Genomic DNA, 534099 nt, shown 5'->3' on the forward strand with positions numbered 1-534099 from the left:
TGTGACACAACTATGCCGAAAAAACTGGAGCCAACGAACAGGCGGCGTCCAGCCTACTGGTGGAACGAGGAAATTAGCACCCTCCGTGCTACTTGTCTTCTAGCCAGAAGGCGTGCTCAGAGAGCAAGAACAGAAGCAGACAGAGAGGAGCGCAGGGTGGTGTTCCGAGAGGCCAGGGCTGCACTGAAACGAAAGATAAAGCTGAGCAAGTCAAATAGTTTCAAGGAGTTGTGCCGCGATGCCGATGCCAACCCCTGGGGCAACGCATACCGAGTTGCGATGGCGAAGATCAGAGGCCCAACGATGCCGGTTGAAATGTGTCACAACAAGCTGAAAGTCATCGTGGAGGGACTTTTCCCACAGCATGACCCAACGAACTGGCCACCTACACCATATGGCGAGGTAGATGAAGACAACGTTGAACAAGTCTCCAACGAGGAACTCATAGCAGCAGCGAAAGGGTTGAAAGCGAATAAAGCTCCCGGCCCGGATGGAATTCCCAACGTGGCGTTGAAGGCGGCGATCCAGACGTTCCCGGACATGTTCAGGATGGTGCTGCAGAAATGTCTGGACGATGGTCAGTTCCCTGATAGGTGGAAGGTACAAAAGCTTGTGCTGTTGCCGAAGCCCGGAAAACCGCCGGGGGATCCTGCATCGTATAGGCCAATATGCTTGCTGGATACTGTAGGAAAGCTCTTAGAGAGGATCATCCTCAACAGGCTGACGAAATGCACGGAGAGTGAACACGGATTGTCGGAGAGACAGTTTGGATTCCGGAAAGGGAGATCGACGGTGGATGCAATTCGGACAGTGATTGACAGAGCCGAGAAAGCTTCCAAACAGAAGCGGAGAGGAAATCGATACTGCGCCGTGATTACGATCGATGTCAAGAATGCATTCAATAGCGCCAGCTGGGAGGCCATCGCCAAGGCGCTCCATAGAATGAGGGTTCCAGGCTACCTCTGCAGGATTCTAAGTAGTTATTTCCAGAACCGGGTCCTTGTCTACGTGACAGACACGGGGCAGAAATCGCTTAGAATCACGGCGGGGGTTCCCCAAGGCTCCATTCTAGGTCCCACGCTGTGGAACGGAATGTACAATGGCGTGCTGACGCTCAAGCTGCCCAAAGGAGTTGAGATCGTTGGCTTTGCGGACGATGTCGTCTTGACGGTAACCGGTGAGACGCTGGAAGAAGTGGAAATGTTGGCGGCTGAGGCGATAGATACGATTGGTAACTGGATGCAAGGAGCGAAGCTGCAGATAGCCCACCACAAAACAGAAGTGATGTTGGTCAGTAACTGCAATGCAGTGCAGCGGGCAGAAATTACCGTTGGAGAGCACACCATTGCTTCGAAGCGCATGCTTAAGTATCTGGGAGTAATGATCGACGACCGGTTAAACTTTAATAGCCACATCGAATATGCTTGCGAGAAGGCGACGAAGGTCATCAACGCAATAGCCAGAATCATGCCGAACAATTCTGGTCCAATCAGCAGCAAGAGACGTCTTCTGGCTAGTGTTTCCTCATCAATACTAAGGTACGGAGGTCCAGCCTGGATTGAAGCGCTGAAAACGAAGCAGAACCAAAGGAAATTGAGCAGTACGTTCCGGCTCATGGCCATGCGAGTCGTGAGTGCGTACAGAACCATTTCGATGGAGGCAGTATGCGTTATCGCCGGTATGATCCCAATCGGCATCACCTTGGCGGAGGACTACGAGTGCTATATGACGAGAGAAACCAGAGGAGTACGAAAAATGGTGAGAACGGAGTCGATGGCTAAGTGGCAGCAGGAGTGGGATGCAGCAGAGAACGGTAGATGGACACACAGGCTAATACCGACTCTTTCGACCTGGGTGAACAGGAAGCATGGAGAAGTCAACTTCCACTTGACGCAGTTCCTGTCTGGTCATGGCTGCTTCAGGAAGTACCTGCATCGGTTCGGACACACAACGTCACCCTTCTGTCCGGAGTGTGGGAATGTGGAAGAATCACCAGAGCACGTGGTCTTCGAATGTCCTAGATTTGATGATGTGCGAGAGGATATGCTCGCCCTTAGCACGGAGAATGTCGTCGAAGAAATGTGTCGAGAGGAGGGCACCTTTAACGCCGTCAGCAGAGCAGTAACGCAGATCATGTCAGCGCTGCAGCGAAAATGGCGGGAAGACCAACTAGAAAGTAGTAATGTGCTCACACAAGTGCGAACTGAAAGCCGAAGCCGGGAGAACTCTCCGTCAGAGTAGGCTGTATCCACCACCAGGGATAACCGAGTAGAACGTGACGCTGGGAGATAAATGGCTCACAAATTGGAGAGACGATCAGCGAACTGGAAGCGCCAATTAGCTGAGGTAAAGTGAGGTGCGTAATGCACGGCCCCCTCCGAAGTAATACGACAAGTGGTTCCGGGGGAAAAGGGCAAGGCGTCTAAGGAGGTTTTAGTGCGGTAAGAATCCCACACACCGTGTCACCGCGACTGTGCGCCCAGTCGTCAAGCGGTGGCACGATGGCCTTTTTGAAGGTTTCCTCCTTGCCAAAAAAAAAAAAAAAAAAAAAAAAAACACACACACACACACACACACACATACACACACACACACACACACACACACACACACACACACACACACACACACACACACACACACACACACACACACACACACACACACACACACACACACTCACACACACACATACACACACACACACACACACACACACACACATACACACACGCGCGCGCACTCATCCAATTTCTATTTTTAGATCAGGACCCACACTGTAAGTGATGCGATCGGTGTTAAAGAAGAATTTGTTTTCATTAAAATCTAGTGGGTATAGAATAAGGCAAAGTGAAAAAGTGCAAGGAAGGGGACGGGCCTAGGATTGAACTCCCGACCTTCTGCTCAGTAAGCAGAAACGGTAACCACTGAGCTACCGAGCCTCGTCAAAAACTTTTGATATTTTAATGTTAATGTAAATTAACATGGAAGTTTACATAATGCACATGATTATCATGTATGCTTACATTTGAATGCAAACTTACATGATTAGCTCGTTAATTTACATGTTTGAAGCAGTTACATACCAAAGGTGTAAAATTATAGGAAACATTTCATTGCATGCTCCATTTTTTGTCGTTTGTAAAATATTACGTAGCATGTAATTTTCATTATTTTTTGAGTTTATGGACATAGGAAATGAGACTAATTGTTTTAATTTGCAAGATAACAGATACCAAGAATAAAAATAAGGTTATGGACATAGAAAAAGAAAAATGTCTTACTTGGTTTAATACAGCCTAAAATTGTCGGATTCTTAAAAAGAAATGTTCAAAATCAAGATTATTTTAAAAGATTTTCATTTCCAGACAAACAAAAAAATTCATTCTAATCTAATCTAATCTAAAACCGAAACTGCTAGTTCATGAAAGCGTCTTGGAAAATGATTGATATACCAAAATGGTCAGCATTTAAGGGGAAAGATGATTTTAAAAAAGGGCCTCTACGAATCGAAGATTTAAGCAGGATGCTTCATAATCCAATAAATGGATGAAACGTGGACATCTTCCGTTTTTGGTAATGTAATGATTGGTTGGTCATTGGAAGCATCAAAGCTATAAAGCTATAAGTGATGCTCCATTTTCCTCTGATGGTACTAATTCTTGCCCTAGCCTTTTGACAATCACTAAAATGTATTCCTTTGATTACTGAAAAATCCTGTTCCCCTACTGTCTTACCTGACTTATAACGAATATACGTTGTATCCGCGAGAGCACCAAATCGAAAAAAAAAAAAATGAAAATGAGGTGTTTTACCTCGCATAGTTCATACCCCTGAATAGTACGTATATATTTACTTTCGAATAGAACGTATATACGTTTTATTCAAAGAAAGCATATACGTTTTTATTCAAAGTGACCATTTTGAAGTGTGATTTTCTTTTCAGGTTAATGCAAATTGAAAAACGTATTTTTTTATAATGGTGCTTTATTGGACGATCAAACTGAAAAATAACCATAACAATCGGTAATGATTTAAAACTTAACAAATCGGTAATGGTTAAAACTTAACAAAAAAGTTGAACGATAACATAGTAAAAATCATTTGACGGTTTCATGGATTTTACTCCTCAACAAACGCCATGAAATGTTTTCCTGATTTGATTATGGAAAACGATTCCATTGGGTTAATTTCAGGCTCATATAATGTTCTCTCTACTATAAATCCTTCCAAGCTACACTCAATCAACATTATCTTCACGCTGAGAAGCTCAGCAGTTGCAGCAATTTCGGCCCCAGATTTAATTTTTCCTTTTAGCAACTCAGATTTGTCTGACTTGTCCGTGACCAGAAATAGCCATTGGTTTTGAACATAATCACAAACCTTGGGGATAAAATCTTTGTTCCATTGATCAAATGATCTATGTTCCTTTGTAAGCTTATGTACGCATTCGTAAAATCCCGTTTCAACCTTGAGAAGGAAAAAGTTAGGAATACAATCTGGCTCCTCACTCGACTGGTGCATCAGTTTGGAATAGCGATCAAGCCAATCAAACTCATCAGACATCAATGCTTTCAACGGTGGATGCAAAAGCTGTTTGTCAAGCTTACCTGAATAAATTCCACGGATTTCAAACGACTTCTTAATCAAATCTTTGTGATCCAGTTTCGCCCAGTTCCAAACCCATTTAGTGGCCATCAAATGCGATGGAACCTTGATATTGCCACGGTTCGTGCGATACTTGGTAGGATCCGAAAGAGCGGTTTTAATCTACTCTCCGTACGATTCAGAATAGGCTGTTTGAAAACTTTTGTTGATGGACACATCCAGTGGCTGAAGGAGCGGAGTCATCCCTGGTGGAACAATAACGATAAAAACGTTCTTGCGTTCGTATTTGGCTTTCATCTCCTGCGCGACGTTGATATGAGGTCCATAGCAGTGTAGGCTGTCTCAAAAGTGTGGTTTGGTGACGTTTCAATACAATCTTTTCCATGTACTCTTTGAAAATTTGTACCGACCACATACCAGTTTGATTCACGGCAACCATAACATGCTCATCGTGAAGCGGAAGCTTCTTCAGATCAGGAAACAGGCAATGTGGCGTTAGCATCTCTCCAGCAGCGTTTACAGTGAACGTAGCCGTGAACTTCTTGTGAGTTGAAGCAGCTTTACGAAGCAGTACACTTGTGCTCCCTTTAGTTGTAATGGTGGAACTTTGCTCTGATTGGTAGTACCGGGGAACCTGGTCCATGTTCAGAATATTCTGAGGCTTGACTCCCTTATCGTTGATGATGGCACGGATCTCGTTGAAAAACTTGTTCGTTTTTTCCAGGGCGTTCTCCGGAAGAACTCTTGTAGTTGTTTCACAGCGATTTACTAAATTTTGCCGCCGCTTGAATCTGTCAAGCCTGCCGTGACTAATATTAAATCCTTGAACGTTGAGATCTGTGGCCAAGTTTGATGCTTGCGCCTGTAAAATATAAAAGAACAAACATATTCAAAATGTTGTTAACAACAAAAGTACAGAAACTTACCAAAATAAAGCGGTCTGTAACACGAATACCACTTTTGTTACACTGTTTGATCCAGGTTATTAGGCGATCCTCGAGCACAGGGAACAAAGGTTTTTGTCCTCCACCGGGTAGACGACGGCGTCTTTTTGACGATCGTGATCTGTCGTTCCCTACAGCCTCCATCTGATTTTTCCGTTTGATCCATCCTTGAAGCGTTGATGCCGAAATATCGTATTTTAGAGCGAGAGATTTAATACCCTTGCCATTGACGCCCCTCTCGTATTCTGAAAGTATTTGCAGCTTCTTCTGAATCGTAAAATACTCTCGTTTCTTTTGGGCTTCTATTCCGATGGCCAGCTCATCCGAATGAAATCTGCAATCTGCATCCGGTTTGGCAAAATTTTCAACTTCCCCAGCATAGAGAGGGTCCGGAAATAGCTCCTCCTCCTCGTCCTCCATCTCATCGAGGTAATCTTCTACCATTTCGAAGCTGCTATCTGCTTCCGACTGTGGCTGTTCAGCCGCTTGCCTTAAGAGATGAACTAGCCTCAGGCTAAAAATCTCTAAAATAAAGAAAAAAAAAAAAAAAAAAAAAATCAGCCGCTTCAACGGACTCGAAAACAATTTCCGCCTCAAACATGGTGCCGCAATGAAGAATGCTTTAAAACTAAAGTTTTTTCAGTAGTATTCACACTTTTTTCATTACATTCACAAATATTTTTGTGTTTAAGTTGAATTTTTGAAGCTGCTAAGGACCGATCGTGAACTTTTTACTTCATCTCACATACGTAGTAAACGAATAAAGAGGTATAGTATACGTTCTATAACATTAATACGTATAATCGTTATGAGTCAGGTAAGATAGTAGTTTGAAATTACTTGAGGTTCCAGCATTACTGGTTGTAAAGATAAAAATTGACATAAAGGAACGAACTCACCAAGTTCAGCCAATTGAACCTAAAGGCAGCTTCACATGTGTTGATGTAGAAGTGCAAATTGTAGACGGTCCGCTTGAAGCATACCAACATGAATCAAATGAAATCGATTTTGATGTGCATTGGCAAGCCTTTTCGTGATCAATAGTCAGGTTCAACGCTGCGACTTAATGACGTGTGATGTGACGAATTTTGGGACGTCGAGGGCCTCATGTTGATTCTAATGGGCTTCGGAACAGCTTGTCAGTGGCAAATAACAGGGACGAAGAACTACATAGAAGGAGATGATCACTGAGGAACTACAAATCGTATCCTGAGCATATAGATTATAGAAAAAAAAAAACTCCACAGAAAAAAAACAAACATCACGTTCGATCACACACACATCACTTTCTGGAAAAAAAAAATGCTGTCACTTCCGAGGAAATAGACAAAATTCATAACACGTTCACTAATCGCCCATCAATCCTTTTCGACCGCTATTCTCCAGACCATCACCCTTTCTCTTAATGCTTTTCTTTCTGTCTTCCCCATGAATACATTTGTTTTCAATTCTAGTTCTTTGCAATCAACAGATATTAATAATCAAGCGAAATAATTTCATCTCCACTCGGCGTAAAATGTCAACTAAGCACATTTACCTTCATTCTCTGCCGCTCTTTCTTCATACTTCTTCAAAGAACTATCGACAAAGTGTGAATATCTCCCTCTCCATCTCATAAAAATGTTATTCTTTTTTTCTGTTAATAAACACTCTCACTTGATGAAGACTCTTCTTCCTCCTTATGAAGACTCTCTTTCTTCACCCCTTTAACATTACACAACTTTCTTCCTCTTAAATGAACTTCCTTTTTAACATACCACAACATCACATGGTAATTTGATTTTTTTTTTTAAATCCTCGTTAACCAATTCTTGATTACTTACTTTATCGATTCTTCTTTTTTATGGCTGTACAAATGCTCATGTTATTATTCTTCTCGTTTCTCAATTATGCTCAATCTCCAATTGTTAATAATTCGAACTACTTCTTAAGAAAACACCCTCCCAAGTAACATTGCAGGTTTTATCGCGGTTTTATAGCATTCTACAAGTCTAAATCATGTACAGAACCCTCATAAAACCAAAATTGTTACTTGGGCTCTCACCTTTCAACCACTCCAAGCCTCTCCATATTTCAATGATCTCATTTCCAATAGGCCAATGATATCACAGATCAGCGGAAAGCGCTTCGCCACTCGGCCCATTATCCGAATGCACACAAAAATCACTAGAGCTTTTTATAGACTTCTTCCACCTTTGCAATTTGAAGTGGTAACAAATTTCACGGCCAGACAAACAAAAAAATTCAAGATCCTAAAATTTAAAAAATTGGAGATCCTGAGAAAAAATGTCTTAGACTTGGAAAACATTACAAGGGGACTAAGCTTTTCGTATGCCAGGTTCCTTAAACAAATATTAAGATGTTATGACTTAGAAGAATGAATTGAGATCTTGAGCAAACAATCCTAGCTTCCGGAATGATTACGACTAATTGATTCACTAAAACATCAGATTTCAAAGACACGAACGAAAATAATTCAGGATTTAGATTTTTCATCTAATAAAAAATGGAGATTAAAATTGACCAACTGTCACTGATTCCATCATTCCATTCGTCGGGCATCTGGACACTGCGTACCGGAAATCATCAAACAAAATTAAATGTGTCAGTTCTGACATAATTTCGCCGATTCAAACGACTTCTTAAGCTATAAATTTCGTCTCACCTAATTTTCGTCAGTCCATATAAAATATTCGTCTGAGTGACCGACCTTTTCGTGCCCAAATATTCACAAAATAATCAAATGTTATCATCTTGTAAACATGTGTCTCAATTCACACATATTGTTTTGCTCTACGTGTAATGCGTGCATCAGCTGAAAGTTTCTGTATTTTTTATCTTTTCTTTACTGAAATGGGAGTAAACATAGTGCGAAGGCCTTCCCATAGCACCTATTAATAACCACGTCTATTTACCTATAATGAAAAACTAGTTCATAACGTTGACTGCAAATCGATCGATTTGTTCAAGTGTACTTCTGCTGTGACAGCACTCATCTGAGTTATTAGAATGCAAATTGCACAACAAACTGAGTCACATCCATCCGACATTACAAATTCCAGGTTATCTATTGAACTCGAGCACTATATCAACCCCACTCCCATTCCCCATCTATCAAAAGCACGTAACATTCTCCACAAAGTTATCGTTAAGGAAGCGCTCATTTGCAATCTGGTATCTGGAACTAGCACGTTCCGTTCATGTTTTACGATTTAGTTTTGTTTCGTAAATCACATCAATTTCAACGCGCCATCTTGCACATGTCTCCGGTAGGCACAAAAGAAGCTATTCAAAACAATCTAAATCAACAGCTCGCAGGCCCGCCTGGTCTGTGCTAACAAAAGAGCAACGCCTGCTTCGGTCTGCAGTTATTGTTTGCACATTTGGTTGGTCCAACGCTTACTGCGGTGCCACCACAACACAACAACAGTAGTGACATTGAAAACCGACCCTGCTGACGAAAGCAGAGCAATGGGTACCTCGCATTGGTCTACTAGGTATGGTGGTGGTACAGCTGGGATGAGACACAACACTCCCGTTGTTGTTATCTAGAGTGACGACGACGGCGGTGTAACGATAACGTCCGTATTCGACAGCTTGTCCAATTGAGCTGTCGACGAGCTTGTTTAGTTCTCAGTTTCCCGCAAGCGGCACGACAGTGAAGTATTATGATTCGGGTAATTGGCGCTTAGTATCTCCTATGCGACGGTTGTATTTTTCTAATCTTGATTTTTCCGCTGGATTAAATTAGGCGTTCAGCAAGAAATGGCTGCTCGGCGCACTGTTCTCGATCGTAGCTGTTATGGGTTTGCTAACCCTGTTCGGTTCCAGTTTGGAAATTTCCGGATTCCAGGACACATTGCGGCACAAGTTTATCGCTAAAAGTGCCGAGAGTGTCACTGAACCAGCAGAGAACAATGAAACGACATCCAAATTCCAGTACACCTCGCAGACATTGAATCCAAGATTTCCCATACCCCCGGGAGATATGGGAGCAGCTGTAACTCTCGGGGTCACAAATGAAGGAATCGCGGGCTTGGTAAAAGAGGGATACCAGATGCAGGGATTGAATCAGTTTCTTTCCGATTTGATGTCCGTACATCGACGGCTTCCCGATGTTCGAGACGATTGGTGCAAACAACCGGGAAGGTTTCTCAAAGAACTGCCCGATACTTCGATTGTGATTGTATTCTACAACGAAGCGTGGTCGGTGCTGGTGCGTACAGTTCACTCAATTCTGGATCGATCACCTCCCAATCTGGTGAACGAAATAGTGCTGGTAGATGATTGCTCTTATCTTCGTAAGTTGTAAATCAAGTATTAATTAGCGAACGATTTGTTGATAGCCGTGTATAATCCCAATTACAGCACACACGAAAACGCAACTCGACGACTATTTTCGGTCGTTCCCGAAGGTGCGCGTTCTGCGGGCTCCCGAAAGGCAAGGATTGATTCGGGCCCGACTACTGGGGGCACGGAACACAACCAGCCAGATTATCACATTCCTGGATGCCCACGTTGAGTGCACAGTTGGTATAACCTTGATTTTAATACGCTTACTTTTTTGGGTAATTGAAGTCATAAAGTGTCAGAGGAGATCGTCCCGGGCTGATTAGGGGTACCACGCATTCGACTTTTATGAATCACACAGCTTATGGAAATTATAACCTTTATCTTCATGAAACCATGTGCACTAAGCTTCACTGTGTTTCCACAGTTCCTAATCGTGTTGAAGTTGGTATGGGAATTGCTACGGGTAATCCAAACTTTTTGTTTATTGCCTTATCCACTTTTTCAATATTTCTCTGATAGCTTGTTTGATAGCAGCAAGGGGAGCAGATATAGATGAAAAATTTGAAGCAGGGGTGATATTTGTACCTACGGGTACTAATGTAGAATTTGTTCCTCGCTGACCGTTGTTAACAGCAGAGGAATTTGTACCTGGTCGGAAACGTAGAGCGTTTACTATCTGTCACTTAGAACGACATTGTAGGATTGCTTTGCGAGTGCCCAAAAATTTGATTTGTGGTTTTCACCACAATTGAACATTAAGATTCTTAGGATCTTCCTTCACAGAACAGTCTTGAGAGGAAACACCACAATTCATGCATTTAGCTGGCATGTAGCAATTTTTGGTTCCGTAAGTAAAAAAATTGTGTTGCTTCTCAGTAAGATACTTGAGGTTCGAATCCGTCCAAGGTTTCAGCCAATACACGGCATTGGACAATTTGAAGTGAAAACTTGAAGTTCAAAAGTTCCATGCGAAGAGCATGCAATCGGAAGTGGTTACCACAATGGGGGGATTCTTTTCCTTCTAGGCATTAAACCGGGAAAGTTTATTAGATTTTTTTCCTGGATGATGGATCATTTCATCACCCGCGGAGAAAACAAATTGATTGCTCAAATTAATTTCATCAGAAGGGGGATCAAGAGATTGTCCTCTTCTTTTGCGCTCAGGCGCCATGGCGGTAGTAAAACGTTTCTTCAAATCGACTACCAGCAACTTACTATAAGAATCTGAAGGATCGAAGAGGAATTTTCCAAATCGAAATCCAAGTAGGATTACATCGGGTAGGGTCCAAACAAGGATCGAAAAAGGTAGAAAATTTGCAGGTGTATTGAGCACTGAAACGTTCTGTTTGAATTTGTTGTAGCGTTACGTGGCAGTTACACTTCCTTCAGCAAAAAGCAAAAAAGTTGTACATGAAAAGAAATGTTTCAAACACCAACGATTTACCCTTGTTTAGATTTTACGCATGAAGCGTTCTCAAACTAAGGGGCCTCCCTTAGCTCAGTCGGTAAAGGCGGGTGAGATTCCAGGTCCGGTCTAGGAATTTTTCGGGTTGGAAAATCTCTCGATTTCCCTGGGCATAGAAGCATGATTGTACTTGCCACACAATTATACCAATGCAAAAATGGTAGCAGGCATCGAAAGCTCTCAATTAATAACTGTGAAAGTGCATCTAGAACACTAAGTTGAGAGCACGCAATAAGCTAATATGCGATATGCAATAAGCTTGAAATGCGAAGAAGAAGAAGAAGAAGCGTTCTCAAACAGTTCACTCACCGAAATGTTCATGGTCAATGAGTTCTTCGTTGATTTCTCGTAATTTTCGGCGACGAAGATTACAATTCTTGCGCCTAATCTAAGGATCTTCAGACTACTTGGGTCTTTCACTTCGCTCTAATCTGTGGAAGAAGCGAGAGCGGTCCGAGTTAGTTATCGCGCCGTGGCACAGTGGGACGAAATCAAAAAAAGAGGGACATGGCCATTTGCGACGAAACTATTGAGTGTAGCATTTTGATGTCTTCTAACATGTTTCTTCAATTTTCAAATACTTTATTGCAGTGGTTAAATTTTGACGTAGGACTACTTCTTTAATTTCTATACTGGGGTAGTAAAAAAAATTAAATTCAGACATGTAACGAAAAATCCCAAAAACGGACGCAACGATAGAGCACAAATCGAATACACGACACATTGCGCATGCTCACATGAGCGAGCTCAATGCTCGGTTGACCGCTCACCATTTCACCAATGAAGGAAGGCAGGAGAAAAGCAGCGATAATAAAAACGCTTGCCAAATAATTTTCTTCGTCATTTGCTTTCGAGCAACGGACGGATAAGCGTCGGACACGACGTATGAGTGGAACAGCACGCATCGCATAAATATGAAGACGACGATGAAAGCACCCACATTGACCGGATAAAAGGCTTCCCGCAATAGGGAGCATGTCTAGGCCGCCGTCATCCGGTCGGCATCGAATTGCACTGGGATAGGCTGAAAGTCTCCTTAATAAAGATATAAAAAAAGACTTGCACTGGTGTGGCCATCATTTGAAAAACAACCATCCCTTTTCAGGGCCACAAACTCAAAAACGGAAAAAGTTAAGAATTAAATGATTAACATATTTGTTCCGTCCACTAGCGGTCCTACGTCAAACTTCCGTTCGTGCCCCTATAGACACATACCCTTCTACTTTTTTGCTTAAAGGGAGGTATACACTAAGATAAAGCATAATCTAGTCTATTGTTACATATACAATTCATAGGGAATCCAAGGGGATGCATAATGAATTTTCTAAAAAGTATCGCAACGTTTTGTTACGTTTTGCTGTTTTCATGACAATTTTTCCAAGTGTTTACATTAGAGTGGGTTTCTCACTGCTCTTTCAATGCATATTCTGCACCCCAACAACTGGCAAAATTTGAACGAATTTGGTAATAATCTCGATATGCGGGAGAATTTTAAATTTTGTATGGGAAACGGGACGATCCTATTAATTTGCTTACCAAAAATCCAAATATTGCTCAAATTTCACTAGAACTCGGACTTAGATTGAGAATACTATACCAAACAACTTTGTCGAAGCTACAACCCACTCTAATGTACATACTTGAAAAAAATGGTCATGAAAACAGCAAAACGTAACAAAACATTGAGGTACTATATTAGAATAATCACTAGGCATCCCCTTCAATCCACCTATGAATTGTATGTAACAGTAGGGTATAAGCTAGAGATGAACTAGCCTAAGGCTAAAAATCTCTTAAATAAAGAATTAAAAAAAAAAAAAAGTAGGGTATAAGATGCTGAGCGAAATTACGACCAGTTTAGCTGCTATTACCTGCTAACCTCCAAGATACACCCATTTAAAGTTAGTGCTGAAAAATTATAAATACGTATTTAATTCCTTTACATGAAGGGATAGCGATTTGCTCCATTTGTCAAAAACGTGCATTTTTAGAGCACTCTCAACTTTGTAGAACATTGAAAAAAATTGAAAAATTCAAACTAAAAAGTTATGGCAAAAAAATGTTTTAAGTTGGTACTACCGTTAGTACACTGGAGTCGCTTTTAACGCGGTTTTTTACACGGTTTTTTTACACGGTTTTTTACGCGGATTTCGGAATTTACGCGGTTTTTTACACGTTTTTTTAACGCGGTTTTCAGAATTTACGCGGATTTCGGAATTTACGCGGTTTTTTTACGCGGGACGTATCACCCGCGTAAAAAGCGACTCCAGTGTACTCCATTTTCACCCTATATCTTCGTCCACTTGAAAGATAAAAAATCGACGTCTTCGACAAAGTTTCTTTAAATGACTTCATATACAATGTTTTCATAGATGTTCATCAATTTCAACAAAACATAAAAAGCTATTTTTTATCTTAGTGTATACCTCCCTTAATTAAAAATGGTCGCTTTTCTCCATTAAAGTACTCAAAAAATTAAGAAACATTTAAAAGACATCAAAATGCTACACTCCATGGTTTCGTCGCAAATAGCCATGTCCCACTATTTTTGATTTCCCACTGTGCGTGGTGTAAAATAACAGGTGATTTTATGTATGTATGTATGTAAAGGATACCACTCATTGTTGCAAGGCACAGCCATTAGACAGTGGATCATCCTCCAAGTATGACTTGATCAAGTACGATACCTGGTTGTATTCAATTTACCATTGTAAGAAGGGCCAAAAACGGAGGGGCGGACCCGTAAGCAGATACACTTACGCGCAATCCGCGGGATCAGGAGAATCGCCTTCCAATGATAAAATCCTACAACCCGATGTAGAACAAGCCATCATACGAGGGAACGTCCCAATGAGTGGGGAGAAGAGCCCGCCGTCAATTCACGAAATGTTAATGACAGGGAGTTGGCAATTCCACTCTCCCCATCCAAATCGCTTCAATCCGGTGCCCTGGTGGTCCCAGCCCTCCCCTTTGCATTTAATGTGTATATATATATATATTAATATCGGCATTACCCGTTAGATTTTGTCAACACAATTTTGCCTTCTTAGCTTTCCAAATCTTTAATAAATGCAAATCTTATCATCTGACCTATTCCGCGAGTCGTGCGAATCTCCACCACCAATGAGTCAACAAAAGTCACGCACTAGTGGGGTGACTCTCCGTGCAATCAAATGAAGAGTCACCTCACACGAGGCGACCACCGTCACCCTACTAGCGACAGAGAGCCATACTACTCGCAGAACAGGCCTGCAGGTGACGTTTAAAGCTCCACAATTTTACTGAAAATCTAAGAAAATTATTAAACAGAATTTAATAATATAACTGCAGAGCACAAGCAGTTTAAATATACAGAGAACGTGTTGCCAAAATCGAACGGATACTTTATATGCTTATTAATTTATCTTACCTTGATGGACCAACTACTTACCTGTCCTTAATGGCCATAAGGTCCAATCGGTATTTCCCGGTAAATCCGATCACGATCCTTTACAACATTTGGCCGACACCAACGCGCATCATCGCAACCACTCAGCACTTTTTTCCTCTTCACTAAATTGAAGGGCTTCTAGGGAAACTATTGTAAAATAACAGGTGATTTTAGTACATAAACGTGAAAATTCCTTTAGTTTATTAATCTAGTTTTTCTGTCTGAATTCATTAAGTATATTACAGAAAATCCATAAACAGCATCCATAAACACTTTATCTCATTCCACAGGATGGTTAGAGGCACTGCTAGATGTGGTTGCCAGGAATGCCACCACCATCGCCATTCCTACGATCGATTGGATCGACGAGCATGATATGCATCTGCGAACGGAACACGCTCCCAGCTACTACGGTGCGTACGATTGGGATCTGAACTTTGGTTGGTGGGGTAGATGGAGCCGAAAACATCAGCCCACGAATAAAATGGAACCGTTCGAAACGCCCGCCATGGCCGGAGGTTTGTTTTCTATCAATCGATCGTTCTTTGAACGACTGGGATGGTACGATGAAGGATTCGACATCTATGGGATCGAGAACATTGAACTGTCGATGAAGAGCTGGATTTGCGGTGGAAGAATGTTGACGGTTCCCTGTTCACGAGTGGCGCACATCCAGAAAACCGGACATCCGTATCTGGTTCAGACGAAGAAGGATGTGGTACGGGCGAATTCGTTACGATTGGCTGAGGTATGGATGGACGAGTACAAACAAATCATTTTCGACATCTATGGAATTCCAAAGTACCCGGAGGAGGAAGTGGGAGATGTTTCCTCCAGGAAAGAGGTCAGACAAAAGGCCAATTGCAAGACGTTTAAATATTACGTACAGAATGCATTTCCAGAAATGAACAACCCTATGGTGGAGGGTGCTTTCCATGGGGAGGTGAGTTTGATCGCAGTAAGCGATGAACTATTTTCCGATTGTCTACTACGATCTTATTTTCAGATGAAGAACAAGGCATTGGGAAACGACACCTGTTTGGAGTATCAATTGGAAACCAATAAGGTCGTCATGGCAACATGTGATCATCAGCAGACGGGTCAGTTCTGGGCGCATAACTACTACCAAGAGCTGAACAGCTACAAACACTGCCTTGACTACACTGGCAATGAATTGGGAGTATATGGTTGTCACCGATCGAGGGGAAACCAAGCGTGGCAATACCTGACGAAGTCGAATCAAATCAAGAGTGTTAAGCACGGGAAGTGTCTGGGATTGAACATGGAAACCATGAACACGTTGACTGTGGAAGAGTGTGATGAAAACAAAGAGTCTCAGAAGTGGCTTGTGTCGTTCGTAGATATTGACGCGTCCATTTTCAAAAAACGCGCGTGACAGCCATAATTTAGTTGAACCGTTTTAAAATAAGTTTTAGTTAAGTGAAAGTTTTTAAACATGTAATGAGCCAAATAAAGGATACCTCGGATTTACTCGAAACATTTGCAGGTGATGATTTGCCTATCAGAGCCATGCTCAGGATTTTTCTTGGTTTTTTCTTTTTTAGCGTTTTAATTATTACCGATCATCATGATTAGCAATTATTCTAAAGACCTTCATTCCTTCACATATTCTCTCGTCTTAATTGGTTGATGAAGAATTATTCGGAAAACCCTCAACTGTTAAACAATTCAAACGAAGTCCTTGCTCGCTTTCTACTCTCTATATACAATTTTCACACTGCCGTACTCTAACGGAATTATCAACGCTACACTTTCATCTCCTCATCAATTGTATAAAATTGACCACTTAATAACAGACGCGCTTAGTATCATTAATCGAAATTATCGATTATTTTAACAGATAATCGATTAGCTCGATTAATCGAGTAGTAATCGAACATCACTAGTCATTTCGCTTACTTTACTTACTTACATACTCGCTTTGAACTCGTTACCTGACACTGCACAGTGGTCCAGAATGCAGATTTAGGTGGAATGATATGTTTTGAGCCTGAAATTGAAACTTTAGACTAAAAGTTTCTTCTACAAAGTTGTTCCTTATAGTTAGGCCCTCATTTTAATGACAATGAATTCTAGGGTGGTTCCTTTTATCATTAAAATCAAAAATCTAACTTTTTTGTTTGAATAAGTTAAGGTATACATTCTTAGGCAAAGTTATAGCTGAGCTAATTTCAAGCAACATTGTATCTCTTAAATTGGCCGATTTAGAGCTATTTTCTTGAATTGAGTTAGGGTGGCTCTTAAAAAAACAGTTTTCTAGTTTTCTTATTTAGAATTTCTCAGCAAAGGTGTATTAAGATAACTTTTATATCTTAAGAAGGCGCAAATTTTTGCTGCACAAAGTTTGTCAATATCTTTCGCCGATCAAGAGTTATTGACGTTTTTATACTAAAAATATGCACTTTTCAAATGTTAATATCTCTGGTTGAGGCAAACAAAAAAAAAGTTTTTTTACGGCATTTGAAAGGGCGTATGTTATTCTCAATAATATGACAAAATTGAAGGTATGTTATTTTTTAAACTCGTATAAAATCAATTTGAATTTATTCATATTTTTTACTATATTTGGGTATATCTTTTTTTATTAGAAGAGATACAGGCAACAAATTCAGCTATAAAACATTCGTCTTAAAGAGTTTTAAAATTATCTAGAAGACAATTTTCATGAGAGCAAAAAAACTGTTTTTTTAAGAGCCACCCTAACTCAATTCAAGAAAATAGCTCTAAATCGGCCAATTTAAGAGATACAAAAAAGTTATTTTCAACAAAGTTGCTTGAAATTAGCTCAGCTATAACTTTGTCAAAAAATGTATACCTTAATTTATTCAAACAAAAAAGTTAGATTTTTGATTTTAATGATAATAGGAACCACCCTAGAACTCATTGTCATAAAAATGAGGGCCTAACTATAAGGAACAACTTTGTACAAGAAACTTTTAGTCTAAAGTTTCAATTTCAGGCTCAAAACATATCATTCCACCTAAATCTGCATTCTGGACCACTGTGCACTGGGTTACGTTGTTGTAATCATTTTGTTCCAGGAAACATGTTCTTGAATCAGAACCACCTTCTCCGTTCGTGTTAAAATCGCCGAAGCAAACAGACGCACACATATGTGGGGATGAATACCAAACACTTTTTCATTTTCATTTTCATTTTATGATGTACAAGGGGGTCAGGGGCCATGTCACCGATGTGAATATTCACACCATCCATAATACACCAGGGAAGGGGAGAGGAGTGAGCAACACAGCATCTTTACCCATGGGGGTTAATAAAGTTCTGCGAGGTACACTTATGGTGAACCAGCTGCTCAGGGATTGTAGAAAGGAAAAGGGTTGGGTAGGTTTAAAATGCAGAATTAGATGCCTTCACGATTGAATGCGCATGTTTAAACAACGTTGATCCAGGTACCTATCATATAAATTTGCATATAATCTAGTTATGATTATTGTCAATAATACTTACATTTCGATAAAGATGATGCTGCCTACTTTACCTGTTATGTGATACTTATCATCACAGAGTCCAACCTTGAATCGCAGACCAGGTCCACTAACAAAACACTCGTTCCGAGAAGGGGTTTATGGTCTTCTTCTTCTTCTTCTTCTTCTTCTTCTTCTTCTTCTTCTTCTTCAGGTTCGCTCACCACCCGGAATGAAGGCTCGGTGCGGTTAGTAATATCAAACAGTGTTACATGCAAACGAAAAAACGAAAAAGAGATACAACCAGTATTAGTTTTTTAAAGTAATAGTTTCATCTGAATACCCAACTAACCATATCTCAGTGACATTGTACCACTCTGAACCCACACCTAAAGCTATTTTGTGATTATATGGTTACTTTGGTATTCACATGAAATGTTGTGCAAGTACCAGAAGTTCAACAACGCCCAACTATGGACAGCTCAATGTTAATACCATTTACTCTTTGAATCAGCTTACACCAACATGATAATCTACTAAGAAACATCTAAGAATGTATAGAGATAAAGTTCAAAAATACAGTTTCAACTGATGGTACTTTATAAACGTCAAACTGTCCAATATTGGACCCTGCCAACACACGGCGCCTGCACGGCAATGTTGGCCGTCAGAGTGGTTCATCGGTTGCGAAGTGAAGTGTCTCTTAAACTGAAGCGATACATTTCTCAATGTTTCAACGTTATCCTAACGTAAACTTAATATTATCACCTATATGCCTGTCCACGCCCGAAACCCATCCACCACACAAAATCAAATAAAAATGTTTCTGTATGGCAAACACGTCCAGACATAAACGAGAATATGGGTGTATATCTTCACTGTAACAACTACGGGTAATCATCGAAAATACTTGCATTTTACTCAGACACTTTTGAGCCAACTGCAATCACTCTCTCATACTCGAAATGTGCCACGACCAAATTGGCACAACGACGCCCTATACGCTCTCTGACCAAAGCGCAGGGGGATGAATACCAAACACTTTTTAAAACTGTACGTTGCGCTGATCGTGTTGCAGTTTCATTTTTGACAGTTTCAAATTTTAGAACTGTCGAGTAGTTTGAAACAATTTTGAAACTCAGCATTGCGAACGGACTAACTGATGCTTCTTAAATACGCGTCAATCAAGAATTACATTTCTGCTTGATTCATGGGCTATTGCATCTGTGGTAGAGCTGTCACCTTATAACTCCATGATTCAAGCTTCTTGCAGCCAAGTCATGAGACAAGATTGCAGTGAGATTTTATCCATAATTCCACTACCAGATAGTGGGAGTTGGATTGTGAACACATACATACATATACCATATTGGGCTCAAGCCAATGGTGAAGTTGAAAGAAAAAACCTCACTTAAGTCATTTTGAGCGAAAAGCTCTCAAAGTAAAGGTCAATTCTCGATTACTCTTTCCAACGGACGTATCAGCTTTTGTAAATAATGCATTTGATCGTCTATTTGACGTAACCAGTAGCTCGCCCACGCATACTAACACCACTATCAGGTAGGGGAAAATTGTCCCTATTTGATGGTGGTGTTAGCATGTGTGGGCGAGCTACCAGTTACGCCAAATAGACGATCAAATGCATTGTTTACAAAAGCTGGTACGTTCGTTCGAAAAAATAATCGAAAATTGTATTGTTACAGTCCGTCAGAAAAATCCCGACACTACAGTTTCTAAATTAGAATGCAAACATCTCACCTGTCTGAGTGTTCAACTCGCTTAAAATAAAAATTGTCCACCTTCTAGTTGGTAGTAAACTTTTTTCTCCAGCAGCACTCACTAGAACTCTACCGAAACCTTACAAAAGCAGAATGGCGTCGGACTGTACTGACCGTGTAAACAATCAACTCGGCACATGGGTTGCTGGGATCCGCGTGAAGCGGAAAATCGATCAGTTAAATTGAATGTATCTTTTCGGCATAAAGTAAACGCAACAAAGGGATTTTTTCCTACAGATAAAAGAACAGTACTTTTTTTGTTTTTGCTGTATATCGACTAACCATTTTGATCCTTTTCTTACTCTTTTCTGAATGTTTGTTTTATTTTCTGCTAATTACTATTTGCTTGCATCAGTATAGAATCAAACGAGCGTCTGTGTTTCTTCTTCGACTGTGGGTTGTTGTTCTTTTTGTTGTTGTTGTTGTTATTGTGTGTGTAGTACATGCTTCGTGAATTATTGTTGATGATCAAAGCTGGCTTTGTTCATTGATTGCTTGTTTTTTTTTTATTTTTGTTTTAACTAGAGAGAGTGGTTGTTGTTCGGTTGGTGGTGTTAGATTTATGTTATGTGTTTATGGTTTCTTTTTTTTTGTAAGTTCGCGGCGAAAGGAGACAAGATTTTACTATTTATTGTATCTTAAAAAAGCAGTGTCCTGCTGCAAATCACTCTTCTTGAGACATGTTGTACACCTGTGTTGTTATATTTTTGTTTTGTTTTCTGGTAAGGATGTGTGAGTAAATTGTTTACTGGTTCGTCTGGAGAAAATTTTGTTTGCTACGACTAAAACGTGTTCATTTTTGTTTGCCATTCTAGCTGTTCCTTTCAATATGTTTGGTTTACTTTGTCAAGTGAGAATTGTGTTTTTTTTTCTTTTCCGTTAAATATTACTCGTGGGTATGCTTAATGTATCGTTTGGTTTTTCTTGATCAATATTATATGTGTATCCCTTAAATTCAATCAATATTCATGAAATCTGATAACAATTAGAGGTGTGAAAAAACAGAAACACTGAAATGTAAAATGCTTCAATTTCTCGAGTGTCTTTTCTTTGTTTAATTTTTTTACGAGTGTTTTTTTGTGTGAGTGTTTGTGATATTTGTCATTGAATATAAATCGAAATAGATAAATGTAAAAGATGTAGCTAAAATTTGGTTTTCTCTCCTTTCAGCATGCGCATTCTAGGGTAGTGCTTTCTTCTGTGTCTATTGAATATTCTCCCTCAATTTGCTGATACCAATACAGCGATAGGTTGTTGTGTTATCTCAATCGTCCATGTAGTAGTTTCGCATTGTTTTTTTTTTATTGTAATGTGTGAGTGTTTTCCTATGAGTATGATCTCGTGATTCTCACAAATTGTTACAGATTTAAAAATTAAGGCAGTGGTGAAATAGAAATTTCCTTACACGTCTCATTACGCTTTTTGTTATTTATAAGTATTTGTTTTGTAAACGTTTGTTTTATTTCTCACTTTTATCAGGTTCATTTATTTGTTTACCTTTCGGATTCATTAGATTATTGACCGCTCGTTATTATCGTCCACTGTGGCCGTTCGTGGCAGGCCGAACCGTTACCTAGCTATGGGTTTTGTTATGTTTGTGTCAACTACATAACATGACGATGACGGTGGCTTTACGTTGCTTGGTTACCATCATCGTTCTGTGCCACTGTGATCGGGAAAAGAATCAGCTTTAGTAAAGGACCATAGAACTTATTGCACATCTAAACTTGCACAGTCGGTACGTGAGGGAACCCCTGTACTACACAGAGGTGGGGATTCGTTGATGGTACAGATTATCTCAGTTTCATACTAACTCTAGCGAAGGCAACGTTTCGGCGCACCTCGTCAGGCATCCCTTCTTCTCGAGGGTGGCTTTAGCATTGTGTTACTTTTAGTATTCCTTCGTTTAATACTTTTTGCTTTAATACGTACCTAAAGTATTCCAATAGTGGCAAGAACGTTGCAGAAATGTAGGTAAGAACATTTTTCAAATTTAACAACAACATTTACAAAACTAGTCGAACAGATATAATGTAAACATAGTGACTATTATTTTTTTTCCGTAAATCTATCTTGCTTTGCAATCAGCACAACTTAATCCGTTTATGCAAATTAGAGTATATAATCTCATTCAACTATAATAATACGTTTCTTTTTTTGCTCTTGCGGTTTGATCAATAAATATCTAAAGGTAATTCTCATTGTTCTCTTCCATCTGTGGAGATTGTAGAAAGTTTGTTTCAATACGAGATTTTTGTTTTCTTTGTTCCTCTACTACCGTCACTTGAGGGGACTATGGAATGTCTTTCAGTTGTCAGCAGTAAAATTTCACTTCTTACTACCTTAGTCAATTTTCAAATCTAAGCTATTCTGGTTACTTCCTTGTTTTCTTCATTTATATAGATTAACTACATTTAGATTGTCAAAATTATAGTAAGATTTTTCCATGTTATCCTCATTCAATTTTCTCTTAGTTTGTTCACTAGACTGACTTTTTCCGCTTATTTTGCGTTGATGTCGTTTTACTTACGATATACATAGCCTAAGAGAGACTTCCTATATATATATATATATATTTTTTTCTTGTTTATGTTTTGCTTTATTTGCTCTGTTAGTTACGACACGAATATTTTGTTGCTGTTGTTCTTGTGATAAATAGAGTTATAGATTCATTTTTTTCCTCCTCTTGGTTTCCCTTACGATAATGCTCAAAGGAGTGTTTATTTTTTATATTTATCAATTACCTCGTATAAGTAGTGTGTAGTGTTAATGATCATTCTCAAAGATTTTCTACAATTCTTGTTGATTCATCCAAAATGTGTGTGTGACTTCTATTTTCTTTACGTGTACACGTAACCTGGTAACTTCCGGGTGGGGCCAAACCGCCGGAAGTTACTCATTACTGCCACGGTAGTTTTTTTTTATCCAGGGAAAAAGACGTCTATCCCATTTGCATTTGAAATGATTGAATTTCACTATTATCACAATAATGATTTAATATGTTAAATTTACTTTTCTAAATGTATGATTTAAGTAAAAAGGATAATATACATTACATTTTTCCCTTCATTCATATATAATATAAAGTGCAAGATTAAAGCTCAATTTTGTTGTTTCATTTTTTGAATGTTTTATATTCTTTTTTTTTTGTGTGTTTTATGTCTTCTGCCTACATAATGTCATACACAGTCGAGATGACGTATCGCTTAAATATCATAATTATTGCTACTAAAGAATGGAAGTTTTTTTTCTATTCGTAAACTGATAAACAAGCTAGCTGATTACATTTTTCCACCATTTTTTTTTCAAATACACTGAGAATAAACACAAAACCAAGAGAAGTAGGCGAATGAGAAGCACTTGGTAGAACATTTTCCCAGAAACGCACACTACGTGGCGATTTGTGTGCAACTGTCACTCCCCACAGCGCGCGTTGCACAGTAGGCTGTGTTTGAGTTTGTTTTGTTTACATTTTATTTTCTCGCAATAGACCATTTTACGAGCTGATTTTCAATTCAACATCAGTTCTGTCAGGTAAACTGGCTCCGTTTATATCGTAAAATGGACTATCGAAGGCAAGTGGAAGATTATGCAAAGACAGTTAAAGAACGCTTTGGCAAAGGAATTGTAATAGAAGATTCATTTTCTTTCGCGTATGTTTGTGTGTGAGAATGTGTATGTGTGAGTGTTTTGTGTTCTGTTTTCTCCACTGGGTGTAGAAATGGTGCCATATAAGTGGTTCAAACTCTAGCACTGCTACGCTAATGAGTATGTGTTCTGCAGTTTTCTTATCATACTTCAACATCAATGGTTTAAATAGAATCAATCTTTTACTCTTCTTTTTGTATATGTTATAAGAATTCAAAAAGTTTCCACATTGTATTCGCTTTTAAATATAAAAGGGGTGTGTGTGTATAGTATATAACAAGGTGCCACATTAGTAGAAATAACAGTACTACGAGACTATTTGGCCTGGATGATTTTTTTTTCTGTATTCACTACAGGTTTGCCAGCAGAAACTGCTAGCATTTAAAATGAAGAGGGAAAATATGTTGCTTCTGGTTTGTCAATCACTTCAAACCATCTTGGTGCTCCTCGTTTCTTATGCACAAGCCGAGCTGCTTCCAGTGAATAGCTGAGCAAAACGAAATCCTACATTTTGGTGTCGTGTTTTGTTCGTTTTACATGGTTTTCTGTTTTCGAGAGGAAGACTGAAACAAGTTCAGAAACACTTTGGAAAAGCGGTTGAAGTGCCATTGCAAAAGTGGCTTAAATATAACATGCTAGAGAGTAGATTCATTTACGATTCACTTACACATTAAAAGGGATTTTCGCACATCTTTGGATTCACACCTGCTAGCTTAGCTATCAATCAATCTGTGTTGAGCAGGGGTATTTATCTTTTCGAGTCTATGGTATCAGGTCCGGGATCGGGACCGCCTAATGATTGCTGCCTTCTTCCAACAAAAAACATTAAATTCCTTAGATGTGTTGCACAAATTCCGGATTGAGATAGGAGAATCCATTGAACTCGGTCTGATCGAGGTTCATCATGAAAAGCTTATCCGTTGGTGTTAGATCGGTCTTCTCCGAAGTGAACTGACGGTCGAAGTTGGATACATCCTTGCGATGTTTCTGTGAATGGAAAGGTGTTGTTAACTAACATACATTAGATCACTGAGAGGTTGACATTACGATTTTTGGTTTGAACGGTGGCTGCACTTCACGGCTCTCGATCTTTTCCCAATCAATACGGCGGAAGAACGCATGAGCCCGTACGTCCTCCTCACCACGCGCTCCACAACCTAATCGTTTCTGTGGGTTCTTGGTCAACAACTGAAAGCAAACGTTCCCATTAGTATTTACCAGCTTTTAAAATATTATTCACTTACCCCCTTGCAAACATCTTTGGCCTCCTTACTTAAACTCTTCGGATAGGACACATTGTGATCGGTGATGGCAGCAAACAGTTCCTCTTCGTCCTCACCGTCGAACGGAGGCTGTCCGACCAACATTTCGTATAGAAGCACACCGTAAGCCCACCAGTCGACCGATTTGCCATACGGTTGGTACAAAATAATCTACCGATACAATGAAAAGCACGTTAACATAACCTCATTCTAGTTAAATTTTCATCTCCTTCGAACCTCCGGTGCAATGTAGTCCGGCGTGCCGCAGAACGTCTTCGTAGTTTTATCACCCATGATGCCTTCCTTGCACATTCCAAAGTCGGCAATCTTGATATGTCCATCCTGGTCCAGTAGAACGTTATCCAGCTTCAGATCACGGTACACGATGCCACGGGTGTGCAAATAGAACAAACCAATGGCAATCTCCGACGCGTAGAAGCTGTAGATGAAAGACACAGACGGCATTAGGCATTATACTCTACAGAACATGCCGTATCAGTGAAACGATGTCAGGTTCCCAGGGATGGCTACGCTTTTTGGAGCACCCAGGGTGCCATGTATTTTTTGAAAATGTCAGGAAACTTAGTGATAAAAATCAGAATTTATCAGGAAAACCATTTTGGATATCAAGTGTATTAATGTGATACTCTAAGGAAGCCTTAGCGTGAAACTTTAAAGGCACAAATGTCAGCTTCCACAAAACATACACTGAAAATGTATTTTCGTTATTTCTCTGAAAACCGTTTCGTAAAAATGAATATCGTACATACAACACATCTTTCATAAATAATACGAAACATTCGTTTTTCCTGTCATCTGGCGTAATGTCAATATTACGCCTTATTCGTATAATATACAAATACATCTTCGTACACCCAAACCAACAACTGCGCTTATTGTCTCCTAAAGTGCTGATTGTGTGTTGGAGATGGGACATTTTTTTTAGAAATATTGTCGGTTTGACGAATACATGCAAGCTACAACAATAAATCAAATTACTCGTCGCGGTGGTTTTATGTTAGATAAAAAAATTACATGCAAGCAGCAGAAAAAGCAAGCGAAATCGAATTTCCGTTCCATGTGTGCTTCTTATTTGCCTTTAGCTTTACCATTTTGCACAGCACAGATAGAGCAATGGATAAAGCACAGATCTGACGATCGCAAGGTTCATGAGTCGGGTCCGGTCTGAAGACTATTATAATTTTTTTGTCATATTTATTCCTTCCAATGATGAAGTTATTTTTACCCATCCTCACTAACACACTCCACATTTTTCGGTTTCCACAACCAACACTTGTGGCCCGCTGGTTGGGTGTAGCGATAGCGAGTGTGGCAGTTCTAACGAAACTAGCTTCATACAATGTACAAATCCATTTCGTTGCAGAAAACAACGAATAAATTCGCAGAACAAACGAGCGATTTCGTTGTATAAACGAAATTTTATTTTCAGTGTACAAATTTGAAATTCCTACTCCTTGTTTGCTGTGCTACTACAAACAGAGAGTAGCAACAGTCTTCTACTTGATACAAAATACGTCTTCAACTGCAAATTTTGAAAAAGGTGAGCCTAAGAGGGAGCGGCTAATTATGACAAATCAGGTTTGATAGACAAATCAGGATGTTATTAAATATCATGATAAATTAAGGGTTTATCATTTTATCAGGATGGGCCCAAAAAAATCAGGATACCTGGCAAAGCTGGGAGCACCGTTCATTTTTTTGACGTAGGACCACCCAACTAACATTTTCAGCTTTGTAAGCCAACTTTTCCAGCGTTGTACTGTAAAGTAGCTGAAAAGAAGCTGCAGATACAGCTACAAGCAAAAGCTAGCAAAATAGTTTTGGAGAGCGTTTACTCAACTTTCTCACAACCATTATTCAATTTGTCAGTCGCATTGAATAACATCAGCCAATAATCGCTGCAGCGTTGTCAGTATTCCAGATCTACCTTACATACATTACATACTGGACCACCGTTGCCAGTATTGCAGATTTATCTGGATTTTCCAGATTTTTAGCCATCTTCATCTGTATGAGCTTTACTAGCATATCGTTCTTCCATATTGTGGGCGATCACGGTGAGCCATGATTATTACTCAAGTCTATTACCAACGGAATGTCGTGTTCATGAACAAGTTTTCAAGTCCAAGATTTTCCAGTCACAACATCGTGTAATTTATCCCAGGTTTCTTGTATCCACAAATAGACTTCTATTAACGAGATTTGGTTCAAACATTCATCTGTGTTCCTTTCTGGTGGTCTTAAGCTACGATCAGACTAGCTAGTTTCAATTTAAACCAGCACAGTTTATCTGGATTCTAATGTAATCGGTTAACAGTTATCTGCAGACAGTCAAAATATTGCCAATTCAGAGAAAAATTAGCATTTGACGTCAGATTTGACAACCAACATTGACAACCCTACTGACGCTGCTTTGGGAATTTTCGAGCACTGGTTCAAAATCTTTCCTGGAAGACCTTGTTTGCATGACAACGCATAGCACATTAAAAAACAATTATAAAACAAAAACAAGTCTGATGGAAGTTCGCAAGATAAATTGAAGAAAACTGAAGCAATTTTAATTGAAAAGTAACTTAAAACTACCTGCCTGCGCAATGGTACAGGATTCTCCGACCAATCAACCTTGGCAAACCTCTTCACAGTTGTTTTTTAGATCTAAAGCAAACCCCACACGTATCAATATATTGACGCGAAGGGGAATTATTGACATTAATATTGATGATGTGAATACAGAAATATTGTCAATACCGATGTATTGACGTCAATATTGAATGTATTGACAATACGATTATTGTCAATAAAAGCAATCGTGTACGGTCCACATTAGGTTTACAGGTGGTTCCGGAACAGCCTGAATGATAATCTACTGATAATCCAGCCGATTAAAAACAACAAGCAGATCATTCTACCTTCAACCGAGCTTTCGATTAATTTCCGGTTATTTGCCGGTTGTAATTTGTTTCGTTGTCTACATTTCTATTACGGAAATTTTGTTGTGTCTATACCAAAGAATCAAAAATATCTCCAAATGACAAAAGCACAAGCGATCAACGAACCGAATAATCCAGTATTTTACGATCGCTTATGGCCGCCACAATCTGAATCTGAATTTGAACGTTTACACATCAAACGACTCAACCCAAACGTCAAATCATATGTTCCCTACCAAAAACTCAGTCAGATTGTGGCGGCCATAAGCGCTCTTAAAATGCTGGATAACGTTATGTCAGAAGACGAAAGCTATAATCTTCTTCCTTTTTTCATGACAAGCAGCCCGTGCGACACAACAGCTCAATCGGGTAGAAGGAAACGAGCAAATTGTTTTCAAGCTGCTTCACGGAGTAAAGCCGAAGATGATACACATGTGTTAATGGGAATTTTTTTGTTATGTCTTTTCTCGTTTCAGATCAAGCTAGGTCCTTATCCGTGTATATTGCAACAAAGCAGGCAAGTAATATATCATTAAGGTGCATTCAGATCTGAGCGATATTTCACGCGCGGAGAGAGATTTTGCGAAGGTACGAGAGGGAGAAAAGTACTAGTTGTCTCTCTCATTCCAACGCAAATTTTGCTCCGCTCCGCTAATGAACGCTTAGATCTGAATACACCTTTATCCTTCTACCACTTCGATCGAGCTATGTTAAGCTGGGCTTAGACACGGACAATTTTAATTCAACTGACTTGAACGCGAATTGAACGTGTAAACCAAAGATGAATACTAAGATGAAACTGTCGGAAGAAAAACTTTCTATTTTAGTGTCCTCTTTCGCGGTCCCTTTTATCCAATAAATACCCCCCGTATTCAAGGTAATTTTGTGGTTTTGCTACCCCCTCGGTAGAGTTGAAATTTTGCGCTCATTTTTATCAAAACAAAATCAGAGATGTCCCATTTTTTTATTACTCGATTAACAACTAATCGATTTTTTTGTTCGCTGTGCTGCCATTTTTCCACCAATGAGAGTGCAGCACATGTTTGAAACGATCGGTGATGATCCTGTGGAGATGTTAATGCTTATTTCGGCATGATCTAACCGATTATAAATAGTTTACTTTTCGGTTCGTTAATCGATTAAACGATTATTCGAATGAAAATCGGACATCACTAGATGAATGTGAAACGTCATTTCAAATATAAGGCCGTTCATAAATAATGATACAATTTGAAAGGGACCGGGGCTAATCACAAATTACGTCCCCACGGTAACTGAAATAAACATGAGTGTTCACCGGTTGTGTAAACCATGCCATTCAACTGACTTGATCAACTCACTTGAATTGAAAAAAGTTGAACCAGGCTCAACTTTTCAAGCCAATTGAATTCAACTCAGACTAGGTAAACCCAGCATTACAGAGCGAGTTTGTCATGGTAGTCGTAGCAACCGTTTTGTCTGTATCGTTGGCTGCTTTATGTGTTTGGATTCGCTGGTCTATGCACATTAATTTTGGAATATTTGACAGCTGCGGTTTATTCTTCGTCTTCTTTGTGAAATTTCGATGCATGCTAAGATTTATGTGAATCGGCAATATCTGTGACTGCCGAACTACGGACAGTCAAAGTGTACATATTATCTGTGACAGTGTGATCATGGCCTGTCGACAAATTATTGCTGACGATACAGACTAATGTGTGTGTTTCTGCAACTGTTTTCAGAACTTTATCTGTCGCAGATATTTTCACATTCGGCAGTTTGTTTAGGTTTTTATTTCCAGTGTCCAATATGGTTGGTTTGGATCTTGGTTTGGATTAAAAAGCATTGGGTTGTGTGATTACAAGCGACTTGAAAATGGACGATTGCGGTAAAAAATTAAGAAGTGACCCAATAACTGCCAAGCGCAATCGTCGAACGGTGACCCATAAGGTCGCTGCCATGCTGACAAGGCACGCGAAGCGAAGCATCAAATCGAATGTAATACCCCGTTCACATTACAGCGTATTTCACGTGATATACGCTGTCTAGTTTTCACTAGAAATACTATGTATGAGTGCTCATTGCAAGACAGCCTATATTACGTGATATAGGGGAAATGACGGTTTCGGCATGACAGACTATTTTCGGCAACCCAAATTGAAACACTATTTTCACTGGATTTTCTTACGAAAACACTTCGCTGAATGTATGCAAACGATTCTTTATGCTTTCAGCTTCAATTTGACTATATTTTTACCACTGAGAAAAAGCAATCTAGCAAGGTTTTCTTGAAACGCATCACACGCACTACAAATTGTAGCTGATTTTGAGTTGCCGATAATAGAACAGCAGATTTACATGCAGTTCAAATGGAACGGTTGCCGAAGAAAAACTGGTTGCCGACAATACTCGCTCTCTCTAGAGAAGATTGGAGCTTTGCAAAAGCGTTTCAAAACAGTTTTTGACAATTCTTTCGACTGAAATTGTTAGAGCAGCTGGCAGCAAAAGATTGTAAACAAACCAATACTGCACATGTGTGCGTTACTTAGAGAAAAAGGCTATAGAAAGAAGGTCGCCGCTTAGGTTGCCGAGAATACGTAAATTCCCCTAGGTAGGCTGTAATGTGAACGGGGTGTAAGGAATAATATAAATAATAAAAAATCATTTGAACGCACGACGCAACGCATCGCTTTCCGCATCAGCTGTCAAACTGGTTTGGAACAGTGCTTGCCTTGATGCAAACTCAGTTCAAAATTGATCGAGAATTGTTCTGGTTTATACCTCGTTCACATTACAGCGTATATCACGTGATATACGCTGTCTTGCAATGAGCACTCTAGTTTTCACTGGAAATCCTATGTATGAGTGCTTATTGCAAGACAACCTATGTTGCGTGATATAGGCTGTAATGTGAACAAATACATTTTAGAGCTAGTCTAAAACAAAATTTAGACCACCAGTACAAGACCTCGGCCTGGATCTGTTCCACAAATTTAGACCAAATCAACCAATTAGATCGCCACTAAAGATGCCCTTATGCTATTTTAAATGAGACGAGGTATCCAGCTTTCCATGCTCGGTAATGGCGGCCTGTTTGTATGAATAAATGTATCCTTCACTGTGCTTTTTGACACTTTCTTCTGTTCCAGGGAGAGAGAAAGGGAGGAGTCAAAATTCGAACCTCCAGATAGCACAGTGAAGGATACATAGAAAGCTGGATACATTCTCGCCGATGGAACGTTTATTCGATATGAGTTAGGTAATACAGTAGTGGCGCTAGGTGCCGCTAGTGTGCCATTTAACTTCTAATTGCTTGCTTTAACTTGCGACCTCGAATAGATAGAAGCTAGCGATGTCGAACAAAGTTGTTTACATTAATAAGACCGAATGGATGGTGGACAGCCCAGTTCGGAATTCACTCACTAGGTGACGCTAGTGTGCAATTTGACATCGTATTGTTTGTTTTTCATTTGATAGCACGACTAGATATAAGTTTTTCAGTCTTTAGTTAAGTTGATCTGTATGACAAAACCTATCGTATGGTGGGCATATTAACACTAGTGCCATTGGATTCTAAGGGCTTGCTTAAGTCGACATGTTGCCGTCTTTAGTCAGTCAGATGAATAGTTGGTCAGATGAACAAGACCTATTGTATAGTAGGCAGTTTAGTTTAGAATTGTCACACCAGGCAGCGGGAGTGGACGATTTGAATTCTAATTACTTGCTTTAACTTAACAGCTGAACTAGATAGTAGGTAAGTTATGCAGACTTATAAGACCTGTTGTATAGTGGACAGTTTAGTTGAGAATTTCCGTTTACCAGCCAGCGCTAGTGTACCAAGTGACCTATTTCCTTCGGCAAAGTTGTTCGAATGAACAAGATCTATTAAATGGGGCACAGCTTTTTCAACTACCAAACAACCTGTACTCTACTAATAAACTGTATTAGCGCTACTTTGGAATCATTTTTACAGTCAACTAGGTGTATTTTCAGACGTGTGCAGTTCTACAGCTTTTACTCTGCTCCTTTAGAAAGCTGAAGTAACTAGTCGAGAAAAGTGATTCATGTGTACTATTATAAAGCCTCTACTCAACGATCTTGTTGTAGTAGGGGCTGTCGATTTTTTTAACATCAGTTCAAAGTGTTGGCGTAGCTTAGTTTGTAGTATTATGGTTTGCCAATGCGGTCGTGTCGAAATCGATTCCAGGTTCCGATGCAAAGGTAATAATTTAGTGATGTGCATATAACTAATTCCGATAAAAGCGTGAACAATATTTAAACCGGGGAAAAGGTTGAATAAGCGCCTTTCAAGTTCACACACAACTAAACAGCAAGATACCAGCTGTATAGAAGTGTAAATAGATATGCAATAAGCGCATGTCCTAACCGGTCCCAACAGCCATAAGTAGTTGAGTAAGTTCGCCAGATTTGCTTGTACAGAGGTTGAGTAAAGGCCTAAACGCAATGTGGACGGAAGCGGAACGGAAACGGAAAGTTTGACAGTTGTCACAAATAACATCAAGATGCCTAACCGAAGTCGATTTGCTTCTAACTAGTTTTCAATCCGACAAGTAAGCGTACTCAGATCGGGCTTTTCCGCTGCCGCTGCCGTTCCGCTTCCGCTGTCATTGCGGTTGGGCCTTAAACGTTGCCTCATATCGTATTACGTTTGAATAACAGCTTGAGGATGTTATAAGAAATGAGTAAAGCGTTTACATTGTGAAAATTATTAGTTGGGTACCGTCGTTACTTGTGAAATCGAGACTAAACAAATGTAACGTAGTGGCTTGTAACGTATTGATTGGCAGTGTATGCAACATAAGCTAAAGAAAAGCGGACTAAAATAATAATAGCTATAAAAGGGTGGCACAATTTAATTATAAACCTATGCCTTTTGAGTTTAAAATGTGTTCCTATAAAACCATTCAATAAACTTTCAATGTATTGCATTAAAGCGTTCGCTATTTGATATATTTTAAATTAAAAACAAATAAACGTTGTCTTTTGAGATTTGTGATTCATATATCAAGAGCCCCATGTGAAAAGGGCATACAAGCTTTTTGTAAACAAACCTTTGTAGGCTCTCCTTTCGCCAACCGAGGGTCGCCCACGCAAACTAATAACATCATCGGGAAGGGGAAAGCTTCCCTTATCTGGTGATGTTGATGGTTTGCGTTGGTGTCATATGGGTGGCTAGAAAAGGGCATAAGAAGGTTTGTTTACAAAAAGCTTTTATGCCCTTTTCACATGTTGTTCTTGATATGTGATATCATAAATTGCAATATCAAAATAGGATATGTTTTCAGACGCACTTCTCCGACAAACAGACGTAACTCTTTAAATAAGTTTTCCTTAAAAATATCGTGACGGAACTCACTAACAACACCTCGCGAGCTATTTGCGGAAAAAAATCTTGCTTGCCAAGTCTCATGCAATGTTGCACACAACTTCGATGGAATGTTTAGAAACGTCAAATTTAACGTTAAATGCACAGCAAAAAATTAATTTTTATATGACATCAAAGTGTCAAAAATATGGTGTAATATTACTTGCCAAAAAGGACAAAATTATCACTAATACAGTACATGAACTGACATTACGCTGGTTTACGGCATTTGTTTATTTTTGTGGCCATAAAAGTTGCATGAAATTTTCGACATGCTTGAAGTGCATCCTCTTGAATGTAATATTAAAATTTAATTTTTGCTGTGTGCGTGTAAGGGAAAAGTGTTACGTCTGTTTGTCTATGGTTTTACGCCGGTTTTTTTTTAAATGAAATTCATTTTAATTAAGAAACTGCTGCTTCGTTTACTGCAAAATAATTTAGCTACCAAAACTGGATTGTACATGTTTGAATCCTTATTTAAATGGGATATGAACTGAAATTTGATTTTTTTTAAATTGAATCTTTAATTAAGGATAGTGAATGTTGCTTATTTTCATTTTTTAATATCGAATTAAATTTTTGTTGATTTGCGAATGAAATTTATAAATCAATAATTTTGTAATTATTATTGAATTGAGCAACAAAAACAATCTCGCAGTCCTACGTCAATAATGTGGCCGTGCTTAAGATACAACACTTAACTTTTTTGTTTTAAATGTGTGCAAAATTACTGTCAGAACTGTTTAGCACGGAAAATGTTTAACATCGACTGCAGGAACGAATGAAGAATACATAGAAGCCAGATGTCCTGTCTTATCTTAGATATTTTGCAAGGAAGATCAGGAAAATCGTCAGTAGGCCGCGCTTGAAAGCTGACGTGATTTTCTGTTGCTGCGTGCTTTTCGTTCGCGAACTTAAATGTTTCTGCTTTACATTCGTTCATTTGTGTGCTGAAATTGAGTTTCAATTGTTCATAAAATTACTATTTAGTGATATATCGTGTTTCGTTTGTATTTAGCTGTCCCGGTTCAGTAATCCAGTGGTAAATATTCGGAATACAAGCCAAGATTATCAAGGACAGAAGTATACAAACCGACACGAGCAGGTGGCAGAAGAGAACGAGAGAACAAACTACAAGCAGCACATTTTGGTGAGTTCGTTTCAAATTTATTTATTTGTTTATTTACTGATAACCAATTTCTACTAATACTAAATACGCGCGAGAATCAATGGTGTAAATATTTGATTCTGGAAGTGTGAATGCACTCCAAACAACCGTAAAAGAGATGTCACCACTAAATTGTATAGGAGAAACTAATGTAACAACATTTTTCCCCATAACATTTTCACGACATTTGCCACCTCTGCTCCAAGCATCCATTTCATATGACGATGTATTCATACAGATCTTATTGTGACTTCAGAATACACATGTATGAGCAGTCATTCTTGAAATGGCTCGTTGGATTTATAATAGAACTGCTACCTTCCACACAGAAAAAATTCTGAATTTTAACTATCGCGTAAAATCTCCCTTCGTTTACTTTTGAGCTATACTTAGTATAAACAGCGCAATCGTTTGCAAGCTTGCATACAATATTGCTAATTTATGCGATATTGCGCTTAAATTTACACGAAATATCGCGTAAATTTATACCTAATCTAGCGTTAATTTAATGTGCGCGATATCTCGCAGAAATTTACATGAATTTTTCAAACGGTGCATGTCCAGCACAGCAAAAAAATAATTTTGATATCACGTCAAAGTGGATGCACTACAATCATGTCGAAAATATGGTGTAATATTACTTGCTAAAAAGGACAAAATTATCATTAATACAATGCATGAACTGACATTACGCTGCTTTTACTGCATTTGTTTATTTATGTGGTCATAAAAATTACATGAAATTTTCGACATGATTGTAGTGCATCCACTTTGATGTGATATCAAAATTATTTTTTTGCTGTGAGGGCTAAAAATGTTTGCACCTGATGAAACAACTGTATCAACAAATAGGTTCGGACAGGTTTCTTCCATAAAAGCACTGCCGAACGATGAGAGATGGATTGTAAAACGCAACAATGATCAGAACTAGGGACAACAGTACTGTTTTCATACAAGCGTTCATATGAAAAGTGCTTCGTTTAGACTTCCCTGCGGAGCCCCAGATTATGTATCGGTTACAGCCGTTGGAGCATAGCGTTCACGTCGGTTCGTAACAAGAAATTGAAGTATTTTTTCACCATCGCCTAATCTCTTGTCTAATATATTAAATGTATAAACCACCCTACAAATGGTACTCTTTGACCAATGCAATCAATTAAATGCCCACTAACTTCGTTTAGCCCGGCATTCCACCGAATTCACTACTATGCTCGCTCACGTACCGTATATAATTAATGTACGGTAGTGAAATAATTATCCCATAATTATCACGCGTTGTATGGCTCGAAAAAAAAACAACCGTAGAAGAAAGCCGAAACCACACCGTCACGTTGCGTGACCGACCCGTCAACCATCAAGCTAGCTACCACCAAAGACCAAGCGAAACGCGGTGCGGAACAACAGCATAATTAAGATCGAAAATCACCGCGTGGACGGTGTCCTAGTCGCGCTGGTCTTGGATTATGTAGTGTAGTCGTAGTGAAACAAGAGTTGATAGGTAGTAAAATTCCGTCAAATTCACCCCGGATAGATGGGTGATGTGACATGGGTAAAACTAATTATCCCCTCCTTTCTGTGAGCCCGGTCAGCATGGGGACTAGGAATCACCACAAGAAAAAGTTATGCCTATTGTACCCGATGGGAAAACGTGTTGTTAGAGGAAACATTACCATTCTTGGCGTTTCATTTGACCTGGCTTGGGTTTATGCGACTGATTAAAATTAACAAAACGACTCTTAGCCTTTTAGATGATAAGAATAATGACTACTCACACAGCTACCGGTTCCTTAAACTTGCCGCATTGTTGTATTTGGAACATGAGATCTCCACCGTTGACATACTCCATAACGAAATACAGTCGATCCTGTAGAAGACGGTAAAATATTATCAACGTGTCTCGCTAATTGCCGCATAAACCGGTAACGACTTACCATGGTTTGGAAACAGGAATGTAGTTGCACTAGGAACGGTGGCTTAGTGGAAAGTGCGAGTACTCGTTTCTCCACCATGGTACACTCGACGTCATCGTCCTGGATGATGATATCCTTCTTAAGGATTTTTATGGCATACAGCTCGTCGGATCCCTTTCGCTCGGCTAGCATCACCTTACCGAACGAACCCTTTCCGAGAACCATCAGGAAGTTGAAATCCGTAGCCCGTATCACGTCCTTCTTGCCCATGTTGTGAGGAACATCCTTGTCGCAAGTCATAGGTGCTTTCTTCGATATGGATGTTTTCTGTTCGGAGGAATTGAAATTTAATCAAAAAGTATAACAGAGCTAGTCCGTTTGGCATATCTTACCCTCATCTGACTCTTCAACTGAACCAAATCGGTGCCTTCCTCCGGCACTGGAACGTTGTAGTACTCGCCCTCTTCCTGGGTAAGCAACTTGAACCACCCGTCGACGGGATTTTTCAGAATTTCCGAAATACCGAACGACAGCGAGCCCATGAAGTCGTTCCTCGAGGTACGATCCCAGTCCCACACCTCGATCAGAATGCGACGATCCTTGTCCTCGGCTTTGAGATCACTGCATTTGTGAAGATATGATTTATTTGTGTTGGAAAATCAAACATCCCACCTGTTGCACACTTACAAGAAAATGGTCTCATTCCACACCGGATTGAGTGATGCCCGGATGGTCTTGGTTTTCTTCTTCACGTTGTCCGCGTCTGGAATGAGCTTGATCTTGACGTACGGGTCGCTGGAGCCGTTTGGATCCATTGGAATCAAGTTGCGCCCCTGTTTCACTGTGGAGTAGAAATGGATGGAAAGCTTAGTACTGGTCAGCAGTTGGGTTGGAAATTGTGCTTTAATTTGGGTCTTGAATTTGAATATCAATATGAAAGGGTTCAGTTGTTTATTTGCAATCCAACGGATTGTTGTTGCAAAGAAAATGGTTTTTAAAGCGTATGGGAATAGTTAACCAAAGCCCCCATCCTCTGAGTTACTATTAACAACTGCTTTTAAGATGATTCCGATTGTCTACGGTTTATATAAATTTCCAAAAAATGTCTACTGGGGACTTGGAATAAATGTCAAGACTTGTGAGTCATAAAGGATTTCCAAGGACTAGACTGAGGTTGGTAGAATCCTCAAATGATCGTTGTCATCGCTGGTCTTGTAAGATCTGCCATGATAGTGGCCATTTGTAGATGCTATCATCCATGTCCTTAAATTCAAATTTCAATAATCTGAGACTAAGAGAAACTCAATATGTTAGATTTTAAACAATTTTAGGATTTTGGTGATAAGTTCTAGAGGAAGTTCTGAAGAGGTTTGATTGATAATTCCGCTAGAGTACGGAAGTGTTAAAATTTAGCATTAATGCGACAATACTAATCAAACGGACACTCCTTTACCTAGCTCATACATTGATGGAATGAGGGGATTTAAGGTATGTTCTGTAGATTTGAGGACATACCTCAAATACCTTCATCCATCAATGTATGAACTAGGTAAAGGAGTGTGCGTTTGATCAGTATTGTCGCATTCAGGACTTTCTCTAGCTAATAAAAAATTGCACTAAAGCTTCATGTTGATATAAGAAGGACATTTTCTCCCAACTCAGAATAAAGAAGTTTCTAGAGAAATCGGATGCGAATTTTAGTGATAATTTGAAGGGAACTCTCAGGAGCACTTGTGTGGTACTCTGAAGATAGTTCCTAGTGTTGACTTAAATTCCAAGGCAGTTCTGATAAGAACCAAGAGAATTCCGAAGAGTGTTCTGAGAAGAATTGAAAAAGACGTTCTGTTTGAATTCCAAGGAAATGGGGAGAAGTATTTTAAGAAAAATTCCAAGGTAACAGGACCACTGCACAATTGTATTTAGGACGACAAAAATATTTGCGCTTAAATCGTTTGTTTTAGGTGTATGGTGTCTTCGGGAAAGTTTTCATATATTTTATATTATATAGGGGAAATAGCTCTCATGTTGGCCTATGGATCAGCTATTTATCAATTTTATCTAGATGAACGCGTCATTGGGACGGTACTAATGGATATTTTTGGTCGCTATTGAAAATTTAGTCGACTGCTGAATCTATGTATAGGCTCAACTTAAGGGCATTCAGGCCGACATTACATCCATTTCCCTTGTATATATATTTTTTTATAGTCCCATTAGCATTTTTGGCGAAAATTAATTATACATTGGAATCTTTTGTCAAGTACCATCACTTTACAATGTACACGAAAAGTTTCCTACTTTGCTCAGAAAATGTCGCGAATAATACCAAAACTATGTTGTCCCTTCCATAAGAAGAGAGAAAAAAACCTTAAACAACGTTTTTCGCAGCTTGCTGTTTTTACGAGTGGGACAACTATGCTGAAGAAGGCAGTACAGGACTGGACAGAATAAAGTACGTACACATAATGATATAATGTTTAGCTTGCAATATCATTTTCAACACTAAATATTTGCATTTTAAATTTGTTGTATTTTTAGTAAATTTAACAGAATTTTATTTTCTTGTTAATTTAATTTATTTTTCAATTAAACGTCACATCCTTTGAATGCATATTTATTTCGTACTATTGCATAGTTACTGAAACCGCCTTTTTTACTTGGACAAAATAAAATAACGGGTGTTCAATAAAAAATGATTTTTTTTTTCAGTCATACAGCTAATAAAAAAAAAATTTTTCAACGAATTCAGTATTTTTATATTTAAAAGATAATGTTTATTCTTAAAAAAAAACTTAGTCGCGATGCTCTCACAAGAGCGCTGGACGGCACTGAAATCATTCTCATTTTTTATTGAACACCCGTTATGCACTAACATTGCACTGACCTGCTGCATGGCCAAAGTCCTGGAACTGATGGTCAGGCTTGCCTAAACTCCTCGAACTCAGATTATGCCGTATAGATGCTCATTCATCGTATGCTAGTTCATCCCTCACATATAAAGAGCAATGGTGTCAAATCCAAAGAGCGCAAAAGAGCTCGAGCTCAGATTGATGCTCAAGCTGGACTTCCACAAACACGTATCACGATGAGTGATGCGGGGTTTGTTCTTGAGTGAGGCGTGATTTACATCGGCTCTGCTCACCAAACAACATTTTGAACTTCGGGATGGACTCGGTGAAACCGTAAATATAGAGCTTCGTTATGTATTCGGAGAGAGCTCGCACGGCCTTTGATTTATGCACGGTTCTTCCATTCAATATTATACAATGGCCTATAGGATCATTCCCAGAGAACGTAACATTTTTAGAGATTGATTATTTTTTTTAACTCGGGGACCACTTTTTGGGTTACTCAAACTCAGTCACAAAAATCTTTGATTGCTTTTTCCGTTAAGTGCTTTATGAGTGGATAAACGAAATTATATTTCTGACTTAGAATGTACGAGGGAAAAACTAGTAAAGGCACTAATTACTCCGTTTATGGATTATCCCTTGGTGCTGTCTTCGTATTCTCCCGTTGCCTTTTAACATGTTAATTCATTCAATTCGCTACCCTCGCTGCACACACGGTAGCTCGGAAATCTTTCTGGACCAACAATTGAAATAGGCAGAACAACCAAACGTAAGCAATGGCTTTAAACACAAACTTCTTGAGAATCAAAACACTACCACGTAAACTAAAATTTCCATTTGATAAAGGAAGTTTACTCTATCAGATGATGGTGTTAGATTGTTTGGATGTGCTTTGATTTTCGAAGAATTCTAGACTAACATTTGAAAAGGGCGTAATTCCAAAATGACCATATCGAGAAAATCGCTTCTGAATTTTGTTGACCTAAAAATTAATCCTATTTCACGACTTTCCATTTTCTGGTTGATTTTATAAGCTTGACATATAGTTAATAGTGTAATCTATCATCATGCATCACTAAAAACTCAAAAAAAAGTTTTCTTTGTCGTGAAATTGAGAAGAAAACATCATACGCCCTGATAACTTCATACATGTTGTTACCCCCCAGATCTTCCACCCTTTGAACTGCCAACACTGGTGATACGCCGTGGAAGTACACCCTCGGGATTTTTTGTTTGTTGTTCCGCCTTGGTTCTTCGTTCGCAAATTTTGTGAGAGTGGAATTACGCCCGGAGATTTTTTTGGTCTTCTTTTTGTTCGTTGTTTACACGTGAACTACCAATCGGATGCATTTCAAATGAATCGGGCGTGACTAGATACTACAGAATCAAAACATTTGGCATATTAAAACGATATAATTCGTAGTTCTGGTGCAAGGCGTAACAACCAGATTCATCATAGAGTTGAAAGATGGAAAAACGCCATGTAAGAAGAAACGTTTTTGATGATTTGAAGTGATATTTTCTTCTACTTTTTCGTGTTTATCGAGTAGTTTGTGTACTATTCTCTCTATATGTGGCAAAATATGGTTTGTTTACATTTTGGCTCTTCCGCCCCTTTCAAATGTTAGTCTAGAATTTATGTTTTAAGACATTGTTTACATTTTGTTGTTTCGCCTATTTCAATTGTTGGTTTAGCGTTGTTTAAATCACACGGTAAGAAAAAAGTACCCAACGGAAAGTTTATTTTTACCTATTTTTGACTAGTTTGTCTCCTTTTCTCCTTCTAATGTTGTCAAAAACGGAGGAGCAAAACCACCCAACAGGGGTAGTAAAGTGTGGGAACCCAACGTTGAGTATAATCATATTTACCTACTGTTGGGTACAACTAACATACTTTTGGTTAAAAAGCCAGTGGAAAATTCCATACGAACTGCACATAAATAAATAAAAATTACTTTGACCCGCTTTACCTACTTTTGGGTTCCTGCACTATAGTGCCGAGATTAGTGAAAAGAACTTAATTTTGGGTACTTTTTTCTAACCGTGCAGGTGAGGTTTGAATCGATTCATTCTAGAGAACATTTCAAAAGGTCCTATCTGCATTGATCGATTCTCTTCATCGACTTTCTCTTTCGTCAATAACTCAGCTGAAAAACTTTTTCCTGTTGTATTTGACGTTTTTGACGCTAGATAAGAACCTCCTTTATCAAACTATGTGGTAGAATAAGTGCGAAATTTGTTTGCATAGCAGTGGTTATGAAAAGAGAAATTCGATGAAGAGAATCGATCAAAACAGATAGGACCATTTGAAATGTTCATCGAGAATTCATAGCCATCAGTTGGTTGCAAGTTGTCGCAGAAACACAAATCAAATTTTGATACGGCTCTGTTCTTCAGCAAGTTAGGAGATTCAGCAAATGGTGAATTAAAGTGTAAATCTTGTGAGAAAAAATTTAAAACAAAACGCAACTCAAACATATGAATTATTCAAAGTAAATTGAAAGCATGTTTTAAACTAAATATTTTATGTTTGAATTAAATTCAAAAGCATGTTTAGTTCAACAATATAGGATTTGGGTAAACGGTTTTTAGCGTGTCATGCCTGTTTATTTTCTTCTTGTTTACATCCGGAAAAAGTTGCCCCTGCTTTGCTCAACTTAACAAAAAACGGCCCGAAAGTGGCAAAACTGAATATGGATCCGGAACCCAACTTGATAAAACCGGCGGAACCCCACTGTATCAATTTCAGCCCAAAGGGTCCCCGCATCCCGAACAAGGACCCCAATACCCACAGCTCACTCTTAATCGCACCCCAAAATAAGCAGGGATTTAGATGCCCTGCCCGAAGATCTTTTTTTATTTTCATTTCTTTGCAATCCGTTTTATTTTGCTTTACCCTGCACTCATATACTAAAATAATTTCAAAATATGTTTATTTTGTTCGCATAGTTGTCGAACCAAACAAAAACAAATCCATTTAATTTCAACACGAATATATAGAATAGAATATAGACAGCTACCCTATGAATACAATTGCCACTTTGGCGTATGCATACGTTCCATAATGTTTTTTTTTTTTCATTTCTTGGTTGTACACTTCTTTCTCGAATACAATACAAAATCACTCATTCATGCGCACTGGGAGAAGCCATCAAGAGCCAAGCTCTCTACGAATACATCACGAAGCTCCAAGTTTATTGCTTTGCGCGAGCGCATCACGAAGTAAAAATTTCTGCTCGGCAGGCAGAGTCGATGTATGTACATACGAGAACGAGCTCCGCATCCCTCACAAAGATGCGGGTTGGCAAGAGCCCAGCTTGAGCATCAAGTATAGCTCCGTGAGAGCAAATTATTTCATCATCAAAATATGCTGGAGCTCAGCTTATTGATGACTCTTGATGGAGCTTTTGGCAAGCCTTCTGATGGTCAACAAGAGGCTGAAGCAATATCTTGAGGCCAAGGGGCTGCTTGACCATCGGCAGCACGCCTTCAGGCAAGGGTATGGCACCTCCACCTACTTCGCCACTCTTGGGAAAGTCCTGAAGTAGGCAAAGGACCAAGGTCATCACGCGGAGATCGTCTCGCTGGACATCTCCAAAGCGTTCAACCGAACATGGACACCAGCTGTATTGAAGAAGCTTGCTGATTGGGGCCTGAAAGGACACATCCTTCACTTCGTCCGGAACTTTCTGACCGACCGATGTTTTCGGGTTTCGGTCGGAAACGTGCAATCCGGAAGTTTCAGTGAGGAAACCGGATTGCCACAGGGTTCGGTGATCGCGGTCACGCTCTTCCTGGTGGCCATGAATGGGGTCTTTGACTAACTACCCAAGAACGTTTACATTTTCGTCTACGCGGATGACGTCCTCATTGTAACGGTGGGTCCCACCCTGCAGTCTCCTCGGTGGTCAGATGGGCTGACTCTGTTGGTTTCCAGCTTTCCGCCGGCAAGAGCGTGCGCAGCCATATATGTACCACCAGGCATCGCAACAACGGACAGCCCATCATGATTAAAAAACAAGCAATACCGACCAAAAGCACCGTGGTCTTGGGAGTGCTCCTCGATCGGAAATTATCCTTTGAGCCGCACTTCTAACAAGTAAAGAAGGACTGTCGCTGTCGGTCCAACCTGATTAAGACCATCTTCCGCCCCCACCGATCCAACAATCGCGAAATCTGCTTCGCGTAGCTCGAACCATCATCGACAGTCGCCTACTGTACGGTGTAGAAATTACATGCCTTGCCGCCGAGAAAGCCGCCCAGATTCTGGAACCGGTGTACAACGGCTACGTTCGAACAGTCCCCGGTCTCCTGGCCTCTACCTCGGCCGACGCTGCATGCGTTGAAGCCGGTATCCTACCTTTTCGGTTCGTTTTCACCTACTGCTACCAAAGCCGCTGCCTTTCTCGTTAAAACGTCGGGAAACAACAGGATCGTTCTCCTCGACGAGGCGAACCGACTCCTTCGCACGGCCGCCGACGTAGATTTCCCTCCAGTGGCCAGGGTCCACTGGCATGGAGACAAAAGTTGTCAATCGCACAAGATCAAAATTGACAGCCGAATCAAGGACCGCTTCAGGGCAGGAGACAACTCGCTGACTTTACGCCGGACAGTTGTCGAGACTCTCGGGGCGCACTACCAAGGTTATGAAGTTAGGTACACCGACGGCTTTCTCTCTCCAAGAGCGGAGTGGTCAGGTCCACCGGCAATGTAGCGCTCCAAGATGTCAAAAAGTGGATCAAGCGGACGATTCGAAGAGCCTGGGACACCGAGTGGAGGAACAACAGGACACACCACCTTCGGAAGATCAAGGCGACCACCGGAACCTGGAAAGATCGACCAGACCTAAGAGAACAACGAGTGGTGTCAAGGCTGCGCACCGGGCACAGCAGAGTCTCCCACAACTGCGGAGTGCCAGCCACCGTGGAGCACATCCTCGTGAACTACGCGGAGCTGGAGGACCTTCGGGCTGCCTTCGGCTTGGAGTCAATCAGCATTCGGAACCTGTTGGGCAACGAGTCCCTGGCAGCAGCCGCCCTCATCACCTTCCTAAAGGAGCCGAACCTTTACCACAATATCTGAGTGTTCCTTGTTTGTATTTCCGTTTTGTTGGCCCTTTTGGCAGTTTTCTACACCTTTTCATTATAGCAAGATAAATGTACCAAACCCAAGATTGGGAATCTCCTTCTGAGAACCCATTTTTTTTTTCTCCTTTTTTATACTTAAGAGATGAACTAGCCATATGGCTAAAAATCTCTAAAATAAAGAAAAAAAAAACTAACATTAACACGACTATTTCGCTCATTATATTGCGTTTGAATTTTATCCTACCCTTCCAATGGTACGGAAACGTCAAAACATTTAATCTGTTTTGTTTTCCTTGATTTGTTTTTCGTTCGATCTTGTTTTCCGTACTGAGTACCAATACCACCGACGAACCGACGTGACAGCTCATACAAGCTACTTTCAAATTCATGTCCAAGATTTTTGCCATTCATGCCATATTTAAAATACGTTTAACACTACCGACATCTACTCATCCGATCACGTCATATCATGAGCAAGGACACGAACCCACCTATAATTTATATTACCTTGGTTTGTGTCTCACTTCGTTTGACAGATCTGATCGCCCACTTGAAAGTTCGAATCGCTCGTTTGACAATTCAAATTGTGGACAAACGAAATGCTCCTGTGGCAGGTCGGTTCGTCGGTGCCAATACTACCGACACCAGGGAGGCAGCTTACATACCTGGACCTTACCTATCGACCCATCAACTCATGGACCGGGGACAAACGGCTTTAGTTCCCTTCCGAGGGAAGGCGTGATTAGAGATTTTATGCCTCGGAAATCCCGGATACGCCGACTGGGATTGAACCCAGGCCTTTGGGGGTGATAGGCAATCACACTTACCACTACACCGCCGGCACCGCTATGTAATCTGTTATTGACATAACCTGTGTGCAATTCAATCAGATAAAATGGAAAATAAACAAATTTCCGTCCAAATCCGAAAGCTTATCAATACATACCATCAAAAAGGTGTCACAAAACGAGAAATTGCTCGAAAATACAACGTAAGTGAAGCAGACGTACGGAAAATATGGAAGAAGTATGAAGAATTTGGCAGAGTGACAGACAGGACTGGTAGAAAAGGGAAGACTACAGTCAGCGATGATCGCCGAATTTATTGGGAAGTGACTAAAAACTCGTTTGCCACCAGCTGTGGTATTCAATAAAACACCAATTTAAACATCTCCGAACGAACTGTCCGTAGTGGTTTGGCCCAACGACGACCATTGGTTCGAAAAGTGAACAGGTTTGTTTACTTCCTTTTCAATCTTCATTTAAGAATGATTATGATTGTGGTAGGATCAAGCATCTTAACTTTCCCCGGAAATATGGCGACAAGCCATTGGCAGTTTTAGAAGAAGATTCTCTGGAGTGATGAGAACAAGCTTGAGGTCTTTGGGCATTAACGGCGTGCACTAGTTTGAACAAAACCAGTAGAGATACTTGCAGACAAAACGTACAAAAGACTGTGAAGCATGGGGGTTGCAATATTATGGTGTGGGGAAGCTTTGCGTGGACTGGTTTGGGAAATCTGGTTGAAATAGATGGAATAATGACGGCAGACTCCTACATCAGCATTTTGAAAGGAAATCTAAAGGAGTGATCCCGTAAAGTTGGTTTAGATAAAAAGTTTAATTTTTAGCAAGACAACGACCCCAAGCAACCCGCTCACAAAACCTCTGCCTACTTCCGTGCTTTACGTGGCAAACTATTGAAATGGCTAGCTCAAAGCCCTGACTTGAATCCTATTGAAAACTTATGGTCTATTTTGGATCAGAATGTTGACAAATGTGATGTAACAAACCGTAGGCCCTGGAAAAGGCCTAGATGGAAATTAACCCTCAACACATCGAAAACCTTGTGGAACTGTTTGCCAAGACGCTTGTTAGGCGTCATTGAAGCTATAAAAATTACTAAGTATAAGTATTAATTTAAGAATAAGCATTGAACATGCTGAATTTATTGCAATGCGTACTTTATTTTGTCCACTCAGAAATTGACAGTTTCCCAATAAATGTTGTTTAAAATATCTATCTAATATATCTATCTAAATAAAGTAAATCTATAATGCTAACTTCGTTCAAACAGTTCTTAAAACTGTCTGTAATAAATATTGAAAAAATCAAGAAAACTTGTCATTATCAGAGGTGCGTTTTTACGTAGAACTACGTCTTTGTCGACTATAATTGTTAAGCAAACTACAATTAAGTAAAAGTAGAAAGTTACGCTTACGATATGTTGAAGTTATTCTATTGGTGATTTATCATCAACTGACTGTAAAACAGTTACCAGTTAAATGATCTTTATTTCTTGTGTTTGTGTGGTTTACATGTATGAATTTTTCAAGTGACACAGATGCGTCTTTTCAACTTTAGTACAGTGAGATTTTAATTATTATTTACAGTTTCTAGTCCTATCAGGCCTATTTTAAAGTATGACCACCTTGGTGGGATTGGTTTGATTTGAATTGGAAAAAGGAGACTACTTATAACTACTATTTACAACTACAACTAACCTACAACTACTATGTACACCTAACCTACTATATACAAATTGCTTATCAAAGCATGTTCTGATAAATTACATTTTTCTGCAAATTTAGTCTTAATTTCGTTAATTCTTGAATCTATTTTGGCAACTCCTGCCTCTTCGTGTAAATTTGTTATTCTAGTATCGAAAGGACGATCAAGAACCATCCTCAGCACTCTATTCTGAGCGACCTGAATTTTGTTCCTGTGAGTCTGTGCACATGATTCCCACACATGAGCTGCGTAGAGTATCGCAGGTGCTATGATTTGTTTGTAGACGGCCAGTTTGTTCACCCTTGAGAGGCGGGATCTGCGGCAAATCAGCGGATACAGACACCTAACCAAGGTAGAACACTTGACTACAGTTTTCTCTACATGCGAACGGAAGAGGAGCTTTTCATCGATCAACATCCCAAGATAGGTTACTTCGGCGGACCACTCAACCCTTGTGCCATTCATGATTACAGTACAAGATGGAGCCGGTTTCAGTTTGGGCGATTGCCGATGTAGGAACATGATCGCTTGTGTTTTGGAGGGATTGATTTTAATTTTCCACGTGGTGGCATAATCAGCAAAGGCGTTAAGGCATCGTTGAAGTTTGTTCGTTATTTCGCGAGGCATCCTTCCTTTGACGGCTATTGCGGTATATCTGCGAACAGGAAGAACACGCAACCGTCTCCGAGGGGAGGAATGTCGGAAGTATAAATGCTGTAAAGCAAGGGGCCCAGCAGACTGCCTTGCGGCACTCCTGCTGGGATGGAAAACGTGTCGGAAAGACAACCATTCAACGATACCTTAAACGACCTTTGCTGAAGGTAGTTACGGGTGATTTTAACCAGATGTAATGGGAAGTTGAAGTTACAAAGCTTGTACACAAGTCCGTCATGCCAAACATTGTCAAACGCCTTTTCAACGTCTAACAAGGCCATGGCTGTGGACTTGGATACAGCTTTGTTACTTCGGATGTTATTCATCACCCGCACTAGCTGGTGATTGGTGGAGTGCCCCTTTCTGAACCCAAACTGTTCCGGAAGGAGAATGTTATTTTCCTCGACAAACTTGAGCAAACGATTGAGAATGAGTTTCTCGAACAATTTGCTCAGCGCTGAAAGGAGGCTGATTGGTCTGTAGCTTGAAGCTAGCGTTGGGTCCTTCCCGGGTTTGCGGATAGGTATGATTTTCGCTGTCTTCCAGATACTTGGAAAGTAGTGCAGTGCCAAGCATCTGTTGAAGATAGCGGTTAGAAGAGACTGCACTTTCATGCTGAGTCTCTTCAAGATCAAGTTGAATATACCGTCAAACCCGGGGGCCTTCATGTTCTTGGTGCATTTCAGCGCTGAGCAAATTTGTTGTACTGTAATCATATCCGCCGGAGGCACGACACAAGGGGAGGCATCTAGGTTTTGAACGCATTGCGCAACCTGATCTTCGAGCGGACTTTGGATATTCGAGCCAAGCAAATGCGATGAAGCGACATGCTCGCCGATCGCATTTGCTTTCTCCTGTGGGGTGATTAAAAGCCGATCGTCATCATTTTCGACTTTGAGAGGTGGAACGAGTTTGGGATGAGTTTTCAGGACCTTGGCTACCTTCCAGAATGGTCTGGAGCGGTCGTCCAGATTCTGGACAACACGCCCGAAACTTTCATTTCGGAGTGAGTCCATTCTGGAAGCAATCTGTCTGTTCAGATCAGCCATTTCACGCTTTTTGCCCAGATCTCCAGTCCTCTGAAACTGGCGTCTACGAACATTTCTCAGGCGAATCAAAAGTTGGGTGTGGGAATCAATGGCAATAAACTTACCCCTCACAGGAACTCGTCGGACGCACGCCTCGTCAGCCACGGTTATGGCTTGGTGGAGTCCCTCCAACGCTCGGTCGATGTCCTCCACGGTGTCAAGCGGCGGGTTGTCGATGATGTGCCTGTCTACCACGCGTCCAAACTGGGCCCAGTTAACGCGATGGTAGTCCTTGCGCAGGCTTGAAGCAGGAGCCACGTTGCAGCCCAGTTCAGCCACCACCGGTTGGTGGTCGGAGCTGAGTTCGTTCAAGGCTACCGGCTTGGACAAGCCGATATTTGTCAGGAACAGGTCTAGCGTCGATGGGTTGCCCGCCGGTGAGATGAATGTTGGTTCATCCGAAAACCAAACGGAATACAGCCCATGCTGTGAGTGGTCGAACAGGAGACGACCGTTCTGGTTCTGCTGGTAGTTCCGCCAGGCCTCATGGCGAGCATTCAGATCTCCTCCAACTACGAAGCGGGAACCGGTACGGGTGATGGTGGACAGGTCCTTCTTGAATTTAGCCGCTAGTCCACTGCTGGCGGCACACTGTCGAGGGCAGTAGACGGCGATGAACTGGACGTATCCAGTCGACGACTCCACCTCCACACCAAGGGCCTCGATGATAGAGGTGCGGATATGGGACAGAGTGTGGTATTTTATTCCTTTCTTGACGACGACCGCAACACCACCCCCCCTGGAGCTGGTGCGATCAAGCCGAATAATGTTGTGGTCAGGCAACCAGAAGCTGTCGCCGGACTTTAGATGGGTCTCGGTTAGAAGGCCCACGTCGATGCTGTGCTTGCGGAGGAAGTCGGCAAGCTCAATCTTTTTTGCTCTTACAGAGCAAGCATTCCAGGTGACGATAGTTAGCGGTTTAGACGCCATACTGGATGATGAACTTACCGAGCACTTGGATCTGTTCGGGCTTATTGCGGCACTTACGAAGAGCACCGGACATGTTGACGAAAATTTCCATCAGTTCATCCGCTGAGAACAGATCGGGGTTGTTGTTTTGCGCTGTTGGTTGTCTCCAGAATCCAGGGGGGGATGGAGAGCTTTGACCAGCAGAATCACCGGAAACTTCTTGAGGGGGGGCGGGTTGCACCCGCGAATTCGCTTGCCTTTGCTGGGGAGCACGAAGAGGCGGAAAATCCTCCGTCCTGAATGATGGGGTTTTGTCCTTCTTGCGTCCTGGTTGATTGTTGCTTGACGCCAGCTTTCGGATGCGTTTGAAGTCCTCGCGTTTGGAGCACTGTCTGTCAGAGCCTTGATGTGCACCACCACAGTTAGCGCATTTTATCGCCACGGCTCCATCCGCAGGGCAGTTGGAAGTGGCGTGTTCTTGAGCGCAGTTGCTGCAGCGTGGCTTGATGTTGCAGTTGCGGGTACCGTGTCCAAAATTGAGGCACCTCTGACACTGCGTTACGTCACGATGACCGCCACGGTATGGCTCCCACCGTACGATGATGGAGTAGATCGATCGGATGGCTTGTAGCGCATTGAGCGTCACCGTCCCTTTCTGGAAGTGCACCAGGAAAAGACAATCCGGGTACGTCTTCACGTTTTCATCTCTCCTTGTCATTCGGAAGACAGCGATTGGGGCTAGCTTGTACCGGTTGATTTCGGCTTCGACCATCTTGGGGTCGAAGTTTGGTAGACCCCTGATGACTACCTTTAAGGGCTTCTCACCGGGGATGTCGTGCGTGAAGAATTCCGCCTTGGTATCCTTCAGATATTTCACGGCCACTTCGTACTCCGCTTTGGTTCGGAGCATCACCTTGGTGCCGATCCTGCCGAGCTTAAACTCAGCTGCAACGCCCAGCGATGAAAGATCGCCAATCAGCGTGTTGAGTGGGACTTGCTTCACCACCAGTGGAGGAAGCTTCATTTTTGCTGCACTCGGGCTGGCAGCAGTTTCGTTGTCGACGGCGTCGCCGAAATCACCAATGACGCTGACGTTCGTCGCGGTGGCATCGTCCCGTCCACTCGCACCATCGGACTGACCTTGATTTTTCTTCCTCTTCTTAGACCGCTTCACCGTGGCTGAGGTGGGATTCCCTACATCGGTGGGAAGAGTAGCGTACCTATTCGAAATAGGTACACTCAAGCTACCCTCACCGCTGTTTTTCTTCTCCGTTTTCTCTCGGAGCCTGCTCCGGGAGCGCTGTCTTCCCATCACACGAAGCGACCGACACTACTGACGACGCGATTAAACTGCGAATGTTTGGAACAAACTAGAAACTTTAGAACAACTCGACAGAGCGAGCAAAGACCGAACTGTACTGCTTGACGTTCAAGCAGAGAATTTGTGACCTCTCCATGAGACTGTAAAACATACCTGGTACCTCTATTTATGCAATTAGATTAACATCCGAAGTCTATCCTTTATTACATCTTCTGCATAAAAGATACTTTCTGCCCCGTCCCATTCCTAAAACAAAACGGCGGGAAATCCTGTCAGGGGCGAGGCTTAGAAAGTATTTTTTGTTCAGAATATGTAAAGAAGGAGGGATTTCAGATGTTAACCTCCCTAAATGCATATACCGTGCATCATAGAGAAAGAAGCGCGTGGGGAAGTTGAACCGGTAGATGTATTTATCTCATAGCGGAAGTGAATAATCACTGAGATTATTTATAATATAGTAGTTTTCGGTACTACACGTACCGTTCCAACTTGCCCCGATGTACCTTAACACGCTGTAAAGTAAATAATGATGATGCATGATAATTTTATGTTAGGATTGTCCTCCAAATTGGAGAACAAAGAGGTGCTTAATGTATGTATGATTGTTTAACCTCTTCCTCCTCTACTTCGCTGACATATGAACCAACATTTTGTTAAATTTTAAAAGTACCGTCTTCTGATAGGGAAAAGAGCTGCCTGTTGCGTTATCATAAAATGAAACCTTCACTCCCTTCTCTGCTACAGAGTCCTAATTTAAAACTAATTGACGAGCTACTGAAAAAAGTGCATTTTTTGGGAATTGTTTTATTCCACAACATGCATGGTGTGTTTGTGTACTATGCTGAGGTGCAAATCAACAAAAATGTGTAACAAAATAGTATCAGTTTCTATTGTAGTCGATGTCGATGTCGAATTTAGTGCACATTGATCACAGTAAAATAGCTCAATATTAATCAACCCTATGTCAATTCTTAATCATTACATTAAATTTAAACTCATTATCTTATGCGTAATATGAACGGTGGTCTGAATATGTTAAAATGAATTGTAGTGAGTTTTGAACCATAACCGAAACATTGAAATATATGAAAAAAATAAGATAAAGAATAATAGTCAAAAATGCATGACATACACCATTTTTGCATAGTTCTACGTCATAATGCGGTCGTGTCTAGGACACAACCTATAATTTTTTTTTGAACAGTATTGCAAATCGAACCTTTTAAGCGCAGACATTTTTGTCTTCCTAAATACGGCTTTTGGACCTGTGCAATGAAGACAACATCATCACGTAGTGCAGAAATCGAGCTTTACAAGCAAAAACATTGTCCGGTATTTATAGTTAGGAAATACCAATACCAACTGTTCAAGATGTAATAAAACGGTATGATGAACTTTAAATGTGTGCCAAACAGTCTGAAAATCAGTCTAATCAAGGCCTTGGATGCTGTAGAGGAACGAAACTCACCGTCAATTAACCAACCTAAACGAATGTAGGCGTGTGTGGCAGCCAAATGAGGACATTTCGAGACATCCATATAAATTTTACGAAGTACGTTAGTGTATTTATTCACTTTTCCCACAAAATATATTGTAATTTAATAAAATTACGACTAAAACATTTAAGGCGGATAATTTATCCTGACCCTGTATCGGACATAATTAAGTTGAACAAAACAACCATCCTTTTTGCTACCTGCTCATTTGGTCAAACCTGAACGAACCCAATTCAGCTATTCAAGAATATATTCAAAGCAAGGTTAATGAATTCTACTCACATTCAGTCTTCTGTGGTTAAACCTGGCATTCCTCCGCTTAAAACCCATTGTTTTAACTCAAACATGAGCAGCTGAGCCTTAACATGTAGTACGAATCAGTTATGATGAAAATTGCATTCTTTTGGGATCAATGTTTTTCAACGCAAGCAAAGCCTCCACCGGGAGTAATCTTCCAAATCAAATACATTTTTCAATTTTCACATTCAACTGCTTTCGCACCAAATGCAAACATCGTTAGACTTCAGGGAACTCACCACACAGTTCCTTGCGCCTTTTACTTATGTTTGGGTTAGCTCCACGCCTCGAAATTTCCTTCCTTTTTGTGCCTGCTTCATTATTTTCCCTCCTGTCTTTGAAGCTCTTACACGAGCTTGCGTCTGCTCTCAACATGATGTTTTTGTGTTCTTGATGCACTTCCACATTAACTAATTGAGTAATATTTTCCACCATGAAATCCGAAAGATGTCGTCCCACCAGTGGTTGAAAATCCTCGGTTTCTCTTTAAACTCTGCATCCAGCGGTGAAAAAATGTCTACATTTTGTTCTTTTAAAGTGACATTATGTAGAAATAATATATCGGACAAATTGCACTATTATTGATAGTTTTATTTAAAAGTCAATTTCGATATTCATTCTCAAGTCAATTTTTCACCAGCCCATACGATTGAGAGATTTCTCGAAAAAAAAATCCAACCCGAAGACCAAACCACGAATCGAACTCGCCACCTGGCCTTGACTGACTAGGCTATCTAAGGCCCATAATGTGTGCTCCAGTCTCCCTTTGTTTTCATTTCCCGTTGGAGAACATTCAAACCATATTCCAAGTAAAGTCAGTCCAGTCCACCGTCGTTCGAAAACACTCTGAGAAGTGCCGATAAGAAAGCGTCGCTCTGTTATTGGACAGCACAGCCAAAACCACAGCAGGCAGTGGTTTTGCATTGCTTCTACAACAGAGCAGGGTGTATCTGGTATGTCTGTAAATAATGTGGCTTGGTGCTGGAATAGGGACGGGCAGGAAGATTAATGAGGAAACCATGGAAATTAAGTAAGGAGTTCAAGGAGGCTGCGAAGCGCCCATCTTGGAGTTCATTTGCAACATGTGCCATCCCATTGCCTTACTCATCCCATTGTTCTAGACACATTCTCCGTAGACCTACATATAGCAAGCACTCCGTTTTGTCCGTGACCTCGCCAAGAACAATTTTGTCGAACATGTGCACTTTTTGCCGTTCCATTTTCTTCTTCCATCATGATAAAAGCTTATTCGCTCAACTGGCTTCTTTATGGGACAAATGCTTTCCATCCGATTGCATCCTTCAGCCCATTTACTGCTCCAACTTGGCGATAACCGACGACAACCACCGTCATTTTCGTCGTCGTCCACCCAATCCTTGGAGCTTATCTCCTAGCCCATTTCGGGCAACCGAAAATTGCTATTTGCACATATGCGGCTAACTACACCCGACCGAGATACTGAGGTAGCAAGGAATCGCTTTCGCTGCTGCTGTTTTCTATTATCTCCATTTGCCACAGAAACCTCACCACCACGTCAACCTGCTTTGCCCCAACTACCCTTTCGACCTAGTAGGCCATGCATTCTGCTTCGTAAATGTATCCTGATGCGCTGCTTTTATTCTGTTGGAGAGCTCTCGGCTGCCTTCGATTGTGTGGACTCTTTGCTGACTTTGTCTTGTGTTGTAATTGACAAGGAAGATATGCACCCAAGCACACCCCTGTACGGTTTGCAGTCACGTGGCTCATTCATGTGAATTTCAGTCCGAAAAATGGAACCGCACGACCGATTGAACCAACTCAAATTTGAGGTTCGTTCAATCAAATTTGCTAAAACTTTTATTACTCATAGACTGAGTAAAATTTTCCTCGTTTTTCTTTTAGAATATGAGGAAAATCGAAAGATCCTAGACTGAGCAAAACTTTTATCATATTAGATTGTTGAGTCGATCTCATGGACCGTGCGGACGCCCATTAGTGAAAGTAGGTGCAAAAGCCCCCTAGGTCCGTGGACCATCCACCGGTCATGAACACACAATGAATGGGTAGGTTTCAGGTGATCCATTTTTTTTGTCCATCGGTCACACGTTGAATGGATCGGCGGATCGCTAGTGCCTGCTGGCTATCCTATCGTGTCATCAAACAGAAGGATGTACGGGAGTTAAAAGAGCAGAACAGAATGGCGGTGAAAAACGGAGATAGAAAAGGGTATACATTTTTATGATATTTGTATTTCCAGTTCACTGAGCATTCTCGGATGGGAAAAAAAACGTGAAACATTCGAAGCACGTGCACTAGGTTCGCTAACTGCCCATAAGGGATAATCCCATGTGCTCTTTTAGGTATTTCATCTACTAACCCGAGCAAACAAAAGACTCAAAGTGTTTCAACTTTTTCTGTGACAGCAAGCATTTTCAAGTTGAAACAGTTTCAATTTTCTATCCCTACCAGGGATGGTATGCATACTAGAGTGATGCAAATTTTTGCTCAACTCTTTTCAAACGGTTCCAAACTGTATCCTGATTACCTTCCAAAATTTGAACTCCTTTAGTTGAATACTGATTTTCAAAAACCATTTGAGGTTTACATGGAAATTACTTAGCATGAGCATGAGCATTAGACTGATGTAGAATTTGAAATCTTCACTTAAAATGCTCAAAAACCGGGTCCTCTTAGTCTCATTTTGATATCATTTGGTTAGAAACTAGCTCTGCTCAAACTATTTTAAGTTTATATGAGAATTACTATTGGGAAATCAAACTTTTTGTACATAGCCTTATAGCCGTTTCCCGTATTGCTCAAAGAAAAATTTCGATGTCATTCTTGTAGTAAATTTATCAGCTACAACTTTGCTAAAGATCGTTTTTTAGCCAAACACTGGTAATCTGGAGACACTATTATTGCCTGCTGAGAAGTTGATTGAGCATATCTGACATTTCTCCACGCATTCAATTGTTCGTATTTTTGTTCATTACCTCCAGAAATTGCAATTGACCACTTTGTCAAGCAGTTTTGGCGTGACTTTCTACCAACGATTCCATAAAACTACACCAACTATGAAGTAATGAAATTGGGTTGTTAGCGGAATGCTAAATAAAACAGCAAAAGGGTTTATCTTCCATTTAATTCCACTTAATTAATTTTTGTATCCATGACAGATACGTATTTCGACTACAATGTGCAGCCTTCATCAGTGTCATTCCCACTAAAGAACTTATCAAAATCTAACCCCCTTAAGTACTCATCCCCTAAGTAAAAAAGTCAAGATCATAGGTATAAAAATGAAACTACAATGTGTTGAATCGGAACCTACCTAACTAATAAAAACCAAAGATTTAAGTAAGCTAAAGGAGAAAAATCTATACAAATCTCTAATAAGGAAAATCCCCAAAGGCTTGGTAGCCATCATAATGAAGTAATGAAATTGGGTTGTTAGCGGAATGCTAAATAAATGCCTTACATTGATCCGACATCGGGTTGATATGTCGGTTCGGGACCATTTTGCTGGGTTTCTTCCATACACTCAAAAAATAAATCACATTTCCAATAGAAAATATCCATTAGAATTTCACATAACTTTCATGTGATCTCATAATTGAGAATCGCACTAAAATCACATGAACCTTATGTGTCCAATGAAATCTATGTGATTTATCACATAGAATTCATGTGATCATATGAATGTTATGTGAATTTCAGATAAAGATCACTTATTTTGTTATTGGAAAAATATCATGTGGAAACCTATATGAAAACTTTTTTCGGTGTACTCCACTATCGAATATCAAATGAAAGTGAGTGACTCAATTGACAGTGACAAATGAGAAAAGGGCTCTTCAAATGATGGGCACGAGAGCATTCTTTTGCACAGAATAGATCAATGAAAATGCTGAAAATGCTACCACAATATTTTACATTTGATCGTCCATATACAGTAGCGCCAAAAGCATGCTGTGGTGGTTTCAAAACTTGACCATCTAAAATGATTGATTGAATATGTGTATTGGTTCATCTTCAATCGAATGATATGCAAATTAACAGCACTGATGCTATCTATCCTACAACACTACAGTTATAGAGAAAATACACTGTCGGAAAAACAAAGAGAGAGAGAGAGAAAGAGACTTAACACCGTTGGAGCGGCAGCTCTGCACCACAAGAAGAATGAAATCTCGCGTAACATTTGAATAGGGCCTATGATCAAAATGTAAACAAACCGATTTTTGATACCATTCTGTAGCACTGGTAATTAACTACCAGTCGTATAGGAATGTTCCGCATTATCGATAAAAATCATTAAAAATAACTTGATTTTAAAAACGGCCGATCCACGAAATTTTTCCAATCATTTATGCTAAAACGGCCTAACCTCGGGCCTAACATATATTATTTTCGTTCGATGAGGTTCCATTCATAAGCCTAGCGACGTAGAAGGGCCGATGGTTGAAAAATTTCAAATCAAAGCTAGGCCCTACTGCTTGAGGCAGGGCCGATGATTTATTTGACGTTAAGAAAAGGCTTAGCAAAGGGCCTACAATTTATGATGACAAGCACAACGGCTTAACAAAAAGGGCCTAACCATTTAAAGATTCACAAAAAGGCTTATTACTGTGATATTAAATTTTTATCGATTTTCATGTATTTTTGAAAACGTTTCACATGTTTTGGATGTTGTGTACTGAGATATAGTTACTATTGTTATTGTTAAAAATATAAATACCTAAAATACTTCAATTTATTTATATAGGAATTAAATACTGGCGAAAAAATTTACAATTCATTTTCTGGATTGTTTACATTTTGAACATAGGCCCTTTTCAAATGTTACGCGAGAAATGTGCTGCACGATTTAAAATGCTCTTTCACGTCTCTTTGAAAATGAATGTGCAGTCTCGCAACAGTGTGTGTTTTACTCGCTAAAAATTGAGTAGCACCCGATCCCTGAATACAAGTTTACACGCATGAAAAATTCAGAATTGTTAGTTTGACAGGGATTGTTAGTTTGACATCCGCTGTTACTGTGGGAAGGGTAAATTAAATTTGGATTCACATTGGAAAGTTATTTTTTAAAACCTGATCAGCAAATAATGCGATCCTATCAACTAAGTAACGTTAAGTGGTCAGGTGATGAACCCACGATCTTCTGCTCAGTAAGCAAAAACAATCACTCCTAAGACACTGAGCCCCGTATATCTCAACAAATCACTGCGACCGACGATCGTTTAAGCCTGGGACATGAAATAACGTTCCCAGAAGGAGTCAGCTATATGTTCAAAATTTTATCGAGCACCACTGATTTTTTTTTATTATTATTATTATAGTCACTTTAACGCTCTTGGGTCATTCTTGACTTGTCCGGGGGTGAGATTTGAACTCGTGACTTTGGCGTGAGAGGTATGGATGCTAACCACTACGCCGAAGTCGCCCCCTAGCCCCACTGATATTTCAACTTAAATTCTAAAATTTTGCATTATTCCTTTCATAAATATGATTGTATGAAATCACGTTTTGAAGCAGCTGCTTTGGTTCAAAATCAGTCATTCACAAGACTGAAAAAATGTAGTCTTCAATAGGCAGTACCTCTGAAATTTAATTCATGCTACAGAAAATAATTGTTATGCTAAAAGTGTTCATTTTTTACCCTTCATAAAGCCTCAAGAGAACATAATATTCTTATCTGTTGTTTACAAGGTCGCTCATACAAAGCATAATTTCGGTTTCAAAACGAAATTTTTAAAAAACTTCTTGGATAAGATTGAAATAAAAAATAAATTTAATATTCAATTTGACATCATGATGTAAATAGGGCTTGAAACTATACATTTGGTTAAAAATCATTCGAATTTCCCTCTAAATTTTGTATGTTTAGTGATTATTTTCTCTAGATGGCCAAACTGCCCCACTTTTCCCTATTGGTTGGTTATAAGTCATAATTTTGCAAAAAGGCAAATTAGCGGGTGTGTTAATTACTTGGGGTTTATGACGCTACAGAAGAATGGAACAAATTGAGTTCCATTGCACCCAACGCCAATTTCGTAGTGGCTGTAGTATGAACGGGGTATTAGATTTGTTTACCAAATCAATCATATCTAGCACGATAATCGTTGAAGCAATGCCCACTCAACTCAAACTAATCAAATATAAAATATTTCACAATATCCACATCCGAGAAAATACGCTTTCATTTTTTAATTAACACCATCTACGATAATTATCGCTACTCACCTAAAATGTTGAGCTTGTTTGCCTGGTGCGTAGTGGCCAGCTGGATGCGCCCTCGTCGCTCGGTGTGGTCACAGCCGCACAAATTCGGCACGCTCTCCTCGCACCGCTTGTGTACGTTCATATCACATGCTGCTCGACGGTGGGGCCAATGTCATCCAAAATAACAATGTGTTGCCATGGAAATCAATAACGGATGGGTTTTGATTGAAATATACAAGGAAAAGAAGATTAGAGAAAACAAAGCCAGTTTTGAGTCACCAGGGAAAACACATCGAACAGGAAGAAATGGATGGAGATTGAAAGAGAGACAGAGAGAGAGAGAGATAGACAGAAATTCGGGTGAAACTTAAAACTGTCACGTGAAAATAAAAACATGAAAGTGATGATTATGGATGATACTTTTTTTTTATTTATGTATAAGTCGATGTTTATCTATGAAGATTTAGGATTCCAGAGTGTAATGCATAGGTATTTGAGTTTAGAGCCACAAGGATGGTTGGGTTTAGATTCACTATTCACGGAGTAACTATTGGTGTTTACAATATTTACAGGAGCAATGGAAAAATACACTTTCATTTGCCGACACGTATCATTGTTGAGAGTGAAACAAGAACAACAAAAATGCAAGCATTAGGTAAGGAGCAACTCAAGAAACTGATTTCTAGCAACAGAGAGCGAAAGTGTAACATTGAACATTGAATTGTGATTGAATTATTGAGAACTTTTTGTGCGTCCGATTTTACCAACTATATTAGATTTGATTGTTTTGACTGGTATTGTAATTGTGCTGCCAAAATAGGACGCTTACTGTATTTTGATAACCATAGCTAACTACCTAAATCATCGCCAAGAAAAGGTTATCGTATCCGACATGAAACCGTCAGCGTTTAGAAAGAACGGAAAAGTGAAACAGACGATAAAGAAACCGGATGCTTTGAAACCAAGAAAGTCTGGTTTTTGGTTGACGAAAAACTTTCACAAAAGGGGTTTTCAACGAGATCAAAAACAAAACTAGCCCTCCCCACACTGTCACGAATAGAGAACGTGCAGGAACGGTGTGAGATTAACCCTAAATAGAAAATGTAGGAGAGTAGGTGAGCTTTATCACTACCCGTACGGGTGGATTACAAAGTGGGATTTTCTACTCTTTCAACAGTGTGTGGTTATAGCCTTATAGTAGACTTGCCAACAAGAATGTGAGTGGTGAGAAACGATGGCACTGATTATCATCATGCTTGCGTCTGTGGACCCCAAACAAAAGCACACAGTAGGCTAAATTAAGGACGTTTGAATAGGGCTCTCACAATAATTACGAGCATATGTACCTAAATTAGTAAGCAACGCAAGGAAAAACCTACCATTTGTTGATGGAAGCTTAAATTTCATTTCGTAGAAACCCTTACAATTTCCCAAACCACCCTGAGAAAGATCATCCACGTGAAAGGAAGGAGGAAATCTTTGCTCATGTTTCGTTTTCGTTCTCAAGTAGTGCCCTGGCGCAGGAGGCAGGTTGCTAACGAAAACAGTTTACCTTTCCTCGCGGGGAACGAGAGTCAAATTGAATGATAATGTGCTCTCTTTTATTCCTTCGCTGTGTGTTTTTCCTTGCCTTCTTCGCTTTTCGCACCGCGTAATAATAATCATTACCGTAAAGTACAGGAAGGACCGGTTTATAAGACAGCCAGTCAGACAGACGACAGCATTTCTTCGCCGCCTACTAAGACGCGTGATGTACTTTCGGGACGACCCTCTTCAGGGCGAGAAAGCTTAGAGGAGAACGTGATTTTGTTTCTTTCTTGATACGTAACACCGTCTGCACTTGGTCTTTGCTCTTCGGAGGGCCCGAAAATTGGATAAGATGAACTCTCGACGAGCAGTCAGATGGAAGTGGAAGACAGCATTTTCATGGCAGGGTCAGTCAATTGAGTTTAATTTGAGCGGTTTTTTAGTCAGATTGAAGTTTGTTGATTTTTATCCCGTTTTGCATTGGTTCCGATTACTTTTCAGTTTGTTTGCGTTGGGGTGGGCGCATATTAATGGAAGAAAAAGGAAGCAATCGGATTTGAAATGCAGAGCAATTTGTTTTAATGTCGGGAGATTAAGCCTTTTGATAGGAGGTGACATATTTAGTCTGATGGATTGTTCGGCGAAATACCTTTCAGACGGACGCCATCAGATTCAATATGAATGCAAAATTGTGCTCACATTTATTTCGGTGCATTTTAGAAGAAATCAAATCCAGTTTTTTTTTTTCGATGCATCATTCCAGATTTTGAAAAGCTCGCGTCAGTGGATTTACTCAAAAGTTAGTTGAATTTATGTATGAATATGAGGAAAATCCATTCACTCAGTTTAGGAGTATAGGTATGTACAAAGATTTTCCTCATATTCGAGAAGATTTCCCTGGAAAACTAAACTCAGTTTCAAGTAAATTCACTTTTGCCGAAATTGTGTCGACATGACTCAATTTTGTGTCGGTCTGATCGACCGTGCAAAAGGAATGTAATGACGAGAGTTTTTTTGCATTCTAAATGATGCGTTGAAAAAAAGCTGGGTTTGAATTTTTGGACATCGCACCAAAGTAAGTTAAGTAAATGAAATAAATTCAAATGCGTCATTTCGGGGAATGATTAATTAATCAATCAACTTCAACTCATGTAGTGAAGAAAGCTCAAAATACTTCGGACGATTGGCGATTGTGAAATTAATTTAAATTCAAAAACTGGCTTAATTATTTTTGAAAATAAAAAAATAAAAAATTATGGTCACTTTAACAGATGCATCCGGATCATGTCTAGATGTGGCCAATGTCGTCTCTTGGACAATCACTCAAAATGACCACCAATGATTATGGTTGTGAATCGTGATTTGATGCGTGCATGATGGATTTGGCATGTTTAAGGTCGTTTCTATTCTGAAGACTCGGACTCGTACTCACCGGAACATGAGCTAGATCTGGGGCCTCACTGCGGAAGTTGAAACGAAGCATTTTTGGTATGAGCGCTTGTATAAAAAAGTCATTTCAAGTTAGTTGCATAATGTGGCCTCTGAGCTGAGCAGAAGGTGCGGTGAGAACTGTCACACGGCAAGAGACTGCACAAAGCGGCCGAGGTGCAAGCTCTGCAAAACGGAGGTTCCTAACGATCATATACCGAGAGCAGGATTGCTAATTTGTTTAATTTTGTTTAAACAATTCGTTATTTTGTTATTAACTTTTCACTTAGCTCATCAAACTTGGTTTTACTTTAAGATAATGATAGCGTACGATCAGAGATAAATTTTAACATTTGAATGAGCACCAATGAGTTTTTTTTTTGAAAACCTGAAAAGAGCAGCGATTGTTTCTAATATCATTTTTGTGACGCAAAAATGAGAATAGATTTTAGCCTAAATGTAAATCTATTGTGTTTTTCGTACCTCTATGAACCTCAATCTCTTGTTTATGGATTACTTTAAGAAAAATCATATGTCATCAAGTGAGTGCAAAGCTTTCAACAAGTGAGCATTTTGTACGAAAAATTGTGCATGAATCAGTGTTGGCAAAATCATGAATCAAATAACATTTTTTCGCTCTCATACGCTTTCAATATAACGCGTGATATTGGAACAAAATTTCATGTTCGATATTGATTTTACAAGCTCCTTTGATATTTAGAGACTGTTCACAACATGTAAAAATGAAGTTGAGAGTTGCCATATATCTTTACTCTTCACCGATGGCAGACACGAAGCTACTGCTGCCAGCAGGGACGGTAGTTTCGGGTCGTGTTCGGATGTCAAGCAAAAATCATGGAACTCAAACTCAACACAATTTGGTTAGAATTGTAACTGGTGAGTTTTGTTAGCTTGATATTCGTAGCTACGATATCACAGCTTGTAATGTCATCCGCAGTTGCTTGCTTGTTGATTTTTGTTTTCGAAAATCAACCGTGATCTTGGGCATTGGTGAAATCTGATTGTTCTGATATTTTCCCAAGACTGATGCCACCCTGCCCGAGAGAGTTCAAATACACAGCAAACAAAAAGGAGATGGTGAGCCAAAAGTAATGGAGATAAAACTCAATCATTGCGACACAACACAGTAACTGCTGTGGTAATCCACAACAGAAAGAAAGTCCGTCGTTAAAAATCATTGCAGAGCCGTATCGAATTCCTCCCGATAATAGTAACTGGGTGGAAGATAATGATAATAATGGCCCCAATACAAGTTATGGGCAGATATCTGATTCAAGAAGTGATTGCCAGCGCGTACGAAGGTTTCATGATCGCTAAAATCAAAAGAATCTTCGTATGCCAAGATCAGAGTACATCGATTTTCATTTTAAAATATCAGGTTTTTCCTGGTCGAAAATTTCCTGGTTTTATAAATCACGATTTTAACCAAAAATTGAATATATTGTTATAAGAATATTCAATTTTTACGTAGCATGTACGCCAATTTACGTAACGAAAATTAAATCAAAAAGGATTTTGCACAATTTGAATCCCAAAAGAAATTAAAAATCTGATACATTTGTCATAAGATTTTAAATCAACGCTAGTTCAACAAGATTTCCAAATCACTGCAGTTTCTGTATAAATCTGTTTATACAGATTTCCGAACAAATTATTAAAAGATTCCTAAAATCTTGCTCTTGCAAACAAATTTTGAAGTTTTAAATACTAAGCATTTTGCAACAAAGTTCAGAGTTCGCGTTTGGTTTTCAACGTTAGCAGTTCTGCTCGTGCCGTGCTCTGTGCGTGCATTTTTTTTTCTCCCTTGATTGCTGCGTGTTTGTCGAATGTTGTTGTCGCAGTGTTTTTGCGTTGAGGTTGTGTTTCAGAAATGCATTCAAAGTGTGCCGCGGCCGCCATTAGACGCGCTTATTTTCGGCCGCTGGAGTTGTCGGTTCTGATCTCGGCGTTGGTCCCGAGTTGATTCGGCCGGTGAAGAGCTGGCGCTGCGTCTCACAGACTATGTACTGACGAACTGAAGCCGTTGTGTCACGAAAGATTGGTAGTGGAAAGTGAACGTAGTCCTTTTTTTCTCTGTTGAGATCCCTCTAGTTGGAAGAGCTAGAGTCAGGGATGGAAAATCATTTACATTCATTTCGTGCATTCATTTACATTCATTTGCCTCTGACTTTTTTCATCAACAGAATACCTTAAATGATGTATTAAGCTGTTGTAGCTTTTGATATTAACTACAACTTGTGATAATAATCAAAATCTGAATCTCTTATACATGACGAACTAGAGCTGGCAGAACATGCCATTGTTTTTCAGTGAATGCAATTTACATTCACTGAAAAACAATTGTGGGTTCTTATCGTTCTGATTCATCATGCATAAGAGATACTGATTTGAGCCTACAAAAGCTTCACACACTATTTTACGGAATTCTGTTGATGAAAAAAGTTAGAGGCAAATGAATGTAAATGAATGCACGAAATGAATGCAAATGATTTTCCATCCCTGCCTAGAGTGTGTTTCGTGGTTGATGGGGATTTACGCTGCTGTGTGAGGAACGAAAGGCGAGAGTGCTATTTTTAACGCTGGTTGAAGAAGTAGCGGGAGCTCTTCGTAATCATCGTGATGTCATGGGAGAACATATTGGAAGTTGCGATAAACTCACGGAGATCTGTAGGGCAGTTTTAATAATTTCAGAGCAATTTCAGAACCATCATCAGAACTGTAGCGAGAACTTCAGGAAAGATAAGAGAACTTCAAGAGGTTTGACTAAAAATGTAGGAAGAAGTTTCGAGGAATGAAAGAAAATACCGAGGATTTCGGGTAAGTTTCATGAACAGATTGCGCATATCAGCTTCATCTTCAAGGCGAATCCATCAGCTTCAAGGAAACTGCAGTAGCTTTTGTCATGTTCTCTGACTTCAGGGATTTTCAAAAAACATCCCAAGTAGCACACATATGTCACACAAAGTTGCAGCTACTTGAATGTGACTTAAATTAGTCATATATCAGTTACCTCAACAAGTTTGTTACCTAGTTTGTGACAAGTGTGCTACTAGGGATAAGAGATTTCAAAAAATCATCTGAGGAGAAGTCTGCAGAACTTCAGCAGTGTGGAGACTTTCAAGAAAGTTAGCTCTAGAGATCTCCAGAAGAAACTGAGGTTCAGACTTCTGGGGAAGTTTAAAGATACGTAGTTTTTGGGAGACTACACACTTAAATTTTTTCGCCGAGATTCCAACAGCCGAGTAGTTCTGCAATTTATTTTGCTGAGATTCAGTAAAACAACTGCCGAGACTCAGCTAACAAATATCATTTTGCTGCGATGTCAGCTAACATACAGATATTTTGTAGAAATATCGGCAAAAGTAAATACCGAGGTAATCGGCTGTTGGACATTTTACCGAGCTAGATTAAGTGTGTAGAGGGTCATAAGGGTATATTGCATAAAAATAGCACACACATATTTACTCACCAAAAATTAAACCGATTATCGGATTTTCTTGAAATTTTCAGAAAATGAACAACTACTAATGAGTTATGATTAACAAAATTTATTTTATTCAATTATCCCATCCCGAATGCCCACACCCTTCTTTTCACTCCACCCATCAAATTTTGTACAACCGATTTTCCCAAAGTTTTTGTTGTTTTTACCCAAATTTTCTTCAACTCCAGCTCTGTATTAATAGTTTTGGGATGTTTGCGAACTTCCGTGTTTATAATTGCCCAGAATTTTTCAATTGGACTCCGTTGACTCGGTACCACTCCAACACGTTTCGAGCGTAGTGGCAGGATGCTAGACCAGGCCAAAACAGAGTTGATCCTTTGTGATTCCTAAGGAATGGCAAGAAACGCTTCTTAAGGCACTCTTCCGTGTAAATCGCACCGTTGATTGTTCCGGAAGTGATAAAGGGAGCGCTAATTTCACCACATCCGCAAATCGCTTGCCAGATCAGGAACTACTTTGCAAATTTCGATAACTTCTTCTTTCGAATATCCTCCGGAACATCGAACTTAGACTTGGCAACGAAATATTCTTGCCCAGAAAGTTTACGGAAGTCGGCCTTGACGTAAATTTTGTCATCCATTACGATGCAACACGATTTGGTGAGCAGCCTCGTGTAAAGTTTCCGGGCTTGGGTTTTCGCAGTGATGTTTTGCTTTTCATTCCGGTTTGGGGCTTTTTGCACCTTGTAAACATGTTACCCAGCACGCTTCATGGTTTTTCTAAACAAAACCGACTGACACCTTGGACTTTTTAGCGAAATCTCGAATCGACATGTTTGGAAGGTTCTTGAACTGTTTCCTTGTCATTTTACTGTCCATTGGACCACTTTTACGACCACTCACTTCCTTTCTTCGGGCACTCAGATGCTCCTTGAAAGTTCTTATCACACAAGGCACAGTTGTATTTGCAATTCCAAGCTTTTTAGCGATCCATCGGTGGGACGCCTCTGAATTTTGATTGTAAGCGCACAGAATTTTTTCACGGCAATTTCTTGTTTCGACGGCATGACTGGAACTAATGTATGAATAACATCATAAATAAATTTCATAGATGTAAACATACACTATGATAAAGATTTACTCCAATTATCAGGATTTTTACTCATACGGTTCAAAAGTTACAGAAGATTTTCGGTGTGCCATTTTTATCGAATACACCCTTTAAGTAGGACTGCGATCTATAAATGTAATATTCCATTAATTCGGGGCAGTACCTTGAGCTTCAGGAAAATCTGGAGAAACTATAAGAAGTACCGGGAATTTCACTGCAGTGCAGTTTCATTATTTGAATAGATGTTTCGAGTATTTAGAGCAGCTCCGTTAATTAATTGCAGGAGCTTTCAAGCAGTGCCAAGGAATTATAGTGTTTCGAGATTTCTGCAATGAACCACACATATATGGAAAACTGTGGGGTCTTCAGAGAAGTTCCATGAACCTCAGGAAAATTGTTGGAATGTTAGATAAGTTCCGAGAAATTCATGAAAATTTACGGAACTACATGAAGGAACGAAAACTCCAGGCAAGTCCAGAGAAACTCAGGGAATATTAAAGATTTTAAAGAAAGTTCCATGAGCTTCAAGGAAGTATATATCGAAAACTTCAGGTAAATTTCGCGAACTATAGCATAAACCGAATAATGTTATGGCAGGAAAATTGCGGGAACTTCGAAATGAGAAATTCAGGGAAGTCTATAGAACTTCATTGCAGACTAGAAACCTTTAAAACACGTCAACTAACTTCAAGGAAGCTCCGACAACTTCAGAATAGTGTAGACTTACGGGGAATTTTAAAAATCTAGAAGCAATCGTCATTTTGTTCCGATTTTCAGTCTACAAGAAAAAAAAAATGATTACAGTTTTATCATCGTTAACGTTTCAATCCAGGGGATGAGCTAGTTTTAGATTAAGATCGTAAAACCTAATGCACTGAATGAAAGAATGCATTACTTTATGTCCCCTGAGAAAGAACAATTCCTAAAACTGAAACGTCGTAGAGTTTAGATGAGTATTTTTAAGTTTTACTGTGGGTTGATTGCACACAATTTTAAACCGTACCCTAGTTTTAGTTGAAGGGAGCTAAATTATGTGTAAATTCCCAAATTTCAGTTATTGTCACTCCTTAAAGGAGGAGCATAAAATTTAAGATGGTTGGGCGCTCATATGAAAACTTTTAATAAATCCATATACCGCACACGATCGAAAGTACGGACGAAAAAAATCGTGTAAAAATCCGAATCTGCATGTGGATCCGAATCCAACATTTCCCGATAACAGAAAATACTGATGGAACTATTTGGATTTTATAATGTTTATCATAAAGTTTATGATACATGGTTTCTAATCTGACGCCTTTGGAGCAATCAAGAATACAAAATTGAGAATTTTTGGTCAAAAAAATCACAATATTCTGAAAATAAGTGTTTTACAAAAATGTGTATTTTAGCTACATGAAGAACTTTTTACATTATATCAAAGTTTTCGAACCACCAGAAAAAAATTATATGTATGTTAAAAAAAACTAATTTTTAGGAGTCATTCGTGAAAATTTCAATTTTTACAGTCTAAAACGTGCCGAAAGTATATATTTTGAGTAAAGTGCTTTGTGCCAATAGTTTTTACAACTTTGCTGTTGATAATTGATGAAAGTTGATTTTCCATCTCAGGGATCAAGAATTAATCAAAGTACAGAATACGTCGAAAAATAGCACTCAAAATTTTACTATGCTTTCTAGGAGCCTACTCAAGTTTTCTCACTAAAATTTCAAATGTTCACATTTTTGCGTACTAAGACCACTGTGTGCTGGTAGAACTTTGACAGTTGCTATAGAATTCTACGGTAACCACCAGACGGAATTTTTTTCTTAAGATCTGCAAACATTTTTGTGTTTCCAATTGTAGCTGTGCTCCGCCTTTTAAGAGATGAATTAGCCTATGACTAAAAAACAATGTGCTCCGCCTACGATGCTCCCCTTTAATTTAATAAATTAAAATAATAAAATAAAAAAAGTTTACAAAATTGGACAAACAAAAATGCCAATTAAAATATTGTGCCTGGATGAAAAATTTATCTTCTTACCGAAGCACCGCTTTTCCTACTCGCCAATCACTTTCAACCAACAATCAGAGTATAAATCTAGTAGCAAATGAGTTTCCATAGCAACCAGAGCCGCACCGAGTCATAAATCAACAGCTTCGTTTATATTTATTTTAACAAAACAAACACTTAAATTTTCCGCTACCATCCCTACGATGGAGTGCAATTAACCAACCCATAAAATACCACCATTCTCCATTTATCACTTTCCAGTGGCCACAGTAATTTCAAGCGACACACCTCTCTCGTTTCCCGTACCCACCCGGTTAGTCAGTGGTTGCTGTGTACCACCCAAAATTAAACACCCACACACCCCATCATCGTCGAAAAATCCCATTCTCGCACATCTCATAACTTTTGCATAATCTCATTTTCCAGTGAACCAGTTCGGTGCGTTGAAGGACCGGCATCGCACCACTTCTCGCCCTTTGAGAGCTCTATGATGATGATAAACATCAAACATTAGAGAAACGAGCTCCCGGTCGCAGCAAGCGTTGGAAGTTATTTTTTATCGACATTTTCTCTTACCTCATAGCTTTGACATTTAGTCCCGGTAGAACTTGTGCAAACTTTGGGACGTGCAAAAACTGTACTTTACGAACTATCGCTGAAGATCGAGCCTGCCTTGGGGAATGATATAATGAAAATCGATGTGAAATTGAATCGAGCTGCAAAACCGAGAACCGCCAACAATGTTTTAAAAAAAAATAAGAAAAGCACTGCCTACTTTTGCGATAGCCTTCGGGGATTTCGTTGAGCCGGAAAATTGTTAAAAATACTGTTTGACTTTCGTCATCATTTGAGGGAAAAAAATTGCTTTCATTCTGCCAGGATGATGTGATATGCCTCTTGTCGACCGTTGTCATTTGCATCCTCGTGAGAATACTATTCCAGCATCGTCTCCGGAAATCGCTCCGGGTGGCGTAGACGAAATACGGCTAATAATCCACATGTTTCCAATGGCTGTTTTGTGTCTGTGAGTTTCTAAAAATATTTTTCTCACCCCTGGTGTTGACGGAAGTAGGGCTACGAAGGTCTCTATTAAAATTGGAGGAACCATTATGGCGATCAACTATACTGCAGGCGGATTCCAATTTTGTTGTTGCTACTGTTGGCTTCCGGGAAGCGTCATTGTTGTTTGATCCATCGTTTGTTCATTTGTTCGGAGCACGGTATTCATTTTTCGTGGAACGAGTTGTAAATTGAGGATTACGGACAGATGTTCAGTTCCGGGAAAAATGAAAAAAAAAATGAGCTTTGATGGACGAGAACCTTCCTGTGCCGTTGGGAAATTCTTCTGGTGGAAATGGGAGGGATTGCAGGAAGGAATTCGATGATGTTTTGTATCCGTCTAATGAACTATCTAACAATTTGAAACATTCGGGTACCCCTTCAAGAGTAATTAATTTGAAGAAATTCTTCTGGATTGTTCGCCGAGGTACAAAGCTTGAAACCGCACATCCTGTAGATTTCAGTAATCAACGTATTGTTTATTCCAAGCACAGAGTAGCTTTCCGCATATTTGATGGTGTTCTATATTGCTCATACGTGTGTGAGAGAGTAGTTTCATTAATAAAACACTTGAAACAGACCACCACTTCATTTTCCCTTCTGCATTTCCAAAAGGTTCAATCAACAAAAAATGTCTTTTACAGCACTATTCATCCAGCAAAAACCACCAACAAGCTTCTGGTTTGCTCTCCGGCTTTCCATTGATGCTCAGTTTGATTGAGTTGATATTGACACTCACAGCGGCCTGCTGTTTTCACAGTCGTTCGTTCCGCCAATCTGAAACTCGAGGGTCAGGCGAACACTCGGTGGAAGGGGGATCGAGAGGCAATTTTATCCTGTTTGCAAAAAAAAATACAGATGACCAAGGCTAGCCCTGAAAGTGCGTGCCAACATGATGAATAACATCACGACCATGGATGGACACAGCGTGCGAACGAAGCAGGCGGTGCCTTTTTTCGCCACCCTCCTACTGTCAAGCTGTCGCGCTTGTTCGCACTAGTTCGTGAGAGCATCCCATTCATCGCAAAGTAGGTAGTCCTGGTAGGCCGAGAAGAGAAGTGCAGTGGAAAAGGCGCACGTGATTGATTTTAGCATCAATAAATAAAATGACCAACCATCATGGGACGAAGATGATGCGACGTATGCAATGTAATATTTCGTTCCAATTCCCTTTGCAGCAGCGAATGAAGTCTAGAATTTCATAAAACTATCAAACTTGCAATGCCCTAAAAATGACTATATCTGGAAAGCTAGAACTGCAAATTTGAACCATGAATGTCGACCCTTCCCGATTTGCGGCTTTCTACTGCCGTAACCTCGCAATGAGTAAAATATTGAAACACTCCGCATAAAAACACGCACCATAAGTTGACCTTAACATAAATGTTTTTCATGGTAAAGTTTTAACCTTATGTATTATGTTTGTTTTGGACTTGGATGTTAAGATACATGGGTTGTTAAGAACCATTATTCTTGATTACTTCATACATTTTCAAAACGAGAACTTCAATAAAACAATTTTTCTATAGTTCGCAAATTTCAATGGTTATGGTTATGCTAATCTTTAAGGTCAATATGCGGTTTTGTAATATAGATCAACTTTATATGGAATGTATCGCGTATTAGTAACCATGAAATAAATTATCCATTGATCGTAAAACTTTAACGGAAATGATAAATCAATATGCGGTACATCATGCACAAAAGGCTACATAAAACAACAATCGAATATAAGTAAATGCAACATAAACACAACATTGGCGAAAAATAAAAGACAAACAAGAAACATTCGAGAATGACGTGTGCGAAAGAAATTCAAGCTTTTTATATTGGTTATGTTTTCTTCGTTTTAATATTTTTGTTTTGCGTGTGCCAAGTGCAAAGTAAACAACGACACCGTAAAATGTCATATACGGTGCTGCATCACAATGCGCACGCACAACAAAGAATGCCACGGAATTCCATATAGCGTGCTGAAGTGCGTAAAAGTGATACGAAGAAGGAGAAAAACCTGTACCATCAGCCAGCAGACGAATTCCGATTCGTCGATGTCAGCTTCGAATTAATGAATCAAAAGAACCCTGCTCAATCAGAGAATATTGCAACCAATCAATTTGGGCTGGAAGGCATTTTAATTGACCGGCGGCGGAACGATTGCTGTTTAACGTTTTTGAAATTTTTCTGCGTCATTGCTGTGAGTTTTTTTTTTGCGTATGTGAAAGATTGTCAATTTCGTGTGTTGCTAGTAGCAATAAACTATAGCAGGCGTGTTTGGATTTATTAGGTCATAGGGTAGCGTAAATTTATGATCAAGGTCAGGCAAAAGAAACGTAAGTTTTGCAGTAGAAACACATCGTACTTTATTTCTTGCCCATTTTTCTCTATTCTTCGTACAATGAGCGATGGATAAAAAATGCTATTCAAACCAGTAACTCTGATGGCGAATGGTGAAATGAACACTTGACGTTGTAAGGAATTATTTAAAAAAAAATATCAGCCCTTTCAATTGTTTACATTTTCAGAATTTTGATGATTTAACCGATAAAAAAGTGTTCATTTCACCCCCACTGTTACCGATTGTGTTGGTTGAGCGTGTGCGTGTTCTGGGTTCTGGCATATTATTACGCGGTGATCTCAGCAGCAAAGGAGGCGGTGACAGTACCTACTAGCAACTCAGTAGCCAACGCCACAAGTCTGCTGTGGAAAGTGGAAAGCGGGCGGAAAAATAGAAAAGAAACGGAAAGAATCTCAACAAGCTTATTTGCTCTTCTGGTAGGTTTGGTCGGCTGGGTCGGTAAGTGGATGTTTGCGCTGGTGAATACAGATATGTACAAATTGACGTGAAGGCTTTACGGGTCATGTGCCCTAGTATTGGGAGCTAGTTGCTAGAGACTCTGTTGCTATGTAGAAATGGTGCTTGGTGAGTAAGAACAAAGAAATAATGCCATCAATTATGCACTATGTCAGTTTGGTTTCTTGTCAAAGTCTACTGATATGACAGGCATACATATAGCAGGTGATATCGTCTACATTTTATATTTAAAAGATTCTTGTTTGGGATTCGTATTCGTTAAAGGACATTTTAATAAATCCTTGATTAACTTTCTCTGAGGCAAAATTCAGAACATAATAGTGGAGTGGATTTACCTTCAGCAACAACATACTTTCTTAAATTTGAATGGTTTTTATGGGGTTCTGAATATTCCCGACGTAGGACATTGAATATTTTCAAGGAACCCAGATTTTTTGAATAAGTAACTTACAAAAGTTGAATAGTAGTTGTAATGAATTAATATATGACAATTTCCAAGGAATTCCAAGAGATAAGGGAATTCAAAGGAGAATTCCAAGGGAATAATTGTTAGGAAAATTTGATGCGATATTTGAGGATTTCTTTCATGATAGTTTTGCTGAACTTCCAAGGTAGTTCTGTGAATAGAAACCCAAGAAAACCATGAGTAGTATTCAAAGTAAATTTCCAACAGAATTCTAAGGAGGATACCAAGGTAATTCCAAAGAAAATTCGGACCAGTGATGCAAAATCTTGACAATACACGGTGATATTGACAATTCGACAGTTAGCATGCATAAAGGCGTAGCTGTGATGATCAATTCTCTTGATCGATTTTCTCTTTAAATTGCTACAGCTAAGGGAAGCAATTTTCTTAAATGTTCCCAATACAGTGCTGTACCAGGCTGTATTGGCTATCAAAAGCAACAACAAACGTATCGAGAAATGTTAATTCAACCGAATTATTATCATCGCGGTTACACTCTAATGCATGCTCACTGTCGAATTCTGCCTTGGTGTTGCTCATTTGAACTAAAAGTCATCGTCAAGGCAAACCATGTCAATTTGTTTCAGCCAGTGACGAACATGTGCAGATTTATTTGTAACGAAATTGAATGCCTTAAGCAACACAATTACATGGAGCCATTAAAGTGAACTAGCATCTACGTCCTGATCAACCCAATAAGCAGCTTAATTCGCTTGCATTATCTGTTTTAAAGCTTTTATTGTTTGTTTCGGGTTTAATTCAACAAGATTCTCAATTTCGCAAAATAGTAATCAACTTTTACGCATGCGATTTCTTGTAAAACTGTCCCATCTTTCGTACTTTTTCATCCTACTCTACCCACGATGCATTGACGACGGTCCAAGCTAGCAGAGTTCTATGCTATGGTATTCTATTCTATTTGCTTCACACTATTAAAAAAAAAACCTCGATCAAATTTTTCACGTATTAACACAAACAAAAAAACTGTGCTGCTCTAAGACATTCCAATTTGAGTGCGCCACCAATTAGGATTTCTATTTTCTCCGTGAGGACCAATCTGACAGGCATAGAACGGTCTATTCTAGAGGATGTCCACATTTCAGTGGATTTCAGTTGGTGAGAAACAGTGCGTTTCTTGTGATCTTTGGATGGATTTTTTTCGGGATAGAAAGTTTTGCCACGTTCATATTACGGCATATTCACTTTATATGGAGGATTTCTTGGGTCAAATTTTCACTGGGACTAACAAAACTGTAGTATGAACGTAGCAGTAGGCGAGTAATCGAGCTGAGAAGAACGCTAGTTTTCTATCCAGGTTGCTATGATCGATTGGGATGGACGCGCACTAGCGTAGTAATCTCGAAAGGTGGTGATTGAGTGAGTGATTGTTGGCGATAGATAGAAAAAGAGAGAGAGAACGAGCGAGAGTGTGTGAAGCAGATTGAGGGTGAGGCAGAGAGGAGGAGAGTACCTGAACATTTTAAACCCTGATGCGCAATCCCATGCAGCATCGAACCGCAGTGATCGCAAAAGGTTGGTGTAATGAAAGTATATCCTTGCCATTTATGCGGATTTTGTGCCTACAGGAAATAGAGAGAGATAAAGATAACATAATGGAAGAAAGAGAGAGGTTCTGAAAGAGTGAGCGGTGGCGGTGAGCGGTGGGAGGGGGTTGTCTCGCCCTTTTGTGGTAAGGTGTTATGCCGTGGCGAGGGGTGTAAGATAAAAACTTTAACGGAAAAGAAAATGTTTGGCTATAAAAAAGATTTCAGCAGCTGATAGGGACTGATGGGATGAAGGAAAAGGTAGTAGTAGACATGTAAATGTGATATGTACGGATCAGAGCACCGTCGGGGAAAAGCGGACCATCCAAAAGTACGCAACGAGCCATTTCTGGTGATGAGGGTCAGGAGGCCTACTATGCAAAAAAAAACTGTACGTAAAATTAGTACTTGGCAGTTGCTACGCTTGGTTTGATTCGCTTTCACCCGCCTACTGTTTCCCCGAGTGCAGACTGAAATTTGATGGGCTCTTGCTGTGTGTGGAAGAAAAAACGTGTTGTAGTTTCGAGGTGCTTTTGCGAGTTACACTTTGCTTAGTTTTATAACCCCCTGATAATATAATTTTACTACTGCAATTAGCTCATTTGCCGTGAATGAAACTGGATATTCTGTTAGTACTTGCAAGCTTTATACCCGTGCTACCCGTGCTACTTGGTTGATTAATTTGTTGGTCGTACACTGTTGCCTCAATCCCAATAACAAAAAAAAGGAACTTAAAGCTAGGAAAAATCGCTACTCTAACTACGAAGCTAAACTGTTCCGAACTGTTTGAACGAAGCTGTTTAAAGTACACTGCTAGAAAGGTGGGTAGGTCGGTAGTCAATAGCGGCAGATAGCAAATCTAATAGATGCACTCATTATGTAAAATAACACCAGAACGGGCATTCACAGCTGTATATCTATGAAGCTGAAGACAGAGGAGAGATAGAGATAGATAGATAGAGAAAGAGTTAGTAGGCGAAACTGTTGCACTGCTGATATAGTCATAGAAGCGTCAAACCATACAACACACTATATGTAGATAGATAAACCCGCAGATACTGCAGCAGTGGCTGCACACAAGCACAATGTCCTGTTTTTGCACTTTGTCCCGGTTCGTCTTTTGCACAAAGTTGCTAATGATAGTGTTATGTTCCAATGTGGCATTCAATTGTGATGGTTATGGTAATGACAATGACGAACGTGGTGATATAAGTGATGAAGATGATGATGATGATGATGATTCGGTGTCGTCGCGCAGTAAGCCATGATTGCTTTATGCTCAACCACCGTGGTCTGGTGGTGACGAGTAATTGTGTAATTTTGTTGACTACTCAGAACTGAAAAAGTCATTGAATTTAAGCTGGATTGCACAACATAAACAAAGAGAACTCATACTAAAGAATATGAAAACCATTAAATTTGATTGAATTGGCCGAAAATTGAAGAGTGCGATATTGTTTTATTGTTGTGAGGGTTAAATGTGTTTGTGTATTTGATTGAAACAGATCATTTTGCGTAACACTAGAAAAGAACGTATCATTGAGTTAAATGTTTCAGATACAAGATAAAAACATCTCCTGGCAACTTTAGTTGCAAGCATGGCCAGAAATTGTTTTATGTTATCTTGGTTAATCAATAAGAAAGTCGATGAAGAGAATCAATCAACGTGTTCCACGAGAAATAGTTAAATACTACAAATTTGAGCGTTGCTAGGCGATTGCAACTTTTGCAAGCCCCCTCTACGTAATTTAAGTATAGTCACATCGGTCATATTTCGATTGAAAAATCAAAGCTGGAGCCAGTTTTTTTTCTCGAATTCACAATTCAGAGGCATGGTAGAATTTTTTAAATTTCGGTTGAAATACAAAAGGTGGAAGGGACAAACGGCTATCCCTACATCCTTAGAAATGACAAAAGGCAACTCGACTGAAATTTTCAAGTCATTTATTTCTCTTAGACTTTATAATATGAGCAGCTCTTTGACAGACCAAAGCTTTTGAACAATCCAACTGAAAATTCTTAATGCTCATTTTTCAGCAGTCCAACACACTTAGGTTTTATTTTGCTGGATCTTAGTGAAAAACTTGCCAAGTTTGTATTTTTCATGATCTTTGTATAAAAAAATATAAAATATTAAATTATGCTTTTTGAAATATTTGAGTAGTTAACATTTTTTTTATAATTTTACCCAAAATTACTAAAAAAAATACCGTGTATTGAGTAAACTTAAAATCTATCCTTCATAACCACTCTATGCGTTTACGCAACGAGGAAGAACAAGCGATAAGACAAGTTTACGCGACAGATAACTTGATCAGAATAGTGTTTTGTCCCATAAAATCTTTACCGGAAATTCGGACGTTTGTTTTTTTTTTCGTGGAGTTTTTTATATCTATAATCGGTTGCTGATCTGGCCAAAACCAGGCCCAGGAGACAATTTCTAGTTCCTCAGTGTGTTCACTAAGACAGAAGAAGCCCTGCGAGAGCTGCATCTCATTCTATTTAGTTCTACGTCCCTGTTATTTCCCGCTGAGAAGCTGTTCCGAAGACAAGTAGAACTTCCATGTTCGATCATTCATACCATCATAAGTTCCATCATTCGTTGAGTCGCAGCGTTGAACCTGACTATTGGCCACGAAAAAGCTTGCCAATGCTCATCAAAAATCGACTGCATACATCCGAAAATTTGTTTATCTCAAATCAAAGGAAGACATTCCACGCAACTACCATAAACCGGATCTTCGTCAAGCTTCGTCTACAATTTGGACTTCTACATCAACACATGTCAAGCAGCCTTCTTGTTCAATTGGCTAAACTTGGTGAGTTCGTTCCATTTTGTAAATTTTTATCTTTTCAAACCAGTAACGTTGGGAGTTCACCTTTTTGTGGTGCGATCTACCACCAAACCCTAGTCGTGACAACTTCAAACTAGGGAATCAGGATTTTCCAGAAATCAAAGGATCACATTTTAGTCCTTGTTACTTTTTATGACATGATAAGTGACAAAACTCGGGTAGTGACCATTTTGCATTTCTTTATTGTATATTTCAAATCAAAAATATTGTTTATGTTCATAGATTTCACATAATCCTTTTCCCTTTGTCCTTCTCCTCTTCTCTTTTCAGAAAGCGAGTAATGGCGCTATAGCCATAAGTCATAAAAGGCTAGGACAAGAGTTAGTGCTCATGCCCCAACCGTCAGAAGAAAATGGAGCATCACTTAACCTTTCTAGATTTGATGCTTCCAACGATCAACCAATCATATAATTACCAAAATCGGAACGTATGGTACGAGATGTCCACGTTTCATCCATTTATTGGAGTCTGAAGCATCGTGTTTAAATCTTCGATTTAAACAGGCCCGATGTTTTCTGAATCATCTTGCCCCTTAAATGTTGCACAGTAGGCCTGGCCGTTTTTAAATGTGTGACACATCTTCGATGTGACACATATATCAAATAGACAAGAAAAATTATGTAGGTATATATATCATTTTCCAGAATGCTTTCAAGAACTGGATGTGTTGGTGTTAGATTAGATTAGATTAGATTAGATAAAATCTTTACCGGAAATTCTGATTCTATCAGCAAACTAAATTTCCTTTATTTGGAATTTTGTTTGTCCTTAAAACTTTTCGTTGTCTTGGATGTTCGACTTGGCAATGATTTGACTTTTTATTCCCTCCGGCTGCCAAACGGTTACAGTCAACATGTTATACATATTCTCAAAGGAAAAACTCTGTTGAATCGATTGGTGGTGGTTTCATTGGCCGGAGACTTGTGTGTACCGAGATAGAGGGCTGGGATCAACCCGAGTTCCTGGTAGAGTAGAAAATGTCACTATCTATCGACATAATTTTACACTTTACTTAACGTATATTACTGGAAATTGATAGTACTAAGTAAATATGGTGTAAAGACACCATATACGCCCTCAGAGAAACTCTACTGGCCTAAAGGAGGATCCGGAACGATCGATAAAGTGGTCACATTATAAAAATAGTCCTAGAACCATGCACGGGAAAAAAAGAGTTCCCATATTCGTGAACCACAGCCGTGAACCATAGTTCACGGTGTATATTTGAGAAAATTTTGTTCTGGATAGTTGGCCGTGATTTTTAGTTCACGGTCCGTTCCCGTTTTCGGGAACGGATTTTTTTCCGAGTGCAATTTTTTCTATGTTTTTTTCAGAATCATGATATCAAAGCGAATTTAACAAAGAATTTATATTTTGGTGTAAAGTGGACAATCCAGTTTATCCGGGGAACCAGGATATGGGCACTTTACATCAAAATTTAAATTCTTTATTAAACTCGCTTTGATCTCATGATTCTGAACAAACATAGAAAAAATCGCATGATTCTAGGACAATTTTTATAATGTAACCACTTTATCGGTCGTTCCGGATCCTCCTTCAGGCCAGTAAAGTTTCCATGAGGGCGTATATGGTGTCTTTACACCATATTTACTTAGTAATATCAATGTCCAGGAATATACGTTAGGTAAAGTGTAAAAGTATGTCGAGAGATTGTGGCATTTCCTACTTTACCGGGAACTCGGGTTGATCCCAGCCCTCTATCTCGGTACGCAAAAGTCTCCGGCCACCACCAATCGATTCAACAAAGTTTTTCCTTTGAGAATATGTATAACATGTTGACTGTAACCGTTTGGAAGCCGAGATATTCAATTTAGCCGCGGTTTTGTCAATTTTTTCCCACTGTGCAGCGGGGAGAAGAGCCCACCCTTTATCCACGAAATGCTAATAACATGGAGTTGGTATTCCTACTCTCCCCGTAAAAATCCTTTCACTTGGATGTTTACGGCTCGGTTCATTTCTAGGGCATAAAAAAATAGGATGCTCCTGGACAAGTTTCCGAAATTTATGTGTTGGGAATATTTAATACATTATTTTTCAATTAAATTTCTACGGTCTAGCAAGGGAAGGTCAACCGAGTTTTTGAATGAATTTTATTTTAAGATTCAGCATGTCAAATTTAAGTAGTGGATTTTCAATCGACCTTTTGGGCAAGGTGGTCCAATTTTGCTGTTAGTTCATCACAGTAAACCATGTTAAAGTGCTCAATACAACGACAAAGTGATCAAGTGTTAGTGCTTTAGGCAGCCACCAACGCTTTTCAAAGGATTCGAAGGATCATTCAAAACATGTTTCCGCCGTGACCGTGTGCAGGCTGTCCAGATCCCTAGTATCACACTTGTTGCATAGCAATTGTGGAAACTTCGATGTAACTTATTTCAGTCACAATAATGTTGCTGCAACTTTCTACAACGGAAATATACTGCATGCGATTGTTACATTTGAGCTTTTTTCGGTGGAGTATCGAGTGTACATTCTCAATCACTTTGTTGCCGAAAGAGTTGTCACCGAAGCAAGTATAACTCGAGATGATTTCCTGAAGGCGGGGTTGGTGTCCTCAAGAACCCAAACTTCAAGAAAAATTTTGAGCATTGAGTGTCCCTCGTCGGATCGTTTCGAGTGACTACCAACTACCTATGCGCTTGAACCACTGGTAATGAACTACAAAAATTGCAAACAACTAGGGCTCACTGCAGACTATTGTGGCAACTAGTGTAGGGAGAAGCATACATGTCGTGTCACCCCAAATGTCCTTATTGTTTGGGTATTCCGCATGCTTTCGCTGATTGTTCAAGCAACACATAGCGAGAGAAAACTCCACTGGTATTTGAAGAGTCGCTCTCAGCGTTCCTTTGTGGAAAACCTACGTCCTGATATTCCAACTTCCTAAATTTCTCCGTGTAGCAACCCTTTTGACCTTCTCCCAGTTGATGATCAGCGAAGTCATTTCGTTTTCATAGGCCGGCTGAATGCCATGCAACAGCCTCGTACAGGCTTTTGTATTGACCCTCGAGTCATCTTGACGAAATCATGAAGTAACGGTAATATTCCGAAAGCCCCCCGGATCATCATTTGATTAAGATAGGGACTTTCCGCACCTTCCAGATTCTTCCATGGATCCATATGTTCCAGCTCCATAGCCAGGACAACATATAGCCATGTTCATGTTTTCTGGAATATGAATAGCATTCTCGAATTATTGAATGTGTCTGACTCCATGATTCCATCGCTGAAATCTCCTTTGAAGCAACTAGCGTCTACGTGGCCATTTGTCGATTACTAACGTTTGAGAATGTAGTATTGTTTTGTCTGTTCATGTATGAATCTTAGTGTCTGTACTCTCATCGTTGTCCTAACCCAAGACTCTTTTTTGCGTTTCATCAGTTTTGCCATAAACTGTCAGTCCTTTCAAGAAAGATCCAGGGCACTTGCCTGTCACCGCAGTGCACCTCCCATGGTCAATCGTTGAAAAACATCAATTCAAAGGCGGTGGAGATAAATATTTCAATTGCATCTTTGTGTACATTTTCCTTGATCCTCTCCCTACCTGATAATTATCTTTATCCTCAGTGGTGATCAAAATTGTGACCAAGTAGTTGTTTTCCTTAAATATCATTAAATGAAACCCAAAAATGGAAAATCGATCACAACTACGATAATGTCAGACAATATTTTCCCTTCAAAAAGGCTACAACCCATGGCCGAAACGTCGGGCAGAGTACATTGTAGTCGTTGAAGAGCTTAAAACTGAGAAAGCAGTTAAACCCAGCAATTGCCTTCAAGTCGTCACCATCATTAGTTTACTTGAATTTAAATTTTGAGAAGACTATGCAGTTTTTCAAAAAATATCAAAATCGCAATCTTTATGGTAAAAATGAAAATTTTGGGACTTGTAAACATTCAGTATTTAATTTTATTTTAGATCCCATTATAATATAAATAAATTAGGATCCCAAAATTTCAACATAGTTCCGGCTACTTCATTAGCTGCTCATTATTTTCTTAATCTGGAACTATATAGATGCCGTATCATGAAAAGTGAACAACTAACTATAAGCATTTTGGCCTTATGACCCATTCGGCCTAATGGCTTTTAACAAAGACTTCACTCTTTCTACTCACGGGTCTTTTAGAGTGGTTTCTGGTTGTATATGACCTCGTGAATATCATATTTCTACTCATAGGTCCTTTAGAGTGGCTTCTGGTTGTATAAGACAAACATGCCTCAGGCGTTGATGAAATGGCGTTCTCTGTACTAGTGGACTTTCTCAAGAAACAGACACGAGTCCTGGATGCAGTTTCGGTGGATCAATGTTCATCAACTTCAAGTGTTTCCTTTGGCGGATCCAGATTTCGGTCAGCAAAGGTTTCGGTCAACTCGGCAACCGAAACTTCAGGTCATAGCTGTATTTTCTGTAATGAACAACATTTCATCACACGTTGCCCAGCTTTCAAGAAACTTGCTGTAGATAAACGTCTGCAATTTACTAACTCCAAACGACTCTGCAGCAACTGTTTAGGACGGAACCACTTAGCAAGAGATTGTCCCCCTAAGTTCCGATGTAGGACTTGCTCCAAAAAGCACCACACTCTTCTCCATCTTGGATTCCCTGGTTCTGGTCAACATCCGAAATGGATTTAGTCGTGACTAATGGCTTTTAACAAAGACTTCACTCTTTCTGCTCATGGGTCCTTTAGATCGGCATCTGGTTGTATAAGACTTCGTGAATTTCATTTTTTTTTTTCAAATTTATTTTTAAGATTTTTAGCCGTATACTAGTTCATCTCAAATATCATGCGTAATCATAAAAAAATTCCAATAAAAATTCGTGGGATTATTTTAGTGAGCAAAGGTTGTCACGACAGTTCAATTAAAATCCACCACTGTCTCATACTTGACGCACTACAACATCATCAACATAATGAACATTTTCATCACCAGAAGACATAAATGTATATCCTTAAATTGAATTAAAAACTCTAAGGTCTTAAAATGATGTAAACATCGGACCACTTAAGCGTCAATTCAACCAATTTGTACCACAATTTAAACTCAACCATGAACTTATCTCAGTTAATCAACCGTGGCCGTTTGGACCAAGCGGCGTTAAATTTGTCGTCTACCGTGTCAATTCCCGGATGACATTAACGATCCGCTCTAGAAGCCATCTTCATCGAAAACGATACACACATTAAGACCGAACGATCCATACGTTAATCGTAAAACTCAGATGCTTAATTTGCAATGCCATCATAAATTACTTTACCTCCACACGCTTCAGCAGCCGGTGCAAGAAAACAAAAATCAGATATACTTTTACTCTTGTCGTCCTCTAGCACTACCGTGCATCGATTGGATAGAAAGCGCTAAACGAACTGTTTACCCCAGGCTCCACCGGCAGTAGCAAGTGCCACTTTGCTGAGCTTCGAGTGCGGCAATTCAATTTTCACACTGCCGCCGCAGTAAATGACATAGCTACCGCTCGGCATCGCCGTTCGGTTCGAAGCAGTCCAGCTTCTGTGATGGGTATAGCGTCTTATTACGCGATTCCCGACCACTTAACAGCTGCTTTAACAGATCGTTAGCCAAATTAGTCCGTTCGCTCGTTCGTCGCCGTTGTTGTCGTCGACGCTCTCGGTGGACGATCTCGAGGAAAGAATACAATGTCGAGGGAAGCGAGAGCATCAAGCAGGGCCTACTATTATTATTTTTCATGAACACGTGCGCAGTGCTACGCTTTAAGGCTAAGGGGCTGTGATGTCATGAATTATTGTTGTTTTTGTTTAGTGTGTACTCGAATGGTGTTCTAGTGTAATGAAGGAATGAAGTCACAGCTTGCTGAGCTGCTCTATTCCGCTGGAATGAAGCATTTTTGTGCAAATAATTAGCACCCACGGGTAGCAGGCACCACCGGTGTGAGTTTATCTGGCGTACTAGTTGAGTGATTTACGAATCTTCCACCGTCTGTGGCATGCTATCAGAGACGTTTTGTAAATTTTGTTGTTGCATGGGTGCGTGAAAGTGCGAGAAAACTGTAAAATATTCCAAATTGATTAAATCATTGGCTGGATATCGGTAGTAGACAGACCGAACTTGTCTTCGCGGCATGTGATCTTGAGAATTTTAAACAACAGTGAAAATGCAGCTGAAAGAAGTGTTCAAATCACACCTAGTAGATTAGTAAAAATAAACACACACATATACATGGATATAAGCGTATAAGAATGGATTAGAAAACACGATAGATTCAAAGTTGGATGTATTTATATGAGATGTTTAGCTTAGATACCGTTTTTAAGAGATTTAGTGTGCTTGTTTAATTGTTTTCATGATATTTATGGTGTTTATAGAACAGATGAAAATAGAAAAGAACACAACGAACAGAAACGAAAAGATAATAAGTAAAAGAAAATAGTGATTAATCCATTATTACCTGTACACTTAAGCCCTTGGTGAAGTAAACCGTACAGTAACGAACCACAATGATCGCAAAACGTAGGACTTGAATAAGTCGATTCTTTAAACTCATGTTTCGTGCGAGTGTCCTTAAATCACATCAGGTATACATATAACATAATATGTAAATTAATTTGTCTGTGAAATGGTTTATTCTAAATTAACTAAATAGATACTGAGTGTTAGAAACTGATTAAATTAACTACCCCTCGAGTTGAAACTTCAAATTCTCGCTCATGTTTTTTCAGATATCAAAATTTATTAAAAAAAATTATAAATTTAACCAACGAAAAAAAAAACTGTTCAGAATGAAAACATGTTGTCAGTCTTCGGGATGGCGTCATGACGTTCTATTCTAAGATGCTAAGATGAACTTGTTCTGTTCTGGTTGATTGATCCATGTACGTTTGCAGGTACAAGACGACAGTACACTCTATGTAAATGTAGAAAATGCTATCACTATTCTATTCTAGATATCGAAGAAAAACGGACCGCAGATAAATTGCCCTATGTCCGCAGGTTAAAGTAACAACGCACACCATTCAAAGCCGTTCAAAATGAGAAAGTTTATGCTGATTTAACGGGAAAATTTCTGCAAAATACCAACTCGCTATCGCTTGAAAAACAAAACAACGTAACTTTCTTTCGATTCTTCATTTTTGTTTAATCTATACGGAACAGTAATTAAAACATGCAAACGCTTTCTCTAATCATCGTCGATCATTCGATCGGCTTGCTCTTTACAAAACCAAATATCAAAGCAGCGAGAATATAAAATTCAACATTTCGCAAAAACTGTTAAAATGCAAAACTAAACAGGAAAGTTGCGCGAAACCGAGTCCCTTTGTTAATCCCTGGATTAGTAGCTGCCCTTAAATGTTTGTTCCTGAGAAAAACCTAATTAATCTTTTGAGCACCTTCAAAAACAGTTTGTGTCTTGTGGGTTGTGTATCCAATCGTATTCTTCAAAACAAAAATGTTACGAGTCGCTCAGTTAACATAAATTGTTCTACAAACTACAGGTAACAATGGAGAAAACAAAGCCAACTTACATCTGAATCTGCTCCCTTATCCGCACCCGGACACTTGAAGGTCACGTACTCGTGGCATCGTTTGTGGACGACGAAGGAGCAAACTGGAAGCGAAAAATAGAAAGGAAAATTAATTCAGTACAAAACGGTTCGATTGGAGGCTGCCACGTTGTTCTTGGAGGAAAATCAGTTGGACGCAAGTAGGCGGGTACGTCGTGCGTTGTTTCGTTGCCTGTGGAAACTCAAGTATCACGTCAGGAGAGCAGTAGGCGGTGGGCGACGGATGAGTTTCTTTTTTTTTCGTTTCTAAAAATCAAACGTAAACGATAGGCAAAGTGTGAGCACGATCACACAGTTCTCTTAAAAAGAAAATCGGACTGTGATTTGTTTAAAAAAAGGATTGTCATCCATCAGCAGATACATTTGATAAACTATGGCCATGAGTATTTTTTGTATATTATTCAAAAACATTAAAAAATTTACTGCCATTATTGAAGGTATGTTTTTGCATCGCAAGTGCAGTGTTAGCGCGTACACCCAACCGGGAAATGTAAGATTCTATTACAGATTTGCATGAAAAGTATGCAGAATTTGAAATATTTCGCAAGTTTCTTTAATGAAGGTTCTTTGTAATATAATTTTGTAGTTTTTATGGAAGCTTTTTTTTTAATTATAGTCACTTTAACGCTCTTGGGTCATTCGGGACTTGTCCGGGGGTGAGAGGTATGGATGCTAACCACTACGCCGGAGTCGCCCTTTTGTTTTATGGTAGCTTAATTTTCGAACAAAGTTTGCTTCCTCAAATGCCAAATGTCTAGATTCTAGTGGTGTTCATCCAATGACCCGCGGGCCACATGCGGCCCACCGAGTGAGTTTTTCGGCTCGCAGAATGCTTTCAGTCTGTGGAATGTATGAAACTCGTATCAAATTAAGATTCCCTTGGATTTCATAGCAGAGTTCTTTGGAACTCATTCTGGAACTTCTTCTTTAATTATGTTGAATTCTCCTTAAAACTTGCATACACTATCTTCAGATGATGTGAGTTTAACTTCCATGGAATTTAACTCAAAACTACTGCTAATTAGCCTTTCTTGAAACCGAAAATATTAAATTCTCCTTAAAATTCCTTTGGAATCGAATCAACTTCAGATACAGATTCCTTTCGAATTCTTATCACAATTCTTTTGAAATTAAGAAGTACTTGTCAGCATTGCTTTGGAACTCTTTTCAGAATTTATTTGGAGCTGTGGAGTTTTGGATATTTTTTTGAATAATCCCCTGAATTCTCTTGGAATTCTTCTAAGAGATTCTTTTAAATTTACCTGGACATTTCCTTACAATTTCCTTAGAATTCTCTTCACAAATGCCGTGTAGTTCTACTTATAACTTGCTCAAGTATTTTCCTGAAGCTAAAGGTTTTTAAAAGAATGTGTTACTACAATATTTCACTTTCCAAAATTCAACTCAATGGTGTTCAGCATAGCAGCCTTCAGATATTTGCATGATTCTGTAGCTCAAAAAAATTTTTAAGTCTTAATGAAGCCTTGGAAATTTTTCACGATATCCAACTTCAAAATATTATCTTAATTTTAGAGCTCATAAAATCTGTTACAGTTTTATAGAAACAATAGTTTTATGATTCGTGATCTATTTTTTTTTTTTCAAGATCTTTAAAATAAAATTGTTATTGATGTCGGTAAATTGAACTGTCTCCTTTGGCGTTTTTCGCCATCCTCTTACTACGGTGATGGGTGTGGCCTGGACTTTACGTTGAAACTTGCAATGTGGCCCATCATATGCCTTCAGCTAAGCACCACTGGTCTAGAAGGTGTCCGGCCATAAAGCCGAATGATCATCAGGCCGAATGATTTCGCTCCCTTACACAGTTATATTTTTAAGATTTTCGGACTTTCCGGACTTTTTGAGAGATTTCGGACTGCGATATTTGGTTTTTCCGGGTTTTAAGGATTCAAGTTCAGGAAACAATTAAACAGCAGTGTTTTAAAGTATTTGTTCATACATCGAGATATGAAGATTTGACTGTTTAGTATAACATTTTTAGGGATTTTACCTTATTTAAACACGAGAAGTTCTTTCGAGTATTGCTTTTACCGTAATTTTTGGCACCATGAACAAAATATACAATCACATTATTTGTCCTTCTTTTAAAAGCTTATCATTCACTTGTCACACCAAAACATTTGGCTGATAGTTTTATTTGACTCAGAATTTCTATAACAGTTTTTTTTCTGTTCTTCTCTTCTTCTTGCTGCTTCTATTATATGCTGGTAATTCTCTTTTTAAGACCAGCAAATGTTCTCTGTTAAGCAATAATTTTCCTAAATTCACCCCAATTGCTGTTCGACCTTCGGTCTAATGACACAGCATCTTCTAGAAAATCATCCCGTGAAGGTTTTATACGATAATTTTTATTCTGGAAACACTTGCCTGCACGCTACGTCCATTGTAAGAACTGTCATTAAATTTGTTGTCAGAAAACATACATAGAATGTAAGCCTATAACTTATGTAGCCTATAACTTATGCCATTAGAACGTCCTAATACTTCTGCAGCTCTCGGAATTCAAAGTGCTCCAAAAATTTCCAAATCTTAAAGAATTCATAAAAATTTCGAGAAACGCCGATAATTCTTAATGCTCACAAAACTCTGTTGAAAGTGCAAAAACTCCGAGAACTCTCTGTGTGTGTGTGTGTCATCCTCTATCCCTCACCCAGCCGGGGGCGTTGGACAAGTAGAACTGCGAATAATTTGATCAAATCTCATGCTCCGTAATGGTGCCCTTTATGTTGTGAAGACTAGTACTTCAAAAAGGGTAACTTTTGAGGCAAGACAGGGTGTCCTCAACAAGTTAAGGGAACAGGGTGCACTAGATGTCCACAACAGGTACAGCAAAACATCACATAGACGCCCTTATTCACACTAACTACTCAGGGGATAGAAGGTCAAGAAGAGCCACCGCCGCCAACTAAAGCTTGAACCGGGTACCTGGGACTCCCACGATATACCCGCGGCAATGGTCAGCAGACGATGCCCTGTGCGTATTTAGTATGTAATATGTTTTATTTGGATACACAAAATGTTTGAAGCCATGCGTCATCTAAACCATAATTTGCATCACCACAAATACACTTGTCAACAATCTTCAACTGGAACGTGCTCATCAAATCACTTCACCCGGGAGCGCATTCCCGATGCTTCCACGCATATTTTTCTCTCCACTCCAACCACACAACAACCAAATATCACTTTTCTTCACTTTTCTTTTTCAAGACACTCCGTGCACAAAAGCAATGCACATCGCAAAACCCTAACAATAGATCAGCGCCGTGCTCATCACCGCGTAAATAAAAAGAAATTAAAATTTTCACTCGCGATGCCACAAATTTTTGGTCCGGGAAAAACAATAAAACCACGCAGCGCCTAATCTTCTGATGCTTTCAATTTTGCAAACATGATGAATCATGTTTTCTTTCTTGATTCTAAAACTTCTCGGAAAGCGAGAAAACCACCACTCACACACGTATAACCGTCCGGGAGGCAGAGTGCCAGCGCTAATCCGGCAAATGCAGCCGAAAACTATGAAAGAGAATGCACGCACAAAACAGAGAGCAAATTTAGATACAACCGTATCCAAAGGCGTTCAAAACTCGACCTGCAAAAACTCCGAGAACTCTCTAAACTTTAAAAACTACGGAAACACCAACAGATCTCAGGGGAAGTGCGAGATATTTTCAAATTCCAGTAAACTTTGAAACTCGGATACTTGAGGTGTTGATACAGTTTTGATACTTTTGAAACTACATGAACTCTTGAAACTTTGACAACTTTTGAAGCTGCAAGAACTTCCAAAACTCCCAACATTGAAAGAAAATTCAGAAAATCTAAGAAAACCAGAAACCTCAAAAACTCAGAAAGTGATGAAGTTTCGATAATTTCAAAGCTTTACATAAGCTCCAGGAGAATCTGATGATTCAAGAATTTTTATTTTTTTCTAGGATACTGCACTGATAAAATTTCAAAGATTATTTTTATGTGTCCCATGAATTTTTGCAATGTGATCAACAAATGATATCTATGTGTCGGACACATACTTAATATGTGTACACATAAAAGCCATGTGTAACCACACATACTATTCATTTGACTCATAAATTTCATGTGTGCTTCTGAGTGGATGTTTATGTGTGGTCACATGAAAATCGTGTGGAATTTCACATGGAAATTCGTCAATAAAAATGTGTGGAATTTTATTAGTGTGGGAGTTTTCAATATTCCAATGTAAGAAGCTCTTGATGTTTTTGGATTGTCTGTAGCTCCAGGAGTACACTGAAACCTCCGTTTACGAAGTCTTTTTTACGCAGAATTCAATTTACGTCCCCCTTTTTACGAAGTAAATCCCAAATAACGAGTTTTCTTTTTACGAAGTAAATTCCAAATAACGAGTTTTTTTTTGTGATTTTGGGATACTGGGATATACTGTGAAATACCTCACAATATGGGTATTGCTGGAATCGGAGTGACGTGTAGGGACCGAAAATCAATGTCTGACGCCATTTTGAAATCCTAGATGCAACTTCCGGTTACATAAAAACAAGGAAATTCTGCCAAATACCCCACAATATGGGTATTTTTGGAATCGGAGTGATGTGTAGGGACCGGAAATCAATGTCTGACGCCATTTTGAAATCCTAGATGGCAACTTCCGGATACATAAAACATGGAAATTCTGCCAAATACCCCCACAATATGGGTATTTTTGAAATCGTAGTAACGTTTAGGGACCGGAAATCGATGTCTGACGCCATTTTTAAATCCAATATGGCGGCTTCCGGTAACAGAAAAGCTTGGAAATTCTGCCATACACCCCACAATATGGGTATTTTTGGAAATGGAGTGACGTCTAAGAACCGGAAATCGATATCTGAAGTCATTTCAAAATCCAAGATTGCGGCTTCCGGTTACAGAAAAAATGGCAAATACCACCACGTCACCCCGATTCTTAAGATACCCATATTGTAGGTTAAGTAATATTACTTTTATGTTTTTATGTAACCGGAAGTTGCGATATTGAATTTCATTCACTCCGATTCCAAACAACCAATGCTGTTGAGTATTTGACAGTATTTCCCACTGTTTCTGTAACCGGATGTCACCATCTTGGATTTCGAAATGGTGTCAGACATGGATTCTCGGTTCTCACAGGTCACCCCGATTCCAAAAATACCCATATTGTGGGGTATTTGACAGAATTTTGAAGTTTTTCTGTTACCGGAAGCCACCATCTTGGATATAAAAATGGTGCCACACATCGATTTCCGGTCCTTCCACGTCACTCCGATTCTAACGGCGCCGGTGGTGTAGTGGTAGCGTGATTACCTCTCACCCCAGCAGGCCTGGGTTCAATCCCAGTCGGCGCCGCCGGGATGTTCTGAGGCATAACATCTCTGATCACGCCTTCCTTCGGATGGGAAGTAAAGCCGTTGTTCCCCGGTTCATGAGTTGATGGGTCGATAGGTAGGGTCCAGGTGTGGGAGCTGCCTTCCTGGCACGTCGGTGGCATTGGTGCTCAGCATGGAAAACAAGATCGACGGAAAAAAAAAAAACAAACCAAAAAGGTCACTCCGATTCCAAAAATACGCATATTGTGGGGTATTTGACAGAATTTCCAATTTTTTCTGTTACCGAAAGCCGCCATCTTGGATTTAAAAATGGTGTCAGACATCGATTTCCGGTCCCTACACGTCACTCCGATTCCAAAAATACCCATATTGTGGGGTATTTGACAGAATTTCCATGTTTTCCTGTACCCGGAAGCCGCCATCTTGGATTTACAAATGGTGTCAGACATCGATTTCCGGTCCCTACACGTTACTCCGATTCCAAAAATACCCATATTGTGTGGTATATGACAGAATTTTGAAGTTTTTCTGTAACTGGAAGCCGCCATATTGGATTTCAAAATGACGTCAGATATCGATTTCCGGTCCATACACGTCACCCTGATTCCAAAAATACCCATATTGTGGGGTATTTGACAATATTTTAAAAAACCTCTTTTTACGAAGTAAATCCCAAATAACGAGTGTTCTTCTTACGAAGTAAATCCCAAATAACGAGGTTTTTTTTACGCACTAATTCGATTTACGAACCCCCGTTTTGGTTCGTAAATGGAGGTTCCAGTGTATTTCCAAATTACAAAGTTCCAAAATCTTACATGCAGCTTTACCTGTTCGAACTTCTTGGAGTTCTGCAAGTATTTGCGCCATTTTAGGAGCTACTGAATATCCTAAAATTCCTGAAGCAACCAGGGAGTTCTTGGAATGTACAGGTACTCTTGATATTTCTTAAACTCTTTAAATGCTACCTAAATTCTTAGAATATAAGCCTTCTTAACAATTATTTTGCGAAGGTTTTACCGGCTCTCAACTTACTGGTACTTTCAAAGTTATTCATTGAGAGCTTTCTATGCCAACCAATGCATGAATTTGAATACTGTATGGCAAGCCAAGTTGCAACCACTCATCTCACATAGAAAGAAAATGTGTATCGGAATTATGAAACTATTTGATAATATGATTAAATGTTTTAATTGTGTGTTACAAGAAGAAATTGCAAAGTAAGTACTTGACATATAAAACCTGTAAACTTCAATTCATGATAGTCGTAATCAGCGATTTTATCATTATTCACTCAGCGATTATAAAATCACAGATTGACATTTGACTCATAAATTTAATGTGTGCTTCTGGGTGGATTATGTTTATGTGTGGTCACATGGAAATTCGTCAATAAAAATGTGTGGAATTTTATTAGTGTGGGAGTTTTCAATATTCCAATGTAAGCAGCTCTTGATGTTTTTGGATTTTCCGTAGCTTCAGGAGTATTTTTAAATTACAAAGTTCCAAAATCTTACAAAATACCGACATGCAGCTTTATCTGTTCGAACTTCTTGGAGTTCTGCAAGTATTTGCGCCATTTTAGGAGTTACTGAATATCCTAACAGTCCTGGAGTTTCAGGGAGCTCTTGGAATGTACAGGTACTCTTGATACTTCTGGAACTACAAGCAATTTTCAAACTCTTCAAATGCTACCTGAATTCTAAGAATATCTTGAGGTACTTTCAAAGTTATTCATTGAGAGCTTTCTATGCTAACCAATGCATGAATTTGAATACTGTATGGCAAGCCAAGTTGCAAACACTCATCTTACATAGAAAAAAAATGTGTATCGGAATTATGTGTATCGGAATTTGATAATATGATTAAACGTTTAAATTGTGTGTTACAAGAAGAAATTGAAAAGTAAGTACTTGCCACATAAAACCTGTCAACTGCAATTCATGATAGTCGCAATCAGCGATTTTATCATTATTCACTCTCTCAGTCAGCGATTATAAAATCACAGATTGTGACTCTCCGAAACCGAAATTGACAGGTTGCTAGGCCCATTCTGCACAGTGTGCGAGGTGAGGTGACAGTGAAGTGATGGTGAAGTGACAATTGTCACCTCGGGTGAGGTGAGTCTCCGTGCAAATCAAGTGGAGGGTCCCCTCCTCCCGATGTGAAAATTGTCACTTCACTAGTGACAGCGAGTCACCTCACCTCAAAAGCCGCGCAAAACGTATAATTTGCAACCTCTTCTTGTATCTAACAAGTAAATCATGTGATCCTAGTATTATATGATTTCATTATTCAACCTTGGTGGCTAGCACTATGAAAATCTATGCCCAGATAAGTGGAGAACTAATGTCTCCAGAATTTCTATCACATCGAGAGTTATGGGAATTACAATTTAAGTTGAAATTTCATGAGCTCTCCAAACTTCCGCAGCTCCGAAAAACCGGTACTGTTGGTACTGCGGTAACTTCAACTGTGGAGACTCCCAGAAATCCTGAACCTCTAGTAACCATTGAAACTTCCGGGGATCTTCTAGAATTAGCGATAATTGAATAGTGACAAAACTTGAACTACTAAAAGAATCAGTGTTGGCAAAATCAGAAATCAATTGATATTTTTCCGCTCTCATGAGCTCGCAATATCACGCGTGATATTGGAACAAAATATCATGCTTGATATTGATTTTACAAGCTCCTTTGATATTGCGAGACTATTCACAACGTGCAAACATCAAGCTGAGAGCTGACTCGACACAAACATGATTCTATTGCACATCGTTTTCTTAGAAAGAGAAAGCATAGTTTGCTATCTCTTTTTAATCTTCACCGATGGCAGACGCGAAGGGACTGCTGCAAGCCGTTATGGAAGTTTCGGTTGCATTCGGGTGTAAAGCAAAAATCATTAAACTTAATCTCACCACAGTTTGATGAAATTTGCAGTTGAAGAGATTTGTTAGCTTGATATTCTGAGCTGCAATATCACAGCTTGCAAAATCAACAGCAGTAGTTTGCTTGTTGATTTTTGTCTACGAAAATCAAGCGTGGTCTTGGGCGTTGGTGAAATTTGATTTTTTGATAATTTCCCAACACTGAAAAGAATATTCAAAGCCTCGAGAACTCTCAAAATTCTATTCTTGTTGAACTCCAGTAACCCTCGAGAACTTCAAGATATTCTGACTTATGAAAAATATTCTGGCACCCTTTGAGTACAAGACTGCAAAGACTTTAAAAACTGTAACACCTACTGAAATACTAGCAACTCTTATGATTCTCGAGAATTCCAAAAATTCCGGCATTCTGAGATCTTCAAACGAGCCACTCTCTGAAATTAGGAACTTCTCGTTCTTCTGCGAAGGATTAGGAAGCTTCAATAGTCGCAGACGAAACTGCATGGCTCTATGACTATCTAAAAATCCCAGAACGATCCAGGATGTTCATGGCTTTTCTAAATAATCTCTACTTCACAGTCGCCAATTTTACTAAATTGGCAGACCGTAAAATATTTCGTTGGAAAATTTAAAAACTTATCTCAATCAAATCAAACGAACTCGTGATATCAATCATTCGAAAGCTGTCATAAATGCTTGTTTACTAACCAAACGCTTCGCATACCCTCACTCTTTTATCGTCGTATCTACAAGATTCCACCACCCGTCGTCCTTCGTCGTAATGAGCAATCTATAATCGGTGAAAACCGGGCACACAGAAGAACGGGCATTCCTTTTGATCATCCTCTGTATTTTTCCCACGGCATTCTAAGCCCTACTACAAGCATTCCACGCTCGCCTCTACTGCTATGATGACGAAGCGTGCACACACGTCCGAGCTTTCTATTAAAAGCCAACACAAGGGGAGCTTATAGAATACCACCAACCACAGCAAGCCATGAGCGACAAGTGTCAGAGAGTTTGAAAAGAGAAGGTAAGGGGTCTCGGAACTGTTCCGTCGATTGGTAGTCTATTAATAATTCCGATATTTTCTCGCTGATTATCCTTACCTAGCGTCGCCCATTTTATTCCACCGCCTACTGCAAACACCGCCAACCTGTGGAGCGGTTAGTACGAGCACTTACCTTGACATTGAAAGCCTTGCTTGCCGAATCCCCTAGTTTGGAAAAGAAGAAAGAGAAGAGAGAAATATTTATATTAAACATTTTTCCTTCCTTCGTCAATGTTTGCCTTATATTTAGAAGACAGACACGGTTGACTGTGTGCACTCCGCTCGCGGAATGAATTATTTATCCTCGCTGAAAGTGACACCGGAGGAAATCTTTGCCTACTGTACCGAGCTTTTCAAGGAAGATAGAAAAAAAATGGCAAAACGAATCGCCCCGTCGCCTGCTCAGGTTGTATATTGCGAATTTTTCTGTGACAGCGGAGACGATTCTTTGTCCGTGCGCCGTGAATTAATAATAGATTATCTCGCTGTCGCTTCCATCGATTTCTCCGTGTCATCATGGCTGGTCCATGGACCATTGTTGAGTGTCCGTTGTTTGAATTTGAAGGGATTCAATGAGGAAGCTAATAAATCACCGTGCGTCTCCATGATAGCATGAAAAAGAAACGATCCAACCGGTCAGTGGTCAGTCCTGCCGCCCAATAATCTAATCCATTTCCGCATTTCCCATTCTGGGAATTGCGATTTACTGTCGTTAAAGGGAGCCATTTTTTACGTCGTCTTCTGCACGATCAATGCCCCTGGGAAAACACACAGTAAAACCGTAGCATAACACATCAAATACGAACGAACCCACCCTCCACGACATGGTGAACCAGAATAACTAAGACTGCCAAGGAAATTGATATTTATTGGGCCAATTTATCTAATCCCCGGCCTACTTTGACAGAGTGCTGCCACCGCATGTGTCGTCACCGTTGAATTTCGGCCCAGTAAATTGTTGTTTGTGTGCCGGGAATTAATAACTGTACACGGGCAATTTATCTTACCATGCTTGGTAAATGAGCAGCTTTTTACCGGAAAAAGTTTCAAAATGATTCCGAATATTCTCTTCCAAAATTAACGAAGGATTCGGTATTACACAAGTCCCTACCTTTAGTCGTTAACATATTTATCATTCGAGTAACGTTCACGCTCGAATGGAACCAAAGGATGAAAGATAAGACTAATAGCAAAAGGAATTTCAGTAATGTGCGGTCTGCTAAAAGAGCAAATATGAGCCTGTCTGTGGGTTTCGATTTTTTTTTACTTGGCTCCTGATGACTGAACGCCCTTCCCTTGGTGCCAAGAGTAAGGATATTTCGAGCGGGATGCTCGAACGAGTAGCATTATATGGTGATTATGCTTAGTGTCACATTTTCCTCTTCACCCCATGGCATGTTTGCTAGTATTATTGCCGCATTTTTCCTCCATTTCTAGCCTCACTCACATGTTTTCTCATCGTATGTGTCAACTTCAGTGAAATTAGTTTTGTCGAAATCACTTGTCATGTTTGAAATACAATTTTCATAACACTTTTGTATTCACGAATCATAGTTGGCTTTGGCACTTTCCGCAAAAGTTCTGTCACTGGAATGCGCCGTTTTGCGGATCGCAGCAACCATGATTCTGGATGTCTGTGAAAAGCAACCACGCAGAGCCTGCTGTGTTTCGTATCAGGATTTATGAAAAGCATTTTTCTTCATGTCTGAAAGCGCAAACAAAATCCACTAAGCCTGGATTCACGTGGCCCGGACACGGTTGGGTAACATGGCTGCCTTTTCACATATGTGGTTTCTGTTCCGTTTCGTTTCATTTTGGTGCCAACCAAACCAACGCGGAGGATTTAGGCTTTGCTTTTCCCCGCTTTTCATATTTTTAACATTTATTCTCCCTGAACGACTTGTCATCGGAGTTTTTCCTCGACGGAGACAGGGGAGCTGTTTGGGTGTGAGTTGTGTCGTGTCAATTTTCTTCTCCATTGAACAGCTTTGAAACTCTTGATACCGCATGTACCAAATTGGTCGGTTTTCATGCTTGAGCAGCTGTAAATCTCAAGCGGTCGGGTGTGTATGTCTTTTCATTATCTGTTGGGATAAGTGGCCGAAGATCAGGATTAATCAATTTCTTCAAAGGATGAAAAGATGACCCAACAGTGAATTTCTTCTTGAGGTTATGACTGTGCTGGAGGCGACTGGGTTCGATTCCCGGTTCGGTCTAGGAATTTTCCGGGTTGGGTACATTTTCCACTGCGACCTATTGATCTATTTGTGCAAACTGCAAACACACTGCACCAGTATTACCGTGGACGCCCTTGGATCAAATGGCCAAAAGACCGGAATCTTCCATGTGGCATATCGAGTTTAAGGAATTAACAGTTTATGTTCAAACATTTTAACAGAAGTTCTTGTGATACGATTTTTTTTTTAATTTTTAAGTGGCCATTACAAAAATTTGCATTTTTCATGAGCATTTTTATAAACAAAAATTAAAAAAAAAAAAACAACAATGCTACCGACGCCAGGAAGGCGGTTCCCACACCTGGTTCCTTCCTATCGACCGATCAACTGGTCCATGAGTGCATGGGACCATCGGGGAAGGAAGGCGTGATCAGAGAGTTCATGCCTCAGAAAATCCCAATGGCGCCGCAGTCACGCTTACCACTACACAACCGGTGCTATTAAAAAAATCTCTATCAATTTTATTGTAAAATTATTCAAATTTTCATCAACATTGAACAAAACCTAAGCCGTTTAAGCAGTTGGTGTACACTTCAATTAATCCTTTAATTATCAGAACCGATTGATCAGAATAAAAAATAATAGTTTGACCCAAGATAACTTTTCATTATTATCCCTGTTTTGCTACAATTACGAAACGGAATTAAATCTGCAATCAAGCGATGCACTATGGGTCCAAAGTCGTTTTTCATGGCCGGAATTCAGCTTGCTGTTGAGATATTGAATTTTGGGTAATTTTGGACTCATTTTTGCCCAAAGTGCGATGGATGGAATACGGCAGAACATCGCAGCAGAGCCAGTCCCAGGGGCTCATGACGGCGGATCCTTAACAAAAAAAATAAACAAGTCGATATGGTCAAGTCGATATCGATCAGGTTAACGCAAAAGCAGGATGGAAGTCCTTCACGTTGGCCCTTTGTATCACTGGAGGTACTCAGCTCAGCACTTAATTATTTTAAGCAAGTTTGCTACAAATACTTTGGATAAATCCTAATGAATGTGGGCGTCTTAGTGGAATACCTGTTTAATGGGAGAGAGAAGGATTAGTATTTTCCATTTAATTCCACTACTCTATTTGCTTATCCTTGACAGATACGCGTATTTCGTCTACAATGTGCAGACTTCTTTAGTGTCTTGTACTAATACTCGACTATTAGTACAAGACACTGAAGAAGTCTGCACATTGTAGACGAAATACGCGTATCTGTCAAGGATAAGCAAATAAAGTAGTGGAATTAAATGGAAAATACTAATCCTTCTTTCTCTCATTACACTTTGGATACATCAAAAGTCAAACCGCAACTACTACGTTTCTGGTATCCACATCTCACTTGCCGAAAAACCAACGGATTTTATGACATGTGTCTTAACCTGCCAGTGTCTTGAGAGTTAAATAACAAATTATTTATCATAATTGAATCCATTACACCTGGCCAATGATACGAAGTTTAACATCCCATACGGAGTCACCTAGTTCCATTCCGTTAAACCACTTACTACATCCCCGCCTGCACGGTCTCGTCCTTTCAGCACGCACTCAGGTAGTATGAATATTTAATTTTCCATTCTGTTTTCCTTTCGGCTTTCCCCTTGGTACCCGTCTATTGTTTTTACGAAACGGAAGACAACTCATTTTGCCATGTGTTATGTAACCTGTTGAGGCAAAGGTGCTTCTAGGAGTCACCCATAAGCAGATTTTTATGAAAACTGTCACAATAGCAACAAAAACAACAAGTCACTTTACCAGTATAGCAGGTCATGGTTTGTGTGCTGCTATGTCGGGTAAAAGCTACTTAAGAATGGGGACAATTTATGCTATATTTAATCCGTTCTGTTCCGTAGCCCACGTGTCTATGGGTCGGTCTCCCGAGCATTGCCAGAAGTCTTCTCCGGGGGTTGGCTATTGCTATTACTATTCAATCCCCACTTGCGTCGACGTCAGCCGGTCGTTGGTTACGGAACATAGTATACTACCACATATGGCCTACCTCGATTGGAACATGCTAGGCCAGGGGATGTTTTCTTTTTTATAGATTTCATATTAACACTGGTGTCTACGCCTGCTAGGATGGTGTGTCCCGTGCATGTGCTATGTAGGAACTTGTTGTACTTCTTTTTTATGCTGCTGACTCGCATTGTACCCCGATAGCCAAAAGGAATGTGCCATGTCGTACCCGAAGCAGCCCTAGTGCTGTAGTGCAGCTAGTTAGAAGCCTGAAAAGTGTTTTTATTTCGATCTACCTTTCTCTTAACGAAGCCCCTCGAAAGAACAGCCGAGGGGCAGCACCGTCTACAATTGCTCATATTACGTATGTATGGCCTTCGTTTCAAATATATTATATTGTCGAGCCAACCAATCAAGAAGGCGTCTGTCAATTTTCATATTAAAGGAGATTGTATCGAGCGGAACTGGAATTCACCACATGTAGGTACATACATATGGAAAACAGTGAAAGGCAAGATGTGGAAAACCATCATGGCACGTCAGTCAGAAAAAAAGTGAAGTTGATACGCGGTTTTTGCACATTTTTCTTTTACAATCAGAAAACTTCATCTTTCTCATTGCTTTGAGCTTATTACAATGCTTTTCGATTACTTAGATTACATTACATATCATATCACAATTGTACGTACAAAAAAATTGGAGGAGGCAAAATTGAATTCGATTTGCAGCCACCGTCAATTCAGTTATTTCTTATCAACACTGATTGTGCTCGAAAATTCTGTTTACCTTTTTTTTATCAATGCCAATCATTCGCGGTAGCGATAGCACTTGAATTGAGTATATTACAGCGCAAATGAACAAGATCGATAAGATTCTCTAGTGCTCGGAAGTTCATCATAATTTAACACCACCTTGGGAGCCTCCATCGCAAACCTGCTATGATGGCACAGGCGGATACTGAAAATCATTACAGAAATCAATCAAGCGGCAAAGTACTTTGGTCTTCGCCAAACCACTTCCTCACGACTTTGCTCCCTTATTCTCCATCTATGTAGGTAGGGAGCGCGTCGGCATTTTGATAGCGAATTCCCCTTTTCCCAGCCAACTTGGATAAGTGCCAGACAACCATGCTCATCACGTCGGTTGCTTTGGTGACGAAAGTTATTAAAATTCCAGCTAACAACAATGTGGCTCCTACGATCGAGAGGGTGAAAATAAAGCTTATGATAACAGTATTTACACAGTGAATGGTCGGAGGGGTAGAATTACTTTATACGAGTTCTTATTTGAGCAATTCAGCAAATGCTATAAATAACGTTGAAAATATGGAACCTCGTTCGGTTGTTACAAAGCGATTAAAGAGTGGCTAATGAAAATTCCTCGTTAATCCTTAAGAGTTCTATAAAATGTTCCCACCCCCACGAAACAACCAACTTTACTAAAACGCAAAACAATCCAAGAGCTCTTAGAAGAGATTAGCTCGTTTAATGTTGTGTCGTTCCTCTCGTTCAGAATATCGGCAGTGGAGCGATGGAAAAGGTAACCGTTATCTTTCGCATCTTTTTTCTGGAAACCATCCAGCTAAATTTCATGTCGAAAATTACAGACATTAAGAATAGCCGCTCTTTCGTTGAAAGTCGTTCAGTTTGCTTTCTCCTGAGGACCTCCTTCGCCCGCCGTTCCATAAATCATCATTATGACACTGTCACCGGAATGTGAGCGCGGGGGGAGTTAACCTTTGCCTTCGGAAGTGACAGGGCTCATAACGAGGAGGCATCGGGATTGATGTAACGAATCCTTGCTGCTCGTTCGAACATTCCATCATTTACAACAGTTATGATGTGTCTTGGCGATGGGAAAAATGGGAGAATGAGCAGCCATTGCACCATCTGGCGTGCATCCGGTGCCGGAAGTCGAAGAGAAGCACTGCCTGCTGTACTTTTTTTATTCTCTGCAAGGTGAGTTCATTCATGATGTAGAACGATTGCGTCAACTGTTTTCAGACTAATTTCAGTGTAAACAAGTTACTGTAACTTGATGTGACAGCAATAAGCTACTTTGATAAGTACCCTATGTTAGTAACTATTGCAAAGCATTGCAGCACATGCAGCGATGCACGTTTTTTTTTTACATTCCACATTTTAAAAAACATAAGGGAAAATTGTTTTTTGCATTGTAGGGGTAATATACGGCTTCCGATTTTTATGTCAGTCGTATATCAGCCTTATATTGCAAATCGAACAATTAGCAGGCATATGGATTACTTGGGAATTTCAATGTTGGAACGGTTAAGGCCGTGGCAAATTGTATTTTCACTTTTTAGGGCTAAAAAATAATAAACATAATTAGTTTAAAAAAAATAGTCTTTTGATAATATTGACAACTAAAAAACCATACGCATTTTTCCGTAGTTTATTGTAGACTAATGTTAAAACACTCGTATTAACGTATTTTCTTATTCCCTAGGGGATAATCAAAATTAAGAAAACATACAAAATTATGACCAAATTCAAAGTATCACATGGCGTAGCCAGGTTTTAAAATTGGAGTAGGGAAATGTTTTTATGATAGACCTAATCGTCATTTGGTCGAACGTTATGTATGTGTGGAAGTATGTAAAGAATACCACTCATTGTTGCAAGACACAGCCATTATTTAGTGGATCATCCTCCCAATATGACTTGATCAAGTTCGACACCTGCCTGTATTCAAAATAACACTGTATGCAGGATCAAAAACGGAGGGGGGGGGGACCCGTAAGCAGATACACTTACCCGCAATCCGCGGGATCAGGAGAATCTCTTTTCAATTAAAAAATCCTACAACCCGATGCAGAACACGCCATCATACTAGGGAACGTCCCAATGAGCCCGATGATGAGGGAGAAGAGGAGAAGAGCCCGCCATCAATTCACGAAATGTTAATAACAGGGAGTTGGCAATTCCACTCTCCCCATCCAAATCGTTTCAATCCGGTGCCCTGGTGGTCCCATCCCTCCTCTTTGCATTTAATGTATGTGATGTATGTGATGTATGTGCATTTAATGATGTAATGCTGAAATTGCTTTAGAAAACGATTTGAAGACACCGAAATTTGACAAAACACTAGAAATAGCGTAACAGCGTATAATTTAAAAAATGGACTACAATCTATAATAGTTTTTATAATGCCAAAACTACACTTGAATCTTTAGAAAACCCTCTTAACTCTTATCTTGGAAACAACAACTCTTATAAGAATCTCATAAATGTCATAATAGTCCAACTTTTTATAGGTTTTTAACCAATGGCATTCAAAAATCCTGAATTTATTTTAAAACCCTACCATATTTAAGAAAGCAAAATACATTGAAGTTCTTTAAAAAGTCCTTTTAACTATCAATTTTTATAAATTATCATAATTACTGCGACCAATACATTGATCTTTTGTGATATGTCCATGTCATTTGTTTAGTGCATGTCGTAGTACCTCACTACTATGGAAAAGTAATGAGGTATTCGTTTCTGATACAGTTAAATCATACATACTTGCTCTTCTCACAATTATTCAATTATGATGTTTCGTAATATTCAAAGTGTTCTAGGACCTTTCCAAAGACGCGGCCTTATCATCAATCAAACTGGGTCTTACATGAAGCCTCATTCAATTGTGAGGTTCCACATCATTTGAACAATTCTGGGATCTCTTCAAATATGCACCATCTCAGCAATCAAAATAGGTCTTCTTAGTGGGAAAAACAAGCGAAAATACTAATATTTGACGATGCATACCCAAGTAACCAAAAGTTCCGCATTCAACGATTAAAATCACTTACAAGTTCCATAAAGCTCAAATAAAGTTCCGATAGAACTTTCAAGCTCCATAAAGTTCAAATAAAGTTCCGACAGAACTTTCAAGCCACATAAAAGAATCCGCACAAGTCTTTATTAGAAACCAAATTTAATGTACGTAATATTAAATGATCAGTGGCCTGAATATATCATAATTCTTATATTTATGCAGTGCATCAACATTCTATCCAAACATAAAAAAAAATAATTAAAAAGTAATTTTCTGGATTCGAACCCATGTATTCGGGCATGCGATCTACGAACGCTAACCACTGCGCCACAAATGCGTTGGAATATCAAGCGGATAAACACCAATTTAAAATTCATCAAGGTGTTGTGTTTCGTATTCAAGTCAGCTAGCTGGCACTGAAAACTCCAACAGTAGGCGGGACAACAGCTCACTTTATTATATCTTAGATGACGCAGCGGTTCGTGTTGGGGCTCTCACGTAGAAGGACTGGGTTTAATTCTTCAAACAGCTCTAATTCTACTGCTAATGCTGATAAATCAATACATATTAATACCTGCCTTTAGAAATAACTTTCATAAAAGTGCGAATATAGAATTCGGTGCAGAGGCCAAAAACCTTTTTTAATTTATTTTTTAAAAGTTCCGTTCAAGTTCCACCAGAAGCTGCTTGAATGCTCTTCAATTATGATACCGGAACTTTCAAGTTCTTATAACGACTTAAAAATGAGGCTGCTTAGAATTCTATAGACCCCCACCAAACAAGCTGCTTAAGCCACAAATAGCCTTTTATCAGAACTTTTGGTTACTTGGGTAGGAACCCTGGTCCGAACCTTTTCTTGTATCCAATTTCAAAACCGAGGTTAAAAAACAGGCAAGCTTTGGGTCAGACCTAGTCAAAGCTTCGGTCATCATGTCGGTCAAATTTTCTTCCGGAGACGTTTTCCGAGCTAGATGTGGCCGAATGAATTTATAAACCTTATGGCAACGTTCACCGGACTGCTCGTCAACAAAGTTCATGGTATAAGGCTGGATGTTTTAATTGAAGAAAAAGAAAACAAAACATTTATGATTGTGATTCGATATACTATTAAATCTAAGCTTACCAATTTTTCAATGAAATTTGCTAGATGCAATGCGGCAATTTCATTAGGTATGGGAATTCATTGAAAATCTGCTTTTCAAGAGTGTTACACTACTCCATAACTTTGGTAGGATCCAATACTCTAGAAGAAAGCGCCAGGCAACTGATGAGCCGCAGATTTTCCACCAGGTCCTTGTGTACGCCGATGATTTTTGCAAATTTTCCGGGTTCTGCCAATAAACGGCGGGCCATATTGCCGTTATTGCAGCTTCCGGACCCACCAATCTTAGGACGGTTGATGTTCATGCCCTACTCACGTTCTAGTTCATCAGCTATTTCACGGGCTTTCTTTTTAACTAGGCCGGGTGGTCAGGAACGGATTTTTTCGCTGCATTTTTGATCAACCATTCAACGGCGTTGAGACGTGAATGAAAAAACGATGGACCAATATGGGGATCAGCATTCGGAACACAAAGCGGACATACATGTGTATCCTGATTCCCTACGATTGCATTGGCCGCTTTCCCATCTATCATTGTATACATTGCCGAAATATAAACCCACACACGTACATCACCGGAAATTACTTCCACCGGATCCAGATTCAAGGAATCAACCTCTGCAAAAAACTGCTCAAACATGGACTTGGTAAGCGAGTTGGTCTCTTTAGTCCAATTCATAGAGCGTATTCTGCAGAACGAATCTGACTGGGGATTCGGGTTCCGCCAAATATCCTCTCCTCTTTCGGATACTAACAACAGGCTCATAAAATGCTCGGAGAGAAGAGAATCATCATCTTTTAAAAAGCCAGTCTGGTTGTAGTGCGTAAAACCTGTAGCAGAGTCCGGACCAGCCGTGACATGCAATTTACAAGTCAACACTTTCTGGTTTAACTTTACAATCCTATCTGCTACATCATCCAGTTGTAGAATCCGTGTCAAATCGCATATAACCATATCACGGATTGAAACGCTTGATGATAAGTATCCTTTTTCTCGGTTTGGTGTTGAGAACGGTGGAATTATGCTGTTTCTAAATTCAGCTACTTTTTTCCAGGGCTGCAAAATTGCAATACCTAAATGGGACGATATGAAGGGACTAATAACAATGCACATCTCTAAAATTGATCAAAGATTTAGAAACTTGACCTATTTTAAACAAAAAAATGTTCTACTAAGTATTTATTTTATATATACGTTAATTAAACTGTCATACCTAGATGCTTCTTAGTGAATCGAGTCAGCTCTCCATATTTGGTTTTACTTAACCCAAGTTTTGATTTTATCGCCAAAGATGACTCCTCCGAACACAGAGATGTTCCACGAACAGAGTCAACGGATTCGATGGTCTCTTTTGCTCAAACCTCACCGCCGCTCAACAAGTGCTGTAAGATTTGAGCAGTTGCTGGATTAGCAGCCTTTATGGCAGCAATTTTGGCTGAATACAGCAAGTTATCAAGACCTTGTTCTTTGAAAAGTCCGATACTGCGTCTGTATTTCGAAAATCTTGTCAACTGGCTAAACTCCTTGCGCTTTCGACCTCGAGGCTTTAGGGTTGACGGTGTTCGCTGACTGTTGGAACTGGTATCCAAATTCGGAGTGGCAAAAGGAGATGATTGTGACGAGGGATCTTTGTGTTTCCTTGAATGGACCCGCGTTTTTTTTCGAAGGCCTGGATCCTGAGGGTTGGTCTTCGACCTGATAAAATAATTGATGATAAATTATATTCAAGCATTTTTTCGTAAAATTTAGAGTCTGTAGTTTTTGTTTAGGATTTTTCTAAAATATTCATACAAATATCAAAGACAAATCTTCTTCTTATCGCGGTTGATGCTATTGATTATTTAGTAACATGAACAAAAACAGATTTCATCAGTAGTATGTCTTGCTTTACGTTAACGCATTTCCACGCTTTTACTAATTTTCATTCAAGTTCAATTTAAATTGGTTTGGAATCCGTTGTTTTTTTGTTTTAATTTAGCACTTCGCTCAACAGGTACAATTTTTCCGAACTGTTAATTTTTTTAATGTTCGACGGTATCGTATTAAAAACGTTTCTTCGCTAATTTATGCTGCTTTCTAAAATTAAGCACGCCCAGGGATCTTACCTCGAATATGCTTTCAAGCCATTCTGCATTCTTCTTAAAGACCCGATCCTTACTGTGGGTTTTTGACCATCGCCGATTAAATTGACCAATCCAGTTTTTAACACCTTGCGCAACATCCGCAGGTGCTTTCGACAGTGCCCTAGACACAAAGTCAAGTAAACGGTTTTTATCTCGACCAGACGCAAAATATTCCTCAACGATATTTTTATTTTACAGCATTTTGCTTAATGAAATTCAGTGGAACACACTTAACACCACGTAAGAACTGCACTACACTGAGCTACTGTCACGCAAGAAACAAGAGTAAACAAATAATTCTTTTCGATTGGGTTTCCATGACGACATTTCACATTTTCGGGTCAAAGTGGTCTTCGTGGTCGAGTGGTTAGCGGCGTCACCCGTCTAACGGCTATTATGCGTGTGCCATGGAGTAAGGGTTCGATACCCGCTCCAGCCGGTGGAATTTTTTGTAAAGATATAATATATACAATAATGACCTGATTTTATCAGCCCCCTTTTTATAAATATTTTCCAATATTCTACGAAACCCATGCGCTATTTCAAGGGTTTTATTGCACCAAAGTTTATCCTAAACATCGATCAAGAAGATTAATGGAAAAGATTTCGAATTATGGATATAGGCAATTACTGAACATTAAGAGAATAATGCGTGAAGGGACTGATAAAATCAGGTCATTACTGTAGTTTATATTTTAATGGATATTAAGAGACCAAACTTGCTTATATGTATAGGAAAAATCCCAATTTATTCACCTATGGTCTGACCCTATTTACACTCAATATGACTACCAATGATCGTATTTAAAAATTCTCACGTCATTTGATGTGGCACATGATTAACCATAACTGAAGAAATCATCCGTCTAAATAGTTAGGATCTTGAGATACAGCAGCACAAATATATTCACTTTCAATAATCACTAGCGCCACCTGGGTGGATGAATTCCGAATTTTTCTGTCCATCATCCAACAATCCTTGACCTCCTGATCAACTTTGCCCAAGAAATCATCCGGCTAAATAGTCAGGATCTTGAGATACAGCAGCGCAAACATATTCACTTCGAATGCTCGCTAGTGCCACCTAGCGGTGGAATTCCGAATTGTTATGTCCATCATCCAACAGTCCTTGACCTCCTGATCAACTTTGCCGAAGAAATCATCCGTCTAAATAGTCAGGATCTTGAGATACAGCAGCGCAAACATATTCACTTCGAATGCTCGCTAGCGCCACCTAGCGGAGGAATTCCGAATTGTTATGTCCATCATCCAACAGTCCTTGACCTCCTGATCAACTTTGCCGAAGAAATCATCCGTCTATATCATCGGTATCTTGATATACAGCAGCGCAAACATATTCACTTCGAATGCTCAATAGCGCCACCTAGCGGAGGAATTCCGAATTGTTATGTCCATCATCCAACAGTCCTTGACTTTCTGATCAACTTTGCCGAAGAAATCATCCGTCTATATCATCGGTATCTTGATATACAGCATTCAAATCATGCAAAATAGGAGATTTTAGGGAAAAACTGTGAAAAACCCCAATTTACCCTATCGTGCCCAAGATGAAACCTACTCCAATCGATTTCTGAGACTTTTTCTATAAGAATGACTATTTTTTAGTCTCTTGTTCCAGCGAGCACCGAAGTTATTGAATTTTAACACATTGTTTCGATTTTGTCCCCAGTGTGCATTGTGATGATAGTTTTTTTGAAGGTCTTGTGCTTAATTCTTGATTCGTCTTTCACTACGTATTTCTACAAATTGACTCTATAAATAGATTAAAAAAAACAACGCTTCTCGCCCAAAAGCTCTAGACCGAGTGCAGAACCTTTGTGGTGGTTCTATGATACCATAGAAATAAATCAAATTCAATGAAGAATGATTAAAAACAGATGATTTTTACTGCGACTAAATCCAGCATTCTTACTAAAAAATCAAATGCTATGTTTATTCATTAATTAATAGTTCAGAGCAAAACAAAAATATACGGGAATGATTAATTTTCTAATATGCTTTTACATGCGGGTTCAAATACACTTTTGGTTAGTATCAACACTGATCTGGCAACATTAGTGTGCATCTTAATTAAACTACTTCAAGGTTTTTCCAAAGCCCAGGGATGTTTATTTTTACTAATTAAAAGATAAAGACAGAGCAATAGAAGTTGAGAATTGTGCTGCGCATTGCAAAAAAAAAATCTTTTCAGAATTACGTAGAATTTACCGTTAGAACTCACATGTATTTCTCCTCACAATTATCGTAAAGTACCCTTCAGAACTCTCTTGAAATTCTCCTGATCCACAATGTCGCTGAATTATTCCTCAAAATGATTTTAATTTCTCCTTCAAATTCGTTTCGAAAATTTAAGAAAATCCTTTAGCTTCTTGGAATTATTTTTCAAGGTCAATGACACTGACGGGAAAACATTTAAACTGTATTACATCCAAGTCTAGACAGCTTGATATTTTTAATCAGTCCAATATTAAGTTTTGTTATTAGGTCCGCCATTCGAAGTACTTTCCTTTGAAATCATGTATTTAAATTCAAGGATTTCAAAAATATATTTTGAAACAATTCGCAAGATGTACTATTCAATGCACAGACGGATCTCAGCCGTCCTGAATTCGGATGGTTGAACCACACCAAATGACACGTAACTTTGCTTTCGAACGACCGATCCGAACGAAATTCCTGAATTATCATTAGTACCCAACACTCAATTTGAGCTGATTGAAAGTTGAATAAGCAATTTTTAAGCTGCTGAAGAAAAAATATGCCTGAATAAGCGCAATAATTTATGAGTATATACAGTCCGCATCGTGCTCTCCTGCCGTGCGGATCTATTTGCTTTTTGCTGAAGGAAGTGTTACTACTACCTAAAGCTACAACAAATTTAAACAGCACTTTTCAGTGCTCAACCTGTAAAAATTTTTCTACCTTGTTCAACTCTTATTCCTCTTCGATCCTTGTTTGGACCCTACCCGAGGTAATCCTTCTTGGATATCGATTTGGAAAATTCCTCTTCGATCCTTCAGATTCTTATAGTAATCTGCTTGGAAGTCGATTTGGATAAAAATTTACTGCCGCCATGGCTCCTAAACGCAAAAGAAAGGGGCAAACTCTTGACCCCCCTTCTGATGAAATTAATTTGAGTAATCAATTTGATTTGCTCACGGATGATGAGAATGATCCATCATCCAAGAAAAATTCTAGTAAACTTTCCCGGCTTAATGCCAAGAAGGAAAAGATTCCCCCTATTGTGATAACCACTACCGATTTCCATGCTCTTCGCATGGAACTTTTGAATTTCGTGAAAGTTAAGTTTTCACTACAAATTGGACGTCGGGGTGAATGCCGTGTATTGGCTGAAACCTTGGACGGATTTAAATGTCTTCTCAAGTATCTTACTGAGAAGAAGCACAAATTTTTTACTTACGACACCAAAACTGAACGTGTGTTCAAGGTTGTCATGAAAGGACTGCCCAGTGGTGAATCCCTGGATCAGATCAAAGATGAACTGGCAAAATTACTTGGAGTTGTGCCACTCCAAGTAATCAAAATGAAAATGAAATCCCGTCCTGGCGATTCGCGCAACGGGATTTCTAATGATTTTTATTTAGTTCACTTCAAGTCTAGTGAACTAAACAACCTTAAGGCCTTAGAAAAAGCTAGCCTTATGCTCCATGTCCGAGTGAAGTGGGAACACTTCAGGAAGACTGGAGGAAATTTCCAAAACCTCACCCAGTGCCGTAAATGCCAGGGATGGGGTCACGGAACTAAAAATTGCTACATGCCAGCTAAATGCATGAATTGTGGTGATTCCTCTCACGCAAAGGACGACTGTCCTGTGAAGGAAGATCCTAAGAAATTTAAATGTTCAAATTGTGGTGAAAACCACAAATCCAATTTTTGGGAATGTAAGACTCGCAAAGCGATCCTACAATCTCGTTCTAACCGTCAGGTAGGAAACGCTCCACGTTTCCGACCAGGTACAAATTCCTCTGCTGTTAACAACGGTCAGCGAGGAACAAATTCTACATTCGTACCCGTAGGTACAAATATCTCCCCTGCTTCAAATGTTTCATCTGTACCTACTCCCCTCGCTGCTAACAATGTTCAGCGAGTTAATGGAGCTACCTATGCTGCTATTGCAGCGGGTAGAAATCAAAATACTAACCAACGTTCTAACGGAAATTTTGACAATTTTGACTTAGGAAGCATTACTGCCCCCAAAATGGAATTTTTACAGAATTCATTAATTGACATGATTTCTGATATGCTTAAATCTAACTCCATGTTTGATGCTATTCAAACTGGAGTAAAATTTGCAAATAATATTGTCATGACTTTAAAATTCAGTAATGGATTTTAAAGCATTAAATATTGTTAATTGGAATGCTCGATCTCTTAAAGATAATGAAGACGAGCTATTTAACTTTTTAAGAGTTCATAACGTGCATATTGCCGTTATAACTGAAACGTTCCTTAAACCTGCCCATAAGGTTAAGAAGGACGCAAATTACTTGATTTATAGAAATGATCGTCTTGATGGACCCGGTGGTGGCGTTGCCATCATTATTCATAGACGAATCAAACATAAAATTCTTTCTTCATTTGAAACCAAAGTTTTTGAAACTTTGGGAGTTTCTGTTGAAACAAAATTTGGACAACTTACGTTTATAGCTGCCTATTTGCCATTCCAATGCGTAGGCCAGCAAAAGAATTTTCTCAAGGGTGACCTCCAGAAACTTACCCGTCATAGGTCTAAATTCTTTATTATTGGTGATTTTAATGCAAAACACCGCTCATGGAATAATGCGCAAAGCAATTCCAATGGTAATATTCTGTTTGATGATTGTTCTGCAGGTTATTACACTATTCAATATCCAAACAGCCCAACATGCTTTTCTTCTACAAGAAATCCCTCCACTATTGATTTGGTCTTAACTGATTCATGTCAACTTTGTAGCCAATTGGTTACCCATGCTGACTTCGGTTCTGATCACCTTCCAGTAACTTTTGAAATATCCCAAGAAATAATTTGTAATCCCAACAGCTCTACTTTCAATTACCATAGAGCTGATTGGGAGCAGTATCGAACATTTATGGAATATAACTTCGATCCAAACATTCCTTTGCAAACCAAAGATGAAATTAATTATGCTCTTGAATCTCTGACTACTTCTATAGTTGAAGCAAGAGCTGCCTCAGTACCAAAATGCGAGGTTAAATTCGATTCAATTATAATAGACGATGATCTTCAGCTCTTGATCCGTCTTAAAAATGTCCGTAGGAGACAATATCAAAGAACACGCGATCCTGCCATGAAAGTTATCTGGCGGGATTTGCAAAAACAAATTAAAAAGCGATTCTCTGCCCTGAGGAACAAAACTTTTGAAAATAATATTTCTAAATTAGACCCGAGTTCCAAACCCTTTTGGAAACTCACAAAAATTTTGAAAAAACCTCAAAAGCCTATTCCAGCGCTTAAAGAAGGTGGTAAAATTTTGATCACAAATTTGGAAAAAGCTCAGAAACTTGCTAAGCAATTCGAGAGTTCCCATAATTTCAGTTTGGGTCTTACTAGTCCTATTGAGAATCAGGTTGCTCGGGATTTTCTGAATATTTTCTCTCGGGAAAATATTTTTGATGATTCCTGGGGGACTGATTTGGACGAAGTAAGGTCTATAACTAAAAATTTTCAAAATATGAAAGCTCCAGGTGATGATGGAATTTTCTATATCCTCATCAAAAAACTCCCAGAGAGTACCTTGTCTTTCTTGGTAAAATTATTTAACAGATGTTTCCATTTGGCATACTTTCCTGATAAATGGAAAAATGCAAAAGTTGTTCCAATTTTGAAGCCGGATAAAAATCCAGCTGAAGCTTCTAGCTACCGCCCAATAAGTTTGCTTTCTTCAATAAGTAAACTTTTTGAAAAAATAATTTTGAATAGAATGATGCTTCACATCAACACGAACTCAATTTTTGCAGATGAGCAGTTTGGATTTCGCCATGGGCATTCAACTACTCATCAACTCTTAAGAGTTACCAATTTAATTCGTTCAAACAAATCTGAAGGCCACTCAACTGGAGTTGCTCTTCTAGACATAGAAAAAGCATTCGACAGTGTTTGGCATGAAGGTTTGATTGCTAAATTGAAAAAGTTTAATTTTCCACTTTATATTATGAAATTAGTTCAAAATTATTTAACTGACAGAACTCTGCAGGTAAATTATCAAAATTCCAAATCTAATCGACTACCTGTTAGAGCAGGAGTTCCTCAGGGTAGCATTCTTGGGCCTATATTGTATAACATTTTCACTTCGGACCTCCCTGATTTGCCTCAGGGTTGCCACAAATCTTTGTTCGCTGATGACACAGGCATTTCCGCTAAAGGAAGAAGTCTTCGTGTTATTTGCAGCAGACTTCAGAAAAGTTTAGATATTTTCTCTTCTTATTTACAAAAATGGAAGATTTCTCCCAACGCTTCCAAAACTCAACTTATAATATTTCCACATAAGCCCAGAGCTTCCTTTTTGAAACCTAGTAGTAGTCACATAGTTACTATGAACGGAGTTCCAATTTCCTGGTCAAACCAAGTGAAATATCTTGGATTAATACTTGACCATAAATTAACTTTTAAAGATCACATTGAGGGCATTCAAGCCAAATGTAACAAATATATAAAATGTTTGTATCCTCTTATTAACAGGAAATCCAAACTTTGCCTGACGAATAAACTTCTAATATTTAAACAAGTTTTTAGACCGGCCATGCTGTACGCTGTGCCAATATGGTCTAGTTGTTGCACTACCAGGAAAAAAGCACTTCAAAGGATTCAGAACAAAATTCTGAAAATGATCTTGAAGTTGCCTCCCTGGTACAGTACAACCGAAGTACATAGAATTTCGAATGTTGAGACTTTAGCACAAATGTCCAACAAAATAATTAATAATTTCAGGCAAAAATCGTTGCAATCCTCAATTGCAACGATTAATTCCCTTTATACTTAGATAAGATTTAGTTTTAGTTTTTAGTTTTAAGATATCAATTGTTATACTGACATGCAGGTTAAAAAAACCTGTTTAAAATACTTAATTGCCAAGACATGAACAATGTAAAAACACTTAGATATATATCATAACAATTAAGGCTGGTACGTTACTGCAGTAACTGGAGCACCTAGGTTAAAATGAAATGTAATTTATTTTGAATTTGGAACAAATAAAGAGTTAAAAAAAAAAAAAAAAAAATATGAGTATATACGATAATCTAAATATTATCAAAACAAATTACCACTAATTTGCCATTGAATACTGATGCAGTTTGATATGTCACATGACCAATTACGGCCCCTTCCCCGCGGTTCCAGAACAAGTCCGGAACATGTCCGGATGTGGCTATATGTGATATTAGAGATGAAATCAAAAAGTTTGGGAACCTCAAATTTGAATCGCCCTTTGATGCCATTCCAATAGCATAAACAAAACCACACTGAAATTCCAATTAACTTCAAAAACAACAACAACAGTTTGAAAAACTCAAGCTTCCGTTGGTTGTAAACAATTCTAGGAATTTCTCTCATTTCAACAATCCTGTCTCCCTTCAAAGCCGACAACTCCCAAAGGCTTTAGCACAAAACAAATTGAATTTGAGTTCAATCCTCTGATTACAATAACTCAGGCAGCGAAAAGACCTCCAAATGAAATGATTCGTACGAACCGAAATTAATCGCTTGTCGAACCGTGAAAAATCCCAACAATGACACTCAGAAAGTTTCCCCGAGCAGATTGTACCGCGCTAGCAAACTCGAGGCAGAAGAAAATCCATCCAAATGTTAAGTTTGGAGCAATTCCACGCCAAATGACGAGTCGGAAAAACTTGGTCTTCGCCGATTTACATGAAACTTTGCATAATTGTTCATTCAGGATTAAGGGTCACATTTTTGCAAAAAAAAAACGGCCATTTTGGATTTAGTAAAATTTTCAAAATGGCGTCTTTAAAATTTTACAAAACAACATCTGAGATATAGTTGTAGAGACAAGAATATTTTCACGGGAACAATTTTGTAAATTTTACAAGATGTCAATCATTGCCCATAACAAATAATTACGCTAAATTTCATACAAATATCGGAGGAGGCCTATTCGAACTTTTTCCCTTATTTTGCCTGGAACTGCTCTTTATGCAAAGTTTTTCGCAAAGCAGCATTATTGACAGCAAATTGAATTCATTAACTCCATTGTGCCAACTTTTACAGGGGAAGGAATTGAATATTTGGGCGAATCGGAAGATTTTGGCTATCCATGGACGCCGCCTGCTGTGTACTGCAACAAGATCGCTGCCACTGACGATCAATAATATCATCAATGGCAACCCAGAAGCCAGCCTACATCGATTCGGTGGAGAAAGTGAGAAAAACGGGCATGTGAAAAATTGAGCGTTAATTAATTAAGAAATTACTGGCTACCGTTGGCCAACTGACTGACTAATGATGACGTGACTGGTTTAATTCAATTGTGATGAGCTTGCTCTTGCTCTTTTCCCCTATCGATGGTACCTGGTTTTCGTCTATTGTGTGTCCGGCGGTAATAGTGCGATGATGGTGTAAAATGGCGTTTCGGTCAGTTTGGCATCAGTGATGGTGGCCTGTAGCAGCTGCCACTGATTGTTACACGAGAAATTGTTGCAAAATAAAACCATCCAGAGAAGGAAAAGGAAAAGAGTGCGGTTTCGTGATTAACGAGAATAAAGTGCCCGCGTTCCTATTCCATCTCGAGTGCCATCAATTTTAATCAGCGTCAGCGGAATGAGAGCAAAGTAGTGTGGTCCCGCCGGAGGATTCGTGGGAAGTGAACGGATCTGTCGGTATGTGGAGTGAATGAGTGGATGAACGAAGGAAAAACACAGAGGAAGAGACAGAGAGAGAGAGAGAAATGGAGATATTAATGAAGAGAGAGTGAACGAGTGCTTGTCAGACAGGGCAGGATACTGTTGCTAGATGTACGCAGGAAATGTAGGTCATACCGGGTAGCACTGTTCTACTTGTCCGATATTCATACGAGAGGATAAAATTTTCCAAGCTTGTAGCTTATCTGGTATTATATGCCTCCTTAGAACTCGTCATTTGAACGAAGCTTCTACGCTGCATAGTAAAAAGAATTGAAAAAATCAATTCAAGCACTTGAAGTGCTTCCATAAATTGAACCACCCACAGCGACCTGCTCAAGACCAACAACAACAGCAACAACCCTTAGCAATTAGAAAACAATATCTCTCAAACTAGAAATCGATTTCCATCATCATGGAAATCCCCACATTCAACAAGCTTCGGGCGAAAATCGGATACCCCTGTGTCCTCTTCCTCAACGGCTGCATTCATCCCGTGTTCAGGCTCGTGTTGTCGGATGCTGCCCGAGATGATTCCGCTTTGTTCAGCGTCTCTACGGCATAGATAGGTACCTCTATAGGTGCGGCATCATGGCGGACAGTCAAGCAGGCAGCAGGCTGAGCATTTCCATCTTTCATGGCCTCCTGGCTGCATTTACAGCATGGAATATATGCAACAGTGCAAAATAGAGGCGAACGATGCTCTGCTCTGCTCGTTTCTCGTTCTGCTTCCGTTTGAAACTGCTCCAATGCAATTGGTAGGATTTGTACTCGTATTTTGTAGCATTTTCTCCATATCGCCTGTTGTTATTCTCATCAGTGCGGTGCTTCTAGCCCTAGGTGCATATCGACATTACGGATTGACTGCAAACAGGATCGATTGAGGGTTTTTGAACTACACAGGCTGGAGTTAAATGGTGACGAGTGTTCTGGGCTCTACTACTGCTGAAACATTTGTGCACCCATCGTCGAATGAATTTGCAGAGGATGAAAAGGGAAATTAAGATGTTGCTAAGCAAGACCGACCAACGACTGATTATCGATTACGGCTGGGGTGAGTGTGCTTCATTTACATTGCATAACAAGTTCTATCATTGATGTAAGTTTGGCCCGGAACGATGTGATGAGATAAGGTCCGTTATCCGGTTTGCTTGGAATATGAAAATCTATGAACATTTTAAACACAAATCTGAGTAAATCAAACAGACAATCGGGTATCTAAACCGGAATTGATAAATCTCATGTACTCAATTAAAAGCTATCACAGGAGGAATACGATCATCAACGACTGCCAATGCTTTTGTCATTTTCAATGCAATCAATGGCACTCATATTCATTTGCAATGTTGATTAGTATTCCTCCAACTTCAATGTAAGTATTCCTTAAACTACTTTTGAAGTGTGCTCAGCAATTTCTTAAAATATACTTGAGAATATTCATGGAATTCCCTTTTGAGTTTCCATGAAATTCTCATAGGAATTGCATTGGAATACTGCATATAATACTTTTCAAGCTTTCATAAGAACTTCCTTGGAAATCTCATCAGAATTCCTTTTGAATACACCTTAGAATTATTGTGAAATTATCCTAAAAACTTACATAGGATTCTCCTAATAACGCTCCTGAAATTATAGCCAGAACTCCCTTAGAATAGTCTTCAGACTCTTTAAAATTCACCTGCAATTCTCCTCACAATTCTTATTTAATATTCCAAAGCATTCCTTAAGTTTTCTTCTTAAATACCTATGGAATCATGCTTCGATCTTCCTTTGCATTTCTCCTCAGAATTCTGTTGAAATGCACAACTATTCACACATTTTCCAAGTTAAATTGCTAGTTTTATCGATTTTATAATGCATTCTACAAGTTTAAATCATGGGCTGCAGAACCCTCATCAAACCAAAATTGTCACTGGAATTGCATAGTAATTGTTCTTAAATAATCTTTGAAAATTTCTACACACCTTGGATTGTTTTCTTAGAATTAAGTTAAAGCTCTTCTCGTCCATAGGAATACTTCTGAGAACATTCTCGAACATCACCTGAGCATTTACCAGCAGGTCACCAAAGCCTTGGAAGCATTTCATAGATTTCGTTTGTTTTCTTAAGAACCAAAATGGAATTCCAGTCTGAACGCTCTTAGAATGCTCATCAGCATTTTTTGGGAATATCCATAGAATTCTCTTTATGTTCCTCAAAATTCTACAGAAATCCTCCAGGTAATGCCACGAAATGCCAGAATCATGAATATTTTCTTCAAGCCCAAAGTTTGATGAAAGTTTTCCAAGATCTATTAATTTGATATTTGTTTTCAAATCTGAGATTTTGGAAAATATTCAAGATCCGGCGTTGGAATATTGGATCCAGAATTTTGAAAATATCACCAAATAATTATCTAAAGCCCTGTCCAATTTTTGTGCTTTAGAATCTGAATCATAATTTTAAAATGTTTATCAAAGCTCACAGTCTTGAAGATCCTGTAGTCCTGTAATCCGAAATCTCAAAAAAAAAATTGTTCCGGATCTTTTCAGGTGTCCTCAGAAAATTTGACATTTGCGCCAGATGATGAAGTCGTCTGCCAAGAGTTCTAGATTTGTGTGCCCAGCTGTCAAACATTCTCCACCCCAGCAGAATCCACCTATTTGAATTGCCCATCAGCCAAATATCCTGCCCAAATCCCAATCCCTGTAGTCCGAAATCCTTTCAACAAATTCCCCAATTAGTTATTCCTAGAAAGTTTTCCAATTCTATTAAGAAACTAAATTAAAGAGAACGGTTTCCAAATTTCATTTCAATTTTATAATTTTTGCTCATAAAATCGTTTACAATCCTCTGCTCAGTCTCCTACCAGAGCTAGCTCTGGCAGAGTATCGATTAGTTGTTTCTTTTGGAGCATGAGCTAACCACCGGGCCCGAACAATCGGGTACTCAGTAATTAATCGTGATGTCACTTTCTGTCTGTGTGTTTTTCCTTCGTGAGTCGACCTAATGCCTAAGCTTGGGTTCTTATCCTACTGATTACAATCAGTGAGTCCCTACTTGTTCGTGGAGGGTGTGTGCGTTTTGGTGATGAAGGCTAACATACTTACGATTGTTGCTGCTTGCTACCTGGGCGAACCACACTAAATCCGGATGAGTGGTTCGTCGTTCTGCTGACGGTTGAAGACGATCGTGTCAGTGAAACCAGTCTCCGTAAGACCAGTCCGTAGGTGATGATCGCTGCTGTTGTGTCGGGATCGTTCTCCCGATCGACGGTAGTATAAATCGTTGATTCCTGGTATGCCACGTGGACAGCTACTTGTCCTAAACGTGTATCGCGCCAAGATCTATGCCCAGTGGGCACCATAGCTACGTCCGCGTCGTCGTCGTGAGGGTGTGGGTAATGGGTTTCCAACGCATGGATGGATATCGGTGGCCGGATAGCACCAATACCGGTCAGCTTGCCGGCCGTCGCTAAGCCTCGTACTAGACTATCTTCTGTGGGCGACTTCGACGGGGTGGTATCGTACGGAGGGCCTCCAGTTTTCAATAAGTGAGTCGGGCTGATTACACTGGCGCTGTGGACCTTACTACGGATTAGGCAGTCACGTTGAATGTGTGACGCACGTGGGGCCCAGTTATTCGTCCGATGACCAACGCACTCCGAATGCACCATAGTGGTACGCTACCACGAGGCGATAGGGACACCCACGGTAACCTAGCCTGATACCAACCAACCAACGGTTCGTATTCGCTCCCGATTCGAGAATTTCACCGACAATGAAATTCCAACCTCGAATACCTTGGTAAAACGGTCACCAAGGCTCCAAAAAGACCCAAGTTGCACTAGTCACCTCGTGACTTCTGTAGAGAAAAATCTCCTTAGCATCACATTAGCTCAGGGAAGTCGATAAATTTTCCAACACGAAAAATTCCAAAACGGGGCTGGGAATTGAACCCAGCCACCTCCAACATTCGTAATCTCAGACATAATAAAATAAGATTCTAGAGAAATGTGGTGGTTACTTCATTAAGATAAGTTTAAGCCGGAAGCAGATTGGTTTCTCACTATTGGAACTTAATTTTTGGTATTTTCATACTTGTAGGAAATATACAAAACTCTTTAAAACATCCAGATTGTTGGATTCCGAGATATTTTAAATAGATTAATTATTTAGAAGGAAAACTTTAATCATTTTTCAAGATTGTAAACTTTGGAGATTTTTGTCAGCCAGATAGAGATTAATAAGTTTTGTTTGCTATGAAAATTCAGATTCAAACTTGAAAAAATGTGGCAACACTGGTGTGGTTTTGTCCGGTCAGTCGTCATCAGCAGCAGTAGCTTGAAAGCACAGCGCGTGGCGTTAAACATTGTTCTCCAGTACACAACGAAAGGCTGCCCGCAAGCAGCGAGCTGCAGCCCACATGAGTGTCCATTCATCGAAGAAGGAGAAAGAAGCCGCACAGCTACTGATCGGATTCAGTAGCTATTCGTGAGTCGCTGTGGGCCATAGATCCCAAGCGCGTCACCCTCGTTCCAAACAACATAAAGCTCACCAGCCTCATCTGTGTTGAACATCCTAATAGCTCAGCATTACTCATCCATCAGCAATAAACGGGACCAACATAAATTATTGTTGTTTAAGTGTTAATTTTCATTGAACGTTCGCTTGCCTTGCTGCCTGCCACATCACCCCCAAAGCTCTTTAACGTATCCAGCAGCCAAACGTTTTTGGTCAAATGCGTAACAGTATTGAAGTGGTACATAAAAATAGTCACAATCACCGATTACCACATGACCTTGTTAATTAACCAGAAACACTTCGAATTAAGGTAAGGTTTTCCCCAGGACGCTAGAAAAAGCAAAACAAAAATCTCGAATTTATATGATTGATCGCGAATATCTCATCAATTTAAAAAATATCCACCTCCACCTTGAAAAGAAGCGATGAAGGCATGTGAAGGCTTTTTCTCAAAACTAGACCTGTGCGCCGCCGACGATTTTCATACGCCGCTGCCACCGATGATTTTCATACGCCGCCGCCGCCAATGAAATTGAGCCGGCGCGCCGCCGCAACAAAATCTTTCACGCCACCGAATAACTTTATGTCACGCCGATGAAAAACCCATAGCACCTTTTCGGTAAAATGCACCTTGAACGCGCTGAAATGAGATCGTTTGTGTGGTGCAGCGATTGTCATTTAGTTTTTTGACGTTTGTTCGCACTTTCTCGATATAGCACACAGGAATGGTGGTGGATGGGATCGCATTTGCATAAAGGTGAATAAGTGACAATTATTAACAACACGTTAATATTTGAGCCTTTTTTTAATCTCTTACAGGTCCAAGTTGTGTGGGATTCTATGTATATCCGAAATACATCATGTTCAAATACATAAACAAAAAGTTAAATGAATACAATGCGCGTACAATCAAATATGTATCAGAGTAATACAAGCATATCATTTATCGCTATCAACATATTAATAACGTGTTATGCTCAATAAATGAAATAATTCCCAGGGCCCATCAAAATGTTACGTAATGCAACAGATTGCTTTTTAATACTTTGTAGGGGTGGGTAACGTTATTTTATTATACTTAATAAAAAGGGTTGTAACACTTTGCCATACGACTCCACCAATAAGTAGTTGACATACTTTTCTAAACAAATTCCTCATGCACGGCCAATGAGAACGACTTAAAATTGAGTAAGAGTTACTCATATTTGAGTTCAGGTTACTCAAATTCGCGAAAACGTAGGTCACTCATAGAATGAGTAAATTTTTCGACGCTTTTCCGAGGAAAACTTCTCGAATGTGAGGAAAACTGATTGTGGTTTTAGTCTGTCTACTAGTACACTTCTAAGCTATGTACAATTTTCTTAATTTTTCCCCATATTCGAGAAGTTTTCCCCGGAAAGTGTCGGAAAATTTAGTCCAACTATGAGTGACCTACGTTTTAGCGATTTTGAGTAAACTTAACTCAAATATGAGTAACGAGGGCTAGCATTTTTTGTCCATGTGCGATTGGTTTGGAGAGTATTTTTTTCTAAATCATTAAAAATGAACTCCCGCCGACCAACGGCACCGAAAGCAAACGGCGTGACACCGCCACGCCATCGCCGCCGGCAGAAAATAACATATCACGCCTCCGCCAAAAATATTTTGGTCTACTCAAAACACCTGCCAGGTACTGGCGCTGTCACATATGTTTTTCGTTCTTCGACTATGTCGGTTTCAGCTGGTTGTATTATGCCCTCTGATCTCATTTGTTTATGTGTATAAAGTGATAAATTTGTGGATAATTATGGAATCACTGGCGAAGCATGGATATTCTTGTGCTGAGATCGAGTTTGTGTGTGTATTGGCTAGTTTAAATATGCGCTTATAGCTGATATATAGCTAGTAACTAATTAATGAAAACCATTCGTTTATCAAATAGCTGATTAAGCCACCTAAACATGGTAAGATCTTTCTTATTTAAAAGTGAGTACACCGATTCATATTTTTTTTTCAATAAATTCCTATGATTTAGGTAAAAAGCTTCTAAGTATGTTTTCAACAATATCAATGAATATTATGAAGTGATACTATTGAAATCGATAGTTTTTGGATAATTTCATGCTGTCAAAAATGTGCAACTCCTTTCACCATAGCTTTATGGATCCCTTACAAACTATAAGACGAAGTTATAGCATTTTTCAAGATTTAATCGAGGAACACCTCTCTCCTCTTTTTATTTCTCATGATTTACATGATTTCATGATGAAATCGCAGATGCTAGGAAACAAATTTATCAGCAGTTCAATAATGTTCTTCATACCAACACCATTACAAAACAGTGTCTATTTTAAGATGATGCTCGCTTATGCCATGCGGGAACATTATTTTCACTTTCCAGTCGGCATATCACGGAATTCCAATCGAAAATCAAAAATGATGATTTCCCGCACTCGTTCATCCTACGTCAATTACATATCCGTGCACATGCGTTTGTCTGTATGCCCTCGGTAAAATCCAATAAAGATACTTTTTCACTCCTTGACCCATGTTTGCGTACGTGGACCAAAATCCTGTCATACGCTAAAGCAAATTTAAATTGAATCCAAGCGAAATTTGAAAACAATAGTCTGAACAGCAGCGGAGTGCATCCCGAAAGCAAATTGAATAAATGCTTCACTAACTGAAAAAATTGCTCAAACCAACCATCCACATAGTAGGCCATGCCATAAAAGGCCCTACCACATAAAAAAGCAGGATGACAGGGAAAGTGTGGTGAAAATCTATCAAGCAATTATCGCCGACGTGCAATAATGCAGGACATTTTGTGCCGAGAGTGGCGGAAAATTGACTCGCAAATAAAACCGAACGACGCGAACGTGAACGTGTGTGTGTGTGTGCCGCACGACCGATAAGTAAATAGAATCATATTTGTTCACACGTTTTTACGACCATCACCACCGCAGTGTCGAATAGGCTGAAAACATGCCTATATCTATTAACGATGGAATATTCACTACGCGATCAGATTTAAAGGGCTTGATGCCGGACCGAGCGGATTTGTGGGTAATTTACTTTCCATTTATCCATCTAACTAGGAAACAATGCTATATCTAATCGCACAGTGACATCAGACATGATGTTTCACTTGTTCAATTGTCATGATTTGCTCTCTCAGAAGTTTGACAGCCGTCAGTGTCAAGCTGTGAAAAGGCTTGTTTTTTTTCAATTGATGTACCTGAATTGCACCTCATTTTTTCCTTAGGAATTTGACAAATAGAGGGTCAATATGAATTTTCATGATTCCATGTTTTATGTGTCGATATCGACTTAGTATTATCTTCTGGGCTACTGCGATTGCTATTTCGATTTATTTTCTACAAATTTTCTGCTCCACATCTCAATGTGTCTTATGCTTCCTATAATAAAGGTTGAACACGAAAAATTACGGCATTTTTTGAGTAATTTTTTTCAAAATTTCACTGAATCAAGATTCATTTATTTATTTATTTGGTTATACTATCAACAGACAGCACAGGGCCCTAATGATAAAAATAATTTAGCCTGAATTACACAAATCGTCTGAAAGCAGTCACTTATTGTTCAACATTTCACGTGAAAAACAGAAATCAAAAATACAGGCTATTGCTATTCTAATAAAAACTCGCAGAAGGCCATGAATTCGACAGTTTGCACTATAGTTGGTACGACGAAAAGGCTATCTTATTAATGAGTTATTTCTCAAGCTACGTGCTCTTGCCTGAAGACACAGGAGTGGAACTTCAAATCAGAAAGTGGCTCCACTGGTCATTTGCGAACACTAGCGCACCTAGCGGTAGAAGGCATCTTCGGCCTGTAGTTAAGATAGGCAGCATGCTATGATAGTGTGAGTGCACATAGAAAGCCTATGTGGAACGCTACCACATCACATCGCTCGTTGAGCAGAAAAACGAGCACTTTTTGATTCACCGATTTGTTTGCACTTCCCCTTCTGTTCTGTGCTGAAGAGGTAGATGTGCCAGTAGAGTGGGACAGTCAATACGCGCACACTGACGCTGAGAGTGTCCAGACCTATCAGCTGACACCGATTGCGCCATGGAAGGTGATGCAGGGCCCAGCGAAGAAACCTGCGTTGAAAGCTTTCTATCCTGTTGGATCCATTTCGGTAGAAAGGATTCCAAACTGCTGATCCATATTCCAGTACCGATCGAACGAGTGCACAGTATAGTGATTTCAAAAAGTACACGTCTCTGAAATCTTTGGCTACGCGGAAAATCAGGCCTAGGTTTCTCAAAGCTTTATCCATTATATAAGAGACGTGTCTACTGATTATCTTTTTGGAATCCAAGATCACCCCAAGATCTTTCACCAGGCTCTCTCTACTAACACGAACACCCGACAAAGAATACATTGAAATCGTCTGTTTATGATAAACGAGGTCCTTCTAGTAAAATGTTGCTGTCATTCAGGTACAATAGGAAAATTAACGGGCCCAGATGGCTGCCTTGAGGAACACCAGAAGAGGCGGAGAAGGCGTTAGAGAGGCAGTCTCCAATCTTGACGTTAAGACACCGACCGGACAGCCGCTGAAGCCAAACCTGGCGGTTTGAGCAACCGCAATTTCGTGGTTGATTTTGTCGAAAGCGGATGACAAATCTGTGTAGATAGCGTCGGTCTGCAGTCCTTCAAGCATTCCGTCAACAAACGTACGTAGTGAAGCAGAGGAGATTCGAAGTAGTTGATCTTTTCGGCATGCTGATCTTCGGAGATGAGCTGCTTGCATTTTACAAAATAAGGTCCTGCACCACTATTGTGAATAATGTCGATACTGCACACAGCGCAGAAATACCCCGGTAGAGGTGTGAGTGAATTATCGATGCACTTCTTCATCAGAATAGCAGGAATTCCATCGAAGTCGAAGATTTCAATTTAGAAGCAGCTTTGATAATCATGGAGTCAACAACATCTTAGGAGTGGTGTTGAGTACTTGGCACTGATGTAATACGCGTATCTGTCAAAATATAAGCAATTATAACGGAATTTGAAGGAAATAAACCAACACACTCAAAGCTCTTTATCTTAGGAGTATAATATACATCATCATAACATCGGGTAGGGGAAATTTTCCCCTTCCTGACGATGCTGTTGGTTTGCGTGGGCGTTCTTCGGGTAGCGAGTAAAGGGCCAACAAACCATTTGTTTACAAATGGCTTTTGCGCCGTTTTCAAATGTTAGCACTGATATGATTACATCTCTTGCTGGAACGTTTAAGAAGTGTGCCCGTGAAAATTTTCCGGTTGTCAAATTGTTCGTCTATGTTTTTTCGTCGCGTTTTTTTAGAGAAGTTCGCAACCCGAGCAAAGTTAGAGATCAAATTGAAATCAGAATTTGCTGTTATGATGTAACTTATTTTGAATACTCCATTTGATCTCATTTTGGTTGACTTAACGGTTAACACAGCAAAAATGAGAGCAACATTTTACACTGTTGAATCAAACGGAAAACTAATTCTGCTTTCAATGAAATCAATTTGATTACTGATTTTGCATTCATAATGTTTAACTGAATACGGGCCTGTCGTAAATGGTTAGCATCCATGCTTCTCACGCTGAAAGATTTGAGCTCAAATGTCACCTCGGGCTAATCACGAATGACCTAAAATGTGTTAAACAAAATAAATAAACAATAATCGTTCGTTCAACGACAGATGAACTTAAATCAAATTTTAAACAAGAAATTAACAGCAGAACTTCAAGTTAAGTTGCTTTGATTTAAAAAGTCTTGACTGCATAATGAAAGCACAATATGATATCAGACTTCTGTCGCGACAATTGAAATCAAAATGAGTTTTCATTATGATAGGAACTGCAAACTTTAATATCGATTTGCTTTCATTTTGTTAACCGACTTTGCTCGGGAAGTGCAGACTTTTATGGCCGAGCTAAGGATAATTTCAGGTCGGTAGCATCGATACTGCAGCCGGGGCAGTGTACTTTTACTTTTGAGCGTCTTCACTATTCTACGTGAAGCAGTGTTGTGAAATTCGCATTTTTTTTTTTTTTCATTTTGGGAGTATTTCCCAAGCAATCAAGAAGAGACTGCAATGGGCCAGCACGTGTCCAGGACAGATTTCGAGTGGTGTTACACCGAGGAACCGCATGCCAGTCGAAGGAAGATTATCCTGCAAAAGTATCCGCAGATCAAGAAGTTTTTCGGTTATGATCCGCAGTTCAAGTTTGTGGCTGGTGCCATGGTGCTAACGCAGTTTGCGATGTTGTTCATAATGAAGGACCAATCGTGGAAGATGATTTTCCTGGTGGCATATTTCTTTGGAGGGATGATAATCATTCGCTAGAGCTCACCTGTCACGAGATTGCTCACAATCTGGTTTTTGGACATGCAAGGCCGATGGCAAACAGGCTGTTTTGATTTTACTGCAACCTCCCGATCGGAGGATCGGATGCATCCAACGAAACTTTTAAGTGCAAAAGAATCATTACCAACATAGGAGGAAATTCGGTAAGATCCTTCCATTGCATTATTTTATGATTCTTCAATATTTTACAAATATTTACACATTACACACAACTACACATAGTAACTCGGAGCGTTTGGTACGGTATGTCCACGCATCCTTCCACCCCTGTAGATTCAAGAAATGTTCCAATCCATTTCCAAGAATCATCTTTGCGGCAAATACAACGCAGTAGGCCTGGCCGTATTGATGTTTATATCATATCTCATATATGCTGTGAACATCAATTAGACAAGAAAAGTGATTATACCCAGGCTTCCAGTGCGCGTATCGTCGCTTGTGAGACGCACGAACAATAATCTCGCATTCATGGTCGAGTCGTGCACATGAGATGTATTTTTCTCTATATCACGATCATTCAATACGTCGCATCTCACATGCTCATAAAAGTTGTGCGACACACGACTTGGCAGCACAATACATTTCCTAAAGGGTGTGTTTCATGGTACTTAATCGCATGCGACGTCTCATGAGACGAAGCTCATGAGATTAGCTCACAAGATCTTTTCATGTACGGAGTTGTGCGTTGTGCTTTTAGATTTACATGCGAGAACACTTTTTACTTGAGTAAGCTGATGGCATTAACATTTCTGATGTGATATTTCCTATCTGCTACATGATAAGATATTTGATACATGCTCGCGAACTGTTTATATTTACAATACATACAACTAAATAGTGGGTCATGTTTGTGTCCCGGTATAATGTTATTTCGATTTATTTTGAGGTCCTCAATGAATGTACCTAATTTTATGGATTCATGGAAAAGTACATGAGAATCAGAATGAAAATATACTTTTTTTTATCAACAACTTAAACATCACAATAAATTGCAAGGTAGTCAAAAACACGTGCGACTCTAGACTGCGGATCTTGAAGATGATCGGGGCTAAACTTCCGCGAGGGCAACGCGATTCTCTGTTGGGTATCGGATCAGCAATCGTCACGTCGCGACTTATCTACGGTATCGGGCTCGTCAGTAGAGCGAAGGATTCGGTGGTGCAGACTCTTGCACCCATCTACAACCGGATGGTCCGGTTCGCCTCAGGGGCGTACGTCACCAGTCCGATTCCAGCGATTATGGCTGAAGCAGGCACTTTGCCATTCGATTTAATGATTATGCAAGCCATAATTCGTGCTGCAATTCGTTTGATGGAGAAGGATTCCAGGAATATCGATCTTCCAGTTGTGGAACGAGCGTCCGATCGCCTGGCGACGATTGATGTAGAGCTTCCAAACATCGCTGTACGAACACGTCTAGCCAACCGAGAGTGGTATGAACCCAAGCCGCATATTGTTTGGGATGTGAAACGGAAGGTGAAAGCTGGGGACCCCCCGAATACAGTGCGTCCCATCGTGCAGGAGTTGCTGGCTAACCGGTTTAGCCGTGCTTTGGCTATTTATACGGATGGTTCTAAATGCGAGAACATAGTTGGAGCAGGTGTATTTTGTAGCAGCATTCAGCAAGCAATAGGTCTTCCGTCACAATGTAGCGTTTTTTCGGCGGAGGCCTTTGCAATCAAGTCGGCCGTCATCGCTGCAAGAGCATCAACCGAATGTGTTATAATTCTGTCTGATTCGGCCAGCTGTCTTTCGGCCATAGAGAGTGGTAGATCGCAGCATCCGTGGATCCAGGAAATCGAGCGCTTAATACGTGGACGGCCGATCCACCTTTGTTGGATCCCTGGTCATGCCGGAATTCGCGGTAACGAAGAAGCAGACCGTCTAGCCAGTGAAGCACGAAACAGTCCACCAATCAACGTTGCCGTACCAAGAATTGATTCCATCAAGAACATGAACCAAGTCTTTCGTCAGCTATGGGAAGCACGTTGGGCACAATTGACAGATGTGAAGCTGAAGGAGGTCAAAAGGGAAACGAAGAAGTGGATCGATCAGTACAGCTCTGCCGATCAACGCATACTCACTCGTCTGCGCATTGGTCATACTAGGGTTACGCATGAATTTTTGCTGAAGAAAACAGCTCCGCCAGCATGTGAATGCTGTGGGACCGTTGTTGACGTTCGTCACATTATTCTGCACTGCAGAAAATTTGAAGCGGCCAGGACGAAATACGGAATCGATTCCACAAGCCTTTTTACGGCGTTACGCAACGACGATGATTATGAGAAGCGGTTGCTGAAGTTTCTGCATGAAACCAAACTTTATCGGAAGCTTTGAAGGGCGAAGATAGAATGGAAAGGAAAATGCAGGATATAGGAAGAAAACGAAGCGGAGGATGAAGAACAAGCAAGCGATGCAGAAGAAAAATGAAGTCTGAATGGAAGAAGATGTCGGACAGGAAATGGAAGAAGATGCAGTGGAAGAATGTTACCGATGAATGTTGGAAGCAAATGAGTTCATGAAGAAGATGCTGAATGGAAATCGAAGAAGATAAAGTGAAAAAGGATGAAGATGAAGCAGAAAACGAAAGTACTACAGAAGACATGAATGATTATGAAGATGCAGAAGAATGAAGATAAATATGAAGCGCAAGGAAGGAACGGAGAAATCGAAAAATAATGTGGAAAAGATATATGGAAGATCATGAAGAATGAAGATGGTGAATATAGGTATAGAAGAAGTAAAGAAGAAATTTATGGAGAAGAAGTGTAAACCATGAGATGAGCATGCAGACGATGAACCAGGAAACGAGCAAACGATAAGAAAGCTAAGTGAATTTTGAATTGTATCGTAAACACTAACACTCACCCTCACATCACTCTGAACACACCCACACACTGTTTACACAAAAATCAATTGAACTGACATGAATGCATCCGCAGGATGTAAAATGTCAATAATAAACAACAACAACAACAACAACAATAAATTGCACGCAGTTGAGATAGGTATATATTGGGAAAACCACGTAAACAAAAACTTTTTTTTTCGACTTTTAAACAAAAGGTTATCATTCATTAAATAAGCAATATCTTCTTCTTTTTGGCTTTAACATCCCAATCTCAATTGAAGTTACGCCATCTTTAACCGCTTCCCCCATTTTTTAGTAGAGAGCTTTCTAAACCTGGTAGGGTAGAACAGGGAATAAATGCACCCCGGGAAAAGCAGCCGATTTGGTTTTTAAAAGCTATTCCACTCTTAATTATAGGATTTTTGTGCCAAAATACTAGTTTAAGGGGAAGCAGACCGCTCCGAAAAAAAAATTACGTTTTGATTTTTCTAAAAATATTGAAAAAAGTATAAATCTAAAAAAATCACATTTTTTCTAATTTTTTAAAGAAAATTCACGTGCAAAAACATGTTTTATAAGTCATTATGGCACAAAGTTGGACTCAAAAAACCACAAAACATCAACTTTTCGGTTTTTCTGAGAATCCATTTTTTTTTTCATGATGGGATAGAAAAAAAAATTTTGCATGTAATTTTTGACAAAAATCTAAGGAAGAAACTGATTTTCGTGGATTTTTGATAATTGTTCCCAATATTTTTAGAAAAATAAAAACGTACCGAAAATATTTTTTTATTTTTGGGCCGGTGAGCTTCCCCTTAAGTACAAAACTAGCACTGTGGCTTGTCAAATTTATAAACTTAAAACGGGAATGCTATGAAAAATTGAATCGCGCATTTTGCCCCGGGTGCATTTTGGACTACCTGGTGCCTACCATTTTTGCATGCGTATATTGTGTCGTGTGACAGATATATGATATGATGATACTCTATCTGGAGTGTCGGGAAATTTTCCAACCCCGAAAAAATCCTTACAAAATTGATCATAGTTGGCCACATCATTTGAGTTGTCAGATTGCAGTTTGGCGAAATGGAAGTGGAAAAGAAGTGCACTAATTGTTTTAAAAGCTTTTTGTTAATTTTGCAACGCTATCTAAAGGTTTTTTGAAGATTAAACCAAAAATTATGATTCTTTTGCGACCAGTAGAACGAGAAATGAAAGTTCAGTTTAAAATAGGATAAGAGTAAGTTACAGTCGTTTCCCAAACTAATGTTAAATTTTCAGCTTTAGTGATTTTAAATAGCGACAAGCGACATTTGAAGATTCCCGTTTTCCAAGGCTACAAATATTGCATTAGCTGCCCATAAACTGCGAAGACTGCTTTTTTAGCTGTTCTAAACCATCCCTTCCCCCGCGTAGGCAGTTCTTTTTCGATACCCTCTATATAGTTTTTAGTTTATTAATAGGCCCATACCGTAATCCGGTAAACAAGTCTTTACCCGTGAGACTAGTTCACAAAAAAGCACTCATTATTTTTATCGAAAATTTTCAGCGAATACCATGTATCTGTAGCCACTTAAGCAGTATTACACGCTCGTCAATGTGTCCGTTGTGTAGATTAAATTTCCTAGGAGTAAAGAACCTATCATCATAGCAGTAAAAAAATACGAGTAGAATGGTGGAAGAGCAACCGAAAACAACGAAAAATTCATTGAAGAACTTTTTTCTAACGTAACTGCTTTGGGTAATAGGTAAACGCCAGACCTTTACTCCATTGAACCGCAGAATTAAACATCTTTAAAAGCTCCATCATGGTAGTATCAAGCATTTGGTATTTGACTCATACGATGTGCAATACATGACGTGATTCGAGTAAGTATCAATAAGTTCTTTAATAACAAATTTACTGTTTTCATTAGTTTTGCAGCAACCAAGTAACTGAATTTGTTTCTGACTGCTTTCTAGTACAGGGATCTCCCAAACAGCGCGGTGGATTGTGTTGTTCCCCCAGTCAATCGAGTACATTTTATTGTTTGTGATTAGTTTCAATCATGCTGATACTAGTATCCTACAAAAATCCGCTCAATATGTTGGATGACAGCCGAGACATTGCGGTGGGTGGCCTGCACTACTCACCACGCTATTCAGGGGATTTAATAGATAGGGTTAGGGAACTATTCTCAGACCATGTCCCTGAGTTATATTGTCAGAGAGTACCAATGAATGAGAAACATCCACGATAGCAACAATTCTTCAAATGCAGTACTGCCAACAGGATAACACCACCATGATGCCACCATGGATTGGATTGCAAGAAAGAATTTATAAAAAAATTATTAGTTAGTCATATGATTAGCACAAAAGAGCTCAAGGTTATTCGTCACGAAGGGTCACTGTGATCAGCCGGTATTCGAAGAGCCACTTTACTGCCGTTATACGCATAAGAGTCACACGGTACATAAAGATTGTATAGAACATGGGACAGTTATGCGTATAACGGCAGTTCAGGTAACATACAATTACATATATTTGATTCAACGTAGAGAGTCCTAATAGTTGGGCCTATTCTGCGCGGCGTGTGAGGTGAGGTGACAGTGAAGTGATGGTGAAGTGACAATTGTCACCTCGGGTGAGGTGACTCTCCATTTGATTTTCACGGAGAGTCACCTCACTCGAGGTGACATTTGTCACTTCACAAGTGACAACGTGTCACCTCACCTCACACGCCGCGCAGAATAGGCCAAAGTAATCCCTAAATACTTAAGAATCAGAGTGACAAGCCTGCAAACTATGTATCAATGCTGTGACACAACACGACTGTTCCTTTTTCCGAGACGCGAGTTTGTTCACAGCATCAACTATCAGTTTGCAGGTTTGGTACTCTGATATAAATGTGAGTTCGGTAAAATGGATCACTGCAAAGAGCCAATGGCCTCTTCTACCTTGCTTAAACAGGGATCTCTAAACCAAATGACGTAATAAAAGTAACGGAGAGTTGCATCGCTCTCTATTTCATAACTGTTTAAAAATTAGTTTGGCAAAAAGGGAAACTGAGTAGAATTTTTAAAATCAAACCTCTGCATGCAATCGGTTTTGCTCATCATCTTGAATCTCATATCTTTGTAACTGTTTAAGCCACTCAGTGGAAGGTATTTGGGTTATTTTGAATTATCGTGTAGTTTATACGCAGAATGGAATAAAAATATACAGGAGGGTGACGTTGGTGGTGTATTTTATTTTTATTGGAAATGAAGCACATATTGAACGCATGGGGCGTTAATTTTAGATCAATTATCAATATCCCAAACAGCTATCAAAACTCAGTCATATGCATGTATTTATTTTGCCTCTCTGATTCCTGATAAGGCTTATATTAAAAAAATAAACATTTTATTTGAAGTATAACATTCAGATCACGACTCTCATTCAAAGATACGTTTTTTTTTAAGTTTTACTAAAATCATCCTTCTCTAAAAGGTTAGAGTTAAGGCGAATGAATAGAATATTGTTCAGTGTCTCCTCTTTCAACTGAGCTCTAAACTTAGTTAGCACAATCGGTAGAGCACTGAAAGTGCGTTCAACGCTAACTTGCGTGCACGGGATCGCCAGGATGGTGGAAACTAAGGAAAACAAACTTGGTTTGGCAGCTTTCGATCTAAACCACCATTCCAAAATGGTCTCCTCTTTTCCGTCGATGGTTTGCAGCTTCAACCTTGGCAGTCGAGATAAATCGTTCAGTTCGTCGATAACTTCGGATTCCTCTTTATTGTTGGTTGCATCATCCAAGGATTGCAAATATGCCTCAAATGCATCGTTTGCAACATCTCTCTTTTGAGATGTTGATGCTACTTGATTTCTACCGGAAAGATCTTGTAAATTGGTCCAGGTTTGCATCAAGAAATCCTATTGAATTGACAGAAGAGCATATTAATCGTTATTAACGCATAAATAAATTTCACATACCAAAGCCAAATCTCTTTGTTCATTAGTTATGAATGGGCTGTTTCTGAAATTAATTCGTTGGTCTACGAAAATTGCAGCAAGGAATACTTTGTTCGTCATTAACATGAGCCGTCTCTTATCCATGTTTGATAGGAGTGAAGCAGCCAGATCGCTTTCCATCGTTTTCAAAATAAACGAACTTTTTTCCCATATCAAAAAGAGGTCTCCGAAGGTCACTTGTGAATGTTGCAGTTTTACTGTAGCCTCTGCTACTGGTTTGAAGACAGTGAGAAACGTTTCTATAAAATCCCATTCTTTCGCGCTAATAACATGTTTCTCTTCGTTGTCGTTAAGCGAAACAATGAACTCTTTCTCCTTTGAAAGTTATTGCATCATGATGTAACTACTGTTCCATCTTGTTGGACAATCGAGTTTTGGTCTCCGATGCTTGCTCATGGCGAACATTTTCTTATACGGCTGCTTGCGTAACTGCTTTACAGAACAACGAATGACCGTTAGCGAAGACTTCACGGTTTTTAAGGTATCCGAAACCGCAAGCTGCAGGGTATGCTCTGCGCACCTGACGCCTTGCAGAATTCCTTCCACCAACTTAGCCCGTCCAGTATATGTAGAATCGTTTTCCTCTTCATCGACCTCCTCGCCATCATCATCATCATCATCATCATCGTCATCATCGTTGCTATTGTCACCATCACCATCTTCTACCAATGATTTCTCGTTATTATCACAGCTAAGAATAGCGTCCAAATCGTTGATGGCCAGATCTTGATACTTTTTCAATTTGTTTACTGTGGCATACATGTTGCTGGCGTTGTCTGTCGTGACACACAGCAAACATCGAATGTTTATTCCGAATGGTTCTAGTACGCCTAGGATCTCGATCGTGAGATTTTCCGCTGTGTGCCTGTCCTTAAGCTCCAGAACATTCAGTGTTCGAACTTTAATCAGCTTGTTTTCTGGACACTGAACGTTGACACCTAGAAACTCCCGATCCATTCGTGATGCTGTGTCTATTTTCAAGCATATCATTTTTCCGTCCATAGCATTCGTGATGATGGTTCTTATTTGCTTTGCAACATTTGTCAAGACGCTGTGTATGGACTCCGGATCTAAGTGCTTTATCTTTAAACCTTCAAATAAGATAAAAATATGGTTTTATCTAAAACATGAATGTGGATGAAAGTCTCGCATCAAACGCAACCCTATTTTGTATTTCGTGCGAAACGAAATTCCTATAAAAAAAAAAATTGTATGAGAATTTCGTTTTGAACGAAATACAGATACGTGGATTAGCGATTGTTATCCACCCAAGGGTAATCTCGTGTGACGCTTTCATTGAGTGGAGCACTAATACTCACCTTCCTCAATTGGTCGGATGATCCGTTGAAATGCCGGATACCGGAAAACATTTAATGGTAAGCCGTTTGCAGTTACTAGCTCAACCATTGACTCCATGTATATCTGCTGATCCATACGAACATCAATTTTTGGGACCTTCCTGGGCGTAGACTGAGTATCGTCCTCCTCAAGAATTCCTAGTTGAATAGCTAGAGGTTTGTGTACAAGCCTGTAGTGCCGCTGGTAGCTGAATTTTCTCAGATCTTTTATTTTCTTCCCACATGTTTTGCAAGCAGCTTCTTTTCCAGCAAGATTTATATCAAACAAATCTTCATCTTTAACGATACTATTCAAAGACATAACTTAAAACACATTCCAGATACGTGATAAAAATAAACACTATGCTCAACAGCATTCGATTGGCAATAACAAACAAACTGTCAGAGTAAATTTACAAAAAGGCGCATTTCAACTCGTCAATGTATCATCAACTTAATTAATAAGTATTATGTACAGATTTACAAAAGTTAAATTTGCACGGTGACAATGATTTACCTAACGTATAATGAAATTAATTTGGGATTAATTTGCTTGGATGTGTAGATATTCATTCTCAGAAAATTGAAACTGATTCAGTGAAACACGCTTTTTTTCAAATGGTGGTCTTGCTGTTTAGTTTATTTTATTTGTCATTTCAAAGCAGAACAGAGACGTCGCATTGAGATGTCTCATTGAGATGTCTCACTGAGACGTCTCATATATTTATCTCACTATATTCCACATGTATACATTGCGAGGGAAACGAGATGAGACAACAACTTGTGAGGTGCACGACAACAATATGTGCGTGTGACGTGTCCCTCTCACAATAATAGTGTCGCGTCACCTCAGCTTGTGTTGCTCCTGACGAGACGAAGAGAAATGTGACAACCAGTTTCACAGCTCACTGTCGCATATATGTGTGCATGAGATTTCCGGAAGCCTGACTCATCTAACCTAATCATTTTCCAGGATGCTTTCTCGTACTGGCTGCGTTTGTATTAAATTAGATTAGATTAGACATCTCTTGCTGGAACGTTTAAAGCAACTCCAGTAATCTGTTGGGGCTACAAAAACAGCTACGAACTTAGTAGAGAACAGTTGGCAGATTTCCGGCTCACTCGAAGCTTCAGCGGCATTCAACTTCATCGTCGATGGTAATCCATTCTCTTTCCTCTGACTTTAAACATAGTTCCAAATGGAGCTTCGGATTAGATTTCATGGACAGCGGCGCCGGTGGTGTAGTGGTAAGCGTGATTACCTCTCACCCCAGCAGGCCTGGGTCCAATCCCAGTCGGCGCCGCCGAGATGTTCTGAGGCATAACATGTCTGATCACGCCTTCCTTCGCAAGGGAAGTAAAGCCGTTGGTCCCCGGTTCATGAGTTGATGGATCGATATGTAGGGTCCAGGTGTGGGAGCTGCCTTCCTGGCGTCGGTAGCATTGGTGCTCAGCACGGAAAACAAGATCGACGGAAAACAAATCAAGGAAAAAAATAGATTTCATGGATGCTTGAATGTTGCGCTGATAAGCAGATAAGCAAGCTTTACTCAATTTTTGGTAACGATGGTTGATACGCAAATAGTGCTGTTTGAGTAGAAGTGTTTTGGTCTTCGAAAATTTCCGAAAAGCAGCTGTTTTCTTTGTTTTTATAAAGCGCAATTCGCGTGATTGCCATACTTGGAAGATTTAGCAGTCTTCTTAGGAACGTGGCGGTAGAATGTTTGGGAAAGTTTGTGTAACACTGTCGGCGTTCTCGTGATCTAGTAGGGTTTCCAAATCAAGTGTGTTCAAAACAGTAATAATGTTTTTGTAGTCGGCCTTGTTGAAATCATAACTCAACGTTTCTGATTTATCGTTGAAAACTGGAAGCTTCTTGTCTTTAAGGATTATGTGTAGGGGTGGGTGAAATAGCACGTGTTTCACGAGTGCATCTGGACTCACTGAGATGTCTGAAGCAACGTCTTGAAGGCTTACACATAAGTCCAACATTCGTTGAAACAGTGGGTAATTTGGCGAAGGCATTGGTGCCTGATGGGAATGAAGACTTTTCCGTGTCTGCTAAGAAGAATGCATTTTTAAGGATAAGAGTGTATGGAATAACAGTAGGCATTTGGTTGTCAGAATAAGTTCATTTGTTCACATCATGGCTTCACCGGAACAAGCACTTCGCGATTCGATCCTGCACGCTCGAAACTTACTGCCTGGCACTTTTCAATCAAATTTCTGGGCAGGAATTGTATACCTCGGTTGAACGGAATAGTGCCCCGGAAGAATTTAAAATCAAAAATTCCCCCAAAAATTCCTTGTCTGGCAAACAATCTGCAGTTGTGGGCTGAAAAACGAAACTTTCGTTGCTTTTGGGACCAGGAAATTTACCAGGAGGCGTGCCTACGGAAGAGACTACTGAATTTTCTGGGGTAGCATATGCTGAATTGCCTATTCTGGCCGGACTTGGCAAGCTGCCACTACTCAATTTCCACCAAACAGAGGTACAGCGAAAATGTCGTCACAGTGACTCCCAAGGAGATGAATCCGACCAATTGAGGAATTTTGAAGCACATACTGAAGGTGGAACTGCAATTGACCTGAAGGATTTGAGCGGCAATGGAATTTGGCAGCCAAACAAGTGGGAACAGGGCTCGTGCAAAGATGATGAGCCGTGTACGAAGAAATGTTCGAGCAATTACCTATTTATTACTGAAACAATGTTCTTACAATATGCATAATACATACTAATGTATAACTGTTATATTGAACTATGAAAAACAAAACGCATTTTAAACCCCAAAAAGATTTTCGAGTCCGGAAAAATCGTGTTTAACCTTTAATCCCTTCGATATCGGCTCATGAAGCACTGTAGCATTTTTCTAGCACAGTTAAAGTTAAAAATCAACTGTAGACAATATTATTATCAACATTACACGTTATTTAACAAAACCATCGTGAAAAGTGATGGTTAAAAATGTGGTTTAAAAAAAATTGATTGAATTCTTTTGAATGTTTGTCTCCCTTAAAATGTAGCATAAATCAACCCCTTTCCAAGCAAATTACTTCAATATGAAACAACGAAATCATTCAAGCACATAAACTCAAGCCAATCCTTTTCAATCTTTGCCGTCAACGAACATTGACATTCATCCATAGGCAAATTTCACCGGCATTCTGACGAAATCACACGCCTACAACACATCGGAAGCCAAATAAAGGAAATCTTACCCGCCCTGTCAAACAATAAAAGTCACGCTAATAAATCTTCCCACAAAAGCGTGATGAAGCTTATTTGTTGGCAATCCAGCAACGTTCGTTACGTATCCCCAAATCACACCCGAGTAAACAATGGCATTCAAATTCATCACCACGGGGAGGGGAGAAAGCAATATGCGTACGTGTAGTTACCTACCTACATATCAGAATCCGGTCTCTGCTGTCATCGTTTGAATGTCAATCGAAAGAAAACTTCATTCTGTCGGAGACGTCGTCGTTGTCATTGATGGCAGTGGATGACGCGTCTCTCGGTGATAAAATTATATCCTTGCTCCGATACCCAACTACCTAGTAGGCGACGAACCACAGTGGGGTGCAGGTCGGCCGTAATTTTCATGTTTTGTTCTAAAATAGGAATGTATATTCCCTATAGAATCGTTTCACTAAGATTCATTTCATTCATTACTGGTAATTTGAAGGTAAAGCTGAAATATTAGTATTTAAAAATATATTTTCTGCTGAATATTGGAAACTTCATAACTATAACTCAGAACCACTTGTATATTATCTTAAATAGTCATTTTATATCAAACGGTAAACAGTGACTATTAATCTGTTTAGCTGGACTCGAAGAATTATATATTTGCTAAATAGCCTATTATGTTTTTTTTCATTTGCGAAAACCATTTTGTAGCTTAAATGTGTGCAAAATTGATGCATATAATTGCGTATGAATAAAAACATGTCCCCTCCTTTCAGGATACGGCAATACAATTTTGTTCAAATGTGTGCTAGTTCATTAATTTTTGTAACTTCTGTTGATATCTCATTATTCCCGAAAAATTAGTAGATGGTCCTTGCCATCACTCATATAAACAATTTATTATTAGCATAGGTAAACAAAAATGCCTCTATAACGTTTATAATATCAAATCTCAAAAAATTAAGAACTTTATTAGAAAGTTATTAAATTTAGTCATTTATCTTATTTTTTCCATTGGTAATTTATGAACCATTCTAATGCAATATTTTATGTTTCGACTATTATCATCAACTCTTGATTAAATACTCATTATATGATAATCCAAACACGCTAAAAAGTTAGAAAAATAATTATGACCGACTTTTGAATGGATCCACCCCACTGTGCCATCACGTCCCACGCAGCAGCAACAATAGCACAAACCACGTGACGTTACGTGCGTGTCTGGTATGTGAGTGGGATTGTGTCTTTCCTCTCCTGAGTCCTGGCCAGTCACGAGCCAAGACATGGCCAGCTTTAATGTAGCAAAAAAGGAACAATTTCCCGAACAACGACCGGGTGCCAGATTGCTTTTTCACATCATCACACCGTCGTCGTCGTCGCCGTTGCCATAGCATACTGCGATCCCTTTTCTGTTGCTGCCGGGGTTCGGAGTGTTGTTGGAACTAATTGATGTGCGGACAACTCCTGTACCTACAAGCCGGGTTTAGCCGGGCAGAGATTCGGCTTGCCAGAGGTGTTATTCTTTCACACCACGTGCACACATGTGACATTTTGTGTGGACCGAACGGATAAAGGAACCCGTAGGCACGTCGGAAAACAATGACATACACAAAATGAACATCAAACTCATTCTGGGTCTATTAATGACAATCTAATCACATGCAGATAGGCTGATGAACTGTGTTACAGAAACCTTTGTCGTTACCACCACGATCCGGGACGCGGTGGTGATGGCGGTTGGCAGCCATAATCTAATTGAGAAGGTCGAACGGTAACAAACCAAAAGTACACAATAGCACATTATTGATTCACTAGAGGACTGTTTTGCCATTTTCAAAATGAGACCCATATCGAGCCGGTTTGCGTGCGTAGGCAATGTCCTAATGTCCATTTAGTCAAGAGCCATATGTCAATGCAGAGCGAAAGTGGGCACACGTTTTGTGCTCCTGTATATGTAGACTAGGGTGGGTCAACATTACCACCCCCTGCTCCCCCAATGCTTTTTCTATGTGCATTGAGGTCCCCACACCTGTGCCAAATTTGAACGAATAAATCCTCGGATTTATATTGAGAAAACTATTCAGAATACTTTTTTGCCCAGAAGTCTTATCGATTTGTTTGTTTTCGAGAAAGTTGGTCTGCATTATTTTCCCAATATAAGTCCCAGATTGGGGTCGAAGTTGACAAGCAAATGAATAGTTTTGGACCGTTTCCCATACAAAACATGAAATTCTCCCGCAAATCCAGATCATAACCAAATTCGTTCAAATTTGGCACAGTTGTGGACCACAATACAGATCGAAAGAGCAGTGGGGAGCAGAGGGTTGTCATCCACCATACAAACTTGACCCACCCTAAATCTAGACCTACCTACTCAGCGAGGACGGTCATGCGAAAGTCATTCAAAATGACCGGCAGTTCGACCTGGTTCTCGATAGGGATCGGTGACGATAATATGTACGGGAAAATCAATCGATTTGGAACGCTTCGTTGGGTAGTTTCAGTCTGTTTTAGACAGCGATGATGATGAAGAGCGATGATGGGAGTGTCATTGTCATATGTGGAGAATAAGATTGGCCGGTCATCGCTGTACCCAAGTAACCATAGGCACGTTATTTTGCCTTTTTGGCTATATACAGCGGAACAACGGCTATACCAGTGTTTGTAAGTTCTGATGAGGCCCGTATATAGCCAAAAAAGGCGAAATAACGTGCCTATGGTTACTTGGGTAAGCTACCCGATTGTCGTTGCGATGGCGATGGCGTAGATTGTTTATTAGGTCTAATGGGTTTCTGAAGTTGAGTAAAAATCGTTCAAAAATTGATCTATAGGGTGTCCAAGAAAGTTTAAGCACACTTTCAACTCATTGCCATTTCTACCCCGATGAAGTTTATCAGTTGTTCATCGAAGTTTTTTTGCGCAAAATTCATTATTTTTAATCTTCAAAATGCGATGCATTGCATGATGGTCAGGAAGTTGACGATGCCGATAAGTTAATTTCTACCGAAAAATTAGGTAAAAAGGCCATGGTTTGACAAGCGATATATGAATGTGGCAAGTTGTCAAAGCTATTTGTGACGAAGGACACGATGAACACTAAAATTTACGTTCGGGACTGTTTGAATCGGCGTCCGCGGCCCATGATCCGTCAACATGATGGCCCAGTACTATTTTGTCCGATTTGGTGTCAATGTACTACTTGAAAGACACGGTAGCTTGGTACAAACCAAACAAAGTGCAATTCGTGTCAAAAGAGATGAATGCTCCAAATTGTCCGGAGGCCCGGTCAATCGTAACTCTTTGAGCCCCTTCCAAGGGACATCTACGAAAACACTTTAAGGCGAATTCAATCGAAAAAGACTAGACAAAAGTGGCCAAAATTATCGCCAAGGAGTCTATGCTGAAGCTCATAGGCAGCGTCAGATCAAAATTTCGCTCCTTGGCATACGATTAAAGGAACTGTAAACGTTTGTTACAAAACATATTAGATTTTTAATTTGTGCGTAGTTGTTAAATGTACCGTCACGTCTCTTAAGGTTATTTGGTGTTGGATTAGTAGGGTTAGTAGTCGTTGTATAAAATTGTTAATTTGTTAGTAGGATTAATTGTTTGAAATTTGAAAATTGTATAAAACCGTACAACAGTACAGTGGGTATGAGTATTCTATTAGTGGGTACAACAACATTCGGGTGAAATTGTGATTTCAAAATGGGTGAAAAATAACGTCTCAAGAGAAGAGCAATGGAATGGGAAAAGCAAGAAGGAAAACCGCCATTCCTCAATCAGTAGCTGGCGTTCGTGTGCTTCGGATCGTTAAAACCAAGTGTCCGTAAAGTAATACAAAATGAGTGGTGAATCGCGGGAATATCTATCTGTTCAATCACGACCTTTTTATGGTACCATTCGGTACAGCGCCATTTTGTGAACCAACCGACTAAGTCGGTCAGGAAGCACACGAGTCGGATTATTGGTCCTTAGTGGCTATTAATCCTAACAGTAAAGGACATCATTTCGCTTTGGCATTGCAAGGTCAAAATTGCCGCATTCCTCGGGCCAAGACGTCTCTAAACGTAAAAGAGGACCCCTCTCAGCAGAGTCACTCCGGCCTTGCCTGGACTCTGGTGATTCTTGTCAACGAGAGTAGACGCCAGGAGACCGCAGACCGCCATCAAGTCAAGTCGATCTGTTGACCGATCCACTAGCAAGTAAATTCAAACATCACCACCCTGACAGGCTTAATTCGCCCGACGTCAAGCTCGTCGTACGTAGGATCATCGGCGAGCGCTCGCACATCGGCAGAGTAGTCTTCGGCGGAGCAGAATCAACGGCAGCAGTTCAGTACCGGTACGTCAAACCCCCATAGTAAAAACCCACTGTACACCCATAAAATTCAATAGAACTACTATTAGAAATCCAATCCTGCTATAGTTTTTATTAATAAATAATTAGTATACACCCTTTGATTACTGTGTCACTTAAACTTTTCATAGCTTTTAGTCAGGTGACAGTACTGCACATAGGAGCGCGAAGCCCCTCCAGATTACCCAGTAGTAAGCCGACCTTGAAACACAGCTCGAGAGATTTCTTACTACTTAGCGTTTTTACCGGGATACAGACAGTAGAGTTACAGAACTGCGGATTATTTTCATCCAATTGAAAAAGCATATAGAACATAGGGGAGATGGATGTAATGTCAGTTTAAATGCCCCTAATTTGGACCCATACATAAATTCAGCAATTGACTAAATTTTAAATAGCGACCAAAAATATCCATTAGTACAGTCCCAATGACGCATTTATTTAGATAAAATTGATAAATAGCTGGTTTTTAGCTATGGCCCCAATCTAACATCTAAAGGCCAACATTAGAACTATTTTCCCTATATATGAAATAAAAATTTGATTTTGTTAACATAACGTCGTTTTATTCCGATAATAAACTGTGCTTATACTTTCTGGGACACCATATAAAATTAATAAATTAATAACAAACAAACTGTGGATAGGTAACAATTTTCAAGTAGATCTTCATTTGTTAAATCCATCATATTAACTTTATTAAGAACAGTTTTTAGTAAGTTACAATTAACTGCTTTTGAATTGATTTGTTTTGGATCGTATAGTGCGCTCAGTAATGACTAGAGATACCATATAGTATCCTAAACAACAATAGTTGTACGTCCTCCTTTAGCCCTAAAATGTCCTCCACTTTAGTCCTTGCAATTTTTTTATAGCTTTCAAAGAGGGTTGCTTCTTCATTCCTTTATTCAACGTCGGTCTCTGTTCAGCAATCTAGTGCCAATGACCGACGGACATCGATTGCCATCCATTGATGCCAATCGAATGTGCAGGAAGGCAGCTTCCACACCTGCGTAGGATATCGCACCCATTCATTCAAAAGAGTGTTGCTTCCGGAGCATGTTTATTTTATTTAGTCGTAATCTCATTCCATTTAGCAATTGTCAATCGATATTAGCACCAGAGGAATACTAACGCTAGCAACCCCCTACATTTAGGTTGAAGTTAACGTACACGGTGTCTTTGGTGAATAACTTTAAAACAACAAAATCGGCATTCGCGCAACCTTCTCAATTAAAAAAATTAAAGGGTTGTGTCCTATACACGACCGCAGTATGACGTAGAACCACGCAAAATTGATGTATGTCATGCATTTTTGACTATTATACTTTATCTTAAATTTTTCAAGTTTTTAAATGTTTCGGTTATGATTAACTTTTTTTTTCCTTGATTTGTTTTCCGTGCTGAGCACTAATCCTACCGACGCCAGGGAGGCAGCTTCCTAACCTGGACCCTACCTATCGACCCATCAACTGAAACGGGGCCCAAGGCTCATTCCTAATTGTGAAAGGTGATCACGCCGTCCACCTTTAGCCGCTGACTTGATCCTGCTTGTTACAGGACCAAAAGCCACACCGTCCGAAGCGAATCGGTAATGAGCTAAAGCACGACAGCAGCACTGTTTTATATCTTCTTCAGGTTCAAGCAGAACGATGTACAACCAAATGGTACTCGATTATGACGACTGGGTTAGGAAAAATCGTTTATTTCATTTAAAACAGATATAAAATTATCATTTGTACATTTTTCAAATGTTTTTTGTAAAAAAAATGGAAAAAAATATTTACTTCAGCAGATTTGTAATGTAATATTCTATCCATTGGCGTATTTAGATTTTATTTTCATCTATAAATGACAAAGTTACAAGCGTTCAAAACCTAACACTATTTCACCACACATATTTTTTGATTTGCACCCCAGTATAGTCGACAAAGACGTAGTTATACGTCAAAAGGAACTTTTCCCGTAATTTTGACATATTTGGCATAAATTTGTTTTGCATGCAGTCTTAATTTGCTTTATACGTATGAATTTCCTAGCACTAGGCAGTCTACACTTTTAAGCGATATTAGATTTTTCAAAAATTATAAAACACTTAGGGCCGATTTCTTCATCTGCTGTTGAAATTTTAATCTAGGTTATACCGGCATTAAGTCACAGGTGAAGGAATTTCAAGATTCAAAACTCCGTGCTTTTTTGTGTTTTCCTGACTGCGCACTATTTTTTTCAAAAATTCCGACCGAACAAACTCTAATAGCAATAAAAGCTTTAGGTACATAAACAAATATTTCCTCCGCGTTAACTGGAAGCAAATGTTGAAAACAAAAGCGCAAAAAGTGCTATTTGGAGTATTTCAACCCTGATTTCAACCCAGAAACAATTGCTACCAACTCTTCCTGCGTAGACAGTCAATGATACAAAAAAGAAAAGAAAATTCATATCGGTCATACAAACTCGCTAAACATTTTGGAGATAATGTTGCAAAAGTTCAAAATTTGTACTGGATTAAAATTATTCAGCTAAGTTCGTTGTCAGATTTTTGAAGAAACAATTGGATTATTTTCAAGTCGAATACTTGGAAATACCGTTACTTATAAGTGGAAGATGTAGAAAATATCAATTTTTACAAATAAATAATGATATCAACAGCAGTATTTACACCATTTCAAAATATAAGTATGTCATCAGTACTTCAAATATAAATAACTTGAATTGCATTCAATAGTACTGAAAATATATGACGAAGATTCGGTGAAAACTATCTGTCATTTGAAATGGGTTCATTTCGAAATCAGAGCCTAAATAAAAGCCGGTAAGAGCCTAGCGTCAAATCGAGGGGTGATTGATTGAAATTATGGCGAGCGTAAAAAACTGTATTATCTTTGACCGCTGGAGCTAAGGAGACAAGAAGCAGAAGTTTTGTTTATGTTGTCGCACTAAAGTCTTAACAGGTAAAGCCCTCTGGTAGAAGTTTGGACATCTGCCAAAGCATTTCCAATCGAACTGTCAAAATGCTTTGCTTTGTTCAATTGAAAAATAGTATTTTTTTCAGATTTCTGGTGACAGTCATTCATACTTTTGCTAGAGGGCCCTAAGGCCAGAGGGTACTTATTTGCACTCACTTCGCCATTACCAAGCACAAAGTACTTGATAAAATTGTGAATGAATGTGAACCAAGCAAATAAACATTGCATTTATTGTTATGCTTCTTCAAAGTACAAACTTACAGCCTTCTGTTCAATGTTTCACGGCCAACAAGAGTAACTCAAAATTGAGTCAAATTTGTCTTACAATTGCAAAAAATTTAATAAAATTTTCCGCGATTTCCCAGGAAAAGCTTCCTAGCGATATTTCACTCAAACTCCAAGACTGAATGAAATTTTGAACGATTTTCCTCATATTCAAGCAGTTTTTCCCGGAAAAGTGAGAACAATTTTACTCACTCGCTGAGAAATCCCACTTTTTGCAATTTTTAGTCAAAATCGACTCAGTTTTGAGTGGCTCACATTGGCCGTGTATGTTCATTTGCCGCGCCAAAGTTTCAAAAATATATCCTCTGTCTTAAAAATTTCTTCACTGTCAATCTGTTCGTTGTACCTTTATTTCTTTTCTCATGCAAATTATGGCGCACGGTATGGCGCAAACTTTTCTGGAATTATAATGACTTGACAGGCATTCAAATGGAAACCGTACAACAACGCTCACGCACGGCAAAAAGCAATTCGCGCACGTGGAAAACTTTGCTAATGACGTTTTCTTGACTAATTTTCGCGTTTCTTCCAGTCAGTCCAATTTGACATGAACACTCACGCCGCCCCAACCGTCGTTCTGCGTAACAAATCTCCCAATTAGGGCTTAATTCGATTTCCGCCCATTTTGCAGCCGGTTGCGAACGCCGTATTCCGTCGTGTTGTGTACATGCAAACACCAATAAAGACGAGTTAAAACCTTGTTAGATCGAGCTGTCCTATCAGGAAATTCGATCCAGTTTACACCACGACTCACGCCAGTCAGCGAACGACGAAGACGGCAAACTGGTTGCGCTGTGAAGCACAAAAAAAATATGGTCACCGATCCTTTTCACAAACAGTCTCATGCTTCTTCCGATTGACTTGAGTACACACAGCTTGACCCTTATTTTCCTTCAGCCTACCCTCCCCCACCCCACTGTTCAATCACGATAAACGACGCTATGGCAAAAACCAACACGAACACAACCAACAGAGAACATCTTGAAACGAAAGAAAATTTATACAAAATTAAATTTCACCCGCCTTCTTCGCTTGTCGCTCTGGGATCGTCTCTGGCGTTGCTTTTCTTCGTTTCGGACAAAGCAACCTATCAAATCAATTTCTTTACCCCCGGCTCTGAATCTACGAGAATTTGTGATTGTGAAAGTGATCTTTTTACTTAATCTTCATCATCGGCATCAATTGATGGCATCGGTGACGAATTGTGAAGATTGTTGTTGTTCGAATACAGATGGAGGAAAACGTGATTACAAGTGTCTCCGGTACAAACCACTTGATTTGCTGGATTCAATTAATAAAGACTTTGATTCGGGCTACAACCGGAGAATGGATTTTGCAGAAATGTGGATAACAATTATTTGAACGGACGTTCAGCAAAGGTTAGTAGCGTAAAATTGTCTGATTGCATTTTGAAGCTTTATTTCATGCGAGTTTTCCGTTCAGAATGGCATCAACAAAACAAGTAATTTTGATCGTAGCGATGTAGGAATATTTTATAGGGACGCATGGCAGTTAACAAGCTTTGCTTGAAGGAAATTATTAATAATCAATCCGCATCAAATATCTCATTGATACTATTTCATGATGCTTATGTTGTCAAAAGGCTATCTAGAGCTTCAAGACATTGTTCAAGACTTCATTAAGCCTGTAGAACTTCTAGATCTCCGCTTCAGAATAGTGTGGAAAGCATTCCGCGATACTATATATTTATTCGATGATATGCATGTTATCAAATGGCTCTCTTAAACTTCATGAGTCATAAAGAGTTTCAGGACATTATTTAGTCTGTGGAACTTCAAGATCTGAACTCGAGAATGGAATGAAAAGCATTAAATACAGTGGCGTCTCGTAACCTCACTTTTTACCTGTACACCAACCAGCCAGATTTAATGCCATATTCATACTCGAATCGATTGAAAAATACACTTAATCCTCTAGTTTACTCGATATCTATTCATTGCAAGCAATATTTTGATAAGTGTTTATGATTTGAGAGTTGGTGCACAGGTAGATTGAGATTAAGGAAACGCCACTGATTAAATATCTTATTGATATCATTCCATGATGTGCATTTTTTTTTTTCATCTTTAACTTTATGTCAAAATTGACGCTCGTATATGTCACTCTCAGAGCACCTAAATTTACATGATTTTTTCTAAGTGTGCAGTAGAACTTCAAGATCCAAAATTCACATGAACATTCCTTAGAATTCAGTAACTAAGTTCCAGTGCAAATCACCCCAAACAATATTGTAATTCTGCTCAAATTTACCTAGGAGCTCTGCATCGAATAATTATCAAAAATTACTTGAAATTCTCCTCAGAACTCTCTAGAAATGCTTGGAATTCCCTTGAGTCTCTTCTAAGAATCCAGCATTTCTTTGGAATTTGACACAGAATCATTTTGAAACTATCAATTATCAATTCAATAATCTTTAAGCTCTTCTGGTAGTTTCCTTTGAATCACATCAGAACCCTCTTGAAATTCATCACAGAACTTATCTGCACACTTAGAAAAATTCATGTAAATTTAGGTGCTCTGAGAGTGACATATACGAGCGTCAATTTTGACATAAATTTAAGTCATAACAGACGTGAAATATAGCTCAATCAAACGTACTTTTCGTCGAGCAACGAACTTTTCAGTCTCGGAGCACTTAATATTACATGACATGTTTGTTTACGTCTCATCTTTTATGTCAAAGATAGATTCCGTCACGTGTAAAATTAGTTATTTCTAAGTGTGTGGGATACTTTTTCAAATTGGAACTTGAATCTTTCTCACAGTCATCATGGAATTCTCCTTAGATCTTAATTTAAAATTATGAAACTTTCAACGTTTTTCTACGTATCATGAAGCACCAACTATGGTCCTCCTCTCCCTTGTAGCGTATTTTGCTATATGGCTGGTCACTAGACGGATGCTATACACACTACCAAAAAGTCATGTAAATTTCCGTGCCCTGAGACCGACACATCTGCATAAAAAAAATAAAATAAATTCAATCAATCGTACTTTTCGTCGAGTTGCGTATGTTTCGGTTTGAGAACACTTAATGTTACATGACATGTTTGTTTACGTTCCATAATGTACGACAAAAATTGATTACGTCTCGTGTAAAATTAGTTATTTTTAAGTGTGTAGAACTTTATAGCATGCAAGCAAGCATGATTGACCGCCCACGGTTGCTGCTCTGTTATTACCAGATCAGCTGCAATTACACAGAGAACCAACAGATGATGTTTGGGACTAACATTCATCCTCAATGTGTAAGAACTGGAGATCTAATATTTAGCAATACCAGCGCCGGCCGTGTCCGAATGCAGGTCAACTAGGGAATGGGAAGGAATGTGTTGACGTGGTACTCGCTGTGAAGGAAACCGAGAAATCCTCTGCGCTTCCACGAGAAATCACTGGGATGTTGGATGTGGGGAAAAGGTTGCACGCACACGCAGGGATCGTTTTTTGGTAGAGCGATTATAATACACAAACACACACACACACACACACGCGCGCGCGCACTCATCCAATTTCTATTTTTAGATCAGGACCCACACTGTAAGTGATGCGATCGGTGTTAAAGAAGAATTTGTTTTCATTAAAATCTAGTGGGTATAGAATAAGGCAAAGTGAAAAATTGCAAGGAAGGCGACGGGCCTGGGATTGAGCTCCCGACCTTCTGCTCAGTAAGCAGAAACGGTAACCACTGAGCTACCGAGCCTCGTTATTTTTAAGTGTGTAGAGCTTTATATGAGAAAAACATGGTAAAAGGCTAGAAGGCAATGAACAAAAAGTTTGGTTTTCTTATAGAACTTTCCATATATAAACTTCAAATTGATTGTGCCAAGCCAGTTTCTTGCCAAATGAGCTTCATTTTTGGGATTTTAATAAGGACCCAATTTAGAACCGATTGAGCACTGTGGAGTGACTTTAATAAGGACCCAATTTAGAACCGATTGAGCACTGTGGAGTGAAATTTTTGCATCAGTCTACTGGTCACCCTGAAATGGTACGTCATTTATGCATATTTCCTTAGAACACTCCTAAACCTAGACCTGGAGTTAATGTTTTCTTAAAATTCTTTCTACAATTGCCATAAAATTCTTGTCAAGACTCTTGTAGTGTTCTTTCTAGAACTTCCTTGGAATTGTTCCCTGAAATATATTGGTTCCCTATAAATTTTATGACATTTAAAATTTTCATAAAATTCCTATGAAATGTTAATAAAATTATTCTTAAAAATACTTACTGAATCTTTAAAATCCAATGCAGAACAAATTCCATGGATATTTCTAAAGTCTAGCATCTCATTTGTTCTCAGAAAGAAGGCGAAGTATATTTTATCCCTATGAGTCATCGAAATGAATGGGCTTTTAAGAGAATATACATTTTAAAAAAAATTGAGTTTGATCTTGCTGTTGAGTGGAGCTGCATGCAGGGAAAGACCCAAACTAGGATGGTGGTTACTTACATACATACATTTACATGTTTATAAATTCGATGATTTATCATTTATCAGGATCATCGCAAACATAAGATATCTTGAGTGTAAATAAATTTTATCGGCTTTCAGTCTTTTAGCGAGTACAACGATGTTTTTCCTCTACGGATCGTGGTAGGCCGCGGTGAAAAGCTGACGTGTTTTGTTTTTGCAGCTGTATTTTTTTCTAATGCAGTTTTATGATTTTATGCAATTTTTAAACGTGATTGATGATTTCAAACGTGTTTTAAGTGTTCGTGATTCAGACAAAAATATTTAGAAATGTGTCCTTGTCGAGGGGAACCCGTTCCGAAAAATTAATTTTTAAAGCACGCTGTTTGTGTTTGTCGAAGAGAAAACGTTATTTCTCTGAGGGAATCTTCCGGAACCGATTCGCGGGCAAAACGGGTACCTCTAGAGTGCTTTAAAAACCTGGGTGAAGTGCGTAAAATGAGAGAAGGAAGTTTGGTGACGGATTTGGATACTATTGAGCAACTGGTGGAATTAGAAGGCATAAGGTTACAATATTCAAGAAGAGATACGAACAGCATCGAAAAGTGATAGAGAAAGAGAAGAGTATTCCACTACAGATGCCGATTATTCAACAGGGCTCAACGAGAATCGAGATGACAAAGATTCAGTAGCAAGGACACAATACATAAGCGGTGAGATCTAACTGATTACAACTAGATATAAAAATATGAAATGCATCCTACTAAATACGTGCCAAGCAGGAATTGCTTTGATGATGGAAGTGTACACGACATTTTGACATTTAAATGATCTTTATTTCTTGTATTTGTTTGGTTTACATGTATGTATTATCAAGTGACACAGATGCGTCTTTTCAACTTTAGTACATTTGAAATTTTTAATTATTATTTACAGTTCCTAGTCCTATCAGGCCTGTTATTAGAGTATGAAGGTGGTTTTGGTTTGTGAAGTGTACACGCAGTACCAATATACATTTTATATCGGTACTGCGTGTATGCGGGACTTGTTGTAAGTGAAAGTAACCTCGGAATGGACGTGAGTGACCAGGAATTCTGAAATGGGTAACTGAATCTCAACAGAGCTATTACCTATCAACTTCTGGGCTAACATTTTTGCAATAGGATTAGTATAAGATAATAATAGATTATATTGCATACATTTTTCTTCCATAAAAACACTGCCGTACAGTGGAAGTTGGATTGTATATACATACATACATACATACATACATACAAAACGATGTTTTTCATCTACTCCCAACGTTTCAATAGTAAATTCAATCTTTTTCAAGGGATCTACAAAGAATTGTTACATAGTTTAAGACGTTTCACAATTTGCAAGTTTGGTGACTTACAGAAAATAACGTTTTTTGTCTGGTGGTACCATTGAAGCGTTGGGAGTAGAGGAAAAACATCGTTTTACTCGCTAAAAGACTGAAAGCCGATAAAATTTATTTACAAACAGTCCACGTGTCGATAACATTACGATAATGATATCCTGAGTATACTACCAAATACTCAGGATATCTTATATGTCAGATGATCCAAGTAACCTAAAGAATTGATGATAAGCTGTATATCTACTTCAACTCAACATTCGTTATATCCTGAACAATGATCAGCAATGATCTTGTCTTTGAGAAATTCGTCAGCATGACAAATGCCGACTAGACTTATTAAATGCTGTGAAGCCATTTTTCTGGCCCTATGAGCACATATAACGCTAGTGCTTCAGGCTTAAAACTCAGGGAGCATGTGTTGCTTGTAAGCTTTCTGCAATGCTAAGTTGATACTGTGATCTGTCATTTCAAGTTGAGTGGTGTTTCTTTTGTTTTTTACAAAAACAAAACAGAAGACCAAAAACAAAGCGACCCAGATTGAAAATTAAAATTTGTTTTCAACGGATGGTGAAGCTGAAAACCAATCCAATCAAACTCCCGGAAGATAATAGAAACGGAACGCTTGGCGGCATGAAGTTCTTCGGAATTAGTATACAGATGTAGATTAATGCATGATGTTTTCGGAACTGGAGGATCAACATTATTGCTCAACAACGATAGGCAATGGGATGTCGCCAAAAATGTTTGCGGTTGCATGGAATAGGAATTCAGTGGCACCTGCCGTTTACATAGTTATCCTCCATGATTTAGTTTAACCTAATTCCAACATTTCAAGCCAGAATTAAAGCAGATTTGCTTTGTTCTGAATTTGACACGTTTTTCTCAATGTTAAACTCGCTTTTCTCTCATCTCTTCTGAAGAAATTCAAACAGTTTCCAACTTATCATCTTAGACCTTTCTTAGTTTGATCATAGGCAGCGAATTCATATAGACTATTCCGCTAAGGGGTGCAGAATTTTTCAATAAATCCTGGTTCTCTCTTCGAGTCCTGAAATCAAGAACATAACAAATCTAAGCGAAGAAGATAGCATGCGTGTGGGTGAATGGGATGAAATTATAATCATCATAAAACATTTTTGTTTTACTTTGTTTCATTTCATGACGGTAAAGCAGAACACGTAATTATTTTCACTCATTTTGACATTCCTCTACAGGTCTTATATCAGCATTTTCTAAAGCTCCCTAAGCCTCAACTCAAGCACGTTACTAACCAATTATTCGCCTTTTTCGGTCTTAAATTTGAGAAATTTATAGAGCTAGTCAGCTGTAAATTATGGAAATTATATGCGAATGTAATGCTGAGAAAATGCAATCTAAAAGTGCTTGTCGGATACTTGGGTATGGTTAACATTTTTCGGTCAAACACATTTTTTCAAGAATACTTTAGAAACAATGAAAAAAGGTCGAAAGGAAAATGGTCGAACGGACAGAATGTCGAAAGAGCAGAAGGTCAAAAGGACTAAAGGTTTAATGGACAAAATGGCGAAATTCAACATTAAGTGAAATTTATATTCTGGCAAGTCATCTGAAAACCACATGTTAAAGAACGAATAGATTTCAAAGAAGGGAAAACAGTATGAAATCATATTTCACTTGAGAGAATTAAATTTATGTAATTCTTTTAGGAAAATTACGTTTATTTCTGTTGATTATGATCGTACATTTATTTAACATTTCAATTGATTAGCCTATCTGGCTCTTCATATTTGTTTCATTGGATATTCTAATTTAATATTTGCGTTTTTCAACTAGGTTACATAATACCCCTTGTTTAAATCGGATAATATGATAACCTACCTACCTACGAGAACTTATCCTAACGTTCTAGATCACGTATGATCTGATGATCTGATCTCAGACAGGTATCTCTGAACCTTTTTATAATAACGTGGACTTCTTGTAGATAAGCGGATATAGTGATCTTATCAATATGTTGCCCATTCTGTTAGTTTTATCAATGTGCTCCCTGAAAAGAAGCTAGCTGTCTAGAGTTAGTCCGAGGTAAACAACCTCTTTGGGCCATTCCACCACTTTCCATTCAAGCAGATCTTATTATTTTCATACGGAACAAGTGTGGAAATATGATGACCTGAATCTTTGCAGATGTTGAAATACTCAGACAGAACATCCAAGCCTCTCTGAAGTTTGGCAGTAAGAGCTTCGATGACCCTTCCATTGTAGACGATGAATGTGTCATCTGCTAACAGAGACAACGTTCCACGATCTGGGAGAGCCGGAATGTCTGAAGTAAACAAGTATAAGAGGAAGGGCCCAAGGATACTTCCTTGCGGAACGCCCGCGCCAATGTTGAAAGCGCCAAAAGTGATGCCGTTGAGAGAGACTTGGAATGTCCTGTCTGAAAAGTAATTTTGGATGATCTTCACAAGGAGTATTGGAAGTCCGTACACGAGCCCATGCCATGGCAGATGCTTTAGATACAGATTTTTTTCCGTCTGAGAATATTGCTTACTGGAGTCAGTTGGTGAGTAGTCGACCGACCTTGTCGAAAACCAAACTGCTCCACGAATATAAGATGTTATTTTCGTCAGCAGATGCTAGAAGTCGCCGGTAAATTGCTTTTTCAAGAACCATTTAAAACCCTGAGAGAAGGCTGATAGGTCTGTAGCTGGAAGTAGACAAAGGATCCTTCCCAGGTTTACTATGACCTAGGCTATGACTTTAGACGAGGGGAAGTAAACAAGCCTAAGGCACTGATAAAAAATCAGTGCCAGGTAATCACAGAATCTAGAACTCACATGTTTGTTGAGCTCTTGATTCAAGATGATATCGAAACCAGGGGCCTTCATGTTTTTGAAAGATCTGAAACTTCAGGAAAGATGTTGGAAATCAAATGGAGGTCAGCTGCATTTTCAGCAACGAGGCTACTATGTGGACTAATCATGATTATAGGAGCTGACAAAGTGTTGGCCAATCACAACAGGAGTTATCATATGAATCACTGAACCATCTGCACGATTCAGTGGAACCAGTGGTGGAATGGGTCTGAGCATATTTTTTAAGATTCTGGTTAGGTTCCAGAAAGGCTTTGCACAATCTGAAATTCAAAAATTGAGAAATTCAGTCTCAGAATATATACATCAGCTTTTGACTTTAAGACCTTGCATTCATTCGACCTTTTATCTACTCAAACTTTTGACCATATAAACCTTTTATCATTCGGCTTTTTATCTATCGATCTTTTGTCCTTTCGACCATTTTTCCTTTCGAACTTTTGTCAATTTGATCTTCAGTAAACTCACAGCAAAAAAATCTGAATTTTAATTGTGATGTAAACATTTATTCACGTAAACTTGTATTTCATTTCACGCAAAAGAAGCAGCAATGTTGTTTACAAAAAATGGGATTTTGTATACAATATTTTAAACTTTTGATTAAATGTCTCAAAACTTTACACGGTTTATAATGTAAACTTATAAGATATGTGACGCTCCATTTATGTGCATCATCATCAGGCCTTCCTTAGCTCAGTCGGCAAAGGCGCAGCTACAAAGTAAGACCATGCTGGAGGTGGCTTGGATCGATTCCCGGTCCGGTCCAAGAATTTTTCGGGTTGGAAAATTTCTCGATTTCCCTGGACAAAGAGTTATGATTGTACTTGTCACACAATTATACTAATGCAAAAATGGTACAGGCATCGACAGCTCTCAATTAATAACTGTGGAAGTGCATGTAGTAGCTAAGTTGAGAGCACACAATAAGCTAATATAAGATAATCTTGAAATTAGAAGAAGAAGGTGAATAAGAGGATATTGAACATAAATGAACACTACTTTTTTGAACAGTGCTGTGTTGCATGATGTTCACTAGCAAATATTATCATAGTAATCAAATATCTAAAGGGTGATACGGTCAAAATTTGGTCAAGGGAAAACGCGTGTAAATCGGTGAAATCATTTATTTAAAAAATCAAATTAAATTTCTTTTTCAAGTTCAATTAGTATAAAATTCAGGAAAAATATTCAGTTAGGCTTCCGCTTTTCCAAATCCGAATTGCCGGGCCTTACGCTTGACCCCTGCCATCAGATTTTGTACAGCCACCTTGTCCACCTTCTTCGCCGCAGAAAGCCAGTTTGCCTTGAACTGCTGCTCGCCCTTAGCAGTTTTTTTGGTCTTCTTTAGGTTCCGCTTGACAATAGCCCAGTATTTCTCAATTGGGCGGAGCTCTGGCGTGTTGGGAGGGTTCTTGTCTTTGGGAACCACCTGCACGTTGTTGGCGGCGTACCACTCCATGGCCTTTTTACCGTAATGGCAAGATGCCAAATCCGGCCAAAACAGTACGGAACAACCGTGTTTCTTCAGGAAAGGCAGCAGACGTTTATTCAAACACTCTTTCACGTAAATTTCTTGGTTGACAGTCCCGGAAGCTATGAAAATGCTGCTTTTCAAGCCACAGGTACAGATGGCTTGCCAAACCAGATATTTCTTTGCGAATTTTGACAGTTTCATGTGCTTGAAAACATCTGCTACCTTTCCCCTTCCTTTTGCCGTATAAAACTCCTGTCCCGGAAGCTGCTTGTAGTCGGCTTTGACGTAGGTTTCGTCGTCCATTACCACGCAGTCAAACTTCGTCAGCATCGTCGTGTACAGCCTCCGGGATCGCGCTTTGGCCGTCGTATTTTGTTTATCATCGCGATTTGGAGTCACTACCTTCTTGTAAGTCGATAGTCCGGCTCGTTTTTTGGCTCGATGCACGGTTGTAGACGATACACCCAGCTTATTTGCGGCATCTCGGAGAGAGAGGTTAGGGTTTCGCTTGAAACTACCGGCAACTCTCTTTGTCGTCTCAGCGGCTTCCGGTTTTCGATTTCCCCCCGATCCAGACTTCCTGGCTGTCGACAAACGTTCCCCAAACACTTTAATTACATTTGTAACGGTTGATTTGGCAACTTTTAGCGATTTTGCCAACTTTGCGTGCGAGTAGCTCGGATTTTCGCGATGCGCGAGCAAAATTTTGATACGCTGCTCTTCTTGCTTGGACGGCATTTTGACAACTGAAGAGTGAATTCCAAAATCAAAATAGGAGCAACATTCTACACACACACACCTTCAAAATGAGGGGTGTTCAGGTTTTTTAAATGCAAAATTGAAAGAAATACGTCAAGTTGATATTGACCAAATTTTGACCGTATCACCCTTTATACCAGCCTAATAAAGCTCGTTGCAGGTTTTGCTATACCTTCAAATAAGTCTTGTCGGGCGATGCCAGCAGACCAGAAACGGCTAAGTCTACAAATATATATTTTAATTATCTCAAGACATGATCCTTCAGTCTGATTCAATTTTCCCGTTAACAAGTGGCACCATGAAAAACAACATTCAATTTGAAAACCGAACTGAAATAAGCCGATTCTACAATCTCGCATAAACATCAATGTATCCTTATGCCCTTACCCTCTATCCTGTGTCTACGAGTAGAAATGATAGGCCGTATGTTCGGTACAACATCCCACGTTTGGTTACATCAAGATTTATATTCACCATAAAGAAGCATCCCCCGCCATGTCCTCAATACTTAGAAGAGAGAGAGAGAGGTGGGACAAACAACTTGACTCCCCTTTCCATCCAACCATGAAGCTTAGGATCAAATCCTGCTCCGCTTCTCCTTACCACCATCCAACCCTCTCTTCACTTTCAGAGACCGTAAAACGTGGCGTTGAAACCCTAAATCAATATTAAAAAATATACGTCGCTCTGTTGCTGTTGTTGTTCACCTGCTTGCTTCGATCGATGCACTTCACTTCTGTGCCTTTCTTGGCTCAAAGCTGATGTTGCCTGCGAACAAGCAAACCTGGGAGACGACTATCCCAAACCATATCCTTCCCGAACAGCACAACGTGGTTGCCGTAGCCATCGACTCCCCTGTTCGTTCACTGATGGTTCTATGTTCATGAACATTACGCCGGATCCGGCTCGATTATACTCTTCATGCTGCTCCGCGTCCCGCGCGTATCATCATCCGTTTCTACCTCTTTCTCGGGTGGCACTTCCGTTTCTGCCACATATACCCCCAACCGGTTGCCGACATTCGTTACTACTTGGCGCTTCCCTTCCTCCTCCCCCACAGTGGGATACCGGTGTACATTACACTCATCAAAACACGACCACTATATGATGATGTTGGTTCGCTGGTTACCAGCTGGGTTAGTATTGGCATGCTGCGTTGTTGTTGTTGTTGTTGTTGTTATTGCTTCTACGATTGGCCAACTGAGTTTTTGACAGGAGTTTATTTTTTCCCTGATGCAAAAGAAGCTTTGAACACACTCACAGAAATGAAATTTTTTCTCCGACATAAGGCCATTGAAATCGGTACTTACGAACTGGTTGAGGGTTCTGTGGAGTGGAAAAAACTCCTGGTAAAATTTTCAAACATGTTTGTTAAGAACAACAATTAATCGGTTTAAGAAAATAATGTTTTTTATGTGAGTTTTAATGCAGTTAAGTAGACTGCTATAGCCAGGGTTGTATACTCAATGTTCTAGATTTTCTGTAGTCAATTTGAGTAGTTCGAATCCATGCTAATCTGGCTGTAGTTTCAACAAACCATTCAGCAAACTTCCTTGAACAGTATCTTGCATTAGTTTCTGCTCACCCAAGAACGCAATATCGACGATGGAATAAAATTTAAGTGCCGCTCCTGCAACAAATTGTGTTATTTTTAATGATCCTCGTAACTTACGCCAAGTGCACATTGAAACGTGCAATAACCGTGCATTATTTTATTGCACATACGCAGCACTGAGCAAACGGGAAAAAAATAAACTAAGCAGTAACAATAAGAATAAGTTCTCGCACAGCTTGCTTCGATTGGTTTGCTAGATGGCGCTACACAGATGACGTATACACATATAATCTTGAGTGTTGTGCAATAACCGCATACCTTTGGCTGCTTTGAAGAGCATGGTGTGGACGTGTGGGAAGCCAGCGCAAACATTTATCCAAAAGAGCATCATCCACCCGGAACGCCTAATGTTTAAAAATGTGTTTTACGATTTTCAATTCCGTCCGGCGTCCTTAACCAAGGCATTTCCCCCACAAAATTAAACCGACAGGAAAGAAATTTACCATACATGCCAACAGGTTAGCATGCCATGAATTCATGGCCAACCGAAGCCACCAATAAACAACATAAAAATATGTCATAGCACTAAGACTGCTTTGACTTGCAAATCCACTGGATCAATTTATAACCTAGCACGCCATTACGACGTGTGGCATGCGGCAAGCTTCGTCTCCTCTAAACCGAACACGAGACACATGGTAGAACTACGTACGGACACGGGTATTTCCCATATGCTGGATTCGACCGCAGATCCCCACCATGACCCTTCTCAACTAGCTGCGCTATCTCTCGCGTCCGTTTGTCTGCCTCTCTAAACCAGATTCCGTTTCTCTGTTTATCCACAGACCATTTGTCCGGTTGTTGGTATGACGACCACGCCGTTCTTTCGTAGAATTAGCGCTTTCTGATGGTGGTGAATCAATTCGCGGTCGCCTCAATCTCGCTCTCGCTCTATCCCGTAACCGCAAAAAAGAACCCGCTTCTGTAAACATCGTTGGCTTGTACGACGAGTCTACACAACACACGCGTGTGGTAGTTGGTTGTCTGGACGACACGATCGAAGAACTTATTCGACGCGGCCTGCTTGTATCTTGTATCACGATTAGTCGTTTTATTTATTTTTTTGACCGGTAAGCAGCTATGTACATGTGTCAGTTGGACAAACAAATCAGACCTTGCGTCTTGTTTAGCTTTCTTCTGGCTCTTTCATCTCATCCATTCAAATTTTATGCTACTCAAAATATACCAAATATACAAACAAGTGCTTTCAATTTTATTATTCTTTTTTTTTTTTGAAAATAGAAAAAGGAAGAATGGAATCACATGACCTAGCAACCACTACCGGTCGTTATGCGGTACAAATAAAATGTAACGATACGTGTAGAAGTGTTTCATTCCTTTGAATTGTTATGATACGTACAACATCGTAGCGCTGGTAGCGCTTTTTATGGGTAAAGTCGTTCGCGCTTAAAAAGGGAAAAATAAGGCCATTCGAGAGGAGAATTGGCAATAAAACTCAATTATTCGTAAGTTTTCTAGGATTGTTTATTGGGAAGAGTTGAAGAAGGTACTTGTGAGGATGGAGACACTGATGTGGAGAGCAAATCATGTATCAACCGTATTTCATCTGCCGAATGTTATTCGAATGTTGAGGCGATTTCGAGACTGTCAAACTATAGTTTTTCCTACAAAACAGCCTACTGGATCATATCCAGAATGTCAACAGTGAAATTTCAAGGATAGTTTCATTCAATTTATTATCGGATAACAAGCGAAACCCTAATTTAAAAGCACTTCAAGGAAACTGTTGTTTATTACATATTTGAAATAAGATTCATCTTGTCTAAATTTCAGTTTGTTACTTCGAGTTAGGGAAAATATCGAAACACAGAATATCTAGTAAGGGAGAGTTGACTGTAGTTAGCAAAATAAATTTATCTTTTTTTAAAGCTCTACACCTTTCATGTTTTCAAAGCCCCAGAATATTCTGCTAGATTTTTGTTAATGCACTGAATTGTGAAGAGTGAGAGATTGAATTGAGAAATCGTTTCAGAAATCTTGAAGATGATTTAAATGAGATCTAGCCAAATTGTTGCCAATCTCGGAGCAAGAAAACGTTTTAACAGTCCGCAGCAAGGGGTAGGTCACTCCGCACACCAATCTTGGGTCATCATTTTTCTCAGTGTTCCGCAAGTGTGCCGGAGGTGTGCAGATTGTGCCGGTCATAGAGCAAGCTGCGATTTTTTGTAAAATACGAATATTATGGTATATATGGCAACCCGGTATTTCTGACAGCTTGAATGTTTTGGCCTGGCTGCTGGGATACGAGCTGACCGATACGATTACGGTGCTGTGCGAAAAGTCCATCTTATTCCTGACCAACAAGAAGAAGATCGAGGAGGACATTCCAGGAACAGGATTCATTCGAAAGAATGATACTGATTTTACAGTCCTCCCATACAAGGACATGAAACGCCATCAAATTGAACTCCAGATAGTGACCACAAATGGAGAATGTTACTGAAAACGATTTTTCACCCGTGTGGGTCCGGACGTGAGTCTTCAGGTTAAATAAATTGTGGAATGCTGGAATATGTGCGTCTTCATATGGGTTTTCATGTTATTCGATTTGGTGAGCGTTTTCTGGCAGATCTGGCTTGTTATTATTGTGCTGCTTCACGTGATCTTCCATATCGTCCACATTCATGAAGACTTTGATACAGCCGGTACAGATGTTGAACTTCTGATCTGCACAGTAAATCTGGACGTGTTTGGCCAGTCCTGTTGGATGACAAAACAACGTTCGATAGACTTTGCAGACTAGTGAATTAGTTCGCATGTGGGTTGTTGGATTATTCTTCTCGTTGAAAAACTTTAGGAAATTGTGTAAGCATGGGACGTTCGTTCGAGTCGGTCCTAAAGTGAATCTAAAGTCGAAAGCCTTAAATATTTTTCACAGTTTTCACACTTGTACGACCTCTGTCCAGATTATTCGGGAATGGTTCCGGATCCCTTATCGTTACAGTCAGTTATTCCCACCTGGTACAGCGTTCGATTGTGAAACTAATTTTGAGAATGTCAATGTAGAAAATGGGCTAGGTGTTATGAAATCGACGTCAAAAGAATTCTATTTTATCTCACCTCGTCTCACCTCAGTCTCACGTAGTTTTCAGCGCTAATATCCCACAAGCGGACATAACGGTCTGTAGATCCGTTATTCTCATTTTCCCCGTACTAGTTCCAAGTATTGATCTCATCAGTAGCTTGAGGTTCAATATGCAGAAGAAGCAGACTGTGGAGCTACCGGACAAATGGATTCAGATTCATCAACGGCATAATGCACTGCGAGTATACTGATGATCCAACGTGAAGGCGGAGATCTGAATTATTCCATTAACATTTTTTTCTAAAGTAATTTGATCGAATTTTTCACACACTAAGCGACTAGAAACCGATATTTACTTATGTAACTACCGATTATAATAAGTTCCAGCAAGATTTTATAAATGCCGAAGAAAAATCAGCGATATAGACTGAACGAATTCTTTGCTATTATCGGGACTTAGTATCATTTTGAAATTTTTTTTTATCAAATCAATAAAGATTGCTTACACATAAAATGATTAAATTTTAATGATTCTTTGTTTAGTAATATTTTTGAGAGAACAACTTCAATGACAGCTGTCTAGCAGTGCTCCCATTTTATTTAATAAACAACTCAGTGCTTACGAGATTGTTCCGAAGCTGTGCCGAATCTACTTTCGACTTTCCCCTTGGTCCGCAGTCTGTATTAACCTTTTTTTTTTATTAATTTTATGTTTTTGAAATTTTATATGATTCTGAGGCCTTAACATTTGTGTAGAGTCGAAGACAGTGATAAAATTTCTTCAAATTTTGTGACTCATAAAAATGATCGTGATCCTACAATTTAAAGAAAAAACGGAATCGATTTTTTTTTTCAAAAAATTGGAACTACGAAAAATATTTAAAATGCGCGATTAAAAAAAGATTCCATGATCCCAAATTTGAACAATACAAAAGTATGATAATCGGCATTGGAACATTTTCAAGACTCTGGGGCTTGGAAGATTTTTCAGGTTTCAAACAATTAAATTTATATTTCGGAATTTCTAGGAAAACACCAAAAGAATCGTCTTCTGAGATTATTTTTTTAAAATAGAGGAAAATTAAAAAAATTAATTCTTAGGAAATTTTTAAGAAAATTGTACGAGAAGAGGTTTGTGTTAGTTTTAAAAAGAATGTCGTGAAAAATTTGAGCAGCGTTCCACGGTAATTCTGGGATTGATACCTAATTAGAATCGCATGGTAATATGTTAATTGTGATTTTAAACCGTAAAAATCAAATCCCGGAAAATTTTTAGATGAGTTTTGGTTTTCACACGTATTTGTTTTTTTTCCCACCCTGAGACTGTTTATTATATTCCTTGGGTACTAACATCAACATGTATGGAATTTAAGCATTCAAAAGAGGAGTTTGATAGCGGCCTGCTCCGTATTTTCCTCGGACTTTCACAACTAAACTTTGACATGGCGCACCAATATAACCGTACTCAGTATAGCTATCTAGTCTTAATATCTGCTATACAGACTTATTTTTTATTTCTGAAATTAGCGCCTCCGATTGACTCGGCATTTAATTTTGATGAGAAAAAAAAATTGACGAGGGTCCTCAGCGGGACTTTTGTTGAGATTTCAGTTATGACACATTATTTTTTCGCTGTAATAAATAAAAACTTTGTGAATCTGAGGCGAGCATACAAATGACTTGGAAATTAAATTTTTTCATGCTTTAAACATCACGTTGTTCAGTAATTCATAAAAAATGAGAAGACATGAATGAAACTCCCTAAGCGAAAAAAGTTGATTGATTGGTTGATTATCATTTCTTGCTTAATGCCCATCTTTAGGTTAAAACGATCAATTCCCTTTCCAACTTCGACTACAACGACTCATAATCTCCGACAAAGTTTCACGAACAACTCGCTAATTTCATCCAAAATTCAAAGAACGCTCCCGCCCCTGGGATCTTTATTAGCCCGCAAAGCTTTCACTCCCGTGGCTTCCTAATTGACGAAGTTTGAAGCAGGCAGCCTTTTGCAACAACACGCAACATGATCTCCGCCCGGCAGCGGAGACTAATGAAATTCGCGCTCAACTCGCCTAAGGGTCATTAAGGGAACAGTAGTGAAAGATTATATCTACATCCTTGCCTCTTCACTTCAACCAACGCAAAACAACCGAAAATCAAGAGCAAGGTCAGAGACTTCATCAGACGCAAATCAATTTAAATGAGTTGCTCATCACTTCTCAGCCGCAGTCAGCCAGCCATCATTATCATCATCATTGCCATCGCAGCAGCCCGCTATTTCTGGCAGCTGCCAAAATTGTTGAAGCCAAAGAATCACCCTACACGGCCGTCGAAGCAAGCCAGGCGTATAATCATTCCTGGAAAAAGGCTTTCGCGTTTAATTGCGAACTGGTGTTTCTTCGCGTTCGCTGCCCCACGGTGGAGTTCTCCCGTGCCATAGCCTTTATTTGCAAAAAAAAACACCCAACAAGTGGCAGGGATCTCACCCAACCGTACCCGTTTTCGTGCCTTTTCAGTACCGCAGAAAAACAATCCTGAAATAGGAGACCTACATGATGTGTATACCTATGTATACGTATTTAGTAGCGAACTGGGTGAGAACGAAATACCCATAGATCACTTCATTTAAAAGTTTTCCCCAGTGGCTGCTCTCCAGTACACAAATCGTGGCCTACTCCGGACGGACACTGTTGCGTCGTTGTCGTTGTCGGGCACGAAAACAAAGCAAGCCGAAAATTTAAGGGTGTCCCGGCAGTTTCGGTAGCGACAGTGACTTTACCGTGCAAAATTTATGAAGGACACTTGAGACAGGGGGAAATAAGCATATTTCTCAGAGATCGAAATGAATATTTAATCGCACAATTTTCCGTTTTGCTGGGAATCACTGGGATGACAACGACCGATGACGATGAAGACGGTGGCCATGAAGACGACGCCGAGTCTCGTTTGCTCGTTACACTCGAAAAGGGTCCGACAGGCCGAGCACGGACGGGCCAGGAGAGCCCAGCCAGGGTAACAACATTTGTGCAAAAATGTGAACCAAAGCTACCAACCTCCCACGGTGAGAGCATACACTCGTCCGTGCTGGGATGCTGGCTGGTTGGGCTGGGAAATATGTATTATGGCTATATGGAGGCGGTGGGTGGTTTCTGTTGTTCCGCTGGTGGGTGGATAGATAGCTTCGTCATTGGTTGAATTCGTGCGTAGATTCGGTACGGTACTTTGCTATTTGATATGGGTAGGTGTATGTACCCAAAACAGTGTGAAGGTAGTCACCTTGCGGCGGTTTACGTTGTTACCACCGGTGACGGCGTGCGAGAGAAGCAATATAATTATCACTTTCGAGTGTTTTCGATCTTCATCTTGTACGGTGCTGCCGTCATCAAAACGCACTCATTACAAGTTGTCTTATGTTGTGTTGGTACAGGATGAGAGTGACATCAAGTGTATGATATGATAGCCTGCTATGTTCATGTTTTTTTAGAATTAATTTAAAATTAAAATTAAGAATTTAAAGTGGCCTACTTCCCAAGAAGAAATCCAAGGGACCGAATTCTACGGATGATTTCAAAACAATTCTGAGGATAATTCCAAGAGAATATAACAATGTTTAAATGTTTAAAGGAGTTTTACATATACATTTCAAAGAGAAAATTCTGGAAGCATTCCTGAAAAATCGGAAAAAATTGATTCAAAGGATAAATGCTAGCAAATCCTGAGAAGAATCACGAGGAAATTATGAAGATAACTTAAAGGGAATACTGAGACGAAAATTTTTATAAATGCTGGGAGACTGTCTAAGGGAATCGTGAGAATAATTTCAACCAATATTTCAGGTGAATCCTTAGGAGAGTTTCAGGAAAATTTTCAGCAAAATTCCATCGTAGTTTTGAATTTGATTTGAAGAGAATTCAGAAAACAGCTTCTAGGTAATTCTGAAAGGATAAGGTACCAAGAGGGTTTTAATAATTAGTATTTCGAAAAGGTGGAGTGATCTTTCATTTTGAAATTCCCGGTTTTCCCGGTACAAATCTAAACAATTTCCCAGTTTTTAATAAAAAAAAAGAGAAAGTGATCAATGTTCGATTTTTTTTTAAAGTTGTGATCACATATTTGAGGTTAAATCTTCAGTAGCAAAACTACAGGAAGGGTTATCTTTCTTTTTGTTTAGGGCCGTGCATTTCATAGTTTCTTCTCCGTGATTGATCAGAACTAATCCACTTGCACAGAGAAGCACATAAATGGTGCATAGGATTAGCTTTCCATTTTCAATCTACAAGCACACTAATTCAATCTGTTGCGAAGGGAAGGATGATTAGTTCGAAGTCCTACTCGAAGTTGCTACTAGAGACCAAACACACCTTTGAATCCCAACCTTCAGCTCAGTAAGCAGAAACGGTAACCACTGAGCTACCGAGCCTTGTCAAAACCGGGTTACCTTCCATTTAATTCCACTTAATTCATTCCTGTATCCATGACAGATACGTATTTTGACTACAATGAACAGTCTTCATCAGTGTCAATCCCACTAAAGATGTATCAAAGTGTAACCCCCTTAAGTACTCATACCCTAGATAATCCTTTTGCTGTTTTTGAGCATTCCACTAACAACTCAATTTCATTACTTCATACAGGAAGCTTTTTTTGTTGAATGTATATTCAACTAAATGGATCATTTGATATATTCAAAAATAAACCATTCATCGTAACGATAATGTTTTGATCCATTATACGTTGACCATTCATCCCAAAATAACGGCCACTAGCCATGATTACTAATCAGTCAGCTCAACTGGAAGCGATCCATCCAAAACGAGAATAATTATATAAAAGAAACAAAAAGTAAATATTCGGGGGATTCCTGTAGCCAGCCAGACCTCATGTTTCAAATACCCAGAATTACTGAGATATAGAGACATATTTTATGGTCACTAGGTCGAACACAATCGGACTGAATGAGTCACTAGACCAAGTTTTTAACAAGGAATGATTGGATTAAGAATTTTTTTTAAACAATACTTGAAAATGGTGTTCATCGACAAAGTTTTATTTAATATTAAAACAAGCATGTTTGCAGAAGAAATCAACTCTCAATGTATAACATTTAATGAGATATGTATGGTTTTTGTATGAAGACATCTTAAAATCAATGCATTGTCGATAACTTTTTCGGTAGCTATTTCTCGTCATCGACAAGCTCTAAATTTTTTATGTATTATAAAAATACCTACGTAATTTTGTCTTTGAAAGTAAGTTATCATTTATATTTTATGAGCTATTCACTTTTCTACGACCAACAACTCAAAATTGGGCAAACCAAACTAATTGCATTTGAAAGTAGAACTAAACCACTGTCCAGCCGTATAAAATCATTAGTTTCCAATAGTTTTCTCCACCGATTTGCTTATTGCGAAACGATAAGAAAATGTAATGGAAACCGAATGAAAATATTTATTTGCATGCGAAAAATTCACACATTGCTCAATATTGCCTTTATCTACCCATATCCCCATCATACAGGATAGCTAAGGAGAGATTCCTATTCATAAATGGTGCCTTCCAGTTTAATGAAAAACGCACAACACCATACAATAAAAATATTTTCGGAATAGAATTGACGTGTAGAATCCACAAATTTATGTGTTATGTCATTTTGGAATCCAAATTTGCGACTTCCGGTTTGCGAAATCACATCAATTTCTGACTTTTACAATAGGGGTACTTTTGGAATGGAGATGACGTGCTACGTGTAAGGACTGCAAGAAGATATCTGATGCCATTTTGGGTTTCGAGTCATCATGTTCTGGTTCAAAACTCGCCCTGATTAAACCTTCTTCAAAGATGTCGAGCCTGGAATGCACGCCATGCAAGTTTAAGATAGCAGTCCTTCTTAATGCAAAAGGACACCGAATTACCCCCAATCATCTATTAAGACTACCAACAGAACAAAGTTCATTACACAGTCAACTTGTCTAATGAATTATGAATTCTAATTAAACGCAAACAACCTCAATCAAAACTCTCTTCATCGATTCACCATGCGACAGCTACTGACTAACTCCCAGTTATAACCAGCGAAGGGAACGACAAACCTCAATCCCCGCCATAAATTTCCGACCAGTCACAATAGATTTTCCTCGCCATCAAACAATGCCCAAAACAGCATCTGTTCGCTTGCTCTTCCGGAGCAAAAAAAAAAAAGTTTTATCGCACGGAAAATGCAAATCCTTTCCATAAATCTTCGTCATCGATCATTTCATCGCTTGGTTAGTTTAGCGCGACCCCACCGGAGAAACAATCCCCCTTCCCCGCGAACCTCTTTCCAGGGCAATAAGGTGTTTTGAGAAATTGAACCTTTCCCACGCCTACTACAGTTCGCGTTTCAATACGAATGGAATGGGACTGTTGACCCTCCGTTCCCCACTTTCCTCCAATATTTGAGTGGGCTCCTCGGTTCGGTATAGTAGGCGAAGATTCTCTGTTATGATTCGCTACTCACCAGATGAAATCCTTGCAGTGCGAGCAGAACGTGGGCTGCTTGAAGAAGCGCGGAATGAAGCGATGATCTTTGACATTATAGACGTTCTTCTTCTTGAGCGCTCCTTTTCGGCCGCGGTTTCGCATCCCGAACTTATTCTCGGCCATGGGCATCTCGTCCAAGGTATTCTCCTCGTCAGCCATGATGACGGTACACTTTTTCCTTGTCTCCTCCTAACACTCACAAATCCACAATTATGAAAAAACGCACTGGTTGCCCGTCTTCACACTCGTGAAAATTCTACCGTGTTTTATGCTATATTCTTCTTATGTTTTTTCTTCTACCTATATCCTTTCTTTCCAGTTAACCAGCACAGGTTGCTCTGTTGCTTCGGATTCACGCTCACCGCGGCTAGTATTCGGGATAATAGGTAAATTATTGTTCGCTGAAATCCCAGATCCTTGTTCTGACAAGGATTAACTCTCACACACGTGCTGACACGAGATGCCTCCGATTCGTTTGTGTATGTGTATGTGCGTGGGTTTATCTGTATGTGTGCATGGCACTCACCACCACCACCTGTACGTCACGAGATTGCGAACTTTCACTTAGCAAGATTTTTCCTTTCTCTCAACAAACACTGAGCTCCGTGCAGATTACTCTCACTCGAAAATTTCCCCCCCGTGGCCTACTGCTACTGTTTTTGTTACGTACCACACAGACACACATACACAAACTCAGCGCGCAGATCCAGATTCGGGAAAAGAGAATTTTCTCAGCTTCTCAGATATTTTTTTCTTTCTTTTGTCTCTCGTCGTTGATATGAGTGTGTTGGTGGAAGTGGTGGATGGAAAATTCACCGTGAAAAATGGAAATCGAAAGCAGAATGGATCTCGAAAGCAATTTTCCGCTCGCTGTTGTATTAATTACTGTTCTATGTTTTTCCCTTGCACAAAGTCCTGCTAATGGGTAGAAGTCATAGCATCAATAGTGATGCCTGTATTGAGTGATAATGAGAACAGTACTACAATCGATAACCGATCTGTCAAAAATTACTTCAATGATAATTGTGTACGAATTCTATGAATATAAATTTGCTTTATCCATTCAGGTTATAGGATTATGTCGGGCTGGATTTGGTAGAGTGATCCAAAGAAGGAAAAACGGAACTGTGAATGAGACAGCCGAGCAAAGACTGGAGTGAAACTTGTTGCCAAAGTGACTTCCAACCATACAGGCACAAAAGATTATTATTAATTCAATTATTGTATTATCATGCATTTGCACTCTATTGCTCTATTGCAAAGGAAAAAGCGTAAGTCGAAGTAGACAAAAATCGAAACTGCCTTTGCCTGCTACGTTCGGTGTACTGTTTTGCAAGGTAGGCCATCGTTTCTTTTCGGGTTGCTTCGTTCTTGAGAGCTTCTAGCAGAATTTACGGTTCATCCAACTCAATCCACCATCAGCGTGAAAATCTAATAAATTGTATTACTTCAAAACTCGCAAAAATTATTAATTCGGCTGCTCACTATTCTCCGTACAAAGCCGAAAAACACATACACAACTTTTCCCTCTGCTTCTCGAGAGTCAGGGCTGTAGCAAACTTGTATCTTCTCTACACACACTGCCCGTAACGCTTCGCTACCGCTGCTCCTGCTACTACACTCCCTTCTGCTCTTTTCCTTCACTTCACAACTGAACCACCTTGAGAAAAAGAATCACATACAGCACTTTTTGCTTCTCGTCGCTATTTTCGCAAACTAACAATAAGATTGTAAGCCAGAATCGAAACCCCCAACCGCACTAACAGCTGAGAGTGGATGCTGCTACGGTATCCTCGCTTTGGCGCTACGGAGGAAAACTTTTCTCCCCTCACGGCACTCTGCTCGATAGAACCCCAACAAACAAACAAAAATCACTAAGCAGGCCTGGCGGCTGTGGAGCCCTCGTACACAATGTAATGGACGCACCAGCAGCTTCTGAAACGCGATGGCTACTTGGATGATGACACACAGGGGCGGCAGCAGCCAGGCGAGAGGCGAATTTATCTGATGAGGCTCGACAGCGAAACGGACACGTTCGACCCAAACGACATTACAAATCAAAGTGAGTTTGCCGATGCGGGGAGCGAACCCATTGACCACTGAGCGAGCACAGCGCAAGCACAAACAGAACGTTCTCTCGCGATTTGACCCCCCAAACGACAGACACCACCACAAACAGCAGAGCAGCGAAGGAGAAAAAGCACCGATTGGAAACGATATAAAACAGGGGAGACTTCGATGAGAAGTGATACATCTCCAAAAAACATGGAACTCCGGGCGGCGGGTGAGCGTGAGTGCCTACCACCCTCTCGTGAGCAACTTTCGATGGGGACTGATGCTAACGGGACCGATTGTAGCAGGCCATGCGGTTCAATATCATTGATTGACAAGTTTGTATGCTTGTTTACATACATGTGATGTGAAAACTAACAATTTGAAGTGCTTTCATTTCAAATTCATCCGGCACACCCATATTCCTTCACACAGAGATAAGATGACCGAAGTCGGTAGAATTTTACTGGTAACAGCTGAGTTTTCAGTATTCAACTCAGTGGTTGTGGTAAACTAAAAACTCCTTAAATCGTAAAATCCCAGAACTGCCAAAAGCTACCGTTTTAATCAGTAAAATAATTGCTGTCAGTTTTAGTAAAATATTGTTTTACATATTTTTATGTTGACTTTTTCAGTATGTTGATGAACAAAAAATAATAAATAATAAATAATATGTGATAAAATATAAAAAGAATCTTGGCGATTTAAAATTTGGGGACCGAGGTTAACATGTTTAGAGGCAGAGGAGTAATTATGCTGCTTTAATTGAGCTAATCCAGTGCTATTTCTGCTTGAGTGATCAACGCTTCCTCGGTTTAGTCGGCTGGTTGCTTTATTTGTGTGCCAGATTGCGTGACTAAGTGTGGAGCTCTACAGGCAATTTAATGTTTTTCCTTCAAAGTAAATGGAACATCTGGAAGTCGATACAGCAGTGCATAAATTACATGGCTGTTTCTGTACTCCAGCGTTGATTTTCAGATGAATTTGCTGTTTTCAAAATTTCTGAAGTCAAGTACATGAGGTGGAACGGAGGACAATGACAAAAAGTAAATGTAATTAAGTTTGATGACTGTTCCAGTAAACCATAATCAGTACTGAAAACTCGTTTATTTTACTAACTTTGTAAACAAGTTAGCTATAATAAAACAACTTTTTTTTTATTTAATTTTTTTACAGAATTTCATGAAACACTTGCGTCTTTTACATCAAGCAGATATTCTCACATATGATACCATTCAGCTCAGAAATTATTCCAACGATCTTCAGGGGATCTAAGGTCTCCATGAAGTCCTATTTATATTTTTTCAAGACTTCAGGTTGATCCAACGGGTGGTCACTCTACACACTTATTATGCGCCTACATTTTTCTCAGTGTACCTCAGGGTGCCGCAGCTGTACGGGCAGTGCCAAGAAGTCATTGAACTGACTTTTGTTTGCTTGTAAATAATGCCTTGCTTGGCAACCCTGTATTTTAACAGCTCTTGTTTTTGTTTTGTTTTTCAATGTTTTCAAAAACGACACGGACTCCCTGTGGGACTATACACTGGATGCACAGACAAACAGACGTAACTCTTTGAAAATGTTTTTCTTGAAAACATAGTATCTCAAAACATATGACCTCAGTAACGACATCTCTCAGGCTTCTCGCGGAAAACAAGCTTGCTCGCTAGCTCGCAAACAATATTGCATAAAAGTTCTATAGAATGTATAGAAACGTCAAAGTGATCCGATGCCAGCGCTGCGGCGAGTAGTTCGCGCAACTGATAATATTCAAAACAACCGTTAAATGCATGAACGAAGATACACAATGAAGAGTTACGTCTGTTTGTCTGTGCTGGATGCATCCGTCTCCAAGGATGCCTGCAACGGACGAGCTCCGTTGCTACACGATCCTTCCATCTTCTGCGGAAGGCCGACTCCGCACAACGAACGTCAATCATTAGTCAACCAGCCCTTCTGTGAGCCGGCGGAGGAAACGGATTTGCACCGCCCGATTATCATCCGTCGGAAAACTGGAAACCAACTCCGGCCGGAACACACGTCGGACTGATGAAGGACGCACCGCTGACCCGAAACGGACCAGTCAACTTCATTCAACCGGCACAGCAACAGGGCGCAGTGATGATGGTCTACGGACTCGATAACAACACAGCCAACCCCGATAAGCTGTTCAATCTGTTCTGCCTGTATGGAAATGTTGTCAGGATCTCGGTCAGGATAAAGTTCCTGAAGACCAACGAGGGTACCGCCATGGTCCAGATGGGAGATGCCATCGTAGTTGAACCAGTCGAACGCAGCATCCAGCACTTGAGCATCATCGAATGGATGGAAATGATGGTAGCAAAATCCAAAATGCATTTTCCTAGCAGAACTATTTGTCAGAGTCCACCAACCCGCACACCCTGCCGGACAATTCGATCAGCTTCAAGGTCTACAGCGCCTCCAAGAACAATCGCTTCCCAGGCCAGCAAAAATCGCATTCTCCACTTCTTCAATAGCCCATCCGTATGCCGTTCGAGGATCTGCTGCTGACTGCATTCACCACCAAGGACAGCCACCCGTCGCAAGTGCGAATGTTCCCGCTGAAATCGGAAAGTTCCTCCACCGGATTGGTCGAGTTCTCAAGCAACCCTGGCGAACGCCATCATGAAGTGCAACCACAGCGCGGTCGATCCTGAAATTCCCGTTCATTATGAAGTTGTGCTTCTCCTCTTCCTCCAAGAAGATGAACGGTGCGTGGAGCAACGAGAACATCGAAAACACGTTAGCTTTGAAAGTGCAAAAAGTCAAGAGAGTAAAAATAATTTGTTGAACTATTTGAGATTTTGCCAAGACGGTCCTCCAACATTATACGTTGAACGATGGAATGGTTGGTGTAGCAGCCACCGCCATGGATGTATTCGAGCAGTTCAAATGGTCGGATGGTATAGTTTTTGTTTGATTGTTGACTTTCCGATTAAATCTCTAGCACCGCTTGTCGAGACCGGACCCAGATTTCCAGCGTCGACCACGGCTACACGAATTAGCGATGCAACTTCCGCGGCTACTTCCAATGCTGCTGCTGCTGCTGCTGATCCTTCTTCTGGTCCGCCTCCTCTAAAATTCGACCAGCATCCGCAGCCGTGGGAGCTGCATCGCTAGTTCGTGTAGTCAAGACCGGAAACCTCGGTCAGGTCAAGATACCGATGTCAGCTATTCTTCGTCTGGGAGGAAATGTGGATGCGACTGCCGTCACGGGTGTAACGATTTTGAGAATCCATGGCGAGACTTGGTGGAAATTCACGGTTGTTTTGAAAATAATTTGATTATATTGTAGCAACATCAATAACAAATTTTGACACATGCACACTGCGCAAACGCAGAAAAAGTTCAGTGTTGTCAGTAGCTTCAAAGATCATATAAATTGTAACCATGGGTGCCAAACAGCACCAATGACTTCGCCCGGGTGTGCCCAAGTTTGATTTTGGCACACTGTGTAGAGTGACCAACCCCTTGGGTTGATCAGATATTGAGAGATCGAAGTAGGCCGCGCTGCGAAAATGACGCGTTTTTGTTTTGCTGCGTCGTTTTCGTTCTAGTGAAAATGGTATAAATTTAAAGTTTCATTTTAAAAAAGTGTTAATTTGAAAGTACAGAAGTGATCTTGAAAAGTGGATTAAGTGAAAATTTTCAAATTCTTATCCGTTGCATGTAGTGCCGACTGTTCTAACCTACGCTTAGTTACGCTCAGCTAAGTTTATTTCCCTTTTCGTTCCTCTGTCCTCGATAGGAAATATCCATCTAATTCAAGACGATCATTTAAAAACTTACTAAATACGCGTCAATCAATTATTGCACTACTGGTTGAATGAAAGTGTCAGAACATTATCAATGGTGTATATTTGCATCGATAATGTAATGGAGCAGGGTTTATCATGTGTGAAAATAGCTTCGAAATGCTTGCGTTCTTGAAACGGGCTTGAAATTGAAATTGTAACTGCGGTAGAGCTATCGCCTATTAACTCCCGGGTTCAAGCTTCTTGCATTCATAAGAAATGATTGCAGGCAGATGTTATCCATAATGCCATGACAGTAAGAATTAGGCCAAGGGCGAATCTTCATTCTAATCTACGATTCCACATACTATTAATAACCTTTTATACATGAGAACCTCCTATCGATCAGACTGAAATGTGCATATTTTTAGGATCAACAAACATTTTCAAGCGCAAAGGAGCAATCGGATCGACCTGATAACGTTTCTTAATTCCAAAATCTGAAGACTGCTTTGAATAATATATGTTTAGGTAATGGGCAGGAATAACTGACAGATAAACTACTTACAGCTTCTATTTATTAAATGCTTGATTTAACGATTACTAGTAACGCCGGTTGGGCGTATCCTATGGCTTACCCTCCCTACTAACAAAAATCCACCCTTCCGGTGACACTTATGAGGGGTCGATGAGTTCTCAGCATCTCTCTTAAGTAAGTGTCAGACTAACATTCCTCCCCTTTTCCCACCAGATGCAAGGACGTGGCCAGGACACAGGACAGCTCTGGTCTGTTGGAAAGAGACATATCCTTTATCTAAGAGGTAGTAATTAATCACAAATTACTATCTAACAACAACGGATGAAGGTGGGTCTCCTTCTTAACAACAGTTTGGAGCTCGTACCACCTAAGACATTGTGCAACCTGCTTTATGCTATGCTATACTATGCTACTTCAGGTTGATCAGATATTATTCTAAAGGTCTCCAACTATCCAACAATCAGGGGATGATTTCCGACATGCCCATAGACCATTACTTCATCTTCTCGGATAGTCTCAGTTCGATTGAGGCTATTCGGGCGATGAAACAAGGTAGGCACTCATCTTATTTCCTTTCAAAGGTAAGGGAGCAGATGAGTTTGCTGGTCGAAAGATCATATATGATTACCTTTGTATGGGTCCTCTCACATTGCTCAATCCCAGGCAATGAGAAGGCAGACTCTCTCGCAAAGGTGGGCGCACAACAAGGCGAGATTTTTGATAGAAGAATTTCACATGATGGATTTTTCCCATTAGTACGTCAGAGTTCTCTTTTAAGTTGGCAAAACGATTCGACAAGTAATTCTCTTGGGCGGTGGTTACATTTCATTATTCCAAATGTTTCTTCGAGAGCGTGGTTCAAAGGTCTGGATGTAAGTCGGGGCTTCATTCACGTGATGTCAAGACTTATGTCCAACCACTACTCGCTAGACGCACATCTCTACAGAATAAGCCTTGTTGACATGTAGGTGTAGAACCGGTTATGATGACATCGATCACGCTGTTTGATATTGCCCGGGTAATGACGCCTCCAGAGCACGACTGTTGGATACCCTAGTGGCCCGAGGTAGACAACCCTTCCGTGAAGTAAGATATGTATTGAGAACCCGTGATCTTCCCTACATGCAGGCGATCTACGAATTCCTTTGGTGTCTGATGTTAGAGTTTGATGTGACCATCCCCTTCTTTCCACACATTTTCCAGCCATTGTGTCCCTGTCTTAATATCCTGCTGTTTCTGTGCTACTTGCCCCTGCCCAGCCAGCATATGATCAACCGTCCGAGAGTAGTATCTGAAGGAGGCTTCAAAAACCAGTTTCCTACCTAGCTCTTTTCAATCGTAATTGTTACCCATTAACCTCGAGCCCATCACGAGTAATTGGTACCCAATACTAACCTAGAACTACTGTTGTTGAAAATGTAAATTCAAAAATTACTGATTTTTGGCTCCGCAAAGTGTCACACACGACTGAGCCTAGTAAATAGACGAACTTGTTAAAAAAAACTATCCAACAATTCAAATCACGATATCTTATGATACTAGGCTGTTCATAAATTATTCCGAAGACGATCAGATGATCAGGATACTTTTTCAAGGCTTCAGGTTGATCAGGTATCATTCTGAAAATATCCAACCATCCAACAATTAAAATTACATCTCTACCATATATTCTCTCATATGATACCAGGCAGCTGAGAAATTATTCCAAAGACCTTCGTGTGTTTTAAGATTTCCATAAAGTCCTGTGGGTACTTATGCAAGATTTCTGTTTGAGCAGATACTATTTTGTTAAACTATCCATCAATTCAAATCACATCTCCCAGATAATTTCCCATGATAGCAGGTGACTCAGAAAATATTCCAAAGACAATCAGGTGATCAGAGGTCTCCAAAATCATCTCATGATATTTGTTTGAGTATTTAGGTTGATCAAGTATTATTCTGAAGGTCTTCAACTGTCCTACAATTCAAATTAAGAAGTCTCTCAAATATTCACCCACGATACCAGGTTACTCAGAAATTGGTTTAAATACCCTCAGGTTATCTTCTCAGATATTTTCTCATATGATACCAAGCTACTCAGAAATTATTTCATACCCCTTCAGGTAATCAGAGATCTCCATAAAGTACTCCGAATATTGTTTCAAGTCTTCGAAATGATCCCAAACTTCCAACAATTCAAATAATGTCTCTCAGATATTCTCTTAGGAAACCAGATTAGTTGATCAATTATTCTAAAAATCTTCTACTAACCAATAATTCAAATCACGTCTCTCAGATATTCTCTTATGATACCAGGTTGCTCCGAAATTATTCCAAAGGTCATCAAGTGATCAGAGATCTTCATTAAATCCTCAGGATACTTTTTCAAGGCTTCTGGATGATATTTACAATTCTGAAGGTAACTGACAATTCAAATTACGCCTCTCAGATATTCTCTTCTGATATCACGTGACTCAGAAATTATTCCAAAGACCTTTAAGTGATCAGATATCTCCAAAAACTTCTTTTGATATTTTTTTTCAATACTTTACGATGATCAAGTATTATTTTGAAGATCTTCGACTATTCAACAATTTAAATCACGTCTCTCAAAGATTCTCTCTTGAAATCAGGTGTCTTAGAAATTATTGCAAAATACTTCAAGTGGTCATAGGTTTTCAAATCACATCTCTCAGAGATTATTTCATATAATACCAGGCAGCTTAAAAATTATTCCAGAATCTTCACGTGTTTGCAGATTTCCATGAATTTCTAGACGTCAGGTTGATCTGCTACTTTTCTAAAAATATTCGAACTTGTTACCTCACACTGGATTGCATTGTTGTAATCATCGTTTTCCAAGAAACAAGTTCTTGAATCTGAATCACATTCTCCGTTAATGCTAAAATCACCGCAGCAAACAAACTTTGCATACGCACACATATGTAGGGATGAATACCAAACACCTTTTCTAAACTGTGCGTTGCGCTGATCGTGTTGCAGTTTCAAATTTTAGAATTGTCGAGTAGTTTGAAACAGTGTTGAAACTCAGTATTGCGAACGGCCCAAGATTTTATTTTCACTTAAACGTCACTGCAGCTGAAAAAGTGCGTCCGATTCCATCCGTAGCCTGCTTCGATCGATAAAACAGGCATGCATAGCATCCACAAACAGTTTGGACAACTAGACAACCTAGAGATAGAGCTAGGGGCATCCCACTCTAAACTATGTATTTCTATCGATATACCTATAGATACCTCGGAATATTTATACATACTTAAGAAATATCTAGCGATGGTTTGTTTGCTCGGTTGCTATAGCCTATAAAAAAAAAAAAAAATGTTTGTTTATCTGACGTTTTGATTCAAATCTTATCTGATTTTGTATACATTTAACATTTATTATATTGTTACCGAACGGTAACAGTTTTTTTGTTGCGTATAATTGTGAGACGATAGGACAAGAAACAGTGTTCAGTATGTTTATTTGTAGCCGATAGCCACCTATTCGTTTCGTGACGGGTGGCGATTGGAACTTTTGGAAGGTAGTGTATGAAGAGCCTATAAGGCGGTGATACTGTGCCTTTCGGAGACCGATATTGCAACCTCTGGGACAGCTAACGTCCGTGGTCTCCCAGGATCCGGGATCAGTTAACACTATAGCTGCCGATAGCCACGAGGATCGGCAGCTTGACATAGACAGCGGCCGGTTTCTCTATTGCAGCAACGTAAGTGTTTCACCTACCGCCCGCCATTGGATCAATAAAACCATTCAACTAAAGTCTAAATTAACCCCTTTTGTAAAGTTTCTCATAATTCCGAAAACTCTCCCTACCTCGCCAACGCCCGGAGACCCGGGAGCAAAACAGGCCTTAGGTGCCCACCCCAACAACTGCCGACTGGCTTAGACCAGCAGTAAGGGATGTAGACACGTCCCCTTCAGAGACGGCGCAGAAGTCCCGGTGTCAAACAATACTGACCGTATCGTACGTGATCTTTGATCCACTCCCAGGAGGAAGCTATACTGATGGCCGCTGGAACCTTTCGACTATTGCTCATTTAAATGTATCGTTTAAAATACAGATCTGGAAATGACTATCTTGTTATAAGTATAGTTTTAACGAAGGTTTTCACCCACTAGGATCTTGCTCCTGTGATAATGACTACTAGACTGACGCAAAATTTGACTTTTTCGCTCCACAGTGCTTAAATGGTTTCAAATCGGGTCCTGATTAGCCTCCCAAAGTTACAACTCATTTCGTTAGAAACAGACTTCGCACAAGCCATTTGAAGTTTACATGTAAATTACTATGGGAAATCTCAACTTTTTGCTCATTGCCTTCTAGTCTTTTTACATATTGAGCTGCGAAACAGTTCGATAGCCATTATTATAGAAAATTTTCTCAGCTACAACTTTGCTGAAGATTGTTCCTATGTAAAACGAGACAGTTATTAATTATTTAAGAGATTGGTAAACTTATGACATGATCAAGCAGCTGCTCTGTAGGCAACACTGTATTTTGCAGTGTGACATAGTAGCCATGAATTTTGTGTCCTATTCAACGCCCCAGAAACACCAATGTTGCCTGCTGAGCAGTTGATTGAGCATGATCATAAGACATCAGCGCATTGAACCATTGATAACTTTCGATCCTTTCATTTAATCAAAAAGTGGTTTTCAGCAAAGTTGTAGCTGGGAAAATTTTGTTGAAACAGTTGAAAGCTTTACAAGCAGACCGATATGGTGAATTATTAGATAGACATGAACAAAAATCTTGGTTTTACCATGGTAATTCCCATACAAACTTCAAATGGTTTGTGCCATCTCAGTTTCTCACCAAATGGGTTCAAATTTTGAGAGGTTAGTCAGAATCCGCTTTGGAATCGTTTAAGTATTGTGGAGCGAAAATTTCAAATTTTGCATCACTCTAATGACTACGGACATTTAAGATGATGGGAGCTGGTATCGGAACTTGTGGCATCTGGAGAGCCGAGTCTCATAGCTTCCGTAGCATTATGGGTCGCAGAAATGAACAACATTCCCATGGATTTCCCCGATGCCCTTCTACTTGAAGCTCATAAAGGCCGCCAAGTTAGACAAGTGCAAATCGAAAAATCGGTTCAGAACAAAATTTAGAACGGTTATTAAAATTGACTATCATAACATTCAATTCACCTGATATTTTTCTTACAGACGCTTACTTTGAGCATTCCCATGGGGAAATTATGGTCCTACAGGATTCGTTTAAAGAAAATCTATTATTTCCCCCTAAAATCCAATTGTGTTGGAACCATTGAGTTGGAAAGCATGCATTAAGTACTCCTCGCAAAAAATAGAGAAAATGTACTCCCCCTTCCCATTCGTCACTTTGTTCCACTACCTAATGCATTGCTTGTCACACATTTGTAACAACACCCACCCCCCTCCCCCCAGAGCTTGACGTACTTAATCGATGCTACCTTAGAGACTTGAACTAGTTTCTAGTGGACAAATTATAAAAAATATGGTGATATTGGGGGCATGCTCATTAAATGAATTAATGAGCTGAACGATAACCTTACAAAAATGCTCCATTTTCCATGTTTCATTTTATCGTTTAAAAACCCATATTGTTATTTTCAAATTATTGTTATTTATAGATTCGGTGGTTCGGTAAACTATGATTAGTCTGTTAAATGTTTAGTTGTCTTGAGAATAAACAATTTCATTGAGTGCAGCTTTTATTTCATAATATATACAGTCAACAACAACATACATTCTTCCACAAATATGGACAACACTTCCATATGATGAACACGCTACACTGAAGGTACAGTAATTAAATGTTCTTTAATTGCTGGGGACTGTTCACAGTTAAAGCTCTATGGTTCCATAATCGTCTTCTAGGATTCTGATGTTAGAGAAAACGGATCAAAAAGACTTGGTGTACTTCATTTTCACATTTTAGATCACTGAAAAACATACATTTTGTTATATCCTTTCGTATGCTGATTTGAAATACTCACCCTTTACAATGAATTCACATTTCATATAAAATAAACTCATTTTATACTCTTAAAAATGATCAGATCACGCGACTAAAATTATCGAACTGATGGTGCAAAAAACAACAAACACAGCACTAGCAACCGGTCATAAAACAAACGTTACTATGATGGGTATAAAACCTAGAAATTCAATGATTGAAAATACGTAGCGATATTTACGAGATATTTAAAAATATTTAATAAATATTGGAACTAAAGTTTAGTGTGGGATGACCCTGGAGATAGAGCTATATTTGTGAAATTTGTTCTGCTTCCATAATAATCCCCATGCAAACTTCACAAAAATCATTTGTGTGACCTCTAAACCTTCATAATTCTTCACCAATTTTTGCGCAGACTTATATTATGAGATTATAAAAATATTTGCATCTATTGATAAAAACAAATTTATCAACAAATTGATGTAGGTAAGATTCTTCCATAAAATCACTGTAGGTCAGTGGAAGATGGATTATATGCACACACATAGCCTTATATTTTGAAGATATGAATCAATGCATGTACATACTTTTTACAGAATGAAGCACCCTACTCACATAGGTCTTTCAATTAACACTCCGAATACGATGCCTCCGAAAAACGTGTAACGGCAAGTTTGCAATGTCATAACTTAGCCATTTCTTCATGAATTTCAAAAATTGTGATCCTAGAGCTCCACGGTTTTTTTCGAAAACACTTGGAACTGTCATATATAAAATAATTTGCGGTCGTTACATAAAAATGTACCTAGAAGGTCATGGGACCGTCCTTCGCAAGATGTAGAACATCTTTAAAAATGGTCAATCCCCGAAACTGATCCTAGAGTTCTACGTTTTTTTTTTGAAAGCATGTGGAACTGCGATATAAGAAAGAATTTGGGGTCATGGCATAAACATGGACCCAAATGGCCATGGGGCCATCCTCTGGTAAGTCCAAAACATCGGACGGAAGATCAACAACATCCGTAAAATGGTCACTCCATAAAATTGAGAGGTGTAAGCATTACTATGACGAGTACCTCAACGGTGATGCAGCAGAAAACGAAGGTGACATGGCAACAGACCTTGGAGCACGCGCAGAAAACGGCTACCGGCCCCTGACCTTCAAGAAGTTGAGGAGGAGATCGGTCGGCTGAAGAACAACAAAGCAACTGGTGTAGATCAACAACCAAGTGAGCTATTAAAATACGGTGGTGAAGTATTGGCTAGAGCGTTGCACTGGGTGATTGCCAATATTTAGGACGAGGAGATATTACCGGAGAAGTGGATGGAAGGTGTTGTATGCCCAATCTACAAAACAGGGCGACAAGTTGGATTGCTGCAACTACCACGCGATCACAATGCTGAGCGCCGCCTACAAGGCACTTTCCCAGATTATATGCCGCCGCCTGTCACCATTTGCAAGACAGTTCGTGGGGCAATACCAGCCGGGATTCATGGGTTCATATTCGCGAATCGATCCTAGAGCTCTGCAGTTCTTTTATAAACACTGTGATATAAGATACCACTGGATCACTTTTAAGGATTTTCCGTATCTTCCTATGGCCATCCAGGTTCATGTTTTTGTCACGACCACAAATATCACAGTTCCTCATGTTTTTTGTAAAAAAAAACTGCGGAGCTATAGGATCAGTTTCATTGATTGACCTCTTTAACGGATGTTCTGGACTTACCAGAGGATGGCCCCATGGCCATTTTTCCATGGTCCATGTTTATGTCATGACCCCAAATTCTTTCTTATATTGCAGTTCCACATGCTTTCGAAAAAAAACGTAGAACTCTAGGATCAGTTTCGAGGATTGACCATTATAAAAGAAATTTTTGATCTTGCGAAGGACAGTCCCATGGCCTTCTAGGTACATGTCTATGTCACGACCGCAAATTAATTTATATATGACAGTTCCAAGTGTTTTCGAAAAAACCGTGGAGCTCTAGGATCAGTTACACACACTGAACACTTTACTGGATTTTTTGGATCTTCCGGAGGACGGTTTGATGGCCATCTGAGTCCTTGATTATGTCACGATCCCAAATTCATTCTAATATCACAATTCCTAACGTTTTCAAGAAAACCACGGAGCTCTAGGATCAGTTTTGTGAATTTTCCACTTTCACGGATGTTTCGGATCTTCCGGAGGACGGTCCCATGGACATCTAGGTTCATGTTTATGTCACAACCCCAAATTCTTTCTATCATCACAGTTCCTAATGTTAAAAAAACGCGGAGCTCTAGGATTAGGATCGTGGATTTACCACTTTTACGGATGTTCTGGATCTTCCGCTGGACGGTCCGATGGCCTTTTGGTTCCATGATCCAAATTCATTCTATCATCTCAGTTCTTAGTGTTTTTCAAAAACTGCGGAGCTCTAGGATCAGTTTCATGGATTGACCATTTTTACGGATGTTCCGGATCTTCCGGAGTACGGTCCAATGGACATCCAGGTTCATGTTTATGTCACAACCCCGAATTGCTCCTATCATCACAGTTCCTAATGTTTATAAAAAAAACACGGAGTTTTAGGATCAGGATTGAGGATTTATTACTTTTACGGATGTACCGGACCTTCCGCTGGACGGTCCGATGGCCATCTGGGTCCATGTCCCAAATTCATTCTTTTATCACAGATCCTAATGTTAAAAAAAAACGTGGAGCTCTAGGATCAGTTTCATGGATTGTCCACTTTTACGGATGTTCCGGATCTTCCGGAGGACGGTCCCATGGCCATCCAGGTACATGTTTATGTCACGACCCCAAATATTTTTGTATATCACAGTTCCTAATGTTTTCAAAAAAACGCAGAGCTCTAGGATCAGGTACATGGATTGACCACTTTTACGGATGTTCCGGATTTTTTGAGGACCGTTCCGTTGTCTCCAGGATCCATATATAGCACCCATGACTGTTTTCTGGCTAATTGTGAACATTTGTGCCCATTAATCTAAATTACAGATCTTGCGCCATTTGCAAAACCCTACAAACACACTTTTCAAAAAAACGTGTAACAACTCTTTTCGCTTTTTAAAAAAGTAGACGACTCTATTTCCAATCTTTTTGCAATCAAAATCATCTACAAACCCTAGGAATTCTAAAGGTACCACAATTTTTGAAATTCATTAAGAAATGGCTAAGTAATATTACATTGTATAGTATCTGTTTTATTGCATGCATTTAGGCTGATGTAAATTTTATTTTTATGTTATGATGGGGATCTTCAAAAAATACGAAATATTTAAAAAGCAAAATGAAATTAAGGCCTCGCTCTGCATAAATAAATTTGGTTTTATTATTAATTTATTAATTTATCACTAAATTAGATGATGTAGAATCAAATATGCAATGCAATTCAATGTTACCGACTTTATTCAAGATTCAGTTGCAACCTGTTTCGGATATCCAGATTGGGTCTACCTGTTTTCTGCAAAATTTCAGTTTGATCGTTTGTTACCTTAGGTCAAGGTTCGCACTAACAACAAGTCCAATTTCGCTATGAATTAATGCAATCATTTTATATGTAAACACAAAAGTAGTTTTCTTTAATAGATTTTGTGATGTCAAAAATAACAATTTTAAACTTATCTGAAATCTTCAGGGTATTTTTAGTGTGGAGTAAATGTGCCAGTTTTTGACCCTAGGGGTCCCTCAATTGAACCTATTTTAAATTTAAATTGTTATCATTATTTACCAAATATATTTCAGTACAACGATAGAACATAGATTTTGCCAAAAATCTACGGAAATAAAACCATGCAAATTTGTTTCAAATTTAAGGTAGGCCCATAGGCCAAAAACTGGAGCATCAGAGCCATACTGTCATCTAGGAATGCAAGTTTAAAACTTGGCTAGATCCTTGATGCGATCCAAACCAAACCAAAGACCCTGCTACTAATAATGTGTGTGTGTGTGTGTGTGTGTGTGTGTGTGTGTGTGTGTGTGTGTGTGTGTGTGTGTGTGTGTGTGTGTGTGTGTGTGTGTGTGTGTGTGTGTGTGTGTGTGTGAGTACAATCCATCGCCCTCTGTACCGGCAGAGTTTTTATGGAAGAAACTTATCTGCATTTTCTGTATGTCGAATGTGCAAATATTTTTAGCCCTGGAGATGGAAGGTGACAGCTCTATCGTACATCAAACGACCCATTTCAAGAATGCCTGTTTCTGCACGTACATTCTGAGGTCATTTTCTGATACAATAAGCCCCGCAAAAATACGCAAGTGTATTCTCACTTCCAGAAAAAAAAAACTTTTTATTCTGGCACGTATTTAGTTATAAATTGATTGGGATATATGTGTAGAATAAAATAAAAAGCAAGTGTACTTATCTGGTTGTTCCAATGTGATGAGTGAGTCTCCATCGTACCTTGATGTTCACGTAAATGTAAATTTGTTTTATGCATCTAAATTACCTTTGTTGTGATACATCCTTCAACGAAAACAAATTTTATTGTATTCCCCTGCTTTTCTGGGAGGACATTCCCGTCCCGTGTCACTGGTCATCTTTAGGTCACCCAGCACTTGGAATGTGCACTCCGTCGGTGTTATAAGCAAATTGCAAAAGAAAGAAAGAAAGAAATACATACAACCGGGATTAGTTTCAAGAAGTGATTATTTTCATCGGATTCCCCAACTAACCATATTATCGCAAAGTGAGTATATACAAAGCTTTATTGCGACTATATGGTTACTTGGGTACCCATAGGCCATCAGAATGGTTCATCGGTTGCAAATTCAGGCATTTTTTAAAAAAATTATGCGTTATGTTTCTCAATGTTTTGACTGTATCCTATTTTAGTTCAAAATTATACCTTCACTACCCAAACAGCATTGTACACCTTATGAAAGTTACAAAACCTTCTTTAAGTTTAAATACTGGTGTAAACAACTCTTACAAAGTCAAAGTTGCTGCTTGGGTATTGCAACTACGGGTAATCATTGAAAGTACTTGCATTTTGCTCAGGCACTTTTGAGCAAACTGTAACCACCTTCTCATACTCGAAATGTGCCTCGACCAATCTGGCACAACGATGCCCTATACGCTCTCTGACCAAAGCGCAGGGGACCCTGCTACTAATAATGTTTCCAAATTGTTTGTATTTAAGTTAGACAGGTAAAAAATAGCCACGGCAGCAAGGGTGATCAAACTGGTAATTATCTCCACCGCATCTGTCTTTCAATCATCAACCATCCACCGACCACTTCATCACCGTCCATCCAAAACGGCGACGGCGACAAGCGATGAAATAAAACAACAACAATTGCGCGAGAAAACGCGGTACTAAATCGCTTTTCTTCGGCTGATCTATCCACCAGTTGCCCACCAGTCAACGGCTGCGTGGCCATTTTTGGGGATCTGGCTACTCATTCGCACGCTTCACTCAGTGTCCAGATAATGATCATAGCGTGCGCTGCACTGCCGGTTGTCAAGGGGTACAGTGCACACGCGGTTTGTCTAGCGATTTGCCGACACGGGAAATTGATATTTACTAATTTGATTTTCTCTATGTGCATGCATAAATCTAGTTAGCCGGTGCTGCGCTGGCTTGACGATCGATGGCCTCTCTGCTATGACGGTCAAGAAAGAATCCATACACGTGCAAAAACTTTCCGGTACTTTTCGGGAAAGCACCGATGACTACCTGTCTGAGTGAACTAGTTATGTTGAATTTATTTGCAGCTTAAGATTCTCAAATCAATTAAATTTCCATGTTCACTCGCCGACCTGTGGTCGTTTAATTAACAAATTGTCACATATCGATTTGATAAAAAAAATTGCCCATCCAAATAAGTCCACTTGCCGCGTACGGCAAGTCCACCCTTTTTCGAACGGTTCCCATTTACATACCGAACGACTTCTCCATTCAGAGAACGGAATAAAAAAAAAACGACAACACAAAAATAAACGAGCGCGAGAATGACTTGTTGTTGTAGCAATTTAATGACGTTCGCTGATTTTAAGCACATTTGCGGTTTCCCTTAATTAATTGTGTAATTGCATGCTGATGGAAACCTGCTGCACAACTTCGCATTCTTGCACTCCGCTATAGTTTTGCTATGAGTAGGTAATAGCCGCCGTTTGAGTGAGAGAACAGAATCGTCCGCCTGCTGTGATCGCGGAGTGCGGATGATGTGTCGTGATGGCGCTTTCGGCGAGAGCAAAATTCCGTCGACCACATAGCAGACTGGTATGCCCTTATTCGCGCGAATGCGCAAACTGCGCTCAAGATTTCATATTAAAACAACCATAAATTTAATCCACACTTGTCGCTCGAAAATGAGCAACAAGAACCTGTTTGATTCCGCAATTATATTCTCTTTAGGCAAATGGAGTCATTTTGAATGGGCCCGTCCATTGATTGGGGGTGGGGAGAGGGTGATGGCACGGGCGGCAAGTTTAGCGCAACAGTTATTGACGACATGCATTCCATACGAGAGGAGGGAAGAAGAAAACGTCGCTATAATTTAATTTATTTCCCTTCGTGAAAGACCTACTTATACTACAATACCATTTGTACGGTGTTCAACTAGAGAGACAAACACGAGGTTGTAAACGAACTGTAGGAATGGCAATCAAAGCACGTTTACTTTCCAAAGCTGAAATCCTGCCTACTATGAGAGATGAGAATATGAGTGTATAGTTTTCTGGCAAGGCTAACTTGTTGCGAGTCACAAAAGTACTACTTTTCATAGTTTTGTCTCATCGTTTTACAGTCCACCTCAAAACAAAGCTCGAATCTTCTTCTCACCATGTGCCACCATCAGTTTGATACGTCGCGAATATTTATACGAGCACGAGCGAGACTCGGTCACTCTCATTCTCAGAACCTGGAACCTCTGGCTCTGATGACGAATTTTCGAGCGATGCGCGAGCATAAAATGTTCTGTTCATCGATTATATCTTCCAGTGTGGCGCTCTTCTGATTTCGGCCCATCACTAGAGAGTCAAAAGAGTAGTCTCTTCCTCAGAAGTTTGGTGAGACGACGGAGCGAAACAAAAGTGTCACTTGATTCGAGGGGAAATGAGTGGCCAAGAATATTTTCCCTGAGAATAGAATTTCCATGAGGGTGAGAACCGATGCAAAACCTGCGCTAACATTGTAGGTACAAATTGAATAATTACTCGCTTGGTATTACATAAAAGTGTCCTTACTCATTAATGTTTTTTTTTGAGTAAATTACATTCGAAACAAATAAAATCTAAATTAAATTAATCAATTTTGGTCATTCTATTGTGAATCAAGTATCCTCTGTAGTAGTAACCATAGCACGCCATGCCTCTGAAACCAACTCCCAGCCAAACAATCCATCAACACAACCGACCACCAAATAAACACCCCCAAAATCAGATCGAACAAACTTGTCCATCAAATGGCACGAAATCTAATTTGCCTAGGCGTCGACAAGCGGTTTCCAAATTTATTAGTATAGCCGTGCCCAACTTGTGCAACAAGTTTTTGCGTGATTCGAAACCTCCGTTCGTGCTGACAATACCAGTACCAGTATGTAAAGGGAGACTACAATAGAAACAACTCACTGACATTTTGTGAGCAATATCCCAGCTACTAAATCACATTCTCAAAAAATCCCCCAACAACCCCCACAGGGACAGGAGGAAATCCTTTTGGCCCACCCCAGTCGTTGTGAAAAGGCGTCATAGGATAGAGCCAGTCAGTGAGGCAAACATCAAAAAGCACTTGCATTCAATCACGACGACGAGGACGTCAGCAGTGTTTGGCGAGTGCTGTGATTATTTGATGGATGCCTACGTTTAGGCGAACAGCACACTAAGAACGCGCATGCATTGCATGAGTGGAAAAAAAGTGGAGAAATATAACGCAGCAGGCCACGAGGGACGGTTGATTTTGAGTGAAGATCGAAAATATACTTTTCTGAGGCAACCCTAAGTATGCACCTTTAGAATTGATAAAACGATCCATGAAATATTGAAAAACGTGCTTTAAAAATCACCCAAATTATCCATAAAACACTGCAGGAAATCTCTAAAAAAAGGGTGAATGATCCTTAAAAATATCAATATGATCGATACTTTATGTAAAATTTAGCAACACAATAGTAAAAATGTACCGCTAAGGGATTTTCACTGGGGTTTTATGGATCATTTGGATGTTTGTTTAGGAGCGTTTTTAAATTTGTTATGGATCATTTATTGGTTTTTATATTCAAAAGTATGTTTGTCCTTATCTGACGTTTATGGCACGCACAGTTTGTTATCCTCACTAACTTTCTTCTACAAGTTGATGCCATTGATTTGCGTGGGCGGCCTTGGGTGTGCGTTTGTTTTATTCACAAAGGTTGATAGACTCTTTTCAATTGTTGGTCGAGACTTTCGCTCCGGCCAAACATTTTATTTGTTTATTATTATCCTCACTTTCGGACCATAAATACTCGCACATATAGAAACAACTATGGGCAGTTATGCCGCAGATACAATTGTATGACAAACTATGAACATGAGCATTATTTGTATAATAATGTATCAGCACTATGCAAAAACTATACATTAGCGGCGTCGGTGGTGTAGTGGTAAGTGTGATTACCTCTCACCCCAGCAGCCCTGGGTTCAATCCCAGTCGGCACCGCCGGGATGTTCTGAGACATAACATCTCTGATCACGCCTTCCTTCGGAAGGAAAGTAAAGGTGTGGAAGTTGCCTCCCTGGGGTCGGTAGCATTGGTGCTCACGGAATTGATGCTGTAGATGTGTCCAGATCTTCGAAACGTTATAATAATTTTCGGGCACGTTAAGGGCAACTGCGAGAGTAAGCGATCGTCGCAGTTCGGAGTTCTGAATCTTTATAGTCAGTTGATTGATCATCAATATTAAAACGTATTTTTATTGATGATGATTTTTGTTTGAAGAGCACACCTTCGAAACACAAAGCTATTAGATTAAAATATATAACAGACAATTATCAAATTACCCTTTGAATATCTGTACACAAAAAGATAACAACTTCCACACAGTTTTTATTTTAGAATAAATCCGATTATTGTTACTGTAATCCTGTTAACATTTTGCTGGCTTACCTTTACCACCTTACCAATGAGGCAAAGGCCTTGTTGTCCTCTGCTGTCCGAAGAAGTCGTCTCCACTCTGCTCGATCCATGGCCACACTTCGCCAACCTCGTAGTCTGCAAAGGGTTTGCAGGTCACCTGCTACTTGGTCGATCCACCTTGCCCGCTGCGCGCCTCTTCTTCTTGTTCCTGTTGGGTCGCTTTCTAGAACCATTTCCACTGGGTGGTCGTGCGGCATTCTTACGACGTGCTTAGCCCACCGCAGTCACCAAATTTTTGCAATGTGCACGATGGAAGGTTCTTCCAGCAGCTGGTGCAATTCGTGGTTCATTCACCTCCTCCATGTTCCGTCATCCATCTGCACTCCACCGTAGATGGTACGCAACACCTTCCGTTCGAAAACACCAAGGCCAAGGGTGCGCTGGTTCTCCACGAGCATAGTCCAGGTCTCGTTGCCGTAGAGGACCATCGGTCTAATCAGTGTCTTGTACACAGTCAACTTCGTGCCGCGGCGAATTTTATTCGACCGGAGCCGACCGACGGAGTCGACCGATTCCCTGCCATAATGCGTCTTTGAATTTCTCTGCTGACCACCTCGATTTCGTCACCGTCAATCTGAACTCGGGGTGGGAGGCTAACACTGTCTTTCCTAGAACCTCTTCCTTTCATGTATTTTGTCTTTGATGCGTTGATGACAAGTCCAATCCGTTTAGCTTCAGCTTTCAGTCTGATGTACGTTTCCGCCATCATCTCAAAGTTCCGTGCCATAATGTCAATGTAATCGGCGAAGCCAAGGAGCTGGATGGACTTCCTGAAGATCGTGCCACTCGTGTCTATCCCAACTATTCTGATCACACCTTCTAACGCGATGTTGAATAGCAGACACGAAAGTCCATCACCATGCCGTAACCCCCTTCGAGATTCAAAGGGACTCGAGAGTGTCCCCGACACTCGAACAACGCACACCGATCCATCGTCGCCTTGACCAATCGCGTCAGTTTGTCCGGAAGTCCGTACTCGTGCATAATCTGCCATAGCTGATCTCGATCGATTGTGACGTATGCGGATTTGAAATCGATGAACAAATGATGTGTGGGCACGTTGTACTCGCGGTATTTCTGCAGAACCTGCCGAATCGCGAAAATTTGGTCCGTGGTAGCGCAGGCACCCATGAATCCCGCCTGGTATTGCCCCACGAACTCTCTTGCATATGGTTACAGACCGCGGCATAGAATTTGGGAGAGTACCTTGTAGGCGGCGCTCAGCAGTGTGATCGCGCGGTAGTTGCAGCAATCTAACTTGTCGCCCTTTTTGTAGATTGGGCATACGACACCTTCCATCCACTCCTCCAGTAATATCTCCTCCTCCCAAATCTTGCCAATTACCCAGTGCAGCGCTCTAGCCAGTACTTCACCACCGTATTTTAAAAGCTCACTTGATAGTTGGTCTACACCAGTTGCTTTGCTGTTCTTCAGCCAACCAATCTCCTCCTCAACTTCTTGAAGATCAGGGGCCGGTAGCCTGTCGTCTTCTGCGCGTGCTCCAAGGTCTGTTGCCGTGCCACCTTCGTTTTCTGCTGCATCACCGTTGAGGTGCTCGTCATGATACTGCTTCCACCTCTCAATCACCTCACACTCGTTCGTGAGAAGGTTACCGTCCAAGTCCTTGTACATATCGGCTTGCGGCACGTAGCCTTTGCGCGAACTATTTAGCTTCTCATAGAACTTCCGTGTGTCGTTTACGCGGTACAGATTTTCCATCGTCTCGCGATCTCGGTCTTCCTGCTGACGCTTCTTCCTTCGGAAAACCGAGTTTTGTCTGTTCCGCGCTTGTCTGTATCGCTCCACATTCAATCTCGTGCGGTGTTGCAGCATTCTCGCCCGTGCTGCATTCTTCTCCTCTACTAACAGTTTGCATTCGCCGTCAAACCAGTCATTTCTTCGGTCCGGGATTGCAGTACCTAGTGCCGCTGCATCAGTACAACCTATGGCTGAACGGATGTCCCTCCAGCCATCTTCAAGAGAAGCTGCGCCAAGCTGCTCTTCCGTGGGTAGTGCAACTTCCAGCTGCTGCGCGTAGTCCTGGGCAACTCCGGCGTCCCGTAGTTGCTCAATGTTGGGTCGCGGCGTTCGACTTCGACGTGTGTTATGCACCGTCGAGAGTTTTGAGCGCATGCATACTGCAACTAGTGGTCCGAATCTATGTTCGCACTGCGGTACGTGCGGACGTTGATAATGTCGGAGAAGAATTTCCCGTCGATTAGAACGTGATCGATTTGGTTTTCTGTGTGTTGGTCAGGTGATCTCCAGGTGGCTTTGTGGATATCCTTGCGGGGGAAAAAGGTACTTCGAACTACCATACACCGAGAGGCTGCAAAGTTCACGCATCGTTGGCCGTTGTCGTTCGATACGGCATGCAGGCTGTTTGGCCCGATTGCCGGTCTATACATTGCCTCCCGTTCTACTTGAGCGTTCATGTCGCCGATGACAATTTTGACGTCCCGTTGCGAACAGCCGTCGTACACCTGCTCCAGCTGCGCATAGAACGCTTCTTTCTCGTCGTCTGGTCTCCCTTCGTGTGGGCAGTGCACGTTGATAATACTGTAGTTGAAGAAACGGCCCTTAATCCTCAACTTGCACATCCTCGCGTTGATCGGCTGCTAACCAATCACGCGTTGGCGCATCTTACCCAGCACTACAAAGCCGGTTCCCAGCTCGTTGGTGGTGCTACAGCTCTGGTAGAAAATACCCGCTCGATGCCCGCTTTTCCATACCTTTTGTCCCGTCCAGCAAAGTTTCTGGTACGACTTCGAAGTTGCGTGGTTGAAGTTCGTCATAGATTAACCTAACGCAACCCGGGAAGCCGAGCGATTTGTAGTTCCATGTTCCGAGTTTCGTAGTCCTTATTTCGTCGCGTAGGTCTGTGCCGATTGTTCCGATCCGTATTTCTTTCATCAGTATTGTGACTATGGCAAGACCAGACACTCCCGGGCAGTGCTGAGATTTGTCATTGTCATTGACAGACTTTTGCGCGATATTGACAAAATTGTTTTTCACATAGTCAATGATAGACTTGATCCTCAAAAAAATCTTTGTCAAAATCTCATTCATTTTTTCGTCAATGACAAAGATTCACCTGGTAACAGAAAGGGTAATTACTTGCATTCTGAGTTACATTATTATTATCCAAGCTGTTCATGTCGAAGATGCTTTTTCACTTTAATGGCTCCATGTGATTGTTTTCCTCAAGCCATTTAATTTCATTTTAAATTTAGCTTATAAACAAATCAGCACATGTTCGTCACTGACAAAAATGCCACTGACAATTGACATGGTTTGCCTTGACGATGACTGTTAGCTCAAACGAGTGACCAAACCAGAATTTTGAGTATCACCGTGTATTGTCGAAATTGTGCAGCACTGCTCCCGGGTAACTACACTCAAAAAATTTCACACGTTTGATCGAAGTGTTTAAACACTTGATTTTCTAAATGCACAATCACATTTACTTTAAGTGTATTTCACCTTGGTTCAATGTGTTATACACGTTAATTTATAGTGTTTCAAACTTTGAAATGTTGAAAATCTTTCACTATCTATTCAAGTGTATTGCACATTGAACCACGCTACTGTTCAAAACAGATGGATTTAAAGTGTTTTGCATTTCAATACGATGTGAATTGCTTGCTCAGAAAGGTAAACATCTATAACAAGAGTTGTGACTTTATCCTATCAACCTGCCTCATATATGAGAACAACCGTGGCACAGTGAGATCGAACGAAGACTCCGGCAGCAGCACACCTCAACAGTCCATGACCGAATCCCAAATCAGACTCATTTAAAAGATATGTGAGAAAGCTCTGACCTCTGGAAGTTTTGTTTATATATTTGTCGATTCATTTTTAGAGTCGGTAAAGTAGAATTCGATAAAGTAGAATATTGAACTATGGTGTGCAAAGCTTTTGATATCACCATATGAGGCACATAGAATCCAAGTGTGTCACAATTCAAATCCATAGTGTTCAGGCATGGTTCATAGCATAAGATTCACACATGAAATGTATGTGTTTCACAATGTGCGCAAAATTAAGTGTGAGACACATGATGATGACGTGTGGAATTTTTTGAGTGTAGCTCAGTAGCATGATAAGGGGTACTGTGTCGCAGGGCCGGCATGTTACTGGGTATTCGGAGGGGCTACGCGGACAAAGTATGAAACACACAGGAATATTCACATTTTCTAACATTTATTTGCCCTTTTCTGTGGCGTGTGGGTGTGGGTTTTCACATATATGTGGCGTGTATGGGAGAGTTTATAAACGGTACGGTACTCACTGTTGCAGCAGATTCTCCTTCGGTGTCGCGACGCTGGCGTTGGCCCACACGGCTGCTCCTGCACTACCGTGTGGCCGGAAACTTGCGGCGCAGGCTGCAGACAGTGTTGTTGCCGCTTTGGGAGAATGGCGGATCTGGTGGCGTTCATCAGCCACATACGGCTCAGCAGGCGTTGCTGGCTCGTTTGACTAGCAGGCGTCTTCCGTCGTTGACGGCATCGGCTGTCCGTGGCATGGCCACCTTGGTCGAGCCGAGACGGGACCCTCCTTGGTAATTAAGGCCGCGCCATCTTGACTTCCGAGCCGAGCCGTGTAAGACCGTTTTATTTACGGTACGAGGTCCTGAACGGAGGCAGTCCAACATTCCAGAAACCCCACAAGGGGGGGGGGGGTACACTAAATGGCACTGCACTTAAAAATACCGGTCTTTTGCACACGGACGCCTGTTTGTTTGTCGTCAATCTTCCACTGAAAGATGGCCTCTCCAATATATCATTCTCCCTCTTTTCGCACAACTATTTTTGTGCGAGATGTTGTATAATAGTTTTTTCAGTAACGTTTTTGTTCTTTGCAGCGGCACAAACCCTCTCGCTCTTGTGTGTGTCTACTGTTTTATGTTTAACAAAACGTGAATTTTCCACACAACAACAACTCATACAAACGAAAATCCACGGATTGTAACCAACTGGTTACAGTATTTCCACCTCTACACTTTGCTATTGCCGAACTGGCAACATTACCCAGGCTACGCCACCCAGCTGTGTCCATGTTTCAGCTGGTAGTCTTTTGTTTTCAAATGACTCGAGGAGGCGTGAAGTAGGAACTTGCGAGAACCAGGGCTAGGTATTCCGCTCCTTCCAGATTGTCAACTCACCATTTTGTAGCCCATTTTGCTGGCTACAGGTATTGATTAATGGGTTTAGGCAGTTTTTAAAGCACTGAACGCGTACTTTTGACTAGGAATTATGATTTTTAATTTTTAATTGAAACATACGCCTACTATGATGATACAACATCTGACAAATCATCAATCATCAATAGCCATAAAATAAACAATTGTGAGGCCCACAACATGTTTTAACACATAAATTTTTGCTCAGAATAAAATATAAGTTTAGTTTTTATATTTTTAATGTCGTATTCCAATTATTTTAGAAAAGTTAAAATGTATTTTAACGCTAAGTAAAAAAACAAAAACAACGGAAAAATATTTTTTTAACGATGACATATTTTAAACCACACAGATACTAGATGATGATTTTTTTTTTCCTTGATTTGTTTTCCGTGCTGAGTACCAATGCTTCCGATGCCAGGGAGGCAGCTCCCACACCTTGGACCCTACACCTATCGAGCCATCAACTCATGAACCGGAGACTAACGGCTTTACTTCCCGCGATCAGAGATGTTATGCCTGGATTCAGAACAAAGTTCTGAAAACGATTTTGAAGTTGCCTCCCTGGTACAGTACTACCGAAGTACATCGAATTTCGAATGTTGAGACTTTAGAACAAATGTCCAACAAAATAATTAATAATTTCAGGCAAAAATCGTTGCAATCCTCAATTGCAACGATTAATTCCCTTTATAGGGTAAATGTCGGCTTCGGCACCCATTGACTGTTTTCGGCAACCAAAATTTAAACGTTAATTTCACTATGTTTTACCATCAACACACTTCCCTGAATGTATCCAAACGATTCTTTAGTCTTTCAGCTTCAATCTGATTATATTTGTAGGACCGAGCAATCCTGTTATGCCAGATTTTTCTTCAAATGAAGCATACGTACTACAAAATGGGGTTGATTTCGAGTTGCCGATAATAGAACAGCTGGTTAACACGCAGTTCTAATGGGAAGGTTGCCGAAGAAAAAGAGGTTGACGACAATAGTCACACTCACCTGAGAAGTTTAGAGCGTTGTAAAATCGTTTTCAAACAGTTTTGCAGAATTCTGTCGATTGGAATGGATGGAGAAGCAAGCAGCAGATGAATTGAAACAAACAGACACGTCATATATGTGCGTGACGCTGTGAAAATGCTAATAGAAGTGCGGACGCTGCTTAGATTGACGAGAATACGTAAATTCCCCTACTTAGATAAGATTTAGTTTTAGTTTTTAGTTTTAAGATATCAATTGTTATACTGACATGCAGGGACAAGAGTCAATTCCAGATGCTCTAAGGGGAGTTACCCACTGTTGTGGTGGCATCTGCTAGCATGTCAAAACATCATGTCGACATTCTTTTAACGCCACTCAACATCGACGTGTTGTTTTGCCTAACCAGTGTGCGCCTGGCTTCATGTACTATATTACTACAGAAGACGGGCATAAAAGGATATTGTATAACCCCGGGTCTCCGTACATAATACGTTCGTCACCTTATAAGACACACGGGCAAAAACTGCTTCAATATTCATCAAAACACGTGTCTGAATCAATTTAAAGTTAGCAGTATAGAGCCAAGTGACGCAAATCTCGCTAAGCACAAAAATAAAAACCAGTCTCCACTTTTGATTAATGGGCTTCAGCTTTTGGACTCCGAAAAGAAGCATACAGTCGTCAGTAGCTCATCGTGCGTTTTCTTCTTTTAGTTGGGAAATTAATAATTGGATGACGTCCCAACTTAATATCAGTTATCCGTCAGAAAGCTAGTCTTGACATTGCTTTCAGTAGCGAATAATGACTGTAATCCTTTGAAGAAAAACTCTTAAAAATCTTCCACCGTTATCTCTGCAGGCGTAGATAAGCCACAAATCCGTCTAAGTGTCGGAAAAAGTCTCCTAAAGACAAGCCACATTTACTGTTCTTACAATGTATCTAAATTTATGAGCATTAAAAATGCTTAGATACGGAGTCAAAATTCCATTTTTCATCAAGTGCAGATTAACAAATTTGCATTTACCAAATAATGTCGGCTGATGCTGATTGCGGGCATCTCCGCAATACTACTACGATACGACCCAAATTGCAGTGGATTAACACGATAAGCGAGAGCGCTGAGGAATTTCTCGGAGTGATGGGTGTGATATATTTACTACGAATCACTGCAAATAAAAATGCATTTTTTTTTTAAGCTGGCTTCAGGTATCTCACCAGTATTGTTTGATTACTATCGTTTTTATTATCATCTCACAAAGAGAACGACGGATGTTGTTTCGCTTCTTGGTGCTAGCTAGCTAGCATCATTTAAATATGTACAAAGTAGAACATATCTGGTCGGTGTTAAGTCAGACCGAACTAAGTGACATTTTTTCATTGTGTTCGAGGAAAACGAATTTAAAGTTTGCAGAAGAATTGATTCTTATGTAACCCGTTTGTCTGTTTTCCCTTGCTGTTTGTAACACTTACCAAAACTAACTAACGTGAAATTTGGCTTAGGAAATGCTTGATCCAATGCTATCACTATTTAATAAATCCCCTCTGACTTAACGCTGACCATATATGAAATGATTTTTTTTTTTGCTTTAATATTTTACTATACAGTAAATTGTATATGATTTCTAGTTTTTTTTTTAATAACAAAAAAAAATTATTCAGTGTTCGATCCCATGCATTTCTGCATGCACAACCTTTGCTTGGATTTGGATGGCTACGGCACTGTGTGGAATTGACGGTCGACGACGATATCTATAAATATGTACTTTAATAAAACAAATATTCCGGCCCTATGCTAAAAACGCGGCGACAGACTCCATTTCAGGCTTGATTTCACAAAAAATGGGCAGTTTGATTTAGAATTTTCTCCTATTTCATGTGAATGTGTAGCTTAATCACAAGTCTTTAGTTCTGCTGCCCAGACTTTACCTAGGCAAAATTTCATTGCTCAACAATTATACGGGATAATCGAGTGTGTTAATGAACTTAACTAGAAAATCACTCGTTCAACAGGTAAACGTACAAGAATATCAAAACAGAATAACATAGATGATTAATCTAAGTAAAGCAACAAATTAGGATAGTAGGAGGGAGAGGTGTATTGGGAAAGGGTAGGAGCAATTGTGAATTGTTTTTCTAGGAGTGAAGAAGGGTGAGAAATCGTTATTGCCTAGTTGTTTTTCTTAAACCGAAAGAAATCGTACTCTACAACAGCCTACATCACCGTAACCCTTGCGGAAACTCGGAAAGGTCCCGTAAGGAAAGTGTCACTGCCTTTGTTCGGCTGCGTTGTTCGTCCGATACGTAGCCGTCGTCGTACCGTTCGTGCCGTTGGCAATATTGCTATTTCCGTTCTCGTAAGCTGGTGCTTCGATCGAGGCTGGCTTCTCAATCACGTCATTATCCGGATTGTCCCACGGTTGCCGCTCACCGGACGCGAAGATATTGTAGAACGTCGCGGTGAAGATGTACACTGCAGCCGCAATCACAAATACGATTCGCCACTGAGCAATTGTGGGCTGAATTGAGGAAAAGAAAGGCATACGTTACTCAATTGTGAATGAGTTGATTCAATTGAGGAACTTTGTTGGTCAATCTATTCAGAGATCTAAGTCTTACCTTGCCCTCAATAATGTTACCAGCTGCGATCGGAGCTAATAGACCAGCTAGATTAGCGGAACAGTTGGTAAAGGCCATCAGGATACCAGCGTAGCGTGGCGTGAGATCGAGATGATTGATCTTAAAGCCGGCGTAGATACCACCGTTAAAACCGACACCAATGGTCAGGATTGCCACCGTCAGGGCACGGTTGCAACCCGTGTACGATGCAATGATGAGCGCAATCGCCGGGCCATACTGACCGATGCTGTTCGAGATCTTACGGGTCAGAGTGTGCGTGAAGCGACCCGACGTCAGCATCCAATCGGCAACCCAACCGACCCCGATCGAGAATATCCACATAGCCAGATAAGGCAGAGCCGAAAGCGTTCCGTTCTGAAATCAGTACAAATAGGTCACAATCGTAGCAAGCGAAGCGAATGACAATCATATTAGACATAATGAGCGACGCCTACTGCTCAATTAAGTAATCCACTTACCGCCTTGATGGAGAATCGCAGAACTTGCTTCATGTATGTGGGCAGCTCGGTCATCAGCGTCTCGTAGCCGTAGTTTTGACCCAAATGCGCCAACAGAATTGCGTAGAATGGCATCGACCGGACGAGCGAATTCCATGGAATTGGAGGAATGTTTACTCCGGCCTTGCCCCACAGTGACTGCTGAATGTATTTGCGTTCATCTTCCTGAATGGTGGGATGCGTGATCGGATCTTCGTGGCAAGTAAGCAAGAAAGCTATGGACCAAACGGTACCGATGATTCCGAACACGTAGAAGATCGAAGGCCAACCGCCATCAAATCCGTTATCTGCTAGCAAACCTGACAGCGGCATAGATATGACCGTTCCGAATTGAGCACCTATATATAAACAAAAACACTCGTTAGAGCGAACTCTTTCGAACCTAACCCGATCTCATCCCTCACCTGAATACACAATCGATCCGACTCTCGATCGCTCGTTCGGCGGAATCCATTTAGCCAACATGGCATGAGTACATGGCACAATCGGACCTTCACCCAGACCTTGGATAAAGCGAACGACGATCAACCACGGAGCACCACCCTGGCGGGCAGCGATCGGAACCAGGAAAGCAAACAGAGAATTGATCAACATTCCCCACCCGAGGAACCGCATGGCACCGTACTTCTTGGCCAATAATCCGAATGGAATCTGCGTGATCACGTACCCGTAGAAGAAGGACGATAGAATGTAACCCTGTAGACTGGTACTCCACAGAAACTCTCCGTCTTTTCGATCAGCTGGATTCTCTGGCTCACCGTAGTCCGTATCCGGACATTCGTCATCAAACACCTCCGCTTCGTGTTCAATCGCAGTTTGGTTCACCATGGCCACGATGGCTACGGACATGTTTGTTCGCATAACGTATGCATTGGCCATGCCAAGGAACAGCATGAACACGACATAGTGCCGCGTGCCGAAACGCCCTGTACAAACAATGATTAAGAAAAGGGAACCGGGATTAGATGTGAGGTTTAATAGACGCCGGACGTGCGATGATGACGGGTGATCACGTTGCATTTAAACCAGTGGCGGGATTGGTGCTCGTTTGCATATTATATTAAAATGATTAGAATACAATTAGGTAAGGGTGTGTGAACGTGGAAGATGATACCGAAACGATATACAGCAACGGCACATGAACGGAGAATATGTATGCACTGTAAATCGTATTGTTTGATCTGAATTTACGCGAGGCGAGTGAACGGAGTGTTTCGCGGCGACAAGTTGTGAATAAACATCAAATGAATCAAAGTAATCTGTGTCGGGCATTCCTCGCTTGTAACCACCCTGGTGTTAAATATCTATGTCATGGCCATCTTGATCGTATCGAGGACACACACACAATCATTCAAACGAAGAAAAAGCGGATTCAATTAAAATTAATCAAATGACAATTAAAAGAAACAAACAGATTAGATCAACATAATAATAATTTAAGGTCATAACGTTCATGTTTTTTGCGATCCTTTGGACGGTCAAGTTTGCGATAAAAATTAAAAAGGTGTTGGCAATATGTAGTGCAAAATAATTTCGAATCTTTAGAGACTATAACAATGTACCTCCCGATACTTAGAAACTCGGTAAAAATTCGCCGAAATTGGTGCAAAAATTCGTTGATGACTCATTACACCAATTTAAGCGCAATTTGGAAGATAGGCCCATCAAACCATAAAACAATGTGGAAAAGGCGACGAAAACGCGTTTATGACATTGTTTATTAACCTATTTTACAATGATGTCTCGCATGTCAGTCAAAATAACTTAAATGAGTCAAGATTGCAAACAAGTGCAATAATGACCGATAACACGTAACAATTGCCAACCCTTTCGTATTCAAGATGAAATCATAAAGCCATCAGGATGGTAAGCCCATCCTACGCGGTGCAAACAATTAATTAATAAATTTCAAAACATTATCTAATCTGCTAATCTTCACCGAAGGCTCGCCTTTCCAAAGTTTTCGTTACGCATTATCGAAACCAGTTTTCTATTTCGAGGAAAAAAATCAGTTAGTAGACGTCTGTCTGGTCGATAACGAATACAAATTTACTTCAATTGATATATGCCCTGTCACCTGTTAGTTTTTGTTCTGTCAACTGTATCAACAGAATGACAAACGAAAAAAATCCAAATCAAATATAGTTTATACTGCCCCGTCGAAAAGCTCTTCAGGATCAAACAAAACAAAACATCCCGAAACAATGCTCACGTGTTTGCAAGCTCATCCTCCCCCACCAAGTGGGCGTCGGACGACGCCGTCATGCTCACGGTGCATCAATTTCACGCTGTTGTCATACCAACCATGAAACAACATCGGCACGTGTACAATTGGGTTGCTTTGATCGCGTGCCCGAGGCCTACTGGTACGCCAACTCGGATCTGATCTTTATTTTTAAAGAGACACAAGTCTAATAATATAATTTATACAAGTTCAAGTGTCGTACTCGGGAATCATTTGGACTCAATCATAATAAATAAAGCGGTTGTTAACGACGTACGAACTCGACAGCGGAAGGCAACAATTTCGTTACGAATTAAGATTGACGCAAATTTCGCCTTTTTCTTGTGCCGTGTTTCAGTCACGGGATTTGTGTACTATTGTATACAGTTGAGATGTTTTTTTTTTCGAAAAAAACGGATTTTACTTTTTCTTGGGGTCGTCTCAATGTCAATGAACGCGTTAATTTTTGCACCGATTTCAATCCGTTGGAAGGTGATTGATACATTGAGATGAAAGCGAGTTTAGTTAGTTAATACTAACGTTCTTTTTGGGGGTGTTCCTCGTCAATGCCGGCTTGTTCCCACACTAGAACGTGTCCGTCACGGGTCCGATTCTCGGTCGTAGCAGCGGGAGGCATCTTTCTTTTCTTCGCTTATAAACTTGATGTTATCATAAACACTTTTTAGACTATTCGACTGTATGAAGTTCGACTACTTCTTTCGGTGCCTACTGAGATCTTTTTATTTCTCACACTCGGTAACTCGCGGGTCACTTGGATACACTCGTTTCGAAAATACTAATGACAGTCTGTGGTCAATCGCTCCGAGAATTTCATACGACTGAGCAGCGGTGTTCCTTACTCTACAATCTTATCGCAGAGTAAAATACACACGGTTTTCATTCACAGCTGGCCGACGAAAGTATTCTTATATTTGTGTACATCAAGAAAAACAATGAACAAAAACAAATAGTTCGTCGTGCTGTAGACACTATCGGCGACGTAGAAACAGTGGTTGAGCTTGAACCATTACGGATCTGTCGTGCAACAATTCCGGTTTCTCCTTGCAGGCGTGTGCACAAATTCTAGCATACAAATCCGCTTTTCTTGTCATACATCATTTCTTCGAGGAACAAAAGAAATATCTGTCACAGCTAGAAAGGCGCCATAGTCTCCAAGGCAAGCTACGATCCACTATTCTTATTGACCGAATCAGAGAAACAACACTACAAAACTATTAGAATATCACAGAGGATTTCAGAGATAGCAGAAGAGATCACCACCTTCCGAGCTGCCGATCGACCGACTAACTAACGGAGCACATTTTTTCTCGCTGATAACAAAAAAACGCGTGTGAGTTCACCTATATCAAAGTATGTCTATCTCGTTCTGGCGGCGATAAGCCTCGCGATTGATTAATCAAAACTCGCTCGCCTGCCGCGACTGATGAACGAAAGTGCTATGAAGACATTCATTTTAATAGTATTCAGCACTAGGTAGTAGGCTGTGAATAAGCGCCACATGGTCGTGAAATACACTTACAGATGACGCTCGCGCTCGCACGCAAACATTCTAAAGGAGACTACATATATTTCAGGCTGTCCGTCGTCGTAGCGTCGTGTCGGTTGGACTATTCACGAATTAATATTCAAATTCGATTTCCTTGTCTAAGTGGGTACAATGTGGTAGCGCGACTTGCGCGGCTCCTACTTAGTGTAAATACTTGGCAGTGACTGTTTTGCTGTTTTCAATTCAACAAAAAATTATAAATAACACTGTCTCCCCTGACATACGAGTGGAGGCGGTCAGCGCTGTGAACACGGCGAAAGCGGTATGCAAGAGCGAGAGGGCACGTTGACCCGAGCGGCAAAGTGTCGCGTGATTTGACCATAATGTAAACAGTGCACCCGTGCGCATCGGAGTGATTAAAAGCTGATGACTGCTTCACTTGCATCCGCTAGGTTGCTTCAGTAGGCGTTGCTTTAATTCCGAAAATGGCAACGGTCATCAAATCAAGGGACGCTAGATTGTTGCAGGGATTTCGTATTCAGATTTATGTTTGTTATAATTACGATAGTGACACAAATTAAAACATTTGTAACCAGTTTTACAAGGGGTGGTTTTTTTTTAAATATAATTTAATTATCAGCTCTAATTAAAAGTCGACACGATTTTGAAAACCATTCAATCAGGGGGCGGGACATCTTGGCTGAATATATCAAAATATATTTTGATATTATTACATTTGAAAATAGTTAAATATTTTCGATGATATTTATGAATATTTGATGATATTTTCAAATAAACCTAAGTTGTCATGCCCCCGGCATTAAAAAGGAAAATTTTAAGATGCTAATTTTGAAGCGTTTTCTCAATGATTACACACCCTTTATAAACATATGTATCATCCTCGCCGGGTGTTTCTAATAATCGACAATGACGTAACTCAAATGCGTGTAGATATACATACCATCATTTTATCAACATCGTTGTCTGTATACGATTGGGAATACACCTTAATATTGCTTAATTTACTGACTCAGAACCGAAATAGCTCTGCCGACTAATTAGACTTTAGCCGATAGCGGCCTCTTATCGGCCTGGCTTGTCGGGGGTCGCATACTTGCGAAAATTTCGCTTGACCATGAGGTTTATGTTTTAATAATGTAGCCACACGAGATTACAATTTCGCGCAAAGGCCTTAATTTGACCAGAATCACGCGATTACGCGATGGCACTACTCCTGTTCCGACAATGCACAATCGGCCGACATTCTCATGTCTCATGTGCCACGGCTCTCTCGCTCGATCTCTCTACTCTAGGGCAACATGTGATAAGGGCCTATGTACCGAATGTAAACAATGACTTTAAATTTCGATTGTGCACGAATCACAACACGCCTACTCAAACTAACTACAGCCATCTGATACAACAAGCTTACTCTACCAGTTAATGCTGTTGGTATGCGTGAATTAGTTTTAATCCGCGAGAAATCGATGATTAAAGTATCTTTAGTACATAGGCCGTTTACACATGCTGCTCTAGTACTGTTGAAGTGTTAAATTGTATAGCAAGCCATGTTTTCCATCCTATGACGTCAACAAGAGAAACGTGCCGACAAGAACATCACGAAGGAGGGAAACACGTGGCCGATTAGCTGTCAAATAATTAATTAACGATTGTTGTGTTTATTTCACGATGCAATGGTAGTGGATTCGCGGGCCGATCGTTTACAATACATTCACAGCGAAGAACTGATAACTCGCAGCTGAATCCGAATAGCCAGCCAAAGAAGTGCGAAATGAACGGTAGTTTAGCGCTCGAAACCGAGGAGGATCTGCACTACTGACGAGTATCGTGGCCTGCTAACAAAATATGGAAAACTCCGACATCTCTTTAGGGTCACAAGGCACAATGCAGTCAAGCGGCCATTTTGACAGTTTTTCCCCCTTTAGATGATGCTTTGGGTCTCGTTTCCAATGTATTCCAAAATAACACCAAAGCACTAGTCGAGTTTTGTGCCTTTTAATTAGCTTCCACGAGTTATCCTGCCTTCCTCCTCTCGGCGCAGTTGTTGATCAAAGAGCTTCAGAGAGTTAGAGAGTTCCATTAACCACTGCAAAGTTCTATGGGAAGTTCAGGTAAGTCCAGGAAATTTCTGAACGTCCAAATAATATCTGGGAAATCCAGAGAACTTTAGGGAAGTTGAAAAAATTGCAGGGAAATCCAGCGAGCATCGAAGAGTCGATTGAAATTCACAAAAGCTTAAAAATCTTTACAGAAGTTACGTTAAGTGCGGGGAATTCCGAGAACTTCAGGAAAATTATGGGACCTTTAAGTCCGATGAATGAACAGCTTGAAGATTTGGGAACTGTAGAGAAGTCCCGAAAACTTTAGGAAAATTGATTTGATGTGTCGTATAAGGGTTTTTGTTTAAGAAGTGAATTGTGCGTACATGTTGTGCGTACATTACAATTATGAACTCTCATGAAGGGAGGCGCAAGAATTTAAGGTGGTCGGGCCACACATATGAAAATTCAGCGAGTAACCAGCTTTCAATTTACCATGACAGCACTGACCCGTAGAGCTTTGTCTAGAGCTCCATAATATTTTGTTGTAATGACACAGTATTTCGGTCTCTTCAAATTAGTTTGCCGTTTGGATCGTGATGTTCTGCATGCTCAACATGCTGATCCTACCACCTTTATCATAGATTCGTACAATCAACGGAACATCGTAGAATACTTTTTCGAGCTTGGTGCATTGTGGTAGATTTTATTGAACATTTAGAACTTCAAGATCAGAGCACTTTGGAGAATCTTTGTCTTATATCTTATATCATATAGCTCACATTCTTTTATGAGAATTCACGGAGCTCTGCGGGTTAAGAAAATGTAGTCTGTACATCGTACAAATTGAGTCTGCAGAATTTCAATATGTGACCTCCAGAAACTTTGGAGATTCTAAGATATTTTGCTAATACAACTTATGCCCCAGATGATGAGGTACGGTCAAACAAAGCTCTAGGGATTCATTAATTTAGTAGGGACGCTGAGCAAACATTTTTATTCAAGATGTAAGATGTGTTTAGGTTCAACGAGCATTTTTGAATACACAATAAAGTATCGTCTCTGTTGATCCAGAAAATGAAGATCATAACTTTAGAATAATATGGACGTCCTAGGTCATCCTTAAAAATCGTTCCGAAAATGTATATAGGGGAAATGCAGGTAATGTGTCCCTAATTTGGGCCCATACATAAATTCAGCAATCGACTAAATTTAATCGACAATAGCAACCAAAAACATCCATTAGTAACGTCCGAATAACGCGTTCATCTAGATAAAATTGATAAATAGCAGATTTTTAGCGATGGGCCCAATCTTAGATCCATAGGCCAACATTAGAGACATTTCCCCTATTTGTGTACTTCTATACCTTATAATAGCTATTCATGCACCAAGTAGTAAAAAGAAGATTTTTTCAGCACGAGACTTGCCGAGTTGGATAATTACGGCGAGTACAGAAAAATTGAATTTTTTCCACTCAAAAGAGTGCTGAAAGTAGCGCTGGGTGCTGAAAAGTAGTACTTTTCGACGTAGTTATTTAAGTAAGGAAAAGTAGACCATTTTCCTTTCCTTTATTTAACGTCGGTCTCTGTTCCGCAATCTAGTGCCAATCACCGACGGACATCGATTGCCATCCATTGACGGCAATCGAATGTGCAAGAAGGCAGCTTCCACACCTGCGTAGGATATCGCACCCATTCAACACACATGGGCCGGGACCAACGGCTTTACTCCCCTTCCGAAGAAAGACGTGACCAGAGATTTTTATGCCTCAGAAAAATCCCACCGACCTCGGCTGGGATTGTACCCAGGGGTGTTAGAAAGCAGTCACGCTTACCACTACACCACCGGTGCCGGCAAAAGTAGACCATTGTGATATTAAAATTCAAATAAGCCTAAGGAAAATTGGTTTAACGTTTAAATTAGGATGGAAATATAAGAGAAGTCAACAAAATCTAATTCAGGGTCAAAACTGAAATTGCGTCCTCTATGCAACTGATTAAAGCATAACTGAAGCCTATATCAGCTATATGCTGATATACGTAATATCAGCTATAGCCTTCACATAATATTAGGTTATAAATTTCATCCTGAGTGATCAAGTTCTGTTGAAATTGGAAACAAGAAATACCGAAAACGATGAGTTTTCAAAAAGATTAGAAAACCTGCTAAGAGTCTATATACTTAATATCTTACAGTGTCTTACAATGAAGAGAGGGGGTCTAAAATCAGTTTAAAAAACTTAGATGAACCCATAGTCGGTCGATTGAAAGGTTGAAGTTAATGCAAAAACTTTATAATATAGAAGGTTTTGTTTTCCTATTATCGTGCCGATTTAAAAAAAAAATTCAATAACCGTATTTCCCATCTGCAATATACTAGATTCAATAACATTCTTAAAAGGAAAGCAATAGATGCAACTATTTACAATAACAGTTTACCCACAATGTGTACTTCAAAGCATTATTCATCCCATCCCCATTCATGGGCGGCGTCATCAACCTAGTGTGCTAAAACAACAACTTCCATCAGAATGGAAGATTTAATTAAAGGAAACGACGCACGTCAAATCTGTTACAACAAAGTACCTATACCACTGTTACCTGTTACTTGCCAAGTCAGCACCTTTAAGCCTAATCAAACATGTTTCTCTCTTTTCTTAAGTCACACAATCAGGCAAACTGATAAGCGCTCATCGTCATAGAGCAAGATTGTTTTTACTCTTGCTCTTAGGTTAAACGGCAAGGAAACCAATATACGCTAAGGAAAAATCCCCAAGTGCTTCAATCTGCTCTCGCAAAAAAAAAAACAAAAAATATCAAAAAGTTGTTATGCCTTTAAACTGATTATCGTTGTGGCTTATCGTTGCTACCGAATGCACGGCTGTTGAATCAAACTCATTGTTGAGTTCCGTTTACTCAAATTCGCAAAAACATAGGTCACTCATAGGCTGAGCAAATGTTTACTCAAATGTGAGTGACATTTACTCATATTTCAGTAAAATTTTACTTTGTCTATGAGTAACCTACGTTTTTGCGAAACGGAACTCAAATGTGAGTTAAACTCAACGGCCGTGTGGGCACACAGACGACTCAATGTACCTCATATTCGAGAAATTTTTCCTCGAACAGTTCGGACAAAGCTACTCACTTTGTGAGCAATTCCACTTTTGACTAAATTAAATTGGGTCGAATTCAACTCAATTCTGAGCGTTCTCATCGTCCGTGCCTGACGGTGAATCGACGGAAAGAAGGTAATTGCATCAGCAATAGAGGGCAGTCACGTGCAACAGTTTCAGCTAGTCACCGCTAGGTGCTTGACACACCGTTTACGCCTACGCTGAATTAGTGTTTCTCTCGCGCAGAGCCAACTGCGAGCGATATGTTCCTTATCAACAGTGAGCGCTCAATTAGATAATCGCGACACTCCACATTATCCGTTACAAGGCTAATCAAGTCGGGTTAATTCGCCTTGATTGGACCATTAATGTATTACGGGAAAAAGTGCCGCCTGTTTATGGAACTTTCTTAGATACCGAACTCTTCCTTCAAGGGAATCACTTGCGGGGAGTAATGCAATCTCAAGGCCAATCGAGTGACTAATTGACGATGATGAATGGGGAAAAAATTACAGCTGGCAGAACAAAGATATCACCCTCAGGATGCTGCTGTCTAAAGTAAAACCCCCGAAGGTGCAACCGCGTGAGATAAGCGAAACAAAACAGTGTGATGTAAGTCATTTCTCACCGCACCGGAAAGCTGAGCTGAGATGTGTGTTCAAATACAGTCATAATCATTAGCAGCTACAAAGTGATAATATTCCCGGTTCATTACTATTCAGAGTGCAAAAATAGAAACTTTTACTTGTGTTTGGAAGAGAAGCGGTTGAAAATTTCCAACCGGTTCAAGCGCATCAATCACAACAACTGACCTCCTCAATGACAAACTGCAAACTTCAAATTCCAATGTGCCGCATATCAAGCAGGCTAGTTCACAGCATGCCATTTCTATCGAATCTATTAAGTTATGGTCAACCAACAACCAATAACAAGGCGTGCTGAGATCGGAAGATTTGTTTGGCTAACTGTTTCGCGCGGAAGCGAATCTAGTAAGCAGCGGCCAATGTCACCGATGAAAAATAACGCCAATTCAGGTGATTACTATTCACAAGCAGTCATCATGTTCACACCCCTTCCGAGCAGAGGGAGGTTCGCTCATCGTAAGGAGCTTCATTACCGTTTGATAAATGTGACAGAAATCGCATTGTAAAAATATTTCGCGTTGCTTTGGTATCTACATGAGCTGCCGCATGTGAAGTGACGGAAGTTATTCCATTTGTGATGATCGCCGTACATTCTACGGCATTAATGGCTTTTAGAATGCAATCTAGGTACTTACCGGTTGGCTTCTGGATTTCACTCTCGGCTAGATATTCTTTGGTAGCTGTCATCTTGATGTTTAATATTACTGCTGGGGCTCTGGTTATTGACTGCTGGAATGCTGGTGATTGTTCAATACAGTTCTGCGTTTGAACACACGTATTTCCGCTATGGTGTCACTACTACTAGTACCAAATCAGCGCCGTTCTCTTTGGGCGGTGATAATAAAAATAATAATACTGAAGCGTGATGAGCTCAATGCTGTCTTAATCTGAAAATAATGCAAAAGAAAGGACGTGATTAGACTTAAAAATAGAAGCTTGCTCCAGACTTCAGGCGCTACAAAATATTCTAATCTACATGGTATTTCCTACGTAAATCAAAGCATGCGACGTGCGATCGCTCCCGTCAGCGCATGTAAATATATAATGCATTGCCCCCGTTGACAGTTGCTTGACGACAATAAAGGTGTACTGACCGCGCTGAAGGGAATTGCGTTCAAATCCAGACAAACAAACAGGAACGCCTAGGTTGGTTCTAACTTGTAACTATATTCTGGGAGGCCATGCGACAGGTGAATGCCAGGCGTCTGCAACAGTTGCGGTTGCGGCTTATCGCACCGTCTAATTGGCAATTGGTGTTACTATACGGTTGAACAAAACAAAATCAACAATACCACCATCATCAGAGGCATGCGTTAGCCATTGGTGCACGTGCTGCTGCTACTGCAGATGGAAATCCTGGATGTAATTACAGCATGGTGCAATTACAATACTGTTGAAACACGTTGCTTCCAGGTGCCAAGTGTTGAAAGCCGTTTGTTAATTCATAACATTGTTTTATTGAATAATACAATAACGCGTTTCAGTATATTGGTTCAAAGCAACCCGCGCTGTACCAACGTCGTCAGCCTACTTAGGATGACAAAGCTATGCAGAAAACTGACAAACTAAAAGGGCTGTACGTCAAATGAATTAATTTTGTTTTGCCCAACAGACAATTTTATGATACAGATAACAACAACCTCGTTGTGGCAATTCAGCGTGTACCTCCCCTAGCAACTGTCCGTTTGCATCAGCTTCAATTTATTCAACCAAAGTCGTTTAAATAAGGGATACAAATTATTACATTTCGTGCATGACCTTGGAACAGAATTTCTAAACTTTGTCGAGTGACAAGCTGCGCAATACGAGTGAAGTAGCTACGCGCAATCAAAGTGGTAATCATTGGAAAAATGTTTTCGAATTGGTAAGATGCCATCTCATATTCAATCAGTACGCACCCGTAGAAGGAATGGAAAATTACCAGAGGGAGAGAATAAAGAGCTAAACCACATACTTGCATGACAAGCAACAACAAAAATCTACTAAAGTAATAGTGCGCGCCACTTACGTCAATTGTGGCAGATGATGGAAGGTGTGAAGTTTTTTGGCAATAGGTGTGTAGGTCAAGTACAACAAGCCGAGTTTGTTGCAGTGAAATATACAACAACAACGATTCAGCGAAAATGAAATTCAATCGATCATAGCAACTGGGATAATAGCTTTCGTACCTACGATAACAATGACTCCGATATGACTTCGGCGCAATTGAATAGGGCAAATAATGGCTAGAATTGTATTCAATAATATGAGGCTACACGCAAAATGAATGGCATGTACATTAAAAATGTAAGTGTGGATTTCTAACATTCTCTGCATATGTTTCTTGCGAAAATTTTAATTGCAATACTCACAACGGAATGTAGCGTACAAGCAAGTTTTTTTGCTGAATGATCATTTTCGTATAAAACCTTCATACGATGATTTTTTAGTCTCTAGTCGAGGGGGAAACCAACTTTTTTCGTTAGTTAAAGTTAGCTAATATTCCTTCAACTAAGTTATTTTAAAATCCTTCTGACGAGTACATTACAGAATCTTAAATTTGAGCTACAGTTGGCATAAACAACGAAATCGTTTACAAGCTTGCATACAATATTGCTAATTTAAGCGATATTGCGCTTAAATTAACACGAAATATCGTGTATATTTATGCCAAATCTAGCGTTAATTTTATGTGCGCTATATCTCGCAGAAATTTACATGAATTTTTCAAACGGTGTACAAATCTGCAATAGAACTTTCGTTTGGGTGTAGAGTGTTTTTCTCAAGCGATACAATTTGCGGTTAAAATTAATACTTTAAGCATCTTCTGTTGATTATACTGTAACGGGAACTACGCTGAACAGATGGCGGTAATCGTCAATAGTAAGGGGATTGGCTATGCGCGCCACAGGTGGTGATACTACCAACTAAAAAACATTTAAATTGACCTAAAATACATTTAAAATGCGTGTTCGATGAACAACATGCGAGTGTTAAGTCTGTTTGTCTGTGCTTTAAGTGTTCCCAATTTTATTGATATTGATATTGATATTTAAGCTGCAGAACGGCTTATACAGCTTTTAACCAGCTGAATGGTTATCTTTTGAAAATCAGCACTGTCTGCTCACGAATGAAATAAACCAATTAATCATTTCTAGCTTAGTATTCTAATCCGATTTCAATTAAAGTTTGCACATGTTGTTTTTTTTAAATTATTATTTCTTCATTGCAATACGTTTACTTTTCTCGGGACTATTTTTTATGACGACGTAGGGGAATTTACGTATTCTCGGCAACCTAAGCAGCGACCTTCTTTCTATAGCCTTTTTCTCTAAGGAACGCACACATATGCAGTATTGGTTTGATTACAATCTTTTGCTGTCAGCTGCTCTAACAATTTCAGTCGAAAGACTTGTCAAAAACTGTTTTGAAACGCTTTTACAAAGCTCCAATCTTCTCTAGTGAGAGCGAGTATTGTCGGCAACCAGTTTTTCTTCGGCAACCGTTCCATTTGAACTGCATGTAAATCTGCTGTTCTATTATCGGCAACTCGAAATCAGCTACAATTTGTAGTGCGTGTGTTTCATTTCAAGAAAACCCTGCTAGATTACTTTTTCTCAGTGGTAAAAATATAGTCAAATTGAAGCTGAAAGCATAAAGAATTGTTTGTATGCATTCAGCGAACTGTTTTCGTAAGAAAATCCAGTGAAAATAGTATTTCAATTTGGGTTGCCGAAAATAGTCTGTCATGCCGAAGCCGTCATTTCCCCTATCTAAATAAAAATATTTTCATGGTGAGTTGATTTTTGTTTGATCAAAATGACGTCTGAGAAGAAGTTTCTGGTAATTAAAATTTAAAAAATTAGAGAAATCACGTTCAAAAACTAGATTATAGTTTTTGTTTTGTTATGTTATGTTGGGTTATGTTATGAGTGTGTAAGACGGTAAAATACATACACGAAGGGTTTCAACTCGATGAATAAAGAAACTCCTGATTTCCCAGTCATCTTTCGGAAAAAAAAAATCAGATATAGAATACCATTGATAATGAGTATGTGTACAAATTTCAATCATTTTCATTATGACATTCTCTTCCTGCCCTACTCTAGATTTGTCTTCTTACTGGCGTATTGCTTATCTTGCATATCATAGCACCTTTCAAGGAATAATTCCATGATGTCACTCTAGACAAGACCAGAGCGTAAATTTTTAGACAGCCCAGGCTGTCGCATCATTGAATTCGTTCCCCAATGTATACACGGAGAGATTTATACCCAAGATTGTAGTTCTTTTTATTAAATTTTAAGTTGAGTCTCGCACTTGCGCTCGTTATTGATTGTCAAAAAAGGAATAAGCTACTTTTGAGTAAATGGCATTTTCTTAAATTTACGTGAATTAAACTTAATTTTGGGTAGAATATACTTAAGAGTAAGTGTTTTTTGCTGGTGTTAAATGGAAACTACTATATGCGATTAACTCAAATTTAGGTTATTGGGCTGAATCCGGGCATTGAGGGAGAAGTGCTTAATTCATCTTTTTTTTTTCGGAAAACAAGTATGCAATGTTTTTTTTTTCGATTTGTCATCAACAGCTAAGGCTTTTTCCCGGTTCGAATTCCCAGCTTTCTCCCGGTTTCCCGATTGCCCAGTTCATTGCTCACTGGTATGTCTTTATCCCGTATCCAAAACACAATTCGATCGTTCGCTTCAAAACTAGTAAACTTAAATTCGATCACCGAAAGATGGCGAGTAATTTGTTCGCGAATGCTTTCTAGCGACCATCGACAAATGGAGACATCGAAATGTATAGAACTATGGGAAGCTTTCATCAACATTTCAAAAGGGCGAAACTGATTTTGAAAACAATGACTTAAGCCATTAATTTCTCGCGAATAAAAGCTCACTCCAGCATTTTGGCATCCAACTAAACAAAAAGGAAATATATCGACGTATAGAACGTCATGACAGAACGTGACAGTATTGTGAATCCAGGAAAAAGAAAACCGGTTCAAACTCAGCGGTACAGTAACCGTTCGATTTAGGCACGGTTCGGTTTTCGCAACAAAACTACAAAACCGCCCATTTTTGGCATGGAGATCGATTATAGCAATGTGCCTTTGAAAATAATGTATTTTTGTTCTTTGTGATTACAAATTTTAATAAAAGATTAATTGTTAATAACGACTATGTCATAAAGATGACTCACGGTGGTCCAAAATCCACGGAATCATAAAATTAGTTTCTTAATAAATCCGTTCGATTTTGGCACTGTTCGATTTTGGTACCATTAAGTTTTCGAGCTGGGGTGTAGTGGTTAGCTTCCATACTTTTCACGCCAAAGTCACGAGTTCAAGTCACGAATGACCCACGAGCGTTAAAGTGACTATAATTTAAAAAAAAAGTTTTCTAGCTTGTTGCCAAAATCGAACGGGTTTTGTACCTCTCTGTTGCGAATTTGCCATTCCACAGCTGACGTGAGCTCAATGATCGGTAAAACCGAGAAACGAGTAAAACCAGGTTTATAAAAGCTAGAAAGGCAACTAACGACAGATTTCAGTGGCGTAGCCAAGGAGGGGTTTAAGGTACAACTCCTCTACAACTTCCTTTCCTAAACATTTCAACGGGAAATCATACTTTGATTTATATTTAAAAACAAACTTTGTATATAATCCTCTATTTTCAGAAAAAAATACTACCTACGCTATTGACGGGAAGCCTGGCTACAAGACATCTAAAAAAACAGGTTTTCGCCGAAATGATTTGCATTATGTAAGCTTGGTAGTTTTCCATCCAATATAAATATAGTCATCAGCATAACATTTTGTACAACAATGACGGGACCAAATAAAGCTTCTGGCAAGTACTTTTCAGTCAAAACATTAATCATATTGTCGAGCAGTTTTGGGATGATCAGCGATTTTCATAAAAGTAATTACAGGTTTATCAATCTTAAAAATTAAACCTTATTTTCTCGAGGTTCTAGAATAAAAAATATCAAAATATTGTTGTTCGAATGATGCTAAATCGTCAAATTAAAAAAAAACCTTGATTGGGACTTAATTAGTGCATCAGACACTATTTAACATAGATGCACGATAAATAAATGTGCATTCTCTCAATCTCCGCAAAACATTACGTCAATGTTGAATAAGATCATCAGTATCCACTTCCAGAACTCAGACACAATGGACCAATAAAATTCCATTTCGGACACAATCGCCTGATTGCAATTATCTACCCTGCTGAAGTGCCCACTCACTCTCGTCGCTTCGTTCCACACTCAGTCCCATCGATAGCTTGTTTGCCGATCCGGTCCTTCTCCGAATTTTATCACACATACGCCAGTCGTCGCCGCCACTACCCCAGACACATTACGCACATTCCTCTTCCATCAATCAACATACGTTGGTTTCCGATTCCATCTCACCCAAGGGCAAAAATTTACTGGAACTGCTGCCCAATGCGATGTTAACAGGTGGGTCAATGTGAATTCGTCGTCTCTTTCGTTCTCCCGCTGTTTAAGTGGTAGACGGACAGTGACGTCAAACTCCGTCATCCATTTAAACTGCGGAGAAAGGAAAGGGACGACAAATTCTATGGTCCTTACTTGTTTACATCTCATTGTTCAACTCGGTCGCAGCAGACCAGCAGCGAGGCACCACTCTCAACCATCAGCACTTTCGATGTATGTATCTCCCTTCTAAGCATGCACAGTGCCAACACTCTTTGTCGTCGTTTCGTACTCACTCACAGGTTACTTTGTTTCGCGCAGAAGACGCGCAGGGCACTTAGGCATATGCACTGCCCACTTTGATCCTTGTGGTTTTCCAATACAATTTATACACGACACAACCTTCCCGCTCCGATCCGCATGTCCAGAGACACTGGTAAAGAGACACTTTTACGAAGAAAAAAAATGTCACTATGAAAACGTGTGGAAAAAAAAACGTCAATTTTTATGACATTTAACACCGCTGTAAGTTGCGAGAAACTAGACTCCCACATTCCACCACTGCCAACTGCGGTTGATGGATTTTGGACAATGGAATCAGAAAATAATATGACGTGATGAGACATCATTTTGTTGAAATTGTTCCAGCACGTACAACCCGAAAGTCACGTCCCGCACACTGTGCGTAGAACTTCCGACACTTTGAAGCTTTGTTTTGCGTGATAAACACAAAGTATACACACACACACACACAGAACAATAACGCAATTGCAACGGTTCGCTGGGATGCGATGCGATGCTAAAAGTTCAAAGTCATTGCCACGTTGTATTGCGAGAAACATGGCCAGTGCCGGCCTTGCCATATAAGACCGGCATCGGTTCCGCTGTGTGATAAGCCGCACGCGGAAAGCACACGGTCGGATGCTGTTGGCTATATTATCTCTTACTTTTAGCAAGTTATTTCGCCGTAGGCCTACTAGAGGAAATTATTGGAACAACTTTCTCACCTCATGACGATTCAACGCCCACTAGTTTGATTTACGACGCACTATTAAAACAGCAGTTGACTTTGATTATTGATTACCTTAATGCTGCAAAATCACCGGGGTTTATCAGTTGCGAATTGCAAACACTATCTCCTAACACAAGGTAGAAGGGGACTTTGAATGGGGCATTTGATAACCCTCTCTCTTGATCAGTCAATGAACGCGCGGATGAAATAGCTGGACAATGCGAAAACACTTCAGAGAGCAAATCACTATTTATTCGTACCTTTTATTCTGTTAATCACGGTTGATTGGTCGAATAAAATTAACATACAATAGCGGGAAGTTATCGTGAGAATTTCTGCGGATCGTTCCAGCGTGCAAGTACGTTGCGCAACGATTGCTTCGATCGATCAGATATTCACTTTCGCCGCTTTGATCGACCCTTTGACAACTTTCGTGTCAAAATTGAAAGTTCAAACTATTATTTAGAAGACACCCATTACTCTCATTCGGTATGCAACTTGGGCACAATCAACTGTCGACTATGCACGTGTCGGCATAACTGAGATAGAGAGAAAAAAAACGCAAAAAAAAATTCACGACGGTCTACTTTTCTCAACCGAAAACAACAACCACTGACGAGCAACTGAAACGTGTACAGTTCAAAAATAGCCAACCACCGTACACTGTTGTAGTTTTTAGACAGTCTAGCTTTATTTTCCTACTTTGTCTGGCACATGCTGATCTGTTTTTAAATTTCATGCCTAGCCGAAAAAAAAATCGCGATAATAACAAACCTGTTGCTTTTGCACACGTGAAATTCGTTCGCAATGGGTATAGGAAAAATAGTGGAACGGCCGTTTCCTTTCATCTCTCTGCCAATCTCTCACTATGATTGCTTAAATTTTTTGCGGGTTGATCACAATCGGAGTTACTCGTCTCGTTTCGTTAAACTCAGGGTTGCTACCACTCATGGCGTTATAAATAATGTTTTTTTTGTCTGATTTATGGAATCATTGGACAGTAACTTTTCAACTTACAAGTACAAAATATCATTATAGCATCCAATGATTCCATAATTCAGAAAAACAAAGCAACCCTGGTTAAACAATCCAAGTACATATTCTATTGCCTTGGCAGTCATTCACTTTCTATACTCTCCTATTCCGAATATTCTTAACACAAAAAACACACAAAACAGCTTTGGACAACCACAGAGACGGTTACTTTACTTCTAAACAAAACTACTTACGTTTTGGCAAAGCAAAACACACAGTTTTCGTGGTCAAAGTTGACTACTGGTGATGTTGTTGGTCGTCATTGTTGAATAGTTCATTTCTCAATTGTAGCAAGCGAGAAAAAAGGAACAGATCCAAACAGTTTTCCAACTCTAAGGACTGGAAGGAAATCTCTTCGGCACTGGAAGCTGGAAGCTCAGCACCACACACCGGGAACGACTGATGAACGATTAATACTCATCACTATCCGCTGACAGGTAAATGATATTTATATTGAAATTTTTCGCCTCAGCAACTCTCTCGAATACTCAGACACCGCCTCGTGTGAGTGAGTATGTTTGATAATGATGATACAGGTGGTACAATCGTAGCAACAACACACAAGCGCAGCTCATGGCACACTGTGTAGTGTAGAGCGTTTTGCAAATATTCCGGCTAGCTGCCGGTCGAGGAGAGCGGACCGGTCTTCTGACCGGTCACTACGATCGGCAGCTTGTTATCAGTGCTCTTCGCTCTCCCTCTCACACTACGCCAGATCGACTTCCACCGAGGATCACGTAACGAAGGGAAGGAGGAGGAACTTGATTGCGTACGGGTTGGGCCATCCCAAAGCAGATGGCACGAGAGAAACGCAGAAAAGGTCGCCCGACGATAAGGACTCTCGTTCAGCAGGCGTTTCGCTCAAAAGATTCCATGTTAGAACAAACACATCGTAAATCTTGAATGATTTTTTATTGTCCATTGAAAACGAGTACAGTTGTGCTCACGTTTTCTAATAAATTATTCCGACCACTTGATGGTGTTTACCAAAATTAAACAGATAATTTGAATTCTACAACCACAAAACAGCTCGCACACATACATTTCTAGATAAACATTTCAAAAGATCCTATCTGCTTTGGTCGGTTCTCTTCATCATATATTTCTATCGTTAATAACTCAACTGTGAAGGCTGACGTTTTTTTGCACTAGACAGTAAAATATTTTATCAAACTATGCGGCAAAAATACCAAGAAATGTGTTTGCATAGCCGTGGTTATCCAAAGAGAAATTATCAAGTCCATGATGATAATCGTTCAAAGCCGGTAGGACCTTTTTAAATGTTCATCTAGATTTCCAATCGCCTCAACATCTCAATATCAATCTAATCAATCACCCTAGCCTCGGTACATTGACTTGAATTGTCAGTAGTAATGTGTTATCAGCGCCAATGATGCTTGTCAGCTAATTCTCTTAAGCTATTTGCGTTCAATTGCTGCGTGGGTGGCTATCATCCCTGTTCCAGCGTCGTCATACATCACTTTAAACAAGTGTAACCGTCACATTTGCTATCCTTCCACACCGCGCCTGCTTATCTCGAATGCCGTTTTTGAAACCCCCTCTGACCGCTTCGAATCATTTGGTTTATGTTGATCACCGTTTGAATTTATCATCAAGGTTGCATTAACATTATCATCCATCGGAGCAACCAAGCAGGCCGTGAACAAACAAAAAATCATTCAAACATTTGATAACGACGCACCTGTCCGCGAAAACCAGGGTCAATTTTGTTGCGATCATCAGAGACACAATAAATAAATAAACAAGTCTGTAGATTTTAAACTAAGCTAAGAAAAATCCACTGATTGCTTTCTTGTGTTTGGATTCAACCAATGGATAAAAAGCTATTGTATAAAATCTGATAACTTAGGGGCTACCTACCTATTCGTATCTTCAGCAAAAATGTTTCATTGTTTGAAGAATTTAAATTCCAAGATTTTTTTTCTGGTGTATAAAATAGTTTTCCCGGTTTGATTGAAACAGAAAAATTTGATTAAAAATACATCCCAAGAAACGTTACAAGTGAGCAGTTTCAGGCCAAACATTTTTTTTTGACTCGACCTTCTCCGATTTGCATGAAATTATGCATAATTGTTTGTTATCGGCAACTTATTTACATTTTTGCTAAAAATCGGAACTTTTAACGTTCGCAACATCTTTCAATCTTCTATAGCAGATGTTAGCGATCATGATTTGATCTGCTTCGATTACAGAGTTAAGGTACCTCATCAACCTCCAGCTGTGTATTGGACAAGAGAATATCACAAGATAAACACCGATAGTAAGTGGGCTATACAAAGGTACAATCTTGCTGCTATTTATTACTTCAACTCAGTTGATGGAAAATTACAAACTTTAAACGATATGCTTTATTCTGTCATTGATGATCATGCTCTGTTGAAGATGAAAACTACTGTTGATCCTAGTGCTCAATGGATTAATCCATGCATCAAAAATCTCTTCCAAAAAAGATCTGAAGCTTATGATAAATGGAAAACAGATAAATCCAGTGCAGCCAAATGGAATGCTTTTGCAAGGTTGCGAAATAGCTCAAACCGCGTAGTGAAACAATTTAAGTACACTTACTTCTCTCGTCTCCTTAACCCTTATTTTTCTTCCAATAAACTTTGGGAGAATATAAAACGTTTGGGACTTTCGAAAACCCAATGTAGAGCCGGTGGTGGTGACGTGCCTGACATCACTGCCGAATCATTGAATCAGTTATTCATGTCAAATCAAGTGCCTGTTGATGAACGATTTATGGCTGGTAGGTCCTCGTCAGCTTCTTTTTCATTTAGAAATGTAACGAAAGAAGAAGTCCAAGCCGAATTTAATTCCGCGTCCAGTGATTCTATCGGCTTTGACCAGTTACCAGTTACGGTTTTGAAAAAAAAAACTCTTGTTGTCATTCTTCCTACCATAACGAACTTATACAATCACATTAAAACAACTGCAACATTTCCACAGCTTTGGAAGATGGCAATTGTTGTACCTATATTGGCAAAATCGATAACCCAATAAACAAGGACTACAGACCGATTAGCAATCTACCTGCGATTTCCAAAAAAATTGAAAGTCGCCTGATTAAACAACTAAACGATTATCGGATTCCTAATACGTTATTATGTCTTTTGCAATCTGGTATCGTAAACATTGCAGTACTACAACAGCTTTGATTACAATAGAAAACGATATGAAAAACTGCACTTGACAAACGTGATCGAACAGTTCTAGTTCTTTTGGATTTTAGTAAAGCTTTCGATTCTATCAATCATAAATTGTTATGTCGTAAACTGCGTAGCTTATTCTATCTCGATACAACTTCTGTAAACTTAGTTTCTTCATATCTTACGGGACAAACGCAATATGTTGAATTCCATAATCAGGGCTGGTAGCAATCACTACCACCACTACCACTACCATTATTTGTAGAAATAAGTGACCAAATAGTGACTTATACTTGTAAAAATAGTGACTAAAAAGTGACCTAAGAGAAAATAAATGTTTGATGTTTTACACTTATTCCACAAGTATCTCAAAAACACTTATGTACGATATGAACCTTTAAAATGAAAGATTCAATAGAATGTTTATTTTCACTAACTCTGGTAACTCTAAGACCAGAAGGTCCCGATGACACGAGCTAAACTTTTTGGCTCAGCTCTGGTACTATCTTCGGTCCCAAGCTAATCGATGCACCCCTCGAAACATAGGAAAATCCACGAATCCCTCATTCTATCTGTCAAACTTTCATAGCAAATCAAAACAAACATAGTGTAGTACTAGAAATTCGACTAGAATGGGGTCCGATAATCGATTTGCTTGGGACCAATAGGTTAGTCAAGTAGTGAGCCAATATAAAATCGTTAGTTTCGTATTGATTGTTGGTATAAGTCAGGGTGTCTACTAACTGCAAAAACCTGGAAAACCTGAAATCCTCAGGAAATTTTATTTTTCCTTAAAATACCTGGAAGGCTCAGAGAATTTAATAATTTTCTTACTAGGGATATTTAAAGAACAAAATGAATTTTAAAATACAAGCATTTAATGTTTCTCGATATTTACATTCACACATTGAACTTTATAGATCCACAGACCAAAATTCAAAATCAGAGCTTTTGAATGTAACAAGTGGTGTGCCACAAGGATCTGTTCTGGGTCCACTGTCATTTCCCATGTTCATCAATGACCTTCCAAGTAATTTAGATTATTGTGCTTACTATCTCTATGCTGATGATGTTCAGTCATACCTCAAAATCGAAAATTTACAAAATATCGTACGTTGTATTAATTCGGATATTTCAAAAATTTGTCAGTGGACCGGCTTACAATTAAATGCAAACACTCAAGCAATCATACTATCGATCAGAAAACATTCCAGATGCTTCTTGCATTATGATAGGTGATACCGCAAAAACAGGTTGTTAATAATTTAGGAATCTTAATGGACTCACACACAAGCCTTCTAGTTCCGCTATTCAATTATGCTGATGTTCTATATTCATCTTCTTCCTACAATATTTTTTTTTCATTTTCATTTTGCAGCGTTTGGTGGGGCAATGGGAGCGCAAGTCAATCCAAAGCCGAGGATAAAGGACGGGTAATGGCTGAATAGTCTATGCGGACCACTTGAACGCCAGGGGAAAAGGAAGGGATTGAAGAGGTCGGTTATTGGGGGTTTTTGAGTAAATGACAAATAGTACTAGATTTGTGTTGCCAAATGTAAAGAAACCGAAAATTCATCTCCCACTGATTCATCCTTTCACATATATACCAAATTGATATTTTAAAGCAACCATCCAAATAAACAGACAATATATGAAAAGGCTAGTTGCCAGTTGCTTTAAAGGCTAGTTGCCTCCCTAAGTGGACCCCCCGCATCCTAACTCTTTTGTTAATCTACTTAATGCTGTATACATTTTCTTATTTAAGTTCGTTTGATGATTATGATATCTCATTAGTCTAATTTAATAAATAATTGAAATCTCTAATTTACCTAATCAATCATAACTCATGCTTTATTAAGTAACTAAACTGCTATGTAATCTAAAATTTAACGTGTTTCTAGTAATTTTGACTTTGATCTATATTTATTATATCTTAGATCGACCCAGGTGACACCTTCAAGTGACTAAAATGCTTCACTTTGAAATTAGTTTCCTAGCTGATTTTTAAATTATATAAGGTATATGCTCCAACTATACTCACACGTTTCCACTATGTCGTCCCACAAAATTACGTATGGAAATGTCACAATAGAAGCACGCCACAGTGGAAATCCCGAGCCATAGTTCAAACACTTATCCCGAGCCATAGTTCAAACACTTATCCCAAACCAAAATGAAGCATATATACGATTAGTTACAATACCATGGTGGTGTTTAATATTGTTCCCTGAGTAATGCTTAAATGAAAATAACAATGAAAGCTTGTCACGCAAATAGAAGGAGCACCGTTGGGCACTTTCTGAAATATTTCAATAGTATAATTCCCTTGCAAACCCAAATAAATAAAAATAAATAAAATAAGAGTGATTTGCGGCAAAACCCGCCAGTATCGCACCCAACGTCAGTGCCTATACGTAAGCGTACTACAACGCGGCTTTCAAATAAAGGAGTAACAAGTGTGATACTATCACTTCAGGCTAGAACTTTGGTGCTCTTATGCAATGGTTCATCAGAGAGGGGAAGCTCAGTAATTCTCATCGCATGCTCATGACGCTATTCTGTCACGGCATGAGCCAACAATGCCGGACCTAAACCAACCGTCTCCAACGCTCCACTATGAAGCATAAGATTAGGCCCGCCCACCAACGTCCAGGTTAAAAACTAGCCAAGGGGAGGGATATACATCTTCTTCCTACAATAATACTCGAATATTGCAACTAGCGTTTAATGCTGTTACAATATATGTTAACTACACTTTGACAACCGAGTGGATGAGATAAGGACCTTGCAAGTTTTCAAGATATGTTAACAATATTCCTCGCTTTGAACATATTGGCATCAATCACAAGGGGGTTTTGGGTTGCACTTTTGAAAATTACGCAAAGCTGAGATGACGGTTCTGAGTATTTCAATAGTTTCTTTTCATTTTTGAGGTCATCTCGCTCAAGAAATTTAACACTCGCCAGAGATTTACAGATGCTCTTTTCATCAACATGCTGCGAAATTATGGAATGAACTCCATACGAAATGCAAACAAACTGCCTCATAGGGTTTTTGATCTAATTTCCGTCCTACTAAGCAAAACCCGCGCTTTACCTTGAACGGGTTTGATAAAAAAAATGGAATATTTCTGTCAAAGATGACTTTTAAATTTATTCACCTTTCAATACGTACCGTTGGATTTGATAAAGAAATACACATTGTTGTGATATTGTTTAAAATCTAATAGGGGAATTTACGTATTCTCGGCAACCTAAGCAGCGACGTTCTTTCTATAGCCTTTTTCTCTAAGAAACGCACACATATGCAGTATTGGTTTGTTTACAATCTTTTGCTGCCAGCTGCTCTAACAATTTCAGTCGTAAGAATTGTCAAAAACTGTTTTGAAACGCTTTTACAAAGCTCCAATCTTCTCTAGTGAGAGCGAGTATTGTCGGCAACCAGTTTTTCTTCGGCAACCGTTCCATTTGAACTGCGTGTAAATCTGCTGTTCTATTATCGGCAACTCGAAATCAGGTACAATTTGTAGTGCGGGTGATGCATTTCAAGAAAACCTTGCTAGATTGCTTTTTCTCAGTGGTAAAAATATAGTCAAATTGAAGCTGAAAGCATAAAGAATCGTTTGCATGCATTCAGCGAAGTGTTTTCGTAAGAAAATCCAGTGAAAATAGTGTTTCAATTTGCGTTGCCGAAAATAGTCTGGCATGCCGAAGCCGTCATTTCCCCTACTGTTTCTTGATTCTAAATTCGTCCTAAGAGTTTTAATTCCGTCCTAACGCATTAGATTTTCTTCGTCCTACGGATAAACGTAGAAAAAGAGGATTCACTTATTTTGTTTTGAGAACAATGAGCGTAAATATTCATATAGTAAAAACAATATTTTTCACAACACTATAGAGGTAAAAAGAAACCATGCTTTCAACCCCTTTCCAAACCAGGGCTTAAACATATCGCCAGGACTTCAGAAGTGTTGGAACTGAAACGTGCAGGCGAGATCTGATTCATTTTCGTACATACAGGGGTTGTGAGAAATATAGGGTACTAGCAAAATTTTGTCCAACTTTGGACTATTGAAACTTCGTTGAATATGGTTCGATTTTTAATCTTCAAGAAACATTCGACTGGAAAACTAATCAAGTTTTATGGTGAGGCAATGGAAATTACCATGGTTACCGGATATCGGAGATATTCCGGGTTTCTTGAGGGCATGTCTAAATTCCTAAATTTGTGATGAGTTTTTCTCAGACTGTCCGTTACTAATCTGTGTTTTTTGTTCATACGCCAAAAATAGAACCATTTCCAAAGCAAATGACGTACCAAGAGCTAAAATCGACTCAGAATCAACCGAGATATGGCCATTTTCCTGGAATCGGTCATGAGGGAGGGTTCTGAGTGCGGTCAGTTCTTTCATTCACTCAAAACATGCCATGTGACACCTCTTTCTTCATGGTTTTTTACCAATAGGCTTTCTATAGACTTTAAATGGAGCATTGACCACATTGGCCACTTCCGAAACAACCGGAGTGCCCTCGGGGGAACCTGTAGTAGGGGACAAATTCATTTTTACAAAAATCATGCCGTGTGACACCTCTTTCTTCATGGTTTTTCATCAGTAGGATTTCTAAAGACTTTAATTGGATTATTGACCACATAAAACATAAAACATAAACTTAATATGTGCCAGGATTCAAATGAACACCTTGTACACAAAAGATTTAAGATCCCGGTTGAAGCAAACTCTTCAAAAGGGCAAGTCTGCCTCGCACGACACGAGTCGAACCTCATTACAAGTCTGATTCGTAAAACTACCTCGGGACTTTGAAAATGACTGATTTCACTTATATTAAAAGATTGGCCAAATAGTATACAAAACCTACATCGCAAACATTTTTGTCTTCCTAAATACGGCTTCGGGACCATTGGGAATTGTCAACGTAGCGGTAGGGGGGTCTAGAATACAAAAAAAAAACTGTAGTATACGTAGTTTATGAACAACCCCAAATCAACCACACTGTGATTTACACATTGAATGGGAGAACTTGGCGATATTTTTTTCATTTAGCACATGCCGACCATAATGTGTCCATATATTTGTTTTAAGATCGTGCACAGCGTAGTTCATACTCCGTTACAAACTCAGCTAGTTTTTTGATGTTATATTGAAGTACATACAAATGAAACGAGACCATGTACAACTTGTACACAAAATGTCTGATTTATAGGTTTTTGTAATACGATCATCCTTTAAGCTGAAAATAAAATCTTGGTATTCAAGTACATTTCTATTCTACCATTCTTCGTTTGATTGTTATCAGTAGCAGCATCGAGTTGGGCAGTTCCCATGAGGGAACTAATCATTCAAGAATGTAGTGCTTATGTATAGTGTACAAGTGTAGTGACGTTCGAAAGCTTTCGCTGATTGGAATTTACTGCAGTTTAATGCACATTCCACACTCCGCGTTTTCAAAAGAAGGTGTTTTTGTTCGACTTTGAGTTGTCCAGAGCACTAGCCGTTATTCTTGGAAAAAGTGAAATTTACGGATTATTGATTTTGTTTACGATTTGAAACACGTTCGCTTATCTGTGGACACATGTTCCACAGATAAAAAATAACTAGGTTATGTCATCCCAATACTTGAGGGATGTGATCCGGTACTAGTCGAATCAACACCTGAGCAAGTTAAGGGGTTTTCCAATCCATTCGTAGTTTTTGCAAGTGCAAACGGATCGTGTCTAATTAGCCACCCTCACGTTGAAGATGACACGTTTCTCTCTATACCGCCGCAAATCGTCTTCTGAAATAACATTGTGCTACCTAATAGTTATTCCGGTGCTGTGTGATAAATTGTCCGATCGTGTCTCCCGGGTCATTTTAGTTCTGAGAAGAACTGTTCATGTGATTAGAGATTAATTTAGTCAAAAATGCATCGTGCCTTATCGTAGAAGCCACTGCTGGATGTAATTTCAATTGAAAACCGCAGTCTCCTTCGATTGATGGATCCATGTGACAAATAGATCGTTGAATTGCAAGGTAAAATGCAAAATATATACGAGATTTCATTATCATGCTACGACTTTGTTTGTATTTGTTTTTCATATTGTTTATTTATCATTTTACAGTGGCTGAAAAACGAACACTCAGACGGGAAGTTGAATTCCTAGAAGTTGAATAAAAGTTTACTCATCTGCCGAGGTTCCATAGCACACCCTCGAAAACAAACTTTAATGTGCGTGATTTTTCGCTGTAGTATTAACGACGCACGTCACGTTTTTTTCCAGACAGAATGTTAATTTAGTTGAAATTGAACAAGCACGGTTATAATAGCTTAATAACTGCTTATGGTGGAAAAAACGTATACACCTACAAAAAATTGTATGAGTAATACTCAAAAATTTAAAAAAGACAGGATATTCTGGTCAGTATAAGTTTATGATCGAGTTGCCCAACCATCACTGCTGATATGACACGCCAATTGTGTGGAATCAAGCTCGGGTGACAAAGTTTCCACCACAATCGGTTGCTTATCGGCAGAGGAAAGTGGCAATTCAGTCAACAGCACAGCGGTAGTAGTGGATAGTAGGCTATTGTTGCTGCACAGCTTTCATCAGGATCCCCGAGCGCTGTTTATTGATGTTACCATGCTTACCGCGAGATTGATTGCATGTTATCAAATGTTATTGAACAGTGTTTGCTTCCGCAAAGTGGATAATTGTTTTATGGCACACACTTGGAAATAGTCGATTGGGGTAGAATTTCCGACAAATAATTGTTTGAATGTAAGTCTTCTTCATTTTACATTCGATTATTCAGAAGATCGTACTACAGTCAAGCGAAGTTTAACGACTGCTTATCACACCCGCTTACGTTCAACGCCGGCAGTTTTTTTTTTTTTTTGCAAACAAGCCAGGAAAATAAAAATAGCACATAAATAGAGGTGAGTCATACAACTAGGTATGCAAATCACCTCCGCCGGCTTATAGCAGTTGTTTGACGACAAATAATCATTGCTTACAATTTAGCCAATTGTTGATAGATGTGACAAAATGCTCTAAATTCAAATTAATTCCGGGACCACTATTAGGTATAAATAATTAAGCGCATGGTGATTCATATTTTTTCTAGGAACTACGTTGCATTCGGTTTGCAGTAGTTGCTGCTGTTGGTGAGGCAAGAAACTGCTTCTGATCAACGTCTAATCGGTAGACCTCTACGAAGATAGATTTTTTTCCAAAATCTATATATCACCAGTCAGTGGTGTAAACCCGTTTCCACCATACTCGTGAAATTTAAATACACGAGATATACGATACGCGTGACCGTGTGATTGCTAAAAATGAGAATGATTACGTCATTTAGGGAAGATTTAGCTATGCAAACGCAGCTCTTTTTCGTGTTAGTTTTCAACCTTTTGCTTGTACCTCAATAATAAAGCCAAATTTCATAAAACGAGTACCGTAAAACGCGGGGAAAGCTCATCACTTTGGATGTATGACGTCTTCTTCTTCTTCTTCGCATTTCAAGCTTATTGCATATCGCATATTAGCTTCTTGCGTGCTCTCAACTTAGTGTTCTAGATGCACTTCCACAGTTATTAATTGAGAGCTTTCGATGCCTGTACCATTAACTAAAACATTAACTGGGTCTTTAGTGAACCCTAACAATGATTTCAACTGGTTATGTCTACTGGTGAAAACTAAACCTAACCTAAAGACCTAGTTAATGTTTTAGGTAAAGCTGGTGTATATAAAATAAGCTGTAATCATTGTAACAAAGTATATGTAGGACAAACCAAGAGAACTTTAACAACTAGATTTAAAGAACATATAGCGGAGGTTAATAAGGCAAACAAGCAAGAGGAAAAAGGCCTAACATATGATTTCAAATCAAAGGTTGCAGAACACATCTTCACAGAGGACCACCAACTATCGACGGAGGACATCACGATTTTACGGACCGTATCTACACCATGGAAATTGGATGTTGCAAAGAGCCTCGAGATCAACAAACAACGTAATTCAACTTTACTCAACAGGAAACGGACACACATGGCTTTTCAAGTTACTACCTAGGACACATCAACGAGTAAGCAGCGGAGTACCTGTTCCTACAGGAAATTAAATTTAAGTTTACCTAGTTTCTAAGTGAAAATGTACCTGTGTTAATATATCAGTGCTAACATTTGAAAACGGCACAAAAGCCATTTGTAAACAAATGGTTTGTGCGCCCTTTACTCACTACTTGAAGTACACCCACGCGACACAACAGCAACATCGGGTAGGGGAAATTTTCCCCTTCCTGACGATGCTGTTGGTTTGCGTGGGCGTTCTTCGGGTAGCGAGTAAAGGGCCCACAAACCATTTGTTTACAAATGGCTTTTGCGCCGTTTTCAAATGTTAGCACTGATATATTCGGTAAATGCGATGTTTTTCTTGAGTCGAGCATTAGTACAAAACACTGTGCAGACTTCACATTGTAGACGAAATACTCTGAAGAGGGTAGTTAGATAGTTCCGCTAGAGTACGGCAGTATGAAAATAGAATAGAAGTTGATAATGAGCGAAGGACCATTAATGCCAAACTGGTCTATACTAGAAATACTCAGAACGACGGAAAAAACAAATTACAATTTGGCAGCAGGGATTTGTTCCTAAATTATTTTGCAACCCTTGCTAGAAGCTAGCATTTCAAATGACTTTTATTTTTGATTCGATTTACGTGCAAAATAATAATTGATCATTTTATCAAACTTCTGCATTCATGTTCCATGTCACAGCTATTGTTTGCGGTGACATCTATCGGAAACTAGACACAATCTGTTTTCCTATAATTGTTCGCAGAGGACACTGCAGTGCAAAACATGTCTGGTACCCCTATATATGCATTTAGATTATTATTCGAAGTCCCTCCTTTTTTACACATTCTGCACACAAAATAGCTCACCCCTCACAGAGTTTCCCGCCGAATTTTATGTATGGGGCGGGGCATAAAGTGTCTTTTGCGCAGAAGGGACTTTAAATGTTAAAGCAAATGCATACATAGAGGTACCAGACATGTTTTGTAGTGTCAGGTACTCTATTTTGTAATCTGAGAAAGGGAAATCACAAATCGAGTGTCAACAACATACATGGCATGTTGAGAGATTGAGGTCGTGAGAGCAATTTTTTTCTCTCGAATTTGAATTTTTTGGCTCTCTGGGAACTGGTAGTAAAGCAGGTAAAACTGTATGGGGAAAAATCATTTTTATTTAATTGTAATAATTTCCGCGACAAAACTGAACGACAAAGTCCCTGATTAATTTCTTTAGGTTGTCGTTCACTTTTTTTGACCTGAATGTGCACCGAAAGCGAATTATTCCCACTTCTCTCAATTTATATATGGGGATTTTTATCACTTCCTACCAGCGGAACAGCGCCATCTCTGTGGAAAATGGTCGAACAAAATGATTAATTGATTGCATCGCAATATTTTGCACATTTCTTGGTGCCATTCATTAACCAACGAAGATCAATTAATCAATAGAGTTAGAATATTGTTTTTGGTTTAAAAAAAGTAGAAGGGTTTGTGTCTAGGGGCACGAACGGAAGCTTGACGTAGGACCGCTAGTGGACGGAATAAATGTGAAAAGCATTTAGTTCTTTTAATTGATCAATTATCTATTATCTCAACTCTTTCTGTTTTTGAATTGTAGGCGTACCAAATTTGTAATATTTTTTTTTTCAAAGAGAAAGTTGATTAAGAGAATCAATCAAAATCACTTGCACCCCTGCTTCCAAGTTTGGTTACAAGATTACAACTCTGGAGAGCATTTTGTGTGGTCGTTGGGGGCTTGTGGTTCTGAATATGGACAAACAAGCACAGATAAGTTCTAACTCTTTACTGATGTAAGCTTGATGGCCCTGAAAAGGGCCGTTTTATTGAAGAGGATATCCATGGCCACTTACGCTTGGCGTGTTTAGTGTAGGTGACAGCATCACGGACCAGGATGAAGGTGCACACCTCGTAGATCAGACCAGAGATACGTTTGACACCACCACGGCGAGCCAGACGACCGATGGCGGTTATCTCGAAGAACTTTTCGATGACGTTTGGCGCCTCCTTTACCAGACCTTTTCCTCCTTTGCCACGACCAGTCAATTGTTGCTTGTTATGTGTGAAGGAGTGGACTAGCCACCACCTTCCTACTGCTGCTATTGCTGTTCACCACGCCGACCGAAGCGAAAATGAGCTAATGCCACACAGCAGCGCTCTTTTATATCTTTTCAGGTTAAAGCAGAATGATGTGCAACCAAGTGGTATAAAAGCTACAAAGACTCCTCCCATTATGAGTAGTTTGGGAGGAGTCTTTCATCACGAATTTCATTTTCCAGGAACACCTTCAGCACACCTCATAAATCAGACCGGAGATACGTCAGACACCGCCACAGCGAGCCAGACGACGGATGGTAGTTATCTCGAAGAGTTCGCGTTTGGTTCTGAATATGGCGATGAGCGTGCAAAATATTACGCAATTCCATCCTCCTTATTTGCACGCGCCCGAGGATCGGAGGCGAATGTCACTTCGACTTGTTTCGTCTACTTACTACTCTATGACGACTGTGCTGGGGAAGCAGCATAAGCATGTAGGTAATTGGTGGATTTGTTAGGTAATTCGACGCTTTTGGACAATGCTGGACATTTACCAGTTTTTCAATAGTTTCTTGTTGAAAATCAACATTCGGAAGCATTTTTATCGATGTGTAGCTATATTTTTGATCGATTGGTGATAAAATTATTGAAATTGGACCAGGGGCAGCTGAGTTATTAACGTTCAAAATCTTTCTTAATTTGTTACATGTTCCATTTTCGGTTTTCACAAAGTGTACCCCCATATAGAAATCAAAGACGTAGTCCTACGTCAAAACTAGTTGAATTTGAGAAGCACACGAAACATAGAGGTGATTGAATTTCTGTTCGATTGCAATACTCTCAAATTTAATCTAGTATGAATAAGAAATCCTCAGAAAAAAATCTAATGGGAATGTTCGTTTGGCTCAGATTTTGACAGTTCATTTGGCTCAAAACATTCTCTCCGCTCATCTCTCCTTCTAGTATTTCTAGTCTATACAAGGTGTGGTATAGGGAAAAAGGTAAACATTGCGAGAAAGGATGGTCACGACGTCATAACACTTCAAAGCAAGTTTGCGAAATATGAAGTATAGCAAATCCTAGCTATGTTTGCACGATGATTGCGCTTGATTGTATTCTTTTGTAGTCTCTAGAAAATATCAGCAGCAGTTTTCTATTTTTATGGTAACTCCTTACTTGAAAACGGGCAAAAACTCATCGGCAAGCTGCTTTTTCATGGTATACAGTATGATAATAAAAAAAATCATACATTTAGGTTTCATACAGAAATTCTATAATCCTTATTAAATTTCCTATGCAAACGCTGATTGAAACAATCTTTATGACATCAATACGAACGTGTTTGAGCGAACGAAAGAAGCGAATCGTGCGAAGCCGAATAAAAGCCGAGTGAAAAACGAACTACACCAAAACATACAGCTCATCAATTCCACGATAGTCGGTTGATGCGTTGACGAGTGTCGAGTGAGTGTCATGAAATTTTGCATCACTGCCCCTAGGTAATAATGTCAAGATCACAGATCAATTTTGCAAAAAAGTTTAAAATGGCGTAGGGGAATGGATGTAATGTGTGTGTTTGTGTATTCCTTCTAATCCCCACTGACCAGCAGTGTTATTATGGAAGAACTCTCTCTCTACAATGCCGCATTTATGGTCATTGTAGACAGCTTTAGTCCGGGAGTCCTATTGCAGATCCAGCAACCCATTTCAGAATGTCTGGAGAGTCACACCCATTCCGAGGTTACTTTCACTCACAATAAGCCCCGCATGTGTGTATTACCTCTATCAATTGGATATTAGTATTACATACACACTTCCAGGTTCGAAAATATTCTTTTCAAACCTAGCGAGTATTTAGTTTAATTTTGAATATTTAATTTATAACTAATAATTGGCTCTGTCTCACCATGTTCCGCTGGTCTGCCGCCATGGATTGCTTTTTTTTGAAATCCATTGTAGTTTTTCTCTAACGCTTCGTATTTCATTCCGCACTTCACCGGCATTTTCCTTCTGTAGATCGTCATTGGTCGGTTTTGACATGATTCCGCCTATTCCGAGGTCATCCTGTTTTCCGAGGGAGATAAAATTGATTTGTGTGGTCGATCTCATGTTCACCATCTGTTACTGTATTGCCAGGGTCATCTGGCATAAGGCTCGCGTCTCAAGTCGCTGGTCCACCGAGCACTCGGAATGGGAAAGGGATTAGTTTCGAGAAATGATAGTGTTCGAGTGACATCTCTGGACGAACTAAGATGTGAACAGTTGTCCCCTGCAGCATCCCCTGTAGCAGCTATTGATCGATAAGTTTGTCTTTTTTCTTTACATATACTGTTGTCTCTTTCCTATAACCAACTCCAAATGTATTGAATTGGAAGAATAAAGGGTGATACGGTCAAAATTTGGTCAATATCAACTTGACGTATTTCTTTCAATTTTGCATTTAAAAAACCTGAACACCCCTCATTTTGAAGGTGTGTGTGTGTAGAATGTTGCTCCTATTTTGATTTTGGAATTCACTCTTCAGTTGTCAAAATGCCGTCCAAGCAAGAAGAGCAGCGTATCAAAATTTTGCTCGCGCATCACGAAAATCCGAGCTACTCGCACGCAAAGTTGGCAAAATCGCTAAAAGTTGCCAAATCAACCGTTACAAATGTAATTAAAGTGTTTGGGGAACGTTTGTCGACAGCCAGGAAGTCTGGATCGGGGGGAAATCGAAAACCGGAAGCCGCTGAGACGACAAAGAGAGTTGCCGGTAGTTTCAAGCGAAACCCTAACCTCTCTCTCCGAGATGCCGCAAATAAGCTGGGTGTATCGTCTACAACCGTGCATCGAGCCAAAAAACGAGCCGGACTATCGACTTACAAGAAGGTAGTGACTCCAAATCGCGATGATAAACAAAATACGACGGCCAAAGCGCGATCCCGGAGGCTGTACACGACGATGCTGACGAAGTTTGACTGCGTGGTAATGGACGACGAAACCTACGTCAAAGCCGACTACAAGCAGCTTCCGGGACCGGAGTTTTATACGGCAAAAGGAAGGGGAAAGGTAGCAGATGTTTTCAAGCACATGAAACTGTCAAAGTTCGCAAAGAAATATTTGGTTTGGCAAGCCATCTGTACCTGTGGCTTGAAAAGCAGCATTTTCATAGCTTCCGGGACTGTCAACCAAGAAATTTACGTGAAAGAGTGTTTGAATAAACGTCTGCTGCCTTTCCTGAAGAAACACGGTTGTTCCGTACTGTTTTGGCCGGATTTGGCATCTTGCCATTACGGTAAAAAGGCCATGGAGTGGTACGCCGCCAACAACGTGCAGGTGGTTCCCAAGGACAAGAACCCTCCCAACACGCCAGAGCTCCGCCCAATTGAGAAATACTGGGCTATTGCCAAGCGGAACCTAAAGAAGACCAAAAAACTGCTAAGGGCGAGCAGCAGTTCAAGGCAAACTGGCTTTCTGCGGCGAAGAAGGTGGACAAGGTGGCTGTACAAAATCTGATGGCAGGGGTCAAGCGTAAGGCCCGGCAATTCGGATTTGGAAAAGCGGAAGCCTAACTGAATATTTTTCCTGAATTTTATACTAATTGAACTTGAAAAAGAAATTTAATTTGATTTTTTAAATAAACGATTTCACCGATTTACACGCATTTTCCCTTGACCAAATTTTGACCGTATCACCCTTTAAACATCAATTGAATAAACGGTGGAGCAATTCGCACGCGTTTTTTACTCGTTCTTCCGATCGTGATTTTCCCGGGTTTTCCGTATTTTCGGGCTCTGGCCACTCCATAAATTGGTCCTTCGAGTCGGATCGGGCCGTAGGTGATAAAAAAAAGGTGCGTTTATCCACTTTTCGTCAATGTGCCGCGATTCGCGAAAGTGAGTACAAGAGTGAGGTTGGAATATCACCTCTGAAAAGAACATTCCCGGTAAAGGTGGGTGATACTGAAATTTATCATCGTCAAGTGTACCCACACAGCTAAAAAAAGTAGTGTAAATTTCCGTTACTATGATGCACATAAATGGAGCGTCACATATCATACAAGTTTAGATTATAGATAGTGTGAATTTATGAGACATGTCATGCATTTTTTTTTTATTTATTTACTTGTCTTCGTATAATAAAAACGCACAGACAGAATTATTAATGTCTAATTAAAGTTCAACTAATCCTATTTTTAAACATGTTTTTTGAAATATTAAAATCATAATCTTCACGCGATTCGTTGAAACGACGGCAGCAAACATCCAGTGGATTGTTTTGACCGTAGACTGTACGATGCTGAGGAATACGGAGAAGGTCATTTTGTCGCGTCTGCCTAGTCGGTGCATTGAACTGGATTTTCCCTAGAAGTTCAGCACAATCTACATTGTTGTCCAGAATGTCGAATATGAACAGCCGTTGCAGAAGAATCCTTCTATCAGCCAATGTTGAAAGACGAATTAAAGCACAGCGATCCTCGTACGGCGGAAGAACAACCGGATCGTTCCATGGTAACAGTCGTAGAGCGTAGCGGACAAAGTTACGTTGAATCTTTTCAATGCGAAAGCAAAGCGTGACGTGATACGGTGCCCATACTAGAACGCCATATTCCAGTATGCTACGCACTAGCGAACAATACAATGTTTTAGACAGTATACATCCTCAAATTGCTGCGTGTTGCGCTTGATGAACCCTAGTATCACATATGCTTTGGCGGTGGTTGTTGCAATGTGCTCGGTGAATTTCAGCTTACTGTCCAGTATTAATCCAAGATCCTTGATTGATGACACACGGTTGACACTTGAAGCGTTCATCTTATAATCGATAATGGCAGTTGTCCTATATCGGTTGAACGAGATGATGTTACATTTACGAATATTCACTTTTATTCCGTTTAATGAGCACCATTCAAAAAGCGAGTCGATATCCATCTGAAGAGCGCAACAATCGACCATGGAGGTTATCAGGCGGAAGAATTTCAGGTCATCAGCGAACATGTACTTCGGTGATCTGATGAGTCCGCACAGATCGTTAACAAACAGCACGAAAAGTAATGGTCCCAAATGACTTCCTTGGGGAACTCCGGAAGTAATTGAGAACGTTTCAGATGAGGTTCCACAAAAGCCCAACGCTCTGACTAGTACGATTCAATCCATTGAGTAAGCCACTGAGGGAATCCCATGCGTTTGAGTTTTTCCACTGCCAGTGCATGCGGCGCTTTGTCGAATGCTTTAGAAAAGTCGACATAAACTGCATCGACCTGTTGTCGCTTTTCAAGGCTGTCCACAAGAGAAGAAACGTAGCACATCAGGTTGGTTGTTGTTGACCGCTTCCTGACAAATCCATGCTGACTCTCTGATATCACATGTTGAACGTTACGATAAGAAAGCAACTCAAAATCGAAATTGCACGATAATCTTCGACGTCATTAACATTACCACTTTTATGAATGGGAGTGATGGCTGCAGTTTTCCATTTGTTTCCATATATTGTATGCAACTTTCCACTTTTGTTTGCAACATTTCTTGCAAGCTGCTAGTTTACGTGAAAAGGAAGTTTACATGTATGAATGTTTGCATTCATGGATGTTTACATCGCCAATAAAATTCAGAATTTTTTGGTGTGCACCATGGACAAGCTACTACGCGAGAGGAGATCGCTCGAAGCACGTTTATACCGAGCATCGCAAAATATCCAGAAGCTTCAGAAGAGGGATGATATCGATGACGTTGACATCGGAACCGAGCTGGATAACATTCTAGAAATTTGGACGGCTTATCTCTCAGTTCACAAGCGAATGGTGGATAATTGCAAGGATGACGAGATTGATGAAATCCTGAAACATCAGGCCGAATTCGAGGGTAATTTCGCTCCCCTGAAAGGTACCTTGTTGAAGCTCCGAAAAAGGTTCGATTTTTCTTCGACTCGCAATGAGGCAGCATCACAAGATGGCGGCGCTGCCATGCTACAACTGGCACAGCAACAGGCAGAATTCATCCGACTGATCTCCAGCAGTTTCAATACGGCGGCCAATTCAAGCAGCAGTTCAACGAATATTGCCCAAAATGCTTCTCCACACACCGATATCAAGCTCCCTCGGATGAATCTGGCTACATTTGAAGGCAACATCCTCGACTGGTCTTCTTTTTTTGACCTGTTAGACAGTGCGGTACACACGAACATGGCTCTAGAGGATAGTCAGAAGCTCTACTTCCTCAAGACCAACCTTGTCGTAGAAGCCGCCGGTCTGATATCGCACCTTCGTATAGAAGACACCAACTATGCTCCCGTTCTAGCCAAGCTGAAGGCTAGGTACAACAAGCCGCTCGAAATCGCTGCACAGCACATTCATCAGTTCTTGAATCAACAATTCATGACGTCACCATCAGTTGCCGGTTTGCGCTCCCTACATGATGTGTCCGATGAAGTTATTCGAGCACTGGAGGCCATGAATCAGGAAGGAAGGGATATATGGTTGCTGTACATTCTAGCCGAAAAACTGGATCCTGAAAGTAAGCTGTTGTGGGGTCAAAAAAGGTTGGAGCTCAAAGACGAACAAGTTACCTTGGAGAAGTTCCTGAAGTTTATCGATGCTCAAAGCTGCGCACTGAAATTCGTTCAGCCGATTCTCCAGAAGAAACCGGTGTTCATCACGCCACTTCCAAGCAAACATTCTACCAGGGGACCAACAGCTCTCATCACCACCGGGCACCTCTCTCCTCCACTAATGTGCGTTTTTTGTGCAAACAACTGTATCAGTGTGGCAAGTTTCTTCATGTCAGCTCCGATGACCGACTCCATTTTATCCGTAGGCAGAACCTCTGTGAGAACTGCCTGAAGCAACACTCCGACGAACCTTGCCAGTCCGGCAATTGTCGGAAATGTAATCTTCCACACCACACTCGTCTGCACGAAGCACTCCAATCGATTGCAGCTTCAACGCCAGGCAACAGTACAGCGGCCACAACCAATATGTATGGTTCGTCTTCGATGTCGCAAACATTGATTGCACCGCTCTGTCAAGCAACCGATTTCATGGACACCAATGTTCTACTCCTGACCGCTACCATCAACGTCTTTGACAAGTTTGGACGTCCACATGCTTGTCGAGCAGTCCTTGATTGCGCGTCCCACACAAGCTACATCACTGAGGATTTGTGTAAGAAATTGTGTCTCTCCACTGCCGATGTGGACTTCGAATTCGGTGGAATTACTAATACTTCTGGGAACGCGAATAAAGGAGCAGTGGTTACATTCACTTCACGTTGCTCAGACTATCGGAATGTAGTGCCGTGCATTATTCTTGAGCGACTTACTTCTGAGCTCCCGTTAAAGCCGATCAACATCACGGATTGGCAAATTCCAGGGTCGATTCAGTTGGCTGATCCCCAATTTCACCATCCCGGAAAGGTCAGCATGTGCGGTTTTTTTTAGCTAATCATTATAAGTTCATTTGTGAAGTTAACGATTTACATAAATGGAGATGCTTAACGTCAAATATAAAAAGAGATGAAAGTATAGAGTTGATAGTTCCGTTATAGTAAGGCAGTGTGAAAATTGTACATAGAAAGTAGAAAGCGAGCAAAGGAAAATTTTGAGGAACGTACAAATCGGATTGTTCATCCCCTTTACAAAGCCCCGTTGAGGAGAGCTGATGAGGGGTATTAAATGCGTTTTTTGCAGTTGAAAACATTAAATGAAAATTTCCCAAAATGCCCCAATTTTTTTAGAATTTCAACGACGCCCAAATGAACAGCAGACTATTTTACATATGACTCACTTATCGAAAGAAAACGATAGTTGTCATTTGGGATGTATTGAATTTTTAAGACAACATTGTTTTGAAACAAAATTCATGGTACCAAATGGTTTTCATAAAAACCGTTCTGTCGGTTGTAGGAGTTGCTGAATGCATCCCGAATTCAAGGAATGGATCGTGTCAAACCGAATCTGCTTTCTAAATACTTCTTTTCTTCACTGCATTGCTCTGATATCACAAATTGGACATTCAGATTACAATTTGAAAGTGCCGTACAATTATTTTGGCGTTTGTATAGTTGTGTCCTGCAGACTGGCTCTTGTCGCCAACCTTTTCAAGGTACCACCTAATCCGTCGCTTGGGTCTTGACCGTGTGCCGTTGCAAAATAGTGTCACACAGCTGGAATCCTGAAGTCTTCTTCATGGAAGAGCAAGTTTATCACATTGAATCTGTTTTTATACTGTTAACCAGCACCATCAGAAAAGTAAATAAAGTCTGTTCCATTTAGAATTTGGCCGCACAAGTACAAAAACACTAAAGGTATCATTTTGTAGGATTTTTATTTAGCTTTACGGGAAAAATACAACAAAAATTCGTCAGCTATTCGGATGAATTTTTGAACTTTTCGCGGAATACCTCTCTTCATGTCTTACTCAGTAGTACTTTCAACCTCATCCATCTACCATCCTTTTCCACCACTTCTCCAAATCAGATGGTGTTTTGATTGTTTTGCCACATTTCTTCAATTTTCCCTTGATAATTGCCCAAAATTTTTCAATGGGACGAAAATTTGGACAATTTTTTGGATTGATACTTTTCTCAATAAAATCGACATTATTCCATTCTATGACATCACGGCTGTAATGGCAGCTAGCTAAGTCAGACCAGAACTTTACGCGACCTTCGTGTGATTGAATGAACGGCAAAATTATGTTCTGGAGACACTCCTCCTTGTAAAGTTGTCCATTCATACTCGCTCCAGTGATGAAAACCTTTGTTTTCTTTCCGCAACTGCAGATGCCTTGTCAAATCATCAGCTCGCGAGCAAATTTATCTGCAAAGACAAATTTGAATTTATCCGGAGCATCCTCCTTGCGTTTAGCATACTAAAATGTTTGGTCCGGGAAAGTCCATTTTTACGTAAGTTTCATCGTCCATCAAAATGTGAGTGTGCAGATTTTTTTCACGTCTGTCACGTTCCATCTTCGATAACGTTTGAACAAGTATATGCATCCGGATGAACACTACTAAATAACCAAAACATCCGGATCAAAACGCTGTCAATAGTTTCTTGATACGACAACTAGAGGCGCTACAGTAAGTAAAAAGAAGCGTCCAATTACGAACTGGAACAGATTTAATTTTTTGTGGATTTTAGGATAATCTTTTAGACCTTTATTTAAGAGATTTCTTTAACTCTCTTGATTTAAGGAGCCAACATTTCAGAAACTCTACAAATTGCCTCCGGGAAGCGTGAAAGATAGCTGTGCTATGCTCAAGGACGTCGAAGATCAACCTTTCCTCGCTCCAAGAAATATGCGGAAAATGGGTGGACGGTGGCCTGCAGGTTATTGTAGTGAACCCCTTGTACGCTGTACAGTCTGTCACAACAAGATGTTCTCCTTCGTGCAAGAATGACGTCTTCTGAAAGAGTATGGTGTTTTTTTTTTGGATTTTGGTGAACAAAGAATACCTTTCTCCTCAACGCATTTTTTCATGTTCCGCACTAATCGCTCAGAGCACTCAAACTCGGTTGTGGATTATCAATCACAAATGATTAGTATCAAAATCTGCTCTAGATCAATTTAATTTACACTGAATTTTGCGCAAACTTCACGGTTCACATTTGAATTTTGTCATTTCCTTTCTCACAAATCCGAAACTGTTCTTTCAGTTGCCTTATCATCTCATCTCCAGCTGCTTCATATTGTCCGCTTCCGGAATTTGTTTCTTGAGAAATGCATTCTTTGCTGAGAACCGCATCAAATTAAGTTTTTAAAGTTTTTGTAGCTTTGGAATACTTCTCTACGGGATACTTCTTCGAACGGTTAATCTTGGTTTTAGTAATTCGTGACTGATCAAGCGATTCCAGCGCAGTGTTAAGAGTTGAAAATGATGATCAGTGGTGCGGCGTGGCTTTGTTATGATATATCAAAAAGAGCATTGTACAACTTTTGTACCGATTTTTCGAATACATCTCTTGATGTTATCAGTTACAATAGCTCTCGAATGTTTTGGATCACAAATAATCTAAACATCCAAAATAAGAATCTATTGGACTTAAAGCTACAGAATTCGTCATTTTCAATTTTATATATCGAAGCATTTCGGAGTAGGCGGAAAAAAATAAAATATTCTGTTGACGCCGGTATAGACTGGCCGAAACTGCAGTAATCAGAGGTGGCAACAGTACATTTTTTGCAAAACCATTGTCCAGAGCAAAACAAAACAGCCAGCACACGGGCGGTCGTGTATTTCTACATTATAAGCAAACGGCGGAGATAGAGAATAGGAAAAATGTCGTAGCGTATTATTTTTCAAACAGTTTATTGAAATTACATTACGCTTAGGGGGAGAGTAACCCATGTTATGGCTTCCATTTGTTAAATAGTTCAGATATGCTGGAAATGATAGGTTCATGGTGAGAAAATATACCATATGGTGCCTGTTCACTGATCAAAATTAGATTCAAATCGACAGGCCCTGTCCTGGAATAAGGGGATTGACGATGATTTGTCAAGTTTCATTTTGCATTTGCATATAATTGTAAGTTTAGGTTTGCTTTTGTAATTGTAAGATAGATAGTTTGCCTCAATTGAAACATTGAGTTAAACTTGACGAATCATACCTCTAAAATAGTAGTAGTTACAGTGCCGCATTATCTAACTTTTGTTTTGTTTGTTTACATATAACTAATACTAATACCTCCTTGTTTTCTCTCTAATTTGTCTACTATGTCCCACCATCACGATGAGAGATGAGCTACCGTACATGGTACACGCTCATATACACTCCCAAAATAGTATGCCGCAAGTAAGTATATCACAGAGGCAACTAAAGATCCAGAAACAAAAACCGATAACGCTGAACGGCAGATTGGTTTACAGTGGTCGACCAGGGTGTGTGCTGATAAATTACAAAATTACAATTACATCATTATTTCATACATAAGCTTGAATTACGTTGATCGATATTACATTTTTTTTTTGCTGTGCACTACACCACCGGAGCCAGCAAAGTTCAACAATCCATCGTTGCTTATGCCTTTGTTGTCGTTTGGAACCAGTTTTGCGAGGTAGGCGACGATTGTGCGTATTTCTCGCGTAACTTTTGAAAAGGGCCTAGCCTGAACAATACGTAAAGAGCAAATTGAAACATTGTACGTCGCGTGAAAGTGGAACTTAATGAAGGCCTAAGTACTTTTTCGTAGTTTTTAGTTTTCGGATTTGAAAGATCGTCGGTTACAGTGGCCTGCTTACTGAGCAGAAAAACGCGGTCCCAGGTCCTTACATATCAAAGAGAGTTATAGTAAAATCGCTTGTGTATCGTTTTTTTTTTGCGAAACTCGTTGTTGTCGTTGGTTCCGGGTTTGAATGGATACAAAAATTTGAGCAACGGTATTATGTGATATGAGGGGCTCGGTGGCCTTAGAGCAACCGTTTTTGCTTACTGAGCAGAACATCATGAGTCTAATCTCAGGCCCATCCACATTCAAGATTCGTCAATCGTTTTCTTTGTTAATATGACTACATGGTAATAACAGCAACTCGGTGATTATAAAGGTGCTCGTCTGCCAGTGGCAAACGTTTTTGCTTACTGAGCAGAAGACCGTGGGTTTAGTCCCAAGCTCCTTCGCGTTATATGATCGTTAGGACATCAATTCAGCTTATCGTTTACCAAAACGAACCCTGCTGCAAACCCAACCCTCTTATCCAACATCCCAGTGATTCCTCGTGGAAGTGCAGAGGTGTTCTCGACTTCCATCAAAGCGAGTGTCATGTCAACGCAATCCTTCCCATTCCTTTCTTGACCTGTGTTCGGGCGCGGCCGGCGCTGGTATTGCCTAATTTAAGATCACCAGTTTTTACACATTGAGGATGATTGTTAGTCCCAAGCATCGTCTATTGGTTCTCTGTGTAATTACAGCTGATCTGGCAATAACAGAGTAGCAACCGTGGGCGGTCAATCATGCTCATGCTCATGCTCATGCATTACATTTTAGCTGCAAGCTTGCGTATGACAGTAAATTTTGAACTCCCTTATTTACGCATAATTTTTACATTTATGCTTATGAGTGGTTAGTATTCATTCTTATCTTATAATTCCATGCAATAAACCTCAAATAAATGCTATAATTAGTCAGAAATCAGCCAAATTCTACATGACATAAATTTTTGTTGCACGCGGCGCCGCTGGTCTTGTCTGCTTCATTGTGCGAAAATTTTCTGTCGCATGCAGAAAACAGTTTAGAAATGTTATGACATTTTTCCGCTTGCCAGTTTGTGTTTGTGTGTCTTCTCTGTGGTCATTACACAAAGAATCAAATGTTAAGGAAAAAACGTTAAACTCCAGTACTCGTACCACCACTGGCAGTAATCATTAATACGAAAATACACAACAAACTTCACAATACAAAAATAGTCCATATTTATTTGACAATATTTACAATTGCTATAATATTATACTACACTTATTCCCGATCTGTGGGCAAGGGGTACCAACGAGGCGAGCGAGCGCGCGCGGTCTGCACAGAGTCCATCTGTGTAGACGATGGACCGTTTGCTTGGGCCTTCAACTATCGAACTGTTCTATTGCTACTGCTGCTGCTGTTGCGGTGGAAGTGGGGTAGGCATGTGAGGGGTACATCTATTTTCAGGCTATAGAAAGCACAGTACGTTCTACCCTGTATGTGCCTATACGGCCGGTTTGATCTGCTTGTGAGAAGCGTGGAAATGTGCCAGACGATGAAACTATTGTTTCTCATCATATGGACGTCGATCAGCTGTGTGCTGCATATAGCCAGGAGACTGGCAACCTCATATCTCGCGGCACTTTTCAAATAGACCAATCTACATTGATCGATTCACTTCATCGACTCTCTCTTTCGTTAATAGCTTTGCTGCATTCATATTGCGTGCTAGTTTTTTTTCTTCTATATAGCCTGTTAAAAGAAAGTATTACTAAGCGTATTGGACAATAAGAACAGCTGACCATGTTATAGGAGCCGAGTTATTAACTAAGGAGAAAGTCGATGAAGAGAATCGATCAATGTAGATTGGTCTATTTGAAAGGTGACGCGAGAATATCATTCCTATACGTTTGACAGTAGGCAAGATCGCGGGCCTTATTTGAATACGGTCCACCTGACGTATACATGAACGAAAGGGACGCAAAATCGTGTTGTAAGCAGAAAGACAAGAGCAGATAAAAGCATAAAAAACATGGCCGCCAGCCAGGCCCCTGCATAGAGCCAAGTTGGAGAGTAAGAACGAGAATCTTTTCTGCACTATGGGCACGGGGGTGCCCATGGGGGGCAAAATATTATTAACAAAATGCGATTTAATTGGAGATGAACCAGCATGCGACTGAAAATCTCCTAAATAAAGAAAAAAATACCGCGGTTCACGTTCGGCGTGAGCAAATTCAATACCTCCTAAATGGAAAATGCTGTTTTGTTGATAGATTATTCTTATATAAACAAAAACTCTGTTAAACATTTTGGCATCATCAGATATTGAAAAAAAATTGCATTTTAAATTTTCAAATGCAAAAATCGTAAAGTTGGCAACACTCGAGAAAAAATCAAATACTTCCAAAATCCTCACTAAAACGGTACCCAATGCCGTCTGTATCTATACTGGTTGCAGAGATATATAACATTGAAAACTGGTGTTTATTATAAATCGGCAAACAAAATGGAGTGGTCTTCAGTGGCGAGGGGTAGACCGATTGGATTAAGACTTTGGATTTTTCAATGTTGGTCCACAAGAAGTTATTCCACCAAGTTTGGTTCAAATTAAAGAGGGTCGATGCAATTTTGAAAATCACACAATTACAACTTTCACTCTGCCGTACTCTATCAACTCGATGCTTTCATCTCATCATTATTCGTATAAAATGTCCACTTTTTTTTGTTGCATCTCCAACTATGAAAATAAAAATAAAATAAAATGTTTCAAAAGTTGTACTTCTTTAGTTTTTGTCAATTTTTATGTGTACAACTTGAAAGTTTCACAGAAGATAGCCTTTTTCAATAAAAAAAAGTAGAAGGGTCTGTGCCTAGGGCCATGAACGGAAGCTTGACGTAGGACCGCTAGTGGACGGAACAAATGTGAACATTTAGTTCTCTTAATTGATCAATCATCAATTATCTTAACTCTTTCCGTTTTTAATTTGTAAGCGTATCAAATTTGTAGTATTTATTTCAAAGAGAAAATTGATGAAGAGAATCCAAGGGACTGTCAACTTGAGTATTTTTGATTCATCTACCCGACTCTAAAAGGTGTATTTTGATTTTTTTGTTATTTATGAATTTTTAAATTTTGTGTATTTTGGTATTAAAGTGTATTCAATTCACCCCTCACAGGATTTCCTTCCGAATTATATGAATGGGGCGGGCGGAAAGTATCGTTTGTGCATAATATGTAAAAAAGGAGGGACTTCAAGCGATTGAACTCGTGAAAAGCATTTTTATCGATGCGTAGCCATATTTCTGATCGATTGGTGATAAAATTATTGAAATTGGACCAGGGGCAGCTGAGTTATTAACGTTCAAAATCTTTCTTAATTTGTTACATGTTCCATTTTCGGTTTTCACAAAGTGTACCCCCATATAGAAATCAAAGACGTAGTCCTACGTCAAAAAAATATTTGAAAACTATTGAAGAGGGTGATTTTCTGTTATTTAAGACTTAAGCAGTTTTGGATTTTTCATTCAAAATATCTCAAAAAAATTATCGTGTATATTTTTTTCTGAAAAGGAATTATTACTTCCTACAACTTTGTTTCAGACGTTATTTTGATTGGAAGTTATGATTTGTTGAAAAATATCAACTACGCTATTTTGAACTGTTTTTGAGAGATTTAAAATGGCCGAATTTCAGCTCAAATGTGAATTATTGGCCGAAAATCAACTAAACACAAATTCATACAAATCGGAGAAGGTCGAGCCAGAAATTTGTTTGTTGCTATTTGATGTGGAAATGCTCCATTATAAGGTTAGTTATAAGTCAGTTTTTAAACATTGAAGATGATATCTAGCATCATCTTTTGGTTCTCTGTGTAATTACAGCTAATCTGGTAATATCGGAGTAGCAGCAGCGAACAACCATTCTCATACCATGCTCAAAACTTGTTCATTATAATCTTATGAGAGAATACGAGCAGAATTTCATTGAGTTGTTTTAAATACAATGCATCGAACTATAAATTGCATTTAGCGTTAGCGTTAGCGTTAGCGTTAGCGTTGTTATGATATACTTCGTAGATTGGATACTAGCGACACTCACGTCTCTTCTGAAATTCTCAGTTAGATTACTTTCAGGAATAATGCTGGGGAGTAAACATTGGTTCCAATCTAAACAAGATTAACAGAAGCATGACTGCCGCTATTCCCGGCCACGCCCATCTTTACCATAACTAGGGATAGGGACGGAAATGTTGATGTAGTACTTACTTAACGAGAGGCCACCGACTTAGCGACACCCTCATAAGTGCTACGGAGTTGGAGGGTTGGATAGGGTATTCGGTTAGGATTCACCTCAAGTTGGCGATGCAATGTTTTGTTTATTTGTTGTTTATTTAATCTCTCGATAGCCGGCTATCGAAAGAACATATTCATTTTGTTTAGTGATCATGAATTTTAAGAGAGCTTGGGATTAAACCCATGATTTTCTGCTCAGTAAGCAAAAACGATCCCTCCAGGGTCATCGAGTATCTCAGAACCATAACGCTTCGCGACAATACAGGACTACGTTTTCGCTTGATATGCAAATAGTTTCCGAGGTTAATGTTCAATATCAAATATACAAATGATGGTGGCGATTTATTGTGCTGTGGAAGAGCTTGGAGTTAAGTCCATGATTTTCTGCTCAGTAAGCAAAATCGATCCCTCCAGGGTCATCGAGCATCTCATAATCCACAGCGCTTCGCGTCAAGGTACGAATATATGGATGAACTATCTATTATTGAATAACTATTATTTACGATAATTACATGAAAGAAATAAAACATAAACTACAAACAAAACGTGACAACTAAAATCTCAAAAAAGATATTTTCACAAATATATTTCACGCAACTAGGAATCTCAAAACAATTAGATGCTATAATGATACTCTGCACTTGTTAGACACAAGAAGAGGCCAAAAAGCAAGCGTCCGAAACACAAAACCCGTCAAATCCACTTGCAGTCACAATCAACGATTCTACGAATCGCGAGCGCTCACGAATCATAAAACCGCCGACTGTGACACTCTGAAAGCGAAATTGACAGGCTCTATGCGTCAAACACCCGCCCTCCAATCTCCTCCCGCATCCAAGAGCACAAATCTCCATTACAACATCTAACGAATTCAAAACTCCGAAAATCATTAATCTATAGCAAGTGAGTGGAAGCAACCCTGCATGCAACCATTCTTCATGATACACTTTTTCTGCCTATCTTTCTATTAGGCCTGTGGACATGCGTTAGCTTCGAAACTTCTAACCAAACTGGGTAAATTTTCAGATCACAAAAAAAAACTTGAAAAAACTTTCAAAGGTTATTGATTATTTTACGCAAAAACGAGCAAGTAATATTAAATCTCTTGTATCATATGCTAATGCAAATTGACTGTATCAAAAATAATATGCTTAAATAAAATAAAATATTAATAAAATTATATGCTAAATTAACTAGAAGATCATTATTTTATTGGTGAGAAGTTTCTAATAAGCCCTCCCAGTTCCTCTGTATACAGAACAAATATGATACTATAATCAGAATTGCTCAGTCTGCATGAAGCAGCCGATTTCATCAAGGAAGTTCTATTAACAACCAAGAATTAATCGTTTGAGGCATGCTGAAGCATTAAGAAGGTGATATGTGTCACTATAGGGAATCATCATCGTTGCAAATATAAAGAAATTAAACATAACCCTTTGCTTCAGTACCGTCAACCTCCATGTCCATGGGGAGGGCCATCGAACTATAAATTGCATTTGTAGATTTACTAGCATTATTCAGGCGTCAGACATGATAAGATGAGTATGAAAATCTATTCAGAAAGCACTGATCAAATCAGAGGAAAGAAATAGCCGATAGATTCGTGTTGCCAAAAACGGGAAAAACTGTACTACTTTTACCAGTGCAATTTTGTGAAAATGATTAAACATGCACAAACTTTGAACTGTCCCTCAAGATCCGTTCACCATCAACATTTCTTCTAGTGCTGTGTTCAGCGGAATTATATTTTACTAAATGTAAGGTAGCTGAATCCTTATCTGAACACAGATTTCGATTATGAAAGGAGATTAAAATTATTTTATTATAACTTTTGTTGAAATTTTAACAACAGATTTTTTTTTCAGTGAGCTCAATTGAGTGCTTTTTGACTCATAATTAAATCTCACTGTCAAACTATACATTATAGCTGTTGCGTTGCGTTTTTGTAAGATTCTGTACAGAGAAATACAAAAGTATGTTCCCGTACTTGCTGCCCCATATTGCCAAAAGTTGCTCCAATCGAACCATCAAAATGCACTGCTTTGCTCGATTGGATCAACTTTTTCAGTTTTGTGGTGACAGTTTTAACCGCATAATTATTTGATAAAAAAAACTAAGAGCTTTCAAAGAAATTCAGACCTAAAGAAGTAGTTGTCGAAACCAAGTTTGAAAGTTTCAAATTTCATAACATTTACAAATCACAGCTCTATGGATTTGGTTAATGGCTTAAGGTGATACTCTAAGGAAGCGTGAAACTTCAAAGGCACAAATGTCAGCCTCCACAAAACACACAAATTTGAAATTGCTAGGGTCAACTACCTAATTTCCGGCCTATTAAGCACAACCCGCATTTAGTCTTTCCTAATCTAGTGCAGTTTAGCACAAAATGGAATGTTATTATTACTGATGGCTTCCAAATTTATTTACCTTTCCGCATGTACCGTCAGATTTGATAAAGAGAAACCAATCGTTGAGATATTGTCAAAAGTCTAGCACTGCTTCTTGACGCCAAACTCGGCCTACGGATTCTAAACTCGGCCTAACGCATTGAAACGCCATTGAAACGCCAATGAATTCGCTTCGGCCTATCGGATGAAGATAAAAATCGATTCGGTCGGAGCGCTTCTTTTGTTTTTGGGAATAATGGGTGCAAACTTTCATATCACGCGTTCTCATTGACTTCGTTCCGTAGCTTATTAATTAAAGAATCGTACCAAACGCATAATTGATTTGTTAACTCTGAAATCATGGATTTATTTGAAGTTTTCTGCTCGATAGGCCCAAAATGGGCGATTAGGCCGAAGTAGTTCTCTACCCTACTCCTTGTTTGCTGTGCTACTACAAACAGAGAGTAGCAATTTCAAATTTGCATGTCTTTTGGAGGCTGACATTTGTGCCTTTGAAGTTTCACGCTAAAGCTTCCTTAGAGTATCACCTTAAAACTGATGCACGGAAAATATTCGTTGCAACTCTACAGGGGATGAAGTGACGGTATTAACGATCTCAACAGCTCCAAACCCAAAATATGTCAGGCGATTTATTTTGGTGTCTGAACCAAAATGTCCATGATCAACAATTTACGCCGGACATTGTGTCTAATCAATATGCCAAAGTCATCATATCTTTTACAACTTGTAACAATCACAGGAAGCGACGAACAACCGATGGTGTCAAGGCCTGCTCTAGACTGTCACGAGCACATGATAACGTACGCATACCAGACACTCTACCAGCTTAATGCTCGGATATAGCAACGCTTACATGGAAATACGAATTCTATCACGCATGCGTGTCGTCATCAACACGAGATCAGAAACAAAAGGACGACTGTTCATCCCATTCCGGGAGAGTACTTCAGTCGGTTGTGAAATCCATAAATTCTTCAACACGAAGCTCCAAAGGTAACGTATCTCTGGCAGATCTGTAATTCCCAATAAATCAATCATTCCCAGCTCGAGATAAACCTCACCAACCAGCCAAATTTATTTCTAACCGTCCGTATCTGCCTATCTCCTACAATTTGATTCTTTGCTCGCGTAAACAGCGCTAGCGCCTGTATTGCAGACATGTGACAATTATTGATTTATGATCGTGATGGTTCTCGCGTGCTCTTGGCAGGCGACTTTATCAAAGAAGGCTTAAAATGATTGCACTTTATATGGATACACCTCCCCCATCAATATAGTAGTGTCCGCAAGTTAATATTTAACTTGGCCATAAAACCTGCCTCAGAATCATCGTAATGCAATTCCGGTGAGTTTTTGATCCTCCGGTATCATAAATAGCTCTCGTGTCGATATACAGACTGAGACTGCAGCAGTGGTAGTATTGATAAGCAGCCAAGTCCCCGTCATTATTTGCATCCCACATCTTCATTGACGCGAGCAACTTTGTAGATGACGACGATGACAGATAATTTTCACGTGACAACCATTCGTGTGGGCACGACCTGAGAATGTGGGTATGGCATGCATTGTTTGATGGGTTGTATCGGGAGATAACAAAGCCCAATCTACAGACGAAACCCAACGAGTGAGCACTTGTGAAGATAGGTACATTTGGGTCTGTACGAAGTATTATCATCGGCATTGTCAATTGGGCTCATGTGTCATATAGTTTAAAACGTGATGAATAGAAGGGGGATTTGTAGTGTGTCGCTTTTTCGTGTTTACTACATAAAAGTCGTAGAATTTATTATCTCGACGAGTCGCGACGTTCAGATAGCGAACATTCAAGCCTCAATCTTCCGACCGTCTTTCTAATTAAGTGTTTTGTATCCAGGTTTCACAAGCTTTTTTGAAGAACGACTGTCACCAATTTATGACATTCTTGATGTTCGATTTACCACCCACGATGCACCCCATGATGCTATCAGAGATTCGTTGATTTTGTCAATTCGTTTATGATTTGCTGCTCACCTATCACGTCTAGACAGTGCGGTGCTGCGATGAGCAATGCATGGATACAACAATGTTTTAGGCTGATACAGTTCGTGTCAGTACAATAGAGCCAGCTGAAATTTGATTGACATTAGAACAATTGTATCTTGTACAATGTATACGTTTGCGTTCCGTTGCATTTAAATGATTTTAACTCTTCGACTACCACACCTAAATAACACTTTTCACTATTTTTGTAATATCTTCGGTAAATTTTCATGTATTTTTGATGTTGTTATCTTGTTGGAAAGGGTATTAATTTTCCTTTTTGATGGTTTGATTGAGCATAGCATACAATGACGAGTTTGATAGTTAATCAATCTTTTGGTTTTTCCGTTTTTGTCGAGTCGATAGACATGTCGTTTCAGCAAGTTGAAGTTGATCGGTTTGTCCTTTTATATTTTTTCCTGAAAGCCTATAAAAGTATCTAATAGAATGCACCATGCACACATTTTTAATTGCCCTACAGAATGAATAATGACCTTCCGAAAATTTTGTTATAATTTGGCAATCCTGATTTTATGAAGCTATGACACAATCAGGGAGTGTGAATAACTAGTTAATGAAAATATTAGGATGTGATCTGTCCAACGGTATTAAAACATTTGAAAACGGATGAATAGCGACTGAGACACATCATTTTGAAAAAAATGTCGACTCCATTTTCAGTGTGGTGCCCGAAGAGTTAATACGAAATGATTTTGAGATATTAGCCCTCCCCTTGGCTAGTTTTTGCACCTTGTTGCTCGTGTTTGCACTTGAAGGTATCACCTGGTCGAACTAAGTTATAATAAATATTGGTCAAAGTCTAGAGTACTTGAAACACGTTTAATTTTAGATTACAAGCACAAGTGCAGGTACTTAATAAAGCATGAGTTATGATTGATTAGGTGAATTATAGATTTCAATTATTTATTAAATTAGACTAATGAGATATCATAATTATCAAATGAACATAAATACGAAAATTCAGAAAGTCTAATAACCAGTGGCGTTCCGTTATCTCACTCTTTACCTGTGCACCAACTTTCTAACCCAGATTAAATGCCTTATTCATGCTCGAATCGGTTGAAAAATACAATCTTTAAAATTTGTCGAACCTCTTAACGGAATCCCTTTTTGAAGAGCTTTGAGTGTGTTGGTTTATTTCCTTTAAAAGGCGAACCAGCCCCAGGCTGAAAGCCTCCCTAATAAAGATAAATCAATCAATCATATTTCCTTTAAATTCCGTTATAATTGCTTATCTTTTGACAGATACGCGTATTTCAACTTTCAACGTTTTATCCACATGTTTTACCATAGATGGGAGGGGGTCAATCATCAACTGTCTGTATGGGTCATTAGTATTTTTTTTCCGTCATCCGATTGTCATAGTCCTCTTTGTCCAAAATCACTACTGCATTACCTTTTTCGGTTTTACTAAGTGAATGTCCCTTTCCGTTTTGTATTGTCTCTGAAATAATATTCCTGGCAGTCTCGTGTAATTGAATAGGAAGTGTGTGAGTGATTGCAGTCTCCATGTGAACGATGGCCTCTTCCACGTCAGGTTTTGAGGGGTTGGATATGCGCTAATCCCTTGTTGAGAAGTGTCAATTGTTCTTCTGAAAACTGCTGCGTCGAGCGATTTACCACAAAACCTTCGACGGAATGAACCACAGCTGTGTTAACTGAACTGTGTGATTTCTGGTCTCTCTGTTCTGGTGTTGTGTAATTCAAATAGTATTGTAGTGACCTCAGTTTGTTGTTATGTAACTTTCTTTTCCTTTTTTCTTCGCAGTCCTCCAATACTTTTACTTTAGTCAAAAACAGTGGAAATTCAATAGTGAATTTTTTGGCCAATTTCAAATTCAGAGAATAACATTCCAACGACTTTGTTTCCAAGTTTGAGTGGAGACTCTGAATGCTCGCTTTTATAAATTCTGACTCTAGCTTGAGCTTGAGCTTGAGCTTGATTGACCGCCCACGGTTGCTACTCTGTTATTGCCAGATCAGCTGTAATTACACAGAGAACCAATAGGCGATGCTTGGGACTAGCAATCATCCTCAATGTGTAAAAACTGGTGATCTTAAATTAGGCAATACCAGCGCCGGCCGCGCCCGAACACAGGTCAAGAAAGGAATGGGAAGGATTGCGTTGACATGACACTCGCTTTGATGGAAGTCGAGAACACCTCTGCACTTCCACGAGGAATCACTGGGATGTTGGATAAGAGGGTTGGGTTTGCAGCAGGGTTCGTTTTGGTAAACGATAAGCTGAATTGATGTCCTAACGATCATATAACGCGAAGGAGCTTGGGACTAAACCCACGGTCTTCTGCTCAGTAAGCAAAAACGTTTGCCACTAGGCAGACGAGCACCTTTTTAATCACCGAGATGCTGTTATTACCATGTAGTCATATTAACAAATAAAACGATTGACGAATCTTGAATGTGGATGGGCCTGAGATTAGACTCATGATGTTCTGCTCAGTAAGCAAAAACGGTTGCTCTAAGGCCACCGAGCCCCTCATATCACATAATACCGTTGCTCAAATTTTTGTATCCCTGGGACCGCGTTTTTCTGCTCAGTAAGCAGGCCACTGTAACCGACGATCTTTCAAATCCGAAAACTAAAAACTACGAAAAAGTACTTAGGCCTTCATTAAGTTCCACTTTCACGCGACGTACAATGTTTCAATTTGCTCTTTACGTATTGTTCAGGCTAGGCCCTTTTCAAAAGTTACGCGAGAAATACGCACAATCGTCGCCTACCTCGCAAAACTGGTTCCAAACGACAACAAAGGCATAAGCAACGATGGATTGTTGAACTTTGCTGGCTCCGGTGGTGTAGTGCACAGCAAAAAAAAAATGTAATATCGATCAACGTATTCAAGCTTATGTATGAAATAATGATGTAATTGTAATTTTGTAATTTATCAGCACACACCCTGGTCGACCACTGTAAACCAATCTGCCGTTCAGCGTTATCGGTTTTTGTTTCTGGATCTTTAGTTGCCTCTGTGATATACTTACTTGCGGCATACTATTTTGGGAGTGTATATGAGCGTGTACCATGTACGGTAGCTCATCTCTCATCGTGATGGTGGGACATAGTAGACAAATTAGAGAGAAAACAAAGAGGTATTAGTATTAGTTATATGTAAACAAACAAAACAAAAAGAGAGAAGAGGAAAGAAGAGCAGACAAATAAAAAAGGGATGAAGTAGATAACAAATAAAAGAAACGTAGGCAGATTATTAGAAAAGGCATTATCCGAGACTCGGCAATCAAATGTCACTCCCGCCGAGATCTCAGCGAAACCCCCTTCCCGCCGAAACCCACAAAGCCGAGCTCGATAGAAAAAAACTAAGTGTGTAGATAGATTAGTAGGAAAATAAATAAAACTACTTTATGACTCAAAGTGCAATGAATGAGCGTTAGTTTCGGGATCATTTCAGTGTTAGAGTTATGTTAGTTTTGATCCGTAATCAGCCCTGCTGACCCCTCCAACATTAGTTGCAGGCAGTGGTTGTTAGATAATGCGGCACTGTAACTACTACTATTTTAGAGGTATGATTCGTCAAGTTTATACAACTCAATGTTTCAATTGAGCCAAACTATCTATCTTACAATTACAAAAGCAAACCGAAACTTACAGTTATATGCAAATGCAAAATGAAACTTGACAAATCATCGTCAAAATTATTACAGGGCAGGGCCTGACGATTTGGATCTAATTTAATTTTGATCAGTGAACGGGCAGCATATGGTACATTTTCTCAACATGAACCTATCATTTCCAGCCTATCTGAACTATTTAATAAATGGAAGCCATAACATGGGTTACGCTCCCTCTAAGCGGGCCCTCCGCATCCTGTCTCTGTCTTATCTCAAATACAAAATGCCAATGGTATGAATGTATCTATATATATTGGTCAGGCTTCAGCATCGTCCAGTGGGCAGTGCGCTCTACACTCCAAGTTACCTTTTTTTTTTCAAATTTACCGCAAATTTGATATTTTACCCATTGAGTGTTGATTAGTCACAATGAAATATTGTGACAGAAGTTGAGGTTACTAGTGTATTAAATAATCTAGGTCCTATTTAGGATTATATCTGAAAAATCCAAATCTGACCAACGCCCACCCTAAACCTAAACCTGTTCTAATCCACCTAAAATGACTAACGAATGGACGACTTTGACTACCCAGCCATGCAATAGTCTCATTCCGTGCCTTATGGCAACTTGATGATTCTATTGTGCTCATCTTTTGGCACCACCCAGGGGAGACTTGGTCCTGTACCCAATGCTTAACTTATCTCCATTCCACTCAGCTACTCGCAATTTCTTGTGATATAGTGGGCGGAATATTATTATATGAGACAATTCAATGCAGACGTCTTTCCAAATTTGGCAGATCGACAGGTAATCGGTGAGTTACCACGATAGTTGCTATTCAACAACTCGACAACGTCCCATCGTCAACGCCTGCTATGAGAATTTCCCATTGCAGACGCCAACGAAATGACGTCATCGAGCTATCGATCAACTACCCTGGTTATCGCCTGGTACCTTATAGCACGATGCTAGGAGGCGAACCGGAAGAATCGATGAGCTACCTCCCCCGCTCGCTTTTATAAATTCTGACTCTATCTTACGAACTACTTTTAAGGGAGTTGATGTCTTAACCCTAATCTTATGACTGTCAGTTGACAGCTAAGCCCCGAGCGTGAAAGAAGTGTTTCTTTTATCCGTCTCGTTATCAGGTTACAAGCTAATGAGTTTTCTATCAGATGGGTGCTAAACGTGAGAACACCTTGGTAGTAGACTTTAGTGTGCTGCCGAAGCGACCAGATGCATCTGCCGTACAGAAATTCATGTACGGTGAGTTGAAACTGGACATAGCGGACACCTTAAACATCCAGTTTCACAATGTTAGAAACTGTGTCTACGTCGAGCAGCAACAGCCAAGCGCTACTTTGCATCACACCATCTACCACACACTATGCAGTGCGAGAAAAAAGCTTACAAAATTCCCGTGTTCGTGGAAGACGAAGCCGTTAACGTGAGAATCCATGATCTCCCTCCGAAAACACCTAACACGGTGATTTTAGAAAGTATGCGACCGTACGGTACTATTCTTTCCATCAGCAGAGAAATGTGGAAGAATTATTTTCCCGGCATCTACAATGGAGTACGTGTAGTACAGATGAAGCTCAAACAACTCATCCCTTCCTATCTAACGATCGACGGTGAGACAACATTGATTACATATCGCAATCAAGCAAAAACCTGTAAGTTCTGTGGCCAAAAGGCTCATCCCCGACAAAAGTGTAATAGCTCTATACATCACGCATTACTGTAAAAGACCCTACAGACGCAGAAAAGGTCACAAACGATGAAAATAGCGAACAAACATTACTCGATACCAATCAAACCCAATCTACAATAGGCGAAACCAGCAAAAACACCCAGCACCAACACTCTGATGGAAACAATAGCGCACAAGAATCGACGGATAGTGAATCGGATGAATTTCTAACCGTGACCAACAAACGAAGGCTGTCAACGAAACAAAAACACAACAATGCGAAACAATATATTACGAACCAGGGTTGCCAGAATGATGAATCAGCAGGAAATGAAAATTCGATGGAAGAAAAAGAAGACAAATTGTCAGTTCCAGACGAGGAGCAAAAATAAGCAGCTAGGAAGAAAGTGAAAAAAAAAATGATTTTGAATCAACTGTATTTTCATATATTATTTTTCAGAGACGAACCAGCCTACGGCTGAAAGTCTCTTTAATAAAGAAATCAATCAATCAATCTTATGACTGATAGGTGTTAGATTTAATTTTCGGCATTTCTTAAGAAACACTATGTCTTTGCTTAAACCTACGATGGATTTCTTTAGTGATATGTACCTATTAGGTTCTGAAAGCTTGGAAGCCACGATCGATCTTTAAAATTTGTCGAACTTCTTAACGGAATCCCTTTATGAAGAGCTTTGAGTGTGTTGGTTTATTTCTTTTAAATTCCGTAATAATTGCTTATATTTTGACAGATACGCGTATTTCGATATAATATCCTGCCGAGTGTTTCTTCGTCTTGGAAACTAGACATAGCAGAAAGTTTAGAAATATTTAAACATAATCCATCAACATTGCTTAATAGAGATTAAGGAAACGGATACTCGAGATTTTTTAGCAAGCTACCTAAAACCACACATCGTACCTGATGGATACTAAATTTCGGTACCTGATTAGGTAAATTGTGACATGGCAGTGGATACCTGCTGATGTTTAGTACCTATTGATTAGTATTTACCCCAAGGCGAACCAGCCAATGGCTGAAAGCCTTGTAAATAAAGGAAAAAAAAATTAGTATTTACCTCGTAGATAAAAGATGGATTCTTCAGTGGTGTTGAGTACTTGGCACTGAGGAAGTCTGCAAGTAGTAGACGAAATACGCGTATCTGTCAAAAGATAAGCAATTATAACGGAATTTAAAGGAAATAAACCAACACACTCAAAACTCTTCATGAAAAATACACTTAATCTTCTAGTTTACTCGATATCTATCCATTGCAATTTTTTTATAATTGTTTATGTTTTGAGAGTTGGTGCACAGGTAGATTGAGGTTAAGGAAACGCCACTGCTAATAACATTAAGTAGATTAACAAAATAATTAGGATACGGGGGGTCCGCTTAGGGAAGCAACTAACCTTTAAAGTTGCAGAAGAAATCTTCGAATTTAGTCTTGAACATCAATAATAAAACGCAAGCAGACCAATAGCATTAAGCAGATTAACAAGGAGAGGAAATAAGTAAAATTAGAGGTATGTGACAATTAATAACTTTTAATCTTTTGTAGGTATTGTTTTCCCCTGAGTTCATTGTACTCGATTACTATATTATTCTCTCAATACGCGAAGTCTCTAATATATGCGGTTAAAGCATTTGAGTAACTTATTTCTTAGTGTTCAAGTACAGAGCTGGTAGTGCTGATGCGATATAATAGTAGTGACTTTAGTAACCAAATAGTGACTTGTTAATACTAAATAACAAACTATTTATATGGTAACTTAGAAATCCAAATACGGTTTGACATTGAAAAAAAAAAAATTATTTCATGGAAATTAAAATAAATTTTCATAAATTCCTCTAATTTAATCGAATCTCACAACGTAATCTCATGTGAAGAGCATTTGAAGTGATTTGAATAATTTACTTTTGCTTAAGTTATACATGATGACTATCAAATAGTAATTCCCTTTTTCACCTATGTAAATTGTTAAATTCACTCATGAAATAATAACACATAATTAGTTAAAGTAGACCATTTTCGATTTTTTATTGATTCTTCTAGGAACTCCCTGAAGGCTCGATAAATCCATTTCAAATACTCCTTAGAATTTCTATGCAATTAACCTCAGAAATTTCATATATGGTCCTGCGCCATGGTCCTTCTTGGACCATGCATTTAATTGGAAATTCAATTCGTATTCTCTTTAGAATTCCCATCGTCCTTAGAATTTTCAAAACAAGAATCCGACCGAACTTTGAAACTCTTCTCAGAATTCATTTGAGATTGAACCTTCAAAATTCGATTCTATTGGAATTCTCTTGGAATTTCAGAACTAATTTTGAATTAAGGGGGTTAGAAGGAACGGGATGTAAGTTACTTCGTTAATAATTCAGCTGCAAAATAAATAGAAATAGCGCAACATCTGTTTATAAAGCTGTGACTATCAAAAGAGAAAGTCAATAAAGAGAATTGATTAAAGTCACTTACACCCCTTTCCTTCTAACCCCCTCAATTCTTATTAGAATTTGACCTAGAATCCTCATCCAATCATCATAGAATTCTTCTCAGAACTCTTGTTAAAATGCACTCTCAATTATAATGGAATTATAACCAAACTATATAGGTAAATCTGGCTTAAGATTTAAGCGGAGATGAAGAAATCGGTCCTCAGAGCACTTAATTTTACATGAGATTTCGTAGTCTGTACTTTGGTATTCTTCTCTGATATATCTTGGTGTCATCCCTAGAATCCTTTAAAATTCTCTTAAAATTACCTTTGGATTTTTTTAAGTTCTTAATCATCCTTGAAAGACTTTTGAAAATCTACCACAGACAAATACCTCTGGAAAGTTTTAAAGGTTTACAATTTATTTTCTGGGAAAGAAGGTATATTTTCTCCGATTTTTAATCGAAATTGAAGGCATTTTCCAATAGTTTTCCTGGTGTTCTAAAGTTTTGCGGTTCACTGGTCACCGTGGTTAAAATTTTCAATTTTTTAATAGATATGTATATTTTGTTAATACTACTGTAGACTGTCTCAGGTCCATGTACTAAATTTAAAATGTTGATGTTTTTAAATTTGACTCTATTTTAGTAATGAAAAAGTGACTTTAGTGACTATTTTTAGGGACATAGTAACTTTAGTGACTTTTTGGTGTAAAAAGTGACTCTTTAGTGACTGGCATCAAAATAGTGACCAAGTCACTAAAAAGTGACCTGCTACCAGCCCTGCAAGTACTTACATTTGTAAACAGCAGTCAATGTTAATCTATGAACTAAACCCTACGTGACTGTAAAATCGATCTTCTCTTATGTGGTATTGACGCATCGATGCATATTAAACTTTTCGCGGCTGTCGGATTCAAAGCGCCTACGTCTACGGAGCTTACGCAGAAGTGATACGCAATTCGGTAGAGCTTGCCAAACGCTTTTGAGCTTATGCAGTTTAGTATTTGTTCGGTACGGTCGCGAAATGTTGAAATGATTGATACGTGCGGTAAAATAACTAAATTGAAACAAAGCTCAATAGTTAAATAAGTAGAATATCTAGGGAGGAAAGCAAAATTAATCAACTTGTCAACCTAAGCTATCACATTTATTTTCTCGCTTCGGTTGTTTTGCACGGCGTTCGGAATTCGCACGGTTTTCCTAACTTACAAAATTTAGATATTTCGTATGAAACGGATTTACTTATGCGGATGTATCTACGCGCACACGTCACAGCATTTTTTTTCCATAACTATCTTGAAACAATACACACGGAATCCAGTGTTCCAGCTGCCAACATAGGCTAGTCCTTCTGCTGTATTGTCAAAGATAGAAGCAAAATTTATTTAAATGGGTCAAGTCTTGAAAACTAAGCTGTCACGCAGCTCCAGCTTGATACCCAATAAGAAAAAAAATCTATAGTATGATCTTATTGCGAACCAGAATCCACCTACAATGCAATGTCCTTTGTGCATTCGTAGAAGCAAAGTAGTGCTGAAAGCTAAATAGTTACATATATATATTACCTAAATCCCAACCAGGACCACCGACCAAAACCTAAATTACAACCCTCAACGACATATCGACAGCGGCGCCGGTGATGTAGTGGTAAGTGCCATTGCCTCTCACGCCAAAGGACCTGCGGTCAATCCCAGTCGGCGCCACCGGGATTTTCTGAGGCATAAAATCTCTTATCACGCCTTCCTTCGGAAGGGAAGTAAAGCCGTTGGTCCCCGGTCCATAAGTTTGATGGGTCGATATGTAGGGTCCAGGTGTGGGAGCTGCCTCTCTGGCGTCGATAGCATTGGTACTCGATACGGAAAACAAGATCGACAGAAACAAATCACGGAAAACAAATAAATCTGTTGTATTGTATGCTAATTGACTGCAACAAAAATAGTATGCGTAAATTAAATAAAATTATAATAAAATATTATGCAGAAATTACTAGAAAACCATTACTTTATTTGTGAGAAGATACTAATAATCCCTCGCAGTTCTTCTGTTTACAGAACAATTCTAATGCTATGATTAGAACTGCTTAGTCTGCATGAAGCAGTCGATTTTATCATGGAAGTTCTATATTAGCAACCAAGAATTAATCGTTTGAGGCATACTGAAGCATTATGAAGGTGATATGTTGCACTATGGGAAATCATCATACAGAGTTGCAAATGCTTTAATTTCCGTTAAACATATTACTCAAGAATTAACTCTAGGATCCTCAGTACTTGTTTAAAAATAAAATAAAATTTGAAAAACATGCATTGCAGTAAAAAATATTTAGGATATACTTTGAAAAACTATCAATGTTACCCCGTTTTACGGTAATCAGAACCATGCAGCCGGACATATTTCGGGTACCCCCGGGGAACTGGTCAGATTTTTATTGAACCAACACCTACATGCGACACATCAAATCACATGATAATTACATGATGATCATTGGTGGCCATATTAAGTACTAAAGACCACGTTGGCCAGATCCGAACATGTTCCGGATACCCCTGGAGAAATGAAACTTGAGCCTACATCCTATGAATTCCCTATGAGAATTCAAAAATAAGAACATTGGTGACCATACTCCAAGTACTCCAAGTACTCAGGACCACACTGGCCATACATGTTCCGGGTGCTCCCGGGGAGTTTCATAATTTTCCCGAATTTGATTCCCTGAGGCCAATGGAACTTCTCTGGAGTTCTCGAAACTTCCCTGAAATTATCTTCAGAACTACTCTGAAGTTCTCCTCAGAACTACTGTGAAGGTCTCCTCAGAAGTACTCTGAAAATCTCCACAGAAATACCCTGAAGTTCTCATCATAACAACTCTGAAATTCTCCTCAGAACTACTCTGAAGTTCTCCTCAGAATTATTTTGAACTTCTCCTCAGAACTACTCTGATGCTCTTTTCAGAATTATTTAGAAATTCTCCTCAGAACTACTCTGAAGGTCTCCTCAGAACTAAGTTCTCGTCGGAGCTACTCTGAAGTTCTCCTAAAAACTACTCTAGATCTTCGATGAAGATTTCAGCATTTTCCTGACATGTACGAAGTTGTCCGAATATTCTCTTGATGATTTTTAAACTTTCCCGCTAGTCGGGACTTCCCTTGTTGGAGATCAGTAAGCCATGAAGCGAGATCGGAGAAAATTTTGATTCCCCTAACAACCATTGTTAATTGAAGATCAATAAAAAATTTGTTACCCCGTTAATTTGACCACAGACAAACAGACGTAACTCTTTGAAAAAGTTTTTCTTGAATATATAGTATCTCAAAACATAGGACCTCAGTAACGACATCTCTCGGGCTTCTCTCGGAAAACAAGCTTGCTCGCCAAGTCTCAAACAATATTGATATAATGTATAGAAACGTCAAAGTGATCCGATGCCAGCGCTGCGGCGAGTAGTTCGCGGAACTGATAATATTCAAATTAATCGTTAAATTCATGAACGAAGATGCAAAATGAAGAGTTACGTCTGTTTGTCTGTGATTTGACTGTGTTTGATTCCTCTACACAGTTTTATAAGAAAATGTGTCCAAGAGTTCAAGACCAAGCGTGTGAAGAAGATTCCGTTCCGTCTTCAGGTGAGCGAACTGTCGGCGTGAGTCCGAACCAGCCGCCTGAAACATCCCTAAAGATATCTTTCCCTATCCCAGAAGTTCTTTTAACTTCTCAATAACTTAGCGTTGACTTTCCTAATATTCACGAAACTTTCCTTAAGCTCCCACAGTTTTCCTGATATTCATAACTCTTCTCCGCAGCTCTCGATATTTCTCCACGCTTCAAGGTACTTCTTCAAAGTGCTCCCACATTTTTTGAAGTTAATGCAAATTCAGACACTAATTTCGGAGAATCTCAAAACTGCAATCAAAATAATCCCGTTTAGGTGGTTTGTTTACGTACCGCATGCAGCGGAAGAGGAAAAATAAATAGATTGTGCGCACATGCATTGTGGGTAGGAATGCGGTAACGTGGCAGCGGTACAGCGGTTAGCGCGATTTTAGTACATTGCGCGTTTGCCGCTGTGTCGCTAAGCCGCTGTTATTATGTTCAAGCCTCGATCTTAGCACATATCTGGATCAACAATTGAAAAGGGCCCATCAGCATTTGTAAAAAAAACCGTTCCAAAGCCCATTCCTCACAAATCGAAGGCCGCCCACACAAACCAACACCATCATCGTGTATAGGTAGAAGTTTCCCCTATCCGATGATAGTGTTGGTTTGCGTGGGTGGCCTTCGTTTTGTGAGTAAAGGGCTTTGGAACGGTTTGCTTACAAATGCTGATGGGCCCTTTTCTATTGTTGATCCAGATATATTACAAAACGAATTGAATTTACTTTGATGCATTTTCGAAAAATTCAAATGCAGATTGCAAAAAGCTCACGTCATTTTGTGTATAATAGCAAAAAGAGTAGAATGACGCAAGCTTTTTGCAATCTGAAATAATACGTCGAAAAAAACTACATTTGAATTTTTCAAAAATGCATCAAAGTAAATTGAACCTTAAAAGGGCCGAACCCAATGGGGGCGGAAGCGGAACGGCAACGGCAAGCGGCGGCAAATATAATTTTTGTTTGCATGCAAGTTGATAAGATAGCTCACAATGAAGGTGGACTGGCAAAAGCGGAATTGTACTAAATCGTGCTTTTTTCAAAATAATCAAAACAAGCGGCAGCGGCAAGAACGAAAACGAAGTTCAAAGTGAAAAAAATTGATCCATCTGAGAGTGGTTGTGAGAGTGATTCGGTATTTGTCGAAGATTTTAGTTTGAAATTGATTAACTGCATAAAAAAGCATTCCGCGATCTATGCCAAATCGTCGAAAGAGTTCCGGAACTCCGGAAAAAAAGACAAAGCTTGGCGTGAGATGCAGATCAGTGGTAAGAAAATGTGAAATCTCTGTTTTTCATTTGTATTATGTAGTATTTATTTTGTTTGTTTTGTAGAAACGGAGGCCAAAAAGAAATGGAAAAATGTGAGGGACCGGTTCGTGAAAGAAAACCGTAAGGTTAATAAAACATCGGCATCCGGAGCAGGAAGCGACGATGTGTACAATTGTAAGTGGCCGCTCTACAATGAGCTGATTTTCTTGGAGAGCCACTGCGAATTTCGGTCGTAAGTTTTTTTTCAAACTTGATTTTATATTGTAAAAATGTAATAGATTACGGTGTTTTCCAGCACCGTTGGTGTTACCGCGAGGCAATTAATTTCAAACCAAAACCATAAGATACTCACAGTTGCATCCCGTTTGCATAGCCCTAGCTGACGTTGATACCAAGGCCAAGAATATGAAATGAAAAGTAGGGCAAAAGGAGCGAGAGCTCGTTTTACATAATCTAACTGCAGTATTTACTTAGGAACGTTTCTGCGTTCAAGTAGGATAAACACGCCCACGCATGACATGCTTGCGCATCTAGGTTATGTTTAGCTTTCCCTCTCTGTTTATCCTTAACGAAGGATATAATTATTATGTTTAAACGTTACAAATGTCTCATTCTTATTTGTAGAGCCATATCAGATCTGAGTTACAAAAATAAATAAACTTACAAGATATCTGAGAAATCCCAGATCTGAGAGGGCATAGTATATAAGGTCTAAACAACACAAATTTACCCTTTCAAGGGCGATCGGAATCCTAGCTTATTAGAATAGGCAAATTAGGTTAAAGTTCGGTATTGAAAGGGATATGTTAAACCCTGGACAAATCATGTAAAAGTTTTACATAATTATAAGTTGCTAATGCAACACGTAGCCGTAAGATCACTTTGTACAATTTTGTTGAATAAAATTAAGTTTCGTAGGTTACTCCAGATTCTTCTCTTTTTGAATCCGAAAGAACTTTCGGCCTAGAAGTGAAAACTTCTCTCCTTAACCGGAGAAAAAAGTAGCTCCTAGAAGAACTCTTGACTTGGAAGTGAAAACTTCTCTCCTTAACCGGAGAAAAAAGTAGCTCCTAGAAGAACTCTTGACTTGGAAGTGAAAACTTCTCTCCTTAACCGGAGAAAAAAGTAGCTCCTAGAATCGAGAAACAGTGTCTGATCTAGTAAGCGAAAGACTCTCCCTAACCGGAGAAGAAAGTAGCTTTTGGCGGCGACAGTTGGTAATTACCGTAGACAAGAACCTACGCCGACAGAAGAACAATCGGGTACAGAGCCACTCGTAGAATAAACTTTTATTGAGGAAAACTGGGAAACCCAAGCGGCCAACGAAACGGTTGAAAGTAGGGTCCAAAGGTAGTCGAAGAAAAGAAAAACAGATATCATCGACGCCCGGATCAATACGATTCTAGACCAAGTTGAAGGCATGGTGTCTGATCCGCAAGGCGGACGCCATGAAGCTTTTGCTTCATACTTAACATCTCGCTTAGAGATGCTTCCTCTAAATGTACAGAAATTCTATGGATTTTAGAGCACATCTCTGAACTCCAGGAAAAATTTGTAGACTTCAGGGAATACCACACGAAACGATGCTAGCTGGGAAACATTCCTCTACCTGGTGGTGTTATTATTTTTCATGAGTGAGCTTTTATTTGCGAGAAATCTATGGCTAAAGCCATTGTTTACAAATGCAATTACGCCCCTTTGAAATGTTGGCACTGAACTTTGCTTTTTAATTGGCGTTGAGCGCCATGTATTAGGTATAGGAAAAGGGTGTGACGAGGGGGTGGGGTTATTACTTTCTTGCGTTACATAATATATAAACGGGCTCTTACCGGTCATCTTCCAGGCATGGTAGAAACCCTTCAGAGTAACCCCACTTTTTACACTTTTGACTCGAATTCAACTCAGTTACTGAGTTACTCTCATTTCATCAAGATTTTAGTACATCAAATATTCCTATCCCCCACTGAAACCGAACGATGACATTTCTCGCTGTCAGTGTTCCATCCACCGCTTTCTCGTCATTTTCGTGAATTTTCTGCATTCTCCTCGTTTCTCTTTACTCGTGCTGTTGCTGCTGCGTGTGCATTGCACCACATTGTGCACGAAATAATCGAAAAAGTTGGCAAGAAAAGTGCTTTTGCCTGCCAGTATTTTTGTGTTAATAATCGTCTAAATTTGTCAAGATGCCACCCAAAAAGAAGGGCAGTAAAAAGAACCAGGATTGGGACGATGACGAACCCGAACAGCAGCAGCAGAAGGTGGTAGCCGATCCACCAAAGTCGTCAGGCAAGAAGGGCAAAACGAAAGCTGTCAACGTGGATTCCGACGAGGATGTTCCAGCCAAGGGCAAAAAGGCTGCGGTTGCAGCCGCTCCAACTCCTGCCAAGAAAGGTGCAAAGGGTAAGAAAGGCAAAGGAAAGAATGACGATTGGAGCGGTGACGACGATGATAGTGGAAAGGAACAGCTGAAGCTAGGAAAGGGTACCGGCAGTGATGGGGAGGAGGACGATGAGGTGAAGATTGCGAAACCAGCTCAGAAAAAGAAGCAAGCTGCCAAGGGGAAGAAGGGTAAGAAGGATGACGATTGGTCCGATCGGGAAGAGAAGGAGATCAAGCTGGATGCGAGCTCGGACGAGGACGAAGAAGAGGAGGAAGTTAAGATGGTGAACAACAAAGCGGGTAAGAAGAAGGGTAAGGCTGCGAAGGTGGTTAAGAAGGTTTCTTCGGAGGAGGAGGATGAGGAAAGTGAAGAAGAGAGCGAGGAAGAACCGGTGCCCGTTCCGTTGAAAAGTGGAAAAGGAGCCAAGAAGGGTGCGAAGGAAAGTGAACCGGAACCACTGAAAGTTAAGGAACCTGAACCAGCGAAGGTTGAAGAACCTGAACCAGTAAAGGTTGTAGAACCTAAACCAGTGAAGGTTGAAGAACCTGAGCCAGAACCCGTGCCCGTTAAGAAGGAATCGAAGAAGGATGTCAAGAAGGAGAAGGTTCCAGAGCCTGTAGTTGAACCTGAACCAGTGCCGGAACCTACACCCCAAGACGAAAAGAAGGAAGATGCAGCAGAAGAACTGACCGATATGGTTGAAGGAATGGCCATTGGCAAAGAGAAGAAACTCACGCATAAGGAGAAAAAGAAACTGAAGCAGCAGGAAGAGTTTCAGAAGCAGATGGAGGCCATGACTCGCAAAGGAGGTCAGGGTCATTCCGATTTGGATAGCAACTTTACAATGTCCCAAGCGCAGAAGAGTGGCAACCAAAGTAAGCACTTGGATCATGCCGTCGACATTAAGATTGAGAATTTCACCATCTCAGCCAAGGGAAATGACCTCTTTGTGAATGCAAACTTGCTTATTGCCCATGGACGCCGTTACGGTTTGGTAGGCCCCAACGGTCATGGTAAAACTACCCTGCTTCGTCACATTGCTAACCGTGTGTTTGCGATTCCTCCGAGCATTGATGTGCTTCTTTGTGAACAGGAAGTCGTCGCAGATGATACTTCCGCTGTCGATACGGTTCTGAAGGCGGACGTCAAGAGAATGACCCTTCTGAAGGAATGCAAAGAACTCGAGGATGCGGTGGAGTCTGGTAAGATCGAATTGCAAGATCAGCTTCAGGAAGTGTACAACGAACTGAAGGCAATTGGAGCGGATTCAGCGGAACCACGAGCACGTCGTATTCTGGCCGGTTTGGGTTTCTCCCGTTCCATGCAGAATCGTGCCACCAAGGCCTTCTCTGGAGGTTGGCGAATGCGTGTTTCCCTCGCCAGAGCTCTCTTCATTGAACCGACCCTGCTGATGCTCGATGAACCTACTAACCATCTGGATCTGAACGCCGTCATTTGGTTGGACAATTACCTGCAAACGTGGAAGAAGACCCTGCTGATCGTATCCCACGACCAGAGTTTCCTGGACAATGTGTGCAACGAAATCATTCATCTAGATAACAGGAAGCTTTACTACTACAAGGGTAACTATTCCATGTTCAAGAAGATGCACGTGCAGAAGCGCAGGGAAATGATTAAGGAATACGAGAAGCAGGAGAAGCGCATCAAAGACCTTAAGGCTCACGGACAATCGAAAAAGGCAGCCGAAAAGAAGCAAAAGGAGAATCTGACCCGCAAGCAGGAGAAGGGCAAGACAAAGGTTCAGAAAACGGAGGATGATGATGGGCCGGTGGAGCTGCTATCGAAACCTAAGGACTACATTGTCAAGTTTAGTTTCCCGGATCCACCACCGCTGCAGCCACCGATTCTGGGATTGCACAGTGAGTATCGCGAATTGCCCATTATTGCTCTTATTAGATTTTCAATCATCTCTCCAATTTCACTCTTTCAGATGTTAACTTCAACTTCCCTGGTCAGAAACCACTGTTCATCGAAGCGGATTTCGGCATCGACATGAACAGTCGTATCGCCATCGTGGGTCCCAACGGAGTGGGAAAATCCACCTTCCTCAAGCTTCTGGTGAGCGACCTGGAACCGTGTACCGGCGAAGTCAGGAGTAACCATCGCCTTCGGATCGGTCGTTTCGATCAGCATTCCGGTGAACATCTGACCGCGGAGGAAAGCCCTGTTGAATATTTGCAACGATTATTTAATCTGCCGTACGAAAAGTCACGCAAAGCTCTTGGAACTTTCGGTTTAGCCAGTCATGCCCACACGATCAAGATGAAGGATCTTTCCGGTGGCCAAAAGGCTCGTGTCGCGTTGGCAGAACTGTGCCTAAACGCACCGGACGTGCTCATTCTTGATGAACCTACCAACAACTTGGATATCGAATCGATCGACGCCCTGGCGGAAGCAATCAACGAGTACAAGGGAGGAGTCATCATCGTTTCCCACGACGAACGGCTCATCCGAGAGACCGAATGTTCCCTGTACGTAATTGAGGATCAAACCATCAACGAGGTGGACGGAGGCTTTGACGACTATCGAAAAGAAGTTCTGGACAGCCTGGGAGAGGTCATCAACAACCCCAGCATATCGGCCAATGCCGCCGTGCTGCAGTAAGCAAAACATCAGCTATTGTTATACTCGTTCATTACCCCTTATCTATCTATTTTTTGTATAATTAATTATTCAATAAAACGCTCCAACTTAGGTAATCCTAATTGAGTTTAGCACCTCCCTCTGGTGTTTGGTTGCCCGGTGAAATTCACTCCTGCTAGAATACTTGTGTTCACTTACCGGCTTCTTCCACGGTCGATCCTTGCACCCGAACCGCAGCTGTTGACTCTTCTTCCGTCCTCCAAATCCGCCTCCCAGCCGACGAGGCTTCCACCCCTCCAATCTTCGTTCCCACTCTTCATCCACAAGAAGCTCCTTGCCTTCGATCGTCTTTCCATGCATTTCGTCTATGGCCTTCAACGCACTCTTCCGGTCATTGTACTCCACAAATCCGTACCCCCGGGACAACCCCGTAACGATATCCCGCACCAATCGACAGCTCACAATCGTTCCAAAACGTTCGAATAACTCCCGAAGCCGATTCTCGCCAACCGAATGTGCCAGGCGGCCAACGAAAATCGTATGCAGCGGCTCACCGGCAACTTTGTGGTTCGGTTTGTAGCTGCAATTCATGGCCCGGACCAGAGCGCGATCATGCGGAAAATCTTCTTTTCCATCGATTGAACCCACCCGCACCGGATCATACACGTCCCTAGCGTAGCGGCTCCACGATTTCGACGACGGTGACCGATAGGAATGCTCCTCCTCCGACGACATTGAATTTCACCGGAATTATTCACAAAACCAAAAAAAAAATACCGAGCGAGAATGTTTTTGTTTACATATGTGCTGATTAAAAAAAATCAAGAGCCACATGTGAAAAGGGCATCAAGGTATTAATAAACAAACCTTCGTACGACCTTTTATCGCCAACCGAGGGTTGCCTATGCAAACCAACAACATCATCTGCAAGGGAAAAGTTTTCCCTACCCGGTGATGTTGATGGTTTGCATTGGTGTCATGACGAGAAAAGGGCATAAAAAGGTTTGTTTACAAAAAGCTTGATGCCCTTTTCACATGTTTAATCTAATTTTCTTCGAATGAAATCCGTGAACGTGATCCGCTATATGTCAGATTATAAATACACACTTAATTCAGGTTACATTCCGTTCGCGCAACCATGGCACAACTGTATAATTTTAGTACTCATCGAATTTCCTACCCCTGCCGGCGAATCATCAGCGCAAAGCAAAATCCACGTCAACTGTCACTTTTGTGCAACGCGAAAAAAACACTGCGCGACTGACCGCATCAGTAGTTTCTTTTCTCATCGTTTTCATGCAAAGAAAGGAGCGTTTGCATCCAACAAAAACCGCTAAAAGAAAGTGAAAAAACCCTTCTACAGTGGTGTGTATTGTTCTTGTTATTCGAGGTGATTTGCAGAAAAAACCAACCAAACCCAACCTGTTCAGATACGCACGCCCCGATTAACTATGGAAGCCCTCCAGAAGCATCTTGGCCAGATCAAGGTCCCCTGCGCGATCGACAACGTCTACAAGGAGGAGTGCGTGTACAGCTTCGACAATCCGGAATCGCCGACGGGACTGTACGTGAGTTTGACTAGTTTTCTCGGCTTTGGAGAGGAACACGCTCGGGCCTATGCGGAGAAGACCGGGAACAAGGTGTTCCTACATCTGAAGCGGGACAAGATCGAAATTGCCAACGAGCCATCGCAGGAAGGTCCGGAGAAGAAGATTACCCGACTGGCGATTGGGGTAGAGGGAGGTTTTCCCTCGGAACAGAAGAAATACGAGTACAAGGAACAGTACAAGGTGGTGGTGCTGCCGGAAGCAGTGAGCTTCGAGTATCCGAATCAGGATTTACCTCTCCTGGTGCAGAATTCGGTAGAAGCGCTGTTGAAGGCGGAGGCGGCATCGGTGAAGCGGGAACGCGAACAGCTGACCGGAACGTGGGACGGGGAAGTGCGACAGGTTTCCCAGCATGCGGAGAATCTGCTGCAGTTGAGTAACGGTAGGAAGATTCCACCGACGGGGTGGAAATGCGAGCGCTGTGATTTGAACAGTAATCTGTGGCTAAATTTGACGGATGGTTCTATCCTCTGCGGTCGGAAGTTCTACGATGGAACCGGAGGTAATGACCATGCATTAAATCACTACCGGGAAACGAACTATCCGTTGGCTGTGAAACTAGGAACGATTACGGGCGAAGGTAAGGGGGATGTGTACAGCTACCAGGAGGATGATATGGTTGAGGATCCATACCTGGTAAAGCACCTGGCCCATTGGGGAATCAACGTGGGTCAATTGGAGAAGACGGAAAAGTCCATGGTGGAGTTGGAACTAGATCTAAACCAGAAAATCGGCGAGTGGGGAATTCTCTGCGAAAGCGCCAGCAATCTGAAGCCGATTGCAGGTCCTGGTCTCACCGGAATGCGAAATCTAGGAAACTCCTGCTATCTGAACAGCGTAATGCAGGTGATGTTTACGATTCCGGATTTCACCCGTCGATTCGTGGATGGAGCGAAGGAAATTTTCGATAGCTTCCCTGCTGATCCTGCCAATGACTTCAATGTGCAGATGGCGAAACTGGGTACGGGTCTATGGAGTGGAAAGTACAGCGTCCTGACGGAAAACAGCATGGACACGGTGGATTCTTCCTCTGGCATTGCTCCTACTATGTTCAAAGCATTGATCGGTAAGGGTCATCCGGATTTCGCTACAAAACATCAACAGGATGCTCAGGAATTCTTCCTGCATTTAGTCAACACCCTGCAGAAGCACTCTCGAAATCAGTCGGATCCCGCTGATGCCCTCAAATTCAACATCGAAGACCGCGTCGAATGTTGCTCCAGTGGAAAGGTGATGTACAACCGTCGAGACGAGTGGTGTCTTCCGCTGCAAATTCCCCTCAATCTGGCCACCAACATTGCCGAGGTGAAAAAGTACGAAGAAGATCTGGCTCTTGCCGAGAAGGAAGGCCGTCGCTTAGATCCGGAGGCTCTGGTCCGTCCTAAGATCCCCTTGAGCGCCTGTTTGGACACGTTCGCCCAATCGGAAACGGTGGAACAATTCTACAGCACTGCCATCAACGCCAAGACCACCGCTAAAAAGACGACCAAGCTTGCCACCATGCCGGACTTTCTGATGCTGCACCTCAAAAAGTTTACCCTCAGGGAAGATTGGACCTCGGTCAAACTGGATGTGGCCATCGACATCCCGGAAATTCTCGATTTGGAAACCCTCCGAGGAACCGGCAAGCAACCGAACGAAGAAGAACTCCCGGAACTGGTTGGCAAAGCCCCTTCGCCACCCCCAATGGATCCGGTCGTGCTGGAACAACTGATGGTCATGGGCTTCCCACCGGAGGCATGCAAACGGGCTATTTTCTTCACTAAAAACTCAGGTGCCGAAGCGGCTACCCAGTGGATTATGGAACACATCGCCGATGCCGATTTTGCTGCACCGTTCATCCCTCCGGGAACCGACACCGGAAAGGCTTCGTCCGGCGCCGCGGCCTTCGTACCAGATCCGATGGGACTGGAAATGCTGATGGGGATGGGATTTACCGACCTGCAAGCGAGCAAGGCTCTGAAAGAAACGCAGAACAACACCGAACGGGCCGTGGATTGGATCTTCTCTCACACGGATGAACTCGCTAGTATTGCTATGGGAGGCGATGAGACTGAAGCAGTGGCGGAACCGAGCGCCTCAAGCGCTTCGCAGTACCGCGACGGAACTGGAAGTGAGTCGATAATTTCGTCTACATTCAACCCCATTAATTCCCGTCCTCTATTTTCGCAGAATACAAACTGGTGGCATTTATCTCCCACATGGGTAGCTCGTCCCAGGTCGGTCACTACGTGTGCCACATCCTCAAGGACGGCCAGTGGGTGATCTTCAACGACAACAAGGTGGCCATTTCGCAGAATCCGCCCAAGGAACTGGGCTACCTTTACCTGTACCAGCGAATCTAATCCTCGCAGGGCAGGTAATTGTACTACTGGTCTCCTTTCTTAACTTGTGAACTATCATCAATTTTTCAAATTCAACCGAGTAGCGGCGTAGTGTTTTGATTGAACTGAAATAACCTTACGATTACAATAATAATTTTCCGGAAGCTAGTTTAAGTGCTAACTTATAATCTACTTGTCTCTTGAATGAACATGGCAAACGAATTAAACTGGAAGTGAACTTTTTTTGAACTGAACTACATACCTACTATTCTGGATTGATGCACAGCGCTTCCAATAAACTGTGCACGCGTAGTGAAATGGTTTCGAGCACCTTTGGATTTGATGGAAATGTGAGAAATGTCCTGCTTTTTATTATTCTTATTTTCAGTTTGAGATTCAAAGACTTCTAGGAGAATGTCCAATAAATGTCAGGTAAGTTAAATTACATAATAGAGTACATTGGTTAATCATTTTTCTTTATTAAATGTATATTTGAAAACACATAGGTCCTTTTGAAAGCTTAATCTTGAGTAAAAGCGGTCTCTTGACCTGTTGAAAATACAAGACCCCTCATACCGAAGACATGAGAGGATTGAGCTAGTTTCTGCTCGTTTTCGAAATAATTGCTTAACATTAGGGAAAGTGGAGTAAGATGGTCACATAGGGCAAATCGAGCATCATCTCTAAACCATAACTTTTGACAGTTAATTTGGTAGAAATAATATCCAGATTTCCACACTCGGCAAAGGCGTCCTGTAAGTATGAAGAAATGTATCCTTCACTGTGGTTTTTGACACTAACTGGAAAGTTGTTCCATTTCCCTCTGTTCCTGGGAGAGAGAGAGTTATTTTTCATCAATTCGACAGTGAGCATGCATAAGGGCGAATACGCGATGATCGATTCTCTTCATCGATTTTCTCTTCGCATTGCTACAGCTAAGCGAAACAATTTTCTAGAATTTGTTCAATGTAGAGTAGTAACAGGTTGTATTGGCTATCAAAAGCAACAACAAACGCACCGAGAAACGTTAAATCTAGCGAATTATTAACAAAAGAGAAAAACGACGAAGAGAATCGATCATCGCGTTTACGCCCTTATGCTGGGTTTAGACTAGGCAAGTCAAATGATCAACTCAGTTGAATTCAATTGGCTTGAAAAGTTGAGCCTGGTTCAACTTTTTTCAATTCAAGTGAGTTGATCAAGTCAGTTGAATGGCATGGTTTACACGTTCAATTCGCGTTCAAGTCAGTTGAATTCAACTGACTTGATCAATTGAATTGCCCTATCTAAACCCAGCTTTATGCATGCTCACTGTCGAATTGCTTCCCGCCCGACCGCCAACCATGCGTGCAAACCAACACCGTCATTTTCAGGGAAACAACATTAATTTGCCAGAAGCAAAACCCGCGTGAGCAAAATTGACGCACCACAACGTGCTTAAAGATGACTGGATCAGGCGATTAACACTCCGAACACGATGCCTCAGGTAAAATGTGTAACGGCAAATTGGCAATGTTTGAAAAATCATTGCTCGGCAATTCATCGGTCGATTTTAAATGTATAGTTACCGAATAAATCTTTAAAGTATGCAGTTTCAACTTGCGTCAGTAAATTTGGAGTTTGTCAATAAATGTTTGAGCTATGATTTAGCAAACATTGCAAGTTTGCCGTTACACATTTTACCGGAGGCATCGTATTCGGAGTGTTAACCAATCACGTGTCTGCAGTCAACCAGCAGCCAAGATATAAGACCAGTGTTGCGTGTTTTTCCTTTTCGCAGATGATACCGCAATAGTCGTCAAAGGCATGGTGGGTATATAAATGGTGATACAGCTTTGTCACTATATAGGCGAGGAGGTCGCGGGGGGGGAAAAATGCGGTTTTAGAGCAAATTGTAAACAAACTCGGTCGCTGTCCCATACAAAAATCCAACATGGCTGAATCACGAATTTGACACATTAGAACACCTATATGTAGCCACCTTGGTCAAAGGAAGGATGCCTCGCGAAATAACGAACAAACTTTGACGATGCCTTGACGCCTTATTATGCCACCACGTGGAATGCCAAATGCCTCCAAAACACAAACAATCATGTTCCTCCATCGGCAATCACCCAAACTTAAACCGGTTCCATCTTGTAATGTAATCACCGACAAACCGACATGAATGATTATAAAAATTACCATGAAATTTTTGCTCAAAGCACACTATTGACATCTGTCTTCGTGTTCGTGGAAAACGTTTATCAAAGCCACGAACACGCGTGAAAAAGTTATGATTTGGTTCGTGTCTGATCTATTCTGAACTAAATAATTTGTATCTAGATAAAAAATTCTCGGTTTTGACAGATCGGATCACTGCAAATTTGAATCGGCCGTTAGAGATTTTTGAGCAAAAGATCTTCAAGTTTCATGTCGGTTTGTCGGTGCTGTAATCATGGATGGCACAAGGGTTGAGTAGACTGCCGAAGTTACTTATCTCGGGATGTTGTTCGATGAAATGCACCTTTTCCGCTCGCATGTAGAGAAAACTGTAGTCAAGTGTTCTGTCTTGGTTAGGTGGTTGACCCACCAACAAAGTTGACCGCCGAATTGAATCATCTAAACCAAGAACTCCGAACGCAGTTCATTTGCTTCGCAGCATGTCATCATTGTTGGAGAAACGTTTCAGGTGGGAAGCCTAGCGGTCATCAAAAAGGATCTCTTTCATCAGCGTTATTGATCACACAAACAATTTATTTACTTATAATATTTACAGCATAAATCACGTATTGCCGTCTACCACAGTAAATCAGCGAAATTGGTTACGTAATACGTTGCTCGCTTTTGAACCTCTTCTCGCACTGCATTACCTCCGTATCCTAAAAAAAAACGTCAAAGTTAATTCACCCCAACGTACATTCAAAATGCCTTACTTCAGACTTAGGAGTTTTAACATGTTATAAAGGTAGGTAATCTTGCTGACATTTTCCTTGCAGATATTAATTATTAAGCGTTATTGGGGCTCTAGTCTGGACAACCTAACAAATCATTTTAGCTGCAGACTAGCTTATACCGGAAAAACGTAGCTGCAGCTAAAATTATGTGTGTTCCCGTACTTGCTTTTATGTAAGATTATGTACAGCAAAATCTTATTTTCTTACAGCAACTTACAGAAAGCTGCAGCACTCTACAGCAAAAATAAATATTTTTAGTTGGAAAGACGAATACACCTACCAATGAAGAAATCTGCAGGTGGACTAGCTTCCAAATCGGTCATGCCGTCGCCGATCATTGCCACCACTTTGTTGCTGTTGAATCGATCTTTGATGATATTGATTGCCTCGCCCTTGCCTCCGGATTTGGAAGTGACCTGACTGGTGTCAAAACCAGCGTAGCTTCCTGAAATATCGCAAAAACCAATGTTCGTCCAATTCAAACAACCCAGAAACTATGGCAAAAACCTACCGCTAAAGTGAAAATACAACTTGTTGGCAAAGAGATTGCACAGCGGTACCTCCAGCGCATCCGCCACCGGTTCGATCAGACAGTCAAATCCGCCACTGACCAAATAGATCTCGGCACTGTTCTGTCTCAGCTGGTCAATCAGTTCCCGTACGCCGGCGGAAACCGTGCTCGGATGGGTCTTGAGGAACTCGCGAATCTGCCTTTGCGATGGTTTGATAATGTCCAGGCGTCGCTTCAGGGCCTCCTGGAAGGTCATACTGCCGCCCATGGCTTCTTTGGTTCTGTGAATGCATACCAATCAGCTTAATTTCTTCCTGCAAACAGTACCGCATATGCACTTACAATGCAGCAACTTCGGCTCCTTTGCCGCAGAATTGCGCCAACTCGTCGATACCTTCCTCGGTGATGATCGTCGAGTCCACGTCGAAGCACACGATCTGTGCCTTCTTGAGCATCTCGCGCGCTTCCTGTGTCCGCTTGGCCAGTTCGGCCGTTGTGCTCCGATCGTTGGTCATTCTGCTACTGTTGGCGTGTGACGTGTGCTTACCGTTACTGATGGATTTGAAAATTGGCGCCGCCGGGAGACTGTTCCTCCGGGGAGTTATCTCTACGTGACTGTTGGCTCCACCGATCGCGCCGGAAGCCGTGACCACACTGGCCACCGTATGATGTGAGCTTTCGGCGGCGGAAATGGCCACCAGGCTGCCGAATAGTGCGCTGTTCAGAAAGATGGGTTGAAAGTGAGATCTAATTAATTCATAATAGATTTGCAGTTTAGTGCACTTGAGTGAGGACTTTAATTTTTTTTTATTAAAAAGTGAATAATGTACAAGATTCTCATACAATAATGGTTTAAGCTCACTAACTGTGGAAGTGCTCATACTCCAGTCGATTACTCTGACTTTTTCACATAAGAAATTATGTGTTTTATATCTGAAATCCAGCGGCAGTAGTGAAATGTATTGTCAATTCAGTTCAGATAACGAGTTCCGGGGGGAAATGGGGCAAAATGTACCAATTCAATGGTCTTCACAATGTTATATTATTTGTAGCTGATTTCCTTGGCTTTCTATAATATCACTCAGTGCATTTTAAGGCAGTAGATCACCAGCAGTCGCAAATAAAGCCGAACAACTTTTAATTTCGGTAGTCCAGTGGCATTGGATTCCCCAGTCTTTTTTTTACACGAATAGGTATCACTCTACTCCTGAAACCAGCGGCACGAAATAAGTGCGGTTCTAGGTCAGTTATTACTCATTGTGCAATGCATGAATTTGTATATTGTGTTGCGAGCTTAATTATACAATGATGTACTCTCTATGCCCAGGAAAGTCGAGAAAATTTTCAAACCGGAAGATTTCCTCGACCGGACCAAGAATCACTATCAACACTATCACCCGCTTATCAGACCCGCTTTCTCCAACTAGTTATTCCATTTTTTTCACTGGTCAGAATACATCAGGAAGAAGAAATCGCTAACTTAATTTTAAGTTACTCGGCTCCGTATAGTTTTCTAAAGACGATTGAACTTGTAGAATAAACAAATTCTTGTTTTTTATTCTTTTGGCGTTTCTTCTTGATCGCATTTCAAGCTCATTGCTTATAGCATATTAGCTTATTGTGTGCTCTCAAACTTAATGTTCTAAATGCACTTCCACAGTTATTAATTGAGAGCTTTCGAAGCATGTACTTTTGTTGGATTAGTATAATTGTGTGGTAAGTACAATCATACTCTATTGCCCATGGCGTCGAGAAATTTTCCAATCCGAAAAAAAATCCTAGACCGGAACCGGGAATCGAACCCAGCCGCCTCCAGCATGATCTTGCTTTGTAGTTGCGCCTTTACTAACTAAGGGAGGTTTTATGTTGGGTTTAGCCAAAATAAAAAGCAGTATTAAAGAAGAGTGGAAAGGAATTCTGAACTTAACATATTTCACTCAGTTAAATCAAAACAGAATTTACAGTTCTTATTCTCAACATATTAACTACTCAACTGATAGTTTTACGAAACCTTTTTCGACTCGATTATTATTGTTAGAAGAAAAAAAATGTGTTTACAATGAACAACAATCGACAGAAGGAGATTACATTGTTACAGAAGCACATTGTAACATTGTTATCATATCGATGTACAACGTTAACCTCGCTACAAACATACAAGAGCTATCCGTAATTTTACAAGCCCAGTTTATCGATTGATTTTTCAACCGTAAACTTTCCATTTTCGGAAACTTTATTTCAGGATCAATATATGAAATAGTCTTTGGGTTCCAATACTTGACAATGTATTCCAAGTATTTGTTTTCAGTTCATATATTTGATGAAATGACGTTCCAAGTTAGTGCTAATTTTAAACTCTAAATCTAAAATAAAGGTAATCAACTTTTTGATGTAGGACTACGTCTTTGTCGAAGGTATGGCGTATCATTTCATCGAAGCAGCGCCGTGAAATCATGTAAGGCTTCAAACACTTATAAGCTAGAAATTTGCGGATGGATTTATATTGTTTAAGTAACATTTAAATCAGATTTGATGTGATTAGTTTTTGAAAATGTTTGCCCTATTTTGAGATTTGACTTATGTAAAACATCATGTTTTGAGGAGTTTAGCTGATGTATCTTTTATAGATGACTATATAGCGTCTAGAAAGTTGTGTGTTTTTGTTCAATAAAAAATTCGACTGAACATAGTATGCCTTGGAAAAATTAAAGCCGAAATATCGATTTAAAGGTGACTTCCATAAATAATGCTTCATATCTGAATGATAATAACACACTAGAAAATGTGTGTCTTCAGCAAAGTTTATGGAAATGATGAGTTCTACCATTTTGAAAATTTTGTTCAATTCAAGATTCAATTGAGGTTGGAAAGTAAAGCGAAAATAACCTGCAATTTCAGTTGATTTCAAACATCGCAATTTGTTGAAGTAGGTATATGATAAATATGTTTGTACATTTTTCAATATAAACATATGTTTGTAGTACGATGGAACAACAAGGACAAATGTTTTCGACCATGCGCATCTTAGTGGTTTAAAAATGTATTAGAATGAGTAATATCTCACGGAAAGCGTAATTATCATTTTATAGACCACCCACACACTTAGATTTTTTTTTTTGCCGAGATTGGCACCACCGAGCAGGCTCGGCATTATTTTTACTAAGATTTTAGCCAAATTTATGTTTGTTAGCCGAGATCTCGGCAAAATTCCCGTTTGTTAACTGAAACTCGGCTAATTTTTCACTGAGATCCAGCAAAATAGATTGCCGAGCTGCTCGGTGGTGCCCATCTCGGCAAAAAATCTAAGTGTGCACAACCGTTTTACATTGAAGATTTTCAAAATTTGCACTTTTATTAGGAATGTATATTTTTACGCTTCTGTCAAATTTGTTACATACGTCATTTGACACCCCCCCCATAGAAGTCGTATGTAACATACAGCTATGTTTTGATCAGTTGGCACCTACGACAAATAGGTTTTCGATGAAGAAATGAAACAGAAATGATGTAGCGGGCCCAAATTTTACCTTCAGGAAGAGTAAGCAAATTAGTGTCTGTTAGCCTTAAAATGTCAATTTGTTTACAGTTTTTACATATACGGCCTATTCAAAAAGCACTTTAGAAAAATCCGTACGGCAGACTTCTGCCCCACTGCGGCGTTCCGGCGGTACATTGAGCAATTAATTGAATAATTATTATAACATTTTATAACTCCGTAGCCTGATCATAATCAAATTTCTTATTCAGACTACAGAGTTATAACATATTATAATAATTATCGACATGAAAAATGATACCAAGATAGGCTTATAACATGTTATAACTACTCAGTCTGGCCAGTGCTTAATGCTACAGAGTTATCACATGTTATAGTACGTTCAGACTACAGAGTTATAACATGTTATAGCGCTATCTTGATGGTGGTTTCTGTGTTGCAATTAGTTGACAACCGTTATAACATGTTATAACTCTCCAGTCTGGACAGCGTTTTACAAGCCTATCTTCATGATAGTTTTCTTGCTCATAATTATTATAATATTTTATAACTTCGTAGTGCGAACATAGCGGCATCCACTAGTATTGAATTCAAATTGTTCATGAAGGCTAAAACGCTGGCCAGACTGAGCAGATATAACATGTTATAAAGGTTGTCAAATAATTGCAACACAGAAACCACCATCAAGATAGCTGGGGGGACGTGCTGTCAAATCAGCCTACTGATCATTCTTGTATGAAACTGGCTCCAAACGTAAACAATCGCTGTAGGTTTCTTATGGCTTGTTTACGTTTAGAACCAGTTATGTGAGGCATGCGAGGTAGGCGACGATTGTTCGTATTTGACAGCCACCTCCCCCCCTTGCAAGATAGCGCTATAACATGTTATAACTTTGTAGTCTGAACGCAATGAGCTGGATTACCGAGGTGAAGCAATCGGTTAAGTTGTGTGAGTAAAACCCTGTACGATACAAGCAAGTAGTGACGCCACTACTTGCATTTACGTAGATTTTTTGGTTTACTAATACAACCATATTTCACGATCTGCTTCACCTCTCTCTGTACCTCATTGGTCTGAACGTACTATAAAACCCTGTCCAGACTGGAGAGTTATAACATGTTATAACGGTTGTCAAATAATTGCAACACAGAAACCACCATCAAGATAGCGCTATAACATGTTATAACCATAGAGGTAACTCTAAGACTAGAGGGTCCCGAAATAACGTGCTCAACTTTTTGGCTCAGCTCTGGTACTCTCTGTAGGGTTTGCGTTTATTACTTTTGAGTAAAATATATTGACAGTGTTATAAGTTAGGAACACCTTGGCCGAAAAGGTCTTGGGAAAAAAGGGAGGACGAGTGAAAACGATCGGACGAAGGGACGTGAGAAGAGATTGACGAGGTGAAGAATAAATATTGGTTGGCGTGAAAATCTAATCGAGTGGTTTTGAACAAATATTCCGAAACTGGATCTTCTTCAGTATCTACATCTGGCGACGAGGATTACAGAGAATCAAAGGTAATTACGAATAAAATGCAGTGTTATTAAATTTGTTCTGTGATTGAAGGAAACCTGAAAAACAAAATGGCTGCTTCTGATGATTGCAATTCCGATTTTTTTCCCTATAAGGTATACCCAGGGGCGATGAAGAAGATTTATTGATGTTGTTTTGGCATGCGGAAAGATTCATGAATTTGTGTTGTCGGAGATATTAATTGAAAATAGATCGATTAGTTGGAGCCTCGGTTGGGGCTATCGATTAGTTGGAGCCTCGGTTGGGGCCACTGTGATGAAAAAAAAAAAATTAGTTGACGATGCTGTGTCCAGGAGGGGCATAGTACCGCAAGAATCAAATTATGAAAGTTGTTACCAGTGGAAGTAATGGATTGAATAGCTAATTATTTTGAACGTTTCTGCAGCTAGGGGGCTGGAAACAAGTGACTGGCTAGGGGGCCACTGTTTTAAAAGTTTCTGCAGCTAGGGGGCTGGAAACATGAAATTGAATGGCTAGGGGGCCATTGGTTTAAAAGTTTCTGCAGCTAGGGGGCTGGAAACCTGAAATTGAATGGCTAGGGGGCCAATGTTTTTAACGTTTCTGCAGCTAGGGGGCTGAAAACCTGAAATTGAATGGCTAGGGGGCTATTTTTTTTTTTAAAGTTTCTGCAGCTAGGGGGCTGGAGGCTAGACGTTAAATGGAATAGAGACAATAATTTGAAATTTTCTGCGGCTAAGGGGCTGGGAACGACATTGAATGAATTAAGGGTTTGCATCAAAGTATTGATCAAGGATTGAAAGTAGACTGATGAGTGTAGAACACAAAGTTTGTTGTTGAACAATTATTCGTTGTATATATTTTTTTTTTCGCTTCATATTTTGCAAGAGAAGAAGGTTGGTTATGTTATTTTTCTGATCAATAAATTGCACGTGAAAAAAAGAAGATAATTACGAATTGAATTCAACAAACATTTTTGTGTTGGTCTGATTTGTTTCAGATGGATGAGAGTCGTCCGTTGCCCATGTTCAGATGCGAACAGATTGAAAGCGGCAAATTGGCCAAAGAATGGCTTGAGTGGAAGGGTGCCCTCGAATGTTATTTTGAGTCGTACCAGATTACTGATCAAAAGCTAAAGCGATCCAAGATGCTTCATTTGGGAGGTCCACAGCTTCAGAAGGTTTTCAGGAGTTTGGAGGGGACTGAACAATTTTCAATGGTGTTACTTGAAAAGCCGTGGTTTGACGTTGCTGTAGAGCGGCTGGAGGCCTATTTCAAGCCACGTAGACAAGACGTGCTCGAACGATATAAACTGCGGAACATGAAGCAAGGTACAAATGAACGATTTTCTCATTTCATTCTACGGTTGCGACAGCAGCTCCAGGACTGTGGACTCGAGAAGTATCCACAAGACGTCAGATGCAGCGTAGAAGAAATGATGCTGATTGATGTGATCGTAGAAGGTTGCACTTCTCAGGAACTCCGTCGTAAGATATTAGAGAAAGATCAATCTCTTTCCTGTATTGAAGCATTGGGCGACCCGCATAAACGCGAACCATAAATTGACCTTACCTAAAATGGTTAAAAATTGTTTATAATTCCTGCTAAACTTTAACTGAAATGGTTATGGAACTTTACATGAACGTTTAATGATAAAGTTTCAACCTTATGTATTATGGTTTTTTGGAACTGGACCTTACAAATAATGGGTTGTTAAGAACCATTACCATTCCAAATACTTGTTTTCTCCATACATTTTCGGAAAGAGAACTATATTAGAACCTTTTAACTTATGGTTTGAGAACTTTAATGGTAATGGTTATGGTAGTCAGTAAGGTCCACGAATGGTTTTGTAACATCGATCAACTTTATGTGGAATATATCGCGAATTGGTTGCCTGTAATTTACTGATTACCAATTCACGATATATTCCACGTAAAGTTGAGCGATAATACAAAACCATTAATGGACCTTACTGACTACCATAACCATTACCATTAATGTTCTCAAATCATAAGTAAAAACGTTCTTATATAGTTCTCTTTCCGAAAATGTATGGAGAAAACAAGTATTTGGAATGGTAATGGTTCTTAACAACCCATTATTTGTAAGGTCCAGTTCCAAAAAACCATAATACATAAGGTTGAAACTTTATCATTAAACGTTCATGTAAAGTTCCATAACCATTTCAGTTAAAGTTTAGCAGGGATTATAAACAATTTTTAACCATTTTAGGTAAGGTCAATTTATGGTTCGCGTTTATGCGGGGAATCATTGGAAAGTGTCAGGGCACAGGAGCTGGAGATGAGCAACAAGCATCCGCGTGGTGAACCCGGGGAATTTGAAGTTAGAAAAGTCGATAAATTCGTAGTGAGCAGGGACGGGCGCAAGCAGGAACGGATTGTAAAACGGTTCATAGGTAGAACCACTTCAGATAGAGCTGACAGGGATCAGAGAGTTGTATGCTATTCGTGTGGTCAGAACGGACATATTTCCAAAGATGCTGCGTGCCCTGCGAAAGGGCAAAGGTGCCGTAGGTGTCGGAATATTGGCCATTTCGAGAAGACATGTCGCAAGCGCCCACCGAAATTTCCGGAACATGCCACTACAAAGAAGGTCCGAGCAGTAAATGACGAATCGTCAACCACTGCCGCTGAAAAAGAGCCTTTTGTCGATGGTGTTGAGCAGAAAGTATATTATACGTTTCACACCGGAAATCTGACGAATTTGATTAAATGTGAAGTTGGAGGAATTCCTACCGAAATGCTAGTTGACTCGGGATCGGACGCAAACCTGATCACTGTTGGAACATGGGAAATGATGAAAGAAAAATGCATTATTGTGCAGAAGTGCACCAAAGGCAGTGATAAGATTCTAAAAGCGTATGGCAGCGATTTACCGTTAGTCATATTGGGATCATTTGTAGCAGTGGTTGAATTGATGAAACGATCTGTCCGTGCGGAGTTTTTCGTCATCGAAAAAGGACAACGTAACATACTCGGCGATGCAACTTCCAAACAACTCGGCGTGTTGAAGATAGGAATTGATGTTAATCAAGTACAGAATAAAGAGCCAACACCTACATTTCCAAAGATTAAAGGGGTACAGGTTCATATTCAGATGGATCCAACTGTCGTCCCTGTTTTCCAGCCGCTTAGACGAATTCCGATCCCGTTGGAGGACTCGGTTAACAAGAAGCTTGATGAACTTCTAGCAAGGGATATCATAGAGGCAAAGAAAGGACCAGCAACATGGGTTTCCCCTTTAGTAGTGGCGAGGAAATCTAATGGTGATATCCGGTTGTGTGTGGACTTACGGCGTGTAAATCAGGCCGTTATCAGAGAACGCCATCCAATGCCAATCATCGAGGATGTTCTGGCGAAGATAGGTAGAGGAAATATATGGAGCACACTAGATATCAAGGACGCGTTTTTTTTGCTAGAGCTGGACGAAGAATCGAGAAGTGTCACGACCTTCATTTCGCATCGAGGACTGTATCAGTTTAAACGTCTCCCATTCGGATTGGTCTCGGCACCGGAGATATTCCAGCGTACTATGGACGAAATCTTGGCGGGATGTGAGGGTACTTATTGGTACTTAGATGACGTTGGAGTAGAGGGAAGCTCTCTCGAGGAACATGACGATCGGCTCATGAAGGTATAATAGCTAATTTCGTTGGATTAATAATAAATGATAAATACACTGTTGTAACTCTAATGTTGTTTTTTTTTATTGTTATTTTATCATTGTTTGGTTTTAGGTATTGGACAGATTAAATGCAAGTGGTGTGGTATTGAATCGAGAAAAATGTAAGTTCCGGATAACTGAGTTCGAGTTTTTGGGGTACCGTATAAATGCAAAAGGCATCCTTCCCTCAGTGACAAAGCAAAATGCAGTGGCCACATTCCGACGACCAAGTAACAGTAGTGAAGTGCGAAGTTTTCTTGGGCTTGCAAATTATATAGGTAAATTTGTACCAAATTTGGCTACCATAGACGAGCCTTTACGAAATCTCATGCGAAAGGGGTCAAAGTTTCACTGGGGGGAAAAGGAGTAAGAGGTTTTCAATGAAATAAAAGCCAGCATTTCAAATGCAAGTTGCTTAGGGTTTTTCAAACCAGAAGATGAAACATCGGTTATGGCAGACGCGAGTCCACATGCGTTGGGGGCAGTTTTAATTCAAACTAATGATATGGAGGAATCACGAGTCGTATGTTTTGCGTCAAAATCTCTGACAGATACCGAACGGCGATACTGTCAGACCGAGAAAGAGACACTTGCGTTGGTTTGGAGTGTCGAGCGGTTCCAGAATTATTTAATAGGCAGAGAGTTTAATCTCCTAACGGACTGCAAGGCACTAACATTTCTTTTTTCACCTACATCGCGACCGTGTGCTCGAATTGAGCGCTGGGTGTTACGTCTACAAGGTTTTCAATATAAAATCTTACACATTTCTGGGACGCTCAATATAGCAGACGTGCTTTCTAGACTTTCTACAATCTCGCCCAAACCATTCGACGAAGCTGAAGAGCTAATGGTCCACGAAGTAGTTGAATCAGCCGTAAGTGCAATTGCTCTAAAATGGGACGATTTAGAGAAGGCCAGTCGTGAAGACACTCAAATCCAACAAATTTTTCAAGCTCTGGATTCTGGAATTGCTGACGAGGTGCCTTTAGAATACAGAATGATATTTCCTGAGCTATGTAGGCTGAATGATATGTTATTAAGAATTGACCGTATCATAGTGCCCCTAAAATTACAAAAACAAGTTCTTCAACTAGCACACGAGGGACATCCTGGAGCTCGAATTATGAAAGGGCATCTTCGTGCGAATGTTTGGTGGCCAAAGATGGACCAGCATGTAGAAAGATATGTCAAAGCATGCCGTGGTTGTTCATTAGTATCTTCCCCAAATCCTCCAGAACCAATGGTAAGGAAGCAGTTGCCAACACGTGCATGGGAGCAGATCGCGATTGACTTCCTAGGACCACTTCCGGACGGAGAGAATCTTCTAGTATGCGTAGACTATTTTAGCAGATTCGTAGAGGTCGTGGAGATGGGTGATATTTCAACGACTGCCACTATTGTTGAGTTGATGATTATTTTTTCCCGATTTGGAATACCGGAGAGTCTTAAAGCTGATAACGGTCCGCAATTTACCTCTGAAGATTTTCGAACCTTCTGTGAGGAGTATGGTATCCGATTAGTACACTCGATTCCTTATTGGCCTCAAATGAATGGGGAAGTGGAGCGCCAGAACCGCTCCATTTTGAAGCGTTTACGGATAGCGCAGGAATTGGGGAAGGACTGGCGGAAAGAGTTGAGGCAATATCTGCTGATGTACCACGCAGCAAGTCACACGACTAAAGGAAAGCCTCCATCGGAGCTCATGTTTGGACGTCGTATACGTACTAAATTACCGTGCATTTTAACCGCATCACAGGAATACGATGTCGTGAGAGAACGAGACGCTATTGAGAAAGAGAAAGGGAGATTGTATGCTGACAAGAAACGTGGAGCCACGGAAAGTGACTTACAAGCAGGAGATCGCGTGCTAGCGAAGCGTACCAGGAAGGAAAATAAGCTGTGTGCTGACTTTGCACCTGAAACGTTTGACGTTATCCATAGAAGTGGAGCTGATGTCACCATTCGATCAACTAAAACGGGAAAGGAATTCAGAAGAAGTTCAGCACATCTGAAAGCACTTCCCCGTGCAGAGCCTAACAAGACTGATCCACCAGAGGATACAACTTCGTCGGAGCCTCGTTTGGTGCGCAAGAGCAGCCACCGTGAAAAGGAGGATAATGATACTACATCGACATCAGACAAAATACAGACGGCAAATACATTAAGAAGAACTAGAGTAGAACCTAAACATTTCAGAGATTACGTAAGCTACTGAATAATTCGTTTAAAGGAAGAGGGGGATGTAGGGTTTGCGTTTATTACTTTTGAGTAAAATATATTGACAGTGTTATAAGTTAGGAACACCTTGGCCGAAAAGGTCTTGGGAAAAAAGGGAGGACGAGTGAAAACGATCGGACGAAGGGACGTGAGAAGAGATTGACGAGGTGAAGAATAAATATTGGTTGGCGTGAAAATCTAATCGAGTGGTTTTGAACAAATATTCCGAAACTGGATCTTCTTCAGTATCTACACTCTCTTCGGTCCCAAGCTAATCGATTCACCCCTCGAAACATATGAAAAACCAATAACCCCTCATTTTATCTGTCAAACTTTCATAGCGAATCAAAACAAACATTGCGTAGTACTAGAATTTCGACTAGAATAGGGTACGTTAATCGTTTGCTTGGGACCAATAGGCTACTAAAGTGGTGAGCCAATTTAAAATCGTTAGTTTCGTATTGATTGTTGTTATAACTCTGTAGTCTGAACGTACTATTATTCTTGTCCATATGTATTCTTGAGAATTCATCTGAGCAATTATTGACAAAAACAATTATTAAAAAAAAAATTGATTTCAAACAAAAACTTTTTTTTTTAATGTAGTCCATCTTTTGTTCTAACACTTTTATCAAAAACACATTTTTACAACGAAAAACCTTCTGGAACAGAAGGGGTTAAACAGCTACGTAAATAAATAATAACTTGTCTTCACAAGATTCTTGAAACTAAAATCTCGCTCTCAAAAAATCACGATCGATCTTCTCATGCATGCAAAAATAATATTACAAAAAAAAAAACAATAAATATTTTGAAATTTTTGATCACCTCTCGCATCGGGGCACGTTCACGCCCTACCCGTTATCACCACCAGCTGAGTCATCAGCTGATCGATGCCGATGTGTTAGTGCCATCCGAGCGTAACGCTCGCCACTTGACAACTGTTCGTTCGCTCCTTTTCCCACCCACTGCGCCCACAATGAATCGATCGCGTTCCGTTCCATTCGTTCAGTCTCGTTCTGGCAACCGCAGGTGTTCGAAGTGGGTTTGTTGTGCGTTCACGTATTAGTAGCAGCAGTAGATGCCAGTCAGTAGTAAATAAATAACAGCTTGCTTGCGACAAATTCGAACAACGTAGTAGTAGTTTTCACCATTATTCACGTTTAGTTTAGTGTCTAAAACGAATTAATCGCGTCAATGGTCGAAGACGTAGACAGCACAAAGAATCGAGACGCAGAAGACTGAGGAAAATATTGGTGAGGAAGTGGAGAACAAAATCTGTGTCGTGTTTTTGGGAAAAGGGATTCGCATGTAGCTACAAGGGCGCAATAGATTTGCGCAGTTTCATCATCCCATCGGAGAATAAGCTATGGCCCTCTGTCTGATGTCGGAAGGTGGTGCTCCGGAGAACTTCCACATTTCATTCACCAACGACGACAATGATTCCAATCTGAGCGCTAGCGCTACGCGATGTCCCCTGTGCAACTATTCGAAACGTCACTTCCATTGCAAAAATTGCATCCGCAAAGGAGATTTCATCCACTCAACCCATCACATACTGGAGAGGTAATTATATTGCATATGGCAGTGAAAGTTGATTGCATCGTATAACTTACTGACTTAATTGAATTTAAGATTCTCCGAGAAGCAACTTCGTTATAGGAATCTTAAATCCGCCCATGCCACTTTGGAGAGCAAATGTGTCAATTTGTTGCAACGCCGGAGGCTCAGCTGTCAGCTCCGGGCGGAAATCAAACAGCGGACGGAGAACATTAGCAATATTCGTAAATTAATGGCCCTCAAGCGAGAAAACGTAGGCCAGCTGCAAGCTCTGAAGAAGGAACTGAACGAATCCAATCGATTGCTTCGGATGAAGCTGCCTCGCTGCGACGACAAGGTCAAAATGATTGGCGATTACGTACTGTCCAAGTTGGAAGAAAGCGAACGACGTCGTACTAGTCTAACGGAATTACAGGACAAGTTGAAACAATTCAGGAGGGAACACATTGACAAGCTGATCCGATACATATTCCCCATCTCGCAGGCCATCAGCAACAGGGGTAGCTTTTCAAGTAGCGACGGGGAAAGTAATAATACGATCAATGAAATCTCAGACGCTACTAGAACGGCTTACGTCCGCGGCAAGTGGGTCCTACAGGATAGCTTTGGTGAAATCCAACACATAATAGTAGCTCCTGCTTTGCCGGGAAATGGAAACTATTCCGCTTATAACGACTGGGCAACGGTAAACCCGGCCACGGATGTGAGTTCCAGTGGAAGAAGCGAAGATGCCGTCCGTAATATGGCCAGCAGAAATCCTGCGCACACCATCGCTGCAGCGCTAACCTACACCGCTCAGGTGGTGCAGATTATGTGCTTCTATCTCGACATCCGTTTGCCGTACAAAGTATCGTACAGTGATTTCTGCACAACGGCGCTCTCGGAGGCACAATTCAATCGTAAAGTTGCTCGACTGAATGCCAACATTCTGTATCTGTGCTATACCCAAGGCTGTCGCTTGAACGAATTGCGCCCGACTCATACCCTTGAGAACGTTCAGCGGTTGATGAACTCGACCCATGCAGATTTGGGTCGATTCGGACCGATGGATAGGAACTCCTGCCTGAATGAGCCCGCGGATGCTGCCCTCACTCAACATCTCGGCATTGGCGAAGACTCTGATTCTGACGGTAACAAACCAATCACCGCAAACCTCATGGATAATTATTCTACTCAAATCATTTTACAACTTTCTAGACGAATCCAACATCCATCAGGAGTGGGAAGCACTTCCGAGCAATCTGTCTCCTCCGGTGGACGCTAATGTCCTGCCGCTGGCTGGAACAGCTGGCGGGAATCCACTGCCATACGGCAATACTCAACATTACCAGCAACAGCATCATCATCATCATCCGCACCATCAGGGTACGACAACTAGTTTGATGACGAGTGCGGTCGCTTCGGTGACTTCCTTCTGGAAGGGTTGGACCGGGGGGAAATAAGTTTAAGTAGCGAATTGGAACCTCAGTTCCAGCAGGAAGACAAGGTAAAGTGAATTAGAAATGTGATACGTGACTAAAGAGAATATGCGAACGCGCTGGTTAGCATACAGGAGTTTTCGGACGCATGCAAGCAGATGTTCCGGACGAATGCAAGGTAAATAGTTGTAACCGTTTGGGCCGCTAGTATAACCTTAACAAACTTTTATTTTTATATCGCGAAAATTCTAATAAAAGCGCATAGTTTGCATTATCTAAAGCTACTAAATTGAACGGATGATGAAAGCATTATTTTTTATTGTTCCGAAATTTCCAATGGTAATACGAGGACATCTAAGCGTCACGGATTGTATGAAATTTAATTATGTAGATCTCCATTACCAGCGCTAAAATTAGGCCAATACATTTATGACTATGTTTGAAAAGAACGGTGAGCATAATAATTGTAAGATGATGCGCTAGATCTACTATCACACTATACTGGTGTGAGAAAGAATTCTAGATAGAGCTGTTACAGCTTTTGTAAACAATGACTTCTCTCGATGATTTCTAGGAATTCAAAGCGCGCCCTCGCAAACCAACATAACCTTCGGATAGGGGAAGTCTTCCCCTACCTGATGGTGATATTGAATTGCTTGAGCCTTGAGTTTCTAGAAATCATCGAGAGAAGTCATTGTTTACAAAAGCTGTGACGGCCTAATTCCAGCTCTATCTAGAATTTACTGAGGGTGCTTCTCGAACTCTGATCAGGCGGTTCGATACTACCTTTAAGTTTAACGCATTTGTATGTTCGATCGAGGGAGTAATGTTCTTCAGGCGGTTCTTAAAGAGGCATACGCTGCCCATAATTCCATATCAGTCCCATATGGAAAAACTAGGCAAGTGGAAGTTACGAAGTGCGATTCCCATGTAAATATTTGAAAAATCATAGTTAATTTATTAATTTTTTGATCATTAAAAAATCAGTTGCATTAAAGCTTGCATGTTTTGTTATATCAGTGGAAAATATGGTAACTCGAAAATCAAAACTGTAACTTCACCTCTGGACGATTTAAATTAAGGATGGGACTGATATGCAATTACTTTGCTTGATGGGACAAACTGACTTGATGTTGTTTTCACCTTTTTCATAATCAAAGTCCGTAGTTTTTTCACGTAATATGAAAGTAGATGCCAATTGATAGCGTTGTTATCTCAAAATTGACGAAAATCCATATGGGACTGTTGAGGCAACGGCTCGGGAGTGACAGGATGTGGCCTTCAGGGGACCCTATTTTTTGTCAGCGATTCACCAGCACTCGGTTAACTGGTCATCCAACAAGCCAAACTTTTAACGGCATAATCACACAACTTTTATTTGCTCCTACGGTCGTTTAAGATCTAGGCGTAAGTTTTAGTTTAGTTTAGTTCTAGTTTTAAGATCACGTAAGCTAAAAGCATTGCAGAGTGAATTCAGAGAGTACTCTGTAGAAGATTTTCAAGAGCAGTGATGGAAAAAATGCAAAATCAGGAACGGCCGAAAATCACTGCTGATCTTGAGATCAGCCAAATCATAAACAGAAAATCATGACAGTCAAAGTAAGCATCTAAACCCATGCAATCGGTATCTATGGAATGGGCTCGATGAGTAGAAGCAGTGCTGTGCATTATCATAACAGTTATTGTACTTTGACGGTCATCCTCGCATAACCGTCACATCTCAGAAATGACGGTCAGCTAGCATATCACTTGGAAACACCTCTACCTCACTAGACCGTCTTCATAAAAGCCATCCATGACAGTTAGATTAAATGACAAGGAGAGAGTAGTAAAATCATTCTCTCACTGATCATCTCTGTTGGGCATTTATAAGTGGGAAGTGAGAATAATGCTCCCTCATTTTCCTGTTCTAGCTAAAAGTTGTTGATTTCAGAACAAACGAAACATTTTGACGAAAACGTTGGATTTTCATTTTCCTTGTAACAAATAAATATGTGGGTGCTATTACGTGACAATTTCTAAAAATATCCGTTTATCTTTAAAAATTCAATTTCTTAACATGCAAATTAAAGCCACTTTCACTTTTTTTAATGATCCATCGGCAATATCAATTCTCTTTTACGTACGCGTCATTGTTTACGATCCTTAATAAATCTAAAAACTGGCACAACTCACAATTGAAAAGCTCATGAGAATTGTACTGTCAAAACAAATATCTTTTCAACGTTATTACGTTTCGTGTGAAAAGTGAAACGAAAAATCTTAATTTTTGAATTGCTCCGAAAAATTGCAAGAAACATCATGGAATCAACAGGTGGAACTTCGACAAATCAGTGCGAACCGAACTTTTTGTCAGTGCAAACCTCAACCTGAGCTGGGTTTTAAAAGCAAATGATCAAACTGACGTCTGTCCGAAAACAAGCAGATCCAATCTTGATACCCGATCCAGGTTGGAACTGAATAATAAACGAATTCGCTATTAATTTTAGCGAAGATTTATTAAAATACATTGCGTTCCCTTACGGACATCAAAGTAACAATTTGAAGTTTTCTTTGTTGATGGATACCAATAATGGTTGCTTTGATTGCTAGCCATAATTCCAATATTAAGAGGGGAACTCCTATTTACGCAAGGATTTTTTATTGGTTTTGCTTTTTAGGGATCCCTTGATACTTGGGCTTCGGTAATGTGGATACGATACGCGGTCAGGATCCTTATTCGTGGAGCTCAAGCGTCACGGTATCCGAAAAAATGAATAGCTGCAAAATCCTTACTCCCCTATAAAGTGTACCCCGTATTCCCCTAATATCTCATGAATTGTTGTTTGAAGACATAGTATTCTAAAACCATGCATAAAGTGCTTATGTTTTACGAAAAATAGAGCTGTAAAAAAACATTTCCTCCAAAAAGTAGGGGGAAATGGGGTAAAATGGTCCAAAACATATACCTACAAGGCTCTCCGGTCCATGGAATCACATGCAATCGATTCCCCGGAAGATTTCCTTTCGGAAAAGTCGTTTTTCATGGCCGGAATTCAGCGTGCTGTTGAGATATTGAATTTTGGGTAATTTTGGACCCATTTTTGCCCATAGTGTGCCGGCTTCCAATTGTAGGAAAACTGTGCAATAATGCCAAATATCCTTCATTATGGGTATTTTTGAAATCAGGATGACGTATAAATACTGGAAATCAATGTCTGACGCCATTTTGAAATCCAAGATGGCGGCTTCTGGTTAGATTAAAACTGGGAAATAATGCCAAATATCCTTCAATATGGGTATTTTTGAAGTCAGGATGACGCATATATACCGGAAATCAATGTCTGACACCATTTTTAAATCCAAGATGGCGGCTTCCCTTTATAGAAAAACTGGGAAATAATGCCAAATATCCTTCCACATGGGTATTTTGGAATCTGGATGACGTCTTGAGACCGGAAATCAAATAGCAAAAGCAAAATAAAATGCTGAACTACTCGATGGTGCTAATATCGTCAAAAAAATCTAAGTGTGTAGGAGACGACGTAAAGAGGCTGAAAATCGATGTCCAACATCTTATTGCATTACAAGATGGCAGGCATTGGCTTTTAAAAACTTGTGAAATACCTTACAATATGAGTATTATCACCTCGGAAATGACGCGTGTAGGCCGAATATCGATGTACAACGCCATTTTTGAATGCAAGATGGTGACCACCTGTTTTAGAAAAAGTGTAAAATATTATACCACAGACAAACAGACATAACACTCGCAAGTTGTTCATCGAACAAGCATTAAACGGTCCATTTAAAAGTATCGTAGTTGGTAGCACCGCCACCTGTGGCGCGCATAGTCAATTCCCTTGCGTTTGACGTTTGCACACTACCGCCATCTGTTCAGCGTACTACCCACCACAGTGTATTCAACAGATGGCGGTAATGTTTTAGCGACGATGTTTTACAGTGAGAAATATTCAATGTGTTATGTCTGTTTGTCTGTGATTATACGATATGGTCGGCATCGGGGATTCCATAATGGCTTCGGACATCAATTTTCGGCATCTACACGTCGTCCCTATTTCAAAAATACCCATACCCATTGTAGGGTTTTAACCATTTTTTTTTAACCCAATGGCCACCATATTAGATTCCAAAACGGCAACGGACATTCATTTTCGGCATCTACACGTCTTCTTGGTTCCGAAAATACCTAAATTGTAGGGTGTTTGACCCATATTGAAGGGAATTTGCTAGTATTTCCCAGTTTTACTACAACCGGAAGCCACCATCTTGGATTTCAAGATTGCGTTAGACATTGATTTCCAGTCTCTATACGTCATCCCGATTCCAAAAATACCTATATTGAAGGATATTTGACATTATTTCCCAGTTTTTATACAGCCGGAAGCCGCCATATTGGATTTCAAGCTGGCGTCAGACATTGATTTTCGGTCTTTATACGTCATCTCGATAGCAAAAATACTCATATTGAAGGATATTTGACGTTATTTCCCAGTTTTTATACAACCGGAAGCCGCCATATTGGATTTCAAGATGGAAAATTGAAATCCGCTGCCATTTTTGAATCCAAGATATCCAATATGGTATTTAAAATAGTAGCTTTGGAACTTGAAAACTTTTCTTTTCCACTAATCTTGGATCAGTGGACCGTCGACAGCGTCAGTCGCTATAAATCAATGGAAACGCATGGTAGTCTTGTCGCATAGGAGTATTGAGCGAAAACCCAAAACATGATAACTTCAAAAAAATATAACTCAAAAACAAACAAAAAACACATCGCTGATTTTTTTATAAGTTGCGTAAAAAGCTTATATTTTCAAGGAAAAATATAAAAACATATTGCGCCCTCTGTCTACAAATCATGAAAACTATAAAACAAATACAATCAATGTTTTTCAGTACAAAATCCGATTTTTTTAATATCAGTATATTTTTCGTTAAAAGTATTTTTAATTACCTTTCATTTGATATTTTCGTCTTTGAAATTGGTTGAGTGGTTCAAAAGTTATGATTTTTTTTAAGAAAATCGTTTTTTGAACCACCCTAACATGGAAATAGTCCCTCTAATGACAAAATAAAAAAGGGGTCTAATATGATGCGATAAAGAACAAAACTACCAATTTTTACGAAATTCTAAGAACCACTATATCGTTTTGCTATGAAAAAAAATCATAACAATAACACGGAGAACAGACGTTAAGACTCGAAACAAATTTTGGAACAAACTGGTGTAAAGATTCCTATTCAACTTAAGCCCCACCAACGCCGACATACTCACATAAAAACCTTTTCTGACAATATGATGGTGCTGGCGTTGCACAACTTACACTAGACTGGTGTGTGCCGGTAGCGCTGAGTGCAATTTTCAATAGAAAATTTATCGACACAATTTGGCGCAAGAAATTGGTGGGCGTTGGCCAAATTTGGATTTTTCAGATATAATCCTAAATAGGACCTATAGATTAACCTCAAGTCCGTGCTCTGTCACAATGTTTCATTGTGATTAATCAACACTCAAAGGGGTAAAATATAAAATTTCGGGTGAATTTGAAAGAAAGGGAACTTGGAGTGTAGAGCGCACTGGACGATTCTGAAGCCTGGCCAAGTGAGTGGGGTATGGGTTTATTTGATTAAACGTCATTTCCAATGTATATATTGATACATTTAAACCATTGGCATTTGAGATAAGACAGAGATAGGATGGAGGGCCCGCTTAGGGAGAGCGTAACCCATGTTATGGTTTCCATTTATTAAATAGTTCAGATAGGCTAGAAATGACAGGTTCATAGTGAGAAAATGTACCATATGGGGCCCGTTCACTGATCAACATCAAATTCACATCGTCAGGCCCTGCCCAAGAATAAGGGGATTGACAATGATTTGTCAAGTTTTATTTTGCATTTTGCATTTAATACTCTAGTAAATCTCACGTCCGTGCTGCATCACAACATTGTGATGTGTCAATACTCACTGGGTTATATGTCTTAGACAAGTTCCAGATTAGTTTCCTATTAATATCTTTTGCATCGCAGTTCGCGAGAGATTACTAATAGCGAATTCGTTTATTATTCAGTTCCAACCTGGATCGGGTATCAAGATTGGGTCTGCTTGTTTTCTGACAAACGTCAGTTTGATCGTTTGTTTTTAAAACCCAGCTCAGGTTGAGGTTCGCACTGACAAAAAGTTCGGTTTCGCACTGGGTTGGAACTGGTTCCAACCCCGATAATAAACAAATTCGCTATAAATATGGGTTCTCTTTTCCGACCATAATAGTGTGAGGGAAGGGGGTGAGTTAAGCGAGCGAAATAGAGGCAAATAAATAGGGAAGACAACACCATGACCCAAATAAGTAACCAATGCATGCGGCTCACACTTAACTTGTTCTATTTCTTTCTTTCTTCCTATCATGTACTAATATTAACTGCCTGAGGACAAATGGGAACACGACCAGAAGTTCAATAGGAGGAAAGTTTGAACAAGAAAAGAAGAATTAGACTTGCACCGGCAAGAGGAAGCAGACAGAAAGGATCATGCCGGTTGGAGATGTCGTGACCGGACTCGATTTCTGGACCATCTATTTCCAAGCGGCTTTATCTGGAACCTTCTTTCTTTTTTTCTAGTTTTCACTAAACAGACGACTTTTTATTTTTTGCTTCCGTTCGTTACGAACTCACTCTTAAGACTCCTTTATTGTGTCCTTTTTATCAACTAACCTACTATTGATCTCTAATGAATTGTTATAACCGATATATTAGTCCTATTCTCTACAGGAGACAGCCAATGTGTACTGGACGAAGCTTGTATCTAGGAAAAATCGTATGTGCAGGAAACCAGCAACACGGGAATACAGAAAACGTCCCCAATGGAAATTGTTGCTGGCAGTGTACTGGCAGCCGAAAAACAATATAAAAATAAAAATAATATACAACCGACAATACCACATGTGAATCAAATTCATCAGTACGTCACAGCAAAGGCACGGGGGCTTATGGCAGCAAAACCCCAACAAGGAAATCAAGCAAACCAATAGGAATTTGACCTGGGCCCAGGTCAAGCAACCGCTCAGAATGGAGGTTTCTCATGTTGGCCCTCTGCATCTCTGGAGGTTCCCAGGATACTTGAGTGAGTGAGCACGTGAAGAGGGACGTAACCAGCAGGAGCGGGAATGAAAGCCGACATAGCTCATGCAGAACAACAAGTCGGCGTGGTGTTTTTGTTCTTCTCTTTTCAGAAAAACAACAAATACTCTATCGCTCTTCTCTATTCTTTTATTCTCTTACTATATCCTACAAATCTGAAGCTAGTGGGACTGCCTACGGGAGCAACAGGCCTGCTGGTGGAAGAAAGTCGTTATGTTATACGACCAAAATTTCCGTAGGTTCACACCTAGTTTAAGTACAATTGGTCGGAAGTGGACAATTTATAGAGGAAACCAGGAGAAGCTAGCGCCACGTAGCGGTGATGTTCCAACTTAACTTTACACTAGTTTCTAACGGAAGTTGGACGTCCGTTCTCTGTGACAATAAATAGTTCCTTTCGCATTGAAACTCCCCTTTGCTTAAAAATGACCAAGCAAGCAGTTCTTCCGCAATCGCAATAACGAAGTTGCGCGAACTTTCAGATTCGTTCGGAAATCAGATTCACGCTGATCTGGCCTTCGGTATTTGTTATGCTCATAAGAACATGGAAGCCCCGATAATTTCAAATCATATTGGTAGAAAAACAACAGAGATTGATCCTTAATATTGACGAAAAGATTTGAGATGGTTCCATTGTTCTGAAACGTACTGTTGTGTTACAAGTACCCAACATTAAAATTATGTTAAGTGTAATAATGCCAAACCTGAAAATTGCGTGTCTTTGCTGCGACTGCATCACTCTATGTTCAAAGGCGACTTTTATAAAAATGAATGTACCTAAAATGTTATTGCGTACGATCATAGTTGGGGACCTCTAGTATCATAATACATTTGGATTTTTCCAAAAATATTAGAAAACAAAATATTGAAAGTTTTTCGACAGGTTCTGAGGAAAATTTACGTGGTAAAACATTTTTTCCCATGTACCACAAATTCACAGAATTGTTGAGTAATCTTCTTTACCAGGGTTGCTTCCACTCACTTGCTATAAAAACATATTATTCGGAATTATGCAATAATTAGAGAAAAGGGTTTAAAGTATGTGTTTGACTCATAAAACCTATCAATTTTGCTTTCAGAACGTCACAATAAGCGATCTTATGATTCGTGAGCGTTCACTCAGAGTGAACACTCACGAGTCGTAAAATTGCTGATTGTGACGCACTGAAAGCAATATTGACAGATTTTATGTGTCTAACACATACTTCACGTCCTCATCTTGTAACTTACAAGTACTAATTATCACTATACCATCTCATGATTTCATAATTCTGAAAAACATTTTTTTATAGCAAGTGAGTGGAAGTAACCCTGTTCTTTACAACCAAATGCTATTGATAATATCACACAAATTTGCTCCACATATTCAATAAAGTCTTTACTTTTCTGTTTCAGCATCGTAGGTGAATGTAATACGGTTGTGTAAATATCACACGATTTCTAGCAAAATTAGGTAAGTCTGTCATTTTTGCTTCTTATCTCTTCCAGCGCGCTTCGAATATTTGTATAATTAACACCAGTTGCTCACCGATTCATTGTTTGATAGTCTATATTGACACTTCCTCCACTATTAAGATGCTATCCCCAAACAGCTTAATTCACTTCACTTGAACAACGTTTCTTTCTTTCTCTTTGAAAAACTGTATAATCCACTATTGGTCAGACGTCCACGTTCTCCGAATCTAACTCTCAACTGATCACATTCGGCGATGGGATGCGCTCTTTATTCCAAATAGTTCTGCCTGTCTGATAACAGCTCTCACTATTACAGTACATACCCGTTTGAAATCACTCGAAAACCAGTCCGTCATCGCGATGAACAAATATTTTTCTCCTTCGACGATGGGCCTTCGAAGGGTGGCATGACGCGCGGCATCGATCGATTATCATCGCCGAACGGAATGGAAACTAACTCGATAGAGAGCTACAATACGCCGGGAACTTAACTTGTTTTTCGATCGCCTACCCACTTAGTCGCTTGAGATGGTGTGAGTGTCGATGCACTGGATTTGCATCACAAAGTGTGTTGGTTGACCATGATGCTACCTATTTACTCCACATACCGGCTGCTGATATAAGGTTGAGGGTGTGTACGGTACAGGCCTTGGTAACTGGAAGTCCTCCTCAGTATACCCAGGAAATAGTTGTATCTTGATCTTGTTGACAACAAAATCAATTGAAAGGTCCTTGAACTCGGTCACTTGCGCAGGATTTCAATTTATTCGTTTGAGCGACTAGGTGTGGGTCAATTTGCAAGCATGGTTGGAAGTAATTCAATAGCGGTTGTTAGTCGCTAGGGATTGAATAATTGCCTCAGCTGATTGTTACAACAAGTGGTACAAATAAACAAAACAACCGCATTGGAAGTCACTGCACACGCTATCACGGTGTGAATGCAACGCGGTGATGCAATTTTGAACTTTCTTGGAAGAAAGTTTCCTTCAGATCACCATGATAATCACAAATCACGAGTAAGAATGCATGTTGTCATTTTCATTGGTCTAATTATGAACAAAATAGTAATTCTTTTCTCGTGATTTGCACATTTTATGTAGAACGCTAGTCCGCAACACAGAAGTCATTTACTTGCAGCTGTATTGCAATGCTTATCGCAGCACGCTGTGTTTTTTTTTCATGCTTCGCACGCTTTATTGTTGTTATTTACAGCAAATCACATGCCAGGCCTGCTTAGTGATACGCGGGTTTTCTTTTTGTTTTGCCAATGGTCAATCCCGATAGTTATTGCTACGTAACTATTCTTGCTTTTGCTCGGGCTATATTGTTTATGATTAGACAAATGTATCAAATTTCACTCCGTTAGTACATTAAAGGGATGATTCAATCGAATCCAATCGTTGCAAATACTTTATGAACGCGTCCACGTTATTCGAGGGGGGCATCGGAATCATTTTTGTTTACTGTTTGTTAATTTGCACAAACAATCTTCCCGCACATGTGCTCTTCCTATAATCATTATCATCGGCGAGTGACACCATTGCTTTAATGTACTTACTGTCGTGGTTTCCTTTGATGGGGCGATAAGCAGCTGTAGATGTTGTTGATGGCAAATCGCCGATAGAGTCGACACTGCATTCACCTTTCAGTACACTTGATCGTGGATCTCCCGGAGCGTGGCTGCATACGCGTTTAGTCTACGGCGTGACCCACTATATGACTGCAACTATCAGCAGCAGGATGAGTATTGCACTCTCGTTTTGTCGTAGTCTACGCGCGCACGATCACGATCAGATGTTTACAAGCTCTGCCAATCAACTGGACAACACACGCCACTGTCTCGGATACCAATGCTCTTAAGTGAACCCCACACGTATCAATATATTGAAGCGAAGGGGAATTATTGACATTAATATTGATGATGTGAATACAGAAATATTGTCAATACCGATGTATTGACGTCAATATTGAATGTATTGACAATACGATTATTGTCAATAAAAGCAATCGTGTACGGTCCACTTTAGATGTAGGTTCTGCTCAGCTGCAAAACAACACTTCACACTACTTGACTTCAGTCCGGTCCGCAGTGTATAATTTTATCCTACACAGTGTGATTGAGGGACAAGTTCGCGGTTGACAGCACACACAGGCGTTTCAAGTTCACGAATGTATCCATGATGTACTACAATGAGTTGATGAAGGGTGTAACTATGTGCACTCGTTTCAAAACACAAATGACGCGATCGAAACCTATCAAACATTGAAAACAAACGTAGTAGGACTAAAAGTCCGAACAACCAACAAGTTGGTTCAGAAATTTTCCGAATTTACATATAAGGAGCAAAGCTATAACTGTAATCGAACGTTCCGTTTTTCTATTTGTTTCTCAAGAATCAGACAACGTCAACAATGTGAATAACGTGCAACCCACGTTATTCACATTGTTGACGTTGCCTTTTAAACGTGACGTAGTAGTAGGGGAGGCAAAAATCAAACAATTCTTCAAGCATATCTTTTCAAAAGGACGTATGTAACATTTGATAGAAAATTAGAAACATCGGATAGCAATGACCAAATGAGATTATTAAATCCTATTTGAAAGTTAATTTTTTTTTTATAATCTGTTTCTGCTATTAGTTGGATAAAGGGAAGCCGTTTAAGAGAATTATGAAAAATGTTGAGTTTTTGCAAACACGGACAAGACTTTTGATAAAACAAAATGATACACCTTTTCCTTGTTTGCTACTCACATACACCTTGATTGATTCGTCGGTATCACATCTTGATTGTCGATTTGACAGATCGGTAGCACATGCGTCAAATCAGATACACCGGTTTATGGTTTGCAGTGAAGATACGTCGATAACTCGGAAAGAATTTAGGATACTGTCTGTTGCGCTGGGAATATGTGCCGAAGCAAACTGTAGTGACTCTACTAAAACAAATATTTATAATATTTATGTTTTTTTAAACATACCTAGCAGCAGCTGAATCCCGTTAAAATGCAATTTGTTTCTACTTATAGCGAATTTGAATGTTATCGTCTGAAACCGAACTTTTTGTCAGTGCTAACCTCAACCTGAGGTACACGGTAAGAAAAAAGTACCCAAAATTGAGTTCCTTTCACTCATCACGTGGCTTCCGTGGGGCTAGGTAAAATTAAGTTAAAGAAGAAAACTCAATTTTGAGTAATCCTGGCGTTGACCAAGTTGACAAAAAAATAATAAAACGGAGCAGACTGGAAACGAACCATGGACGTTGAGATTACGGGGCCCGTGTGTTGACCACTCGTCTATCAACGCTTGTGAAAATGAAATGGTTAAAGGCGCATAAAAACAACCTCAATGAAAATAAACTTATATTTGAGCTCATTTATTATTACTCAATAGTTGAGTAAATTTTAACCAACGCCGCTTTTCTGATTCACTCAACGGCGGACCTCAAATGATAGAATCCAACGTTGAGTTTTTTTTAACTTAATTTTGAGTATTTTTTCTTACCGTGTAGGTTTTAACAACAAACGATCAAACTGACGTTTGTCAGAAAACAAGCAGAGCCGATCTTGATACCCGATACAGGTTGGAGCTGAATAATACACAAATTCGCAATTAGAAACAAGTTGACGCTTCTGCTGATTGAAAATGGTTGCTTTGTTTTTTTTACATCTGACGTTTCGCTGTGAGCATATCTGCAGTTTTTGTGTTATCCTCATATTTTGACAGTTAAGTCACTTTAAAAACAATGAAAAACAATGACCCACATAGGGTGTTCATTAAATATGTTTTTCATAATTCATTAAAATTTCAAATCTTGTTTTTCATGAACTCCTAGGAAAAGCATGTATTTTATAATCGGTTAGAAGCAAAACATCGATTTGTTTATTTTTGCGACTTACGTCCTTTTAAAAAGTTATGCTTTGCTTATTCATTTATTCAAGGACATTATTGATGGAATCCATTTTCCATTCAATTTGTTCTACCACTTCGCATTTTCACGAGCACACATCTGGCGATCTACTTATTGGACAGAGTTCAAAATGAATCTACATGTATACTGCAGAAAAGCAAGCATTTCATTTTCAGATCTGTATGACTTCTGGATGGCGAGATGAGTGCCAGTGGAAACGCAAAGTGGATGGATTGCATGAACTTTCACCTTAAGTTTCTATAAAATTTTAAACGAATGCACCTTCGAATCAACCCTGTGGAAAGTTATTAGCATTATTAGCAAATAAATATTAACAAGCTTGATGGAAAATTTACAATTGTAACCGAAGGCGAGAATTCTATTAATTTAGCCTCCCTAGTTGGAGAAACATACATCGACCATCCTACGTACGTTCATGCTTTTAGGTATTCATTGGCTGCGACTGCGCCGAGATAATGTTGTATATTCCTTCCGAATTAGCCCTGACGACATTTGCGTAAGCAACTGCATGCTCGCTCGAGTGTCGTTTACCTATACCTATACTTCACCGCTTGGATTGTAACACAACTAATCGAAGTTGGATGGCTGGGTGTTTTTTTCCACAGTGTACTCGAGTTTCAAACTCAGGGTGACCAGTGAATCGGAAAAACCGGGAAAAATACTTTGTTCTGTCTTCGATAATTTATGATTTTGAACCTTTGATTTTCAGGACACACAGAACTAAAACCAACAATTTTGACACTTTTTCAAAGCAATTTTGAGCAGATTTTAGAATGAATTCTACAGATAACACCAAAGTATTTCAGGGAAAATGTCATAAAGAGATTTGAATTAAATCTAAGCGGTTTTTGACTTGAACCCCTAGTCAATTGTTTGAGTTTAGAGTAAATTTAAGTAGCTATTTGAAAAATTCCATGGCGATTATGAAGAGGTTTCCAAGATCCATGAAACATACCAAGGGAATTGAATTTTACGGGTACAATTCCAAAGAAATTGTGCGAAGAGTTTTAAGGAAATTCTGAGGATGATTTCAAGGACATTGTCGTGACCGGACCGAGGTTTCCAGCCTCGGCCACGGCAACACGAATTAGCGATGCAGCTCCCACGGGTGCGGCTGCTTCTATTGCTGCTGCTGCTGCTGTTTCTGCTGCTGAGGTTTCTGTTGCTGCTGTTTCTGCTGCTGCTGGTGGTACGTCACCTCCAAAATTCGTTACAAGATTGACTTCAACGAGTTTTTACTTAAACCTAAAATGATCTTTATTTCTTGTGTTTGTGTGGTTTACATTTATGAATTTTTCAAGTGACACAGATGCGTCTTTTCAACTTTAGTTCATTTGAGATTTTAATTATTATTTACAGTTACTAGTCCTATCAGGCCTATTTTAAAGTATGACCACCTTGGTGGGATTGGTTTGATTTGAATTGGAAAAAGGAGACTACTTATAACTACTACACACAGAGAAATGATTTTTAAATTCAAATGGATATATTTTTGGCTCAGGGCCTAATATATTTTTGGTATTGATTCAAATATATTATTCGGTTAATTCAAAGAAAAATATTTTTGAATCAACAAACCGGTTGTAGAGTCAATAATCTGTTTGTTGATTCTAAAAACCATTTTGTTTATTCAAAAATATGTTTCGTTGAAATAGTGATACAATATGTTTGAATCAATAACAAAATACATTAGGCCCTGAAACAAAAATCCATTTTTCTGCGTGTATTTACAACTACAACTAACCTACAACTACTATATACACCTAACCTACTATATACAAATTGCTTATCAAAGCATGTTCTGATAAATTACATTTTTCTGCAAATTTAGTCTTAATTTCGTTAATTCTTGAATCTATTTTGGCAATTCCTGCCTCTTCGTGCAAACTTGTTATTCTAGTGTCGAAAGGGCGATCAAGAACCATCCTCAGCACTCTATTTTGTGCGACCTGAATTTTGTTCCTGTGAGTTTGTGCACATGATTCCCACACAGGAGCTGCGTAGAGTATCGCAGGTGCTATGATTTGTTTGTAGACGGCCAGTTTGTTTACCCTTGAGAGACGAGATCTGCGGCAAATCAGTGGATACAGACACCTAACCAAGGCAGAACACTTGACTACTGTTTTCTCTACATGCGAACGGAAGAGGAGCTTTTCATCGAACAACATCCCGAGATAGGTTACTTCGGCAGACCACTCAACCCTTGTGCCATCCATGATTACAGTACAAGATGGAGCCGGTTTTAGTTTGGGCGATTGCCGATGGAGGAACATGATCGCTTGTGTTTTGGAGGCATTGATTTTGATTTTCCACGTGGTGGCATAATCAGCAAAGGCGTTAAGGCATCGTTGAAGTTTGTTCGTTATTTCACGAGGCATCCTTCCTTTGACGGCTATTGCGGTATATCTGCGAACAGGAAGAACACGCAACCGTCTCCGAGGGGAGGAATGTCGGAAGTATAAATGCTGTAAAGCAAGGGGCCCAGCAGACTGCCTTGCGGGACACCTGCTGGGATGGAAAACGTGTCTGAAAGACAACCATTCAACGATACCTTAAACGACCTTTGCTGGAGGTAGTTACGGGTAATTTTAACCAAATGTAAAGGAAAGTTGAAGTTACAAAGCTTGTACACAAGTCCATCATGCCAAACATTGTCAAACGCCTTTTCAACGTCTAACAAGGCCATGGCTGTGGACTTGGATACAGCTTTGTTACTTCGGATGTTATTCATCACCCGTACTAGCTGGTGATTGGTAGAGTGCCCCTTTCTGAATCCAAACTGTTCCGGAAGGAGAATGTTATTTTCCTCCACAAACTTGAGCAAACGATTGAGAATGAGTTTCTCGAACAATTTGCTCAGCGCTGAAAGGAGGCTGATTGGTCTGTAGCTTGAAGACAATGTTGGATCCTTACCGGGTTTGCGGATTGGTATGATTTTTGCTACTTTCCAGGTGCTTGGAAAATAGTGCAGTTAAAAAAATTTGTTGAAGATAGCGGTTAGGAGAGACTGCACTTTCATGCTGAGTCTCTTCAAGATCAAGTTGAATATTCCGTCAAACCCGGGGGCCTTTATGTTCTTGGTGCATTTCAGCGCTGAGCAAATTTGTTGTACTGTAATCATATCCGCCGGAGGCACGACACAAGGGGAGGCATCTAGGTTTTGAACGCTTTGCGCAACCTGATCATCGAGCGGACTTTGGATAGTCGAGCCAAGCAAATGCTATGAAGCAACATGCTTACCGATCGAATTTGCTTTCTCCTGTGGGGTGATTAAAAGCCGATCGTCATCATTATCGACTCTGAGAGGTGGAACGAGTTTGGGATGAGTTTTCAGGACCTTCCAGAATGGTCTGGAGCGGTCGTCCAGATTCTGGACAACACGCCCGAAACTTTCATTTCGGAGTGAGTCCATTCTGGAAGCAATCTGTCTGTTCAGATCAGCCATTTCACGTTTTTTGCCCAGATCTCTAGTCCTCTGAAACTGGCGTCTACGAACATTTCTCAGACGAATCAAAAGTTGGGTGTGGGAATCAATGGCAATAAACTTACCCCTCACAGGAACTCGTCGGACGCACGCCTCGTCAGCCACGGTTATGGCTTGGTGGAGTCCCTCCAACGCTCGGTCGATATCCTCCACGGTGTCAAGCGGCGGGTTGTCGATGATGTACCTGTCTACCACGCGTCCAAACTGGGCCCAGTTTACGCGATGGTAGTCCTTGCGCAGGCTTGAAGCAGGAGCCACGTTGCAGCCCAGTTCAGCCACCACCGGTTGGTGGTCGGAGCTGAGTTCGTTCAAGGCTACCGGCTTGGACAAGCCGATATTTGTCAGGAACAGGTCTAGCGTCGATGGGTTGCCCGCCGGTGAGATGAATGTTGGTTCATCCGAAAACCAAACGGAGTACAGCCCATGCTGTGAGTGGTCGAACAGGAGACGACCGATATGGTTCTGCTGGTAGTTCCGCCAGGCCTCATGGCGAGCATTCAGATCTCCTCCAACTACGAAGCGGGAACCGGTACGGGTGATGGTGGACAGGTCCTTCTTAAATTCAGCCGCTAGTCCACTGCTGGCGGCACACTGTCGAGGGCAGTAGACGGCAATGAACTGGACGTATCCAGTCGACGACTCCACCTCCACACCAAGGGCCTCGATGATAGAGGTGCGGATATGGGACAGAGTGTGGTATTTTATTCCTTTCTTGACGACGACCGCAACACCACCCCCCCTGGAGCTGGTGCGATCAAGCCGGATAACGTTGTGGTCAGGCAACCAGAAGCTGTCGCCGGACTTTAGATGGGTCTCGGTTAGAAGGCCCACGTCGATGCTGTGCTTGCGGAGGAAGTCGGCAAGCTCAATCTTTTTTGCTCTTACAGAGCAAGCATTCCAGGTGACGATAGTTAGCGGTTTAGACGCCATACTGGATGATGAACTTACCGAGCACTTGGATCTGTTCGGGATTATTGCGGCACTTACGAAGAGCACCGGACATGTTGACGAAAATTTCCATCAGTTCATCCGCTGAGAACAGATCGGGGTTGTTGTTTTGCGTTGTTGGTTGTCTCCAGAATCCAGGGGGGGGGTGGAGAGCTTTGGCCAGCAGAATCACCGGAAGCTTCTTGAGGGGGGGCGGGTTGCACCCGCGAATTCGCTTGCCTTTGCTGGGGAGCACGAAGAGGCGGAAAATCCTCCGTCCTGAATGCTGGGGTTTTGTCCTTCTTGCGTCCTGGTTGATTGTTGCTTGACGCCTGCTTTCGGATGCGTTTGAAGTCCTCGCGTTTGGAGCACTGTCTGTCAGAACCTTGATGTGCACCACCACAGTTAGCGCATTTTATCGCCACGGCTCCATCCGCAGGGCAGTTGGAAGTGGCGTGTTCTTGAGCGCAGTTGCTGCAGCGTGGCTTGATGTTGCAGTTGCGGGTACCGTGTCCAAAATTGAGGCACCGCTGGCACTGCGTTACGTCACGATGACCGCCACGGTATGGCTCCCACCGTACGATGATGGAGTAGATCGATCGGATGGCTTGTAGCGCATTGAGCGTCACCGTCCCTTTCTGGAAGTGCACCAGGAAAAGACAATCCGGGTACGTCTTCACGTTTTCGTCTCTCCTTGTCATTCGGAAGACAGCGATTGGGGCAAGCTTGTACCGGTTGATTTCAGCTTAGACCATCTTGGGGTCGAAGTTTGGTAGACCCCTGATGACTACCTTGAAGGGCTTCTCACCGGGGATGTCGTGCGTGAAGAATTCCGCCTTGGTATCCTTCAGATATTTCACGGCCACTTCGTACTCCGCTTTTGTTCGGAGCATCACCTTGGTGCCGATCCTGCCGAGCTTAAACTCAGCTGCAACGCCCAGCGATGAAAGATCGCCAATCAGCGTGTTGAGTGGGACTTGCTTCACCACCAGTGGAGGAAGCTTCATCGCGGTGGCATCGTCCCGTCCACTCGCACCATCGGACTGGCCTTGATTTTTCTTCCTCTTCTTAGACCGCTTTACCGTGGCTGAGGTGGTATTCCCTACATCGCACAGTGGCTTATTTCGAGCAAAAAAACAGACGCAATTCAGAAACGGGTTTTCAGCTTACGGAAGATAGTGAATCTTATGTAAAAAATTCCGGGGAATCTCATGGTGCCAACCCCTTTCCGGAAAAATGGCAGGAAACGTCCGATTTCTCCCTTTTTCCCCTATAAATGAGAAATATTTGAAAATATCGATCTATAACAATCTGCAACTTCGATAAAGACATTCAAAAACCATTGTACCTTACGTAAAAAAGTCTAAGGAATCGAATGCCAGTATCCCCTTTGATGTCAAAAATCTTAAAGTGGCCCAATTCACCCGTTTTCCCCTATAAGTTGAAATTTTTGGAAATATTGATCTATAACAATCCGCAACTTCAATAAAGATATTCAAAAACCATGCTGCCTCACGTAAAAAAGTCCAAGGAATCGAATAGCGTTATCCCCTTTCATGTCAAAGATCGAAAAGTGGCCTAATTCACCCGTTTTCCCCTAAAAATTGAAATTTTTCAAAATATCGATCAATAACAATCCGCATCTTCGATGAAGGCAATCAAAAACCATGCTACCTTACGTAAAAAAGTCTAAGGAATCGAATGCCAGTATCCCCTTTGATGTCAAAAATCTTAAAGTGGCCCAATTCACCCGTTTTCCCCTATAAGTTGAAATTTTTGGAAATATTGATCTATAACAATCCGCAACTTCAATAAAGATATTCAAAAACCATGCTGCCTCACGTAAAAAAGTCCAAGAAATCGAATGCTGGTAACCCCTTCAACGTCAAAGATCGAGAAGTGGCACAAATTGCCCGTTTTCCCCTATAAGTTGTTTTTTTTTTTAAATTTCGATCTATAACAATTCAAAACTTCTATAAAGACATTCAAAAACCAAGCTACTATACGTAAAAAAGTCCAAGGAATCGAATGCCGTTATCCCCTTTTATGTTAAAGATCGAAAAGTGGCCTAATTCACCCGTTTTCCCCTAAAAATTGAAATTTTTCAAAATATCGATCAATAACAATCCGCATCTTCGATGAAGGCAATCAAAAACCATGCTACCTTACGTAAAAAAGTCCAAAGTATCGAATGCTGGTAACCCCTTCAACGTCAAAGATCGAGAAGTGGCACAAATTGCCCGTTTTCCCCTATAAGTTGTTTTTTTTTTTAAATTTCGATCTATAACAATTCAAAACTTCTATAAAGACATTCAAAAACCAAGCTACTTTACGTAAAAAAGTCCAAGGAATCGAATGCCGTTATCCCCTTTTATGTTAAAGATCGAAAAGTGGCCTAAATCACCCGTTTTCCCCTAAATATTGAAATTTTTCAAAATATCGATCAATAACAATCCAAAACTTCGATAAAGGCAGTCAAAACCCATGATACCTTACGTAAAAAAGTCCAAGAAATCGAATGCCGGTAAACCCTTTAACGTCAAAGATCGAGAAGTGGCACAAATTGCCCGTTTTCCCCTATAAGTTGATTTTTTTTTAAATTTCGATCTATAACAATTCAAAACTTTGATAAAGACATTCAAAAACCAAGCTGCTTTACGTAAAAAAGTCCAAGGAATCGAATGCCGTTATCCCCTTTTCATGTTAAAGATCGAAAAGTGGCATAAATCACCCGTTTTCCCCTAAATATTGAAATTTTTCAAAATATCGATCAATAACAATCCAAAACTTCGATTAAGACATTCAAAACCCAAGCTGCCTTACGTAAAAAAGTCTAAGGAATCGAATGCTGGTATCCTCTTTAATGCCAAAAATCTTAAAGTGACCCAATTCAACCGTTTTCCCCTATAAGTTGATTTTTTTTTTAAATATCAATCTATAACAATCCACAACTTCGATAAAGATATTCAAAAACCATGCTAACTTACGTAAAAAAGTCCAAGAAATTGAATACCGTTATCCCCTTTCATGTCAAAGATCGAAAAGTGGTCTAATTCACCCGTTTTCCCCTATAAGTTGAAATTTTTGAAAATATTGATCAATAACAATCCGCAACTTCGATAAAGACATTCCAAAGCCATGCTACCATATGTAACAATAAGTTGAAGAGATCAAATTCCGGCATCCTTTATACTACCAAAGATCAGAAAGCAAATCAAATGTTGCCCGCTCAAGACATTTTCATTAGAAATAATAAGAAGCGTTTTGACTTTGACTTTGCACCTGTGCAAAAATGTTATCAATTTTAATTCTTTTTTATCATGTAGTATCATCCTAATCGCTTTCCTCTTCACTCTCATTTGATTCATCATCGCCCATCTCCTCATCATCACTTTGTACATTGCTATCGTCTTCATCGGCCTTATCCCTATCATCTTGATCGGAATAGTAAAATGTCATCTGTCGCTCAAACAGCTCGTCTTTTATTCTTTTCCGTGAGCGTTCTGCTGGAACATCTTGATCAGCGTGTTTCGGGTCTGACCAGGTCAATGAGAGGCGCATCATGTCTTCCAAGTTGTTCTCTGGTGACGTTTTCCGAGAAAGATACGTTCTGCCATATTTGGACCGTTTATGGCACCTCTCACCGGCTTGTTCATCCGCAAAACTTAGAGGATATGGCTGAAATGGTTCAGTTATGAAATTAGTTTTTCTTACTGCCATAAGAATCCTTTAATTATAGTTACCAATTTTTCGATGTACTCCGGTAGGTGTGAATATTTATGCATTGATGGCGGTATTTTATTATTCAGGAATGGAAACTGCTTCCAGATCTGCTGTTCAAGCTGCGCATACAATTGTCTGACTTTTTCGGCGTTAAGATGTTTGGATGACAATGCCAAAGAACTTATCATTCTGAGCTTTTCTACCAACTCCTGGCTGATTCCCAAAACGGCGGAGAAGTTCTTTGGATCAGCGAGGAGTCTTCGAGCCATGTTTCCGTTATTGGATGAGCCGCTTCCTCCGATTTTCGGTCTATTTATTAAGAGTTTAAAGTGGCTCTCGAGCTGTCTGGTTATCTCCTTTCTCTTCTCCTTAACTTTAGTGTCCTTTTGTGCGGGATGTCCAGGAATGTGCAGCTGACCAGAGACCCGAATCAGCCATTCTACACAGTTCAGTCGACAATGGTAAAAAGACGGTCCAATCCGATCGTCTGCTGCGTTGACGCATAGAGGACACTTATGCGTGTCAGTGTTTTTGTTCACCGCATTAGCAACTTTGCCGTCAACCATCGAGTAAAAAGCCGAAACCGTGACATTCAACCTCAATCCTTGCTAAATCAAAAAAAAAGTGCAATGAGAATAAGAAATGTTTATAATATGAGAGATAATACCTCGTTTTCAACGACTAGGGGTTCTTCCGCGATATGGTCAACCTCTGCAAAAAACTTGCCGAACAGATCCCTTGTTACACAATCAGTCTCTTTTTGCCAGCTCATAGACTTAGCTCGGCAAAATTTATCCGATTGTGGGTTGGGATTTGTCCACAGTTTTTCCCCCGATCTGGTCTCCAAAATTAGCGGGAGCACGCATTCGGTGAGCAACGATTTATCCTTCGTCATAATTCCTTTCTGGCTGTACTGGCTGAAACCGGTAGCAGAGTCTACGCCAGCCGACAGTAACAAAACACAATCCACGTCACCGTCCATCATGATCACAGCCTCCTGAACTTCCTCCAAGCTAAGTAATCTCTCGATAATATTTACGACCATGTCTCTTAGAGCTACCCTACAGGTTAAAACTCCGTTGTCCCAAATCGGAGGATCATACGCCGGAATGATGGCATCTCGATGCTGCATTGCCTCCTCCCACGGAACTAAGCAGTTCCTACCATAAATGGACTTGCTATACTTTCTAATACTGGCGTACTTTCTCCGTGTCAGGCCCAATCGAAGCGACTTCTCTGCTGTTGGTTTGACAAGCTTCTCTTGCCTTGCCTTCTTCAAAGCTTTGCATGCCCATTCCTCTCCGCGTATCCTCAGCTTTCGGAGCATTTTTGCCATACTTGGAGACAAGCTATGCATGCTACATAGTTTTTCAGCTGCCCGCAGCAATTTCTCCAAAGGCTCTGTATCGGCTAAAGCTTTGCTTTGCTTGCTCTTCAAGCTTTCAGAGAGATCTTCGAAGCATTTATTTTTCGGACCACGTTTTCTCTTCGAAATTGGGGCGACCTATTTCAAAAGTAAGAACGTGCAGGGCATCCTTGATAATGACACACTTAACGCAACAAACATTTACCAGGTTTAACTATTCTACTAGAAAAACTCTACCTACATAGTCAACAACCATAGAATTGGCAAAACAAATTGTCAATTCAATGAAAATAATAGAATGTGTTTTAAATAATAATATATCTTACCACGAACGTTTCATCGAGCCATCTCCGGTATTTCTCATAAAATTTTCGTTTCCCATGCGACAATTTCCAGCGGTAGCGGAAGTTTCGAATCCACGTTGTAACAGCAGGCAACAGTTCTTTCCGATTGCTCACACCTTCTGCGATAAGCTCCTGAATTAAACACTCGCGATCTTGCTTTGAACGGAGATAGAGGTCCACAACTTTTTCGTTCCTCATTTTAACAAAAAAAAACACACACCCACACTTGAGCAATCAACTCAGGAAACTGTGCAGCATAAAACGCATTTCCGAGTTTTTGACACATCATTCATCTTCTTTTCTATTTACATGAGCAAGCGTCTTATTCGCCTTGACGACAGTAGCGTGCTGCCATCTGGTTTAAGTGAGATGAAAAGAGAGAAAGGATGTTTGTTTACATTCCTCCTCACACCGGATACCGGTTTTCAATTCCTTGGATTTTTGCATGAGGCAGCATGGCTTTTGAATGTCTTTATCGAAGTGGATGATTGGTATGGAGCGTTATTTAAAAAAAATCAAGTTAAACGGAAAAAGGGGCGAATCAAGCCACTGCTCGATTTTGAAAATTAAAGGGGATACCGGCATTCGATTTCTTGGACTTTTTACATAAAGGTGCATGGTTTTTGAATGTCTTAATCGAATTTGCGGATCGTTGTAGATCGATATTTTGATAAATTTCAACTTTTAAGGGGAAAACGGGTGAATTAGGCTACTTCTCCAATTTGGATATACTGATGGGACACCGATACTGGATTCCTTGGACTTTTTTTTACATAAAGTAGCATGGTTTTGAATGTATTTATTGAAGTTGTGTATTTTTATAGATCGAAATTTCAAAACGTTTCAACTTCAAGAGCAAAACGGGCGTTTTGGGCGACTTCTCAATTTTTGAAAGTAAAAAGAATACCGGTAATCAATTCCTTGGACTTTTTTTTACATAAGGTAGCATGGGTTTTGAATATCTTAATCGAATTTGCGTTTGCGTTTGTCTTGTTATAGAATGATATTTACAAAAATTCCAACTTTTAGGGGATTACGGATGAATTAGGCAACTTCTCGATTTTGCATGTTAAAGGAGATACTGGTTCTCGATTCCTTGGACTTTCTTACATAAGGTAGCATGGTTTTGAATGTCTTTATCGAAGTTGTGGATTGTTATAGATCGAAATTTAAAAATATTTCATCTTATAGGGGAAAACGGTTGATTTGGGTCACTTCTTGATCTTTGACGTTGAAGGGATTACCAGCATTCGATCCCTTGGACTTTTTTTACGTAAGGTAGCATGGGTTTTGACTGCCTTTATCGAAGTTTTGGATTGTTATTGATCGATATTTTGAAAAATTTCAATATTTAGGGGGAAACGGGTGAATTAGGCCACTTTTTGATCTTTAACATGAAAGGGGATAACGGCATTCGATTCCTTGGACTTTTTTACGTAAAGCAGCTTGGTTTTTGAATGTCTTTATCGAAGTTTTGGATTGTTATTGATCGATATTTTGAAAAATTTCAATATTTAGGGGAAAACGGGTGAATTAGGCCACTTTTCGATCTTTAACATGAAAAGGGATAATGGCATTCGATTTTTTGTACTTTTTTACGTGAAGCAGCTTGGTTTTTGAATGTCTTTATCGAAGTTTTGGATTGTAATTGATCGAAATTAAAAAAATGCAACTTATAGGGGAAAACGGGCAATTTGTGCCACTTCTCGATCTTTGACGTTGAAGGGGCTACCGGCATTCGATTCCTTGGACTTTTTTACGAAAGGTATCATGGGTTTTGACTGCCTTTATCGAAGTTTTGGATTGTTATTGATCGATATTTTGAAAAATTTCAATATTTAGGGGAAAACGGGTGAATTAGGCCACTTTTCGATCTTTAACATGAAAGGGGATAACGGCATTCGATTTCTTGGACTTTTTTACGTATAGCAGCTTGGTTTTTGAATGTCTTTATAGAAGTTTTGGATTGTTATTGATCGAAATTAAAAAAAAAATCAACTTATAGGGGAAAACGGGCAATTTGTGCCACTTCTCGATCTTTGACGTTGAAGGGGTTACCAGCATTCAATTCCTTGGACTTTTTTACGTAAGGTAGCATGGTTTTTGATCGCCTTCATCGAAGTTGCGGATTGTTATTGATCGATATTTTGAAAAATTTCAATTTTTAGGGGAATGCGGGTGAATTAGGCCACTTTTCGATCTTTGACATGAAAGGGGATAACGCTATTCGATTCCTTGGACTTTTTTACGTGAGGCAGCATGGTTTTTGAATATCTTTATTGAAGTTGCGGATTGTTATAGATCAATATTTCCAAAAATTTCAACTTATAGGGGAAAACGGGTGAATTGGGCCACTTTAAGATTTTTGACATCAAAAAGGATACTGGCATTCGATTCCTTAGACTTTTTTACGTAAGGTACAATGGTTTTTGAATGTCTTTATCGAAGTTGCAGATTGTTATAGATTGATATTTTCAAATATTTCTCATTTATAGGGGAAAAAGGGAGAAATCGGACGTTTCCTGCCATTTTTCCGGAAAAGGGTTGGCACCATGAGATTCCCCGGAATTTTTTACATAAGATTCACTATCTTCCGTAAGCTGAAAACCCGTTTCTGAATTGCGTCTGTTTTTTTGCTCGAAATAAGCCACTGTGCATCGGTGGGAAGAGTAGCGTACCTATTCGAAATAGGTACACTCAAGCTACCCTCACCGCTGTTCTTCTTCTCCGTTTTCTCTCGGAGCCTGTTCCGGGAGCGCTGTCTTCCCATCACACGAAGCGACCGACACTACTGACGACGCGATTAAACTGCGAATGTTTGGAACAAACTAGAAACTTTAGAACAACTCGACAGAGCGAGCAAAGACCGAACTGTACTGCTTGACGTTCAAGCAGAGAATGATGACTTCAACGAGCTTAGGTACTTCATATTTATACCTGCTAACCTATCAAAATTCTCTAACTAATGAGATTCTGTTTACATACGAACTATCACGCTTCACGCTCACTTGATTCTACTCATTATTTATTCAACACTAACTCTATCTACTACATTCTTCCCCTCTTCTACTCTCCTTAATTGAGGAAGGGGGGCATTATATCCACCCATTTGGGGGAATTTTATCTACCCTCTCGGGGGACTTTCATCTACCATCTCAGAGATATTTCATCCATGAGGTCATGGCAATTCCAACTATTTAAAAATTTCCTCAGTCCATCCATCAAGTCATGGCAATTCTAATAATTCTAAATTTCTTCAGTCCATCCATCAGGTAATAGAAATTCTTAGCTACCATCCGTTCCAGAATTACCAGGTCATAGTAATTCTATCTACCATCCATCAGGTCATGGTAATTCTTTCTACCATCCATCAGGTCATGGTAATTTTTTCAAAATAATTCTTCGGTTCTTTAGTCATTCCACTATCGTACACTTTTTATTTAATATTGAGTTCAGTCTCTCACTTGCACTCTTTATTTTTGTCAAAAAAGGAACGAGAGATTCGACCCAACGATATAGTTCAACCCAATAAGTTACTTTAAGTAAATTGCATATTCTCAAATTTACGTGAATTAAACTTAATTTTGGGTAGAATATACTTAAGAGTAGGTATTTTGTTTTACTGGTGTTAAATGGAAACTACTATAAGAGATTTACTCAAATTTGGGTTATTGGACTGAACCCTGGAATTGAGGGAAAAGTACTTTATTTTGGGTAGTTTTCCGTCTCCGTTAACTGTTTTTAGTTAATTACTGGCTTTGCTCATGCTTCCGAAAAATATTCCTGTATTTATTAAGCAGCCAGCGTTCGTAAGGAAACCGTTAGAGTAAACTCATTTCTATTCATACCATGCTATTAAGGATGTTTTTAGGACCACTAAAAAACGTTTAAAAAAAAATAATAAAACCCTTCCCACTAACTAAAACGTCACCCTTCCCACTAACTAAAACGTCCTTCCCGTGACAACCGTAGAGACAGTGATGGAAAAGTTCACGATAACTCACTATGACTCGTGAACTTTGCCCATGGTGAACTTCGTTAAATATCGCGAACTTTTCCAACACTGCGTAGAGATGCAGCTAGGGTAAACGCTCCTATAGTTGCGGTACGTTAGAAGCGTTAGGTTCCTATAGTTGTGTATGGAGACTCCGTACACAACTATAGGAACCTAACGCTTCTAACGTACCGCAACTATAGGAGCGTTTCCCCTACTTCCGTTCCCTTCCGAAGGCAATGAAAAGTTTTGATTTGATATTTTTTGCATTCCTGGTCGGTTTGCATTTTTGTATATTATAATCAACTAGTGTATGTCTAGTGTGTAGTGTTGACTCCTAATAAGTTGTTACTTCACATAAAAATTATTGAATTTATAACAAGTTAGCAATCAAAGTCACCATCAGCAATAGTTTCATCGATTTCAAAATGTTCGCTGCCGTCAGTAGCTTGCGCTTCGCTGTCTACTGCATCTACTTCGCTCACACTTGGCATCGTAAGATTACTACTCTTCACCGTTTGCTCCTTCGTCGCTAGCAACATCTCCAGTGGAGATACCTTCAAGTATTCAACCACTTCAGCCGGCAAGGAATTAACGAACCAATCCAATAACCCATCAAGGTTCGTACCCAATTCCTCTAGGCCTTCCTCTCCGGCTTCGGAAAGCTGCAAAGCCAGTTGAGCATACAGGTCATACAAGCGTTTATCGAAATGTTGGAGATTTGCCTGCGTCGAGAATGATCCGTTCATCGTAGTTGAATTGTGAGAAAATCGTCCCCCGATGGTTCGGTTCTTGAGTGCTTCATTGATCTGCTCCGCTCGTGATATTACACTCTCCGGAATCCGGACACATCGAGCTAGGGAAATACCGTAGTTCTTGACGCTGGTCTTCCCTTCGGCAACCGTGTATTTGTAGCGGAGACGTTCGAATCCATCCACGTCCAAGACTTCCGTTTGCAAGCAGAGACGTGAAACGTTGTGCATGTGTTCCAAAGGGCGCAACATTTCATGACAATGAGTGGTCAAGTAAATGAATGGCCTTCGCACAGCAGCTAGACTTTTGCAGGCAACTCCGTCTTGAAAGCCAACGAAGCCTACTATGCGTTCCAACAGTTTCCACCTTGGTCCACTTAGGTCCGGAGATTGCGTATCACCGAAGAGTTCATCGATCACTACCAAGCTGTTCACCGTCAATGTATGGGCGATGATTTCCAATTTCCGAAGCATTCGCGAAGAATTCGATAGATCGTGCTCAATGTTTTCTGCCGCTCCGAAGACCGCCATCAGACGATCAGCTATACGAAACTCCGCCCTTGCCGCTGGAACATAGCAACCTAACTGGGCCATGATCTGCAAGAGGCAAATCGTCTTCATGTAGACCGTTTTGCCGCTCATATTCGGACCGGTGACGATAAATACGTTGTACTCGTGAGTTGCGATCTGGAATTATTGAATAATGGTTATTCGGGAAACGCACTTGTGAGTCATAAAGTGTGTTTACAATGTTATTTTTTACGACTTTGTCAATCTCTCCGTACGCTTCGAGCAATGGATGGCGCGCCGATACTATTTTTGTAGATCTTCCAAAAGTTGGTCGGCAAAGCTCCTTATCCTGACTGACAACTGCCAGCGATTGCATTACATCCAGGTCAGTAACATTCGCAACCAGCGCGTAGATCGATTCCACGTGTTCCCGTATGTCTTCGATCAACTGCTTGATGACGCTGAAGCTAACCATCTCGATTTCCTTAACGATTCCGTTGATCCGTTCGTTGTAGGCCTGGAGTGGGCCAGTAGTCAGATAGTATCGTTGGCCTGAACGACTGAGCACGTTGAACGTCCTTGGAATGGAAGGACCGGCATCCTTGAAAGTAACCTGGATGTGAAATCCCATCGATTTCGTGAAGGTCATTTTCAGTAGCATTCTGAATTCTTTCGTCAGACCGGCGACATATTCTATAAAAAATGATTTTAGTAAAAAATATTGAGGCAACGAAACTTAAATCTACCGCGAATCTCATCGATCACTTCCGAGTACAGACTGCGAAGGATGTCCAAAGTTGAAGAAACTTTCGACTTCACCAAAAACAATCTATGATAGTCGGAAGTATGTGCTTTGGCGCTTTCCACATCCAGAACCGTACAAATCTGATCGTACAGCTGTTTGTATATATCGCTTGATATAGTTTGCTTCGTTTCCCGCAGAATGGAACATTCTGCATTTTGAAGAAGGGAACCTAGCTCTGGAACGCATCGCAAAGCGTTTTTCAGCGTGTTTGCTTGATTCAGCACATGGATTGTGTTCTGCTTCGTAGTTTTCTGGGAAATTATTTTATCGTTAGTTAATGATCGTTAAAAATTGCTCAACCGCTTACTAAGTTATCGACGTCTACGGATAGTTTCATAAGTCCACCAATATCAACCAGATCCCGCAGAATCCGTTGTATTCCGCTAAGCAGGTCATTCTTCGCGAGCATCTCGGCAACACAATTTAGTCGAGTTTCCAACACCTCTCGACTGCTACTCGGCTCCAGTAAATTTGCCCTCAGATGTCTTTTTCCCACGCTCGTAATACAGTGATTCAGCAATCGATACAGCGAATGCTTCTCATTCACCCTTTGCAACGAATAGATCAACTCCAAATGTCCAATACACTCCACATCGATCGCAAGGGTATTGTTCTTACTCAAGTAGCGAAACTGAAGCGACTTGGGTGCAATTCGCAGCAGATTGCTTTCAAAGCAATGGCGAAGCAATGCTCCGACCGCTGCCAATCCGTAGTATTTAGAACGGATCGCATCTTTCAACGTTTGATAACCCGAACAGCACAGGCTTTCCATGTACTGCAATGCAAAGCAATCGTTGAAAAAGCTTCTGGGAAGACTTACAATCTGAACTTCCGGCAGGATCTGCCGGATTACGGTCGGTAGAGTAGAGGATCGAGTGTTTAGCGAGTGGTCGTTGAAAAATACCTATCATAGAGGGAATTTCAGCCCCATGAAAACTCATTGTTCTGATTCATAACAATCCCATTAACCTACCATGACCGGATTAAGTGCCTGCAGTGACGTGAGAATATTCGAGTACCAAAAGTTGTCGCTGAATTGGGACATCTGCAACACCGGAGTCGTAATGTCGATACCGGCTAGACCGATCTCGAGCGTTGCATAGCCACGCCCCTCAGCGACGGCACAGATTGGGTACGGTTCGTTGGCGGCCACCGTTTCGTTGAGCGTGTCATGAATGCTTTCAGTTGCGTGGTTTTAGGTTAAGATTCAGATTGTTTAATTTGCATGGAACTTACCTTCTGCTAACAGTTCGACTTGTACTCGGCCGGAGATCGATATGGCGGAAAACCTGTGGCTTGGGCAGTGGTTCCACTGGTCGGTCGATACGGGATTTGATGAAATTCATCACGTGATTTATCTTTTTCTAAGGTAAGCACGTGCGCGAATAGATACATGTTCAAACTGACAATGTAGATTCGCTTGCTTTGATATCGCTCGCGCAAAACGGAATAAAACGCCATGCTTTCATTCTTTGCTTTCATGGCATGTGTATGTCGCAAATGTATATTTTTCTGTTTTCTTTTCTTCTTCATTAGAGAACAATAATACTTATCTTTACAAAACATGGTATTCAATTTTACAGTGTTGGTTTGCTCTTACCCTTTCTTGCATGTGTTTTCTGTTTTACTTTTCCCACTGCGTTCATTTGGTTTGTTTGTGTGGTTGTTGTTGTTATTGGTTGCTTTCAAAATTAAGATTATTTAAACAACATTGCCTCGATTTCATTCCACATCATTCAACCAATCAATCGTACATTGCACTTCCGGCTCTTTTTCTTATTTCTTGCTTTGTTTTACCTATCTTCTAATGCTTCCTGTTCTGCTTTATTTTAGCTCAGAATTGTTTAAGTTTTGCTTTGCATCATCAATGTTGAAATTTTACACAATTGTCCTCTGCAGTTTGCTTTCTTTCCACTTATTAGAATGAGTAAGACTTTCATATTGTTTGTTTGGTTTTTTTCATAGCACAATCAGATATAATTTACAATTGTTACCCTAATAACTTGATCGTTTTCTCCGGAATGTTTTCAAGATGGCTGCTCCTAGCAGCGCTCGCTTTGTCTTTTCTCGTTCTCCCAAGAGAAAGTTGACGTTGAAGTTATTGTGATGTACTTCATTTGGTTGTTAGCATTTTTATTTTCGAAAATTGCAAGTTGATTTACATGGAAAATGCCTTCGCAATTATTCGTCAGATGTTTCATTGTTCATAAGAAAGTGAGTGAAATGCTTTCAAGTTCTAGTAGTTCGCTGCTCTTCTGTGTGTTTGTCTGTATGTGTGTCGGGGTGAATGTATTTGTTTATTACTTTGACTTTCTAAACGCGTGTCATGGATTTGGTTTCGTTACTCCTCTCTCCGAATGAGGTTGAAAGTTTATACTAACTAAGCGGTATTTGATTAATATCTGTGTTTGTAATTTACTCGAAACTTAGCTTGAGTATATTTTACCACCTTTGGATTACGGTTGTTGTTTTTTTTTTATCTAGATAAGCCGACATTATCAATCATTGTATTTTGTATTTCTAGTGTCATTGTTTTAGCGTAAAAACTAATAAGCGTTTAGTTGTTTGATTTTCTCCCTTCTTACTCAGACAATCTGTGTCATGGTTGTTTTCACTAAAGCGAAATGCACAAGCCAAAAATTATATCATCTCAAAAGCTGTGGAGTATTTACGATAGATTAGTAATTGAAAAAAAAAATAGTGTCGAAAAAAGCAATTCCACTCCTATAATTGCATGTTAAATGTGGTTTTGTTTACAGTTGTGATTTTATTTTATTTACGGATAACTGTCCTTGTTTCGCATATTTTGTCGTATGTTCAAGCTTTTCTTGCTATTGTTTCAGTACTGTTGAAATCTGAATTCTCCCTTTGTTTGATAAGATCGTATAAAATCGTTCAGAATCGGATTTACCAAATAAATAAGTGATCGAACCTTGATCCTATGTAGTTAGCCAGTTGCTCCTCCTGTTTCGCACTGTTTATTTTGATGTTCATGTGTGTGTGTGTATCAATGTGTGTTTGTGTGTTCGTGCAGCTGTTGTTCATTTATATATTTCGATTCTGTATGTGTGTATGAATGTGCGTAGCATGCATGATTCAAAGTCAACTATGTTAATCAGCGCATGGTAGTAGCTGGTTTACTTCGATGCGTTATCATAATTGCAGTAAATATGACGTTTGTGGTAAAATTGGCTAGTTTGCTTTGTTTGGTGAACGGTTTTGTCTATTAAAAACTTTGCTACAACTTTCCTTCCAACTTCGTGCCGGTATTATCTTCTCCACTATGTTAACGAGTATTTCGGTCTGCTTTTTGTCTGTGTTTTGCCTGTTTCGGATCTACGTACTTTAAACCTTACCAACCCTGTTTGCGTTATTAATTTATGGTTTTGGTTTACCCAAGTCTTTCAAATTTTGTGTGTTTTACTAATAATTATTTTTTTGATCTTGCGCTGAAAAGTTTTAGGTTAGAGAATACGTTTCCAATAACTATGGTAGAAATTGAAAATGATTTAGTTACACCTTAACACGTTATATAAAGCCGAATTGACTTAAAGTCCTGCTTGTCGTTTGGAGCTCGCTTTCAACTTTCCGGAGATCATAGGTTCATCTTTTGTCATGATTCGGGCGATGGATGAGTTTTGAATGTCGAAAATCAATTCCTTCGGTATGTCTCAATGGAGGGGATTTTCTACTTATGTGGATCGGATTTGGAGATCAAACAGGTTTATGAAATGAAAATACATATGCTTGATAAGAGCTCTAGTGTTTCCTTCATAGGCTTATAGTTGCAGTTAGGTGTTATTCCTCATTTGGCTTAGGGTTTTACCTCCGCTCGGCAAACTCGCCTACTCGCTCGCCTGCTTTGTTGCTTAGTTTGAGACCTGATCTGTGGTTTCATCACTCGTTGTGTTAGGTTGGACAAAGCGCGTGGAATCGCTGGTAGGAGCAAAAGGATCAGTACTAGCAGTAGATACGGATAGCGTAATAGTGTCGCTAGTAGGTTCTGCATCTGCCGCCACCACCGACGGTGACGAGGGTTCTGGCTGCTGTTGTTGAAGCGGCACATTTTTGGACTGGGACTCGACCGAATCGTCACCGTCGAGGGAAATGGTGTTCGGTAAATCCTATCAGAGAAATAACTCTCATACTAGCGCACTACCGGACATTGCCGCCGTCCGTTCGGTGGTTCGCTCACGGTCGCGTTCGGTTGACTCGGAGCTGTAATAAAACGAACAATACTGTACTCTTCACTACCTTAAATGACAATATCAAATCCCGAAGCCTACCTTGATCGCACGGTTTTAATTTCGATCTCGTCGGACGATACCGAATTTTTGTTGGATGATGTGGCTGATGAACGTCGAGCCTTACCAAGGCTGGAATTGTCGTAGAACGTCTCCGGCTCTATGTCCGATTCCTGAAACGATCAGATCCATTAGTCCGATGTTCGCCCTCCAGCTCAAATAATGAAGCTCACGTGTTTGTTGTAGTTGACCCGGTCACTGGAATCCGAGCCGCACGATATGCTCTCGGCGACCGTTGTCGTGGAAACCTTGTTGTTGTGTTGATTCGTTGGACTCGCCAGCGCCGCCGGATAGCGCTTCGAACATACTTGCGCCTGAATGTGCTCGCAGATACGTCGGAAGCGACGAATGTTGCCAGAGATCAGCGTGAACGTGATGGCGAACAGCATATCGTTCACATCGCCCTGCTTGCAGATCGTATTGATATCGACCTGTATCCGCACGTGCCGCTGGAACATGGTGGGCCCAGTGCTACCGCGCTTGTACTCCACCCGGAACGACATCGGTGACAGGACGCTGTGGGACAATTCGGTCATCTAGTTGGCATAAGAAAAAAAAAAGAATGTAGCATTAGAAATCACCCATCAGCGATGCCAACAATTCAGTTTAAATAGGACACATCCTGTCAAACAGATATAGTTTGAAATATTTAAGTTTTTTTAGATATCATACAGTTTTATCAAGTTTTTCGTTCAAAAGTATTATAACCTGCACAGTATGATTAAGATGCTTCTTACACTTTAAATTTTCATATTTATTATGGGTATGGGAAAAGTTAACCTAACTGATGTTGAGTACTTGTAATACAACAGTACGTTTCAGGTCAATGGACCCATCGCAAATCTTGCCGTCAATGGTAATGATATATACCTCTGTTGTTTTCTACCAATATTATTTTAAATGTGTGGGGCCTTCTTATGCCTTCGCTATCTTCCTTTGTTAATTTATTGGAGATATTAGCTGGTTCTTATTTGAAGTTAAACATTTACTCAAGTTTTACAAGTCTAAGATCTCGCAAAAAAAAAATCAATGTCTTAAAGGTTCGAACTCCAAGTCCTAGATCTAGAAAATTTTCAAAATGCCAGAAAGAATGAAGTCTCAGTCATTTCAATGATTTCAAGAAGTGATGGCATAATCCTCACTCAAACGATATTTTGTCGCTTCCAGAGGCTCCCAATGTCACGCTTAATGATTGTAATTGTAATGATTGTACAGGTTCTTTTGATATTGCGATACTATTCACAACATGTAAAATTGTAGCTATGAGTTTACTCACACCAAAAATAATTCCGTTGCACATCGTTTTCTTAGAAAGATAAAGCATAGTTTGCTATCTCTCTCATTACTCTTCACAGATGGCACACACGAAGTCACTGTTGGCAGCAGTGATGAAAGTTTCGGTTCGTGTTCGGGTGTAAAGCAAACCCCACACCCATCAATATATTGATGCGAAGGGGAATTATTGACAATAATATTGATGATGTGAATTCAGAAATATTGTCAATCTCGATGTATTGACGTCAATATAGAATGTATTGACAATACGATTATTGTCAATAAAAGCAATCGTGTAGGGTCCACTTAAAGCAAAAATCTTGATGCCGAAACTCACCATAGTTTGGTGAATATTGTAGCTGGTTAGTTTGTTTGCATGATATAAGAGCTACCGTACCACAGCTTGTAATATCATTCGCTGTTGTTTGTTTGTTGATGTTTGTCAAATGAGATTATGTTCATTGGTGCGATTGGATCATTTTATATTTTCACAACTCTGATTTCAAGATCACAATCTTAAACTCATTCACATAACATATGTGGAACTTCATGCAAAATAGATGACTACAAGTTGACCCCTTTTTTGTGTTGCCTCAGTGGTATAACTGGCATAGTTGGACATCAATCTGTCAAAACAAAATTTTCGTGATATCGACACTCAGCGTTCATAAGGACCAATGTCGAAAACGTAAACCATAGCTTCTTTCGTAAATTTCTCGTAGCTCAAAGTCACTCAATGTAAGCCACCAAATCTATCGGATAGGAGAACTCTCGCTCTACACAATCATCGAGGTGGTTTACTTGAGTGAGTTTTCATTCTCGAGAAATTCTCCGAGAAAGTAATTGTTTACGTTTGCGACATTGGCCCTTGTGAAAGAAAAGCAGATATAAGGTTGCATGCTCAGTAAGCATTGATGTTGACGGCGACTCTGCAATCTTTACTCTTTACCCGGCGAATTGTCAATTGTCAAGATAATGCGCAATGAGTGTAAATAGGTGAGGCCCAGAGAATTTATCGTCTCTTTCGTTCATCCGCTTGTTATAATGGTTGACAGAGTTTGCTGTTTACAGCTCATTTGAAAATGCTTTTTTCGACTAGCGACAGGGTGCTCTTCAAAGGATATTTTCGCTAGTATTTTCTAGTCGATCAGAAGTCAATCAAGAGCGTTGTTAAACAGTAATTTACCTTTTTTCAGATGCAATATTTCTACGTCTCTTCAACCTGGTTGAATTGCATTTGATTGATGACGAATATTATGTTAATTGAATGCAATGTAAAGGGTGATACGGTCAAAATTTGGTCAATATCTACTTGACGTATTTCTTTCAATTTTGCATTTAAAAAACCTGAACACCCCTCATTTTGAAGGTGTGTGTGTGTAGAATGTTGCTCCTATTTTGATTTTGGAATTCACTCTTCAGTTGTCAAAATGCCGTCCAAGCAAGAAGAGCAGCGTATCAAAATTTTGCTCGCGCATCGCGAAAATCCGAGCTACTCGCACGCAAAGTTGGCAAAATCGCTAAAAGTTGCCAAATCAACCGTTACAAATGTAATTAAAGTGTTTGGGGAACGTTTGTCGACAGCCAGGAAGTCTGGATCGGGGGGAAATCGAAAACCGGAAGCCGCTGAGACGACAAAGAGAGTTGCCGGTAGTTTCAAGCGAAACCCTAACCTCTCTCTCCGAGATGCCGCAAATAAGCTGGGTGTATCGTCTACAACCGTGCATCGAGCCAAAAAACGAGCCGGACTATCGACTTACAAGAAGGTAGTGACTCCAAATCGCGATGATAAACAAAATACGACGGCCAAAGCGCGATCCCGGAGGCTGTACACGACGATGCTGACGAAGTTTGACTGCGTGGTGGACGACGAAACCTACGTCAAAGCCGACTACAAGCAGCTTCCGGGACAGGAGTTTTATACGGCAAAAGGAAGGGGAAAGGTAGCAGATGTTTTCAAGCACATGAAACTGTCAAAGTTCGCAAAGAAATATCTGGTTTGGCAAGCTATCTGTACCTGTGGCTTGAAAAGCAGCATTTTCATAGCTTCCGGGACTGTCAACCAAGAAATTTACGTGAAAGAGTGTTTGAATAAACGTCTGCTGCCTTTCCTGAAGAAACACGGTTGTTCCGTACTGTTTTGGCCGGATTTGGCATCTTGCCATTACGGTAAAAAGGCCATGGAGTGGTACGCCGCCAACAACGTGCAGGTGGTTTCCAAGGACAAGAACCCTCCCAACACGCCAGAGCTCCGCCCAATTGAGAAATACTGGGCTATTGTCAAGCGGAACCTAAAGAAGACCAAAAAAACTGCTAAGGGCGAGCAGCAGTTCAAGGCAAACTGGCTTTCTGCGGCGAAGAAGGTGGACAAGGTGGCTGTACAAAATCTGATGGCAGGGGTCAAGCGTAAGGCCCGGCAATTCGGATTTGGAAAAGCGGAAGCCTAACTGAATATTTTTCCTGAATTTTATACTAATTGAACTTGAAAAAGAAATTTAATTTGATTTTTTAAATAAACGATTTCACCGATTTACGCGCGTTTTCCCTTGACCAAATTTTGACCGTATCACCCTTTAATGCTAACAATTCGAAGGTTTTGCTGCTGCTCTCTGGACTTAAAGATGTATGCACTTAACTCCAAATTTGAACAGTCGTATTTTTTTCTCAAATGAAACCTTATGAAATCAATGATTGATGCAATTGGTTACAAAAGAAATGTCAAAAGAAAAGATTGTACGTACATTTTGACGTAGGACTAAGTCTGTGATTTCTATATGGGGGCTACACTTTGTGAAAGCCGAAAATGGAACAAGTAACAAATTTATGAAAGATTTTGAACGTTAATAACTCAGCTTCCCCTGGACCAATTTCTAGAATGTTATCACTAATCGATCAGAAATATTCCTACGCATCTGTGAAATTTAAGACCTTAATATTTTTCAAAATACTATTTAAAATTGCACGAATTTGCAACTGTTGCTATAATAATTAAAATTATCACCGATTGCCAGCGAAAAGCGATTTCCCTAACACAGATTTCAAAGTTGAAATCCATCTGGTTTCACCAAACGGTGTTTATTCAATCACCGCCTGGTGAGTGGTGGTGTTCTCCAGTACACAACGAAAGGCTGCCTGCAAGTAGCAAGCACAGGTCTGATATACACTCTAACCACTACACAGCCCACATGAGCATCCATAGAGGGAGGAAGAAGCTGCACCTCTATTGATCGGAATCAGTAGCTCTTCGTGAGTCGCTGTGGGCCATCTATGTCAAGCGCGTCATACTAAAGACTATTAATAGAGAGAACCCCGCTCAAATTCCCACTCCTACACAAAACACAAGCTCCTGCTGCAGTTAAAAAATAACATTTATTATATAAGACCACGTAGTCCTACATCACCATTGCGTACAACCCCATGGGGCTGTCCCTTGTAGTTTTTATTCAAAATTTTCCTCAGAGATAAAAATTGAAAAAAAATGAATCCGCGCAAATTTAGAGTTAGAAGAAAGGAACGCGTGGGGTTTCCAAACTTTTTTGGAAATTTCAGAAAAAAAACAATACGTTTTGATATCAAAATTGGGCTGTAAATAGTTGGGTGACTGGTCATCGCATAAAAAATCGGCAAATAATGTCTACTTTTTTAATGCAAACGTTAATATTTTGCTGTGTGAAGCTAGCTATATTATTATAAATACAGAAAGTATATTGTTAAGGAAATATGAAGAGATGAGTTCAGGAGTACTAAGAAGATACATAATTATAAACCACGATAGAATTATTTTAATAAAATTGAATACCCCCTTACTCATTTTACAGCTGGTATAATCAATTTGACAGATTGATGCCCTTCTATACCACTTGAAATCACTGAAATGGGGTCGATTTTAGATGATCGAGTTCCACATATGTTATGTGACTCATTTCAAAGTTCAGCAATTAAAAAAAATGCTGGTGTTGGAACTTGAAAACTTCTCATGCTCCCAAATCTTGGAAATTTCTCCTTGTCCGGAATACTAAATTTTAAATAAAACTCCCTGAATCTTGAAGATCTTTGTAAATCCAGGTTCATACAATTTTTAAATATGAAAAAAAAATCCAAGCCTCAGATTTTTTTTCAAATCTCGATTCGAGATTTTAAGTTTTGTGTCCAGGGTCTCGTTTATCTGTTTTATGGAAAAATTAAAATCCCTTATAATTTGCTCCATAATAGTCCTGAAAATCTTTGACAGAACACTCTCAGGAGTCTCTCTTTATAATAGTAATAATTCTTTCAGTAATAACCTAGGAATTCCCTGAAAAATACTCCGGAAATCACTTGGAGTTCTCCGCAGCTGATATTTCCATGGAATTGTCATAGGAATTCCTTTTAAGTTCTGCTTAGAATTTCCATTAATTCTATGAAATGCTCCTATGAATTTTTCACAAATTATATCCGTAATATCTTTGAAAAACTCTTTGGAATTCTTTTGATATTTTCACCACAATTTCGTTGGTACTATCCTCGGAATTCATCTCCCGTGGAATACTCCCTTGCTTTGCCATGAAGTTCTAAAACAGTGTAAAACATTGTAATTATTTTCAGAATTTTCGTTGGATTACCCCCAGAATTCCATTTGAATTTCTTCTAAGAATTCATTTCAAGTTCTCCTCACATTTTTTTTTAGATTTCTTCTCTAAATTAAAGTTAGAACTTTTTTGGAATTCCTTTGAAGTTCTCCTGGAATTATTCTCAGGTTTTACTATAATATTCATTTTAGCATACTCCTAAGTATTCTGCTTGGGCCAAGACAACTTTTGATCATGAGTATCATCGGAGTTAATTTTGAGTAACTCTGAGTAGCTCGCGTTGCATATACACATACAGCTATTCCATAGCAAAAAGATATAGTGGTTCTCAGAATTTCGTAACAATTGGTAGTTTTGTTCCTTATTGCAAAATATTAGACCCGTATTTTTTCTCTCTTAGGGTCACCATTTCCATGTTCATGATGGTCCAAAAATCAATTCTTTTCTATTTTTTTTCCAAAAATGACATTTTTTTAAATTATAACTTATAATATCAAAGGAAAGGTTATTAAAAATACTTTTCAGTGTTTTTTATAGCAGAATTTTGATTGTGTTTGTTTTTATGGTTTTCATGGTTTGTAGACAATGGGTGTAACACGTTTTTATATTTTTCTTTGATAATTTAGGCTTTTCTACACAACGTATCAAACATCAGCGATGTGTTTTTCTTCGTTTTTGAGTTACGATTTTTTGAAATTATGATGTTTAGAAATTTCGCTCATTACTCCAATACGACTAGATTACCCTGCGTCTCCATTGATACATATCTAATGTAACATGGTTACATAACCAGGGTGTCGACTACCTGGAAAAACCTGGAAAGTCAGGGAATGTCAGGGAATTTTAGTGTAGGTCAGGGAAAAAATAATGTTGATCACATTGCAAAAAATCATGTGTGGGACACAGAAAAACAATCTTTGAAATTTTATCAGTGCATGACGTCAAAGTTTTTGGGAAGATCCCGGGCATCAGATCTACTCGCTGCGTTTATGGACGCCCTTGTCGGTATCTCTTCGAACAAGTTGCTGCAAGTATCGGAGTGTTGGGAGTATCAGTTGGGATGTTGTCAAATATTTGCGTGGTATCTACAATATCTTCAAAGATGTACCAACAAGACGAGCGTTTTTCACGATGTATTCTGGATCTACCATATTCCCGCTAATTTTGCGGTCTCCGATGGTTGGAAAATAGAGGCCAATCATACGAAAAATTATTCAAGGCGTCCAGAAAGATGTTAAAAACGGTTTGAATGACTCGCTGCTGATGGCTAATAGTACGTTCAGACTGCAGATTTATAACATGTTATAGCACTATCTTGTCGCCTTAACCTCAATCTACCTGTGCACCAACTCTCAAAACATAAACAATTATCAAAATATTGCTTGCAATGGCTAGTTATCGAGTTAACTAGAAGATTAAGTGTGTTTTTCAACCGATTCGAGTATGAATATGACAAAGTTGATGCACAGGTAAAAAGTGAGGTTACGCGATGCCACGGTGGTTTCTGTGTTGTAATTATTTGACAACCGTTATAACATGTTATAACTCTGTAGTCTTAAGGTGGTATTAAGCTAGCTTTCTTCAAATCAGTTGCTGTCGAAGTTGAGCCATTTCTATGCGAATTTCAGACGGACAACCCTATGGTGCTTTTTTTGTGCAACGCGATGTCTCAAATGGTTAGAGGCATTATGAAAAGGTTCATTAATATTGATCATCTGAACAATATGGCACATTTGATCAGTATGATCGCAAAAAGGAACGACTGGACGTTTTCTGGCACATGTTATTGGTCGGCGTATTCAGAACTATTGTTGGTTGTGAAAATGATTTGCTGCTTATCGCATGGCAACGCCAATGCAGAGAGAGGTTTTTCGGTAAATGCAGAATATCTTTATGAAAACATAAGGGAAGAGTCAAGGCCCAAGCGCAATGACAGCGGAACGGCAGTGGTAGCGGAAAAGCCCGATCTGAGTAAGCCTATTTGTCGGATTGAAAACTAGTTAGAATCAAATCGACTGCGATTAGGCATCTTGATGTCATTTTTGACAATTGTCAAACTTGCCGTTTCCGTTCCGCTTCCGCCCACATTGCGTTTGGGCCTTCAGTCGTAGCGCGACGTCAGATCTATGATGGTGTTACTCATGCACGCGGGTTGGAAAACTTACAAATTTTGAATGAACTTATTCAGCGAGTTCGAAAAATCGCTTTCGCTTTCCATGTAGACAAGGATCGTCGTATGAAAGAAGCTCTCGATTCCGAGAGCTCAAGATGCTCAAAAAGAAGCCGAGAGTTTGCAGGAGAAAATTGTTATGCTCAAATGATAAACATTTTTAAAAGTAATTCGAAAATAAACACATATTCAACTTGCAATATCTCGTTGTAACGTGAACTCACTGAGAGAATAAAATGTTAATGATAATTAAACTTAAATTATTTTGCCATGTCTGCGGTTATCATATGGATTTCCAGAGAGTACGAAACAGACTAATGCATGAGCAGTGCATCCTCAGGTTCGGTTGCAAAAGCAAGAATAATCACTGCTCTGTTATTTTACAGTAATTTATATGTTAAGATAAAGGATCGTCTACGGCTGTGAAATTATGAACACAAATTGAGAGCTTGGTGACATTGATTAAATATTCCTATTGCTACTTAATAATGAAAAGTGATCCTAGTTGTGAACAGTAGTTATTCATTATTATATTATAATATGTATTTATAGCCCTCGGCCTATTCACATCCTTCGTAGGTAGTCGGTCATATCTTCTGTAAAAATTGTATTAGTATCAAGTTCTGTTGTACGTGCCATGAGTATGCTATTCTTGATATTTTCGAAAGCTTACCCTGCTGCTCACTTTAAATTAACCTTAATTAACACTACGGCATAATAGAGCACATCATGTTGTAGTTTCGTAGGTTAAAATAACGAAGTTTTGTCGACTGGAATTTTTCTGAAAACCGACTGGAAAGTCAGGGTAAAGTAAAAAACACGGGTCTAATATTTTTCAATAAGGAAAAAACTACCAATTGTTACGAAATTCTGAGAACCACTATATCGTTTTGCTATAGAATGGCTGCATTTACATATGGCAACCTGATTGTTATGCTGAAACCGATACTGTCAAGCAAAGCAAATTTACGTATTTCAACAACATGTTGAACGGTGCGCTTGCAATGCTTATCCGAGAAGATATTTCGGCAATGGAAGGGCAATTTCTATTTCGTATAGCACGCGTACGAAAGCAACTACAAGCTACCCCCTCAAAATCTTGATCGAGATGTTTTGCTTTACTGCCATGCCGTTCGAGTTCTTGCAAACATTAGTCCGGATTCGGATGGACATTCCCAATTAGGATTCATGACAGTCCCAGGGGGATTCTGGACAAACCCAGGAAGGATTCCAGACGATCCCTGCGAGGATTCCAGTCAATCGCAAAAAGGATGTATAACTGTCTCAGGAGGTATTCCGAACAAGCCTAGCTTCCCAGCAACATCAAAGGGATTATGGACTATCCCAGGAGAGATTGCGGACAATTCCAGGGAGGATTTCATGACAGTTCAGGGGGATTACAAACCGGACAATCCCAGAACGGATGCCGGACAATCCCAGGGGGACACTTCACAATCACAGGGGATTCTGGAATATCCCAGTATGAAAAGAAAAAATGTGGTGGTTCCTGATTCCTTCGGCGATCGCTCATTGATAAATAAGCGGCCATTTCCGCCTTAGGTCCCTGGCAGAGTGAAAGCTGGTCGAACAAAAGATTTGATTAATAATTGTTATTCCTTTTCCTGGTCAGCTCGGTTACCAGCTTTCACTCTGCCAGAGGCTGATATACCCGTGGCTCAGCTGTATGTATTCAAAATGGCGAAATAAATTGCCAATGGTTACTTTGGGTATTAGTAAGTGATCAAACTTCTCAAATGCCAATGTCGATTTTTATAGATCAGACAGATTCGTAATAGAAAAATGTAGTATTAGTAACGCTATAACTAGGTTAGTATCGATTTAAAGACTATCGCCTTCTTGAAGTACAACTGATATTTTTCCTGCCACCCACAGTAGTCCATGATCGTTCGACTTACCGACAAAAAGGCATGGATAAGATGAGCTTTGACCGTCGCCAGAGGCTTGCCCTTGACGAGCACTGTAAAAGTTTCGTCCTTTTCCGTAGTCATTAGGTTGCCAAACCAGGACTTTTTCGTCAGCTCAGGTGATGACTCTGGAGTAAGATGCACTTCTTCGGTGGAAACTGTAAAATACAAAACAAATCATCACAAACAAACATTTTTTTTTCACGTAGAAGTATGATTCCTACTTTGAAGTTTCCTTCGATGGAACTTGGGGCTACCGAGAAAACTGTTCTTGATGTTTGTCAGCCTTGTCTTCCACAGCTGACTGCCAGTGTTCACGGCCGACAACTGCTGTGGGCTGCCTAGGATCGGTGATCCAGGGATTGCGTTTATTGAGGATGTCACTGAAACGAAATATGCTACCTCAAACGAATGCTCGAATGATCTATTTAGAATCCTAGCTTACTATTATTAGAATCGGTTTCTGAAAAAAGGCCTACGGTTATCGCCGGCCCTGAGTTGGCTCGATGGTGGACTGGTGACGATGGATCGATCATCTGCGATTTTCGATCTCGACTGGCGTAGTTGGCATGTCGATTCACTACCGAATTTGGAGATGATGGAGGATGCAGTTGAGCTATAACGATATCAATTAGGAGAGTTTGGAACTTTGTTCGTCAACCAAAAAATTTATATCTTACAGAGTGGTTGACTGGAATTGACGACAACCCCTCGGGTAGGGCTTTGATATGAGCTTCGCGACATAGGAACGGATGATGGAGATCGTCTACTGCTACTGTGGCTACGGCCATTGTTGAACGTCTGCCGCCGGGAGGTCAGTGGAGATCCTTCGCTAATCTGACCATAGGAGAGACTACTGCTACCGTTGATCCTGCAGGTGTCCAGCCGTTTCCGTGGCGGATCGGCAATTTCGATAATGTCGTTCCGAGGTCTGAGTACGTCTTCGTCATCTTCCACAGCCGGTCGTCGTCGTTTTCTCTCTAGTAGTAGGAAGTAGATCACCTTCTCCGTGTTATGACTGAAACGAAAAAAAAAAAAAACAATCATACTTCATTCTTTGAATCACAACTCAAGGCTTGCGGAAGGCGTACTTTGGACTAAGTAGCTCCTGGATTAGTTTGTCCTTTTCCTTGAAACATCCTAGGGAGCATATTGCATTGAGAACGTCCGTATCCACGGCGGAGGCGGTTGGGATTACGTGCGTTTGGACGACTTCCATCATGGGCAGCTCGAGTTCCAGTTCCCCCTTACCGCCAGCGGTTACCCAGGGGTGTTTGTTGATTTCGGACAACTGTAAATGTGGAAGGTTGTGCGATGAGTGTCTTATGAAGTTTTCAAACCAGGGCTGTGGAGTCGGATGAAAATCATCGAAGATTGACAACGATTAAAAAAGAATTGAAAATCCGGAAATATATTCTAAGTCTGGGGCCTCAGATTTCCAGTTCGGTCGAGGAAATGTTTATTGTATTGTTTATTGTTTATTATATTGACTTCATCAGAGTATCATTCTACTTGCCACACAATTTACAAATGCATGCATTAGTTGGCAAAAAATAACTCTCAATTAGTAACTGTGGAAGAGCCTCTAGAAGACTAAGTTGATGGCCGGCCAAACGCTTGCAAAAAGCCGTAAAAAGCCTAGTCTTCCAGGGCCTAGCAGAAGAAGACCAAGTCTGATATATTAAGAATTTCTCTTAAAATCCTGAATATTTGTTCAAGCCCAAATTTTTTTTACTTTCCATAGCATACCGGATACCATAGGATACCGAGAATTAAGTCCGAGATCTAAGAAAATTAGCAACGTTCCAGAGTTTAGAATTTAAATCGTTGAATTATTTTCTTGTCACAAATTTTTTTTTGCATTCTTAATAGTTCTCGCGAGAATTTATCTCCATTATTTTTGTTTTGATTTTGTTTGGAATATTGTTCGGAAATCTCTTGGCATGAAATGTATTCTCCCAAAAAATATTTTGATTTAATCTCAGAATTTTTCTCAGATGCCCCTAAGAGGATCTATTTTAACTATCTTGGAATTCTCTTGAAACTCACCTTAGTATTCCAATGGAAATTTCTTCAGATTCTCTTGGGGCACTACTCATAGTTTCTTTGGAAAGATGCTCAAATTTTTTTGCCAAACCCTCCTGGAAACTCGTTAAAATTCCCTCAAAAATTTTATAAATTTCCTTCTTAAGGAATTCTCTTGCTTCATTATAGAGTTTTTCAGCCCTGAGCTGGTTCGTTTCTGTATATTCAAACTAGTATGAACGTCATCAAACACCATTTTGAGCTATTTTAAGAATAAGATTTCCATGGAGCTTTTAATCACATTTCCTTGAAGCTCTCCTCAAAATGTCCCTTTTATTGATTGATTGGTAGGTTATCATTAGGCATTGTAAATTTTACAAAATATTGATACATTCAAAGGGTTTTTATGTTACTTCATACGCGAAGTTTGCGATTTTCAGATTTGGTTGGAAATGCTATCTAACATGAAGCTTTAGTGTGATAATTTATTAACTAGAAAATGGTCTTTGGGAAAGGGTAGGTAGATAGTTCCGTTCGAGTACGGCAGTATGAAAATTGAATAGAAGTTGAAAATGAGCGGAGGGCCATTAATGCGACAGTACAAAGTCAAACGCACACCTTTTGCCTAACCCGTACGATGTACGCGGAGATTTGAAGTATGTATGTCTTCAAATCTACAGGCAAAAAGTGTGCGCCTGCCTTTGCTCATTGCTGTCTGCGGCTGTGGAATAGTTCTGCCTGTAGATTTGAAGACATGCTTCAAATCTCCGCGTACATCGTACCGGTTAGGCAAAAGGTGTGCGTTTAACTTTGTACTGTCGCATTAATGGCCCTCCGCTCATTTTCAACTTCTATTCAATTTTCATACTGCCGTACTCGAACATAACTATATACCTACCCTTTCCTAAAGACCATTCTCTAGCTAATAAATTATCACACTAAAGCTTCATGTTAGATGGCATTTCCAACCAAATCTAAAAGTTTATGTTTTACTATTTTGGTAAATTGTAAAGTGTCCATTGAGTCCAATATCTGATAAGTTATGATTTTTAAAAGCTTTCAAATAAGTTTACAACTCTTTAAAACGTACTGTTTTTGCTATTGAAGTTTTTAACAAATTGTTACATTTTTTTCAGCGTGTATTTTTTTATGAACGCGCAGTAATTTCCTAAGACTTTGTCTCAGACATCATTTCGGTTTTCGTTTTCGTGCTATGATTTATTGAAAACTATATACTACATTTGTAAATATAAATATAAAATTGTAAATACTATATACGACATTTGTAAATAGCCGAATTCCAGCACAAACTTGGTTCATTGCCCCTAGTGAGCAATGATGCGATGTTTCGTGGAATTCGGAGAGTTGGCATGGATTTGCCCAACTGTGGCTCGTCTGAAAGAAAACACTTGAAACAAAAATCCGTTGCTGTCAACATACCGTCAATCGTTTCTCCGGGTTCACCTCAATCATGCCCTTGAGAAGGCTCTGGCAGTCGGGTGGCACAAAGTGTGGAATATGAAACACCCCTCGTTTCACTTTCTCGAGCAGCTGTCGCAGGTTGTCGTCGTCGAAGGGCAGCGCACCGACCAGCAGAGCGTACAGGATCACACCGCAGGACCAAACATCCGCCCGACGGCCGTCATACTTCTCACCCTGTTGTAACCATCCGGTACAGAAACGAATGCCCAAGATTAGATCCTTTGTTGGGGCTCAGAACGATGGAAAACACTCACCCTAATCACTTCCGGGCAGGCATAATGCGGAGAACCACACGATGTTTCCAGCATCGATCCCGCGGGTTGCAGTGAGGCCATTCCAAAGTCAGCTATTTTGATGTTGTTCTTGTCGTCCAGCAGCAGATTTTCCGGCTTCAGATCTCGATGGCTGCAAGAAAGGAGAAAATGTTGCAAAGTTAGAATCGCTAACGAGGAAATGGGATATCCGAATTAAGACATCTGGATTTAGAAATTGAATTTTAAACGATTTAGATTTGCGTTTCGATTGATCTGGGTGATGCAAGTGGGCGAGGGAAGTGGTACCACATCGTTTCCGGTTTGCTTCTCATCCGGTGAAAGCCGACGACTGGCGTCGTCAGTACCTAAATGTCCGGTTTAGTGATGTTTGTGTTTTTTGGACCTCGTTCAATATTTGGAACGATAAACCGTAATTGGATTTAATCGCCCCGGATTATGGCACTTTTGGGTAGTGCGACGATACTGAATGGCGATAGAGTGAGGTTGCTGTTATACATTTTCAACCACATCTTCCAGACGAGAAAGAGTGCTGGACAATAGACTAATTTGGTATGTGTGTGTGTGTTGTCTGGTTTGCGGTGTCTTTTTATGCGGATTTTAGGAATTATGATTTTGGGAAAGCTGTTCTGTTCCGAATGTCGTCTACTGAATGAATGGAGCTCTTTTGTTCGCTTTGTTCTTGGTCTCCACTACCAATCCATTTGATGAAGCGTGGGTTAATTGAATAGCATGTCTATTGGCAGTCTATGGAAATTATCATTTTTTTTTTCTAGCTCAGCATTTCGAATGAATGTTGTTCCAACACTATAACTGCAAGCATTTACTTGTACTCACTGATTACTGGTTTCCTGAAGGGATTGAGCCACTCATCATTTATCGATTAACTTACGAAAATGTCGTTTTAAATTCATGTCATTTGAATAGATCAGTTGATTGCCAGACTTTACCAAGCTACAGCAAATATTTCCAGAATGCTTGGACTTGAGATCTCTCAGTTGGTAAAGCCCATGCTGGAGTCAGCTGGGATCGATTGCTAGTTCGGTTTAAGAATTTTTGGGGTTAAAACATTTCTCGACTTCCCTGGGCATAGGGTATGATTGTACTTGCCTCAAAATCACACTAATGCAAACATGGTACAGGCATAGAAAACTCTCAATTATCAACTGTGGAAGCGCTCAAAAAACACTAAGTTGTAAGCCAGCGTAAGGTCCCAGTATGGACAAGAGGTGGGCAATCCCTCATGAACTGAGCTGAAGAACTAGTTCATCAGTATGAACGAGTGAACGATCGCTCTGAACGGGTTCTAACCCGCTCATCTCACCAAAACACCTGACAGCTGAGCTAGTAGTGCTAAGCGGACGGGAGATGAACGATGTGTTTTCTATGTGACAGCTGAGCTAGAACTAGTTCACTGGGCGAGAAAGTCAACGAGAGCGCCTCTTAGATAAAGAATGAAAAATCATTCGACCAGGTCATTAGTTGTTTGCTTTAGCTCCCCTTTCTTCCAGTGGCGCATGGTAAAGCTGGGTTTAGACAGGGCAAGTCAATTGATCAAGTCAGTTGAATTCAACTGACTTGAACGCGAATTGAACGTGTATCATTTTCATTTTTTATTTTGCAGCGTTTGATATGGCAATGCGAGCGCAAGACAATACAAAGCCAAGGTTTAGGGAAGTTTTTTTTTTTTTTTTTAATCTTTATTATAGAGATTTTTAGCCATAGGCTAGTTCATCTCTTAGGTTTAGGGAAGGGTAATAGCTGAATAGTCTATGCGGACCTCTCTAACGCCATTGGGAAATGATTAGGATTGACACAGAACTCCACCCAGTAGCCGAGACTCACTGGGACGGAGGCAAAATTTGGCAATCTGAGGCACCCAAGATAGATAACCGGATATATGAGATATTCAAATCCGGGGACATCACTGTAGCGGTACGGAGATCGGTAATGATGTAAATTTAGGTGCTCTGAGACTGACAAAATTGAGTCATAACAGACGTGAAATTCAATTCAATCAAACGTAGTTTTCGTCGAGTATCGAACTTTTCAGTCTCGGAGCACTTAATTTTACATGACATGTGTGTTTACGTCTCATACTTTATGCCAAAGATGGATTCCGTCACGTGTAAAATTAGTTTTTTCTAAGTGTGTAGTGTTGGAGTTGGGCCCTCTCATCGGAAGTCCCGGTTCACCCCTGGATCCAGGGGATTGTTTAACAGGCACCTCGAAACCTACGCATGGATTCCCGGTTACTGTAGGATCCCAGGGAGTAACGAAGCGGACCAACATGACTATTGTTATACTAACATGCACTGCCCATAATCGCAAGTCAGTCCCAGCTGTAAAAAACTGGAAATGAGAAAACGGCGTTCAAAGATTTTTCAAGTTTTCTGATTTGACACTTATTTTGGAGGGATAAATTTAAAAATTAACATACAATGTGATAGAATGCATCTATGATTACGCAAAAATATTGAAAAAATATCGTAAAATTTTTATTTTATGGCCATAATCTGAATGGGACTGACATGCGATTACATTAAAGGGTGTCCACGATGAAATTGCCACACTATGAAATTGCTCTAACTTTTTAACCGTTGGGTAGAATTTAATGAAAATTTGGGTGGATTTAGTTCATAGTGCATTATTTACATCCTGCAAGTTTTAAAGTCCTGTGATCAAAACTCGTGGAAATGGAGTCGAAAGAACAGCTCGTGCGTGATAAAATCTTGCGCATTCATCACGAGAACAAGGATCTCTCGCATCGTTCCATCGCTAAAACGTTGGGAATCGCGAATTCCACGGTGTCGCGAGTGATTAAGCGGTTCGAGGAACGGTTGACCACCGATCGGAAGCCCAGAAGTGAAGGAAAAAGTATTCCGTACAACACCAAAAATCACAACCGCGTAGTTGGGGCCTTCAACCGAAATCCGAACGCCTCCGTTAGGGATGTGGCTAAGAAGCTGCACCTAAGCCGAAGTTTTGTCCAAAAGGCCAAAACTAAGGCTGGGCTTCGAACGTTCAAGGTACAAAAGGCCCCTAATCGCGACGAGAAGTAGAACAAGTCCGCCAAAACCCGTGCCAGGAAGTTGTACCTCAACATGCTGACGAAAATTGAATGCTGCATCATGGACGACGAAACATATGTGAAGGCCGACTTCAAACAGATCCCCGGCAACCTGTTTTTCACGGCCAAGGATAAGTTCAGCGTTCCGGAGCATGTCCGCACTCAGAAGATGTCCAAATTTGCGAAGAAATTCCTGGTTTGGCAAGCCATCTGCACGTGCGGGAAGCGGAGTGCACCTTTCGTGACCCAGGACACGATGAACGGACAGGTGTACATAAAAGAGTGCCTCCAGAAGGGGCTGCTTCCTCTCCTGAAGGCCCACAACGTCCCAACAATCTTCTGGCCGGATTTGGCCTCATGCCACTACTCCAAGGACGTGCTGAAGTGGTATGCGGACAATAAGGTCAATTTCGTGCCGAAAATGTTCAACCCTTCCAACACTCCGGAGCTCCGCCCCATCGAGAAGTACTGGGCGATTATGAAGCAGCACCTTCTTAAACGACCTAAGGTAGTGAAGACAGTCGAGGAACTGAAGAAAGTATGGGTTTACATGCAAAAAACGGTTGATTCACAGGTTGTGCAGAATCTTATGGCCGGGGTTAAGGCCAAGGTGCGGGCATTTGCGTATGGACTGTAAATAAAATACGAGTAAAATGGTAAAATGAAGTTTAATAGTTATTTCTCAATCCATGAAAATTTGATGGCAATCGGATGAAAACTCGAATTTTGCGAATCAATTTTGTGTGTGGCAATTTCATCGTGGACACCCTTTAAACGTCAATAAGAAAAATAACCGCAAGTCAGTCACAATTCCTTGACGATGCTGCATTAGTTTAGCACAGTATTGAACAGTAGAAAAATACCATGGTCCCATAGAACGTAATTGAATGTTTCTGGATTTATACCGCTGGTTCCAGAGCAATGGCCGGAACATATTCCGGTGAGTATGGGTCTTCATCAGACCAGAGATTTTCATAAACGTGCCAAATCCACCATGCGATAAATCAATTCACATGAGCATTCAAAAATAAAATCAATAAGAGTCATGATGAGTGACCAGCACCAAGTTGACCACACCCGGACATGTTCCGGGTATCCCCGAGGAAGTGGTAAATCTATTTTAAATCAAAATCCATCAAGCGATACATCCAATCACATGAGAATGCAAAGCCAAATCCATTGGCGGTCAAACTGAGTTTCGTAAGAACTACATTGGCCACATCCGGACATGTTCCAGATACCCTAGGGGAAGTGGACAAAATCTGTCTTGACACAAATCTCATGATGCGATGTGTTGTCTAGCATTTCTAACATAATTTTTTCTAATGGGACTGACTTGCGGTTACTTTTCGCTGTGGGACAATTTGACTTGGTATTGTTTTTCATTTTTCTAGAACAAACCACATTTTTTTCAATAGCACATCTCAAAAAACATAGCAAGATAAACTGAATAATGATGCTAACTCAAAATTGATAAAAATGCAGATGGGACTGACTTGCGATTACCGGCAGTGCAGGTATAAAATTTTTTTTTGGTAGTTTTGTTCCTTATCGCAAAACATTAGACCCGTCACCATTTCCTTGTTAGGGTGGTTCAAAAAATATTTTGTTTAAAAAATTCATAACTTTTATTACATTTATGAAATTTTAAATATCAAACCACAGACAAACAGACGTAACACTTCATTCTGGATCATCGTTTGCGCATTTAACGATTGGCTTGAATGTTATCGTTTCCACGAACTACTCGCCGCAGCGCGTATCACTTTTATCATATTCGGTTTTTCTTGTATGCAACATTGTTTGCGAATCAGTGAGCAAGCTTGTTTTCCGCGAGAAGCCCGCCAGATGTCGTTACTGTAGTCCTATGTTTGGTGGTACTATGTTTTGAAGTTAATTTTATTAAAAGAGTTACGTCTGTTTGTCTGAGATCAAACATTATTGCACTACAGGCCGTCAGGAGATGGATAACGAACACCATACGGAAAGCATTGGAAATGGAATGGTCCTGTACCAATCGTCCTTCATCGGCAAGCTCAATGAAAGTACCGAAAAATGGAAGACCAAAGAATATTTTTGAGACTCAGGACGGAGCACTCCCTGATCTTGCCGGACTTTAGTGGCGTACCGTTCCGAAAGACTTGCGACGTCTGCAGAACCCCATCGACGGAGGAACATGTGCTGTGTGTCTGCCCGAAGTACAAAAAACTATTGAGTGACCCATTTTAGAGGGCTTTCCTTCTCTTGACCGAGATGAACTAGCCTATGACTAAACATCTCGTTAATAAAGATTAAAAAAAAAGGTTCTACGACTTTAACAAACAGTGTTCACTCGGCTGTCGACAGAAGCAGATCACTCTCAATGTGTGTCACGCGATCGTTTGTTTACTCGGCAGCAACCATTGTGTGGTCCTCCTCATTGTTCTTCATCAGCAGTCCTTTCAGTCGATGCGTTGGAAAGCAACCGTTTCGTGATGAATGTGTGCGTGCTGAACACGTTTTGCGTCCATTGCTGCAATAGAAGGACTCTTACCTTCGTTGGCGAATCTGCCATACAATGAAACCACTGGAAGCGGCTCCCGTTCTGGTGGAGGAGGCTTATTGGATAGCGGAAGATAAAATGTCTATTGTGTTGTACTTTTTGACTATAGTTTTCAGATGTATTCTATAGTGAACTAGAATCGCCGGCTCTGTAAAGTTCATTCGGTTAAGCCTTATCAAACAAATTAAATTAAAAAAAAAACTTTAACAAACTTCTGAAATTATTAATGAAAATACGTTGACCGTTGTTAAGATCAAAATATCAACTTATTTAATTATTTGAGTTTGACCAACACAATGTTTGACAAAGTTGTAGAATTATTTTTTTCAAGTAACTTTGCCAAACAAAAAAAATCTATCTCTTTCTGTTCACGTTTTACACTGATTTTTATAAGGAACTTAGGGTTACGCCTAAAAAAATCAAAATGTGTTAGATAACTTTTTATACATTTATATCTCGCAAATTATGTATTCCAAACTCTGTTAGAGACTTTTTGCTGAAGCAACTAAGTTTCTACCTCTTTTAGTTGAACAGTTATTAACAATTTTTGTGAAATAATAGAAAAAAATTATCTATGGATGAAATCCCGACCTTTTGAATGCAATCAACAACATAAAAATCTACTTGATACTTTTCGAAATATAAGTCTTAATAAATGTCACTACTATCGCTACCGAGGATTAATTTCACCTCGATGAAGGTTTTTGTTACGTAAATTTCGTTTCACAAATAGGGTTAACTACCCCGTTTCCGGCCTATTAAGCACAACCCGCAATTAGTCTTTCTTAATCTAGCGCAGTTAGCACCTCACGGAATGTTATTATTACTGATGGCTTCCAAATTTATTTACCTTTCCGTGTGTACCGTAAGATTTTATAAAGAGAAACCAATCGTTGAGATATTGTCAAAGTTCTAACACTGCTTCTTGACGCCAAACTCGGCCTACGGATTCTAAACTCGGCCTAACGCATTGAAACACCATTGAAACGCCAATAAATTCACTTCGGTCTATCGGATGAAGGTAAAAATTGATTCGGTCGGAGCGCTTCTTTTGTTTTTGGAAATAATGGGTGCAAACCTTCATATCACGCGTTCTCATTGACTTCGTTCCGTAGCTTATTATTATTATTATTATTTATCTTTATTAGGGAGGCTTTTCCGTAGCTTATTAACTAAAGTATCGTACCAAACGTATAATTGATTTGTTAACTCTGAAATCATGGATTTATTTGAAGTTTTCTGCTCGATAGGCCCAAAATGGGCGATTAGGCCGAAGTAGTTCTCTACCCTATTGTTAGACTCCTTAGGTTAAAAATATAGGCCCCAGCTTCGATTTTATTTGCTGCTCAAGTGTTTCATGCAAAATCGAAACAGGAAAAAATGTAATCCCATATCAATGTTCTTCGAATCTCATGAACCTCAAATAATTGTTATAATAGTAATCAGTTGTTGTTGTCAGGTCTTGTTGATTCATATAAGTAAATTAGAACTCGAACCACGAAATTTCCTCTTCCATGAGCAACTTATTTCTCGTTGTCTTCACATATATAGCAATTTAACCCATTTCCTACTTGCTGGCACATGTCTATTGTTCGACTGTTTGGAAACGCTCAATTTCGCTGAATCCAAAATTCCACGCTACTGTCACATACTCTCGTTTTCAGTGGAAACCCGTTCTCAACAACTACCTCCTTTCGATTAGAGAGCCGCATTCACTAATGGTTCAACTCACCCACCCACTGGATATGGAGGGTTGGTATGGAATGATGACGGTCGAAGCGACGAAAACCGCTTTTGCATTATATAATGAGCCCTCATCACAAATGGATCTTGTTATAGTTATAGCGAGCAACTGTCGTCGAATCCTACGGTGACACTGTTTGAGCCTTAATTTGTTTTGAGCCTAGTGGCTCCACCAAGACTCCACATTCATTCATATGTACATACATACCTACAAGCATACATACATACATACATACATTCGGGTCACAATTCAAGAATGTGACGGAAATATGTGGCACTTAAAAGAGAGAAGAAGCAACCCTTTTTCACATCCGCCTTCTTCAAAGCAGCAACTGCTTTCAACGAACGCAGAGAAGAAAGCCCAAAAGACTCTCAACGCTTGCATGAATTATGGAAAAATGCAAAAAATTGACATTTCGTTCTTTTTTTTTGTGTCCCTCTGATCCTTTGGCATGAATGGATTTTAGTTTCACTTTTCATTTTTCTCTCTTGAATACATATGGTCCAAGCATGCCATGGTGGCTGCACTTGTCCGCACATACGGCACCCATAGCAATTTGCTGTCGTTATGTTGCTTGCATACCTTTGGCCATCGTCGGATGGTTGGCAATACCTCTGCTCGAGGGAATGTGGATAATGGAGCAAAACGAATAACACCGTTCGTAATGTCATAAGGATTCGTCTACCGAACGCCAGCGAGCAATAGGATTATACAACAGATGTCCGATAATGAGAAGGGTAAAAATAGACTCAGTACCGCATCGTAAATTGTGCGCTACTGGGCATTCACGTCCCAAAGTTCGGCAATATAGGTCCAAGGGAGAGAGATAGAGAAAAGACAGTGAGGAAGAAGCAAGAGAGCATGATGGCTAGGTGGCACCTGTGGCCACTTTCAATTTCCTTCAGCGTTGTTCATTTTTTATTTATGCAGCGCCAGCAGAAGGTCAAGACTTAGTCTTGCTACCGTTAGTGCTCTGGAATGCTTTCTCCTGCACATACCTATGTGCAAAGGGGGAAACCAAAATGAATTGATTTTGATTGGTTTGTTTACTGTACAGGTTATTTCAAAATTATCCAAATTTTGAGTAGAATCCACCCAGATCGGTCGGAGAAGAACTAGCCCAGAAGTTGTTCAAAAATCACCCTAATAAGCATTTTCACGCCAAATGAAAAATAGGAATAACTCGACCTTCTCCGATTTGCATATAACATTGTATAGTTGTATGTTATGGGCAATCATTCACATTTTTACAAAAAATTGGCCATTTTGGATGTTCTATTTTTTTTTTCATTCGTCTTCGTAATTTTTCAATAAATTGTAGCACAAAAACGTCACTTCTGATCAAAATGATGTCCGAGACAAAGTTGTAGAGAGAAACAATGTCTTTCAGGGAAAAATATACATGGTTTATTTTGAATAAAAATTCAAAAAAAGTTTTAAAAGCTCATATATTTAAAAAAATTTATCTTCTGATTTTTTAAAGTTTACTCATAAAATAAATCATATAACCAGTGGAAAATATCCATGTGAATTTCACATAGCATTTATGTGATCTCATAATTGGAAATTGCACCACTAAATCACATGAACGTTATGTGTCCAATGAAATTCATATGATTTCTCGTATAGAATTTCTTATGCTTTGTGATATTAAGATAAAAATCATTATTTTGTTATTGGAAAAATATTATGTGCGTTCCTAATAGAAACTAAGTGAATACTTTTTTCGGTGCAAATGCATAGTTTTGGAATATAAGAGATAAGGAAAGATCGAGACATAAAACAACTCTAGTGTACTAAACTGCCTGAAGGGACTGAGGTAACCATCGACATATAGAAAAAAGTGGTCACATATCGAGTTATAGAACATCGATCTATAGAATATGGCAGAACTCACAGGTCTTCCTGAAATCTTGTGAGATTAGTGTCCTGTCCGGAGTCTGGAAAAATCCTCTGATCTCGCAGGTTTGCAAGGTACGTCCACTTTCCGATGTCACCTTTAATTTTTCTAATAAACGAAAGTCTGGCACTGGACCATTCCGTTGCCCACGCTGTCCGCACTGTGCAAGTGATCCATCTCTTCACGTCCTGCAACGGTACCTTGTTCGAGTACCGAGGACCCGATGGGCCTGACCCGGCTAGGTTGTCCGCCTCGATGTTCCCTGGGATCCCGCAGTGTCCGGGAATCCATGCGTATGTAGTGTTTGGTGGCGCAACCTTCAAGATGCCCTGGATCCAGGGGTGGACCGGGACCTCCGACGAAAGGGCCTGAATAACACTGTGGGAGTCCGACAGGATACGGATTGGGCGATCCGCAGGATCCGCTGCTTCTGCCGAGAACACCGAACATTGTTTTGGCAGACTTCTACTCGTTGGGGAAATGTCACCAGCGATTCCCATTCCGACTCCAGCTCTAGATCTTGTCCTGTCCGTGTAACGATGCATGTAGTTTGGGTACAATCCGGTCAGCTCTGCTACCGATCTCCTAAGGGCTACGGAATCGTCCCCGGCTCTGAACTTCTCCGTTATCCGGCTGTCGATGTTTGGTGCGGGAGATTGCTAACTCTTATCTCCGTACCAGTGAATCTTGGCCACTGGGGGGAGCTCTGCGTTGGCGATTGTACGGAGAACTCTGTCCCCTCGCGTTTCCGGCGGTATTTTCTGAAAATGCAGCGGCTTTGTTGGCAATGGCTGCGTAGATGCGGTACTGGAAAGGGAAAGTGCCGGCTTCGACACAGCTGACATCGGCTGGCGTCGAGGGTAGGAGACCGGAGATGATGCGCGTGTAGCTATTGTACACCGGAGCGAGTATTTGTATTGCCTTTTCGGTAGCGATGCAGGTCAGCTCCAGTCCATACATGAGTCGGCTGTCTATGATGGCCCGGGCAACACGAAAACGTACTTCTCTGTTGTTGGACCGGTGGGGACGGATTGTGCGGATGAGGTTGATCCTGCTGCGATAGCTGGGCTTGACCCCTTGAAGGTGCTGGTCAAAACTCAGCGACCGGTCAATGACAACCCCCAGCAGTTTCACCGTTTTCTTTAATGGGATTGCTTGATTACCGATCTTTATGGGAGGTCCGCAGACCCGATGTCGGTACTGGCAAACGTGGCACCTAGCGCTCTTTCCAGCAAACAGCTGAAAACCTTTCGAAGCGCCCCATCTGGCAACGGTGGAAACCCCTGCTTGGGCTCTAATCCTCGTTCGTCCCGGAGTTTGACCTGTGGCTACGATTAGCACGTCGTCTGCGTACACGAAAATGTAGATGTTCGCTGATAACCGCTCGAAGACACTGTTCATGGCTACCAGGAACAAAGTGACAGTGATCACAGAACCTTTGGCGAAAGTAAAAAACAACTTAACGCAACGAGAGCCTGCTCGTAGATTGACGCAATCACTAGAAAATACCCTAGGAAATGAAATCGTAATTACCTTGGAATTATCTTTGGAATTCCCATGAAACTTTCCTAAGCATTTCCTTGGAATCCTCCTTAAAATTCCTTTGCAATTTTTATGAAAATTAGATTCCTTTGAAATTCTTCTCAAAATTTCCCTTGAACTTAAAACTCTCAGCAGAAATAATTTGGAATTCGCCTTAGAAATCGCTCCTCTGATTTTATGTTGAAATTATTCAAATTTCAATAGAATAATTTCAACATAAAATTAGAGGAGCGAGAATTATTTTGAATTTATTATTTGAATCTTCCTCAGTATTCTTTTGACATTATCCTCAGAACATCCTTTTAATTCTGCTTATAATACTACTCATCGAAATTATCTTAGAATGCTCCTCAAAATTCTTCCGTTATTCTCTCCCTTGATCCCCATTATCAGAATCTACCTCAATATTGTCTTGGAGTGTTGGTTACAACTCCCTTAGAATTTGTCACATATTTTTTTTAGAAATCCTCCTCAGAGAATGTCTTTGGAATTAACACTAAATACTCCCCAAAATTCAATGGTTATTGTCGGCTGTATTCAATAAAATAAATCTGTAAAAGTTTGAGAACTATAAACATTCTTCTAAATCCGAAGCCTTGAAATTTTCTCAGATCAAAATCTGAAATAGTGGATTTTTTTCAAAACCTTACATTTTGAGTATTTATTTCAGTCCCAGATTGATGAAAACATTTTTATTTTATTTTTTTTTCTAAATCTAGGATCATCAACATTTTTATGAGTCACAAATCATAGTCTAATATTCTTAACCAATGTCAAAGCTCCCAATCTTGTTAATTATAAATTTTTCTTTAGTACGGTATACCATAAATTGAGTCTGGGATCTAAAATTAATAGCAATGTCCCAGAATTTCGCGAAATTTGTACAATAAAAAAAAGTAAGAAGTTGTATCCAAGACACGACAGTAGATTTGACGTAGGAGTATGGAAGGTAGTTTTGATGTCACTGCAAAAGTATAGTAAATATTAAATTGATTTATTAACTCGTTATCAGTGAAAAAGTTTGATAGGTTGATGTTGATGAGCTGTTTTAAAGTGCTCTGTAGGTGTCCATGTAGTACATGCCAATCGTAGCCAATATCATGCCAATATCTTGGATACAAGCTCTTACTTGAACTCTTTAGTTAACTCTATTATCAGTCATTTGTGTTCCTGAAAAGAACCGATGGGTTGGGAGCTTGGAAGCCAGTTTAGAACAATGCTGTGGAATTGTATTAGGGAAAACACATCAATCAAAGAATCTGAGCATACAAGACGGTACCTACGTTAATGCTTTTTGATTAAAATTTAACGACCCTTCTATTAAGATTCAACAAACCATCATTGAATTTTCAATCATCAAAAGCAGTTTTTTGTTCAAATTCAAAATTCTGCCAATGAAAATGTCACCACTGTGTTCCGGTAGGCCAGTAGAATGCAATGATGATATTTTCGTTAGCAGAATTTTGAATTTGAACGAAAAAGCTGCTTTTGATTTGAACCTTAAGAGAATTCGGCAAGATTTTTTTTTTGGCATAATTCGCTTAAAATTTGCATCAAAAGCATACAAATAGGCACCATCTGGCATTCTCAGTGCTCGATATCAATAATCGACGACTGTGTTAGGGAAACCACTTTTCCCATCACAAAAACGCCTCGTTTTCTGATGACAAAATAACGCATTTTCGTGCACAAAACGCACGGAATTTTTGGCTCATTCAATAAATAAAAAAACGAAAATAAATTGAAGGAATTCCTTGCTAGATATTCGCGACCAAAAATATGAATGCGAGATTTGTTTTGTTTTTTTTTTTTTTTTTTTTTTTTTTTCTGGCGTCCTGGAGAAAACCTTCCCTTAATTCGAAGTGTTTCTGGGTAATTGACAATGTGGTCATGTGGTATTCGGTCATTGCGAGAATTTTTATGTACCACTTCAATACTGTTACGCATTTGACCATAAACTTATAGTTGCTGAGTACATTATCGAAGAGCTTTGGGGGTGATGTGGCCGGCAGCAAGGTAAGCGAACGTTCAATGAAAATTAACTCTTAAACAACAATAATTTATGGTGGTCCTGAAAGGGTCCCTTTTGTCGTGATGGTTGAGTAATGCTGAGCTATTAGGGTGTTCAACACATAACATTCAAAATCATATTTTTTTTTATGATTACTGGCCTGAGCGAAAAAAAATCCTGAGGGATTATTTTCAAGGCACGAGTGGTGCAAAATGCGCAATAGTCACTTTAGTACATTGTAGCTGGTTCTTTCCGGTATTTCCAAGATTTTTTCTCCATGAGTAGTTCGGAATTCTGTGCAGAACACTTTAGGAGTTCCCTCCAGACTACTCTGGAACTTCACCCTACATTTATCTTCGTATTCCATAGAATTCGCACGAAAATTTGTTTTAATCTCCATTCATTGTTTTATCTTATGCTTCCAAAATTTTCTTGTTTTTCACCTCAGGAATTCTCTTTGGAGTTTTAATGATACTCTTTTTAGAATTTCAATTTTCTTTAGAATCTCCTGGAACGTTGCTTTGAATTTTTAATGTCCAATATTTCCTCTAAGGACCCATCCCGATAGTCAATGAAGCTATATTCAAACTACTTTGAAATTCCGCAAAGATTTTTTTAAATTATATTCAGAACTAAGTTCTTTTGGAGTTATTATCGATATTCAATTGGATTGATTGATTGATTAACTTTCAATATATTTTCAGCTGTTTATGGTCATTAAAAGTAGGGTAAGGGTGTCAGTTTTTGGCCCTAGTGTTCCGCTATTAGCCGTATCTTAAATTTCAATTTTATTAATTTTTCACCAAATTGTCAATTCAAAACAATACCCCTCATACAAAGGATTTCCAGTAAAAACTTGATGTATGAGTGCTCATTGCAAGACAGCGTATATCACGTGATATACGCTGTAATCTGAACGATAAGACTAAAACAAAGATTTTGCTATATATCTACGAAAATAAAATCATTGAAATTTATTTAAAATTTAAACAAGTCATTAAGACCACAAACTATAGCACTAGTGTCTTAACTGTCACACTTACCCTAGTGTCAGAATTGCATGTAATTAAGTTTGTCAAAATTCCTTCAGAATTGCCCTGTTTCAGGGGAATAATCATAATTCCGATAATACACTCAGGTGTTTTTTTTACACGGGAGATATGTGCCGTGTGAAAAAAAACCTACCAAGGTTTTGAATTGTCACATGCTAAAATATTAAAAAAAAAACTACAAGGGACTACGTGTTCTTATATAATAAATCTAATTTGTTGCAGCAGGAGCTTGTGTTTTGTGTAGGAATAAGAATTTGTTATCCCTGTTTATACTCTTTAGTACGACGCGCTTGACATAAGTGGCTCACAGCGACTCACGGAGAGCTACTGATTCCTATCAATAGCGGTGCTCCTTCTTCCTTGGTGATTGAATAAACACCGTTTGGTGAGACCGTATAGAATTCAACTTTAAAATCTGTGTTAGGGAAATCGCTTTTCGCAGGCAATCGGTGATAATTTTAATGATCATAGCAACAGTTGCATATTCGTGCAATTTTCAACAGTGACATTTTGAAAAATGATAAAGTATTAATTTTAACAGATTCGTAGAAAAAAAAATCCTATCGATTGGTGTATTCAGAATTAAAATCCATCATCTCTGGATCAAAAACAGACCACCTTCATGCCGCGACCAACTTTGGTTTTTGAAATTGCACCCCCAATGTTATTTTCAAGAACATGGTATGTTAGATTTATACATATCTAGATAGAGCTGGAATTTGGCGTAACAGCTTTTGTAAACAATGACTTCTCTCGATGATTTTTAGGAATTCAAGGCACGCCCACGCAAAATCAACATTACCGTCAGGTAGGAGAAGTTTTACCCAAACTGATGGTGTTGTTGATTTGCGTAGGCGAGCCTTGCCTTTCAAGACATCATCGAATGAAGTAATTGTTTACAAAAGCTGTTACTCCCTAATTCCAGCTCTATCTTGATATGGGAACTGATCGATTGATGACCTTGACAAATGTCCAAAAAATACTCTTTTACAAATTTATAGTGGTCCTCACCACACGGTGATTGAATAAACATCGTTTGGTGACCGGTTGGAATTCAACTTTGAAATCTGTGTTGGGGAAATCGCTTTTCGCAGGCAATCGGTGATAATTTTAACTATCATAGCAACAGTTTCACATTCGTGCAATTTTCAATGGTGACATTTTGAAAAATGATAAAGTCTTAAAGTTAACGGATGCGTAGAAATATTTCTGATCGATTGGTATTGAAATTGATCCAGGGGCAGCTGAGCTTTTAACATTCAAAATCTTTCATAATTTTGCTACTTTTTCCAATTTTGGTTTTCAAAAAGTGTACCCCCATATAGAAATTACAGACTAGTCCTACGTCAAAATATGATTTTGTTGCCATTCGTATATATTTAAAAAATTATATATTTACACCGAAAGTTGAAAACCCATGGCTTGTTGAAACGAATAATGATGGATTGAATCAAGTCGATAGGTAGTATCGAGAAAGCATTACAAGCGTACCGAGTAAATTGCGACTAACTTAGAATTCACTTTTAGCTCTCCTGAAAATTTTCTTGAAATTATTCTCAAAATTTCCGGGAATTTCTAGTCAAATTCCTTTAGAATTGTCCTCAGAATTTCTAAAGGGAGTGAGTCTACAACATCTACCTTCAATTCTCCTCAAAACTCATCAACATTCAAGTGAAAACCAGAATTAATGCACCTATGGTGAGATCAACAATTCAAATGCAAAATGCTCAACATTCGTGTTGAATAATATCGCTTGATATGCATTTTATTTGTTCTTATGAAAGGCTTATGTGTCTTTGGACACGCAAAATAGTTATTTATTCATTTATTTATTTATTGATTGATTGATTGATTGATTTATTTATTAATTTATTGATTTATTTATTTATTTATTTATTTGCTTAAACTAATGCAGGAAACAATATTATTTACATAATCAGAGTGATAAAAATTATAGAATAAATACTTAAGGCTAGTTTTCGGAGATGAACTAGCTCATGGCTAAAAATCTCCCTAATAAAGTTAAAAAAAACTTAAGGCTAGCACGGGAAGCTATTAATGTTTTTACATATGCTAGTCATTGGTTCATTCGCACAGTAGTTTATACGATAAGCCGGGATTGAAGAAAGAGTTGCATCGCAAATTTACTCGTCTTATGTTAATGTTAAGCTGTTGAAAAAGTAGACCACAGTCAATTTCCGAACGCAGGAGACGTCACGGCAAACACTGAGAATGGAGGTTTACAGGGTCTTTCCAAGGTAGCCAATGAAGAGCAAAGCGAACAAATCTCCACTGAATAGACTCAGTTCAATTCGAGGCATTGTTGTAAAACGGCTCCCTGACTACTGAACAGTATTCCAGTGTCGAGCGTTTTCAAGCACGATATGTCTCTGAAATCGTTAGCAAAGCGAAAAATAAAGCCACGCCGAGAAGATGCTTTACTGGCTACATATGACATATATGATATGTCGCATCCAAGTTAGAAACTGATCACATCCCAGGGCTACCCGGAAAATGTTAGGGTGTGGCCATGGTCACCATTGCTCTTGTCTTTTAAAGCGATGTGATGTTATGTGATTTGAGGTGTGGCATTATGGGTTTGATTCTTTTCAGGTCGGTTTTGATCTAGTGACTTATTTCGGATTTATTTATTTATTTTCCGGATATCTCCGGAACCTGCGAACTGATTCCAAAAATATTAAATTATGTACTATGGCACCATAGCACCTTTCTTTGGCGGGTTCCGCGAATTTACATCAAATGTAACAGACTCGAAAAGGAAATTAGTGTTTTCTCAAACTATTCTATGCAAAGGCCTAATAAATTATATCTCTATCGAGTTTGGCAGTACATCGAATAAGAGAGATTGAGCTTATAATGATAATTTATTAGATTTTGATAAGCTTATCAGATATAATTCGTGTTAATAGGTTTTTGAAATTTTGAAAATTTATTAAATGTTTGTGGGGAAACCCTAACCGAGAATCAAAAGTTTGATATCATTCGCTTCCCTCCTTACGTACGAACAACAGAAGCAAGCGCCACTGTATGACTAGGTTGGTTATTTTTCTCATTTCATACATCTTTTTTCTTTAAATATTCACTCATCTTTTGGGAAACCCATTCCATTTGCTCAAGCCACATTTGATTTTTTACGAAAATACCCATCGAAATCCATCAAATTTCGAACTAATTCCTAAATAGGCAGAAACGGGTTTGGCCTCATTTCCATGAACGAGTATGGAACCCATCGGAAAAAGGACCACATTATTCAATCATCCCGTTTTGTTCGAGGCCAAAAATATGCAAATGGTACATCGAATAAATCCTTCTGTTATCGGCAAAGTCAGTTTAATGAGAAACTTCCGACAGCCCTTTTTCGCTTCATACTGTTATCCAATCATAATTCCTGATTTCCAATTTCAATCTCTTTCTCACGCACCTAATAAGACCGTATTGTATAGCAACAACCCCGTTGCTCTCCCTCCTCGGTTTTCATTGATTATACACAATTTCTTCCTCTCATTACTCACCATATTGAATGCGAGTGACAGAAATCCAGCGCGGAGATGATTTGCCGGAAGAACTTCCGCGCCTCCTTTGGCGTAAGGCGGCCCTTCTTCACCAGATAATCGAACAGCTCACCACCGGAAACGTGCTCCAGCACCAGATATCTGCGAAATTGTATCATTTTATTTTCTTCTTCTGGGCAATCATTTTATTTAATTTATTTTTTCACACACAGATACACTAGCAACAAAATAATCACAAATGTTCGCCTGCTTTTGTTTCTTCGCGGAAAAGCAACCAACCCAACAATGGGATCCATAATCACACGCCATGGCGAAAACACAAACAGAAGGCACTTTTTTGCTGCATTATTGATTGATTTTTCAATATTTAATTTTTCGTGCTTTCGCTGGCGCACACAGTCTGGCCTTCCGCAGAGTCGTCCTGCTGCCGTATATGTTCTATTGTAGTATCGTGTTGTGTATGGTGTGCTTCGAGAAACAATCGAAGTAGGCTCATAATTGCGAAAGATGAACCAGTTCGTTAATCCTAGCAAGCCTTCTCCGCACGCGAAGCCTCGTCACGGAAAGGCAAGGACTACTAGATCAGAATGGGTTTCGATTTAGAGGATGTTTAAACTTACAAATATTTCCGATTTTCATAAACATCCGTCAGGCCAAGGACGTGTGGGTGGTCAATTAGTTTCATTATAGCTATTTCTCGTTCCACCTGGTCGGCGGATGTTTTTTGTGTGTGTTATTCATGTGTTAGTCGTCGACGTTTCATGGTTGATGTGAAGAAGTTGGGTTGTTGATGTTGTCGAGCGTACCGTATAGTTGCGAGTGGGTTGAATGAAATTTTATCAGAATGAAAAAAAGAGAGAGAGAATGAGGACAAAGATAAAGAAAGGATAATAAGTAAGTTAATTAAAATGTGTTCGACTTTTTTGTTATGTATAGGAAAATGCTTATTGGACGGTAATTACTTTCATCAGCACTGATTCACTGAGCTTTTCTCGGTTGATAATTTTAATTGCTACTTTTTTAGCGGTGACACAATGCACTCCTAATTTCACGAGGCCTGTAAAGAGGAATCGATAAGGAACGAAAAGTAAGACGATGGCTGCTTCCATGCACTTTGACGTTAATTTGAGAGGACTTGTGGAGTACGATCCTCTTACCAGTTTGACCTTTCCCCAGCGTTCGTTCCAGACGATATGGCCCCACATATTGATGGGCCTCGTTGGATGGGGTACTATTTTCCTTTTGCACTTCTCTGCTCATTTTTTTTCTAGATACAGATCTTAGTTGGCCGTTTTCAAATCGCTTAACCAGCCTCCCACGATGGTATTCCCTTTCTACGAAATAGCTTTCTGAAACTAGTCACGAATTTCACCGCTTTTCTTCTTAGCTTTCAACTATAACCACACGGAATATTTGACTTCATTGATGAACACTAACAGTCGAGAAACATCGGAAAATCTTCCACACCGTGATCAATGACTGCCAAATCCTGGGATTTCCAACATCTTGCAACTATTTTGTATCCTTTCAGCTCGAGTCGTACTTTAAAACTCTTCAAAACACTCGTATTCAATGTCTTGAATCCTCCACCTTATTTGAAAAATCAATATTCCTACGTGTGAGGAGAACTGTCGGAGCGCCGAGAGCCGAGCACCGCGAACTCGTGAAGGGGCAGAGTCCTCCTTCTGCACTGTATTGTGCACTTTTTGCCTTGTGATTTTCCTTTTTCCCGATTCCGTCTGCCAACACACAACCTTCCAATCAGTGATCAATCGTGTTGGAAGAAACCAATTATCACACTTTTAACACTGAGGAGAAACGCACTTTCCCAAATTTTCGCACTTTTCCCAGAGAAAAAGACAACCCGACCGACCGTACGCGACGGGATTCTCGGCTAGGATTAGCTTAGCAAAGTTTCAATGGCGATTTCCACCAACCACCAGCAGAGCAGCCAGTATTGACATATTCCAGCTAAAGAGAACAACCCCCCTGCTTCGTTCGTGGTGAGAAAGAGAGAAATCGCTGCCGAGAGTGAATGTGTTGGTGTTCTGCGGAGATTGACAGGCGGCGAATTTCCTTTATTTCCCGACGACCGATTCCGTGCACTCGTCCTCGTCGTTGTTGCTCTCGGGCGCTACTGAGCGAAAAACCCATCATCGAGCGAATCCACTATCCTACTCGAAAGGATGTAATTGTGCACAGCGTATGTGCGCTGTGTATGCAATCCTCCCTCAACCCCCTTCGTGACATGACGTGGGAATGTGTGAGTGCGAGAGTGAGTGAATTTGCAAGTGAGCAATGAGTCACCTCGTATATCCTGATTCGCAGTGGTTTCGGATTGGGTGTTGTGTAAGTAGGCATAGGAGTGGAGTAATTTACGTCAAATATGAAAGCATGCGTTTTCCTCGAGTTTGCCAACCAAGGAATCCATCGTAATTTTTCTGGCAGGTAGGTAGTTTGTTTTTGTCGAAACGTGGAAGAGTTGCCAATTAAGGAGTATTTTTTTTTTTTTTTGAAAGGTCTCGGTTGTCATACATATTGTTTATGGGAACTACAGTTCTTTCGTTTGCAAGTTGCTTTTGATTGAGTGATTTATTGAAAGACACCTTCATCAAAACTTTGCGTTGCGTTAGAAAACAGTATTCTTCTCTAACGAAAATTGACAAGTCATACGTCTAACATAGTAGTAGTAGCAGTGTCGCATAATCTAATCACAATTTTTGCAAATAGTGCTGGAGGGGCCGGCAGGGCTGAATACGGATCAAAACTAGCATAACTCTTAACACTAAAATGATCCCGGAACTAACACTCATCCATTGCACTTTTAGTTATATATTAGTTTTATTTTCCTACTAATTTATCTATGCTTCTTTCTATTGTTTGGATCAAGTACAACTAATACTAATCTACCTTTATGTATGCTTTACTCCCTTTTAACCCATTATCTTTATGAATGGCGAATCATATGGAGCTGGAACTCAAAGAAATAACATGATTTAAATGGACTAAGGAGAAGGAATAGAATTACTTCGAACAGGATATCAAACAAATTCAGGACCAATCCATTTGAGACCAGAAATCAGCAAGGCATATACTCGGAGAGGTATTTGATAATTAATCAAAAAGTGGTAAGTTAAAATCATAATGGAGCCAAGGATCATGAGAGGTACCTGAGTACCTGGTGGGCGACGACTCGTTGAATTCAAATCTGCGCTGGACGAAGTAACCGTCTTCATTGGTCTCGGTCCTGAACCAATCGCTTCCAGTCGCCTTGGGCGTTCAAAGACCTAATGTCCTCCTCAACTGCACAAAGCCAACGCGTGCGTGGCCTACCCCGAGGCCGACGTCCTCTTCCGGGTTCCCTGCTCAATATTGACTTCGCTAGACGCTCTTCCGGCACATGCCCAGCCCACTGTAGCCTGTCGTGTTTTATAAGCTTCACAATATCCATGCCGTTATGTACTTGAAACAACTCGTGATTCATGCGACGCCGCAAGATGCCATTTTCCAGTTTACCGCCGAGTATTGTTCGCAGCACTTTACGCTTGAAGACACCGAAAGCTCGCCGATCGGCCTCTTTTAATGCCCACGATTCGTGGCTTAAAGGGCTACCGGCAGAATCAACGTCTTGTACATCGCGAATTTCGTTTTCGTACGCAAGCTGCGGGACTTCAGCTGGTTACGCAACCCGTAGAAAGCCCTGTTCGCGGCTGCCATCTAGCACCACTTCACTACCAACACCACTATTGCTCCTACGCTTTCTACCGGCGACCATGTACTTCGTTTTGGTAGAATTTATCGTGAGAACAATCCTCGCTGTCTCCCTCTTAAAAGGCGCGAACGCCTCTTCCACTGCTCTACGGTCGATTCCGATGATGTCGATGTCGTCCGCAAAACCAAGGAGCATGTGCGACTTTGTGATGATGGTACCGTTCCTCTGCACGCCAGCTCTCCTAATCGCTCCTTCGTGGGCGATGTTGAATAGCAAGTTCGAAAGAGCATCTCCCTGCTTCAACCCATCTAAGGTCACGAACGAGGCCGAAATTTCGTCTGCAACCCGTACACATGATTTCGAACCATCCAGCGTTGTACGAATCAGCCTAATTAGTTTCGTCGGAAAACCGTTTTCTTGCATTATCTGCCATAGCTCGTTTCTCTTTACTGAATCGTACGCTGCCTTGAAATCTATGAACAGATGATAAGTCTGCAAGTTGTATTCCCGGAACTTCTCAAGGGTTTGACGCAGGGTAAACATTTGATCCGTCGTTGATCGACCCTCACGAAAACCAGCCTGGTATTCGCCGACGAAGGATTCCTCAAGCGGTCTCAATCTGTTGATCAGAACACGTGATAATATTTTGTACGCCGAATTCAGAAGCGTGATTCCTCTGTAATTGGCGCACTCCAGTCTGTGTCCCTTTTTGTAGAGGGGACAAACGAGACCATCCAACCAACTAGCTGGCAATTCTTCCTCCTCCCATATCTTGAGCAGTATACGGTGGATCATCTGGTGCAGCTGCTCACTTCCGTGTTTGAGAAGTTCGGTCGGGAGCTCGTCCTTCCCCGCAGCCTTACTATTTTTCAGCTCTCGTATCGCCTTTTTCACCTCTTCTAGCGTTGGTGGTTCCACAGCTTGACCATCGTCGTCGATGTGTGTTCTGTTTGTAGATGCTCTCTCGTTCTTTCCGTTCAGCAACGTCTCGAAGTACTCCTTCCACCTGGCAGCCACCATCGTTTTACCTGTCAACAGATTACCTTCACGGTCATAGCACATGGCGGGAGACGGCGCTGTCTTACTCCTCACGCCATTGAGAGTTGCGTAAAACCTTCGCATATCATTCTGCTCCATACTTTCTTGCGCCTCAGCAATAACGCGTTCCTCGTACTGCCTTTTTTTCCTGCGATGGGTTCGTTTCTCGGCTGACCTTGCTACCCTGTACCGCTCTCTGTTCTGACGGGTACCAGACACCAACATCCGGCTTCTGGCGACGTTCTTCTCCTTTGTCATTCGCTGGCACTCCTTGTCAAACCACCCGAGAGGTAATTATCAATTAGTATAAATAACCATACTATCCTATAATTGATATTACTATTTTTATATATCAATGAAATTAGTCATAACAGAGTAACAGAAAGTGTTTAAAAACAGATGGGGAAGTACAATAGACACAAGTTGACACAATACATAAGACAAGTTGGGGTTAACTTAATACACAATACACAATACACAAGACAAAATGACAAAATAAGTGACGGCAGAAGACAAGACTGGTACAAAAATCAACCTGGAAAAAAAACAAGAATGTGCAATTATATTATCAAAACTATTTGGATCAACACAAAACCAAAAGTGACCAAAAGGGGAACCATAGCCTAGGAACGCCTGTGTGTTGATTTAAAATAGAGGCTCATAGAAGTAAAATTTATCAATAAAAGGGGTCCAGTGTAGAGTTTAAGCAAGTGTATGCTGCCACTGTTCAAAAATTGTATCTTAATTTTAGAATTTATTTTAAAAAAAAAACCCCGATTTCAATAATTTGCATAATGAATTGTTGATATTGGAGTTAAATATCTAATATTTATTAGGTATTTAATGAAGCAGCAAAACTAATCTCGTAGTCTTACGTCAACATAGCGGTCGTGCTTTGGACGTAACCCTTAACTTTGTCGTTTTCATTAAGCATTTATTAGGTAAACCCCTACAAGGTCAATGAGATCAACCCGAATTTGAGTTCAGTTTACTCATAAAACGGAAAAGTGCATGAACTCAGCGGATGAGTAAATTTCAGGTGTTTCCAGGAAAAATCCCGAATATGAGTAAAGTAAAGATTGGATTATCTCAGTCTATTGGTACTAAAGGGTGATACGGTCAAAATTTGGTCAATATCAACTTGACATATTTCTTTCAATTTTGCATTTAAAAAACCTGAACACCCCTCATTTTGAAGGTGTGTGGGTGTAGAATGTTGCTCCTATTTTGATTTTGGAACTCACTCTTCAGTTGTCAAAATGCCGTCCAAGCAAGAAGAGCAGCGTATCAAAATTTTGCTCGCGCATCGCGAAAATCCGAGCTACTCGCACGCAAAGTTGGCAAAATCGCTAACAGTTGCCAAATCAACCGTTACAAATGTAATTAAAGTGTTTGGGGAACGTTTGTCGACAGCCAGGAAGTCTGGATCGGGGGGAAATCGAAAACCGGAAGCCGCTGAGACGACAAAGAGAGTTGCCGGTAGTTTCAAGCGAAACCCTAACCTCTCTCTCCGAGATGTCGCAAATAAGCTGGGTGTATCGTCTACAACCGTGCATCGAGCCAAAAAACGAGCCGGACTATCGACTTACAAGAAGGTAGTGACTCCAAATCGCGATGATAAACAAAATACGACGGCCAAAGCGCGATCCCGGAGGCTGTACACGACGATGCTGACGAAGTTTGACTGCGTGGTAATGGACGACGAAACCTACGTCAAAGCCGACTACAAGCAGCTTCCGGGACAGGAGTTTTATACGGCAAAAGGAAGGGGAAAGGTAGCAGATGTTTTCAAGCACATGAAACTGTCAAAGTTCGCAAAGAAATATCTGGTTTGGCAAGCCATCTGTACCTGTGGCTTGAAAAGCAGCATTTTCATAGCTTCCGGGACTGTCAACCAAGAAATTTACGTGAAAGAGTGTTTGAATAAACGTCTGCTGCCTTTCCTGAAGAAACACGGTTGTTCCGTACTGTTTTGGCCGGATTTGGCATCTTGCCATTACGGTAAAAAGGCCATGGAGTGGTACGCCGCCAACAACGTGCAGGTGGTTCCCAAGGACAAGAACCCTCCCAACACGCCAGAGCTCCGCCCAATTGAGAAATACTGGGCTATTGTCAAGCGGAACCTAAAGAAGACCAAAAAAACTGCTAATGGCGAGCATCAGTTCAAGGCAAACTGGCTTTCTGCGGCGAAGAAGGTGGACAAGGTGGCTGTACAAAATCTGATGGCAGGGGTCAAGGCCCGGCAATTCGGATTTGGAAAAGCGGAAGCCTAACTGAATATTTTTCCTGAATTTTATACTAATTGAACTTGAAAAAGAAATTTAATTTGATTTTTTAAATAAACGATTTCACCGATTTACACGCGTTTTCCCTTGACCAAATTTTGACCGTATCACCCTTTACTCCTAGACTGAGTAAAATTTTCGTCAGTGTTCCTTATTTTCCGGTAGATTTGTTGAGGTTTTCTACAAGAAAACATGAGACAAATTTACTCACGGCTGAGATCCTTCACTTTTTGCGAGTTCCTTCTCTAAACTTTGTGTTTCTTGTGATGTTTGTCGTACACACCGTTCATTTGTTGGTTTACTGTCGTCTGCACCAATAGGCTGAGTGAATCCAATCTCTTCTTTTATCATATTCGGAAATTTTTCCCGGACAAACCTGGAAAAGCCTGGAAAAACGTGAGGCAAATTTACTCATCACTGAGTTTCTGCACTTTATGTGATATATGAGTAAACTAAACTCAAATTCGGGTCGTTCTCATTGGTAGTGTGGGATTTTTTGTGAAAAACTTTCAACCTGCATTTCTATAAAGCAGCATTTTTTTTTTCATATCTTTATTAAGGAGACTTTCAGCCGTTGGCTGGCTCGTCTCCGAATAAAGCAGCATGGCAACTCAACCAAGAAACCCGGTGAAAAGACGCAATTTTATTTTCACTAGGAAAAACCGGGAAAATCTGGAATTCCTGCTGTCAACTTTACCCTACATTTTCGGTAGGGATTATCCTCACAGCGGTGGTCGTATTCGTACACACACACACACTCAGAAGTTTGGGAAGTCATGTAGGGTGGGTGGTGTACATCCTTCCCTTTAGAATTTTATACGTTTCTAGTAAAATGTGTACATATACACCTCGCGTCTACGTGAGTACTACCCTACTGACTTAACAAATGGTTTGCAAAAGGGAGAAAAATTCTCTCCCGCTGCCGCCGACGACGACGAATGGACGGACTGTCACTTCCACTTCTATGCGCATGCATTTTCCGGCTTCCGAAAGCATGATAGGTGAGTGAATCTCGTGGGTGACTGCGATGAGTGCCCGAGCGCGTTGATGTATTTGTGTAGCTGCGAAGGGTGCAATGTCAGTTTTGAAAGAACAGGCAAAACAGGAAGGATGATTCATACTTTGAACGGTCGTTGGGGGGGAAATTACAATGGAGGTTCGTCACAGTTTGTCGTAAGGCAGAGATGAAATGCAAAACCAGTTTGTGGGGTTTAATGGTTTCGATTAATGTTTTGTTATTTTCCATTTATTTGTTTAGGTTGAATGATTGATGCGGGCGTTTTAAATGTTGTTGTGTTGGTCTTTTGTTGGTAATTCATTTTCTGTTGATATGTTTAGTCGTCAGCTTCAATCGGTGGATTTGTACGTTCTATTATCTCTTCATTTTTGTCAGTTTGTCATATGGAAACAAAATCCAGGAATGCTTGTGTTGGAATGTAAATGTATTTCAGTTTTTAAAATCCAATCATCTTCAAAATTACTTTCCAAATTTAAATTGAATCGAAGTTATTCTACCGAATGCCACAAAAGTCGTTGGGGTTATTGGGTTCCTGGCCATTGTGGAATTGAAGGTTAGCCAGGCTAGGATCTTCTGAACAATTCATAGGACCAGAATAATTATGTGGAATGTCTGTTTATTCTCTTAAAATGGAACAACACTTCCATTGCTAAGGCGTATTTTTTTCTGGATAAGCAGGCAGGTCATTCTTAGTGGAGCAACTATTAACTATTAAAAAGCAACAAGGACTAAGATGTGTTCCTATGATTACTTGAAAATCGTGTTCCCCTAGTTTGAAGCTGTCTGAACTAGGAGTCGGGGGGAGATCTTATACCAGTAACGCACCACGAAAAGGTGATCTATCAGCGTACTGGTCACCTCAAAAATAATCTCTAGACTATTCTAAGAAAAACTTCAAATGAATTTTCTGACAAATTTAGATGAGAGAATGAGAATTTATGCGAATTTTAATTAGAATTATCATAAAAAATCAAAGGGGATCTTATAATGAATTCCATGAATTTTGTGAAGTGTTCTACAGATAATTTCGCTCCACGTTCCCGACCAGGTACAATTTCCTCGGTTGTTAACAACGGTCAGCAAAGAACAAATTCTACATTCGTACCCGTCGGTACAATTATCACCCCTGCTTCAAATTTTTCATCTATACCTACACCCCTCGCTGCTAACAATGTTCAGCGAGTTAATAAAGCTACCTATGCTGCTATTGCACCGGGTAGAAATCAAAATACTAACCAACGTATTTCTAACGCAAATTTGGAATGATCGTCTTGATGGACCCTGTGGTGGCGTTGCCATCATTGTTCATAGACGAATCAAACATAAAATTCTTTCTTCATTTGAAACCAAAGTTTTTGAAACATTGGGTGTTTCTGTTGAAACAAAATTTGGACAACTTACTTACGTTTATAGCTGCCTATTTGCCATTCCAATGCGTAGGCCAGCAAAAGAATTTTCTCAAAGGTGACCTTCAGAAACTTACCCGTCATAGGTCTAAATTCTTCATTATTGGTGATTTTAATGCAAAACACCGCTCATGGAAGAATGCTCAAAGTAATTCCAATGGTAATATTCAGTTTGGTGATTGTTCTGCAGGTTATTACACTATTCAATATCCAAGCAGCCCAACATGCTTTTCTTCAGCAAGAAATCCCTCAACTATTGATTTGGTCTTAACTGATTCATGTCAACTTTGTAGCCAATTGGTTACCCATGCTGACTTCGGTTCTGATCACCTTCTAGTAACGTTTGAAATATCCCAAGAAATAATTTCTAATCCCAACAGCTCTACTTTCAATTACCATAGGGCTGATTGGGAGCAATATCGAACATTTATGGAATATAACTTCGATCCAAACATTCCTTTGCAAACCAAAGATGAAATTAATTATGCTCTTGAATCTCTGACTACTTCTATAGTTGAAGCAAAAGCTGCCTCAGTACCAAAATGCGAGGTTAAATTCGATTCAATTATAATAGACGACGATCTTCAGCTCTTGATCCGTCTTAAAAATGTCCGTAGGAGACAATATCAAAGAACACGTGATCCTGCCATGAAAGTTTTCTGACAGGATTTGCAAAAACAAATTAAAAAGCGATTCTCTGCCCTGAGGAACAAAACTTTTAAAAATAATATTTCTAAATTAGACCCGAGTTCCAAACCCTTTTGGAAACTCACAAAAATTTTGAAAAAACCTCAAAAGCCTATTCCAGCGCTTAAAGAAGGTGGTAAAATTTTGATCACAAATTTTGGAAAAGCTCAGAAACTTGCTAAGCAATTCGAGAGTTCCCATAATTTCAGTTGCTCGGGATTATCTGACTATTTTCTCTCGGGAATATATTTTTATTCCTGGGGAACTGATTTGGACAAAGTAAGGTCTATAACTAAAAAGTTTCATAATATAAAAGCTCCAGGTGATGATGGAATTTTCTACATCCTCATCAAAAAACTCCCAGAGAGTACCTTGTCATTCTTGGTAAAATTATTTAACAGATGTTTCCATTTGACATACTTTCCTGATAAATGGAAAAATCCAATTTTGAAGCCGGATAAAAATCCAGCTGAAGCTTCTAGCTACCGTCCAATAAGTTTGCTTTCTTCAATAAGTAAACTTTTTGAAAAGATAATGTTAAATAGAATGATGCTTCACATTAATACAAACTCAATTTTTGCAGATGAGCAGTTTGGATTTCGCCATGGGCATTCAACTACTCATCAACTGCTAAGAGTTACCCATTTAATTCGTTCAAACAAATCTAAAGGCTACTCAACTGGAGTTGGTCTTCTAGATATAGTAAAAGCATTCGACATTATATTATGAAATTAGTTCAAAATTATTTAACTGACAGAACTCTGCAGGTAAATTATCAAAATTCCAAATCTAATCGACTACCTGTTAGAGCAGGAGTTCCTCAGGGTAGCATTCTTGGGCCTATATTGTATAACATTTTCACTTCGGACCTCCCTGATTTGCCTCAGGGTTGCCACAAATCTTTGTTCGCTGATGACACAGGTATTTCCGCTAAAGGAAGAAGTCTTCGTGTTATTTGCAGCAGACTGCAGAAAAGTTTAGATATTTTCTCTTCTTATTTACAAAAATGGAAGATTTCTCCCAACGCTTCCAAAACTCAACTTATAATATTTCCACATAAGCCTAGAGCTTCGTTTTTGAAACCTAGTAGTAGTCACATAGTCACTACCCAAGTAACAATTAGGGGTTTATGAGGGTTCTGAAGACTATGAATTAGACTTGTAGCATGCTTTAAAACCGTGATAAAACTTGCAATGTTACTTGGGTATGAACGGAGTTCCAATTTCCTGGTCAAGCCAAGTGAAATATCTTGGATTAATACTTGACCAAAAATTAACTTTTAAAGATCACATTGAGGGCATTCAAGCCAAATGTAACAAATATATAAAATGTTTGTATTCTCTTATAAGCAGGAAATCCAAAGTTTGCCTGACGAATAAACATCTAATATTTAAATAAGTTTTTAGACCGGCCATGCTTTACGCTGTGCCAGGAAAAAAGGCACTTCAAAGGATTCAGAACAAAGTTCTGAAAATGATTTTGAAGTTGCCTTCCTCCCTACAGTACTACCGAGGTACATAGAATTTCGAATGTTGAAACTTTAGAACAAATGTCCAACAAAATAATTAATAATTTAAGGCAAAAATTGTTGTAATCCTTAATTGCAACGATTAATTCCCTTTATATTTAGAAAATATTTAGATTTAGTTTTTAGTTTTAAGATTTCAATTGTTCACTTCTACTTTCTTGTGCCCATCAACATAGGGAGAGATTGAAATATGTATAAGTTGAGATGAATTACTGTACTGAAACTAATGTTCTGCCCGACAACAACTCAGCAGCACGAGACTCCTTGAACTGTGTCTCAGAGTCGGCGCACTACTGGGCAAACTGGAGGGGCTACGCGGATGAAAAGGCACTCAAGCTTTCAATTAAACTAAAACACAACGCGGATCAATTTAAACACTGTATTTCTGCAATTACCCATAGTGTGGATTGTGTGGTGTTGTGTTCGATTTTCTTGGCACATACCCTTGATGACGATGGTGACTACGACGACTGCAGACCAGCGAGCGCTCGCTGTGGTTCCGGAAAGATCCTTAAAGGCCGATCTTGTCGGCAAGATGGCGGTACCACCGCTCGGTGAAATTGCGGTACAATTCCGGCAATGGCGGACGAAGCGAGGCTGACCGAACGTCGGCCGTAGTGCGATGGCGGGTTGGTTTTACCGGGCTGGTATAGCGGTTTGTGGAGATGGTTCCGATGCACAGGCGCTTCCTTCTGACGAAGCCGGTCGACGACGGCAAGGCCGCCCTCTGTCGAACCGGGAAGGGAAATTCTCCTTGGCGTTTAGGGCCTTCAGCCCGAGAACAATATCCTTTACGGTTGGGTCAAGGTAACTCAATGTCACCTAGACCGTAGCGTGCAATGGCGGTCCTTGACTCGCCAACCAGAAAACCATTTGATTGGTTGAAAAGAAAGGTCCTGAATCAGCTGAATTGGTGATTTCCACTGCACCTTGATTCACTACTCGCACTGTTTTCTGTTAACATGTATTCCACAGACACTTCTGGTCTACACGCTCGCCTGAGATAAAGTGCACGATGGCCGTTCTCTAAGCATCGTAGAACCCTTCAGCTCATCACCCGTGACTCCGTGTCACCATTTTGCCGCGGCCATGCGCGCCTTATTCAGCAGTCGGCCGTTAAGCATGGCCGTGTCGTCTGCCCAGTGGGTTTCACCGCAAGTGTTACACAAGTTTATTTGAATGCTCGATCACATGGTGCATATTTAAAATATTGTATTGAACCTTTGTAACAGAACGGTTACAGTACCATGAGTTAAAATTCTTTTAAGCAATCGCATATAGCCCAAGTAACATTTTAAGTTTTATGCAATACTACAAAACTACTATAAAACAACATTCATAAAACCCTGATCAAGACTGCTTTGCCATTGATGCATCCACCAAAACCTCATTGATGCTAGGATCTAGTATGAAAATCATTAAATCGATTTATCTCCGTTAATATGGCTCTAATCGAGATTTGGAGCGTTATTTGGTGTCAAAAAAAAAAAAAATTTCCTCAAAAAACATGTCCCAACCCATTTTTTCAGGCTGGCGGGTATGGAAATCTTTAAATCGATTTATCTCCGTTAATATGGCTCTAATCGAGATTTGAAGCGTTTTTAGGAGTCAAAATAAAATTTTCTCAAAAAACATGTCCCAACCCATTATTTTCAGGCTGGCGGGTTGAAAAGCTTTCTTTATTGAATTCAGAAATCATTATGGCTACTAAATTTAAAGAATTCGAACATGTATGGGTAAAAGCGCAAGTAGCAGATGAAACTCATGTCTTTGCTTCGGTATACTTTCCTCCGAACAATGCTCATAAGGACACGTATGATAAGTTTTTTGGAAAAGCGGAAGAATTTTTGTCTAGTTTACCCCCTGAAGTAAAAGTACATATATATGGGGACTTTACCCAACGCAATGTTGATTTTATTTCTGATATGGACAATGAAAGCATCTTACTTCCAGTCGTTGGGGAAAATGAAACACTCCATTTCATTTTTGACAAAATTGCAAATTTAGGACTCTATCAAATTAACCACGTGAAAAATCAACAAAATTGTTATTTAGACCTTTTATTAACAAATACTTATGAAGATTTCTGTGTGACTGAATCGTTAAGTCCCATATGAAGAAATGAAATGTTTCACACAGCAATAGAATATTCTCTATTCGTTCACATAAATGAAAGAACCAACGACTGCGAATTTGATGAAATCTTTGATTACAATTCAGCAAATTATGATATCATTAGAAATAGATTGAACATTGTCGATTGGCAAGCAATATTAAGAACTGCAGGATATGTCACTGGAATCCGGAAACTTTCCTAAAATATGGAAAAACTCGTTTTTAGTGCCTATCTTTAAATCGGGCAAAAAATCCGACATACGTAATTATCGTGGTATAGCCATTATCTCTTGCATTCCTAAGCTTTTCGAGGCGATTGTGAATGAAAAACTCTTTCTTCAAATTAAAAACACAATAACTACTATGCAACATGGCTTCTTCAATCACAACAACTACGAATTTGCTCGAATTAATTGATTATTCCTTGAATGCAATGGATAACGGAAACCATGTAGAAGTGTTGTATACAGATTTCAGCAAAGCGTTTGATCAAATTGACATACCCATGCTTCTTTTTAAACTTCAAAAAATGGGAATTCATTACGCACTCCTCAAGTGGCTTGAATCATATTTAACTGACCGCCATCAAATAGTAAAATACAAAGGAAAGACATCAAATCCTGTTGATGTCACTTCTGGAGTTCCTCAAGGCTCCCATTTAGGACCGCTTTTATTTATTCTCTTCGTCAATGACATATCTTTCATTATTAAGAAATTGAAAGTTTTAATCTATGCTGACGACATTAAACTTTTTATGGAAATTTATCTCCTAAATAGAGATAATAATAATAATAATAATAATTTTTATGGAAATAAAAGATGCCAAAGACATCATCACATTCAAAGAGGAAATACAGATATTCCATACTTGGTGCCAAAAAAGCCTGCTACAATTAAATATAAAAAAATGTAACTCAATTACCATTAGTAGAAAACGAACCCTACCCGATATAACAATCACTTTAGGAAACCATATCGTAGAAAAGTGTGATAGAGTCAGGGATCTAGGTGTTATTTTGGACTCAAAACTTACTTTCACCGATCATTATAACACAATTAATATTTGTATATCATTATATTTTTCCAAAAAAATTATTTCATTTTAATTTTTTGATCTTTGAAATCGGCCCGTGGTAGAAAAGGTATGGATTTAAGAAAAAAGTCGTTTTTAAAAAAATCAAATTTTTTGACCACCCATGGAAACATTCTTACGAATTTTTTAGAACCCCTTTATCGTTTTGCTATGGAATGGCTGAATTATCATTAATATCATTTCTTCATTAAGTCGACAATCTGTGAAGAAACAACGCAAAGTCTCTATCGCCTTTCATGCCTTTCGGATAAAAATAATTAACTAGAGCCGTAGATTTTCATTCTCGATTTTTTTCTTTTTTGTACAAGCCAATAAAACATGGTATTCCGTTTTCTTGCACTTTATCGTTTTCGTATAAAATAAAATTTCACAAAATTGCTAAATATACTGTGGATTACGTCGCGTCTCCATTATTATCAAATTATTCCAACTGATACCGCCCCTCGGGGAGTGCTGTGTTATTTTTTTTAATTTAGATTTTCGTTTCATGCTAACATTGCGCTTCGCAACTTTTTTCACAATTCAATTTATTTCATTTGCTCTCACTTTGTGACACGTGTGCTGTTTTTTTTCTTTGTTTTGCGGTGTGTGGTAAATATATCATCATTATTAATGGTTTAGACAAAAAATATCGACATTTGATTTTTGCTTTTTTGGATTCTTCTTTTAGCTTTTACAACAAGCGTTCACATTTTATGTTCTATTATTTGGTGCCTGTCATTTCTTGCTGCTGCTGTTGCTTGTGCTTTTGATAGGGGATTTTTCTGCTAGTTTCGATGGTGGCTGTTGCGATAGGGATGAAAGGGAAGGTGATGCCCTGGCTGGTAATTTGGTGGCATAGCTGCCACAAGCGGTTGGTGGTTTTGAGTTCGGTTTTGAGCTGCCAACAGTTTTCATCGGCGATGCACTGTTGCTATTATTGCTACAACTACTAGTGGCTTGTGATATGGCAGAGGCTTTTGATGGGGCAATTCTTTTCGGTGAAGGCTTTGGTGATGAATCTGGGGTGGATTTGGGGGTAGATTTCGGTGACCTTAGGCTAACACGGCGACTGACTCCGGGTGAAGGACTAGCTGATGGAGGACTGGCACCGAGATAGATGGCCGATCCGGTACCGCTGGTTAAATCGACCCGTGAACCATGGATGGACGGTGGAGCAGAACCTATTGTGGGGATTTAAATTATGATATAATTGTTTTGAAGGTTCGTATTTTTACCCGTACTCACCCGTATAGGAGTAGAGCCCGGCCGGACTGCTGCGAGGTCTGAAGGTACTAACAATGCTGGAACTGCGTCTCAGCTCGGACAGTTCGCCAATATCGATCTCAGCTGCATACTCCCCGGCCACCCGGGGATTGTTCCGTTGCCCTGGGGTGCCACCATTATTACTCTTGGAGCACCGTGGTGAAGTCGGACAGGACTGAGCAGCGCTTCGTACGGACAGTTGAGACGATGTCGATGGTGATGAAGAGAGGTTATATTGCTTTCTCGATGCTGTACTTCCCTTGCGACGGAGGCCACCACGTGATTCCGAACGGCAGATTCCTAGTAGTCATACAACTAACTGTTTCAATTTGCATCCATTTGGAATTTAATTTCATTTCAAGAGTGAATGAATGCGGTACTAGATATGGTGCTAAGTGATTGCATGAATTTTTGATTGAACTTTCTATTACTTTGGAACATGTGATCAAGCGATAGCCGTTTTTGAAGGTGAAAATGGCGTTTGATTTGATTTTTTTTTTTGGGAAGAGGTGGCATTGGTATGAATCTATAATGAGCGTAGCTGCAAAGTGAGAAAAGTAAAAAAGAACAGAAGGAATGATGAGAGGCAAGCCGAAAATATTTTTCTTTTTTTTTCATTTCGTAACGGTTGATCTGTGTCCATTTCCATCAAATATTAACCACGGTGAAGGGTTGGTGGAACAACATTGTATGAACATCTAAAGCTAAGACAGGAAACAATAACTGATAAGAGAGAGATGCACTAACCTGTTGGACAATCTTTAGCAAATTTACACTGGCCTTCGCAAATACCTTTGTTTTCTAGCAACATTTCGTAATTATCTAAAGCTATAAAGCATTGGTCTCTATCATTACATTCCAAAGCTATGCTGGGAAATCGTTCCTTAAGTCGTCTTCTTTCCTGAGAGCAAAAATGTGCATTTTTGAATAGTGGATTAAGGAGTTCAGATCAATCTTACATCTAATATTTTGTAGCACTCAAACTCCTGCAGTTGATTCTGGAAGCCGAGATTCGGGTTAGCGATGGCACGACCTGCGCGCACCACCTTGAGCGCTTCCTTCCAGCTGAGTGGTGTAACGGACATGATGTATGCCACGGCCACCGTCACCGAGCGGGACATTCCGGCCAGACAGTGGATCAGCACGTTGCCATCCTTGAGCCGGGCGGCGTGTATAAAATCGTTACAGACGGAAAAGTATTGCGAGAGGTTTTGGTCCGGTGTATCGGCGGCCATCACACAGAGGTAGTGTTTATCCTGAAAGAGTAAAGTGACGGAGTTATTATGATTTGATATTACTGGTATTATGGGAGTAGGCTGTGCCGGATTTCTACCCTAACATCACCCGTACCCTGAGAGACTCGCATGTCACCCGGTTCAGAAGCCGCTAACAAGCTAAGAGGAGGGGAATCTATTTTCTTGTATTTTGACAGTCGACTTCGTTGCCCATAATGAAATAATTTTATAAGCTTTATAAGTAGTACTTTATCGAAATGCTGTAATTTTTCCCAATTAATACAAATTTTGCGGTATCATACATTTAGTATTTCCTAAAACTAGTCATTACAGACATAACGCTCACAATCACATTCATCGCAAATAAGGTTTTAGTTGGAAATGTGCAAGCTACCAAATTTCGAACTTATCAGTGATGCAACTTCTTTTTAGGTAAATTAAGTAGATGTCAGCTCTTCAAAATGATAAGTGGCCAAGGCATCTCGCTGGAGACACACCACTTTCTGTTAAATACAGAAAAAAATGTTGTTAAATATTACATCCAAAGTGCTGCACATTGGTCATTCCGCTTGTGTACTATGTATACTGTGTAATATTACGCTGTACGATGTGCACAGAATTTGAGAACAAATCGTTTTGATGACTGTAATATCCTATCAACGTTTACCAGTTATTAATATAATTCATTGATACATACATACTATATTTGTTTGCTGTCTATTACATTAAAGTGATGAGCGGTGGTAGAAATGTCATTAATTAGTCATGCATTACCACGTTTGTTCGCTTTAGTTCGGAGTCTTGTTGCAAAACTCTTTTTTTTTTGTGTTTGTAGTAGTTGTTGCTCAAGATTTTAGTCTCCGCTTAGTTTTAAGCGAACAAATATTATTTTAATAAGTAGACTTAGGTATAAATAGAAGAACTAATCGTGGAATATCATTCACTTTGTACGAAATGTAAACTTTTAGTCTGTCATCGCTACATCTTCATGACATGACATGGCTGTCATCTAAACGTCACCGCGGTCATCTGCGAGACGTTGGTTATCCCAGTGGCTCACTTGCATACGAGGGGCTTGCACGTAACATCCTCCCCCTCATGTCGCCTCAGTTTCTGCTTTGGCGTCATCTTCGGGTTCCACATCTAGTAGTGCAAGCTTGATGACTGGTCTCCGTAGTGTACCACCCGAAGTCACTACCTCAGCTTGTCGCACGGTCCTATCCTTTCCAGGAAACGTACGCACTACCCGACCTCTCAACCACCTATTCCTGACCTTCTCATCCGCTATGACTACCAACTCACCCTCTTTGACTGGTCGCACATTTTGGAACCACTTGGTCCTCCTTGTTATCGTCGGCAGATACTCGGTGATCCACCTTTGCCAGATCCTGTCCAATGTGTGCTGTATCATGTTCCAACTGCTCCGCAATGACTCTCCAGGCTGCTTTATCGGTTGTTGTACTCCAGTTGAACTTAACAGCAGGAAGTGATTTGGGGTTATCGCTTCCTGGTCTGACGTCTGCAGCGAAACGAAGGTCATAGGCCGAGAGTTGATCATTTTTTCCGCTTCTGCAAAGACTGTCACCAGCGATTCGTCATCCAGCTTACGTTTCGTGGGAACCATGACCAAAGCCGACTTGATGGACCGAACCATCCGTTCCCAGCAGCCTCCCATGTGTGGTGCTGAGGGTGGGCTGAACCTCCACTGCGTATATATGTCCGTGAAGGTACTGCTTAACTTCGCATTGATTCCCTCGATTTTCCTTTTCAGCTCCCGGCTGACCCCGACAAAATTGGTGCCGTTGTCGGAGTAGATCTCTTGAGGGGCTCCACGTTGCGCAATGAACCTGCGCATTGCTTTTTTGCACGAATCGGATGACAGGCTGCTTGCTACCTCGATGTGTATGGCTTTAATAGTCAAGCACGTGAATACCACACCCCAACGTTTAGCTACGCTCCGCCCAATTTTTACCAAGTACGGCCCGAAATAATCGACCCCGATGAAAGTGAAGGCACGTACATGCGGCGTTAATCTTACCGTTGGTAGCGGTCCCATCTTCGGTGCCACTGGAACGGACTTGTACACTCGACACCACATGCATCGAGTCTTCGTCAGGCGTACGCGTGTCCTCAACTGAGATATGCAAAATCTTTGGCGAATTTCGTTCACCACTGTTTCATCGTTGGCATGACGAAAGTCACGATGATACCAATCCAGCAGTAGCATCGCCACACGATGATCATGTGGTAAGATTCTCTCCTACGTTTCATCGTTGCCACCTCATCAGGATATGCGTCCGACTGTACCAGTATCCACAAAGTGCACTCCGCCTTTTGCAATTCCTCTCGGATTAATTATTTCGCTGTAACTCGAACGCTACCCGTGGACGCTCGACGTAGGTTGTCCAGGAATCGATGGACATACGCAATGCATTGCTTCAAACGCTCGAACTTTGAGAACTGTTCAAATTCAACTGTTGGCTTGACGATGAAATGCGGACAGACGAAAGCTGGTCGAAGTTCTTCGTTTGTATCTTTCACGTTTTCTTCTAACCACTCCCCGGCTTGGTCGTACAGGAATGCAAGTCCGCGATACCACCGGCTTTCGATTTCGGTTGATGGCCCTTTTCCCCACTTTGTTGCTTCGTCAGCTACGTTGGTTTTCGTTCCTATCCAGTTCAATTCATCCACCGTAGACGAACTGAGAATTTCGTTGACTCTAAAGGCGACAAATTGGCGGTAGCGACGTGAATCCGACTTTATCCAAGCAATTACTGTTGTAGAATCACTCCAGAAAAAGGTGCGAGTTATCTTCACGGAATGATTATCTATGATGGCTTGTCTCAGACGAGCTCCTATTAAGGCCGCCATTAGCTCTATTCGCGGCATCGAAAGTGTTTGCAGGGGTGCTACTTTGGTCGATGAGACAAGGGTACATCGAACTTCTCCCCTGTCGACGATTTGGAAGTATGCGACCGCAGCAAAGGCCTTATCGCTCGCATCGACGAAGATGTGGAGTTGGAGCGACTCGTAGCTGGCTGGCATGTATCCTGGAAAATAGCAACGACTGATCTTCACCTTAATCATCTCTCGTAGAGCTATCAACCACTGATTCCAGCGGCAGAATATATCAGATGAAACCTTTTAATCCCAGCCGATGTTTTCTCTCCACGTATCTTGCACCAGAACTTTACCGTGGATAATGAAAGCTGCAATCAAACCGAGGGGATCGTAGAGACTCATCACTACGCTCAGTAGCTCCCGTTTAGTCGGAATAACTTCACCGTCTAAGAGCTGCCGTAGTTCCTCACGAAAGTGCATCTAGAATACATCTTCTTCTGGAGACCAAATCATCCCTAGCAACCGCTCAAACCTACAATCTTTACCCACCGCAAATCGCTTAACCGCAGCAGGATTGGCTTCTCCGATGCGCTCGAGGACTTCCACGCTGTTTGATGTCCAGTTCCGGATAAAGAAATCAGCCTTCTCATGAATCGCTGCCACTTCGCTTGCTAGTTGAACCGCTTCTTCGATCGTGTGGACGCTGTCGAGGTAGTCATCGACGTAATGCTTGTTTTGTATCGCCGAGGTCGCTCTTGGATAAAGCTCCCCGTGTTCTGCTGCATTTAGGTTCTTTACGAACTGTGATTGAACGGGTGAGCAGGTCGCTCCGAATATGGTCACGTCGGTTACCATTATTGTTAAGCCCACTGGGTACCTCGAACGCACCTCGTTATTTAAATTAACCTTGGCAGTTAGCGGTACAAGAAAACGGACGGACTAGAGTATTAATAAAAGAAGAAGAAATAAAAAGGATCGTAATTTGACACAGTGTAAACACGCTAGGAAGATAAAAGCTTAATTTACAGCATTATCATTATTATTTCAGTTTCTATTGCTCTAAAACTTCAAACTTTGAAAACTAAACGGTAATGTACAGGACAGAATTGAATTACAAACAAACAAACTAATTATACCTAAATTTCTAGCAGTGAGTTTGTAACTCTAGTAAAATTGAGGTTAGGGAATCAGAGGTGCAGGAAAAAGAAGGAAACACGAATTGTAAGCTTGTTTCTTTACTTTTATAACCTTAAAGCTAATGCAAATATATTTCCAGCTTTAAGTTGTTCACAAACTGGACACGCTCTGAAGATCGAGTTCCTTCGGCTGCATCCGGAACCGAAAATTCTCACTAACATTCTTAAAGAATTCGTAACATCCGGATCTCAACATGGCAACGTCCTGCAAACTTTGTGATCGACCGGATGATTGGGATGTTGGCATGGTGGCCTGTGACGTATGCGGGGAATGGTTTCACTTCCGATGCGCGGGCGTCACAGAAGATGTGAAACACGTCTCATGGAGTTGCGGTGATTGCAGCTTCCGCTCTGCAGCATCAGCGTCAAGCGTCTGTTCTCGGATTTCCAAGGAAAGTTCCGTTTTTACGCTGGAGCTTCAAATGCTCGAAGATGAGCTCAAGGAAAAGCAAAAGGCTTTGGAGCAGGAGAAAGTTCTAGAGGAGAAGTACTTGTGCAAGCAGAATGTACTTCAGGAGGAATACCGGAGGAACCGGCAAGCTCTTCTCTTAAGGCAAGGTACGGTAGGAGGAAGTGATCGTGGAAGTATGTTAGAGTCAGAAAGTCAGCAAAACGGAAAAGGCAAAGTGGAATGGTGGATGGAAACGATGTCAAAACCCGAGGATGCTGGACGGAAATCAACCGGATATGCGGATCCTCGTGGGGCATATCCAAAAGCTCCCCTTCCAAGGGCATCAAGCGTGGCTGAACGCTTTTCCAAGAACGACCTCGAACAGGTATCGGGTAATCGTCAACGTATCCGCTTAAACCCAATGGCTGCGTATTATCCAAGATGCGATCGGTTCAACAACATTCCTCCGGAGAATCTAGTGGACCTAGATAGAGCCGTATCATCGTTAGCATTGCAAGAAGATGACGATTTAACCCGAAGAATCCCTCAGCATCAGCGGGAACAACGTTTCGGTAAAGCCGATCCGGTAGTACCGATTGCTAAAATGGTACCCAGCAATGTACGGCTTGATCCTATACCTGTCGAATATCGTGAACAAAGGCAACCAGCTGGGCTACCAGGTAACGTACGGTTCATGAACGGAGTCCCTTACGGGCAGGGGCAGCCAAGTCTGAGCAATGCTCAAATGGCTGCAAGGCAGGTTTTACCAAGAAAACTTCCAACATTCAGCGGCAAACCGGAGGAGTGGCCGCTTTTTCTGAGCAGCTACAACACAACTACGGAAGCGTGCGGTTACTCGTTGAGCGAAAACCTCGTCCGACTGCAGGAATGTTTAAAAGGTTCTGCACTCGAACTTGTGCGCAGTAGACTGATCCTGCCGCAGGCGGTGCCGCAGATTGTCGAAACCCTACGAAGAATGTATGGTCGCCCAGAGCAATTGCTCTACTCGTTATTGGAGAAAGTCAGGAAGGCGGATCCACTCAAGCCGGATCGTTTGGAGAGCTTTGTACATTTTGGGATTCTCGTCGAACAACTGTGTGATCACCTGGAGGCGACCAACCTAAGGGATCATCTGGTAAACCCTCTGCTTCTACAGGAGCTTGTGGAAAAAGTACCAGCCAGTACCAAAATGGAGTGGGTTCGCTACAAGCGACATTTTCCCAACCCAACACTTCGAACATTTTCGGATTTTATGTCCGAAAAGGCTGCTGACGCAAGTGAAGCGACCGGTTATTCGCAACCGAAGGATTACTTCCAAACCAAACCGGAGAAAAAGCCAAAAGAGAGAGGATTCTTGCATTCTCACGATTCATCGGAAAACTCGTGGAAAGATGTCGCAGCGTCGGAAACGGCTCGAAAGCCCATACCGATGGAGAAGCCCTGCCACGTATGCCAGAAGCTGGATCATCGCGTTCGGAACTGTCCGAAGTTCAAAGCCATGACGTGGGAAGAGAGGACCAAGGAAGTGGATAAGTTGAAGCTCTGCAGTACTTGTTTGAATTGGCATGGACAATCTCGGTGCAGGTTCAAGATCCAATGCAACGTAAGCCAATGCCAAGAGCGGCATCATCCTCTAATGCATCCAGCTGCTAGCGTCTCGGCCGATGACACAGAAGATGTTTCCAACCACAACACGCACAGTGGGGAACAGCAGTCCGTGATCTTCCGAATGGTTCTTGTAACGCTATATTACGAGGATCGTTCCGTAGATGCAGTTGCCTTCTTGGACGAGGGTTCATCGTTAAGCCTGGTTGAAGCGGATTTGGCTGATCATCTTGGTGTGAAGGGTGTCAAGCAAATGTTACGTTTGATTTGGACAGCAAACATCAGCAGAACGGAGAGAAACTCAAAGCGAGTGAATTTGCGAATTTCCGCCAAAGGGTCCAGCGAGAAGTGGCCACTCAGGAACGCTCATACCGTAATAGAAATGAAATTACCTGTTCAATCCTTTCGGTACTCGGAGCTAGCACAGAAGTTCGATCACTTGAAAGATCTTCCACTAGCTGATGGCTTGTCCGGCATGCCTAGGATTCTAATTGGTTTGGATAACATCCATCTATTCGCCCCGATTGAATCTCGGATCGGAAATCTCGGAGAACCAATCGCTGTAAGATCAAAACTAGGATGGGCGGTATATGGCCCTAATAGTAACGAAAAACGCCACGAAGCATTTGTTGGACACCATGAAGGAGAATGCATCACCAATCAAGAGCTACACAATTTACTCCGGGATCATTTCTCGGTAGAAGACATCGGAATTACAGCAAGCACCGTTCTAGAATCCGATGACGACCAACGAGCCAAAGCCATCCTGGAAAGCACCACCGTTCGGAAGGGTGATCGTTTTGAAACCGGGCTCCTTTGGAAATCGGATAATCATCATTTTCCCAACAGTTTTCCAATGGCTCTAAAACGACTCAAGCAGTTGGAAAAGCGGCTGTCTAACAACGTGGAGCTTGCTGATGCCTATCACCACCAAATAAGTGAATACTTAAGAAAGGGCTACGCACACAAGGCTTCTCCGAAGGAGTTAACGCAAGTGGATCCCGGACAAATATGGTACCTTCCAGTAAGCATCGTCACGAATCTCAAAAAACCTGGGAAAGTGAGACTTGTTTGGGACGCTTCTGCCAAAGTTTCCGGAATATCCCTAAACTCTCTTCTCCTCAAGGGACCGGATCTGTTGGCATCGTTGGTAGCTGTCATCAGTCAATTCCGAGAGCGTCAGATTGGATTCGGAGGAGACATAATGGAAATGTATCACCAAATGCTCGTCCGACTCGTGGATAGGCTGGCGCAATGCTTTCTGTATCGGAAAACTCCCGAAGAGGCACCGGAGGTATACGTCATGGACAGGTGCACTTTCGGATCCGCATGCTCACCGTGTACTGCTCAATTTGTAAAAAACCGCAATGCAGAAGAATACGCTGAACTTTATCCGGACGCTGCAGCTGCAATCATTCACAAACACTATGTGGATGATTATTTTGACAGCACCAACACGGTCCAGGAGGCAGTGAAGCGGGCACTGGACGTCAAAATGATTCATTTAGCAGCGGGCTTCCACATTCGCAACTGGATGTCAAACTCAGCGGAATTTTTGACACAACTTGGTGAAGCAAAACCAGAACAAACAGCTTATTTCAGTCACGATAAACATGCAGCTACAGAACGTGTTCTTGGAATTGTCTGGCGTCCCGAAGAAGACGTATTCACCTTTCCTATGACGTTTAAAGACGAACTAAAACCGTACACAGGAGGCGATGTTCGGCCGACGAAACGAACTGCGTTGAAGTGCTTAATGTCTTTGTTCGACCCACTCGGATTGGTTGCTCCCTTCATCGTTCACGGAAAAATACTGCTGCAAGAAATTTGGCGTACAGGAAGTCAGTGGGACGATGAAATAAGCGACGAATGCTTCCAGCTATGGACTCGCTGGATCCAATTGTTCCCGAAAATTGCCAGTCTTCGTATCCCGCGGCCGTATTTCGGTGGCATGCTGCTAGCAGATAATGAAACGATGGAACTTCATGTGTTTGTTGATGGTAGCCTGCAAGCCTACGGCTGTGTAGTGTACCTACGCGTAATGGATGGTAGCACTCCACGAATCTCTCTTGCGATGGCGAAGTCGAAGGTAGGACCAATCAAGCAGCTTTCCGTTCCTCGCATGGAGCTACAAGCAGCAGTATTGGGTGCTCGAATGATGAATGCAGTCGAGTCGAATCACTCTCTCGCCATAAAGCGTCGTTTTCTCTGGACGGACTCCCAGGCAGTGCTTTCGTGGATTAACTCTGATCAAAGAAAGTTCAAGCAATTTGTATCCTTTCGAATTGGAGAAATTCTAAGCCTGACAAATGCGGACGACTGGCGTAAGATTCCCAGTAGATTCAACATAGCTGACGATCTAACAAAGTGGGGGCGTCATTTCGTTCCGGATGCAGACGATGAATGGTTTTGTGGACCAAAGTTCCTCCATCTACCCGAGAAGGACTGGCCGCAAGAAGTAAACGTGGCGGTTGTGATTGCAGAAGAATTACGAGCTTCGGTACTGTTCCACGAAATAAAACTCGAAGTACCCGTCATTGACACGAGCAGGATCTCCCGTTGGAACGTTTTAGTGAGAACCATTGGAATGGTCTATCGATTCATCTCTAACTGCCGCAGGAAACTTCGACAGCTACCGATTGAAGTTGTACCCATGGAACCGAAACTTTACAAGTTCATTGTTGCCTCTTTACCATCGGTGGTGAAACCGCTGCAGCAGGATGAATACCATAATGCCGAAAACTGTCTTTGGAGAGCAGCTCAGTGTGATACCTACGGAGACGAGATCATGATCTTGAAGAAGAACAAACAGTTGCCGCTGCAGAACAAGTTGCAACTAGAGAAGAGTAGTCAACTATACACATTGTCACCATTCCTGGATGAATGCAACGTTCTGAGGATGCGAGGAAGGACTGAAGCGGCTGAATTTCTTCCATACGACGTTAGATTTCCAGTCATCCTTCCTAAAAATCACACAATAACACTAAAACTGATTGAACATTTTCATAAACGGTTTGGCCATAGTAACAACGAAACAGTTGTAAACAAGCTGCGCCAACATTTTGTGATTGCAAATCTTCGGGCTGGCGTGCGAAACGTAGCCAGAAATTGCCAATGGTGTCGAGTTCATAAATGCCATCCGGTTGCTCCAATCATGGCTCCCCTTCCAGTCCAGCGATTAACTCCGTATCTAGCACCATTTAGCTTTGTGGGTCTGGATTACTGCGGTCCTCTGGAAGTCACGATTGGTCGTCGTACGGAAAAAAGATGGATTGCCGTGTTCACCTGCCTTACGGTGAGGGCGGTTCATTTGGAGGTGTCCTATAATTTGACAACGCAGTCTTGTTTAATGGCAATTCGACGATTTATGGGCAGGCGTGGTGCCCCACTGGAAATGTTTTCGGACAACGGGACGAACTTGCATGGAGCAAGCAAGGAGCTGTGTACGTTAATTCGGCAGATCGACGAGGAGTGCGCAGAAGCTGTAACGAACGCCAGATTGAAGTGGAGATTCAACCCACCCTCAGCGCCTCACATGGGAGGAGTGTGGGAGCGCATGGTGCGCTCAGTTAAACAAGCCATGCGAGCCCTGGACGACGGAAGAAAGCTTACCGATGAGATCTTGCAAACCACACTAGTAGAAGCTGAAGAAATGATAAATTCCCGCCCGCTAACGTATCAACCGCAAGAAGCCGAGGGTTCAGAAGCATTATCTCCAAACCATTTTCTACGCATTGGTCCATCAAACGGTCAGCTCGTTGAAACTGAAACCGAGCTTGCTGAAGCACTCCGGGATACATATCGACGGTCGCAGTACCTTGCTGATCAAATGTGGAAACGATGGCTGAACGAATATCTGCCGTCACTCAATCGACGATCCAAATGGCATGAGGAACGAGTCCGGTGAAGGCAGGGGATATTGTGTATATCACCGACGAGTCGAGTCGGAAGAAGTGGATTCGAGGAATCATCGAGGACGTGATTGTGGCGAAGGATGGTAGTGTGCGGCAGGCAGTGGTCAGAACGAAGAGCGGTGTATACAAACGACCGGTGACCAAACTAGCGGTGGTCGAGGTTCCAACTGGACCAAGCGGAAGTAAAGCCGGTCCGCAAGTAGTTCTCGAACCGGATGTACGGGCTGGGGATTGTTAAGCCCACTGGGTACCTCGAACGCACCTCGTTATTTAAATTAACCTTGGCAGTTAGCGGTACAAGAAAACGGACGGACTAGAGTATTAATAAAAGAAGAAGAAATAAAAAGGATCGTAATTTGACACAGTGTAAACACGCTAGGAAGATAAAAGCTTAATTTACAGCATTATCATTATTATTTCAGTTTCTATTGCTCTAAAACTTCAAACTTTGAAAACTAAACGGTAATGTACAGGACAGAATTGAATTACAAACAAACAAACTAATTATACCTAAATTTCTAGCAGTGAGTTTGTAACTCTAGTAAAATTGAGGTTAGGGAATCAGAGGTGCAGGAAAAAGAAGGAAACACGAATTGTAAGCTTGTTTCTTTACTTTTATAACCTTAAAGCTAATGCAAATATATTTCCAGCTTTAAGTTGTTCACAAACTGGACACGCTCTGAAGATCGAGTTCCTTCGGCTGCATCCGAAACCGAAAATTCTCACTAACAATTATCTTGATAGGCAGCTCCGGAGAATCCCGCCACAAAAACAGTAGAGCACTGCGGTCGACAGCGCGGATAAGAATCTGGAGAAACATCTCCATGATATCCGCCGATATTGCTACTTCGCGTTCACGGAACTGAAATAGGTCCGGGCCTTTCAATAGCTGGTCATTTAGTGAAATGCCCTCGACTTTAGCCGCCGCATCCCAGATGAAACGAACCTTGCCGGGTTTGTGTGCATTCACCACGATACCGAGAGGCAAGTACCACGTACGTCGTAGGTCGAAGCCATTCAACTCGTCCTCGGTTGCCTCGTGCACATATCCTTTAAACAAGAATTCTGCTATCTGCCAGCGTACAGTATCGTACAATGCTGGATGCTTCTGTAGCCGTTTCTCCAGACATCTTAAACGCTTTTCTGCCATTGGTCAGCTTTCCGGTAGCTCGATATAGTCGTGTTTCCACAACAACCCTGTTTCGAACTTTCCGCTCTCAGTCCTTGCTGTAGTCTCTTTCAATATCTTCCGGGCCCGTTCCGCTTCGGCACCTTCCAAATTAGGTGCCAACGCAATCCCGAGGCTCTCTAGCGAAAAGAACTCCCGAACATATTCGTGTAGATCAGCGGTCGCAGTATGAGCACAAATATGCATCTGCCGGTGTTTCAGCTGTTCTCCCCCTTATATGCTTCCATATACGGCCCAGCCAATACGAGTCTTCGATGAGATAGGTTCTTGTGCACGACCTTCTCGCAGCTTCAGCGTGGCAAGGAGATGCGAATTGTTGAGCCCAATCAGTATCCCTGGAGTAGTAGACTTGAAGCTCTGTACAGGCAACTTCCTCAGGTGTTTGTACTGGTTTGTCATCTCATCGTAGTTCAGGGATTGCTCTGGTAGCCCTAGACCATCCACTGTGAAGGCTCCTCCGAGTTTGAAACGCTTGTTGCTGCCCTGTGCGGAAATCTCCATCTGTACCATACGCGCGTCCGATATCTTCTTGTTTATGCCGCTAGTCCACTGGATGCAAAGTGGCTCCGTTTGCCCGTCCAGACCTAGAGAATCAGCAATTGTGCGTTCCACTAAAGTCACTGATGACCCGTCGTCAAGAAAGGCAAACGTGTTGACCTTGCCGTATTTTCCGTATAGTGTGACAGGAAGTACTCGAAATAGTGTAAGTGGAGCTGATTTCTGATGCACAGTTACCGTAGCATTCGTTGTCCGGTCGGTTGTGCTTGAGTCCGCCGATGGTTCGTAGTGCAGCAAACGATGATGTAACTTGGAGCATCCGTTAACTCCGCATGCGTCTCCTTTGCATGGCCAACGAGGATGTGGTTTCAGACACCGTCGGCAAAGTATGTGCTCCTTCACAATGCTCCAACGGTTATCAAGAGCGAGCCCCTTAAATTTTGAGCACTCACCAACTTGATGATTTAGCGCATTACAGGCTGAGCATTTCTTGATATCTTCAGGTCTCTTTCCACTCGCATTCACGTATCGTTACTTCCTTCCCGCACTATTATCTGCATTGGCCGCCGACGTGGAACCGTCTCTCGTCGTCGTCGAGTTCGCGTTCACGAAAACTTTCTCCTTGGTTCTAGCACGTTCATCTCTGGGATTCTTCGGTTGAACTGTGAATAGCGACACACTGCTGGTTGCTGATGCTACACGGGTCATGTTTGCACTGAAGACATTGAGATCCACCACCGGAAACTGTTGTTGATACATCGCCCAGTTGAACTTAACGTTCGCTGGCAATTTATCTACAAGCTCCTGTAGCAATGTGGGATTCAAGCTCGTTTTCACCGATCGTGATACTGCCGGTTGTAAGGTCAATATCGTTGAAGTTAACAGGCTCGTTCTCCACAGGGAAAGATTCTAGCATTTCGCATTGGATAGGAGTGGAAGTTCGTTGCTTGTCTGGAGCTTCGACCGAATTTAATGGCGTATGGGCATTTGGTTCGACTGGCTTGGACGTCTCTACAACGACGCCGGTACCAGTATGGCTGGTTGATTTCACCTGCTTCATTACCCAATCTTCCACTCGTTTCGCCGATGATCGGTTCGAACGATGACTCCTAAGAAACGCTATTTCGTCTTCCTCCTCTTGCTGGATGAGCAAATCGCGCTTTTTGGCAAGATAGTGCCTATCCCGTTCGATCCTCTCTTTTGCAACCCTTTCGTTAATCAGCCTATCTCGTTCTAGCTGTTCCCGTTGAGCTTCTTCCTGCATCCTTTTCTCTTCCTCCAGCAATTCCAACTCACGAGCCAATCTAGCTCTCCGTGTACTCGAAGTACTTGATCGTCCAGTGACAGAGGTCGGTGGTTGTGCAGGATTACGCGCGATGCATGTAACATACGTAAACAAATCTGTGAGCATTATCTCGTTGCTCATTTCAGCAGAAGTGAGGTGATACCATTTGGTACACTTTTTGCACTGCACCCTATAACGTTCGGCGTTGTTGCGATCACACTCTTTTGCTTCTCCATTATCGACATCGACCGCTGACGTCACACGTCTAGCTTCCGCAACTGTCTTCTCTCCGCGAGCAATGCCAGCCATTGTTGCCTCTCGTGCATTGTTAGACGCTGGAATGGTAGAATTACCCTGAACGACGCCATGGCTCTGCTGGTTAGCCGCAGCTGCTGCCATTTGTTTGGCTTTCGTTTGGGCACGCGTTCTCCGGGTCATTTCAAGATAAAATCTTGAGTTTTTGTTCGCTTTAGTTCGGAGTCTTGTAGCAAAACTCTTTTTTTGTGTTTGTAGTAGTTGTTGCTCAAGATTTTAGTCTCCGCTTAGTTTTAAGCGAACAAAAATTATTTTTATAAGTAGACTTAGGTATAAATAGAAGAACTAATGATACTAATATACTAGAACTAATGATATTCCACATTCACTTTGTACGAAATGTAAACTTTTAGTCTGTCATCGCTACATCTTCATGACATGACATGGCTGTCATCTAAACGTCACCGCGGTCATCTGCGAGCTTCTGTGAATATCTCCTACGGATCCGTATTTCTGCAAAATTCAATCAAACCGACGTCACTGACTTGCATCTGCATTGTTTTTATTCAATACAGCTGATGTGTTGACAGATCGAGGGAAAAGCAAACTAATGAAGAAAATGCATGAACGAGGGATGCTCTGGTTGCAAACCAATTCTTGGTAATGTGCAAGATAGAGGGTGCTAATGTGCATACAAAATACACTTGATGATATTTTTTAAGACTTTCATTTCAAGAGTTATGTCTGTTTTTCTGTGCTAGTGGCGTATAAAAATGTCATTTATTCAAATTAGGACAAAAATAGACGCACAAATTAGTTCAGAGTTTTAGTGTAGTTGGACATTTCAAAACGAATAGCACAACGGGGATCAGCGAACATGTTCGTACAGTAGGCCTTGCCGCTTTAGTGTTTTCTGTTACACCCCTGATGTATTGCAAGCAGGGCTGTGGAGTCGGATTTAAATCGACCGATTCCGTCTCTGACCCATCTGATTTAAAAATAACCGACTCCGACTCCGATTTGAACAAAATACAATAAAAATGAACTTCAACATATTTTGGTTGATTAAGTATTTAAGGGGATAGGGGACGAAGATCATTTTTCAAAAATTAAAATGCCGTTGATTTGCTTCAAACCGAAAATCTGTTAATAAAAGTGTGTTCACTGTGTTCCGGTTGGCAAAGATAGGTTAGAATAGGTTTCTTTATTAAAGATGCTTTCAACACCGGTTGGCAAATACAATACAATGAATACATTTTCATGAAATAAATGTTTGAAAACAGCAGTTTTAATTTAGTTGCTTAGTTCGCTGCTTCAAATATTTTCTGTATTGAAACACATTTAGTTAATAAATTGAATTCAATACAATAAAACATGCTACGTATTTTGGAAAATCATGGAATATATTTGAGTAAAAAAATTCTTAAATTTAAAGGCTTTGAAAATTAAAATTTAATAGTTTTTTTATAATGTAAACAAATGTATGTTTACTGATGATACAAATTTTGTCAGGTGAAAATTCCAAGCGTAATCATTCTAGTGATTTATTTTGTATATTCTGGAATGTCTGAGCTGAACTATATTTTTAAAACATTGACTGACCATATAATAGTGCCAATAATCATTAAAAAGTCTCAAATATTTACGTTATTTGACAAGTCACAGGTAATCATGAAATTTACTTATAAAAAGCAAATAAACAACGGAAAGAAACCTACTGCTTTTATTAAAATTTTCTTAAGAAACTTCATTAAAAGCTTATTATTTGGAAGCTTTTTTTAGAAGATTTTCCTTTATAATTTTCTTTTAGAACTCTCTAGAAAAAAAAACACGGGCAGGACAGTAAATCGTAGAGACTTGATCTCAACTTTTTATCAAAAAAAGGCCTAAACTGTTAATGAGATTAATTTAAAAAGATGTCAAGCTCAAATTCCAAAGAAATATCTATATTGGTATTAGTTTCAATGATACAAAATCGGTCACATTTACTATAGTCACTTTAACACTATTGGGTCATTCGTGACTTGTCGGGTGAGATTTGAACTTGGAATTTGGCGTGATATTAACCATTACGCCGGAGTCGCCCCCTAAAGCATCAAAATATTTATCGAAATTAACCACAGCTTCTATCCGTATTAATCACAAATCCTAGTGTGATCGATTTCATTTACATTAAATTAGCAATCAAATATTTTCACAACATTTGACAATTTATTACGAAAATGAACAGAATTTCTCATAAGCTTGTCACAATTTTTTAAAACAAATCATAATGTTGTTTCAAATAAATTGGTCACAATCCTAATTAAAATTGGTCCCAACTGGGAAATTTGATATATAAAAAAGATTGTCAAAGTCTTATTCACTTATTTCAGCAGTCTTATTGAAACATTAATAAAACAAAATTTAATGTTATTTTCTGGATGTGGATCTTGTCGTTTCATGTTTTTTTAAGTCTCAAAAAATAAAATCCCATTTCTGAAATTTCATGTACCTTGGAAGATTTTCATATAAGTTCATACTTTGACGATTATGCGCTCAATAAATCACGTCCGACTGAACCCAAATTTTGCATAGGGTTGTATTTCGAGGCAATGAACATGTTGTATATGGTCGATTCGAAAAATTCGATGGTCACTTTTGTCCCCTTACATTTCATTTTGCACCCTAATTAACACGGCCGCTGAGAATAACTCAGTGAGAGAGTCCTTTTTACTCAGTTGTATGAGAAATTTTTAAAAACTTTCTGTAGCCTAGACCGGACTAGACATCAAATAATCACTGATAATACCTACCGGATGGAAACGCCTTGGGCTATCATGTATTGAGACGATGTGCGTGATTTGGTAACGATCTAACTGTTGATAGTCTTTCGAATCCCGATAGTTGCCTACGTACAACCCCGGCATTACCTGAAAGAAAAAGAGAATACACCGATCGAATCCCAAGGCAAATCATACAGAATTGAGGTAATGCACCGAAATCCGAACACTTTTAAAAGTTGATAATCAAGGCCAAATATGATCAATCGTAATTGTTATGAGGACCCTATAGCGTTGGGTATGTTCATCTAATAAATTATTATGTTTCCAAGTGGATGTAATATTTAATTAAAACTGTTCGGTATTCGGTGCATTACGGTAGCACCCCATTTATTTTCCCAATCCAGTCGTTTTTCATTCATCCAATTATCCTGTCATCAAGCTCAAAATCCAATCTACTCGTTTACAAACAAGGTCAGTTCAGTTGTTCTTTCTTTTGGCTCCCGACAAGCAATAACGAGTTCATTACCTTGTTCATTCCATTACCCATGATGACGGCTGTAGCTCCCTGCTTTTATCTATCAGTGCTTTTGCTCCTGCTGCTGCTGTCGACTACTTCTCCCAGTCCGAAAGAAGTGTCCACAGAGAGGGATGTTTATGTATGCGCTCGGTATTCCAAAGCTTCCAACAAATGCTACTATGAACAAACATCAACATCAACAACAACATCAACAACAACAACGACAACGGTAACGACTCTATTATTGTACACTAGTAGGATGTGCTCCTTGCTGCGGACAAACATGTTTTCCTCTCCGCCTCGTCAGGAACAGAATGGGATCATCATCCGATGCCTCGGCGGTCGGAGCGTACTCAACCGGGATCGTCATTTGGTCGGACTCGTGTTATTCCGATTCCGATTCCAATCAATGCCAAATATGGTTCACAATCGAAACCCTCAAAGCGACTACGTATCTATCTATCGGGGGAATCAGGAAGCAAACAATCACGACGGCGCTGAGCCAAATTTCACCGGCAGCGGCAGGTGGATTTGATGTTGGATGATGGAACGTCGTGGGCCACAACTCGTGGCTTTGTGGCTAAATTTAGCTGAAAGAGGAACGAAAGAAGGAGGAGAATTATGGAAAAGCAGAGTCATTTTTCATCAAGCATCGGAGATTGGTTCAGTGGTGTCAGATTGTCGTCGAGTGTTACGTGACTGTAGTAGAGGAAAGGCGGAGCGCTATTTTAAGTGCTAGTATGCTTTTCAAAAGTGGATTTCTACGAGACTGGGTGACGCCGGCATTGATGGGTAAGATGAAAAGCATGGCGACAATCAGCAATGAATGTTTCGAAGGAGACGCATGGCGGCTTGTAGGTATGATGTGCTTGTGCGGTCAGCGATGTGCATGTGGAGTAGAGTAGGGTTCCTCTAAATATAAAACACATGAACAATTCTCTGCCAAATGAGCAAACGACCCAGCTCGACCCTCTCCCATTTGGATGAAACTTTTCACATGTCTTCGATTTTCATGTTGATTTTAACGAACTTGTATGCAGTGTTGTTTGAGGTAAATTTCAAAAGAATGCTATGGTGAGATTCAAAATTGTTCCTTTCATCATATTTGGAGAACTCTTGAAATTCTGAGGATCATTTCAAGGAATTCACGAAACCACTCCATGAAAATTCTGAGCAGGGAATTCCGAAATTTATTCCATATGAATTTTAGAGGAATACTTGGTAAATACTGAGGAGAAATCAGGAGAATCATAGACGCAAGATCGTGAAAAATTAACCAAGTGCCAAAACCTTTCTCTTCAAAAACAATTTCTGAAGATTGAACCACTTATCCCGAATATTGTGAAAAAAAAAGGATGCATCGATCAAGGTACAACTTTGAGTTCTTAAATATTTTAAGTCTTACAATGTCGATATTTTTAGTCTCAGAATTTTTTCAGAAATTTTTTCTTAGCCTGTCTTCAATTTTTCCAAGCACATATTCACAATATTTTTTGAAGTACCAGGGTCTTGGATTTTTCCCAAAACCTCGATCCAGAATCCTTTTTGAATTCACCAGGACTTTCAGGAATTCAGATTTTATCACATTTTTTTTTCAAAACCTCTTTTTTTCTTGAAATTTTTTCCAGAATTTTTTAAAATTATTCTTTTGAAATTCTCTTAAAAATGTTTGAAGCATAAAAATCTTGATTTGTGGTTATCCAAGTACGTTGCAAATTTTCTATTTTTATAATTTTTTTTTTTCGAATCTGGGAATTCCCATTGAAGCATGCATATGAATAAAATTTCTTAGTAGAAGAATCTCAAATAAAACCTCTGAGCCTCAGAATTTTCAAAATACCTGCCTATCTAAAATAATCTGAAGCTCAGAATCGTAATGCTTTTTCATAGCCTATAATCTTAAACAAATCTTATTCGTGATTTTGTTTTTCCTAGGTATAAGATTTATCTAGTTCAAGATTTCAAATTCAGTTTCTATGATCAATCACACCCCAAAATTTGTTCGAATAACACAATTAGTCACACTGAGACTTTTGAGACCATTTTGAAAAAAAAAGGCTCCATGATGCAGATGTCAATATTTTGCAAGCTGATGTATGGGATTATAATGTTAAAATGCTTCTATTTCTCAACTTTCCTATTCCAAAAAAATTTGGTTACCCTGTCCAACATCACTGTTTACCTTTGTTTCGTCGCAGTTTTAAATCGCTATTTTTTATTGTTTTTACGTGTCGTTAATCATCGGACGTGGTCGCATGTGAAATTTTGAGCCAAATCTCTCACAATCTGGTGCACAGTTGCTGCCGTGTTTTGTGCTAGTGTATCAGTGATTAGTGATCTGCAAAATTTAGCATATTGTCATTGCTTATTCACACCCGTTCGCTGTCCCTCCCCCGAAGCGCCATCTGCAAGCAAACGTTGGAAGCTTCAACAAATCGTGCATAATTGCCAAGCATGCTCGCGGTCCTTGAGTTCTGGAAGAGTAATTAAGTGCAGGGGTTCATGGAGTCTGGTCACACATGCGTGGGATTAACCAAGATCCAATATGTAGCATGGTCAGCAAATTTTGGGCTTTACTGGTTCTCTGATTCATGTCGTTTGAATTTCAATCCTGCTGTTCACGATCGAGAGAAAATAATCATGAAGGCGCTACGGGAACTGTTGATAAGAACGGACTCAATGGACACACGTCTAGGAAACTACGGTGATAATCTGCGTGCTATCAACAAAACTCTTTTTGGACCACAACAACAAGTCAAACAAACAAACCAATCGATCGATCAGTCGTCATTTCATCAGACCATCGATCAGCTGAACCTCGACGACACTATTGATCACATCAATCGCTCGAGATCCTGCGATGAGACATCCTTTTTTGAAGTCTTGGATGAGATCAACAACACAGTAGCTCAACAACCTGACAAGCTTCTGGGGGGAAACAGGCGCGTCCAGATAATTCCCAGTCAGCCATCCAGCAGTTCTACTACTCAATCGAATGGTCCAACTAACAGCGAACCCCAATCTCTCACCCAGCCGAATACTGACAATGCTAGCCAGCGTAGTACCAGCAAAGCCACCACCCTGACTAAGAGTGGGAACACGAACCACCCTGGTGGTAACAGGAATAGTACCGGGCCTTTGAGCGTAGCAAGATTAGGCCTGACGTCTGACGACACGGTAGCTTTTTATGTGACCCCGTTTGCCCCCAACCAGAAAGAGGACGACGTAAAACAGCATATCTTTGATATTGCAAATGTTGATTCTTCGTCGGTGAAAGTTGTCAAGCTAGTTCCTCGTGGGAAACGTTTGGACGATCTATCATTTGTTTCCTTCAAGGTGTTCGTTTGCAAAACTGTATCCAACGTGGTGGGTGATCCTTGGTACTTGCCAGAAGGAGTCACTGTCCGTGTGTTTGAACATGTTCAAAAAAAAAGCGGTTCTGCTGCATCATGTCCGAACCTGCGTGAAAAAAACAATCATCAATCAGCCAGCCTCTCATAGTGGATTTAAAATAAACAGTTCCATCCCGGGATGCAACAACCCAAGCCATTTGGAAGCCCCTTATCCCCCCATCACAGTCGTGTCTCTCCGGCCAGCGCTCAGCAGTCATCCTGGACCTGTGTATGGGTACGGAGACGGGGTCTTCCAACCAGTTACCACAGGCAAGTATGCTCACGTTACGAACTATGCACTTCCTGAATCGTCTATTGCTTCCAGTTGCTTCATACCACCACGTTTTCGTGTGGAAAACAATATTGCCAGCGTTCGGGGTCAACCCGATCAACAAATTGCATCGCTTGGAATCAAATCAAAACCAAATCCGTCTGAACAGTTCATCTCTATTTATTATCAGAACGTCAGAGGCTTACGGACCAAAATTGTTCAGCTATGCTTACTACTGTCTGGCTGTGATTATGACGTGCTAGTTTTCACAGAGACTTGGCTACGAGAAGACATCGGCAGCGCTGAAATCTCTTCGGATTACACCTTATTCAGATGTGACCGCAGTGAATTGACCAGTCAGTACTCGCGTGGAGTAGGAGTGCTCGTCGCGGTCAAAAACAACATCGTTTGTGAACCTGTCACTTTGCCGAACTGCGACCAACTGGAACAAGTGGCAGTTTGCGTAAGGTTGGGGCATCGTTCGCTTTACATCGTCACCATTTACCTTCCGCCGAATTCATGCTCCGACTGTATTCAGCTCATGCAAAAGCAGTTCAGCATATGTCAATCCGTTCTTCAGAAGGTGACATTATTCTATCACTGGGTGACTTTAACCTGTCGAATTTGCGCTGGCATTTGGATGGTGATATAAATGGCTATGTTCCCTCAAACGTTTCTTCGGAACACGAACAATTCCTTATCGAAAATACGTTTGTTAATGGCTTCCAGCAGATAAACTGTTTCGTCAACATGAACGGTAGACTTCTCGATCTCGTGTTCGTCAACCTACCTGAGCACCTAGACGTCATCGCACCCTCTACTCCACTGTTACCCGTTGACAATCATCACGAGCCATTCATTTTACTACTCGACAAGAGCAGCGACGATCTGGCTGCAATGGACGACCAAGACGAGAGTTTCAACTTCGATTTTAAAGCATGCGACTACGATCTCCTAAACAACGCGTTTGCTGGTATCGACTGGGATCTTCTACTGCAGAACAGAACAGTGGACGAAACACTTGCAGTTTTTTATGACAAGCTGTACGAAGTTTTTATCGAGCATGTATCTCGGAAAAGACGACCCATTACCTCAGTTTTCAGCAAACCATGGTGGACTACCGAGCTGAGACATCTCCGGAATAATCTCAGGAAATCACGCAAACGGTTCTTCTTAACAAGGACTGATAGCGACAAAGTTAACCTCCGCGAAGTGGAAACGTCGTACAAGGAACTTCTTTTCTCGTCATATAGAAACTATGTATCGGTATGTATTGCTTGTGTGAAACAAAACCCTGCAAATCTGATAAGTTATTCTAATAATTCAATTTTGATGGGGATTCCCTCTGGCTACGCACGCTCATATGTATAGCAATGAACAACAGAATATCTAAAACAATCAGATGTATAGTAAAAAGTAGTAATCAATATGATGCACATAAATGGAGCATCACATATCACATATCAAACTTTTTTTAATCGACCTTCTCAGATTTGTATTTGCGTAATTGCTTGTTTCACATGTTTGCGGCCATTCGGCTATTTTCCCAGACAACCAGAATGCACGTATATTGAAAGTTGTTTCTGTGATATACAAACATATATACAAACAAACAAATCGTATAGAATGCAAAAAAAGGGCCTATACCTACAAAAGTGGAGGCTATATACGTGAAAATTTTAATTTCTTTTTAATCGAGTTGATTTGACATTATTTACGATTTAATCTGTAGTAACAAATTCATTTTGAAAAGCCTTACGATATAATCCAATTTAATTTGTGATACAGTACGATGGAAAAATGATTCATCGCATATAAGTCGGAAATTTGCATTCTATACGATTTAACTTAAACATATTACGATGTATGTCATACTTGTATGCGATGTTGACTTAAACTGTAGTTATTTACAATACTGTCTGTACATTGTTATACGACTTCTGGTTTTCTAGGTTAGATCTTGAATTTTTTTTCAAAAATACGCCTTTTAAATTTTTCCAAAAATTGTAGCACGGAAACAGAATTTCTGATCGAAATGACGTCTGAGGCAAAGTATGTAAAAATAAAAAAAAATATTATAAAAATAAAGGGTGTCCCACATCAAATTGCATCACGGAAAAAACGCTGTAGAAAATTATCTATCCTTTTCAAACTTTCAGACAATAAAATATAACCCAAGTAACAATTTAAGCTGAACAGTAAGAACAGAAGCTGATTATTGGTTGATTTAAGGTTTACAATGCTGATTAACAACAGGCTGAACATATAGTTGATCAGTAGCGCGTGAAGCTAATTGTATCCCCATAATTCAACCTCAATAAGTTAGCTGATCTAAAGATTGAACAAGCCTTATTTTAGCTTAACACTACTCCACAAATCAGCAATGCACTACAAATATTTTGATAGCCTGATTTGTTAAATGTAGTCAGTCACTCGTTGCATTTATGGCATTTTAGTTCTTCTAAATTCACTGCCTACCTTTCTAATCCCAAGCAGCGGCAGCAGTAGAGACAAGGTAGAGGAGCTTTTTACGAATAGCTCCAGGTAGAAGTGGGCTGTGACGACGTCGGAAGCATTAACATTTGTATTTCTATGTTTTGACTGCTATAATTGCACTGAATTCAGACAGAATTCCAAAAATATAACTCAATTATGGCACTAAAACAGCTTCCACATGACGATCGAAATAAATCGCGCACTTGTGTCCATATTGTACTAACTACACTTGAAAATTAGATGAATATTTTACCACACACAAACAGACATAACACTCACATGTTGTTCATCGAACAAGCATTTCACGGTAAATTTAAAAGCATCTCAGTTGGTAGTACTGCCACCTGTGGCGCGCATATTCAATTCCCTTGCGTTTGACGTTTACACACTACCGCCATATGTTCAGCGTACTACCCACCACAGTGTACTCAACAGATGGCGGTAATGTTTTAGCGACGATGTTTTACAATGAGAAATATTCAATGTGTTATGTCTGTTTGTCTGTGGTTTTACTGTCACCAGTTGTTGTTTACAATTCTGCATTGCTGTATAATACTCTTCCGGTTGCTGTTATTCAACTTAAATTTGATGTGTTTTGCCACACATATGCTTAAGTGGTCCAGTAGGTATGATTGATGCCTGTGAATCAGCGATTGCTGGTTCAAATCCCGAAATGCAAAGGTAATTTTTAGACTTATAATAACAATATACAATATGTAAATCCAATTAGTTAGTCAGCACCTTGTTGCAGTCCCATTAAAATATATAAGATATGAAGAGGCCTTCATTTTTTTTTCTAAATAAAACTAGAAGGCTGAACATGGGTTGGAAAAGACTGTTATTTAATGCCTTAAAAAGCTTATAATTTATATAACTGTTAAGCTTTTGGCTGATTAAAATCACCAGATTTAGATGTTTAAATGCTGAACAAAGGTTAACGTGGTCTATGTACAACAATGATTCAAACTAAGGCTGAATTAAAATCGATTGAACAACACATGTTAAGCATCAAATTGCTACCTGGGAACCCATTAGTAAGCTTTTGACATATTTATTTCATTCAACTTTAATACCATAACCGTACGCTCTTACCTTACGCTTAACTCCACTCATTAGGTTCTGTACAACATCTGGCTGCAGCTTCTTCTTTACGGAAAACCACTTTTTCTTCATGTCTTCCTCAGATTTGACCTCCTTGGGATGCTTCCGTAGTGCCTGCTTCATAATAGCCCAGTATTTTTCGATGGGCCTTAGTTTCGGTGGGGGGGGGGGGGGGGTTCGTGTACTTGGGTACGAAAGTGACCCCGTTGGCTTCGTACCACTCCAGGACAACATTTGAATAGCGGCACGAAGCTGGATCCGGCCAGAAGATCGTAGAACCCTCGTATTGCTTCAACAGAGGAAGCAGACGCTTCTGTAGAGACACTCCTTAAGGTACATCTCCCCGTTTACAGTCCCGGTAGCCACGAACGGCGCACTCCGTTTGCCACATCAGCAGATCGCTTGCCAAATCATGTATTTCTTGGCAAACTTTCTCGGGAACATCAAACTTGTGCTGGGCGGTCAAGAACAGTAGCCCCGGAAGCTGCCGGAAGTCCACCTTGACGTAAGTCTCATCATCCATGATGAGACAATGAGGCATCGTCAGCATATTAGTGTACAGTTTCCGGGCCCGTGACTTGCCCACCGTATTTTGCCGTTCATCACGATTTAGAGCCTTCTGCACTTTGTACGTATGCAGTCCCTCCCGGTCCTTGGTTCTCTGAACGAAAGACTTGGACATATTCAACTTTTTGTTGTTTTCCGATGTCCCGATGAGAAAGTTGAGGATTTTCCAGGTGCTTGCGCAAAATCAATTCGCGACGTTGCTTTTCAGGTGACACAATTTTTTCCGAATTTTGAAAAACTGACAGCGATAAAAGTACAGTGTAAACAATACAATCTAAACTACTTCTACCCAAGTTTTTAAGAGAAAATACCCAATGGGTAATTTCCTACAGCGTTTTTTCCGTCATGCAATTTGATGTGGGAAACCCTTTATGTATCTCAAATGTGAATAACGCAAAGTTTCATGCAAATCGGAGGAGGTCGAGTTTTTCTGATTCGTCATTTGGCGTGGAACTGCTCTGTGTTATTTATTTATTATTTATTATTAGTCCATCTGACTTTAAAGTCTTAATGAAACATTTAAAGCTAAAAGTAGTCATACATTAAAATTGCCCAACATTAAGCAATTACGAAATCTGGATGAAGTGATGCCAAAATCGAATTGGTCGGATACTACGTTGAATTGACGAACCATGGCGAGAAGAGAGCTGTTAGCTGCATAATTGGTATTGTGCGCTTGCTCGTGTAGCAAAGCTCTCGGACGGAGTGTATGGACAGGTGCTTATACATTAATCTTAGCCAGTAACTCCGGCACATCATAGGGTAGAGCACTAATTCGTCGTAATCGCCCATTTCCGTTCTATCGATAAGAAAAGATCAATAATATCAATGATTTCACCATACATAAATCAATAAACGGTTTGTTCAAATGCGTTAGTTCATTAGCTACAACATCAATCCTATTAGAGCGCATTGTATGAATATTTACAATTTGTGACTCTTTATCAAATCCAACTGTACATATGGAAAGGTGAATAAATTTAGAAATCATCTTTGAGAGAAATTTTCTATTTTTTGTTCAAACCCGTTCAAAAATTAGAGGTAAAGCGGAGGTTGTTCTTAGTAGGACGGAAATTAGATCAAAAACCCTATTCAGAAAGCAAAACTTTGGCAACGAAGACAGCCTGCGATGCGTTTCTCCGCTCAACAAGAGTATCCAAGCCCAGCAAACGACAGCGATCAGCATACGGTGGTAGATTTTTTGAGATTAGGCGGGTCGCTCCAAGGAAGATAGCGCAATGCGTATCTGAAAAATCTTCGTTGGACAGCTTCGAATCGTGCAATCTAAAGAGCCTGAATTTATAAAGAGGTGACATCTTATCCATTTGACAGGTCTTCTGCTCGATTGGAATGACTTTTCCTATGACTTTGACAGATAATCGATTGTTCCAATTTTGACATATCGTCTCTTTATAAATTCAGGCTCTTTAGTGCAACCCATACTGCCTGGTAGGGACTCCAGACAACACACGCCAACTCAACCAATGAGCGCACCAATGAGCAGTAAAGAGCTTTAAAACACAAAGGATCCCGGAATTCGTTTGAGATTTCGAACATGAATCCTAGTTGACGGTTCGCTTTGTCAATTGTGGCTGAGAAGTGGCGAGTGCAAGTAAGCCTTTCATCCAACACGACGCCAAGGTTTTACGTGATCAACACGATGGAGTACAGTGTCAGCAACATTATAATCGAACAAAATAACATTTCTAGTTCGGTGGAAGCTAATCACAGAAGCATAAAATTATGCACACACCAATCATGAAAGATCTCCAGAAGCTTTTGTAATTCTAAGCAATCAGCTTGGTTGCGAACAACAATGTAAATTTTCAGGTCATCAGCAAAAAACAATTTACCTTCGCTAGGCAGGATAAACGTTGCATCGTTCACAAATAGAGAGAAGAGCAGTGGTCCCAGTATGCTTCCCTGTGGAACTCCGAAACTGTTCGAGAAGCAGTAAGATGAGTAGTTTCCGATGCAGACAGTAACTTGCCGTTGTACGAGGTACGATCTCAGCCAACTTCACACAGCAAAAAAATAATTTTGATATCACATCAAAGTGGATGCACTACAATCATGTCGAAAATTTCATGTAATTTTTATGACCACATAAATAAACAAATGCAGTAAAAGCAGCGTAATGTCAGTTCATGCATTGTATTAATGATAATTTTGTCCTTTTTAGCAAGTAATATTACACCATATTTTCGACATGATTGTAGTGCATCCACTTTGACGTGATATCAAAATTATTTTTTTGCTGTGCAGAAGGGAGCAGAACATCCAATTTTGTCCAGTTTTGCTAGTAGAATGACGTGCACAACTTTATTAAACGCAGATTTAAGATCTGTGTAGATGGCATCCACTTGGAGTTTCTTAGATACATTTTCCATGCAGAAAGACGTAAAGCTGACGAGATTCGTTTCGACTGAGTGGCCAGGAAAGAAGCCATGTTGGCAGGTGCTAATGTAGTTTTTGCAGGAACCAAACAATCTCTCATTGACCAGCGACTCGAACACTTTAGATTCGACCCCGAGCGAGATAATCCCACGGTAGTTTTCCACATTACATTTGTCTCCTTTCTTGAAAACAGGGAACATAGTAGCATTTCCAAAGCGTGGGAAACTTACGCTGATGGAGCGATAGATTAAAAAGCAGGGTCAGCAGGACGGCTAAGATATCACAGCAGATGGCATAACGCTCGGTCTGGGTGAAAAAGAAGATCTAGTTTTCCTTATCGCAGAGAGAACCATTTCAACATCCACAGTAAAAACATCCATGTTTACGTCCATGTTGAAATAATAACAACAATTGTTCGTGAAAATTCAATTTGCACATCATCGGATCTCTTGGATTTTAAGGATCTCAAACTTAAGAAAATTCTCATGTTAGGTAATTATCCGAGTTAGATAATTCCATGAATTCAATTTTTCAAATCTTCTATATCAACCATCAATTAAATCACAGACATAGGTACCAAAATTAAATTCAAGGACATTGAATTTATAATTGTCAATATTTCTGGCTTTGAAAAATGGCAATGTGTACACATAATAAATGTCATACATTTAGGACTTAGGAAAATGTACAAAATATTTCAGTGAACAATTCTTAAATTATGAAAGTTTAAACGAAAATAGTATTAAGATCTCCAACCCACATGTTTTCAAGATTGTGAAACTAAAAAAAATAATATCTCTGATACAGATTGTAAGCATAAATTCTTAGAATTTAAATGTAAATAAAAGTTCGCAATATTTGATCAATTATCATAATTTTAAGACAAAGATAAAATTGCAACCGCCTTCCTAGACTGTAATTTCCTAAAAATTCTAATATATGAAAATTTAAAAAAAATGAATTGATTTTGTTTTTGTTTTTGTCTTCATTATTGAGCTTTTTTAGTATTTAAAATTTTAAGAAAATTCTTAGAGATAAGAAAGTAAGACAACATTAGGATTTTAAAATTTCGAAGAATCTTGAATCTGAGTCATTTAAAAAATCATGAAAATCAGGTTATAATTTAATTTCCTTCAGATTTGTAAGATACCTACCGGTTTTCGAATGCTAGGAATTCTAATGTTTGAAAACAAAAAAAGAAGCATTAGATATAAAATCAATATTAAAGCCCCAAATTTAACTTTAATTCTAATCTAATCGAAAGGAATTAACTCAAAACTTGTATGATTGTGCCTTTGTTTGTAAGTAGATACTATTTGAATTTCTTTCTACAAAAGCTTATTTGGTTATATTAATTTTTTATTTGAAATGGAGTAGGTTTTGGTTGAACACATTCGGTATCAATTTATTATTTACTCGTACTTTATAGGGATAAGAGCTTTTTCTGTGTTTTTTTTTTATAGAACGAAAATTTTCTATAATGTTCTAAACCACTATCAACTATTAACTATTCTGAAGTGCTTATTCTAGAAAAAATAACTAAATCACCAGGGTACGGGTCTTACCTATAGAAAATGTACAAACATGTCCATGAAATCTAGATTCATCATTCAATATTCCATCAGATTCTATTGGCTGGAGTACTTTTGAATACTTTATGATCAACCTGCAGTCTTGGAAGAATATACTAGAGATGTCATTTGTACAGTTGCAGATCTTCATAATTTGATCAACCTGAAGTCTTGAAAAATATCCAAAGAATTTTACTAATATCTTTGTTTACCTGGAGATTTTTTGAATATTTCCTGCTGTCTAGGAAGGATATGTCTGAAAGAATATCCTGTAGCGTATGCAACGTTCCCTGAACATTTACAAATCTCCCTTAAGTTTTACAAAATTTCCTCAACCTCAACGGAGTTCCCTGAATTTATTCCAAATTCCATATTTTTTTCCATCTCTCATAATTCTACTTCTTGAAAGACCCCCATCATCTACAAATAGTCTTGAACATCTGGAAAGTTCCTTGAAATTTAACGAAGCTCCCAAAACTTTCAAGACGTTCATTGAGCTTTTTTGAAGTAAAAACTCTGACGAAAAAAGAAGCTCAAACCACCTTCAAACGTCAATAACCTAGCATCTCGACTCTCTCAACTTCAAACCATAAGAGATGAACTAGCCTATGGCTAAAAATCTCTTTAATAAAGAAAAAAAAAAAAAAAAGCTTCAAACCATGGATGAAGAATTTAATTAAAATATAACTTCTAAATATTCTTCACGCTTATTGGGTGATAACTTGACTCAACCATTGTATTTTTTAACCTGAGATAGTTCATCAGTTCTCAATAATTGTAGATTGATAAATCGCTCTAGCATCTTGTTTTTTGTGCTATTCCACCTAGTTTCATGGTAATAAATTCTCAATTTTCATGTACACCTGTCGAAATGGGAGATATTAGATGCGTTTTCTATCAACTAAAAACTAAAAATTTTATTAAACTTCATCTTCATGCGCTTTTTTACCTGAAATTTTTCCATCTGGACCACAGTGCATTGATTTCATTTGGACATGTTCCGGGTCCCCCAGATAGTTACAAGGAAAAAGTGTCAGATCTCACCATAACTGCTTTGTTTTTTGTTAACTCAGTTTTGTAATATATTCGGTAATTTTCAACGGATTTCTGATGCTGGAAAGAATATTAGTTCCACTTTCTTATGTTTTATTTGGTCATGGTGGGTTTCGCATAGAAAATGACCATAAGAAGTACCTAACCACCTATTCGGGATATCATCCCAACCTTATGTGATATATTTGGTTGTTCGGTTGTATGGAGATTTCGTTTTTTTGGCTTTCTCAGTCTAGGGTAATTCAAACAGTTAGTTGTGGCAATGCACAACTAACTGTTTGAATTACCCTAGACTGAGAAAGCCAAAAAAACGAAATTTTATGTGATATAGTTGCACCATTTGTGATACAGCTCGTGTATAGTACCCGTTTATTAGGGTTGGTACGTTGTTCGTTCTATTTTTGGATTTTCAATTTTTTGTCGAGTCGGTAGAGCTCATAAAAACATCTAGTAGGATGCTACATAGTCGATTTTTTTTTCGAAAATACAATTACAAAATAGGTAGCAAAATCGAGAAATTAATGAAAATTTAAGAAAATAACCTTTAAAACGATATAAAAAAGTTGAAAACGGATAAATAGAATCCGAGATACATCATTTTGACAAAAGTGTCTGATTCATTTTCAGTTTGGTGCTCGAAGATTTAAATTGCTTGTTGCCTTAGCCTTAGTCATGAAGGTAAATGTTTTTTTTTTGTTTATTAATTTATTTGATAAGGCTCAACCGAATTAACTTTACAGAGCCGAGGATTCTTGGTCACTATACAATACATCTTAAAACTATAGTCAAAAGATACAACACAATAAACACTTTATCTTCCGCTATCCAAAAAGCTTCTTCCATCAGAACTGGAGCCGCTTCCAGTAGTTTCATTGTATGGCAAATTGTTGTACGCCAACGAGGGTCAGAGCGCGTCCATTGCAGCAATGGACGCAAAACGTGGTCAGCACTCACACACTCATCACGAAACGGTTGCTTTCCAAAGTCGACGACGCATCGACCGAAAGAACTGCTGATGAAGAACAATGAGGAGGACCACACAATGGTTGCTGCCGAGAAAACAGACGATCGCGTAGCACACATCGAGAGTGGCCTGCTTTTGTCGACAGCCGAGTGAACACTGAAGGTAAATGTTGTCAGATTGATTTTTTTTAAACTTTATTTAAGAGATTTTTAGCCTTAGGCTAGTTCATCTCTTAGTCAGATTGATATAAACTAAATTAATGAAGTAAAATTGAAAAAAAACAATGCAGTTAATTAAAGTCTGGTCCATTTAGAATCCGGGCACTTTATTTATTGTATCGCAGCGCCTCTAGTAATCGGATTTAAAATGTTTTGAAAGTACACGTGTTTCAGTGGTGAAAGTATCGTCTCAATACGTGCAGTATTAAAAAAAAAGTTGTACTAGATGGAAGACGAGACAAGAAAATTGATCCTGCATACCGACGTCGAAAACCCAACGTGGTAAATTATAAATATCGCGAAAAAGTTGAAAATTGTCCGTTCCCGGAGTTTTAAAGCAAGTTCAAGCTTGTTTTCGCCGATAAATTTGCCCGAAAACTGATGACCTAATGTTGAGAAAAAAATGGCCGCTGAAGTTGAGCAGTGTGAGGCAGATGATGGCGGAAATTCCAAAGAAAGTCCGCGTGTTCATCCGAACGCCATCAGAGTAATTTTACATTTTTTTTTTATGAAAGTACAATAAAATACCTTCTTTTTGACTAAATTATATTTTTCTTACGTCAAATCAATCCCTAGAAACACCTAGTTTTATGTGTCCGGATTCTAAGTGGACCAGACTTTAATTGATTAACAATTTTAAGCTTCACCACAAAAAAAAATTACATTGATTTGAAATATGTCATCTCGAAACTCGAGTAATCAATGTGTGTATATTATTTTGTATCACATTCTTATGCAAAGCTCGTAGCATGGTTATAACACTAACTTAGTGTTTGATTCAATTTTGGAACAGTTTCATGGCTCTGAAATACGAAATTGAATTACAAAAGCCTTTGTACTAAATTGGTAGGTACCCTAATAAACAAATACCATAAACGAACTGTATCCCGGATGGGTAAACTATCCCACAAATGGTTTGGATGATACCCCGAACACGTCGTTAAGCTCTCTTTTATGGTTATTTTTATCAAGGTATGCTATTGAACAAAAGCTTTTAAAGCGTCAAGTATTCATTTTACTCCTACTTCATCTATGAACCTGTTAAACATTGGAAATAGAACACTTGCACTTGATCAATTTATTCAATGCACTTCTAGGTAATGCTACTCGATAATTACGTTGAGCCCCTGGATTGACTAGTCAGTAAAAAAACATACCATGTCAGAGGCGACGGGTTTCCGCTTGGAAGTTTTATCGACTTTCCCTGCCTGGATATAGAACAGTGATGAACAAAGTACGGTCCGCGAGTCACACAGAAAAATCTCAATCCACAGCTGAGGACAAGCGTTAAATTTCCAATTGGAACGTAATAGACAACAAGAGCACACATGATTACGTTAATTGCCATTTCGAAACAGAATCCTTCCAATGTGGCATTAGCGGTTACAGAGCAATGCAATATCATATGCATCCCTTTGTAAGTGCAAATGCAACTCTGATAACATCTAGTAAAGTGGGCTATAAACTGTAATAAATAGCTTTCGATTTGAATGACCGGATTGGATATCCACACACACGAAATCAATCTTGCAACAATTTGACAACACTGACTACCCGTTCCATCGCATTTAAACCAACATGATGTTAATCCATCTGTAAGATAAAAGCCTTTCTCGCTTACCGTTTCCTCCGAGACTAACACGCCTCTCTTCCGGCACCAAAAGCGAAATGACAACACCCGCCGCCTTCTGTGATCGCAAAAATTTACATTTATCCTTTTGGCTTTACGAGACTTGTTGTTCTGCAGCGCCTACTACCAGGATGCCCCCGGCAGTGAACAGCAGTTGTTGGGCATTACTCCGGAGGTGCTGCTACCAATCACTGAGACAAACGCGCTCTCGCCTCGCCTACTGCTATTAGTCTCCTACCGTTTCCTCTCCTCTTTCTCTCGCTCAACACCGAAAGATGATTCCCGATGCTGATGGGTTATATAATCACACTTTTGCCCCAACAGATTGTGACGATGGCCAAGTACCTTTCGCTTTCTCTGGGTGCTGTTTGTTTATTCCACCTACCACCACCCACCGACTCGGAATCGGTAATCGATCTCGCGACACAATAAGGCCCTGTCCCTTTTTTTTTTGCTTTATACTTGTCGCAACGGTATGGGCTATTGTTAGGATGAAAACCGACGCACCGCAATTCTTGTGAGAGCAATACACATTCCCTTGTCCCGAACTTTTGTGTCCCTCGGCGGTCGTTTTACCTAATACAGCAATTATTATCACTTCTTTTTCCACCATGAAATATCACTCTCCAGGATCACATTTTCTTTCATACTGATTGATTGGATTGCTCAAGTTTGTCGTTACGCTTTTCTTATTCGTCGATTCAATGATATTTGAACCCCTTTTTTGCCAGGGTGATATGAGTTCTATACTACTCACTCCGATATAGAAAAAGCTTAGCTCATTAAGATAGGGGTTCGAAGGAAGCCAAAATTTTCTTTTGTATCACAATTGATTGATTTCGCTTGATTAATTTTTCTGCTAATTTGATTTTTTTTGCGGATCACATACAGCTTTCATTACTCTTCAGCTAAGCACAAGCACATAGAGAATTGGTTTCAAATAAGTACGATTAGAAGCAAGTTAATATCAAATAAAAACACGCAATTTTGTTCAGTCAAGTTTCAGTAGATTTCTGGTGATGGCATCTAGTAGTAGTAGTAGTAGAAAAGTGTGGAGTAGTATTTTTCTTCCTTCCCTATAGGGTTGGATGTTGCTGCAGTAGTTTGGTGTTTCAGTCAGTGTCGGAGAATGGAGTAGAGAAGACTGAATGCGAATCCTGCTCGGAGGCTCACTCGATCCTAAGGTGTCCGATTTCGCTTGGGTCTCACTAGGCACCGGACATATACAATGGTTTTCTAGGGCTGGGAAGGATTCGAGAGAAAGCGAGAGTACGTACACATTTGAAAGAGCGAGGGAGATAATTTTCCGAGAGAGCATAGGATGTTTGCGGCGTACTCAGCATTTCCTTTTAGTTTCGAGAGCTTTTGGTTGAGCGTGAAGGCCGGTCTGTTTTTCTTTTATTCATTTCTACCTTCGTGTCAACTGTTTAATATCGGTAACCACTGGTTACGCCAGCTTGTTCTGAAACTCGAAGGGGTACATTCAATAATGACGTAAGCAGTTTTATTTTTATTTTGCAAAATTATAACATTTAGTAATATGTATATCTCCATGTTTCAAACATAATCTGGTCTTATTTCGTAACAAAGAATATTGTCAACCCATTATCACACAAAAAGGCAAAACATAGCAGGTGTAACATTTGATAACGGCACAAAAATATTTGTAAACAAACTTTCTAAGGCCCTTTACACGCTAACCAAAGTACGCCCACGCAAACCAACACCACTTCCGGAAAGGTGAGAGTTGTCCCTATCCGATGATTTTGTTGGTTTGCGTGAGCGTACTTCGGTTCGCGTGTAAAGGGCCTTAAGAAGTTTGTTTACAAAAGCCTTTGTGCCGTTATCAAATGTTACGCCTGATATATAGTTTGAATAAAACAGCAAAAAAAAGCAAAAAGGGTTATCTTCCATTTAATTCCACTTAAATAATTTTGGTAACCATGACAGATACGTATTTCGACTACAATGTGCAGTCTTCATCAGTGTCATTCCCGCTTATAGTGTTAAGATTGATGTACTTGCCTTAACTGCTATTTGAAAAAAGAAATAAGACTATGAAATCACAACCTATCCGTTTTCAAAACTGCAATAACTAGTATCAAGATATTCTAGCACGATTTTCACAACATAGCATTTATTTCTATATCATCCACATCATCACAAATAATCTCATTAAAAACAGGCCATCATCACCATCATAATGAAAACTCTATCCCGGTGAATTATTAAAATGTAGGTCATGACCACCGCTCGTTCTCAGTCCGGCGAGCGGCCTGCTTGGATCTATCATCGTACAGGCAGTGACCATGTGCCACTATGTTGCCATAGTCCCCAATCATATTCGCCGTGGCGTAAATAATTGAGTGTCAATCTACGCTAAACGACAGTTGTCGCTTTGCTTCGCTCGCTCAGTAGCGAGACGCGCCACCCTTGCCATCGATCAACTGCACGTGACCTGAACGTTAGCTACCGAGGATACTAACCGTACTCTGCGAATAATTAAGGACTCGGCCATCCCAGTGGCGTTTGCTTTGTACTGTTATAGCAGGAGACGATGGCAGGACAGAAATGATATATAAACCTTTAATTGCTATGTTTTATTGCTGAATACGACCAGGCCGCTTGGATTTGATAGGGGATTTATATGGAAAGAAAATAGTGCATGGCAAGCTTTTTGACGAGCTTTGCTTCTTTGCACGGGTAGGACTGTTATCATTCTAGCGATGCTGATGATTAGTAAAAGTCACGCGATGCTTTTAGCTGCCTTATGTGAATGAAGTCACGAACAGCCTTTGATTTTCTGCTTTGATAGAGGACCTTTTAAGAACCACTCATTTCTTTTTGTGTAATATTTAATGGATATTAAATATTGTGCATTTTTTTTATAATCAACCAAAGATGCTGTTGAGAATTCTGCACACAAAACAGAATTGATTGTTCGTCAACTCGTTCAGGGTACGGGGTTTCACTTTTTTTTTCTGCTACCTCATTCAACAGGTTCTGCTACATCACCTTTTGCTTGTTGTATTATTGTAAAACTTTTCAACAGGTAACAAAGATTCATTTTTCTTTTCGGTATTAATGGAGTGTTTACACTTGTGCTGGTGTGCTAGCGCTAGTGTACAAGAACTGTACTAAAAAGCAGTCAGCATAATATAAACAGGCCGTCAGCATCTACCAGCATGAGACTTCAGAAGCAACTGACAGTTGGTTGAGCTGGTTGAGCTAGTGAACTAGCATAAGTGTAAACACCCCAGAAAGCCCTCAGAACCGTGTCTGCGTTTTCACATTTCACTCCATTACCTAAATCAAAATAGCAACACACGCTATGTGGTGCTTTCTCTCGAAACCGACTATGTACATCAAAGCAACCTGAAAAGGAGCACAGAAATTCTCCGGGGTCACGCTTCCGCCTTCCGGCTTTAGAAACACAAAGCAACCACTAAATGAAAACCATTTCACGTTGCTTCGCCCACTCTCTGCGTTCACCACATCGAAGGAGGCCATGAAAAAAAGGAAAAAAAGATGAATGTGTACCACCAGCGGGCACACAGTTGCCGCCTACTGCACCTTTCCACCCAGGTGAAGAAGCGCCAGTTAAAAAGGGGTGGCTTTCTTGCTATCGCTTAGCTTCAAAAAGAGATGGCTAAATAGCAGAGTTTTTACTAAAACGATGATACACGTGCAGTTCAAGGCTTCCGCTGCATTGAGACCAGAGCTATTCAAATCTGAGATTGAAAAAAGAGTCTTTTGAATTGCGTAAATAAAAGCAAATATTGTGTGACCCTGGAAAGTAAATGGAATCTTGTGGTCGTTCTTTATATGCAAGTAAATATTCATGTTCTACTTTTCGAAACAGTTGAGATGAAAATGTATTTAAAAAAAAATGAACAATTCGGCTATTCAACAAACTATTCCGCTAAAATGTTGACGTTTACTTCCATTTGTTTAAGGTACATTTGCAAATTTCTCCATGATTAACCGTCGTTGCTCTGCCCGTAATTCCCTCTCTACTTGGCGTTTCTTCGATAAGCGATCGTGAACACGTTTCATCTCAAGAATCTCCTTCATCTCTTCTTTATCTTCGTCCTGAGAGACAAGAAAAAAAAAAGCAATTAAAATTGAACCTTAGCTATGTAAACAACATGACAAAATAGTAACACCAACTGCTTTCCAAGGACAAGGCCAATGAATTTATAATTACCGTCATATTCAATCGCAGCACCAGTGCTCGTCTTCCGTCCGACATCGGTTCGCTATAGTTCATGAAGTTCTTTAGCCGTTCGCTCGGAGGAACCCCTCGCTCCACCACCAAAACGATTCGGGCCCACTGCCGTTGCCACTCGTTCTTGGTTTCCGCAATCTTGGTGTACGTGTTACCCATCATGGCGATGAGCAAGTTTACCAGCAAGGTGGCTACGATTACCATGAATATGACGAAGAGAACCTGGAAAGGATAATACGTATTGTGTTTAGTAAATAGAGAGTTTCCAACTCCCAAAGTTTGGCCTCATGTCATTAAAATCTAGCTTGCATCAAAGTGTGGGTCCAATTTTGGCAACACGTTTCCAATTTACTTGGCTTGTGCTCTGTTCTAAAAAAAATAATATTTTTCTAAGATTTTCAGGATATTTGTGAGGCATTGGACGTGGCCATTCAGGTATCCAATTATTAAAATTGTGGAACACTTAACAACATACGTGTGTTGTCAAAATCTTATGCTTTGAGTTGACCAAAACTTTTATTCATGTCTCACTAATAAAAAAAACCTTGATAGCAGTAAATCTGTGTTTTTGAAATTATTTCACCTACAACAAGGAGCATATAATTTCCAGTCATGGTTTACCTTTGCAAATTTTGTAACATTGCATATTGAATTTCCATATAAATCCCAAAGTAACGTACCTTAGCGCATCCCTCGTGTTCGGTTTTGTCCAACGCACCATAGTAATCGCCAAAGTTCGTTAACGACATCAAAAACATTGCCACAATGGACTCCATCGGAGAAGGCATGGGATTTTCGTCGCCTTCCTCCTCGCCTTTGAACGACAGGAACACTATATAGTAGGCCTGGGAAAATCCCATCACAAACACCAAGTAGATAACAACGAAACGCAACAAGTCTCCCATCACCATGCGGTAAATCATCACTACGAATGGTCCAACAGTTTTGAAACCACTATAAAGGAATGAACATTAGCGTTGGTCTGTTAATAACGGATCAAAATCATCGCATACCGGCAGAAGAACAAAAAGTATGGAGCCGTGGTCAACATTATCGTCACAGCCACATGGTCCTCGAGTTCAATTAAGCAAAGCACTTTCAGAAACGGTACAATCATCATGATGCAGCAGGAAAACAGGAACATTACTCGTGACGGAGCAGTCATCTGTTAAATATTCCAATCTGTTAAGCGTTTCCACCTAAAATTCATAACTTACCAGATTTTCAATAAACATTTTTCGACCTAGAAAGCGAAATTCTCGTAATGCTCCAACCAAGTACAGGAAAGATCCTATGAGGATTATTATCTCCGAAACGAGACGAATTTTATCCTCAGTTGTGTCGTATGCCATGGTAGCGCATTTGGAATTGAAAAATATGTTCGCATCAATGGCCGAAGGATCAAAGAGAGTTTCATTTAGATTGAATTGAACGATTTTTTCATTGGCATCTGCCATGAGAAGGGTGGTTGCATTTCTCAAACCTGGAAGTGTCGAATTCTTTATTTGTACGCTCGTAGCTGTTCGGTTTGCTTCCGCATCTTCGAGATTCATTGGTCCCCTTCGTAGTGTAAAGCTTACGAGTGAAACGCAGAAATACCAGAAGAACACGAAAAATTGGCGGTAGAACTTGTCCTTGACGAACGAATTCCACTTGGTCTTTAGTAGGTCGATTAATACACCTTCCAGTAAATCCAAATGCTCGTCTTTGTCACCGAATACTACTAAATTCAATGCTGAATCCTTGTTGATGTTTCCGGTTTCGATATCGATGGTATCGATCAAAACCAACGGATAGGCCGCACAAGTGATGCTTCCCAATTGCCAGTAAATCTCTCGTTCGATATTCATTATGTGGAAAAACATTTCAACGCGGCCTAACTTTGCTGCTAAGGTCAAAGGAGTTAAATTCTGTAAATTCCTAATGTCCAGCGAAGATCCTACTTCGTAGCCCATGTCAAATGATGTCACTTTTTCGTAGATTACCAGCATGTGCAAAACGGTATTTCCATTAGAGTCCTGATTATCCGGATCGGCTCCTCGTGCTAGAACCAAACGGTAGCACTCCTCCTGACCTAAGCAGGCTGCAAAACTCAGCGGGTACTCGCCCCAATACACGTACCCATCATAGTTGGTCATGGGAAGTACACAAATTATTTCCGTGTCTAGCGAATCGTATCTCGTCGCTTTCTGATCCTCTGGACACATGAATGTTCCGCAACAACGTTCATTCACGTCGGATCCACTGTCCAGTAGATATTTTACCATTGCAGGATCTTCGTTGACGATCGCCAAGTGAAGCACACTTTCCCCGTAATATTCATCGCACATGTACACATCGTTGATAAGCTTGGGATAGAACCGCAGCAGGCGTTTGGCAAGATCGGCATGCAGAGATGTTGCATTCAGCAGGCATAGATGCAGAATAGTTTCACCGACTGCTCCGCGTTCCTAGAACATGCAATGGAAATTATTCAATCAAAGCAACCATCGACTGCGTTCAACAGTTTCTCACGCTCACTGCTTCAGGTTTTGGCGCGCTTGTCCTTTCTCATCCTTATAATCTCACTCACCTTGATGTTCCAACACACCTCTCTGTACCCCGAGGGGTTCCTCTGGTACTCGCCCTCGCTTACTATCGGACAAACTGCGTCAATATCAAAGTCCTCTTCTGGGTTTTCCAGTGCCCGAATATCGGGCAACTGTTTGGACCGTGGCCGTTCCCGATTTCGTAACAGAACCAACTGGGCCACCGGGATATACTTCCCTTTACCTTTATTGTACAGGAATGGCTCGACTTTGGTTTTTAAGGCATGATCTATTTCTGCATATTGTTTATTTTGGATTGCTCTTTTCATCATATCCACCAGAAGACCACCTCCTTTTAAGTTGACAAATTTGTATAGCGCCTGAGTGGATACTCCGGCCTGCTTCTTAACACCACTGGTAACATTACTTTCCGTGTTTCCCATGGCAGTAGATGGACCCTATCCGTGGATTTTTACAACTTTTACATAACAATTTTCGTACAAAAATCCAAACTAGCGCGAAAATGCTGCCAAATTTTCCGGAAGAAATTTTCTCACTGATGCGAATATCGAACCAACGACCAAAATGTGTTTCCTTGGAAGCGACACGGCAGCAAAATGCAAGAGCAGTTATATTCGCCGTGTGCCATGTGCTTTTTGCATGCCGGCACTAGGGAAACATAGGTGCTGACAGATTGCCTCGTCGGGACTGGTTATTATTTACTCGTAAAATTGAATTACACTGCTGTAATTGACTCTGTTGAACTCCACTGCTTGAAAAAAAAACCCCGGCTGTTAAATTAATTTTCAAATCATAAATTTCTTGTATACAATTTTCAGAAGCTCATGGAACAACATGTATCGATTAGTGGAAGTTGGAATAGCGTATAAATCTACAAACTAGCCTTCAAAGACTGCATTGTGAAATTTATATTAGTAGGCTCTTACAAATTCTGCAAACTCAATGTGGGATCGAAATGTTCGCCTTGGTAGTTTTATTACGCTCTAGAAGTCCCTGAAAAGTTTCCTAAGGAGCCTCAACCTCCAACAATTGAAGCAATTCTAAATTTAAGGGTATTCCAGAAAGTATGGCGGATGTTAAGGTGATTCCTTGTAGAGTCCACAAATGGCCGCCACGTAGGCTATACATGCACTTCCACTACGAATTTTCAATTACACAAATCCCGGAATTTAATGCTCCATTTCACCTGATATTGCTACTTCATGTATGCTGCAGTACAGCAAACGTGAAGTAACAGTTTCAATGTGGTACGTTTCGAGGAAGCTGATATTTGTGCACTTAAAGTTTCGAAGTGGTTACGAGAACAAGGATCTCACAGCGAAACACCTTAAGAAAAATTTCCATCCGGCGGCTACCGTAGAGTTCTACCGCAGCTGTCAAAGTTCTGCCGCCAGTATGAAAATGGGATGAATGCTGAAAAAAACATAGTGTGCATTGACAAACTTGAAGCTTGTTTGTGGGCGATTCATTGACGGTAAAACGGAAATAAATCTCTGGAAGCACTTTAGTAGGCCACGCTGAAAACTGACATGTGTGTTTTGTTTTTGCTATTGGTTTTCTTTCGTGAATTATTATTATTTAACTTTATTAGGGAGGCTTTCAGCCTTGGGCTGGTTCGCCTCCAACCTCTTTCGTGAACTTTGAGACTAGAGGAGACTCACCCTAGTGGCTCAACCAAGACTCCCGGATATCTAGCTCAGTAGCATGAGACCCCTGAACTGTGTCACAGGGCCGGCATGCTACTTGGTAATTCGGAGGGGTACGCGGAACAAACTGTGTAGAAACTGTGGGATTTCTTAAGTGATAGTGAAATTAATTGGAAGCTAAAGTGTGGGTGGAAAAAGTCTAGAAGTTTATTAAAATGGAACTATGGTGCGGATGGTTTTATTGGGCTATTATGGGGTGTGTTCTGTGGATTTCTGCTTCCTTGGTACGTATCGGTGGTGTTTGCTGGACGATGGCGGTGATTATATTGGACAGCTGTTGTTTGACCGCGATGGCGATCCGTGGCTTAATCACTCCGTCGACAATGGCGGATCGGTGTCTTAAACTGGTCTGGAAGATGGTGCCTGGTGACTGGAGCTGTGATCACTACAATGGCGGGTTTGAGGCTTGGGTTTGCGCGTTGCGATGGCGGTTTGCAACCAGGGAATATAGCAATCCCTGTGCAGCTACTGAAGTAGCCTTTTCGGTGTCAACGGCGTCTCCCTTCGTTGGCGAACATCAGCTGACCGTGACAAGGCCACCTTGGTCGAGCCGAAAAAGGTCTACCTCCTTAACAATTAGGACTACCGAGTCCGAGGATGCTCTCCTTTCTGGCAATTATTAAGCCGGAGAGTTGAAGGTCCTTGACATTTAGACCAAGACAGTCGAGACTGACTTGGTCGAAAAGTGCCGATCGTGAGGATATCCGTGGAATACAAAAAAAGGTCCTGAAGGACAAATGGTTGTTTAAAACCAAGCCAAAATCATTTTTGGTCAAATTCAGTTACCTAAATGAACACCAGGAACATAAAAAGGTCGTTCTCTGCACTTTGGTTCACTTTTGCACTCCACTCACGTCTTCTAGGCACAAACGCCGGTTTACTTCTGGGCAATGGTTGACCATCCCAGCTATCAAAAGCCCTCCTTTTCCCATCCAGTTTTCAATTCGATATTATTTTCTCTATTTTCCTTCCTTGTAGCTTATCACCACCCATCCATATCACCTACCTACTAAGACAGATTTATACATTTTTCAATAACAGCAATTTTACCTACAATCCTACTAATCCTACTAACCCAACACTGACACTAAACAAACACTACAGTTTCCTAAAACAACATGCACAAATTAAAACCTAGGACATTGTAACTAAACGGTTACAACTTTACGGAATCTTTATGGAAAATTCAGTGTGGAAAACGGGAAGCTGTACAAAGGTGTACAAAAGCATTTAAAACCACATTAGTAGTGTTAGCATGTGTGGGCGAGCTACCAGTTACGCCAAATTGACGATCAAATGCATTGTTTACAAAAGCTGATACGTCCCTTTGAAAAAGTAATCGAGATTTAGTCTTTAATCAATTAGTACAATAAATCAAAAAAAACAACGAAAAAGTGTTGAATGTATTAGCTAATTCAACTTACGTTCACTGTCTGCATATCAATAGGGTAAATCAATAGCTATAGCGCTCCACCCATTAAAGAATTTTGGAAGGGTTCAATCAGTAATACCTCGTTCATATTACAGCCTATGTCACGTAATATAGGCTCTCTTGCAATGAGCACTCATACATAGGATTTCCAGTGAAAACTACAGGGTGGGGCAAGGTGGGGCAATTGCCACACCTTTTGTAAATAAGATTGTTATTTCCACATTTACAAAATAATTATATAAAATAACTTGATTTCTTGATAACTTGATTTGAAGGTAAAATAACTTCATTTCATAATATAAGAGCACTGAAAACCTTTGAGATGGTGCCTTAAAATAGCACCACAAAGGTGCATGAAGGGATAAACTTCAATGAAATTTGTTGGTCAAAAAATTGCACCACAGTGGAGTGGTGCATACAAAAAATTTCTGGTGCTATTTTTTTTTTTTTTCAAGGTGGTTCATGGAGGGTTAAAAGAAGAGGGTAAATTTAAGGTTGAAAAAATTCACCTTCGTGATGGTAAATTGAAGAAATAGATTTTTATTGAATATTTCTGGTGTAAAAATATCATCAAGGTGGTACATGGAGGAACAAATCAAAATGAATAACTCTGGTGGAAAAATTGAATAACGCCAAAAATTTTGAGGCGCACATTCAACTGAAAATTTCTGGTGGAAAGTTCGCATAACTGTGGTGAATGTAAAAGCAAGGTTTATTCATTTTTCTGGTGCATAATTTGCATCGTTCTGATGAATGCAAGCTTCATTGACAATTTATGGTGGAAAATTTGCACCATTCTGGTGCATGAAGAGACAAAGTCTGAAATTTGCACCACAAAGGTGCATGGTGAAACAAACTTCACTGACAATTTTTGGTGCAACGTTGTAGTGAATGGAGGAGCATGCTTTACTGAAAATTTATGATGCAAAATTTGAAAAATGAACAGAAAATGTCTGGTGGAAAACTTGCACTGGTCAGGTAAATGAAGGCACAGGCTTTATTTAAAATTAAACTATTTTGAACATTTCTGGTGGAAAATCTGTACCGTTCTGGTGAACGGATTGGAAAGCTTTTCTGAAAATTTTAGGTGTTTAATTTACATCCTTCTCTGAATAGAGAAACAAATTTCAATAATAATTTCTGGTGGAAAATCTGCACCATTCTGATGATTGGAGGGAAGCTGCTTTACTGAAAATTTATGATGAAAAATCTGAAAATAGAGGCAAGCTTTATTTGGTTGTAAACCTGCAACATTCTGATGATAGGAGAAGCAATCTATGTTGAAAATGTCTGGTGAAAAATGAAAAAAGGAAATGTGCACTAATCAGAAGATTGGAGAAGCAATTTTTATTGAACATTAACGGTGGAAAATTGGCATCGTGCTGGTCATTGAAATTTTCTGGTGTAGAATTACCTGGGGACAAGTTTGTATTGAAAATTTCTGGTGTAAGATTTGCAACAATCTGCTGCATGGAGGGGCAAGCTGAATTGAAAATTCCTGATGTAAAAATTGCTCAGTTCTAGTGAATGGAGGGGCAACCTTTATTGAACATTACTGGTATAAAAACTACAACGTTTATGTGAATGGACGGACAACTTAAACTTGACTTCCGAGAAGAACCTCACGGGTATTTAATTCTGAGGACAGTATCAGAAGAAAAAAGTTCTGAGATTGATTTCATGAAAATTCTGCGAATAATTTCTAGTGAATCCTGCAGATAGGTCCAAGATAATTTCGAAAAAAAAACGAGAGAATCAAATTTTGAATTAAATTCCAAAGGGATGTTGAAGAAAATTTCAAGAGAATTCCCAGGATGATTTCAAGCTCATTCTGCAAATAATTTCTGCAGAATACGGGAAATTCTTCAGAAACTTTAGGGGAATTTCAGTACCAAGGTGTTCTGGAGAAAAAAAAAATTTAGAAATATTCCGAGAAGAACCTTAAGGATATTGAATTTTTAGGACAGTTCCAAAATATTTCTGGGGAGAATTCAAAGAAAATTCTGCGGATAATTTCTAGTGCCTCCTGTTTTTAAGTTTGAAAAGAATACCGAGAAAATCAAATTTTGAGTGAAATCCCAAAGGGGTTTTTAAGCAAAATTTCAAGCGAATTCCGCGGATAACTTCTAGCCCATTCCGGGAAAAATTTCTGAAACTCTAAAGGAATTTCAGTTTCAAGGTGTTCTGAGAAAAAAACATGAAGAGTTCTAAGTATAATTCCAGTGCACTTCTGAGAAGAATTTCAAAAGAGCTTTTAAAAGAGTTCTAAAAATATCCGAGAAGAACGTCAAGGATATTGAATTTTGAGGACAGTTCCAAAGGATTTGTGGGGAGTATTCCAAGATTGTTTCAAGATAATTCCGAAAAGAATACCGAGAAAATTAATTTCTGAGTCAAATTCCGAAGGGATTTTGAGGAAAATTTCAAGGGAGTGCCGATAAGTCCTAGCTCATTCCGGGAATAATTTCTGGATAATACTGAGGAAGTTCTTCTGAAACTCTAAGGGAATTTAAGTTCCAAGGTGTTCTGAGTAAAAGTCAAGAAGAGTTCTAAAAATAACTCCAGAGGATTTCTGAGAAGAATTTTAAAAGAGCTCATAGAGTTCTAAGCATTTCGAAAGGAACCTGAAGGAATTCTGAGGATGGACATTTTCGCAACTCCGGAGTGATTTGAGATTTGGGCGTAGTTGTATTTGTAAACAAACAGGTCAATCGCCGATTTCTCGTGAATAAAAGCTCAATCTTATAAACAAACTATACCAAATGATAGAGGAATCATACCTCTACCGCATAGTGTTATTAGTTTTCAAAATTGAGCTTTTATTCGCGATAAATCGGCGATTGATGTGTTTGTTTACAGATAAAATTACACCCAAATCTCAAATCACTCCGGAACTGTACAAAGTTTAAAGACAGCTTTTGGATTCCCTAATTGAAAAGTGGGTATTAGTTTGCCATTGAACCTTGGTCTATTGTTGTCTTACTCAGAATTCGTCTAAGTATCATTTCGATTAAAGCCCTGCTATTGCAACCATTTGACGAACCGATCATCATCGACATCGTTGATGAGATTAAATTGCCAATTCCATTTACTGTCTGAAAACAGTTTGCATTGCAGAAGATGAACCACCACCGGAGAAAAAAATAAATAAAATTAGCTAAATTGAGCACTAGGGAAACAGTGGTGGGTGGACAGGAGCATCCACCACGCACTTTGGAGTACTCCCCATCCCCAGATTAAATGCACCATAGAAAAAAAATTGCCCCTCCTTAACAAGATTCCTGTGCACGCTAGTGGCGTATATCACGTGATATACGCTGTAATGTGAACGGGGTATAAGATAGGTAAAATCTCACCACTAGGTGAATAAATTCTGGTTTTTCCTGGATCTATTTTTTATTTTAATTAAACCTTTGATCATGATACGTATTTAAATATATATTAATAATAATTTGGAACGATCTCACCAAAAATCATTGATTGTAGCACTGTGTAAATAGACTACCACGATGGATTGGTTTGAGAATACCGTTACTTTTAAGCAGGGCTGTAGAGTTCACATATTTAAATATTGTCCTAGACTTTTTAAAAATCTTTGAATAAAATTTGTGTTGCATTTTCCTTGAGTCGGAGTCGGTCCATTCATCGGTGGCAGCGGTGGCGTGGAAACCATTTTTGGGGGCGACGGTGACGGCGTGCATCAGCGTATTAAGGGTCCTCCACACTGACGCGATTTATTCGCGTTGGAAAATTCGCCGCGTTTTAGTTACAATTCGGATTATGGGAGTACTGAAATCTACGCGGCGAAACGACGTTGTTCGTTAGTTTTTGCAGCGTTTTTCTTGCGTTCGCTTTCGATTCGTTTGTAGCAGCGTTTTTGCCGCCGTTCTTCGGCGGCATTTCTATCCGGTATCCGTTCTGATGTTTTGATAATTTGCATCGTAAAAAAAGCGTGGTATCTGGTGGTGTTGAGTGCTTTGCTTTGCCTATCAGCGAAGACAACAAATCAACAAGACTGGCAACTTTGCCAGAATCCAAGCGGCAGATACAGTAGCACTGCACTTGAGTGAAGGTGGAAGCAACGCATAGAAAAATGAGCAAATACACAAACCCTTCTTCTGAGGATGTACACGGAAACAAATCCGATTCCATTTTCATGAATAAAAAATCATGAAATGAAAAAACTTGCCATTCCATAAACCGGAACAATAGTTCATGATTTCGTCATGGAAATTCATGATTTCATTATGCAGTGGAATCAAGACCGCTACAAGCGTTACACGTACTTGGCAAACCGTGTTCATAAACCGCACTACATAGGTATGTCTTATACGCCTTTTGTCTTCCAACTTACACAAGTACTGATAGTCTAGTGGTCAAAGTATGGGTTTAATGATCTCAAGGTTCTTGGTTCGAATCCAGTCTGATGCTTTATTTTAATCTTTTTGCAGTTTTTGGTTAAAAGTTAAACCCATGAATTTAGCTCATGATTTCAACTCGGATGATTCATGATTTTGGGAATGTTTGCTGCGTTACGCAAAAGTTGCTCATGATATCATGAATTTTGTGGTGTATTTTCATAACAAGAGTCATTTTTCTAATTTCGGAGATCGAATTTTTTCCCGTGTAATATTTGCTATCAAATTCGTTCGAAACATTTACCTTTGAGCGGCAGATGACGCGATTGTACCTGTCTCATAGCGTTTGTATGAAAAAATGTAGAGTTGCCAGTCTTCTTGATTTGTTGTCTTCGCTATCAGTGATTTTTTATGACATGAAATTATAATTGGAAGAAGAGAACTTCTGCATACTTCGGAGAAGTTCGTTGACTTCAGAATAGTTTTGTTAACTTCAAAAACGTCTCGTATTTTTCGTACTTCTAATCTTTCGTAGAAGGGAAGTTCTAAGGTAATCGAAAAAGTTCAACGAAATGTTCAAAACATATCCAATAGTCTTTTCTAAAATCATGGATCAGCTGGAAACTTTTGAATAAGTGCTAATCAACAAGCAAAGTTTTTATTTTCATTTTGAGCATTTTTTTTTATAATCAATTTATTTGTAAAGGCTCAAATGCGTTAGCTTTGCGGAGCCGAATATTTTTTACATTAACATCATTTCTTACAACTAATGTTAGTAGAACGGGGGCCGATTACTCGCGGCTTACTCAAGATAAGGGATTACATTTATTATTTTTTTTTTTTTATTTTGAGCAATTGAAAATCTTCAGAAAAGAACTAGTTCAACATGAAAAATTGAAAAATTTCCCTATGGACTTTACTGAAATCTTCGACCAGATAATTTTTACTTTTCAATACTTCCCAATCAGCCTGGATTGCCATATTGGAAGAATATCTGAGAGGCGACTTTTGAAATGTTGAATACTTGAAGATCTGCACAATTAGTAATTTTTCTAGACATTGCTACATTTTAGAGATCTTTGATCAATTCAAGACCTTTGAAATAACTCAGATCAACCCACTATCGTGACATAATATCTGAAATACATGATTTGTATAGCTGGATAGATGTAGATCTTCAGAGTAATATGTTATCAATCTGAATTCTGTAATTGATCACTGCGATCTTTAGAGAATATTTTTAATCATGATCTGGATTTATGAACATTAGAGATCTTCTAAATATTATCTGATCAACATGAAGTCCTACCTGCCATTATATCTAGAGGACTTTATAAAGGTTTATACTTACTTTATACTTTATGTTTTATAAAGTGTCTGTGCAAAAAAAACTGATCAACCTGCTTCCTTAAAGTAATATCTTAGGAACATGATTTGAAAAGCTGGGATCTTCAGAATAATTCCTGATCCACCTGATCAATCGTGACAAAAGGACTTTTTATAGGTATTTTATCAATTGAAGGTTTTAGAAATAGTTTCTGATTAACCTGCTATACTATCTACTTACTATTATTTCGAACAATTTGACCAAGTATCTCACTTTCCGGCAGGTGCTTCCAAAAATTTGGTATTTTGTAAATGTAAACTTTAACACATCTGTAGTTCTGTGACAGCTCAATTGATCATAACACAAAAGGTTACCTCATGGCAAAGTTGACCATTTTGTATCAAAATTGGCATGCGCTGCTGCTATTTCAACCGGTGAACACTCATGTTTATTTCTGTTACCGTGGGGGCGTAATTTGTGATTAGCCCCGGTTCCTTTCAAATTGTATCATTATTTATGTACGGTACTTATATTTGAAATGACGTTTCGCATTCATCTAGTGATGGCCAATTTTCATTCGAATAATCGATTAATCGATTCACGAACCGAACAGTAAAATATTTGTAATCGGTTATATCATGTCGATATAATCATTAACTTCTGCAGAGGATCATCACCGATTGTTTCAAACAAGTTTTGCACTCTCATTGGTGGAAAAATGACAGCACAACGAACAAAAAGCGCGCAAAATTTTATCTCTACCGAGGGGGCAGCAAAACCACAAAATTACCTTGCATACTGGGGATATTCATTGGATGAAAAGGACCGTGAAAGAGGGCACTAAAATTGAAAGTTGTTCTTCCGACAGTTTCATCTTAGTATTCATCTTTGGTTATATGGAGCAGCATTGTATTATTGTCTTTGGGTACATAGAACATGTTCGTATCTCCGGAACCAGTTAACCAATTCATGAAATCTGATCTATAATAAAAAATACAATCAAGTTGGTCCTTTTTGTATAATTCTGTGCCGGGGTTGATAAGAAACACGTCTTCTAAAATTTAAAATTACAAAACTTATATTTACATTGTAGGCGTATCAAAAACTATCATGGCGGCACGCCGACTCAAAAATGTTGGCGATAACGACGTGTGAAAAGGTGCCAGCGGTGCTGGCGTGGCACGGCGGCGCACAGTTCTAGACTCCACAGCCCTGCTTTTAAGTGGAGCATGTAACAATAATAATAATAATTTTTGCAAGAAAAACAATGAAATCGATAACAGCATTACCAATTTTTCAAAACATAAACATGTTAAACAAAGAATACTTACCCTTCACAAAACTGGTAAGCATCACCATGTTTAAAAAAAAAAACAAGAACACTTAAACTCAGAATGACACCAGAATTGATTTCGAAAACCGATCAAGATTGATTGAGTACAGTAGTAAAATGCCAAATGGCCAACTTATTTGATTTTGTAACGAAATTTTAATTTCTAGACCATAGTGCTCTGTCTAACTTTGCCGAAAACAGTAACCTTCAATATGACCAGGAGAATGTGACAGTAACCTTTTATGACCACAAACATGAATAAATGTCACTCATATGATCACATTTGAGTGACATTTACTCATCCCAAGTAACATTTTAAGTTTTATAAAATTCTACAAAGCTACTATAAAACAACATTCATGAAACCCTGGTCAAGACTGCTTTGCCATTGATGCATCCACCAAAACCTCATTAATGCTAGAATCTGTCTAGTTGGCCCACCCTGGAGAAGGTTCTGAATGGTATATTTTCGAAGCTCTTCAAGATTGATTTACTGCAAAATGGTTGTACAATAAACGCATTAAGTCGTATTAATAAAAGCGTTTACTTTACTTTTCCCGTAAGAAAAGCACGGGAAAGTAAAGTAAACTCTTTTTATTCATACGGCCCATTGAAATCCATTTCAAAACCGTATTTAAGCTACAATAAAAGTTATTTGGCAACAATTAAACCATTATCCGAGCCATTTACCCTAGCTGCTTGCTAAGTTCATTAGAAAAAACAACAATCAAGATAAAAAAGGATTCATAAATACCATCCGATCTTATCAAGACAATTAAAATAGTTCTAGTTTTGGGTGCCATATAAAATGTAATGTGTAATGTACGTGAAAACATCGAAAAATTTGTGTCCGCCCACGGAAAACATCGATTTTACTAATTATTTTACATTAAGAAAAATATATATTCTTCAGATCGATCATTTATCTGGGCCAAGATTTTTGTTTCTCATGATTTTTGCATTCTAAATATTTTTTCATTGCTAAATTAACTAAAATAAAGTTATATCCAAGCAAATATTGATTGAAAATCGAAGATTGTTAAAAACAAACAAAATAATTGTAATATGGCGGAGGCATAAACGTTGATTTTCATGTGCCATTTGTGAAAAAACTTATTTTGCTTTCAAGAAATTCCTTACAAATTCATAAGGTTTTGAAATGGCTATTGTAGCTAACTTGTAGACTGAATTGTATTTATCTAAAGCTATTTTGCTTGATCCTAACCCGTTCAGATTTATGCTGGCAATGTTGCCTACAAAATGTTAAACGTCAAAGTTTGTTTATCTTCCAATAGTTGCGATTCAGCGTTCTTCCAGGCAATTCTCTCCCGATGGCTTGGAAGCAGTTACTAAGAAAGTGTTCACAACATTTCGCATTTCGCACAGCTGTAACCTCGATCATTCCCGAAAAGATCCCCTTCTTCCGGATGGTTCTGGAAGTGCACCATCAAACGATGCAGGAATGTACGATGGAATGATTTTTTTTCCAAGTGATGACCCTTTCACCGAATAAAATCGCAGCTATGGATCGGAAACCAACTAGTGTCCGCTAACTGACGCAATTTATTCCGATTTTCATCTATTCGCAAGGTCTGGAAAAGGCTGGTCTGTTTTCAGGCTGTTTTGACAATGTTTTATGAATTTGAGGGCCACACTCACTTCACTCTTCTTCACCAGATGCTCAGGCGTTGATGGTACCCGTTCCGCCGGACGTGCTGGTTCTTCTAAAGAACTAAATTTTACTGAAATCGACTTCCCTTCGGTCGTTAGCATCGCTTGAATTTTTCCTCCAACTTCGTTTATCCTTCGAGATATCCTTGTCATAAATTTGGGTTTTATCCACTATGAGGATCCATCCTTAAAGTTCAATTTGTAAACAGAGGAGATGTTATGAGACAATTTTAAAAGCCTAAATGGTAACAATTTATGCCTTTTACTCTCATTTAAAACTTAATGGTTTTATGATTGCTTTGATAATGATAGAACAGGTTTATAGAGTATTGTATCAAGACATTAATAAAAAATTGCTAATGAAGTTTATGATTGATACATAGAACAGTTTTATGGTGGGATTGGAAACTACTTTAAATTAAATTTTTAAACAAGACAGTTTTTGACTTCTCGCCAGACTGTAAAAGGTTTTTAAAACAGCGAAAAGCTGAACTACTAAGCAGGAACGTTTTACACTGTGAAATGCTGTATTTAAACTAAATGGATTATTCATTGCAATTTAAAAACCATCATAAATCAGAGTGGATGCCAAATGATTGCAGAATTGTTACTTGGGATATTTGAGTTGAAAATTCACTAAGTGTACGAGTGACGTACGTATTTGTGAATTTTGGTAAATGGAACTCAACTACGAGTCAAATTCAACGACCGTGTGGCTTAAGGGCTTCTATGAGGGGATGTGAATTGCGTCCCGGGATCAGCTAGTTGAAGACGGGTTGGCTGCAATAAATGTGGAGGGAATAACCATCGATAGGGTTGCATTTGAAATCCCAAAAACATGATATCTTCCGACCTTGAGATTTCAATCCAGGATCCATTTGTTTATTAAGGAGATTTTTAGCCTATGGCTTGTTCATCTCCGGAATCCAGGATCCAGACAAATTTTGAAGGAAATAAAATTGCACCCTCAGAGAATTTCAAAAATGATTCTAAATAATATTTTTGACTCCCAGATGACCTCAATACATATTAGCTAAATTTTTACTACTATGGAGATATTCTTTCCAATTGAATCAAATAACAATAGATGCAAGTTTATTTGCTCGTTACTAATTCTCGTGTCGCATAAGAGAAAAAGGTTACTTTATTAATTCTTGCGGGGTAGTAGAATTTTAAAGTTTATCTAATAACAACAGTTAAATTTGAGTTTTTTTTTCCTATCGTGTGTAAAACATGACGATGTAATGATAAATTGTCTTTATTCATAATGCTTGCATACGAATCAGATTCGTCGCTGCATATTGTGATGATTAATGGGTTCCTCTAAATTTGTTTAGAGGGAAAACAGGGTACAATAATACGATTCTATGCGTTATGGTTTACGATTGTAAATGACAATGAATAAAATACAACTTAGAGGTCGGTGTCGTCTATCCTACTCTATTACACATGACAAAGCGTGTGCTTGCTGTCTCTGCTCAGCGGGATGTGTGTGGTGACTTGTTTGAAAGATTCAAATCCTTGTCGGCCATTTAGAGCAATTCCACGTAGTTGGCTGGGAACAACCCATAGCTACCGTCCGGTGCCAATCCTTGCCACCAGCCTTCGTCGATCTGATCAATGTGAGTAATAGTATCACCGGGATCAAAACTGATCTCAGATTCGTCCGCCGCTTGGTAGTCGTACAAAGCCCTCGCTTTGATCATGTTATCCTCATCCGACAAATCGATGGTGGCATTTGGATCGAAGAACTCCTGTGCCTGTGCCAACGGCTCAGTCGTCGTTGTTGCACCATTCTGTCCGTTCTGTTCAGCTTCCACTTCAGCCTTCAGTTCATTGATCAAGCTTGTCTCTTCGTTCGATGAATCCGGTGACATAATCAGCTCCGGAGCTACCGTTTGTTGAATGTGTATTGGACTTAATGCACTATACAGGAAGCGTGCCTTAGCCGAGCTGACCTTTCCGCTGGCTTCCACAATCTGCTTGATCTCACGGTCTCGTTCCGTCTTTGAACTGTCCGAAGCTTGCCGTGCGTAGCTCTTATCGGGACTCTGGGGCGCTTCCAGAGCCGCTTCCCGTTTTTCGAACTCGCGTTCTTCACGACGACGCCGTTCCTGAAAAAAAGAATGCCTTTGAAGTTTGTCCAAAGCAAAGCTGTAGATGGTACTCACCTCTTCCAGTTTCACTGTTTCCTGCAGCTTTCGGTCGTATTCCAGTTGCAGTCGATGTTTCTCCTCCTCTTCTTCCTTCCGCCAAAACTCATCACGCTCGGCAGGATTGATCTCCTTTGTTGGAATGACTCGGCTGTAGTTTGTGCCCACCGGCTTCTGGACATCTACGGTAGATCAAAGCAAATAGAGGTTATGCACTCGAAAATACTAGTCGGATTAGTGATTTAACAAACAACGATCGAACAAGAAAATAGCCACTCATATCGAGGTAACAAACTTAAATATAAAGCACATACATGGAGTTTGTTTGAGTAAAATTCATGAAATGCGCATGATGGAATAGTTAGTTCGCCGAATAGAAACCACACAATTGTGTATGATAGTTTTTTTTTAGTTTTCAGCAACGAACACATTCCTTCGTTACCAGATCCGACCGAATTCCACAGCTTGGTCAACGTCAAAACGCGAGGCTTGCCTGGAAAGTTGTTTACGACGATTAGTGGTAAGCATTGGTCGATGCTCGACTTTTTTTCCCCATGTTCCCCAAGTTCCGGATGCGTATGTTCCTATCCCGAGTAACAATTAGGGTTTTATGAGGGTTCTGTAGACTATGAATTAGACTTGTAGCATGCTTTAAAACCAAGATAAAACTTGCAATGTTACATGGGATATTATCTGAGGCTTAGTAGATCTCTTTTAATCCAAGTTATTATCCACAAATAAACGCGCATTTCTTCCATCGATTCTGCCTGAAGAAAAAAGGCCAGTAGTAACGGAATTTCCCCCGGGAGATTACTCCAAATTTCATAAGGAATTTCTCCGGAGTCCCTCTATAATGTTTTCTACAGGAATTTATTTGTTAGTCCTAACAACATTATTTCTGAATTTATCATGAATTGTTGTAGGTGGAATAAGCTGCAAAAAAGGTCATTTTATAACAACAATGAAAGTTGTTCTGAAACGAAAATGATGCAAAATTTGGTCCAAACCCAATGTCTTTACTGAATTTGCTTAGGATTTTTTTTTTCGAGAAATTTCGGCTCATTCCCTCTTTTATGGATGCTATTATTTCTATCAAGTTAAAATGGAATATAAACAGGCACACATCGATTGGCCTGCAAATGTTCAACCAGTTTCACTTTCAGGCAATGGCCACAAAAACAGTCTGACCACTATCGAAGAAATATATCTAAGTGCTTAACAAACGTGCCTCAACCGTGAATTGGAATAACAAAAAAGTAGCCAGAAAAAGTTGCAATCTAGGTGTGCCTTAATACATTCATTTTTTGTTTGCCTGAACGTCTGAAACGTGACTTGATAAATTGAATTGTTCGTTTGATTCGATATAAAGCACTTGCTGTAATGTCGCCAGCTACTTTTTTATGTTTGGTTATTATTATGGATTATTTCCTATCAGTTTCAGGAAAATCCAAATTCAAATGAGAGCATCCACACAGCACCGCTCGAAACGGTCCAAAAACATTAAAATTGATTATTTATCGAAATCTATTGCCATTCTCTGCTGATTCATTCAAAAACAAAGAAAACCCCCCAATCTGCTTTCTACATCATCATCCGTTCCTTTCACCATGCATTTCTGTAACAGCTCCGTGCTGATGTGACTAATGAACAAACTGTTATTTTTCATTGTCTATCCATTATGACCCACTTGTTCCCCATTCTCGCCTTTCACCGCCTACTTGTGAATCTCTATTGGCGGCGTTTTCGATTCTGCACTACTACGTTTCGGGACAATTAAATTTAATTAAAACAGAGAAAATGACTCGATCATGGTGGAACACCTACCGTTGGCTTGTGAGTAATCTTTGACCTTGAAATCATTGACGATTACTTTCTGCAGCTTTTCCAGTATCAACGCTTCTTCGACATCATCTTCGGTGGTTGCGTTGATCGTGATGTGCGCTCCATGTATCAGGTTGGTCACGTCTCGGACATGTTTGGTACAGGTTCCTTTGCGAGCTGTAGGTGCTCCCTCTCCCTGAAACGCATATCGAACGTACATTTCTTGATCGCTATCTTATCTTTACAAAGCAGCGGTAAAATAAGTTGGACCAACAACTATTCCACCAGGTTACGACACATAGATAAGATATGATTAAATATCTACCTGCCAATGGATGAACACGAACTTTGCAATTCCAGTCTCTTTGCTGTCAACCCGTACGAACCCGTATTGAATTTTCCCCGAGTTAAACTCGGCGGCCAGTTCGGAAAGACCATCCTCCCCGGTTTCCTGCAATTTGAGCACATTGGTATGTCCTTCGTACGAGAAGAGGGCCCAGTTGGTGGAGCTTTTCGTGTCAACCACCGTCGTCCAGGCCTTCACGATGGATTCTCGATTTTTCTCCAAATCTATTGACATGTCTTACGCACTTCCCTTCCGCTGCGCTTGGCGAATTTCTTTTTTGTCGATTTTTTATAAATCACTCCTACGCACCGTATTGCACACCATTCGTCATCAAATAAATGCTAAAATTGCACTCAACATCACATTGAATGAAAGGCTTATGTTACACCTAAAAAGCGAATTTTCTGTACATCAAATATTTATCTTTTTTCGGACATCGAAGTAAGCACTGTTTTTTTCTCGACCACCACTCTAGAAGTTATGCGACACGGTGAGGTGAGAGACTTTTTCCTCTGCTCTACCGAATACTGGTGGAATGTGGTTAAACGAGACACTGGGTAAACGTTCTCACCATGCAGCCGAAGACCGTTCATAAAAAATATGCTCTTCCGTTTCACTCTGTAGTAGTGGTAGTAGGCGCTGTGTGGGCTGTGATGTGCTCCGTGCACTTGCTATGCTCACTCTCGAACTGTTTTCTGTGAATGAGCCAAAGTAGCGTATTGCCGATCACTTGGGTGCATGTGTCAAAAAGTATACAAACACTGATGGCTCTCGCCCTGGTTTGAGAAAGAGAGAGTTTGCCAGAGAGTAGAAAAATGCCCACTCACCCATTCATAAATGTTGGCGGATTTATTTATGTTGCAATAAAGTGAGAATGGTGCATGTATGTTTCTTTGAATTGCAAGAGCAAGTTATCTAGATCCTCAGCTGAGATTTTTCAAAATGAACGTTTCAATTCCAGCTATCGATGGCTTCTCATTTGATGAAATTTGAGTCGCCTTCATGATTTATAGATAATTATTGAACCATACATTATTGTAGTATCGATATCTGTCGAATTTCACGCGATCCCTGATCCATGACGCTATGATATCTAGACTAACATTGGAAAAGGGTGGAATTCCAAAATCAAACTATATCGAGAAAACCGCTTCCGAATTTTGATGACCTAAAAATAAATCCCATTTCACGGCTTCTTATTTTCTGGATAATTGTATTAGCTTGAAATGTAGTTAATAGTGTAATCTAACATCATGTTCCCTTAAATCAAAAAAAAAATTTTTTTGTGGTGAAATTGAGAAGAATATTTACATCATACTTTCTTGCATATTGTTCCCCCCGGATATTCCATCCTTTGAGCTGCCAACACTGGTGATATGCCGTGGAATTACACCCTCGGGATTTTTTTGTTTATTGTTCCGCCTTGGTTCTTCGTTGCCCAATGTCTCCGTTTATTTTCACTTTAGTTATCCAAGATGTCTTAAAAGAAGTTAAGGAAAAAGTGAAAAACTTTAATCTATTGGAGGAGAAACATTTGAAGCTTTTGCGGATGATATTTTAATACTAGCTTCCTCCAAAGAAGAACTTGAAATCATATTAAAATATCTGAAAGAAGCTCTAGCAAAAGTAGGTCTTAAAATAAATACAGAAAAAAGCTGCATCATAATCAGAGAAACGATGAGTGATCGAAATATACCGAAACAAATAGAACTAAACAACGAGCAATTTCTACGAAATTTTGATTTTTCACATGTTTAAAGGTTTTTAAAAATCGGATTTTGATGCCATTTGTAATTATAGCATGCTATGGTCCATATAGACATATTTTAAGGACATACTGCAGTCAAAAGAGCGAGAGTACAACGTATCTGCTATTGGGGACATATACAAAGGAGACCAGAGGATCATCCACTGAAAAGAGCAATGAACCTAAGAACCGGTAGAAGGAAACTAGGAAGACCGGCGTTCACGTGGAACGACACAATTAAGAAGGATATGGAAAAATTACCGGAAGTGGAAATAGGAAAATGGAACGAGTTAGCAGAGGAAAATGAATGCCTAAAAAGAAAAGCGGAAGAAATTTATAAAGTGTATTGTAGCGAAGACGATGAGGAAAAGATTTTCCAAACAATAAGAAAACGAAAAGCGTAGTACGAAAAATCAATCTAAAGATAAGGAAGCCATGATAAATATATGAAGAGAAAAATTGAAAATAATATCAGAACCAAGAATGAGTTGAGGAATGGTTGAGCTAACCAGACGGATTTACGTTAAGGGATAAAGTGCACTTCATCAAGTTTGTTGGTAAGTAAAAAGAAAAAAAAAGTGAAGTGAAGCGTTCAATTGAAACAATCAATTATTTAAATATCATATTGGGTACTATGAATTAGCAATAGAATTAAATTAAAAGCAACATGGCTTCAAACATTGTGTATATTAAAAAATAAAACATATTACTTACTAAATACGCACAGGGCATCGTCTGCTGAGTGCTGACTATTGCCGCGGGTATATCGTGGGAGTCTCAGGTACCCGGTTCAGGCTTTAGTTGGTGGCGGTGGCTATTCTTGGCCTTCTACCCCCTGAATAGTAAGTGTGAATAAGGGCGTCTATGTGATGTTTTGTTGTACCTGTTGTGGATATCTAGTGCATCCTGTTCCCTTAACTTGTTGAGGACACCCTGCCTCAAAAGTTACCCTTTTTGAAGTACTAGTCTTCACAAAATAAAGGGCACCATTACGGAGCATGAGATTGGATCAAATAATTCTTGTTCAACGCCCCCGGCTGGGTGAGGGATAGAGGATGACACACACACACACACACACACATTGATCCGCGTTGGTTCTTCGTTTGCGGATTTATTGAGAGTAGAATTACGCCCGGAGATTTTTTCATGTCTTCTTTTTGTTCGTTGTTTACACGTGAAATATCTATCGGATGCATTTCACATGAATCGGGCGTGACTAGATTCTACAGAATCAGTACAGTTTGCATATTACAACAAGATAATTGGTAGTCTTGCACCAAAGTCGTAACAATTTTGTTTATTTTGTTTATTTATTTGTTTATACACTGATTCGTAGACCGTTTTACAATTGTTGCCTTAAGTGCTATTTTTACAATTTTGTTTTTGTTTATAGTTAGCAATTATAGTCACTATATTCATATTCTGGCGGATACAAAATCCTGCAAACTGGCAACTTTGTATTCTTTAATAATAAGCAGGCTCAAGCTTTTGCATCACGTTTCCGTTGTACGCAACAAAATTTTTTTTATTTGTGCAGTTTAAATTTTTAATCTTTTGTAATTTGTTGTTTAATTGGTTACGATAGCCTACGGGTATAAACTATGTATCAGGTCAAGGAAAAAAGTAGAAGGGTCTGTGCCTAGGGGCACGAACGGAAGCTTGACGTAGGACCGCTAGTGGATGGAACAAATGTGAACATTTAGTTCTTTTAATTGATCAATCATCAGTTATTTGTTTTTGATTCTTATTATTATAAATATTGTGATAAAACATGTTTTAAATAGTTTTAATATTGTGCATATGATTTCAGGCGATTTATTAATTTTTCAGCTAATAATCCTCAGTTGTGAAATAAGCTATTACTAGCTTAAAATTTGATTAAATTAAGTAATCTTCACAGAAAAAGATGGGTATTATTTTATCTGGCGATCGACTGCAATACATCTAACAACCATGTAAAATTTACAGAGAAAATAATAATGTTCAATAATTGAATCACCTATGGAACATTGGTCTTGGATTATTGTCTATGAGTATAACGCCTAAAGCTATGTAATGTTTTATATAAAACAGGAGCTGCGTATATTTTGCTTCGATTATTGACCGTGATTACCTCTCACCCCAGTAGGCCTGAGTTCAATCCCAGTCTGCGCCGCCGGGATGTTCTGATTCATAACATTTCTGTACACGCCTGTCTTCGGAAGGGAAGTACAACCGTTGGTCCCCGGTTCATGAGTTGATGGGATAGGTAGGGTCCTGGTGTGGGAGCTGCCTCCCTGGCACAAAAAACAAGATCGGCGCAAAACAAATCAAGAAAAAAAATCATTAAAATAACTGATATTGTAATACAATATACCGAAAAGTCATGTTAAATCTTCTAACAGAATGATTAATTATTCTTGCTGAAAAAATTTAATTCCAAGATGGATTTAGCCATATTTCATGGGTGCGCAATAGTTAGATACAAAGTGAGCAGTACTAGGAATTCAAAGCAAATGATAGTTCAACAATTGGACTCTGCAGCACATTCAAATGTTTTGTTATGCGGAATGATTTTACCAATATTTTTTTTTTTTTCCTTTATTATAGAGATTTTTAGCCATAGGCTAGTTCATCTCTTAATTTTTTACCAATATGAATTGCTGATGACATCTGGAAATGCTTCATGAATCATATTCAAAAGTTTCTTCACAAATTCCTAATTCAAAAATGTTTTCAATCACTCAAAATCACAAATTAACATAAAAAAGCCTCGAAAAAAGCACGTGCTTAGCTATGCAGCAAATGGAAAATTACCCATGTAAGGCTAATCCAACCATCTAAACCGTAACCGTAACATGGGTAGATCACCTCTCGAGAGGGTGTTACGATCGTGTAAAATCAACCAAACTCTGGTTCTAATCTCTTTTTGCTAGTTGTGATATGACACCCGGTTTTATCAGTTTTCATTCAAGGGATGTCAGAACTAGGGTTTGTTTTCCTTTTCACACTTCGTTGTCTTTCGTTCTTCTCTTTCCAGAAGCGAGCAATGGCGTCAGTCTCAAAAGGCTAGGACAAGAGTAAGTGCTTATGTTCCGAAAACCAGAGGAAAATGTAGCATCGCTTAACCCTTTCAGACTAGATACTTCCAAACGACCAGCCATTGTGTGTGTGTGTGTGTGTGTGTGTGTGTGTGTGTGTGTGTGTGTGTGTGTGTGTGTGTGTGTGTGTGTGTGTGTGTGTGTGTGTGTGTGTGTGTGTGTGTGTGTGTGTGTGTGTGTGTGTGTGTGTGTGTGTGTGTGTGTTTGTGTGTGTGTGTGTCTGTGTGTGTGTCTGTGTTTTTTTTTTTTTTTTTTTTGGCAAGGAGGAAACCTTCAAAAAGGCCATCGTGCCACCGCTGACGACTGGGCGCACAGTCGCGGTGACACGGTGTGTGGGATTCTTACCGCACTAAAACCTCCTTAGACGCCTTGCCCTTTTCCCCCGGAACCACTTGTCGTATTACTTCGGAGGGGGCCGTGCATTACGCACCTCACTTTACCTCAGCTAATTGGCGCTTCCAGTTCGCTGATCGTCTCTCCAATTTGTGAGCCATTTAGCTCCCAGCGTCACGTTCTACTCGGTTATCCCTGGTTGTGGATACAGCCTACTCTGACGGAGAGTTCTCCCGGCTTCGGCTTTCAGTTCGCACTTGTGTGAGCACGTTACTACTTTCTAGTTGGTCTTCCCGCCATTTTCGCTGCAGCGCTGACATGATCTGCGTTACTGCTCTGCTGACGGTGTTAAAGGTGCCCTCCTCTCGACACATTTCTTCGACGATATTCTCCGTGCTAAGGGCGAGCATATCCTCTCGCACATCATCAAATCTAGGACATTCGAAGACCAAGTGCTCTGGTGATTCTTCCACATTCCCACACTCCGGACAGAAGGGTGACGTTGTGTGTCCGAACCGATGCAGGTACTTCCTGAAGCAGCCATGACCAGACAGGAACTGCGTCAAGTGGAAGTTGACTTCTCCATGCTTCCTGTTCACCCAGGTCGAAAGAGTCGGTATTAGCCTGTGTGTCCATCTACCGTTCTCTGCTGCATCCCACTCCTGCTGCCACTTAGCCATCGACTCCGTTCTCACCATTTTTCGTACTCCTCTGGTTTCTCTCGTCATATAGCACTCGTAGTCCTCCGCCAAGGTGATGCCGATTGGGATCATACCGGCGATAACGCATACTGCGTCCATCGAAATGGTTCTGTACGCACTCACGACTCGCATGGCCATGAGCCGGAACGTACTGCTCAATTTCCTTTGGTTCTGCTTCGTTTTCAGCGCTTCAATCCAGGCTGGACCTCCGTACCTTAGTATTGATGAGGACACACTAGCCAGAAGACGTCTCTTGCTGCTGCTTGGACCAGAATTGTTCGGCATGATTCTGGCTATTGCGTTGATAACCTTCGTCGCCTTCTCGCAAGCATATTCGATGTGGCTATTAAAGTTTAGCCGGTCGTCGATCATCACTCCCAGATACTTTAGCATGCGCTTCGAAGCAATGGTGTGCTCTCCAACGGTAATTTCTGCCCGCTCATTGCTTTGCAGTTACTGACCAACATCACTTCTGTTTTATGGTGGGCTATCTGCAGCTTCGCTCCTTGCATCCAGTTACCAATCGTATCTATCGCCTCGGCCGCCAACATTTCCACTTCTTCCAGCGTCTCACCGGTTACCGTCAAGACGACATCGTCCGCAAAGCCAACGATCTCAACTCCTTTGGGCAGCTTGAGCGTCAGCACGCCATTGTACATTCCGTTCCACAGCGTGGGACCTAGAATGGAGCCTTGGGGAACCCCCGCCGTGATTCTAAGCGATTTCTGCCCCGTGTCTGTCACGTAGACAAGGACCCGGTTCTGGAAATAACTACTTAGAATCCTGCAGAGGTAGCCTGGAACCCTCATTCTATGGAGCGCCTTGGCGATGGCCTCCCAGCTGGCGCTATTGAATGCATTCTTGACATCGATCGTAATCACGGCGCAGTATCGATTTCCTCTCCGCTTCTGTTTGGAAGCTTTCTCGGCTCTGTCAATCACTGTCCGAATTGCATCCACCGTCGATCTCCCTTTCCGGAATCCAAACTGTCTCTCCGACAATCCGTGTTCACTCTCCGTGCATTTCGTCAGCCTGTTGAGGATTATCCTCTCTAAGAGCTTTCCTACAGTATCCAGCAAGCATATTGGCCTATACGATGCAGGATCCCCCGGCGGTTTTCCGGGCTTCGGCAACAGCACAAGCTTTTGTACCTTCCACCTATCAGGGAACTGACCATCGTCCAGACATTTCTGCAGCACCATCCTGAACATGTCCGGGAACGTCTGGATCGCCGCCTTCAACGCCACGTTGGGAATTCCATCCGGGCAGGGAGCTTTATTCGCTTTCAACCCTTTCGCTGCTGCTATGAGTTCCTCGTTGGAGACTTGTTCAACGTTGTCTTCATCTACCTCGCCATATGGTGTAGGTGGCCAGTTCGTTGGGTCATGCTGTGGGAAAAGTCCCTCCACGATGACTTTCAGCTTGTTGTGACACATTTCAACCGGCATCGTTGGGCCTCTGATCTTCGCCATCGCAACTCGGTATGCGTTGCCCCAGGGGTTGGCATCGGCATCGCGGCACAACTCCTTGAAACTATTTGACTTGCTCAGCTTTATCTTTCGTTTCAGTGCAGCCCTGGCTTCTCGGAACACCACCCTGCGCTCCTCTCTGTCTGCTTCTGTTCTTGCTCTCTGAGCACGCCTTCTGGCTAGAAGACAAGTAGCACGGAGGGTGCTAATTTCCTCGTTCCACCAGTAGGCTGGACGCCGCCTGTTCGTTGGCTCCAGTTTTCTCGGCATAGTTGTGTCACATGCCCTTGCTAATAATTCGGTCAACTCATTCGCGCTTAGGCCCGGGACGCTGTTGTCTACCCTTAGAGCTTCGATGAAGAGATCCTTATTGAATGCCTTCGTCTTCCACTTCCGCTCGCTTACTTTCGTCCTCCGCATTTCCACCGGTGTTCGTTCGCCGATACTGTACCGGATCGCCTGATGGTCACTATGGGTGTACTCCTCGCACACTGTCCAGTTCATATTTGCCATTAGCGACGTACTGCAGAAAGTAACGTCGATAATGGATTCCCTACCATCTTTGCGGAAGGTGCTGATGGTTCCTTCGTTGGCCAGACTGACGTTCAACTTTGCCAGAGCTTCCAGCAGGCTATACCCTCTTGCGTTGGTACATCTGCTCCCCCAATCCACTGCCCAAGCATTGAAGTCTCCTGCGATGACGACTGGTCTCCGTCCAATGAGCTCTTCGGTCAGCCCATCTAGCATCTGGTGGAACTGCTCAATTGTCCATCTCGGGGGTGCGTAGCAACTACATACAAAGATTCCATTGATTTTGGCGATCACGAAACCTTCATATGAGCTTGCCACCACTTGTTGTATGGGATACCTGCCCATGACTTGTATGGCCGCCATTCCTGCTCTATCCGCCACCCAGTTACCATTATCGAGAGGGACTCGGTATGGCTCTGCAATGATTGCAACGTCGCACTTTGTTTCCGTTGTTGACTGCCACAACAGTTGCTGTGCTGTGTTACAATGATTGAGATTTATTTGGGTTACCTTCATTATTGCTGGCCCACCATCGCCTTCTTGAACTCAGGGCACCTGAAACTTCCCGTCACATGGCCATTTCCGTCCTCCTTTTTGCAGAGCATGCACCTCGGTTGCTTTGTACAGTCTTTTGCAACGTGCCCCTTCTCTCCGCATTTCCTGCACAGATCAGATCTGTCAGGGCCTTTGCAGTGTCTCGCCTGGTGACCGAAGCCCATGCATTTGTAGCATCTCTCCATTTTCTTAGATACCCGAGGAATAGTGTGTGTGTGTGTGTGTGTGTATATGTGTGTGTGTGTGCATGTGTGTGTGTGTGCATGTGTGTGTTTATGTTAGTGTTCTACTACGAATAATTTGATCAAATCTTATGCTTCGTAATGGTGCCACTCATATTGTGAAGACTAGTACTTTAAAAAGGGTAACTTTTGAGGCAAGACAGGGTGTCCTCAACAAGTTAAGGGAACAGGTTGCACTAGATGTCCACAACAGCTACAGCAAAACATCACATAGACGCCCTTATTCACACTAACTACTCAGGGGGTAGAAGGTCTAGAAGAGCCACCGCCGCCAACTAAAGCTTGAACCGGGTACCTGGGACTCTCACGATATACCCGCGGCAATGGTCAGCAGACGATGCCCTGTGCGTATTTAGTATGTAATATGTTTTATTTGGATACACAAAATGTTTGAAGCCATGCGTCATCTAAACCATAATATGCATCACCACATATACACTTGTCAACAATCTTCAACTGGAACGTACTCACCAAATAACTTCACCCGGGAGCGCATTCCCGATGCTTCCACGCATATTTTTCTCTAGTCATCCCTAAACAATTCCTCCTCCAGCAACTCCAACCACACAACAACCAAATATCACTTTTCTTCGCTTTTCTTTTTCAAGTCACTCCGTGCACAAAAGCAATGCACATTGCAAAACCCTAAAGGGCCACGCACATTAGATCCGTTTGCGTTGCGTTGACGTAAATTTGACAGTTAGACAATAGATTTAGCTGTCACTTTGCCGCAACGCTTCCGATCCGGATCTAATGTGCGTGGGCCTTAACAATAGATCAGCGCCGTTCTCATCACCGCGTAAATAAACTGAAATTAAAATTTTCACTCGCGATGCCACAAATTTCTGGTCCGGGAGAAAAAATCAAGCCACGCAGATAGCGCCAAATCTTCTGATGCTTCCGATGATTTATGAATTATATTGCGTCTTAAACAGAGTTGCGACCTATCACAATCACGATCGCCAAACAGCTGATGGTAGTAACGCTTTGTACATTCCTATCAATGTGCTCGTCGAAGCCAGCTTCTTCCCGATGATGTTTTTGGTTCGCGTAGACGACCCTCGGTTGATGAACTGGTATGCTATTTTCACGTGTGGCTCTTGAAATCACTAAAAGATCGTTGATGTTCAAGTTTAGTGCCCAAGACCACATTGGCTACATCCGGGCATGTTCCGGGTACCCTCGAAGGAAGTGACCAGAATCTGACATGAACCAAAACCCATCAAGTGACACATCCAACCGCATGAGTATTCAAAAACAAGATGATATACGATCAAGTTGAGTTTCCTTGACCACATTGGTTACATCCGGACATATTCCGAGTACCCTCGGGGAAGCGGCAAGAATCTGGCATCAGCCAAAAGTGATCAATCAACACATCAAATCACATGCAAATTCAATTATATGTCTACGTGGTTTGCGAAAAATCACTGGTATCCTTGCTAGAATTTGAATTGAATTAAATGTGTGATGTAGAACAGAGACGAGTTGTGTTTGTTCACATCGACCGATACTGAGTGGTTGCGGTACAAGCACATATCGTCGGTAATAGACGATTGTTGTGTATTGAGAACGCTTGCGCAAAAAGACTAAGGGAGGGAAACGGATTCGAAACTCATATGTCATTAGCCAAATACATCCGTAGACCATAGGTCCACCGTTGTATAATTGGCAATGCACCCGTGTACTGAATGGGAATTGTGGGTTCGAATCCCACCGGTGCCCTTAGATTTTTTCGCAAATTTTCTCACACGCACGTCTCTTGCCGATGATATGTGCTAACCTCTCAGTATCTTCTAACTGTCGCATATAACAAATAAAAATTGACTTTCAGTCGCTAACCTAAAATCATTAAATAAAACTACATTAAAAATTTACTAACCAGATCTTACATGATGTTTCATATACCTTGAAGAGGATTGAAGCATTTAAATTTTAACGGCGGTTAGCTCTCACAACAGATGGACAAATTTAAGTGTTTTGGAAGCTCATTTTTGAAGGATTAAATTTTAAAGTGAACACTAAGATTCTACAAATTCAGGTGAACTTTTTTTCTTGGTATAAATTGTTTAAAAAGTAAGAGGTTGCATCCAAGACATGAACTGTAGATTTGACGTAAGATTAAGATTACGTGCTCGATATCAATATTTGGCGACTGTGTTAGGGAAATCACTTTTTCCCATCACGGAAACGTCTCGTTTTCTGATGACAAAATTACGCATTTTCGTGCACAAAACGTACGAAATTTTTGGTTTATTCAATAAATAATAAAAAGCCGAAAAATTATTGGAGGAATTTCTTGCTAACATTTTTCAATCGCGAGATTTTCGTGATCAATCATATAAGTTCTTTTTTTTTCTTTTTTCTAGCGTCCTGGAGAAAACCTTACCTTAATTCGAAGGGTTTCTGGTTAATGGATAAGGTCATGTGGTATTCTGTCATTACGAGAATGTGTACATACCACTTCAATACTGTTACGCATTTGTCCGCAAACGTTTGGTTGCTGAGTACATTATCAAAGAGCTTTGGGGGTGATCTGGCTGGCAGCAAGACGAGTGAACATCAATAATTTATGGTGGTCCTGAACCGTTTTGTCGTGATGGTTGAGTAATGCTGAGCTATTAGGGTGTTCAACACGGATGAGGCTGGCGAGCTGTTTGGAACGAGGGTGACGTGCTTGGCATAGATGGCCCACAGAGATTCACGAAGAGCTACTGAATCCGATCAGTAGCGATGCGGTTTCTTCCTCCTTCTTCGGTGAATTAAGAACAATTTTCAACCCCACGCACCGAAAGCACTGCTACTGATGACGACCGACCGGACACCACCACACACGGTGATTGAATAAACACGTTCGATGGAACTCGATTTTGAAATCTGTGTTAGGGAAAGCCCTTTTTGCAGGCAATCGGTGATAATTTGATCACCATTGCAACAGTTGGACATTTGTGTAATGTCCAATAGTAACCTATTAAAAATTGATAAAGTGTTCAGTTTAGCAGATTCGTAGAAAAACTTCCTTTCGATTGGCTTGTTTAGAATTAAAATCCATCCGCTATTGAAGGAGTTATAAGTGGTCAAACCTTTTCGTAACGCAGTTGATTTTGGTTTTTTGAAATTGCACCCCCAATATGTTGCCAAAAACGTAATCCTACTTTAAAAAAAAACCCCGACCCATTTTTGGGCTAATCTACCAGGATATGTTTTGCATTTGTGGATAAACAGTTACTATTTGTGGTCAATAATTATATGTGTGGTGTGGTTTAAAAATTGTAAAAGGGTACATGGATTTTCAACATATACATAGGTTACTCGTATTTTATGGAAACTGCATGCAAGAGTTACTGGTAACGTCCACTTTTTCGTTGAATGTTCTTGGCAAACTTAGTCAATAACCAGCAGCAGTATCTGGAGACTCCTAGATAAACATAATTCCAAGAGCATTTTGAGAAGCATTTCAAGAGTTATTTAGATGATCTTTATTAAAGAGGCTTTCAGTCTAGGGCTGGTTTGCCTCTACATTTCTAGGTAATTCCGAGGAGAATTCCTAGTGGTTTTTAGAATATATCATAGAATAGTCCCAATATAATTCCAAGCAGAATTTCAATACATTTCTGAGGCGAATTGAATTGGAATTCTGAGGAAAATTAATGTGAATTTTAAATAGAATTATGGAAGGAAACTGCCAAGAAATCATAAAAACAGTGTTACGTGATCTGTGAATTTTCTTGACTTATAAATGATTATTCAATAGGCCTTGCCAAAAAAAGGAACGTTAACTTTCTGGCCACTAGAATGGTAGACTGTAAAGGGCCACCCACATTAGATCCGTTTGCGTTGCGCTGACGTAAATTTGACAGCTGGACAATAGATTTAGCTGTCACTTTGCCGCAACGCGTCCAATCCGGATCTAATGTGCGTGGGCCTTAACAAACAATAGCTACACACATGAAAGCTCTCTAAAATAATTGTTTAGAGAATGTACTCTTCGATTTTCTAAGAAAAGGATTTTTTTTTCAGAACAATTTCCAATAAAGTGTTCAAAGGGGTAGAACAATAACCGAAATAAAGTTGCTCAATTCTATATTATTGTAGTTTGAAGACCCAAAGACAATGTGCAGAGTTAAATTGTATCGAGAAACTTGGTTTCTTTTGGTTAGAAGTAGTTTTATAGTAGAAAAACCCAATTTTTTTTAATGCAAATAGACTACTGTCTATGCAGCATTTTTTGCTAACTAAACTCAGATTAACATTTTAGTTTTTATTTTTTTTGAAATTTTATTTTATTTCCAAAATTTCGAGCAATTCTAGCTCAATCCTCTCCGATTTGGATGAAACTTTTGACATGTATTCGGTATAAGAGGTCAGGTATTTTATAATAACTAATAAGTCAAGACTAATATCTCAAAAGAGCGAATATATATATATTTATTATAATCATGCTCTAAAGCCATTGATTGTATGTAAATCGAGTCTGAAAAAAGTTGTAATGAATCGAAAAATACACGCGAAAAATGGTATTGTACAATCTCTCAAAAAATAGAATTTGATATGCTCCAACGATCGATTTTTTTTTTATTGTAAAGACCTGGTTTCATTAGCAGTGCTAATAGGTAGTCTCTACTAAAGGAAACCATAAAATAAAATTGACTCGAATGGTAAAATAATTTCACAAATAATCTGGTGATATCGCAAACACATCGTTAAGCACTTTTTAAGGTACTTTTCTATTTTTTTTTTTTCTATAATAAAGAAAGATTAGTAATTTCCATTTAGTATTCCATTCCATTATATTGAACTAAAGAAGTCTGCACATTGTATCTGTCAAGGATAATACGCGTATCTGTCAAGGAAAAGCAAATAAGGTAGTGCAATTAAATGGAAATTACTAATCCTTCTCTCTTTCTTTATAAAGGTATTCCAATAAGGCGCTCACATTCATAAGGATATTATTGTTCTATTTTTTCATTACAGTGTTGCCTTTTTTGAGACGAAACGTCAACCAAATCGTTTGTGTACATCAGAATAAAGGGCCACCCACAATATTCCGTCACCGTCACCATCACCGTCAGCGTCAACTGACAGCTCGGTTTGAGCCAACGCTATTCAGTTTAACAACCCACAATGATGCGTTGCGCTCACTGCGCGCCAGTACTAAAACGCTGACGCTGTGCTAAATTTTGAAAATTTTCAAAATTGACGCAGCGTCGTGATGCTTTTTCTTGACATCAGCGTAATCAGAAGCGTATTTTGTGCCGTGTTGATTTGAATACATGGAAGAAAATGGAAGAAAAGTTAATTATTTTAATCAAGGAGAACCCTGCCCTGTACGCAAAGGCCTCAAAAGATTATAGAAATAATATAAAAAAAGAAAAAGCCTGGAATTCGATTGCAGCCGAGCTGAATACTAACGGTGAGTGTTATATTTGCTTCTTGCTTGAACATAAACTTTATTACTTCATCTCCTTTCAGTGGATGCGGCTAAAAAACGCTGGAGAAGTCTGAGAGATCGGTTCGTGAGGGAAGCAAGGAGGTTGGTGGAACAGTCGCGATCTGGCGCTGGTGAAGACTCATCCACTTCCTCCTGGCCATTTTTCGAGGAACTGAAGTTTCTTCAGTCCCACACTGAAGCTCGACCGTAAGATGAATTGTTTTTTTTTTTCTATCTGTAGTATTTATTTACCCAAATAATTTTTCAAAATTTCAGGACTTCCTCCAACTACCAGGACAAAAATGTATTCGAAGAAGGTCATGGACAGGATACTGAACATATAAACAGTGACAGTGAAAGTAGCCTTAACCTCGGCCTTAACATAACCACTCCCTCGGTTACCCCGACCGCAAAGTCTTCACGACGCCGGAAGCAAGCCCTGGACACAGACGAACATTTCCAATGTATTCTGGAAAAAGTCGAACAGCGTGTGGAAGGGTGGTCGGCCAAAAAATCAAGGCACGAGAGTTTCTGCACATACATTGGAGATAGATTGGAGATGCTTCCAGAGCAAGTCGCAAGATCTCTAGAAGTGGAGTTCATCTTGAGAGTGAACCAATCGATCGATGAGTTTAATCATCTGATCGAAACGGATGATGATGTAATTTGTGAATAAATAAACGTATTATAATAACTGAATCTTTGAACTTTCAATTCATAAAAAAGTAATCATAGTAAGTAATTTGAAAAGATAACTTCTTGGGGTACAATAGTTGACGAAATAGTTACCTACCTTTTGGTGCTAGTATAGGATGGATTCTAGTAGGTGACAAGCAGATATTCCGGAAGACACGGCACATCCGTAATAATTCAAATTCCATGAAACTATTCCTAGTGCTTTGCATTTGATTTCGAATAAAAAAAGCAACTTTTGCTACCAGAACTAATTCACATTATATTACATAGAGAAGCCTCCCTTAGCTCAGCCGGTAAAGGCGAAGCTACAAAGCAAGACCATGCTGGAGGTGGCTGGGTTCGATTCCCGGTCCGGTCTAGGAATTTTTCGGGTTGGAAAATTTCTCGACTTCCCTGCGCATAGAAGTATGATTGGACTTGCCACACAATTATACCAATGCAAAAATGGTACAGGCATCGAAAGCTCTAGATTAATAACTGTGGAAGTGCATCTTAGAACACTAAGTTGAGAGCACGCAATAAGCTAATATGCGATATGCAATAAGCTTGAAATGCGAAGAAGAAGAAGAAGAAGAAGACATAGAGAAGCTAATGATGAGCACACGGAGAAGTGCAACGTGACTCCGGCGGAACGGCATTTTACCCCGAAGGTCAACAGTTCGTAAAATCCATCTTTTCATGAAACTTATACTAAGCCATCATGTTTTTTTTCGAAAACACTGGGTGGATGAGCCAGTAGTGGAGAAACTGAGGCAATATATGTCGATTACTTTTTCGAAGGGACGTATCAGTTTTTGTAAAAAATTTATTTGATCGTCGATGTGGCGTAACTGGTAGCTCACCTACGCATACTAACACTATCATCAGATAGGGGAAATTTCCCCCTACCTGTTAGTGGTATTAACATGCATAGGCAATCAGTTACGCCAAATCGACGATCAAATACATTGTTTTCAAACGCTGATACTTCCCCTCGTAAAAGTAATCGAGATATTAATTATTAAATAAATATACGATCTGCATACCACTTTTATACGTCGATCTTATAGCTTTCAACCAATATTTTGCTAGAAAAATATTACATTGTGCTTATTGTTTGTTTTTTTGAAAATTCGTCCTCCATTAAGAGGCAGTTCATAAACTACGTAGACAGTTTAGGGGGAGGGGTGACAATTATCCACGGCCAATACAAATTTTAAAAAAATGTATGAACAATTGCTTACGCGGGGGAGGGGGCTCACGATTACAAAAAAAAACTGTCAACATAGTTAATGAACAGCCCCTTAATTGGAACGCTGTTCCCAGGGCTGGTAGCGATCACTGCTATCAAAACTAGTGAAGAAATGTTAGTTGTTTTAGACAAATTCAATAAGTATCTCGTAAACAATTATGTACGATATGAACCTTTAAAGCGAAAGATTCAATAGAAAGTTTATGGCCAAACCCATGGTATTAGTCAGGGTGTCTACTAACTGCAAAAACCTGGAAAACCGGGAATCCTCAAGAAATTTTATTTTTTCTTAAGCTGGAAGGCTCAGAGAATTTAATAATTTTCTTACTTGGGATATTTTAAAGAAAATACTGAATTTTAAAATACAAGCTTTTCAATTTTCTCGTTATTTTCATTCACACTTTGAACTTTATAGATCCACAGTAGACTAATCTTCAGTAACTAAAAAAAAAAAAAAAAACAGAGGCTTGAAATGTTTTTTAACATGCATATTTCCTAGAAATTTTAAATTTGAACTAGTTCTGCACTTAAAATCTAGAAATTTTCAAGAATCTGGACTCAAAATCTATGCACAGTTTTAAAAGCTCGTGGAATTTTAATATAATTTCTAATGACCCCATTTCAAGAGGGTTCTGGAAAAAAAAACTTTCAGAAAAAAACATTAAATGCAATCTGCTTTTAAGGTAATTCTGATGTGTTTTAGATTTCTTGTGAAGCTTGATAGTTTTAAGTAGAATTTCATGAAACCCTCAATTAAATTAAATCTTTAATGAAAACTCTGAAAATTTCTGAGGAGCACAACTCCATCAGAGCAAAATTCCAAGGGTCTTCTGAGGATAATTTTGTGTTTGTAGGAGAAAACGAATCTTGAGCATAAGTCCTTGGAATCTTTTTGAAAATACTAAAAGGAGGATTACAACTAAATCTGAGAATAACTCCAGAACATCTTCAAAGGAATTCGGAAAATAAATTCAGGAGATAGAGAAGAAATCGAAGAAATTTGTGGGGATTGGATAAATTGTTGTTGTTTTTGATCCTTCAAAAAAGCATAAACAGCAAACAGCTTTTTTATTATAAACCAGGAATTTATCCATTAGAGTACTCGAAAAACCTGGGAAACTCAGCTAATTTTATTTACAAAAATGAGTAGACATAGAAAGACGATTAAACGCCATAAAGCAAAGAATGATCAATCTTGAAATGAATTCACGCTAAAAAGTTGAAAATAGTGACTGATGCGAAGAAAAAGTGACTTTAGTTAATTGGCTTTAAAAAAAGGGACTTTTTAGTGACTGGCAGTGTTGGCTAAATCATCAATCAAATAATATTTTTCCACTCTCATACGCTCTCAATATCACGCGTGATATTGGAACCGAATATCATGCTTGATATTGATTTTACAAGCTCCTTTGATATTGCGAGACTATTCACAACGCACAAAAATCAAGCTGAGAGCTGACTCGACACAGAAATTATTCCGTTCCACATCGTTTTCTTGGTAAGAGAAAGTATAGTTTGCTATCTCTTTTTAATCTTCACCGATGACTGCTGCCAGCCGTTATGGAAGATTCGGTTGCATTCGGGTGTATAGCAATAATCATTAAACTCAATCTCACCACAGTTTGGTGAGATTTGCAGTTGGTGAGTTTTGTTAGCTTGATATTCCGAGCTGCGATATCACAGCTTGCGAAATCAACCGCAGATGTTGCTTGTTGATTTCTGTCTACGAAAATCAAGGGTGATCTTGGGCACTGGTTAGGTTTGATTATTTGATATTTTTCCAACACTGGTGACTGGCTTGAAAAAAGTGACCAAGTCACTAAAAATTTGGAATTATTTTTGATTAACTTTCTATTTTGTGAGTCTCTGGAGATTTAATTTGAATTGTTGAAGATCTTCAGAATGAAAATCTGTTTAACCTGAAGTCTTGGAAAAATATCCAGAACGCTTTACGAAGATCTTTGATCGTCTAACGGCTTTTGAAATAATGTTTGATCATTTTGCTACCTTTTGAAAATATTTGAGAGATGTCATTTGAGTTGTTGTACAGTTGGAGATCTTAAAAAAACTTGATTAACCTGAAGGGATGGAAAAATATCCAGAGGAATTTATGGAGATCATTGATCTTCTGGAGATCTTTGGAATTATTTTTTTATTAACTTTCTATCTTGTGAGAATATCTGAGAGATGGAATTCGAATTGTTTGTCAGTTGGAGATCTTCAGCAAAAAAAAACCTGATTAGCCTTGAGGCTTGGAAAAATATCCAGAGGATTTTGGTTTAATTTATAATCATTTTGCTAACTTGTGAGAATATCTGAGAGCCATAATTCTAATTGTGGAGAGGGCTTTACGATCTTTGATCATCTTGTAGTAGATATAAGTCTCATGTTTTGATATTGTTAATTTATTTATTTAACATGAGACTTTTATCTACTACAACTACGGCCTTTGGAATATTTGTTGATCATTTTGCTACCATGTGAGAGTATCTGAGATACGTGATTCAAATTATTGGACAATTGGAGATCTTCAGAAAAATTCCTGATTAACCAGATGAAACTTTGTAAACTTTTCAGAAGTTGAGTTTTATGATTTAACTGAACTTTGTAGAAGATCTCTAAACTATGTGAAGTCGTCTGATTTTTAGTGAAATTCTCTGAACTTTGTATACAATTCCATAACCTCGTGGAGGTGTTTGTTAATTTGGTAGTAGTTCTCTGAACTTTAGAAGATCTCTGAGCTCTTTATCCAATCCCCAGTAGTCCCAAAGCCGTATTTAGAAAGACAATTGTTTGCGCTTAAGCTGTTAGTCGGAATTTGCATTTGTAAGAAGGACCATATGGATTTCTAAACCCCGATTCCGAAACAAATTTCAGTGAATATTCCCAATAAAATACAACTAGTGAAAGAGTTTTGTAGACAATTTATATTTTATATTTCCTTTCAAATATTGTGTGAATTGATAATTATTTAACTAAATTGGGCGCTCGAATACATGTTTGGCCAACACATCTCGGTTAGCGTATGCGGATCGCGTCGCATTGTTGCCTCTTTGAAGGGCCGCAGAGTTGATACTTCTCAGAGGATCAACTAATGTACGCCATTCACCAGGTTCACTAACGTTCCCATCACCATCAACTTGATCTACGAAGCATGGCGGGCAGTAATCATTCGCTGAATTCCTCTTAACAAAGTTGTGCAAAATGACACAAGCTTTCACAATTTTGTCAACCGAGCCTGGAAGCATAACTAATGTGTTCTTCAAAATCCTCCACCTCGCCACTAGAATTCCAAAGCTGTTTTCGATGGTTCTCCTGGCTCTGGACAGTCGTTGATTGAAGTTGTCTTGAATTGGAGGTAAGTTAACACCTGGATATGGCCGGAGCAAGTTCTTCTTGAGAGGAAATGCTGCATCCCCAACAATGAAATATGGCATCACTTCATTTGACCCAGGCAACTTGCCTGGTGCTGGCAAATCCAATGCGCCATTCACCAATCGCCTCCCAAATTCAGAATATGCAAATATTCCTCCATCGCTATTACCGCCATATCCTCCAACATCGATAGCAATGAAGTTATAATTTGCATCGCAAACGCCCATTAAATTTATAGAATGGAAATGTTTATAATTGAAAAACAACGATCCACTGTTCGGCGGACATTGGATTGAAACATGTTTTCCATCTATGGCTCCACAGCAGTTGGGAAAATTCCATTGATCATAGAACTCCTGGCTGTACATGCTCCATTTGTCTTTGTCAACTTCAGGCATATAGTCAACCACCAACGAATCCCACAAAACCTCGCAAACTTCGTACACTATCAACCGTACCGTTGATTCACCCATCCGGAATAGCCTCGAAGTCACATAGACAGAGGATCCATGAGCGAGGAACCTAGAAATTAAAAAAAAAACAATAATTATCATCAACATCTAATGTATTCGAATGTTTTATTTTATTTTGACTTTGTTATAGTTTTGGGTTTCGGTGGTTTGGTCCCCAAAGAGTTAATTGTCATCTAATATTTTGAAATTACTTACATAAGAGTCATAAACAATCTGCATTCCGGTGAAATCGGTTTCCGCCAAGAAAACTTTTCAAGACGACCACCAACCTTGCTCAGCAGTAAATCGAATGCATCTGGATTCATACGGACCGATTTAATAAAATACTCCGGATCTCTGTTCCTCATCAGCATATATTCCGTTTCAAAGAATCCTTCGGTATCGCGATTTTCATTTGATGGCCGAACCCACCACCTACAAACAGTATAGTTTAATTTACTTTCAGATATCTTCTCATATTAACATTCCCTGAAGACAGAGGGAGTGTAGTGGGGGGTTCCCACCCGCCGAATTTTTACGGCAGTTCTCCCACAAATTCAGTTGATTTTTTTTGTATGTGATTAGTGTCAATTACATATAATCAGCTACAAAAAAATATGCTCAATTGGTTGGAAGGCCGAGAAATTACAGCTCTCTTCAGGAAATTTTTATCATAAACACTAACCTGCGCGGAGTTCTACGAGGATGCTTTATAGAATAATTGATCGCCTTCCTCAATTCGTCCAACACTTGAAGCACCTCCAGAATTTCTTCCATTTCTAATAGAATTTTTTTCGGAGTTTTTTTTATATCAATTCTTTTGCCAAAACAAATGATTGCAACGAGATTATGCTACTGTCAAAACGCAACGCATGACGTATGATTGTGCGCATGCGCTGCGTCAATGCGTCCGTTAGCCTTTTTAGTACATGACGGATGCGTTGACGCTGACGGTGACGGTGACGGTGACGGACTATTGTGGGTGGCCCTTAAGGATTTTTAGCATTGCAAATTAAAGCATCTCCATCGGTAATTGACTTATTTTACGATCTGAGCTAGTGTGTACCTTAACTAGTCACACACACACAAAATCCGGAAGATCATAACCACTAAGGCATAAGAGATGAACTAGCCTATGGCTAAAAATCTCTCAAATAAAGAATAATAAAAAAAAAACAGTAAGGCACTTATTCTCATTTTCCATTTTTCTCAACAAAAATATGCCCAGAGAAATTTTTCAACCCGAAAAATTGCTAGACCAGAACGGGAATTGAACCCAGCCTTGCTTTATAGCTGCGCCTTTACCGACTGAGCTAAGACCTTTCCCACAGCTAGATCCCACCTATCACGTAAACACGATATCCCACTAATCAAGCGTCATAAGTATATTTTATTAAATAAATTTGACTCATTATTAATTGGAAAATTGCGAAGAAAATTGTTCATATTATCGTCTCTTCTAAGACTTCTAATGTAATAATTCCCGCGAATGGCAAATAGATATTAGAGGAGCAAGCGAAGACGACACACTTACTTTTCAGCCGCATGCACAATAACTTAAATCCATGCGTGAAAAATAAACAACGTAGGTTCCAAACATTCAAACGCTCACTTTATAATTGCCGTGTAAATCGACCAACATGGCCGACCAGTGATTGCTACGATACGTCGTCCGCAACGCAAACTGTTGCGTTCGGTGAACCATAGAAGAAGGACAAGTGAGCGTAACACTGTCGGTCGATCGGCCAAGTAGTAGCAGTAGCAGTAGCAGCAGCAGCAGTAGTAACAGCAGCAGGACGAAGAGAGAGAAAACAAAACAATCAAGTCTAATTTGTACAGTCCTTTTCGGAGAGAGGTTCGTTGTCTCCGTTCGGTATTTTTCCCGAGTTTGTACAGGCATAGAAATTTCCACTCGATTGAGCTGAAATTATGTGTTGCTAAACTGTGTGGTGTTTGCCGAAATTGCTTGATTTCGCCGATGGTTGGTTGTTGCTTGTCGATTGTTGATCGCGGCCAACTTGGATTGCAGTCAGCGGTAGTCATTTTTTCATCGTTTGCTACTTTGATCGAATCACTCGGTTCGATTGTCCAAGTGAAAGGCATAGAAAAAGAAATTTTCTTCTGCAACACACAAAAGAATAGAAAAGAAGCAAGCAAGACAAGGAAAGTCTTCGCTTAGGTAAGAAAGAGAAAAAGATCACGATCGGTCGAAGTGAACAGCACAGAGTGAAAGAAAAAAGGAACAAGAGTGTGTGTGCAGTGTACCTTTCAGAGGGAAGAAGAAGATTTATTTTTTTGACATTTTGATTTATCTTTTGCCTCTCTCGCATGTTGTGAGACATTTACTGTGCTGCTTAAATAGCAGTTTTTGTGTGGATTTTGGAGTCTACCAGGACGATTACTAGCTAGATCGGTAGCCGAAGAACGGAAGGAAATTGTATTGGTTCCGCTGGGAGATATCGAGATTCGACGCTTACTTCGTAGTCTACTGCTTCAGTAACCAAAAAAAGACACGGCTACTGCGTGACAGCTCCGAACGTACAACCCTTCTATGAGAAGTGGTGACCGCGGGAGGCGGGGAGTATCTTTTTTTCTGGCAACTCGGTATCCCAAAGGCAGCAACACTGAAGAAGTTAGTGCAAACACGTCTCAATATGATCCGAGATCCGGGTGCCGGTCCGCACGAAAGTCCAGGTAATGTTTTTTTTTTCTTGTTGATTTATTGACTCGAGAGTTGTTTCAAAGCTATTTAAACAGTAAGAAATCAATCGAAATTATTTGTAGAACCGCAACCGACGATCAAATATGAACGGATTGTATATGACATGCATCGACCGCCAGTGCCCGTGGCAGTGCCTCCAGTAACACCAATGGATCTGGACCTGGAAACACCGCTGGACATGACCGTGCGCCGAAAGGACTCTTCAGACCGACAGTCTGAGGCAAATGCCCCAGCTACGGTGGCTGATCATCAACCGAACTCCAACTCAGGCGGCGGAAACGATGCGCCGATCAACCTAAACACACGTCCCAGTGTGATAACGAAAGCCCCTCCGCCGCCCATTAAAAAGCGCATCAGTAGCATGCATAGCAATGGTAAGTTATCAATTTCGCCTCAATCCAGCCTACTAGGATTTTTACAATTATTCTCAATATTATCTGCCATTTTAGGTGAAATAGTGATAAAAAGCGCTGTGGGTGATAATCTTTCTCCGGTTAACTGTGACGTCTTCATCGAAGAACACTTCCGGAGATCGCTAGGTAATACTTATGCTTCCATCTATGGAAACAACAATAACAACAATCAGCAGAAAAGCAGTGGCAGTGATACCAGAAATAGTAGTACTAGCAGCAGTAGCAGTATTAGCAGTAGTTCCAGCAATAGTAGCAACAACAGCACCGCCCTGAGCACCAGCAGTAGCTCCAGTGGAATAAGCAGTGTTGCCAGTGTCGTTGGCGGTGGCACCAGCAACAACGCCAGCAGTCTCATTGGTAATAGTGTTAACTTTAGTGCTAGCAGCCAGCTTGGAAGCGTAAGTCCTATCGTTAGACATAATCACGTGATCCCATCAACAGTTGAGATCTCACCAATGCTTAATGTTAAGGTTGAGCCTGGCCTGGCCCAGTCACACGTTCGGCCGGAGCTTACAATTAAAACTGAGCCCGGTACCGTGCAGCACGTGAGGCCTGACTCCGAGGAGGAAGTCGATGATCATTTTGCTAAAGCTCTCGGAAACGATACATGGAAAATGATACAGGAGAAAAAGATGAACCTGTGAGCATTGATTACAATAAGGCACGGGGGTATCCAGCTTATGTAGACTCATGTCTATGTAAGCAATATTAAGGTTTAAACTAAACAAAACCGGTGTGGAAACCTGACAAGCAAGCAACAACAACGCGCTCTTTTTTTATTAGTGGAAATATCAACTTAATGTAAAGATTAAAATCAAGCAACATTGGTGGTGCCTCGAAAACTCGCCGAGATTACAAAGAGAGTCCAAGACTAGACTTTTGCGAGGCACGCGTGCGTTCCGTCGTGTCCCGGGAGAATGGTCAATTGTTAACACATTTATACCATTTTTTAAGAAAAACAAAAAAAAAATCAACCACTCGTACTATATTTACTAATGCTGATGTCTGTGTTAGGAACGCTTCTCTTTTTTTATATTATTACCTTTTTTACATCGTCACTTGTTTAAAACGAGCGCATTTACTAATTCCTTGTTGTTTGTTGTAAATGATATTTTTCTTAAGTTCCTGGTATAATTGTTTCCTGGTCCTAGGTAAATTCCTATTCCTATCCTCTTGATGTTTCCTAATGCGGGAGATCGATAAGAGCGGTTTCAAATCTTTCTGTAACGTAATACTAAATTTTTTTCCCATGTGATTATATTTACGTAGGGTTCTGTGCACGGTTTTGTCGATCAATTTGCGTCTTTCGTAACAAGTACTAATTTTATGAAATTTCATTTATTTAACATAGGATAAGTAAAGGATTTTTTGAAGCCTTTATGAATACTATGTCAAAGTTTTCCTGTCTATAAACAAAGCAACGGCCACTATGCTACCCATGTGAGATTTCCACAAACAGCATCACGTGATAAGAATGTGATCTAGAAGATTTTTGAAACAAAAATTAATTTCAAGGGCTGCGGATTGAACAGTCGAATGACTGAAAAGTCATTCAAATGAAGAAAAAAATGTCTAATATCCTGTTTAATTTGCGGGCAGTTTGATAAAGCTTTACTGTTGACAACTCATATATTGTTGGTTATCTGATTGAAGGTTATGAATGATGATAGTATTACTGTTAAAATTCAATGAATACATTCGGCCAATTTAGAGTAATTCAGTGCCTTGTTATCTTCTTGCGAATAGGTCCCGATTGCAACTTTGCCCTGCTTTAAATTTAAGTCAATTAGGATCTTTCTTATAGTACACAATTTTTAACTTATGATATTGTGTGAAGTTGAGATACAGTCAACTCTCCGCAACTCAATGGCCATTAACTTGGTGAATTTCACCCCGTAACGTGGGTAGATCACCTTTTAGTGGTACGTTACGGGATGTAAGATCTACCACCTATTTCCTTGTTACTTTTTATGCCTTGTTAATGAGTGACTCTTTGGGTTGCCTGGACCGAGAATGATCTTGAAGCAAGGACAAAAATAGTTAGTCTTCATCTATGTGATTCCTAATGTTCTATTCGATGTTCTCTAGTTTGAAGTGGTTAAGACTAGGGTTCTGATACATAGTCATTATCGGTATCATTGCTTAATTTGGTTGCTAAGGAACAAATTTTAGGCTACTGAGATAGTGACTTTCTATTGTTCTATAACTCGATTTTCCCTTCAATATCGTGTTGTAGAGAGTTCACTGAGTTCACTGTAACTGTCAGCTCTATGCTTTGATTTCAATTCAAAAATAAATAATTCTTTGAATATTTTCTCAGAGTGGTACACAATAATTTAAAAAAAATTTCTGGACTACATTTTCAACGCTGAAAAGGCAATATCTTCTTTGTGTTCGTTTGGAAATTTGAATAATTCTAAAACCTTGAATCATTATTTGAAAATTGTTCATTCCAATCACTTGGCACGCGCAAACATGGGAAGCGTTTCCATAATTATTATAAACGAATGCCACTTCTGAAATACCCTCATCTCAGGAAAAACGCGAGCGATAAAAATTCCTTAGAAACTGAAGGTGCTTTGATCATCTAAGAAACTTGAGAAATGCGTTTGCCACGCCTACTGACCGCAATGTTCCGGCATGAGTAATCAAAATCCATTGGTTTGATTCTCGTGAAACGGTGCTGCAGTGATATGATAGCATTTGAATTTGGTTGTTTTTTGAATAATTTTTACATGAATTCTAACCACCTTTTGGAGATTTATTAGTATACTTACCGCTAAATTGATTCAATAAATTGATCCCTTCAGCCTACTGCGCCGCGAGCTCCGAGAGATGCAAACACACCCATGCAGGACCAATCTTTCGCTCCAGTACTGATTTCGAATGGTGCTAGAGTGTATCGAATGCAATCTACTCACCTTTGGAAGCCAGTACTCAGGAAGATTTTTTTTTCTGGGATTCAATGCTCACAAATTTATCTCACCGTTCCTCCTTGTTCCTAATCCTTATTGTATTCCACCATTTAAACCTAGATTTATATTCTACACTTACCACACTTGCAATCAAACAATCAAAATGGTCGACTCTAGGAAAATGTGAAAATTTTGCAATTCGTTTTTCTTTTAATATATTTTCACTCTTTGTAATTGTAATAATGGAAGCCCGATTGAAGAAAAAAAAATAAGTAGTAACTTTTTTATAATCGCGAAACGAAGGCGTTTTCATATAATGTGTCTCAGATATTTCAATTTTTCTTTTTTTTTATTATTATCATCATCGAATAATCTTAGCATTAAGTTTTACAGCAAGAAAACCTTTACTTGAAAGTGAGTAAAAATCAAAAAAAAAATAACAAGTTCTCACACAAAAACAACTATTAACTTGTACCATCCATTGGGTTGAAAGTATCGTTATGTAAGTGTAAAGTTCTCGATGAAAAAGTAATAAATATTATTTGTGATAGAAACTTCCTTGAAAGATAAACGACTCCTTACGATAACTACACAATGATCACACAGCACTGATAATCCTTTTTAGACCAACCAAAATCCGAACGCTGAGCTCAGTGTAAACCAGACCGCCGCCAAACGACGACTGCGGTGAGCTGGCCGCGCAAAGGTGGGTTTAAATGAAAGTTAGTTGTTACAGGTGACAAATCTAGAACAAAAAGACATCCGATATACGGCCGGATCCCCGCTCGCGCTCGTTCACATACCGGAGAGGAATCACTTCAATGCCGAGTGTCTCCGTTCGAGAGTGGTTTGTGTGTGCGTCTTTTTCGATTGAACCTGTGGCTCACATCAACGGCAGGAGGCAAAACTATGGAGAAATAATAAAAACGGATTGAATTACAACCCGACCGAGGTGGTTTCCCCGCCGTTGGTAGCCACCTCTCACACCCCACTTGATCTTCGTTCTCTTTCTCTTGGTGGATCAGGAAACCCTTCGAGAGTTTAAAACTGTGCGAAAAGCACACGCAAATGCGAATCGAAGTACTTGTCAGGGGACGCAGTAGGCCACGGTGCTTGGAGTGTGGTAGGGTTTCCAGGGTTTACGCCAGAATTGAAAACAAGACGAATCCGAATCTTCTTCCTATCGTTTGATTTGTTGTGCTTCCCTCGGTTACATGACTATAGGTATGCGCACACGATTCGGTGAGTGAGTAACTGACTGACTGACTTGGTTTGGTGGTTGCGCCCATCCATCGGTGATACAGATTCGCACTTGTAATAGAATCCGGTTTTCCGATGCCAGAGTGGTCACATTTTGTAACACATCGCGCAGCAATAGGAATGAAAACCATACAGGTTTTCGCAGTCAGTAGGCTCTGACGTTGTTGGCATGGTGATGAGATTGTAATAGTCCGTCCCCTGGCGAAGCTGCGCTACTGCATTTGTTTAGAATGTGTTTACCGGCGTAGCAGTGCTTTAGCGAAATGTCAAGACATTTAGAAACTTTTCGACACATGATCCATTTAGAAATATGCATTGCAATCAAATCAAATTTTCATTTTCATCTATTTCTTTGTACTTTTCATTGTGAGATAGAGCTAGACACGCATAGTGCGTCGCAGAAAACATGGGGAAGCAATGTTGTTATAGTATGTTTTCTGGTAGCTGATATTTATACTCCGGAAAATGCGATGTGGCATCAAAGCAAAGGCTTCCGGATGTTGACTTACACAAAATTCCACACATTTTTACAGACGAATTTCCATGAGAAACTCCACATGATTTTCATGCGACCACACATAAACAGAATCCACTCAGAAGTACACATGAAATTTAGAAGTCAAATGAATTGTATGTGTGGTCACACATGGCTTTTATGTGTACACATATTAAGTATTGGTCCGACACATAAATATCATATGTTGTGTGTGAGACACATAAAAACAATCTTTAAAATTTTATTAGTGTATGGCTATGTAATGATTGGGATAGATCTGTTTAAAATCGTCAAACGTCAAAAATCTAAAGACGCTATTCCAATGAAATATACATGTTTTCCTGCATACTTAAATGACTGTCCAATAGTTTCTAAATGTCTGTTTACACGCGACATATCAACAAACGTCAAAAATCGTTAAAAGCAACTCCAATAAAATATATCGTTTAGCTAGGGGCACGCAATAACCTTTAATCAAACGCTGGCAACGGCTGTAATTAAATTAATTCCATTAACTACCGCATTAATTACATTAATTACACAATGTAGAACATTAACTATTTTTTAACTCCATTAATTACAGTTGAAATTTCGCAATTAAAGAACATTAATTACATTTTCAATACTTTGATTTACATTAATTAGGCCGGAACAAATCTCAAGTTTTTCTTTTGTCACCCCCCCTCAAAAATTTTGGAATATCATGAAAGGGGGAATAAAAAAAAACTTTCAGTGTATATTTATTTTTCGAGTATTGCTTTTTCATTTGGGTATGGATACTCGCTTTGCTAGATCTTATTATGTTGTAGAATATCACCTTGTTCTTTTACAGAATTTTTACATAATTTTGAACTAGACCAACACGGCATGCCAGGTCCTTGAAATCGAATCAGCCGGTTTCAGTTGTTGAAAACGGATTTTATCGAACTCATTCCTAATCTTTTTTGGCAACTAACTAGGTAAGCCGTCTTCAATCTGATCGATCCCTCTTGTTCGTTGCGCACATCTTCGTCTTGTTTCAGTCGGATCACTACCAAGAACCATTCTCATTGAGTCGTTATCTGACATTGTTACAATAGGCTCAGCCCAGCATAGTCGCCAGATTTTTGCATTCGATCTAAATTTCTTAACTTACAAACCTGCTGCAATGATACTAAATAATTAAATTCTTTTCTACAATGATTCAATCATTTCCGAGCTAAATCCAATCTTTTCAAAATTGGTTTAAATTTTTTAGAAGTGAGACCAAATCAGAAACGATTCAGGAAATTCCTAACTGAGGTGACACTTTTCAAAGCAGATTCAAAACTGAGTCTGAACTTTTCTGCTGAAGTGAGTTCAAACTTTCGAATAAGTCATCAACATTTTTCTAACTAAGTCCAAACTTTTCTGCTATGTTTTTCAGTCCTTTTTAAAGTTGTCACAGCTTTCCTGAAGTGATTCAACAAATCCCGAATCCAATCTTTGAAGAATTGGTTTCGCATTTGCTGAAGTGAGGCAACATTAGCTGATTTAATCCCTTTCCTAAATGAATCAAAGGTTTCCTGCATTGATTCAACTTTTTCCGAACTGTTCTTAACTGCTTTGGCATTTGGAAAAGACATAATCTTGTTTAGGTCATCTAGTTTTCTAAAACGCTGTACAGACTGGAGAGTTATAACATGTTATAACGGTTGTCAAATAATTGCAACACAGAAACCACCATCAAGATAGCGCTATAACATGTTATAACTCTGTAGTCTGAACGTACTATAACACTTTTTGAGCTTCTTCTTCTTCTTCTTCTTCTTCGCATTTCAAGCTTATTGCATATCGCATATTAGCTTATTGCGTGCTCTCAACTTAATGTTCTAGATGCACTTCCACAGTTATTAATTGAGAGCTTTCGATGCCTGCACCATTTTTGCATTGATATGATTGTGTGGCAAGTCCAATCATACTTCTATGCCCAGGGAAGTCGAGAAATTTTCCAACCCGAAAAATTCCTAGACCAAACCGGGAATCGAACCCAGCCACCTCCAGCATGGTCTTGCTTTGTAGCTGTGCCTCTACCGACTGAGCTAAGGGAGGCCCCTTTTTGAGCTTAAATTTTCCAAATGGAGTAACATCTTTTCTGAAGTGGTTCTTTAGGGAGTCCAAACTTTTCTGTTGAGTGGTTGAATTTTATTTAATGTTAGTCTGAACTTTTGGCGTAGATTCCGGTCCTTTAGACCGCTTCCTCGTCCTTGTGAGATTCACATCCTTTGAAAATTAGGCTGGAAAATGGAAGAATGGACTTCGTGTGTTCATACCGGATACTGGATTTTTTTTAAGCAAGCACAATTGTTGAGAATACTGGGTTTGCATCCACAAAAGTACTATTTTTATAGAAATTTGGGTTTCTTGAGCAGCCAAGATGGATTTTGGCTCTGTCCTTGGAAAAACAGGCTTGGATGTTATAGAAAAGACCTCCCAAGTAACATTGCAGGTTTTATCGAGGTAAATCATGGTCTACAGAACCCTCATAAAACTAAAATTGTTACTTGGGCTTTGTGAGTTCATTAGTTATGGTAGATTTGTTTGAAGCCAGGTTGGATTTCGGTTCAATCGTTTGAAATTTGTGCTTGGATTTTATTGAATGGAAGTTGCTGAATACCGGACGAACGAACCTGGTTAATATTCACAAAAGAAGGTATTTTCATAAAAAATAATTTTTCTGTTTTGTCGAACTGAGTTTTGGCTCCTATCTTTGAAAAATAGACTTGTTTTTTTTTATAGAATAGAAGTTACTGAACCCATACGTGAGGGTTGAATTTCTTCAATTTTTGGATGGATAAAATGGATCTTGCTGAATGCATACGGGATGATACATTTTTTGAAGCATGCACTATTTTTTTAGAAAACTGGGTTTGAACTCTCAAATGTACGTATTTTTATAGATACTTGGGTTTCTTGTTCAGCCAAGTTGAATTTCGGCTCCTTCCTTAGAAAAATAGGCGTGGATTTTAAACGAATTGCTGACTCCATACGTATTTTTATAGAAATTTGGTTTTTCGGTTCTGCCAAATTGCATTTCGGCTCATATCTTTGAAAAATAGGCTTTTATTTTATAGAATGGACCTAGCAAAATCCATAAGTGAAGGTTGAACCGGGTTTGTAATTCGAAAAGTGCTAAGTTGGATTGTGATACTATCCTTTGAAAGTTATGCTTAGATTTTATAGAATTGACCTTGCTGAATTCAAATGTGATCATTTTAAGCACATTCAAAGGCAGGCTTAAATTGACAAAACTAAGTATTTTTGTTAAAATTTGGTTTTTATATTCAGCCAAGATGGATTTTGGCTCCTTCCTTTGAATATTTCACTTGGATTTTGTTGAATAGACCTTCCTGAATCCATATGTCTATGATCCATCACATAGAATGAATAAATCTGCTGACATTGCTATGTTATAAGATGGATCCAATAAACGGTACATCTAGAGAGAGCTGGAATGAGGGCCTAACAGCTTTTGTAAACAATGACTTCTATTGATTATTTCTAGGAATTCAAGGCACTCCCACGCAAACCAACATAAACGTCGGTTAGGGAAAGACTTCCCCTACCTGCTGGTGATATTGATTTGCTTGGGCGAGCCTTGAGTTTCTAGAAATCATCGAGAGAATTCATTGTTTACAAAAGCTGTTACGCCCTAGTTCTAGCTCTATCTAGATGTACCGTTTATTGGATCCATCTTATAACATAGCAATGTCAGCAGATTTATTCATTCTATGTGATGATTCAAGGATTCCATTGGATTATCACTTTAAAACTATGACTGCGATATGGAATGATTTCTATCGTAATTTCACATACTTAGTACTTGATAATACTTTGCTTCGAGCGTGGTTAGCAATAGATAAGATGTATATGAATATTGTCTGATATATTTCATGGTGAAAAACTGGTGATATGTAATGGGTGGAAACAGACATCTAGAAACTAATGGAAAATCATATAAGTTTGCACTATGAGCAAATTCAGTAAAATATACCTGTTTTCATGATGAATATTGCTAACTAAAAGATATATCTTAAAAGATAATTATGTTTATTTTATTGGAGTTACTTTTAACGATTTTTGACGTTTGTTGATATGTCGCGTGTAAATAGACATGTAGAAACTATTGGACAGTCATTTAACTTTGCCCCGTTGTGGCAAATGTAGCCAAGACCACATGGAGGGTGCTTGCCAACAGGAAGCAACTAAATGTGCTTACTGTGGCAAAGAACGTCTTCATGCTTTGCAGGACTGCCCCATAAAAGAACACTCCAAGCTGACGTTTGCAGAAATGGTTAAGTTGCAAAATGGAACCTCTGCTTCGTTGGCATCAGCCTCTCAAAATGAAAACACTTATGAGATTTTGTCTTCCGATGAACTAGACTCTGACATAGCAGATGAGAATGAGTCTCCGGAGGTACACGCCCTCGGTAGAAGGAAGCAGACTATCTCCCCGGGAGTGCGCCGGAAAAAAATAAAACCACTCTCAAAAGCATGCAAAAATCTGAAGGTAGCGGGGATTCATTGAAAAAGCCGAACTAATCGGTAATTGCTGCTCCATCTGATCCTTGCTGCAGCTAGTCCACCCCGCCGCTACCTAATAAAGGTAATCGTAAGAGGTTACCAAAAATAAACACCACGTCTACTCGCAATTCAAAGAAAACTCTCCTGTCCAAGCGAGGAAAGATTAAATTTAAGGACATTGTGGATAATATTTTGAATGCCCTCGGCTTTCTCGACGAATCGCCACTTCGAGGGCTTATTGACCTGCTAGTTTCTATAGTCGGAAACTGCTTCAAGCAATTGACAGCCCCTCATTGGTGAATTCATATCTTTCGATGGATAATTCGTCGAGTGAGGATCAAGATATGATCACTTTATTACAATGGAACTGTCGTAGTTTAATACCTAAATTAGACTCGTTCAAGTATTTGATTCACAATTCTGATTGTGATATATTTGCACTCTGTGAAACTTGGCTTTCTTCTGAAGATGAACTCAACTTCCACGATTTTAACATTATCCGCCTGGACCGAGATGATTCATATGGTGGCGTACTTTTGGGGATCAAAAAGTGCTACCCCTTCTACAAAATCTCAATCCCAATAATTTCAGACATTAAAATTGTCGCTTGCCAAATAAATGTGAAGAACAAAGATCTTTGCATAGCTTCTGTATATGTCCCTCCAAGGACTGCCATAAACCGCCGTCAGCTTTGGAGTTCAGTTAATGTGCTTCCATCTCCAGTTCTAATACTGGGCGATATGAACTCACACGGTACTATCATTAGATTGTCTGTGGAAGGTTATCAATGATCCCCATGGTAGTGATCACTTGCCAATTATTATTTCAATCAAAAGTTGTCGTCTAAAAACAGATCAGTTAATTCAAGTTCCTTTTGACCTCACGAGGAACATTGATTGGCAAAAATTTGTATCGGCGGTAACTCTTGGTATTGATTCTACCGATCCTCTACCACCACTGGAAGAGTATCGTTTCTTTACCGAACTAATCTACAAAAGCGCATTAGAAGCTCAGAAACGACGTGTTTCACGTGCATCCCCAAAAAGATTATCGTAGACATGAAAGATCAGAGCTTTTTGAAAAAAGCTTAAAAACTTACTAAAAGCAAAGAAACGAAGCTACTGGCGTACTTTTATCGAGGGACTTTCTAGAGAAACCTCGATGACAACGCTTTGGAAAAAGGCTCGCTATATGCGAAACCGCTCATCTTCCAATGAGAGTGAAGAATACTCCTCCCTATGGATATTCGACTTCGCTAAAAAGGCTGGTCCAGATTCTGTCCCAGCACAACCAACTTTACGGGATACAGCCCGAAGTAACGGTTCTCTGGATGAACCATTCACAATGCTGGAATTTTCAATGGCACTTCTTTCATCGAATAACTCTGCTCCGGGAAGCGATACGATCAAATTCGACCTTCTAAAAAACTTCCTCTCTGTTGATACCAGAACAATCGGGATATCGGGAAGGTCATTCTTGTGAAACTGCGTTGAATTTGGTGTTAGCAAAGTGGAAAGACAACTTGGAGCGTAAAGATACGATTGTTGCTGTTTTTTGGATCTGAAACGCGCCTTCGAAACAATTTCTAGGCCCTTTAAGTACAATCAAGCGCTTTGGAATTACGAGTACTGCATATAAATGGTTTGAAAGCTATTTGTCTGACAGAACTCAATGGACTGTTTTTAATGATTCTGTTTCCAGTCCCGTGGGGAACAACCTTGGAGTGGCCCAGGGAAGTGTATTAGGGCCCCTTTTATTTATTATGTATATTAATGACTTGCGACGTGTTTAACGGTTTTGCGACATTAATCTTTTTGCAGATGATACTGTGTTATTCATTGCAGCTAAGGATTTAGAAGTTGCCGTCTCACACTTGAACGAAGATTTGCAGTATCTAAGTAGATGGTTGAAGTGTAAGCAGTTAAAATTGAATACAAGTAAAACTAAATTTAAGGTAATTTCGCGGAATCGATTAAATGAGAACGTCTCTGTTGTAATTGATGATGAGACTATTGATCGCGTTCAGGAGATTAAATATCTTGGCGTGATTATTGATGACAAACTTGAGTTTAACTCTCACATTGACAATGTCATCAAGAAAATTGCCAAGAAGTATGGAAATCTATGTCGATTGAAAAACGATTTAACTATTGCCAGTAAAATACAGCTATACAAAACAAATAATCTCTCCTCATCTAGACTTTTGCCCATCCATTTTATTTCTGTCCAATGCAACACAAATATCGAGATTACAGCGCTTGCAGAATAAAATAATGCGTTTGATTTTGAGATGTAATGGATTCACTTCCTCAACTTTGATGCTAGACGCCTTACAATGGTTGTCGGTGAAGCAAAGAATTGTATATTTGACTATGGTGTTCATTTTTAAAGTAGTTAACTGTTTGCTGCCTCGATATTTGTGTGATCGAATTGAAAGAGGAAGTGACTATCATAGATATAATACTAGAAACGCGGATGAAATAAGAACACCACATTTCTTGACTTGTGCTTCACAGAATTCATTATTTTTTAAAGGAATTAATGTTTTCAATTCGATGCCTAGACACATTAAACGTGCAACAACATTAGCAGAATTTAAGAGACATTGCATTTCACTACTGTCTTTTGAACGGTTATCCAGTGATTTTTTTTTATGAATTGACAAATTATGTATCTTGACGAAGTTATTTTTAACGGATTATTTTGTATGGATAGCTGTTATAACGAGTTTTTAATAATTATTGTAGCACTGCAAAAACTATTTTGTTCGCCACAATGGTGATGATGGATTTTTGATGTTTGATTAATTAGCAGTAGTAAAAAAAATAGGATAGGATTACGGATATAGAGGACTGAATTTAACATTTGAAAAAAAAATGTAATTTTGAAGCTTATTTGGAAGATACCTTGAGTTAGAAGTAAGTTTTCTGGCAAATGTTGGGGGTTCGTGAGCATTCCTGACATTGCTGAAAATTATGATAGCATCAGATTGCGGGGTTGCTAGTGTAATAGGATGCTTTGTTGATTGTTCATTAACTCTTGATCGCTTGTAATACTTATGAATATTTTTTAGGTGGACAAAAAAGCGAACTAATAGGTGGACGCCTGAGCTTTTCCACATTTATATGGCTGTGAAGCAACTGTAAACTCTAGAGTGAATTTATATCTGTAACTGAAACCAGTTCGATTTTGTTTGCCAACCTGGTTAAAATGTTTAAATTTAATTATCCTAAAGATAAATCGTCCAGCTCAAACCTTTGTAGGGGTAAGAGGTGGGACCATCATCATCATCATCAAAGGAACAAACGATTGTCTAGCGATGCTTTCATCTGATATTCAACTGGCCTTTGCGCACAAGGAGCAATTGGCTTCAGTCTTTTTGGATATTAAGGGCGCATTTGATTCGGTTTTCATAGACATACTGTCAGACAATTTGCACAGTAGGGGATTACCCGGTATTTTGAATAATTTCTTGTATAATTTGCTTCAATCTAGGTCAACTGACAACTTCTGGAATTAGCTACATGGGCTTACCTCAAGGTTCATGTTTAAGTCCACTACTTTATAATTTCTATGTCAAACATAAGGATAATTGCTTATATAATCTATGCACGCTTAGACAGCTTGCAGACGTGGTTTCCATGAGAGGTCCACGTGTGGAAATCTTGCAAAAACCATTGCAAAATTTCCTAAATAATCTGTCTTTCTGGGCAAAAAATTTAGGGATCGAGTTTTCACCGCAAAAAAATTGAATTGGTAGTGTTTACAAGGAAGCGGTTTCCAGCCCAACTGCGTCTAAATCTTTTGGGCAGAGACATTACCCAATCTTTAACCTTCAAATACCTTAGAGTCTGGTTTGATTCAAAATGCACTTGGGGTACTCACATTACGTATTTGAAACAGAAGTTTCAACAAAGGATCAACTTTCTACGATCAATTTCCGGGACATGGTGGGGTGCTCACCCGGAAGACCTAATTAAACTGTATAAAACGACTATTCTTTCAGTTCTTTAGTATGGCTCTTTTTGCTTCCTCTCAGCAAGAAAAACCCTCCTAATTAAATTGGAACGCATTCAATATCGTTGTTTACGTATTGCCCTTGGCTGCATTCAACACACAATATGAGCCTAGAGGTTCTAGCGGGAGTAAAACCCCTGCAGAACCGTTTCTGGGAGCTCTCATTAAGAATATTGATTAAATGTAGTGTCAGTAACAACCTTGTGATTGAAAACTTCGAAGAAATGCTCGAATTGAGCATCCAGTCTAGATTCGTGCGAATCTATCTCAATTATATGTCATCGGATATTAGCCTTCCTTGCTATAACCCTTCTCGTGTATGCTTTACTAACTACAGTTCCCCCATTGACTATGATCTCTCCATGAAACAGGCTATTCAAGGAGTTCCAGATCAACTTCGACCTATCTCAATTCCCCGCATTTTTGCTGAAAAGTACCAACAAGTCAATTGCAATAGAAGATTTTTCACTGATGGATCACGCATTGATGGATCCACTGGCTTCGGCGTCTTCAATGAATACTCATCCGCCTTTCGGAAACTTCAGGAACCTTGTTCCGTTTATGTTGCTGAGCTAGCAGCAATCAACTTCGCAATGGGGATGATTTTCGATATGCCCATAGACCATTACTTCATCTTCTCGGATAGTCTCAGTTCGATTGAGGCTATTCGGTCGATGAAACAAGGTATGCACTCATCTTATTTCCTTTCAAATGTAAGGGAGCAGATGAGTTTGCTGGTCGAAAGATCATATATGATTACCTTTGTATGGGTCCCCTTACATTGCTCAATCCCAGGCAATGAGAAGGCAGACTCTCTCGCAAAGGTGGGCGCACAACAAGGCGAGATTTATGATAGAAGAATTTCACATGATGAATGTTTCCCATTAGTACGTCAGAGTTCTCTTTTAAGTTGGCAAAACGATTGGACAAGTAATTCTCTTGGGCGGTGGTTACATTCCATTATTGCAAATGTTTCTTCGAGAGCGTGTTTCAAAGGTCGGGGATTCATTCGAGTGATGTCAAGACATATGTCCAACCACTACTCGCTAGACGCTCATCTCTATAGAATAAACCTCGTTGAATGGAATATATGTAGGTGTAGACCGGTTATGATGACATCAATCACGAAGTTTGGTATTGCCCGGGTAATGACGCCTCCAGAGCACGACTATTGGATGCCCTGGCCCGAGGTAGACAACCCTTCCGTGAAGTAAGAGATGTATTTGGAACACGTAACCTTCCCTACATGCAAGCGATCTACGAATTCCTTTGTTTGTCTGATGTTAGAGTTTGATGTGACCATCCCATCCTTTCCAAACAATTTCCCGCCATTGTGTCCCAGTCTTATAAGCCTCCTGTCCCTGTGCTACTTGCCCCTGCCCAGCCAGGATTTGGTCAACCGTCCGAGAGTAGTATCTGAAGGAGGCTTCAGAAACCAGTTTCCTACCTAGCTCCTTCCAATCGAAATTGTTATCCATTAACCTCGATCCCGCCATGAGTAATTGGTACCCAATACTAACCTAGAACTACTGCTATTTAAAATGTAAATTCAAACATTACTGATTTTTGCTCCGCAAAGTGTCACACACGACTGAGCCTAGTAAATAAACGAACTAGTTGAAAAAAAAAAACTTTGCAGTTTAGGAAAACATGTATATCTCATTGAAATAGTTTCGTTTAAAGATTGTAAACAGATCTAAAGGGTGATACGGTCAAAATTTGGTCAAGGGAAAACGCGTGTAAATCGGTGAAATCGTTTATTTAAAAAATCAAATTAAATTTCTTTTTCAAGTTCAATTAGTATAAAATTCAGGAAAAATATTCAGTTAGGCTTCCGCTTTTCCAAATCCGAATTGCCGGGCCTTACGCTTGACCCCTGCCATCAAATTTTGTACAGCCACCTTGTCCACCTTCTTCGCCGCAGAAAGCCAGTTTGCCTTGAACTGCTGCTCGCCCTTAGCAATTGTTTTGGTCTTCTTTAGGTTCCGCTTGAAAATAGCCCAGTATTTCTCAATTGGGCGGAGCTCTGGCGTGTTGGGAGGGTTTTTGTCCTTGGGAACCACCTGCACGTTGTTGGCGGCGTACCACTCCATGGCCTTTTTACCGTAATGGCAAGATGCCAAATCCGGCCAAAACAGTACGGAACAACCGTGTTTCTTCAGGAAAGGCAGCAGACGTTTATTCAAACACTCTTTCACGTAAATTTCTTGGTTGACAGTCCCAGAAGCTATGAAAATGCTGCTTTTCAAGCCACAGGTACAGATGGCTTGCCAAACCAGATATTTCTTTGTGAACTTTGACAGTTTCATGTGCTTGAAAACATCTGCTACCTTTCCCCTTCCTTTTGCCGTATAAAACTCCTGTCCCGGAAGCTGATTGTAGTCGGCTTTGACGTAGGTTTCGTCGTCCATTACCACGCAGTCAAACTTCGTCAGCATCGTCGTGTACAGCCTCCGGGATCGCGCTTTGGCCGTCGTATTTTGTTTATCATCGCGATTTGGAGTCACTACCTTCTTGTAAGTCGATAGTCCGGCTCGTTTTTTGGCTCGATGCACGGTTGTAGACGATACACCCAGCTTATTTGCGGCATCTCGGAGAGAGAGGTTAGGGTTTCGCTTGAAACTACCGGCAACTCTCTTTGTCGTCTCAGCGGCTTCCGGTTTTCGATTTCCCCCCGATCCAGACTTCCTGGCTGTCGACAAACGTTCCCCAAACACTTTAATTACATTTGTAACGGTTGATTTGGCAACTTTTAGCGATTTTGCCAACTTTGCGTGCGAGTAGCTCGGATTTTCGCGATGCGCGAGCAAAATTTTGATACGCTGCTCTTCTTGCTTGGACGGCATTTTGACAACTGAAGAGTGAATTCCAAAATCAAAATAGGAGCAACATTCTACACACACACACCTTCAAAATGAGGGGTGTTCAGGTTTTTTAAATGCAAAATTGAAAGAAATACGTCAAGTTGATATTGACCAAATTTTGACCGTATCACCCTTTATATCCCTATCATTATATTGTCATATAGATTTGCCTTTTAAGAAATCCAACAGCAAACATTTCTTTTGGCATGGTTTTCTGGGATGAATATCACTCCCAATAAAATACATCTTACATGATCGTTCTTCATAAATTATTGAAACAATTTTCAACGATGTTATCGTACACTCATTAAAATGATTAGTCGAACTAAATATAGCTAACAACAATGATACTGTACTGAATAATCCAATCCTTGTTTGTTATTGTTCCATAAGATAAGGGGTTCCGGAAAAGAATGTATTGAGATTGAAAAAAAATGATTCTACTGCAATGTTTACTTTGCTACGATTCTAATTGTAAGCCTTCTACACACACTTAGAAATTATCGCCGACTTCGGTAATTTTTTACCGAAATCTGAACAACTGAACTGTTCGGTAAAAGCTACTTTGAAACTAAATCTCTACTAAAATGACAAGATTTGATCATATAAACAAGGTTGAACATGTTTTGAAACTATTTTTAAATTCAATTGCCTTTAAAATGAAGGTCAAAGTTTTACCGAATGTTCAGTTGTTCTGATTTCGGTAAAATTTACCGAACACGGAAACAAAATCTTAGTGTGCACGGCTAATTCAGAACCAGTTCCATGAATTCATACAATGTAGTCGTTGTTTTATTGAATACACGACACCGCGAAACGGAGCATAAATTTGTCAGTGCTATTTTTCTTCACTCTAGCAAAACGAGCATACACTCCATGTCGGGAGAGCTGTTCTTACTTCATGCTAATTGAACGAGCTCAATCTTGAAGTCAGCCGTGACCCAGTGGAATCGAGCGCAGACACCGAAAGCATCACACCTCAACAGTTCTTGATCGAATCCCAAATCAGCTACAATAATAAAGGCACATCTGCTTTTCCTACTTCCTGATGTTTATTTTTCGATTTATTTTTAGAAATCGAATAAATATTTGTGTCAAAAGAAGAAGAAAATTTCATGTCATCTTCACTTAAACTTTACTTCGATTGATTTATGACACATATATTATATTGTGGTGAAAAGTAAAGCTTATGCTAATGGGTTTCAAATCCATTTCAGTTAATTATTATAATTTGACCGATTTTCATTTATCATATGACGATCATATAAAAGTTACCAAATTATCAGCATTTTAAATGTATCAGATATTCATATAGAATTTACCTGACACATTTTCAATCATAGCATTTTCATTGGATTATCTTATAGCGCAAATTTATTAGACTTCCACATAACAGGAATATGTCATATTAGTTCAGTGTATAGAAAGCGGCTACACTGTACACAAACATCATCCTCTGATCGAATGAAACCTCAGACCATTCAAAACAAAACACCAAAATCACTTTTTCGAATGATAGCTGTAATCGGATGACGGTTGTTTTGAAATCAGATGATTTTCCTCTCGAATTCAGGATGAAACTTGTTATGAGAAGGGATAGGGCCTTCAGTTGAAATGCGTAATGCTCTCTGCAGGATGACTGTCATACTTGATGGAAATGCATATGGTATTGGTTCAGCTCCATAACGCAAATCATTCAAAACGATGATGTAATTAATTCTATCGAACGTAATTTGCTGATCTGAGCTGACAAACGAGGTGGAAGCAAATGCATCGCTATCAGAGCTGTTACGAACAAAGGTAAAGGATGAAAACCAATGTTTGGCTAATTCGTGGTGGAGGAGGTTTTCTTCACCAAGAAAATTTTTTGAATCCATAATGGAATGGCTTATTATGGCTATTCAGTATGGAATTGTAGATAATCAAATTATAAATCTAATTAAAAGCACTTGCATGTCACACTATTCTTAAATGTTTGTCCTCTGAGTGCCGTATGTTTTATAGCTAATTTTCAAACGAAAATCATCCTGTATTTGGATGACAGTCATATGTATGTTCATCATCTGACGACGAATTCAACCATAAGAAAATCATCCGAAATTCGAATGCATATTGTTAAAGGGCTCGAGCAATGCAATAATCATTCGAAGTATTGCGGATGTTTTGGTTCAGTGTATAGGCGCACTTTAAAATCATTATTAAGGGCTGAACACAATGATAGCGGCATAGCGGCATGGCGGCAAGCACAAATTTTCCAATTCACTGAAATCCGTTTAACAACCCACAATGAGCGAGTTGCGGCAAAAGCGGCACTGTACTAAAACGCGTTTTTTTCTTCAAAATTTCGTAGTAAATATTCAGAACCAGGGCGTCACAATATCAGCTTCAATTGACCAAATCCATGCGACGAAGAGACTGCTGGCTTTCTTTTTCTGTTATGCTGGGTTTAGACTAGGCAAGTCAAATGATCAACTCAGTTGAATTCAATTGGCTTGCAAAGTTGAGCCTGGTTCAACTTTTTTCAATTCAAGTGAGTTGATCAAGTCAGTTGAATGGCATGGTTTACACGTTCAATTCGCGTTCAAGTCAGTTGAATTCAACTGACTTGATCAATTGACTTGCCCTGTTTAAACCCAGCTTTAAAGTCGAACAGCTTCGCAGCACTTTAGAACCTCAGTCGGCGTGCACAAAAAAATGTTCAATCGCTTGTCTCTCTTTCTCCCGTCGCTCCATTGGTCTTCCTTTCAAGCTTCGGTGAAACGGATGAGCGAAAACGCGCTCGACTTTGATAGTTTTCTCTTTCATGAAACACATCCACTGAGGTTTCATGACGTATATGACGGAAAATGAAATTACATATTTAAAGCATTTCTCACGTGAAAACACTTGAAGATTACACGTAATATGTTTAATTTATCTTCCATCCACATATTTATCTAAAAAAAATTAACGAAAACGGGACATAATGCATTTTAAACAAATTGAAAGAGCGGTGATAGAGTGTTCGTGAAAGGGGATTGAAAGCCATAATGAGGTTTCATTTAACTAGAAAATCGACGTTACTTACATTGAAAGCGAAGAGCAAAGCAACGACGAGAAGATCCACAGCCAGCGTTTCCTTCTAAGCGTGCTTCTTTTTCATTATTATTTCTTGCTGATAGTCTAGCTAGGCGTTATGGAAATGAAGCGTTGAACACGTTTGTATGAGAGAAACAAAACTCGAGTTCATTTTAGAGCTTAAAACGGCGCCGGTGGTTTAGTGGTAAGCGTGATTACCTCTCACCCCAGCAGGCCTGGGTTCAATCCCAGTCGGCGTCGCCGGGATGTTCTGAGGCATAACATCTCTGATCACGCCTTCCTTCGGATGGGAAGTAAAGCCGTTGGTCCCCGGTTCATGAGTTGATGGGTCGATAGGTAGGGGAGCTGCCTTCCTGGCACGTCGGTAGCTCAGCACGGAAAACAAGATCGACGGAAAAAACAAACCAAAGAAAACAAATTTTAGAGCTTCGAAAATGTAGAGCCCTGTTCAGAACCATTTTGGCCCCATCCGGACATGTTCCGGGTACCCCCGGGGAAGTGGTCATATTCTTCTTGAACCAACATCCTCATGCGACACAACAAACTACATCAGAATTCAAGCATAAGATCATTGGTGACCATATTAAGTACTCAGGACCACGTTGGCCGCATCCGGGCATGTTCCGAGTACCCTCAAAAAAGTGGTTATGATGCGACACATCAAATTACATGAGAATTCAAAAATATTATCATTGGTGTCCATTAGACCTGTTCATTTTAAACGAAATGTTCGGAATGTAACGGGTCAACCGTGATTACTGTTCGTCATGTTAATTTGTACTTCTGTGTAAATTTTCAGCAAAATCGATGATGATTTAGAGGTGCTTCAAGTTAATTTTATGTTTTTAAGGTAATTTACGGCTACAATATTTGTATCTCGAGACTGAAATAACGAAAACTGCTGTAACAACTTTCATAGCAAAGTTTAATGTGTCATGTATCAACTTTGTAACCAAAGGTTGACTATTCGAAGTGATTTTATTGAAGTTTGACTTAGTTTCATGCTCGAAGATATCTTAAAAAGTGAAGAATTTTAAAGTATTTGTTCTACGAATTTTCCACCCATATGATATAAAAATGTGTAGTGTACGGCATAATGTTCCTCATATTGTTCTAGAAGTTTCGTTCCAACATAGTTTTCGTGTATATTTCATAGATTGAGAGATAAAAATCAGAAAAGAGGCCGTTTTAGCTAAAATTCACAAGACAACAGAACCAATAAAAGTCAATTAGATTGACAGAACATAGTTGCATTGCTTTTCAATGACGACCGATGACTGTTTCATTGATATATGATTTTTTCATAAATATGAATCCTCAGTAGACGTGTTTTTTATCAAAGGCAAGTGTCACTCGAACCATAACAGCAATTTATAAAATAACGAACATTTGAATGGCTCGAGTGACACTTGCCTTTGATAAAAAAACACGTCTACTGAGTATTCATATTTATGAAAAAATCATATATCAATGAAACAGTCATCGGTCGTCATTGAAAAGCAATGCAACTATGTTCTGTCAATCTAATTGACTTTTATTGGTTCTGTTGTCTTGTGAATTTTAGCTAAAACGGCCTCTTTTCTGATTTTTATCTCTCAATCTATGAAATATACACGAAAACTATGTTGGAACGAAACTTCTAGAACAATATGAGGAACATTATGCCGTACGCTACAAATTTTTATATCATACGGGTGGAAAATTCGTAGAACAAATACTTTAAAATTCTACACATTTTAAGATATCTTCGAGCATGAAACTAAGTCAAACTTCAATAAAATCACTTCGAATAGTCAACCTTTGGTTACAAAGTTGATACATAACACATTAAACTTTGCTATGAAAGTTGTTACAGCAGCTTTCGTTGTTTCAGTCTCGAGATACAAATATTGTAAGCCGTAAATTACCTTAAAAACATAAAATTAACTTGAAGCACCTCTAAATCATCACCGATTTTGCTGAAAATTTGCACAGAAGTACAAATTAACATGACGAACAGTAATCACGGTTGACCCGTTACATTCCGAACATTTCGTTTAAAATGAACAGGTCTAGTGTCCATATTATGTACTGAAGACCAAGTTAGCCAGATCCTAACATGTTTATTTATTTATTTGTCGTCAATCCGGGTACTGTCGGGGAACTGGTCGGATTATTCTTGAACCAACACCCTCATGCGACGCATAAATAAGATCATTGGTGGCCATATTAAGTACTCAATACCACGTTGACCAGATCCGGACATGTTCCGGATACCGGGGAGAAGTGAAACTTGAACCTACATCCTCCTGTGACACATCCAACTACATGATAATTCAAAAATAAGAACATTGGTGGACATATTAAATACTCAGAACACCCAGACATGCTCCCGGTGCCCCGGAGAGTTTCATAAATTTCTTGATTTTTTCCTGAGGCCGATGGAACTTCTCTTGAGTTCTCGGAAATTCTCTTTAGAACTACTCTGAACTAATTGATTGATTGATTTATCTTCATTTAGGAGGCTTTCAGCCTGAGGCTGGTTCGCCTCCAACTCCTCAGAACTACTCTGAAACTCTCCACAGATCTAATTTTTCTTTAGAACTACTCTGGAGGTCTCCTCAGAACAACTCTGAAGTTTTCCGCAGAACTAAAAACTACTCTAGATCTTCGATGCAGTTTCAACATTTTCCTGAAATGTATGAATATTCTCTTGAAGATCTTTAAACTTTCCGTGGGCTGGATTTAGGGCGCTTCATTTGTTAATTGAATGTAAAATAAAATTGCAATTTTATAGTTGCAAACGGAAATAATGCATTCACATTGACTGCTTTTCGCGTGTCGAATCAATTAATTTTTTTTTGTCTACCCTATAGAAGTAAAGGATGTTCGACATATGATAAACCTTACTCCAAAAAGGAGCACTTGGAGAGGTGACCAACAAACAGTGATGCATTATTGGTTTTGCAATCGATTTAGACACCTTTTCTGTAGCCACTTGCATGATCATCCATTGCATGACCATACAGATCCATGGTAAACAACATTTAAACTGCAATGTCTTTATAAACATAACATTGCATTTATGCAAAACCTTTAGGTTAAACTAACTGTTTCATTTCCAGCGGCCCAGATTGCATGCTTGAGTGTCAACCCTTTAAATGCAAAAATAAAAGAAATAAATCAGCTCAATCTATAAGGTAACACTGAAAGTGGGAATGACACTGATGAAGACTGCACATTGTAGTCGAAATACGTATCTGTCATGAATACAAATTGCTAAGTGGAATTAAAAGGAAAATGATAACCTTTGTTTTACTCTTATAAGATAACAGTTGAGAAAACCTGGTAGGAGACTAGTGCCGAAGGAATGCTAGTGGATAGGTTTTCAGCTCCACCCATATTACCTCTAGTCCCCTCGAGTTCCGTTACATAATCCATTTAAGAACGATTGTCCATGAATCACGTGTCTGTAACATATCTGTTTGTTGTTGTCTTGCTAATATTTGTTCGAAGATGTTTTCGGTAATATGTTCCACTTCCTTAGCTGACATCTTTACCGAACCCATTGGATTAATCAATAACAATTGTCGAAGCCCACGTTGCTGCCAACTGCCTTCTCCGTTAACCCTCTGGCATCATCCTATCTTCATCTTCGTCATGATGAATCCTTGCATCCCGAAAAAAAAATCGAAGAGGTGTGCACAACCTTCGGCATCAGGTTCCAGCGCAACCAGCATTGCAAACTTCTGCAACCGAAGGTCACCGTATCCTCTGCTGCACATGCACTCCACGATAGAGAGACTGTCAATCTGTCCTGAATTCGCATTGTATACATACATACCTTCAGCGCCACACGGCACTAAAATAGTGCATTCCTCCCTTGACCACCACTGGCAGGCAGGCAGGCAGGCAGATGCCCAATTTTGGTTCGTACATAGTGCGATTTGTCCTTCAATATTTGAACCATATGTGCGAACCACCAATACCCTCGCGAATGCAGCACGAGGAACTGAATCGCTTGAATCTGTTGCATACATGCAGGCTGCAGTAGAGTAGGCTATGTTGGTGCACCAGCATTATTCCCTGCGAACGGGTTGCTGTGATACGATGCAATGGGAGTGAAGGAATGTTGCTCCCATGCATGAGCAGGAGGAAAAGCAGGCGTTTGGTGCGCATGTGTCATACTGGTTGCATATCTGCCTCCTCGCACCAACACAGCGAAAAATCCCCAAGCAGCCGAACTTCTGTAGCAGCAGAAGCAGAACTCTGTGAGAACCCGGAGAGTGTGATGTTTTGTACAATTTAGCATAATAGGCTGCTGGGTGTTATTATAATTTTCCGGTTTCCTATATAGTTTAGTAACCTGCATTGAAATCTCAAGTGTCCTCAAGTTGTGAAACGAAGTAAAGAGTGATGTGTTTTTTGTAAAGTTTAGCACAGTTTTTCCAGAATCCGTATCCGAGTTGTGTGAAAAGGTGTGCGTTATGATGAAATCGAGGGGGAGGCTATTTTCTTTTCTTCTCATCTCATCACAGCAAGAGCATGCTGCGCGTGTTACAGAAGATGCGAACGGGGCCCAACAGCACTGGAACCCACCTCTATAACTGCGTTCTCGTTTACGCAATCATCGATGAATAGGTTCGTTAGCACAAAAAAATAGGACAATGTCAGGAGCTTTTCTTGAAGATTCTTTTCGTTACTAGGACAGCGGATTTTCTACAAAAACAGACAAATCAATCTAATTATTGTTCCGATAACAAATTTGTTCGTAACCATTCGGCCATCGATTTTCAATCCCTGATGTTTTGAAGTTGCGATTATGCAAAGCTGTCTGTTCCCTCGGTGTTGTCAAAATTCATTGAAGACTTATACATTATCACGAGCCAACACTTACGCAAAACGCCGTTCGTTCCTTGCCTGTATTTGGGAACGCACACTTCTTGTTCAAGTTTCTATGGAACATGTGTGGGTTTGCCCAACACATCAACACACGATTTTAATTCATTATTTCATTCGAATTTCGTTCAGAAAGAACCCACGGACCCTTTACTTGGCCGAGTGGCTTCAAACGTTACGGTGGTGTGGTCTCGTTCTGATATCGTTCGCTCCTCGGTCGTCGTCTTCTGTACGTTCGCAGTGTTCCGTGCCTCCACTGTATACAAGATTGCTTCTCTGCTAATCTACCAGTATCACACATTGTTTGAAACTCATCGAACACAGTAAATGCACAATAATAAATAGATAGTGTGCGGACTAGAAAGTGGTGTTATTTTGCGAAAACAATAACAAATTGAGTTGTGCAATGTACTGCGTTTAGGTGTGTCGAAAACAGTGTTTGAAGACGCCGCAATCCAAGTGACCGTAGGAAGTGAGGAAAGTTTTTCTAGTTGTCATGAAGTGAATCCGTTGGTGACCGTGAAAGCATCTGATTTACAGTATCGCAGTAGGCGGTAGTGCAGTGTGTCGATTACACAGTGATTGTTTTTTTTTCTGGTGTTGTTCGTGTAGTAGGCTCAGTGTCCGAGATGCCTGACCACGATATCGAAATAATAACAAGCGAGCAGTTGCACAGTGAGCTGCGAAAATCGCACAAAAATTTTATCATCCTCGACTGCCGCAGTTCGAATGAGTTCACCGAGAGCCACATCCGTACGGCGGTAAACTTCAGCATTCCAAGCATCATGCTCCGACGGTTTGCCGCTGGCAAAATCGACATCACCTCAACGATTAAGTGCCGAGATTTGAAAGAAAGGATACTGTCCTGCTACAAGGAGAGTACCTTCGTGTTGTACAACAATAGCAACGATGTGGTGATCAATGATCCTGGGTACAATAATCAGACGACGAATGACACTACCATCAACGTGTTGCACAGAAAACTTAAGCAAGATGGCTGCCGTGTAGTGTGTCTTGAAGGTTAATATATACAACTGTTTAACTCTTTACTATCACCCAGATTCTGTTCATTTCGCCCAACTAACATCACCCCATCCCACCAGCTGTATCCATTTAAAGCAATTTCCTTATTGATGTGATCCAGATCTTAGTCATCACCATTCATCATTAATTGATTTAAAAGGAAATATCATTTGCTGTGCTTTGCTCTGTGTAGAAAATAATTATTATTCATAGCCTACTGTGCTAGTGTGGGTGCTGGGGAAACACAACACCAACACACTTTCCCGCACACTAAACAGAATTGTATCAATGAGATTTCCATTCCTATACACATCGCCTCCCATGATCTCAACTGTCAGTTTCATTATAAAATTTGTCCAGCGTTCAGATTCCTCAGTATTAGTACATATAGCGCATACCTACACATGTCGTGTGTCGCACAGGTTGTTCACAGCATCTCTGTCTATAGCTACATCCCGAGCGCTGTAAAAACTCAATCCAGCAGCTATAAAGCGCGCCTGCGCATTGTTTATATATTTACAGTCGATTACCGCACCCCTTCTTTACACCCAACCCACCTCGTCCTATTCCGTGTATTCCAATTCCCATCCTGCCCCAAGTGAAACCAAACATGCCCTCCTTGCCCACCTAACCTGCCGATCCCGTGTCTCGCGCCCACAGGCATGATTTCATTCAGTTTTATCAAACCAACCTACACGCCCTGAACGAAGTATTGTAGACGCGCGTAGTTTTTTTTTTTTTTTCGCTCATGCCATTCCTTTCCGTCCAACGCTTGTTTATTCTCTAGCTGTTTTTCACTTTCCCATACCCATCCTCACGTAGGTATCTACCGTATCGGAGGAAAAGTATGGGGAAAACTCGCACCACCCAACAACGACGGCACCCTTTTTCTAACAATCAACGATAATGTGGAGGCGGACGCCGAAGTGTAGCCTAGATCCAGCTAAATTTCATCCCTGCTACCGCACAGTGCAAATAGTAAATTGCTATTCAGGTGCCGATATGTACATAGGTAACTGAGACCTTAATAGTACATAAGTTCGAGCTGTGAAACCCCCCTAACGCCCAGGCACACTACGATGACGGGATTTTCATTCAGTTTTTCCCTGCGACGACGACGACGACGACGACTGTAGGATCCCAGGTGGCCTTGACAACGGGACAGGTTTTTTGCTGCCCGCTCGGCTATTGCGTTCGTTGCTTATATCGAGGGAGGAAAGAGGTTAGAAACGGATGGCGTTGGGTGTTTTTTTTTTCTTCATCATTTCTCCAGCTAGCCATCAAGGATAAAATTTTGTGGTGGCTAAGGTACACGCCTTTTGTGCCGAGCCCACGCGCCAGGTGAATGGCGAAATTTTGAATGGTCACTTTTTATCAGAATGGGTGACCTCGCTCGTTCAGCAGAATTCTTCCGATAACCGATAACGGTAGGCTGACGTCATTTGAATTCGACTAAATACCTGAAAGTCTTCATACTGGAAGTTGATTCAACTTTTAACAAGTGTGCAGTAGGGTACTTCATGTTGAAAAAAGTATGTGCAATCATCAAGGCTACCTTGGTGTTCGATTCATAACCCCCAAATATGGACCTGTGCAAAACGTTGTAAAGATTTATGAAGCTAATGTATTTCTGTCAGACAAGGAATTAGTTTTAAGAAACACCTAGTTGGGTTTTCACTAATAGGGGCTGTGGTCGATTATTTGATTTGTTTCTGCGACAAAGTTGTTGTCCTGTACTGAGGCAAAAGAACGTAAGAACTCCATAAGAAGTCGGAATGAATTTCATTGATTTAGGGGAAATGTTGGCTTCGGCAATACCTTAACCTATTATCGTCAGGGGGTAAACAACGTCCTTGAGAGCTCAATTTTGGTATGTGGATACATTGTGTTTGAGAGCATCTATTGGCCAAATTTTACTGCTCTAAGGCCTGTACTCGAAAAAAATGCACCAGACAAAAGTGTTCGCCAAAAATTTATTTTAAGTCGGATTTTCTTGAAACTTTCAGGGAATGAACTAATATATATGGATTATGTTTCGGCATAATTACTTTATTCAATTTCCTTTCCATCGCTGAAAGTCCGCACCTTTCCCTTAAGACCCCTCATTACATTTTGTGCAATGGTGGAGCCGACCTTTTTGGTCACTTTCATCCATTCTTTCTTCAACTCCAGCTCGTTCTTAAACACCTTGGAAGATTTTCAAACTTTGGCCTTCATTATGGCCCAAAATCTTTCCACCGGACGAATCTCTGGTGAATTTGGGGGGTTGGCGGTTTTCGGTACAAAAACAATGTTATTGTCTCTGTACCAATCCAACGTTGATCGCGCGTAATGGCATGATGCCAGGTCCGGCCAAAATAATGTCTTGCTTCCGTAGGATCGCAGGAAGGGCAGACGCTTCTGGAGGCACTCGGTGCGGTAAATTTCGCTGTTGATGGTACCCATTGTGATGTACGGTTTACTCAGTTTACCGCATTGGCATATGGCCTGCCAGAGCAAGTATTTGAATTTGTCCACTTTCTTCTTCCTTATGTCTTCCGGAACATCAAATCGTGACTTGGCAACGTAGAACTCCAGGTATCTGCTTTGCGTCTGCCTTGATGTAGGTTTCGTCATCCATAACCACACACATCGGTTTCGTTAACCACTCTCGATGCAGCTTCCTTGTGCGGGATTTGACCGCCGTGTTTTGTTGATCACGCCGGTTCGGTGCCTTCCGGACCTTGAATACACGAAGCCCAGCTCATTTCATGGTTTGCTGAATGAACCAGGCGGAACACTTTGCCTTCAGAGCCGCGTCGCGAATCGAAAGGTTCGGATTACGCTTGAAATAATCCAACACCTTTCGGGCCTTCACAGGGGCAGCTGTCTTCGATTGTCTTCCACTTCCAGCTCGCCACTCGGTCGTCTGGGACTCCTTAAACGATTTTACCACCCGAGACACAGTTGTATGGGTGTTTCCCAGTTGTCTTCCGATCCATCTCATGGTCGCAGTCGGATTTTACATGACGGCGCGCAAAATTCTCCGGCGATTTTCGTCTTGTTTCGATGACATCTCAATAACCACTGAACCGATTGTTATGAAATTTTGCACATGTAAACAATTCACTTCAAACTAGTTATACCCAGATTTTCATCAATTTTTACCCAGGGATAAAAAAGTTACACAAGGATAAAAATGGTGCATTTTTTTCGAGTACAAGCCTTAGGACTTTGTTTACCCCCTGGCGATAATAGGTTAAGGTATTGCCGAAGCCAACATTTCCCCTACCTTATGAAAAATATTTTCTCAAAAAATAATAAAACGGAGCAGACTGGAACCCAAACATGGTCGTTGAGATTATGGGACCCGTGCACTCGTCGTTGGTCGTTGGTTAAATGAAATTGTTAAAGGCGTATAAGTGCTTTGGTTAGACGAAAATCATTCATAAGTCACGCTTATGTGTCATATGTGTTGTTCATTCAGCGGCGCCGGTAGTGTAGTGGTACGCGTGATTACCTCTCACCCCAGCAGACCTGGGATCAATTCCAGTTGGTGCCGCCTGGATGTTCTGAAGGGCATAACCAGTGGCGTATCCTTAACCTCAATCTACCTGTGCACCAACGCTCAAAACATAAACGGAAAACAAATCAAGGAAAAAAAATATGTATCGTTCATAAGTCGAGCCTTATGAAATTGTTAACCAACAAGCCTGTGTCATTCAGGTTTGATTGGGAAGTACGCCACTAGAAGCGCTTCATTTTCATATTTCTTATGACAGGTGCTATATTATATGGAATTTGGGTCCAAATAGAATATCTCTTGATCCATGTAGAAAGTTGCTGTCTTGAGCAAAGTTGTGCAGGTGATCAAGTCCTTTCGGATGGTGGTCATATTAGTTCTGAGCTTTCACACTACATGGCGCTAGTGTGCATATGAACTTCCTGTATATTCTGTATCTCGAGATCGTGGCCATATAGAAGGTTACTGTCTTCAGCAAAGTTGTTCAGATGACCACGGTCTTCCAGATGGTTTTCATATTAGTACCGAATTCTCTCACTACGAGGCACTAATGTTTTGTGAACTTCCTCTCTCGAAAGCCTGCCCATATAGGATGTAGCTGTGTAATGTGAGTCTTTCCGGAACATGGGGTCGTGTAGATGCCATTTTGGAATCCACCACTATGGGTATTTTCAGAGCTAGAACAACGTAGCCCCCCCTTGGATCGGGGACGTCGTGTAGAGGTCATAAATTTATGTTGGACGCCATTTTGAAATTCAAGACGGCGGCCAATGGTTTTAGAAAAACTGTCAAATACCCAACAATATGGGTATTTTCGGGACGGGGACGACATGCAGATATCAAAATTAGATGTCCACTGCGATTTTGAAATCCAAGATGGTGGCCATTGGTTTTTGAAAAAACTATCAAATACGCTACAATATGGGTATTTCCGGAACGGAGATGACGTGTCTTTCGGAACTATCAACTCTATACTGTCATCTCCAAACATCTCCAACTATGTAACAAAAGTGTTTGCTAAAATGTACAGAACTTTAATTATTTAAAAAATGCAGGAAACTAAAAAACAACATTATTGCTTGTAGAGTCCTTTTTCATAGCACACTTAGTAATGTCAAAAACATAAAACTCAAGTTGAAAACTTATTATATTTTTTTATTTTTTTTTTTCTAAAAACACTATTTGTAAAACCGGAAAACTTTTGAATTATTTACCAGAAATACCGGGGAAAAAATCGGAAATTTTAAAATGGAAATTCGCTTATCACCCTGTTAGAATGACATGTGTAGGTGCCCTTTGGATATCTAAGAAATTAAGTTTAATGTCATACCAGGCTACAATGGATCAAGTAATTCTCGATGCATTAATCTAAATTTTTGAGTGCATCTTGCATCAGTTAAATGTAAGCACAACTACATGTGGTCTTTTTCAGATCATACAGGCTACCCAAGTAACCATAGGCACGTTATTTCGCTTTTTTGGCTATATACAGCTGAACAACTGCTATACCAGTGTTTATAAGTTCTGACGAGGCCCGTATATAGCCAAATAGGCGAAATAACGTGCCTATGGCTCTATGGGTAGTGCCTTATTATTATTATTATTTATCTTTATTATTATTATTATTATTATTTAGCTTTATTTAGGAGGCTTTCAGCCTTAGGCTGGTTCGCCTCCAATATCTTTATTAGGGAGGCTTTCAGCCTTGGGCTGGTTCGCCTCCAAATAGGGTAGTGTCTTAAATTTTCGACAAAATTTCTTTCCGTAGAAGCTGACAGACGCTTTAAAAAAGTACAATCTCAATCGATACTTTCAATATGTGTAGTTACAAGAATTATTTGCCATTTGTCAAACAGAGGTAATCAATTTTTTTACGGCAGGTACCGTGAAACCCCGTTAATTTGAAAGATTAACCTTGCAAATTAACGGAACTCTTTTTAACATATAAAAATGGGTTCCCTACACAGATAGTCAGTCCTGATGCGATATTTCAGTCCTGATAAATGTGGGCGTCTTAGTGGAATACCTGTATAATGAGAGAGAGAAGGATTAGTAATTTCCATTCAACTCCGCTACCTTATTTGCTTTTATCCTTGACAGATACGCGTATTTCGTCTACAATGTGCAGACTTCTTCAGTGTCTTGTACTGAGTCGAGTATTAGTACAAGACACTGAAGAAGTCTGCACATTGTAGACGAAATACGCGTATCTGTCAAGGATAAGCAAATCAGGTAGTGGAATTAAATGGAAATTACTGATATTTCAGTATTATTCAGTAGTTTTTTTTTTCTGCCAAACAGTGCTTCAAAATCGATCATTGACTGTACCTACCGTTCAGTGTATTGCAAAGAACTGCAAGTGTTTTTCTCCACTCAATTTGCTGTGAAATGACGAATAGTCCCACGATATATCAAATACCTGCAATAACAAACAAGCAACACTACGGTTTCAGGAGCCCCGCTCCGCACCCGTCAGTTGCAGTAGGCCACTCGCACTCGCACGAACCTGCTAGTAGTGTGTAGGTAGATGCCCCACGAATGAATAGAAATATCACGCCAAGTAAATGTCAGAGTGGGGTAAACGGGTAGTGGGTAGAGGGTGCACAGCGATGATGGCAGATTCAAACTATAAACTCAATCAACCACCCCATCAGACATCGCGTAGCTTGAACGGCGACAACCGCCCAAGGGGGTTGTACAATGGGTGCGGTTAGGGGTGGGTAGGTGAGCACACGAAGGACGATATCCGCTCATTCATTCGTCGTGCTTCACAACTCATTCATTTAGTTAGTGCGGTTTTTTCTCTGTTCTTGTTTCTCTGCTCACCCTGCCCCGCTTACTCGCGCGCTATGCACATACATTTGTATTTTGTCGTTGCCCGCCTTACCCGCCTTCTCGAGATCGACGTCGACCGCCACCGATTGCCCCAACAAGCCCAACTCATTCATAAATATTCGAATTCGACGGAGTAGAAGCGAAACGGAAAACATACCAAACAAAAGCACCACCAAGGTGGTGACGATGACGACGTTGAAGACGACGATGAATGACATAAAATAATGTAGGTAAATGTGGATACGAGAAAACAGGAATTTAAAGAAAAAAATAGCCGTCGGAAGGTAGTAGCGGTCGCAGATACAAGTGTGTATCCGCTGCCGTCGTGTGTAGGAAGACCAAGGAAAGACAAGAAGGAAATGGCCCCCCGAATAAGGGGGGCTTTGAAAAGAAACGAAAAATGAAAACAAGGAAAAAGCGACGACGGCATCATCGCGATGACAAAAGTCAATTGGATTTCATCGTAGTAGTCGTCGACGTCGTCGTCGTCATCGAGTTAACGTAGTACGGTGTTAATTTGGGCCGCCTTTGAACCCAATTGACTTGCTGAAAGGCCTGTTGTAGTAACCGCAGCAACCCAACGACAGCAGTAGTGTGTGAGGACCGGATTGGAAAGGCTATTTTTCGAAGCTTCTGATCTGTATGAGACGCGACAGAGATCGTAGTAAGCTATGACGAAATGACTCACATAGAAAAATCGAGTCTAAAGGTTTGGCATGTCCAAGGTTTATGTTGTTATGCACAAGTCATTTATTGGGCTCAGTATATTATCGAAATTAGTTGGTTGATTGATACAGTCTATTTCAATTAAAAAAGAATACATAAATAGAACTTTTAATCTCCTGTTAAAACATCCATCGTGTGCTTTTTAACAACCAGGATTTTGTTTTTATTTGCTGGCTCAAGTCCATCCCAAATCAAACCAAATCCACAAAGTACAAATTACGAACTGTACAAAAACAAAATAATCAGTCTCCGTTCGAAGCTAGCAGATGCCTATTAATTGTACGATTTAAATTCATAAGACTGCGATTTCGCAACCATCGTGGCTCATGTTAGGCCTACTCGGGAATGAACCACCACCTCTTTTTCGAAACATAAAGAACAGTCTAAAATAAACAAAAGTCTGCTAAAGCTAGCGGATTTGATTTCAATAATCATTCGTCTCGATCGATCGATTAGCGCGATGAAGCTTGATATTGTTATTTTTGATTAAATATTGCATAAAAGCACCAATACCACTAAATAACGAAAATTCGTTCTACGCTGAAAGGTTTGAGATAATGCTATTGAGGATACATTGCCATTTTTAATTTATTTTTATTCAACATTGATGCACTGTTTATTGGCTGTCTTAAGGTTAAACTCTATAGAACGCTTCTCCTATTAATTTGCAAATTTAACAGAACAAGTAAAGTTATAGGTTTTATAATGGCATTAAAGCATTCTTCAAACCTAAATCATGTATTGTAAGTATGATAAGCCCAAATTGTTCCTCATGTCAATTTATTACTTTGAGTAAGCAAGCAATGTCTGTAATTTGCGGATGTTTTCAATGCATGAATAAAAAATAAAATTATAATAGATAATATCATCTGCGCCAGGGTTAAAATTCGAAAGGCGTGATGAGGTTGTGCAAACCAGCTTCTTATAGAGAGATGCAGGATTGCAACTCAACTAGGAAAACGAGGAAAGAGTCAGGATGTAATTTTTCAGAAATCTGAAAAATTCATCAGATTAAACAGTTTTCTAGTTTAAACCTTTTAGGCCCTCGTGGCAACGCCCTATGATTGATAACTACATTGCTTCTTCGGCAAAGTTGTAGCTTTGGATGTTAATTATACAACTATATAATTCTCTACAAACTCTTAGAATTCACCACCAAAATTTTCTCAGCGTGCTATAAGTATTCTCCCAACATTTAAATGGAATATTCCAGTGAATTATTTTGGATTTCTGTTCGGGAATTCTTTGAAATGTTTCTCAGAATTGGCATGGAATTACCAAAGGCATTGCGTTAAGGGGTTATCCACACATTATGTAAGGGAAAGGAGGGGGAAAGGGTCTCAAAATTTCTTACAAGATAAGATTTAAAAGTTATAATAAAAAAAAATGATCTTAACCGTTCTTATGCTAAAAAACCCGGAACATATAAAAATAGCATAAGTGATCAATATAAATAAAAATGATTTTCTGGAAGTTTTTAACTTAAAACATTACAGGGTCTTACAACGGGGAGGAGTTCTAATAATCACTCAAAAATATGTACAGAATTTGTTGATGACCCCTTATCACACTTCGCAATTTTAATATTTACGAGGTTAATACATCATTTTCAGATATTGCTTGCTTCTTCACAGCAAAAAAACAAGTAGTAGTTTGTGCTACGGGCATTAAAAAAACATAATATTTCGATGTGTGGAATTACGAAGTGTAGTGTGAAGATGGACGCTGCAAGGAATCACTTTAAAAATACTCCATCGAACTCCTTCGAAGCTCCCCGTTTAATTTACTGCGGAACTCTTCTCAGCATTCCTATGAAATACTCCTAAGAACTCGGTTGGAATGTTCTCAATATTTTCTACTCAGACCTTGCTTTTAACTCTCTTTAGAAGATGCTTGAAACTCTTTCAGTTCATTTGAGTTCGAATTCTGCTAATTATTTTCTTGGAATTATAAGCAGTTCCCTTCAGAATTCTTTTAAAATTCTGCTTTAAATTGAACCAAAATTTTCCGCATTTTCTAAGTTTGTTTTTTTAAATACCCGTAAAATCATGCTTGAAACTCCCGTAGAATTTCTTTTTTAATTTCCTTGGAATGCTCCAAGAATTTCCTTCAGATTCTTTCAAGATTCTCATCAGAACTACCATGGAATTAATATGATGCTCTCATCGCATTTTTCGTAAATTTATCCTTAGGTTTCATCATGGATTAGGAGGTTCTCAGAACTACCTTAGAAGCAATCCCTAATTTTTTTTCTTGAAGCTCTTCTCATAACTGCATTTGAAACTCCTCAGAATTCCTTGAGATTCATCCCTGGAACTCTCTTTATGTTTCCTATTCTTCCTTACCCCCACTCACCTTTAAAAAATCGCTGTATAAAAACCGATTAAATAATGTCTCACTAGTTTTGAACCCCAGCGCATTTTGCCGATTTTCCCATGTAAAGTATGAATCGAAGCAAGCGTAACGAAATCGCGACATCACTGCATGAAGCGACCACCAACCGGCCTACTTGACAACCATGTGTGTCAAACTGTGCACTGCTGCAGTGTAGCGAGCTAAAAAAAAAAAGGCAGCAAGGCCTACTCAGTGTGTATAACTATAAAAATCTACGCTTCCCACAACTTCCCCTACCTGGGCATCAAACGAGACAGCATAGAGCCAAGAAATCAACATGTGACCGTTCGGCCATTGAGAAAGATCACCTACACGACAACTTTTTTGTTGTTTGCGTTTTGTTATGCTGTTGTCTAACACGCGTAGGCAAATCAACTTGAGCAGGAAAGCCCACGATCCGGTGTGGTCCACTGCAAAAACCGTCAACACAAATTGGCACGAACCAGCCTTCCAAAGTTGGTTGCACCATTTTCTTTCTCGCATATCATAAAATGACACCATCGTGCTCCGTAATAGGTTCGCCCATCCGGTCGAATGTACCGAAACACCAGTAACGCGCGACCGTGGAGAGAGAAAGAGTCCCCGTAGGACGGGTTGATAAGGTTTTCTATCGACCGACCAACCAGCCATTCATCAGCCCCCGTGTCGGGTACACAAAGATTAGATAGGAAGCGACTTCCGGTCAAAGTTGGCTATGTGCTCACAAACCATTTGTGTATTCGTTCGCGTTGATTGTTAACGGGTTGCTCTGTATGGTACCTCTAATTGTAAAGTAGTTTCAATTTGATAAGAGATTGTTTGCAATCGAATGCAAGATTATAAACATGCAGAACAACAGCTGTGCCAGTTGAATCTTTGAATAAGACATGACCTGATCTCACTGTTACAAGCCCAATGATGTAATACTTGTGATTATTTTCCAAGTATTCCAGAGGAACTCCACAATTCATTCAACTAGAATAGAAATCCAGGGTAACATCCCATTTCTATTTGTTGTAATCCAGTATTAATTAAAATGCAATTGATGGGCAACCCTAGCATTTTGTAGGACCACCCTGCTATACAAGTTTCATCATTTGTATGTGCCGCAAGTCAATAACAAAAAGAAATTTCTCGTGAGCTGCTCATGTGTGTTCAATAAACAGGTGTAGAAACCATGTTTAAAATACTGAACTGCCTCTAAAAATGTAAACACGCTTAGATGTAGAATACCAAATAAGGTTGGTTGGTTACTATAGTAGCAAGGACCTAAATTACAAAAAACGATTCTATTTATTTTTATTTAACGCTTCAATCTTAAGGCGGACGTTGAAGGATTACAAAGCTGACATCACCATGACTGTATACATTTTTTGTATCAGTCATAGTTAGCAAATAAAACTACCCTCACCTAACAGAAAAAAAAACAGACGATGGCATGGCTTCCCATGCAATCACATTTATTCAATTAAGCGCCGGTCAACTCCCGTCTGCTGACCTAATAATAAGCAACCATTCGATTATTCCCACACTCCTGTGTCAGCCAAAATGCCTCCTTTTTGCTAACTTCCCACGATCCACGATAGGGAAAATGGAACTTTTCGACGCCTTCCAAACAATAATGCTCCGATCGGCATTCCACGAAATCGTTTCAAAGAAGAATAACCAAAGCAAGCCGATTTGCGGAATCGCCAGGGCAGCGCACATCAGAGTAGGCGACGCCCTATACTATATACCATAACCGCGCATCCCAACCCAAAGGGCGATTTTTTTTTTATTGCCAAGCGAAAATCAACCACAATCTAATTCATTCGTTTAGCAAAAGCCCTGGTGGAGAACATAAATAATATAACAGAATGGAGCACCACGCAGACAGAAAGAGACGGCATAACGGGTGGCGACAACGACGAAAATATCGAAGATATCATTCACAGCAAAAAACATGAATGAAATCCGACACATTCATATGTAGGTATAGCTTTCGGGCCGTTGGCTTATTGCCTGTATGCTTACAACAATAACATGCTGGAAACGAAAACGCGCACGCCGAGACTGCCGCACCGTCATCGTCGCGCCGTCGTCGTCGTCGTCATCATCCTCATACATACAGAGACAACAAAGTAAACGCCTAACCTGGCCAACTGCCTTTCATGTGTATACATACAATACATCTTATGGAGCATCATCATCGCAACTCGCCAGCCACCCATCATCGTCGTCGTGATCGACACAAGAGTAGGCCATGGTGTGGGAAAGCGATAAAAGTGGTTAGATTTCTACCTCAGCAGCGAGCTACTTGGATGGACGGATATAAGGTATCTTGGAGCATATATACATACATACATAGCTGCCTATAGCTTTGGACGCCATTCATTGAGAGAATTGCGCTCATTGGGGTGTATCCAGCACTATGCGCATGTGTTTGTGTTTAGGTGCATTCTTGCTAGCGATGGAGCAATTCGGAGAGCAAAGAATTTCGGTTTTGTTCTCAGAAAATCTCTTGACTCATCGGGAAGACTGTAGGGTTAGTTCCGTCTTCAACAAGTTTTGGCCTATGTATCATCAAAATAAATATTTAAATATTAACGCCTATTACTTTTCGGTTAACCGAACTAATCGATTATTAATGAAAATATCCGATTATTTTGTCAATAACGTATCTGTGACGGCCCCGAACTTCGGAGACCGAAAATGAAACCCAACGGCCTGAACCGAAAACTGAACTGGTGCCGGTAACGATAAATCAACGAAAAATCAAGAACTCTAATGATTGTAAAAATATATTAGTCTCTCGGCTGCGTTTAGCTCCAAGAGACATTGATTCCTCCAAATAAATACCATGATAATAATAATAATTTCTTTAACTCGAAACATGGTGAAAGCTTCTCCAAGTTATAGATTTTACATGGCTTTCGAAGTCAAGGATGTCAATAAAAATTCAAGGCTGAAGTGTCAAATTGAAGGTTTTTTAGACGAAAAAATGCCTTTGAAGACAGTTTCAAGTTCACTTTAGGATGTTGTAAGAACTACCGTATCAGTTCTCATATAAAATATATACAGAGGACCCAAGGCGAACCAGCCAATGGCTGAAAGCCTTGTAAATAAAGGAAAAAAAAAAATATACAGAGGATGTAAGAAATTCATGTTAATATTTTTTTGTATATGACATTTGCCATGTCATCATACATTTGCCAGTCAAAGCATCCATCGATGCAGGTCAATCTAACCTTTACGATGGAGCCAAGGATGGAGCTTAATGCACTTTTTGCTCTAGATTCATCTCTTATTAGGACTCGTCAAGGATCTGTCGTTTATGCAGGACTCAAAATGTCTTACACGAGGAATCGTGCTGTTTTTAAACATTTCTCCATACCTAGTAGAAGTGGCTCTATCTGTGAGTTATTCTCAGTGGCAGTTCAATTCACTAACATTTGAGAATATCTCATATTATCCTGCGTATTACTCAATTTTGGCTGTTTGCATGGAAGTTTTTTCCCCCACTGGAACCCAAAAGAATTTGAAAATTCGAAAAATATAAGCACTTTAAAACTTCTCTCATGCATTATGAAATCTGCAAAATCAACATCATATCAAAAAACCGTGAGAGGCCAAGTTTCAATGGCATATAACGCTCAGCACATTTTTTTTTAATAAAATGACATCCCTGCTTAGTCTGAATCTTAGGCTAAAAATTAATCAATGTTGTCGCTTAGCTCGAGATACCACCCTATCTATCGTAGTTAAGTCAAGACACCACCCTATCTCACTTGGACAAAACTTTCCTACGCTGACTGATGGCTACTCGCCTACTTCGTCAGCTCTGTATATGTATATAACACCATTCTGTTATACAACACGCGACAGTAAACTAGCCGCGAGCCGTTCACTTGTGCAGTACTGCACGGCAAGAAACGTGTTCAGAATTATTCACTCATTCTTACTTTCCTCCGTTACTATGTATTAGGTATAGCTACAATTTTCTATTTGAGCTCGACGAAGCTTGATTACTCTCCACTACGCGCAGTACCTACAACTGAGAATTACGTCATGCTTTTTCCTGCCTCTACTTTTATACGGCTCAGCCAAACCGGCTTGTGCGTTCTGTTTTTCTCTGGAACGGAAGGTGGTTGGTTTAAATCACACTCGTGCGCGCCCGGGTTCTCGTTTTTCCACTTTACCACTCTACCGGGCGTCATTCATTTCGGATCGCCACCAGCAACCGGAGACGCAGGAAAACGGAAATATGTGTCGAATGGAATTTCCGCCTTCAGCAAGTTTTGAACGTGACATAACGCGTCAATTCTGCGACAAATCGACCCACACACAAAACTCCACTCATCGTTGCCTCATCGGTTCTCGATAATTTACATTTCCAGCAGTGTAGCAGCAGTGCGTTGGATCGTGTGGTGATGACGCCAACCGTCGCCGCCGTCATCAGGCAGTATGCTTTTTGTTCTGTTCAATTTCATCGAACTCAGCTATTTTTTACACGTGGGCTCAAAATGACATACACGTGCAAATACAGCTTTCAGAACATAAGCGAAGCTTGACTTGACTGGGTCGATAATCAAAGATACCGACGCCTACGCATCTTCGGCCTACTTCTCCCAGGTGGCTTCTCTTGGATTGTCGATGCCATGCTGATTGCTCACACGGTCTAGTTAGCCAGCTTCAATTTTTCAAAATAAGCTCTAGGCTTCAACCACAGACTTCAACACGCAATGTTTTACCTACCGCATGTCAAAAGTTAATTTTAAATCATTTTACGCTGGAATTGGAAACTCTCAAACTCTACTCCGGATGATTTTCAAAAGGCTTCTAAGAAAATGATTTTGATTTAATGTATTTATAGCCCTGAAGTATTGACTTCTCGCAACATGACTCAGGGCCTCCCTTAGCTCTGTCGGTAAAGGTGCAACTGTAAAGCAAAACCATGCTGGAGGCGGCTGGATTCGATTCTCAGTCGGGTCTAGGAATTTTTCGGCTTGAAAAATTTCTCGACTTCCCTGGGCGTACACGGTAAAAAAAAACATCATGTTCATGTTAAGTGATTTGCTGTTGAATTTGCACTACTTGCCAAACATTTCAATTTGATGTGCAAATCCCTTGGAAGAGATCATATCGAAGCACGATGAAATCAACAGCAAATCACTTCATTTTAGATTGTATTGCACATTGTTGTTGATGTGCTGTGTGCTTTGAACTCGAAATGTCACCAAACTGATATTAAGAATCTATCATTTTAATTTTCAATAATTTATCATTGGATTTTATTTTTGCTGAAAATGGGTTTAATTAAATATATAGCCTTGTTCATACTACAAGCCTTGTTATATGTTATTCAGAATATGTCCATATCATATTACTACCCAGATCACATGTTTCCAAGTGACATTGAACAACATCGCAAGGCTTTTAGTAGAAGCAAGGCGGGACATTGAGCAATAAATTTGATAAGTTTGACACTGTTTTGTAAAGCCGGAGGCGAACCAGCCCAAGGCTGAAAACCTCCTTAATAAAGAAAATCAACCAACCACATGTTTTGTAATCTAAATTATCTGAATAATACACTATTATTGACTACAGCATCAATTTATTCAATTATTGCGCTCTAGAACGCAAATTATTTCGCGTGGAGATGGAGAATTATCGCGTCTCTCGCTTAACTTCATTTGTTGTTGACTTGTCATCTTCGTAAGTAATTTTCTGTCATGTGCGTTTTGACATTTGCTTCAAAAAGCAAAACTAATCAAATTCAATTGATGAAGACTTACCTTACCTTACCAATCAGGCTAAGGCCTTGTTGTCCTCTGCTGTCCGAAGAAGTCGTCTCCACTCTACTCGATCCATGGCCACAGTTCGCCAGCCTCGTAGTCTGCGAAGGGTCCGCAGGTCACCTTCTACTTGGTCGATCCACCTTGCCCGCTGCGCGCCTCTTCTTCTTGTTCCTGTTGGGTCGCTTTCTAGAACCATTTTCACTGGGTCGTCGTGCGGCATTCTTACGACGTGTCCAGCCCACCGTAGTCGCCCAATTTTTGCAATGTGGACGATGGATGGTTCTCCCAGCAGCTGGTGCAATTCGTGGTTCATTCGCCTCCTCCACGTTCCGTCATCCATCTGCACTCCACCGTAGATGGTACGCAACACCTTCCGTTCGAAAACACCAAGGGCGCGTTGGTCCTCCACGAGCATAGTCCAGGTCTCGTGGCCGTAAAGGACCACCGGTCTAATCAGCGTCTTGTAGACAGTCAACTTCGTGCGGCGGCGAATTTTATTCGACCGGAGCGTCCTCCGGAGTCCAAAGTAGGCACGATTCCCTGCCATAATGCGTCTTTGAATTTCTCTGCTGGTATCATTTTCGGCGGTCACCAGTGAGCCCAAATACACGAACTCATCGACCACCTCGATTTCGTCACCGTCAATCTGAACTCGGGGTGGGAGGCTAACATTGTCTTCCCTAGAACCTCTTGCTTTCATATATTTTGTCTTTGATGCGTTGATGGCAAGTCCAATCCGTCTAGCTTCAGCCTTCAGTCTGATGTACGTTTCCGCCATCATCTCAAAGTTCCGTGCCATAATGTCAATGTCATCGGCGAAACCAAGGAGCTGGATGGACTTCCTGAATATCGTGCCACTCGTGTCTATCCCAGCTCTTCTGATCACACCTTCTAACGCGATGTTGAACAGCAGACACGAAAGTCCATCACCCTGCCGTAACCCCCTTCGAGATTCAAAGGGACTCGAGAGTGTCCCCGATACTCGAACAACGCACGTCACTCGATCCATCGTCGCCTTGACCAATCGCGTCAGTTTATCCGGAAATCCGTACTCGTGCATAATCTGCCATAGCTGATCTCGATCGATTGTGTCGTATGCGGATTTGAAATCGATGAACAAATGATGTGTGGGCACGTTGTATTCGCGGCATTTCTGCAGAACCTGCCGAATCGCGAAAATTTGGTCCGTGGTAGCGCGGGCACCCATGAATCCCGCTTGGTATTGCCCCACGAACTCTCTTGCATATGGTGACAGACGGCGGCATAGAATTTGGGAGAGTACCTTGTAGGCGGCGCTCAGCAGTGTGATCGCGCGGTAGTTGCAGCAATCCAACTTGTCGCCCTTTTTGTAGATTGGGCATACGACACCTTCCATCCACTCCTCCGGTAATATCTCCTCCTCCCAAATCTTGGCAATTACCCAGTGCTTCACCACCGTATTTCAATAGCTCACTTGGTAGTTGATCTACACCAGTTGCTTTGTTGTTCTTCAGCCGACCGATCTCCTCCTCAACTTCTTGAAGATCAGGGGCCGGTAGCCTGTCGTCTTCTGCGCGTGCTCCAAGGTCTGTTGCCGTGCCACCTTCGTTTTCTGCTGCTTCACCGTTGAGGTGCTCGTCATAGTACTGCTTCCACCTCTCAATCACCTCACACTCGTTCGTGAGAAGGTTACCGTCCAAGTCCTTGCACATATCGGCTTGCGGCACGTAGCCTTTGCGCGAACTATTTAGCTTCTCGTAGAACTTCCGTGTGTCGTTTACGCGGTACAGATTTTCCATCGCCTCGCGATCTCGATCTTCCTGATGGCGCTTCTTCCTTCGGAAAACCGAGTTTTGTCTGTTCCGCGCTTGTCTGTATCGCTCCACATTCAATCTCGTGCGGTGTTGCAGCATTCTCGCCCGTGCTGCATTCTTCTCCTCTACTAACAGTTTGCATTCGCCGTCAAACCAGTCATTTCTTCGGTCCGGGATTGCAGTACCTAGTGCCGCTACAGCAGTACTACCTATGGCTGAACGGATGTCCCTCCAGCCATCTTCAAGAGAAGCTGCGCCAAGCTGCTCTTCCGTGGGTAGTGCAACTTCCAGCTGCTGCGCGTAGTCCTGGGCAGCTCCGGTGTCCCGTAGTTGCTCAATGTTGGGTCGTGGCGTTCGGCTTCGACGTGTGTTATGCACCGTCGAGAGTTTTGAGCGCATGCATACTGCAACTAGGTAGTGGTCCGAATCTATGTTCGCACTGCGGTACGTGCGGACGTTGATAATGTCGGAGAAGAATTTCCCGTCGATTAGAACGTGGTCGATTTGGTTTTCTGTGTGTTGGTCAGGTGATCTCCAGGTGGCTTTGTGGATATCCTTGCGGGGGAAAAAGGTACTTCGAACTACCATACCCCGGGAGGCTGCAAAGTTCACGCATCGTTGGCCGTTGTCGTTCGATACGGCATGCAGGCTGTTTGGCCCGATTGCCGGTCTATACATTGCCTCCCGTCCTACCTGAGCGTTCATGTCGCCGATGACGATTTTGACGTCCCGTTGCGAACAGCCGTCGTACACCTGCTCCAGCTGCGCATAGAACGCTTCTTTCTCGTCGTCGGGTCTCCCTTCGTGTGGGCAGTGCACGTTGATGATGCTGTAGTTGAAGAAACGGCCCTTAATCCTCAACTTGCACATCCTCGCGTTGATCGGCTGCCAACCAATCACGCGTTGGCGCATCTTACCCAGCACTACAAAGCCGGTTCCCAGCTCGTTGGTGGTGCCACAGCTCTGGTAGAAAGTAGCCGCTCGATGCCCGCTTTTCCATACCTTTTGTCCCGTCCAGCAAAGTTCCTGCAGTGCTACGACTTCGAAGTTGCGTGGTTGAAGTTCGTCATAGATTAACCTATCGCAACCCGGGAAGGCGAGCGATTTGCAGTTCCATGTTCCGAGTTTCCAATCGTAGTCCTTATTTCGTCGCGTAGGTCTGTGCCGATTGTTCCGATCCGTATTTCTTTCTTCGGTATTTGCAACTTTGTTTTTTTCCAGGGCGGCTTGTTGGGCCTGCCCCAACCCCCTGTCTCGCCGGGGGACCATCGTGCACAGCTCTGTTTAGAGTCCCACGCTGGCACTAGGACGGTGATCAGCCGCTCCTAACATGGAGAACAGACGCCGTTTTGAGCCGCACCTCCATGGTGAGCAGACGCTCAGGTTTGGTGAAGCATTTCCTCTATCACCGTACTGTGGTTACCGCGCCAGTGTTCGCGTCGCACCTCTTCACTTTGCTATTGCCGGACTGGCAACATTGCCCAGGCTACGCCAACCAGCTGTGTCCATGTTTCAGCTGGTAGTCTTTTGTTATCATATGACTCGAGGAGGCGTGAAGTAGGAACTTGTGAGGACCAGGGCTAGGTATTCCGCTCCTTCCAGGTTGTCAACTCACCATTTTGTAGCCCAATGATGAAGACAGTGGTGCCGATTCAAATGATAATCATTTTGATATAAAGATGTTTTACAGTACATATTTTTCAACGACAAATCACTTTGTTTCAAAACGCAAATAACTTGTAATTAAATGATAAATCACTTCGATTCGTAGTGCCGCATAACAGACTGAGTTAAGTGCATGAACATTTGGATTACAGGGTGCGTGACGAATTTTTGCAGTAGATGGCATATTTGAGAAAAAATACACCAGTTAGTTATTCTAGCAATGAATTTTGTGCGATTTATTTTCTTTCGCAACATATGGAAGTTGTAAGTAAATTTATTAAAAAAAATTGCCTTCCCTTTCGACGACTGTAGTTAGACGCTTCCGGAAACTGCAGTATGCACGTTTTAAAATGTTTCGATCCATAGATGTCATCACTGCCTTGATTTTAGCTTTTAGCGACTTAAGTGTGGTGTGAGGGGTTCTATTGGTATCCCGTTGGACGACGCCCTATTCAAAATAATCCAACGGATTGATATCGGGACTGCTTGGGGGCCAAATTTCTTCCTCCCAAATTTACGAAATATTTTCCGTAAGCCATTTCTGTGCTTTATTAGCAGTATGAGCAGGTGCTCCGTCTTATCACTTTCCCAAGCTGTTTTTAATATTATACACTGTTCTTACAGACACATTTACCGACCGAATTATTTCTTTCATGCATACTCCGGCGCGCAACAAAGCGACAACGGCTGACAGATTGCTCTCTTGTTTCGACATCTTTACGTTTACTCAACATTGTTTGTTTAAATCTTACACCTAACAGTATAAGCTATCCAGTGCTGCCAAATATATCTAAATCATGATGCACAAGCATGAGAAATTACTATTTGAAATTTACTGCAAAAATTCGTCACGCACCCTGTAGATATGATAACTTTTTACCGTGTAGAGCATGATTGTCCTTGCCACACAATGCCACAAATTCGCCCCTTTCCAATAGTGGTTTAGTTTGCGTGGGCGTACTTCGGTTCACGAGTAAAGGGCCCTAAAACTTTTGTTTACAAAAGCATTTGTGCCGTTTTCAAATGTTACGCCTGATATATTAATGTAAAAAAACGATACAGGCTTAGAAAACTCTCAATTAACGACTGTTGAAGTGCTTTTGTGGTTAGTGAAAACTAATAACGAATTCGTTTATTCACTTCCAACCTGGATCGGGTGTCAAGATTGAATCTGCTTGGTTTCTGACAAACGCGAGAGGGCGACTCTATCTAAGATCCAGGAAAGTTTTTGCTTTGTTGTTGTGAGATGCACTCGCGCTTAATAGATAGAAACACGATTTATTGTGATTTTGAAGATTTCCTGCAAAAAGGTGGAGAGCGAAGCGAGTAGATGGGTTTAGATGCAAGAGATGAAAAAAGATTTTTCGAAGTTTGATTCGCTAGTGTGAGATTTGTCTACCATTTAAAATCGAGATTTAGATGTGTCGCACCCCTCGGACAAACGTCAGTTTGCTCGTTTGCTTTTAAAACCAAGGTTGCAAATACTCATTTCAGCTAAAACAATGGTTTTTTTTTTTTTAATTATGAAATAATTAGATGCCATGATCATATTTTGAATTGGATATCCTACAAGAAGAGGTTGCAAAGAATGTGTTTAACATATCAAACCTGTTTATTTCACTTCATGAGAGTCCCAATTCGCGATTTTTCACACACTCAGTCACTCAATCACTCACTCACTCAGTGATCAGCAAAGGTTTCATGGTTTCAGGTTTCATGTTTCAAACGCATACTTTGTAACCTCTTCTTGTAAGCTACAAGTAAAACATGCCATCATACCATCTTGTGGTTTTATTATTCCGAAAAACATTATTTTAGCTGAAATAAGTATTTGCAACCTTGCTGAAAACCCAGCTCAGGTTAAGGTTCACACTGACAAAAAGTTCGGGTTCGCACCCCGATAATAAACGAATTCGCTATAAGTTGAGAGCCGGCGTAAAGTCCGAGCAGGAACATACTAAAATTTTAAAAAAATTATAAGAGAAGAACATGACTGAATAATTAGTGCGTAATCTGCATATCTGATCTCTTATGCCCAGTCTCGGCTGCTCTGCTCAGTCAAAACACAAACGCGTCAATTTTTAGCGGGCCTACTCTGAGCATGGTATGTTTAGCTTATATCACCATTAAAGGCTAATCACTAGCACTGAAACGACATTTGACCGAATGAAAGTTTATTCAATTGGACATTTGGCCGAATGGGACAATGCAAAAAAAATGGAATATCAATTCATTTTGGAGAGTTTGTTGGCTCATGCCGTTTTTGTTTTTAAGGTGTAGCTACACCGGTGCAGTGGCGCCAATGAGAGTCATTGACAGCTCAACATCATTTGTTTGTAAACTAACGTACACCCGACCACGAATAATGTTGGTGTACGGTGATGTAAAACCGGTGTAGCTTGACTCAGAGTTGTTTTCGAGATTTTTCAGCTTTTAGATTTCTTATCCATTTCGAACATGTTCGGAATTGGAGAAATTCGTCCAATTTTTCATGAATCTTTAGTAGAAATATCCCAGCTATTAATTTTAGTTGTAGAATACCATAGCATTCGAAAATTGACTTATGCAACAAATGTTTGCCGTATTAGCTATTCTGAAGCTAAAATCGTTGGGTTGATATTGTATTCGCTTTCCATAAAACAACGTGGCGATGGGAAGGGGGAATGTCGAGTGTGATTTATAATTAGAATGATCTCAAGCATTTCCAGGCCCAATATAAAAAAAAAGAATTTCAGACTTGACCGTCTCTGGTTTGCATGAGATTTTGCATATTTTTTTTAGTTTTGATCAATCATTCATATATGAGCTAAATTCGGCCTTTTTTAATCTCGCAAAAAAAGTTCTAAATTATGTATTTGATATTTATCAACAAAACATAACTCGAAAACGCCACTTCCAATCACAATAACGTTTAAGACAAAGTTGTAGGAAATAACAATTCCTTTTCAGAAAAATATACACGGTAGAATTTAAAAAAAATCGGTAAAAATCCAACAATGTTTTTTTTTCCTTTGGTTTGTTTTCCGGCGATTTTGTTTTCCGTACTAAGTACCAATACTACCGACGCCAGGAAGGCAGCTCCCACACCTGAACCCTTCCTTTCGATCCATCAACTCATGGACCTGGGACCAACGGCTTTACTTCCCTTCCGAAAATCCCGGCGGCGCCGACTGGGGTTGAACCCAGGCCTGCTGGGATGAGAGCTAATCACGCTTACCACTACACCACCGGATCCGCTTATCCAACAATGTGCTTAAAACTTAAATAACAAAAAAATTACCAACTTGAATATTTTTGGAATATTTTTCATTAAAAAGCTTATGAAAAATGCTACCTTCTGTGAAATTAACAACTGCGGGTAAAGTTTATCAACTATATTAACGCATTTATTTTTTTCTGCAAAATCAATTTCGATAAAAAAATCCTTATAAAAGTCCATCTCCGCTGCGCCACTTGTTAAACAACCTTTCACCGCAAACGGATTGACGCCAAATAACGTCCCACGGCTGCCCTTCAGAAAAGCAAAAATGCCAAACCGCTTTCACCGAGATGACGCAAAAACAACCAACGCCATCGCCATCGACGTCTCAGCCCAGCCCAACCACCCCATCAGAACCATTTCCGATGAAAACGTTCTAAGGTTCGCCCTAAAATGGCAATGACGTCACGTTGTGCGCTACTGAGCCACCCACCATCGTGTAATCATGCTCTCCAAATCGTCAAAATCAACACTAAAACAAGCTCACTCATCCAAGCAAGCTCGCTTTTGAGGATGCCATACCGGGCGTGAGTGGGTTGCTTTGTCGACGTCCTTCCGAATCAATGCATCCGTCGCCGACGCCGCCGTCTTCGTTGTTATAATGACGCCTGCCAGCCTGCCTGTGCGTCCCAAGGAGATTGATTGTGTCTGTGTGTATGTGGAAATGGCTGTTTTTTCCCTTCGTTCTTCTGCTGTGGTAATTTTGATCGGGAGCATCTACCATTATTCTCGACCTGCCAGCCACGTGGGCGGTGGGTGGCAAAAGGTCGGTATCCAAAAAGAACGTTTCATGGTTTGCTGATTTGTGTCTGCGATGGCAAACCCATGTAAAACGCAGCAGGCGGTGGTGCTTTCCAGTGGCACAGACCGATGGAGGAGCTGCACACATTTGGGATACCCCGGGAGCTCCATAGTCCTGCTCCTGAAAGGTAGTAAAAAAGCAGAATGAACGTAGAGCACGTGTAGGCGGGCACATAATCGGCGTGGGCGACAGAACGTCTATGTAGACGGTTCAAGCGAGGCAGACACTCGGGGTGGAAAACGTATCACGTTATGTACTATGTATTACAGTTTCACTAACGCCATGGTCCTTTATCGATGCTACCATGTATAACGCCCACGACCAGACGGCAAAATGTTCGTGTTACCGAACACTAACGTTTTCGGAGGATGGAAGGTATGCTCGTAGGTTTGTGTGTAATACACAGGAAAAAAAATATCAAAACAATTTTCATGAAACCCCATTTGTTATTGTACACACCCACGCGAACTCTGTGCGAGGAGAAAAGGTCCTAGCTTACAACGACCAGAATCCATGGTTTATCCTGTGTTCCGTGGGACGCCCACGCAGCCTTTCGGTTTCAACTCTATTTTTCGTGTTCGCTATAACTGATAAGTACACAAACCGAGCACGTTCTAGCAGGGGGTGACTTGTTTGTGCGTTGGTTGAATCACAGAGTTTCTCTCCTCCACAGAACAAGACTTTGATACTCAGTTGGGCAATCCACCCACACACGAGCTTTAGGTCTGGATGAAAAGTCAATCCCCCAATCGCAATTCGTTTCCGAAAACCATTACATAATGGAAAGGATGAAGACGATGTCGGTCGGTGGCTGTCTGTGGCAGCGTTTTCACAAGAATTTTGCGCATTATGCGAAAATTCGTCTTAATGCTGCTTAACTTCTATTTTTGGAGCTATGCTGCTTCCTCTCGAGAAGGAAAATATGTAATCAAAACATTTTCATAGATGCATTTGCCGTAGCTATCGCCACAGGTACTAGAAAATTCTAACACATCACAGCAATCCTTGAGTTCCATGAATGAGGGAACCTTAGCATGCTTGGTTTATATTTAAAAAAAAAGACATCAATACACAATGAGTCAACCCTAAAGTCCTCTAGTTAAAGTATGGACCAGTGTGGTCAGTTCTACGGGTATATTGCTGATTGCATCTGAAACTGGACTGTCCCAAAAATGCTATGCGGTGGATGCGCAAACCAATTGAAAAACAGTTTGATTAAGACGCAATCGATTATGCTTATTGCAAGTATGCTAAGCTATGCAAACAATCATTGCATTCATTGCGCCGTCTGCGTGCGTTGTTGATCACCTTGCGCTTGACCTAGTAAACATGTTTATTGCATTTGGGATTTCTTAGGAATGTTTATTTGAGACCCGGTGGAAATGCTTGGAATACATTAATGTCATTTTGATTAACAAGTTTGTTTTTCGTTTATGTTGCGCATCGACACTTTTAACGGAAATGATTGCGTCTTAATCAAACTGTTTTTCAATTGGTTTGCGCATCCACCACAGCTAAAAGTGTGATAAAAGTGCACGTTTCCGTCGAATCGTTTTGATGTCTTCGGAGCACTTATTGCTTGCATCATAAGAAATAAGTGCACCGAAGACACCAAGACGATTAGACGTAAACTTGCAGTTTTATCACACTTTTTAATAAGTGAACACGCGCTTATTAGTCCAATTTGGTGTGAAACGCACAATATCTTGGAAAATGGTCATTAAATTTAGCAATAATTAACGCAATGCAAACAAATGTATCTACCTACGGATCCTACTCCATGAAAATCAGTGCATTTTGACAGTTCGATTGGAACAGTTTTTGGCAGACGTCCGTACTTTTACAAGAGGCCTTTAGTCAACCCAGCCTATATAGAACATTACGCCTCTATGCCAAAATGGAGCACCGAGCGCAAAATATATAACTGAATGAAACGCAAAAATCGATATTTGACAGACTTGCTCAGTCTGAGTCGTCCTCCCCGTGCAAAACGTGTTGGTGTATTTGTCTGCTGAATAGGTCTGAATGGCAGACAACCGTTGTCGTATCAAGAATTCATTCAAGGTTTTCCCGATCCCATTATGAACAGGAGAATCTATGACAAATTTTTGAGTGAAATGGTGTGCCATTGCAATTCCCGACTCTTTTGCAAATTCTTCAAAGTAACAGTTTCTTATAAGCTTATGCTCCATCTGGAAAATGAAAACAATGAACGGATGGGCCCCGCTCTCCAATCCCGCTTCCTTTACACCCCTTTCCTTACGCAACATCTCAAGACAAGAGGCGGTGGAGGTGAGCAAGCGTGAAGTTATGCATAAACATGTGGCCATTTCCCGGTGCAACTCCAGAGAGGGCCCCTACTTGGTTATTAGCCATCATCAGCCGTTTCCTGTTTCTGCGCGAACGAGCAGCTCCACAGAAAACAAGCTCCATCGACCAAACAAAGCAACCTCTGCTGGCTGTTGCCACTGGCGGCCGCGTACAGTGAGACAGCAGAAGGGGATTAAATTCCGAAAATCGAATGAAAGAATGACTCCCTCTTTCTCCAGCATTCCTTTCGTTGTTTTCATCACCGTAAATTCCGCCGAACAAAGGGTGTACACACTTAAATCTGAGCACCAAGTTTCGGTGTGAGTGAGCACTCATGGAAGTAAATTTCATATTATTAAAAAAAAAATCCTATCAATGTGCGTGCAATATTCTAGATATATATTTTTTAATTCTGAAAAAAATCATTCGGCATTTTTTTTAAATGGATATTTCTGTGTTTTTTAAGGCGATATCCTTTGATTTTTTTAAAATCTTTAATACATGGGCGAAGCCAAGAGAGGGTAAATGCTAGCTAACTTAGTATCATTAAACATTTTCATTTTTTTTTTAATCAAAGACCTTCGAAAATGGGTACAATATCATTTAAAATGCATTCTTGTGATAATTCCAAGAAAGTTCTATGGAGGATTCGAATAAAATTCTAGGGCGGTTCGGGCTAAAATATCAATGGAATTTTAGGGAGAATTACAAACGAAGTTCTATTGTAATTCAAGGTGGTTTTGAGAAAAAACTCCAATTGTGTCGAGAATTTCAATGAGATATTCTTGGTTCCGAGTAAAATTCCAAAGTGAGGATAGTTCCTAGTCCATTTTATGTTTAATACTTAATTATGGATTTCTGGAGTATTCAGAATAAAAATTCAAGTGGAAATCGAATCCTGACGATCCTTGTATTGGATTTTTTTAGGATAGTTTGATGAATATTCAGGGGATAATTTCAGAGGAATTCTATGCAGAGTTCCGAGAACATTCTGAGATGAATTCCATGGATTTTGAGCTTCGATTATTGTTCCAAAGGAATTCTGAGAAGAATTCTTAGTGAGTTCTTAGAAGAGTCCAAGGTAACTTTAAGAAGAGTTCCAAGGAAATTCATTAGATAATTCTAAGGAAATGCTGAAAATATTGCCATGGAATTTCTAGAAGAACTCCAAAGAAATTCCCAAAATAATTTATGAAAGAGTTCTTAATTAATTCCATGCAGAGTTCTAATGTCATTCTGGCATGAAATCCAAGGGAATTCTTGAAGAGTGTCATGTCAGTTCTGAATGATGTAGGTTAAATGAATGCTTCGGAAATACTTTTACCTATGTATTAGCGTCAGGGGATAAATAAAGTCCTTGAGTGCTCAATTTTTCTATCCTCATGGAATAAAATTAACGCCCAAGGGGCCTCAGACAGCTTAGTCGGTAAAGGCACGGTATAACCAAGTCGGGTTTTTTTTAAGGCTTTATTAAAGAGATTTTTAGCCTTAGGCTAGTTCATCTCTAAAACCAAGTCCGAGACGGCAGGTTAGATTCCCGGTCCGGTCCAGTCAATATTTCGGGTTGGAGGCTATCTCAACACTTCCCTGGGCATGAAGAATTATTGTGCTTGTCACACAATATACAAATTCAACGATGGCATCGACAGCTCTGAATTAATAACTGGGGGAGTGCATCGAGAACACTCGCTACAGAAGCGTGAAGGCAAGAAGTAAAGGAGTTTATTTATCCCAGTGACGGTAATAAGTAAATGTATTACCAACTGAAGCAAATCGATTAACGTACCCCATTCTAGTCATAATTCTAGTACTACACACTTCTAGTACTGAAAGTTTGACAGATAAAATGAGGAGTTAGTGGATTTTCCTATGTTTCGAGGGGTGAATCGACTAGCTTGGGACCGAAGATAGTACCAGAGCTGAGCCAAAAAGTTGAGCACGTTTCTTCGGGACCTACTAGTCTTAGAGTTACCTCTATGGTATTACCGAATAAAATGAATTATGAAGATAAATTTAAGTGACTTCTTGTGAGAGCTATTAGAGAATTGTAGAACAAATCTCAATAATCCTCGAAATTTCGTGAACTACAGTCGAAACTAAATTTATAAAAATTTAATGGGATACTAGAAAGAATAAGAAGGATTATGCAAGAGGAAGCTGGAAATGAAGTTTGATGAAATTGTAGAATGATTCTTAAGAAAATTAAAAAAAAAACAAATCCTCTAAATAGTTCCAAACGAATTTCAAGACAATTCAGGCATTGAATTTCATGAATATGAAGACAAAACCAGGAATTTGAGACGTTGAAAATTGTTTGCGAATAAATTGTACAGAAACTCATCATTCTGAGAGTTTAGAAAATTATAAAGCTCTTCGAACTCTTTATCATGTAAATGTATACCACGTTCACACTACAGCCTATCTTGCATACTAATTCAGGCCTCTACTGTTTGGTAATTTAAATCAGTTTAAAATTCATAACCTTGAAAATTTAATACCGAATTTTTCAGCTGTTCAAAACTCCGGTAAAATTTTACTGACAACGGTGATCTGAATGCAATACGTATCAGAATGCACATTCGGTTTTCACTGGAAATAATATGCATGACGTTTGATATAAAGAACCGGGAAAACCGGAAATCGTAATCAACCGGGAATCGGGAATTTTATTGGAACCATAATTTTTTGTAGATTCATATAATAATCGCATTCTATTAATCAAAATTATTAGTCGAATAGCTCAAATATTTGATTGAGAATAATTCCAGCTCAAATTTTTTAACTTTTATATAGTATGGGATACTGAAAGGTAAGTCTGAGATCTCAATTTGTTAAGTTCAAGATCATGAAAATTATCCAAATTGATACCAGTGAGAATCCCAAACAATTTCTTAGCCTCAGACACGTGATATTTTGTAAAATTTGCAATTTTGAAAATTTTAAGATGTCCGATGTCCGGTATTTTAGATATGTTTGTTAATTTTAGAACCTTGAAAACTGTTCATGTCACAGAATCTACCAAATTCCTCCATGGTTGGAATTTTGAATGTACGTTCGGTGTATAGATTATCGCATAATCTAACTGTTATACTTTTCAGAAATGTCTAGTCCCACAGTTTTCTTAGACAAGGATATTGGTAAATTTCTTCGGAATCACGCACTACAAATTATCTCCAAAACAGTCTTGGAATTCTGTGCAGAACACTTTAAAAAATTCCCTCCATCAAACTCTTTAAATTCACTCTACAATTAATTCTAGTGAGAATTTGCTTCAATTTCTCTTCATAATTATCTTTGAAATTCATTTGAAATATTCTTCAAAAAAGGCTTGCTTTGCTCTTTGCATTAAGATAATATTCTCCCAGAATTTCTTTGGAATTTACTTTAGAATTGCAAGGCAATTTTCCTGAAAATTCCTTTGAAATTCTTTTCAAAATTCCCTTAAAATAATCTTATAAATGTTATTGAAAGTTACTTGGAACTCTCCTTTGAATTCCCTTGCAAACTTCTTCAAAACATCCTGGTACGCTATTCCGAATATCTTTGGAAATATACTAAAACTTCCCTGAGAGTTAAACTGTTTAAAACCCTCTCGGGAACACTCTTTGAACTTTTAGGGATTTCCTTGAAACTAGCTTGAAATTTTACAAATATATAGCTGTATTCAGAATAAGATTCCTCTGGATTTACTATGGATGTTGGAGCTCTCTTCAGAATTATTCTTTTTGAAGTCATTGATTGATTGATTGATTGATTAACATTTAAAGTACTGTCAACCGCAGGGGATCATTTTAAGTATGTCGTAGATTTAATTCACTTAGAATTCCCTTCGAATGCCGAAATTCCTTTTCATTCCCTTAAGTTCTCCTTAAAAATTTCTTGAAACACAACTCAAACTTACCTGGAAATTCTAGTCAAATGCCTTAGTCAACCTCCTTCAGGAGTTCCCGGCGACAAACCAGCGTTCGGCTGAAAGTCTCCTTAATAAAGATAACTAAATGCCTCAGTCATCAGAATCCCCTTAGAATTATTGCCCTGCAATTCTCCTCAAACCTCATTTGACGTTCACATCAAAACTCTCTTGACAGTATCTCAATGTGCTAAAATCCTTAAATGATGTCCAAATACGAAAGTAAAGATTTTTTTTTATTAGATAAGAGATCTAGAAAATTACGCTGAATTTTTACATTTTTAAAAGTTACCTCTTTAAGTTTTTTCAATATAGTCTTAACAAAAATTATAATCCGTGATCTGAAATGTTATTCCGATGATCTCATTGGTTTCTGAAATAATTTCTAAGTTCAATCTATAACTTGATCATAGAACTTCTTTTTATTAAGTCTTATACCCATTCGACTCTGTTTTTATGAAAAATATTTCTAAAACTCAGACTGTAGTATGAACGGGATTTAAGGCCCTGGTTCATTATTTTCCTTAAAGATGCAGTATTCATGGTCGCAAATCTTGAGCGAATATGTCAAACCTTTTTCACTTGAGTGATTAGAAATCGTCCATACAGCAATCAAATATGAGCTGTTTCCCTGCATATGGTCGTACCGTTCAATAAAAATTACTGCCCTAGCCTAGAGCGACCGAAAAGTTTTATTTCGAAAAATGAATTTGTATTGAAGATTGTATTGAAATTAAACTTTTGGACATCTTATATTGCCAATTCAGAGAAAAATTAGCATTTGGCTTCAGATTATCAGCTTAAAAAGCATACTGTGGCTATCAGTTGCGTCGAATTACCTTCCCTGAAACGGTAATCATTTTAGAGAATTGTATTTGTTATATGTTTTTGATTTAAATAGCCATAAAATTCCCCAATGAAACCTCAATGAAATGAAGTTTTTTTTATGATTGAATGATTGATAATTCAAGAAGTTAAGCTAAGCTCAGTTTTCTTTATTAATGAGGCTTTCAGCCTGGGGCTGGTTCGCCTCCACATTTCAAGAAGTTTTATTGGAAAATTCAAAAAACGCCTCTGGGCTTTGTTTGTGTCATTTATGATTTACTTCTCAAATTCAACGAGCCTCCAATATTCGGGTGCAACAGACAAACAATTTGACAGAACAGACCACTGGTTTTTGAACAGTCCATCTTCAATGGGCCATTTTTCATTTTTCCATGGTATTATAACCGAAATTTAGTGATCATATTTTGGTGTGTTCAGTCTGGACCAACATAGCTAACTAGCATCCAGCAAGGCTGAAAATATGGGATCTTTGACCCTGAAGGTCGTGTCGTCGTTGCTTGATTACACAGCCTGGCACACTGCGTTGGTTGGCTCAGATTAGACCTACGGCAAAGCCGATACGAATGGGAAAAGTAAAACAAAAAGTTAGCCTCTGAGAAATGTATAACAATAGATGAAATGGTCGTAAAAACTAGATTTATACAAGTGAATCACACACCGGAGCGAATGTTGCGCAGGGAAGTAGCAATCTAGTTGGCGCTGCCGCTGCTCTCGACGGTGGCGTTGCATGGAAACGGAAGGAAGAAAATGAATGAAAACGGTCATCATCATCGCACAGTAGGTATGCGTGTTTGGAAGGAACGAAAGAAGGCAAGCTCATTCATTAAACTTTTATCCCGGTGCAATGTTTTGTTGTTGCTCGGTTATGCTTATGCTTATGGGAAATGCATGTCGATTTTAACGGTGAGCTCACATTATAGTGCTTCGCTAGGAATTTGGCCCGCACATATAACACTAAGTATGAATTCCTTCAATAATAGATTATATCAATGAAACTATCTTGAATGGGTATGAATAATAAATTTATTTTATGAATGAAAGGAAGCATCAGTTTCGTATGCTTGCTCTATTCTCTTAGCATCAGTTATGTACCAACAGGATAGAACTGGGAGCGATATTCGCTCCCTTGTTGTATGGTGTTTTACTCGCTGAGAGAGCAACTAAACCAAGTCTATCACTCAACCTATTTTAAACATGATTCAAACGAATGATTCTTAACAAACAATGCATTCTATCGCGATGACAGAATAAAGTTGGTCTAATTTCAACGCACACTGCGATCGTTCGTAATTTCTGCACTAAGCTTCAATAAATTTATTCAATCGAGAGCAATGAAAGCACTACGCCCACTTGAAACTTAAGAGTAATGCCACTTACAAAAACACTTCTGCCTCTTTTCGATCTATCTACCGCCGGCAGCCCACGCAACGTCATTTTTTCATGTAACTTATGTTCTATTCTGCTCTTATATTTACGTGACGCAATTTTCTACCCCCACACGTTACCCTTGTACCGGCAACTCTCTCTCTTCCGTAAAAGGTAGAGCTGCACACACTTCCATTTCTTGGAAAATAAATGGAAAGCTGCGAAGGGTTTTCTTTCACACCCACGCATTTCCATCCAGCGAGCAAGGCAAAACATATACAGAATTCACCGAATATCATTTATCCCTATCATCCTCCTCGCGGTTACCCCCAAAACACGTCTCCTGTCCCGTTTTCAGCAACTGCGGTAGCCTTCTTCGATCACTAATACAATGTTTTTTTTTTCTTCTACCGTTTACTTTCTCTTTCACATGCCCCAACTCGTGAACGTGCGTGAAACATTCAACAACAACAACAACAACAACAACAACGATGACGCCGAATCCTTGGTGCCTACTGTGATGATGCTACTACTACTACTACACCTTTCCACCCTGGCCAATTGCGTAGGTGGCTATGCGAACTTTCGGCAATCGTTTCCGGAGTGGTGCGAGGATGAAGTCATCAACGCTAACCTGCAGTCTGGATGTGCCGCTACCGAACAACTGATGGGATTGAGGTGAGAGCTTCCGTACTACGGTGGTGTCCTTTTTCAGGAAACTTTAGTTCGTGTCCGCCGGTGTTGGTGAATCGTTTTTCGAAAATTGTCGGTAACTCAAATTCAATTCGGATCGAGTGCGAAGAATTGAAGAAAAAAAATTGCGTGAAAGTCATTACAGTCTTTTGGCGGTGTAGTTATGGATTGGCTGTGAGATGAAGCGCTCCATTGTTACTCGACACTGATGATCTATTATGCGAATGCAACCTTTCGAAGGCAAATTACCCGCGAGTGCACCATCTGCCTACGACCAAAGCCATAGCAACCGTTGGAAAAGGTTATACGATGTTTGCTAATATATAATAATTACCTTGTGTGTAGTGTTAGTTAGGTCTTCCATTGCAAATCCCACCCGTTCGAAATAGGGAGCTGTTTGAACTGTAATTTACCGAAGTGTGGAACATGACATATCATGTGGTGGACGTATACAGTTCGTAATCAGCGATGTAGTGAAAAATCGGAATCAGAAAACCAGCCAAATTAAATTTATTGGATTTGCGGCGCCGGTGGGGTAGTGGTAACCGTGATTGCATCTCACCCCAGCATGCCTGGGTTCAATCCCAGTCGGCGCCGCCGGGATGTTCTAAGGCATAACATCTCTGATCACGCCTTCCTTCGGAAGGGAAGTAAAACCGTTGGTCCCCGGTTCATGAGTTGATGGGTCGATAGGTAAGGGTCCAGGTGTGGGAGCTGCCTCCCTGGCGTCGATAGCATTGGTTCTCAGCACGGAAAACAAGATCGACGGAAAACTAAACAAGGGAAAACAATATTGGATTTAGGTTAAGGAAATCCTTTGGAAGCATGAAATTCATTCTAATTTTTACAAAAATATAGCAAACTATTAAATTAAATACAGTCTGAAACATATCTTACGTAAGGTGCTTTCAAGTTTCTTACACGATTTTTCAGACTATCAAATTAAAGTTTTCCACGTAAAACTACACACTAGATCACTTTCATATTTCAACAATGATATGTCTGGTGTGATACAATTTTCTGACAAATAACTTATGTTTGGTTGGGTCCTCAACCATTTAACCAACACCCAACTAAAAACACCTCATCGAGAAATCCCCCATTAAGTGCAAGATGACTTTTATAATTATTCGACTCTTACTTGTGACAGATGCTTCAAACGCCCAGTAGCGTCCTATAAAAAGGAAAATACTTCTACTGTTAATATTCAAATATTTTAACAACATAGGCGGTTCATGTCTTTGGTAAAGTTGTTCAGTAGACTTTTACCTCGGTCCTGGTGCGCATTTAGCTAAGTGGTGCTAGTTCATAGAGAAATGTCAGTTTCGTCATTATTTTGTGGACATTCGAACGCAGTTTTTTCGTTTAAAATTGAAATTCTGTCAATGAAAATGTATTTACTGCGTTTCGGTAGGCAGGGATGGAAAACCATTTACATTCATTTGCCCCTAACTTTTTTCAGCTATAGAATTCCGCAAAATAGTGTATCAAGCTTTGGTAGGTTTTAACTACATCTTTTGTGAACAATTCAAATCTGTATCTCTTTTGCATGATAAACCAGAGCGATCAAAACCCACCGTTTATAAGTGATTGTAAATAGCATTCACTGAAAAACAAGAGCATGTTCTGCCAGCTCTAGTTCGGCATGCATAATAGATTCAGATTTTAGTTATGGACAGAAGTTGTAGATAATATCAAAAGCTACAAAAGCTTCATACATTATTTTACGGAATTCTGTTGATGAAAAAAGTTAGAATTTTCCATCCCTGCCGGTAGGCAAGTAGAATGCAATGAACACATTTTCATGAACCTTAAATCAAACAGACAACCCGGCAAATGTTTGAGATGTCGTCACTCTCTTTACAGGTACTCTAACTCGGACATGTTTTGAATACCCCTTGGAAACTGATATTGAGTGTCTAATATTCTGGTATACTTCGGGAGCCCCCCAATCTAATCTCTAATCTAACACCAACACAGCCAGTTCTTGAAAGCATCCTAGAAAATGATGGATATACCTCCATCATTTTTCTTGTCTATTTGATATATGATTCACATCGAAGATGCATCACACATATCAAAACGGCCAGGCCTACTGTGCAGCATTTAAGGGGCAAGATGATTCAGAAAACATAGGGCCTATTTATATCGAAGATTTAAACACGATGCTTCAGAATCCAATAAATGGAAGAAACGTAGACATCTCGTACCGTACGTTCCGATTTTGGTAATTATATGAAGCATCAAAGCTAGAAAGGTTAAGTGATGCTCCATTTTCTTCTGACGGTTGGGACATGAGCACCAACTCTTGTCCTAGCCTTTAATGACTTATTGCTATAGCGCCATTACTCGCTTTCTGAAAAGAGAAGAGGGGAAAGGAAAAGGAGAAGAACAAAGGGAAAAGGATTATGTAAACTCTATGAACATAAACAATATTTTTGATTTGAAATATACAATATAGAAATGCATAACGGCGGTGGTCACTACCCGAGTCTTGTCACTATTATGAAGTCATAAAAAGTAACAAGAACTAAAATGTGATCCTTTGATTACTGGAAAATCCTGATTATCCAGTTTGAAGTTGTCACGACTAGGGTTCGGTGGTAGATCTTATACCAGTAACGCACAACAAAAAGGTGATCTCCCAACGTTACTGGTTTGAAAAGATAAAAATTTACAAAATGGAACGAACTCACCAAGTTTAGCCAATTGAACCTGAAGGCAGCTTGACATGTGTTGATGTAGAAGTCCAAATTGTAGACGAAACTTGACGAAGATCAACATGAACTAGTCCGATTTATGGTAGTTGAACGGAATGTCTTCCCTCGATTTGAGATAAAACATGTTAAGATGTATGTAGTCAATTTTTGATGCATGCTTAAAAATAATTTATTTTACACGTGACGGAATCCATCTTTGACATAAAAGATGAGCCGTAAACAAACATGTCATGTAATACCCCGAGACTGAAAACTTCATTGCTCGCCGAAAAGTACGTTTGATTGAGCTATATTTCGCGTCTGTTATGACTCAAATTTATGTCAAAATTGACGGTCGTATGTGTCGCTCTTAGAGCACCTAAATTTACATTAATTTGTCTAAGTGTATGTGCATTGGCAAGCCTTTTCGTGGCCGATTGTCAGGTTCAGCAGAAATTTCACATTTTGTGAGGATGTTTGAAGACTTACTGAAATTTAAAAGACTTCTGAAGTCTCTAATGAAGACTTTCGAAGGCTTTTTTTATTGTATGCAGACATGTGAAGATTTTTCCTATGGAATTGAAGACCTTTACTTCATATTTAGAGTTCCTTCTTGAAAATGTTGATTTTGCATAATGTAATCAAGGGCACTTGACTTCACTGAAATATTCGATTTGCTGGAAATCTTTTGAATACTTCCTGATCAACCTGCAATTTTGGGAGAAAATCTTAGGAAAGTCCCGTCAACTTTCTACGAATATTCCTGAATATCTGGACAATTCCTGAAATTAAACGAAATTCCCAAACCTTCCAGGAACTTCATTGAGCTTTTTTCGTGCATGAAATTTACCGCCTTTACTCTATGTAATGAAATAGTTTCTGTTTTTACCAATAGATGTCACCATTCATTTGTAAATTATTTTGATCATTATGTTATTATCTTCAAGTCTTATGTACAGTAAATAAATAAACAATACAGCATCATCTGCCTCCACCATGGCAGGACGGTCAAAATATTACATTGATAATCGTATAAATGGTAAAAACGTATAAAATCGGGTCCCATCCGTGCGTGAGCAAGCTTTTTAAGTAAGTCCTCTGATAACTAAGCTGCTATGATGTTCCTCAGTTCTAATAAGTTTGCTGATCTTCTACGAAGTTCCCTGAACTTCTACGAAGTTTGCTGGGCTTTTAATAAGTTTTTCGAGCTTCTACAAAGTTCCGTGAGCTCTTTTTTTTTCCTTTGGTTTGTTTTTTCCGTCGATCTTGTTTTCCGTGCTGAGCACCAATGCTACCGACGTGCCAGGAAGGCAGCTCCCACACCTGGACCCTACCTATCGACCCATCAAACTCATGAACCGGGGACCAACGGCTTTACTTCCCATCCGAAGGAAGGCGTGATCAGAGATGTTATGCCTCAGAACATCCCGGCGGCGCCGACTGGGATTGAACCCAGGCCTGCTGGGGTGAGAGGTAATCACGCTTACCACTACACCACCGGCGCCGTTACTTCCTTGAGCTCCTTTATATGATTTTTTTCAAAGTTTCTAGAATTACTTCGTAATTCTCTAAAAATCTACAAAGTTCCCTGAACTAATTTGTAGATCGCTTCACTTCTACGGAGTAATGTAATTATAAAAAAAAATCTATTTTCAACGAAGTTCCCAGTAATTTCGTGAACTTTCTACCTGAATTTTCTACTAAGCTACTAAAGTTTTACGTAGTTCCCTGAAGTTAAAGTGTCCCTGAGTTACCCGAATTTCGAAAAAATATGCTGAACTTACCTGTAGTTCGTATATTTTTCACAAAGTTCTCTCAACTTCTACAACATTTGCTGAACTTTACAAAAATCTAGGCAATCCTACGAAGTTCACTGAACTTCTTCTAAGTTGGCTGCACTTTTAGATAGTTTCTACACACTCAATCTAGCTCGGTCAAAAGTCAATTAACTCGGCATTTACTCCGCAAAATATCTGTTTGTTAGCTGAGTCTCGGCAATTTTAAAGTAAAATAAATTTCAAAACTATTCGGTTGTTGGAATCTCGGCAAAATCCGCTTTGACGTAACTGAATCTTTGAGACCGTATGACTCTCATCTTCTCCTCAGTGACTATAATCAGCCTAATCTTGTTTGGGTGAACGCTACTAGCGGGTATCTGTTTCCTGATCCATCAGAGTCCAGATTTTCTACAGGAAGCTCCTGTCTTGTCGATGGGATATCTTCGATGAATCTGGAACAAATAGACGGCATCGAAAACAGCACAAACCGTATCTTGGATCTTATTTTCACCAATACAGAGGCTGTCTCGAAATGCACCTCGAAATTGAAACTGATTTGTTCCATCCAGCTCTTGTTGCCAATTTGCTTCTTCCTCAACCTGTGAATTACGCCGAACCCCCGGATGGCTTGGTGTTCAATTTTTACAAAACGGATTTCGATTCACTGGATCATGTTATTGCTGACATTGATTGGACGCAGGTTCTGGCCGTCGACATTGATACTGCTGTTTCATCGTTTGCTACCACATCGACCCAGATACAGTTCCGTCGTTTTCTTGCCCAGCTGCTGGACCTGATGAAATTCCTTAAATTGTATTGAAGAGATGTGCTAACTGTTGCTCCTTTGATAATTATTATAAATAAGTCACTATCACAGGAAAATTTTCCAGAGCTGTGGAAAGAATCCATAATGTTCCCTATCCACAAAAAAGGGACAGGCGTGATGTCACTAATTATCGTGGTATTACCTCATCATGTACTGGCTCCAAACTTTTGGAAATCTTAGTGGGCGATGTGCTTTTTCATGCAGTAAAATCGATCCTTCCATCTGATCAGCATAGATTTTTCAAAGGAACACTAATCTCGTAGAGTTTTCGTCGTGTTGCATCAAGGCTATTGAGATTGGGGCACAAATTGACACAGTCTACACAGACCTCAAAGCAGCTTTTGACAGTGTAGATCACCATCTACTGCTGGCTAAGATCAGTCGACTAGGAGCTTCTTCACTCTTCACTGGTTGGCTGAAGTCTTATTTGGTAAACAGACAACTCACTGTCAAGCTTAGATCATCGCAGTCCTAAATCTTCTCTACCAGGTCAAGCATTCCCCAAGGAAGTAATCAATGACCATTACTGTTCTCAATATTGTATTAGACTTGTACATGCGGACGACCGTAAGATCTTTATTATCGTCAAATCCATTGAGGATTACCGGGAGCTACAGATGTTAATTAAGCTATTTGAGAGCTGGTGTTCTATGAAACAACTGGCAATTGTCAGTCAAATTGCAATCAGCGTACAATAGTGTAGTGTCATCTCCCTCACACGACGGAAATCTCCAATTCACTGGATTTGTTTTATTGTGTTATTGTTGTTTTAAATCAACAGGCTGCATGAAGCCCTAATGATGTTAACCTTATTAACTATATAACTTGGATTTATGAGATTTACGGTTCCCCGATCGAGCGAGTTAGCGTGGTGAAGGATCTTGGAATTGTTCTAGACTCACAGCTTTCATTCAGAGATCATTACTCGAGCATTATTGAAAAAGGTAACAGGAATTTGGAATTTAACGCTCTAGTTCGTTCGGTTCTAGAAGCTGCTTCAATCGTACCTATGGGGCCCGTATGCACACACTTGGATCAACAGGATTGAAGCAATCCAATCCCGGTTTAGTAAATTTGCGCTGAGATATCTTCCTTGGCGTAACTCTGCCTGCTTGCCACCGTATAAAGATTGCCGTAGGTTGCTCGGAATGGAAACGCTTCAACAAGGGCGAGACTCCGCCAGAGCTTGGTATGTTGCTAAGCTGCTACTTGGAGACACGCATTCATCCCAAGTTCTTGGACAGGTCAATCTGAACGTGTCAATTTGACTTAAGATATTGGTCTAGCACTGAATTTCACTTCCGACACTGTTATTCGTAATAAGGGGGATATCAGGTGGTAAGGCTCCCGAGAAGCACACTTTCATCACAATAAGTTACAGCAACTTGTTTATGACTGAAATAAGTCGTATATAAGTTTCTACAATTGATTTGTGACAAGCGTGCTACTAGGGCTTTGACATTGCTATTCATATGAATATCACTAGGGAAATGTTGAAAATCTTATCCCAAATTAACTTTTTTGTATAACCGTTGCATTGTTTTAATATTAGTGGTGAGTTTTCTAAAGATCGGTACTCGATTAACTGGCGTATATAAGAAAAAAATGAAGCAGAACATTGAATATCAGTGGTCCCTTTACGATGTCAATGTCCTTTGCGCACTGACATTGAGAGGAAGAATATTGATATTCTAACTGTGTGAACTGATCCGACATCAGGTCGCTAGTGAAATTCAGCATTTTAAGGGTATTGATATTGATATTTTGCAGCACTGGCTAGCAGTGTTCTTCAGATCGAGAGAATTTTTAAGACTTTGTTTTGGCACAATGGGAATTCAACTTTAGGTATTATATGTTTGATTTTTTCCCATTCTGCTAGTATTTTTAAAAGTCGTTTGAAAGTCTTCAACTTGTCTGTGTAAGATGTATTTTGTTTGTTGACTTATGCTAACTACTTGTCAGATGGATTCAAATAAATAAATAAATAAATAATGTCAGTGTGTACGGAGTTTTCCCATCCAAAAGACAGTTGCAGTCAGCTGATTTTTTAGTTTACCGAGAGGTTGTGTCGGTTTGCAGTAGAACTGACAGATCTTTTCCATTTAAAATAGGTTTGTTTATGATCTAATCCTTCATCAGTAACACCTGATCATTCACACACTCACTGTGAATCATCTATTGACGATTTTTTAATATTGTTTTACTCATGTCTAAAAAACCAAAATTGACCGCATTATGAAAACTGGTCAGGTTTCGACCACTTATAACTCTGTCAATAGCGGATGGATATTAATTCTTAACAAGAAAATCGATTTGAAATTTTTCTACGAAACTGCTAAAATAAACACTTTATCAATTTTCAGTAGGTCACTATTGAAAATTAAACAAATGTCCAACTGTTGCAATGGTGATCGAAATTATCACCGATTGCCAGCAAAAAAGTGGTTTCCCTAACACAGTTGCCTAATATTGATATCGAGCACGTAATCCTACGTCAAATCTACGGTCTTGTCTTGGATACAAATTCTAACTTTTTATTCTAAAATTACTATCCATTAAAACCCGGAAGGCAGCAATAGATCAACTGTTTGACATTTCTTATGATTTACTGAACTTCTAGCAATTTTTTTCGACTTGTCGAAAGTATAGTAAAATATAGGTTTGTTGCAAACAGTTCAACAATCCATTTTTCTGGAACTCAATTTCAAAATTTGGTGTAACAATATTTCATATTGTTTGAAAGGTTCCGAAGATTTACTTAAAACTTTACTTTCACGCCCGCTAATTCAAACAGTGCTGATGTAGAGCTAATATGAAAATTTAAAGCCCTATATCAGCTATTATCGGGTTATTCGTGGGCTTGGTGGTTACTTGGGAACTCAACTCTAATGACCTCTACTTGGCCTATGCATATTAGGGTGGTTTAAAATATCGATTTTGCTCGACCAGGCTCAATCGATTCTAAATCAGCTTCTGATCATTCTCCCAACATTTGAATTTATTTGAATCGCTAACTATCCTAACGATGAATAACTAATTATCCTAACATTCAATTAAAATGCAGTCGTCAGCAAAGTTGTAGCTGGGAAAATTTCCCATCAGAACAAGTAGCAAACTTTTCCGTAGATTATTACGATGAGAAAAAAACGTTCACTTTTCTCATAGTAACTCCCATATAAACTTCAAAGTGTCAGTGCAGTATCAGTACATATCCAAATGAGCTCGAATTTTGGGAGAATTACCAGGACCAGATTTGAAAGCGATTGAGCTTGGTGGAGCAAAATCGATATTTTGAACCACCCTAATGAAGATGTATGCCTTTTCTCCAATGACGTTTCCAAACCCCATTGAACAATATCGCAACTAACGATTGTTCTCATTCCATCTTCTCTTCACCAGATCGCTTCGCATATCGATTCCGTTCTCGGACTCGGCCTGCAGCAGCAGTACCGAGTCGTCCGACTGCGAAAGTACAACGAACTATCTCGCCGAACCGGTCAACGTCGAACCGGTCGAGATCATGTCCGGCCTCTTCCTCGGCAACGCTTCCCACAGCGAGGATCTCAAATCGCTGAAAAAGTACAATATAAAGGTAAAATTTCCCCTAATCAAATTGTAGATGAATGAATCCAGTTTCTAATGAGGCGTTTCTTTTCGATTCCAGTATATTTTAAATGTTACACCAGACTTGCCAAACGTTTTTGAGCGCGATGGACATATAAAGTATCTACAGATACCGATTACCGATCATTGGTCCCAGGACGTGGCCGGGCATTTTCCCAATGCAATAAAGTTTATAGGTAAGACGATCGAAAGGCGGTTTTGTTTGAAGTGGTGTATTTTCAACTGAATCTTTCTCAATTCCAGATGAGGCCCGTTCCAAGGGTGTCGGTGTGCTAGTTCACTGCCTAGCGGGTGTCTCCCGATCGGTGACAGTGACGCTAGCTTACATCATGTTCGCCAGGACACTCAGTTTGAACGATGCATTTTCCCTGGTGAGAGCCCGCAAGCCAGACGTTTCGCCCAACTTCCACTTCATGGAGCAGCTGCATACCTTTGAACGTCAACTGAACCTGGACGTCAGCCATCGGGCAAAATTGCTTCCTGCTGGCTGCTCATCCGCCTCGACGCCTTCCTCATCGTCCATCAGTGGTGCATTTCCTTCCTCCAGTGGACTGGGTCTGCAGCGCAATTTATCCGGAGATCAACCTCCTGGATCGCAAGACCGAGGTGGGTCCGGTTCGGGCCCACGGACCCACATGGGAAAGTACAGCTGCACCTGCTTCGAAGTCGAATGCAAGTGCTCCCAGGCGGCCATCGAACTGCTAGGGCCATTTAGCAGCGGCATCTCACCGGATTCCGGCATCGAGTTTGACCGGTGGACGCCCAGTAGTAATACACCTAAATGAGGTTTTGCCGTAGAGAAAACATTCACTCTTCCAGACCCGATCCAACTGCCAACCGAATCAACGTCTTCGATTGAACCCCCAATGTGGCCGACTTCCGAGCAGTAGATTGCAGAAGCCATGCGCACCAGGTCAGGATCTGAAAGAGATAATGTTTGCTCTACACAGCCATACAGAGAAAGAAAATCAAAATCAGGTTTGTCTAACCCTCACACACGCCGTTTTTGCAACAAAAAAGCAGATTTTAGTGTAATCAATTGATGTTGGATTGCTTAAAGGAATCCATTTAGAGGAAAAACAAACCATTGTTTTTGAATGTGTGACAGGAAGGGAGCAAATTCCTTCCGAGCACAAACTTTAGAAAACAATCCACGTGGCAAGCCATGACCAAGCGCTCATATGGGTTGGTGTTGGACAAGCTGAGCACAGTCGACTCAACGGTCACTACGCAACGGCAATTTTACTCAGCAACCATGTTTGTTTTTGGAGCGCTTCTCGGGATCCACGTGGATTTTGTGTTGTTTTCATTATTAGACATTGAGAGACGTACAGTCAAATAACAGTTTTTTGGATCCAAAATTTATCTTGACGCAACTGAGTCAGGTCAAAATAATTAAAATTTTAATGAAATTGAAACGCAATTTGTAACACTGAAAAAGTTTTTTTTTTCTAAAACCCCAAATACCAACCAGTTAAATGAGCCGAGTTTTAAAGAAAAAGCTTAAAACATATGTCTAAACATGAGCAAAGCCGGAAAGGGCGACAATTTATCGCTATATTTGTATTACATAAGACGCAAACTGCAGGTGCGATTTGCGACGGAAAAAAAAACTAAAGCAAGTAAACTCAAACTATTAAAACGTGAATTAGAACGCTTTTCAAATTCAACTAGCAAAATTCAAGATGCGCAAATTTTCACCACACATTTGCGGAATGTACAATTTACTAAGGGATTACGTTAAGTCGAGATGATTTAATCTGAATGAATAAGAATCTTTGAACACGGATTACATTTATTATTAAAGTAACTTATGACGATGAATTAAAGTTTAAAACTATACGGAAACATGGAAATGACGGAGCCAGGTAATTTTAGTTCTCTAACAAAATCTTTTATTTATGTTAATTTTTATTCTCGATTATTGAATTAATCCAGCTGCTGCCAATGGTAGGCAAGCGGCTAGCGCCAAAATCAAAAACAAATTACGAAGAAAACCAGTTGATTAGATGTTTATTGATTAACAGTGTACAATTAAAACTGCAAAACAAAGCAAAGCCATTACAAAACAACTAAACGGTAACTGTTGGTTTTACACAAGTTGATGCGAGAACAAAAGTCTAATGAAATCAATTCTAATCAACTCAAAACAAAACAACTCATTAAAACAAAACACAAAGCAAGTCACAATGTACACTAAAACAAGGAATCGCAGAAAACACACACAAATACTTTCACACAAAGTCTAAATGAAATTGTTCCCGCGTACTACATAGAGTATAACACAAAGTAAAAAAATAAACAAAAGAAGAAAAACTAAACATCCGAGCAGGCAGGACTCGACTTTTTTCCAATAACTTTACAGGATGCTATGTGGACTACTATGGAAGGAAACACTATAGAAATATATTCATGATATTTATGTCAATAGTAAGTTTCGCGTGAAGTGCAGATTATTGTCATTATCATCCGAACATCCCTCGATTAGCTATTAGCTTACAAATAGATTTTTTTTTTAATCCGACGACTAGTAAACTAATCTAAAAATATGTGTTGGTTCCAAAAGTGCTCAAAGAACAAGTTGAGAACTGGCGCAAAGTTCCAGATGGGATATTGGGTAATTGCATTGTTTGTTTATTTTTTAATTTATTCTGATGAATGCTGGCGTGGAATAGGGTAGAGAACAACTTCGGCCTAATCGCCCATTTTGGGCCTATCGAGCAGAAAACTTCAAATAAATCCATGATTTCAGAGTTCGTCAATTCAATTATGCGTTCGGTACGATACTTTAGTTAATAAGCTACGGAACGAAGTCAATGAGAACGCGTGATATGAAGGTTTGCACCCATTATTCCCAAAAAAAAAAAGAAGCGCTCCGACCGAATTAATTTTTATCTTCATCTGATAGGCCGAAGTGAATTCATTGACGTTTCAATGCGTTAGGCCGAGTTTAGAATCCGTAGGCCGAGTTTGGCGTCAAGAAGCAGTGTTAAAGTTTTGACAATATCTCAACGATTGGTTCTTCTTTATCAAATCTTACAGGAAGGTTAATACATTTGGAAGCCATCAGTAATAATAACATTCCGTTTTGTGCTAAACTACGCTTGATTAAGAAAGACTAAGGGCGGGTTGTGTTTAATAGGCCGGAAATGGAGTAGTTAACCCTACCAGTATAAAAAAAGCGAAAAGAGAAGGATTTAATAATTTCCATTTACCCTAAAGCTGGGTTTAGATAGGGCAAGTCAAATGATCAACTCAGTTGAATTCAATTGGCTTGAAAAGTTGAGCCTGGTTCAACTTTTTTCAATTCAAGTGAGTTGATCAAGTCAGTTGAATGGCATGGTTTACACGTTCAATTCGCGTTCAAGTCAGTTGAATTCAACTGACTTGATCAATTGACTTGCCCTATCTAAACCCAGCTTAAGAGGAAGAGGAGACAATACGGGGGTGAAAACGAACCACTTTTCTGTCAAACGCGAACCAGCTCGTGATTGGCTGATTTGAAGTGCGTAAGATAGAGATAGAGATAGATAGAGATAAAAGAGTAAGAAGCCAGTTATCTCCTCTTCCTCGTAGCATTTACCTAATTCCCTACCTTAATTGCTTATCCTTGACACGCGTATTTCGTTTACAATGTGCAAACCTTCTTAACTTGTGTCTTGCTCTAATATTCTACTAAAGAAACTGGCATATATGGCTGATTAAATAATAATAGCAAATCCGTTTATCATCGAAGTTGGAATCAGTTCCAAGCCAGAGCGAAAACGAACTGTTTGTCAGTGCGAACCTCAATCGAAACAAACGATCAAACTGACGTTTGTCAGAAAACAATCAGACTCAAGAGAATTTTGATAGGTTAGCAGGTATAAATATGAAGTATCTAATGTCATTTTCGTTTTTAATACACTACACCGGTGTAGTGTAAGCAGCAATAAGTGCGAGTCATTGACAGCTCATCATCATTTGTTTGTAAACAAAGATGCAATCGATAGCTACACCCTGAAATTTTTCGGTGTTCGGCGGTGTAGCACCGGTGTAGCTACACCGCAAAAACGAAAACGACATAAGTTCGTTGAAGTCATACAAACCAATCCCACCAAGGTGGTCATTCTCTAAAACAGGCCTGATAGGACTAGGAACTGTAATTAATAATATATGAAATTTCACAGGAACTAAAGTTGAAAAGACGCATCTGTGTCACTTGATAAGTGTATGTAAACCACGCAAACACAAGAAACACAAGAAATAATAAAGATCGCTCGTTGAATTCATTCTTGTAACGAATTTTGGAGGTGACGGACCACCAGCAGCAGCAGAAACAGCAGCAACAGAAACAGCAGCAGCAGAAACAGCAGCAGCAGCAGCAATAGAAGCAGCCGCATCCGTGGGAGCTGCATCGCTTATTCGTGTTGCCGTGGCCGAGGCTGGAAACCTCGGTCCGGTCACGACAATGTGTTCCTTGGATTACTGAAAAATCCTGTTCCCCTAGTTTGAAGTAGTCAGAACTAGGAATCGGTGGTAGATCTTACATCCCGTAACGTACCACGAAAAGGTGATCTACCCACGTTACGGGGCATTTAACAGTAACGGTCGCCGAGTTACTCGGGTCCAACTATGCCGACCACTTACATCGGTACACCGACGGCTCCCGATCGATAAATGGAGTAGGTATCGGGATTTTTGGAGACGGTATTGCAGCAGTCTTCCTCCACAATGCTCGGTTTTCTCGGCCGAGGCTGCAGCGATCTTCCGTGCCGCTACGACGCCAGCCAACAAACCGATACTTATATTAACCGACTCACACAGCGTCGTTCAAGCGATCACCTCGGAAGCACCAAAACACCCATGGATCCAGGCGATTATCAAGTACGCCCCACCGAACACCGTGTACACATGGATTCCCGGACACTGCGGAGTGCCAGGTAAAGAGTCTGCTGATCACCTTGCCGGAGCCGGGACATCGGGTCCGAGACTCACCAACAAGGTACCCCTACAGGACGTCAGACGGTGGATCATACGGACCATTCGAGCGGCATGGGAAGCCGAGTGGTTCCGCAACAGAACTGCCTTCATCCGCAAAGTCAAAGGGTCAACTGAACCATGGAGAGAACTGGACAACCTGAGGGATCAACGCGTGATTTCACGGCTTCGAACCGGGCACACCAAACTCTACTATAACTATGGTGGCCTGCCGTTCCGCAGAAGCTGCATCATCTGTGGGGTACCCTACACCGTCGAACACATCCTGTGCAACTGCTCGGAGTTCCAAAATCTTCGGGAGTCACTCTGCCTAACTTCCAGCATCAGCGATCTGCTTGGGAATGATACTTCGGCCTCGGCAGCACTAGTAACCTTCTTAAAAGAAGCTAAAATCTACCACTTGGTGTAGCAGGAATTTCTTTCGGCCGTCGGAACATCTCAGCTGGATGGATTTCCCCTATTGGACCCATGCCAGCTGAGCTCTGTTTTGTTTGGATTAATCGTTTGTAGCTTGTCTTTAATCATTTTGTTTTCTGTTGTTCCTCTGTTTCATTATTTTATATATTGTTATTTTCTTCATATAAGTTGAAGAGCCAGCAACCAAAGTTATTTACTAAATGTTAATGTACCATGTATCTAGAGGTTACTCACTCTGAGCCCTCTCCTTTCTCCGGAGATGAACTAGCCATAGGCTAAAAATCTCCTTATTAAAGAAGAAAAAAAAAGCTATAAGACTAGGTACATTTTTTCACTTCAGTGAACTAGGTAAACACTCATAAATCTGAACTCAAAATATTTATCAAATTTTGTATAACGAATTAGAAATGTAATTTTTTTTTTCTAAATTATTCCAGCGAGAATCATCTAAGCTTCAGGCACTTGATATATGTTAGCTTCACTATCTCAAAAGTTTTTCAATGTCCGCTGTGCGGCAGTTTGAATAACTTTGAAAGTTTTTAAACCTTGAAAACTTTTTAAGTCAGATCCTAGAAAATGTCTCCTCAAAGCTTCCCTCAGAATTGTATTGAAATTCTTATCAGAATTACCTAGCAATTATTCTTAGAATTCCCTTGCTTTGGGATTCACCCAGGTTTTCCATAGTATTGTCCTAAAATTACCATGAACTTTACATTAGAATTCCATGGAACTGTCTCTCAGAATTCTCTTTAAATTCTTCTAAAAAGGCCTTTGAACGAAGCTCTTGAAGTTTCCTTGGAATTCTCTTCCAAATTCTTTTGAAACTCTCTTCTATTTGAACATTCTTTCGAATCTTCCTGGAATGGTGCTCGGAACTCTTTGGAAATAGCATAGCATACACAGTTAAATAAAGACCCTGATTTCGGAAAAAAAAATGCCGTCTTAGATCGGTAATCCTAAAAATTACAGATTTTTCCGAATATTCTCGCTTTATTGCTGAAAACTATAAATAAAATTTTCACACTTAGAACTTTTTACAGAAATCTGTAAAATTTTACCGATATCTCAACAGCTGAACGTTTGGTAAACAGTTTCGCAGATTTCCTGCAATTTTTCACAAATATCTGTGGATTTTTCACAGATATCTGTAAATAATGACAGGAAATCTGTAAAATTGTTTACCGAACGTTCAGCTGTTGAGATTTTGGTAAAATTTTACAGAAATCTGTAAAATAATCTTAGTGTGTTAACTTAACGAAAACGGTAAACATTCTTACCGGCAGGTCCGTAAATCTGCTTAATGACGCTTCATAACTAACATTGGTGAAACATTTTACTGAAGTTTCGGTAAACAAAGCGTTGCATTACCGAGTTCGGTAACGGTCTCTGTAAACGTCAAATCCGCCATATTTTGATTTTCAGTCGGCTTTGAAAACGTTCGTGTTTGTGAAAAATAAAAAGGTGAAATGATGGAGGCTGTTATGCAACTCCAAGATGAGCAAATCGTAGATATTTTTCGTAAGTAATTAATTTTAAATACCCTTTACAGATGGCCGATGTAGCTTTTTTTCTGTCGGTCCAAGTTCCATTTCCGTTGGCGACGATCTGAAAACAGCATTTTGAAATCTTCAACAGGAAGCCCCTGATTTCAGTGTAGCGCCGTATCCTTCCGGTAAAAACTTCTTTTTTGTTCATCGGTGGAGCAATTTGTGGAGCAGACACATTGACCACGACTGGAGCCAGTTTTTTGCATGGATTGCAGTGAACACCACCTAGAAACAATATGTAAGCAAATTACAGTTGAGTCGGTTACCTTATTAAAAACTACAAGGGACAGCCCTATGGGGTTGTACCAAAGATGAATACTAAGATGAAACTGTCGGAAGAAAAACTTTCTATTTTAGTGTAATCTTTCACGGTCCCTTTCATCCAATGAATACCCCCCGTATTCAAGGTAATTTTGTGGTTTTGCTGCCCCCTCGGTAGAGATGAAATTTTGCGCTCATTTTGATCAAAACAATCACACCAAAATCAGAGATGTCCCATCTTTTAATTCGACAGTGAGCATTCATAAGGGCGTATATTTACGCGATGATCGATTCTCTTCATCGATTTTCTCTTTTCTTAATAACTCGCTAGATTTAACGTTTGTCGGTGCGTTTGTTGTTGCTTTTGAAAGCCAATACAACCTATTACAACTCTACATTGAACAAATTCTACAAAATTGTTTCGCTTAGCTTTAGCAATGCAAAGAAAAAAACGATGAAGAGAATCGATCATCGCGTATACGCCCTTATGCATGCTCACTGTCGAATTACTCGATTAACAACTAATCGATTTTTTTTTGTTCGCTGTGCTGCCATTTTTCCACCAATGAGAGTGCAGCACATGTTTGAAACGATCGGTGATGATCCTCTGGCATGATATAACCGATTACAAATATTTTACTTTTCGGTTCGTTTATCGATTAATCGATTATTTGAATGAAACTCGGCCACCACTAGATGAATGTGAAACGTCATAGATCAGTGCACGGTCCCTAACCTCACTTTTTGCTCCCTATCATTTTGCTTCTGAGTAAAAGAGATAGCAACGAATGGGAGCCAAAACAAACCACCCAAAACTGTCAAAACTTACGGGTGAGAGAAGAGTGCGGCAAATCTTCGTGAACTGATCAATTTCAAATATTAGGACCATACATAAATAATGATACAATTTGAAAGGGACCGGGGCTAATCACAAATTACGTCCCCACGGTAATGAAATAAACACGAGTGTTGACCGGTTGGTTGTACGCAATGGTAACGTACACTCAAAAAATAAATCACATTTCATGGAATTTCAAAAAACTTTCATGTGATCTAATGATTGGGTATCGCACTACAAAATCACATGAACCTTATGTGTGCAATGAAATGTATGTGATTTATCACTTAGAATTCATCTGATCATATGAATGTTATGTGAATTTCAGATAAAAAATCATTAATTTTGTTATTGGAAAAACATCATGTGCGTTCACAATGGATATCTGAAAACTATTTCCGGTGTAGGACTACGTGGTTTTATATAATAAATCTAGCGCAACACGAGAAAAGGGCCTATCATTGTTGATCGATTCTCTTCATCGATTTTCTCTTTCGTGAATAACCCGACTGCAAATTTCTCTCAAATTTTCCATTCAGTGTGTTGTTTCAGGCGCAAGCTAACATCATCTTCTGTTAAACTGTGCTGCGATCTTAGCGAGAAATTTGTTTTAGCTGCCGTGGTAAACCAAAGAAAAAGTCGATGAAGAGAATCGATCAACGAGGATAGGCCCTTTTCAAATGTTACGCGATGCTTATTTGTAACTGCAGCAGGAGCTTGTGTTTTGTGTACACTCAAAAAATTCTACATGTCATCATCATGTGTCTCACACTCAATTTTGCGCATATTGTGAAACACATCAATTTCATGTGTGAATCTTATGCTATGAACCATGCCTGAACACTATGGATTTGAATTGTGACACACTTGGATTCGATATCAATAGTTTTGCACACCATAGTTCAATATTCTACTTTATCGAATTCTACTTTACCGACTCTAAAAATGAATCGACAAATATATAAACAAAACTTCCAGAGGTCAGAGCTTTCTCACATATCTTTTAAATGAGTCTGATTTGGGATTCGGTCATGGACTGTTGAGGTGTGCTGCTGCCGGAGTCTTCGTTCGATCTCACTGTGCCACGGTTGTTCTCATATATGAGGCGGCTTAATAGGATAAAGTCACAACTCTTGTTTTCGATGTTTAAGTTTCTGAGCAAGCAATTCACATCGTATTGAAATGCAAAACACTTTAAATCCATCTGTTTTGAACAGTAGCGTGATTCAATGTGCAATACACTTAAATAGATAGTGAAAGATTTTCAACATTTCAAAGTTTGAAACACTAGAAATTATCGTGTATAACACATTGAACCAAGGTGAAATACACTTGAAGTAAATGTGATTGTACATTTAAAAAATCAAGTGCTTAAACACTTCGATCAAACGTGTGGAATTTTTTGAGTGTAGGAATCGAAATTTGAGCAAAGTTCTCTCTGTTTATACTCTTTAGTATGACGCGCTTGGCATAGATGGCCCATAGCGACCCACGACGAGCAACTGATTCCGATCAATAACGGTGCGGATTCTACCTTCTTCTGTGGATGCTCATGTGGGCTGCAGCTCGCTGCTTGCAGGCAGCCTTTCGTTGTGTATTGGAGAACACCACCACTCACCACGCGGTGATTCAATAATCACCGTGTGGTGAGACCGGATGGAATTCAACTTTGAAATCTGTGCCTGGGAAATCGCTTTTCGCAGGCAATCGGTGATAATTTTAATTATCATAGCAACAGTTTTACATCCGTGCAATTTACAATGGTGACATTTTGAAAAATGATAAAGTCTTAATTAACATTGCCGCCACCGACTTTGGTCTTTGAAATCGCACCCCCAATGTTGTCTTAAAGTACATGGTATGTCAGATTTAAACATATCAAGATAGAGCTGGAATTAGGCGTAACAGCTTTTGCAAACAATGACTTCTCTCGATGATTTTTAGGAATTCAAGGCACGCCCACGCAAACCAACATTACCGTCCGGTAGAGGAGGTCTTATCCTACCTGATGGTGATGTTGATTTGCGTGGGCGAGCCTTGACTTTCAATACATCATCGAAAGAAGTCATTGTTTACAAAAGCTGTTACGCCCTAATTCCAGCTCTATCTTGATATGGGAACTGACATCCGATTGATGACCTTGACTAATGTCCGAAAAATACTCTCTTACAAATTTATGGTGGTCCTGAAAAGGACCGTTTTGTCGTGATGGTTGAGTAATGCTGAGCTATTAGCCTATTAGGGTATTCAACACAGAAGAGGCTGGTTAGAGTCGGTGTATAATGAGCCCAAGAGAAAAACAGTTGTACTCGCATCACGGTTTTCGCTAGATTCCCTTTCTTTTCACTTGGCAACAAAGGACTTCTACATCAACTTCAAATGACTTCTAGCGAGAAAAAATCAGCGGCTGTAGTAAACAGTAATGTTTTCAAATTATCTTAACAAGAAATACTAGACATTCTCATTACTGATCATTATCAAACGTATCCCATGACAATTTAATGCTCACTGCGTGTTTATGATTATTTCTTCGATTATATTTTATATTTTATTGCAATACCTTTCGTGGATCTTGACAGTTTAATAGGTAGACTTGGCTTCACTCTTGGCGTGACTCATTATACACCGACTCTAAGGCTGGTGAGCTGTACGTTGTTTAGCATGAGGATGACGCACTTGGCATAGATGGCCCACAGCGACTCACGAAGAGCTATACTGATTCCGATCAATAGCGGTGCAGTTTCTTCCTCTTTCTATGGATGCTCATGTGGGCTGCTGCTCACTGCTTGCAAACAGCCTTTCGTTGTGTACTGGAGAACACCACCACTCACTAAGCGGTGATAGAATAAACACCGTTTGGTGAGACCGGATGGATTTTAACTTTGAAATTTGTGTTAGGGAAATCGCTTTTTGCAGGCAATCGGTGATAATTTTAACTATCATAGCAACAGTTGCACATTCGTGAAATTTTCAATAGTGACATTTTGAAAAATGATATAGTCTTAAATTTAACAAATGCGTATAAATATATCTGATCGATTGGTGATAAAATTATTGAAATTGGTCCAGCGGCAGCTGAGTTATTACCGCTCAAAATCTTTCATAAATTTGTTACATGTTCCATTTTCAGTTTTCACAAAGTTTACCTCCATATAGAAATCACAGACGTAGTTCTACGTCAAAAAAATTAGATCTTTCAGTAATTTTCTATTTGCATATCGTCCCAAAAATTACAGTTATCCGGTAAAGTCGACTACAAATCAAGCAATGGTCATCGATCAACGTTACCGATCGGTCGGTAAATTTGACAGCTAATTTTTCTGATTCAGTTCACAGGTTTTTCGGTAATGTTTTCAACTGTTGAGAATTCGGTAAATGAATTACCGCAGCCGGTAATTTTTTTTTCCAAGTGTGCAGAGCTGTCCTGATTACGTCCTCGCATCTGGTAGGGAAGGGGGAGGAATAAGTCCGACACTTACTGAAGAGAGATACAGAGAACTCTACGACCCCTCATAAGTGTCACGGGATGGGTGGAATTTTGTTAGTAAGGAGGGTAAGCCATAGGATACGCCCAGCCGGCGTTGCTGGCAATCGTTATATCAATTAGTTAAGAAGTAAAACCTGTAAGTACCCAAGTAACCAAAAGTTCTGATAAAAGGCTATTTATGGCTTAAGCAGCTTGGTTGAAGGTGGTCTATAGAATTCTAAGCAGCCTCATTTTTAAGTCGTTATAAGAACTTGAAAGTTCCGGTACCATAATTAAAGAGCATTCTAAGCAGCCTCTGGCGGAACTTGAACGGAACTTTTAGAAAACAAATTTAAAAAAGGATTCTGTCCTCTGCACCAATTCTGTAATTAAGTTCGCAATTTTTATGTAAGTTATTTCTAAAGGCAGGTATTAATTTGTATTGATTTATCAGCAGCAGTAGAATTGGAGCTGTTTGAAGAATTAAACTCAGTCCTTCTGCGTGAGAGCCCCAGCACGAACCGCTACGTCATCTTAGATATATTAAAGTGAGCTGTTGTCCCGCCCACTGCTGGAGTTTTCAGTGCCAGCTGACTGACTTGAATACGAAACACAACACCATTTTAAATTGGTGTTTGCCCGCAAGGTATTCCATCACACTTGTGGCGCATTTGTTAGCAATCGTAGTACGCATGCCCGAATACACGGGTTCGAATCCAGGAAATTACTTTTTAATTTTTTTTTATGTTTGGATAGAATGTTGCATAAATATAAGAATTATGATTTATTCGGGCCACTGATCATTTCATATTTATCATATTTACATTAAATTTTGTAACTAATAAAAGACATGTGCGGATTGTTTCATGTCGCTTGAAAGTTCTGTCGGAACTTTATTTGAACTTTATGGAACTTGGAAGTGGTTTTAATCGTTGAATGCGGAACTTTTGATTACTTGGGTAGTTCATAGTTGACCGTTATCAACTCGATGCTGTTTTTATGCCGGGAAAGCTTCTTACGATGTTCCGAGACCCTCTCGGGGGGCTCTCATACAAATGAAACAGAAATTTCTGCATAACTTTTCTATTCAATTTTCTTTTATTTAGTTTAAAGCGTAGCAACGCTCGCACGGGGTTCAGCTAGTATATAATAAAAGTAAAGGAAAAGTAATACAAATCGCTTACCATCCAATTGTGCTTTTAAACATAGCTTACCCTAGGCACTTTATCCGCATTCATTCCTACTTTCCTCACTCTTACCACACATTTAGTGCTACGTATGTTTTGCGATGACCTTCAACATCACCTTACCTTACCACCTATCATATGTGTTTCCACTCCCAGAGAAAGAGAGCGAATATCGTTTCCACCAGCGTCCTAAAAAAGGGTACAGGTAGCGCTGTTGGGATTATACATTATTTCTAGGGACATTTTAAAAGTTACTGGAAGATGATCAGAACCGAAGTCAGCAATTGACTACAAAGTTGACATGAATCAGTTAGATCAAATCAATAATTGAGGCACAGTCTGTGGTTAAGTCTTACAACAATTGCAAAAAAAATCATTTTGTGCTGATGTGATGTGATGTGAATAGAATCCACCATCAGTGCAAGGATTACCTATGACTGCAGATACTTCACTGGTTGTAAAGTTCTGCCTGATGGTTTGTTGCAGCAGGGTGAATCAACTTCATTGAAGACCTTTGGAAGAACGACAAGATGTACGTCCATCAACACGTGACAAGGGACTGGCAAATCGACGAACCCTTGTCCAGTCTACACATCCTTTGAAACCCTTACACACTTAGAAATAACTAATTTTACACGTGACGGAATCCATCTTTGACATAAAGGATGAAACGTAAACAAACATGTCATGTAAAATCAAGGGCTCCGAGATTGAACAGTTCGTTACTCGACGAAAAGTACGTTTGATTGCACTGAATTTTGCGTCTGTTATGAGTTATGACTCAAATTTATGTCAAAATTGACGCTAGTATATGTCAGTCTCAGAGCACCTACATTTACATGAATTTTTCTAAGTGTGTAGGCTGCCCCCACCCCCCCAAACCCAGCAAATAATAATGTTTGATTAATGAAATGTATTCAAAAAAAGGGTTATTTAGAGCGAACAATCTTCAACTGGAACGTACTCACCAAATCAATATATCCGGGAGCGCATTCCCGATGCTTAATTTTCTCTAGTCATTTTTAAACAATTCCTCCTCCAGTGAATCTAACCACACAACAACTAAATATCAATTTTCTTCTTCACGTCACTCTGTGCACGCATCGTGAAAAACACCAGCCCCGATCCTTCAAGTGTACATTTTCAGATTGCACGTTAGCGATGATCAGAGCCAGTTGTCTCACAAAGAGCCGTAGACAGAGATGAATAAGCAGCTTGTGAATAAATGCACTTTGATGTTTGGTTCTGGTAGCAGGTTGGGCAAACGGCCTCCGAAAGATTTTGACCGGATCATCAACCAAATAAAGGAGAAAAAAAACACAACGACCGACGCAAAATCGACACTGATCACTTCTTGGATGATTGGATATAAGTTTTGGCCATACTTAAAGTATGTTGAAACTATTGTTCAATTTCCGGAAGGAAGAAACGCAGCTGAAAAATACAACACGTCAGATTTTCAGCGCAGCCTACTTGCGATTACGTTTCTCTATGGGAAAACTGACTTGATATTGTTTTCACATTTTTAATTATAAAATTCGATAGTTTTATCACATAATCTCTTATTTTTTTGTTCACGCTTTCTCGCTTTTTTCCTTCTTCCTTTTGAACATCTGGCCGTGTTCCCATTTGTTCTCAGGCAGGTAATATTGGTACATGAGAGGAAGAAAGAAATAGATCAAGTTAAGTGTGAGCGGCATGCGTTGGTTAGTCGTTTAGGTCATGGTGTTGTGTTCTCTATTTTATTTACCTCTATTTCGTTCTCAACTCGCATCACTTCCTGTGATGATTCCTGTGATGGGTGAAACAGTGAACCCATATTTGGTAACCTCTCGCGAACACAATTCAAAAGATATTAATAACAAACTAATCTAGAACGGGCTCAAACATATAACATTTCTGTAAGTGTCAGCCACCTCAGTCAGGAGCACTTCCGAGACTCCCTGACTCCAATGGCCTCAGGGTCGGCACGCTTACCGATTGCAATTACACGGGCAGGAAATGATCTCCCGTGACACATAGAAAAAACTCCACAAGCACTTCACTACTCAAGATTAAAGATTTATTTCACTTTCCTGACAACTTTTATTCTCCCTCTTTTGTTTATCTTATTACTCCCTTATTTTCCCACTTTCTTACAATCTAGGGGAAATGTCTCTAATGTTGGCCTATGGATCTAAGATTGGGCCCTTCGTTGAAAATCTGCTATTTATCAATTTTATCTAGATGAACGCGTTATTGGGACGCTACTAATGACGCATTTCGCGCCAAATCGAATCGAAGCTGGCAGCACCCTCTCAGATTTCAATAAAATTTTCTGGATGTGTAGACTTGGACTAAATAAGCACTTTTGCATACTCAGTTTTTTCCAAAATTTATCTAGACTAACATTTGAGAAGGGCCAAACTTTTTCTGCCGATTTTTTTCAAAAAAATATTATGGAAAAATGACAACTCCAACAAAAATATGTTGTATGGATGACTTTTAGGAAATTGTCCAAATTATCGAAAAAAAATAATGAAAAAAATTTCATTTGAGACCTACACTGAAAAAAATTGATTTTTAAAATTTAAAGTCAATTAAAAATAAATAGCCATGTTTAATTTGGATGAAACTTTGCCTCAAGATAGGTAATTGTGCTAACTACCAACTTTTTCATGTGTGAACTGATTTTTTTTTTTTGATTTGCCATTTTCACACAAAACTAAACCAGTGAAGCTCAAAATCATCACAGAACCCAATGAAGCTCCATTTGTGATTCAATTCTGTCTAATCAGCAACTAATCACTTGGATTAATCGAGAATTCCATATGAAAAGGGCTTATATCATTAGAACATAATATAATTGATTATATTGTCTACTACTGAGGCAAAATCCGATACTCCTATAGCAACTTAGAATTCTTAGCTCAAATTATCCATAAAGAATTAGGTATGAATAAAATTTAAATTGAGATCTTCTTTCGAATCAACAACGATTTAGGAAGTCAACGTATCGCATCATAATTCAATATGCCCTTCTGTTATTTATACCTAAACCATTAACATTATATACCTATCACTTCATTCTACCTATGAGCACTATAAAACTAAGATTGATTTCATACAAGCAGCAGTCAATCTGATAACGAAAGTTGTTAAGACAAGTTGTAGTAAAATTATTATCATGGACCAAAGTATTAAATTAAGGCTCAAAGGATTGAAATGTTGTGCATATATAAATAATCCGAGATGCAACTGAAATAAGTTACGGGCCATATCGTCAACGATGGTAGAAAAAATACATTCTATGGGATATAACCCCGAAATTGATAAAACGATGAGCATTTGTGAGTCATGCCGTAGCGTGATATCTCATAATACAAGTCCAGTTATGAAAAAAACGCCGATCGGTTGGAAATGAAGTGAATATCCAACCGTCAACTAGTGGGCAGCAGCATAGTGATGATCCAGGTCCATCAATGAGCGGCCATCAATCCGTAGATAAGCTAGGTAAGAACAGTCATCCTGATGATTCTATCAACTTTTAACTGCAACCTCCTTATTGCACTTATTAATTATTTTTTCTTCTTCTTTCCTTCAGATACGGTACCATCGGTTCTATCATTGGAGTCAGTTCCATCAGCAGATGATCTGCAACGCCCATACAATGTTGAGAAGTTTAATGGCTTTGTGGAAACGTTGAATTTATCTCCAATTTCATCGAGGAACATGAGGAGCATGGATTATCGTTCAATAAAATCTCTAGAAATTACACAAGCAGTGCGAAAAATATATTTGGCCTAGATACAGCAGACATAAGCAAAGTAGAGGCATACGAAGAAATGATTGTGCAGCTAAAGGAGAAGTTCAATTCCCCTACAGCTGACAGAAAAGATCAGATAACAGTATTATCAGTATTGCCAAAGTCTTGGTCCGTGAATAAAGTTGTAGCAGAATTCAACGCACCAACGTACATGGTGAGGCAGGTGAAGAGCCTTGTTAATGAGCAGGGTATTCTAAGCACACCCATTAAAAGAAGTGGGCATGGGATCAACGATGATACAAAAAAACTAGTTAGGGAATTTTTTGATGACAATGATATTAGTAGACCTATACCCGGAACAAATGATTTTGTTTCCGAGTTTAGAAATGGACGAAAAGAACACGTTCAAAAACGCCTGTTAATGATGTCCCTCAAAGAAGCGTACTTGATTTTTGTTGATAAATATAAAGATATTAATATTGGTTTCACTGTATCACAGAGAACAGACATGGAGGCTCGAACAAAATTTCTCTAAAAACTTGTGTAAAGATTCCTATTTGACTTAAGCGCCACTAACGGCGACTTCCCCACTTAAAAACCCTCTTTGACAACATGATGGCGATGGCGTTGCACAAATTACACTAGACACTAAGTGCTAGTAGCGCCAAGTGGCAATTTTCAACAGAAAATTTATCGATACTAGCGCCAAATAGGTCGATCTTCATAAAGGGATTCCGTTAAGAGGTACGACAAATTTAAAGGATTTTTCAAAAAGTTTACTTATTGACGAAAGCAAACTTATTGGACGGTAGCTAGAAGCTTCAGCTGGATTTTTATTCGGCTTCAAAATTGGAACAACTTTAGCATTTTTCCATTTATCAGGAAAGTATGCCAAATGGAAACATCTGTTAAATAATTTTAACAAGAAAGACAAGGTACTCTCTGGGAGTTTTTTATGAGGATATAGAAAATTCCATCATCACCTGGAGCTTTCATATTATGAAACTTTTTAGTTATAGACCTTACTTCGTCCAAGTCAGTCCCCCAGGAATCATCAAAAATATTTTCCTGAGAGAAAATATGCAGCAACCTGATTCTCATTAGGACTAGTAAGACCCAAACTGAAATTATGGGAACTCTCGAATTGCTTAGCAAGTTTCTGAGCTTTTTCTAAACTTGTGATCAAAATTTTACCACCTTCTTTAAGCGCTGGAATAGGCTTTTGAGGTTTTTTCAAAAATTTTGTGAGTTTCCAAAAGGGTTTGGAACTTGGGTCTAATTTAGAAACATTATTTTCAAAAGTTTTGTTCCTCAGGGCAGAGAATCGCTTTTTAATTTGTTTTTGCAAATCCCGCCAGAAAACTTTCATGGCAGGATCGCGTGTTCTTTGATATTGTCTCCTACGGACATTTTTAAGACGGATCAAGAGCTGAAGATCATCGTCTATTATAATTGAATCGAATTTAACCTCGCATTTTGGTACTGAGACAGCTCTTGCTTTAATTCTATAGTCAGAGATTCAAGAGCATAATTAATTTCATCTTTGGTTTGCAAAGGAATGTTTGGATCGAAGTTATATTCCATACATGTTCGATATTGCTCCCAATCAGCTCTATGGTAATTGAAAGTAGAGCTGTTGGGATTACAAATTATTTCTTGGGATATTTCAAAAGTTGCTGGAAGGTGATCAGTACCGAAGTCAGCATGAGTAACCAATTGGCTACAAAGTCGACATGAATCAGTTAAGACCAAATCAATTGTTGAGGGATTTCTTGCAGAAGAAAAGCATGTTGGGCTGTTTGGATATTGAATAGTGTAATAACCTGCAGAACAATCATCAAACAGAATATTAGCATTGGAATTGCTTTGAGCATTATTCCATGAGCGGTGTTTTGCATTAAAATCACCAATAATGAAGAATTTAGACCTATGACGGGTAAGTTTCTGGAGGTCACTCTTGAGAAAATTCTTCTGCTGGCCTACGCATTGGAATGGCAAATAGGCAGCTATAAACGTAAGTTGTCCAAATTTTGTTTCAACAGAAACTCCCAAAGTTTCAAAAACTTTGGTTTCAAATGAAGAAATAATTTTATGTTTTATTCGTCTATGAACAATGATGGCAACGCCACCACAGGGTCCATCAAGACGATCATTTCTATAAATTAAATAATTTGAGTCCTTCTTAACCTTATGGTCAGGTTTAAGGAACGTTTCAGTTATAACGGCAATATGCACGTTATGAACTCTCAAAAAGTTAAATAGCTCGTCTTCATTATCTTTAAGAGATCGAGCATTCCAATTTAAAATGTTTAATGCTTTAAAATCCATTACTGAATTTTAAAGTCATGACAATATTGTTTGCAAATTTTACTCCAGTTTGAATAGCATCAAACATGAGATTAGATTTAAGCATATCAGAAATCATGTCAATTAATGATTTCTGTAAAAATTCCATTTTAGGGGCAGTAATTTGGCCTATTCTGCGCGGCGTGTGAGGTGAGGTGACACACTATCATTTGTGAAGTGACAAATGTCACCTCGGGCGAGGTGACTCTCCGTGCAAATCAAATGGAGAGTCACCTCACTCGAGGTCCAATAGGTCCAAATGCTTCCTAAGTCAAAATTGCCAAAATTTCCGTTAGAATTACGTTGGTTAGTATTTTGATTTCTACCCGGTGCAATAGCAGAATAGGTAGCTCCAATAACTAGCAGAACATTGTTAGCAGCGATGGGAGTAGGTATAGATGAAAAATTTGAAGCAGGGGTGATATTTGTACCTACGGGTACGAATGTAGAATTTGTTCCTCGCTGACCGTTGTTAACAGCAGAGTAATTTGTACCTTTTCGGAAACGTGGAGCGTTTCCTACCTGTCGCTTAAAACGCGATTGTAAGATCGCTTTGCGAGTCGTACATTCCCAAAAAATGGATTTGTGGTTTTCACCACAATTTGAACATTTAAATTTCTTAGGATCTTCCTTCACAGGACAGTCGTCCTTTGCGTGAGAGGAATCACTACAATTCATGCATTTAGCTGGCATGTAGCAATTTTTTAGATCCCTGGCACGTACGACACTGGGTGAGGTTTTGGAAATGTCCTCCAGTCTTCCTGAAGTGCTCCCACTTCACTCGGACATGGAGCATAAGGCTAGCTTTTTCTAAGGCCTTAAGGTTGTTTAGTTCACTAGATTTGAAGTGAACTAAATAAAAATCATTAGAAATCCCGTTGCGCGAATCGCCAGGACGGGATTTCATTTTCATTTTGATTACTTGGAGTGGCACAACTCCAAGTAATTTTGCCAGTTCATCTTTGATCTGATCCAGGGATTCACCACTGGGCAGTCCTTTCATGACAACCTTGAACACACGTTCAGCTTTGGTGTCGTAAGTAAAAAAAACTACAAGAGACAGCCATACGGGGTTGTACGCAATGGTGGCGTAGGACTACGTGGTCTTAAATAATAAATGTTTTTTGTTAACTGCAGCAGGAGCTTGTGTTTTGTGTAGGAATAGAAATTTAAGTGGGGTTCTATCTATTTATACTTTTTAGTATGACTATCATTGCCCGGAAAAGTACCTTTTGATAAAAATTTTAGTTGGGCAGTATGGGGCAGCCTTGGGGGCTAGCTGCTTGGTGGGGAGAGTTTTGTTGTGTACTGAAGAACACCACCACTCACCACGCGGTGATTGAATAAACATCGTTTGATGAGACCGGATGGAATTCAACTTTGAAATCTGTGTTAGGGAAAGCGTTTTTTGCAGGCAATCGGTAATAATTTCAATTATCATAGCAACAGTTGCACATCCGTGCAATTTTCAATAGTAACTTAATTTTAAAAGATTCGTAGAAATAGAAAAAAATCGTATCGATTGGCGTATTAAGAATTTAAATCCATCATCTCTGGTTTAACATCAGACCACTTTCATGCCGCGACCGACTATGGCTTTTGAAATTACACTCCCAATGTTGCCTTAAAATACATGGTACTTATGTTAGATTTAAAAATATAGGAACTGACATCCGACTGATGACCTTGACAAATGTCCAAAAAATACTCTTTAACAAATTTATGGTAGTCCTGAAAAGGACCACTTTATAGTGGTGGCTGAGTAATGCTCTGAGCGATTAGGGTGTTAAATACAGATGAGGTTGGTGAGCTGTGTGTTGTTTGAGGGTGACGCGCTTAGCATAGATGGCCCACAGCAGCTACTGCGGTGCGGCTTATTCCTCCTTCTATGGATGCTCATGGATGGACTGCAGCTCGCTGCTTGCGGGAAGCCTTTCGTTGTATACTGGAGAACAATGTTCAACACCACGCGCCGAAAGCAGTGCTGCTGCTGATGCCAACGACCGGACACCACCATACGCGGTGATTGGAACTAAATCCGATCAGCGGTTGAAGGCAGTCTTGATTGCTAGATGCTTGCAGGGAGCCTTTCGTTGTGTACTGGAGAACACCACCACTTGCCACGCGGTGATTTAATAAACACCGTTTGGTGAGACTGGATGGAATTTAACTTTGAAATCTGTGTTAGGGAAATCGCATTTGCAGGCAATCGGTGATAATTTTAATTGTCATAGCAACAATTGCACATTCGTGCAATTTTCAATAGTAACATTTTGAAAAATGAAAGTCATAAATTTAGCAGATGCGTAGAAATATGTCTGATCGAGTGGTGATAAAATTATTGAAATTGGTCCAGGGGCAACTGAGTTATTAACGTTCAAAATCTTTCATAATTTCGTTACATGTTCCATTTTCGTTTTTCACAAAGTGTACCCCCATATAGAAATCACAGACGCAGTCCTACGTCAAAATTTGTGCTGCTTCTCAGTAAGATACACTAGAGTCGCTTTTTACGCGTTTTTTTTTTACACGGTCTTTTTTTACGCGGATTCCGGAATTTACGCGGTTTTTTACGCTGATTCCGGAATTTACGCGGGACGTATCACCCGCGTAAAAAGCGACTCCAGTGTACTTGAGAAGGCATTTAAATCCGCCCAAGGTTTCAGCCAATTCACGGCATTCACCCCGACGTCCAATTTGTAGTGAAAACTTAACTTTCACGAAGTTCAAAAGTTCCATGCGAAGAGCATGGAAATCGGAAGTGGTTATCACAATAGGGGGAATCTTTTCCTTCTTGGCATTAAGCCGGGAAAGTTTACTTGAATTTTTCTTGGATGATGGATCATTCCCATCATCCGTGAGCAAATCAAATTGATTACTCAAATTAATTTCATCAAAAGGAGGATCAAGAGTTTGTCCCTTTCTTTTGCGTTTAGGCGCCATGGCGGCAGTAAATTTTTATCCAAATCGACTTCCAAGCAGATTGCTATAAGAATCTGAAGGATCGAAGAGGAAATTTTCAAATCGATATCTAAGAAGGATTTCCTCGGGTAGGGTGCAAACAAGGATCGAAGAGATATAAGAGTTGAACAAGGTAGAAATTTTACAGGTTGAGCACTGAAAAGTGCTGTTTAAATTTGTTGTAGCTTTAGGTAGTAGTAACACTTCAGCAAAAAGCGAAATAGATCCGCACGGCAAGAGAGCACGATACGGACTGATCTAACACTGTTTGATATTACTAACCGCACCGAGCCTTCATTCCGGGTGGTGAGCGAACCTGAAGAAGAAGAAGATGACCATGAGTCCCTTCTCGGAACGATTCAAGTTTGGATTCTGTGATGATGAGTATCACATAAAAGGTAAAATAGGTAGCATCATTTTTAACGAAATGTAAGTATTATTGACAATAATCATAACTATATGATATGCAAATTTATACGATAGGTATTTGGATCAACGTTATTTAAACATGCGCATTCAATCTCGACGACATCTAATTCTGCATTTCAACACCTTTGCCTCTCCTTATCGTTCACCTATGCATCTACGCTTCTATGTTAAGGATCAACTTAACCCTTATTTCATATTCGGCTGA

At 39.9% G+C, this 534099-nt stretch overlaps 16 protein-coding genes and 2 pseudogenes across 28 annotated transcripts; 7 read left to right on the plus strand and 11 right to left on the minus strand.

The window, feature by feature from the left end:
• The first annotated feature begins 8961 nt into the window (after positions 1-8961).
• On the plus strand, positions 8962-16238 carry LOC135705298 (putative polypeptide N-acetylgalactosaminyltransferase 9). Its single transcript, XM_065226960.1, has 5 exons — positions 8962-9229; positions 9304-9853; positions 9921-10085; positions 15031-15683; positions 15747-16238. Exons 1-5 carry the CDS (start codon positions 9221-9223, stop codon positions 16134-16136), a joined length of 1767 nt encoding a protein of 588 aa, XP_065083032.1. The 5' UTR covers positions 8962-9220; the 3' UTR covers positions 16137-16238.
• A 4173-nt stretch (positions 16239-20411) lies between these two features.
• LOC135705295 (protein kinase C, brain isozyme-like) lies at positions 20412-167890 on the minus strand. Of its 10 annotated transcripts, none has more exons than XM_065226954.1 (14): positions 167270-167890; positions 165799-166188; positions 93938-93969; positions 84471-84553; positions 74016-74124; positions 58704-58832; positions 36956-37109; positions 36661-36889; positions 36290-36595; positions 36131-36222; positions 25112-25313; positions 24857-25045; positions 24660-24800; positions 20412-24599 (listed from the first exon to the last, which is right to left on the minus strand). In XM_065226954.1, the coding sequence occupies exons 2-14, from the start codon at positions 165978-165980 to the stop codon at positions 24447-24449; spliced, it is 2001 nt and encodes a 666-aa protein (XP_065083026.1). In that variant the 5' UTR covers positions 165981-166188; positions 167270-167890; the 3' UTR covers positions 20412-24446. The 10 variants fall into 10 exon arrangements, with proteins under 10 accessions (XP_065083026.1, XP_065083023.1, XP_065083022.1 ...); XM_065226951.1 differs by lacking the exon at positions 74016-74124 and adding an exon at positions 83396-83507 and having other exon boundaries at positions 167748-167889; XM_065226950.1 differs by lacking the exon at positions 74016-74124 and adding an exon at positions 83396-83507 and having other exon boundaries at positions 167586-167889.
• On the minus strand, positions 102576-103823 carry LOC135705258 (uncharacterized; annotated as a pseudogene).
• aay (phosphoserine phosphatase) lies at positions 128159-297431 on the minus strand. The gene is made up of 7 exons (XM_065226967.1): positions 297254-297431; positions 296790-297086; positions 273108-273482; positions 272766-273046; positions 272535-272699; positions 272098-272179; positions 128159-128172 (listed from the first exon to the last, which is right to left on the minus strand). Coding segments are annotated over exons 2-7 (984 nt in total). The 5' UTR covers positions 296870-297086; positions 297254-297431; the 3' UTR covers positions 128159-128171.
• Positions 194979-215049, minus strand: Picot (putative inorganic phosphate cotransporter protein picot). Of its 2 annotated transcripts, XM_065226962.1 has the most exons (6): positions 214767-215049; positions 206732-206983; positions 196948-197469; positions 196505-196881; positions 196026-196400; positions 194979-195925 (listed from the first exon to the last, which is right to left on the minus strand). In XM_065226962.1, the coding sequence occupies exons 2-6, from the start codon at positions 206781-206783 to the stop codon at positions 195674-195676; spliced, it is 1578 nt and encodes a 525-aa protein (XP_065083034.1). In that variant the 5' UTR covers positions 206784-206983; positions 214767-215049; the 3' UTR covers positions 194979-195673. The 2 variants fall into 2 exon arrangements, with proteins under 2 accessions (XP_065083034.1, XP_065083033.1); XM_065226961.1 differs by lacking the exons at positions 206732-206983; positions 214767-215049 and adding an exon at positions 199308-199857.
• Positions 252485-253092, plus strand: LOC135705259 (uncharacterized; annotated as a pseudogene).
• On the plus strand, positions 262493-265475 carry LOC135705283 (ATP-binding cassette sub-family F member 1). The gene is made up of 2 exons (XM_065226910.1): positions 262493-264663; positions 264735-265475. The coding sequence occupies exons 1-2, from the start codon at positions 262587-262589 to the stop codon at positions 265406-265408; spliced, it is 2751 nt and encodes a 916-aa protein (XP_065082982.1). The 5' UTR covers positions 262493-262586; the 3' UTR covers positions 265409-265475.
• On the minus strand, positions 265473-266140 carry LOC135705284 (U11/U12 small nuclear ribonucleoprotein 35 kDa protein-like). The gene has a single exon (XM_065226911.1). It carries the CDS (start codon positions 266120-266122, stop codon positions 265496-265498), a length of 627 nt encoding a protein of 208 aa, XP_065082983.1. The 5' UTR covers positions 266123-266140; the 3' UTR covers positions 265473-265495.
• On the plus strand, positions 266657-269562 carry Usp5 (ubiquitin specific protease 5). Its single transcript, XM_065226912.1, has 2 exons — positions 266657-269107; positions 269167-269562. Exons 1-2 carry the CDS (start codon positions 266839-266841, stop codon positions 269337-269339), a joined length of 2442 nt encoding a protein of 813 aa, XP_065082984.1. The 5' UTR covers positions 266657-266838; the 3' UTR covers positions 269340-269562.
• Positions 284291-288040, plus strand: Atg14 (autophagy related protein 14). The gene is made up of 3 exons (XM_065227055.1): positions 284291-285225; positions 285295-286349; positions 286417-288040. The coding sequence occupies exons 1-3, from the start codon at positions 285029-285031 to the stop codon at positions 286659-286661; spliced, it is 1497 nt and encodes a 498-aa protein (XP_065083127.1). The 5' UTR covers positions 284291-285028; the 3' UTR covers positions 286662-288040.
• Positions 297432-313380: 15949 nt separating the features above from the next.
• On the minus strand, positions 313381-316487 carry LOC135705363 (mutS protein homolog 4-like). Its single transcript, XM_065227056.1, has 6 exons — positions 316303-316487; positions 316040-316244; positions 315374-315970; positions 315008-315317; positions 314500-314954; positions 313381-314438 (listed from the first exon to the last, which is right to left on the minus strand). Exons 1-6 carry the CDS (start codon positions 316410-316412, stop codon positions 313383-313385), a joined length of 2733 nt encoding a protein of 910 aa, XP_065083128.1. The 5' UTR covers positions 316413-316487; the 3' UTR covers positions 313381-313382.
• A 42-nt stretch (positions 316488-316529) lies between these two features.
• sff (sugar-free frosting) lies at positions 316530-352587 on the minus strand. The gene is made up of 14 exons (XM_065227021.1): positions 351639-352587; positions 351444-351538; positions 351102-351187; positions 350482-350622; positions 333070-333220; positions 332774-332989; positions 330400-330599; positions 329989-330326; positions 329754-329924; positions 329533-329691; positions 329300-329466; positions 319544-319906; positions 319353-319483; positions 316530-319284 (listed from the first exon to the last, which is right to left on the minus strand). Exons 1-14 carry the CDS (start codon positions 351739-351741, stop codon positions 319209-319211), a joined length of 2397 nt encoding a protein of 798 aa, XP_065083093.1. The 5' UTR covers positions 351742-352587; the 3' UTR covers positions 316530-319208.
• Positions 352588-365650: 13063 nt separating this feature from the next.
• On the minus strand, positions 365651-401084 carry LOC135705309 (mucin-2). 3 transcript variants are annotated; one of them, XM_065226977.1, is made up of 7 exons: positions 400305-401084; positions 384309-384889; positions 383813-383929; positions 367568-367864; positions 367356-367509; positions 366591-366908; positions 365651-366526 (listed from the first exon to the last, which is right to left on the minus strand). In XM_065226977.1, the coding sequence occupies exons 2-7, from the start codon at positions 384327-384329 to the stop codon at positions 366081-366083; spliced, it is 1353 nt and encodes a 450-aa protein (XP_065083049.1). In that variant the 5' UTR covers positions 384330-384889; positions 400305-401084; the 3' UTR covers positions 365651-366080. The 3 variants fall into 3 exon arrangements, with proteins under 3 accessions (XP_065083049.1, XP_065083048.1, XP_065083050.1); XM_065226976.1 differs by having other exon boundaries at positions 399951-401084; XM_065226978.1 differs by lacking the exons at positions 384309-384889; positions 400305-401084 and having other exon boundaries at positions 383809-383876.
• Positions 401085-403910: 2826 nt separating this feature from the next.
• On the minus strand, positions 403911-407158 carry nan (transient receptor potential cation channel subfamily V member nanchung). The gene is made up of 6 exons (XM_065226975.1): positions 406760-407158; positions 405405-406637; positions 405201-405352; positions 404868-405141; positions 404167-404409; positions 403911-404051 (listed from the first exon to the last, which is right to left on the minus strand). Exons 1-6 carry the CDS (start codon positions 407156-407158, stop codon positions 403911-403913), a joined length of 2442 nt encoding a protein of 813 aa, XP_065083047.1.
• Positions 407159-419651: 12493 nt separating this feature from the next.
• On the minus strand, positions 419652-423450 carry Abp1 (Actin binding protein 1). The gene is made up of 4 exons (XM_065227057.1): positions 422863-423450; positions 422541-422733; positions 420735-420898; positions 419652-420677 (listed from the first exon to the last, which is right to left on the minus strand). Exons 1-4 carry the CDS (start codon positions 423115-423117, stop codon positions 420096-420098), a joined length of 1194 nt encoding a protein of 397 aa, XP_065083129.1. The 5' UTR covers positions 423118-423450; the 3' UTR covers positions 419652-420095.
• An 18321-nt stretch (positions 423451-441771) lies between these two features.
• On the minus strand, positions 441772-443560 carry LOC135705366 (uncharacterized). Its single transcript, XM_065227058.1, has 3 exons — positions 443412-443560; positions 442943-443161; positions 441772-442796 (listed from the first exon to the last, which is right to left on the minus strand). Exons 1-3 carry the CDS (start codon positions 443501-443503, stop codon positions 441875-441877), a joined length of 1233 nt encoding a protein of 410 aa, XP_065083130.1. The 5' UTR covers positions 443504-443560; the 3' UTR covers positions 441772-441874.
• Positions 443561-444489: 929 nt separating this feature from the next.
• On the plus strand, positions 444490-449357 carry Tgi (Tondu-domain-containing Growth Inhibitor). Its single transcript, XM_065226979.1, has 3 exons — positions 444490-445420; positions 445511-445822; positions 445898-449357. Exons 1-3 carry the CDS (start codon positions 445381-445383, stop codon positions 446503-446505), a joined length of 960 nt encoding a protein of 319 aa, XP_065083051.1. The 5' UTR covers positions 444490-445380; the 3' UTR covers positions 446506-449357.
• Positions 449358-470037: 20680 nt separating this feature from the next.
• Positions 470038-514151, plus strand: Mkp3 (Mitogen-activated protein kinase phosphatase 3). The gene is made up of 5 exons (XM_065227026.1): positions 470038-470931; positions 502667-502775; positions 511493-511685; positions 511758-511893; positions 511961-514151. The coding sequence occupies exons 1-5, from the start codon at positions 470541-470543 to the stop codon at positions 512500-512502; spliced, it is 1371 nt and encodes a 456-aa protein (XP_065083098.1). The 5' UTR covers positions 470038-470540; the 3' UTR covers positions 512503-514151.
• The last annotated feature ends 19948 nt before the right edge of the window (positions 514152-534099 follow it).

The sequence above is a fragment of the Ochlerotatus camptorhynchus genome, unplaced genomic scaffold (assembly GCF_037179485.1).
Source record: "Ochlerotatus camptorhynchus isolate MF236.1 unplaced genomic scaffold, CSIRO-AGI_Acam_v1.1 ptg000265l, whole genome shotgun sequence".
Classification (NCBI taxonomy): Eukaryota; Metazoa; Arthropoda; class Insecta; order Diptera; family Culicidae; genus Ochlerotatus; species Ochlerotatus camptorhynchus.

What these genes read in the sequence shown, in the direction of transcription:
- LOC135705298 (XM_065226960.1), top strand. An exon ending in AGATGATTGCTCTTATCTTC is followed by an intron (nt 9,854 to 9,920) that starts GTAAGTTGTAAA and finishes TCCCAATTACAG; the next exon opens with CACACACGAAAACGCAACTC. An exon ending in CCACGTTGAGTGCACAGTTG is followed by an intron (nt 10,086 to 15,030) that starts GTATAACCTTGA and finishes CTCATTCCACAG; the next exon opens with GATGGTTAGAGGCACTGCTA.
- nan (XM_065226975.1), bottom strand. Translation starts at nt 407,158, where the DNA reads ATGGGAAACACGGAAAGTAATGTTACCAGTGGTGTTAAGAAGCAGGCC. An exon ending in TACTTTTTGTTCTTCTGCCG is followed by an intron (nt 405,142 to 405,200) that starts GTATGCGATGAT and finishes ATTCCTTTATAG; the next exon opens with TGGTTTCAAAACTGTTGGAC. An exon ending in AACACGAGGGATGCGCTAAG is followed by an intron (nt 404,410 to 404,867) that starts GTACGTTACTTT and finishes TATCCTTTCCAG; the next exon opens with GTTCTCTTCGTCATATTCAT.
- aay (XM_065226967.1), bottom strand. Translation starts at nt 296,869, where the DNA reads ATGCAGTGTCGACTCTATCGGCGATTTGCCATCAACAACATCTACAGC. An exon ending in GGAGCCGAAGTTGCTGCATT is followed by an intron (nt 273,047 to 273,107) that starts GTAAGTGCATAT and finishes ATGCATTCACAG; the next exon opens with AACCAAAGAAGCCATGGGCG. An exon ending in ACCTGCAGATTTCTTCATTG is followed by an intron (nt 272,180 to 272,534) that starts GTAGGTGTATTC and finishes GTTTTTTTTTAG; the next exon opens with GATACGGAGGTAATGCAGTG.
- LOC135705295 (XM_065226951.1), bottom strand. Translation starts at nt 165,980, where the DNA reads ATGGCTGACGAGGAGAATACCTTGGACGAGATGCCCATGGCCGAGAAT. An exon ending in AGTTGAAGAGTCAGATGAGG is followed by an intron (nt 36,596 to 36,660) that starts GTAAGATATGCC and finishes TCCTCCGAACAG; the next exon opens with AAAACATCCATATCGAAGAA. An exon ending in CCAAAGATGTTTGCAAGGGG is followed by an intron (nt 24,801 to 24,856) that starts GTAAGTGAATAA and finishes GTTTGCTTTCAG; the next exon opens with TTGTTGACCAAGAACCCACA.
- Tgi (XM_065226979.1), top strand. Translation starts at nt 445,381, where the DNA reads ATGATCCGAGATCCGGGTGCCGGTCCGCACGAAAGTCCAG. An exon ending in CGGTCCGCACGAAAGTCCAG is followed by an intron (nt 445,421 to 445,510) that starts GTAATGTTTTTT and finishes AATTATTTGTAG; the next exon opens with AACCGCAACCGACGATCAAA. An exon ending in CAGTAGCATGCATAGCAATG is followed by an intron (nt 445,823 to 445,897) that starts GTAAGTTATCAA and finishes CTGCCATTTTAG; the next exon opens with GTGAAATAGTGATAAAAAGC.
- Usp5 (XM_065226912.1), top strand. Translation starts at nt 266,839, where the DNA reads ATGGAAGCCCTCCAGAAGCATCTTGGCCAGATCAAGGTCCCCTGCGCG. An exon ending in GTACCGCGACGGAACTGGAA is followed by an intron (nt 269,108 to 269,166) that starts GTGAGTCGATAA and finishes CTATTTTCGCAG; the next exon opens with AATACAAACTGGTGGCATTT.
- Atg14 (XM_065227055.1), top strand. Translation starts at nt 285,029, where the DNA reads ATGGCCCTCTGTCTGATGTCGGAAGGTGGTGCTCCGGAGAACTTCCAC. An exon ending in ACCCATCACATACTGGAGAG is followed by an intron (nt 285,226 to 285,294) that starts GTAATTATATTG and finishes ATTGAATTTAAG; the next exon opens with ATTCTCCGAGAAGCAACTTC. An exon ending in CGAAGACTCTGATTCTGACG is followed by an intron (nt 286,350 to 286,416) that starts GTAACAAACCAA and finishes ACAACTTTCTAG; the next exon opens with ACGAATCCAACATCCATCAG.
- Mkp3 (XM_065227026.1), top strand. Translation starts at nt 470,541, where the DNA reads ATGCCTGACCACGATATCGAAATAATAACAAGCGAGCAGTTGCACAGT. An exon ending in CCGTGTAGTGTGTCTTGAAG is followed by an intron (nt 470,932 to 502,666) that starts GTTAATATATAC and finishes CCAATTGCGTAG; the next exon opens with GTGGCTATGCGAACTTTCGG. An exon ending in TGAAAAAGTACAATATAAAG is followed by an intron (nt 511,686 to 511,757) that starts GTAAAATTTCCC and finishes TTTCGATTCCAG; the next exon opens with TATATTTTAAATGTTACACC.
- LOC135705284 (XM_065226911.1), bottom strand. Translation starts at nt 266,122, where the DNA reads ATGTCGTCGGAGGAGGAGCATTCCTATCGGTCACCGTCGTCGAAATCG.
- sff (XM_065227021.1), bottom strand. Translation starts at nt 351,741, where the DNA reads ATGAGCAGAGAAGTGCAAAAGGAAAATAGTACCCCATCCAACGAGGCC. An exon ending in CCTGCCCGGAAGTGATTAGG is followed by an intron (nt 332,990 to 333,069) that starts GTGAGTGTTTTC and finishes TGGTTACAACAG; the next exon opens with GGTGAGAAGTATGACGGCCG. An exon ending in GGGTCAACTACAACAAACAC is followed by an intron (nt 319,484 to 319,543) that starts GTGAGCTTCATT and finishes TGATCGTTTCAG; the next exon opens with GAATCGGACATAGAGCCGGA.
- LOC135705363 (XM_065227056.1), bottom strand. Translation starts at nt 316,412, where the DNA reads ATGAATTTCATCAAATCCCGTATCGACCGACCAGTGGAACCACTGCCC. An exon ending in AGGCACTTAATCCGGTCATG is followed by an intron (nt 315,971 to 316,039) that starts GTAGGTTAATGG and finishes CCTCTATGATAG; the next exon opens with GTATTTTTCAACGACCACTC. An exon ending in CCGTAGACGTCGATAACTTA is followed by an intron (nt 315,318 to 315,373) that starts GTAAGCGGTTGA and finishes ATAATTTCCCAG; the next exon opens with AAAACTACGAAGCAGAACAC.
- LOC135705283 (XM_065226910.1), top strand. Translation starts at nt 262,587, where the DNA reads ATGCCACCCAAAAAGAAGGGCAGTAAAAAGAACCAGGATTGGGACGAT. An exon ending in ACCGATTCTGGGATTGCACA is followed by an intron (nt 264,664 to 264,734) that starts GTGAGTATCGCG and finishes TCACTCTTTCAG; the next exon opens with ATGTTAACTTCAACTTCCCT.
- LOC135705366 (XM_065227058.1), bottom strand. Translation starts at nt 443,503, where the DNA reads ATGGAAGAAATTCTGGAGGTGCTTCAAGTGTTGGACGAATTGAGGAAG. An exon ending in CCTCGTAGAACTCCGCGCAG is followed by an intron (nt 443,162 to 443,411) that starts GTTAGTGTTTAT and finishes TACTGTTTGTAG; the next exon opens with GTGGTGGGTTCGGCCATCAA. An exon ending in AGATTGTTTATGACTCTTAT is followed by an intron (nt 442,797 to 442,942) that starts GTAAGTAATTTC and finishes TTTAATTTCTAG; the next exon opens with GTTCCTCGCTCATGGATCCT.
- Picot (XM_065226961.1), bottom strand. Translation starts at nt 199,404, where the DNA reads ATGCCTCCCGCTGCTACGACCGAGAATCGGACCCGTGACGGACACGTT. An exon ending in CGGATCGATTGTGTATTCAG is followed by an intron (nt 196,882 to 196,947) that starts GTGAGGGATGAG and finishes GTTTATATATAG; the next exon opens with GTGCTCAATTCGGAACGGTC. An exon ending in GTAACATTATTGAGGGCAAG is followed by an intron (nt 195,926 to 196,025) that starts GTAAGACTTAGA and finishes TCCTCAATTCAG; the next exon opens with CCCACAATTGCTCAGTGGCG.
- LOC135705309 (XM_065226977.1), bottom strand. Translation starts at nt 384,329, where the DNA reads ATGGGTAATGGAATGAACAAG. An exon ending in GCCCAAGGCGTTTCCATCCG is followed by an intron (nt 367,865 to 383,812) that starts GTAGGTATTATC and finishes TTACTCTTTCAG; the next exon opens with GATAAACACTACCTCTGTGT. An exon ending in AGTGCTACAAAATATTAGAT is followed by an intron (nt 367,510 to 367,567) that starts GTAAGATTGATC and finishes TTTTGCTCTCAG; the next exon opens with GAAAGAAGACGACTTAAGGA.
- Abp1 (XM_065227057.1), bottom strand. Translation starts at nt 423,117, where the DNA reads ATGTCAATAGATTTGGAGAAAAATCGAGAATCCATCGTGAAGGCCTGG. An exon ending in TCGTGTTCATCCATTGGCAG is followed by an intron (nt 422,734 to 422,862) that starts GTAGATATTTAA and finishes TATGCGTTTCAG; the next exon opens with GGAGAGGGAGCACCTACAGC. An exon ending in AGATTACTCACAAGCCAACG is followed by an intron (nt 420,899 to 422,540) that starts GTAGGTGTTCCA and finishes GATCTACCGTAG; the next exon opens with ATGTCCAGAAGCCGGTGGGC.